General features: G+C 41.5%; 2 protein-coding genes and 1 non-coding gene across 5 annotated transcripts; all 3 read right to left on the bottom strand.

Annotated features, from left to right (window-relative positions):
* Window positions 1-8,148: 8,148 nt before the first annotated feature.
* Window positions 8,149-158,019, bottom strand: LOC139690682 (uncharacterized). Its single transcript, XM_071588180.1, has 23 exons — window positions 157,712-158,019; window positions 137,123-140,861; window positions 47,838-47,915; window positions 47,561-47,638; window positions 46,834-46,941; window positions 46,181-46,297; window positions 45,480-45,572; window positions 43,259-43,472; window positions 42,777-42,921; window positions 42,372-42,466; window positions 39,055-39,283; window positions 37,834-37,931; window positions 36,243-36,455; window positions 35,162-35,471; window positions 31,147-31,254; window positions 29,624-29,838; window positions 28,276-28,444; window positions 27,509-27,576; window positions 23,397-23,545; window positions 19,658-19,883; window positions 18,134-18,358; window positions 14,553-14,950; window positions 8,149-9,424 (listed from the first exon to the last, which is right to left on the bottom strand). The coding sequence occupies exons 1-22, from the start codon at window positions 157,888-157,890 to the stop codon at window positions 14,565-14,567; spliced, it is 7,242 nt and encodes a 2,413-aa protein (XP_071444281.1). The 5' UTR covers window positions 157,891-158,019; the 3' UTR covers window positions 8,149-9,424; window positions 14,553-14,564.
* Window positions 158,020-195,561: 37,542 nt separating this feature from the next.
* Window positions 195,562-554,239, bottom strand: smash (smallish). 3 transcript variants are annotated; one of them, XM_071587737.1, is made up of 20 exons: window positions 553,759-554,239; window positions 476,057-476,166; window positions 367,275-367,458; window positions 322,427-322,481; window positions 233,418-233,629; window positions 231,468-231,695; window positions 231,205-231,356; window positions 230,285-230,498; window positions 228,154-228,578; window positions 225,181-225,409; window positions 224,060-224,192; window positions 215,976-217,094; window positions 214,416-214,658; window positions 211,926-212,113; window positions 209,821-210,054; window positions 208,927-209,511; window positions 198,197-198,402; window positions 197,825-198,024; window positions 197,128-197,292; window positions 195,562-196,873 (listed from the first exon to the last, which is right to left on the bottom strand). In XM_071587737.1, the coding sequence occupies exons 5-20, from the start codon at window positions 233,460-233,462 to the stop codon at window positions 196,851-196,853; spliced, it is 4,389 nt and encodes a 1,462-aa protein (XP_071443838.1). In that variant the 5' UTR covers window positions 233,463-233,629; window positions 322,427-322,481; window positions 367,275-367,458; window positions 476,057-476,166; window positions 553,759-554,239; the 3' UTR covers window positions 195,562-196,850. The 3 variants fall into 3 exon arrangements, with proteins under 3 accessions (XP_071443838.1, XP_071443839.1, XP_071443840.1); XM_071587738.1 differs by lacking the exons at window positions 322,427-322,481; window positions 367,275-367,458; window positions 476,057-476,166; window positions 553,759-554,239 and adding an exon at window positions 239,011-239,404; XM_071587739.1 differs by lacking the exons at window positions 322,427-322,481; window positions 367,275-367,458; window positions 476,057-476,166; window positions 553,759-554,239 and adding an exon at window positions 238,919-238,997.
* Window positions 257,762-257,834, bottom strand: TRNAR-UCU (transfer RNA arginine (anticodon UCU)). The gene has a single exon. It is a non-coding gene; the product is annotated as a tRNA-Arg (tRNA).
* Window positions 554,240-576,716: the final 22,477 nt, after the last annotated feature.

Below are 576,716 nucleotides of genomic sequence, written 5' to 3'. Positions count from 1 at the left end.
AAAATTACATTCACGACTTGGACTAGTGGATAAGTATAAATAATCGGCGTTCAACGCAGAGGGAATAATTTGCATGAAATTGGAAGGGGAGGCAAAAAAGAGGAGGGAAATTGACTGCGAGACGGACCGACGTAAGGAATTTTTTACTCTCACAACTTGGCTAAACTGTAGGAAACATTATACACGACAATTTGAACTACCCGATCATAAAATGATACCGGATGCCAATAATCACGTATTACCCAATTGGCTGATAGTCTAACCTCCCCCCCCCCCCAGCCACACTCCCTCCAAGTGGCTTGCTGAATAAGATTGCGATTTCTCTGACACGCTTTTTCAATGTTTCCTTTTTTTACCTCTCCATTGAGTGCCACACTTAAGTAGAATGCTTTCCCTTAATACTTTCAGGTATGTAATCGCATTTATTATAACCAAGCGATTAAGTATAATTTAGTAACCAAGGCGTTGCTTCTCGATCATGAACAACTTAGCTTCAGCTATTCCACCTTCGAAGCCCGAAGAACTTCTCCCATCCCTTGCCTCTGCTACTTTCACTCAATAAGGCTTCGATATTTTCTGAGCAAGTGAAAGATACCAACTGTGAGATGCGGTACATTTTCCTTTCATAGATGTATGCCCGTAGAATCTTTGGACGCCTTACACACCCACGTACGGAGGTAGTAGCCCCCTTCCCTCCACTTTAGCCCAGTTATAACCATCCCCAGAAAGAGGACTTGTAGGTCTTTGAACTTGCCACTAATAAAGAAAAAAAGCTAACTTGATACGGTTTTGGTCAGAGGTCCATTCATACCTGTCAAAGGGAGCAATTTCTTAAAGGCAATCAAAAAACAGTTGCACTGACGAATCCACAAGTCCAGTTCGGAGTCAAATTCGGAATTATGAAGCCGTTCATTGATGTCTCTGACAATTTACGTCAGCAAATAATACGCGGGCGTTAACTTAGGAGTTAAATCCTCCCATGCCCTACCTCCTCTCTCCTTCGCCTCATTTTCTGTAGTGTCAGGACCTTCCGATAAGCGATGAAGAATAGGTTAAGTTCAGGCTTCCGACCTGAAAATTCCAAACATCTCCAAACAAGTTTCTTAAAATCCGGTGGTCTCACAGATGGCACCGAATAACTGTACTCGTAATTATCTCATTTCAATCAGAGTAACCGGATGAAGTTGTACTGAAACGATCATAAAACATGATTCTGCAAGTAAAATTGTTCTTTTAAAGTTCGTTCAAATAAAAAGGATCCAAGGGGAAGTGAAATACGATCAATCAATCGATAACTTACAAGGACTATTTAATTTTATAGTTTTGTCAAAAAATTGCATCCAACTTCCACATTTGTTGAATCAGATATGGTCATGACCAATTCCATCAGACGTGAAACTCACTTTCATTACATGCATCCGAAGGGCTTCATTACAAATTGTGCAAAGGCAGAGTAGAATTTTTCACCATGAACGTTGAAAAGCGATGTCCTTCCCCGCCATTCATTCGAATACAGCAGGATTGACAATTAACATTCAATTAAGCGTTAACACTGTTTACACAGTGACCTTTAACCTGAAGCCTAGAAAAGTCTGAAGGTGAGAATTCTGGCATGCGTTAAAAGGCTAATTGCCTAGGGACCACACTCTGAATTGGTTACAACATAAGTATTTTTACAATGGAGCTTTGCATCAGCTGAAGTCTCGCGTGTTGACTGAATTGTCATATCTGTTGTCCACTCCCATAGTGTGGAAGGATTATGGGAGTGGACAGAAGCTTCCCGGGAAGGTGAACAGGGGATCTGACCAGCAATAGAAGTGAGGAATGAAGAGAGAAGGGACAAGATTAGAATCTAATGAGTGACACAGCAGATGAACTTGACCAACTTGGGCGACAGCAACGTATAAAGTCATGAGCATCCCTAGGGTTCATGCCATCATTGACCTGTTCAAATAGGCACATTTTTGTGAAATTCATATTTTCCCTTTTCTAAGATGATTTTGCAAATGGGAATTGGATTAAGGTGGTCTATTATACTGGATGCTCATTTCAAAGTGCTGTTTTTATTCCAGTAGTTGTAGACCTTTCAGCATTATCTATTCAAATAATAATTAAGGTGCAATGCAAAGGCACTGCTAATTGGAAAGCTGTCCCTCTGTTGGAATATTACGAGGGCGATTCGAAAAGTAAGGTCTCCTATTTTTTTCATGCAAAATCAAATTTATTCTCAATTAACATCGTACATTGTTGGAAAGATTGAGCGTTTCGCTATTTTTCTACATAGTCGCCTTGACGATAAATCACTTTTTGCATCCTTGTAACCAGCATTTTAATACCGGCGTCGCACCTTTCTCCCGCCGCGTCATGAAGCCAACTGACGACTGCTTCTGGCACTTCCTCGTCTGACTTAAATTTCTGCCCACCAAGGTGTTTTTTGACAGCGGGAAACAAGTGGTAGTCGCTGGGGGCAACGTCCGGGCTGTAAGGAGGGTGGTCGATGATATCCCAGCCGAATTCATTGAGTAGGGTGGTCGTTTGATGTGACGCTTGCGGGCGTGCATTGTCATGATGCAAACACACTCCTTTGGTGAGACACCTTGTTGTAACCGAGGACCTCCAACACAATATTCTGCACGGAGAAGTAGCCACTCTCTTCATTCAGGACTTCCTTTATCTCATGAAGGGTAATTCTCCGGTTATTGCCAACCATCTCGTTAATTGGAGCCACCGTTGATTCCGGCAAACTCGGCCGCCCCGACCGCTGCTCATCGTGGACGTTTTCCCGGCCATCAAAAAACTCCCTGCACCACTTCTGCACGTTTTTGATGTACATACACTTCTCACCGTACACTTCTACTAAATGGCGATGAATTTATATCGGAGAAGCAGTCGTCTGTTGGCTTCGCGACGCGGCGGGAGAAAGGTACGACGCCGGTATTAAAAATCTGCTTACAAGGATGCAAAAAGTGATTCATCGTCAAGGCGACTATGTAGAAAAATAGGTAAATGCTCAACCTTTCCAACGATGTACGCAAATTTGAGAATAAATTTGATTTTTCATGAAAAAATAGGAGACCTTACTTTTCGAATCGCACTCGTATATTATGGGCCCTTGAGTATCTTTCATTAATAGTAGTAGGACTAAATTCAAGACCGAATTTCTTTCAAACCATTCTTAAATTCTTCATATCCCAACTAAACCTGACATACAAATTGCATCAATTGATCAAACTGAACAATTAATGCAATTTGTATCATCAAACTGATAGAAAAGTGCAAAAGACAAGGTTGAACCCGAAAAAATGCATAATTTTGAGTCCCCTTTCAGTGCTATATTCTCTGAATGAACTCCATTCTCTCCTACCTTTCTCCTCCTATTACCTCCCCCATTGTAAAATTAAACTCCTCTTTTCCTCTGCCCCATCATGTTTGTTTCTTTTGCCTAGACACATATCCCCTTCCTATTTCATAATATACATACTTATGACCATTCAAACTATCGTTGTCACTGATAATAATGCAAAGGCTTGGGAATGCAGTCGGGCAATACCTGTATGTGAAACCAAAAACGTTTTACATCTGACAGGTGGACAGACCAAAGCATTTAGACTACAAACATGATTAAATAGTGCTCTCACATCATGCAACTCTTTTGTTTTTCTCATTTAACCCTCCCAATACCTGCAAATATCTATTAAAATAGTACAAATTGTTTTATTGAAATAAACTTGAGTGCCTATTTTTTCCCTGAAATTATGATGAAACAGACCTGAAATACATTCAAATCATTTGAGGAGTAGTTGAAGTTTTTATGGGAGGTCACTTGGGCCATTAAGGATGTTTGGGAAAGAAAGGGTGGAGAGAAACCCGGTGTCGGCATTAACCTACTCTTGTCTAAAGGTACCAAGGGGTCCACAGTTTAGCGTCCCATCCGATGGATATTATACTCACTCAAAGTGCTCTCCACAAAGCACCTCAAGTTGGGATCGGGATACCACTGAAAAATATTTGTTGTCTCCAGGATTTGAATCCGGTCCCTCTCAGTAGGAAGCCTGTACGTTAGCCACCGCACCATCCTGAACCCCTCAAATCATTTGAGAAAGTTCATATATCTAAGAATAATATGTAGGTACAGTGTGAAAGTGGGTAGTTGCAAGGAACATCTGTCTAAATTAGCAATATATTTGACCAGATTACTATAACCAGTCACATGTTTGGTTTGGTTGTTGATGTTAGGGCAGAGCTCATATCTTACCAATTTTTGCCAAGCATGAAAGCATGCATAGAAGTTAGAACTGCAAACGATTAATGAGGCATTCATGTACCTACCCCACTTACCATTTCTAATTAATGGTAGATTAACTTTCTAAAGCCTCATTTCCCATGCCTTAGCATGATCAGATGTATAAGAAAACTTTATTTTTTGGTATTTTATCCATGACGACATTCATTAAAAATCTTATAAGACAACAATGCCCATTTTTTAAACTTATTATTGTAAGATCTGCACATTTAAACAATGGTTTTTTAAATATTCAATTGTTCCCGGCTCAACCTTGTGGAAATTCATTTTAATTAAATGAAGAATACAATGTATCTTTCCACTGTCCTTTATTATGGATTAATTTCACAAAAGTTAGCCAACCTTTTTCCTACGGAGAAATTTTGAATAGCTTTTTACTATACTAATAACTTAAAATCATTCTTGAATAATACAAGAGACAAAATATGTACACAAAATGAAAGTGGCGTTTATAAGTTAACTTGTGGGGAATGTAGTGCTATATATATAGGTCAAACGGGGAGATCATTAAAAACATGGGCAGAGGAACACAAACGCTGTTTCAGGAACTGTGACCTCAAGCAATCACACTTTGCCAAACATCTATGGGAAGAAAACCATGGGAGTGATTTCAGCCCGGAACTCTTACAACAGATGGAAAAAGGAATGAGGATGGACAAGTTGGAAGAGCTCGAAATCACGAAGAATTTAAAAACCAAGTCTTTTGGTTAACGATTTATTGTTTGAATACCTCTCCCCAATCCTGGAAGTATCCCTTTCCCTCACAGATAGACCCGACAAACCCCCCACCCCACTGTAAACCAACCAAGCACCTGTCCTGACGCTTAACACCCCTCTCCCCCCTCCCCATCAATGCCGATCGCAACTCCATTTTCTTTCGCCTGCTTCTCCCCCCTCTCTCACCCACCCCTCCTCTTCCTCATGAATGGCATATAAATGGGCTGCGACTTGATTAATTTGTACCTGATGATGATGCTTGAGCGTTGAAACTGGTTGCACGTAAATAAAGGACAGTGGAAAGATACATTGTATTCTTCATTTAATTAAAATGGTTTTTTTCATTAACTGGTTAATAGTGGGCATTTTGCTTAAATATTTTCAGCCCAAACTAAAAGGGGAAAGCCTTATGATCCCTTCCCTCGGGCTATCAATAGTTTCACAGCTTAAGTAGCATGCCTTACATCACATTGCCTGGGTTTATAGCAATGGGTGCTGAACAGCTCAAACCAGATAAGAACATAAAACTCTTTGGTCTTCAGTCAATGCTACAGAGGAACTACACTACCAGATCAGGCTTAAAATTTGTACAGGGAGAACTGTCATCACTTCAAGGAAAGGGGTTAAACTTTTCACAAAGGAAAGAGGCAATTACAACTCAATAAATATATTTATATACCGTGTATAGTTTGAGCATGTCACGACATTGACACCATCATTTTTAACTAGTATTGAGTTGGTACAAGCCACAACTGCCATCTTAAGTATTTCTGAGTGTAGTACATGCTAAAATTACAATCTTTACAAATACACTTAGCAGAAATAACATAGTACGAAAATACATGCCATCAACAGTACATTTCCCCCACTACTGGAAGAGAGAGAAGTATTAACCGAATATTTCCTTTCTAGATATTGAAATTCCACATTTCTCATAACTGCAATGCATAATCTGATATCTGCCTTTTTATGCCTCCCTAGAGGGAATGATCATCAACAACAATAATCAACGAGGTCATAACACCAAAATTTCCCTCTTATCCCATTTATAGCTGACAAGCAACCAAAGTCATCCAAAAACCAGTTAAATGGTGGAATCGGTCTGTTATTTTCTAACTGTACCAACCAGAAATTGACAGCTTGAAATGTTTACTGTCAACAGAGAGTGAGTTGAGTAATTAGCTCAAGAGAACTGTATAGAATGGGAGAGAAGGAAATTGAACAGCAAAATGTTACCCCATCCATATCTGCATACAACATGTACATTGGAAGCAAAAGGCATATTAGGCATACATTTTTTATGATATACATAGTATGAGAATGCATGCTTCATTTACTATTCTTGACCCTCTTCACACACCCTCTTCCCTTCAGCAATGAGTCGATGGGATCTCATGAAAGTATTATGGTGATCACTAAATATTAATGTAGGCCGAATGAACGATAGCTCACCTGTAATATTACTTTTACAATCAATCTTCCTTTAGATTGCCACTATAAACAAAAATATCAACAAATTTTTACACCAATGGGAATAAACAAGTTTCCTTATGAGTCCCTGTCAATTCACCACCAATCTAGACATGACAAATTTACACAAAAAGGGCTACATTAACATTGGTAATCCATATTGCCTATTTTATTCCATTAGGCTGCACTGCTATATTAATGCTACAAGCATGAAAAAATTAAGTTTGCTCACAAAGACCAGGGGGTAAAAAAGTGACTGCACTGAAGTAGAAAGCAAACTGATATTAAAACATGAAGTAAAGAAGCTTGGATTTGAAATTTAGCATTTGCAATAACTTATATTCAACATAATTAATCTAAGAGACTTTCTTTTGAAACAAGCACAAAACTATGGGAAGCATTGTGCAGGGAAAAAGATCAAAAGATCTTCATTAATTAAACAGCAACTTATCAAATCCAAAAAGGTACTGAATAAAAACAAATCATTCGATAAGGTGTTTTCACGTGAAAGCAATTGGAAAGTTATAGTGCTTATTGATTTCATACATTAGTCCCACAACAAAAATTATATCACATACCTTTGGCTTTAACCCAATCATCTTTAAACCAAGAATAGCACTTTGAAAACCACAGTTTACTTTTCCTTATTGCCCCAATGAATAATCACAAAAGGTTTTAATGAATGGTTTGCAAACATATTGATATGAGCCAAGGGGAAAAACTAAAAGTATAAATTTGAGCTCTCATAGTAAAAAAAATATTTCATAGTTTCATTTGAATAAGAGATAATTAAAAATAGATATTTATATCTAGAAGTCTCGTGGAAAACTTTACTAAGTAAATAATTTGTCCTCCGTTCATATAAGAAAAATTTTAAGTATATAACTGAAAATCTTTGTTTATAAAATAAATAATTAGTTCCCTTTGGACTCATTACAATTAATACATAAATGGGAACACAGTATCCTCTTTACTGTATAACATTTTCAAAAATCTCTAATTATATCAATTTGGATTGTAAATCGATGATTTCATTTTTAAAATTATAAAATGTAAATATTTATTTAAAACTTTTCATGAAGCATTAATTCTTTTTGAGAGAATGAGATCAGTGCTTCTCATTCTTTAAACACCATAAAAGTACTGGATTATTTATTCCTATCTGAATATGGGGTTTATTGAAATTACTAATATAGAGACAGAATACATTATGGTCATAGAAATATTAGATTTCCTACCATCCAAAATAATTTCTCATCAAACTTCATTCATTTAAATACATTAAAAATCTAGTGCATTTCTAAGGCTAGTGTACGGAGACAACGTGGCCAGCAGATGGATATCTGACCTATAGGAAATTCCCAACTTCCATTCCTATTTCTGTGGAAAGGAAAAAACCTCAAAAAACTCGGGAATGCCAGTATCACCCTGATACATTCCTCCACAGGTTGTGAGGTGCAGTTCCCACAGAGGGTTTCTCTAACATTAATCTCTGTTCACTAATATCCATTTATCCCTGAGGTACCACAGAATCCAGAATGAGAAACACTGATACCATTCATGAAAATTAAAAATCCTTTTTATAAGCATTTCAGAGCTCAAGAAATTATCTACTTAACCACAAGCCATTGAGATGCCATAGAAATCTGAGCATCAGATGCAGCCAAGAACAATCATTTTATTGACAAAAATTCACAAAAAAACATGGATAAACTCTCTTTTTAAAGACAACAAACCATGACTTGAAATAGAATTGTAATGACCAAACAATACAATTTATAATTGATTAAGTTGTCAGAACATATCCAGACAACCACAACATTACATGAGGTAAACTTTCTACAAACATCAACATATACTCCAATAAATAAAAAAAACACTTCCATAAAAATCACATTGGAATTGGAATTACCCCTTAAGTATAACTCAACAATTAAGTTACGTTTTTCACCAAAGGAGTATACCATCAATTTCACAAAATACTGCAGCCATAATGTAAAAATATAAGTACTCCATGAAATATAATATAAGCAATACCTTTTTATGGGTGAAAGTTACGGGTTAAATTAATTAAAATATGTGTTTCATAAAAGCTGCCAAATGAAATTGTATGAGCTTGTTGACAAAATTTCTTAACTTGTTTCGATATACTAAAACTTAAGAAGAGTGTTCATGCTCAAGAAGCAATCTATTCAGAGAATAGTGAAAAGTTTAATATAGGAAGATAGTATTAATTAAATCATCCTATACCAATATTGCAAACAAATGACTATTAAAAAAATATATTAATGCAAAGAGGCTGAGAACCAAGTCTATTAGACCCAACAAACTCTTAATTAAAAAAAATTTTAAGGACATGATAAAATATGAAAATTTTAACTTATAAACATAAATTTTACCTTGAACAGTAAAATTTTGAATAAAGCTTTTTTTCCAGGATGACAAGGATCAATTCAGTCCTTCATTTAAGACCACTCATCATTTGTATGTCCACTTTTACAATGTGAATGTGACACGACTTAAAGAGAGCAATTGCAAAAGCTTTCAGTCTTAAGGCAAGAACAAGAGGACTTAATGATCCTAAGTCGTGTAATTTTATGAGATGAACAATGGTCAAGTTTAACATATAAAAACCTTTAGGAAAACTGGTCAAAATGCCAGTTTAAAGTCTTCCATTGACTCATTTGTATCCCAAAAGGAGCTAGTGGGTTTTTTTAGCTATAGACATCCCACCAAAGAGCTCCACCTTCCTGGGAATTCATTCACTCTTTACAATGCCACCAGGGCTAATTCCACCAAAACATTGCGTAAGTGCATCAGTCATGCCTCATAGACAACCACTCATAAACAAGAGAAGCAATGAGATCCTGACATGGAGTCCATAAAGAAAGCACCTCAGCAGAAAGTATGGAAATCATGGCACATTAACTGAACCTGAAATTAATATTGAGTGCATCAGAGAGATCATATACTACAATTATCAAAGACTAGTGCAAACTATATAATAGTATCATGGAATATATGGAACATGAAGTTAAATAAGTTCAGGCAAATGAATAACAAAACATACAATGAAAACTGAGAAAAAATGAACCTCAGTATGGGGAAACATTGATTTAAAGTGAACTACATCTCTGCATAACATTGCAAAGTGGTCAGAAAATATTCATTCCTATAAATCAAAAAAGGATTATTTTCAATTGTATAAGACAGAAGAAACATCACTGGAGTATGGAGTCCTCCACTCAAGACATTAGTTCATTTACCATTCTGCCTACTCACTTAAAGAGGTAGAATCTCTTATTTATTATTTTATGAAATCTTTCTATCACTTAGGAAAAGTGTTGATTTTCAATCTGCTCAGGAAAGTGGAGGATTGACTACAGCTCTGAGCCATGTCATTTCTTGCATTCTCAAGACTTGCAAACCATTCCTCTAGGACTGATCTGTCCAATAAAAAACAATCATCTCATTGCCCATCCATTTGTGCATGACGGTGAAAGCTATTCTTCCAGGAATTTTATCGCCACACATGGATTTGTGTGGGTAATTGGTTTTAGCAGCTAGGTTCAGAGCTTTTTCTGGCTTAAAGAGTTATCTCAGTGAACCAGTTCACAGTTTCAAGTCCCTCCACTACATGATTCTTTGAGTGTAGAAAAACTTGGACTGACCCACAATTTTGAAAAAAAATTATATTATCAGGCTGAATTTTAAAAATATCAATAGTGTTGCCTTCTACTAATCTACAACTAGCTACTCCAGACTCCCACTCAATCTGCACAGTCCAGTGAGTAGTGCAGGTGGCTTATTAATGGGGTCACCAGAAGCAGCGTTGCTATACTCTGTCAAAATATGCATTTAGCTTGAAAGTTTCTAAGTGTATGGTTTAAACAAATTATACAGTTTAAATCAACTTCCAACCGTACATATGGAATTATGATACAATATTGCAACATAAGACATAAATCATATGTTCACCTAAACTCAGCACGTTTTGCAGATGTAACACCTGTATTTAAAATACATGTAGACAGCCAATTCTTTCCATGTAATTTCATGATTCTCCAGATACCTAGATATTTAATGGTTATGGGAACTCGTGGTGGAAAAAATAAAGCAACAGTTGGCAAGGGCACTGAAGAAGAATGGCAGTAAAAGAAAGCATTACTTTGATCATTAAACATGGTCTTGAGAAATTAGATGCAAACGTTTCTGATGGGAGGATGGCATCACTGGAGACACTATTCCATCTGAAAATGGAGAAGACTAACTAACATCAATTTTATCTATCGAATTAATGTCCACAAATGGAAAGTTGGCTCAGGAAATTATGCTCGGGAAAGTTGAAAGATAGCAAGAGGCTATCCAAGGGGGGAATGCACATAAATAATCAGTGGAGTAAAAAAGCATGGAATCCAAAATACATGATACAGCATAAAAACTAGCCCAACACTTGTGTGAGGAGAACTTCAATGCAATTAGTAGTTGGCCATGGTTCCAAGAAACTGCGGAAGATGCTGCAACAGTGACTTTTAACATAGTCATCCGCTAATATGCATTTCAATGCAACAATTTCAGAGAGTAAAAATCATTCGCCTGTTACAGAGTTTAAGAAATGGGTGCGTACTAAAGAGCTGTGACAGAAAATATTACAGCTTGATAAATACATGGTTTATTGAGTTTACCATAACAGACTGGCTACATAATTATTCCACTCTCTAAGTTACGAAAAACCAATTCCTTAAGGAATATCTTAGGAAGAAATGTTTTTTTAAACTACCAGTGACAAATGAACATCCCAAATCATCCATTTCCATCAAAATAATGCATCACTAAAAATACAACGAAACACTCTCATGGTGATATTCATTGATCAATGACTAATTAACTCCATTAACAACATCCATAGAAGTTGCCAGTATTAGCTGGTATATTCTTAATCGTTTAAGAAGAACAACCAAACATCAAGAGTGAGTATCTCTCAACATTGAACAAATTTAAGCATGATGATAACAGCAGTGACTGTACGTTGAACCATCAGAACTGAAAGTTACAAATGAAAACTAGCACCATTTTTCTGATTTGATATGATTTTTGATGTGATTACACTGTGTGCATCATTCAGGGCAGCAATCTGTTCATGGGCAATTCATAGTATAACTTAGAGCACCAACCATTAATAAGAATTTTGACAGAGAGTGCAAAATTTTTCTGACAAAGCTTTCCACATAAACAACTCACTGGACAGTAAATTTTGCATTTGAAAGCTGAGATTATTGGGCACCAACAAGTATTTATTGACTACAACTTCAACAAGAGTACTTTGGCAATCCTTATTGAATATGAGAGGCCCTGAAATATGTTTCAAGTATCCAGGTACCAAAATGTAGGTGCAAGTGCTACTCGGGATGAAATAGATTCTCCCGTGGTGGTGTCTCATTTCTTAATGAAAGTGGTGATCAGCATTAGAAGTTCCTCTAATACATTCTCGTGCATCCTGATGCAGTTTGTAAAGAACTTTCAATCTTTGAGGCTATAATTCACCATACATTAATGAGGAAAAATAAAAGTTATTCAAGTAAAAGATTTAAGTAAACTGGTCAGGAGATTAGCATAGCCTATCTTCACTAATTATTTTTCTCAAAAACCAGCATTTCCAAGATCTTTGAGGAGCAGCATTGTTTCTTCTTCCAAACATAACACATGGTGTGATTAGGTATCATTCATGAGTGTTTCTGCATGCACCTATTTGTCACCCACTCTCATTCCCTACTAGAAGAAATCTCATTGTTCTATACAGGAAGAGATCCCTGTGAACTGCCTTCTTTCATCTGGTGATGTAGTCAAGCTGGCCCTTCGATGAATACAGCAATATTGCAAATTTATTTAATACTAAGCACAGATTAAGGATAATCATTATGAGTTGAAATGAGATCATGGTAATAATTTATAAATTCTTTTCATATTTACAATACAAAGAGTTGTTCTCATTTACTTTGTAGCAAAAGCAATGTTCATTTAAACAAACCTCCATAAAAAGGTCAATTTTAAAATTTAAAATACTAATAATTAAACCAAGAAATTAATATCCTATCTATTGTTTTTGTAGCATTTTGATTGGTTCATAAAGTTTCAAGGTATAACAGCTTATGCTAACCCTAGAAATACTACCTTGATCAAAAAGTTCCCGGAATTTATTCAGAAAATTAAAAATACAAGTTTATTCATCTAAATCTATATTGTCCCCTTCAAAGTAATCCCCATCGACTGCAACACACTTATGCCAGCGCTTGATCCAATCCTCGAAACATTTTTTATATTCGGTTTTCGGTATGTCCATCAGTGCTTCCTGCGATTTTTCCATTACTTCCTCTCGGCTGCTAAAACGCGTTCCCCGTAATGGTTTTTTAACTCGATTGAACAGAAAGAAGTCACAGGGAGCCAAATCAGGTGAATTCGGTGGCTGTTGGATGGTATTTGTTGCATTTTTCGTCAAAAAATTACGAATAATGATAGCACTGTGCGACGGTGCGTTATCATGGTGCAAAATCCACGAGTTTTCTGCCCACATTTCTGGTCTCTTTCGGCGAATTGCTTCACGCAAACGTCTCATAACGCCCAAATAATACTCTTTGTTTACTGTCTGGCCTTCTGGCAAAAATTCATGATGCACTACACCGTTGTAATCCATGAAAACCGTCAGCATTGCCTTCTTTTTTGACTGAAAACGACGTGGTTTTTTTGGTCTCGGCTCATTTGGTGAACGCCATTCACTTGCCTGATGTCTGGATTGCGTGTCGTACTCATAAACCCACGTCTCGTCTCCAGTAATGATCCTTTTGATGAATGTGGGATCGGGTTCAGCCTCGCAAATCATGTCTTTTGCGACGTCAACACGGTCTCTTTTTTGCATGAAATTGAGGTCTTTTGGCACCAACTTTGCTGCTACACGACGGAAACCCAAATCATTAACCACAATGTCTTGGGCGGATCCATAGGCAATGTCCAAGTCCTCCGCTATTTCTCTGATGGTTAATTTGCGGTTATTGACCAACATTTCTTTTACTTTATCAATTTTTTCACCGACTTTCGATGTCGATGGTCTGCCACTGCGTTCATCATCTTCGATTGACTCACGACCACTTCTGAACTGCTCGTGCCACTGGTAAACGACCGTTTTTTTTAGAGAATCGTTGCCGAAACACTTTTCCAACATTTCCAACGTCCGTGCGCCACTAAATCCGTTTTTTACGCAAAATTTAATACAAGTTCGTTGTTGCAAATTTAAATCCATTTCTGCAATTGTAAAAAATCGCCAACACACACGGAGATAGATGTACTCTTGGCTACGTAACTTTTGCAAATGTCAAGTTATGACACTAAGATTTAAAGGGAATATCAACAACAGATGTACCAATTTAACAAAAAAAAAACAGAACTCAAATCGGAACGATGGGAGCGCCACACGGTGGTTATTCCGGGAACTTTTTGATCAAGGTAGTATATGGTACCTGTATGCATCTGGACTCATTGCACAAACAGTAATAAAATGCTCACTCCATAAATATCTAACTATAATAACGTTATGGTAAACAGATGAAAAATATGAATACTAAAATATAGTGCCCTTCATATGCTAAAAATATTCAGCAAGAGCATTGGTCCGGTCTCCAATTTCTATGCCAGAATTTTTATCGCTATTTCATACGTCTGATTACGGCTTTGCTCTAGTAGGAATGATTCGCTGGCTGCAGCAACAACTTCATTTCTCTTGTACCCTACTTTGAATAAACTAACAACACTCCTTAATGTTGCGATAAAATGCCCATTCTAGTGAGTGAATATATTTTCCCTAAAGCATGTACAATTACATTTGATTAGATAAATATTTGAATAATACAATAGGCAATTTGCTTCCTTAATACACTGGGAAGAGGAAAAGGGAAGCCCACAGAGTACTTTTGTGAATAACTGAAAGTGATACATAATCGAGAATTGCTAAGTTAAGAATTTGCAAATGTAAATGTGGAGCATATATAAAAACTGTGATAGTCTAACTAACCTTGGAAGTAGTTCACACTTGCCACAGCAGAAGGTGATTGGTAGAATCTTCTCTCCCAGCCACCTCAGACGAGGGCCCATTTCCTGAATTTCTGAAATCTTCATAGCCATCCCCACCAGATATGACTAATATTTTTGTAGGCTTTTCTTCAGAATGACCGGAACCCTTCCAGGCTGATGAAATCTGGGAGGTCAAAGAACCTTGGTATGACTGAGGAGGAGAAGCTGACAGGGTGCCTGGAGGCAAGATTGAGGAAGGAGCAACAAGGGCAGAGAGACCTCCGGCAAGGGATGAAGATTTCGAACTCTTCTGATCACATGTCTTGTCAGCTCCTTCTTCCACTGGCATGTCAACACAAGTGAGAAAGCGGACATGGCCAGTGTGACCATGGGGAAGCCCTTCAGAAAAAAAAAGAAAAACATAGATATCTGTTACAGCTGGTCCAAAAATGAAACCTTTTACATAGTAGCTTATGCCACATGGATTTTAAACTTTAAAATTGAAATCAATTTATTTTCCCAGAATTTGAAATGGATCTTACCACTCCTGATAAAATTTTCCCAGCAGTTACAGCATTGGGACAACTTAGCTCAAGCTTAGCTCGCCCTTATCCCATTCTTTGTTTTACCTATCCTGATTTGAATGCCCAGTATCGGATTTTGGGCTCGGATAGAAAAAAAATCCATAGCTTAAGGTCCCCTTTTGAATCACCTTCTCTCACATATCTATCTTGGTTTAATTTAACCTTCACTTAAAAACAAGTGGAAAAATCAAAGAAAAACAGAAAAAATCTTCAAATTGTTGTTACTTAATAAATGGAAAACATGCCTACCTTTAAAATAAATTTAAAGTATGTTTTGCTACTCATTTACTAATGTAATAACTTCACTTTTGGACTCTCAAAGGCTCTAACCAATAAATCCCAGAGTGTACCCTACTCACAATACATAGACAAAGTCAATAAATCCCCATCTCTCCTTTATCCTGCAACTTCTTATGCCCTTGCCATCTCTCCCTGTTTTGGTTGACCCTTACTCATCAGGTAATAAAATGATCTTCCAGTTGGCTAGAGTTACAATAAATTACTTCTGGTAGTAGTAGTAGTAGTTTTAAGGGGAGGCGACCGACAGCTAAGGTCATTTGCGCCATAGGGGATGGACAGGAAAGGATGAAGGGTGGAGAGAAACCCGGCGTCGGCATTAGCCTGCTCTTTTACGAAAGGCGCCAAGGGGTCCGCAGTTTAACGTCCCATCCGACGGACGGCGTACTCACTCAAAGTGCCCTCCACAAAGCACCTCAAGTAGGGATCGAGATACCTCTGAAAAATATTTAACACCGCCGGGATTTGAACCCGCGCCCTCAGGGTGGGAAGCCAGTACGTTAGCCCCCGCACCATCTCGATCCCCTAAATTACTTCTGTACAAGGTAATTGACACAAGTAGTTCATATTTTAGGCACAAAAAGCATTGCTTCAATAAGAATTCTAGACGGAAAAGTTTTAGTGGCCTTTAACTTCAGCAGCTCTAACAGCTGCAGAGTAATATTTAATGCAGCTTGCACAGCTTCCTATTTCCTCAGTTTCACAAGAATAATCATCTTGCTAAACTGACTACAAATATGCTTATCATTCTCGATTCAAATTGTAAAGAGACTTGAATTTAAGTTATTTAGTAAGCAGTTAAACGATGCAATCCACTAACATGATACAAAATATCTGAGAAAAAATATAGCATAGAGATTTCTCCATCGTCAATCCTCCATGCTGAAATGAAGGGTACAGATTCACATCATTTCTGAATAAGTAACGTAATGATTAGTTCTGCCCTATCTTTGGTACAAGATTTCACTTACTCTCCCGGTGATAAATCAATAATTTTTTTAACATTGGCAAAATAAACTTGCATTACTAAGGAAAGAAATAGAATGCAAAGAAAATATATTACAATTTATGTACAAGCATACTATGCCTTTCAGTGTGTCAGTATCATCTTCCAGTGTCTTAAAAATTGATGGCACTGGATCATGTTGATACCTGTATATTGAAGCACACATCATGTTTATAGATAAATTGTGAAAGTTTTACTAATTATTCTATTTCTGTCCACATTAAGTTGGGATTTCACAGTGCTTAAGCTTCTAAAGTCAACTTTATTAGTCAAATTTGCATTACTATGACCTATTAATAAAATACAATTCAAACAAACTCCATATGCTGTTTCCTTGTAGTCCATATAAAAATGTTTCCATGCCTAATATGAAGACATTATTAAAAATTCATAATGAATGAAACGAATACGTGACCATATAAACTTATATTGTATGCCCGCAGCATACAGGGTTTGTCCGGAAAATAAGTGTACTGATTTTTTCCCGCCGCTCCAGGCATGCCCAGCACCGCTCTGACGGGCTGCGATTGGAGGGGGGTATGTTGGCAAGCGACGCTGAAAAAGGCAGTCGGCTCTGAGCTGTGGTGTAGTGAGGAGCTCTGTTAACGCGAACCTCCACACTCGACCCACGTCGCGGAACGCGATGCCGAAGTTTTTGGAGCAGCATTATTCCATCAAATTTGCGGTAAAGCTTGGGAAATCGTCTACCGAAACTGTCGGTATGATTAACCAGGCTTACGGGGAGTCAGCCATGTCCAGAAACATGATCTTTCGGTGGCACAAGATGTTCGTGGAGGGCAGAGAAGAGGTCGACGACGAACCACGGCCTGGACGCCCATCAACGACACTCACCGACGAAAATGTGCGAAAAGTTCGCGATGTACTGAACTCTGATTGTCGTCTTAGTGTTCAGATGATAGCAGAGCAGTGTAATGTGCGAAAAACAATAGTGCACGAGATTATTAGGCACCAATTACAGATGCGAAACATTTGTGCAAAGTTGGTGCCGAAAGTGCTCAGTGATGATCAAAGACTCAATCGTTTGGAAATCGCGACACAACTTGCGGATCACTGCAAAAATGATCCACATTTTTTAGAGAACTTTGTTGTTCCCGAAGATAAAGAGGAGTTTGAAAGGAACGCGATACGGGACTTTGGATGCCGTCAAAGAGGCCGTGACGACGTGTCTTCGAGAGGTTCCCGATGATGCCTTCGCGGGAGCGTTCCAGGAATGGGAACGCCGCTGGAACAAGTGTATCGACTCACAAGGGTCCTATTTTGAGGAATATTAGCTTAAGATATGTAAAAGTGTAATAAATTTTTTTCCTGAGCTCAGTACACTTATTTTCCGGACGAACCCAGTATGACTTAAAGATTAACTAAGTGGCTCAGAGAATAATAATGAACATCATAATCAGTGACTAAGATTCTGACTGCTTCGCCATTAAAATTGGTAATACTCTTCTGACTTCTGCCTAATGGACATTTTCCCAAAAATATACCTCATAATACTTAGATAAATTTCATTAATTGAAATATTTTAGAGGTCCACTGAGGGTCCCAACATTTGTGAGAAAGCAGACAACTTGGCTGTAATGAGCTTCAAGAGCATGCCTCAAGTCATGGCTTTAATTTGGATTTGGAAAAGCCAAAAATTAACCATATAAAAAATTTTTCCATTGATTTTATTCTTACCTGTTACAGTTGGGGTGAGGTTGACTGAAGTTTGGCTGGGTTGATTTGTTCCAGACTTTCCCCCAGCTGAAGGTAGTTGTTGTGCCCTCTGCAACTGGCGGCGATCCATGGACAGGGTAAGTATTACACCTGCACTTGTTCCTACCCAAAGTAGGTCCTGGCATGTAAGCAATGCAGTAACCCTCAAGCAAGCAGCTTTGTGCTGTCGTATAATGTCATCACAACCTATAAGAAAAATAAATTCAGTCATCAACCATCAAGTATCCAACAATACACTGCCTCTAAATTTCATATATTCCCAAAACAACTACAACAATTTGTTTTATTTAAGACAGGGCTTGAAAATTACACTGTGATTTGAATGCTGAGGTTATCTCTTGGAATAGGAGAGACGGAAGTTGTAATCACCCACAAAAGAGGAGTAAAACATGAAATATTTACAATGCCATACCCATTTTCCTCTCAAAGTCCTTTTGAGACAATAAGCGAAATGCTTTTAGTGTATTCAGGAAGCATAAGCGTCAGCTACTTTTCACTTGAGTTCATCCCTTCTGAGGATACAAGGAGCAAAGAGGAGTATCACAATGACTTTTATCAGAAGTTGGCCCATCTGCCCATCCTCGAGGATGCTGGATGGCTGGAGCTCAAGAGTGGGCACATATATTCATGCCATGGGAGTGGATTAATGCTTGGGGAGGAAAGGCATATCAAGGTTTAGCGATTGAATAATTGCAATGACAGAGGTCAAATGAAGATGCTGATGTAATCTCCCCTCATACTGCTGCAAAGGCATGAATTCTTATTTGAATGCCATTTTCTGTTGGTATTTCTTTTCCCTTTGCCACTATCAATTTCCTTCAAGTATTTCAATACTGCTTCATGTACCAGTCCATCGCTATTCTTCCATTTTCATTTCCTTGATCCCATTAAATTCCCATTTTTCATCTCAATACACTTTCATCCATTTAAATATAACCATTTGAGTCAACTATACCATGCATGTGGAATTTCTAGATAAGAGCTCCTCTAATGATCATTGTGTAAAGCATAAACAATGGTAGACAATGATAATGCTATGAGGGTAGTTCATAGGTTTCTAAGCTCTAAGTACCAACTACATATTTTCATTTCCTTTTATATTTTCCAAATATGCAGTGAAGTTAGAATAGATGAATCCTAATTGGGAGAAATAACAGGATCATCCAAATCAGCCACTCCAATTAATGTTAAAAAATTATTTTCCATACAATTCACATTTGAGTATATAACATTTTTTACATGAACTCAGTCACGCCCTGAATATGTGCATCACACAGATTTCAAACATGTAATTTAATTTGTAATTACTATTATATAGCATAACTTGTAATGTGATACAATTATGTACAGATTCTCAGGGCCTTTTGTATCCTTAATGATGGATTCATGTGACAAAAAGAAGATACAATATGTCTCAAGTGTAATAAAAAATTATACATGTATTAGTATCCCTTTTCCTTAAGACAAAATATTATATTTACATACTTGCAAGCATTTTCCCAACGGCTGGTGTGAGGTCAATAGAGCACAAGCAGGGGAAGGGAGCGATTGGGGAGAACAGCCTAAGGAGTGCGGAATGCTGAAGAGAGACCCAAACACCTCCAACACCAGGGCCACCCTCTGGGGCAGCTGGTGCCAGGCACCAAGCCCATCGGCTGCCTGGGTTAGGGCCAGTTGGAACAGTACCCTCCTCACACACTTCAAATGAATGCTATAAATAAAAGATATTCTAATATAGAGACATGAAAAATTAACAAATAAACATGGTATCAAATATTATATAGCTCATTCTGTCATAACAATCAACTTCTTTTGCCATTGACACAATAGATACCAATCCCTATTGTCAGTACATAATTTAACAACTGGATGTTTTGTACAACTTAGCAGAATGTTTGGGAAATATTAGGCAAGATGAAGGTGTGTGTGTGAATTAAGGCAGAATGGTAGTTGAGAAGTATATCATAAAGTAGCACCACAACTCAAAGGACTCATTGCCAACAGGATTGGGATGGTGTGGTGGCTAACATACTGGCTTCTCACAAAGAGATGGCATATATTTTTTAGTGCTATCCTGATCCCTACTTGAGATACTTTGTAGAGAGCACTTTGAGCTCCTGTCTGATGAATGGGACATAAAACTGCAGAGCCCCGGATACCTTTTGTTAAGAGTAGGCTAATGCTGATGCCTGGTTTCTCTCCACCCTTCCTCCTTTCTATCCATCCCTAATGACACAAATAACCATAGCAGTCAGTCGCCTCCCATAAAACTACTACTACTTATTGCCAAAATAGATACAGCTGTACCTTGACTGATAAAATTAATTTACTCCTGTTGGCAGTTTATAACTCAAAAACCAATTTTCCATTTTACATTTTGGAGAATCAGTTAAAATCGTTTTCCGATTTAGAATTTTGGAAAACATAAATAATAAATAATAATTAAAAAATAAAAATTGAAATGGTTCACCAATGTTATTAATTTGTAATTAAAAATTAGCAAATAAAGAAAATATACTAGGAGATATTTTCCAAAAAATACCTTAACATCTAAAAAAATGCATAGAAAGACACCTTGGATAAAAAACCAACATACATACCTGTATATGTATTGCTCGTTCACCAAAATCAAAAATAATTTGACTAAAAATATTTTAAGCATTCATCACACATTAGAAATAAAGTAACAACTATCATCACATTAGAGGAAGTTCAGCATATGTACGTGCCTCTTGTGCTACACCAAGAGAGATGAAGAACAATGCTTGTGGTGTGCAGAGTGAAATGCATAAGCTGCACAGAATCATTGGAAGCATGCAACTTTGAACTAACTTTACTATATTGCTTCTTGAATTACATGGTCTGTGATATCCTGAATAATGGAAAAGCATCACAGTGTGCATATTGAGAATAAGTTCCCATCTGGAGGCCAAAATAGAACATGAAAAGAATTTACATGTTAAACAATTTGTATGTTGAGCAGTTCATAAGGCGAGGTTCCACTGTATATGAATGATCAATAAGGAAGCAATACAATGTGTACTCAACTATTGTGAAAGTAAGACTCAGTATCACTAGATGGTAAATATTTATCGCGGGCAATATACATCTTTTTGTCTGAATTAGCTTGTTTCTTTGCACTACCCATTAAACCCATATCCACTATCTCCCAGGACTCCAGCATAATTCAGACAGAGTCCAGTCTTGTGTTGTTAGTGGTTTATTAAGGGATTACATGAGGCAGCACTTATGTACCCCACAGAAAAATAGGCTAAGCTTCGAAAAGTCCCCATGAATGAGTGATGTATGATGAAGGCTAAATCTTCCCAGGCTATTTCAACACTCTTCATACATATAGTATAATAATATGTAATTGACTCTAAAGTTCTGGGAAAAATATTAGTTATTTCTGACAATAGCACCACATGGGGAGACAGTAAAAAAAACATGTAACTTTGACTGTCAAACAAGATAAAGTTTCTTGAGAAATTGAACACAGAGGTTTCTGTTGGAGGTTTGGTATCACTTGACACACTATCTGATCAGATAAAGAAGAAGGCTAAGGTCCATCTATTTGCTCTCATGGTTGAATTAAATTATTATTAAATATGATGGAGGCATGGAAAACTCAGCTATCATAAGATAAAAGATAGCAAGTTGCCAAACACAAGTGGTATGCGCTTAAACTATCACATGAAGTAGATATGCTGGACAATGACAAAATATACTGCATAAAAAAATTGCCCAATTCTTGCAGGCAGAGAACTTCATGGCATATAGTTGGTCATTATAGTTTAGGAGGAGACATAATATCTGTGATAAAAGTGTGTCAAGAGTGACATAAGTAATACCTTTGAACCTTTTCCAGGTGCCTAAATATTATTCACAGTTATCTCTGATCTATATGAAATATACCGTTAAGTGCAAAACATGTATGCATTTCCCAAGGCACACTTATAAGCGTTGGTATTCAACTCTTATGCTGTAGCACACATACAACATGTACAAATGAAATGGGTCCATACTGATGAGCTTTGACAGAAAATACGCAAGTCTCAGGAAATGAATCCAAGGTTGCCAAACAAAAAGATCAGAAAAGGGTGACCATACATCCTTGCACTAATGCTGATTGTAGATAGATGTTGAAGAGAGTTGTCATGGCATAATATTCACCACCTTCAACTCTATAAAGCAGGAAAATGAATTGCTTCTCTCAACCTTAAAATAAATTAGCAAATTTATGGTTTGTATAAATTATCAACATGGGATAATTCTGTATAGTATCCGCCGTCACTTTGTGGAAACGATTCATAATGAATAAGAAATACTTAGTTTTTCCACACAAACTTTATTTTTACGACCGGGTTTCGACGAGGATCGTCATCATCCCCATCATCATCATGTAGGATGATGACGATCCTCGTCGAAACCCGGTCGTAAAAATAAAGTTTGTGTGGAAAAACTAAGTACTTCTTATTCATAATGGGATAATTCCATAAGCATTTCATTCCTTAAGCTACAAGATACCAAATCAATGCTTAGCGAATTCCTAAGAAATAAATGAGTGCTTTTTTTAAATTACCAGAGACAATTAAAAATCCCACATCATTTGTTTCCATTGAAATGATCCATCTGATCAGACAGCTAATCAACTACCCACATTAACTATATATATTCATCTCCAGAAGCTTCACTTAAACCTAATGGAATTCAAGTGCCACTGACCGAATATTGCACCAGCATCGACAAATACAGCAAATTAATATATTTCAATGGCAGAGAACGTGCCATTCAAGTATGCAAGAGAACAGTTGCAATTGTGTGTTTCATCATTACAATTGATAATTGTTTCTGCAACCTACTTCTCTGCAAAGCAATAATCTTAACTGCACAAAACATGTTTTTTTTATTCTGGCAAAAGACTTTTTTTATGATTTAAAACAATTACATGGTTGCTAAATGATCTTCAAAAGGGGGAATCACTGAAATGTGAGAGTTGGGTCCCGATAAACTCCCCAAATATAAAAAAATACCCCATTACATGAATTCAAAGATTATGCAAATTTGGGATACATAAATTTGAGGCTCAACTGTATATACTTAGAAGATGATGCAAGAATGATCAGGTAATCCAACGTGGATAATTTGAATGCATGCTCAACTTTCTACATATTGCAGTGGCATAAACAAACAATGAGATGGAGGTAAAAGGAATAATACGTACTTCCTCGACTAACGTCAAGGGATTGAGAATGCGGATTTGAGAATTTCCTCCACACCACAACTTCCCTCGGACTGCAATCATCCGAGTCACTGGCATAGCTGATGAGCCAATACTTCTTCTACCACTCTCCACTGATCCCCAACCACCACCTGAAAAAACAATCCATCGTATTGACTTAAGTTCATATCGACTTGGAAGTAAGGAAGCGATAGCAGTCACCACTTTTTGCCATTTAGCCAACAATGGGAGAAGATGACAATTCTAACATAAGTATGTATATTAATTTTCTCTCAAATCCCAAACCTACTATGTCTTGAAAAAAAGGTAGAAAACAATAATAAAGATATACAACAATGTTAACTATATTACCTCATAATTAAACAGCAGAAATTACAATGCAATCAGCAAATGACAAACAAACTGAGCATTCATAAAGAAATAACAAATACATTGTTTTGTTGATGGAAGTACGAGGGTCATCCGGAAAGTAGTACCCGTTCGTGAAATAAAGACACAAAAGTAAATATTAACAAACATAAAAAATTTTATTTGAAAGAGGATACTTTAAACTACTTCTCAACATAATCTCCAAGCAAATTAAGGCATTTGTCATAACGTGTGACAAGTTTCTGTATTCCTGCTGCATAGTCCTTCGCCGCCAGCTCATTGAGATACGCGAGGGACCCATCTTGCACAAATTTTTGCATAATGCAGATGGTGTTTAACAATTTCATGAACAATTGTTCGAGAAACATTGGGAAAATGCTCACAGATGTCATCAATTGTGACGCGCCGATCGTTCCTCACGAATTCGTCAACTGAGCTCACCAGTTGGTCTGTAATGACAGACGGTCTCCCCGAACGCTCATCGTCGTGTGTGTTCCCCCTCCCCATGTTGAAGTTGCGACACCACCGCCGAACAGACGACTCGTCCATTACATTGTCTCCATACACCTCCTTTAATTGGCGATGAATATCACATGGGCGAACGTTTCTTGCATTGAGGAATTTAATCACTGCCCTCACTTCACAACTGGCGGCGTTCTCAATTTTTTTAAACATTGTAAACAATCACAGAAACAACACAGGCAATGCTAGCATCACGCAACTTGGCTCAGAGAAGGCAGACAAGCCACTGAAGCTATCTGACCTCGTCCAGCGGCTACTCGCGTCGTCAGCACTTCATGCGGCACGAACGGGTACTACTTTCCGGATGACCCTCGTACATCCCAACCACTCTTTGCAAAATACTTGAAATAAGATTATGAATTAGATTTTAAACATCAGTAATGAGTTTCACCGACTTGCGGCATCATCAGGTACAAATTTGCAAAACAGACAGAGCAAGCATATATACCCTCAGGACAGAGTGGGGGCAGGGAGGGTTGGAAGGATTTGAGAGGGGTGGGGGCTCGCAGGTGCGTTGATGGGATTGTTTTGACCATTTCCAGGCTAGTTTTTCTGAGAGGAGTGGGGAGGGGTATGGGAACAATCGCTCATTACAAAGTGTCGTGTTGGGGTTTACCAAGTGCCTTCTAATCTCTAATTGCTCGAGAGCATCCATTTTTAATCCTTTTGGGAGTGTGTGTAATATCTCTGGGACAAAGTCACTGCTGTGGTTGAATTCTAGTAAATGCTTGGCGAAGAGAGAGTTGGTATTCTGATTTTTGTGACACCTAGCGTGTTCCTTCCTGACTAGCGTGTAACTTGATATTCCTGCCGGTCTGACCGACATAAACGCTGTTGCAATCCTCGCATTTCAGTTTATAAATGCCTGATTTGAGAAGGCTATCCTGGGTGTCTTTTCCATTGGCTAGAAGTTTGGAGAGGGTTATGGGTGGGTAGACGGCTGCTTTGAGTGAGGTGGGTAGGCAGTTGGAAATCCTATATGAAAGATCTCCCAGAAACGGGATCGAGCACCACTTAAAATCTTTAGATACTGCGGGCTGTGATACGAAAATGCTTTTTATGGCCATTGCTTTTTGTTTTTTCCGTAGTAATGTGTCAACTAGTTTGGGGTTGAAGCCATTGTTGGTAGCTATATTAGTGATATTCACGAGTTCAATTTTGAAGTTTTTGGGGGAAAGGGGGATGTGTAGGAGGCGGTGGATCATGGAGTGGAGGGCTGCGTGTTTGTGAGAAAAGTGGTGTGCAGAATCATTAGAAATTATATGGTCTGTATACGTGGGTTTCCTATAAATTGCAAATTTGTGTCTATTATCCCTAATTGTGATTGTCAAGTCGAGGAAGTTGATGGTGCCGTTGACGTCTTTTTCCATGGAGAAGGAGATATTCCGATGAAGAGTGTTTAGGAAATTAAGGAAGGAGTCTAACTGTTGGTTGGTTCCGGTCCATAGGCATAGTATATCGTCAATGTAACAAAACCAATAGCCCACGTTTTTGTTATGCTGATTGTCAGCATTAAAAAGATGTTCTTCTACAGAATTGAGTCTCCTTCTCCATGGAAAAAGACGTCAACGGCACCATCAACTTCCTCGGCACCTCAATTTCCTGGTATTAAAACCATAAACACAGTAATTAACCCGAAGGTTGGTTTGGTAGGTGATGGTAGAGTTCACCCAGTATCAAGCCCGACGGCATGTGAAATTCACACATCAGGGTAGGGCAGCCAGTTCCTTTCATTGTACCGGTTATGGCTTCCCAGGAAGATCTGGAACACGAAAAATCACATAGCTTGGGTGGAGCTACAGGTGGCCAGAGTGCCTTGCCCAGGAATCAAACCCAGGCCCCGCCGGTCAGCAGTCCAACGCTCTACCCCCTGGACTACTGCGACCCACTTTCTGGTATTAACACTTATAAGTCAATGGAAATGTTTTCCCCATTTGCAATTCCTGATTGCAATCATACAGAGCTAGGCCCAGTATATGTGCAAATAATACTTGGCCATTCAATAATTCCCTATAAAATCCAAGAGATGGCTCTTGTAGTATACGAAAAGGTTTGCTGTTAGCAAGCCTCATCTCTCACTACATTGGTGTTAAAGTTTCAGGTAATATTATGTGTCATTATAGTACCGCTTGGCTCTCAGTGACTTTTTTATTTCCAAACTTGAAAATATAGACAAGTGGAATGTCAAATGAGGGGGTCATGGCCAACACAGATGCCTATTTTCAGGACCTTCAGGAACATACTTTTTGGACAGATTTTATTTTATTCCTATGGACTTATTGAATGACCCAAACATAATATGATTCTTTTTCAGAATGGACATTTCAGTAATCATTCCACATTATTTTGCATTGAAATCATACATTGTAACCATTAGAAATCAACTGCTAAATTACATTTTTTGTGGCCAGTCTCAAATATGGTTTCCCTTGGTAGCAGCTTCACACTCTCAGGGACTCTCCCTTCCCTTCAAGTATCCCATCCACAGTTACTCCTCACCCTGTCGTACCACTGAGCCCCTAATGCCCTCATACACTGTTTCTTTGGGGTAAAGTCAATAGCTGAGTATAAATCTTGACTGAGATTAGCCACCAATGTAGTATTTTTGTGCTTCTGTTCTAGGGGATAATCTGTTTATAAAGCCAAAATTGGCTTGTTCTCAAAAATGGAACAATACACAGCATATTTTACACAGCGGTATGATAAAAGTTAATGGCAGTGTAAATGAAAACTCAAATTTCAGTGTATCACTAAATTTACATCTCTCAATCAGAAATATTTTTAACTCACGGTTAGTCCTTCCACAACTGTTAAACAATAACTATGCAAGAAAGGAATCCAACAGCCAATACTGTTTAGGATGAAATCAATCCAAAAAAATCACTTGAAATGAATACTCAGGGTTCATCTGAGCATGAACATCTTTCACTCACATCCACAGAAAATCAATAAGGTCATTGATTTCCTAAATATGGTCAGTGGGAAGAGATGAACACGTCATGGAAATGTATGCGCCCATGAAATGTAAATCACAATAAATGTCCATCTTCAGATGACCTCTGAAGTTACAACAATTAACAAAATTATATTGACCTAAGTGTTTAGGGGATACTCAGATAGGATGATATTCATTTACACAGCTTAAAGTACAATTAAGAGAAAGACCCTTAAACTAAAAATCCTAAAACAGAATGTTTAATCACCTGGTTCTCGTGTGTACACCACTATGTCTCCATTTGCCAGAGAAATATAGACTCGGTCATCCAGGTACCTGAAATGAAAAGCAAATAATGCATGACTGGATGACCAAAACTCACTCTTCCCAATGAAGTTTCAAGTGAAAATGAAAATTTTATTTCCCACAGTAATATTTTTTCTACTCATGGGGAGCATTTTTACTCACTTAGAACTCTACATCACATTTTTAATTTTACTGACTCATAATACTGTATTTTCCTCGTGTATTTACAGAACCATTTTGTTTGGTTCCAAAAATTTAGCTATGCAAGAATGATCAAGAGTTTTGCAAGAACAAAGTTTTACAGTAATGTTTACATTCATTGTTCACATTCTGCATTATTAAATATAAAAATGTGTACAATAAAGCAATGAATAAAATCTAAATAGCATTGAAATGCTGTAAAGAAACTTTTGTGCAACTAAAAATATTGTTACAAATGGTACGGAATGCTATGATCCTACATTAAAATCAAATCAAAGTTTAAGGACTTGCCACGTTCAATCCAAAATCACCCTTTAATTAAAATCATAATTCAGCCTTTGATTATTATCTGATGTAAATATAAGACTTCTGTTAAATGTTTCCCACAAGTACTTTTAAATTTTCAGCATTTACTTCATCCAATTGCATGCAATAATTTATGTTCGGCTAAGAGATGGTCTTTGGAGAACAAATTTGACCAAGCAAACAAGAGTCAAAAGATTTGCATGTTATTTCACATAAACTTACAAAATGCATAGAACAGCAGCAACATGCTGAATGCGGAGCTTATTGCGCTTTGTACGAATATTATCTCCACAATGATACACATGAATGCAGCCATCTTCTGTGCCTAGCCACATTGTGGCTTGATTTCCGGGAACTCCACCTGAACTAGCGGTTCCACAAGATGACACACCTAAAAATAAATAAATGGCAGCTAATTTTACAAATTATGTTCATTAATCCAAATGTAAAAAGTGCACAGATATATGTTTACAGGGTGGCCACCAATTAAATTGTTTCTGATTCCAGATTTTCAAGGAAAATAATTTGTTCTTCAAGGTTTGCTGCCACCATCTTTGCTACCACATATCCCCAAGCAGCATTCAGGTAGTTGTTTCATTGTGTGATAATCAGTCAGCCTTATTAGCTGCAGGAATGTTCCTTCCATGTAGACAGATATGATGTATAATTCTTTAACTCCTCGTAAAGTATATAACATATTGATAGCTGCTAGGTTGAAAAAATTCATTCGTGTTAAAGTCACTAGAGTTAATTTTTTCTTCTACTAGCACAACATTTATTCTGGGGTAATATATCACTATTTCTCCAAATTTCCAGGTTTTTTCAGGGTTATCAAAATTCTTGGTTTCTTTTCTGGTTTTCATGGATAACTGGCAAACTGATTTATAAAATGAGAGATTCTTATGTGGTCTCCATCTTATGATTGAAATTTACTTCCATTTTTTAAATTGTTAAAGTTTTAAGATGTATTAAGAGAGACTGCTAAAATACAAAGAACAGAAAAGGTAATTCCGGTACATAATATGAAATAAATGTTTTCCAAGAATTAATAACTTTTAAACTTTTATGAGGTGAAACACAAAAAAATCTTAGAGTACAAAGAGAGACTACTAAAATACCACGAGAAGAAAAGGCAATTCCAGCGCATTAGATAAAATATAAGTTTTCAAAGAATATAAACTAATAATGTTTGCAATGAAACACAAAAAAATCTTATTAATATTTGGATTGATAGCAATGCATCCAGGGTATTCTTAAATGCAGACTCGAGGCTTAACTCTTAATTGTGTGATCCACTGTTAGGCACACCTAATGGAACAGGATATGCAATACAAGTGAAAAAGATAATAATAGCACACCTGCTGATGAGGCAGGTCAAATTAAATTTGATAGAAAGGTTGGTCACCAAAATATTAGTTAACCATGATTAACGTCATATTTATTTCTTAACATATAAATAAAAGCAATGAGAGAGAGATCATAAAATACATGGGAACATAGGACTCAAATAATGCCGACTGCCTTTCAACTACACTAGTGATAAAATATGAATATACTGAATGCAACCAACCACTGCTTCCACTGGTAAAATTTGGATCCACCATTGTCAGCTCATCACTGCTGTCCACAGTGAGGGGAGAAGGGTGTCCTGATGGGGGTGTTGGGGATGCAGGTCGCTGGGTGGGAGGAGAGGGAGGGGGGGGAGATGAGACCTCGTCCTGCGAGGTGCAACCCCCTTCCTCACTACCACCCTCACCTTCCTCTTCATCTGAATCGCTCGAAGAACTGCCCCAAGAGAGATTAAACAGGTATATTGGAAAAAGATCGGAATTTTATGCCATTTATGCAATTTTCACTGCCATAGCTCTGTTGCCTCAGTGAATCACTTATTCACAAAGGTAATTTAAAATTAGGGGTGACACTGTGGTGCCAAATCTACCCATTATGGGTCTCCTAAAAAAAAATTACAGTATCAATTCAGCCAATGTTAGCAGTAAAATTAAAAGCAAATCTCAAATTTTGATGGCTGCCTTCACTATGAACCAAATATGAGTATGCATGGGACGCAAGACCAGTCTTGTCGTATTTCCCCAAAAATAAATTATACAAACTTGGGAGAAAAAATGTTTGGTGGTCAGATTGATATGAATATACATAATACATAGTCACAAAGAAATCTCATTTACATATACGACAAAACAAATCACATTCTAACCCTTATGTGAAAGCATATACAGGTAAACCTGTAAATACCTGTAAAACCTACGCACAGAAATTTCACAAGAAACAACTACTGGCAGCATAATTCACATCAGTCACACGTATTTGGGACAAATTTAGTCCCAGGTAATGCTCCCACAGCATTGATCTTGGTGATTCTATCAACTTTCCTAGGCCCTTTAATGTCATACAAGGAAGACAGACTCATGTTCAGACACACCTGCTTTTAATATCAACCTGAGCACATCACCCACCTCACACTGCTCTATCTCCATGTGAAATTTTACTAAGCACTTATTTTGGGGCAAGATTTTTTAAAATACATTAAGATTCCCAAATTCAACGGCATTAAGTTTCTCAGAAAGCAAAAATCTTTAAATCTGGAAAAATAAAACCCAAGGGTTTGTTTTGGCAAGATATAGATTAGTCCCCTGGCTCTCTAAATAGCAGGCAATATTGTCAATTTCATGCAAAACATACAAAATTAAATACACCATTGATTAGGCCATGAAATGCATTACAAGGAGGGCTGTGGGTGTAGGACAAAAGGTATCTAAAAATGTTATCAAAAGATTGGGAAAAGAGAATAGAATAGAAGGAAGCCTCAACGTCATTTCGTCAAGGCAATGCTATCTTCATAAGGCAAGGTATGAAAACAAATGAAAACCATACCTTCATAATTACATGACAAAGATAGCATTTTCATGGTAGGCTCTTCCTACTTCATTAATGATGGCCTTTGACAATGCTCCAATTTAACAATAAAACAATGCTATGTTACTCCTAAAAAATATAATGCTTACATGTCAGCAAATATTAAAATTAAGACGAAAAGGAGAGCAGATAATAAATGGTTAGTAATGTGATTCTCACCTGTCCAACTGTATGTTCCCCGTGCCATCTCTGCTGTCATCCCCACTTCTACATTGGTTCCCTTCATCAATGGCATCTGAGTCCTCCTGAGTTCCTCCCAACCTTAATCTGAAATGTAGAAACCTTTGTAACTTTCAGTAAAAAATTTCAATGGACTATATAACCTCCAATCCATCATCTTTTTTGTTTTCTCTGATCTTTGTATCATGATATATTATTTCAATCACCAGGCACATACATAGTTAACATAATGATACCAATTAAATCTACACTTGAGCCCAGTAGCCAAAAAGTCATGTTTGATTAGGTAATTGCATGACATGGGCATAAATTGCTTGAAATGTCTTTGTGAGATCACAACAACTATCAGTGAAAGTAGTCACACACCAATGGATATTTATCATCTGTTTCCTTATATTTAGGTGGAAAGAAATAAGCATGCCCCTCACAAGAAGACCAAGACATACATGGATAAGTAAGTAATCATCCTGTGACTGCGATAAAAACCCTTAAAAAGTTACAATTTCCAGTTAATTAAAAGCCATTAGCCGTGTGTGTATTCCTCTTAATCTCTTTCTATCCAGCCAGGGTGAAAGTGGGTATGTCCATCCCAGAAGTGATTCTTGCACCATAGGCTACATGAATTATGTATCTAACTGAATGCTGACTAATTTTAGATCAGTGCAACACTTTAACAAGCTTTTATTGATATTTTATTGAAGACTACATACTACATGAAGAATTCACAACCTTAAGACCTTAAGAAATAAATTATTTCCAAACGAGAAAGTGGATCTATTCCAACAATATAAGTGCTAAATACAGTATGTATTGCTAAATTAATTATGTCACATTAAAAAAATAATTAAGAAATAAAAAGGAGAGAGTCACATAAGGAAATCTCAGGGTTAAGCAGTTAATATTGTCACACCACAGAACATGTTGAAACTCAACTATTTGTATAGATGAAAGATAAATGACTGGAGCTAATGTCAGTGGGGTGATAATTTGAGACCACAAAACTCTTTGAGGCATTTGGCACAGTGTCTCTAAATGGCATGGGTTCTGTAAGTGATTTTTTGGCATCAATTAATGGTTTGCCAAATTTAGGAAATGACCTTGAATGCAATGTGCCATGAGGTGTGGTGGAGCAGCCAGGGAAGGTAAAGATCCAAATACAGAGGCTCTTTTCAGAGGAGGTGCTTAAACATGACAAAACAGGCCTTCTTTCCTTCTTAATACTCCACACAGGAATATCAAGAAGGAAATTATCATCATGAGAGGCAATAGGACAATGAATGACCAAAATAATTTGCTTTACAATACCAAGATTATTGGAAACTACAAGGCCAAACTACTTCCATACTATTTTTACAATCTATGGCTTTTGAAAACATAAAAAAACCTTAGAGTTTTGTGGTCTTTGAACGACACCAAAGAACCAAAGAGTCATCAAGAACCATTTCTCTGACCGAGAGGCTTTGGGATTGGCCACTTTCTACAAATACCTAAAGAGGAAGTATCTGCTTTTGAATATTTTTATATACATTAAACCTTGACTCATGAATTAAATATCTTGTCCGGGAATTCATGTGAAACCAGTGCTGAATGGTCACTATGGCATTATTTGCAGTAACAATTATGTAAAACATGTCAAGCAGTGAAGTGTTTGGAGTGCTAATTTGTAATATAAAAGACCTCTGAACTAAACTTCTGAAAATTTATATTTTGACAAAGCTATGAAATAAGGTTGTTATTTCTTCCAGTAACATTTTATTTCAGCATGTATTATAATCTCTTCCAAATGTCATGCAAGCAAATATTATACTTCAATTGTCTGTTAAACATTTATTGCAGAATGGGAATTGCTCTGAAATCTGCATTGGATAGAATGACCATTAGATTTGACGATAGGCTTGTTTTAGGATATTTTCAAGTTATTGTGAATATCATAGTAACTTGAAAATTTTCCAAAACTTGCCAATCATCAAATCTAAAGATCAGTTCATCCTATGCAGATTTCAGATTGATTCCAACCCTGAATTTAATGTTAAAGAGACAATAGACATCTAATTGGACGTTGACTCACCCTAAGGTTGGTTGTATGTATAAATATGACTAAGAAATGTTTGCTCATGGATTTAAAATATTTGGAAATCCTTATGAGGAGTTACAATGAGGCAGACCATTTTTTGGTCAAGACAATTAGATGAATCTGTATCACTAAGTAAAAGTTGCACCTCTCTCCAACCATAAATTCTAGCTCCATCCCCTCTTATATCTCAGGCCAAACAAACCCAAAGCTTATTCATATCTGAATCCTCCTTATATCATGTAAGAATTATGAAAAAATTGAATTATGGCATTGTTTGGACCAAGATTCTTCCTAAACAAAAATACCAGAGGAACTTGTGCAAGGTGTACTTGTATAAATAGTAGAAGCAACAATTATTTCCTGAGGTGACTCTACGTCGCAGTGCACTCGAACTGTGCAGGCTTGGTATAGGGGGCTCTGACCGTCAACACGCATCAAGCGCCAATCATCCGTAAGCATTCACTCAGGCTAGATCATGTTCCTAGTGGGCCCCTGTTGAGTGCAAGCGCAAAATTCAGTGAGTGATTGAACAGTGGTACGTCATCAAATTTTGTGTTCGACTGTGGAAATCAGGTAAGGAAACGTTGGGCATGATTCGCCAAGTGTTCAAGGATGATAGCATAAAACAAACTACAGTTTTCAAGAGGCACAAGCCCTTCAAGGATGGCCGAGAGCTTGGAGGACAAGCCTTGTGCAGGACGGCCATCGACGTCAAGAACCGACAACAAAAACGTGCAACATGTGCAGGAAGTGCTGGATTCAGACCATCGGTTACGTGAGTGCAAGATTGCAGATTGCATTGGCATTGATAAGATGACAGGGCACACCATCACAAAAAGTTTAGTGATGCGAAAGATCTGTGCTTAACTCGTCCCGAAGGTCTTGACGAATGACCAAAAGCAAAGCCGAGTGTCCGCTGGCAAAGAACTTCCGCAATGCAATGAATTGATTCCCCAACCCCTTCACAGTCCTGAATTGGCACCAGCAGAATATTTCCCACTGCCAAAAATGAAATCCTCCCTAAAAGGACACCACCATGGGACCCTAAGTGCCATCAAATAAGCTTGGGACCCTAGAACCTTCCAGAATCCACCGACCAGGGAGCCTTCAAGTTGTGGAAAAGCCACAGGGGAAAGTGTGCTGGCACTCAAGAGATGTGCTATGAAGAATTTTGATGCATTGTAGCAATATCTGATATGAATCTATTTTTCAAAATACTTTCCCGATACTTTTTATACAAAGCTTGTATGTCACACATTCACCCTTAATCAGAAAAATGCAGTTTGAAAGATTACTACAATATTGAAGTTTGAAAATATCATGAATCATATTAATAAATAATCCAATATTAATGCACCTTCTAATATTTAACAGCTGAATCTAAAACTTACTTCAGCTTTTCTGAAATCATCATATATTTAAGTAAAGATGGATAAACATGTAAATCTGTGGGGTGGACTACTGTACGAGACCTCATTTCACTTATATCACAAAATCATTACCATGTAATTCCTTAATATTAATGGATGTGGCATCAGATAATGATATAAATAATATATTTAACATTTAAGATTGTCACTATTGATGCTTAGCACAAATATAATATCAAAAGTTTTATTTTTCATAATGACCATTTCCAAAATCATACAAAAACAGATGTGTCTACCATGGTCATTTGCATGAAAAACAAATATTTCCACTTCTGTGCATTTTATTTCTGCAGTTTGAATGAAAATTTCACATCACCGGTAAATGGCTAAGTAAAACATTACGTACTGGTCACATTTTTCCATTACTTGTTAAAGGTTACCACAGATTATGAGTGGACTTTCCTTCTGAAACCAGAACAATGGTATAGACCCACATACAACAAAAAATGGCACAGGCCCATACAGATCAATGAATAAACATGAAACAGACCTGGATGCAGATGATGATGATGTTGAGGTATAAGACGTGGGTGGGATGATGTAAGGATCAGATGGCCCACATGATTTGGCAGGAACTGCTGATATGCACAATATCCTAGCATTACACACACCATTGCAAGACGCCACCGTAGGCTCTGGTTGCAATGACAAAACACAAACTTGTCCAACATATCCATCACTGTTGCAGACCCACACCTCACCACCTCCACCCCCTTCTGGCCACCCAGACCCAGAGCCTTTCGTCACTGTTACGTTTCTGCCAGATCGCCCAATGTCTGATGCACTGCTAAATGCCCTTGCTGGAATAAATATTTCATTGATAACTTCAGTATTGCCAACCATCAAGTATGGTCACATGATGCTGATAAAATTAATAAATCACTTCAATAAATTTTTAACTACATGTGAGAAATTCAGTCAAGTATAATAATGTAAGCATCACTATTTTATGATATATAAGAGATGCGGGAGATTCAAAGAAAATTCGGTACATGCCGCAACAGTAACTTTTAGTGGAATTGTTTGCTAATAGGCACTAAAATACAACAATTTCAATGTGTAAAAATCATTCACTTTGAGAAATTATAAAGATTCAGATGAAAATAATGCTAAAAAATGTTTTGATAAAGCATATAGAGGAAAGCTAATGCTCTTTACTCCTTTTGTTTATGGTAATTTTTAATAATAAAACTATTACAATAAATTTAAACTCATATATCATGCCATGTGGAGATTAGTTAGCAAAGAGTTCAATGCATACATACAAACATTAAATCTGGACAATTATAAATTGGTTTAGAGATACAACTTCATGATTTACAATGATTTATGGCTGGTTATAAAATTCCCTAATCTACCCCTTTGCCTCTACGACAATGATTGAGGTGCCCCTTTCATAGTTCACATTTTTGCTTTAAGTTTCCCCCAGCCCACTCTCAACTTTGTAGGGGAATACTAATACACACAATATTGATTAAATGAAGAAGTCTCTAAGAACTTCTTGGAGACTAGCAGCTACTTGGAGAGAGAGTGCAATGTCATATTGGAAGGAGCTATTGGTGCCCACGTACCTCTCACAGATCCATCACTGGGTGCAGCCTGAGTTTTTCCAGGTAGAGAGGATTCACGAGTATTACTGGGTGGAGGTGGGGTGCCTTCCTTCTGACTGGGTGGAGGTGATGGAAGAGTAGGAGCAGCACATGTAAATTGTAGCCCTGCACGAGTTTTTCGGATTGGCAATGGTGACACAAATTCAGGGGTAGGGAAGGTGTCTGTCGATAAAGCTAAAAAGAACAATAAACATGATTAATAGAATTAGCTGCATGAAATATAAACATGAAAAATAAGACATTAAACAAAAATATAAAATTTTTATCAAATAAACTAAACATCAAAACTTGAAAGCCCTTTTTAAGGACTAATCATTGCTAGTCCAAAACTAGCACTGTCATTGGGTTGGTTTAAATATTAATTGAGTATATAAGGAGGGTTGAAGCATTTTAGGAGTCTCATGACTAATATAAGTGAGTAAACAGTTATACATAAAATACGAGGGTCATCCGGAAAGTAGTACCCGTTCGTGCCGCATGAAGTGCTGACGACGCGAGTAGCCGCTGGACGAGGTCAGATAGCTTCAGTGGCTTGTCTGCCTTCTCTGAGCCAAGTTGCGTGACGCTAGCATTGCCTGTGTTGTTTCTGTGATTGTTTACAATGTTTAAAAAAATTGAGAACGCCGCCAGTTGTGAAGTGAGGGCAGTGATTAAATTCCTCAATGCAAGAAACGTTCGCCCATGTGATATTCATCGCCAATTAAAGGAGGTGTATGGAGACAATGTAATGGACGAGTCGTCTGTTCGGCGGTGGTGTCGCAACTTCAACATGGGGAGGGGGAACACACACGACGATGAGCGTTCGGGGAGACCGTCTGTCATTACAGACCAACTGGTGAGCTCAGTTGACGAATTCGTGAGGAACGATCGGCGCGTCACAATTGATGACATCTGTGAGCATTTTCCCAATGTTTCTCGAACAATTGTTCATGAAATTGTTAAACACCATCTGCATTATGCAAAAATTTGTGCAAGATGGGTCCCTCGCGTATCTCAATGAGCTGGCGGCGAAGGACTATGCAGCAGGAATACAGAAACTTGTCACACGTTATGACAAATGCCTTAATTTGCTTGGAGATTATGTTGAGAAGTAGTTTAAAGTATCCTCTTTCAAATAAAATTTTTTATGTTTGTTAATATTTACTTTTGTGTCTTTATTTCACGAACGGGTACTACTTTCCGGATGACCCTCGTACAACAGCAATTTTTATTCAACATAATCATGGGAAAATTTTCTCATGATGACATTATCTTAATTTCCTAAATATATTTTACTGACCATAAAATTTAATTGATGTTAAGGAAGAAATATGACTGGGGTTAATAAATAAAAAAAATATCTGGGTTCATTTCAGAACCCACAGTGTCAAGTAAGTTTGGATAGTTTCACGTAAAAGCCCACCCAACTTATTCAAAATCAGTTAATTTAATAACATGCATTAATTCAACGTAAAACTAAAGACAGCAAATAAAGAGTGGTATTTGAAATTTTGAAAACATTTTTAGGGAATAATATGATGACATTTAGTTAGTTTATCTCTTAAAAACCCACCTGTAAGTTTTTGCTTGGCTTCCAAAAAGACTTCTTCCCAACTTGCACGCATTTCTGCTTTCAGGAACACAGCCAATAATGTTTCCACAGAGCCACTCCTATTTATTGGCAAAGGAAGCAATGAGTACTTATGTTTCAATTTCAACAAATAAATATACAGTTCAGTTCCAAATCCTACCAATACTTATACGGAAACTAATGAAATTGCATTCACAATATTAAACCGATACCACTAATTGGGCATAATTAACATTTATAGGAATATTTTCCTTCATGAAAACAAATTGTCCAGATTTGGTGAAACCTTATAATGAAAAAAGTTTTGCATCTATTATGTTTACTTACATATAAATATATAAAGGCACACAAATCATGTGTCCTAGGAATGAGAAGCAGTGTTTAGATACACGTGCTTAGTCATGCAACATTATGTTTTCAACCCCTTAAATAAATATCTCTTGGAAATTCAACTAGTTTTACATGAGTCACCCATCACATTTTAACCTCTTATAATTTCATTTATTCCATTTTTTATCATGAAATAATGTCCCTTGAGAATATATGGAATCAGAAATTAAAGATATTTAAAAAAAACTAAAAAACCCACCCCAGCGCACACATAGTAACTCATGTAAAACCATTCTACAGGTTGCCCAATAGCCTACTTAACACCCCCTTACGTGTACATGTGTCCCTGACCAAAGAACATGAATGATTGAAATTGACATTTGAAACACCATTTTTGACCAGGGTATCAAAACTGGATTTTGCACATTTTTTTCATAGGCTTCCTTATTTACAATATGTTGGCGGTGAGCTACTTTAAAAATGCCTACCATCTTCATAATTCACCAATCAATTTCCTCTTTTTTTCTACCATGTTTTATCCAACTACTATTTTATCCAACTTTTGTTTTATCCAATTTTTTTATGCAACTCATTTTTTACATTCTCTCCACACCAACCCACAAAGGTCTCTCATTTAATTTAATCTAATGATTAACCTTTGATTGACATTATTTCTTCCTGTAATAAGTAATTGGAAAACCACTGTTCTCAATTTTTACGAAGGAGAAGTTAGAAGTTCCACAACGACTTGAAATATCTATCCGTCAAAAAGAGTAGTCAAATATTTAATGTAACACTTAAATAGTACCTCACGTGAAAGTGACTTTAAAATCCAAGGGCGTAATGTTATATGGCTAAAATGTTTTAACTTACTGAGTGTGAAGTGCTAAGGGTAACTGGGAAAGAGGAGCTTCCATTGCACTTGCTTCAGCAGCCCTCCTCCGAAGCTCAGCGGCCAGGTCAGCAAGCACCTCCTCAAGGGCTGCATGCGAGCAATGCAGGGAGGCTGCCATCTGAGACAGTTTCCCTACCATACTCAAGTCCTCTTGCACTCTCTCCGCCTCCTTCAGGGCACGCCTCACTGCACCAGCCTCCTCCCTCCCTGGAGAGGAAAGGAGACATGAATGAAAATGCCTAGCTATTCAACTGTGCACATACTACCTACATACAAGTACATTTATTTCTGACAGTGGTTACCACAATTTAGAGGAAGCAACATAAAATAAAACAAGAGTCGAATGAATCCAATTGAAATGAAAAGAAGAGAGTTATACACCAAAATTTATGAACAAGCAAATCAAAATTGTCTCAAATACAATGTACGGCTTGACTAAAATTAGTACTTTAATCACAAATCTGTAAATCTTTCAATTAGTGATGATGGGTTGATTCCACGTTTTTCCAGTCTCAGCTCAGGTCTAAGCTTCACTTACAAGTTTTAGTTCTGATAGCCCTGATAAGCAAATGGATAGGTATTGAGTTATAAACAGTTGTAATTGTAAAGAAAAGCCTGGCCACCATCAAAGAAATTATCACCTTTTTCAAAAGTTCTACATGATGTTACAAGAAGATTCACACTATCACACATTTTTACAAATTATCTTTATGATTTTTTTAATTTCAAAACTGAAAGACAATTGCTAAAAATGTACAAAAATGTAAATAATGCTTGATCAATTTGGTCGTATCTTTCATAATTATGGATTGGTAGGATAACACTTGATTTCCCACATTTTAATTGGAATGTTGTCATTTGGATGTAAGCAAATTGATAAAAAGTAATTTTCAATATTTTTATGTGCATTAGAAACTGCTTCAAGATAAATGTGTAAAAATGTGCAAAATACATGGGTAAAAATAGTTCTAGATGGATAGATAAATCCTTCATGTAAATTGCTCCACTTAGATAAATGGAAAGAAAATCAGCTTTACTGATAGTGGACTCCACTAAATTTCATAGATGAATTGAGAGACAGTCCAATACATTTGGAGTAACCACACCTTGATTGCCGTTGAACTGGGGTTTGAGAAAACATGTAAGGAAGAGTTTTTCGGGGCTATTTTGTAGCATTTATTAGGGAATTAAAGGTTGGAAAATTTCATCAGAGCAGTGTTATAAGGGCCATTTTCTAATATTTAAATATTATAGAACAAAGTTGCCAACATGCATTGCAATATATTGTTAGTTTCTGAAGCCCCGAAATTTATTGTTTTCACTCAGTAGTCATTTGCCAGTCAGTGAATGCAGAAAATAATGTCTGCAAAAAATCATCGTTCTCACCAGTTGCAAAATGCATGCTGTGATTCGATTTTTGAACGTGAGAGGATCATCAGCTGTCCAAATTCATTGGCAGTTATGCCTTGTTTATAAAATATTAATGGATGGAAAGGTTAGACAATGGTGTTGACTCTTCAAAAATGGCTTCACAAATGTGCATGATTAAGAGCTGAGGGGCAGGCCCAGTATCCAGACCGATGAAATTGTTCAACAAGTAGACCAAGAACAACTATGATCTGATCAACTATTGACAACTACAGCTCTGGCTGATAAATTTCCTCTTGTTGTACGTACTATTTTTTACACGTTTGATAAAGAAAAGCTAGACAATCAAAAATTGTGATAATCTACCCACTACCCTGTCCAATAAATACGCGAACTGAGGCCATAAAAGCCTTATTTTGCAAAATTTAGTCTACATCAATTTTGTCCACATCAAAGTTCTCCCCATTCATTGCTATGCACTTATTCCATCTTCTTCTTTTCATACACTGTTTATAAAGCACCCTTGGAAGTCCTCATGGCAGTTAGGCTTTTTAGTTTGGTCGCCGTTTCTTGCTTTATTGTGTCCACATCTTCCCAGTGATGTCCCCTCATCACATTTTTTGCATTTTGGGAATAGGAAAAAGTTGCAGGGGGCGAGATCTGGTGAATAAGGAGGATGATCAAGGATGGCGATTGAATTTTTTGCTAGAAACTGGCGAATAATCAATGCTGAATGTGCAGGTGCATTGTCATGGCGAAGGATCCATCCATCATGTTCGGTTAAAATAGTGTGCACTGTTGATTTTCCTGAATTCAGTTCCTCAGCTATCATTAGAACAGTTTTTCGACGATCGGTAAGGACAAGGGACCGCACACGATCAATGTTGTCATCAACACAGGTGGTTGAAGGTCGTCTCAGCCTTGCATCATCTGTGGCGTCTTGTCGGCCATCTTAAAAACGCTTAATCCACTTGAAAACGGATGTTTTATTCCAAGCATTATCACTTTAAACAGCTGTCAACATTTCAGTAATTTCTTCATAACTTTTACAGCACTGTACCAAAAAACTTGATGTTGATTCGTTGCTCTGTGAATTCATCAATTTCCATTTTCTACAAACAGTAAAAACAAGGACAACAGAAACTAACATAATTGGCACCATACGCACAGCTCAACGATCCGCCAAGCACAGGCGGCTCATTGGGTCTCAGGTAACTAGCGCGCCGCTAGAGGGCCAGATTGCGCCACGTCACGTATTTTTTGGGCAGGTCACGTATAAAATAAGCAGAATCAGCATTATTCCATTATTTTATCCAACTATTTTCGGAAATTTTAACTCATAAAAGTTTTGAGTAACCATGGAACTATGAACCAAATGCACACATAACAGATTCAATTTTGTGGCATAATTAGATATACATATATATGGAGGGAAACACTATATAATAATTCATTGAAAATATGTTTCATAGAGTTTTTGATACTCTGCAGAAGATATTTAAAAAATACATGAAGTTTTAGTTTAAGAAAACTACCAAATCAATACAGCTTAACCAATATTGGTTCCAATATCCAGAATTGATGCTTTTCTTTTCATTTGATTTCTAATCCCAAGAAAATGGAGCCCGGGAGACAAGAACCAAGCTGACTCATCTCTAATCCAAAATATCTAATGAATAAATTAGTTGCTTACTCCCTCAACTAATATCTGATTTAAATATGATTTTTTATTATATAGGCTTATAGCAGAGTATCCAGAGCAGAAATACTCATTCAGCATTCTAGGGGCCAATCATAAAAAATAGAGCATTCAATAACATCGCCAATCATATTAATGTAGAATAGATGATGTTTTAACATTACATACACAAAGAAAAGCCTGAAAGGTATAATTAGAGAATTCATTATGAGTCAATAAATAACATACCTCTGACTACTTCCAAATCCTCCAATGGAATCCTCATAAGTAACTTGAGTTTGTGTCCCTCAAGTCCCGTTGTTAACCCTCCAGCAGTTGACATGCTATGGTGACAAAAAGTAAAATCAGTTAAGTATTACCAACACCAATGATTTAATTCTGGGTAGTAGTAACTCTGACAGTTGCATATAATTTAATTCTCTAAATTTCACACACAATATATCACAATGTATTATGATAGTTTTAGGTCCCGAAGATTATTTAAACAAGCATGTAACTAATGACTTCAAGAATACTTGCAAAATTGCTAACAATGACAGCAGTAACATTACCATTTTAATTTCACAAAAGGAAAAGAGGAACATTTAACTTATGCCAAAATATGCTACTTAGATATATTTCAAAATAACTTACGTGGATGCCTTCCGTATGGCAGATGGTCCAGATCTTCGTTTGGCACTCGCAATGAGAAGAAGATCAGAAAAGAGTATGAATGACCGCTCTTTGCCTCCTAATGTCACCTGGTCCACCCGAAGCAGGGTCCTAGTTCCACTGCCACCTTCAAAAATAAGTCACAAATATTTTAATTGGAAATCCCATATAGCATTAAAATTCTCATTTAGTGATCCAGTCCACTCTTACCAAATCCTTTAACAGTAAAAAAAAAGAATATCATTTGATGTTTTGACATTAACCTGAGTTCAACAACCAAAAACCACAACTTTATGTCACTGTAGTGACTATTTAAAAAATATTTTATCAAAGAACTTCTAATCAGTCAGTCAGGGTTAAATTAGCATAGCATTATGTGACCGTTTAATATTAGATGCTAAATTCTAAAAGCCTAAAATTAGGAAAATAATTGATATTCCATTAATGACATTCCAAGTATATACCTGAGGAGGCAGAACCTCCTGGGCCAGCCAGAATGGAATCTGCCCATGCCTCAATGGTGGTCCCTGAGCTGGAAGCAGAACTTGAGCTCCCCCTACTGGCACCAGCTCCCCTCCCCCTCCTGTTGATTGATTGGGCCAAAGATCGTACCACTGTGGCAGCTTCAACCAGTAATGGATGGTCAGGATGAGAAGGCTCAGTGTGTTTAAGAAGTCTCTGCAATGGTATCCAATAAGGATCATCTATTACTGGCTTTGTATTAACATTTGAATCAAATAAAATACACTAATACTAAATATTAATACAAAACAGATACATAAGTTTCATATGCATACATACACGGGACTTGAAATTAAAATTGATTCAACATTCAATAATTCAACATTTTTGGCAAAATGATGACAATGAATATTAACCTAGATAACTAAGCATGTTTGCCTATTGCGTGAAACCTCATGAGTGTGCTATAACAGACTTTATGTCCTAGATGGAAACACATGAAAAGTAAAGGAGAGTAGCAACTTGAACTACCACAGTAATCAAACCGACGGTTGATTTGATTAGTGAAGTTAGTCCTTATCTCTTATGGCATGTGATATTCACACATCAGAATAGAGGGGCTAGTTTCTTTCCCTGTGCCACCCATGGTTTCCCAGCAAGATCTGGTAACTAAAAAAATCACAAAACTTGGGTGGCCTGAGAGTGCCCAAAGGCATCACCCGGAATCAAACCTGAGCCCTCCCATCAGTAGTCCAGTGGCCTACCCATTGGATTAGCACCCACTAAATGAAAAAATATTCCCCATTTTTTTATATTACAATGGCCTAACCACCTTCTTCAACAAAATGGTGAGAATATCATAACTTTCAGAGAGACAGGCAAGAAGGGTGTTGAAAAACCTTCGCCTTCTTCCGCATCCATCCAAGTCCCATCATTCTCACCTTAATAATGAATTAGAAGGTTGGGATACAGAGCTATTCAAAAGTACCAGATAACTAAGGCAAAAGTATTAAATAAGCATACCATTGTCCACTTGTAGAGTGGTTGGAAGACAGCAAAAAGACAATTTATAAATACCAGTATAAGCACACAATAAGAGAAAAATCACATTTGATTATTAGAAGTAATGTGCAATTATCTAAGACTCCATGAATAATATTTCGGCTATGGGATTTTTGAACACATGATTAACTTGGAAACTATCATTAGCCCGAGGCACTATTTTGTGGAATTTTTTTACAAGTTAAAAATATTTTATTGTTTTTTATTCATTTTATTTGATAATAATGATTAACTCGGTTTTCTACACACAATTTATACGCTACAACCCAGGTTTTGTCGCCATGGAAGGCCATCAGGTACAACATTTATAAATTACAACCCTTATACATATTAGGAAAGGGAATGAAGGGAGGATTGTGAGAAATTCTATAATCTGGGTGCAAGAACTTACACTAAGTTGATTGTTTACACTAATATGTTCAAAATTTATATTTTCATTTTTTTGAACCATTTTCATTTTTTCAATCATATCCGTCACATGCTGGCTTTATAGAAGCACTTACTTTAGAAGCAAAAATTACTTTTTAACATTACTTTAACTTTAACCATATGGAACACACATGAAGGACACCCACTGAACCTGGTCTCCTTGACAATCATTTCTCAACATTGCAAGTCAATTAGCAAACCTTTGAAAACATTCTTAGATACAAAACTAAAATATAGAACATTCAAATTCAAATACTGTGTAATGCAGGCCAGTCAAATGTAAGTACCATTTATTAACAACAGCAGATACCACATTTGAAAATTACGATGACTTTTAGCTGTGAGAATTAGGGCCCCTGGAGATATTAATGACATGTTGCCTATGAACGACATGTCCTTAGGACCTCCAGGACAACCTGTTTTTAGACATGTTGTCAAAGGACATATGCACAAGAAATGGAAGACAGAGGAAACACATGAAAAAATGACATGCACAAAAATCTTTGCTAAAAATGGTGTCAACTCTTGGCAGTAGCATGAGCACACCCTTTCAAACTCATTTAATATTCCATTTCCTGGCAGACGGATCCATATGGCTAAAAATATTCCCCTGGAAAGGAAACTAAAAAGTTAATTGAAGACTGGCACCAGTTGACAAGGGCATAAAATATAGGAAAGTAAATAAAAATAACTAATCCAAAAGAAGAACAATTACTTCTGAAATTATCATACCTGGATAAGAAGCTCATAGCGAGGAATCCTTTGTACAGGCATGATGAGGAGAGAATCCACAGCCAATTTTCCTTTATGCTCTCTTGCCATACTCTGATAGAATAAACATAAAAGTCTAAGTAAAAATGTACACTATTCACGTTATACAATCTGAAACACATCTCTAATTATATCATCAATGCTGTAATATATGAACTGATGAAACCAGCATTGTGGAAATGCTCCACTGGCAGAAGGAACAGGATACATTATACTACTGGCATGGAATTCACAATGTTATCTCCATCTAATTATTCTTCAAAAGAAAGGGCAATGTTTATTGAAGGAGATAAGTAGTGATATGTCATCCTCATTTACTATAGGACTAATTAGTTCTGTGATATATTTTTATAGACTGACAGCAGATGGATTGAGGTGATAATAACATATTAAGGACAGGAATAGTGCAACCAATGACAAATACAGTATAAATGTTGAGAATGAAGGAAACACTACACCAAATCCTCAGAAAATTGCCTAATTCATGCAAATTGACAAAAGGAAATCTGGGCCAATAATGACTCACTAATTTTATTCACTCTTCCAGGGTGTTTAAGATAAAATTTGTGTTCAGATGCACGTAATAGGGCATATTCACACGAAGTACTTAAGCTACTCTAACCATATGAAAATGATGATCACTTCATAAAAGTTATATTTACCTCAAGTAAGCGTGCAAATGCAGGCTTAGCCTGACAGGCGGACTTGATGGACTCCTTTGCATGTTTCCAGTTGTTTATAAAAGAAGCATATGTATCAATGACACTCTGCTGCGTAAACTGCAATTACAATCCAATGATAGAAAAAATCATAATTAGTTGCATATAACCAGATGAAAAAAAATGCATCCATAAATATTGTAAATTCAGATATTAAAAATCAGAAAAACAGTAAAATGAGACAGAAACTTTTAAGTTAGAATGACAATGGCCTTCATCAATAAATAAATATCCAATTTTACTTTTCTAATACACACAGGGATCTTCAGGTTAGAGAATTTTTCAGACTATTATAAAATCATTATCTGAGAATGCACAACTAATGATAACATTTGTGAAAATACAGTTTAACAAATGATTAATAAAAGGGTGATGAGAAACATACTGAATTAAACCTGAATTCAGAGCTAGCCACTGACTTAAGTGAATTAGGCAGTGACAACAAAACTGAAGCCTTACACCTGAGTGTTTGTCAGAAAAAATGCAATTTTTTTCCTGGGGCACCAAAGTGCCTAGGTGCTCCATAGTGGACCCTCATCATAACTACATCTACAAAAAAATTAGTTCAGTCAGTGCTGTTTACTTAACAAACTTACAGCATGAAGGAAGACATCCCCAAGTTGTTGCCTTAATGGGTCCCAATTGTCCAACCTGCTTCTCAACTCTTCCAGGAAAATTTCATGATGGGAAAGGATTTCTGGAACCTAGAAATAATTAGATTTTTCATCATACCATGGGTAAACCTAAATGATTTGGGAAATCATTTACCTATTCATCAACAAGCACAACAAACTCAAAAAAGAAATCAATAATAACAAGCAGATATACATCTGAATCGAGCCAATATTTTAAGGCATGTATTTTCAAAAGTCAGAATCCCAATAAGTCTAGTAAATGAAGCCTCGCGAATGATGCAACTGCAGTAAATGGCAGTGGGTTGACAGTGATTGGCTTGAACAGTGTCGGTTTTAAGTCTCTAGTCACAATAAATAAAATACAACACTCTTCTGCCAACACTTGAGACTCGTATGACAATCTCCTGCCAAGACTTAAGACTCCAGACTTCATTCCCGTCACTATGATATAAGGCAAGCTGTAAGACTTTGGACTTGAGACTTAAGACCCATTGTAAAATGACATTAAAGCCTAACTAGCAAAATGTGGTTTACTCTCATGTGTTAAATATAATTCCTGCCCTTTCCTTCCCTTAATTGAATACATTCCATCATGAATCTCAATATTTCTATGTAAAATATCAGAATCTTGAGAATATTAGATTGACATACCCATGGAATTGGAACACCACATAGTAAAATCACATACCTGGAAAAATATTTCATCCACCAGGGAAGAGTCTATCAAGCCTGAATGTTCAGAACTTTTTAATGCCCTCAGGTATTTCTGGAATGAGTAAAAAAACATTGAGTAATCACGATTATGACTGGATTAACTTCACATTTCACGGTCATCTAAGATAAAATAATATAATTTCAGTAAGCTGGATAGAATGCTCCTATTACTAAAAATAAATATCAATATGAATGACAGCAATATGAATAGCACCAAGCATATACATCATAAAATGCCAACCATCACTTACATGGACAAGAATCTGAAGGGACTCCACATAGGACCGTTCTGTTTCATACAGCTCCACTGCAACATGTGATCTGGTATCCTGGAAGTAAAAAAAGACATTGATCTTTTAAAACGGATGCTTCTTTTAGTATAAGTGTCTAAATTGAGAAATCATCTTGAATGAATCTAATTGAGCGGATGATCATCATACAGGTATAAGCTCTATTGGCTCCCCCTATTCATCAAATTCAGCATCAGATTTATTGAAGATGATATCAGAACTCTCAATAAATTTTAAAGCAGTATGAAAAACAAATTGTGCACTTAAATAATTACTAAATATGGCTGCAATAAAAGTCACGACCTTTCATATGTGTTCATTAGTATTACCTGTAAGCAATGTGAATATGAGATGAAATATCAAAAAAAATATCCCGCGAAGACCTGTGCTTAATACTGCTTCATGAATATATAAATCAGATATGAGCAATAGTAACTGGATTTATTTTCAATGGTGCTAATAACACTACCAACTCAGCAAAATAAAAATTACCTTAAAACAGCTAATTTTCATATCGAAGGCAGGACTAATAAAATAGAGACTTTCAGTTTAGAAATACAGGGACTATAAAATTTTCAAATAATAAAGAGTATTTATGAAAAAATCAAATGAATACCATCACAAATTCATACTTCTTTAGCCCTGAGGCATGGCACCTCTTTATTTCATGCTTAAAAAGAGAAAGCAATGACATGTACATATAATTGCAATATATATTCATCTTGAAAATGAAGGATACCAAAAAAATTCAATCGCTCATGCTAAGGAGAGCTTCATGTTTGCCCTTACCATGTGAAGCCTGTTCTACGAATTATTAAGAAACAATTTCTAAACCAGTGCATACATGCAAAACTGGGATTGAGAGTTTGGATCCCCAACTCGACAGTTACATTGGCTCTGCACCAAATGAATACCATTCCATTAATATACTCCGCATTTCATTAATATACTCCGGAGCCCAGCCTAACTGAATTAATTAACATAGGACTAATATTTCTCAATCAACCTTTAAAAGGCGCAGGATTGCTTTAAACATTTATTATGCATGCTATTTCTAAGAAAATAATAAGTTCTATTCCGCTGGTCTAAATCTATGAACAAAAGTTTGGTTTAGATTATTTATTTTACATATTTTCAAAAATTAATTGAATTAAGGCAAGCACCTAAATGAAAACCTATAATATTTTGTATTTCTTTATACTTTACTCAAGGTCGAATAAGCCCCTTACGCCCATTTCCTAAAAAGAAATTATGGCGGATTTCTGTAATCTGCGTATAACCGCAGAAAATACCAAATATGAGTTCAATTAAGGAGATAGGACTTGACCGCAGTAATACAGATCATCCTGAGTCAAAAGAATTTTAATTTCATTATTCTCTTAAAGGTAGCATATAAAAGTCATACTGAGGGTAAATTCGTCATTCCTCATTATATGAAATATTTTTATCACCTCTCAAATAGTGGAGCCGAACGCGGACTTTGGAGCGATCAACGTGTGTGGGAATCAAAAAGCCGATAGTTAACGAGAGAAAATTCGCACCCGCCCAATCGGGAAAAGGATTTTCTCGTATGTCGCCTCCCTCCCCCAAAGAAAGACGGGAGCGAAAGGGCCTTTCCGGGAGGATAAGTAAGTCTCCAAAACAATTTCCTCTGGAAGGAAACGAATCCTCAGCACGTTCAGAGTGGAGCAGGTCGTAGTCATCACGGAGATGGATCATTTGGTCCGCCCCCTTCCCTCCTTTGCCCCACGCCCTCGCCCCACGCCACTCCTCTCCTGCCCCAAAAACCACCCCGGACCTCTCTCTCTTTCTCCGCCGCTCGATACGAAAGCGAGGGGTAGGCGGGCAGCAGGGATGCATGCGGGGTCGGGGGGCGAGGCGATCGGCGAAAAGGAGAAGCGATTGCAGGGGAGAGGTCTCTCTATCATTTCGCGGCCCCTTACGTAATGCGACGAGCCTCCACCCCCCTTCAACCCCCAGGCGAGGGATAGAACGAGTGGGGGGGGTCGGAGGGATTGGTTTGAGGCGAATGGGAAAGGGGGGGGGGGGGTGAGAGGTAAATAAAAGAGAAGATGGTCAGTGAGGGTTCGGCGGAATGGGCAGTTCGTTCGTCTCTTGCCGCCCCGACCGACGACCCCACCACCTGTGGAGGAGGAGGGAGAGGGATGGGAGGTGGAGAGGGATGGAGGGAGGGGTGGGGGGGGCGGCTGGGGGGAAGAGGGCGGCTGAGGGGGAGAGGGTGGCAGCCGACCCAACGCGGGGAGATTCAACCACCGGAGAGACAAGGGGGGTGGAGTAGAGTGGGGATGCGCGACATTGTGAAAGACGCATGTAATCCAATTTCGACGCTTATAAAACGCGACGTTCCCCTATTGGGCATGCGTGGTGGAAACCATGCGAGAGCGACCACCGCCTTTCACTGCCCACCAGACATTGCTAACAATAAAAGCAATTGTACAGTCAAAGATCGATATGAATCATCAAACATTTAGTCATAAATATTCCCTTATTTGCATTTACATTGTAATATTAAAATTATGTTAAGCTTCATTTTCAAACTGAATGGATATGGATTCCGCCATGAATGGAATGAAAATTAAATTTGTCTAGAAAATTAGGTTCCGAAAAAAGTATGTATTTCATTACTACACAAAATTAACATCACTTACGACAACGCTAATAGCTCACCTACAAGAACGATACGACCGCCGAAATGGGCAAATGAACCTTCTGTAGCCGGGGACTACACCGTGGTCAGTTCTAAATACTTTTGCTGAAATTAGACGCCTGCGTTTCTACAGTCCAATTCGGAAGATTCACTTTTGCCGCGACGAAATGGAACCTTCCCACGAAAGAGACAATTAGCAATGGCAAGGGCCCAACATTGATAGGTGAAGAATACAGATATCACCATGCACCAAGCCCCTAGCGTGGAATCGTCAATTCAGGGCAGGGAGAGTTCCTCCTCCTGCGCCGCCGGCAGTAACACAAATGAATTACACCAAGAAACCTAGCATTGGGTTTGGTCGAGGACTTCGACGGCCATCGCAAGGGGCTCAAAGTTAAAGAGTAGTCTACATGCTAACGATAGCCTACTTCCCTACACGACGAAAAATTAAATTTGGATCCTTTTAAATGCGACACCAGAGCAGTCATAGGAAGCCAGGTTATGCAGAGCGATAGGAGCTTAGGGCCGAGATTTAGGAACACGAGCCGATGTACGTTTCGAGTATGCTACATTTGGATATGTAATTTCTACAGCGATACATGATAAATTCCATGAACGTCGGATTTATGGATTGAGGCAGCCATATTGAGAATGAAATGTAGGGCATTCAGCCACATCCGTGCATGTACCTATAATTGTAAAATACCCGGTTGCCAGTGACAGTGTCTTTCGAGGAGCGTTGCTCACTCCCGTCTCCCTTCCCCGCCCGATCCTCGCTAAGCACCCACTCCGCCTCCGTCCTCAACAAACCCCGCCGCGGCAAATCCCAGCCGGTGGGGTCGGCCGGCATTGGTGGCGTGCGTGTGTGAAGATCGGAAGGAAGGAGAGGCTGTGTAAGCGGGAGGAGAAGAAGAAGTGGGTTCAGCTGGGAGGAGGCGAGGCGAAGGGAAGGGGGGGAAAGAGAGCACCTCCTCCCCGCCCCCTTCCCCGTAAGAGGTTACGGGGAGGTGTAGAACGGTCGAGGAGGCGCGGGGGGGATCAACGTCCTCAGGAAGGCAGCATGGCAAGGGGGATGGATCCATCGGCACAATGCGGCCGCTTCCCACCACTCTTGGGGGCCGCCGCCACGAGCTCTCCCGCCCACCGCCACGACGAACTGGGGGCCGTGAAGAGGGGACACACGCACGTACACACACACACACTCTGACCCTCTCCCGTCTTCCTCCTCGCCCCTCCAACAACAGTCAAGCACCCCTTCAATCTCACCGAGGAGATCTCTCCGAAGGATCGGTGTTTTGTTCGTCGCATGACCTTGACTTCTGTCTTATTCATAAGGCACTTGGAATCGGAACGCATTTTTTTTTTAATTTCCGAACCAAGGGGAAGGAAAATTTCTTCCCTCGACTTTCCGCACACGAATTTATTTTCTGAACCATAAGGAAACTGCAGGACCGAGTAAAGAAACCAAATCAATCTTTCATATTGATGCCTCACGTGAACAAAGGGAGGTTCACTTCAGCTCGTAACTTTAACGCTCAATTTTATAGTTCGACTACTAACTTGCCGAGTGGTTTCCCAAAAAGTCGAAATATCCGTGGTTTTCCTATCGAGACAAAATTTAAGAGACTTTATCCAAAATGCCTCGCGCTTATAGGCGATGAATACCGGACATAAATTTGCGGAAATCGCGTGGAGACCAGGACTCAGTGTACTCGAGTATCGTCAATCAATTTCATCCAGTCATTTTTAATCCCAACAACAAGGTTAAGACAGCAATGGAGCAATATCTCTCCCGGCAATTCACCCCACGAAATGTACGCGACACCGGATGTATTGAAAAATAATTAACCACCGATGCTAATGATGGCACCTAATTAAAAACTCTCTTTTCAAAGTTGGTGCTTACATATTCGCTTTGAGAAATAACTTCCCCACTAGATCAATACATAAATTATTTATAATGCACAATTAGCCAGCCAACAACTAAGGCCGACGGGATGAAAAAATAAAAAATGTAAAAATCTGTAAAAAAAACCATTAACGACGCACTTAGTCCTTCACTAAAAAATAAACAATGGACTGATCACACAACAATGGCAGAGTTAACAGTTTCACTTGCTTTCTACGTAAAATACTTCCTGAAAGGAGCAGCATAACTTAGGTGCTCTATTTCTCGATGCATCCCACTAATAACTAAAGTGCGTTCATGAATGGATGTGCAACCGTTCTACATATCTATATTCAAGTGCGTACCTCACTTATATCAGTGCAAAGAGTGCAATCTTATAGAAATGAGTGAATAAAGACAAAAGGATAAATACGAAAGAGAAAGTTCCGTTACCAATAAGAGTTAACGCGTCCCATGGTGGAAGTCAAATGCAGCAATGTCCTCTCTAAAGTGCGAACATAAGCTCAGCGGGAATGAAACCAGACGCCAAAGTAATTCGGAACAAGGGAAAACTAATCCAAAGCGCACAAAACAGCAAGCGAGGAAAATGAATGAATTACCCGTCCCAAAAGCGACAGGTCGTCGTCCGACTGGCGACAAAACAGATCGCTTAACTTGAGACACATTTGTTCTTTGAACTTTTTCCCTGGGCGATATGCTGCCGAGGGTGGAAACAGCACGAGGCGCTGCATTCGTGAGACTGCGACGCCCTCACGGCGGCGCTCTCGGGCGGGAACGGTGTGTACGGGTGGGTGGACGAGAGAGGTTGGGGGTGGGGGGGGGGAGGAGGAGGCGGGCGGTGGACTTGGGAGAGAGTGGATGGGAAGGGGGAGGCGGAGTACGGATGCAATGGTCGAAGGGCAACTTCACGAAACGTGAAACCATGAACTGACACGAGGCTGTTGCCACAAAACCTGTTTTAAAACTCTCTAAGATTTCCTGTCGGCCGTGTTCTATCGTGATATCTGCGACAAGGCACGCAAAAAGGCACCTTTCATTATGCGAGGGTGCAAGGGATACGGTGAAGTAGAGCAATGTACCGGTAACGGCGGAAGAAGCAGATCAAAGAGTGAGTGATCAAATGCCAATGCGGGAGGGTGAACCACCAAATGCGAACAACAAGACGAAGTTAAGTTAACCTCAACTCCGTTTTTCGACGTCGGTCGTAGATCGTGAATACGATCCACAGCGAAGAACAGTGATGCAGTGGACTTAGTGGAGAAGCAGTAATCCGAAATTCGCTTCCCTGATAAGTATCTACTCGTACATAAAATGTGAGGTATTTAAGATTTTAAGAAAGATTCTCCAAGAATTATCAGTTCCACATAACCTTCCAAGCAATTATTTTTATCGGATAGGCACCGTACGTGAATCCTTGAATCGCGATTACTTCAAAATCGAGATTCGGTACGAAAATTTAATACGCATTGTGATATTTCACTAGAAATTAATTTCATTTCCTCTTCTCCATAAAGCATCAAAAATGATTGCACATATATTTCATGTTCCATGGATTTTGACGAGAAAATATGGGTCGCCAACGAAACTCACAAGGTGCAAAAACTCTAGAAAAAGCTACCAATTTCCAACTTACGGTTTCCAGTTTACGACTTTGACTATTTCGTTTTTCCAACCTTTCTAAATAGAAAAAAAGGGTTGGAAATATTTCATCTTATCAGCTTGTCGGCACCATCTCACACAAACCATCCCCCTTCTTGCATTACAATGCAAACAATCGCAATGTGCACTCATTGGAAATTTCCTGCTTCACATAAAATGCACATTCGTTTCGGTTTTCCAACCTTCACGTGGAAAGGAAATCCCAGGAACCGGACGAGAGAGGTAACCAATTTATTCATTTATCGCTGAACATAAGGTGAGGAACCTTACGGTGTGTGAAAGTCAAACATTCAGAGCAATTGCTTTTCACTGTGCTGCCCCAAGTATCTCAGTCAAGTTCTAGTAACAAGACAGTAATACAGATTTCGCTCCGCTTGTCAGCTGTGTCCAGAGGACCCAGAGCCCTCCGATTCATAGCCTCCTCACTCAGGAGAACACTCCAAAGAGGAGATCGGCACGCCCCACGCGAAGAGAAGCAATCGATCATAGAGAGAGTTTGAATTTCTAATGCTGAAGCTTGAACTTTCTTATCTATGCTCGAATAGTTTTGATTTTAAATTCCACTATAAAGTTTATAAATGAGATATTTAAAAGACAAAAATAAGCGTAAATATTAATTCGGTTTAATTCAATTTTAATAGTTTCCGCCTCGGCTCAATACTGGATAACTACTGCCTACGTCAGCCGTTAATTGTACTTTTGTTGTCTGTACGTTAGTTGTATTTAGTGTACTTTTAATATTTATTCACGCACAATTTCCAAATGATTCGTCCTCGACTGAATCTAAAGAGCTTCTTATGCTGTGCTATTTAAAAAAACCTCACCTTGAATACTGCGATGCGCACCAACATGCCCGTTGATAACAAGGTCACTTCATTGCACAACACAAAGAAATATTTTTATTTTTTGGTCAATTTCATTAATAAGACTATAATTAAAGACATGCCAATGGAATCCAAATTTTGAGGGTCACTATCCTTTTCATTACCTCGATTTTCTCCTCTTTCCACTATTTTTCAATTATCCCAACCGCAAAAGTCATTGAAGAGCCACAGCTCACTAATTATTTTTGATTCCGCTGACGAATGCTGAGCTTTTTCCATAATTGTCAATTATAAACATGGCTGTTTCAGAAACTGAATCCCTTGATTTTTCCACATTGCCCTGAGGTCCTTCCCATTTTTCCTCTCCGTTCCATTTACACGACTCAACAATTTTTGTGATTTGCTCAAGCCATTTTTTATCATCTCTCCAAGCAGAAGCACTGACGAAAGAATTTTTCAAGGAAAATATAGTATGCTTAAACTTATAACAAAGTGTGAAGATAGGAGGTGACCAATTTTGAATTGTTATATTGTGTGCCAATTATGAAATTAATGAGACGACCAATCATTAGTCATCTTTACAGGCGTTAAAAGAGTTTTTCTCTCCTATACCTCGTGTTACGTCCCGCGTTCACATTACTTCACTTCTAAAATTTTAAGCATTGAACTTGACAATTACGCATTCCACAAACACTTGAATATTTCCTCCTTAGAAGTTCAATTCCGCGGTGCTCAGTAAAGTGACAGAAGTTCTTCCTCCGATTTCAATTTGATGGATTCTTCAATATCCCCTTCTCCTGCTTTCTCTGAATGTCTCCCTACCATCTTATCTCCTCTCCTGCCATGCCCACAACTTCTTCGTCCGTTTTCCTTTCTGCGACTTTTATTTCCCCATTCTTCTCCAAACTCGAGAGCCTTCAGTCTACGCTTATCCACTCGACTCAAAGAACGACAAGTTTCCGATCCATGCAAAACTACGTTCCATATTAAAATTATCACCACTCTCTTCTTTACATCTTTACTTAAAGGTACCTAAAAATCAACTTTCGTCTCTTTGTAAACGCTTCTTGTCCTAACGCAATACTATTAATATCCCTAAATCTCTGTCCAACTTGCTCCAAAACATTTCATAAATAGGTGAACTGTATACCTGTTTTTGTCTATGCCTTCCAACTTGAATGTTTATCTTAGCCTCCCTATTACTAGAGAATCACATTACCTTCATTTTCTCATGATTTCTCAAGATTCTCTCACTATTTCTGCAATGCGCTTAATGATGATTGTAACCCTTGGCTGACTGGCTAACTAACGCTTGACCAACCGCAAATCTAACTGATTTCATGAGTTCTATGTCCATGTACTTTCAGCCCTGTCCTCAGCTCTTTCTATCTTCCCTTTCCTACTCATACACCTACATATTAAAAATAATCCGTGATAATGGACGCCCATTTATTACTCTCCAGTCCATTCCGATTCTCCATTCGCCGACCACAACTGGGCAGTCTCGAGTCATCTAGAGGTTCCGAATTAGCCGTCGGTCCATCCAGTCTCCTACCTTCTGCACAGTGTGCATCAATTGCACCCAGGATACTTTTTCAAAGGTCTTCTCAAAATCTACGATCCATACAAATCCACCTTGGATGCACTCAATGTTTCTTTCTACTCGTGGCCCCATTATTACAACGGTTTCACGCAGAAAGAAAGATACCCCCCTTTCTAAAGTCCAACCGATCAAATCTCTCAAGTACTCTGATTTCTTCATTCTTTTGTCGATGATCGTAGTGTAATATCATTTTTGCGGGTGAAGTCAAACTTAATAGCCTTACAGTCCTAACATACTGCTTATTTTCCTTTTTTCTGGATGGTATCAATACTGATATAATCTTAAGCATTTAGGTCAAATTCCTTCATAAATATCCCGAATGAGACCGTGAAAACTCTTCTCCCTTATTTTACCACACAATTGAGTAGTTCTACAGGGATTCTATTATTCCAAGAGCCTTCATCGATTTAATGTCCTTTAATGCACTTTCCAATAAAGCTTGGCCCTTAGCTATAGTTATTGACATAAATTCCTTTCCTACATCCTAACTACCCGGCCTATAATTTTTAACACATAGTTGTCAATATATCCTTTCCATCTTATCAGATTCTCTACAGCTTCGATTAACATTTTTTTCCATTCCAAGTCTATAATTGCAAATGGAATTTCCTTACTGACATCCGTACAGTCCCTTCAACATCTTGTTCAGCGCGCCCATTCCGTTGTCTCTGTAAACTCTCCATAACCTGGCGCATCTCTTTCCATTGTTTCTTTTGCCCAATTAGCTTTTCGCCTCAGTTTCTTATATAATTGTTTGTCCTAATTCCTCCCTAATTCTGCGCACTTGTTTTTCCATTTCCTTCTTTCTTCATCTTCCTAATCATATCTTATATTCCTATATTTTTTCTCTTCTACCCATTCTCTTAGCCTCTCTTCAGAATGCTATCAATCCTCTCCTGGTACTCCTCCTTTCCTCTTCCACAATCCATTTTCTTATTCTCTGAAATTTTCAAGGGATAGTCTATGGAGGGAATTTGAACCTTGGTTACTGGAAAATGAAGTAAATGGTTGCAACTTTACGAGCATTGGAATTCACTTACGTCAAATTTTGTTGCAGTCCAATGTAAACTTATTGCAAAGAATTTCTCACACAATTACGTTTTTAGCACAGGACTTCGTCGAAGAAAGATACTTTATCTAGCTATTCACGTGAAAGTGCAATCTAACTTTAAGGTAGAGGCGCTTGCAATGGAAAATACAAATTGCTCTTTTATTTCTTGCAACTAAAATTACCATGAGGGGCAATGGTTTCATTGATTAACTCAAAATTACTCAACACCTAGAACTTGTCAGAGCACCATTTCTGAGGTGCATCATTTTTTCAGCATGAAACACATTGTTCGGTGCCTTTAATGCAAACTCTCGCCACCGAACATTCCTAATTTCGCAAAAATTAGCTCACTATCATTTCTCTCTCGAATTAATATAATTTTAATCGTAATGAAGCATTTTCGGGTGTAAACAAATGTCTGTCAGTGTGAACTCGTGGGAGACTCAGTGAGGTGAGTCAATGTTTGGCAACACCATGCCGAATATTTCGGAAATACGGCTGAAATGAAGCGAAGACGTATAAGAAGTCCTAGGTTTCTGGGAAGTGATACGATGTGGCGCGAAGAAGCAGAGTTCTGAAGCGATCGAAAAATCCAAAAGTAGGAATGGAGATTATGCTGCGGAAGATGACAGCCAAGAGAGTCAGGAACTTCTGCTGGTACAGCGAAGAGCTCATTTCGGTGTAAATAGCAACGATAACCGAGAAAAATTTAAAGTTGGCACAAGAATATACAACTAGAACCAATAATGTCGACTGTAAAGTAGAAGTTGCCGTCGGCCCTATCACGGTATATTAAGCACTTAAAAGGAGAAGAAATTCTAATGACGGACTGGAGGTTTTCATGGCATCGCCGGAAAATGTTAAGAAGTAAAAGCAATTCGAAGTTCGAATAATGGAAACAAAAAACCGGGATATAACATCAAGAGCTCTGTTTTCAAAATAAATTAGCAGTGACAAAAGTTTAAATTCGAAGCAACATACAAAGTAGATTCACACCGAAGGTACTTCATGACATAAGACGACTAAAAAAATCACTATTCTCGTCAATCAGAGATTCGGTTAAAGGATAAAAAAGCCTTTCTGGTCAAGATATCACCACTGACCACAATTTAGAATCAATCAAGAGCCAACTAAAAATAAAACCATAAAATATCATTGACATGCCGAAGAATAGAAGCAAGGCTAATTGCGGTTAAAAGTATCCCAGGAGCCACTGAATAATTTAAGGACGATAAGTCACGAGATATACCAAGAAAAGATGGATGTGCAAAAGTACTTCATTCCTAAAAGCTGCTAAGGAGGTTGTTGGCCTAAGGAAACCGATGAAGAGAAACAAACAGGAGTCACAAACGATGCATTGGCTCTCATGGAAATGAATGAATGAAAGAATAGAAGAATAAAGACAGAAATGAGAGAGGAAATATGAAAATCTAGAGCTTATTAAATGTGAAATCGTCACAGAAAATAAGCAGATAATCCCAAAGTCTACAGAAGTATGGATGAGAAAACATGGAAGAGATATAAAAAATGACCTATATTTATCTAAAAGGAAAATCACCCAACCGAATCGTAAGAAATAATGTCCATAAACACAGAGCTCAGTCAGGACAATGACATTCGAGATGGAAATGGAAAAGTTCTCTTTGAAGAGGAAGGTTTAATAAACTGGGGACATCATCTAAGATAACTTCATGCCCGCCAAGAAATGCAAACAAGACTGCAAGATTAGGAAAATTCTCGTGAACAAGGTGAGGAAGACATTCCAGAAGAGAATGAGAATTGAGATTTCAGCTCAAGGGTTGGATTTGACGATCCTGTGACGGATTTACGAGGAAAAAAAGGCACGATAAATCAACAACATAATATTTGAACCAATAAAAATTTAGTAAAGAAAAGCATTTAGGCAGCTTGACAACTAGGCTAAGATATTTATTCATGCGGATTTCCAGAAGAAATGAATCGCCCCTACAAGGAAAACTAAAGGTTAAGCAAATCTGAAAACTTCCTGATCCAGGTATCGAAGAATACGATGAGTATATTCTATCGAATAATGGAGGAAAAGCGGATAATATAATGTTTAAGATCAATTTCGTTTAGAAGAAGCGGAAGAGATAAATAAAAGAGCGAATGCCAAAAAGAAATTTCGGAAAGCGTAAAGCGTGTTGAAAAGGAAAAGATAAGCGGAAAATTTGCAAGAGAATCCGAAAGCATTTTGGTCGAGCGTCAGAGACGTTCAGTGAAATAAATCAGAAGTTAATTCATTCAAAATTGATAAAGGCGGAAGAGTAACCAGCATTATTAAAAAATGCTTGCTTATTAAATTCCTTCTCTCAAAGCGTCTTCACCAATGTCGCACCGTATGTCTCCGATAGCTTACCAAATCGTACCAGCCGACCTATTCCCTAAATTAAAATATCAATATAATAGAATTTGCTGATAAATATTAAGCCTAATAAATCCTCCGAGCACAATCAATTACCCGCTATATGTGATAAATGTATTATTACATAATAAATGTATTATTACCCCCATCGTACTACGGTAGATCATGCCAATAAAATTAGAGAGATTAAGTGTAGAACAGGTAGATTTAAGATGTCATTTTTCCCACGAACGATAATGGATCAGAATAACATTGTCTGACCGCGGCAGGGATAAAAATGTTCGGGTAATAATTAATCTGGCGTGCATTCACCCCCTGCCACACACCCTAGCAGTGACTCGCAAGGTACTAAAAAGGTACTTAAGTTATTCCAAATCACCGACTCACGAGAAGAAAATACAAAATGACCAACCGACCTTGATTTCTTCCCAAAATCTGCAGAAAGCCTTTGAGAACGCAGACTGGAGCATAATGCTGTTCATCCGGAAGAAAACTGATATGAACTAAAATGATGGAAGGGGAATAGACGATCCTAATACTACCTTGATCAAAAAGTTCCCGGAATAACCACCGTGTGGCGCTCCCATCGTTCCGATTTGAGTTCTGTTTTTTTTGTTAAATTGGTACATCTGTTGTTGATATTCCCTTTAAATCTTAGTGTCATAACTTGACATTTGCAAAAGTTACGTAGCCAAGAGTACATCTATCTCTGTGTGTGTTGGCGATTTTTTACAATTGCAGAAATGGATTTAAATTTGCAACAACGAACTTGTATTAAATTTTGCGTAAAAAACGGATTTAGTGGCGCACGGACGTTGGAAATGTTGGAAAAGTGTTTCGGCAACGATTCTCTAAAAAAAAAACGGTCGTTTACCAGTGGCACGAGCGGTTCAGAAGTGGTCGTGAGTCAATCTAAGATGATGAACGCAGTGGCAGACCATCGACATCGAAAGTCGGTGAAAAAATTGATAAAGTAAAAGAAATGTTGGTCAATAACCGCAAATTAACCATCAGAGAAATAGCGGAGGACTTGAACATTGCCTATGGATCCGCCCAAGACATTGTGGTTAATGATTTGGGTTTCCGTCGTGTAGCATGCCAAAAGACCTCAATTTCATGCAAAAAAGAGACCGTGTTGACGTCGCAAAAGACATGATTTGCGAGGCTGAATCCGATCCCACATTCATCAAAAGGATCATTACTGGAGACGAGACGTGGGTTCATGAGTACGACACGCAATCCAGACATCAGGCAAGTGAATGGCGTTCACCAAATGAGCCGAGACCAAAAAAACCACGTCGTTTTCAGTCAAAAAAGAAGGCAATGCTGACGGTTTTCATGGATTACAACGGTGTAGTGCATCATGAATTTTTGCCAGAAGGCCAGACAGTAAACAAAGAGTATTATTTGGGCGTTATGAGACGTTTGCGTGAAGCAATTCGCCGAAAGAGACCAGAAATGTGGGCAGAAAACTCGTGGATTTTGCACCATGATAACGCACCGTCGCACAGTGCTATCATTATTCGTAATTTTTTGACGAAAAATGCAACAAATACCATCCAACAGCCACCGAATTCACCTGATTTGGCTCCCTGTGACTTCTTTCTGTTCAATCGAGTTAAAAAACCATTACGGGGAACGCGTTTTAGCAGCCGAGAGGAAGTAATGGAAAAATCGCAGGAAGCACTGATGGACATACCGAAAACCGAATATAAAAAATGTTTCGAGGATTGGATCAAGCGCTGGCATAAGTGTGTTGCAGTCGATGGGGATTACTTTGAAGGGGACAATATAGATTTAGATGAATAAACTTGTATTTTTAATTTTCTGAATAAATTCCGGGAAATTTTTGATCAAGGTAGTAGTAGGCAGGTGGCAGTGATCAAAAGAGGTGAAAGTAGAAAAGAGACAAAGTAAAGAAAGAGTTCACATTATCGCCCTTGAGCTTTAATGTGTATGTACACCAAGAAAGCAATCAACGAGATAAAGGAAACGATAAAGAGCAGTGTACCGATGCATGGATAAACAATCATCATGTTATCACGTCGGGGCTACATAGGTTTACGAACTTGCAGAGAGGAAAGAGGACCCAAGGAGGACACTAGTCTGCTCGGAGGATTAAACGCCTCAAAAAAGACCAATGCAAAACGAAAGGAATTGACAAAATCCTAATGAAGGCTGACAGAATTCAAATAAACTAAAGACGGACCTACATTGAAGAGATAAAGAAGTGTCCAATATAGGAAGGGAATCACCAACGAGGGAGTAATAAAAGGACTAAATGACAAGTTGAACAGTCCAAGTGCAAAAGATTTGTATCAGAAGAAATAACTGCTAATAGACTGACATTAAAAAACCGGTACATTAAAATCTACGTATGGAGATCTTTCTTAGGCTACGAGATATAAATGATAACAGAAGCATAGAAAATAGCATTGGAAGACTGAAATTTGGTGGGTGCTGGATAAATATTAAATGGCCCCAAACCTACTAATGGAGCCCTTCAAATAAGTGGTCAGTTAAGAAGAATAGAGGCATTAACAAGTACAATAGAGAACTATAAGGCATATGGAAGAAAGGAATATTATAAGGTATTGTAATCTTGAAGCCAACGATCCAAGGAGCCATGGGAGAGAACACCACAGAAGAATACTAAGGATTAACTGGGATAATCAAACTGGAAGACTAATAAAATGAGCAATGCATGAATGAAGAGATTTGCAGAAAATAGGTCATGTGCGAAAGCCAATACAGTACACTGATACAAATCAATTTAAAGACGAATGTTCACTTACGAGGACAATATCTGGGTTAAATACGATATTGAATGAATCTTGGAGAAAAAATAGGGGAACGCGGTAGTCCGGAGGGTAGAGCGGTGAGCTGCTGGACTACGGTTCGATTCCGGGCTCCCCTTTGGGCACCATCAGCACCACCCCAGCTGTGAAATTTTTCGGGCACCGGATTTTCCCGGGAAGCCACAGTCGCCACAGGGAAAGGAACTGTCCCCCTTCCCTGGTGCGTGAGTTTCACGCGCCACAATAGGGTTTACATATATTAATAGGGTACACGGTGAGATCTACCCTCACCTATCAAACCCAAGATTGATGTGATTACTGCGGTTGGCTGGTGGTTGATTAAGTATTATAATAACTAAATTATATTCATTCACACTATTATCACAACTATATGAAGTTTTACTACTTATCAAACCATAAACAAGACAATAGACCAATGCACGATAGGTGTATATCATTACAAAAGTTCACAGAATATCATTTAATAAATAGCACTTTCCATCGGCATCGCATATTCTCACCGGATGCGCGTAGAATGGTACCTACCTTATCATTTAGTTCCTAGTAGCTCACTTCAACTTTCACCTCAACGCTCTGGCTTGAACCTGGCCCAACCGCCTGCAACTGCCCTTTAAATTATATTTACAGTAAGCCCTGCACCACCATCTGCCCCATACCCATGCAAGCCACCGCTGGGGCATGGGTCAGGTGGCGATTAGACACCAGACTACTTGTAATTTTGACCCAAAATACTTTCCCCCCTAGCGCGGTCGGAAAAAGTCATTCTGAACTCTTATCGTTCGTGGGAAAAATGACCCTTTATCTGTCTAATTTTATTTATATGATCTCTCCTAGCGTAGAGCAATGGGGCTAATAATACGTTTTCAACAGCACTACTACAGAGGCATCCTCCCATTGCGTTCATGAGATTTAATCAGTAATTTAACCCTCACTCAGTGAGTGACTCCCAACCTAGCTCCTCCAATAATTTTGATACGCTACTCAGGTTGTCATAAGGGCGTTTCACAAATTTAGCTCCTCTCCGCTGCACGCGATCCAATTCGGGATCGATTCAGTCAATAAAATACGAGAGATTAAGTGTTGAACAGATATTTAAGATGTCATTTTTACCAAGAACGATAAGCGATCAGAATTACGTTCTCCCACCGGTCTAGGGGGGAAACATTCGAGTCAAAATTAGTCTAGTGTGTATTCATTCCCTGCAACACACCCTAGCGGCGGCTTGCGAGGTACCAAAATAAAAAATACTCGGCCATCCAATAAGTCTTCAATCCAGCCCAGGATAGTATTGGTAAAACCTAGGTATTACATTAATAATTTTCCGGTTATTGGGATACTTGTGATCTACAAGGGACACTTGAGTTGAAGTAAATGTAGCATTCATCGAGCCTTTGAAAATTAGTATTTATTAAATTCGCAACTTTTCCTGTTTTAACCGAGCCTTGGTTTAAAAATTTGGCAAGTTCGATAGAATTAGGTCATCACCTCCTGCCACACATCCTGGCAGTGGCTAGCAGAGTTCTAGGACCTGTAATGTTAAATAGTTACAATAAATGTTATGGACCACCAATAAGTCGGGACATTTCAAAGTAGTGGCAGACAATAGTAGTTTTCCACACTATTTAACTGAATAAATTCGACCGGTTACACCTTAACAAGATATTTTCAGGCCACAGGATACCTTAAGTATTGACTAGCCTACCGGCAGGCCAACCCTGTGAACTAAGTTGGAAAAATATCCAAGGCCTTCCCTGATTCCTTTATTGCTCTTCCAATTTCGCCACTCTTCAACGACCAAATTTCATAGCCATTTGGAAGGTTTAACGCGGTAGAACAAAGCAATACTTTAATCCTCCAGCATTCACTCCCTCCCTCCGAAACTCAACAGGTCGCGCATTTCGGTCATGGGTCGGCCGCCATAAGCCGCTCAAAGCGACGCCGCCGCCTTCAGTGGCACGACTCCCGCTCGATTCCGGCCGAGCTCCCGAGGCCACCCGATCACAATAATACAATTTTGAACTTAATCCGAATGGGAAGAGTTGGAACGCCGCCAGTCTCGCCCTACGGAAACAAAGGAAGCACAAGTATTGGATCTGGCGACGTTCCAGGGCGCGACAATCGCGTTTATCTGCTGCGAATTTCAAAATACGTGCCCGCGGAGGACTGGATGCAATCGAGTTCTCTCACACGCCACGGAACAGCCAATAAAAACGCTTTCATCTTCCTCTCACCGCAAATTCAGCCCTCGCCGCTGCCGTCGCCCGTGCCACAGATTCCGATTCCCTGAGCGCCACCACGTCCGATAGCCACCCAAGGGCGAGGGATCCAGCATGAGCCCTTAACGAACTCACAACCACGGCCCCGCCACTGATTCCTCGGGCCAAAAGTCAACACCCGAATGAAAAGGAATGCGGTATCGCCCAGTGTTAAACAAAACGAGTTCGGAATGTAAATGAACTAAACTAACACCGACCTTACTTTATTTATCAAACCCTAACTAATTACCTCCTTATATGTACCTACCCTGTCCCAAAAGGATAATAAATTCGAAGGAGAAGTAAATAGGTTTACTACCTGCCAATCTTGGCTAATCTTGGCAAAACTAAAAGAAATACAATGGCCTGCTTTTTTGTCGTTTTCCGAATACAGGTACTGCACGACTCGGATACTGTACCCAAATGAGCACCATATTTACTAAATATTCAAAATTTTAATGAAGTCATTTGAAATATTCATACGTACGAGTACATTATAGAGATATAAACCACCATAGTCATCACCTCGAAGGTTGGTTTGATTGATTATTTTCTGTACCCTGCAAGCCGACGCTAGGGTGTGTGGTAGTGGGTGACTACACACCGGACTACTTCTAACAAAAAATACTTTTCCCCTTATTACGGCCGGACAACGCTATTCTAATCCCTTATCATTCGTGGGAAAAATGAAATCTTAAATCTATTCGTTCTACACTTCATCTCACTAATTTTAGTGAAATTAACTCCACTACCCTAAGTACGATGGGGTTGATACTATTTTTTCAGTATAACTGCTAAAGAGGCATTATTCCCCTAAATGCAAGCAATTTAATCTGTAATTTTACCTATATTGGTGCGACACTTGACATTTTTAACTGAACGTAAAAACGTAGGTAGTGATGAATTATTTCAAAAAGAGCAAATCCTTCCCGAACGCCTATTGTATTAGGAATGCCGAAATAGAAAGTGTAGATTTGATTAAATACCTAGGTGTCACCCTCACTCACGACCTCTCCTGAGCGAAATACGTACGGGGAACATGTATGCGGGCAAGCTAACAAAAAATTAGGAAATATTATAAGAGTATTGGGGAAATGTAATGAAAAGATTAAAGAAAAATGTTAACTTTCGCTAGTTAGGCCTCGTTTAGGATATGCTGCAGGCAAACGCTATACACGGGTGCGAAACTTGACGATTAGAATTCAACTTAACAAAGTAAGTAGCCATAAATATTTGGAAAAAGTGCAATTCCCTCCCGAACGCCTACTGCATTGGGAAAACAGAAATGGAATGTGCAGACTCAATTAAATACCTAGGCGTTGCCCTCACTCACGATCTCCCCTGGGTGAAACACGTACGGGGTATACTATGTGGACAAGGTAACAAAAAATTATGATTTATTAGGAGAGTATCAGGTAAATATCATGAAATCGTCAAAGATTATCTGTAGTTGGTTAGGCCTCTTTTACAAATACGCCGCCAGTATATGGGATCCTAACGAAGTTGGATTACTGATCGCGTGCAGTGTGTGAAGTTAGATTTGTAATACGTTGTTTTGATAAACTTAGCAGCGCATAAAAATTATTAGGGCAGCTAGGCTGGGAATCATTCACGGAGCGAAGATTAAATAACAGATTAGATCTCTTGCACAAATTGGAAGGACGTCTCTTTAGCAGTTAGGTTGAAAATGCATTGTTACCCCCATCGCACTAGGGGAGGAGAGATCATATCAATAAAATTATTATTACCCCTAACGTACTACGGTAGGCGAGATCATGTAAATAAAATTAGAGGGATTAAGTGTAGAACAGATAGATTTCAGATTTCATTTTTTCCACGAAAGATAGGAGATCATGAGAACATTGTTCGACCGTGATAGGGTCATGTTCGGGTAAAATTAGTCTGGTGCGTATTCACCCCGTGCCACACACCCTCGCGGTAGCTTGCGGGGTAATAAAATAAACAAAATGTATATAGGATCCTCGTGAAGTTGGATTGATTGCCGAAATAGATCGCGGGCAGCGTAGAGGAGCAAGACCTTTAAAACGTTGCCATGGCAAATTGAGTAACGTATCAAAATTATTAGAGGAGCTGGGCTGGGAATCACGCACGAAGCGAAGGCTGAAATACATTGATCATAATCTATAAAAAATATTCTCAGGTGGTTAACCTGGGCCCACCGTAAAATATATGATGTATTTCATCACTGTTATATGTAGAAGTAATCTCAAGTGAAAAATAGCTCCCAAATTATCGAAATTGATCATATCTTTAATATAACGAGATATTTTATTATTTATTTTTGTGCTGCACATAGAGTATGATAAAATTAACTTGCACAGCGATCTTACAGAGCAAATCAAAATGTTTCATTTGTCCTAGTTACGTACTTCATGCTACAAAGACATTATCCGATCTTTTATTCCAATGGAATGAATACGTGAACTCAAAGAATAAATCGGGATGAAACATTCCATTTCACGATACCTAATAATTTAAAGAATTTTTCATACTACTTTCTTCGGAGACTAATCGTCTGGCATAATTAAATGGTTCCCTGCGCAGTGCAACTTGGAGTCATTAACATTTGTTCAAAGTCAAACTCACTCTCGAGTGTCCATCCAACTCTCACTCAAACGGCCGCACGACTCAGCCATGGTCGAAAGGACGAATAAATTATTTCATCGATGCGGTGCTGATTCCCCTAATTAATCAGTTTTAACCACCAGGAATCGAAATTTATTTCAGTAAGCGGTCATTAAAGGAAAGATCGGCGTAAAAGAAAGGTCTCCATTATGATATCACCATTGCTGGAAATTTTGCCTTTCCCTAGCCAGATTTGAGAAAGTCGCGGAAAAGAAATACTTTTGTTTCGTTGCCAAAAAAAAGAAAATTAAAATACATCGGGCGGATATTTTGAATGGCGAATTATTTTCGCAACACGCTTCAGCCGTGGAAAATTTTCTCCTATTTGCGTAAGTTATTACTGCTTCATAAATCAATTTTACTTCGCTACGTTCATCAAACATGACTTTTATTATATTAAACACTTTTTGAATGGTCGGCCCGTACAAAGAGTAGTCATAGATGGAGTCATAGCTCAAATGCAGTAGAAGTTACTTCAGGTGTTCCCCGGACCTCTTTAATTCCAACTTTAAATTAACGACATTGACTCCGCAGTCAATAGTAAGAAAGGTTTATTTGCTGAAGATGCAGTGGTTTACTGGGCAATCCGATATACTGAGGCAACAGAAGTTTTGTCAGATGACCTTAATGCTTGCTATGTAACGCTAGTGCGACACTTGACAATTAGAATTAAAAACTTAAAACAGTAAGTAGTCATAAACATTTGGAAAGAGTGCAATTCCTTCCCGAACGCCTACTGCATTGGGAACACCGAAATGGAATGGGCCGACTGAATTAAATACGTAGGCGTTACCTTCACTCACGATCTCTCCTGGAAGAAACACATACGGGGAATACAATGTGGACAAGCTAGCAAAAATTAGGATTTATTAGAAGAGTATTAGGTAAATTGGATAAAAAGGTAGTCGTTGGTTAGGCCTCATTTAGAATATGCTACAATTAATTATATGGCATCATTACGAAGTTGGATTAATTGCCGAATCGGATTGCGTACAGCGTAGAGGAGCTAGATTTGTAAGACGTTGTTATGATAAACTTAGTAGCGTATCCAAAACATTAGAGCAGCTAGGCTGGGAATCACTCAATAGAGCAAAGGCCGAACTACAGATTGAAACTCTGGCATACATTGGAAATAAGTCACTTTAGCAGTGATATGTTGAAAATGTATTATTATCCCCATCGTACTCTACAGTAGGAGAGATCATGCTAGTGAAATTAGAAAGATTAAGTGTAGAACAGATAGGTTTAAGATGTCATTTTTTTCCACGAACGACAGGGGATCATGATAACATTGCTCGACCGTGATAGGGTCGTGTTCGGGTAAAATTAGTCTGGTGCGTATTCACCCCGAGCCACACACCCTAGCGGTGGCTTGCAGGGTAAATGTGAATTACAAAAAAACAAAATAATATCTATTTCTAGAGACCGCGCACCAACTTAAGCATTCATCCACTCATATAATGCGCATACGTGATTATTCATGGGTAAGTTATTTCGGTTCATATTTTAATTTCAATTCTGGTCTCACCTCATAAATAAGCATTTTAAATAGGCTTTTAATTGTTCAAATCCCCAACTAATACTTAAAAAGGACACACATAAAAACAAACTAATTCCTATTTTCATGTCCACCATAATGACAAAATTATCAGTGAAAAATTCCGTTTCAACTTATTTATTTGAACCTTAGGAATCAATCCACTACGTAAAGATTTGAAAGGCAATGAGTTAGAGGCCCAAATTCATTAGAAAATTAAATACAGGGTGCGGTACCATAACTTCCTTGTTTAACCAAAAAAAACCTTTAAAAAAGTAAGTTATGTAGCCGCACCCTGTATTTTGCGCAAAAAAGTTGTACGAATAACTTTCTACGGTACTTCAGCAAACGACAAAACGCTATTATCCCCCATCAACAGCAGTGAGGAACTAAATAAGAATGACACGAGCGAATACAAGGGTGTGAATTGCATTATAAATACGATATCAATGTACTTGGAAAACCTTTCTGCCTTCATTTCAGGTATTCAGGACCACTATTTGTCCTAGAGATTATTTTATGGCGATTAAATTAGAAATGTATCTTTTATTTTATGTTGGTTTTACCAGCCATGATACGACGGCTACAGAAGATCAATCTTAAGAAAGGCGTAAACTAGTAACTTAGACTGTTATTAAATAAAACAGGCTTCAAACTTCTGTGAATTCGGGAGTATTTTTATGGTAAATTATTGTCTTTGAATAAGTACCTAGAAGGTCTGTCCCAAAAGTAGTATAAATCATTTTTTCCCGGATAGACGGATGGACGGGTGGCACCTTCTCTCTCTGGGTTCGAGTGAGGGGAGTCACAGGAAAGGCTGGAGGCCGGTGGCACTTGGCTCCCCGCTTTTGCGGAGTGCGGATCGTTCGTTTGCGAAACCTCTATCATGTAACCTCGCTACGCTCCATCGTGGACCGGTTATTGGCTACGCTATCAATTTTTGCGAGAAAATGGGAAAACCGGGAAAGAGACTCATGACATGCTCAAGGCAGCTTATGGTGATAACGCCCTGGGTAGATTGGGAGTTTTTGAGGGCCAAAAAGAAGATGTTGAAGACGCTGAACGCTCACGACACCCTTCGACCTCAAAGAGTGACGAAAATTTTGCAAGAGTGAAGGCTTTTTTGGATAGGGATCGCAGATAAAATGTACGCATGGTTTCTGAGGAACTTGGCATCCCTAAAAGTGATGTGCATCGACTTGTGACCGAAAACATGGGAATGAGAAAGGTGTATGCGAAGTTGGTGACGCGAGTGCTGTCTGAGTAACGGAGTGAGCAAAGGACTACCTCGCCCGGCCCAACGTGGCAACCCTACCTCGGTCACCCAGCAGCTCTGACGTTGCCCCAACAAACTTCTTCCTCTTCTCCCACCTCAGATCCGTGCTGAAAGGACGTCACCACTGCTCGGTGAGAGCGTTACAACAGGCTGTGACGGGGGTGCTTCGCAGCATTCCGCCTTTCGGAATGCGTACGAGGCGAGGAAAACTCACTGACAGTTCTGGCAATACATTTTTTCGACTCAGTCCTACATTTGGCACAAACCGATTATTTGAACCACATTTACTCAAAATTGATGGTCCCAACTTTTTCTAACGACACAAAATACACGCGACACCCGCCAATTCACTTGCTTCTTTTTTTCCCCGTCATTTAGCTGCCCAAACATAGATCTCCGTTTGTATTTTCATATGATAACCCAATCCTCCCGTTGTGAAGATGCTCAACCTGGGTATTTTCGGTTTACACTCCAGTGCATCATCAAATAACTCGAAAAGCGATATTACAGTAATGTGCCTGCATTAAAATAACGGATGCTGTTACTTGGTTCACAATTCGATGCACTGGGAAGCAAAGGTGCGTGGCCCGAATGGAATATTCATGCTTCAAAAACACCCATTAAATTCACCTGAAAATGAATGGGCATTCTCGCAGTTAATGAACAATTTCCGTAACGCAGGGCATTATTTAAAAAAATAATAACAAGGTTGCGATAAATGAAACTTAGTTTAGGAGTGCGTGGCATTTTTTAGTAAGGCAATGAGAATAGCATTTCAATAAATATTCATTTTATTCAATTGAATTGCAGTGATTCCTTTGTTATAATATAAGTTCGATATCTGTAAACTACCAATTAAAATAGTGCGGTATTTATCAAAACAGAAACAAAGTAGGACGTTAAATATTTCACAATGACCGCAGTAATTACTTGCGAATTTCTCTTCACGTTCAGTATATCCTCAACTTTTTTTAATGGTCACCGAGACAGGACATTTGATCGCAGAAAGAAATCCCCAACTTTAACAACGTGGCTTTGCAGGTGTGGCACACCGAACCAACAAACGCAGCATAGGTGCATAAGTAATCGATTTAACTCTCACCTGAAACTCATTTATCGGCATTTACAGTCAAATTTTCATTCCTTTATTTGTCTAGCCAACCGTGGCATTTCCACAACGTTAGGTCTCATTCAAAATAATTTTAACTGAAAGCTAGAGAGTGCATATGTACTCCTTTCCTTCTTAAGAAGGTGATTGGTGGAACATGGCTTCCATTACAGTGAAAATGCAGCAGTTATCAATGGCTTGACTTTGAGAAGCTGTTATGTTTAGGAAAGGGATGATTGAGGAATCCGGGAGATTTTTGGGGAGTAACGGTGCTTGATGATACGGATGGAAAGGGTCGTGGTGCATCTGGTAATGTAAAGAGAGGTGTAGAAGTTACAAGAGAGGCAGTATATTATTTTCCTAGAAGTCCTCCAAAACGAGCAGGGATCACTGAGGTGAGAACCCCGGAGCTGGCACATATTTTGCTGCTAAGTTCTTTTGAATCGCCCGGACTAAACCAAGCAAACTCCTAACCACTACCGAGACACGCCTCAACCACTCTCCAAGTGGTCCCCTCCATTCGTAACCGACTCCCTCTCGCATTCAATCCAATTACATCGATATTCTTCGTTTTACGAGGGCTATATGATGACCGTCGAAACGTAAAAAGATATGTAGGTATCCTTTTTATTGTGTACGTGTCCCATGCGTCGCCGCTGCACGACGTTTTCTCTTTGGGTGTTCGTGTGTGTGTATAAGTGTGTGTGTGTATATATATATATATATATATATATATATATATATATATATATATATATATGCGTGTGTGTTTATATATACATATATATATAAATATATATATATACATATATATATATATATATATATATATATATATGCGTGTGTGTTTATATATACGAGAAACCACGTTAGCGTCAAGTACTAACGAGAAATTTTAAAATCCAAGAGGACAGTCGGTCCCGACACATATTTACCTGAGCCGTCTTGTAATGTACGAGGGTCATCCGGAAAGTAGTACCCGTTCGTGCCGCATGAAGTGCTGACGACGCGAGTAGCCGCTGGACGAGGTCAGATAGCTTCAGTGGCTTGTCTGCCTTCTCTGAGCCAAGTTGCGTGACGCTAGCATTGCCTGTGTTGTTTCTGTGATTGTTTACAATGTTTAAAAAAATTGAGAACGCCGCCAGTTGTGAAGTGAGGGCAGTGATTAAATTCCTCAATGCAAGAAACGTTCGCCCATGTGATATTCATCGCCAATTAAAGGAGGTGTATGGAGACAATGTAATGGACGAGTTGTCTGTTCGGCGGTGGTGTCGCAACTTCAACATGGGGAGGGGGAACACACACGACGATGAGCGTTCGGGGAGACCGTCTGTCATTACAGACCAACTGGTGAGCTCAGTTGACGAATTCGTGAGGAACGATCGGCGCGTCACAATTGATGACATCTGTGAGCATTTTCCCAATGTTTCTCGAACAATTGTTCATGAAATTGTTAAACACCATCTGCATTATGCAAAAATTTGTGCAAGATGGGTCCCTCGCGTATCTCAATGAGCTGGCGGCGAAGGACTATGCAGCAGGAATACAGAAACTTGTCACACGTTATGACAAATGCCTTAATTTGCTTGGAGATTATGTTGAGAAGTAGTTTAAAGTATCCTCTTTCAAATAAAATTTTTTATGTTTGTTAATATTTACTTTTGTGTCTTTATTTCACGAACGGGTACTACTTTCCGGATGACCCTCGTGTATATATATATATATATTATTAGGTAATCTACCGGTTAAGGTAGGTTTTTGGATGGGTACAGCTATCAAATAAATATTTTGTGATTCATAACAAAATAAAATCCAGCAACCTAGTCTGCATCAGGTTCCTCTTCATCTCTGAGCACTTCCTTCATCCCGTCCAACATCCCTATCCTGTTCCTGCCCTTTCCTCGTTTGCCTAGCATTCTCCCCTCTATTACAGTTTTCACCATCCCACTACGGATCAATACGCCCCGCATCCATTTTTCCCGCTTCCATAGGATTTCTCCCAACAAACCCCGCTCTTCACCCACCATACCAAGTACTTCTTCATTTGTTTGCTTCTCGGTCCATTTCACCTCCATTCTTCTCCACACCCACATTTCAAAAGCCTCCAATCTACGTCTATCCTCCTGCTTCAATGACCACGTTTACGCGCCGTACATAGCTACTCTCCATATCAAGGTTATGTATATATAGTATATGTGTGTGTGTACATATAATTATACATATATATATATTTATATATAAAATCGCTTACATTGTATGAGCGAAAAATTCTTCAGTCAAAGAAGGTGGCATATATGGAATCAAATTTTGAAATTTTATAAATACAAGCTTACATGCGTGACTACGGACTTTTAGGAGGGAAATGATAATCAACATTTTGATTTCCACTATACTGTTTTTATTCACACGACACGAGTTTCAAGATGACACGAAGTGTTTGAAACCCAAGTCGTGTGAATAAAAGCAGTACATATAATGGAAATCACATTTATTAAATATCATTTCTCTGCAATATGCAAATTTTCACAAAGTTAAGCCTGAAACTACACGGTTCGCATACGTTTATGAAAATTCTTACAACCAGTGACAAGTAACGGTGCACTGTGGAGATCAGAGACCAAAATTGCTATATTGTAAAAGTTTCATCAGGGCAGAAGTTAAACGGCCCTGAAATAATAATTGACCATTATGCAGATGGGCGACGTGGAGAGATCTTAATGGAACACGGAGAGCGGCATCAATATTCATGAGTGGCACGCTGAGTCAGCTGAATTTTGAGTACGAGGTAAGGAAATTAACCATGTATAATGAAATAGTGGACCTTCGTGCTTCCGTATTCGACACACTTGCTTTAAGATTCCTGCTCAATTAAACGCTACTTCCTCGATTGGAGAGACAACTGCGGGAGAGACGGAAACATTTGCCTGACGACCCTTAATACCTAACAACATTTATAAAAAGGGAGACATAACGTATTTCAACTGAAATTCCCTCAATGGCCACCATTAATTTCCGTGTCTTCTCAAAGAAAATTTCACTGGAATCCGCGTTGATGATGATATTAAATTTTATATATATATATTATTAAGTATCCCACGAAGTACAATTTTGAGGCATGCATGGAATTGTCTCAAGGAGGTAGTTCTCATTTCCTCTGGTAGAAAGATCGATTGATAGCTTTGTAGGTGATATATGCACCGACAAAAACATACAATATTTTCTGGGAGAATAGAAATGCTAGGCATTCATATATTTCTAGGAGTAGTTTTTTAAAAAGTCAAAATAATCTTTGTATAATATACAGCAGGTAGTATATCATCCGCTTCTGATATAGAGTATATCCAATCACCACGAATAATCCGATGTTAATGATAGGTGTCGGGAATAAGGTGTTAGAAGACAAAGGGAGCACAGAACGCAGATGAAAATGAAAATTTAGAGAGTTACCAACAAAAATTGGAACACAATTTCACAATAGTCAAATTTTGAGTCCGGATTTGCCATCCTTTAACATCGACCATCCCCGCTCATTTGCCGCTCTCGATCACCAAAAGCAGTTTGAAATACTAAGGTCTTAGAAAGAAACTAGCAATTCAACTTCTTTGAATAAGGTGATCGATAATTAAAACGTTAAGTATTCAGATTGGAGAACCACGTTTAGTCGATAAAATTATATACATTGTGTTACGAATACATTCCCGTAATATTTGTCCAAATATGAAAATTGTAAATTAATTTTATCGCCTTGATCACCTGTTCAATTGTTTCCAGGAATATAAGTGCTAATATTCTAAAAATTATGGCGCGATGAAGATCTTAATGTAATGGACGCACGAGCCGCAACCAAAATTCCAGGGTAGAAATACACAAGGTGAGATCAACGATCAAGATAAATATCTTGATATTTTGCCATTTCGAAAGAGCGGTTTTACGATCGGAGTTCTCAAAGTTTCATCGCCAAAGTAAGATCCAAGCAGTGCACCCCCGAAATGTCGACGACCCCATGCTAAGGTAAGTATGCACACATTAGGGCAACAGAGAACGAAATTTAATTTCGTGTGCCTATGCTAACCCTCTGGTACTACGATTATATGATACTGGTTTAAGGTCTTTTATATAACAAAGAAACTATCGTTGGGGAAACCATCACGTATGCCCCCCACTGCATTGCAGCAAGCAACCGATTTTTAATGCAGCCACATCTGCGGCGAGTAAAGAATGAAATTTTTCACATCGCTAAAATATGATCATATTTATGCACAAGGTCTGTCGACCACTCCGTTGGACAGTTAGCGTAAATGTAGTGAGTTTCGTCATAATTTGGCTAATGGATTAAATCATCTGAGATTTACGTCTACCGCAATACCTTCCAGAAAGAGGTTAATCTCGCAAAAAATGCTCATTTTTATCCTCAAAAGAATAACGCAATTAAAAAAAGAAGGAATCTCGAAATACTTTGGGTCAATATTTCACAAATAGAAAAATTTCGTTACTCGATTCACTACAAGACATAATCAAGCAATTATCATTAAGCTAATTTTAAGTTGTTTCACATTGAAACGAGTGTGAATTTCAACGCTTTTGTTCACCGTTGGACCTCCCGAGAAAATATAATCACACTGTGAGCTGGGAACGTCCCAGAATATAAAGTAATTCTAAATCAACCGCAAGAATTGCAAACAGAGTTCGTAATTCTTTTAATTTTGAAACAACATCTTCTTATTACAAGAACTCGATTAAATCTTCTTGAGTCTTAATATTCTTAATATTTAATACACTCGTAAATGAAGTAAGATAATTCCGAAATCGTAGCCAATGCTAATGTAATCCATTTCATGATATTATAGAGCCAATAACATTATAATGTTGAATATAACACCCCAAAAACTCTATATTTTCAACTTAGGTACATGGATAATTGGCTACATCAAAGATTCGAAAATCTCCAAAATATTAGGAGAAGAACAACCTAAAAACAAAATACATCCTAAGCATATATATATATATATATATATATATATATATATATATATAAATTGAACAACCTATAACAGCAGAAGTTTAAAACTAGCACATTAATTTTTTTTCCTCTGGCGGATCCAAACGAGGAGATTTCCTATCGAGGCAGACGAAAATAGTGGCACACTGAATCGAAAATTATTTCCTCTGAAGTATAAGCATTCTTGAAAATAAGTGTATGATCAAAAAACACATTTTCAGCCTTTTTATAGTCCACTTTGATAAGTCTGGAGTCCACAAGAGTGCAGTGACCTAGAGAGGAATTCAAGTAACGCCATAACGGATTTTAAAAGTGGAACACCTGATAAGAAGTAAATATACAGAGAGATATTTGAATTAATGAACTAAACGGTCTCATACGGATATGTCACATAGGACGCAACCGTAGACAGACACTTCGACTGGTGAAGCATTCGAGTACATCGGTGATTAAGTTGATTAATAGAGGGTTAGTGATCTTGAAGCGGCAATTCGTCTTAAAGTTGTCATAAATCCGATCGCCATAAAAACATATGACGGATTATACTTTCTTGGAAGAAGTTTGATTGCGGTTGCAGAGGAGAGAACAATCAAAATGAAAAGTGCTCCCCAGTTGGCTTTCATTTAACCGTTGGCGTAACACGTTTAATATTCATGCTACGCATGAGAAGGAGTCACTTTTAAAAATCTCCCCGGGGGTACTGAAGTGAGAATTCCGAGCCAGACACTCAGTCGTGTTATGTGAGTGCCGATGCACTTCCTTTTTGACACTAGTCCGGGTCCTTTATAGAGCGGGCAGATTACGACATGAATACCTACCTACCATTTCTCAAAAATTCCTTCGTATTGTAACAAATTATTTATTGTCATACCGCATGAAAAATACTAGGAAATATGAAATAAAATTATCGTTCGATTTGACATAAATCCCAGTGTAAATGGTATTTATTTAAGTGAATGTTCAATGGAAATAAAACGAATAACCACAGCATATCAAACTCAACGCGATATTTTAATTAAGACGCTCGCATTTTATTATACGAGCCAAAAACGAAAGGCGGAGAGAGAGAGACACTCAAGAGAAATCCAAAATAAATGAACGTACCTCGAAAAATAAAATCTATTAATGCAATGAATGGGTTTCTCGTACAATACAATAAATAAGATTTCTACATTTTGGAATATGCTAAATAAATCAATTTCTTCGCAGAGGGTGATGTCTCTATTGAGCAAAACGACCACATGGGATGAGAATCATCCATGAAAGTTAACTTATTCAGGCATGAAATAAATTTTAACCTCACACTCTTGGCCCTGAATTTCGACATTTATTGTGTCTCGAACTGGAATTATTTAGGCAATTGTCGTAGATGAATGTTGATCTATAGAATGAATCTGGCTCATTTATTTTTTCAATTGATATTACAACTAGTCCAAGTATTTTCAGCAAACATTGGTCATTGCTGTCTTGCCCATTTGAGAAACTTACCAAATATTCACATATTTCTTGGACCTTTTGAGGTTGTGGTTTTGTTATTCATAAGTAACAAGTATTACAAAATTTCACAAATGTATCTACCATTAAAATGACACTTCCCGCGTCCAGGGTAAATCGCTGCATTATCTATATTCCAGAGTTTTAACTCTTTAACTCTGGAATGCACGCAAAGTATTCTTTATCAACGTGTAATCAATTCAAATATGGAAAGATGGCAAAAACAAATGATTGCCTTTAAAGTGGAAACCTAAAAAAGAAACCTGACAACTTTAGTCGAAAGTATCGTAAAAGAAACAATTAATTTTGGCTGAACGGAGAAAGCTGGTATGAATTCGGGCAAATAGGTCATCAGGAAGTTATTTAGGATTCTAAGCAGTAAATCAGGATGATATTTTCCTCCATCATAATTGCGACTGTAAATATTTTAAGAAGTTCCGAAACCCGAAACGACAAATGAACGAAATAATCCAACACACATTCACCTGACGAGCAGCCTACGAAGAATCGACATAAAAACTCCATTATTTTGGAATGATCCATTATTCGGGGATTTCTTAAAAAAATACAACATTTTTGTTCAAAGGTAAACGCTGCGATATTCAAATTTTACTCTATATTTATCCGGCTACCTTCGGTCACGGAATGGCAAAATATGCTCTCTCAAAAGAAACTTGCGAAAAGAGAAAAACCTATGATAGCGGCAGTCTAACGCAGACTAAAAATGACAAAATATCGTAGTTCTCAAACATGTCAAAAAACTCTAATGCTCGCGCACAATTTACTTTTAGCCTCCAAACAAATGCATAGAACGCGTCTGCCGCACTCGAGGCACGACCTTCCCGTCCCCACTGGGAGCGTGCACGTTTCGGAGTATCATTTTCCTCTACTGCTGACTCTTTCGGGAGGCTTTTTTCGCTTAAAGTAGGATCTTCATAATTCAACTATTTGCTTTAACCAATAAAAAAAAGATACATGCATTGCTGGGTTGACGGAAACATAGATATCTGCTCTGTACATTCGGGATAGCCGAAACGTTTTTTCCCCGAAAATGCTTCGGGTGAAAGAAGTTTTTCTTGCCCATTACTATGAAAGTTCTCATCTCCTGTTTGCGAGTCGGAGTCAATTTTTTAATAATTTGTTAAAAGTATGTCAATTCGTATTTATATCTAGTTTGCTCACCAAGCATCCATGGCCAGTCTTAACAAAATGAAAAAAGTCACGAACTTAAAGAGACTATGAAGGAGGTGGACTTCGTTTAGTGTACTTTCGGTGTTTAATATGCCGAACTTTCTTCTTATATTTGATAAATCCGTCGCCGCCATCGCCAATGGGCTATTGACACTTATAATTGGTAAATTGATGCATATTCCACATGTTGCTGGTACCGGATGCAGACATTTTACAAAAATGAGTGGATTATATAATCCAAAACGAACGGAATGCTTTCCTAATTCAATTGCTCACACGTACATTCTATGTTTACTAAACAGTATGCCATGTCGGTACAATTGGCAAAAAAACCCAAACTTGCAGAGTCCAAACAAACTGAGGAGATAAACCAGAATATATTGGTAGGGTCTGCATAGTAAATCAATGACTGACGAAGGATTTAAGTACTCCTCGGAATCTCGGAAGTGGAGCGTTTAACTCTTTAAGTTCAAGACATTAAATAGATCAGGGCACATATTTCCAACGCAAAAACAGCAGAATAGCCGAAAAAAGTGGATTGTGATGACCATGGTGTTTCGATTTATCTATCTCTTGGAAACGCGATCATTAATCGTGTTCTGTTTCTACCTCCAATTCCAACAAAACTCACAATTTCTAAAACGGCTATCCAAAGCTTCGTGTATTGTTTTTTAGACTATTGTCGAGGTGTTCAATATTTACACTGGCAGCTTGAGAATGGGCCAAATATATTTTCGAACGGTCATCTACGAGAATGCATCTCGTAGAAAATACATCTCGTAGAATGTATTTTATGAGAATGAGATGCTTCTTTTGAGAATGCCCTCAGTGTACGCCCAGCCCATAAAGGTAGAAAATGGATTACCCAACAAAATTTAATGAACACTTATATATCATAACACGGTGTAGCAACTGATGGTCAGTAAATTTTCAATGCGTAAATTGCGGTATTTTTCACCGCAATGAATACAATTCTGAAGCGTGTGCGCATACAAGACATGCCGGACTAACGAGTTGAAATATTCCAATTCCGGGAGAGTGGATCGGATTATTATTCCGAGATCTTTGAATCGCAGAAAAAGAACATCGTCGATGTTCGGTCGGTGGAGAAGAGCCCGTTTGCACACATTTGTGATAGCAAAGCCCTCGTCGGTGATCGCATTCTTTCTCGAAGCACTGCATGGAGTCCGTCATCAAAGCGAAGATTCTCGTTCGCTACTACTACTCTAAATTAACTACAAAACAATTATTCAAATAAAGATTTCAAGATTTTTCAATGAGGCTAAATTAAATTTTTCGACGCGGGGCCATCTTAAAATAATACTTATTTTATTCATTAGAATTGCCTAGTTTAAAAACCTTTCACCTCCCACAAGATACAGCTTACAGATACCTGTATATTTCCAGGAGAAAAAACGTTTTGTGAGTTTGACGCAGTGGGGAGGAAATGGCTTCATCCAATTTCACTCTAAGCATATATACCCTTAAATTCATATACTTTTGAAAGAGTAGTCGATGGTTTTAATGATAATTACCGAAATGCTAAGGATTCAATCTACTAATTAAAAAAGCTTAACTAGTCAATAAAAAGCACTCTTCCGAGCCAAAAAAGCCTGCAAATTATCATTCGTAACGGCGTTAAAAACGTTAAAAAACAGTATACCTAGATGTAGTTATTGTCACTGCAATTTGTAGTAACTTTCTTTGGCAATTGTTTAATATATCACTACCAACGCTATTCCAAGCCTTTACCATGCGAATGAATATTATGAACCACTGTCCTATAAGTTTAATCCCACGTTAAAACCTCATAAAAATATCTTCCGAATCCTTTGAGTTACCTTAAAAATGACCAATAATCATGAAAAGGCATTTGGTAATACGAATGTCTTATACTAAACTTTCCCAGGGATCAGTCGAGCATTGGTGAGCCTTCGACGAAACTCCAGCACCGAAATGCGCTGAAAATAGACAGACCATCGTGCATGCACTTCGGGGCGACCTTGTGTGGCGCGCACATTGCCGGCGTCCCAGGATAGCATGCAAAGCTGCTCACTTGTGAAGGATAGAAGGCATAACTCAAAACAAACCACTTCTTTCTCAGGCACATCTATCCCAAGCAGGCTGACTCTTCATGGAATATCAATCTTTTTGTTGCAGTCAGCTAAGAATCTTGTCGCAACTAAATAGCTTTGGAGTAGGAGATGTAGCCAGGTTCAATAGCTAATTGCATTACATTTTATATTTCAATTAAAAACTTGATTCGCAATCAATAGAAAGTGATGATGTTATCTTCGGTGGTACCGTTTTTTTATTCTGATCAAGTACTACTGCGAGATTTTCCCTTTTCTTATTCTTTTTCTACCAATGCCTAATTTTAGGAGATGTGAATGAAATGATACTTACAGGGTTCGTCCGGAAAATAAGTGTACTGAGCTCAGGAAAAAAAATTTATTACACTTTTACATATCTTAAGCTAATATTCCTCAAAATAGGACCCTTGTGAGTCGATACACTTGTTCTAGCGGCGTTCCCATTCCTGGAACGCTCCCGCGAAGGCATCATCGGGAACCTCTCGAAGACTCGTCGTCGACCTCTTCTCTGCCCTCGAACATCTTGTGCCACCGAAAGATCATGTTTCTGGACATGGCTGACTCCCCGTAAGCCTGGTTAATCATACCGACAGTTTCGGTAGACGATTTCCCAAGCTTTACCGCAAATTTGATGGAATAACGCTGCTCCAAAATCTTCGGCATCGCGTTCCGTGACGTGGGTCGAGCGTGGAGGTTCGCGTTAACAGAGCTCCTCACTACACCACAGCTCAGAGCCGACTGCCTTTTTCAGCGTCGCTTGCCAACATACCCCCCTCCAATCGCAGCCCGTCAGAGCGGTGCTGGCCGCGTCTGGAGCGGCGCGCCCAGCCCAGGAGTCAGTACACTTATTTTCCGGACGAACCCTGTAGGTACCATTCCATTATAACTCGGACATTATAACAATATACTCGTAGCAACAGATGGGCTCTCCCTACATTCACATTATGGACTGCATTGAAAGAGGAAGAAAAACTAACCATGGAGAAGAATATTTCGATCAAATTTCGAATAGAAGGACATTGAAAAAGTCAAAATAGATTGCAGGAATTTATCGGTGGAAGTGAACGGAACTTACAAAGCGTTAATGCGAACTAACATTAGTAAAAAATCATATTTGACAGGAGTGCACTTTACTGCAACAGTACGGGCATTTAAAAAAACAGGTCAACACCATCACTTCCTATTTCAATGCAAACTCCTAGAGATGAACGTCAATACAAAATACTGTGCAATTACATACAAATTTCTCAACCTATCCTCAATCGAAGAATAGCAAAAACACTCTAAGGACAATATCAGCATAACATTGAAATATCATGACTCGTCGTATTGTTGAAAAACAACAGACCTGTCCCTCTGTAAAGTTTCGTGGAAGCACATTTTTTTCTCAGCAAGAGAATATATAGTAACCAATGTGAGCCACCCGTAAGTCCATCCTGTGCCGTCCTCCTACGAATAATATGAGGCGAGAGGAAATACGGGAGGCGATTTTGTGGGCTGGAATGGGAGCTGTTTATACGACCGCCTCAAAATAGATTGGTCGCCGCCGACGGGGACGAATACGATCAATGTCAACTTTAATTTGAACGCTTTTCCTCGCACACCTCTATTGATCACGGTGAACCGAGAGCTATCCAAGTCGAAGACTGCATGAAGCATCGATTGAATCGGAATTCAATGCCAACAGGTTCACGTTACTGGCCCTAAATAATCGCATTCATTGAAGCATCGAGAGGGGGGGGCGGAAGGGAGCATATTTAACATTGTGAAGCGCATATTTTGGGAGAGTGATAATAAAGACGATGTTTTCTCCAAAAATGAACTTGCCAAATATTAATCTTCTCTTCTCTTTCGCCACTCTTTAGTCTCGAGACATCAACTTAATATGTCGCAATAGATGCCACACTTGGTAAGTTAATCGATTAGACATTGGTATTACCTTTTTCACTTTATTGCAGCGGTGACAATAATTATAAACAAAATAGCGCAAAAGGAAAGTTTATTGTAGAGTAAATATTAGTGTGTTCGTGTGTGAACGAAACTCGACTTTCGTTAAAAACTAACATCAACCGAAACTAGTATTCTGATGGAAAAAGGCTACTAAAATTACCTCGGCCGGTCGAGGAATTAATATCTCGCTAATCCGTGATTACAGGTACACAGGCTGCTTCATTCTGCAATTAACGTTCAAAAGGGATTTGAACATCGCCCAGAACGATTTCATTGATTCCCCACCAGTTAGCATTATCACCAGGGGGATAGATATGTGCATCTGATCGAAATGTACCAATATCGTCATTGGTCTCCAGCTGGATTCCCGCTGGGTCATGTCGGTAGGGCGTAAGCCCGCTAACCCGGAAGCCCCTCGTCCCAATCCCATCTCGGGAATCGATATTATATTGCCATCGTGTAGATTTTTCTGATGTGAGTTAATGGTGCGATAAAAAATTTGCAGTCAAGAGTATGTTTGCAAGAATAACTGTCATGACTCTCCTCCAGCATAAGGTCTTACGTCAACATTCCACTCAATTTTGAGTCGCGGGTCCTAATTTATCGGGAAATTACGTACTTCTGTACCTTGTCGTAGATCTATTTACTTCAAGAGCACGGAGGTTTTTGTAGAATATAGTTGGTCGCGATAAATGACCTCAACCGTCACACAATATTTAATGCCAAAATACCACTGTCTCCATGAACACACTTGAAAGGCGACTTCCTTGATGACAAACTTAATCTTTAGGCGGAGAAATTCATTAAGTGCAAAGTAAATCAATTTGAAGAGAAAAATAGTGTCTGAAAAAATGGAAAATATGATTTTAGTCACATTTGGGTTTCTAGGTAACAATCACAACCTTCATCACTGAAAGTTAGTGGTCATGAAATTAGATCATCGACTATGACTAGAAGATTATGAGGAACACCACGCATGAAATAATACAAGTATGGGAAAACTTGGGATATTTTCAACAAAAAATGATCAATGATGAACTTATCAAAATGATCAATTAGTCTTACGCATCTAGATGAACAAACAAAATTAACAGGAATATATTAGAATGGCATTCGTCTCTTTGTAAACCTGGCATGTGAGCCAAAGATTATTCGAAATATATTTCCGATGGCACCAAATAATCAAAGAGGTATGCGCATTAGCCATGGAGTTATGCATATAATTATGGCTATTAGACTCCGAGGTAGAGATGTGCACGCAGTTTTTCATGCGTCACCGAAGTTTTTATTCTAGCCAAATCCCAAATTCCTGTATTAATGAAAGGCAAGCAAGAGGCATCCTTATTTCAGCCGGAATGTGTAGGAAGAGTGATGAAAAAATAAGATATGATATTTTTTAAAATAATAATTCCTTTAATTACTGAATGAATTACAATGACCAAAGAATCAATACATTAAATAAATGAACGATAATGACTGTATGCCAAATTAATTGAAAGTTGATCTATTCAGAAGATAGGACGGGAAAAAGTCAAATGAAGATATTGAATCGAATGTTAATCGGCTTTTGTGTCATTATTTCGAAATAAAAAGCGCAGTATTTATGCCGTACATTATGTTCCCTTGATATTGATTCAGTATTATAGGGAACATGGAAAACGTATGCATATTGATTCACGGATACAAGTAAAAAAATGAGAACGCCCAGGGTTCAGAGGAAGAATGCAAGTAGCCTTTAGTAACCTGGATAAGAGAACTTGTAGTATTATAATCAAACGCCAGCATTAAAAGAAACTATTAAAAAGTACTTTCACTGAAAAGTCTTACTCTCTCACTGGCCGTAAGCTGTAGCATTGGCAAGTGAATTTCATTTTAAAATTTCACCGGTAAAATAATCGTGGTGACATTTCGTATTGCCTAATCGAGAACAAAGAGGAAAAAGTGCTACGTTTCAAGTCATGATGGTAATTGTCCTCCAAACGCATTTTCACTCACGGCAGCGAGAGAGAAATCAGTAAATTAAAAACGCTACACATTTCGAGTGGGAAGAGCGGTCAGCTGAGCCCCGGCAAAATGAACTGCATCCTCCTAATATTGAATTCTTCAATTCTTTGAAGCACTCCCGATGATTGCGAAGCCCCACCGCCATTGTGTGTGGCCGCTTGGCCTGTCGTGGACTTCCAATTAACTGTCCGCCGCGCCGCAGTCAACGGGACTGGTCTCCCCGCACGGGAGGCGCGATGCTTCCGCGTGATTATTCCGCTTCGCCTCCACTTCGATTTCCTCCGCGGAAATTCGCGTTCCGTCAATGGCAGAAAAGGACGGCTCAATGCATTCCTGGGACCCGAGAACAAAATGCTACCAAGCTGCCCTGCCTCTTTCACATCAACAGATACGATTTTTTGTCAAAATGTTAACACTATGCGAACAATCAAATATTTAATTTGCATTTCTAGATGAAATCAACTAAATCGCAGTGTTACGGCAGAAATGGGTACGAAGGGGTTCCCCTTTCAGCTGCGTCTACGCGTTCGATGCACATAAATACCAGACCACGCCAAACCACGCCAGGGAGCTATCAAATCCTGTCGCGCGACGAATTTTATTTAAAAATTCTAAAATTTAATGAATAAAATATTGAAGAAAAAATAAATGACGTCGACTGGCTACATTAAATTGTGAAAATATCTTTAATTTTCCTTTTTTTCAATTTTAATCCAAATTATCGACATATAACCGAATTTAATTGCCCCAATTAATCGAGATCTTTTAAGTTTCTTTGTCGGCTTTCCTCACGAGAGCATCTAAGTATTTAACTTATTTTAACTAGATATGGCTTCCGCTTTTTAGATGATATGAAGGCAGGAAAAAATCACGGAGTAACGAAGAAGAATATAATATTGGGCAATCGAAAGGAAGTTCTCACGATATGTGAAAGATAATACGAGTAAACGTCAGGGGCCGTCCAAAACATACATTAAATAAGTGGAAGACTTTGACGAAATAAATACTATACAATTTAATCGAAATACAGAATTAAAAGCTAACTGGGATTAAACTTCTGGAGTGTTCCCTCTATTTCCAGCTAAAACTTACTACCATTAGAAGACCCCGCAAAACGGATCTACGTGGAAATGATTTAATCGAGTCGAGTCGAGGTAATCGAGTAAATCTAAAGATATTATGAAATGGGAACTGCTTATTCTTATATAAGGAACTCAGGGAAACCTTTAGGTCTCGATGAAATGACTCATCAGCAAAGAGATATCCCATCGATGGAATAAAAATGAATGGAGGAAGAATCCCCGGAATAGGAGTCATCGTGCACGATATCAACAGGTACTATATCTAACATTAGGAGTGAATATGACAAGAGGCAGTGTATTCGTTCATCTAAACGTCAATGAATACTTAACTATTAAAAAGCTATTTGTAGTTTAGAAACTTAAATAAAAAAGGGCGGCAATTAATCTTTAAAAATGACGTACGATTACAAATTATACCAGCCTTTGAATCAAATGACACGAGTACATTTTCCTAGTTCGGATTATCACCATCATTAAAATTTTAAAAATACGTGCAAACATAAAAATAATTCAAAAGCAGATCGTGAACGTTTTTGCTGGTGAGAACGATACTCAGATCACTTCCTCTTAAAACTCAATATAATACGGAAAAACAATTACCATGCACAATAACTACCAAAATGTTAATAAATAAATCAAAAAATAAGTTATTCGAGTTTAGAGTCACACTTTATCGAAGATTCATCATACACACACTATGAACGCAAATCCAACCTTCTGTTTTATCGTAAGACCTGGAGTTGTGAAGGTCGCGTCTACGAATGGGCAACATAAGTGCAATAAAATTCGAAAGAAACTAGAGAAGGAAACAGAATGGTACAGTCACATGAGACGCAGGAAATAACAAAAATTCAAGCGAAAAGGAAGAAAAATGTTTAAGGGCACACTTCAAGAGAATAATTGACCAAAGATGTGTCAGAACGAACGTCCGCAATTAAATGAAGAATGGAAGTGAATTCTCAAGGCAGCGCTAATCATATATTGCATTCGTAAGGTAAGGTTCACAACTAAGTGTTAATAAATAAGCAGATTTGAACTTTAGGGGCAAAATAGTTGGCTGTAAGTTTTATAACTTAATATTTACTACAGGAGATAACCTAAAGTACCAATTTAGGCGCGGAAAATCAAAAATGCACATAACAGCGGCCAGCTGAAAACGGAACGTATAATACATAAGGGTGAATACCGACAAGGTGATAGAAGGATCCATCGGACAAAAATAAGTTTAACACTAAGATGAAAATTACGTGGGATGAATCATTTCACATTCCATCAGACCCTCATTTCTCTAAACAAGAATCAAATTGACAAGAGACTAGAGAAAAATATTAAGCAAAACAACTACGTATTTAAGTGACCTAATTTTACTCGAATGAAAACTAGTAAATTATAGAATGATAGGATACGACTATGAACTTAAAGATAGCACATTGATAACATTCCCTTAACTAATACTTATGTAATAAGTGCTCAGTCAGGGTCAGGAGCTAAATGAAGGTGATAATTTGATCTTTCCCCACCCGATTACTGTGAATAATAATACCAAAGGAACGGTAAAACCACTGACGCATGCATGACACACAAAACCTATTAAGATATCATCACGAAAGGAATAATGCTGTTAGTCACAAAATTTGTCCAGTTCCTCCGCATTTCCCATCCATTTCGCACCGAGGCGCACACACCGTACAAGTCCCCGGTTGTCCCGGCCGTTCTATCCAGGGATAGGCATTACCCTGGGCAAAGAGCTCAAGGGCGCCAAGGATTAACTTCGCCGGGCCTAAATGTCGCCGGCAAACGCCCACGAAATCCCATTCATTGCGCATGCAAGATCCCATTAATTCTACCCCTGTCTGCCCCTCCCCCCACCCACCCACCCACTCTCCCCATCGATACCGTACGGTGATCATTGTCGTCCACCGGGCTCGCTCGGCGGTGCGGGGGCCACTGGATGCGGGCCTCGGTCCGGCTCCTGGGAGCCGGGGGGGTGTGCAGAGCAGCTTAAGGTGACCCGGGGCGACAAAACCTTCCTCCCGGTCGCGGGAAAGAAAAGTGCCGCCGCTGGAAGGGGCTGGGTGCGCGGGCGAGGGTCAAGCGCACGTAGACGGCGCTACTCGCAGGGGGTGAGCGGTGCCCTGGGAATGGACCGAGGAAGCTCCGACGCTCGCGGACGCCGACGGGCGACTGGACGGGGGACTCGGGCGCGAGAGGCGAAATCGATCGTAAACATCGGACGCGCTCAATCGGAACGTGACCTACCGCCATCCGCCCGTGGCTCCCTTTGCTGGAGCGGCAAAAGGGGGGGCGGGGGAGGGGCGCGAATCCCGATAAAGGCGGAATTTCGGAGGCCGCGCGAGGGAAACGTGATGGGAGGAAAAAAAGGCCTTTCGCGGGGACTTAAAATCACATCGCGGGCTGCTCGCCATCTGCGCGCAAGCAATCGATAGCGGGCCCAGTAAAAAGGAAACCTGTCAAAGTGACACATTACCGACATTTTTTTTATGGACGAACAAGATATTGGGAAGGGTATGAAATGCAAGGGAACCAAATGCATGAGGAGATGACGATGAATTCAAATTTTTAAGTCCTCAGCTAAACTATGAAAGGGAAGAAGAGTAACTATGTTGATAATTAGAATGGAATAATTACGACTTCAAAGTTGATAAGAAAGCTACCGAAACCTGTAATCAAGTTTAAAGCTAATTCATATAATGTTCCAGTATCACTAATTGTAAAGATTCCAATTACAAAAAAAACATATGCTTGGGCGATTTTCCAGAAAATGATACCAATAAGTGAAAGTAGGAAATACATATTAGGAAACAGCTATCTACTTTCATCTCAAAAAACGAGGAAGTCGTTTCTTTCCAAGACACTTCATGTGAAGATGCCTGCCATATAGAGCAACCATATCACTGTCAAAAGAGTGTAATTTCCACCATTTTCATTCATCAGTTCGCATCACAAATGATTTTTATGAGCGATGTATATTTGAAGTTATTGCGGGGTACTGCTTATCACATTTATCCATATGCAATGGCCAAGGAGAAAGTAGATGATTTTTCATCCTATGGAAATTAAAGGCAATGAAAGGGTTATTAAGCAATCAATTATTCACATGAAATATTGAAATCTTAAAAGGAGTATGCACCTTCACCAATATATAAGAAAATTTCTGGTACATAATTTCAGCCTTTTTAAAATACTAAAATGGGACTTTTTGGTGCTGGTAATCTAAACAAATTATGCTCCAAGATATCAATTTTTTGGAAACCCCTTGAATTGTGGACCTTGGCGGCATTTTGATCATAAAGAGAACACATATTTGTACAGATAAACTTTCGCAATACACACTATCAGTTTTTACACGGAATTGTGACCAGTCTACGACCCTTGATATTCATGAAACACAATTATGTAGAAAGCCTTTTAAGGAATCAGCACGTAAAAGAAATTGAGACGACAATAGAGCCTTGATGATGAAAACAAAAGAGGAAACGCCGTCCTGGCTACTGTAACGTTGCCCTGGTGAGGAACTTCTGAATGAACTCGATTGCGTAGAAACCTGACGCTGTATCCGGAGGCTTAGGTCGGAAAGTCAAGCGTGGCCTTACTCCGGGGATTCGACCCTCGGCATTCATCGTTAAATTAAAGCGTATGATAAAACGCATACGTGGTTCAAAGAGGGAGAAGTGTTTCCCCTCTTATCTTTGCCTAAAGCAAATCACCCCAAACAGCGCCCACAACTAACATCTGGCACATATAAGATACGAATTACGATATGCCGTGGAAACGCGACATTCTTCGGGCTTTTTCACACACCATGGGGCCAAACACGGACGGCAAGAGAGAGCACCGAACGAGGCACAATAGCGCGCCGGCGAACCAAGTTAAAACATTCCCTCAAGTCCAACGCAGCTATGCCCGTTTCCTCACCCGAAATATCCCTCTCCCTTCACCGCGCTCCCAACGCACACACGCACCCCTGGCCACACGCGCGAGATACCGAAATAGCAGCCCCCCCCGACCCTCCTCCTCCTCCACCACCCTCCCCCCCAGAAGGAAACAACACACAAAAATTGCCCCCTCCCACCAAAAACCGATTCGCGGGAGCACCCCCACCCTCCGCCAACACACACACAGACACACACTCACCGTGTGCTCCTGGCTAGCGGCTCGGGGTACAACCTTCCCCTTGTTCTGCAGAGCCTTGTCGGCGTCCGCAGATGGCATGGAGGAGGGCACCGCGGCCAGCCCGCCGCCCACCTCGCAGTTCATGGCCGACGCACGGCACCCCTCATGGGCGGACGACGCACCGAAACTCACCGAACACGACCAAGCACCGCCCACTCACTCACTCGACTCGCTCCCCCACCCCCGCACGCCCTGTCGAGCGGGAGACACGGGAGGGAAAAGAAAACGGTCGCCGCGATATTGGGCAACCGGGAAACGTAGAAGGGCGAAGAACGCACACGCAAGAAAGAGCACACGAACTCACGCGTAGTCTTCCGCCGGAGGACCGCAGACGAAAAAAAGGGAATACGACCCCGACGGCCTCCTCCTTCGAGACGACCTCCTCCTGACCTCTCTCTCTCCCGGGCTCTTCCTATCTCCTCTCGCGGGCGCACGCACCGGGATCTTCGGTGACGGGGCCCGGGAAAAGGACGTAGACCTCCGGTGGAGTCTCGTGGAGGAGAGGGGACGAGGGAGAGAGAGACCTGGCCGTGGAGTAAGCGGGGTAGGAGAGATTAATTTTTCTGAACGGAGAGATGAAGGCTCGCAAGGACCCGGGCGGAAAAGGAGGATTAGCGATAATTCCTGAGGGCTATGTGATCGACAGCTCGTTCTGCTCCAACCGGAGCCCGGGTCGCGTGACCCAGGGATCGACGCGCGGCCACTCCATCACGCTCCAACGCGGGAGTGCGGCACGGAGCAGGGTCGTCGGCGGGAGGAGGCGACACCCCCTTGCCCCCGCGCACCCCAAAAATAATCCCTGCAGGTCGGGGTTGCAGTCAGTCCACCCACCGAAGAAGGGGGGGAAGTGGGGGATGGAGGGAGGAAGTGGGGGGACAAAGGCGGGCAGTCGATGCCTCAGTGGAGAGGGAGGAAGAGGGAGGGGGAGAGGCGGCGGGGACGGGAGGACGGATGGCGGCGGGGGAAGTGGCGGTCTTCGCGGGTAACAGTTGGCACCGGGGGCTTTAACGACGCGTGTAATTCGAGTTTAATGGGCCGGCCGCCCCCGAAATGCGGACCGCCGCAACTCGCACGACGGCCGAGCTCCGGGGACTCTGCCGCCCGGCCATTTGATAGACGGAAACTGGGCACAACGACGACGGCTCCCCGCCGCCGATAGAAGACGGATCGATATTAACCAACACACACACAGGAGTCACTCACACACGCACACACCCCCTTTTTCCAGAAAGAGAGAGAGAGCGGGAGTGAGACTGTGATGTGGAGATGTGAAGGGAGTATGGGGGTCGAGTGCGAAGAGGGGAGTGACAGTGAGGGTGTGGGGGGGGGGATTGAAAGTGAGCGTGGTCAGGAGATGATGATCTTCTCACGGGATCGCAGAGCGCGTCGCCCCGAGGCCCAAATACGCTAGCTGCGGCGGGGGCGGCCCGGGAGCGGGGTGTGTGTGTGGGGGGGGGGGAGAGGGTTGCAGGGAGGGAGAGGGGGCGGGGCGCACGGGAAATCAGCGCGACATATCGCACGTGGGCTCGCCTTCCCCGCCGCCGCTAACTCGCTCTCCAGCCCTCAACCGCGGGGTGCCCGTGCCGCCGAACCACAAACACACAGCCCTCTTCCCCCTCCCACTAACACACACACGCACACAAATGAGAACACTCGCACAACAAAAGGGAGATGCGGATAGTAGTACTATCGGAACCGCGCGCTCCCTTTCCTGTTGCTCTGTGCCGCCGCCCAGGGGGTGCAGCGGTCAAGGGAGCTGGCGCGGCGGCGTGCGTATCGCTGCCGACGACGTTGGAAGGGGATGGTGGGAAGAGGTGGGGGCGCTGACAGAACGCGGGGGCGGGAGGAGGATGCGGGGGCAGGAGTCCTTTTTCTCTACCACCTCTCCCGATCCGACGACGCCCGGCGTCTTTCTGCTGTTTTCTTCCGCGGCGCAAATAACAACGATACGTCGCCATGGAAGCGGCGCCGGCAACATAGGGGGGGGGAGGTGTGGTGAGAGGAGGTGAGGAACTGGGAAATGAGGATGGGGGTGGAGAAAGGAAAGGGGGGGAGACAAGACGGAAGAAAGGTGGATGGGGAGCGACGTGGGTAGGGAAGGGATCGGGAGGAGGAGAAGCCGAAAGGGAAGGATTTAGATAGCAACGGTTGCCATGGTTACGGTGACGCACCTGAAATCGCCAGGGTGCGTGCGTGTTTTCGCGCGAGGGCGGAGCAGACGCCGCCCGGATTCCGGTGATGTGGGCAAAACGCGGGCTTCTTTTTCCTCCCCTTCGACGGAGGAAATTGAAATTATGAATGGGGTGGAGGAGAGTCGAATCGAACTCCTTGAGACTAAAGGGAGTGAATGGGCGCGGATGGAGCCACCCGAGATCGCGGCTTGGGGGTGGGAGGGGTGGACGGGAAAGATGGAAGGGGAGGCCTTGGGGGGGGGGGGGGGGGGATGCCGCTGCTCCGGAAGGAGGCGCTGCACGTGAGCTGCGGGGCAGGACGTGGCACGAGGAGGGAGTAACTCTTCTTAAAGGAAAAACTGAAAAGCGAAACGGGACGCGTTGGCGCCCGCCGGCTTCAAGGAAATGAAGCAGTCGAGCATATACATGTGTGCTCACAGAACTGACGCCCAACGAGTATGCCGCCTGAACACGTACTCGGGTGGGGGAGCACGAAAGCGAACGCTGGGAAGGAGGAGGCACCGATGGAACCACCACCCATTTTCCGATTTACCAAGCAAAATAAAGTTATCACCCATCGTGAAACGCTTTCATAACTCCCGAGCGTCCTGATCCCTTGATGCCATAAATTTAAGCTAATGCTATACCATGATGCTGTACTTCATACTGCTGTATTTCCCCCTTGCGATAAAACGTCTTCACCGTAAAAGGCTGCCCCCAATATCCCACCGGATTAATACGAGGTTACTATCACCAAATAGTGTCTCGTGTCTGTAACGATCTCAGTTAATGATTCAATAAAATAAATGCCGTTTTAGCTACCATTCCTTCTTATAACAGCTTTGATATCATATATAATTCTATCATTCGACATGTGGCTGGCAGAAAAGAAAGTTTTTCAAATCCTATTTCTTATATAAATAGTTTTTTGGTGGTTTCGGACGTGGCAGTCCAATAGGAAGAGCGCTGGTCTACCGACCGGACCCGGGTTCGATTTCCGGCGACGCATCTGGGCGCCCTCAGCTTCACGCAAGCTGTGCGGTATCAGATCTTCCTGGGAAACCACTGGCAGCACGGGGAAAGGTACTGCCCCTACCCTGTTTACTCACTTTCACACGTATTTGGGACTAAGCTAGGTGAGCTCTATCCTCATCAAACAAATCTACGATTGATTATTACAGTTAAGTATGGTCATGATGTCACGTCTAAAACACTATTCAATAAGGCAACGGGAAACAATTATTTCTATTATTTATCCCAGGACTATGACTCCGTCTCGCTGAGCAGCCATGTCTATGTCATGCCCGGCAGCGGGAGACGAAAGTTTTATAATGTGAATTGCCAAATAATGATTATTACTATACGCACAATGAAAGAAAACCGGAATTCATATGTTAAGCGACCTAAAAATCCAAACGCTTGAATTGAAATTTTTAGACGATTTTCATTTTTATCTTGAGCAACGTAAAAATAAAACTTGCTAAATTTTCAAAAAAAGGTAAATCTTAAGACTCAGGTTTCACGGTTAAAGAATGGCCAATTTCCTTTTACTCAAACTGTTTACAAAACTCCAAGTACTTACATGGACAACGTACCAACAGTGACGAATTCTCCAAAATATGAACATACTTTACGACGAGCAAACAATTTGAAATACAGCTGCGTAAGCGCGGAATGCAATAAAATGGGCGTGACTCACCCGGAAATGGCAGTTCACAAGAACGATTTTTTTTCCTTGTGGATATTCTCTCCCTCCCTCCATCCTTGAGGACATTCTCGATTAGCAAACGTTTTATCTCTCAAGGTCAATCAGGGCCAAAATTTGGTGAAGGAGGCTTACAGGTTAGGATACATCCCTTTCACAGAGACAGTAAAATGCAGTAATAATACAAAGCTTGTTTGGAATTGAACGGTTGTAATCATTTTTGTATATTCATCAAATGCAATCAACTTTCAGTTCAGAATCATCTCGGATAAGATGGTTTTCCAAAGACTTTCTCCCAAAGCCTTGACCTTAGTCAGCGACCAATCACTTTCCTTTAGTTCCAAAGTTCTTAACGACTATTTTGTTTCATAATTTTTTTCAAGATGTTATTGGCTTGTGGAAAACCAAACTTAAAAGAAGCAATGAATGAAAATCACCGATGAAAAGCGAATTGTCTAGCATCCACCCAATACCCGTCGTAGTAGATACGAGGGTCATCCGGAAAGTAGTACCCGTTCGTGAAATAAAGACACAAAAGTAAATATTAACAAACATAAAAAATTTTATTTGAAAGAGGATACTTTAAACTACTTCTCAACATAATCTCCAAGCAAATTAAGGCATTTGTCATAACGTGTGACAAGTTTCTGTATTCCTGCTGCATAGTCCTTCGCCGCCAGCTCATTGAGATACGCGAGGGACCCATCTTGCACAAATTTTTGCATAATGCAGATGGTGTTTAACAATTTCATGAACAATTGTTCGAGAAACATTGGGAAAATGCTCACAGATGTCATCAATTGTGACGCGCCGATCGTTCCTCACGAATTCGTCAACTGAGCTCACCAGTTGGTCTGTAATGACAGACGGTCTCTCCGAACGCTCATCGTCGTGTGTGTTCCCCCTCCCCATGTTGAAGTTGCGACACCACCGCCGAACAGACGACTCGTCCATTACATTGTCTCCATACACCTCCTTTAATTGGCGATGAATATCACATGGGCGAACGTTTCTTGCATTGAGGAATTTAATCACTGCCCTCACTTCACAACTGGCGGCGTTCTCAATTTTTTTAAACATTGTAAACAATCACAGAAACAACACAGGCAATGCTAGCGTCACGCAACTTGGCTCAGAGAAGGCAGACAAGCCACTGAAGCTATCTGACCTCGTCCAGCGGCTACTCGCGTCGTCAGCACTTCATGCGGCACGAACGGGTACTACTTTCCGGATGACCCTCGTAGATATTTTTTTGTAAATAGTATTTTTTCTCAACTTTCATAAGGATGAAAGTTTATGTGAAATTATAATCTCAACTATATTTGTTTGAACTTCACCACACTGATTTTGACCGTAAATATTTCTCCGAAAATTAAAGCTTTTGATATAATATGATCCAAGAGCGTTCCTTAAAATTGTAATATACATTCTAATTCACCGTGAATATTTTCAGAACTTCCATAAAATTAATACTACGAATCAGGAATCTGCGAAAAGTTTAACGCCCTTAAATTAACCGAAACATATTAGGAAAAAGTTTAAATTTGGGAAATTATTAGCACCAATACACTTGACTGACTATTCCATTTCAGATAACACGACGAGCATTAATCGACAGATGGCAAACGAAGTAACAAATGTAATAAATGTTTCATGATTAAACTCTTACCCATTTAAAATGCACTTATCACACTACTAAAACTGATCAGTTGTACTCGCAGGAGTTTTGCAAGAAGGGATCGCAAGAAAGGAATGCCATGCTACGTTCTTCATTTTGCCATTCCCAGAGAATCCATCTTTGGAAAAATGTCGCCACCAGGGCCTTCAACAGCGAGCACTATCTATGGCTCGATGGAAATTGGAATAGAGAGAACTTCAGCTGCACGCTTGACTCTACCAGTCTCCAAACCTCTCCTACGAATACGACCACATCGTCAAATTAACCCTGCCGAAGGACGGAGCAATGAACTTGGCGTGTCTTCCTCCCCGCACGCGAGAGCCGAAGCCCGAGACACACATCAGGGAAGATGACAGCTTGCAAGAGTAATCAACGGTCAAACCAGGGGTTTTTGGGCGGCAGGCGAGTGCATATCCATCATTTCAATTATCCAAGCGTCTGTCATGGACGAACACTGGAGAGAACAATTATTACAAGTACGCTTCGTTCTCTGAACGCAGACCCGGGCGAGGAGATCCATCCCACGAGAGCGGCGGCTGCAGAAAGCGATTATGAGATTGGAATTATATCGGGAGTAGGGGGAGAGAGAGGAAGGAAGGGGAGCTGCGTGGGAGGGCAGCTGGGTCCCTTTGCCCGGGGACTTGCGTGACCGCGCGACCTTTAAATATCCGGATCGCATTCCTCGTAATGGAAGCCCTATTGCAGGAAAACGTAATACATCAGGGCACGTATCTTGATTCGGTTTTCCACGATGCCATTTCCAGAGATCCCGGGCAGAAAGGTTGAGGGGATTAGGGCTCAAATTAAGTGCCGATCAATAAAAACATCAAGGCGGCAATTCCATCAGAGACATAACCCCTAGTAGAACAAGCTCCGAGGCAATGAATGATCGCCCAGCATGCTACGCACTCGAGCACAATGGAGCGATGACGATCAGATGATGGATATACATTGAATTCTCTAGAAAACACGTAAATTAAAAGTGGTTTCAGGATCAATTCACTCTTAACATGGCGAGATACGTGCGCCTCTTACTCTCCCTACTTTTCCCCAAGATTGAATAAGCATTAAATTCATGCTTATCAGTCAAATGAATGACATTCAAACTTACAATCCGCGACTTACAACATACTACATATTTTACTTGACTTTGGATAAAAATTAATTGGATCCTGACAGTGGAATAGGTGCTAGTATATAACAAGAATGATGTTGGTCAGAAAAAATAAGTACATTTCCTTACGTTTAATTCCAAAACTTAAGGAATTGTATTTATTTCTAAAGAGGTTTCCAATTTCCAGTAATCGATTCTTCAACCTAACGTGAAATGCCTAAATTTTTATGAGATTTGATCTCAAAGAACCTACAACTTCGCAAGTTACATCAACCGAATTCTTGGATCAAAGTCGAATTTTCTTACCTCCATGTAATCTTACGAGAAATATTCCGGAACAAAAGTAAACGAATCCAGTACCTCTGGTGCATAAGTGGCACTAGACCTTCTAAAATACGTTCAAATACTTTCTCAACAACAATGCTCAATGATGCTCGAATTTTTCAATGACTACTGCCGTCGATTTTCTCATGGTTTATCCTCGTGTGTGAGGGCATACCGTCTTCTCGTCGACAAAATTACATATTCAATACAATAGGCAATATGTTTCAAAATACTTCCTCCCATCAATAAACCATGAAATCACTCCTATTAAGTTAAAAGTTTGTAATAACGATCCCTCCATCAAAAATAGTCCAATGTGAAGCACTTTTGGCTATTCCGGCCACACGCCGGCAATTATTACGGACTTCTGGACAATTTATTCTCCTTGTTATATAAGCATTTAGATGATATAAAATCTACAATCCAAAGTCAAAATAAAATTCGACCTTTCGCGTCGGACAAGCTATTCTTGTGGTCAAATTCTCTAAGGACTCGATGGAAAAAATACAGCGGTCAAGGATTAATTGACCACAAAAGCAAAACCCTTGGTAAGAATGGCCATAATTAAGTTCTGATTTCATTGAAATGGAAATGTAAAATCTGTTCGTAGCAAAGTTGGAAGTCTCTCTTAGTCAAAAGCAATGAGCACAGAAATAGTGTGATAGGGTTATTACAGAATCAATATCTACAAAATCTGGCACTTCCAGATTTTGCAGACTTGAGGCAAACGTTTTCCTTACCTTTTCACAAATGAGAATTATTTGTTAAATCACGAAATTTCCAGCGACAATACGTTATGTGATTACATTATAAATCATCACCTTCTTCCCCTTTTCATTTTCTTATGTCCTTGTCACACTTTTGGAATTCCAGATGAATAAATAAATAAGATGAAGTAGATAAGAAACCAAAAGGGAAGTTTATAAACCAAAAAAGGTATTTCTATAGCTTCACATTTTTACTAGCGCAACTCAGCAGCGTGCAATTGACTCTCTAATCGTGATTTCTGAAAGTAAAAGGTTAGGAATTACGCGAAAAAACACGCAACTCGCTGACCATACCCTGGGGATCTTGCAGCTCTCCGTGAAATAAATACCTTTACTCGACCTGAGACTATCAGGTTCTTGACTTTTCTCTATCAATAGGCTACGATTATGATAAGCGTCTTCGTGAGACTATCAATTTATCAACATTTTCAAACATATTGTTATACATACAGATAAAAAATCTAAGAAATACTTAATAAACAAAAGAGTTTAAACTTCAGCAAACGCTTAAGAACACAGATGGAGACCTCGTTTTCATTTGAACCGGCACACCAAAATAACATTCTAAAGACACATTTTAGTACCAGAGATTAATTTACTTCATTTATATTACTTTATTTAATTTGAAACTAACTGAGAGTCAAGAATTGAATATTGACAATACCTACTGTAACTGGACTTCCTGCAGAATTCCTGCGACAAGAAATTCGTACGTTATTAGCAATGTAATTCCCACATATTTCACTAAGTGTTCAGGTTTTTTTTACCACTATTTACACCTTTGTCTAAGCCCAAAGCACTTACTTTGTTAATGACTTCCTTAGGAACATTTAACCTCAAATCTTCACCATCTTGTTCTCCCCCCCTGATAATGTACGTTAAATTCTTTAGCGATGTTTTGTTTCTCCCCTCTCTCTAGTCATCAAGTTGGACAAACAAACCATCTCAGGTACGAATGCCTATCACTATATGAAGAGATTATACCTCTATGGTGTGGTGTAGAAGGTCAATTGCATCTTGGAGATGAAGTACTTAGAACACTATTACGTAATTTTCGCTTCCAATTTTTACAAATACTTCCATGCAAAATGTGAATTGTCAAGGGACATGTCAGTCCAGGGGGTATAGAGTTGGACTAATAACCAGAAGGCCAGGGTTTGACTCCGGGTGACGCCTCTAAGCACCCTAAGCTTCACCCAACCGGCGTGATTTTTCGGGTATCAGGTCTCCCTGGGAAACCATAGGCAACACCGGGAAAGAACTTCCCCCCACCCTGATGTGTGAATTTCACACGTCGTTAGGCTTAGTACTAGGTGAAGGCTCACCCATCAAACCGACCTTCGGGTTGATGAATAGGGTTGGGTAAAGTATCGAAATAAAAAATAAAAACTGAGGGCTCTGATACATATTCAATGAAAGCATCGATAACTCTTGAAGGAATCAATACATAATTATCATGTGATGATGATGATAATAACGAATTTACTGTAATTATTGTAATAATTGTTGGCAATAATTCTGCTGACGGATAAATTTCATGTTGATTGAACCTAATGGCGTTTCATTTATGACCGCCGAAAGTCAACCAAACGACCATTAGGCCTTGTTTTATTATAGTTTTCTCTCACTAGAAGCCTTTGATATTACACCCTTTCATAGTCCTACAAAACCCATTGCAGGATAATCGCGAAATATCGTAATCCTTCCGCCATCGAAATTACGGCAGCGTAAAGTCTCAAGGATATTGATAAAATGGGTTAGTATACATACACACACACATATGTATATATTTATTTATTTTACACACATACATACTTATATATACGCATATATATATATATATATATATATATATATATATATATATATATATATATACATATGTATACATGTGTGTATATATACATATATATATGTATACATTTTTATATATGATCCATTTTCGGGTACAACAATCATAGAACAATGAAAAGTGACCTCAAGAACGAAGGACTTCACCCATGAAGATGCTTGCAGAACGCGACACAGAAATGCCAAAACATTCTCCGCACACAGCAGCCAGCATCTACAAATCACTGCGAAAGATAATCATCTACTATAGCAAATGAAAATAATCTCCGTTGAAGAATGTTGTGCCACAGAAAATATTTTGCAAAAAGGGAGGAAGAAGATAGGCAGTTCCTGTGTTCGACTACGTGAAGGAAGATAATAAATTTCAAGAATTGAAAGTTATGGAAAAAGAGGAAATAAAAGCCTTGGGATTAAGACCTCGAGATTCGCCGTTAATGTGAAACTACCGAGATTTTAAAACTATTAATGTACTACGCAAGTGTAGAAACAATGCATTGAAAAAAAAAGAAATTCCCGCAGTAGTGTTGGATGAAATGTTTCAATTTTCTTGGAGATGAATGACGGTTTGCCATCCAAGGCCTCCCTTGGATTGGTTGATTAATTAATAAACCAAAACGAGACGAAACGTCTCTCAGTAGGAGATGGGAATACTGTTTAAGAGCCTTGTAATTAAAACAGCTATTAAAAATCTTATGGATGACAGAAAAATCTAAACAAAATGTAAGAAGAGACATAAATCTCCCTTTTTAAACGTCATTACATTACGTAAACATTACTTCTCCAAAGAGCAAATCTACGCATTCGGTAACAATAATTTTGGCACATATCTGAAGAAAATCAAGTATTTTCAAATATATCACTTCACTCACTTCCCTTATATCTCCATCCTTAAGTTTCCATTCTACTTTCTTTACATCAATAATATAATAAGATGCTCGCAGCAATGCGCAGTATTTGATGTATACAATTTAGCCGTAGGAATATGACGGTAGTGACCTGAAGCCAATACTGCATCAGAAAGGATAGTGTACCATACACGAGAATACACCATACGAAAGAATATACCATATGCTAGTATAATTAAAACAAATTGAAATTTTCAAATAAACTATGTTGGACAGTGTCAAGGCAACATCTCTATGAGACATTGCATTAGAGCCATGTCTAAGGAGAAATTGATGTCGCCAGTTGCCAGAAATCGAACTTACATAAACTATATAGGAACTTCAATCCCTTCCAAATGACTGCACCCCATAGCAACCAACAAATACGACATCAACGCAAATTTATCAACAGCAACATGCAGGATATAACAGTAACCTCAATATTTTCGCCGTTATCCAGGTCGGTTAGCCAGGGGCCTGATACGAGTATCAGGGAAAACATTTTTTTTTCGCTGAATAATTGTTCACTTACAAGCTTAATGAACGCCACCACATTCTTTCCGAAATTTCTTCTCGACCTATTAACCAAAAGGTGATATACGGTATCCACCATTTCCTCATTCCGTTTATACAAGTTTCCGCCAAAGAAAACAATAATGAAAAGGGTCGAAATCCCAAAAGGCCCCATTTTATTCTTTTTGCCACATTATTTTAACTTTATAGGGTCATAAGAGCCGGAGGGTAAGAGCCCCTTTCATATTTTTACCCTTTTGGCTCCGGACCAAAAGCTGCCTTCCCGAATCGACAGCGGGTTTATACACTGGGAGAAAATATTCCTAGTCGAGCGGAAATTGGAAAATCCTCGACCATGAGGAAAGCGCCGGCCTCGCTACATTCCCACGTCGCCATGGGCAACACACATAAAGAGAACCTCCAGTTAAAAATTTAACATCATTTCCCCCTCAACCAATGAGCTTGGGTGTGCAATGAAATTTCCAAATATTCTTTCTTCTGGCTATTTATTCGTATCACTGTAAAATTACACGTGGGCATAAGTTCAGAAGAAGATTAGCAAAAATTATCGTTTATTGCACACATATATTGAATAATTTGGACAAACTGACTACCCGCAAAGAAGTTTGAACAGAGTGACGCAACACAGAAGAATAAAACTACACAAAATCGAAGCAGCTGATCCTCATACTATTTCATTAATACCAGGATGAATTTAATCATTGTCAACTGACATATCACAAAAGGGTAACTTATTGGGACAAAAATGCAAACAAAAAGCTTCTGTCAACTAAAAAATTACTATCTATATTTCAAAACCGCCACAGCTCCCACGAGCGTGAAAAATACTAAGAAGGCCAAAGGCATTTCCATTGAAATTCGCAGATTAACCGATTTCCGCCACTGAGACCAATACAGAAAAATTTTGGAGAGAAATTAATATTAACTTTCATTGGAATTTCACGTTAACACTGTACAAATTGTTGTAATAATTCTTCTTTCTTTTAAGTGGCGTCAAATGTTAGGAAAAATAAATCTTAAAATTACGATAATCCATGATACTCCATCGTAATTTATTTGGTGCGAGCGAAGTAATCTGAAGAGGATTTTTACAATTTTTAGAGCGTGCTTCACGCCAAAGTAACACTTACGTTGTCAGAGGAAAAGAAACATAGAACTGTCACATCATTCTGGAGAAGAGAGGACGTAAGGTGAAAATTCAAACGAAAAAATGGATGGAGGAGACATCGAGAGGTGTTCTCAATCGTTTGATGGAAAGTATAGACGGGAAGCCAGGAAGATAGAAAGGGAAGAGAGGGAATTAATGGTGGCATGAAGGTTGTTTGGACCTAAAGTGAGTTAAATACAGTAATAATAAGCACTAAAAAGAGTTTAAATTGATATTTTTTTTAAATGCCATCAGGGGCACCTAAGTAAGTCTGCCTCTACAGAGTAAACTGCGTTGAATGTCAATTCTAAACGTTGATACATAAACCCAAGAGAGCGGAAATGGACGCAAAGCGACATATTATTCCACTTAGTGCCACCCTCTAGTCTTGATCCTCGGAATCCCAAGAATGTGCGGGTAGGGCAGTGCAATGAAATCGTGACTTGTAGAAAGGAATACAGAGTTTCAGTAGGCCCTTAAAATATATTCTTTCTTATGATGCCTTCCGTTAATTCCATGACCCTACGGCCGCATTTTCGTGCACTGAATAATCACATTCTATAACATAAAAAGTGTTTTTGCAAGTTAAACTTCATTGCATATGATAGGATAATGCAGGAGAATCATTAGCAGTAGCCAATAAAATCTAGCTCTACACAAGCTGTTTCAACTGGAACGGTCTCACAGAACCTGCCAAAGAAGGCCTATTTTTTTAACGAATAATGCAATAGTTCTATTGCAACTGTGTCTTTTTTGGGATAACTGCTATAATTGCATCAGGGTTTTACGAACTACATCGCATTCAAACTGCAGGGAGTTTTACGTCCAACATCTATGAGCCCATAGATAAATCAATTTGTTCAAACGTGTGTGGATGAAACCACTCTCCCTTTAATATTACCAAATAGGAAAACGGATAGGTGCTTTATTCCACTGGCAAAGGTTTCTTTCCCCGTGGTTCAAAACTGAAAGCAAACGACCAATACTACGTTTAGATATCGACGCGCAAAATCGGGAGTGGTGCAATTGGGTTGCTGGGACATCATAATACGTTCATTTCATACCCAGGCACCGAATTCGGAATCTCTGGAGAAATTAGCAAAGAGAACATTTCCGCCAGCAGTCACAGTTATGCACCACACAGATTGCGACCCATTTTAAGGCCTCACGTTTCGACACGAAGCGCGGAGCGATTGTGCGACTCCTGCCCCCTTTTTAGAACACCCATTGCAGCTTCCAAGTGACGCTCACGTCACGCCTTTCCCCTGGCGACGACGAATTTTCAGCTCGTGAGCTCTCGCTAATGTAAGCACTTCGCCAGAATATCTAAGAGATTCTACAGCCTGTGAGAACTGCGATGCATCGACATAAAATACTGCTTCAATGATTCTTTATGTTTGTCCCTCATTCTCCCTGTTGGGTGGTTTGAATAATTACGACCCCATTAAATCACATACAATTTTACTTAATGCGCATCCGATTGTGCACCGAAACTCCTTCATATCCCTTAGGTATAGAAAAAAAGTCTTCCTCAATTGGTTTAATTTATACTTTAATTCATCAACGACGCTATGACCAATTTAGTTATCGACTAACACTATAACGCTCACCACACAATACTGATTTTTTACATAGCATGGGAGTTCTTTTAAGGTAAAAAGTTTTACATTCAAAATAAATTTTAATACGTATATTGTAGTTTACTGGTGTTGATGGCAGCTTACTCTACCCCGCTTTAAAGCAAAATAATGTGAGTAAATGAATTATTTTCCTTAAAAAAATATCTCCAGAAGACATTTTTTTCATTCCTACGAAAATGGCAAGGTAAGGAGTCAAGACAATTAAATCTTGAGGGGTGAGGGAAGAGAGGAAGGGTAAGGTACGAGAAAGCTGGTTTCATCTCAAACAAGGAAAAAAGATATTTGCGAACAAAACAATAGGAACAGTAACACGAAAACCGGTCAAAAAAACATAAATTAGGGACGATATGATTAGGAAAAGGGATGAAAGAAGGAAATAAAAGAACAAGGACACAGACATACGGAAGAAAAAGTAAAATGAGCAAAACAGCACACTGAAGTGGGAAACTAATGGGGAAAGAACAGTGTGAAAAGAGCAGGGCGAGAATATGTAGATTTTACAGATACAGCGAGAAGGGTGCGCTCTACAACAAGGTAAAGGAACTGAGGAATTCCGGAAAGAAATTCTGTTTACCCCGTTAGATATTCAATGGGTAAAATGTTAATCGAAGAACATAATGTTCCGACAGGATAGAAAGAGCACGTAGAGAAACTTTACGGTTATGGAAATAGGCGAGGGAGTTTGTCCACAGAAAGAGAATTTGATGTCGATAATGATAGCTTACGTCCAGGAATTATTAGAAAAGGCATTAAAGGAAATTTAATCGAAGAAGGCTGTGGATATATATTGAATCCGTGCAGAATTACTCAAGACTTTATTAAAAATGAGGGCGGAAGTGTTTTTGCGGGCTCGTCCGTAGTATTTCCGGAGGAATTTTTCCGGCAGACTTGATTAAATCCAGATTGGTAACCATTTGCGTTCTCCATTTTCATTATTTGTTCTACCTCACTTGGTTTGCAAATGGAGTATTTTCAGGTGCCAGATTACTCTTTATACATCAACGATAACGGGTGAGGGAAATATTTTCTTAAATCTATCCTCCCACGTCCGATTTCCCGTTTTTCTCATTGATTTTTTTAATGAATGTCCCTGGTATTGAAAATTCCTCCTATAAGAAGGACTTAAGAAATTAGGAATTCCATAATTCAATTTTTAAAACAGGAATATCACTAGATTTTTAAATGCCAAAACAACACAACGGTCACATGTTACCCGGAGCGAATTACGGCGGATGGTGTTCAAAAGGACACCTTGTAGGGCATATATATATATATATATATATATATATATATATATATATATATATATATATGTGTGTGTGTGTGAGTGTGTGTGTGTGTGTGTGTGTGAATGTATATTAAAATTCAACGATCAAAATCGCAATTGCTTTGTGATGCGTCATAGAAAAATGTCTGTATGTAAATGATTTGAAAAAAGTCAGGAGAAAACTTGCTAAATTGCTTTTGCCAATGATGAAACGCCTTTCCCAAAGACGCAAGTAAGCTTAACCGACAGAACGGGAAATGGTCCAAAATATACGGCAATTACGTTCACCAATCAATGGTTTTGATTAGCCAGATGTTCCCGATCAGTAGGGTGATCGCATCATTGGGCATTGAAGGTCGGCATGAGTTTCCAGGAACATCACCATTTGGATGTTCACCAAGGTAAACTTAAACTGAATGCCAAAAATATTCAAAGAACTCCCCAAGTTTTCCATTGGGAAGAAACGTGTAGTCTGAGGAGATCAATTGACGATAAGTAAAAAACTTAGCCAAAACAAGTACACCCATTTTTAATTTTTACACAAGGCCGAATTAACAGATACATTATCAGAGCGTGAGCATTAAGGAAGAAAAATTTATACGTTGAGGCATCAATGGATGACCAATGAAACTTGAAGAATATTATGTAAAAAGGAGTTCAAAGTGATTCTCTAAAAATCTAGTAAGAATAGTAGGCTGGAGCTATGCATCTCCTGCTGGTGTCACATTCGTTCCTAACCGGCAGCTTCCTGAGCGACTTTATTTAGAGCACATAACTCCTTCGCTAATTTCATTCTTTCAAACTAATACCTACCAAACAATCCCGTATTTCTCGAGCGCACCACGGCGAATAAAAACACAGAGATTGGATGCATTGCGAATAAAGCTGGGTAGGTACTTGGAGGACTGAGAGGCAGCAGCATAAGTTACAGCATCTGCGAATCGCGATTTCGCCACAACTTTTTGTCCAACCGCTCATTCAATTCCCACACTGTCCAACCGCTCGACCTTACTGCCTGCCCCCCATCTCTCAAGTGGAACCGATCAAATTCCCATTTAACTGAGCCAAAAGTAAGCCACCACCGAAAACGATTCAAAAACCCAAAGCCCAGAGGTTGAGTTTGATAGGTGATAATTCTCCAAGTACGCCCAATGGCGTGTGAAATTCGTATATCAGGGTAGGGGGGGCAGTTCCTTTCCCAGTGCCGCCCATGGTTTCCCTGGAAGAATGGCACCCGGAAAATCACACAGCTTGGGTGAAGTTGAGGGTGTCCAGAGGCGTTCTCGAGAATCGAACCCGAGCCCTCAAAGTCAATAACCCAGTATTCTACCCACTTGACTATCACGTCATCTGAAAACGATTAATTTAACCAAAATATTTTCGTCATTTTTCGTAGCTACTGTGATTAGAACAATTACGAGATTTAATGAAACACAGTAAGACTGAAAAATGAAAAAGGCATTAAATGTGTACATAGTATCATTATGCAAAAAATTACTGAGCTGCTTTCCAGTTGGGAAAGCAGCTCAGCATTTTCCATTCGGTCGAACAATGTAAGAAAACGATAAGGAAATATTCAACAGGTGCACGGGCTCGTTTACTTCGCTGAGGACGTCCTCCTCCATCGCCAATGCCCAAGTAATGTCCTTTTCCAATGCTGGTAAAACATTTACTATTTCCATCCAACCAAACCAAGTTACTAATTACTATAATGAAGCATAATGACAGCTAAGTCTCTTATTATCCAAATTTTGTATCAACGCCCTCTCAACTTTTATTCAAGTGCCTTAGGGGATATTCCACTAAAGGAGGAATGGCGATTTTAGACTCGTGCTGCATTTCGTACCATGATTATGGTACGAAATGGAGCACGATGATACATGATGCTCATCTGTGCTTTCATATATTGGAAATGGTTGACGCGAGATTCTCGGCGTCAAGGCAAATGTGAATTTATGTGGACAGAGTGGATTACAAGGCGAACATTTATATTCTGAACACTTGAGTCACTATCAATTAGATTCAGAATTAAACACATTTGCCTGAAAGGGTTGGTCACGATACGTTGTTTGAGTATTTCGTAACACCGAATAATATCATGCCGTAGTTAAGCATTTTCCTTCAAACAGCTGACCGTACCACGTTGATACTAAAAACACTTCTCTCACGATGTCAAGTATCACAAGCCTGTGATACCTAGGTATTTCTAAATACATATTAATTGCAACGAGAGAAATGAACGCTGCGCACTGCCAACCTTTATCATAGGTTCTCCAATACTTAGGGTTTAAGTATTAGTTACTTTAATTCTCCTTCATAAATGAGACAACCCACCAGACTGAGAGAAGTGAAAATCCATTTCAGCAGGAGAAATATTTTCGTTGGAGGACGATGGATGGCGTTGAGGTCTAAAGGGAGAAGCATAACCTACGAGCCTAACCTCGTAGATCGAGGTCCGCATTACTCGTTTGATTTCGGTGCGAGATTATACTTGGCCTATCATAATCCTAAGGGAAACATTAACTACTCCTTAAGTCAAAGTATCATCAAATTCAAATCACAACCTTACGTCTTTCTCTTGACAAATATCAGCAAACCAAGTAAACGGAAAATTAACCAGCCCGTGTCATCGCCCACAATTACCAACAAAAACACCGTCGAAATGTCCAAAATTTACTATTTAACACGGGCTTGTGACCCCGTTAAAGGGTAAACACCTTTGTGCTTCGACAGGGATCCCACCGCAGCGAATTACGTGCAATAAAGTGGGGGATGATTACTAAAGACTACGCGTGAGCTTTGAGATACAGTTATTTCACGGCAAAAATTTCTTTTCACTCATCAGTCATTGTTTTTGTTGAATAAAAGTTTTTAATTTTAGTGAGCAAACATATAACCTTCACCTTCGGATGCGCAAAAGAAAACAAGTCGGTTAATGAACGAAGTTCACTTCGAACAGGTTACAATTCGGAGGCACGAAATCAAATTCTGTGCATTGCGCCGTTCAAATATAATATTCAAATACGTGTTTATAGGACTAAAACTGATCTAAAAAAATAGTACAAAATTGAAAGAACTCTGGGAATTATGAATATTTTCCTCTTCAAATTACAAATCCAAAACTGAAAAAAATTCGTTTAACACCAAAATATAGTATTTACACCCTTGAGAGGTGGTTGCAAGAAATACTAAATACAGTTAGAGGAAGTACTGAATAAACATACATAATATCCAAATTATGCTTTGCTACAGCTTATTTATTGGCCGATGCATTTCTATTAACTACCAACCGTAGTAGAAACTGCGACCCATGTGTTAAAATGGGATTGTATTAGTAACCATGAAAAATTACTTTTTCTTCCAACATGAAGTTCAAATGTCTTGTTAACATTATCATTAATACGTAAAAGTTACACGGTTACGAATTTCCATAGAGCAACTCCATGGGATAGATCTGACTTTGGGACTAGTCACTATGTTGGCTGCCCCGGCGATGCCCCGAAATGTCGATATTTTCAAGGTCGTTTGCACACTACGCCTCACTTACAGCTCTCATAACTTTCAGTATTACTACCATTTCAAAAACTAATAGGAGAGTCTCAACTAAAAGTTTCAAATTTTCAGACACTTCAACCGATATGTCTCTCTCTCTTTCGTTCTTCAAGTCCCTCCGATTTCGTGCACACAGACTGATATATGGGCAGACACACAAATCTGACAAGCCAAAATGATCGGGCATCTTTTCATTCGTAAAAATTCTTCTGAAGCGTTTAGATTGAACGCTTGCTACAAAATACGACGTGGCGTGTAATTTATTTCAGACCCGCATCCATCTCCTTACGTCCTCGAAGAATGTAACACACAATGGAACGCCAATAACGGGACTACTTCCACCCTGCAGTTATTAAACTTGCATCGTTTTCTGCACACGCTCTGACAATGCTCATCCGCTACTCTTATTGGCACTTTTTTCAGTTTACTGTAAAAAATAATGTAACAAATGCTCTCGACTACACAACACATTCGGCTTTATTTTTGTAGTACTTATTACAAGTTTTTTGGTCTTATTAATTAGTGAAACCTACAATGTTTTTGCTCCAAGTAAAATAAAAATGAAGGCGAGAAAGGTTAACAGAATCCGACGATGTGTCAACTCATTCCAATTCGTTCAACGTTCGAACTAGAAAATTTCCAACGATCTGCTTAAACAATCAAGGATTATCAATTGCCATTAATTAATATTATTTGCTCTCATCAGATTACCCAGTCGGAAGGGATTGCAAATACTAAAGATAAAATGTCACCATCAAGTACCGCACCGCTTGCGCGGAATTACAAATTCATCTGCCAATTTTTTCTAAGATTGACTAAATTCAAAGATAAAAATATTACTTTCGTCAAATATACGTGCGAAGATAAATGGACAAGATTCGAGAGTGATGTTGAGGGATTGGAACATTATTATTATTATAGGTAATCCACCGGTTAAGGTTGCTTTTTCATGGACACAGGCTACCAAATAATTCTCTTTTCACTACACAACCCAACATCGTACTCGAGAATAAGCCCCTTTTCATCTTCGTACACTTCATTTCTCCCTTCGTTCGGTCCAACATCCCAATCTTATTTCTCCCCCTTCCTAGCTTGCCTAATATTCTCCCCTCTATTACCGTCTTCAACATCCCACTGCCAGTCAAAACCCCCTTCATCCATATATATATATATATATATATATATATATATATATATATATATATATATATATGTGTGTGTGTGTGTGTGTGTGTGTGTGTGTGTGTACATGGATATATATAATACATAGGTGTATATATATATATAATATACATCAAGTTAGCACTAGCAAACAAAAATCAAAACAACGAATTGCACAAAAAAGAAAAGAAACTCACACGTTTTCGATTTTTCGGTGGTCAAGCCAATTTTATCAAGGAAAAGAAGGAAGAAACTGAGGAGAATGTTATAGCAGAGCTTGCAGGTCAAGGGTTGTGACATGGGCAGTAGGTTCAGCCCTTCCTATGCAAACCTCTTTCCTGGTCTCGCTGAGAAAAAACTCCTGATAAAACAACTCCTGAAACCTCTATTGTGGCTCAGATATACCGATGATATTTTCCTTCTCTGGCCACATGGTACTGATTCCCTGAAAACGTTCATTTCCAACGTCAATGTTTCGTCCTCTTTGTCTCCTTCAATACTTCCGTTTCCTCCTCCCAAATCACATTCTTAGATGTAAACTTATCATTAATAGACAAAATATTCCTCATTTTTGTACGTATAAAACCGACCAACAAACAAATACTTCCATTATAACAGTTGCCACCCATTTCATACCAAAAGATCCATTCCTTATTCCCTTTCCAAGAGAGGACACAGAATCTGCAATCACCCTTATAAATATATATGTGTGTGTGTTTATAAATACATATATTCATATATATACACATAAATATATATATATATATATATATATATATATATGTAAACATATATACATATACTACATTGATCAAAAAGTTCCCGGAATAACCACCGTGTGGCGCTCCCATCGTTCCGATTTGAGTTCTGTTTTTTTTTTAAATTGGTACATCTGTTGTTGATATTCCCTTTAAATCTTAGTGTCATAACTTGACATTTGCAAAAGTTACGTAGCCAAGAGTACATCTATCTCTGTGTGTGTTGGCGATTTTTTACAATTTCAGAAATGGATTTAAATTTGCAACAACGAACTTGTATTAAATTTTGCGTAAAAAACGGATTTAGTGGCGCACGGACGTTGGAGACCTGGGAGACCTGGTTGGAGACCTGGGAACTGGTTGGAGACCTGTTGGAGGTTGGAGGGAGAATTGGGAGACCTGATCACCTGGATTCGGAACGTTGGAGACGGAGGATAGACCATCAGACCTGGATATACCTACAGAAATTTCGACGTACGCCTCCCTTGGAATATTCTACTGGATACTTCTAACCCTGGTTGCTGACATCATTAAATAATCGAGGGACAGCGAAGCAAGGCGCCGGTGGCGCCCAATATGGACATCGTGCCGCTGCCAGCGGACACTATAAGGACTCCTCTCGACCAGCAGCTGGAAAATACTTCTTCAAACCCTGTTCATACTGCCGGCGCTCTAAATATGGACGTTTCCATGCATCAGAACGGGCCGTCTGCCCCTGCCGCGAAATTCAACGACGACTGGCGACACGTCAAGGATCCCAGAGGAGCCGGGAAGCGTAGCGCACCATTCCTTTCCATTGAAGAAGCAACTAATAAGCGCCCGGTAAGTACGAGTAATAAATTCTCACCGCTCGTCACGGATCCGGACACGGACAACTCTTCTGCTCCCGTGGCGATGGAGGCTGAAAATTCATCTGCACCATCTGGATCCCCGGCAAGCCGAAAAAAGGAACCACGCCCCCCGGCACTCATCATATACGATGTAGTAGACCACGCGGCCTTGCTGAAACTTGTCCGATCCAAGGCAACGGACAAGTCCTTTACTGCAATCCATACAACCGACTCGACGAGACTTCAACTAAAGACTGCGGCTGATTATGCGGCCATAAAGCAGCTGTTGGTGCAGTCAAATGCACAATTCTCGACCTGGGGCCCGAAATCCCTACGAGCCAATTTCTACGCGGTTCGTGGACTTCCGTGCACCTACCCAGTTGAGCTACTGAAAGAAGATATGGACGCCATGGGGATTCCGGTGGAACGAGTGCATCTGGTGCGGCAGGGAACCTTCTTCCTTGTCGTTGTCAAGGAAAACCCTGAATGGCAAACAAAAGAAATGCTTGCCATAAGATACATCGGCAATTCCCGTGTCAGGGTGGCAAAATATCAGCACAGGGAGCCACAAATGTGTTACCGGTGCACCCGATTCGGACACGCATCTTCCAACTGCACGGCAGCCCCGCGATGCTACAAGTGTGCTGGTGCACATGAAGGCATCCAATGTCCGGATACGGAAAGGAAGAAGACTTGTTGCTGTAACTGCGGAGGAAACCATCCTGCATTTTTCAGGACCTGCCCTGTCTACGCCAAACAGAAGGAGATGAAGATGGCTAGCCTCCGGAGGAAAGGCGCACCAACCCAGGGGGCGAAGAACACCGCCGCTGAAACAGAGCTGCCTTCTCCTCAACAGAAGACGCTTGGTACCTTCAACGCGTCGAAGCCGGGAGACCCAACCAACGCAACCCAACGTCTGACCATGTGCAAGCATCTTGACTTTCCTCCACTCTCGACGCCGGCTCCGGTCGCCAGGGAGACAGCAGAAGAAATAAAAATTCCTCTTCTCCAGAAGAGGCGGGCTGCAGACTCGCAGATGCCGACTCCAACTTTGGCTACATCCCTCTCTTCCATCCTGGAAGCATTGACGTCCTCTGCTGCGCTATTGCAACAACAGCTGCAAGCTTTAACTGTCGCCCTTACCACTATTTTCCCAAACCAAAATGGACCATAGGCGAGAATTAAATAAATCTCGTATCATCCTAGCCACATGGAATGTCGGCGGCGCATTGAAGCGAAAGACCCCTGAATTGCTTGCCTTTCTACGGAAGGCAAGAATCTCAATCGTCTGTCTGCAAGAGACTCATCTCCGTCCTGGAACTTCATACGGCGTTCCAGGCTATGCAGTTTACCGGGATGACCGGCAAACAAGAGGAGGGGGCACGGCGGTCCTCGTTTCGCTTGACCTGGCTGCGAGAAAAATTGACCTACCAGCTCGACTGCATCTAGAGGCGACAGCCATTGAAGTAGATACTTCGATCGGCTCTCTCACAGTGGGGTCACTCTATCTCCCCCAAAACGACCTCTAGCCACACAGGATTTCGAAGTCATCTTCTCCGGGTCACGGCCGTCGCTTTTTCTCGGGGATCTAAATGCAAAGAATGCTGCATGGCATTCAATTACACCGAACCCTCGGGGTGAAGCGCTGCTCACATGGGCTCAGAACAACGGAGTACGCGTCGCGGGTCCACATGGGCCAACGCATCAGCATCACGGCAGGAGCGAAGACGTCTTAGATATTGCGCTGCACCGTAGGCTCACGAGTTCGCTTTCTCTCGTGGCGACACCGACGTTGGACAGCGACCACTACCCAGTCTGCGCCTATCTGGGATGCTGCCCAACGTTACTTCCCCCACGGCCGGTGCGATGCCTGGACAAAACAGACTGGACAGGGTACAGGCAGACCCTGTCCGACATTTTACCGGAACAGCCGCCATCACTGACGTCACAAGCTATGCTGGACGAATATGCTTCTGTCATAACAGCTGGCGTGGACCAAGCATTACAGAACACCGTGCCAATAAAACTGATCCGCCCTTCTGGACATCTGACGCTGCCTCATTCCATCCTTCGCCGCATCCGCGAAAGAAATCGGCTTCGACGACGATTTCAAAGAACCAAATGTCCCGCGGATGGGGCACGGTTTAGAAGAAAACGAGCCGAAGTGAGGCAGCTCATCCAGGACCACAGGCAGACGACGTGGGAAAGGAAGGTTGCTTCCCTCCGAACCGAAGATGGGAGCATCTGGAGAATGGCAGCTTCTCTTCGCCACAGCATTCGGATCGACCCACCGATCGACTCACCTGGTGGCCCTCTTATCACGGAAGACGAAAAGGCTGAATTTGCAGCAACTACGCTGGAGGCCACTTTCACGTCGACTCCGGATCCACTGGTACCGGATGATCCTAGCGACTTTCCTGAAGAGGATGAAACAACGGAGGAGGGCACCATGACGGTAACGAAGGTTACCGAAAACGACCTGAGAGCAGCCCTTGGACGACTACGCTGCAAGAAAGCACCAGGAGAGGACAACATCCCGAACGAGGCCCTTCGACAGATGCCTGTCTCGCTCGCAACTCACCTGATTACGCTCTTTACGGCCTGCTCCTCCATGGGACATTTTCCGGCCATCTGGAAATCGGCAAAAGTCATCCTATTGCCGAAGCCGCCGAAGTCCGCTAGGAACGTAGAGAACTACCGCCCGATCGCCCTGCTAGCGACCCTGGGAAAGCTGCTTGAGAGGGTACTGCTGCCACATCTCCTGAAGCACATCGCGGCCTACTCAATCTTGCCGGCATCACAGTACGGTTTTCGAGAGGAACACTCCACCACACACCAGCTCGTCCGTCTCGTGGAACAGGTGACGGCCGGATTCAATCGGCGATGCTGCTCAACGGCGGCGTTCTTTGACATCAGGAAAGCCTTCGACCGGGTATGGCACGCTGGTCTCAGGCGAAAACTTGCAATACAGCGGTTTCCAAATTGGCAGCGCCGCTTGCTAACATCATACCTGACAGGAAGGACTTTCCGTGTCGCCTGGGGACGCGCGCTGTCACAGCCGAAACAGGTCCACGCAGGCGTGCCGCAAGGATCGGTGCTCGGACCGATACTTTTTAATCTATATACGGCGGACCTCCCGGTAGAACTTGGACGACATACCATGGTTGCCCTGTATGCGGATGACGCAGCAATAGTGACCACTTCGCGGAGAGCACACATGGCGGCAACATACCTACAGCGAGCAGTAGACAAACTGCTGGAGTGGTACGCCCTGTGGCGAATCAGCGTCAACAGCGCAAAGACACAGACGATTCTTTTTTCACCTGGAGGACTCCGAGAACCAGGAGAAATCCTCGTGGGCACCGAGGAGGCGCCATGGAAGGAAGAGGTGACCTATCTAGGCGTGATACTAGATAAAAGACTGACATTCAAAAGTCACGCCCTCGCTGCCACCAGGAAGGCAAGAGGAAGACGACTACAACTCTCGCCGCTGCTGCGTTCACCGTCCCTCTCTATCAAGACAAAGACGTATCTGTACGTGGCGGCAATTCGCCCAATCTTGATGTACGCTTCACCGGCATGGAGTGGCAGAATGACTCAGACGGCCTTCCACCACTTGGAGGTAACGGAAAGAGGGGCACTCAACAGTGTACTTGGGCTTGGCTGGAACTATGCCGCAGAAATTCTCCACGCCTTAACTGAAACTGCGCCCATTGGAGATGTCATCAAGACTCGCGCGACGGCCTTTTACGAGGAGCTTGAAGGCAAAAAAGAAGAGCACTTGCGGTCGATCGGCGGCTTAAAACCTGTCTCCTGGGAAAGGCACAAACGCCCAAGAGCAGCAACGGGACGGGACGACGACCAACCACCATTGAAAAGGAAAAGGAGTTGATTGGACCTTCCTTCATCGACGGGCTAAGAAGCCGCAAACACAGCAGCTGAATGATTAAATCATCGGGCAGCTGCAAGCCAAGCGTCAAGAGGGAACGTTTTGGCAAAAAAGAAGACGAGGACGGACGTTGGAAATGTTGGAAAAGTGTTTCGGCAACGATTTTCTAAAAAAAACGGTCGTTTACCAGTGGCACGAGCGGTTCAGAAGTGGTCGTGAGTCAATCGAAGATGATGAACGCAGTGGCAGACCATCGACATCGAAAGTCGGTGAAAAAATTGATAAAGTAAAAGAAATGTTGGTCAATAACCGCAAATTAACCATCAGAGAAATAGCGGAGGACTTGAACATTGCCTATGGATCCGCCCAAGACATTGTGGTTAATGATTTGGGTTTCCGTCGTGTAGCAGCAAAGTTGGTGCCGAAAGACCTCAATTTCATGCAAAAAAGAGACCGTGTTGACGTCGCAAAAGACATGATTTGCGAGGCTGAACCCGATCCCACATTCATCAAAAGGATAATTACTGGAGACGAGACGTGGGTTTATGAGTACGACACGCAATCCAGACATCAGGCAAGTGAATGGCGTTCACCAAATGAGCCGAGACCAAAAAAACCACGTCGTTTTCAGTCAAAAAAGAAGGCAATGCTGACGGTTTTCATGGATTACAACGGTGTAGTGCATCATGAATTTTTGCCAGAAGGCCAGACAGTAAACAAAGAGTATTATTTGGGCGTTATGAGACGTTTGCGTGAAGCAATTCGCCGAAAGAGACCAGAAATGTGGGCAGAAAACTCGTGGATTTTGCACCATGATAACGCACCGTCGCACAGTGCTATCATTATTCGTAATTTTTTGACGAAAAATGCAACAAATACCATCCAACAGCCACCGAATTCACCTGATTTGGCTCCCTGTGACTTCTTTCTGTTCAATCGAGTTAAAAAACCATTACGGGGAACGCGTTTTAGCAGCCGAGAGGAAGTAATGGAAAAATCGCAGGAAGCACTGATGGACATACCGAAAACCGACCGTAACTTTTGCAAATGTCAAGTTATGACACTAAGATTTAAAGGGAATATCAACAACAAATGTACCAATTTAACAAAAAAACAGAACTCAAATCGGAACGATGGGAGCGCCACACGGTGGTTATTCCGGGAACTTTTTGATCAAGGTAGTATATGTATATCTATGTATATATATATATATATATATATATATATATATATATATATATATTCTGAAAAGAACGCTCTTCAGCGAAGACACATACAAAAACTTTGATTAAAACATTTATACACAGAAAGAGAAAAAGGACACATACATATCTAGTTGATGTTTCGACGGGACGTCGTCGAGTCGGAGCCGTCGAAACAGTTTCGGCATTTCTCTTGAACACTTAACAATACTCCAAGCAAGATGATATCATCCGCAAACCAGATGCATTTTAACTAAGAGCCCTAAACATGATTCTAATGGGACACGGTACATGGATCCATAATTATAATATTTGATTGTGTCAATAAAAATTTCCATTTCCTGGCTATTTTATAAGTGATACCTTATTTACTGTATCAGTTAAGAGAGATGCGCATATTAGACGCCCCAATTATTATTTACGAATGAAACAGTTTCTGGCGTCTCTTGGTGGAAATTCTTCATATTGAAATTAAATTTGAAATACTTCGCCTTTCCACATAAACCACTTTTATTACTACCTAGGTTTCGTTATACCATAACGAAACCTAGGTAGTAATAAAAGTGGTTTATGTGGAAAGGCGAAGTATTTCAAATTTAATTAAAATTCAATTATTTTGAATTTCATTTAAAAAAATGGAGCTCTCATGTCCGAGTGTGTATGGGATAAAAGGCGTCGCTTGAGGGCTTAGGAGCGTCATTGGTTTCATCCCTTCGTGGCGTCATTGGCGAATGGATCGTCGCCTACGGAAATTTCCATGAACGATCGCTAGGAATCTAAATATCCCAGCTGCGCGGAGAGTGAGAGAGTGAAGAGGCGAGGGACTGCATGGGGGGAAGGGAGCAGGGGCGGACGATGAACAACCGCAGGAGCAGCCAGCCTCTTCCTTGGGATCCCCTCTTTAAAACTCGGTCACATGGGCGCGTGGAGGAGAAAGGGGACCCTTGACGGGGAGAGAGAGCACCCACCAGGGATGGGCGATTCGAAGCTAAGAATCCATTCAATTGTACCAGCATATTCAGGCAAAAAAAACCCATTCCAAAATTGGATTTCCGGAGAGTCTTTTCGTATTAGAATCGATATTAACCACAGAGAAATCCAGCTCGAATCGGAATAATACGGTGCAGAACCCTGTCTCGCCGTGTCTCTCTGGGCCGAGAAAGACGTCACCACAACGCAGTCATCCACCCCCTTCCCCGATCGTCCACTGTGACTAACCCGGCGTCCCCATCTTCATCTCTGCAGGCAATATTTGGTCAAGAATCGTATGAGCATCTCACGGGCATGTAGAGTTTTTTAACAGACATCTGAGGCGATCGATGTGCGCCTGTGGATCCATATAAGCCACTCTTGGCTGGTCATCAGGTTTCCCAGGGGTCGGACTATGCAATCATAACTTAAAAAGAAAGTCCGTACCAGATGACCTTCAGGTTAGCAGGCAGGCAAGGAGAAACTTTGTAGAGAATCGGTGCGGATCGAATGACGGTTAGGGCGAATCGAAATCATTAAATCGGAAAATCATGAACCGAATTGAATTTATCAATTTTGAAGGGAATTGGAAAATTCAAGGAAACGTATTGCCGTCTTCGACACAAATATCCTCCCCAATAGCCCCAAGTATCTCTCCGTACACCCTCCGGCACCCACACCCGCGCTCACCCCCTTTCCGCCCCCACCCACCTCCGCCCACCCCAAACTTCTCTTTCTCTTTGTTAGTCATACGGAGGACGGAAATAAGCCTCCACCACCACGGCGCGAGAATTAATTTCGGCCGGCCTCCTCGGGTCGCGTGGGCGGCGCCGGAATATACGTTAGCGTGCGTGCGCCCTGTCCCTGGGGGGGGGGGGGAAGGCGGCGGGGGTCCCGCTCTCATATTGGGGGAAGGAGGGGGTGACGAGGAAGGGGGCGGGAGACCCAACTGCCAGCCCGCGACCCGGCAGGCCGAAGAGGAGCACCACGGACGGGGAGGGTGGGGGCGACGCGCGCGGCAAACGAGACGCCGCCGTCCGTCACGGGGGGGGAGCACCACCCTCCCCCCCGCCGTCACCACCCTCACCGTACCCTGGCCCGCCCGCCCTACGGACACACATAGTCACCTAGCGGGAAAGGAGCCGGGAACACGGAGACACATTTCGCCTTCACCTGCGCCACTCATCGGCGGTTGTTTTTGTGTCGTGGGAGGGAACGGGGTGGAATCGACGGATTCCCTAATGCTGGATGGGGGGGACAACTCGAAATAAATTCCGCATCACGCCCAGCCAGGGGCGAATCCAGAAATCTGCCAAGGCGAAATGAAGGGGGGGGAGGATTTAGACCATTAACCCACGTGGACGGGGAGCCTCTATTAATAAAATATGTTAATAAGCAATGTATGGACTATGGAAAACTTTCAACAATTGGTCTATCAGGGCGGAAATCAGAGAGGAATGTTGGCAAAATATTTTTCATCAATCATGGCCGTTTATACGTTTCAAATATATATATATATATATATATATATATATATATATATATATACTACCTTGATCAAAAAGTTCCCGGAATAACCACCGTGTGGCGCTCCCATCGTTCCGATTTGAGTTCTGTTTTTTTTTGTTAAATTGGTACATCTGTTGTTGATATTCCCTTTAAATCTTAGTGTCATAACTTGACATTTGCAAAAGTTACGTAGCCAAGAGTACATCTATCTCTGTGTGTGTTGGCGATTTTTTACAATTGCAGAAATGGATTTAAATTTGCAACAACGAACTTGTATTAAATTTTGCGTAAAAAACGGATTTAGTGGCGCACGGACGTTGGAAATGTTGGAAAAGTGTTTCGGCAACGATTCTCTAAAAAAAACGGTCGTTTACCAGTGGCACGAGCGGTTCAGAAGTGGTCGTGAGTCAATCGAAGATGATGAACGCAGTGGCAGACCATCGACATCGAAAGTCGGTGAAAAAATTGATAAAGTAAAAGAAATGTTGGTCAATAACCGCAAATTAACCATCAGAGAAATAGCGGAGGACTTGAACATTGCCTATGGATCCGCCCAAGACATTGTGGTTAATGATTTGGGTTTCCGTCGTGTAGCAGCAAAGTTGGTGCCGAAAGACCTCAATTTCATGCAAAAAAGAGACCGTGTTGACGTCGCAAAAGACATGATTTGCGAGGCTGAATCCGATCCCACATTCATCAAAAGGATCATTACTGGAGACGAGACGTGGGTTTATGAGTACGACACGCAATCCAGACATCAGGCAAGTGAATGGCGTTCACCAAATGAGCCGAGACCAAAAAAACCACGTCGTTTTCAGTCAAAAAAGAAGGCAATGCTGACGGTTTTCATGGATTACAACGGTGTAGTGCATCATGAATTTTTGCCAGAAGGCCAGACAGTAAACAAAGAGTATTATTTGGGCGTTATGAGACGTTTGCGTGAAGCAATTCGCCGAAAGAGACCAGAAATGTGGGCAGAAAACTCGTGGATTTTGCACCATGATAACGCACCGTCGCACAGTGCTATCATTATTCGTAATTTTTTGACGAAAAATGCAACAAATATCATCCAACAGCCACCGAATTCACCTGATTTGGCTCCCTGTGACTTCTTTCTGTTCAATCGAGTTAAAAAACCATTACGGGGAACGCGTTTTAGCAGTCGAGAGGAAGTAATGGAAAAATCGCAGGAAGCACTGATGGACATACCGAAAACCGAATATAAAAAATATTTCGAGGATTGGATCAAGCGCTGGCATAAGTGTGTTGCAGTCGATGGGGATTACTTTGAAGGGGACAATATAGATTTAGATGAATAAACTTGTATTTTTAATTTTCTGAATAAATTCCGGGAAATTTTTGATCAAGGTAGTATATATATATATATATATATATATATATATACTCATATATATACATATATATATGTATATATATACATACATATATATACATATAATATATATATATATATACATATATATATATGTATATATATACATACATATATATACATATAATATATATATATACATATATATATATATATATATATATATATATATTTCCCCCATACCCGACAGACCTTATCATCTCGCCGCCCACTTTAATTTCCAACTCAAGCCCTCCCCATGCTACCCTTACCAATTTCTCAGCACATATGTGGAAAGTACCGGACAGGGATTCCAGCTATTACGGCCTCCCCTATCGTACTCCCCTCCCTATCAACGCCCATTCCCATGTTTCGAGTACAAATTCAATCGCCTAACCTTTCAGTCTACTCTCATAGTCCTCAATATCTCCAATGACTTGGCCTACCCTGCATGTTAAAGGTCGAACGCCTTCTCGAAATTCACGAAGCGCACAAAGGCAGCGTCATCACATTTTGTATTCTTGTATCTACCAATGTTCTCTTCAATTCAATCGTGCCAATGCGTTTCTCTTCCCTTTCTTAACCCAAACTGATCTTCACCTGGGTAGTTACTTGCACTTTTTGTAACTTTATATTTATGATTCGGTGAATTATCTCTGCCGTACGTCAAAATAAAAGTATTGCCCTATAGCTCTCACACACAGCTGATTTACTCTTTTTCGGGAAGGGGATCAACAAAGTTCAAATAGTTCCCTTCTTCCATTTTCTCCATTTATAATTAAGGGAAATTAACGAAGTTTTTTATTTAATTTGCATATGTTACCATTATTTTAAAATATGCTGTACATGTATTCCATAAACATGTATTCAAAACAATCGCGTTAGTGCTACATATAATTCGCGTTTTTCATTTTGTGGTGGTCATCAGAATTTATATAGCATATAAAGTACAATTTATTTTAAATAATTATTCCTTTGCATTAATTGACGCTTCGGTGATATGAAAATTATTTTGAATTGACCCCAATTTCATGCGAATCAAAGGAAAAATATTTTGCCTGAATCTCTCGGCGAAGATCAAACTTCATGCGTGAACAGCCACGGCTCCTTCTCGATCCCGATCAATTCTGATCGGCGATTGGCTGGTTTAGTTGGTTGGCATCTGAACTTCCCAGGTTTTTAATTAAATATTTGGCCCTACATTTGCCAGTTTGTCTTTCCTTATAACTTACCTTTTAATTAATGGTTTCAGGCGTAACTTTGTGGAATTAATTCATGGAGAATAACGCCATAGTAAAACTTTGTAATTCCACATATAAAATAAACCTAGGTGGCATTGAAGTTTATTCTACACGTGGAATTACACAGTTTTATTTTGACGTTATTTATCGATTCCCTCAATGCAACAATTTCACAGAGTAAAAATCATTTGCCTTGACCGGGGTTGGAACCCAGATCCCCCGATGTCCGGTCGAGTGCTTTGGCCAGTTAAGCTATCGAGGCGTCCTCTGAAATTTTGGAATGCATTATTTGCCTTTTAATAATTTGATCCTTGACTTGAAATTATTAACAAAAAATAATTGCAATGACATAACAAAAGGCAAGTAGTGCGATAGTCCTCCCACGGAGAACGGATTGATCTTGATTGTATGCCCATAATGGTGCACCGGCTACCGGTAATACGTACGTTATATTTCGTGAACAACGCTGAGCAGATCAAACCAACTGGAAACTTAAAACATCAACTGCCAGTGGGCCATAGACCTTTTTCATGAAGCAGGTGAAGCTGGGGAGGAACTCTAGTCAAAGCCACAACTGTGGTAACGAGAAGGGGAAATGGTTGAATGCATTAAATGTATTACGCATTTGAATACTTACATTTTCTTTATAAATGCTAATTTTCCTCGGAAATTCTCGGTAAGAAAATAATAGCCCTTAGTATGCTTCCGTATTGCAATAATGGAGGTAACATTCGTTTCACGACAGACGTTCACCGCGGTTAATGATGCCGACTTTTCAATGAACACAGGAGTTTTCTTTATTTAAAACCGACAACCGATTAGGGGACATCTCTGCTTCTAGGAATTTTGTAATGGCGATAACATTCTAGTACTAACGAGGCAAAGGCGACTAAGACCTTCTCCAATTTAGATTCTCGAATTGCTTTCAAGCGAACGCTGGGTGTGGGGTGGAGGGGGAGGAGGGCAGAGGAATACCCCCGCCTCCTAGTCCGCGAATCATTAGAGGGGACCTTCGGACCTTGCTCCATGTGGTAGAGAATAATAGTGGGCGCACGTAAGAATGAAGTAATTTCTGCCATGCCCAACAGAGAGCACGTCACCATCATGCGAAACGCACAATATACACCAAGGATATGCCAAATACAACAGGAAAAAATCATTGGAGCTAAGATCCTCGGGCCTCGTGGCTAAGCTTTCAAGACATCGAGTGAGTTTCACTGCTAGGTATTTTTGGTCATCATAGTTAAGTCAGCAATGAAACTCACAGATACCGTACTGTAAAATTTTACATGCCAGTAACATACTACTTCAATGATGATCAGGTGAAGGATATATACGACGGCGATATCGCCGAAGTAATTGAAAATGCAAGAGGAGAAATAACATAATAACACTTCGAGATGCAACGTTTGGAGAAGGCCAGGAAGGGAAAAAACTGGTGAATAGGTACGGTCTAGGGAACAGAAATGAAAGAGGAGAAATGGTTTAGGAATTCTGCGAACAATAATACAAATTCACGCAAACTGACCCTTTCATAACCACCCACGAAGACAACTAGCATGGATAATGGCAGAATACTATGTAAGAAATTACCAAATTGACAATAAACTCATGATGGAGACATTTAGATAGCCATCATTTAAATGACCGAAAAAACCTGACCAGTCGATAGGTATCGACAGCGAAAAAATTTAGTTCCAATGAAGTACCACCCGAAATTCAAGAAGTTGAAAAAAGAGGATAAACACTCACTTGGTGTTAGATATATTGAAGGACGCTCAGCCTGAGTTGGATTTCTAGGGTTAATTGGAAAAGGAAATTGAAAACAATAAAAACACAGGATCGAATGAAGAAATAAATGAAGACTCGGTTTCCATCGGTTTCGAAAAGAACTACACACCGAAGGTAACATGTGAAAAGGAAACTATGGGTCACTAACGAAGTACTGGACCTAAGAGAAAAGAGAAAAAAATCACAAAAGCTCAATGACAGAGGAAGGAAAGAATCGACAACAAGGATTGTTGAGTAAAGACATGAGCAGAAAAGCGAAATGAGCCTGAGAAGGAGTGCAGCGGGACCTCGTTCAAAAAAAAGTAGGAACAGCTTACAGAACTGTAAGAAACCATTTCAATGACAGCAGAGCAAACAGCAATACCATTAACAGTATAACAAGCGAAATATAATCACTTAATATGAATACAAAGCGAAGTAATAGAAAGAGTATTGGAAGAAACTTTAAGGTGGTAAAGAATTCATTCAATGTATGCAAGAATACTGCAAAAAGAGGATCGTTTAATGAGAAAGGAGACTATATCCTCTTAAGCAGTCTTATACATCGAAGACCCCGTCAAGAATAATATACCGTGAAATGGAGAAAAAGTGGAAGAGTATTTAAGCGAGAAGTAATTAGGATTCAGAAGAAGTAGAGAAATGAACCAGTTATTCTCGCCATTAGAACCATCGTAAAGAAAAGAGAATTCAAAAAGATCAACCGACCTATTTCTACAACGTGGATAGGAATATGATGATGCTACGTGCCCTGAAGAATATTCAAATGAAGTATAACAACAGGAGGTTGATACACGCTCCATATAGAGATCGGGTAGCAATATTCAGATAAGAAAGAAGCCAAAATAAGACAGCAGACCTTACCTTAAGAAGAGGGATGTTCCTCCTTGTCGCCATTAATATTTAACGTGGATATTGAGAAGGTAATTAGAGATATCAATGAAAGTATAAGACGTGGCGGGCGACTTCAAGGGGAAATGGTAAGCTTACTCCAATTTGCGAACGACGTAGACATATTTGCAACTAAGAAAAAAGACCTTACAATGATACTGGCAAATATGGAGGAGGGAAAAAGTACGTTTAGATAAACAGAAATTAAACTAAGGCTGGTCTGTAATCGAAGTAGAGAAGATTATCTCCAAGTAAGACAACGGAAATACGTGTACACACTGGAACAAGTGGAAGAGTTTTCCCATTTATGAGGCGGAATCGATAATGATGAGACAAGCAACTACCGACGCCAAGCAGTATTACCATAGACACAGTACATTGTTGTATATGGCGTTTATTTATCTACGGATAAGCGACTTGGACAACTAGAGCAGTAGAGAAAAGAAGATTGGAAGCGATGGTAATGTGGTGCAGAAAAATACTGAAAATAAAACGAATAGACAGTGTAACAAATCAAAAAGTGGGTGAAGAGATGAGCCTACGAAGGACACTTACAAGAGGGAAATTCTTTGAGCATCATCGGAAGGACGATAGTTTGCCGAGGAACACAACTGAAGTAAAAACAGATGAGATGAATTACACAGCAAGGCCTAGGATGAATTATGAGAAGCAGGCAATGGCAAACATCGGTGGAAAAACCTACGAGGGAATGAAGAGCTATGTAGTGAATAGAACAATTTGGTGAGCTGCTACAAAACAATCGTCGGATTGATAACCCGTGTAGACGAGACGAATCACTTTACGAGTGGATGGAAATAATGGAACACGCACATGACTAACGTCGTGGATAGCACAGGGGGAAAAAATATACGGGGTAAGGTGTACTAAAAAAGTCTTGGTTTCATCAAACGACTTTTGGTGAAATATCCGAGTGAAAAAGTCAAGGACTTAGTCAAGTCGCTTAGCAATTTAAAATTCACAAAAATAATTATAGCTGCCCGAATAGCATTCTATTACTCATTAAAACTTGCGATAAATGATCCGAAAAGGTCGCGTAAATGTTATGAATATTAGAATTGGGGCTGATCGATACGTTGAGGGCCTGACATAGTCACAAAATAGTAACAATATAATATTATACAGGTTGCAGCGCTTAAATCCGGAAAAATTTCCATTTGAATATCCCGCCATATCGTAGTTCCACTGGAGGTCGCGATTGGCGTTCTTGAAAGCTATGGGCATCTAGTAAACAATCATAATCTCCAAATGGCCGAGATGTTACGTGCAAGTACGTAGTACAATCGAAGAGCTACTATAATCGAAAGTGTTCGCGCTTGGCGTAATATTTCGAAATAGTTCGATTCTTCTAGATCCACTGATTACGATTTTGTGGCTAAGTATAATGCTCGGGAGAAGTCTGGGGAAGGTTTCGCTAATTTGACCAAGATACCTCTTTCGAGGAATTGCGTGTTTGTCTGGATTTAAATGTCCCACCCTGTATACTGTTAATGCTTACACCGTTGCAATAATTAAAAGAAGACTCATTCGAATATGGAACTGAGGTGGGAAATTAAGGGAAATAGTCTTGATTCTAACAATAACAGGAATCCTATCTCACACGCATGATTCGCGACCACAACGGTCGCAAACACAAGTCAACGTTGGATGACCAAATCACCAATATGTCTTGCTGGCCAATGTCCTACCAGACGCCGTCTCTTACGCCCAGAGAGGCATGCGGGGAATTTGTGAATATACGAACATCAACATGAGAGGGATATAGGGACACACGTCGATACTTATCTGACATAAAGGATTTGAGGGAAAGCAATTAATACTCCACTTTTTATTGCGGGTAAGTGAATAACGCCGATGTGACAACATGGATAATGACGACATTTACAGAGCGATGGGGTCGATGCACCAAAATAATGCCAACCAAATGTTGCCATAATGTTGGACGAACGATTGGCACGATTTTGGATGTCTCTGCTGATCGGACTCCATGATAAACCCAAGTAACCACACCCAATCACCAATTTGCCATTAATTCGACTCTGCTTTTATTTTAAACGGATGTCTAATAACGGAAACAAAATACCGCACAGCTATTGGCGCCACCATCCGGAACAGCTGAAGCGGCTTACAATTGGACAGTCGTTTTCGTGAAGTCTTAATCTCCTTCCAAATTATTAAAGCAACTCGCTATTCGTTCCACGACTAAAATGGTTCATTAAGTGAAAAGTTTAATTTTTGAGCCCGTTCATGTAGTACAACTCGGGGAAAACACGCTTAGTTACTAATTAATGTAACGTAAGAAGTTGGATGAATCTTCCTTTCCCCCAAACCAAACGGATATTACCACCACACGTAAGTTTATTTGTTAAAAAAGATGTGCTCAAGGTTTGCTCAAGAGTGAGAAATGATCAGCTGTCGGTAGAAGCAGATCGCTATTAGCCGTGATTCTTTCATTTAACTAAGGTTAAAGAAAGCTTCTAATAAACTAAAAATTACTACGATGCTACTATCAAAATATTTACATTTATGCAACTTTATATAGAAAACTTATTAATTATTGAACGCTTAGGTATTGTCATGGCGTACACAACGCGTGAAATATTAGCGGGCCGTCCAACACCAGGCTCGGTCAGCTGCCAAAGCGTCGATAGTAGCGTCAGCCATTGAAATGCCGGAAGACAATTACTTCTTATTGCAATTATTTAGTGCCGACCATTGACGTCTTCTTCTTTCTGAAAAATATTTCTCTGCCAAATGTTTCTTACTTTCACATTTCCGGCTTTTTATTAAAGGAAGAGATGATAATTTTTGCAGTTGTTTGGACGCGTATTCAATGGCGAAGAGCTCATTATTCAGACAACTACTTCGATATGATTAACTGTAACTCTTAAAACAGCTGCAAAAATATTAATTAAATTCCGGGTAGTAAAATTGCATATTTTAAACCTTTTATCAGCAGATACGTCTTCCAGCAGTATATTCCATTTTCGCCTTTCGATTTCCGAATTTCATTTCTTGCGATTGCAATTTCGGATCGGCATAAAAATGCAGAACGTACGATGGTTCCAGTTATTTCCAAAAAGTGCTTGATACATAAAATAATATTTCCGTTTGAAAGAGAAAGAAACACAATTTCACTTGCGGAAAGACTTTCACCTCATCCTTACTCTAAGTGTGACAGATTTTTTTTTAAATTAAAAATACCTGAAAACCTTTGTTCAAGTGCATTTATGTTTATCACCATGTCGCATCAATAACCGCCATTTAAGAAAACGGAATTAAACCTAGAAGATCTACAATAATATCCCACCGTTTACCCTACTCACCCATTTGAAAAAGCATGAAAAACTTCCCTCCCCAAATGGGTAGTAATGCCATTTTTCTTTCCTAAGAGATTTAACTGAACCTATTTACCGTAAACTATCGAGGAATTTTCACACTCCTTAGGCTGAATATTTGATGGTCTAATGTCGCTGTAATAGATTCTTCCCAAAGGTGTATTGAGTAATTATCTCGTATTTTCTGTAATTAATGACATTTTTTTAAACCAAAAGACCAACGCAACGTAAACTGTTAGTGCATAACGATCCGAAGAGAAGAACCTACGAATATGTTTACAAAAAGTTGATGGGATATGTCAAAGCCTCCAGTGAACATGGCAATCAAAGTTTTGAGCATTGCCTAAGTATGCTGTATCCTCGGCGAAACTGACCTAAAACAGTTATTCAAAGCTGGAAACAATTTAAGAACATGAATTCAGCAACCCGTAAAATATATTCTTTGTCTAACTAAATGCCGTAGTGGTAACGTGGCAAATGATAATTAATGTTCAAAATTTATTATGTTGCATCCGAAAAAAAAACAAAAATTCTTTTCTCGATTTAAAAAAAATTATTTCGAATTTAAAATGTAAAATTTGTTTACAAAAATAGGAATGCAAACAAAGAGTAACGCATGAAACTATTAGAAGACCTAGGGTGGTAAGCATTTCGCTAGACGATGAAGCTTCACTCACTGGACAAATAAAAATTGTACTAGTGGAATGTCAACAATGAGCTAATACAACCCTATATACAATTTATGCAACTTTAAAATATATCTTAGGCGAACTCACCATGAGCGAAATATTGACTGTCGAACCAACCGATACCACAAATCCTTGTCCTATCAAATATTAGCGACCGTAAGAGCAGAAAAACGTTCCATGATTCAACCACCAATTTTACTGAGTGGCTTGAGTCTGTCCCCTTCAAAAGCGGATAGAATGTAAATGAGTAGTCCTTCGGTAACCCACAATGTATTAATATTTCTGCCAAGTGACATAATATCAACAACATGCTCAGTCGTATGTATCAAAATCTTACTGTTGAAGTGCCACATTAGTGTGCCCATAAATAAACACTAAAATTTCTCCTATGTTCACATTACTATCAATCAGTGCTCTGATAATGAATAGATAAAGGCAATTTTTAAATAATACTTCTTTGGCAACAAAGTAATCTTTAAAGTCCCATTACCTTGGTTACGTCAAAGGTTGTATCATTTCGCCTGCTATCTTGAAATATTTTGTAATGATTTAAAATTTCTCTTTGATTCAAAGAATAACAATAGCAGAGATGGGAACGAGATTATAATTTACGTTGCGGCTTTTCTTTACAATTATTCAGGCATTTCAATTTTATACTATCACACTATACTTGTCGGCCTCTCAATCCTAATATAGAAACTGGATCACTTTGACTATAACCCCTCTTTCTGACGAAATTTATTTACTTTTATTTATTTCAGCACCCTGAAAGCCACCGCTAGTGTGTGTGGCTGGGGGTGAATGCACACCAGACTAATTATGACCCGAATAAGACCCTACCGCGGTCAGACAATGTTATTCTGATCCTTAATCGTTCGTGGAAAATGTTAGATTCAAGGCTTGTCCTTCAACGAACACAAATCACTCAAAAACGGCATCATTTGGACCGGAGGTATTCTCGGAAGTAGCCATGGGTAATCAAACACCCGAGCAGAAGAGCGCACAACCCTTAGCCTAAGTCGCGATGCTTCAGTGATTGTTGGATTACTCATACTTCATCCCCGAGGTTGCCAAACCAAAACGTGGCCACCCAAACCATGCCTATGCCTCCTGGCATGGTTTGGGTGTCATAAACGAAAGGAGGACAAGATGTGATTGATCGGATGAACATGGTTTGCAATGGCCCGGGAGGTGTCAAGAGTTCGGCCCTCCCGCATGCGGCTGACGTCTGCGGCCACTGCACTGTCTAGCGGGTATTGACGATTCCGATTCGCATTGAATATGAGTAGATCATCATTCGAACAGTTGGCAAATGCAACCACAACGTACCAGTTTTGGCGAAAGAGACAATCCTCGTATCATCCATGGTCGTGGGACAAACAAACTGTCAAATCTCTTGAATGATACTATGGCATAAGTCATTGCAGTTCTGGCTACTTTTGTACGTCAAAAATATGTTCAATTTCCCAATTTGTAAAATAAAAGCCTCCAGTTGGCATTTTTCACGGATGTACCAATTCGATGACGACATCAGGGACATTTATTCCAATGCACATAATAATCTACGGTGTTTTCGAAGATAAAATTTTACGGTGAGATTCATACACTCTCATGCAATAGTCTTCAATGGCATCAACTAAATCGAATATTACATTGAGCGACGTTCTTGAGGAAGGAAGAGGAAGATCCGAGGGGATGGGGATGACACGGTAAATTATACCATCCCGATGAAGTTTAGAATCATCAGCAACTAAAATTAAGCCAGTAAATCATCGGCAAAAACAATTAAATAAAAGAACATATGCAGAGTTTAACAGGTGTTCAAAACGAGCTATCAAATTTAACTTAGAGATGGACTTTAAAAATGTAAACGAATGCGTTTTTTGTAGGTATGTGTCAAATTAATTTTAGCCATTATTTATTTATCATTAAATAAGGGACTACAATTATTAGATAAAGCTCAAGGGCGAAAGAGTATTTTGTTGGCCTAAGTTTTACACTCCTTGGAGTAATTTCAATAAAAATGGTTTATAAGTGCACGAGCCATCGCCATATGATGATTATGCGAATATTTGTAACAACAAGGTAGGAGAGGGGGGAAAACTTATCGGATAAATGCCTCAAAAACATTTTTTGGATAAATAATTTCAATCCATATACATTCTGAGTGAATGACTGGTGTCAATGAAAATGCCTAGAGTTCTCAATAGGCCATGCATGACGCAAAATTATTTTCCCATCTATGCGGATAAATACTCGCAGACTTCAGAGGTCCGCACCTGAAGAAGTTCCCAGTTGTGGATATGGGAACGTTATAACAAGCTATTTTCCTTAGGAATTAAAAACGAAAATTTCAATTTTCCGCAGCTGTAGTCTCTATATTTCGCATTATTTTGCGAATTCTAGGTCATACTTTAAATACGATTACACAGACGTGGTTTCCATTGTCAATGGTATATTTTTTAATTTAAAAAATGATAGATACTTTTATTAACCCCTGCCACACACCTTTTTGGTGGCTTGCAGGGTATTGATGTAGATGTAGATTACCAACATCCACTTCATATGTTTTCACAGTGCTGCTATGTTATACCATTGTTGTACTGGGGGATCTGAGCGAGGTTACTTCTAGGGTAATGATCAGAGGCTCCAATCTGAAAATATCTACAGGTATGTAGATACCTCTACCTGTATGTTTACATGAAAATGACAAAGCACGTCGTTCCCGTATTTCGACTATATATGTACGGGTATAGCGACATTTAAACCAGAAATTTACAATTTATGCAACGTAAATAAACGAATTATTTCTACAAGACATGATGACTTTTTAAAATCTTTGAATGGCAAACGAAATCACCAGCGTAATTATTTTCAGTCAAATTTGAATTTTAAGGCAATTGAAAGAGTTGCCGCGAAAGAGCGTGAATAAGAAAGAGGAAACGGAGACATGGGCGTAGAAAATGGAAATAGCAGCATCTGGAAACTAGTTCTCCATCGATATCAGGCGGCGAAATTAGTTCCATCGATCTAAGCTTTAGTGATGGCAGTTAATTTAATGGTCCTTAAACAATCCACGTGAAGGAATTTTGAAACCAAGATAAATTTTCCAAGAATCCCAAGTACCGAAATGGACTGCATCATCTGCTTTCGAGGAGATGAGGGATCTACTTGAAGGTGAACGTGACGTAGCGACGTCCGAGGCCGGATGTACTAAAAAAATTAAGTGCGGAATCACTGCGCCGCATTTTTCGTCCGAGCACGCAAAATGGATTCCCCCTCACTCGCTATCCCTTTGCATTTAATTGACGCCCTATTCCACCATTCTCCACCCCACGGAGATGAAATCAATCACTAATCAAACCACACTGGCTATCTCAAGTCCTATACGCCTTAATGCCGACACGCATTCAACCCCGATTGCAAAACTACCAAACTTTATCATGAGGAAGGTTATGCACCTCATCAATAAAACTTGCTTCATTCGGACGCGAGTTTAACTTCAACAGTCGGTCAACGAAAATACTGCGTATAAAGCCATAAAAATATACCCCTTCACCTGCCACTTCAGGGTTTTACAGGCCTGAAACGAAAAAATTTGAAACGAAAAAATATTACTCAATAATTGCATGCTTAATGCAATCCTATCGACGCAACATTTTTTTATATTCTACAGTATTTTTTTAAGTTACCGTCACATCTAGCTCCACTTTGAAAATATCTACAAAGAAACATCTACCAATTCAAACTGCAAAAATAGCGACCGCTAATCCGAGTACGACGATCGCGTTAAAGCCATCTACAACCCTACAACCATGACATGGTAATCAGGGGAAAACAACCTCGACGTCATTTGTTGTAAAAACTTGACGGTTTCTATCCCATTCCACGAGAACGGCCAATCTAAAACCGCGAGCACACTGCCAAGCTATTTTAAGGCACATACAATTAGATCCTCACTCTCCCCCCTTCCCTTCATGGGCTACTTTCTCGAAAAGGGTGCATGTAGGGCGATCACAAGAAAGTAAGAGAGCTCGCTTTACGCTTGAGTTTCAATAATTAACTAAACGAACAACTGTCAGTTAATAATATCCACATACAATATATTTAAAAGCCCACGGAGTCTAATGCAAATGAAAGATGAAAGAGCGCGATAAATTCATCTCCATTAATAGGGAAAGCTATTTTGAGCCGACACTCGCATGGGAAGATAGTTCTGGGCAACATTCCCCATTTCACCATTCCAGGGGCATCTTATTGCTACAGCTTGGAATGGAGAGTGTCGAGATTTTTACCAATAGATACTGGTCGCTCTGGCCAAACTGTAATCTCAAAAAGAAAATCACCCCAAATTCGACCATTGATATGAATAACCAGTTTCGGTTATTCCAAACACGAACAAAAATATGAACACATTATAAATGGCCCAATTCCACGAAATGAAATGGCATGAGCCCCTTGTTCTCCACCAGAGAGGGGGTTGGGGGAAGGTTCGGAGTTGATATTATTCGTAGGCTTCAAACAATAGATAGCTTCGGAAATAAAAACGTCAGAGCAAGAAATGGCTACATCCGTCTTTCTAGGTCAGCTATCTAAAAAAAACTAAAGAAAACGGATGCATACTTCATATCCCTGCTCCAGATTATCATGAATAAAATTGAATAAAAACATTCAAAGTTCGCACTTCTGTACCACCTGAATATTTTTATGGAAAAGCTTTAACGAATGCTTGTCACAGCCAACGGATGGAACCATTGAGGGCTACTTAACAAGATTATATTTAATCATTAAATTTAGAAGGGAAAAATACTACATACATTTGGCGAATATTTATAAGCGGTGAGTCAAAAAGGCATTTATTCTTAAGATACACACGGGAGTTAACCGATTACAATCAAAACTTTATACAATAACCTCTTCCAAAGAGCGTAGTGTTTCGTGCCACAGTAATTCTGCCACGTCTAACGGCAAGCGATAACCTGGAGAAGCCAACCAGGACTAGACTTGGCCAACAAGGATCTTGGTTGGCTTGAAAAGTCACAATAAAAAATATAACCTCAAACAATTGCAAAAAAAGAGTACACGTAAGCATTACAAATACGGAAAACCATCACACGAATTTTCATTCGTGGAACACGAACATGACAGAGTGTGCCGAGGTTTTAGCACTTAGAAAAAGTGAAATAAACATAATTTAAAGAAGTGACAACATTTTTGAGCCTATCCGAGTGTGTCAACGTGAAGGAGTCCGAGTTGGTCGCCCCAAACAAGGCGGTCTTATAAGTAACATAGAAATACGTATCTGGAAAATGCCAGGTGGCATTGGAAAGGAAACAAACCTCCCTACTCGGGATGTATGAATTTCACCTGCCGTAGGGGCTTAGTACCAGGTGAGCCCTTCCCCCACCTATTAAAACGGAATCCAGTTTTTAAAAAACTGTTGCTTTTGGCTGTTTTTTGCCAAATTTTTGGCACTCGTAGGCACGCGGGTAATTTTCAGCACGCCACTCCTCGTTGGTTCTTACACGCAAGGAAGAAGAGTTCTTCTGACCCCCCCCCCCCCAGGTTATACAGTTGATGGTAGCCGCAGAAACTAAATTACATAATACTACTTTTGGGTGCACAGACGAAATTAATAAAAATGTTTCAGCCAAAAATGAATGTTCGCACGCCACACAGAAACACACGGGAACGCGGTTAAGAAATCCATGAGTGACTGAAAAGAATTCACTCCACAAACGAGGCAAAGCAACAAGTGGTGGAGCGATTTAATTTTTTTCTTCCGGATGTCTCCGGATGGCGGTAGCTCCTGTGTCCCTGAGATCCCATTAAAGCCTCTTTTGGCTTGTCATAAGCTTCTCTAGGGGTCGAACCACCGGAATCCATAAAAACCCATGCCCAAGTCGGGACTCAAACCACAACCTTAAGGTTCGTCGGCGGACGAGTTAGCTACCCGGTTCATCGGGTCGGCAAATCCTAAAGCCGATAAAGTAAGTTTTACGGAGAGGGCTCCTAGATTGGTGTTTTGGTCAGCCAGATGACAGGAATGGCAAGTGTCATTCTCACTTGGAACACGGGAAGACACCTACGTCGAAGCACATCTCAGGATCATGTGATATTTTGATCAAATTCCGTTCTTCGGTACGATCCTTTCCGAGTTCCAAGCCTCAGACAGCTCGTGTCACATTTTCTTTCCGAAGACAACTTAATCGCTGACTGGAATTCAAGAATAATAGTTCTCTCCGTAAAATTAAAACATTTTAATAGTAACCTAACGCGTTTTCCTATACAAAGCTATATTCACAAGTGTTTAGAAATTAAGTCAATCCGAAGGAGAAATCATTTTGCAATTAATCTTTTAAACTGATCATAGCAAGTTATGAGTGAGGGTAATTCTACACAAAATGGCATCCCCAATCACGAATTTTTAGAAAGACATTTCACAATTAACTATTGAAAATAAACGTCCGAACCACAGAATATCAATTAATATGTACACATTGTTCAGGAAGTCAATGCTAATTATTTTTGTCACCAGTACCATCATGACTGAAATAACAAAATATTTACACTCAAGTATCCAACTATTTAAAATCACGCAAAAAATTATCTCCACGTAGAATAAAATCTAATGTGCCCAGCGTGAGACCAAAATAGTGAGACGTAAAGTCACATACATGATTGTTCACACGATGTTGGAAATATTGAAAATTTATAACAGAACTTCCAGTGGTAGCTTAAGGTAGTGAAAGTGTAAATTTAAGGGCCCTCTTTTAAGGGGGCCCAAAACCCACCGCTGCATTAGGTCAAAATTTTCTTCAATTAACTAATCATGTGTTTAAGCAGTGATTTTTAAATACTTTAGGACTCGCATATTTCATTTTCCCATTTCCACCTTAGACATTTGGAAAAAGGTTTATTCTCCGAGGCACGGAATGGAATGCGTGTTTCCACATTCATTGCTTTCGTGTTGGATATCAAGGTTCCTAGAATGAAGTCCCAAGTCGAAGGTATAGCCAGTCCTTTGTTGACAGGTCATATGTTTGGATTACATATCACACGAAAAGTGACAATCGGCGAGTTAGTCGTTACTCTGATTTTCCTTTTTTTTGGTAGGGATTTCAGTATGTTTATAAGATTTTTTTATACTCAAATAGATATTTCATTTAGAGCACGGTAAGCTCAATTATAACTGTGCCACGTCGAGGAATTTTAGCACATTGTAGCATAAGGTGCCACCTGGTGAAGTGCTGGTTGAGTCTTAGAAATGCAGCGGTGGTTAGTCCCTGAGGCTATTAACACTTACGGCAAACCAACATATAAAAATGTACATCATTTAACAGCAAACTTCCACCAAATACACTTTGAGGTCAAGAAGGTTTAATTTTCTGGCGATTGTTTCAAATTCCGTAAATAATTTCCGCGTTATCGAGTATGTTCTCACGTCCAAAGATGCAAGTATAAAAGTGAAAGAAAATGAAACAAAGACAACAGACGAAAGTAGGGTAGCTGCTGCGATTTGTGACCACAACGAAGATGAAACAGAAGTGCGTTTAAGAGAATACCTGCTGCACCATCGTCATAGTCGAAGACGTCTTTCCCCCTTTCCATTAAAGTACACTGAACCCATTTTAAGACAAATTTAAAGCCTCAAAATCCTCGCTTCGCTTCTGTTTATCCTTAAATACCCCAATGCATAAAGGGGTCTTAAATGATTACCGCTTTGTAAGAGTACACGAATCAAGAGTAGAGAGTCAACTTTAAAAAAATATATTTTGCACTCAGAATCTCTACTGTTCTTACAATATCGAAAAAACAATCGTCACTTTTAATACATCAAACACAATGAATCATGAACACAAATGTATTGGTATTTATGATTCGGAAATTGATGATTATGGCTTGTCACAGGGCTACGCGCTAATCACGGCCAACTTTAAAATCTTCATACAAGATGACAAAATGCATTCTCAAGAATGCACTCCAGCTGAAGAGGTTAACAGCGACTGGAAAGCCTCCTGCCGCCGGGGTAATGGGTATCAATGCTCAAACAGGATGGGCGTACAATAACGCTACTCCAAAAATGGACATCCTATGAGCCAATGCGAACACAGAAACCATTGCATGGTTAGTAAAACGACTATTATTCGAAATTGATTCGAAGTGAAGATATCATGTCGCGGAATGAATCATAGAAAGCGTCAATACTGACCTTTCCCGAAGAGCCGTCGCCGCCACTCTGCATCTGATCCGTCAGCAGCCTGGTGAGGATGTCCGTTCTGCCCCCCGATCCGGAGCCGTCCGGGACCTGCGGCGGAATCCGGGTGCCGTGAACCTTTTTCCCTTGAGACACCACTCGCGACGGCTGCCCCTCCGCCGGCGGAGGGGGCGACGGAGCACCGCGGATGGACTCGGATTTCGTCCCCGAGGGCACGGTGCTCTTCCTGGGCTTAAGAGACGACAGGGCGGGGGACGAGGCCAGGGAGGAGATGCCCTCAAGCTTTGAGGGACTGGAGGTCGTCCTCTGGTGACACACCAGCGGGGATTGGGTCGAAAGAGTGGAGGAGATACCGGCCGACGAAGGGGTCAGATGTTCACCGCTGTAAGGGATGTGGGCGCTGACCTTTCGCTTCGGAGGCACTTTCGCCGGGTTAACTGAAGACGATGACGATGATGTGGAGGATGAGCTCGAGGAAGACGAAGTGGAATTTCTCAGGGCCGAATCATCCAGTGAGTGGCCCACGCCCACTCTGCCAGTTCTCCTCGCGTCCAGCACTGGCGCTGTAGTCTGCCCGCTTCGCGGGGCTAAGTCTTCAAGGAATTTTAGGTCGTCGCGGAGTTGCAGTTTCGGAAAGGCCTCTGGACGTTTCATCTCCGCCTCCAACATCTGCGCATAAGGTCCCCTTAAAGGTCTCTTGGAGTATCTCCTTGGAGTCATAGGGCTACGACCGTCCAGGGAATAGAGGCCGGGATTCTTTTCGACATCTGACATAAACCCACTATCAAGAGGGGAAGTAGGACAAGGTGAAGCGTTGCGAGTGGAATAGTCGCCAGCGTAATCGGCGGCCAGTATTCCTTGAACCGGAGAAGCACTACTGCGCGCTGGATCACACTGGGAGCTACTCGTCACTTGTATCACGGCACACGCAATGTTTCCCGCAGTTTCATTGGATATCTTCCGCTCTCCCGAAGACGGTTCTTGTGCCGGACCTCTGAAATCAGACGATAAGGTCAATCTCGCTTCTGACGAAGTCTTGTCCATCTCCGATTTCGTTATGTCCGGACTTCCACTTGAAACCGGAGGGGAACCGGCAACATCGGTGCCAAGGGTCTGAGATTCAGCCTCCACGGACATTGTTTCAACTCCAGGTCCATTTGCGGCCCTGGCCTGTGAGACGTCTGCCTTTCCCTTCAATCCGTCGTCGCAGAAGGCATACACGCTCGTTTTGCGATGAGGGACAGATGCAGGCATCACCACCTGCCCGACTTCTTTCTGTTCCTCTTCTCTCCTCCTACTTTTCCTCTTGCCCCGCGTCCTCTTCTTAACGACCTCACCGCCAAACACTTCCCCTCCTTTGGATTGAGCACTGGGACTACTCGGACTATCACCGGCATCAAGAGGATCTGATGGTGATACCGGCTCCTCACTATCGCTCACATTTGTATCTTCTAGTCCGAGTGGCTTACTGGGAGATTCCCTATCTTTGTTTGAGCCCGGAATTTCGGCGGTTTTCACGTTTCCGCCCATATCTCTGTTAATTTCCGACTCATCTTCAGCCCACGCATCATTTTCCATCCTCTTATTACGCTCTTTAGTTTCTACTGAGCCGATTTCTTTCTGCATTGTCTTGTCTGTCTTGTCTGCATTTTCGTTATCATGGGATTGACACACGCTACTCGAATAAACCGTAGCATTATAATTCACTCCACAGAGACCACCTTCTTCACTTCCTGATGGCTGCAGTGTTTCGTCTTTGCTTGTCAAACATTCATCAGCCTCAACATCGTCTTTGATTGTTTCTGTCACTTCTTCCAAGGACGTTTTCTCATTTTCTAAACCTAAACGCTCGCCTTCACTCAAGTCTTTGGCTTTATCCCCATAACAAATAGTAACTCCACATTCAGCACCCGTTTTTTCTACTATATTACAATGTCCATCATCCGCATCGAAAAAATCTTTTTGGTCTCCTGCAGCTTCACTTACACCAACAGTAGTGATTTTATCATCCGAATTGAGACCCTCTTCACCCTTGTGGGACTCTTTGCTATTACCACTCGCGTGGGGCCCTTCGCCACACAATACAAGCATACACTTATCATCTACTCCCTCCATTCCGAGAGGATGCAACTCGGTGTTCTCTGTCTCACAATATTTTCCCTCTTCAGATAGTTCCGACTGAGTACCCGACTTCTGTGACGAAGGAACCACGACAGCATCCCTAGCGTAAGGTGTGTCCAATGATTTTGAGCTCACTAGGAGCTGGTTGTTTCTCACACCACGAGAAAGATCAAATGGAGTGTTGCCATCTTTTAAGATTGTTAATCCGAGGCGATTTCCAGCATTAGCAACCAATTCCTCATCTTCTTCGGACTCCTCATCCAAGCGAATAACACCTAGGGGTCTAGGTTTCCTAGGCCTCCTACCCGCAGCCCTTACTTCCCAAGTACTTCTCGCTCCTAAAGGAACGAGTGCCGGTACTGCAGGTGGTGAGCCCCCGTAAGTGGGATTATCGGCAGAATGTGAACGAATAAACGTGGATTCTGAACTCCCCCCAACTCGCCTCACGATATTATCACCGTTTCCGTAGGTTTTATCAGAAGGCTGTGTATTAATACTAACATCTTCAACTTTCCTACCACCATTAGGAACTACAACTGTGCTTGTCCAGTACAAAGCACCATCCACCATCGACTGATCACCTGTTACACTAGAAGCACTTTCACATGTTACGCCTGTATCGCTCGGCAAATCACCTTTCTCCTGAAGCTGTATGGATGGATCTGGACCACTTTCCGCTAAGGATACATCCTTAGGTGTGCGACTATCCTTCACTGTTTCACGATCAATTAAATCCTGCAACGAAGCTGTATCACCGATGCACTGTCCTGAGGAAGTAACGGAGGACTTCTCAGGATCTCCGTTTTCAGGAACCTCATGTAGCACTTCTTTAGGCACAACACATGACTGCTCCTTGTCACCCGAACCGACACTTTCCTCTGACACTTTCCCCATTTCCTGCAGCTTATGGCGAAACTCGGAAGACGAATACGGAGCTCCAACACTGCTGCTTTTGATATGCAACGCGGCTGCGGGAGGAGACTGTTGGGACAAAGCACTGGCTTTCACGTAACATCGCCCGTCGGGTCTCAGATCTACTTGGGAGAAGGACGCTGAACGGAATGGTATACACCTCCTCGCATAGGACCCAACGATAGACCTCGACTCCGCTCTCGGAAGTGTTAGAGGGACTAGGTCGTCCGGATCTTCCACCTTCGCCGCGCCCTGCTCTGGAACGGTGGTAAGAGAACGACCAGAACTAGGAAATGAATCTTCGGTTTCCGTGCCTACGCTGGCAGTAGCCGAAGTTGACCGAACGTGAGTGGGCTTCCCTAGCGGTTTATGGGGGTCGCCATTGTTCTTCTTGTACTGCTCGGAACCACCGGCGACGTCTGAATGATGTCGCTCATGACGAGGCATAAGGGAGGAAGAAGCGGAAGAAGATGTTGGCTCCGGAGAAGAAGACGCTGCGACTGCCTCCTCAGTGGTGGTGACTTCCTCTAGAGAAGACATCGATGGACCCTCTCCGGAGAGCTGAGTCTGTAGTTTGTGTGAGCACTTCCTCCTAGGAGGAGGGCAAGGGGCTTCGGAGACTTGCTTTATCCCGGTGGGAGGTCGTTTTGATTCTTCGTGATGAGAAGTGGAGGCTTCGACAGGTGATTTTTCTTGATCGCTGATAGGAGATAAAGAAAACGGCAATTATTTCAATTATAAGTATATAATAAAACTAATTGAAATTAAGACACTAGTTATTTATTTAAACACATGCTTCGATGCTTTTGGAAAGTGGTAAAACTAGTTTTCTCACGCGAAACCATGAGGAAGAAGAAAATACAGAGTTTTAAAAAAATACTATGAGAACAGAATATTCGATTGAAAATTTAACGCCAGCAGATTACTGATATTTGTATGAAATGCAAAATTACTGACAATGCAAACCTGATAATTTTGATAATTATTTTAATTTTCACTTCATAATAAAAGCATCATTGATATGTGGCGAAATAATCTACAAAATAAAATTATGGTTAAATAATAAAACCATGAGGATTCATCTCAAATAAACAGGACGAAGACTTTACAAAATGTAGGTCATCTAGGATAGTTAAATGTGAGCCGGTTAGAAATGTTTTTCTTTAAATAGTATGATAGTTAATAACTGTGTTGTCTCAAACTTTACGACCTAATAAAATCCCAATAACATCAATAAACATCAATCAATGGAGCACATCATGAACGTAGTTGGGTGCTGCGGCACTAATGTTTTATGCACAAAAACATTTTACGTCATTTAGGAAGTAGACGTAGAAAAGCTCGAGCTCGAAAACCGCACACTGGACGTGACGTTCAAGTGGACGCGATTTCTCTAGATTATAAGAAAGCCTTCGACTAAGTACCTCATAGTAAACTACTAGCAAAGCTAGAAGCATATGACATTGATAAAAATTTCCTGGGTTGGATTAAACTTTTTGAATGGTCGGGTACAATGAGTACTCACAGTTGGAGTTAGCTCAAATGAAGTAGAAGTTACTTCAGGTGTTCCCCAGGAAAGTGCTATCGGACCTCTTTTATTCCTACTTTACGTTAACGACATTGACTCCGTTGTCACTAGTAAGATACGTTTATTTTGAGGGTAAAAAGAAACTAAACACTTCCATAATAAAGATTTAATATTTCACGACCACGGTTTCATCATCCATCATCATGCATCCATCATCAAGCATTGTCGTAAAATATAAAATCTTTATTGTGGAGGTGTTAAGTTTCTTTTTGCCCTCATGATGAAGGAATTCCACTAAGTTGAACCTGAAACTGATACGTTTATTTTGCGATTATGCAGTGGTTTACCGTGATATCCGTGACCCTGAGGACACAGCAGCTTTATTAGATGACCCTACTGCTATACAACGCTGGTGCGACACTTGGCAATTAGAATTAAAACTTAAAAAAGTGCGTAGTGATAACTTTTGGAAAAAGAGCAATTCCCTCCCGAGCGCCTACTGCATCGGGAACACCAAACTGGAAAGTGCAGACTCGATTAAATACTTAGGCGTTAACCTCACTCACTCTCGATCTCTTCTGAGTGAAACACATACGGGGAATATGTGGACAAGATAACAAAAAATTAGGATTCATTAGACGAGTACTTGGTAAATGTGATGAAAATGTCAAAGAAAAATGTTCTCTTTCACCAGTTAGGCCTCATTTAGAATATGCTGCAAGGAAATGGGATCTTCACGAAGTTGGATTGATTGCCGAATTGGATCGCGTGCAGAGTAGAGGAGCTAGATTTGTAAAACGTTGCTATGATAAACTTAGTAGAGTATCCAAAATATTAGCAGCTAGACTGGGGATAACTCAAAGGAGCGAAGGCCGAATTACAGATTGAAACTCTTGCATACATAGGAAAGAAATCACTTTAGCAGTGATACGTTGAAAATGCATTATTACCCCCATCGTACTACGGTAGGAGAGATCATGCTAGTAAAATCGGAGAGATTAAATGTAGAACAGATAGATTTAGAGATTTCACTTTTTTCCACGAACGATAAGGGATCAGAATAACATTGTCCGACCGCGGCAGTGTCAAGTACGGGTAAAAATTAGTCTGGTGTGTATTCACCCCATGCCACACAGCCTAGCGGAGGCTTGCAGGGTACATAAATAAACTGTGAAACTGCCAGTAACAAGAGGGACTAGGGTGGAAAGTTGTGTGGAAAGTGGAGCTAGGATTTGCATTCGCTGCAACAAAAAATGCGTGCGCCAAAATATCTCGTTCACTTATAAAAATTTCACGCTTTCACTCACATCATAAAAATTCCAATGCTGTTGAACATAAAACACTTTTCTTAGCTTCTTCAGCCGAAGAGCGTCAAATACGCGCACAAAATAGCGGCGATATTCCGTTCACCTGGATCTTGCGCCCAAATGTAAACACCCAAAATGTTCCGCAACACATACTAATGCATCAATTACTTCTCCTACGAACACAGTAACTTCGCACACGCACAGCGTCCTATGCGTCTATAGGAAATAGGGGCAAGCCGCGACTCGCATATACTATGACTGAGAGCACTTGTTTCCGAAGTCCGATTGTGGGCGCTGATCTGCGATCCATTTTTAGACCCCCGTCCTCCTCCACACAGCTCCAGGAACTCCAGTTCCACGGCATCCATGCACCCAAGTCGCATAACCATCCACAAAGTGAGGAAATGTTAGGATTCTACACAGGTGGATTTTAAGCGACATTAAACATCACATTGTTAGAAAAACTTCCCAGAGTAATGAGTAGAACACCATTTCTTGTACAAGAAAAGCATAGCCATAATGTTTATCCAAAAAAAATCTACAAACGGGGAAGTTAGACCCATGTCTTGTAAAACGCTTGCAAAACATAAGTTGAGCCTGCACGTTTGTGTAAGCGGCATATTTAGTTTATTGAACTGATAAATCAATTGATTGCCATGTATTATTTTAACGTATTCTTATCAAGAAGAGAGGCAGTATACATTAAAATTATGCACATACGTTGATTTATTTAAAAGAATGCACAACGTTATAATATTCCTCAAGTCATCAAAAGGGTGTGTGACACTCCTTGGTGAGTTTGCCATGCCACAAAATCAGAATTATCATTGAATTACAAAAGTGACTTACATGTCTTCGTGTGCCGCGGTAGTGTTCAAGACAAGGATAGTTCGACGATATGGACTCTGAACTAACGCTCAGTGTTTTTGTGGTTCATTAAAAACCTTAAACACTTGTGTGACAATTCAAGCCATACCGCGCGGCGAATAAACTCCTAAAATTGCATGCTATGGCATCGCAACATACATTACCAAACTCGCACACATCCGAGTCAGCCGGGGCGCGCTTATCCGTTACCTATGTATACTGTCAAACATCGTTTTACTTAAAAACGTGCCCAGAAAAATGCATATTTTCTTGACTTTTTCGGGTTTTTGCCCAAGAACTTTCCTGACTTCACAATTCACCAAGGAATATTTTGCAAAAAATATGGTTATTAATGAGTACACTATGCATTATACATCGGAAAATAGCAAAAAAGGCTTTAATTATACGCACGGCGAAATTAACAATCTTTTTATATTGTTGGCTGAGCTGGACACGCCTGGCTCGATGATTATTCCGAAGGGTTATGGCAAAAATAACGAACGAACCTGGAGATGAAATACCGGACAAAATTTAAACCACCTCAAAAGAGAAACTTCGTTCAGCTACAACTTGAACTAAGGACAAATTAATGTTGAAAGAAAAATATGCGAATGAAAATTTAGAATTCTAATGAAAAAAATGATATTCAAAAGAAAATTCCACTAGATAAATTAGTTAATATAACTTTCATCTAGAGCATGAATTTCAACTGTGTGATAGTGTTTCTCCCGTAAAAATCGCTGTTTTTGCAAGTATTCATTTGTCCACAATAATAAAAATTCTTTTAAATGCATTTAAAATAATTTTTACATGCGTAGGAAACAAATACCAGCATTTAATCGACATTTAAACTTGATTTTCCCGGTGATTCCCTCGACTTTTCCCGGGATTTCCCTGTCGCTGACGAAATACGAAAATCTCATAAATAGATTTATAGGAAGAGGTCTACCCTTACGTATGCCGTCTTATTATTGGCGAAGGTACAAGATGAGGAAAGCTATCATTAAAATTGGGAAATTCAGATCACCGGTCTATAGTTGAATGCATATTGCAATAGAGCACTTCTTACGCAAAAAATAAAAGCACTGCTTGAACCTTTGAAAGAAAGAACTGCTAGCAAATTCTGAAGCAGGTAAAACTAGGGAGGACCTGTATTTACAAACTATGGCATTGAGATGTGCATAGAAGAATTACACCTAACATTCGATGATCATGGAAAATTTTCCAAAAATTTCAATAGCAATGCTGAGAGATCACTCGGAAGGTCGTTAACTGAAACCAAAACGAAGTTCACATTCGAGAGATGGGTTGGCGCTGGGGGGAGCGAGGGTGCTACGTGGATGAGCACCCCCCCCCCTCTTCCCCCACGAAGGGGACGCCGCAGCCCGCTTGGTAGAGGAGTTTTGGCGGGGGGGAAGGGGTCCCTGAGGAGGGGAGGGGGAGTAGGAGGGAAGGAGGGAGGAGGAGGGGGAAGAGGGGGGATTAGAAGTGTTCAGAGGTGTTAGGATGCCAACCCAGAGCGGAAAAAGGGACGAGGCGACGGAATTGGAAGGTGCGTACAAAACGAACTTCAACGCAGCAGACTGCCTCCTCTCCACTCTTTAATCTCCTCGCATCGCATTTGCATCTAGACCATAAAAACCGCACCCGGATTAGGTTTTTGCATTGGCCATTGGGCTCTCTCGGCGGCAATAGGTCGGATTCGACTCCTGGAGATAGATAGCAAGCATTGATGTCTGCAGTGTTTAGAATAGATCGCCGAGTAGCTTGTGGAGCACTTCCAAACGCTGTGAAGCGACCGTCCGACGGGATGTTAAACTACGGTACCTTTCGATGGGCGTTGGCTACTGACTCTCCCCCTCACTTTAAATTCCCGCCCTTCCCTTATTACAGCTATAACAAAAGGGTCCAAATGACCTTAGGGTTCGCGTTATAACCACCATAAATGCATCTCATTTTTTTAATAAATTTGGAGGCGGTTTTAATATCCCTAATAAGACGACAAATAGCTGCTTGGTCCGCTGATATTTAAAAAATACCGCTGTGGATTATTCGTACTGGTATTAATAAAACCGTTAGTCTATTGAGAATAACTGATTAATATTACTGGATGCTAATTAGAGCTTAGAAAATAATGTAAAAGTAATTTCGGAAAAGAATAAAATTAAGGTGGCAAACCATACACGAATGGCCCAAAATTATCATTTCATTTATGATATTATGCAAGAAATAAATTTCATGAAACATATTATATTAACCAAAGGTATTATTAACATTTGGACGAAGCTGAGCACAATTTTGAGGAATCATATAAATTTATATTCTTTTCGGGAAAGTTTAAAACTGGCAATTGCCTGATGAAGTAAATTACGCAATTAATTCATCACAAAATGATAAATACAGACTTGCAGTACAGGTAAAATATTATTCTGGGAAGCGACATAATTAGCAATTGTCTCAGAAGTCAAACAGAGATAACTCGATTGACATGTTCAGGGACGAAAAACAGGTGAACGGCGAGTGCTGGTGCTCACGAAAGCCACTCTGAACGCATACGTTCAGTACGCTCAAAATCTGTATGCAACCTTGCTCGCCTTTTCCAACGTCCCTTGCAACCGAAATTTATAATAATTATTATTTCAGATGCCACATTGGTTCACAATATGTGGTTTGAAACTTAAAATGAAGTAATTTCTGAAATTTAGTGACGGGCGTAGCTGCTCAGGGTGTAGGTATCATTACTTTCGGCGAATATCTTAAGTCACATTATTAATCGTGAAATATATTGATCGAGATACATACAAATGCTTGCAGGTCACTTTTATCTAAATCATTCACCAAAGGCGAAAATAGTTCAATTGACAACATGAAAATCGTACTTAGTCCTATCCACTTATTTGATATAATACACAACTTGCGTCTCAAATCCTAGGCGTCATCATTGTCATTAAATCAATACTAGACATTTTCACTGCACAGTGGCTGATATGAGACAACGTCATTGGAATAGAAAATATTTGCTGTGACTGATAAAGAGTCACGATACACAAAAAGCCACCTAGAGTGGGGTATTTTGCAAATGCTGCATTTTGCACCCCCTAACTGTTAGAAAGAAGTCATATGGCAACAATAATGGTGGCATCTGTGGTTACACATCGAAGACCACTGAAAAATGAAAAACAGTGATTTTTTAAAATCATCCTTTACCATAATTACAAATGTGATTTTTTCGCCGATTAAAACGCGAGCAGCCCGAGCGATCCACCACCCCGAGTGTCAACGGGAAAGCAAAAGACGAAGCACGCGGAATCGAAGGGCGAAATGCACTCTGCGAGGGCGTTGGAGGGAGAAGGGGGCGGGGATCAAGAGGGTAGTTGGGGAGGCGGGGCCGGCGGGGTGGGGGGGGGGGTCGGAAAACGGCGAAGGACGAGAGGAAAATGAAAGAAAAAGGCGCGCGTATCCGCGTGTGCGAGGGAAGAACGCGAGCGCACGCGTGCTGATGTGTGTATGTTTGCGTGTGCGCGCGATGAATGGGAGAGAGCAGGGCGCATGCGTCGAATATCCGTTGGCGGAGGACCGGAAGTCATTCTGCGGGTGTGTCGGGGGGAGGGGGAGGGGTAGAGATCAAGGGGGCGGAGGGGAGGAGGTTACAGGGGGGTGAAGGAGGGGGGCCTGCGTCCCGTAGTGGAAAAATCACGACTGGCGATGAGGGAGACGGGGGATGGGGCGGGGCGGGGGAAAAAAATGAAAGGGCGAGTGTTTTGAGTCGGCGAGAGTAAGGAGGGCGGGCGGGGGTGGATACTTGCTCCTACACTCGTGAGCTAGCGCGGCACGGCACGTTTATTTTTTTCGCGACGTCAAAAACTATCCCAGACCGTAATTTAGTATTACACCATCAGATACGTGGCCACACTGTGAAGGTAGCGAAAAACAAACATTGAATCTTGCTCTCATAGGGTCTGTCCTTCAATCAAGAAAGCCTTTTGGAGGTAGGAGAGAGGTGTGCTATATCACTACATTTCCTCGCAGGAAGTAAGGTGGTGGTTAAGGAATCTTACTTAACGTTTATGACTGAAGTATTCAAGCCATTTTTCATTTAGAGGAATTTAAATTATCCCTAATCACCAATTGAGGATAATGTGCAAACAAGGGCTATTTGAACTAACGTGTCAGAATTTCCATTCATTTATTTATCAACCTAATGAAAGGGTTTCGAATACGTAATTTCACTTACCTATGGTGCGGGGGCTAACGTACTGGCCTCCCACCCTGAGGGCGCGGGTTCAAATCCCGGCGGTGTTGAATATTTTTCAGAGGTATCTCGATCCCTACTTGAGGTGCTTTGTGGAGGGCACTTTGAGGGAGTACGCCGTCCGTCGGATGGGACGTTAAACTGCGGACCCCTTGGCGCCTTTCGTAAAGAGTAGGCTAATGCCGACGCCGGGTTTCTCTCCACCCTTCATCCTTTCCTGTCCATCCCCTATGGCGCAAATGACCTTAGCTGTCGGTCGCCTCCCCTCAAAACTACTACTACTACATTCTAATACCAGTACAATTAAAAAAACAGGCTTTCCTTCATGGCGATACACTTTGTCAAAACCATCGCGCAATCGCAGAAACCATTAATCGAATCGTATTGAAAAATACTTTCGCAAGTATTCTTGGTTTAGGAGGGATGTCAATTTGATACTAACAACAGCGGCGATCGCGTCGTGGGAAACGGTTGATATTTTCAGAAAAGATGTAAGGAATTAATATAATAATTTGATTGATGTGTGGTGTAAAATTATATGTAATAGCTTCTTTTTTTTTAATTTATCTTTTTTTTCTTGATGATTGATTGATTTTAATGAGATGGGAATTTTCTTGTTTTGTGAAAGAGATTTGTGGTTGGAAGTTTCCTTTTCGTGTACTTTTGTTTTACTGACTGATTTTATCTATTATCTTTTGTGATTACTTGGGACTTGTGTGCCACCTGACAGTGTCTATCTGCGCATGTAAATTTAATAATAATAATAATAATATCTCACGCATCATTAGGAAGGTGTGTATAAAAAGCCAACATTGCCCTTAACTAGTTTAAGGAGGGCAACCATTTCGCGTACAGTACCCGGGACTATTTGGCGGGCAGGTGCACCGGCGCCAATACTTCGGAGCTCATGGAGCAATTATCTAAGCATTTTTAATCTCGCGGACCCCTGACACTTTGAAGGGTGGAAACATCAATAAAATAATAATCATAAAATTTCCATTATCTGTGGAGAAAAATCTATGATCGACACGAACTTAATATCTTGGCTGATACGCATTCGAGATGAACGTTAACTAAAAAGTGGGCTACGTGGGCTGAGTACTGTCCCATATGCCTTTTCCAACGGATCTACAATGAGGATCAATGGATTCTTTACATTCCTATGAGCTACGGAGATACCAATACGTAGCACTAAGGTCTGGGAATCTGGACCTGAACTTTCTGCCCTACATTTCGGAGTCGATGGAGAGATTCAAGGTACAATCGCAGAAAACGGGTAAATAGGTTCATAGTAATGAAATTTTGGTTTCCATAGTTTGGAGGAAAAAGTATGAAATACGAGATATTGAAAACTGAAATAAAAGCGTGATTTCATTCCCAATCTAAAAAGTATCGCAATATTAGCCTAAATTCTTTCGTACCGTACCGCCTTGCTACATTTGCTTATGAAAGTACGTGCGTGCGTGCGTGTATAGGTGAGTGCGAATATTTCGGTGAGGGGAGGAAGTAGGAAGACAACCGCCCCAGAGATACGATGAGAAGGGCATTCACTCAACAGCTGGCCGACGAGAAGAGGATGGGTGGGGGAGGAAGTGAGAAGGTTGTGCGATACGAATATATATCGACTTCTTGGACAATATGCCATAGCCTTCAATTGGAAGGTCGGCTCGATAGGTGTGAGGAAGAGATCGCCAGGCGGCACTAAGGCGTGGCGTGTGAAATTTACATCCTTTCCCTGTGGCGCCGAAGGTTTCCTTTTGTTGTTCTATTGTACTCATAAGTTCGTCACTAAGTTTGAGTGTAGATGAAATTTCCCCAGGGCATCACCGGAATCACAAATAGGGGGGCGAGGTAGCAAATGTTAGAATTCTCAACCCACACGACTTCCATTGCACTTTATGGATGAGTTTTGTCCATATCGAGTGGTCCGATACCTATAAAAAACTCAAAGTATGCGATATAAATAGGGCGAAAGGGCCAATCCTAACGAGGGATTATGTGGACGCACGTTCCACAACCCATAAGGACGTGCATTCGTGACATCGCCACACGTCACAGGCGATATTGAATCTCGCTTACCTGAAATGATCGCCAACATTATGCTTTATGCGTACCGCCACGGCGAGATTTCGCCATCAAATCGATGATATATATTTTATGTCGAAGTCCTCTATTGGAGTCCCGCACGGCCTTTGGAGAAGAGCAGCATCCTGCTTCCCCCCCCTCTCTCTCTCCCCTTTGTTTCCCCCCACCCCTCCCCTTCCCACCCTCGCCAACCCATCCTTCCACCTCGACGCGTCTTGATCCAGCTGGCTGAGGGGCGAGTTTTTCGCGAGCTCGCGATTAAACCATCCGACACGTTGACAGTTTTACAAAGATTAAATAGTTTCACGCGCTCCACACGGCGTCGGAACGTGTTTACAAGAAGTGTAACACGTAACTGTTCCCATGATGACTCGGGTGTATTTCCAAGGGCTCGACTTTTCTCTGCCGACCATCGCTAGTCTGTACGTCAGCATCAATGCAAAATGTCATCACTCGGGAGGAGATGGTCGGGAGGCAAGGGCTAACGATTTCTTTCTCATCCAAAATTAGTCGGTCCAATAATTTATAAAACGTAGAATGTCAGTACTGATATCACTGTGAGATCTACGGTGGGATACATTGGCAACGAGTCGATCAGAAGGGTGGACGTGTACGCCCGCCAACCCGAAGGTCGCTGATTCGACTCCCGATTCGGTCAACGATGATGTGTTGTGATTTGCTTCTTAATGAATCATATTTTCTTAATAAATCATATAAAAAGTGCCCTATGACCTTGTGCGCCGTAGCACTTAAACCCAATTACCACTACAATCGACGAATAGTTTCACTGGGTCGAAAGGTACATCAAATGAACGTAATTGACGACTCCGAAGATATTTACGGTATAATTCAGAGACAATTGCATTATATGTAACGAGGAGCGCGGTTCAAGATAATTAGAGGAAAGTTTTTTCCAGAATGGAACATGAAATATCGTAAATAATGGGTGATACACTCATGTTACAGAATTCTTAAAAATCTAAAATGGATTCATTTATAGTCGCAGAGTAGCAACGTTACGCCGTAGGATTATGATGAAAAAAATATTCCTTAACTCTAAGATAAAACTGAAGATAAACATAAATCACAGATTCAGGTGTGATGTGGTGGAACTGTTTCATAATAACAGAGACGAAAACTCTTGCAATTTTCCACTTAATAAAATTTTGTTTCCGACTAGTTTCGATGTACTATATAATTTCCAAAAATGATTTAGCACATCGAAACTAGTCGAAAACAACTCTTTATTAAGTGGAAAATTGCAAGAGTTTTAGTCTCTGTTATTACTGAAGAAAAACGTTTAGGATTATTATGTCGTCCATTCAACATTACTGGATATATCTTCAACAAATATTTTTGAGGCTGAGGAATAGGACGATCGCTAATAAATAGTCAAACATTGAAGAAATAGATTAAATAAATGTTATAGTTCCAGTTTCAAAAATCGAAACCATTAGAATTGTTCCCAAACTAACGGAACCATCTTCTTCAAGCTGAGCGTATTTAGAAAATTAGGGTGTTGATTTTAAAATTATAATCCTCCGATTAATATCACACGGAGCACCATGACGGGCTCTTAGCGTTCACCAATAAGAGAAGCACATCTAAATATTTGTCGGAAAGAAAGACTTCGAAATTGGCCGAACTAGCCTTACTCCTACAGTGCTCGGGTAAGGCGACATATCCAAGGCTAGCCAAGTTGTGATGCTTGAGACGATTTTGCACGTCCACGGCAATTCGTTCCATTTTCGGAATAATTAGTAGGGCAATCTAGAGTGCTGATATCATAGTTAAGATGGTTGTGTTCTACCGTCTTGCCAACATGCATGTCGATGACGTCCTTTTCCAACAATCTAATGAAACGCACTTCTAGGTACTTCCTCACGCCGAAAATTTCCCCAGATAATTCTACAATGGGCAATTAAATCCTATAGCCATATACCTTCAAATTTGAAACTTCCATTAATTTTATATGCTTTACTGCGCAGAATGTATTTGCAAATAATTTCATAAAAATTGCAAAGCGAACTAGGCAAACTTTGGATTTACCCCTGAAATGAATTCTTAAATCGTAATTCATTGTCGTGGACATCGTACGCAACCAGAATTTCGCGCCTGATTCGGTCGATTATACGCATTTTACAATTTACATCGTAATTGTGTACCTACTATCGGTTGGTTTGAAGTTGACAGTTGCTACACAGGAATAAGGTCGTGGATATCCAATTGACGATCAACAAGGAAAAAGAACGAAGAATATCAGAGGAACTCATTGAGTAAACCACGTTCACCAAGAGGTTATAAACGACATTTGAGGAGAGCGTTTGAACAGGGCGAGGAACGAATGAGGGAGAGGGAGGAAGGTGCAGTTAGAAACTAGGTGCCAATATTACCATATTACTGAGGAAAGGGAGGACAACGGTTTAATAGCCCAACCGGAGGACGTTGTACTGCATCCGAGTATTTTCCACGAGATTCGCAAACAAGAATTGTAATATAGATAACAAAAAACGTTTTACCATCAAACATCCCTTCTTTGGGGTGGCATGGGATCACTATTTGTGACAGAGAAGAGTCAACGCGGGGAATTTAAAAATTAGCTCTACGAAATGGAAATTATCACAGAGATGCCCAAGAGATTTGGGCAGGGAATTGTGGGCAAAAAGATTCAAATTGTAACGAGGAATCACTCAAACGTTGAAAGTTGGGTAATTCCTGAAATTCAATCCGCTTTCACGCCCCAAGGATCATATCAATGGTATCTGAGGCGAAATAATTGAAGAAAAGACGATAAACGATGAAACATTAGAGGGGAGGGATTACAGGGGAGTTTCAAGAATTACTTACGAGAAGCATATGATGGAATATGCAAGGAACTGTGAAGCTTGTAAATGATTGGATAGGATGGCATAGAGACCTTCTAAAAATCTTTCTTGCTTACCTTTGGTGATGATGAACAGGAAGATAAAAAATAATTATGTATACATGACAAAGTCATTAAGTGAGGAGTTACTCCTTTTTTCGTAAAAAAATAGTTGATGGCAAATAATTTATCAGCGACAAGATCGATCTCTTCCGCAATGCCTCTCCCTTTCCCTTAGCGATTGTGGCCCCACCCTTTCACCGTAGGCTGGGTTGAAGGGTATACAGCCATATGTAACCACCCAACGCAAAGGGCCACGCCCGTACGTTCCCATCGTGAGAAGATGACATCCTCTCTTAAAAGCGTCCAATTCCTTTGCCGTCATTCCTAAACTTAATGCACGTCACGTGCCACGCATTCAACAATCGATAATAAAATTCCAGGTCTTGGGAAATAACGAATAAATTCCAATTACGTCTTTAACTAACGAAGTCAAGGTCAAGGAATATACACGCATGCAGGGTTGCTGCAAGTATATAAGCTTATTGGGATTCAATTAATGAAAAGTAATGATCACGAGAATTGAAAAATACTTAGTGATTTTCCACACTAAATAATTGAAATACTTAACCGGTTTCGACGTTTTTATAAAATAATCCAAAATGCTTTTGACTATGATGCGAAAACGTCTAAACTTGTAGTGTATTTCAATAAATAAGTGTGGAAAACTAATGTATTTTTCAATCATTGTGAGTAAATTCTATTAATTCAGAGCGGCTACAATTGATTCCAGCACTGATGAAGCTCATTTGTTTGATTAAACGGAGGTCAAAGATTGCGTGACTTTAGAAATGTAATCAAATATTCGGATACAAATTTTTTAAAAGATTTCCCGAAGTAACCCTTAGCAATGGTTTCATTTTGCATTGCACAGTGAAATCACCCGTTGTGATGTCACACAGAGGGATGCTTCCCTCTACTTCCGCTCTCAGGAGATATTGACGAATACCATCACTCATTCGGCAATTTGGATTATTAAAGAATGGTACGAGTTTAGCTCACAATTTTCTTCGATTGTAGGGGCGACGTGCATCATGAGTTCTTGCCACAGAGTAGAACAATAAATAAGGAATATTACCTGAAAGTTATGCGTAATTTGCGTGAAGCAATCCGCCAAAAACGCCCTGATTTGTGGAAGAACAAAAATTGGCTTTTGCACCATGACAACGCCCCTGCTCACACATCGTTACATTTTTGGCCAAAAACAACATACTAATGATGCCGCAGCCGCCAGATTCCCCAGATCTGGCCCCCGGTGACTTTTTCTTGGTCCCGTAACTGAAGAGGCCCATGAAAGGACGACGCAACGCTGCGATTGACGAGATAAAAACTTCATCGAAGGAGGGGCTGAACAAGATCACAAAAAATGATTTTTGAAGTGCTTCGAGGATTGGAAAAAACGTTGGCACAAGTGTATAATATCTAATGGAGATTACTTTGAAGGGTACAAAATAGATATTCATAAATAAATAAATAATTTTTGAAAAAACACAAAAGTAGCGATACTTATTGAACAGACCTCGTACATACACCCAAACAATGCAACTAATGCCGAGCAGACTAACCACCAACAAGTGTTTAGTAACCATTATAACAGGACATTATTGCACCACACCAACGATCATCTAATTTCTTCCATCAATTACAATCAGAAGACATAGAGCTCAATATTTCCTAACGCTTACTAACCTTCAGATCCATGCCAAAAAAATTAAGAGATCCATCGACATGACCTTCACACGGTGACTGCCAAAACTAGTCGACAGACAGAGTTAAAGACCCATACTTCCGAGAACATTGCCCTAATTCACACGCGGCCTCTAAAAGTTCATCCAAGCACTAATTCAGAGCAGTCACCTAACGGAGTGATCAAAAATATTTCAGAAGTCGTACTTTCAAACATAAATGAACATTTCTTCCAATTAAAAACACAAAATCCTTTTAAAATTACTATTCTAAACTCCATAACAAATTATACGAAAATGATTTCCATGAACAATATAACTTTCTTTAAAATCAAATGGTACTTATTGGTATGAAAACATTCCGGGCAGTATAATTATTAATTTCATTAAACCCAGGATTATTGTGACGCTCTGTGATCGTAAATATAAACATGTGGATACCCTCTATAAGCTTTTAAATTAGATGCATCAAATTTAAAATAACCACACCATCATTCTATTCTTGTACCCTAACACGGGCCAGGTAGTAAACACACTGGCCTGCTAACCCAAAGGTCACAGATTCGAGTCCAATATCGAGCTTTTGCGCAAGTACACACTATCAAAACGCCCTTTGAAAACCTAGAGACGAGGCAATCGACTTATCGGGAATCAAGGTGCCAGTGGTTCCACCAATAGGAATGGGGTCCGAGTAATAGCATTGCATGTCGGAGGGATCAACTTTTACTCTCTACGAAGCGACTAAAAATTCTACGATACATTCTCAACGTGGAATGAACTGAGTCGATTAACAACTAAATTTCACTAAGTTAATCAGACGCATTTCGCAAAAATCTAATTCATTATGTCACAACGTAAAGGAAAAGTAAACATTTTCCCACACCTAGGACCTGTTGTACTTTATATTATACACTCATCATCACCAAGAAAACATATAATTATAGCGGATATTGACTAGGAGACCAACCAATTTTTTTTTCTAACTGCGCGCATTACGCAAAGTATAATTAATTCATTTTCCATGTCACTGAATTAATATAACATATTTCAAGAAATCATTGAGCAATAAATGCAAACGATATCGCAATACACTCGTTGACCCGAATTGACAACTTTGGAAGGCCGTAAATTAACCACAATTGGTCTGACCAGATTTTGGACGAAAATATTTTCCCATCTGCTACTTGCGACCCGCATGCCATCTGTAAGAGCTATTTACCCCCTAAGGGCAATTCGGAAACATAAAAACATCGACAAACTCTCAAGAGGCCAAAAATGTTGTCATCTCAGATTAATGATTTATTGTACTTACATAAAAATAACTCAAAAACCCTAAGCCCTTTCGACGATCAACTACGCAATATTTCAACAGTCCACGACCATTTGAGTCAAAATTAAAGATGAAGATAATCTCATGCCAAATTTTCCGAACCGTTGGACACGGTCCAAAGCGGATGAAATACAAAACATTCATTTCCACTTTTACGAACCTACTGAAGCCATAATACCTTCCGAATTCTAAGTTACTGTTTCTATTGGAATTCGGGTTCAAAATTAACCTGAAATTTTTATCCAGCTCCTCCTGAGAATCGAAAATGGCGCGAGCACGACGCAACCAAGTCACACCACTAAGCGACGTCGCCTAATGGCCCGCCGTCAGCTGACGCCCACCGCGACAACCGGCAAACCACGCTCAGGGGACACCTCGGAGGACCCAATTTTATCCCCCCGTCCCCCTTCCCACGAGCACTAAAAGATACCAATCTAAACGGCGAGAGCTGTGCATCAATATAACACGCAGGATGTATTCGGGGTGACGTGAGGCCCCATGAAGTGAAGTAGGTGAAGGGTCAGCCCACACGTTAAAAAAGGATACCTATCAACCAAAGCTAACCTCGAGGCGGACCAACAACGAGGGAAATGAACGACAATCCACGGGAGAGAGCGGAAAATAATCCCACTCAAGAAAAAACCGAGGAGAGAACTTCCCGGTCATCTCTGACCGGTTCAAACCCCATAGGATGGGAAAATAAAAAAGTTTTATCCCCTCTCCCCCTCGAGGCTCTCCTCCCCAAAAATATTTCGACAACAGCCCTACAACAGTTGGCTGGGTGCAAATAGAATCTTTCTTCACACCCGGCTCCTCCTCCCTCTCTTCACCTTCCCCTCCCCGCCCTCCACCTAGCACCCGGCGAGCCAAGAAGCGCGGACACGCCAAACGAAGGGATCCCACGGGAGGAGAAGGGAAGGGAAGGAAAGTGGGAGGGAGGGAGGGAGAGGAGCGGGGAGAGATAGAGCACGGCGCCTCGCGACATCCCTTATCCCTTGAGGCCGAAGGAACGAAAAAGAACTTGAAGGGTCCCCCGCCCCTCCACATCCGCACCTCCCACGGGTCCTTCGGCCGGTCCACTCGAGCGGCCCACGAGAGTAATCAGGAGTATGTGCGGAGGGAGGCAAAGAAAGACAAGGGCTTGGGTGACGGTGAGGGGGGGGGGCGGGGAGAGCTTTCATCTTTCGAGAAGTAGCAGAAGAGGTGGGAGGGAAGGGTTATGGGAACCCTTTCCCGCTGACGGAGGTGGATGGAAATGGAGGATCGGTGGGGAGAGGGTGAGATGGAAGGGGGAAGAAAATCTTCCCGACAGAATTAAACCCCTTGGCCTCTCCCCACTGTTCTCATCCTCCCACTCCCCCACACCTCTCTCTCTCTCTCCCATGACACCCACACACACACAGGCTTCAAACCATATAATGTCACCCCCGAAGGAAAGGAAAAGCGGGGTGGGCGTCGTTTTAACTCCCCGCGGTGTAAGTGCACGTGAAAGGAAAATCAACCATCATTGATGAGGGGAGGAGAGAGAGAAAGACTCGACGCGGCCGGTAAGCGGGGGCGGTTGGGCACTCACCCGCGTTCGGTGCTCTTCGACTGGGAAGACGACGGCGAGGAACACTTGAGCCTCTCCGTCAGCTCCTTCAGCCGCTCGGACTTGCCCATCCGCCGGCGCCTCGTCCTCTCGCCTCTTCCGGCGCCCCCGGAGCGGGTCGCCGCGGCGGCCGACGTCGCCGCCGCTGATGCCTCCTCCATGGCGCCCCGCGCCGCCCCTGAGGGCACACGCGACGTGGTCCACCACGGCGGCGTCGCGTCGGGAGCACAGGAGGCGAGCGCTCCACTCTTGCCGGCCGGAGGAGCTTCTCCCGCCGCCACTACAGCCGGGGCGTCCCGCTCCCCGCGAGCAGCGGCGAGGACCTCGCTGCGGGGGAGGAGGAGGCGAGGGGAGGCTGGAGGGGGCGGCCGGGGGAGGGGTTCCGGGCTAAAGAAAGACCGCGGAGTGGAGGGGGGCGGGCCAGGAATAGCCTCTCTGCCCCAACAGCAGCAGTTTTCCTCGTCCGCCTCTCCGGCGGCCGTGCCCACGACGCAGTCCTCCTCCTCCGCGCTGCCCCCTCCCTCCTCCGCCCCCTTATTATTATTATTATTACCGCCGAAGGCACCTCCTCCGCCCCCACGCCGCCTCCTCCACTCCCTCGGGCGCTCCAAGTAGTTACCGCGCCCTCCGCCGTCCCTCGCTTCGACGCACGATCCCTCCGCCGGCAGAGGCTTCAGCGGAGGGGCGGCAGGGGGCAGCAGGGTGAAGGAGAGGCCTCCGCGGACGGTGACGTAACTGGAAGGACAGCGGGCGGGGGTGGGCGGAGAGGGAAGGAGACGATCGGGGGGGAGGGCCGAGGGTGTGGGAGGAGGGCTGGGGTTTCGGGAGGTTGGTCGGGTGTGGGTGGGAGAGAGAGGGGGAAAAAATCGGAGATTGTTTTAAAACGCTTTCGGAATGAACCAGCCAGCGGAGATCGCGAGGATTGGGCTGGCGACGCTCACATGGGGGCGGCCGGAGATTTCGAACTTCCGCCCGAATTACACATCAACGGTGGTCCAATCAAAACATTATTTGGCTCTACGGCATTGTCTGGCCGTGCCTTCGGAAAGAGCACACACCCCGCCCCCCGATTCGCCCGAACCCTAGGGAGTGCCCAGAATCACGTCCACCCACCCCATCGCCCAAGCGACGGCCGAAAGTCCTCAATACAACCCCCAGGACACAGACGAGAACCGCGACGCAGGGTAATCGAATTACCACCAATTCACACGATGGTGAGCGAGGCATCGATGTAGTAAATACGACTCGAAATCGATCATCGAACCAGAGGCACGCACATCATCCCCGACGTCGTGCCCGACATTGGTTACAGCTCGATATAAAAGCGTCCTCTCTCTCTCTCCCCCAAGTCTCCCCGACCGGGACTACGACTACAAACGCCGTGCAAGGCGGGCGACCGGGATAGAGGAGAAACCCATGTGAGGGTCTAAACGCGAGAGGAAAAAGTGGCCCTTCTTTCTCTCTCCCTTCTTGGGGCCCCGCCCACTCCATTACACCGCAGCTCTCCTCCCTCCGATACCAACTCCTCCCTTCCGTCCCCCTCCTTATGATATGCGGGGGGGGGGGGCGTCGAGCGAGCGTCTTGGACCACGTCCCCTCCACCCCCTCCTCCAAACTCTCTGGCTCTGACCTCGGCTCCTGCGCCACTCCCGATCGCATCCTCCTCTCGCCCCAATCCACCCCTTCCCTCCAACCCCGTCCCACACTCCTCCTCCCCCCTATAACACACACACACACATACACGAAACCGCTCTCCCACCCATCCCACGGTCACCCCACCCTGTTTCTCCCGATACACCCCTCCCCCCTCCGGAACCCCCTCCATCCCCAATCCCCCACGTCGCCCTCCCTCCCCCCCGGGCGTTCCCACAGGCCGCCCATTCCCACCTCCCCGCATCCGACCACCACCGCGACCGCTATACGTTTTGGAGCGGGAAATGGTGTAAAGGACGGCCAGGGCGAACCAAACACAACAAACGAAAACATTATTTCGAATCTGCGGCGGGAGGGAATAAATTGATACGCGGCGGTACCGGCGGCGGAGGTAAAATGTAAGCGAAATAAGCCCGGGCATGTGCACGAAAAATTTCAATCAGTACAGTGGAACTTCCGAGGGGAGAAGGGCCAATAACTGTGGCGCCTGTCAATTCTGCCGCGCCCCATTTCTGGCAACAGTGACCATGATAGGGCGCGACTTGCCACGTCAAATTTTCCTACACTCTTATTTATTTTCCATACATTTAATGCCTCGTTTTAATTGTTAAACAACGTAAAATCACCGGTAAATTTACATGTTAGGCTCAAATCATACACATAACTGTCAAATGATAGAAAACTTAAACGTTTCAATGATTATTAATCCTTAAATTTTTACCAATTATTTATTTCGGGGATTTATCGATTAGAACCCTCCATTTTTCTCTATCTAACACAACTGATTGCAGATGATTATAAAACGAAAATAAAAATAGTGATGACGCTTTTACTGTAGAAAAGAAGAAGGTGAAATTCCTTTTCTTTCTTAATTTTACAAGGTAAATTCAATTCTAAGTAAATTAATAAAATTAACTATTTCCATGATATTTTACCTTTTTCTTCCTGGACAAATAAAGCAACGCTGATTCCATAACTTAAAAACTGGGCAATCTTGACACTTGGTAAAAATTACAGCCACTTCATAAACTTTAATAGAACAATACGAACTGCAGCGGAAACTTTTGATACTAGTGGCAGTGGTAGCCAACTTAGGCACGCGCGCAACTGTTGGCATGGAATCGAGTGTGGAATGGCACGAATAGAGTGGCACAAATATACGCTAATTGAGATTCCTTGCGAGCAATTTTACCTCGCACGTATTAAGTTGTAAAACGATTCTTAAAAGGTACAGTTGTCACTTTAATCCAATACCATATTTGGAGAATAACTTACTCTATATACGAGATCAAAATATCCATTCCTTTTTTACAATAAACATCAAATGGTGATGAATAAATATTAGACATTTTGTTTTAAAAGCGGGGTTTATTAGATAAGACATGATGGACCCAATATCCTTTCACTTGATTCTGGCTATGCAACTAGAAAGTATGACCATGATTCCTCCAATTACAGGAGAACTGCGATAAAATCATTTGAAATGTAAAAATTTGGTAATCAAATGTTCTAACTGTTCAAAAAATTATCCCAGAGGGAAAGAGTGCTCCTCTCTCCTCAATATAAATCCTAAATCTAGCGAAATCGGGGAACTCAATACGATGAAGAACTCTCGTGAGGTCGAGTACAACTGCCCCCGTAAAAACGCAGTGGTAATAAAATACCACCTTTCCTACCAAACGATTCGCCGACAAAACACTTGAATTACAACGTTTAAGTGCAACGGGCCAGTTGGAACGCGAAAAACTAAGGACACGAAGTAATGTGCCCACATTACATGAAAGAAAAAGATAAGGCGAGAGAGCTTTAGAAACAAACATTCGGACAAAATGCAAATAGTCACACACAAAAGGCGAGCAAAAATGTCACCACTGAAATGAAAAACGTAAAATTACTTACCGATTTTCTAATCAATTATCAAAACAGTTTGCTCAATCAAAACAAAAGATAGCTTTTAACCTAAAATTGGATGTATTTTGCTGGTCGGGGATATTCACGGATGAGAGGCATACGTACATAGAAGATGGAAGAGAATGAAACGCGATCAAAAGACATCTTTGCGCGTTCGTCGACTGTATCACTTCGATGGGTCCGTCACTCGACACTTCGCCACTCCGACAAGACGGTTATATGGAAAAACCTTGAGACCCTCTGCGCGCCGCTCAGGAAGGAAAAAGCCTTGGGGATATTAATATTTGATTATGGTTCCGGTCTAAAGTTATCCGAAAGCATTAGATGGAATGCATAAGGCCGCTTTCGGCGGAAAAACATGAGGAACGAATGTGATGAAGGAGTTAATTTATCGAATGGAGGAGCTTGCGGGGTGTTACCGCAACTATCGTAAATCAATTCCCCCCCAAAATGGATGGGGTTCGATTCCCAGATTTGGCACTGAGCCCTGGAAAAGAGCGCGCTACCGATGGTGAACATTTATTTCTTTTGCTACAAGATAATCGTACCCGTGATATTAAAAGCTAAAACAGTAAAATTTACAAATGATGACAGCCAGATTAAAAGGATTCCATTGATTGCCAGTATTTGTTTGAAATGCGAGGATTTACTGGTCATCTCCAAAAATGAAAATGGATTCAACTGCCAAAACTGCCAAAAACATGGTAGTTCACGAAAAATAACGTTCTCCTGAGATCCAACAAAAATAAACTAAACTTAATAAAATGATAAAATCTTTGTGAAAGTAACAAGATCGGCCAACACAGTTTCACTTTGACCATTAAAAAATAAATTCTCATCAATTATCTTGGACGTCTTAAGATGTAACTGTCTTCATTCTTGGAGAATAACTCTTATTCATGTCAAGTCTCCATCGATTTTTTTCTCCGAAACCTAAGCTTTTAAATTCTAAAACAAATGTAATAATGAGATACTACAAGGAATCACTTTTTTCAAAGTTTATAACCATATAAAATTACGTATAAACTTTTTGCTGTCGAGTCAATATTCTAACTAACCAATCTGCCAAGTCTAAGATTATCACTATGCGCTATTATAAATAAAAAATCTAACACGATGTTCGCCAAAAACTGCGGACAAATTATATAAAGTTAATTTTTTTTGTCTCTGGATCCACCTAATGAATGAGTCCCCACTTCGTACTATCTGGCAGCTACGAACAAGGAGCCAACTACCAAAGCGCTGGATGTCGGCCAGTGAGCTTTTCGCTAAAATGTTAGACTTCAACCGCCACGAAAATGGTTTGAGAAATAACTTGACCCCGTCACAGCTCGTAGAAAATATTCTTCAAGCGAAAATTACAGAAAATTAATCTTATAATGGTGAACTAGGGCTGCGATTCTAACAGTTATTACGACTTTGCAAAACGAAGTTATTTCTACCCCCAAAATCCCTGGGAAATAGGGGTTGCAATAATTGCGCGGTCGCAATTTCATCTAGAAATGCAGACTATAATAAGTGATTTGAGAACCAAAGTGAGACGAGAAATGAAAACTAAAAGAAAACAAGCCACTTGAGATCAATTTCCATTCCTGTGCGTGTTTTAGAAAGCATCTAATTGCATAGGAAATAATATACATGATAAGCCAGAGTTGTCGCCGTAACGACTAATTCAAAAACAATAGAAAAGAGTAAATGGAACCACGGGGCTGTGAGAATAAAAGACTAGAAGCGGTTATTTCTACATAATTATTATTTTCATATTTCTCCATGTCTCGTTTAATATAACACAAACAAAGAGAGATAATTTAAAACACATCAAATCAATTATGTAAAAATAACCTGCATTAATTCTCGAGTTCTCGCGAATATTTTTCCATCACTTATTTAATCTGATTCAAATGACTTGATTACTATTTCGTTTACAGCTCATAAATTTTCAGAGCGGGGGCCATTGATTCGAACACACTAAACGTGATTTATTCCAAGCTAACTACATAACACTACTCTTAGCATCGAAATTTTCTACTTATTAATCTAATACGAACGGAAAAAAAACAATTTTGCTTGGCTGTAACCTAAGATTTAGCTAGATGCAATTTTATTTGATCCTATAACAAACTAATTTGCTATGGTCAAGGCTAGTGCACTTAAGGAAATATGACATCGACTGCTAAAATGAATTACCATGCAAAAGAATCACAGTATTATGAACAATTATAATCCTAGTCACTGATAAGCGCGAACGACAATCCTTTTTGTGTTGGTTTCTATGCAATGGTAAGCCTAAAAAATGGAAGAAAACGAATTTCTAACGAAAATAAACGACTGCAAATGGTTCTTGCTCAGAATATAGACTGGAATGATACAGAAATATTTCAGCAGAGCGAGAGTTGCTGTTAATGTAAGATTTTTGAGCAGAATCTGTGATAAGCTTCACCCGTGGATACCAACGAGTTTACATATTTTGGTTAAACCACAGAGATATTCTATCTTCTATTTTTCGAATTTACGACTCTATAAAAGTCCAAAAAATACATTACCAATGCAATCCCACACATTAAAATGATTTCAAATTAGATTCATCATTCAATTAACTTACAAACTGTAAGCTTAAATAATACAGAAGAGTTTCTTTATACGATTAAACGAGATATTTAGCTGTATAAATACAAGTAAATGAGTTATCGAAGACACTTTTAATGGCTTTGCAAATCTTTGCAAAGTCTGAAATTTTTTACTGTCGACTCAAAATAATATTACCCATTTCATAACAACAAGAACTGGACCATTAAGTTTCAACAACACTACAGGTGTTCCTCGAACTTCATATTAATTATTTTAAGAGAAATTTTAGGAATGCGCAGGCAGAAAGTGGTAAGAATTTATTGCACGGACAATAAGTTGAAAAATATTCTAATTCGCTTATTTTTATACTCTGCGACAGTTATATCGAGTAAATATATTAACTTACTACTTTTGGGAGGAATGTAGAGGGCCCGCGCAGGTTCTAATGTGGCCATTGAACTCCACTATATCGCGTAACAAATAAAAGCATTATTTCTACTCCACATGATTTCGCCATTTTATCGTAAAGAGGTTAGCACTGACAAGAGTCTTCCACTAACACGATGTAAATGGCCAGGATAATGGCCTTCCGAACCTCTAAATTGTTCCACTTACCTCGGCCCGCCCTCAAAGCACCAATCGATTACATTTATTTTTTTCCCCAATCGATTAATACCACTCATATATTTTTTTAATCTCGAGAGCCCAGTCCATGCTCGAAAGAATTACTGCGTGATAAAGGCGATGGAACAAACGGGGTGCCCTTAACAAAGACAAGCGGAACGGCGGTGTATAACCGCAATTCGCAGAACCGAAACTACGGCGACACGATTAAGAAATGGAGAAAGAGTCTGAGGACGATGATAAAAAGCCATTCTTCTTGAAGGAATCGGAAAACGATGTCAAAGCCTAAGATTACGACTCATACGCTGAAAAACTACCGCTTTAAATTACGTTTTGGGGCCACATAACAGTCCAGGGACGTTTTTTAAGAATCAGCGAACAGTTCAGTCCAGCAACTAATACTATAAAATATACATAGATACACATACAGCCATGGTACCCTGAAAACCAACACTAGTCTGGTGTGTGTCGGGAGGTGACTACACACCAGACTAGTTTAGGCAATAAAATAATTTTCCCCATTTTGCGGTCGGACAGCATTATTTCGATCCCTTATCGTTCGTGGGAAAAATGACATGTTAAATCTATCTCTTCTGAAATTAAACACTAATTTTATTTACATGATATCTCCTATTTTATTAAGACTGGGTTAATAATACATTTCCGACATCATCGCAAAAGAGACATCCTTACAAGTATGTAAGATATTTAATCTGTAATTTCGCTCCATGAGTGATTCCCAAAGTACCTCCTCTATTAATTTTGATACGCAACCCAGTTTATCATAAAAATGTTTTACACATGTAGTTCCCATACGCTGCACGCGATCTAATTTGACAATCAATCCAACTTCATGAGGATACCACGTACTATCACCATATTGCAAATGAGGCCTAACCAGCGAAAGATAATATTTTTCTTTCTAATTGCCAAGGGTCGCACCAACGTTGCAAAGCATCGAGAACATCTTCTAAAGCTAACTTATCGTTAGGAGTAAGCATCTCTCTGTAAATCACTGCATCGTCGGCAATTAAGCTTATCTTACTATTGACCACGAAATTCATGTCGTTAACGTAAAGAAAGAATAAAAGAGGTCCTATAACACTTCTCTGGGGAACACCTGAAGTGACCTCTACTGCATTGGAGCTTACACCATCTAAGACTACTCTTTATACCCTTCAGAAAGCCCAGCCCAGGATATTTTTAGCTATGCTAAAATTTCTAGCTTTTTGAGTAATTTACCATAAGGTATTTCGTCGAAAGCTCTTTTCAGATCTAGAAAAACTGCGTCCACTGGAACATTGCTTTCTCCTGAACCAAATATCTCATGAACAAAAAGGGCAAAAATATGTATAATTAAGATATTTGAAGTAAAGAATGTGAGATATAATTAGAAGATAAATGTGAAATCAGTCAATAATGGTTTTTCTATATTCCAAGTCATAAGCATCACAACCACCCGAATGAAAAAGCATAATATTTTAAATTTGTGGACTGGCATTATTATTTGCATGGTGTGACCCAAAGTACCTTCCTGACGTGCCCCAATCTCTTTTTACTGTATTATTAAATAATAACTCCATACGCATAGCCAAATAACATTCATCGGTGTTACTAAAAACCGCCCGGTGCCACATCGCTAACAAAAAAAAACCTCAGCACGCGCAAGTAATACTTAGAATGTGACCCAATTCTAAATTTTGCGGCCTGAAAATGTTGAACACAAAACCCTGATGAGTACCTACAGTATCAGAGTTCGAGGACTGCCAATTTTCAATCATTGATCTTCCTGTTTCTAGGATAAACTACACTTACATTCATTCTTTCCGATCACATCTAACTGGAGAGTGTTTCCCCGGCCGCAAGTCGTCGTCTTACTTCCGATGACCGCACCACAAGTCCCAAGCAGAGCAAATCTCACCGATGCCCCGAGCTATTCTCACACACGAGGCCGAAGGAGAGACAGGTGAAATAAGAGTCCGGCTGCGTAGACGCCGACCCGTCAACGGCATCGACCGGATTCACTGTATTCCTCGCACAGACGACACGACTCAACGGGAAGTCAGGCCACAACATTCGGGCTTCGCATTCATTCCAGCCGACGCATGAAAGCCTTTATCAGCGACTGAAGACGACCACCCCCGCCGGAGGGAACACAATCTCGGGGAAGGGGCGCGGTAGAAGCAAGCGGGCGACCCCTTGGGGCCTCGCGAGGCACAGGTGGGGCTTCGAGTTGGTTCAACACCCGAGAGAGAGCCTACCCCGGAGCATGCGATGTGGGAAGCGATTTTTTCCCAGCATTGTACGAAGAGACGGGGATGGAGTGCAAGTGGGGGAGAACGGGGAAGGGGGAGGGGAAAGAGGCATGCGATTTCTTCCGTAATCCAAGGTACCGCATACGTAGGGATATAATTTTCCACGACCCCTCCATTCTCCTCCCTCTCGGGACCGCTTCAGATTTTTTTCCCTCCCCATGGCTGCACCTAGTGTCATTCAACCGCATCACCTTGAATAGCCCGCCCTTTTAATGCAATCACTTAGAGGATGGAACGGAGACAAACATGCGCATTAACAAATAATTTCATACGCTAATACAAAAGCAGCAGCAATTAAATGGAACACTGTAGTCGAAGCACGACGCGTGACTTCCATCCAAATTATTCCATAGCGACCCCTTTCACAAACTAATTTTTCCACAATATGCAATCCAATGTCCGCAGATGAGAGTAAATTACCGCTGAATATGTGTGTGTGTATATATATTCGATTCGGTTCATATACATATAAGTGGGTCGCGGTAGTCCAGTGGGTAGAGGGTTGGACTACTGACCGGAGGGCTCGGGTTCGATTCCCGGGCAAGTGTCTAGGCACCTGCAGCTCCACCCAAGCTATGTGAGTTATCGGGTACAGGATCTTCCTGGGAAACCATAACCGGCACAGGGAAGGGAACTGGCTCCCCTACCCTGATGTGTGAATTTCACACGCCGAATAGGGCTTAGTACAGGGTGAACTCTACCATCATTACCTACCAAACGGGCCTTAGGATTGATAACTGTGTTTATAGTTTATGTATATATATATATATATATATATATATATATATATATATATATATATATATATATATATATATATATATACACACAAATGTATATAAACACACAAAAACAACGATATAGATTTTAAAATCATAGAAACACAAAGAAAGGACACGTATGTATGTAGGACTTCAATTTAAATTTTTAAGAATAACTTTAACAGAGACGAGGGTTTCAGCCTAAGCAGGACATGGAACCCGATCCTGAAAATGGCGGGAAAACGTGCTCGGCCTCCGCCAATCAGAAGGGACCCAACATGACCTAAGCAGGACATGGGACCCAATCCTGAAAAAGGCGGGAAAACGTGCTCGGCCTCCGCCAATCAGAAGGGACCCAACATGACCACCGAGGATATATAAACCGGCACCTTCAGACTGACATCATCGGCCCTGATGACGATGGAAAAGGATTTCATCGAAACGTCGGCAGCGATGGAGATGGAGGAGATTACCCGGATGAAATCCCGAGAAGAATTCACTGACACGTATGTAGTTTTGACGTTTCGACAGCACGGCCGTCATCATCAGATCTGATGATGACGGCCGTGCCGTCGAAACATCAAAAATTCATGTTTGTGTCCTTTCTTTGTGTTTATATTTTTTAAATATCTATATCAGTGTTTTTATATATTTGTGCGTCGCCGAAGAGCCTTCTATTTCGAAGACATATATATGTGTGTGTGTGTATATATATATATATATATATATATATATATATATATATATATATATATATATATATATATATATATATTTATATATATATATACACACACACATAACGTTATATATATTTGAGTATATGGTATGGTAGTGTATGAATATATGGCTTACAAGTACATATATATATATAAGTCGAAATGACTTGAAATGGATACACAATAGCTAATGCTATAGTGTATCCATTTTAGCATCCCTCCAACCCGCTGACCCTCCACTCAAACTCAAAACAATAGAGCAGGCGTTTATCTGGCTCCTGGATTCCTGGAATCACCCAGATATTAATATTAGACATTAATTATCCCGATCTTTGCATATTTTCATCCCCCCTCCGCTCCTGACACCTTTCACACTCTTCCCACAATTCTAACATTCCCTTTCTCAACTCTTCCCCTCGCAAACCTTTCCCCACCTTCTCCTTCTATCTGGCGTGTCCAGCCCCTTATTTTCCTCAGTTCCTTCCTTCTCTTCCTTGAGAAAGGTGGCTTGAACCACCGAAAATTCGAAAACGAATGAGTTTCTTTTCTTTTTATGTGCTTCTGTGCTTTTGTCTTTGTTCGCTTGTGCTAACTTCATATACACTCTTACGTATTAATTTAAGAAAGGTATTCCAAAATTAACTGTTAAGAGCCAAAGACTGAAAATTCATTTACTCTATAAAATTAGGGAAATTCGACTAACTCTGACTGCTTCTTTATTATCACTAGCTACGGCTTTAATTAGATGATTTTTTATGGACCCTAGGACTAAACAATACGGTAATCCCAAGTCCTAACTAAATTGGCATTATATATTCTTATACACCCGATACCACATTTCGCAAAATCTCATTCTTTTGCTCTGTTTATTTCCTAACTCTATTCTACCACCCACAATGCCCATTTTTTTCCTCCCTCTACATCGCTTTCCCAGAGTTCTCTCCTTTATTACTGCCTTCAGCATCCCATTGCCTCTCAGTATCTCCAGCATCATTTGCTTCTAACGCTCAGAAATGAGATCAGCAATTCATGGTAAATTCGAGTATGCTGAACTATTTAAGACATTTAAACTACAGAAAATTCAGGATATTAACTGTGGGTCCACCAGATTAAACACATATCCTTAATTACCTCTGCAGTCCAGTATCTTTCACAATATCTTACGGAGAGGTCGGGAAGGTGAGGTGGTTAATATACTGGCCTCCCACCCCGAGGAACCGGGTTCCTGAAGATGGCCGAATTTTTCAGTGGTATTCCAATTCCTAATTGGGATGCCACATGAAGAGCACTTCAAATGGAGTACCGCCGTCCGTCGGATGGGGCAGTTAAACTGTGGACCCCTTGGGGTCTTTCGCTAAGAGCGCCGAAGCCGGGTTTCTCTCCACCCTTCCTCCATTCCCTGAATATCCTACCACTACCAATTGACCCACCTATCACTAATGGCGCTAATGACCTAAGCTGCCGGTCGCCTTCCCTAAGAACTACAATCAACAACTTCAAAAATATTGCATGAGTCAGCCAGAAACCTAATACCACGGAACATGTTCTGCCCCGCGTTGGGACAACTAGCAGCGTTTCACTCACAGATCGACTCTGGAGCTTAAACATTACTCCTGAGGACCTAGTGGTTCGTTTCGTGCGCACAATTCAAGGAACCAAGGCCTTAAATTGGCATTTAAACTTCACTGCGAGCGGAGAAGAAATTGTAACTGGTTAATTGGGACGAGGAACGCCGTTCTCCAGTAAAATGGAATGCCACACTGGTACGAGCGGGAGAGGCAACAGACCATCTGCATGAGAACAATGCCATTAAGTCGTGAGGAGCGGCATATCTTCTTCCACGAGAGCCAGGAGCGCCACTCTCTCCTCTCCTCCCTCCACCCGCCCACGCCCAAATGATTCACCCAACCACCCACCCCCACCTGATTCTCGCCGCCCCCTTCTTCCTCGGCAACCCCACTCGAAGGCTCGGGAATGGGTTTCGCGCGGGGCCGAACGGATGGAACGCGAAACGTGGCGAACGGACTCGAGGAAAGCCCGCAAATGCAAGCCGAGAGAGTGAGTCACTCGCTGTCTGAGGACGATTTAATTACTGAATGCACGTAAAAAGAAATCACTCCACCAACCCCAGTCAAAACGGACAAATTACGATAACGGACGGGGGTGAGACGCGATGAGAAACCAGTTTCTCGCTGCTGAGCTTCTGCTTCCTTCCTTGAGACGTGATACTGTAACATGGTCATCGACATTACCAGGATGACGGCGAAAAATTGTAGCCCTTTCGTGGATTTCAGTTATTATGTATTGTGAGAAAGTGTGTCCCCCTTATACGGGATGTATGATCGCAATGGTCTCCAAATTTATCTTGCCACCAAATATATATATATATATATATATATATATATATATATATATATATATATATATATATATATATATATATATATATATAACATTATGGAAGAGACCAGTCAACAATTTAATTCAAATAGACGTACTGCAAATCTATAGTCTGACGTACACAGTATTCAATACCATTTTTGAAAAAAGCTTTGAACGGCGGGACTTTGCGTGGAATTCATTTACTTTTTAATACTATTTTATTACACAGTAACCAACAAGGCCCCGCTAGGGTGTGTGGCAGGGGGTGATTACACACCAGACTACTTTCGACCCAAACTTTACGTGGAGAAACAAAGGCTATGGTACACTTTGTTCATGGAATAGCAATATTGACAAAGAAGTAATATACAAATGAGAATATTCACATCCTTGGAAGTGAGAATGAACAGACAAAAAATGAAAATTAATGTAGATAAAACTAAAATAATACGTAGACGATACAATCTTATTATTCACACTTATAACAGCCAAATGGACACAACAATGAATGAGAAAAACTACAACGATAGCCCAACAACCGAGCTTTTCAAAAAGGTAATGGGAGAAGTAAACATTTCGGTTATGAAGAAATGGTGATAAACTGCCAAGAAAACAAGGAAGAGCTACAAAAAACAATCCTCGGACTCGTAACTACTTTTAATTTGCATTTAAATATTAGGACGAAGTAAAACTGTGCTCATCAATTAAAATACTTGTAAGCTAATGCACGCGCCAAAGAACGAGCTTGTTGAATTTGTATTTCCACGCTCACGCAGCGCGGTCGATTTCCGGGCACAACTGCAGAGAGGATTCTGAAAAAATTCGAAATATCTGCAGAATTTTAATACTTGGTGCCTGGATTCCAACTCTGTACAAAAAAAAAACATTCCCACAAAAATAACTGCGAGTCCATCAAGTCACATTTCTACGAAATACATCCGGAGAACAGGAGAGGAAGTCTGAAAAACTACCAGTTCCTTCAGTATCAACGAGAATAATTCAAAATTAACGAGTCTCACGCAAATGAAACTATTAAAAATTGAAAATATACATTTGATATCGGAATTTCATCGAGAATTTATAAAACAAGCAGCACCATCACCAGGAGGTGACATACTTGTATTTCTTCTTGAAACCGATCGAAAATTCGCTTAATTGTAGGGTTAGTTTAGTTAGATCTGATCTCTTCCGTTGCTTAATACAAATTTAAAAAAAAACAAAAATGGAATCTGTACAAATTTGAACTATGGATATTTAATTACATCGGAATCCCAGGGCCTAAGGAACCTTTGTCCATAACTAAACGCTGCCGAAGGAAATGTCTTTGTAAACCTATGACAAGCCTTCATTACGAATAAAAACATGATTAAAACCTTTCAAGCTGAGACCAATAAACCAAAATACGAAAGCCTGAATCTACGATTTTCTTGAAAGATAACCTTTTAAATCGCCCACTCATGTGTAGTTCAGCAGAAAGGACCAGATTTCCCTTCCATGTAAGAGGGAAATCTTTCCCACTCCAAAAAAGCGAGCTCTGAAACAACGAATAAGGGTTCTACATCGTTCCCTGATCAGTCCAGTGTGTCAATGTCCGAGGTCTAAGATTCCTTCTTGACTAGGTCATATCATACACGGTGTCAAAATGTCTACTGAAATACTGTCTACTAAAATAAATTCGTAATTACTGGTTACCTGACGATATTTAACCCAAATCTGAATACTCTTTCGAAAATTAAAGTACCATTCAAATTTTTCAAAATTGCTTATCGTGGCACCAAGGTCATTCAAAAATTGCTTTATTTTATCATATGTTGCCAGCTAAATGTTATAAATGTATTGGTTCAGGATCAAGACTGAGAAAGGTGATAGGTTCTCACATTTACTTCTGGCACCAAATATATCATTCATATCAACACATAATAAATATAAATAATTATTCGCGCTGATATAATTTCTTGTTCTCTCGCGCAAACCTGACACAGTAAAATAAAGGATGAAGGACACCCCAATTTTTATGAAAGAGGGGGGGGGCTTATTTTAATACGTAAATCATAGGGACTTATTTTACCTTCCTTGGGAAAGAATTTGATAAAAATAATTATAATTCTCCACAACGACAAAGGTTCGTGTCCGAACATTCCTAGCCACACATCTACTAAGCAACATACAGAAACTGTTATATGTAGTAATTACATTATTTTACATTATTTTACATTATTTATTTCTGGGCCACCCAAAATTTACCTCTTAAATGAACAATTACCAATAAATAGTTTAAGTGAAAGGGTCCTGTTAGGTTCTTCGATAGGTTATCCTGGCAAAACTAAAGGTCAACAGTTAAACAGCTAAATATTTTTTTTTCAAACGCAAGGTAACCTGTTCCACGACAACATCAAGAGTGACCAACCAGAAGACTTGAGCTCTTCCCTCTCCCCACACCAAATGGTTCCGCTGCCTGTGCCACTGGCATTTCTCCGCAAGATCTAGTAGCTGAAAAACCAAACACCGTGGACGAGGCTGGGGATGCCCAAAGGCGTCACGAATTTGCACCTGGGCTCTCTGGTCAATAGCTCCGGCAAGGCTACGGCGTAACCTGGATATAGGGCGCGACCCGTCACACCCTCGGCTACGATGAAACTAGGTGACTTGCGACTACTAAGAACGTCGTTGAGTGATTCGGAGAAAAGCTAGTATATTTTTGAAGGGGTATTTCTGAATGAAGGCCGAATCGGAGCAATAAACTCCGTAACCTCTGTATAGGTCACGTAAATGTGCTGTTGAAATATTCGGAAAAGAAAATAGGTTTTCGATTAAATGTGCCGGGGTGGTGACCAAGTGGAATGTTCGACCACTGACCAGAGGGCCCCGGGTTCAAATCCTCGACTCGAAATATCTCCAGCTGAAATTCAACAGCTGCGGTTTTCTGAATGCCGTAACTCTTTAGGATAACTGGAAGTGTCACGGGAGAATGCCCTGTCGCCCCCTGGGCTGAATAAAAGGATTCCGCACGCCTGAAGCTTCAATACGAGGCTAGCTCTACATCTAATTATGTAAACCTTGAATCGCTGAATACTTCTGGGCTGAATATTAGATACATCTATAAATCAATTTTATTAAATCAATCCTGAAAATAATATATTGTCTGCCTTGAAATGAAAAATTAAAAAGAGCCGTTACCATGAGGGACATAATACGGATAAATATTTCCTTCTAATAACATCTTACGTCAATGACCTTCGAAGGTTCAACGGCCTTGGATTTAAAGCATGTCGAAAAAAGTTTTGATCACTATAATATAGCCATCCATATTCACTCGAGATGACCTCAATATTTCCCATCATGTGTACCAACTTGTGTACTCCTTTGGTGCGAATGCGAAAAATTCTTCAAGCTTCGACACTAAGGCACATTTTAGCAACATTCAAGGTAATTTCAGGGCAAAAAAAATACTTAACTCAGGAAAAATAGGTACATGAAAACCTATTGTTTTGGCGGTGAGAATACACGTAGAAAAAACCGCAATAAAAAATAATGATATCATCATAGAAGATTAATGAAACGACATGAAATTAATGAAAATAAAAAATAAAAATCCGTCTTGCCTGACGTATTTGATATTATCAAAAAACTATCAATCGTAATGCGCATGTTTAATAAAAAGATGCGAATAGCCACACGTAATACGTGAAAACAATAACACAAACCGATTCCTTCAGTTCTGATCGGCAAACCCGGGAGTACGTATGAATCAAGCGAGGGTTCAACGAATGACGTGAAAGGGCCCACAAGATCAACTGATCATTGCGTAATTGATCGCTCTCCCTCTGAATTTCAATTCACCGCTATGGTAATCCATCCGCGTTCACATTCAAGCATCCTCCGACGATCGTGCGGGAGAAGTCGCCCCCAAGACTGCCTCTCGCCGCAAAAACGGCTCGCCGGATCAAATCCGCTCCGGAGCACCCCGAGGGCGGATGGCACGAGGGCGGAAGGGCTCACGAGGAAGACGAGCCGTGGAATCCGCCGCGTCGCTCGAAACACGAGAGCGGAAAGGGGAGAGGGCGGCGAGGCATTCTTGCCGACTGATTACGGAGCGAAAATTGCCGACCGGCGGGGAAAGGGATGAAGGCGGGTGGGGCAGACCTGGAATATGCCCTCGGGCAACCTCTCCCTTTTTTCTACCATTTCAATGGGAGAAGAGACCGTGGGTACGCGACGAAATGTAAATAAGCGCACGCACGTTCGGAAACAGCAAATTTTGGGTCTAGCGGATGGCAATGAGGCGAGCTCAGCGTTTGAATTCACTTAAGCATCAGCGATTAGGCATATTGCATTAGATATCGAGCACAACAATTTCTCTCTACAATTTCAATCAACAAACATTAAATCATGGCAATTCAAGACGTACTATGAGAACTAATGCAACGAATTCCCAGAGGGCGTCGCAGAAAGTAGTAGCGGTTTTAGGGGAGGCGACCGACAGCTAAGGTCATTTGCGCCATTAGGGATGGATGAGAATGCAGGAAGTGTAAGGTGAAACCCGGCGTCGGCATTAGCTTACCCTTATCGAAAGGCTCTAAGGGGTCCGCAGTTTAACGTCCCATCCGACGGACGTCGTACTCACTCAAAGTGCTCTCCACAAAGCACCTCAAGTAGGGATCGGGATACCACTGAAAAATATCTGTCGTCTCCAGGATTCGAACTCGGTCCCTCTCGGTGGGAAGCCTATGCGTTAGCCACCGTACCATCCCGATCCCCTCGTAGAATCGTTTCCCCCCCCCATCTCCTGACTGTAGTGACAGTCGCCCCTAAGCCGGCAGCCAATAATTGATCCCGCCTAACGTATGCGGGCACCCTTCACTAAATTGGTTTCGTCCGATCGAAGGGTGCACTCGGGCACGCAATTAGCTCATTTAGGGATACGGCTCTGCTTCAATTGATCGGCTGGTAAACCGGGGAAGCAACTGGGGCACGGGATTGAGAGCGATGGAAATTGGGTGCAATAGAAGAAAATTATCATCGAATGAAGCGAGGAGAAAACACCAATTAATACGCCCAACTGAGAATTAAAGAATAAATACACACATTTGATGAAAATACAACGAAAACTAGACGAGACAAACAAATTAGAGGTACTGATTGGATTAAAATCACCAGAAGAAAAGGGGTAGCAGAAGGAAGAATGGATGGGGAGGAAATTCAGGGATAGAACAATAATGGAAGAGCGTCTTGGTCACACGAAGAGAGAAGCGAATCGTGGCATGGAGGAAGAAATGAAGAGGCTAGCCTAGAAGAGGTCCGAGGGAAGGGCGTCGACGAACCAACCTTCGGGCAGCACAACTTCTGGTTGCGGGGTGAATGAAAGTGGCGCCCACCCCTGTGAAGCGGCGACGCGACCACACACACTCTCTCGGAGGGGCCCAAGGAAAGGGCATGGACATTAAGAGAAGACAACTTAAAAAAGAGCCGTGATTAAAACAACAGAAGAAATCGAATAATAAAAACAAATGGAAGGACTCCAACAACAGTGGAATGGCTAATGATCCACCAGAGGCGACTGGGTGAGAGGTGTGGCGACCACAACATAAAACTTCCAGCGCAGGCATTATTGAATAAAAGGATCGAAAGAAGGAGATAAGATCTGCTGAAGATATGGAATACAATGCCATACGGTTATTTGGGAAAAATATTGGGCGGACGTAAAAGAGATAAAACAGATGTGATGTTGGGTGATCTCCTGTCCAACTCGGACCCGACTTACAAGTATGCCACTTCATTTTTCCTTAAGTTGTCTGCCAAACAATAAAAGACTAAAGAATCCTGAGGCACGTGGTCAACCCGCGACAAACATTCAGCAATCAACGCTAATCTGTTTTCACCGCCGAGTAAGACCAAGGAAAAGAACTGTTTTTGACTGGGCCACGGGGACTAAAATTAGTATGGAGTGGGATTCGAAAGGGATGAAATGGCAGTATTCTATGAATAAAAATATTATTTTGAATTCTATGTTCACAAAGCATCTCCGACATCACCGCGACTTTGAACTGATGCAAGTAAATGAAAAAATAATTTTTTTATCTTTAGAAAATTCAATGAACGAAAAGTCACGAAAGTGATGACCAATTTGTTTAATTCCACAGGAACACACACAGTAAAGAAAACATAAAAAAAGAACACGCACTATTATTTTGGATATTTCTATGGCGGGACCCTTCTTCGGCGATCAAGTGGCGGAAAATGACGGGACTCCACGAAGGGCAGTTGGGGAGGGGAAGTTCGTGGAGTTGATATTGCCGACTACTGCGAGATAAATCAGATCTCGTGGGCGCAATAATAATTTGGCAGGCAAGGATTGTCTTGCTTCTGTTATTATAGAAATTGATTTATTATTGTTATACTCTTACTGGAAGAATGAAGTACTCAAAGGTACTATACTACTGTACTAATAGGTTGATCACAATTATGGGTTTCGTCAACTCACACCGAATGATGCTTTTTGCCATTTGATTTTAGTATTTATTTATTATTTTACTGTATTTTACTTTGGAGTCTAAAACCCAATCGTACCCATAACAACTAGAAAATTTTAAGGTTCTCCTTTAAGAGTCTTAGGAATTGAGATACTTGAATTAAAATTAAAATCTCGGATAACAACAACTTGATACAGGCTTGGAATTACCATAAGCACGCGGATTAAGCAGGCAAATAGGGATGTGTTAAATCTGCAGAGTTTTACATTTAACTACTAAAATTATCCCAGATATTCCATATTCAAAAGATAATTTTTATGTGATAATGAAATACACTGATATCCCAGCAAGTAATATCGGTATGAGGTAAACTTAATGCAGAAATGAATTGAAAATATTACGAAGCATGGCATGTTTTACATGCCAACTTCATATCCTTCGAGAAATCGGGTGAGGTTCGCGGAATGTGGATGCGAATTTTGACCTTGGCAATACTATTTTGGTTACGTGCCCAGGTTTTATACGGTGACCCATTAAAATGACAAATATTAGTTCATTTGACATGATGAATACTCAATGCACATGCTCGCCGGGAGCTCTGTAAATTCCTCCCAGCGGATATTTTAGACAAGATGAAAATAAGACTACGGTGCTTGCAGAACTGCGTCGGCACTCGATGAAACATATCTTGTACGCTAAACGGAAATGTTTCGATTCAAATTAATGTGTAATTTTAAAGAAGCAGCGGGAGATGCCGCGATTAACAGGGGCATCCGTTCATGCGCATTACAATGCAGCATGTTCAGAGAGTAATAATTATTCATCACCCCGGTCAAGGCGAATTATTTCTGAACTTTGAAATTGTTACCTTGAATATTAGTGCGGTTCAGGTTCGTTCAATCCGGATTCAATGCAAATCAATTATCGAATTCAACCAAACTTTCGCAGAGTCCTACTTCTTTCCATTTGCCAAAAGGATAACGAATACATACATCACTGAAGTACACATGTGAAATTACATTTATATTCCGGAACTGCTTTTAATCCGAAACTGTACATGGAATCGACATTTAAAATACTCAAAAAAAACCCAATCCCATACAATTACTTCCATATTTAACATCCACCTCCACTACTTTCCAAACTTCGGACATGCAAAGACGACTGACGTGCATGGTGTCTCTATAGATTGTTAAAAAATATAAATTATTGGACTAAAACAATTTCAATGAAATTGCTTGAATAATGCTAAAATTCGCAGCTGAAAAGCGGACGCTTTCAAATAAGGGAATGAACGCCCACTTGCAATGTGGAGCGAAGCACGGGGAATGGGATCCGCGAAACAAGACGTCAGCCGTGAATTCCAACGGGGAGTCAGCCGCTCTCCGCTTCTCCTTCCCCATTTCCTTTGCTTCGTTTCAATTCCTCCACCTCTCTCCTCTCCCCCCCCCCCCGCCGTCTCGGGATCAGGTATTTCTTCTCCTTTGCCATGATCCGACATCACAAGCGCGCACGATACGAACTTTGATCGGCATTTGTTTATGAAGGAGAAGAAGGAATCCCACAAAACGAGATTTGGTGCGTTTTTAGTGCTTCGGTTCAACTTCAACCGACAGCTGTTATAGCTAACACCGAAAACAAAATTCCTCGAATACCTGAAATGATCTAAACGAAGACGGCTCAGAAGAACTTATCTTTGCGATGCATCTATATTTTAAGATGCTCGATTATTCTCTCATACACCTGTACTCGAAGTTAGTACACTATTTTTTGCTCAAGTCATTCGCCGGAAAAAAACACCACATTTTACGTGTATAAATTTATTTTATTGTCAAAGTGGGCCGGAGGGATTTATTTTAGGAACATCCGGGACCACTTACCGTCTAATGACACCAGTCATTTTCACTTAGCACTCAGAACGAATAAGGTAGGGAATAATTACCGAGCGGTTAACGATTCCCCGCACACTGGCGTCTACTGCCGCCCGGCAGGCCCCATTTGGAAGCCTCCAAGGATATACACGTATTTCAAGAGGACAGAAAAATACTTCCATAAACGCCATTGAACCGCGCTACTTATCAGCGACAACCGCATAGCCCTTCGGAGGAAATGTTAAATAAGGAATCAAATTTAAACACGATCAGCAGTGGTGGTCAAAACTTATTAACAAAAGAAAGTAAGTACGTCATGTTACCTGAAAAACTAGGACAGAAGTTTCTTCAAACAGGAAGACATCTGGCGAGTTTATCAACGAAACTTTTGAAGAAGTACAAGAATATTGAATTTACTGACGGTGCAGAGGGTCCTTAGTCCTGGAGCCCTCACATTAGATGGTTAATTAGACCAACCTAATAAAATATGAGATATGGACCCGGACAGAGATGGATTTAAACGCACGTTCCTCCCTAACATGATTCGCCATCACAATAGGAACAAAGTTGAATACTCCAACACTACAAAACGCGAAAATCTTAACCGTAATCTGATATTTCCATTACGACTACAACATTTACATGAGAATAATGAAGTTAAAACATCCCCTGCCATACTCCTCGTGGGGGCTCGCACGATGTTCATGTGAATGTAGAACCTACTTGTAAATTGGAAATCATGAAGTAGGCGGGCTTGCATACCGCTGATGCCATTCTTTCTGTTACTCCGAGTGACTTTCTTCACTAAAGAGCTTAAGATATGACTTTTGACTATGAAAGAGAGGAACTAAAACCCTGCCACTTGTTTTGAGAGATGTTTAATTGTATGACTCTGCGAATTCTTGGCGCATAACTTGTCCAAATTTTGAAAATAAGAACATAAGAAAATATTCAGCATAATCTACTCGTTAGATCTCCTCCTGACTGATTAATACCGGTCATTTCTGAATGGCACCCAACCTGTGAGGGGCGCACAGGAAGTGACGGCCGCCACCAGGGGGTGGGGCATATTTAAGCCCTTTAATAGTTTTGCAACGAACTGCTCACAGTTCATTGCTGACTACACGAAAGCATATTTAAAGACTACTATTTTTAACTTTTTAGCGCATCTCTTTACGCATGAATTTTAACGTGTTGACCGTGATTATTTTAAAATTAAGAGAAGGCGAAGATTGCATTCAAACTGGGGAGAAAATCCCGGGGATGAGGAGGGGTTGAAGAAAAAGGGCAGTAGAAAGATAGGAAGGAACATACACTGGATGAATAATATAGAGAAGCAGTTTATGGATGAAAGGACCTTCTTGAAGACGACGGAAGAAACTGTAGTCGGCGACGATAGAGAAGCACTGTAGTTCATGGATGGATAAAAAATCTAGATGTTGTTTAATGAAGTTTGAGCGTTACAAATATTCATTTCTTGAAAAATAATTGGTTGGCGCGATTGGCGACTACTTGGGCGAGGTGAGGCGCAAGGAGAATTTACAAGAAGCGATTGGAAAAGCCGTAAATGACGGAGAAAATGGAAAAGGTAATAGGAAAAAGGAATAGGAAAAGGTAATAGGAAAAGGTAATAGGAAAAAGGAATAATCCTCGTGATTCACCTCTTTGATCTTACTCTGTAGTTCTTCCCATCTATGTCTTCTTCAATTGGGTCTTGGTCTTCAGCAAATTAGTTATCGTCTTTTTTGTAAGTTTTCTTTACTCACTCTTAGAAGTATTTAACCACCCTCATTTTATCCATTTTCATCGTTTTTCACAAGAACCACATACCTATCACTTCAAACTTTCAATACGATCCTTAGCTTTGATCGTCTATGTCTAAGAGCTGTAGAAAATTACACTCCTTTTATAATTCCCACCGATCCGCTTCCATATGTGTCGACGAGTACCACTAGTATCATTAGTTTCAGTCATTAGTAGTGTTTTTTCTGATAGAAAGCCTTCTTCGCTTCAGAGAATTATAGAAGCGACCATCTCCTGCTTACTATAATCCTCTTTCTTCTTCGATCCCTGCCGTTTTGCTGCCTAAATAGCATGATTCTTTCACTTCTACCAGTATGTCTTTACCAAGTCTTACTTGAATATTATCTTCGTACTTCGACTACAGATCATTGCCTTGTTCTCATTGTAGCTTATCTTAAGATTGTACCTGTTCTTATCCCCATCTCCATACGAGCTAGTACCCTCGTGCGGTCTCCTTTCTTATCTGTAAGTATAGCTATGTCATTCGCAAACTGAAACACGTTCATTCTTTTCTCCCTGTATTCCATTTACCATCTATCTTAGCTTTTCCTTGAGTTCATTAACTGCCTTCTCAATGTACACACCTAAGATCGGGGGCGATAATAAGCAGCCCTGACTTACTCATTTCTTTATTTTAGATTTTTCCCTGCTTTCACCACATCTAATCACTGTCGCCTGCTCTATATATAAAGCGTGTATCTTTCCTGGCATTGCAATTCATTCCAATTTCTTTTAGGATACGTGGAATTATATTCTAGTCCACCTTGTTAAAAGCTTTCTACAGATCCACGAATGCAATTAAGGTGGTTGGTCTTTCTGCATCCTCTTCTCTACGATGAGTCTAAGTGCGAAACGCTCGTTTACTTTTTCTTAATCCAAATCGAACCCCACTTAAATACTTTTCCGTTCTTTTCTCCATTCTTCGGTAAATTATTCTTGCCAAAATATCCAACGCAGGAGTCGTCAAACTCTATTGTTCTAAAATGTTCCTACTTTTCCCACATTCTCTCTTGTGGTATGGGAGGATTTCAATTTTCTTATCCATATTTTTCCTCTCATGCATTCACATATTAAGTAATACATTTGAGTCAAAAACCTATTTCCAGATTTTTTCAATTCCTTCCGAGAATATATCTGATTCCCTATAAATCCCTCTTTGCAGTGTGAGAATTTATATTTGAGAATTTACTCTTTCGAATCATCACATTCAACAGTATTCTCTTCTTCCAGTAGTCTGAGATGTATTCTTTTCCGTCAAAACAATTGCCCCAGTGCTCTCTCCATCCGCTGGCTTTATAAATATATAGAAATAAAAATTTTACCATTGCTTTCCCGAATGGCATCAAACTTTGCTCGGCGTTCATTATAACGAGGATTCACGGGTATGTAAGCTACTTTCCTTGAACTAGGCTGTACATCACCTTTTCACGCAGGAACTTCGCCAATTCTTCCATATTTTTCCTATCATTTAGGCAGATTTCATTTCTTAAATATTTTTGACACTTAAACCATCCCTCAATCGTTAATTCTTTTCTACTTTCTTCTATCAGGTCAATTATTTCGTCTGTGTCCATTACTACTTCGAACTAAAATTTCTTTTGTGGATTCCAATGATCAACACTTCATATCTTGCGATCTTCATTGGTCAATCCTATATAGGAACGTCCTCCTTGCCTCGATTCTTTCAATATTTCTGACAGCAATATTTTCTTCATTGCCTACATCAAATTCAGATGGCCCTTCTTTAATACATTAATACCAATTGCGATTACTGTTGATATTGTATATGCCCTTTCTTTGATTTCTAAATCTTCGCTCCCAAGTGTGTAGACATTTTGATAAAATTTTCATATAGATAAAGACATTTTCATTACATATCCACGGGCATCTTACACGCTTATCTCCTTCGAAGTGGTTCAAAAATGGCGTGTTTCCTCAATTTATTTGCATTGTTAACAAGACTGCAAAAGTATTTCCTCTGTTGCATTTCATTTTCCAATTTTTTATCTTTCTACGGCTTTGCCATATTTTCCTTCTCCAAAGATCCCACTTTGATCCCAGATCATAATTAAATTTGCTTCTCTTTTTGCATGTTTTATTTCCTCCGCGATTTCATTGTATCGTCATCATTTTAGGCCGTCGGCGGCGTTTAAAAGAGTGCAACAACGATATGTGTCGGTTTTTAGCTCTCTTCGCCATGATGGTCCCTTCGTTGCATTGCAGCTAGCTCTACACTCTCGTTATCACACTTGACAGAGTGCAAAGCTTGACATAAAACGGCGAAACACATTGGAATTCTTCTACTACGGAAAGGTGAACAATTTTCTCCCGATATAATTTAATTGAAATTTTGTAAAAATTAATTATTTCTCAAATTTGATAATCATGCCTCATTTGGAATGATTCCTTTTAATAGAATTTTTAGTTTCATTTAATCGGTGCCGATGTTGTATCGATTTAAAATCGATTCAATAAAAGAGATTAGTAGACTGAGATTTCTGCTCAACTGCATCGTGAAAATCACCAACTCACCGTACAAATAAAATGAAATGCATTTAAAAGAAGAGAAGTCAACAAGCGACTCTCCATTTAAACTCAAACAATTAGTTTAAATGTAAGACCTCGAAACAATACCCAATGAGATAATGTTCAGTAAAACTGAAATATTCTTACCACTTCAATATTGCCAATTTTAGCAGTCAGCCCAATATTCTCTAAAGAACAGAAATATATCTTTCATGGTAAAAAATAATACTCTTCTCGAAATCAAACTCATAACGAAATCAAACTCCATAGGTAAATATTAAAAAAACGAAATTTCGGGTTACGTCTTTCTAAAAGAGAAATGACTGACGAAAATAAGATTTAAGTTTGATTTCTACTAGATTAATTTTCACTCTAATCCGATTAAACGATTCGAGTTGATTTCGCGTATCCCAGAATTCCCTGCCTCAAATCAGAAACGCTGATATTTTTCCATGCTTCGATTTTAGTTACTTAGTGGAGATAATCTAAAGTGTTGAGCAGCCAGACGTCACATCGTGCTTTGAACTTCTCGCGAGAAATTCTGTCAATGAACAAGAGGACACCCAGGCCCGAGGGAGGATCCGAACCCGCGACCTTCGGGTTAAATGGCTAGCTCGTTGCCCGCCGCTGTTACTACCCGCGCCGGCACTTATTTCGTTATTTCCTCCAATTCACCCTTCGTCAGCGAGACGCCACCGATGAAGGCCCTAATTCGCAAAACAAAAATGCGCGGGTCTCCACGTATAATGACGTCGCAAGCGGTTGCGTGGGCTCCGAGGCATCGTCCTCCCAGGGCTTGCGAGGGAAAGCACTCCGAGCGACATGCGGAGCAGGTTCTGCCGGGGGGGGAGGGGGATTCCTCGCGACAAAAAGGCATCACAAGAAAGCCGCAATGGACTAAAAGGGAATCATTCCATAAATCTCGCAAAGAGCCACGGCTTCAATCTAAGGGAAGGATCTATTTCGAGAAAGGGGCAGCCGTCGCCATTGAAAGAACAATTGAACTAAAAATAAAGGCGAAGAGAGTTGTCGCGGAGTTGATTGGATGGAGAGTCCGGAATTCCAGAAAGCACCGTCTTCTTCTTCAAGGCATTCGATTCCTTTGGAGAAACGCTACCATCCCCGGGAGGAAAGGAATCCTGGATCACATCTGCGGAGCTCGTCTTACTTAGCTGAGCCGACGTGAATTGCGTGAACACCAAGTTAACGATTATCGAGAATGGAATGGACGTTCGTGTCCAATTAAACCTAAGTGATGGATCCGCGAATGATCTCCAATAAAACGTAAAAGAACGAGCATTCAGATGGCCCCACGCCAACGTCCACCTAGACGTCTGTACTCGTCTTTTAATGGGCAGAATCTGCTTAAAAATGAAATTATTTTTACACTTCTGAGTTAGGGCATAATGAAATATCGAGGTCAAAGTAATACGACCGCGGTCGACACCAAAACAAAAATAATCAGCCCGAAGTTTGGTTTTACCAGCGAGGGTAAAACTCACCTCGTACTACGACTATCTGCGTTCAATTCACGCACAGGTGACTGAGGGAGAGGGCAATTCCTCTCCTTCAGTCACATATGGTATCTCATGAAGATATGATAGCCTAAAAATCATACAGCTAGGATGATGCTGGGGGCTCCAAAGTCGGCGGGAATCGAACGCGGCCGCTCCGATCGGTATCCTAACTCAGTATAAACAAGGCTAGCACGCCTCCAACCGAAGTCCAAATTTAGAATATTCTCCGAGATTTCCACACCCTTTTTCGGATAAAAAAATAACCGTGGCTACTAAAACGGGGAAAACCGGACATTCCAACAGCCTCATCGAAATATTCAATTATTCGCAGAGCCGATTTTATCCAATACAAGACGCGAGGTGATTTTTAACGAATTTAGAAAAAGGCTGTGGTCGATAAGGGTCACTGCAACAATTCCTTTTTTACATATCAAGCATAGGCTGAGTACTCGGCGCCCCCAGGGCATCGCATGTCTTCAAAGGTTTCGGGAAGGAAGGCAGACAACCGTTCGAAGCCTACAAGCAGCCAACGAGTCATCTGACAGTACGAGGATTTAGAGGCAGGGGAGATGATCTTCGGCCACAAATCCAATGCAGATTCCAACGAGGTCTGCATTATGCGGGGATTTATTTTTCAAATATTCGGCAGTCGATGAATGAATGCCTCGCCGCCGTTTGAGTGCCCGGTGGAAATATCAGATCGAACAAATCTTTGGATTAAGTAAATCAAAAAATACAATAAAGCATCAAAATAAAAAATTCCAAGACATAACTTTCCATATACTTCAACTCATCCCGTAAAGATTAGGGCAAGCCTTCTGATAAAAAAGATTCCAAGATCAAATTTTTCGAATCTCGTCATACGTATTCGTCTATGTGTTCAATTAAATACATTATACTGACGTGTCCCTGTCAACAAACTGATACGTCCGACTTTCCCTTCCTTCGATAAATTTTCCTCAAGTACTAAGTCTTTTATTTCCATTCATTCATAACACTACCTTTAAAGCAAGGCCATAAGAAGATCCTTATGGATTCATGAAATGCACGTATTTCGCAATCAGCCTTCATTTCCAATACGTCAGTTAATTCCTTGTATTACCGAAAGCCAGCGTTTGTCAATTCTGCATTATAGAAAATTATAGAAACGACAAAAAATTACAGAACCACCTGATATCGTCGCATGGCACTTTATTTTATTGAGAAAAGAGAAGACGGTAGGATATGGGAAGATAAGCGCAAAATACCCCCCATTCCACTCTCATATCCGTTGATCCGCTAACGCCATTGTCTCGTCTCGGTCCTACTTAACTCATTTTCGCGACGTAAAGCTCGACCCATCGATTGAAGAACCCCAGGTTAAAGTTTGAAGTATACTTCTCGAAACAAATGAGCTTCGCCTGCTGTTGAAACCATAAATGCTGTTAGCTAACCCCTTGAAAACAAACTGACTGATTTTGTCTCAATAGCTTAATTGCAATGGCAATTCTCAAAAGACGCCAAAATATATTAAGTACCAGTACCAAAATGGCTAGCGTATGCCTTGCATGGATGTATTTCTGATTTAATACCAATAGTTTACTTTGCATTGGTAGTAAATTGGCACTTAATTCTAACAGCTTGAAACATTCGTCGAACAACCACATACGAAATCTGTCAGACGAATTCACGAACTCCTCCCCAAAAACGGAACTCTACCGACCGATGACATGAATATAAATTTAATCCAGCATTATGAGTCATCTACATGTCCATCTAGCAAGCCACCTAACGGTACCCCCGGTAGTGGAAGCACCGATGGAAAGATTTGAGTAAAGCTGTACGATTGGAAGTGGGATACTTAACGTTGCTGCTATCACTCGGGGTTTCCGTGAAAAGGGAGAGATGAAACCCATTATTTCTAATATCCACCCAATTCCAAGGCCTAAGGGAAAAACATTAAAGGCACTAAGTGATCGACAACTTTAGGAATGAACTTATATAAATTTTCTCAGTAAATGTTAATCAATCGTAAAATATTTTCTTTAACCAATCCAAAACCAGTCCTGCAAACATTTTAGTACTACTATTAGGAATTTTTATTTTTTAAGAGGTATCGTGGAACATCGTCATGAGTGCTTTCTAAAAACAAGCCAATTCGCAGAATATTACACGATTTTATCAAAATCCTTCGGTGAGATCTCTTCACTAAATAGCGTCAACGGGGAGCATCCGAATTTCACCTATGACTGTGCACTTAATTAGCTTCGCTCATAAATGTGTCGGGTTTATTGGCCCGATTACACCGCCTCGAAGGACATCTGCGTGCCTCTCCCGAATGAGAGAGCGGCCGCAAAATGTGCTGTCACTAGAATTATTCTATAATTCGCTAGGATGTATAGGAGTGCGTCAAAATTCGAACGCAATTAAATAAAGCGACCGGGGTCGCTTATCGTTTACCGAAATCTCATTCGGAAGACCAGAAATGAAATCACGTCGAGGCAACTGGAAATCCTTCACGGAAGACTAAATTTTTCCTGCGGAAATGAATTCATTCATACGATTCGTCGCGGATTCATGAATGTCCGCGTGATTTGCGAATGGATTTTCCGAAAGAGTTTTCCAAATCCAAAATCTTGTCCGAACGTTTTCTCGAGCCTGAGAACTCTAAATTGGAATAATAAATTGATGATGTTCGATTCATAGGAGTAGTAGTTTTAGGGGAGGCCACCGACATCTAAGGTAATTTGCGCCATAGGGGATGGATCGGAAAGGAGGAAGGGCAAGGAGAAACCCGGCGTCGGCATTAGCCTACTCTTAACGAAAGGCGCCACAGTTTAGCGTCCCATCCGACGGACGGCGTACTAACTCAAACTGCTCTCCACAAAGCACCTCAATAGTAGGGATCGGGATACCACTGAAAAAAATAACCGCCGCGTCCAGGATTCGAACCTGGACCTTCTGGGTGGGAAGCCAGTACGACAGCCACCATCCCGATCCGCGGTTCGTTTCATTTCCTGCAGAACAAACACACTGTGGCGCTATTATCCGTTACAAAATGCAAAAAAATGCGAAAATTGATAATGGCTAATGGCAGTTCTGCCAGGGGTCCTACGATCCAGTTCGTGGGGGGTTTCGAAATACGACCCGGGCCCGTCCTGTTATCCGCAGCGATGGAAGAGGTGACAAGACAATAAGAGAGAGAGAGAGACCCTTGAGCGCGTTTGTGACCAAAAAGGATGACCCCACAATACGCTTTTATGTGTGAAGCAGTGGGGACATAGTAATCATGACGCGTGGTCGGATTACGGGCTTGTATGGGGTTACCGTATCGCGGGAGAGAAAGAAGAGAATTCTTTCCTCAACGCGAAAGACCTCACACCATAATAAGCCCATTGGACTGTTGCCTGACACTCCCACCAACAGCGTACGAGTTCACGCGTCCCAAGGCTAATTACAAGCATAACGAGGTGATCCCCTCCACGGCCGTCCTTCCTTGGGCTGATGAACGTCGCACGTGCACTGGGAAGCATTTTGTGTAAGCAGGTAAAAATAAATCGGAATATCTCAAGGTCCATGATAACTAAATCAATGGCTCCAATTTGTTTAGAAGCAACTATTTGTACAAATATATTTTTCCACCAATTGGATATTCCACCAACATATTTTCGGGCATACTCGTATATCACAAAAACAATTGATTTAAATAGAGGACAGCTGGATATGCAAACCCCTCAGTGAAAATTAAATATATTATGAACATATTGACACTAGATAAAATGTTTACAACTCATTGCCAAAGACCATACATATCCAGTTACTGTGTTCCACGCGGAAGTTCATCGCCCCCCATTCCGCAATAACTCAGAACAACAATTTTCCTGAGCCTGTTCACACGATGTTAATTTATTTTCATGAAAAAAGACTTGTTGAAAGAATGTAACATTTTTTGACATTACCGCAGTCTGTAGACTCTGGCAAAGCGATCAGGTAAGTTGAATACGGCCATGGGTCTGCTATAGCACATACTAATTCTTCTGCAAACTCCAGGAAAAATGCTTGACTGATTGTGAAACTTTTGAATGATCCATGATAGTTCCCCATTGATAATTAATACAATAGCATGTGAGCATGTAACGATATATGTAACAAATACAAAATCTGTAAAAGCTCCTCGGAGGACCTTCACGAAGTATAAGTAACAAATACAAAATCTGTATAAGCTACTCTTAGGACCTTCACGAAGTAGACACACTGAACCAAAATAACTCGTCTGACAACACATTATGCGGTAAAAATAGTTTTGAAATTCTAGCTTGAAGCGGTCTGCAATTTTGATCGAGTATCCGCAAAAATGTTAGAAATATATTTGACGAAGCTAAAATAATAACTTCAACATTTCTCTCTCGGTAAATTTCGCGACACAATATTATTAACAAAACTGACCTTTCCCATTTCCCTCCTCCAACTCTATGACCAGTCGCCATATTCGTTCCATTCCTGAAGATGATATTATACTATCAGGTCACTGCACTTCTGCTATCCATATTCCCTCTCCTGGATAATGTTCAATTGCGAGCAACTTCGTCATCCTTGCCGACCGCGACTACACAAACACGGGCAAGGACACTCACATGCATGTGAAATTTGACAGTGCACCTGTGGAATGCAGGATGTACCGGGAATATAATTCAAATGCACCATATGCATGCGCCACAATGCATACCCGGCCAAAGTAATCTGCTCCCAAGCAAATTGAACACAAATCTTTTGAAGACTAAAACGAACAGCAGTTCCGAAAACTAACCACTCGCTGTATTAATTGAATAATCCGCATAACCAGGTACACCAGTCACAAGACAACACGCCTCACGAATCCTTTTTGGCACCAACGAATAAATCAAAACTCTTCACAAGCATCGCAAGAGTTTTCCTTCGTGTGATTAAGCATTCCAAAACACTACACTGTCCCGTTGAATTCCACTACAACTCCGGCTGACTTTTTCCCACTCTTTTCTTAGTTCCTCCATCGACTTCAAGATGCCGGTAGCTTCTTGAAGGTTTCACATACCCGCTGCCGAACATTTCTGTGAATTCCCAAGTATTCATAGAGGTACTACATTCTCAAATGTGCACATTTTGGTTAAACACCTGATTAAATACTATCAATTTATAAGAGGAACCTAATGTCCACATTCATTTTTAAATTGTTATTTAGTTTCCCAGTTCACACCGTAACCAAAACTCACATATAAAAAATATCGAAAAGGATAATAATCGAGCGTTCTAATAGTGGGAAATTTAAAGAGATAAGCAACTTTCGCATATTAATAAAAGACTGGAATCGAGTGAATTTAGTGACACAATGAGTCCAAATATTTTTTGTTTTTGTTAAATTCTATCTCTGCAGTTTATAAAATTCGTTAATTTCACTTAATAATGAAAATAATCAATTTATCTACTTAAATCTCACTGTTAGTATAAGTAAAGTACTTCCTTGTTCAGCCTCAGTTGAGTATATCTCAGCCGGTAGCAGTTTCTATACACAATAAATTATACTACGACGGGAATTCTGATAAGTTCTAATTCTGTACATTTGATTTTGTAATGCTTCAAATATGTTCTATAAACGTTGTTTCATTGAGAGTCTAACCCAAGTCATACTGAGGATATTTTGAGATTACTTTGCTAATTAAAAATATTGAGATGGGAATGGCAATTAGGAATACTTAATTACATCTGCTTGTATAGTTTTGTGTCAAGCAAATGGGATAGTTATCATATAATAACCTATAGGAAATGAAACATTTTACCTTATTTTTTTGGTACTCATTCAGATGTGTAAGCATTAGTTCAATGTATATGCATTAGTTTTAAATACTTACGAACTGCCAGCAAAAGATGAGAACAGAAAATATTCTGTACTTATTAAAATTTTGTCTTTTAAACAAGTATTTCAGTGCCTTGGTTCCAATGTGATGATGATTATAAGTATCGTATTTGTTAGAGAAGTTTTACATGACCCCTTACTACTGCACCATTCCAGTCTTCTAAAACTCCCGCTCTAGAGAATGAATAGCTTTTGTTTGACATTATTTCATTCTTCATCTTCAATTATATTCTATCCCTCCAAGCCATCTAAATGGTATATTCTTTACTTCTCTCTTCCACATTTATCTTCTTACATTCTCCCATTTATCACAGGTTTTAAAATATCAATTGATACCTGTACTTTAATATCATACCCAAATGTTGTATTTTTCAAACATTCATTGACGTCAACTTCCTCTCCTAACCATTCATGTCTTATGTTATTTCCTTAGGCTTTACAATTAATGCCTGAAAATATTGCTTTAATATTTCCAACAGAATTCCCATGATGTTTCACTTGAACATACATACATAATTTGTTATTTATCTCCATATGTTTTCAATTTTTTGTCACTAATGAGTACTTCAGTAACCTGGCTCCAAAGTTTTACCATTATTACGATTAATTAATGCTATGCCACATAAATTAGTCAAGTGAATGAATATTAAGCTCAAATTTAGATAGGTATGAGAATCTGACAGTGTAAAAAATGTTTTACCAGAATGCATTATTTGTGAACATCAAAATATAAATGGCAGCTCTAATTTATGTTCTCCCAATTCATGTTCAATTTAGCTCAACTTAGCAATTTTTTTCTTCTGAATTTCAATACTTTCATTTTTAACCATTGATCCTCATTCCATACCTAAAAAAGACGATTTGTTTTATCCTCAGCAATGGTTGAACTCCTTTGCTTTCCTGGCTTACTAATGCTCAATCATCTGCAACTTGACTGATTTGATGAATACCTGATATACTTTCATTCTTACCACCAGCTCTTTGCATGCCACTCATAATTTTTTCTTCTAAAGCATAGAAAAGCAAGGGTGTTAATGGATAATCCTGTCTTATCCACCCTTCCCCTATCCTCATTCTCCATCTGCAATGTTTACAAGTCTGTCTGATACTTGTACAGGTTGTAGATAAGTTATGCATTCCTCCAATCTACTTCTACCTTTTGCAAAATATTCTTAAATAACACCTAGTTTACTCTGTCAGACAACTTCTCAAAATCCACAAAGCAAACTATTACATCCTAGTTATACTGTAAATTCCTTTTCATTATTGTCTGCTATTACACCAAGCATACCTTTTGTTGACTCCAATAATTCCCACAATCCATCCATCTCATCTAACATAGCCTTAATAATTCTTTATTTCCTCTTTCCATCTCCTGCTTGATGATTTCTAACTTCTCTGGTCTCAACAGCATTCTAGCATTCAAAGTCCCTTTTGCAACAATTGTGGTATTCTTTTCTGTTGCTGTCAATTCCACCATGCAAGGATTTATAGTGATTGATGACTGCAGGCGGCTTGTCACCTTTGCTGCTTGGCATGGCATTCACCTCTCTGGGCTGCATCATGTTGCTGCTAGAATTCATTTCTACTGCTGTGTCCATCATATTTGCTATAAACACATAATTAAGGTGGTTTCCTTCCTCAATAACGTTTTTAAGGTGACACCATCATTCAAATTGTTATCCTAATGAGATCAGATGCCTTTCCAGCCACCTCACTGAGTGACAGACATTGTGTGGGCTACTTTCTATGCAACTTATACACCTATCCGACATGGGTGAGCCTAACAAGAGTAACTTTGACATCCATCAGAACACTAACCCTTCTTCCATCATAGCAGGGTTTTAGTCCAAGGTGAGGCTTTAATATAATGCCCAGCCATATCTCAAGTACACTTATGAACCCCTTTAACTAATTCTCTGATCCCAATAGAGAAGTACAAGGGTGATCCCATAAGTACCCGGCCTGACTTAGAGATGGCGGTAATAGTTTGAAAAATATTGCAGTATTAGAAAGTACGCATTCTATAAAGCATATGTTTCAAGTTTAAAGACTTGGTTAATATTTGTTTGGCAGCCATCAATATTGAACATTTTCAGTGAATTTGTGAAAATGGAGAAAATTGGTCATCGTTATGTGATACAATCCTTCGTTTTGAAAGACCTCAGCCCCACCAATATAAAAGCTGAACTGGATTCTACTCTGGGCCAGTCTGCTCCTTCATTTACAACAGTAAAATATTTGATAGCTGGGTTTAAACGAGGCCATACAGGCTGTCAAGATGAGCATCGCATTGGTCGACCAAATGAGGTGATGACTCCAGAAACAGTGCAGTGATACTGGATGATTGTTGACTGAAAGTGCCCTAGCTAGCAGACATAGTAGGCATTTCAAAAAGTGCAGTATATCGCATATTAACTGAAAATTTGGACATGAGAAAGCTTTGTGCAAGATGGGTTCACCCTCGAGCAAAACCAGTGTCATGAAGATGTTTCAATTGAGTGTTTAGCAAAATTTCACAGCAACAAAGCAGAATTTTTGGTGCCATTTCATAACCATGGATGAAACATGGGTCCATTACTTCACACCAGAGACAGAAGAACAATCAAAACAATGGATTCAAAAGGGAGAACCGCCTGCAAAGAAGGCAAAGACTGTTTCATCTGCAGGTTAGGTCATGGTGTTGGTTTTTTTGGGATAATTTTCATTGACTATCTTGGAAAAGGAAAAACTATCAACAGCGAGTACTATGTAAACTTATTGCAACGTTTGAGTGAAAAAATCAAGCAAAAGCAGCCGCATATGGCTAAGACGAAAGTGTTGTTTCATCAAGACAATGCACCAGCCCATAAATCCGTTATTGCAATGGCCAAAATTCATGAATTTGAAGTTTGAATTGCTACCTCATGCACCCTATTTGCCAGATTTAGGCCCCTTGGATTATTTTCTGTTTGCTAACTTGAAAAAATGGCCCAGTGGTAAAAGATTTTCCAACCGTGAAGAAGTGATGTTGGCAGTTAACAGCTATTTTGAGGAGCAAGACAGTTCTTATTATAAAAAGTGTATTGAACTTATTGAACATTGCTGGGATAAGTGTATAGAGCTGAAAGGAGATTATATTGAAAAATAAATAAATTTTTTCCAAAATTGTTGTGTTTTCTTGGTTGGGTCGGGTACTTCTGGGACCTCCCTCGTACTATGGGCACTGATACAAATTTACATATTCATTATGAAATATTTAAATGTACCATTCAACTGTAGATTCCTCTAGTGTATTGGAATGGATAGCACCTGGCAGACCCCTAAAATATACATGCACCCTCTCACACCTCTTGCTTTATCGTCTCATATTTCCCTGTCCTCAAGATGGTCTTAACATTCCAAGTCCCTATTATAACTGGTTGAGTCCTCTTCCGTCTCCTTTTCTCTGCTGATGGTTCCACTTTAAGAGGATTTTACATGACGACAACTGCAGAAGCCTTGCCTCTCCCATTGTCAGATCTGATATAGAGCCCAGGGGGCCAGTACCATAGTTGCCCAAAATCATATTCATGTGTGTCCTTCAAAATATGGTGGAATAAATAAATGGGGTGGTTTCCAGTTCTCTCCCTAAATAATGTTTTTAATGTGAGACCATTACCAGCACAACAGATAACCACAGTAATCAACCAGAAGGTTGGTTTTATAGGTGGAGCCAGCCTCACCTAATACTAGGCCCTATATGGTGTGTGAAATTAACACATCAAAGTGGGGGAGGGGTCAGTTCCTTACCCTGTCCCACCCGTGGTTTCCCAGGAAATCGGGTACATGAAAATGCATGCAACTTGGGGGAAGATTAGGATGGCCCGTGGCCCAGATTATTAAAACCATCTCTTGTCAGTACCCCATCACTCTACCCACTGAACTACCATACTCCCCATATTTAATATAGGGACTGAAAAAGGTTATACCTATTATTAACTGCATGCCTTACTTTTGCAGCAGCTAGAAACAAATCGGCAGTTCAAACTTGTTTAATAATTACATACATATTTAGTTATCCTAGTGCATTTCTTGGCATGTTAGTTGTTACATGTAAGATTCATTCGGTAGAATAAATGTTGCGAATGAAGGGAAATTTAAAGCAGTAACTACTGCATGGAATTGAGTTCCTAAATACTGTACGAATATACATGAAAAGAATAGCTAATGATGAAATAAGAAAATAAAATTGTCCTTCATAAAAATATGCTGACAAATTTAAATATATCTACTTCACAACGACTTTCACTAATTTGCAGCTAAAGCTTCAAGCAATTAACTTTTATATACAACAGTATCTCCAAATGATTCACATTTTTTACCCTACCCTACGTGACTAGTGACCCTACAATCATATTCTTGAATTTAATGACATAAGTAATGGTATTTATTACTGGAAATCCATTACACTGAACTTGGTTTCAGTGTGCAATCAATGACATTTCAAAATCAAGGTAATGGGCAATCTAAAATAGTTTATACTAACTACAATCAAATGATGATATTTGATGGACACTCATTATTGGATCAAAAATTACAAATATTAAATAATGCATAACTCAAATTTTAAGACCATTACTGATATCTCCTATGAAAATGCATCTATGCACATTGCGCATTTATTCTCAGTAGCCAAACTACTCGAGGTTAATATAATCAGAGGTTTAGTATTACTATTGCTTTTTGTTACAATCTTCATATTTAAACATGTCAGTTATACTCAAAACAATATGGTAGCTATTTCAAAATGTAAGCTCCATAAATTCACTAAGCTTATTAAAACCAAGTTCAACGAGAAGCTATAAATTGACATTCAAAAAGCTGATTTTCATTTTTTATTTGATTTACCACATTCACCTATGTACAGTTTTTGTTGCAAATATTAGCACTAGGCAGGTATATCAAATATGAAGAGAAAAAATTTTGGCAAAATTTTCAACGTTCTTTCCAAGAGAAATTTTAAATCTTTACCCAAAATAACACTGCAAACTTAAAGCTGATTAAAAGGAACAACACATAGTATACATATTCTTTTATACTATCACCATGCACTTATGCTTATTTGCATTAGGTTAGAAATAACCTAAAACATATGAAGAGATTAAACTAAACATGTACAATTATTAAAATGCTTGTATAAACAAAATATCCGTTCCTTGATGTCACATTTTCATCAACAGCTTTGTGGTTAATTATAGACACAAGTAAAATTTGGCCAAAAGCAGACATGAAAAACATTTTTGTTTTGCAAAGACTTAAAAATTAAATAAATAGGAGTTGCTAACAAAACATTAGCACACAAGTGAAGAATTACCTTGCTTAATAAGTGAGATTATCAGTTCTGCTATAATTACAAATTGCCTTATTAAATTTCTATGCATCAATATCTTGACACACAAATATTTAGACAGGGAAATATATTACAAAAGGAAGAGAAAGCTAACTGACAGTGACAAAGCAACATTACAAGGACAGTCTATAAACATCCATTCGTGTTTAACAACACAAATGACTACACAACACATACAGTAAGTTTTTACAGTGCATGGATTATGAAACCATGACACACAGTAATTACATATATAAGGCAACCAGCAAACTGTAGGATAATTTGAATTACCATTTCTACAGTCAATGGGCCTTCCTCTTGCACTGTATTACATTACAGCAACCCTGCCTCTCCCCTTGCTTGTGATTTTTCATTAGATCCTTGATCCACATATACTAGGATCATAAAATGAAGCAGTCCTTTCTTCGTAAAACTTTTTTTGCATCCCCATACAAAACATAATATGGGGACAAGAAAATGGTAGATACAAAATTCTTTGCAGGAAATCACTCGGATAGCTAGTGAGACTTATTTCTCGTATCTTTTTTTAATATATTCTGGTGACTCCAATATTTTATAAATGATATACAAATTTAAAAATAAACTCTCAAAACTTTGAGATATTCTCCATGAAACACTGCGTTGTGTTAATACTAAAATGTCAACAAAAATAATCAACAAAAATAGTTCACATTGACAGGGAAAATGTACACACATTTTTGATACACTACCCAATCTGCCATCTTCATGAGAAAAAACAACAATGCTTGAGATTACAGCAATCATACGCAGCTGAACTTCACACCTGAAAAAAAAGAACAGATACATGAAATGAAATTCATTTCTTACACAAGAGGCTTAACAGAACAAAATTATCTCTGAACTATATTTAAACTGAAGACACACATTCCATTTTAACACAAATGAGCCACAGGCTCCACTTCATCTTTTTTGATGGATTACAAGGTGGGTTGTCACAACTAACAAACCATCACCACAAATACAATATATGAACTTATATAAAATTCACTTTAAGACATTGATATTAAGTTCACCTACCATCATCACTGGAATAACAATGATGGCAATGCAATCTTCCAGCTCTAACTCTCACATCTGCTCCTACAAGTCCATCCCCTAACTGAGCATGGCACACACAGCACCTGAAGCACCCAATATGATAGAACAGACGAAGGCTCTCTATTATCATTGCTGCACCACGGCCTGCAATGAAAATAATCGTGAAGAGTTCATTAAGAGGGAAATAGGTATACATTGAACAAGAATTTGTTTAAAAGTCAAAATGCTCACTTAAAAAATTAACAAAGATTTTATTATTGGTATGAAATTCTTGATTCATGTGGTTACCGACATCTAAACTTGCACCTCACTCAATTTATTAACGTAATTAACAGTATGAGGTGTATATACTTTATAGTATATGCCAAAGTGCATTAATTTCAAAATTGAATTTGTTTTCTTACCAATATTTTTGTTCTGCAGAGGCATCCACAGATTTAAACAGAAAAACAAACTTTATAACATATGTGCAATCAAGTCAATGCCAGTGTCTTGAATAAAAATTAAGAATTGCACATACTGAAGCATCCCTATGTTCCTCTTAAAAATTAAATGAACCACTATTTGGCATGAGAATGTAGTGATTAAAATATAAGCAAAAAATATCAACAAAACAATTGCATACAACTTTATCACAGTTCAACAATGTTTACGCAGCAATGAATACCCTACAAACCTAGTTCCTGTGAACAGTGGGAGCACTTCTTCTTTCCACTGACACTGAGCATTTTTTCAGTTGGTGGCTGGCCAGGCAGAGTTGGTCGCTGCTGTTGCTGCTGAGGATGTCGTGGTGAGTTTTGCAACTGGCGGTGGATAACACTCATGTCGGCAGATTTTGGCCGGCCCTCTGACCTTGTGTGTTGTGGTTCTTGTGGCCTGAAGTCAAAATAAAACTTGTTTTGATTAATTTTTTAATTATGGTTGGCACAACACCCTATATGCATGGGTGAGAAACACATTTATAATCATGCTTGGACCATTTTTACAAAGTCTGAGACCATTTGGTATCCTAATTATGAAAATATTACACTCCCCCACAATTCATTACCTGTGATTAGGTGATGACATTGCCGCCGTCCTTCCTTGCACCCTTTGTGTCAGTGTTTGAATGATTGAGTCTGGTAGGGGCTTCCCCCTGGATGGCGACCCGTTGGTTACAGTTTCTTCCACCCCACTCTCCCGTGCAGGAACACTGTGACCATTGTGACTTCTTCTTCTATCTTGCATTTCTGTTATTCGTCGATGTTCTGCTTCCTGTGGAATCGACAACAATTAATAAATGTACGTTTGATACTAAAACCATTGGCAAAGGATATAGATTTAATCAACATTACACCATTAAAATGTAACTAAATTATCATGAACGATCACAATGCCAGAATGGCCTATCTGCCTCCGAGTACCAAATAATTATAACTTTTAAATGCTGACCAGATTATATAATTCAATTACCCTTTTCCCATCAATAACTTGACACTATTCAGTTTTTATTACAGTGATACTAACTAGATTTGCTTGGTCGGAGCTTGTGACTAAGACATAAATTAAAGGTTTGAATATGCTGGGGCATGGAAAGGGTTTCCTTCAAGACGAATGCGTGATAGAACAAGACTTTCTTAGATATTCCCACAAAGGAAGATAATGCTTGCATTACGCATTGCAAATAATTTCAATATTTTTTTCATCAGTCAGCTGTATCTCTTTCCTGAAGATTCAAGTTCAAGAACTGAAAGCTTATTCATGATGAAACTACATAAATTTGCACACACAAGGAAAACAAAAACATGAAGACATGGTGGCGGTGAACTTCCTTGAAATTGTGACACCTCGTAGCATCACACTATTTGAACAACAAATAAAATGGAGAATAAAGTTTCATTTCAACTCCCATATATTATGGAAGCACAATTATACTAAACTATGTACAATGCATAGGGTGTGTATTCGTTTTTCAAATTATCCGTGCATGCTTTTATATCATTAACTTCATCGAGTTTCAGCAGATATTTAGAAAAAATCATGCCATGCTGCTCAAGTTTCAAAGCAATAAGGAGTATCTTAACCAGTGCACATACTATTTTTATTAAAATAATAATGAATTATTTCTTTCTTGATTTATGAAGTGAGTGTATGCATTGTCTATTTAACCCAAATAATCATAAACATATCTGAACCCCAAACAAGAGAAAGTAGTTAGAAGAAGATTAGAACTTGCATGTAAGCATATTTATCTTTCATTCATTTTTGCCTATTCATCCTTAAAAAGCAAATCATCTGTTCTCTGAAGGTTTATGTTAAATAAATACAGCGAATACCTTTTATTTTAGCAAGTCACAGTTTCCAACTACCACAATTCCTATAGAATATTTTATACACCAATCTCAAGGCATAAAATATGTAAAAATCTATATTGGATTCTTAACTCCTCAATGTACGAATTTGGCAGAATGAGCAGGTACACGTTGAGGAGTGGTTGCTGTGGTTGAGTATTATGGCTACTAGCACAAGGATCTCCAATAATTATGACATACTTCATTAAGGGTATAAAAAATAATTATTTTGAAATGAAGGAAGTAACTTTGTAATTCCACACACTCTTTACTTAAAACACAACCTCCGTTTCAACATTGGACGTCATCATCAGGTAGCTCCCAAAAAAGTGTACATAGAATTACAAAGTAACTTCTTCATTTCAATATATTGTGTAAAATCCATAAAGTTATGCCTGCAACAACAAACCATTATTTTCTGGCATTTAATTTTATTCACTAAAATTTTAAGGATTTGATACTAATTCCTTCTGGTAAAAGTTAAAAGTTGTTCAACATTGTACTGGTCGCCGCCCAGAAACGATGAGGGGACCCAGAGACATTCTGACAGAGGACAGATGACCAGCGATAAGTTGGGAGTGGTAAACCATTTTCACCTCTCGATAGATATCCAGGTGACGACAGATATACCCAAGAGTCTGGACCAAAGATAAGTGACGACAGATATACCCAAGAGTCTGGACCAAAGATAAGAAGCGAGATGGTGGGAGAGATGAACCATACTCCCTTATCACCAGACGCGAGGAGGGGTCAGCAGGCCAAAGGCCACCCTGGAGCGAGAGACCATGCACTCCCCTCCCCTGTTTTCCTTTCACCCCCACCCCATCTCTCCCCACGGTGGATGAGTGTATTTAAACGCCCCAAAAAGGGAAAGAGGGGCGTTCTCTGATTATTAGACTTGTAGCTCTTGGACGGGTCACGTCAGACCCAGAGGGCAGCCATTGTACTCAACTGTAACTCTAATAAACTCCTTGTTGATTCTAATTTACTTTGAGTAATAACTCTTAAGTGTCCAAAGACCCTACCGGAGATTCTTCGCAGCCACTCGAGATGGATCTCCTCTTCCATGTCTGATCAAGAGATCACTACATAGGGAAAAATTTGGTGTCAGGTGTGGGGTATTGGCACAGTAAATTAGGATTGAGTACCGGCGGACCGGAGCAAGGAAGAGAGAAAGAGAGAGACAAGGCGGAGTCCCGGAGAGTCGACGGCAGAAAGACGCAGAGCCCCGGCAGGTGACCACTGCACAGCCGATCGACAGACCGAGAGCAAGTGGAGACCACGGGACGCAGAAGGGAACGGAGGAAGGAGCTTGGGAACGCAGAAGACTGCAAAGATAGAGAGGGTAAGTCACACCCTAACTTTCATTTCCTTTTGCTCCATCTCAGATTTCATTACTGATTAGTGATGGCTCCTCCGGAAGCCCACGTTAGCGCAAGCCGTGAGTCGTATTGTGGCATAATGGACGCCATAAAACTAATTGCTTCTCCATTTGAGGGAGATAAAAAGAAATTGAAGGAATTTATAGAGAACGCGGACGTTGCCTTTGAATTAGTCAATCCTGAGGAACACGGAAAATTATTGAAGTTTGTTAAAGCTAAAATAACCGGTGAAGCTCGAGCCAAACTTATGGTGAGAGACGAGTCCAATTCTTGGGAGCAAGTTAGGGCCATTTTGGAAGAGAACTATGCGACCAGGCGGACACTTGATTACTATGCATGCACTATGTTCAATTCGCGCCAACATGCAAAGGAGAGCATTGCTAATTGGGCGAGTAGAATGGATACGATGCAAACAGATTTGCGAGATGCTGCTGCAAAAGTAGTCGGGAGTAGAAATGTTGCGGGAGCCATATCCCTTATAAATCATTTAGCTAAAGCATGTTTTGTGCAAGGGCTTGAAAATGAAAGAATTCAGACGATTGTAAGAAGTAGAGGGGATGGAATACTACCTTGATCAAAAAGTTCCCGGAATAACCACCGTGTGGCGCTCTCATCGTTCCGATTTGAGTTCTGTTTTTTTGTTAAATTGGTACATCTGTTGTTGATATTCCCTTTAAATCTTAGTGTCATAACTTGACATTTGCAAAAGTTACGGTCGGTTTTCGGTATGTCCATCAGTGCTTCCTGCGATTTTTCCATTACTTCCTCTCGGCTGCTAAAACGCGTTCCCCGTAATGGTTTTTTAACTCGATTGAACAGAAAGAAGTCACAGGGAGCCAAATCAGGTGAATTCGGTGGCTGTTGGATGGTATTTGTTGCATTTTTCGTCAAAAAATTACGAATAATGATAGCACTGTGCGACGGTGCGTTATCATGGTGCAAAATCCACGAGTTTTCTGCCCACATTTCTGGTCTCTTTCGGCGAATTGCTTCACGCAAACGTCTCATAACGCCCAAATAATACTCTTTGTTTACTGTCTGGCCTTCTGGCAAAAATTCATGATGCACTACACCGTTGTAATCCATGAAAACCGTCAGCATTGCCTTCTTTTTTCACTGAAAACGACGTGGTTTTTTTGGTCTCGGCTCATTTGGTGAACGCCATTCACTTGCCTGATGTCTGGATTGCGTGTCGTACTCATAAACCCACGTCTCGTCTCCAGTAATGATCCTTTTGATGAATGTGGGATCGGATTCAGCCTCGCAAATCATGCCTTTTGCGGCGTCAACACGGTCTCTTTTTTGCATGAAATTGAGGTCTCAACTTTGCTGCTACACGACGGAAACCCAAATCATTAACCACAATGTCTTGGGCGGATCCATAGGCAATGTTCAAGTCCTCCGCTATTTCTCTGATGGTTAATTTGCGGTTATTGACCAACATTTCTTTTACTTTATCAATTTTTTCACCGACTTTCGATGTCGATGGTCTGCCACTGCGTTCATCATCTTCGATTGACTCACGACCACTTCTGAACCGCTCGTGCCACTGGTAAACGACCGTTTTTTTTAGAGAATCGTTGCCGAAACACTTTTCCAACATTTCCAACGTCCGTGCGCCACTAAATCCGTTTTTACGCAAAATTTAATACAAGTTCGTTGTTGCAAATTTAAATCCATTTCTGCAATTGTAAAAAATCGCCAACACACACAGAGATAGATGTACTCTTGGCTACGTAACTTTTGCAAATGTCAAGTTATGACACTAAGATTTAAAGGGAATATCAACAACAGATGTACCAATTTAACAAAAAAAACAGAACTCAAATCGGAACGATGGGAGCGCCACACGGTGGTTATTCCGGGAACTTTTTGATCAAGGTAGTATTCCTTCCCGAGGCCACTGAAGTAGCCTTAGAAGAGGAGAGTGCCATACTCTCAGCAAAAGAGCGGAATAAATTTAATCCGAGAAATAATTCCTTATGTGAGAATTGTGGGAAAATGGGACACGTAGTTTCGGACTGCTACTTTAGGAAGAGCAAGGTTGAAAATAAAGCAGTTAGGGCATTAAGTGGGATTAAATGTTTTAATTGTAATAAAATGGGACACTTAATGAAAGACTGTAGGGCGCCGAGGAAAAATGGCGATAGGAAAAGATGGGAGAATCAGGGTGAAAGAGCGCGCCAATCGTATGGCGAAGTGCGCCAATCGTATGGCGAAGTGCGCCAAGTGAGGTCCGTTAATATTGAAAGAGGGTGCACTGTCACTTTCGAAGCTAAGGAAAGCAAAAATGGAAGGCTCAAATTATTAGTTGATACGGGCGCGGAGGTAAGCTTAGTAAAGGAAACCTCATTGAAGAAGGGCACAAATTACCTCTATGGGGGAAGGGTAACCTTAAAGGGGGTTACAGATAAAAAATTTGAGACGCTGGGAATTATTAAATTAGGGCTGATGACCGGAGCAAAAGTAAGAAGCCACAGTTTTCAATTAGTGGATGAACAAGTCGCCCTAGAAAACGATGGAATAATTGGTAGCGATTTCTTTAAGGAGACGAGAGCTCAAATAAACTTTGCGCAAAGAATGATCAAAATGGGGAATGTTGTGATACCGTTTGATACGGAAATAAACAAAGAGATACGGGTAAAGGCGGTCAGACGGTTAAAGCTACCTGCGCGAAGTGAAGTAATAGTGAAGTGTCCGACTGAGAGTGTTGGGGAAGGACTTATCGAAAAACAATCAGTTGCTCCTGGGATATATTTGGCCGAGTCGCTCACCATGGGCATGGACGGCGAGTGTCTCACTAGTATGGTCAATATTAATGAGAAAGACGAGGAGATAGTGCTCCCCGAAATAGAGCTGAAAGCGGTAGAAACGGAAAAGGAAATTTTGCGGTTAGAAAAGGCTGACCGAGTGTCTGAGCGGAGGGCTTTAATGATCTCCCTTCTTAGACTGACTCATTTGAACGCGGAAGAAAAGATGGAATTACTGAAAACCTTGGAAGGATTCAGTGATGTATTCCACCTACCGGGAGACACCCTCTCATGCACGAAAGCAGTGGAACATGCAATTCCAACTCCTTCCCTTGCAACTAACCAAGCGATAAAAAGTAAACCTTACCGTCTACCTGAAGCCCATAGAGAGGAGGTGAGCAACCAAATGGAAAAGATGTTGAAGGATGGGATAATTGAGAAGAGCAGTAGCGCCTGGAATTCCCCGATAATAGTGATCCCTAAGAAGATGGACGCCTCCGGAGAGAAGAAATGGAGAATAGTGATAGATTACCGAAGGCTGAATGATGTTACGGTGGGCGATGCTTTCCCCCTCCCTAACATTGCGGAAGTATTGGATCAGCTGGGTAAAGCACGCTATTTCTCCACCCTTGATTTAGCGAGCGGGTACCACCAGATACCCCTAAGGCGAGACGACCGGGAAAAGACGGCGTTTAGCACACCCACTGATCACTATCAATTCTTGAGGCTACCATTTGGATTAAAAGGAGCCCCAGCCACATTTCAGAGGCTTATCAATACTGTTTTGAGTGGGCTACAAGGGATCAAATGTCAGGTGTACTTGGATGATATAATTGTCTATGCAGATTCCCTGGTGAATCATAATGAGAGACTGAAGGAGATATTGAAGAGATTACGGCAACATGGCCTAAAACTGCACCCAGACAAGTGCGAATTCCTGAGGAAAGAAGTAAACTATTTAGGTCACGTGATCACGGAGGAAGGTGTTAAACCAGATCCAGACAAGGTGAGAAAAATTCAAGAGTTTCCTGAACCCAAGACCACCAAGCAACTGAAAGGATTTCTTGGATTGGCGGGATACTACCGCAGGTTCATCCCTGAGTTTAGCCAGATCGCCAGGCCATTGCACACATTGCTAAAGAAGGAAGTAAAGTATGAATGGAGTAAGGAGCAACAGGAGAGTTTTGAGAAATTAAAACATCTCTTGACGAATGAACCTGTTCTCCAATACCCCGATTTTTCAAAAGAATTCATACTCTCCACCGATGCCAGCAACGAGGCATTGGGTTGTGTGTTATCGCAAGGAGTCATCGGTAAGGACAGACCGCTGGCTTACGCAAGCAGGACGCTCAACAAGGCCGAGAAGAATTATTCGACCGTAGAAAAGGAACTGCTAGCGATTGTTTGGGGGACAAAATATTTTCGTCCTTATCTATACGGAAGGAAATTCACCATTGTGACCGATCACAAACCCCTAGTGTGGATTTTCAGTGTGAAGGATCCGAGTTCGCGACTTATGAGATGGAGAATGAAGTTGGAAGAGTACGATTACCATATAGTATACCGAAAGGGAACTCAAAATGTAATCGCGGACACACTCAGTAGGGTTCATCATGTTTCCACCCCGAATAAGCCTGGAAGGGAAGAGAAGGAAGATGATGAAAATGAAGAAGGAAGAGAAGAGAAGGAAGATGATGAAAATGAAGAAGGAAGAGAAGAGAAGGAAGAGAAGGAAGATGATGACTACTTGAAAGAATTGAAGTCCCGATTGCAAACGTGCTATCATAAAGCAAGAGAAAACCTGCTGGCAGCAAAGGAGAAGAATAAGCGATATTACGACAGATCAACGAAGGTTGAAATATTCAAACCCGGTGACAAGGTGTTACTGTTCGATGAGTCGGTCAGAAGAGGTAGGTCCAAAAAGTTATCCGCGCAATGGATAGGACCGTATCTAGTCACTAAAGTGGAAGGGGTGAATGTAGTAATATCTAGAAAGGGCAAATGCGTGAAGGTACACGCGAACAGATTGAAACTGTTTTTCTAATGTTTTGCAGGAACAATGAAAGGGATCGCCGCCGTGCTGATAACGACAACGTGGATCTTTTACCTGGTGGCGGGATTCGATTATACGGTTACCAACATCCGAGTTTCCCCTGGGTTATATTATGAGCACGAGGGAGAAGCTCAGTTATATCATTCTGAGTGGAAGTTAGTTTGTTACGTTGATTTAAAAAACCTAAATGAACAGTTTAATCAAGTAAAACAGTATGTCAGCGCGACGGAGGGATTTTGCAATAGATATCAAAATACCTCCTGGGCGAATCTAACAGACTGCGCGACCTTAATACAATATGCTGCGCACAAATTAGAGGAAATCAAACAAATTAAGGGACTAATTGCGCAGATAGCTAAACCGACTGAAGAACCGTTAAGGATCAAAAGGGGAATTCTCAATTTTGTAGGAGAATTGGGAAAGGTATTGTTTGGGACTATGGATGACGAAGACGCTAGCTATTACAGCGAAAAAATAGGGAAATTAGAGGAAGAACAGAAAGACGTTTTGCAATTGGCAAAAGAACAAATGACGGTAGTTAAGTCCACCCTGAAAACAGTGAACACGACCATTAGAGGGTTGGAGCGGAATGAGGAATCCCTGATGGAAAATTTAAAATCAGTAGAGGAACACATTAGTCAAGACGAGGAAGAAATACGAAGGAAATTCGGGATAGTTTCTGTTATGATCACTGTTAACAAACACATGATCCAGCTGAATAGGCTAATGGAGGAAATAAGGAGAAGGTATGAGGTACTGCTGACCTCTATTATAAATGCACAAAAGGGTATAATGCAACCTCACATAATAAGTCCGGCCGAAATAGTAAGGACAATGAAATCTGAGGATACCCAAATACCTAAAGACCTATCCTTACCCTATCCTTCGGGTGTGACTATAGGCAGTGTCTTACAAAAAATTGTGGAATTTGATGTGTTTGTAAACCATAATGTGCTGGCCTATATCCTGAAGATCCCGCTGACGGATCGAGTACAGTTCAATGTGTATCGTGTGATTCCCTTTCCCATAGCCCTAGGATCTAAATTTATTTTTATTCAACCGGAGAAACCGTATATTTTTATGGATGTTAATAAGCAGTATTACTGCAAAGTTTCCCATAGTGTGTTTGCCAAGTGCAAGGTAGTGAGTGAGCATTGGAGGATGTGCAAGCAAGAATTCCCCGTGCATTCTACCCACTTCAGGGAAGAATGCGAAGCTCAACTACTACAACCCATCAGAAAAATACCTTCTGATTGTTCTAAAAGAATTGTAGAGCTAAATGAGACCCTATGGACCAAATTAGATGGTAATGAGTGGTTATTTGTAGCACCAAAAACTGAAAGATTAACCATACTTTGTGAAAATGAGGAGGCCACTGATGTATTGTTAAAAGGTTCGGGTAAATTGAAATTCTTGAACAGGTGTAGAGGATATAGTAACAATGTAATGTTTCAAACTCAAATACGTGTAGCCTCAAATACCACCAACAAGGATGTGATACCTGATCTAAACATTATATATGACTGTTGTGAGGACGATGGGGTCAAACTAAAGTTTGAACAAGTGAAATTGTATGCACCACTTAAACATGTCACTAATAATTTAGAAGACTTACAATATGCTAGCCATAAGGTGGATGAAGTAGAGAAATTAATATCGGAACAAGAATGGAAACTACACCATTCTGACAGAGTGATGCATCTGTCCTATTTAACTATTTTAGGATTAGTGGTGATTGGATTGATGATTTTATGTTATTGCTGTAAATGTTGTCACAGATGTTTTCCAAACCATTTCAAATCCTGTAAAGAATGTGAATCTTTTAAGGCCATAGTGTTTAAGCCAAAGTTTGTGAATAAGGTAAACCTGTCGGATGAAAGATTTCCTCAAATAGAAGAGGAAATTGAGCTAACTTCCAGTGTTGTGCTACCATCCCCTGGGAGAGAGAGACGATCGGTTTCCGAACCTGCCCGAGGGAAACGCTAATGAAACAGAGGAAAACACCTGGAAATAGGAGTTTCCTCTTCTCTGAGGAGGGAGGTGTACTGGTCGCCGCCCAGAAACGATGAGGGGACCCAGAGACATTCTGACAGAGGACAGATGACCAGCGATAAGTTGGGAGTGGTAAACCATTTTCACCTCTCGATAGATATCCAGGTGACGACAGATATACCCAAGAGTCTGGACCAAAGATAAGTGACGACAGATATACCCAAGAGTCTGGACCAAAGATAAGAAGCGAGATGGTGGGAGAGATGAACCATACTCCCTTATCACCAGACGCGAGGAGGGGTCAGCAGGCCAAAGGCCACCCTGGAGCGAGAGACCATGCACTCCCCTCCCCTGTTTTCCTTTCACCCCCACCCCATCTCTCCCCACGGTGGATGAGTGTATTTAAACGCCCCAAAAAGGGAAAGAGGGGCGTTCTCTGATTATTAGACTTGTAGCTCTTGGACGGGTCACGTCAGACCCAGAGGGCAGCCATTGTACTCAACTGTAACTCTAATAAACTCCTTGTTGATTCTAATTTACTTTGAGTAATAACTCTTAAGTGTCCAAAGACCCTACCGGAGATTCTTCGCAGCCACTCGAGATGGATCTCCTCTTCCATGTCTGATCAAGAGATCACTACAACATAATTAATTTCGTCATATGTCACATTCATTACATCATTATTGGATAATACTGCTTCAGAAAGGAATTACAAGAACACTTTTGGCAAATTTTCTCTTTGGGCAAATTGAAATTTTGGCCACTTAAGTTACACATTCAGTTGCTCTTTTACAGGGATTTATCATAATCTAAATTTGGCAAAGTAGAGTTTTATGCTGAGAGAGAACATACTTCATGGGAAATCTGATTTAAATTCTTCTAATGAATTATTTTTATGGAAATCGATAATTAAAAAAAGTGCATGGCATACAAACAAAGTAGGCAGAATAAATTTCAATGGCTGGCTTATCTCCCTGGGGTGAAACGCTTATTTGTACCTCTTTTGTTATAGTACCACATTATTATTCTTGATTAATCAAAGATAAAAACTGAGTCTGTAAAAATTAATTATATGATGGAAAATAAAATGGAGCCACAAATTTTATACACAAGTATATTGTTGTTTTTCACCCAGTCAATAAAATGTTGAGTATACTTAGATTAATTTGACTTAATAGAAATGATTCTGACCAGCATTTATGCACATATGATGTAACGTTAATCAAAATACCATATGCCTTTGTGTACTTTTAAAAAGGGTTTATTATTACCTGAATAAGCCAATGCTGGTAATTATAGCCACCACTACCATCAGTCTTCTTCCTTCTTGGCACACTCTCTCTTTCTTCCCTTTGCATTCCATCTACACTATTTGGGTGAACTCCATCATTTTTAACAGGGCTGCCCATTGGATAACCACCAGGTTGGGAACCACGTCTTTCAGGGCTCATGACCGGAGCACCACTTTGCATGAGCGTGTGGTTTCTTGGCAGGGAGTTGGCAAAGGGATGATTCATTTGGGGGGGAACATTGGTAGGATTTAAAGGATGCTGAGGAGAACCATTCCATTCAAAGGCATGTGATGAACGAACCTCAGGGGAAACCCAGCCATCGGTGGGAATTATCCTAGGCTTGGGTGGCACATTCAAGGCACGCAAGTGAGCTTGACGCATGTTTGTCTTTGGGGGTGAGGTCACCTCTGCTGGGGGCACAGGCCTCGGCTTGTGGGGGGGTACAGGTGGAGGCTGCGGTCTTCTCCATGGGGGCTGCTCCGAGTGGTTTATTTGCTGAGGATGTCCACCGTCACCATCAGGACAAGCAAAATCAGGAAGAGACCTCCTCAGGGTAGCTGGTGGCTGTTTAAACAAAACAAGGTTTTCAATTAGAAAATACATATTGAGTGAAGTTCTCTTGATCTCTTTAAAATCCTCACTGAACTGCACATTCATTTGCAATAAAATAAAAATGTAGCTCTATGTAGTAATCGGGATATCACTTAAGCAGTAGAGAGCAAATATAAGGAAAATGCAAATTTTCAATGCTGTGTCATTATGCCTCTAGACATTCACAAAAAACCTGCAATTGTTATGCTCTTGCAGTTAAATTATTAACAGCCATAGACTATGATCCAAAACTCACAAAAATATGGAGTAATATGTTCTTACACAGCTATGAATAGGCTCCTCTCTTGTACAGTGCACAGGCTCTTCGTTTACAACTTCCCTCATCCGAACATCCTGCATGGATTGATGATGCAGTGCTGCTGCTGGCTCAGCAACTACTGGACCATAATATTGGTTGCTAACATTATTCTTTGCCTCCACCTCCTTTTCATACAAGCCTTGGATTCCCTGCATTCTTGCCTGTCTCCTTTCTTCTATTTCTTCAACCTCCACTATCTGTTTGAAAACAAAATGTTGAGTTACTAACATATTTAAACTGTTTGCCAACATCAGATAATACTATTTCTTATATATAATATGATAGTTGTAACTAGCTGCTTCATGTCATATCATGTGTAAAAATAACTTTTGAAAAGTTATGTTTTAATTATATGTTTAAAAGTGTTAAATAAGCATCATTTTCATCAACATTTATACAAATACATAAGTACGTTTCTGGTTGACATAATGGAGGCATGCCAAAAATTCCAATGTGTATCAGAATCATATTTTTTAATACTATGATTTATTTATGTACATCTCAATGATCTAAGTTTTAAGTTTATTTCCTTAATCATAAAATGAAGAAACATTGGGCAATAGTGACTGTCTGGTGATTTGTCTAGGATAAATTATTTTTAACAACATAAATCACAACTTTCACTGAAATGACTCTTCTGCCTGGACAGCACTTTAAAGAAGTCTATTGAAGACAGTATTGTGGACGACTAGGGGGAATTAATCTTTGGCAAAGAAGTCCCAAGGAAGCAAGAGCTGACTCCAGGGGCCCAAGGCAGTAGCTTTTTCCAGAGAAATGAGATTCAAAAATCTCTTATTAGAGCTGAAGTCCTCAATCCAAGTCCAGCACTCATTTCTCCCAAGAAAGGAAAAAGATGTATCTCCAGGAGAATCTGAATTTACCAGCCCAAGTTTGTAACTGAAAAAGCACCTTCTGGCAGCCCTGGATGGGATATTTAATCATGTCAATCCAGAAATTTCATTATAGAGTTTTCTCTCAAGTAGAATTTGCATATTGTGACAAAGATTTTATTATTTTATGAAATTGCAAATCTAATGATTGAATGGTAGAGATTAGTTTCCAGACTTAAGGAGTATTTATACAATTAACAGTAACTCATGCTTTTTCAGAAGGGTTTCAGATTTCTAAAATGTTTACTAAAAGTTTTAGTCCCTCTACCTTACCAGTCACAAGCCTCAAGTATTTTGGTGACATGCCTATCTTCAGCTCTGTTGTTTCTTTACATAGGATGAACTTGATAAAATCTATCAATGATCATAGAATTTCCATTTGTCATAAACATTAATTATAATCTTAAGTGCCAATTGAATTATGGGTATTAACGCAAATAAGCAAAGCAAGAGCTATTTCAATGAACTAGGTACTTTAACTTTAAAAATTGTGGTCCATGTACATAACCTAAACTTCAATGCAAGGTAACTTTTAGCAAATGGATACAAGTCTGAGCATGTACGAAAAATAAACTATTTCACTGAGTACATTTGATATGGGTGTGGGGTAAAGGTATTTTTATGGGCACCAACCAAATTCCTTTCTTCATTGAGGTCCAGACTAAATGAAGCCAGTAAGGTAAAAATAAGAAACTTTACAGCAGCCCAGTTTAAACTGAATAATTATGACATTTTGCTTTATCTGATATATAAAGTTGCGTATTTATAAGGTAAAAGCAGAGTCTGAATATATAGAAGCAGTTCAACTAAGTCATTGTAACATTAGGCATCATAAATTACATCCAGTGAAATGTAAATGAAAAAATAAATGAAACTTCTGCATTGATTACTAAATTTGAGAAATAGATCCCAGAAGAAATACTGGGCATGAAATTCAGGAACCATACCTGTAGTTAATACACTGTTGGCTTTATGCAACAGAGAAGGAATAATATGACACCCCACAATAGTCTACCTGACTTTTGTATTGATCCCATGCCTTGAAAGGGAAAGTCTCAGAGAGTGGCTAAAGACACAGTGTACCGTGGTTCAACTGAAGTTTTATTCAACTAATATTGCAAATCAAAATTCTAAAAATCATTCATGGTAATTAAGAAATACACAGAAATATATGTTACCTTCTTCCCTCTTCTATCTTCTCTGTCTTTTTCTGTCAGCTCCACACCAGAATCTGTCTCTTGTGTTTGGCAACTACTTCGCTCCTCCTCTTCTTCCTCCTCTGTTTCGCCCGGCAAGGGAGAAGATGAGACGTCCAAACCACAATGAGTTGTAGGTGATGGTTCTTGCTGCTGCAGTCGCACCAATTCTGTAAAAAATGAGAGTTTAAATGTGATGAAATGACATAGTTTGATAAGCAAAATTAATGAGGTACACATTTATCTTGGAAATTAAGCCCTCAGGAATTTGAGTAATCATGTAAGCCCCCTCCAACTGTTCAAACCACTCATTTGCATTATCATCATGACTTTTTAGCTCCCCTGCTATACCTGATTCATCAGGTACAGTTCCAAATCTAAAAAAACATTAAAGAGATTCTGTTCAATTGTGATAAATAAAAATTCAAAACAATGTTAAAAATTTTTCATGATTCCCACAGTTATCTACCTCTATGGCAGATGCCAACTGAAAAAAAATAGAATCATGTAAAACTGTTTGCCTATTTTTCACCAATTAGAAAATTTTGTGGGAGCTTTATTAACTTTTTAAAGCGCCTGTTTTTTCATAACTCTTGTGACAATTGATGAACACATGAAATGCCTATAAAATATTCCTTTTTTAACAAACTATTTAGGATAAAAAGAATTTAGTACATTTTGGAACACTTGATGATGGCTACTCAACCAGACCAATGCAAATAAATGATGCAAATGAATGAATAGCTAGTAGCAGTCACCTTCTTTATTAGCTTATCACATAATTGTATAATCTATAATTTTTCCACACCATAAACCAACTAGTTAATATTTTTTTCTATTTTGTAAGAATTATTAAATTGGTTAGGTTGTTGATTAATTGGATTAAGAGGGGTCTTTTGGCAGAAAAGGTCAGGCAGACCATTTAGATTTGCAATGGGATGTTGAAGACTGTAATAGAGGGGAGAATTTTGGGCAAGCAAGGGATAGGCATGTTGGATGGAATGCAGGAAGGAAGGAAGTATGCAGCATTGAAGTTTGGAATTAAGAGTACAGTATTCAAGAGTGCCAGGATCCATCAAAAACCAACCAAGAACCGATAAGACTATTCTTAATAATTAAATTGATAAAAGTTTACATAAATATCAACAGGCATATTAGTCATAACTATGATTGAAAATACTGCTTTTTATGGCAGGTAATTCTCCTGGAATTCCACCATTGATTTCAAGTCTCTACTTGTTGGACTCCTAATTATACTGAAACCTTCACCTTTTGTGGATTTTGAAATGAATCAGAGGGAGTACGTTGCTTTTAACTCAGTTGTTTAAGGCATATAACAACATAATGTTCGGATAAGACCTTTTAATTCTCTGTGAAACACTATAAAATAATAATTATCTAAAAATTAGATATTGGTATTTAGTCATCTTCTGATCTATGGAAGGAAGATATGACATCTGTTGTGCTATGCACAGCTGAAATTCCCTATTTATAATTTGCTCCCTGCATTTCAACTTTTTTTTACTCTGAACACATCAAGCTACATGGCATCTGGAGAAAAGCTTATTACATTTTGCTCTTCAAGCACAGATCTATGCTTGCTGCAGTTGCTGAAGTTGAGCTTGTACAAGTTAACCAAATGAATTGACAATGGACAACTATAAACTTACAATTTGAAGCCAAAGAATTCAGAGCAATATGAATCTCTCAGATAAATAAACCCCCATTCCCATTGAAAGCAAGAGATTGCTAGTAAGACACTTAAATGAAGACCTAGAATTTTCAGTCTCAAATAGGTCAGTCTAATAGATGAAATTCACTTTTCCTAGTCAATATAAATTACCATGCCATTATCATAAACTTATGATGTCACTAAAATCTATTATGGAGTCATAGATGCGAGTTCTGGGAGGAATTTTTGGGTGTGATAACTACTAATGTTCACAAGTGATCATGGCGGAAGCAAAAAGGTAACCAAGATAGGAGCATGCAGCACAGAGTCATCCTCAGACTTGAAAATGTTACTTAATGTTATGAATACCAGAGAAAGGATTTGAAGCTCTTTCAAATGACATAAAAATCCTTTAAATTCAAGTGAGGTGTTTTTTCAAACAATCACTGGCCAAGTTGCGTGAAAAACAGATACTTTTGATTCCCTTAAGGGCAGTCATGCATAGGAAATAAATTGTCAGTTTGGATCCACTCCATATGCTTGACTTTATGAGGCTGGATCGGTAAGGGCAACATTTGGTGCAGCCATAGCCTAAGGTGAACTTTTAGCCTTCATGTATGATGAAATTTATTTCAAGGGCAATTAATCAAAAGAAGAGAAGAAAAGAAAACATTTTACCCAATTTTTACTTTAATGGGTGTCATATTCCACCTCAAATTTGGGTATTTTATAACTTTTATGTCCCCTCAGCCCCAGTGATGCACCTAAATTAGTTTAAAATAGTAATTTATGACATTCACCTTGTTCTACATCCTCCTCCCCATATTCTCCATCCTCTTCATCTTCTTCTTCAGCCGTGCATTCTGAAGACGTAGGTATAGTCAACATTTCAGGCGCTTCCATATCATCAGCAATATCTTCACCATCGCCATCACTTCCTTCATGACCAGCGTCTATTCCCAAAAAGTCGGAACGTTTTCGACGGATTTCCTTTCGAATTCTCTTTGTAGAATTGCGCCGGCGGAAATCTCCAATAACAGTTCCTGGAGAAAAGTACATAATATTCCATGACTAAATGTGATTAATGGAAGAAAAGTGCTTTAATGATAGCAGCAGATGAGCATATATTCTCAATTAATACCAATTCACTATTCAACGTTCATATCTAAGGTGCATTGGAAAAGATATTTTCAAACATTCTCTACATTAAATTCTCCCTGAAATCAAGTAATGCCAACTGACAGATGTGTTCAACGACGTTCCCTTTGGTTCAATTTTATTGCAGCTATGTTTCTCCCACAAAATGCATGAATATAAAATCTGAAGTAACTACTCCTGCATATCTCTAATTAATGTTTTTAAATTCAGTAATTATTGCCTTATACTTGGGTGATTGTAAAAGTCAAGTCGCATGGGTAACCTAGACTTTGGATTCTCATTAGGGACTTTTTGTGAATCACTCCTTTTCACTCTGCACCTGCCATTGGCATCTCATCTCCGTTGGTTCCATTACAGTTTCGGTTAATGTCAGTACTGGGATGCACAATGACCTATGCTAAGATGATAAAACTGGTTTTAAGACTAAAAAAATGCCATTTTCACAGGAAATTGCTGAATCGTAATATCATGCTTTTAACTATTTTCAAATACTCAATCCCTTTCCCATGTTTTGGCAGAAATTCTTTTCATTTTTATAACTAATGCCCTGCTTGGTCATTTATTTATTTAAAACATCTAATATAAATTAAAAGCTAATTGACCTTACTCAGCGTCCCTACGAATTATGAAACAATAAATAATTTTGACAGCTTGGAGATACTGGGCAGAGCAATCTTTGAAAATAAACTAATGGCGGCTTTTCATAGACATCCATTCACAACTAAGCTGAAGTCGGGTAAACTTGACCAACAGAGGCCTAGAGACTCCGTATAATATTAATGAGAATTATAAACTAGGTAGCTGTTATTCCCTTGATTAATTTAAATCATGAAAATTACTAGTGTATTTAATTTATACATATAAAAATGACTGACTATAAATATGATGGGCAGCCAACCTTTTTAAAAATAGTTATGTTAGAATTTCTTCTACAATTTGATTTGTACACCTAAAGTACGTATAACAGTGGCTCTTCTGATGACCATAGCCTAAACCTCATAACTACTTCCATACGGTGAGAGGCATTAATATCTATTTCAACATTGGTTCTAAGTTTAAAATATAACACCTATGGATTCTGTGTCACTATCTGTCTCCAAAATTATGCACTTTACAGAAAATGCTGTTACAAAACAACTGGAGTGGCAGTCAAAGTTTTCAGCCGCAAAATCATCAGTGGTTATTCATATATTACTGCCTACCTGCATTGCTGCCGGTAGATTTCCTTGTCAGGCTTCCAGTAGGTGTGGAAGGAGGAGAGGAAGCTGGGGGTGGAGGTGGTTTCTCTGTCGGGGGAGCCAGGGCTTTGGCTGGAGTGCTGAGTGCAAAGCCAAGTCCTCCAACAACATGGACGTCCTCAGATGTGAGGTCAAGAATTGGTGGGAGGGGAGTGGAAGGAGGTGGAGTCGCTGCCAGCAATGCATCCAATGCTTCCAAACCTCTCAATTCACCCATCGAAGGAGGCACCATCTTACTTTCACTCAGTAACAGAGGCACTGCTTTGGGGCCACCAAGAGACTGCTGAGATGAACTGGTTTCTGAGGAGGAGTAGCCACTGGAATGATCCTGGCTGGACTCCTTGACATGCTTAGCAACTACCATGGCATCACCCTGAGAAGCCACTGGGGAGCTACTAGCGCTAACAGGGAAGGGATCATCTTTCTTAGTGATGACATCAGAGAAAATCGAATCCACCTGCTCCCGTTGAAGCCCACTCACTATGGAGGATTCTTCGACCAATGCCACCTGAGGGCTGGTCTTCTCGGGGCTGGCTGGAGGTGATTCAGTGGTTGTCTGGACAACTTTTTTGCATAGATTAACATCTGTTGTACTTGATTTTACAGGTAAACTATTCACACTACTACCAATTGGTTCAGTAATTTGTCCCTTGGTTTGATTATCTTCCTTAAAATTCTCTAATGTCCTCTTTGTATTCTCCTGGGCAGTGGCAGGGACATTCCCAGTGGGCAATGACTCCTGAGATGTGACTTCTGGAGTTTTCTGGGCAGGGCTAGGAATGGTAGGAATTACCTCAGGAGCTGCAACAGTTTGTTTATGAGATGGACGAGGGGGAGGGACAGGTGGTGTTCTAGGTGACTTAACAGGAGGAATTGGAGCAGACTCTGTTCGTCCAAGTGGTTTTGTGGGCTGGGGTTGAAGAGGCTTTGCTGGGCTTTTGGTGGGAGTAGATGGGGTCGAGGGCAATGAAGGCTTGGATTGAGGTTTTGGGTGAGTGGGAGTTTCTTCTGTGGATTTGGATGGTTCACTGCTCACATTTGTAACCTCCTTTCTGGGGACATCACTTGGCAACACTGTGGATCCTGCAGTGTAATTGTTGAAAAAAGTCATAAGAAATATGTATTGTGAAGAAACAGTATTCTCCTTTCAAACACTGAGATGATGCCTGACATTTAAAAATAAACAGACAACTTAAAAATATCTGCAGGTAAATATAGGGTGCGGCACTCAAATCCGGACAAGCACGCATTTCCTCCAATGAGATTCCCATGCCAGGTTAGCGAAACCTTCCCCATACTTCTCTGAAGCAAAATACTTAGCAACAATATTGTAAACAGTTGATCTGGGGTACCGGAAGAATCGATCTATTTCGAAATATAACAGCCCAGTGTGAACACTTTCGATAATAGTGGCTCTTCGATCGTACTCCGCACTTGTGCATAACATCTCGGTCGTTTTGAGGTTATGACCGTTTACTAGATGCCTATAGCTTCCAAGAATGCCAATCACAACCTCCAGTGGAACTACTATATGGCCGGAAATTCAAATTGACATTTGTCCGGATTTAAGCACTACACCCTGTATATAATACCAGAATGAGAGATAATCAACAAACAATTGTCAACTACAGGTCTTCTTTGATGTAGTAAATTTGCAATGAAATCCCCAGATAGCCTTTACCAGTCTTGAAATTTTTAATTGGCCATGTTACACTCAATTTTCCCCGACAGCCCACTAATCTTTCAGTGCTCTCTTAAGTTCCATTAAATTAACTTTTTGAATGGTAACGATAATTTTAATATAGTCTGAAGAGCAAGGTAGAGACATGGCAATATCAGCCAAGGCACATACATTAAAAAACATGACAGATATTACATGCCACAGTCATACAAACTGGACAATGAGAATATTTGTCTTAATTTTGTTATTGTTCAGAATAATTTACTATTTTCTTTTAATACTCTTGTTTTATTGCCATTTTTTCACATAATGAACCTTTCAGAAATAATTCAGAACGGGAAAAATTTTCATTTTCACTCGAAATGAGTGATATAGGTTGATTGGAAGCAGAGATAAATAGTTGAGATGATCACACTTCACTTTTATTAACCAGTAGCTCTTAGCCATGTAGGCATTTTTATTAAAATTATTGAAACCAGGTCTGTGAGAGTTTGATTCTGAAAATCTTTAAAGAAATTAACCACATATGAACCTGCATGGAAAAAAATTAATGAGAAATGTCATGGCATATCCGGATATTTTTGTGAAGTTAAAATCAATGTTTTACATGTCCCAGTCAAATATCAGTTTTCTCCTAATATTTACAGTCACTCCCACAGAAATCTTAGATCTGATAGGAATATCTAATATTTTAATGTTTTCTCTGGCAGTATTTCTAATTACACGATGACTCTTTATTGTGTACTCACTGTATACTACACAGGCTTATAAAATATCCTACACTTGTTACATACTGTACAATGATACTATAGCAGAAGTGAAATAGTTTCTATGATCCTTCCCAAGAATAACTTTTCTGTGATTTTTTTATCTTCAAAAACTATTTTTTAACAAAAATCAAGACTAACTAATGAAGATGTAGAAATGCTGACTTCAGATACTATATCTTCCGCTCCAATTATCCAAATTAGCAATCAAGACATACAGATGACAATTGAGTAACATTCTGTTTGATTCAACTGGAGTATATTTATTTACATTCCTTCTAAGTTCAACCTGGCAAAGATATTGCCTTACTCAGTGAATTCAAATAATAATGAAACTTCATCCACCATCCAACAGTGGCTGAGAGAAGGAACGTCAATGATGTTGGACAATTGTTACATTTACCTTTAATTCTTATAGCAATATAATTTGAAGCTTTAAAAAAAATGGTTTTGCACCTGCTGGGAAGCAATATCCTCAAATTCGTGAAAGAAAATACAACTTCTATAAGTTCCAATGACAAAGAAGCCAGAAAATTAACTAAAATTGATACCCACTTCCCATTATGCAGAATGATTGTCATTACAAAACTTAAAAATGGTTTAATTTTTAACATTGTTTCACTGCGTTCCTTGTTTTATTTTAATTTATAATTTCACAAAATCTGACATAATGCTTTCTATTGATCAGCCATTATCAATTTCTATTGCCTTAATTTTCATCCAGTTTCTCTATAAACTAATATTCTGAGCGCACCAATACAGACGAGAATTTTTTTCAGTGTCTTGACCATAAAGTTGTTGATTAATGTCATACTAATTTTGGACAGAACTACTGCCTAAGACTCTTTTTGTTTTTTTATGAATGAGTTTTCTTTGCCATCACATACTTTATTCTAGTGAAAAAAGGACTAAGTAAAATAATGAGGTGGGAGGAGACTGGAAAAGAGAAGCATGGTAAACTCTCGATAATCACTGCTAATGGACAAGGACTCAATAATCGAAAAACACTGATAACTGAAATGTGCGGAAAATATGGTGGTAACATAAATGGATACAATTCATATGAATCAAAATAGTTTTTAAAAACAAGTAATTGCGAGTAGGAAATAAATGAATTCTCCTTTTCTTTTTCTTGTGATTAATTTCAGTTTTCTGGCAATGGAAAGTAAATTTTTTCCCGTTTTCTAAGCCATTTTCATGAGGGTAATATTATAGTTTTACAAGAATACAGAACTATCATCAAGTGAATAGCAGAACAGAATTTGCTCAGTATTCTAAACAAATCATTTAGCCAGGAGAAAACAAATGACTAAGATAGGATAGGGATACTAACAAATGATTGATGATACAGATTCATGTTCATCATAAGATATACCGGTCAAAATTATGCAGAGTATGTATGTATCTCTTGAGTATTTGTTAGCAATGGACATGCTTGTCTTAAAGGAGAATACCAAATTTTAAGGGCAAATAAATGTGAGGGAACCGATAATGGGAAAGTTCAAGTAGTACAGAAATGTTCAAATTAAAACATCCAATACTATTTTAAACTATTGATTTTGCAGTCAAAATTTTAAGTAAGCCCATTTATTTCAAAATTTATACATATAAAATAGTCGGACTTCTATTTTTCTACAGTGCATCAAAATTTCAAATCATATAACTATCTTAATGACTGTACTGTTATTAAAGATTTGAGATTCTTAGAAGAGAGACTAGTATGGATAACCTGAAATACAAATGATCTGCATGCAGATAATCAAGAGTTTACTGTATTCAGAATTTTTTCAAGTGAGTTAGAGAATTTTTACTCATTTACAGTTATGATACATGTTGAGTAAACTTATTCCTTGATTTTCCACATTTTTACTTCTTTTGGTGAGTATATAACTTTGATTCTGTTTATAAATAAAACACAGTAATCAACCCGAAGGTTGGTTTAGTAGGTGATGGTAGAGTTCACCCAGTACTAAGCCCTATACGGCGTGTGAAATTCACACATCAGGGTAAGGGGGCCAGTTCCTTTCCCTGTGCCGGTTATGGTTTCCCAGGAAGACCTGGTACCCGAAAAATCACTTTTAGCTTGGGTGGAGCTGCAGGTGCCCAGAGTGCCTTGCCCGGGAATCGAACCCGGGACCCTCCGGTCAGCAGTCCAACGCTCTACCCACTGGACTACCGCATAAATATAGGTACAGATTTAGAAGGGAAAGGGAAAACCTGTACCAAATTTGGGATGGTATGAAGTAATACTCAATAAAGTCAATACTTTACCTCAGCACTTCTCCCATCATCCACTTTTAACCATTAGATATTTAGTTGTGGTATACGTTTTTACCTCAAAAATACTAATCAATTTCAAATCCTTTTCTGTTCGCCAAACCTCATTTCAAATGCAATTCACTGTTAAAAAGTTTCTCTGCAATTCCCAATAGTCTTTTTTCCTCAATGGCATAGTTTATACAATTCAAAACCATCAATCATAAGCCCTTACCCTGAACCACCATCAGATGAAGGTAAATTTAAATAAACAATGAGGCAACCAGATTCTCTTCTGCTTTTCATTCATGATTTCTCCAACAATATGGTAAAGAAAATCATTCAACCTTACTTGTGATGATGGCATCAAAGGGCACCTTCCTGGTCTTAATACAAGACTATCCATAAGTAGTGTGTTTTAACACTTCATAATCCCTAAAGTAAGTGGCTGAAATCCAAGACAAATATGTTGCCATAGATTACCTATCTTGAATCAATTCCCAACCCTCCCACAGAGGTGTGATTGATTATACGAAGAAAACGTATAAAATTCAATCAAATATAAGATAAGGTACACTGCTGTAAATTAATATCTGACAATATATAAATAAGAGTAACTAAAAAAACTATCAAATACAAGGGCCAGCAAAGCAGAGTAAAAATATAAAATAAAGCATAATCAACAAGAGGTGAAGAAATCCCAAGTTTATTCCAAATGTATTGCATGAAATAAACAATTTGACAATGAAATGAATTGATTAAGGACAAGAAATTTACAGGAAAAGAATTTTATTTTGAAAGGCAGGGGAATTTCAGTTTCTATGCTTGGGAAACTTTTCACTTCATTTCAATTTTAATTAGGAATGAAATGGATTATTATGGAAAATATTTGCAATGAGTATGAAAAGAAAATAAATAGGATGAAATGTGAAGAAATGAGCCCAAGTATTGAATGAAATCCTTGGTATATGAGATCTATAGTTTGAAATGAAAAAGAAAAGTTTTACAAAAAGGAAAGAGAATGAAATAAGACTGAGAAGACAAGAAGAATATTTTTATTTCGGTGGATTCACTTCAACGATTAATTACCATATTTCTCCAAGTATTAAGTCCAAGATTATTTTCCAAACTGAATTATCATCTAAAATACTTAGTTCTGGAGGAAGTTGACGACAAGAATTTAGGTAAAAGTTGTTTTTGAAAGATAAAATGAAAGTGAATAAACAAATAGAAAAGATTAATGAATAAACCGACACAGATCTAAAAATGAATTGGAATAATAATGAAGAAATTCAAATGTAAAAATTAATTGAAGTCTTTCAAAAACAGCTTCACTTTTATAATCAACATTCATCTAAAGCGCATAATATTTTTTTGCAATTGAAATTATTGACACTGCCATGCATACACATTTTTTATTGTTCCTTATTTGTAAAAAATAATCTCATCTTTGTTTTTACCTAATTCTACTGAGCCCAGTCAATTGATATGTCGAAGAGAGAATAAGTACCTAAATAATGAACCTCCTCACTCAACCTCACTTATTTATAACAAACTGCTGATGGCATAAATAGTAAGTCCACTGTAGCTGTTTTCAAACTTGAATTTAAGAAACTGTAACTTCTCAAGTACTGCTACAGTGTGGGTGAAGTCTTGAATGAAAAACTGTGATTAGACTGATGTTCCTAGTGCAATAAGGCATCCAGCATAATAATTTTTTATGTATTCTCTCATTACTCTTGCTGACTATGTTCTATGGCACATATTTGACCAACAGTACAATAAAAGTTATCATCATTTCAATCATCATAGGTACTTCATGTGAATACATGTATGTCTTTACATAGCTATGTTCATTAATAAATAAATTTACTTTGACATTATTACTGGAATGTTCAGTTTTTGTGACAGAAGCAAAATTAATCGGGAGGGAATATAATTAGCTTATTCATAGTTTTCATAATGAACTTTCACAGCTCATTACGTTTAATAGAATGATCATCTTATGCAAATCTCATTATGTTATGTACTATGATATATTAATTCAATAATTTTATATCACTAATTTCTGAGGATAAGAGAGAAAAAAAGAAAAAATAAATATATCGTTATAAAAACTTAACAAATGAAATCCCTCTGGTCTTGTTATTGACTAATGAATGCGATGGCTATTTTCACGATTCACTTATTGTTTTCATATCTTCAGTGTAGCTACCACAACTCACGGCCACCTTCCCTCTTAAGCTTCAAGGGTCATTCTGATATTCCATTGACAACTAACTAATTTAAGCAAATTTTATGAGATAGAGAGGATATGTGTAATGATTTATAATCACCAGGAATACTGTAAAATCATTTTTTTGGGCCCCAGTCATGCTTTTTTGCCATTAAAATTGTATTTTTCTAAAATTATATATTCTATAAGGGGGATAAAAACTAACAGGGCTTTCTTTCAACACAAAAGTCCTAAATAAGATCCTTGAAATCTAACTCTACCCTTTGCTGCTCTATAATTTTGAACGGTGAGATTTCAAGAGTGAGGGATCAAAATAGAGATGCATGACATATGAAGGCACAGAGAAACCCATTTTGATGTAATACCAAATTTCTGGTCTACAAAATACTGTTTCTATTTCACTTGAAGGTAGAAGGAAGTATGTGTATATTAATACTTCCTTGCAAGAAAATTAGATTCTTGAAAACTTCAGCAGTGATTATAAGATTCTGATTCAAAAGTTGTATTATTTAACTATTGTTTAAAGTAGTTGAACTTATGACTTTTAAGGCAAGTTCTTGGGGGTGACATTTTTCATAAAAGAAACCAATCAACTCTTACCATCCATATGCTAAATAATTAACAAAATAAGATTCACCTTAATTTATGACTCGGCTAATAGTCGAAGTTGGGCTTTTAATCAGTTTTCGGATAAATTTCTCAACTTATACTCAAAGATATATGGTAAATATTGTCTATGCTTGGACAGATTTGGGATGATATAAACTCCTTCATTGATGCACATGATCATATGATGACTATGGAGAGGTGAAGTAAGAGTAATGAAAGTGAAAAAAAAAGAGGAATGAAAGGAGCAACCCTTATGCCATTGTATAGATAAGGACCATATGGAGGGACAAGAGTAAAAAAATACTTGTCCACTGCAGGGAAAAAGTTCCAAAAAATGACAAAAAAGAGAGAGATGCACAATTACTGGGATCTCAACATACGGAAAAATTGTCAAAAACATTTCAAACTCAAAATGATAGCTTACCAAGAAAACCAAAAGTATGCAAAAAAATATAATTTAAAATAACAAGTAAAAAATAAACAACAATTGAATGCATACCTCCCCCTTGCTTTTTCTCACTATCTGATTTAGCTACACCATCACATTTCTGCTCTTTGATAACAGTTTCCACAGAAGGCTCCATGGTTTTTGCAAGCTCTTGCTTGGTATTCCTGCACACTGGTGTTGAAATCTGCAAAATGGGGAGTTTTCCAGGGCTAATAATATCAGTATGTACATAAACATGATTGCCTCACTATCTCTTATGATAGCGAAATAGTAAATAAAGAGATTTATCATAAGCATTTAGCACATTAACCACTTATCTCAACTCACTTATCAAAGACTGAAAAACTTGTTTGCAAAATGATAAAGAGAAGTAAAAGGCTCTCAAAACCTTTCAAAAAAGGTGGAGAGGGAACACACTTGATTTAAGAGTGCTCAGGATCACCCGGCATGCCTTTTATGTAACACAATGCCAACGAGGAAGGTAATTTCTTGTTTACTGGGTAACACAATGCATTAATTCACACAAAACACAACAATGGTCAGCATGAAGCATTTGCTGCCTCAAAATAAGTTGAAATCACCCTATTAATTCATTTATTTATTAATCATAAACACAGTCATAATACGGTAACATTCACACACCTTACATTTTGTCATGAGGGTCAACATTACTCATTAAAATTTTGTTGCAAAATGTCTGGAGGCAAGGATTGTAAGAGAAAGATTGATAGGAAATAGGGCATAAATTACAAAAAATGCAGTTTTACTAATGAAAATGTACCTACATGAACGAAACATGAAAAGGAAAGGAAATATTTACTAAATACACTGACTTAAAGACAGTTGAAGAGGATATGCCGTAATTAGAACTTGCATTTGTGACATTTCCCATGAAATTCTGAATAAATTACAAACTGCACTCATCTGTGCCATTTTCAAATGAATTCTAAACAAAATAAGGCAAAGGACAACAACTACAATTTTACTCATTTTAAGAAGATGAAATATAGACTTGACAAGAAAGATACCACCATATTTCCACTCATTCTCAACATGTACATACACATTATAATATATTTACAATATTTACATCACCAACACCATCTACAAGAACCCAACAAGCACTGCTAAAATTAAATGGAGCCATTGAGGGGTATAGTAGAACTTATCACCTCTCCCTCTCCTTCTGACTGGCTAGTATCACCAGTGTGGATTCCGCTGTCCTCATTAGCATGGTACACTACAACATCTTCCTGGGCCTCAGTCTTTGATTTGACCATCTGGTTACTCTTCTCCTTGACATCAGGCACATTAACATCAGCAATCGATACAGGGAGATTTGTCATTGTTGAGTTTTCAAGATTCCTGAAGCTAGCCAGCTTCTCCTTAAAGCTGATCCGCCTTCATGAAAGATAAAATTATCACTTCAGAAGTTATTCTTTTACCACTTTTCTGGCAGAGCCATTAAGCATCTCATTGACAATAAAAAAGAAAGGAATTCCAACAGTTTTATCAACACATACCGTCATTTCTAAAATGCCTTCATGATTATACCAGATAACTTCTTTACATTTTCAAAAAAATCCCTTATTTTTTTCCCCCAAAAAAGTTCACTTTGTCCTTTTACTGTTAATTAATTCATAATATAAATACACTACAAGAATATAAAAACTGAAAGAATAAAAATATTATGCCTTATAATAATGGAGCACTAAGTTGTGAAAACATGAGTCACTAAAATTTCACATTTTAAGTATATTGCATTTATTTCCAACAGGGGGACCAACTTCAGCACTTTTTTAATACTAAGATATTATTTTCCTATTAATCACTCGGCGATTTATAAAAAAATTCTAACTAACTCACTATGATTGCCAAGTTTAAACTTTAATTTTTACTTTCTCCAAAGCTGGCAAATTTCCAAATTCATCTGACCATCAATTTACAAGCTAGAAAAATCATTACAAATCAACTGATTTTCTGAGTGCTTATCCTGACCAAGTACCTAGGATCTGTAACGGATAAATTCATTGAGGTTACGATGAAGAGGAAAAAGAAAAGAGTAGAGTTATACAAAGGATATTTTATAATAGCAAATTGTTGAATTTGGTCAGATTATTATTACTATTTATTATTATAAACTTAAAAGATGACAAGCACAAAATAAAATATCCTCAGATTTTGGAAATGTATATGATACAGCACTATTGTCAAGTTTAAGGATAATAAAATACTACGATACACTGGCTTTATCTCTAAATCGCATACACTCTAATATAACGAAGAGCTCTATGTCAGGATAAGGATGAACAGAGAGGTGTAAAATTTTATTCACCTACAGAAGATCACAGTACAATGAGGGAAAAATGTTCATACAACAGAAAAACTTAACGGTAAACAATAATGCTATACATCAAAAGATAAATATTGGCCTTAAAGTGTTTCAATTGAATTAAATCATTTATAAGATTACACATATGTGAATCATCACATAGCAAGTTGGCACGCTAAATCTAGTACCTCTCTGGATTGATATTATTTTATTATACATATTTACATATGTTAACTGGAGATAAAATTAGGTAATTTAAAATTTTATTAGAAATGATGGTCAAAGGACTATACACTTATCAGTAGACATACTTAAAAAGACTGCTTAAAAATGTGAGCTAGGTGATGTAATTCTGTGAAGTGACATTCATAGTTGCCAGAGGGGAATGCAGTAGAAACTTCTAGTTGCACACAATTCAAGCCCTAGTGGAGATTACTTGCAAAATCCCATACAATAATTCCACACTATTAAGGCAGAACACTTCCTGAATGGGAACAAGATAATAACAGGATCCAGCATACTCACAGCCTAAACCTCTATAAATGCTAATAGGATTTTAGATAATTAACAGTGGCTCATTCCAATATTTAATAGTTCACTTATTCATGTAACCCATGAGCATTCCAGATCCTCAAGATGTTTTGGTTGTTTTGGGAGGGTAAAAATTAATTTGGGCCATAAAAGGGTTCACAGTTGCTTTGTTATCTAGAATATGCTAGAGTCACACATTTGATTACCATACATAACCACATGTAATGGACCATTCGTTTACAGTGATATAACCCCAAAATTTTATTCCCAAGTTTTTGTTGAACTTTGATTATCATATCATACAATTTGTTCTATGCTTTTGTCTGACAGCATGACACGCTAATCTAAAGCCTTGTGACATTGATTCTTCAAGGACAGGAACTCATCAAAGACTGATGTACTATGAGAATATCACATGGACTTCCCTCTGAGGTACAATTTTCTACAATTCCATCGTAATTAATTACCACAGCACAAGTGCCACACTGGTACATACAAACAACGCTAAGGCAGAATGTGTTATATTGAAACCGCTGTACCAATACGTACAAGAATATTCACTATATTTATATCACATTTTGAATACATTCACGGTCCTTGTGACTAGTTCCAATATGTATGGCAACTCATAGGGGCGATGCTGACACAATTCCTGCCCCTAGATACCTGTTTAAATTGTCGAAATATCGAAAATGTTGAAATATTATATGTAACCCTCAATGTGACTGAACAGTCAAATCAAACAGTGTTATGGTATTGGTGCTCCATTAGGGTTCAGAATTTGCTAAAATTCTTAACCCTAATGAGGAAAAGATTAAAAAGGGCCATAAATATTGAATACCTAATAATTACATAAACTATTTTCCAATTGCTACTCATTTGCAAAAAAAAGGGGATTTAAATATGATAGAGCTCTGGGCAAATAATCCAGGAATTATATTTGAATATGGAGGATGCACTGATAGTTTACATGAATTCTATCCCACTGCATGTAATTTCAAAATTTGAGGAGCTTGGATTTTAGTCAAAAAACCTTCATACCGATGAAATATTAGCCAAAAAATTCACAAATGATATTGCACACTAACCATCATTAAAATTTAAACTAACATCCGAATTTAGATGTTCCTCCCTAGTTTTAAAAGCAGCAACTTTTAGTGTCATTGCCTAACATTTAAGTTATTATTTCTAATCATGAAAATACATGCTAAATCATGTTCTTATTGAACAAGGGGGAATTTTCCCCCAGGACTCATTGAGGGGAACTGAAATAATGGCACACCTCAATACTTCCTCCTCTGCCTCCTCTTCAGTTTCTCCAGATCCATCCTCAGCCTCCTCATCTACAGTCCAAGACTGTACAGAGTTTTTCACGGACTCAAACGTAGATGGTCCATTACTCTGCTTCTTTGGGGATGATGGGCCATCGGTAACCCCATTCCTCACATCCGGGAGCGTGGCTGTCACCTCCCCATTCTTTCTCTCCATTACAGCCACACCACCACTGTTTCTCCTCTCTGTGTAATTCACATATTCCTGAATGGCTCTCTCATACGTGTAGATTTCCTCCTCCGGGCCCTCTCCATGGTTCCCGTTGTCACCTTCATTACCATTATTACTCCTGTCATTGTTGTTGTTGTTGTTGTCCTCTGCTTTTGTACCATTTTCTTTAACAGCTGGTGCTTCTTTCTCTGTTTCAGCTTCGCTCTGCAAAGGGATGCATAAAAGGACAAAAATAATAATGTGAACTCTAAACTTTTAGCATTTTTTTAATCATTCAACGTTTGTAAACATCTTATAAACACACACACACATCAGAGTGATTAAATCTCTAATTGCAAAAAAATGCCCCAAGATGCCTATGAAAATACATACCGTATTTTCCCATCGATAACCCCCACCTTATGTATGATGCACACCCAGAACTTTGTAGTCATGAATTTGTATTGATACCCCACACCCAGAGCCTCAGAGTTATCTTGAACGTGTATGGATGCCGCACATCTATACGTGCGTAAAAATTGTACATAAAGTGTGTGTAAAAATACATCTATATCGGATGCATGTGTGTAAAAATAAGTCTAAGTTTGTATTTTTTCAATTTTCATTACATAAAGTGCATCATCATTTTTGTGATCATCTGAACATTTTTGTGTAGATAACTCAAGCATTATTGATGAGAAAATATGGTAATTACTCTTTAATTTTTTAATCCTGCAGGAGATCTTACAAAATTATATCTTTAATTTCAACCAAATGTATATTTTATTTAATTAATTCCAATATATACTTTTCAGGCAAATAATTACAGTAATATTAAAGTGGGTCTTGGTAAAAATAATTTTGAAGTAATAATAAAACACATACTTCCATTAATGCAGTCTATTAATTCGAAGGATATCTATTTTTAACTGCAAAGTCATTTTGATTCTATCTTGGATCAGTTTTAATTTTTCACTCAATTACTTCAACTCTCAATTGTTCTTCAGTTATGTTAGAAATCTTAATTTATAATATAACTATGAAATCAATTATATGCGTACTCCTATTTAAACAAACATTCTCAACTGAATGGTGAATTAAAAAAGATAAGAAAAAGTAAAATAAATGATATATTTTAATAAAATCACACAAGAATATGCTGAATAGTGAATGCTGAATTTGGAATTTACTGGCTATATCTTAACTATTTTATAAGAACATCATGGCATTTTAGCTTTCCCGTAGTAAGAAAGTTTTATCAAAAAACTACTATATCTGTCTGAATAAAGGCAAATCCCAAAATATTTCCAATAGTATTTTGGAATGAAAAATAATTGTGTCCTTCGCCAGGAATGGGATCAATAAGTCATGCATAGCTCAAACAATTCAGCCATAAGCACTCTGTTCTTTCAAAAGCAGTTTTGTTGTCACATTTCAATTATTCCCCACAATAAAACTAGTTACATTCAATGCTGTGTTTTTCTGCTACTCGAGTAACTTTCAGATCATGCCATTGGCCCAGATATCTATACATATATTTATGCAATTGGTTTGGACTCATAAAGTTGAGCATTGAAATCTGTCATTAACTTTTACTAAACATTTACTTGATTCTTGCCACTTTATTTGTGAATTGGATCCTGTGATGAAATAGATTCTATGAATTGAATGATGTAATTGAAACAATAGGAATCAAATAAAACTAATGGAAATTTCCTTTGAATACAAAAATGGAAAATAATACCAAGTGATCCACAGCATTACTTGAGGAAATTAAAGACCATTTCCTGAGTCTTGAATGTATCTAATGTTCTAGCCAATGGGTGATATTTTCATTTGAATTAATAACAAAAACAACAGCCTAGGCATACAGAGAAAATGTAAACACCCATAGCACATGTATACCCTTCAGTGGTATACATTGTACCTACCACTTGACCTCCACTGTCGAGTCCACTAAGACTGGAAGTGGCACTGGTTCCACGATCACTTCCAGTCCCCCAGTCTTGCTGCTCTTTCGAACTGGCACTACCAGCATCTCCCCCTGATGTGCCAAACGTGAGAACATCCTCCCCATCATCATCGTTAGCGGGATATGAAAGCCCCAGAAGACCCAAGCTTGTCTTGCGTACACCCCGAGTGCTCCTGAGGGATTCAATTATGTTTCAAAAAGGGTTAAGTCAAAATTTCATACACTATGCAATAACAAATAAGGAAAAATTATGCATATATATATATATATATATATATATATATATATATATATATATATATATATATATATATATATATATATATATATATATATATGTATATATATATACATACATACATATACATATATATAATTTTGCTTCTTCATAAAATGCAACTTAATTTGTAATTAATGAAATATTTTGCCAATTAAACTCTTTATTTAAATTAAAATAATTGCTAAAATTCCAATAAACTTGCTATGGGACTAGTATCGTCCATGATCATTGAATAAAGTTGTCTATTTTCTATTGACAACTAGCAACTGAGAAATTGAAGTCATATACGTACGTACATATAACATGGGTGATTTATGACCTTGTTAAGTATTAATCTTTTTACAAGTGAAAATTACAAGATAATGTACAAGACAGAAATAGGATGACCCAATTAGGGAGTATCTTTTAAAGGCTGTCAACTTATTTCTATTAAGTCATCACAGTCCCTGAGACATTGCTATCTAAAATGGAATTTTTTTAAATGAGGAACAGAGTTCTAGTCACCTGACAAAATATATTTTTCTTGAAGTAACTTCAATTAGAAAAATAGTGAAAATATTGCAATTACCTTTATTAAACTAAAATACTTGTACACCTACCTCTCTTCCATCATCTCGTTGAAGGTCTTGCTCTTCCTCCTGCCTGTGACAGACCATACTGAGTCTTCCTGCTCCACCCTACGAACTTCCTCCACTCTCTCCACTATATGCTCAACACGCTTGAGGCGGCTACTCTTCCAGTTATCCAAATTCTAAACCAATATAGAAAGCAGGATATGAGTGTCATCATCAGGAAAAAGTTAAGGGGTTAAATTCACGACATTTTTTTTCCATTAAACATGATAGTTGAATAGAATTCTTACGGCTTGCCAATCTTCCTCGGCCGCTTGGCTCAGCTTTCTTCGCCTCTCCTTTTCTTCCTTCTCCCTCTCTGCAGCTGATGGTAAACCTCCAGCTGGAGGAACAAACAGCTTTGGGGGGGCCACTTTGACAAATTGCAGTGGATTTACTGAAACACGGGGTGCTGTTGCAGCAGTTGGAAAGCGTGTGGTAACAAACTCAAGTCCACCACCACCACCACCAGTGGAATCCTGAAAAAAAAAGGATTTCATTAATATATACATATGCGTTCATTAAAATTGCCTAAGTAATACACTCACTTCCATTTTTTCTGCAGTAAAAATAAAGCCATATCATGCTATACAGTAGACTACAGCCCCACTCATCCATCTAATAAATCAAACGAGAGATGGTACTTTTTTCCACACTTTATTTTACAAGTCGACCGGTTTCGTCGCATAGGCAACATCATCAGGCCTTCGCCTATGCGATGAAACCGGTCGACTTGTAAAATAAAGTGTGGAAAAAAGCACCATCTCTCGTTTGATTTATTAGAATGGATTTCCACAAAGTAAAGCCTGAAACCATCGAGTTTACCACTCATCCATCATTTGAATATCAAGGATGGTTAAATACAAGTAAGGATACAAGGAATGGGTTGATGGCATGAAAGAGAGCAGAGACTGCTAATTTCCGCACCCAACGTGGGCACTCTGTGTATGTAAATAACATTGATGGAAACCTCAGGCAAAGAAGATAAATGCAATTATTATATTCTGATGAAATATCAATTTTAAAATGAAACAGCAAAAACTACCTGGGTTTAGATGCCAACATGAAAAAATGCCAAGTTAAAATTTACTGACTCTGGGAACAGCAAGGAAGATGGCAAATGGAAAACTTATGGAAATAGAACATCCTTGAAACTTCAACCTTGATGAAGTTATGGAGAATGAAATGGGGAAAAAGGAGCTGGGAAAGCAGAACCCATGGAACTAGGAAATATTTAATCCAGTAAAGGAAAGAAGGAAATGAGTTGTAAAAACACATAAAAGTGATAATGAATGATAAATGACAGCATAATGAAAACAGCATATTTTGAAAAATATCAGTTAAAAGGCAAAAAAAGATCGAATAAAAGATATAAGTATAATGCTACAGTGAAAGATATAAGAATAAGCAAGGCACTGGGAATTAATGGAGGCACATCAGAGTTACTAAAACACGACCCAAGGAATACCGTAACAGATAACTAATTTTAATCCTTGAAATTTACGCACAAAGAAAAGTAAATGAACTTCTTAAATTTACACTCAAAGAAAAGTTAAAGAATTTCTTCTAGAAGCAGCCTACAAGAGATCAGCTAATTGTGAAAATTTTAGAACAATATCGAGGAAGTACAAAGAGTCGAACATACTAAAAAGATAAAGAAATTCACTTGAAATAGATGCTTTGAAGGATTACATGCCCAATGAAACTAATGATGAGAATGGGAAAGATTACAGAAATAATCAATAATCGACTAAATCAAACAGGCAATGAGGTAGCTTGCAGTTCAAGGACTTAATCTGTGGATAACCCTTTACAATTGTGTGTTTAGACTGCCACAGTTTTAACAATTCCTGATGTTCATACTTAAAAATGAGATAATTTATCACATTCACTTTGCATCCCTTTTGAAAACATCTTTTCCATCATTGGAAGTAACCTTACAAAAATATTTGGGACCCCAGCGACAGTGTGCCTTTACCATTACCAATTAACTTCACTGAATAAATAAACTAATGAATGATCATGAATTCTCACAAAGTAGAGCCTCAAGCCATTGAATCCACCAACCGACTTGTTGGCAGTTTGATACACCTAATTAATATTTCAATTACACAATCATCTTTAAGAAAATGTCCAGAAAAAACTTAATATTCTCACACAAGCAGTGAATATCTAATAAAATAAAGTAAAAAATATCCAACCTTTCTGTGAGGTGGATCCATATTTTCTTTTGCAGTCACAGGCATCTCTGAAATTTAACGATAATTAAATTCCACTAAGATGCTTCCCTTAAAGAAGACTCAGGTCATCCGAGGGCAGTACCAGTTGAGAGGCAGCCTCTCATGGCGTGAAGAGAACTTGATTGGGGTCTTCTTGAAAGATGAATGAAACAGTCCCTATGCAGTCTTGAATACTGTAAAGAAAGTAAAAATTTAATATTAGCATGGAAGGAGGAAGTTTTTAGCTGCAGAAATCAAGCTGTTAAAATATACCAAGTATACACTTCTAAAAAAAGAGTAGAAGTGAAAACACATTAGAAACACACTGCTATTTAAGTAGCCTGTAGCCTTTGGAAAACAGGAATCTTTATTACACTATTCATCCATTTAGATCTTTAGGTTCAGCCCCTGTGTACCTTGGCATCAGCCATAAAATTAGCATCACACTTTACTTCCTGAGTTTTCATGGAGGAAAGGTGAGGGAAGTCAATGTGACTATGTTTATAAGGACAAGAAAAAATCCCCTTCCCTCTATGGCAACGCGAACAAAATTAAGTCAAATGTGAAATCTGTTATGATCAAGGTTTATTTGTCATCGATGGTGATTTTATTAAAATTTTCAGCCATCTAAATTCTATTACTCAAGACGTTTCATTTACAAGAAAGACCAATTTAGACAAGCAATCCCAGCATTTCTTTAAAATATACATTTAATCATATCAAAATAGCCCTGTATGTCAAACAAGAGCCTGGCCAAGATAAGGATCCTGGGATTATTGGGATACAGATCTACGGCCTCAATTCTGGTTATTATCAGTATCAATACTGTTTTGGGTCTTATAGTAACATTTTCCTTGACCCTCAACTCCTGCCATTGTTGGAATTATTATATTTCAAAATACTTCTATGAATATTTAGTTGCAACTTGGAGGAGATGTGACCTCATGCTACACAAAATCTCTCCAATTTAGTAATGATTATTCAGGCAATTATTATTAAAGTGGCAGGAAATCAAAATATTTTACCCATATAGCCAAACTTCATTACACTTAGACCGAATTGCCAAGTTTACCAAAATTCCAAGAAACTGCGGGAGATGCCGCAGCATTAACTTTTAACGGAGTCATTCGCTAATTTTCCCTTCAATGCAACAATTTCAGAGTGCAAAAAATCATTCGCCTTGACCGGGATTCGAACCCGGATCCCTCCCGGAGAGTTTAAGAGGACGTCTCGATAGCTTAACTGGCTAAAGCACTCGGCCGGACATCGAGGGATCCGGGTTCCAATTCCGGTCAAGGCGAATGATTCTTGCACTCTGAAATTGTCGCATTTTCCTAAACTAATATTTTTAATGTGAAAAGCAGAAAGATTACGGCAAGAAAAAAACTGTGTGGAAGCGATTGTGGATTTTCATTTCAAGAGTATAAACTCTCCCCAGTTTATTTTTAGACCAGATTACAGAGAATAAAATAATATTTTTGTCTTTTTTGTTCATGTGCATTGTCATTTGGAATAAGAAGTGGGTCTTGCATCCGCCCTGATGTGGCTGCGAAACTGATTGAGTAAAATAATGACTATTTCACCCACTTTGATATTTATGTTTTCTTATTCAATTAAAAAACAGACTTTTCTGTCATGCCAACCTAGCTATTGAGCACCAATGACTATCATTCCACTCTCAAAATCAAGGAAACGGTTAGTTACGGCAACGTAAGGTTGCCTCAGCGCAAAAAGCTTCACCCAGCCACCGCCTTGAATTATTTTTTTCATTTTTCGTTGTGCATGGAAGAATGTTGCACAAGTTATGCAGATTGTTCCCACAGGTTATAACAGTAGTGCATATGAAATAATATTCTGCGTTTTCCTAGACCTCTGGCCGTAAAACAATGAATACATTCACGATTTTATATGCAACTTAAACGCACTATGGATTATACGCGTATAAATATATAAACACACGAAAGACGGGCAGCTAGTGCTAGAGTATGTAAGTTTGCCTGTCTAAGAAAAATTCACGTTTTCTGGAATAAGATTCATTACACGTTCAAGATCCAAGGATTCGTCGGCGGCATTAAAGATAAAAGTCGGCTGGATTAAAATTGTTCGGCACGGCAAGATAAACAAAGCCGCGCGCGCTGACATCCGTGCGCGCGCGAGCGCGGTGTGTTAAAGCCGCCAGATCAGGTGGGCTTGCAAGGTCGCGGGAAAATTTCCTCCTCCCTCTCTCTCTAACCTTCCGATGACATTTTAAGAAGGCGTGACTCAACTAAGTGAGAGGGGCATCCGATTGGGAAGAGGACGGAGAGAGTATACGTCGAGAGGAGACGTATACGTATACGAGAGGGATAGGTTGGTGACCTAACACCCCCCGCCACACGCCCTTGCGGCGGCTTGCGGGGTATTATGTAGATGTAGATGTATACACCCGGATCGACCGCTTGCTCAGTAAACGCGGTCGCCCGCAGAGAGGCGGCCGCGGACTCTGTGGGTATTCGTGTCCACCGGCGAAAAGGGTCACGAGGGAACCCCAAGGTTAAAAGGAAGGCTTATTCCTCTCTACTGAGGACATTCCAACGAAAAGATATAACGTTCGTTGGCAGGACCAACAGTTGAAGAGAGAGAAGTCGACCAACGGTTAGAGTGCATTGTTGACGCCGAGTTTAGCCCGCTGGCTCCGGACCCCCGCTGGTGACGCGTCTCTGCGCACTGACCCTCCTTCACCTTCAGCCGTTTAGTCTCGAGGGGCAAACGACTCGGCCAGTCCTCAACCTAAAGGCGCTCTTCCTCCGAACCCACTTACTCATTTCATCTTCGGGAAAACTTATGACGTATCCATACGGAATTTGGCGTGGGACTAGAGCGGAAAAGAAATATCTAGCAACTCCCAATAAAGGGCCTCGTAAACGTACCAAGAAATGTTTTCAATTGCAAAGAATTAAATAAGAATGACTCATTTCCCACTTTGAAACAAAGATATATACTACAGAAGTAATTCGACACTCTAAGACCAGCTTCACGGGAAGGAGCAGGAAATGCACGTTTCAGCCACCCGATATGTTACGTACCACAGAAAATCAAGACAACATATCTTATGCTATGCAAAGTCACCCCGTCAGTATGATTCACCTTAGTGGACTATGGCCAGTGGGGGCAAAAGATGGATCAACCGCTTATAAATGACGTACAAGGATTTGTCCTTGTACTTAATCTTTCCCATAAATTTCAATGGGAGGGATAAAAAGATTATAAGTACTTCGCTACTTGTTAATAATGAATGCGCATGAGCCTCCGCCGTGTTGTCTGCTAACTTACTCTCAACATAATAACATAAGTGTGGAACCAGGACGAAATCCCCCTGCCTCTTCGAGAAAATCTCTCGCCAAATATCAGCCTTTCGGGGCCGTTTTCGCTGGCCTATTCCACTTCCTCGAAGGCGTGAATATCTCCCAATAGGAATTAGGACTTTATTCATCTCTGAAACTGGAAATATTATCATATTTTAAATCCGAACCAAAATTTCAACGCAGCTTCTGGCAGCATACCATCTACATTATTGGACTTCTACTTTACGAGTTTTGTTCCCACATTAAGCATTTCAAAACTCAAGTCGCGGACAATACACAGCAGGGTAATCGAAAATATCCTTGGGCGGATAGAAAAATTTGTTATTTTACGCTATTGCTGGAAGTAGCGAGCCTCTCATTCCGTCTATGCAACGAAAACATTAAAACACACCACAGGAACATTACTAGGGAGTTACTAGAAGATCAAAGAGGTAATGGGCTCGTCAGCACCTCTTCAAGTGTACTAGGGCCAGAAATAACGTAAGGGTAAGGTCCTGGTTCAAAGCAGCCCAAGCACAGAGTGGGAATGACAAAAAAGAACTATTGGGATTCCAGGTACAAGAATAGGCGAGTATCTAACAATGGAAAATCAAGCAAGGTATAATTTATATCTTAAAATAAGCGCAGACACAACGTATTAGACGAAACAATATTATAACAATACGCCGAAAACCACATTTGAAACATGCGTTGGAATGTTTCATTGCAACTCAGCCAGGGTCGGTTAACGAGATGAGCCAATGAGGAGTTGACTAGGGCCGCCGAAGTTAAAGGGAGGGTGACATGCAAAACGGTGTATTTGGATTGATCCTACAACTGATACAACTTTGTGACATTTTTATCAAGGGGAAAAGTACTATTATTTGGTCATTTTGGCGCAAATTTGAATTTTACTGTTGAAAAAATAGCATTCTACACAAACCATTCTTCGGAAAGGGAAACAGTACTGATTTCAGTAAGGATTCGGAAGTGGCATCGGAAAAGGTGGTAATCCTCAGCCTAAGAAACCAGCTTATAATTGAAATTAAAGAGGGAGATTAAGCCGTAACCCCATCACAGAAAACTAAAATACTTATAGAAACGACGTTAACAACAAATTTGCAATCAAATCGTGGGGACAATGCCTTAATTATATTCAATTCCAAATATTAATAGCAAGAAAAAATTCTAAAAAGGTACGAAATATAACAATACCAGTATATCAACACAATTAAACCAACTATGGCAGCTCTGCTGCAGGAAAATCTATCACGGACGAAAAATCTGATCAATTAACGAAATAAAATGAAAGTAAATACATTGGATAAGAAAATTAGGGGAATTTTCAATCATTGCCATCGCAAATTCAATTGTTTCTCACTAGCACGCGGATGTTACGACGACTTCAAGCGCAACGCACATCGACGTCCTACAAACGAGAGCATAAGGGTATACGTACAACATTAGCATGAAACGAGACTGAATACACACCACTCGCACTGGATTTTGGGATAAATTGCAAGCGGGGAATGTTTCCTGCACCACTCGTCATTTTATGCACCTGAGTGCATTCACTCCAGCCACCGGGGGAAACCCTTGAGGGTTATGAATGCAAATCTGCGTGCATAGCCTCCGTCTGGCAATCACAATCCTTGAGGAACGCGGAAGAGAAAGAGTGAGAGAGGGAATGAGCCAAACGGGGAGAGAGACGGAGAGAAAGCGAGCGCGCACGGCAGTCATCCCATTTCTGCCTCACAACCGGAATCCAGCCAATCGATAACAAAAACAAAACGATCGAGACTCCGCTGGCGATTCCTCACGCGGACGGACGGAAACACAAAATGCACACACCCACTCACACGCATACAACACAATCGATCGTAACGAAAAACATAAAAGATATATATCCACACGCTTTCGCAGGAACGCGCGCGCGCAGACACACACACACACACAAACACTCACGTGTAAGCGGGTCGCGCGATTACCGGCTTTGGGAAACTAGAACCCCGCATCATTCTCTCTCTCTCCCTCTCTCTACAAGGGATCCGTAGCGGGTAATAACTGTTAACAAGGATGGATGGAGGGTTGACACTATGAGGTAACGAACGCCTCAAGTTAGCACTCTCCGGATTGTCTGAATATTAATGTATCTCTCACACTCGATCTTCCCACCGTGGTTCCTCCGGCGGAGTCGAAACCGAGCGTAAGGCGAGAACGGGTGGGACGTGGGAGAAACGCGGGATCTTCACCTCTTTTTGTCGACCGCGGGAGAACGAGACGACCCCGCGCGTCCCTCCTCCTCCAGAAGAATCTATCTGCAGGCTCGGGGAGAATTTCCCCCGCAGGCCGCGCGACACGGTATTCGTGGCCCCCAACACGGCGGCGACCCCTTCTTCAACCTCCCTCCACTTCCGTCCGACAAACTCGATGTACCGTTTCCCTCGAACTGAACGCGAAACTCGTAACCGGCCGTCCACGACGCTCAAGGAGGGAGGCCGTGCTCTCGCGGAGACTGCCCGCCAACAACTGCCGAGTAGAGAGGGAGGGCGCGCGAGCTGTGGAGGAGGGAGCGAGAGAAGGCACGCGCCACCTTCAGCACAGCCGGCGAATCTGCGGGCAGACTCAGTCGCGCGCGCTTGTGGTACGGTGGTGGGCGTCGGGAGGGCGAATAAGAAGAGGAGGGACTACGAGAATCGGCGGGGAGAGAAGTAGGGGGGGGAGGACACCCCACGGACCCTAAAGAAAGGGGGGGGTTTGGAACACTTACTCCCCCTCTTCCCCCATGCGGTTCCTCGCAAGGCTGGGGAATGCTTCGATGTGATGAGTCGCACGCCCCTCTTGGACTCGGGCTAAAGGGAGTGTTGCAAGGGTATATTCCAACCATGGTCGAGACTCAATGCAAACTGCTTTTGTGCACAGTAATGTACATTAGCTGGCAGCCACGGAAATAGTTGAAATCAAACGAGTGCGGCTAGAGAAGTCTATTTTGGGGTCTTCGCGGAAGAAGCATGTAACCTGCCTTTGTAAATAGGACATGGGTGGCATGAAATATACAACCAAGAGCAGTAAATCCAATTGCCAGTCAGGGCCGACATTACTCGCCGAAGGATTTTTACGCGTGTTTTGCCCCAGGAACCACAATAGGCAAGGACACCATGCGGTCTCAAATAATACTATGGCTTTAAAATAAGTGATAAATTTCGTAAGAGAAAACATTACGCGGGTATTATTTCGCTTCTCATTACATTTAAAGGACAAAATTAGGGCTAGGAAAAAATATGGATGCTCAAATCACACGTCAGTTTGAGCAAAAGCTAATTCAGCTATCCTCTCATCTTTTACGCGCATCGGAGAAGCACCGCTTTAGCTCAGTGGAATAATTAAGGCCGGAGAATTTAATATGCTAAATATAATAATTACTCCGACGTTATAGAATGGCACATTAAATGAACCAAAAGCATGATATGAGATGACTGACTGAGGAAGTGACTAAGGAAATTAGTAAGCGTCTGAATAGCCATTAAAATGCAGAACTTGAAGAAAAGCACCGACGACGCCAAAGTATCACAATACGGCAGGCTGTCATAGAAATCAATAAATTAAATCATATAATAAATAAAACGGTAAATTTAAAAATATATAAAATGAATTCAAAGCCCAGTGATAATAATGAAATCCACATAATGTGCCAATCGTTTGCTTCAACAACTATTACCCTTGGTAAAAGCAGCCAAGTGTTACACAATTATTTGTAATGATTTATTCATCAACTGAATGAGTATTTAGTTTCCCTTTAAAAGCTAATATTTTAGTGCTGGCGAACACCAAAGTTTCGAGATCATAAATTTCAAATGAACACTTACACGCGCTTGACGTGTTCATAAAAACAGTAAAATGATGATAATGATATGCTGGTCTGGTACAATAAAGCTGGTCGGCGTACTCGTAAATATTCATATTATAGACAGGTAGTACATTGAAATGTGAAGGAGACATTCTGATGGACATATGCCAGGCTTTATCCTCATGGCAATGATTTTCCACTGACGGTCAAGGCCAGCCTTGCAACCATGGCAAATTCTACATTGTCTTCCCGACTCATTTGTAACATTTATGCAGGTGCGCGCTCCTTGGGTGACTGTTGCACTTCCGGGCAAAACCACCTCTAAGTAAACCCGAAAATCTTCCTGACCTACCACACCGTTCCAAGGGGAAGTTTTCCGGCTCATCAGACAAAGAAGTCGGGGGAGAAGAGGAGAAAAAATAAACAGTACGGATGGAGGAGTATTCATGATCTTCAATTCCAAAATAAAACTAAAGACCACTTACATTAACTTGAGTATCTGAATCAAAACCAATACCGGTTTTCAGTTAAAAAGAAGAAGGTATGTCGTTTCAATATTCACTTTTTGCTATGAATTACTATTATAAAGTGATGGGAAACTAATGATACCTACTGAGGAATCAAATCAGTTCTATGGTTTTAATGGAACCGTAAATAATTTTAAACATATATTTCCATTAATTTTTGTGTATTCCATTTTGTTTTATTGCAACAGAGAGACTGTGATGATTACAAATAAAAATAATTTCTGACACATTAAATACTTCTACATTTTTCGATAATGCTGTACTGGCATCTCTAAATTTTTAGTTTTGAATATTATTTTTTAAGATTTAGTACTTACAGAATTTGGAGGGCGGCATTCTTTTTAACCACTGAATGTAGAACAGATATACTCTCCAGTTAATAATATCTACTATCCATATCTTTAGATATTCAATTTCAGTGCGAAGATATAAAAATAAAATTTACATGAGAAAACTTTTGGCTTAGCAATGTTGTTAATCAAGCATGTCCATTCACTAAATTTCATTCGAAATATTATTGGAAACTTCGTCCAACTGTTAAATATTGAGTACTTGGACTGGTGAGAATTATCGTACGAAAATTTTGGGCGTTGGTTTCGGTGCGAGGGAAACCAGAACCGCGAACCGTTCACCGACCACACGTTTGCCAGAATAGTCGATTATTTGGATATTAGGATATTTTAAACTTTTTTTCTTCGAGCTGATAAACCGATACCACCAAACATGAAGGAATTGATCATTCGGAAGAAGGGAGTTTGCGGACATCATGACTATGCTGGCGACGGTATTACCGGAGTAAAGATTTCGTTTTTATATTAGTGCTTTCTTATTCGTTCACTTGCGACGTTCCAGGGATTATAGAAACGCACTTAAATATTTTTTATCCATCGAACGTGATTAATTTGACAATCAGGGGTAGATACTGAAATATTAACCATACTTATTTTTAAATATCGTGCCAATTGAGTCATGAGATAAATATGCGATTTTTAAGCACGAAGAGGGCGCTCAAGTCGGGGCACATGGAAGCTTTTTGTTTCTGGCAACCCTGACAACGCTATTATGCTTCCTGAGAGACGCCTTAGGTTCCACGGCATGAATAATATAAAAAAAATCACTTCTCGTCATTAGTGACGCAACATTCCTCGCGTCCTCCCGACGACGACACATTAACGCGACGGTGAGTGCCGAGTTATTTTTGCCGTAGTGACGCGAATGAATTAGTATTACGTTATAATTAGTCCAAAACGTACTCCAGGGAAGGCAAACGAACCCATGAGTCGTTATTCCTGATTTAATAAGGAAAATTCATAATCTATGTTTACCAACTTTACAGATCGGATAGATTCTTCTGCATCATTAGTGTTCACTCATTTTGAAGCAATCTTGGTACGATTTCGTTTCCCTCGGCGGACGTGATTTCCGGTCAAATGGCTACTGCATATGTCGGGACTCTTTTATGAATTCTCGAGACATTCGCAAAGTTCTTCACTTATTTAATGGCCGACATCGACAGTCAATCAATGGAATTCCTATCGTTAATTAGGGGAAATGTTACACGTCTCTAGGAGGCGACATTCACAACGGTGGAGGGATACCTTATTTCCCCTCCCAGTCGGTAGCTACAGGAAGGGGGGGGGGGAAAGATCCGATGGAGACTCGCCTGACCCACCACAAAACCGCCAATTTACTACCTTAATCAAAAATTTCCCGGAATTTATTCAGAAAATTAAAAATACAAGTTTATTCATCTAAATCTATATTGTCCCCTTCAAAGTAATCCCCATCGACTGCAACACACTTATGCCAGCGCTTGATCCAATCCTCGAAACATTTTTTATATTCGGTTTTCGGTATGTCCATCAGTGCTTCCTGCGATTTTTCCATTACTTCCTCTCGGCTGCTAAAACGCGTTCCCCGTAATGGTTTTTTAACTCGATTGAACAGAAAGAAGTCACAGGGAGCCAAATCAGGTGAATTCGGTGGCTGTTGGATGGTATTTGTTGCATTTTTCGTCAAAAAATTACGAATAATGATAGCACTGTGCGACGGTGCGTTATCATGGTGCAAAATCCACGAGTTTTCTGCCCACATTTCTGGTCTCTTTCGGCGAATTGCTTCACGCAAACGTCTCATAAGGCCCAAATAATACTCTTTGTTTACTGTCTGGCCTTCTGGCAAAAATTCATGATGCACTACACCGTTGTAATCCATGAAAACCGTCAGCATTGCCTTCTTTTTTGACTGAAAACGACGTGGTTTTTTTGGTCTCGGCTCATTTGGTGAACGCCATTCACTTGCCTGATGTCTGGATTGCGTGTCGTACTCATAAACCCACGTCTCGTCTCCAGTAATGATCCTTTTGATGAATGTGGGATCGGATTCAGCCTCGCAAATCATGTCTTTTGCGACGTCAACACGGTCTCTTTTTTGCATGAAATTGAGGTCTTTTGGCACTTTAACTTTGCTGCTACACGACGGAAACCCAAATCATTAACCACAATGTCTTGGGCGGATCCATAGGCAATGTTCAAGTCCTCCGCTATTTCTCTGATGGTTAATTTGCGGTTATTGACCAACATTTCTTTTACTTTATCAATTTTTTCACCGACTTTCGATGTCGATGGTCTGCCACTGCGTTCATCATCTTCGATTGACTCACGACCACTTCTGAACCGCTCGTGCCACTGGTAAACGACCGTTTTTTTTAGAGAATCGTTGCCGAAACACTTTTCCAACATTTCCAACGTCCGTGCGCCACTAAATCCGTTTTTTACGCAAAATTTAATACAAGTTCGTTGTTGGAAATTTAAATCCATTTCTGCAATTGTAAAAAATCGCCAACACACACAGAGATAGATGTACTCTTGGCTACGTAACTTTTGCAAATGTCAAGTTATGACACTAAGATTTAAAGGGAATATCAACAACAGATGTACCAATTTAACAAAAAAAACAGAAATCAAATCGGAACGATGGGAGCGCCACACGGTGGTTATTCCGGGAACTTTTTGATCAAGGTAGTATATAGCATTTATAAAGTTTTCCGTTAGGGAGGGGGTGGGAGATATACGAACGGGGGAGTCCGAATGGACGACGGATTTTCTCCCTTCGGCGGGCGGCGTGTCGGAGGCTATTGTACATCGCCTCTTTTTTTCCTGTCTCGCTCCCGTATGGCTCCACTCTTCGCCGCCCCCAACCCAGTGCTACTTGCCCTCCCCTCCCACTCTTCCTACCCCGCCACACCCGGGGGAGGGAAGGGCGAGACTCAATCTCACGGAGGGACGTACCGAGGCTCGATCTGGTTTCCCTGTAATCCTTTTTTTCCTAGTACCCATCCATAAATGCAACGGCGGCGCGGAAAGAACGCTCTCGAGGTTGCCTGCCCGGACGTTGGTGGCGGCGTTCCTCACTTGTTTTTTGCCCACCGAGGAGACGCTCCCCTGGGAGAGGAGGGACAACGGCCCGGCAGGGAGCGCGCGCGGGGCAAGGGGTCGCGATTTCAAAAGCGCGTCGGCGATGCCGGAGACTTACGCTTTTTTGATGAGTGATCCAGCACATGTCCTGTATCGGGAGAGGATTGAAACATGGGAGGAGGAGTTCAAGGGAATAGCCGAAAAGAGTCCCGGAAAGGTCATTACCTGAGAGGACAGCCGATCCGCGACAAACGATAATTTTCATGGGATGGGCGAAAAAAAAGTCACCGAAATGCCCTAAAATGAAAACTCGAAATAAATACCCCCTGAAGACTACAATGCTTCCCATTAACGGGACAGAAAAACGGCCGCCTTGACAAAATGGTGACCACGTTAGTTTCCGAACGTGTGCGTTGTTCCAAGGAGTCTGCACCACGACCTCAGGGAAGTTGAGAACAGAACTTGATTTTCAAGGAGAGCAATTATTTGGCTGAAAAAAAAGAACAAGCATGATGACGGCTGACTTCTATAAATCAGGTAACAATCACGAAAGCAAAACAATGGCAATAAATTTTACATACTGTAATACAAATTTGCACAATATTCATTCATATGAGACTGAAAAAAATTACAGCAAATCTGCAATTAAATCGAGAAAGTTTTACGAGAAAGAGAAACATTTACGAAAGACGTTTTCGAGGATGAAACTACTTCGGAAAAACTGCGAAAAACTCTCGAAAGAACTGAATCCCTCTCTAACAGCTCTCCACATTAGGCATCACCTATTATGACTCATAAGCTTTTCAAAAATGTCCATGGATAAGAGTTTCTAAATTGTCTCACATCACGATTACGCAAATAGCAGTCATCCATTTCCAACTGACGCATTCTCCAAGCATCTCCCACGCACGCATCAAGGCGCGACGTAACAACATACTGCATCAACATTTAAAGTGATGTTGGTACCACCGGAACGGAACGTGATCGCGGTGCCACCGACCATCGCCCACCGCCACCATCAGTGTCCACACACCACATTAGCTTAAAATTGGAGAGGTTGACAATCTGCTTTCCGCCTTCGCGAGGGAATTCCGCTGCGGCTCGTCCATTTCGAAGCGTCAGCTGACGCGGCCGGCGGCGTCCGCGAGATAAGCACGCGCCTTCGGGAGATGGGGGGGACGAGAAAGGGGGAGGGGAAGAGGGAGGGAGGAGATCCCAACCCCTTACCGAGCGGGCGAAAGGGAGGATCTGGAGAGAGGGAGGGCGAGAAGAACACTATCGCCGAAAGTGGCGAATCGCAGGGCGCGGGAGGGGGGGGGGGGCGGAGAGGAAAGCAGATATAACAGGCGAGACAAAACAGCTTTGCTGAATATTGACTTCCTCATAAAAGGAGCCACCATTGTCATTAAATCGAAAGAAAACGGCTATGTTATTACAAAAAAGTAGAAGCGCCTTCAATTGCGGTGCGTTTCTTGCGTTAACAAAAGGGAAAGAACAAAGAAACTACAGCGACATCAATACCCTGCGATCCACCTAAAAGGTGTGTGGCATGGGGTGCAGCACCAGGGAAAAAGGGTAAGGGGTGAGGGGGTTAGGTGTTTTCAAATGGGTGGGGGAAGGTGGAGGGAACCTACAAAAAAACATTTTATATTTATATATAACCACGAGCAGTCCCTACGTTGTAGGTTAATATTTATTTTGTAGAACTGACTCCTGGGGCATTTCGACTACAATCATTCTGGTTTCTCATCGTTCTTGGAAAAAATGACATCTTAAACCTGTGAGTCTTGCAGTCTCTCTCTCTAATCTTATATTCGTGATCCCTCCGACCGTAATACGTTGGGGTTCGTATTATGTTAATGATTTTATCGGAAAAGGACCCATCTTTAAATTTTTTAATAGGTTTAATCTATATTGCAAACGGCGCTGTGTAAGGGAATCCCAGCCTAAGTTTTCTAGCCAAGTAGCTACGCTGGTCATAACAATGTTTGACCACTACTTTCCCGGGACGACATGAAATGAATTCGTTTTTGGCTCCCACTATTTTATACAATACTCTTTGCTTCCCATTTTCCTTTTACCTGTTTAATTTTCGCTTTAACATGAGTACCGATATATTATTTGAATTGTTTACCTTGAACCCCTATCATCATAATAATATACCCGGAAGACATGTTCCCGAAGAGTAGTGACGACAACTCTATAGGCGGACGACCTATTCCAATCGGGATGTAATGAAGGGTGCGGCCAAAGGCAGTAAACACAGGCTGCCTACGTATTTTGTTTTACCCTTTAAATATTTAAAATGTGTCAGTACAGCGCATATTCACACGCAATAAAAGCGGTGGGAGTTGACTCGCTGGAAGGACTTGCTGCTTAAATCGAGCCTAACTGATTACTTTCAAGACAGTGCGTGTGCATTTTCGATTCAGTGATATTGACGGTTCCTGTATAACACTAATCGATGGGCCTTTAACCCTGCAAAATATAAACATAATCCGCCTCAATAAAAAGAGAACCGGAGATCGGGAAGACCGGTCGCAAACAGAATAAAATATCAATGAAAGAGTTCATGCAACTTCTGAAAGTAACTCTCAACGTTCCTAGATCTCGGAGATGAGGTAATGAAATATTTTCATTTCTTCCCGGAGGGAGTTACTCATAGCATTAGTATTGCCTTGTCCAACAGCGTATTTATTTCCGTAAAAATCCCTACATCTCCTGGAGACATAACAACAACGATTGGTCAATGTAGATCTCCCTTCAACTACATTATTTTACAAAAGTGATCATTTTACAAACGGGAAGAAAGGACAGATATACGTAATGAAGCCGTGGAGTCAACTGACGTCCTTGTTTGATAAGTTTCTTTGGCGTAATGTTATGAAAGAAATAAGCATAAATAACCTTAGATGTCTCTAAGGGAATTGAAATGAGATCTCAGTCAGCAGTATCGTTCATATTCTTTACGTCTTTGAATTAAAATGTCCTCAGAATAATCCAGCAAAAAGAATGAGCGAGGATATACGAGTAACGGCAAAAATAAAATTTCGCCGAGTAATCGAGCATAACGTCAGCCTAAATGAAATCCTGACATTACCAGTGAACAAAATAAATCACAAGGTAGAAAATAAGGATAATTGGGAGTTTGAGATTATGTGCAACTTAAGTTTATCCGCGAAAAGTAGACTTGGCGAACCGAAAGCGGAGACAAACTTAAGGAGAAACACATGATGCCGTATTGTTTGCCAGGTGGGGGCTGAATTTCTGTCGTGCTTCGGTCCTCTGCAATCAATTATTCCTCGGCAGTATGAGCCAACGACCCTTATGAGCTGCGATGTCTCTAGCCGAAGCAGTTATGCCATTCCAGCATATTCCACATCCTGTGTCCAATGCTAATCCGTGAAAAACCATACTAGACGGAAAAAATTTCAAAGGAAATATTGTGGCCACGTTAACTCGTTGCAGAGAAAACTACGAGTTCAGACGGATTTTCTTCATGGTCTCTTAATTGGAACTTGGTTTGTCCTTGATCTCAGCTATTTAAACCAGGACACAAACAATGAAACCTCTAAATAATGCACAATTTAAGTTAAATACTAAATACCTAAACACTCAAATAGAATTAGCTTCATCCAACGAAGGTAAAATTTGAAACGAAACAATCAAATATCTAAGAGCCCTTTAAGAAGCATACGCGTTTTTTTATCAAGAATATCTACTATTACCGAATATTTTCATTTATTTAATCGCAACTTAACTTCAGTGGCGTAATGGACAGCTCCACCGTGGTAGCTGAAATGTATATAAGTGAGGCAGTGAGCGTCCAGGACCAAAAGTAAGCTCAGCACAATAGGCGGTGGTAACTTAACTAGAGTTTAAATATTAAGATCAACTATTTCTGCCGCATTCAACGGAGCGTAAAAACTGATTTAGTTTAACATGTTCGCTTCACAATCTAAGTAACATTGATAATATAACCGCAAACTTAATTCTTCAACCCGAATTTGTGGGTTTGATAAATGAGGGTAGATCTCCCTCATAGGTTAAAGGACTCAGGAGTGTGAAATTGTCAAAATATAGTAGAGCAAAAGGGGGGGGGAGGCAGCAAGCAGCTCCTTCTCTTGGGAATTCGAAGGAATTAATTATATCAGACAATCGCACAATTTGGGAGTTATCAAGGACTGCCGAGAGTCATTACCCGGATTTGGACCCGGGGCCCACCGGTCATTAGCTGACTGCTCCCACTGCCAGAGGCTTCCTCCACTGCTCTATGCCGCTGTCTAGCACACAACAAAATGAACCACTCATTACGATGGAATTGGAACTCTGGGCCAAACCTTACCTTTCTCAACTTTTGCAAGCACTTTCACTTAGTGTGGGCATAAGAAGGCGACGACGAGAATCAAATGTGTTATTCACGGCATTATTTATACTTCCTCACTCTCGAATTCTTTCTCACGTGGCGCTACCGCCTCCAAGCGAACGACCACCAGCAAGTTGCGCAGGGGTAACCGGGCCCAGGAGCAGCCTTGGCGGCACATGGAACTCCACTAAGGGATGGAAAAGGCTTCGAGTCCTTTAAGTTCCCCCACTTTCTCTCCCACTTTGTAGCCTCCGTTTCATTGCTTCCTCCTTCGGAAAGAATCAAAAGAGAAATCCACCTGAATGTCCTTATACACACATAACCGAGGCGGACGATTAACAAGCGCTCGCGATCTATTCGCCGACGAGGAAGTAGAAGAATCTAGGAGAATGAATGGTTCCCGACAGAGCTGGCGCTTTCCTTCAAAAGGAGAGGCGCTCTAAGGAGTGCCAGGGGACATTCCAATGAGAGCACATACGTACAAGACGACCACCTGTTTGCTCGACTGGACCACATGCTCCGGAATTGTCGTGGGAACTTCAATCTGGTTTCCATTCCAATTGATTTACGTTTCACATACTCCTAACGCACGACGTCGAAACTCTTGATTAACCTGGCACGAATTCGCACAACTAATGCGTACGAAAATTTTCATCCGACCACCGCAGAAAAATGAGGCCTTCCAAAATCTGCCCCGTTTCCTAATTTAACTTGGGAGTTTAAAAAAAATTACAGATGGTCTCAAAAGAGTTTGGAGATATTACTGAAAGAGTAATCTAATACGCGACAGCGGCCCCATTCGCGCAGCTGTAAGCTAACGAATAATTACAAATAAACCGTCCACGGGAGTGGGCTGACCCCTATCTACTTAGTTCTTTTCTTTTGAGTTATGCGCTCCTAAGTGCTCCTGCTCTCTTGGGAACCAGCTGTTTTTCTTCTCCCAATGAAAAAAAATGCTATCACTCTTTCAAATCCCTGCAGATATTTCCGACTCAACACACCTCCGGGGTGAATTAAAGGATATGGGTCAAGAAAACAAGAGTGAAATATGTCAAAATCATGAACGTCTCGTCAATGAAAGCCTCCAAGGGGTTCCGCCACCCCCCACTGTCTCCTTCCCAACCGCCCCAGAAAGAAAAATGCGAACGAGATCTCGGTCGTTTGTGACTGACGAAATATAATAAGGAAAATAAAATTCTAGCCAAGATACGCAACTTAGGGACTCGAGGGATAAGCGCCCTGGCGAGGGAGGGCAGCCGTGGGGAGAGAGAGGGAGGGGGCCGTCCCCGGGGGGGTTTTCGACTGGAAAGGGGAAGAAGACCCCATGCAACTCAAACCAAAACAAACCTTCCGAGGAGGAATCGACCAAGAAGAACTCACACCTCGGAAGCGGAACTCTCTTGGCCGCCACACGAACACACATTCAAGTACACGCGGCAGAGACCTCCACCGGAGCGCCCCCTTTCGCACCCCCCCCCCTTTCCGCCCGTGCAGCTCGGGCACATCAAAGGGGAGAATTGCGACGACATTATGCCAAAGTGTCACAGAAATAGACGCCCGACATTCCTCGACTCCCAGGTCACTCAAGGAAACGACTCCTCTGGAGGTATAAAGGAGGTAGCGAATGGCAGGGAGGAAAAGATACGGAGGAAGGAGGCTGGGAGGGGTGAGAAGGTAAAGGAAATGGTGCGAGGGGGAACGAGGGTTTTCGCATCACGGAATTGGCACGGTGGGCGCAGAGAGAGAGAGAGAGAGTTCCCGCGAACAGGGAGAGGGGAAGAGGAATCAGCAATGAAGGACCCCTTTTATGTTTCCACGCTCGAAAATAGTCGAGGACTTCCCTCCCCCGACCTTCCTGTCTCCCTTAGCCTCCACCCTTCAGCCTCATTCCCCACACCATACGCACTCCTCCCCACTGGAGGGAGAATTTTTTACGCCTCCACCCCACTCCTCCCCCTCCATCCAAAACTCCGGAGCGTTAAGTAATGACATCCTCGGTTTTTCCACACTATTTTGTCCGTCCCACTCACCCAAACTCGCAAAGGATGCGAGCCCTCTCAAAGCAGTCCCTCATGTCAGATTCGAGCGTCACGAATAACTCACTAGGATGTTGGAGATTTGTCATGTGCGCATGATCGCTTCTGAAAGAATGAATGAATAGCAAGAAAATGCAAATCGACGACAGCGGTGAGAATAATCGTGCAGAGCGATGTCACAAATTGAAAGTTTCAACGAACACAACATTTTAAAATGTGCGTTCATTATGAGAGGTGCGTCCTTGCATGACTGTATGTTTTTCAAAACTATTCCACTTTGAAAATAATTTACACCGACACTGCTCTCATAATATTGAGAACGTCATTCGAGAAGGTGCAAGATAAATTTAGGCAGAATTATTATTTCGTCACATTCATAATTCTTGACGAATATCCCAAGTCGTGAAGAGATGAAGATTTACGCGTTTTTTTTCTAAAAGACACCCAACGCTATGCCGAATAGTTTACGAAAAATAGGTCTCCTGTAAACTACGACACCACCAGCCACGCGATTCTCTTTTTCAGCAATAAACATCACATCCAGACACCCGTGTGTCACCTCACATTTTGAAAGGTTCTCTTCCTGCTTGGATGACACTCGAACGGGACCAAAAAAGGGAATCACGCGCGGCGGTGAGATGGAGGGGGAAGTCGTTCCCCCAACGGCGACCCTGCCCTCCACACCCGCGCCTCGCCCTCCCCCCTCGCCCGCCCACACCGGGTGCGATACGCCGCGCGGCGCCAAAGGTGTCACCGTAGGAACTCTCTTTCCCACTCCCCCCAACCGTTCGCTTGCATCCCCACCCCGCCGCCTTCCCCCAACCGACATCACTCTCCCCGAGTCTTCCCTCTTCGTGCACCGTCTCCACACATGCGCCGCTTCTTTTCTCCCCCGAGACTCCTTTGGCGCATCAACGTGGCGTCGTACCGCGTCCGAGCCCCATCTACCCTCCGTCTCTCCCTCACTCGCCGTCGGCCTGGGAGGTTTGACCGCCTAAATACACACTTTATCCAACGCAACCCACCCGCCCACGGTCCTCGAGACTCGCCGCTAAGGAAGCCCTTCCATCAACCCGAACTCCACCCCTCCCCGCGTCCACCATTCCACGCGACCCGTCCCCTCTCCGCTAAGGCCATTTTTCCTTCCCCATTCCCACCGCTCCCTCCCCACGTAACCCTCTCCCCCCCTCTTTCCCATCTTCTCCTCTCTCTCTCTCTCTCTCATTGCATTTGCCTCACGTTTCTCACTTCCCATGCCCTCTCTCCGACGACGCGAGACGACGGGCAACGACGCCACTTCCGTCCCTAAACGTCCTCATCCATAGGGAGGGATCGCGCGGGTTGAGGGGGATGGGATGGGCGAGTTGTTTTCCTTCGCTCCTCTCCCACAGCCCCGGAGACTCGCACTTTGACCGCTTCTCCGACCAACACCACCTCCCTCCGTCTCCGCCCACCCCTCAGCATTCCCAAAAACAAACCGTCGCGCCGCCTCCGCGATCAGCGACGAAGACTCCCTCCGAGACATACTGAATGGGAAGGGAGTGACGCAGCAAACAAAGCGACCGACGACACATTTTTTTCCATCCACTCAATTCCGTTTAATTTTTCCCACCCGGGGTGTTTTCGTTTGCGTCTCTGCCCCCCCCCCCCCCGCCCAACTCGCGAAGTGACGGATTTCGGTTGTGTGAGGACGGCTGCGAACGGTCGTCGGTGGCGTGTGATGTGATAATGGAAGGAGTGGGTAAAAACATTCCGAAGAAGTTCCAAGAGGAGAGAGTAAACAAGAAATCGAGGGGAAGAAGCTATCTGAAACTTTAAGTGAGTCAGGCGGAAGAGACTTGAAAAATATTAAGCCGAAAGAATTAATGGAAGCGCGAGGGGAAAGGGTGATGGGTGTCACTAACTGAACTACGGTGATGCGTGTTATGGGTCTTTACGGAGAATAATGCCCTACTTACTTCTTACCGATTATTTAATTACATCGTCGCCACGTTTAGCTACTGCATTTCTGTGCAAGGATATATAAAAAAACAGATAAATACATGCGAGTAATGCTAACGTTGTGTCTAAATATTACCACACAATTTGGCAGAAAAAAGGTAAAAAATTATAGTTATTTTTTGCACAGAGTCATGCAGACATCTTTCCTGTATTTAATTAATGGTTGCCGAATTACTCCATCACTTCCGACGATGTAGTTTAATATACTTTGATTTATCACTGCATAAAATTAATTCACAGAAATACACAACATTGAAGTTAGGTAATAATAGTTTTCTTATTTTAAAGTCTTTAAAATATATTTCATAATAAATTTGTGACACGAATCAAGCTGCGAGTATCATTAAACTCATGTAAGTAGCAAACGCAGAATAGAAATGAGGTAGGAAATATAACATTGGTAAATATATTTTATACGCTGTTCTTTTGACGCAACTGAATTTGAGAAGTGTACTATTTCACAAAATGCTCTTCACAAAAGTATAATAAAATAAAACTAAGCGAATCCGTCCGATATCCTGGAAAGTTCAATTCGCAAAGTTTTTTGATAGTCTCCTCTGCGCCGATCTAGATGGGGCCAAAATACATGGTCCTTGGAACACCCAGCAGATGGTCCGGAAAGAAGCAAAAAAACCAAAATAAAAGAAGAGGGAAAGCTATGATGAGAAGATTTCCGAAATTCCTCCGCAAATTTCGGAGCAAATGGCCAACTCACAGGGCCATTAACTCACTACGAAGAGAGCAATTACAGCGCCATCCCCAATTGAAAAAAACCAAGGGTATCTCTCTTCCCGGCAGAATTCTAGAGCCGGACACGTGGGCGTCCGGATTCCATTCTGAAACGAAATGAGGAGATGAGGCGACAGGGAATGGTGGGAGACAAGACGGGAGGCGTTCGTTTTTTGGGGAAGGGAAGGAAGGGTGGCGTTCTATTCCGACCGCTGTAACCATTTGAGGAGCGGAAGGGGGACCAATGACTGAGCCTTGCGGTACCCCTCGACTGCCGAATCCCCGCGATTCTCCTCCTTCGACTGAGAGAGAAGAGAAGGAACAGGGTGTCTCATCTCCCTCAACCGACCGATCCAAAATTAGACCACAGTCGCGATCCACGAATTCCAAGAGATGCAGGTGAGCAAACCACAAGGGCTCCTCCCCTCTGCCTCATCGTCAAACCCCAGCTCCTGCAACAGCAGCGAGCCCAACGCGACATATTTTCCCGCGTGAGAATGTGCACGAAGAGGTATTGAAGAAAGTGACTGTGTGATGAATTATTTCTTATTACACATATAATACGCAAGCTCTGTTTAGAATAAATATTTGAAAATAGATGCAGGATGAATTTCAGCTCATTTTATAGGGGAATTAAACATGAGGAGTTTTCGAAACGCTGAATGTGGCCCCAATTCACGTGTGAACACCCATGTATTTTAAAGGGAAGTTACATAAAAATGGTTATACATTCAGAGAAGGCCAGGGTATCAACCAGATCATTCTTCCTCTCATACAAGCTTATCTTTCCAGAGGAATTTTCGATAGAAAATAATCCATGAAAAGATATAAAATTTAAGGCGAAACACAATATGAATGTTTCAAGAAACGACGCCGTAACTTGGGGGTTATAGTATCCTTATCCCTCGTCCATCCATAGTTTTAAAGACAATAGCACTAAGTATTTCGGCGATACAAAGGATTCAACAGCAATGTTTCAAGGCTAAGAAAACATGTTGTTATCTCTCCTAAACAAACACTCACGAAAGGCTATAGTACGTCCTGTCGTATCATTTGGTTCTGCCAATACTATTTTATCTTACATGAGTTCCTTAAACAACACGGTGACAACTTACAAGCCATAAAATCCCCTCTCCGCCATTCTAGTGGATTCGAAGATTAAGTACAGCGCACGCCCTTGACTTTGACTTTCGTTCGTAGGCGAAAGTAAAACATTGATAGCTTTATTCTAGACGTGTCATGCTCCAGAGAGATACAACTACTTTTGGGCGTTATCCAGATCAGATACCAAAGTAAAAAGATAAAACAACAAATCATAAGAAGCGGAATGAAATATATTAAACAATCCGTTTCATCAAAAAAATAAATTTATTGGCCAATTACACATAAAACCGGCAGGTTCAAAAAAAGTCGAAAAATTCATCCAATCTTTGAAGTAGGAGAAAAATTGTTGGCACAACACCAGCATTCCGAAGGAGCTGGGAGCGAAGGCTCTCCGGTTACAAATCAAAATCTCACGAAGACATAAGGAGGACGAAGTTAAACTGGTGTGTTAACGTGAGACTTCGTAGAGATAATATTTTAATAATCTCTTCCCATAATTTCCCAAATGGCAACCAGCGCAGATGCAGCACGCCAAAAGATAGTGAAGTAATCTCAAAGCATTTTTTCTTGAACCCACACATTTTGTGAATTAAAAAACTAACCTCGATTCACTTTTACGGGGAACGTTAACTGAGCAGAGCTTCATTGGGAAGATTCGCTTAAAACAAGGAATAAGAATCACTGATCACCCTCATTTTTCAATCAATACTTGGCTTCTATCACCATGGAAGCTGTATTTCGTAGAAAGCTCCTTAATATATGCAGGGTCGATAATCGAGTGACAGGAAACAGTACTGGGATTTCTTATCCTTTCCATTGTCTAGGAATTCTCTCTCTTAGTGCCCCTCACTCGAGCTACATCCCAAGGGTGAACACCTTGCTAGGAGGCTAAGGTAACCGTAAAGTTCCCATCAGTTACATCCACCACAAACAGATTCTTCCTTTAATGAGTAAATTACACCGTACTTCGTCATGTATAAAAATAATGGTCAGCGGAGTTGAATACTCATCCATCAAAAACTGGAATGATAACGGACCGGAGAGGGAGTGACCGCACTGAACTGTGAGAAACAAGGGAGGGGGCACGGCAGAACGCGGTTTTGTTTTGAATACTAAGCAATTTGGAGGGTAACGAGGGGATTTAAAGGGTAAGAAGGGGGTATGACTGCAGGTTAGCTTGGGGGATATGCTGAATGGAAGTAATGGGCACGTAAAAAAAACACGAAGTTGAATAATACAGAAACCCAATTACATTAAGGAGAGAATTGGGGGCGAGAGTGAATTACGATCTTCCGCGATCAAGATGGAAAAGAATGGGGGGAAATAAATGATTCACACACACAGCCCTTCCTAACCCGACCACGAGGATAAGGAACGTGTCTCCGCGGTGAACCCTTACGGTGGAGCGACCCACATCAGACCGAGAGGGTTCCTTTCTTCTTCCCATTTTATGATCCATACCTGCCCTCGCACCGCGAGTCGTGGGAATGAATATGACCCCGCCTCGACGCAGCCACGTCTTCATGTTTTAACCTTTACACAATGTCTCAACTCCCCTCACACGAGCACGGGTTTAAAAAAGCCCTCGGTCCCCATTGCCCCGAGAGAGCTGTTGTGTTTACCCGGACGTGCACAAGGGCGATGGGACCGGAAATCACAATCCGATAACCGAGGACCCCAAAACCCACGTGACGAGGCGGAGGTGCCTTTAAATCCCTCCTATAAATATTTACTCTCTTTCTCCGCATGAATTAAAAGATTGAGTGAGGAAGTCAGGGAGGATGGGATGGGATTCAGGGATAACAAACAAGCCACCAGGGGCGACGGATCCATGAATGCAAGGCTCCCGGAAACACGAGACTGAGAACACAGTACAGAAGCCAATAGAGCAGGGATTTCCCTCGTTGGAAATCTCAACGAGTTTTTCATCATTTCGTAACAATGACTTCCCTGATAACTATGACAACCTGCTTCAAGCGGGTACCAAGTATAGACCAAATGATGGTTCTGAGAAAATAAATTCTAAGGGATGCCTCAAATTGCTCTTGGGCCACGACTATTTTCTATGAAGAACATTAACTCCTGTTCATAAGACATTAAATTGCTAGGACACCAACCTAAAAATTAAGAATTTGCCAACCTAAATTGACTAAAATACCGTGCATATTTTTGATTAAGAATAACATCTTTCTCCCGTGCTCAGTTTCAACAAGCTTTAATAATTTAGCAGACCCAAAGATGATTTTCCGTCACCAATACCGTTTTAATTCCGATGAGTATGGAGACCTTATACCTGTACAAGACGCAAAGACTAAGGGATGAACAATAGCGAAATCAGACGTGAGGAGAGGCCGCATGCCAACAATCTTGTGAGGAAGGCTCTATCAGGGACGATACGAAATTTGTTAAATACGAATATAATCCCCCTTCTCGCTTGGGAGCGTGTACTAGACTTTTGTAATTGTTTTTGTATTTTTGCGCGTCTCAGTATGGAAGATTTTGAGTAAACACCTACGGGTGTGATTAAGACAGCCCTGTTCCATATAAGAGATACGCTGACACGAGTCTTAAAAGTCAACAACCATGAAAGGTTGACAATGAAGATAAAGAATACGGTTGCTTGAATCACAAAGAAGAATATTATATATATATATATATATATATATATATATATATATATATATATATATATATATATATATATATATATGTATGTATGTATGTATATGTATAATTTAAAAGAATTATCGCCCCGAATAATGAAGTATTGGCTTGCAAAAATAAGGTTATATTTAAAAATTTCAAAAAAAATTTAAGTCTCGTAAGGGCCGAGGAGCGCATTCATAAGATATACGTATAAGGCATGAAAGAAATAATTTGACTGAATCACAAAAACTCTAAATATTGCTTTGAAGTTATGTAAAGTCAATCACTTGGCCAATAAAAAAATAAAAACAGAAATTAGATAAAAAAATTTCATCCGTTGTGGGGATCGAACCCACGACCTTTGGATTAGAAGTCCAACGCGCTATCCTCTGCGCCAAACGGACATGAAGTCACCGGCCCGATTTTCCACGTTTGATAATGAGATACCCTTTTTCCTTTTTCTTACGATTACCGAGAAGATAAGTGCACAGTCCACAGCTGTGGGAGATTGAAGAGAGTGAGGAATGGTCTAACCCGGAAACTCGAAAGAGGCTACAGATGGTTCGGTGGACCTTAGCGCCATAAAGAGTCCAGAGTACACTGTACTAACTCGTACATGTCCTTTACTGCCCAGTGCCGAAGGAAAACAAGGTGTCTGTATGAGGCGAGAAACCAGTTTTGCTGCGAGCAACAGAAATTTTCTCGGGAGTACTAATTAGTCGTATCGGAACTTCACTGTAACTTTCTCTCGGGAAGAATGCAATCGTTATAACTCCAGGCAACAAAAAATATAAATATTTTCAGAATATGTATTTTTAAAAAAAGATAGCAAGGCTCAACACATGAACACCCATAAAACATCTAGTAAAAGATTAGAATACCTTCTGATTCCTTCCGCGACCCCGATCACAGAATTTGCAGTAGCGTTTCATGCTCCATCATTATATGCTATATGAGAAAGATGCGTCTGATACTTAAGGGTCCCACAATCTTTACCAAGAGCTCCTCTAAATATTGTTTATGTTCTCATTCATTTTGATTAATGATAATTTAACTTATTTTTTCCAGCTTGTATTTTCATATTTTCAATAGAATGTGAATTTTTCCTGTTACCGTCGGAACGATGTTGTCCTTTCCACTAAGTAATTGAATTAACAACGGTCATATTTCTTCCCTGACAGAGTCGCTGCAAGGATCAATAAACTTTGCATATAGTTTCATTATCTTAAGGATTATGTACTGGCCTGATTAATAACATAACATTGCGTGAAAAAAAAACAAGATTTAGGAGAGTTAAATTTAGGAGGGGCTGTTCCACACGAAAAAGCATACAAGCATCATCACCCACACTGTAAGGTCATCCACAAAATTTACTTTGAAGGCTATAACAGTGAAACTAAGTCCCATGGACAATTTCTGCTCCCAACGGAATATTTTTCGTGCCACCAAGTATCAATCATCCTACACAATGGAACCATTTTCATGCCTAGCAGTTCCGCAGAAACATATCAAACTCGATAACAATCCTAAGAAGAGGCACTCAAAGACGACGACACGATACCTTACCGTTGTGAACTGTTTTTTGAGAACCAATCTACTGTTTTCACATGGGCTTGAAGTCCCGCAGTCACACATACCACAACGATATCATCGCTGCGACCCTACAGACATCCAATTACTTGGCAATAACACAAGGGTCATAAAAAGGCCTTTTACGTGTAATTGTTATCGAAGGACGATACTGACGCATTTCAGGAAAATGAACAGGGATAAACAATAGAGAAAGGAAATGGCGGAAGGTGAGGTTGTCGTCTTAATGGACGCTCCCGAAGAAGATGAAACAAAAAGTGGCGGCAGCCCCTGCCTGAATGGACAGAGGTGCAATAAAAAATAGGCATCCGGGCAGTCACTTGCTGCACATTCGGTCGGCACAAAGAAGGAAAACGAACTTGAAAGATGAAATGTGGATCCACCAGAGAATAATAAGAAAGACGCCACAACGCTTGAAAGAAGATTAATGAAGTTGGTTTCTCCCGTGAATTTCGTTTCTTCTTTCGAGGATAGAAACATAAAACGCCAAAACCTAGACGTGGAAGGCACGATACACAAGTACTTTTAAGTCCCCATAAAACACAATACTTGTAAGTCCCCATAAAAATTATATTCTGGAAACTGAAAAACCAAAAAGAAAGGGTTGCTTTATATTTGAATACAAATGAAGCTCACAATAAGAGCTGCTTAAATTAAAATTGCTGAAAATCAGAAGAGAGCTAAAGAAATATCCAACAAATATAAATAGATCAAATAAATTGACTGGAAAACTTGGGAACACCTATACTTCCTTGATTACAACTACGTATAGAAACATTTCACAAATGGAACTGTGATTGGAAATGCACTCTGTCATTACATAAGAAATATTGTTGCTTTCGGAAAAATCTCATTTTCATAAATTCTCACGTTTATCAGTAAATAGAAAGAAGGGAGATTGAGCCAAGGATCTTCAGGCGGAGGAGGAGGAACGCGGACAATGGATGAAGGGAAACTGGAGTTATAAGCAAGGGGGGTTGGGAAGTCTGGGTAGGATGAGGGGTGGACGCCCGAAAGGAGTGAAGAGAGATTGGGACTAGGAGGGGCGGGGGGATGAGAGATGTGGGCGAAAGGAGGAGTAGAAGAGAGATGGACTATTAGGATTCTGGCCAGGAGGCGGAGGAAAGGGGGGGGGGGAAGAGAGAGAGAGAGAGGAGTGCAAATAGCGTGGCAACACATTCCTAACGGGTGAGTCGCGAGTGTGACATGTTAGCAAAATGAGCATTTATTTAAAGGTCGGCGATCATTGGCAATGCGCAGATATTCGCGAATACGACTGAGGGGTGATACGGTCGAGGACTGACTCAAGTACACAGGCTAGCCACTTAGGGCACATGGCGAATGAGGCTGATGCAAAAATAGGATAGGATTGGATGACACACACACTGGGGGATTCAATAGTTCTTGGAAATACCTGGAGTAAAAATATCGTATTAATTGAATCGAGAACTCTCGATTCGGATTCTTCAAGGAAAGTAAGAAGGAAGTCATCGATCTTTATATTAAACGCATTCGAAATCAATAGATTTGGAATTTCAACTTCATAAAAAAATTTAACTGCAATTTGTTAAGTAGCACATTAAATTGTACATACAAGGGTTGCTATTTATATTTTGAGGCGTGACAACACTAATTGCTTTAGGCGCCATCTGACGTTTCCATTAAAAAAATTTTTTGACCTAACGTTCTTCAGAACATTTTGTCGTTTGAACATAACTTGTGTTGTTTCCACTGACTCGACAATTTTGTCTCGGCGAAAAAATGGAGTTATAACTCGTGAACACGTACGTGCGATGATTTTTTACGACTTTCGACGTGGATTATCAAGACAGGAGTACATCGATCAACTTACTTCCACTTTTGGCGATGAAACCCATCCTTTGCCAATGCGAAACGCTGGTAAAACGAATTTCACCATGGCCGCCGTTCGCTCAGCGACGAAAGTCGTGAAGGTCGTCCAAAATAAGTTTTTTTTGTCAGAAAACATTGATGCTGTGCAAGAACTAGTATGCAGTACAAGTGCCTGTATGTATCTAATGAATGTGCATTGACTAGATACGTAAAACTTAACCCATACTTCTAAATCACTCTCTTTTGGGGATTGATTTTACTCCTTTGGCGAAGTGCTTACTTTTCGATGGAGTTCCGAAATGTGTCACTTTATGCACTTGCGTACTTTTCTTATCAAGAATGAACACTGAAGCCTCGAGGGATTAACGTGACATTGCACAATATCAATAAACCTCGAACTACAGCTACCCAATGATGCTGGGACAAGAATAAAATAAGATTATTTCGATGACTCATAAAGATAAACACAGAATAGGAAACATAAATATAATCCTGCATCTGACAAAATTTGAATGCATAGCGCTAATTCAACCGAATAACTTACGATGTGAGTTTAAAGAGTAAAAACGAAGAGGGGGAAAATGGTGCTCGTACGACTGCAGTGACTACAGTTTGAAAAACAGCGTCAGTCATCCTTTTTGAGTTTCCAGGTCTTAGAGAATGAGAAGCAAGAACTCGGGGAACGGGAATGCACACTCTTCAGTGAAATCGATTGGGGGAAAAACCTGAAAGAGAGAATGAACGCATTCCGAGGCGAAAGACAAGTACGGAGATGGGATGGGAAGGAGCGAATCGCGCTCGTCCTTTTTTTTGTAGGAGAACGGGAACATCAATAATTCACTTCCGGAGTAAATTGGACAGCAAAACGGCGACAGACGACAGGCAAAAGCCATTATTCTGCCAGCTTGGTATTCGAGACGAGCAGGAGTAGACATGCAATTGGACTGCATTTGGCTCGTATGGTGAAATAATCGTGCGCTATGGCATAGAATACACATAATAGTTACGAAAGTAAACGTTGAGTAATGAATTGAAATAAATTTGATAAAAATTTAAATGGGGCATCCGCCGGAGGTTTCTCAGTAAAGTATTAATCATTAGGTATACAACATGCTCGCACATGAAACGATTTTTACAAGCGTGGGTAGCAAAATTTGGAGTTGGTGATGATATTTCAGAGACATTAAATATGAAAACTTGGTGTAATCACGTTTTCACAAAATCATTACCAAAAACCCTACGCCCACACAAGCGTATTTGAAAATTTAATGCCGGCCCCGATGGCGGCAGTGTACCGTCTTCGCCTCCCAACCTAGGGGGGTTCGATTCCCGCTTAGGTGGATTTTTCTCCACCATGGGCGAGGGGGTTTTTAATCGTCTTAGCTGTTATTTTCCAGTTTGAGAATACGATTGTAAATGACAAACAATGGCTGCTTCCGGACGAATGATAAATAAATGAAGTAAAACATGAAAGTACGAGAATCGAAAATATAATTTTAAAATGGGTATTTATTAGTCGTAATAGTTTATTTTTCACACAGAAAAACTGTGGAATTCGTCCTCTGAAATTATCGAGCCAAGGCCTAGGTGGATACACACACACAAGACACCATTCCACACATAACGACGTCATTCCCTATGCAAACGCGTCAAGGTATATTCGTTAGGTGTACCTTCCTCAGCACATATATCCAGCTTCGCGGAAACATTTGTGGAGTCAGGAAACTACGCGAGCAGACGAAAATTTTCCCCCGAATCCGAAACGCACGTGAATCTTTTCCCGTCCGCGTCCGGGTTGGACGAGGAAGTACACTAAATGTAAATACGAGACGAAAAGAGGTTTATATATATTTTTCCCGAGGATGGGCGTGCAGAAGAATGGAACGCGAGCCTCGAATCTTAATTGTCGAAGCAGCTGCATTCCTGCGAGGCCATTCTCCGAGAAGGAGGCAAAAGGGACAGGGAACCCGCGATGAAAGGGAGAACAAAGGGAGAGGGAGTCGAGGAAAGCATTCGGGGGGGGGGGGGAAAGAAAGGAGAGCGGGAGGGACTGAAGGGTGGAAGGGATTTACGAGGTCCTTGTAAGGCAAATGTGTCCTTCCGGCAAGAGAGGTCGGCAGCGGAGAGGGCCGAGGTGCGAGGCCCGCGGCAGGCCGGCGACGGACCCCAGCCGTGCCGCGCTCCCCCATCCCAGGCGTACTCCCCGAGTTATCGCGTCGGAGGGTTCGCCCCAAGTACGCGTGCGAGTCGAGACACGAACTGTGGAGTGCTCAGATGTGCAGAATCGTTTCGAAAATTTCGGCCATCGCAGGACATTGCCTCCGCCGGTCCTTCCAATCCGGCAAATGTGAAATTTGCCTAGCGTATGTGAGGGCGATTTACGTTGGCATGGAAACCAAAACGTGTAAATTCCCTAATAATTACAGAAAGAGCGAGAATTTCTTTTTACCATATCGAGTTCAGATGGCGCCCGTGTCTGCAACCGATCCATTGCTACGCATCATGAAAATACCAAATGATAGGTTATAAGGAAGAGAGGTCAACGACAAGACCAAATGGTATTGGTATGAAATGAAAATTATTTTCGAGTAGCAATTTTACAAGGGCCAGCAATCATTGGTTTTGTATGAGTAGGCTATCAGGAATTGCTTCCCTGCTTTACATTCATGTAAAACTAAGATTTTCTTCACATAATTACGCAACTTTTTCGGGCTTTAGATTACCTGAGAATGTCCAGTTTCGTCAACAACATGCTACCGCTGGGTTTTGAGAATAGGTACCTATACTTTCATAGTGACCGAAAAACGTTTCGCTATATAAGTATGTCCTTAAAGAAATTAATAAAAAAATTGATTTAAACCACATTGAGTTTTTAGAGGAAAAATATACCAGGCTATAATTCTTGGTTTTGTCCACCATTACTTACAAATCCCTAACACAATCGACGCGCACACTTTTAATAAAAGGAAAATAATCAAAAAGATGCTCTCATTTATCTCACTCATCAAACTCACTACGGGAAAAAATCCAGGGAGAAAAAGACGATAAATAAAACGAAATGCAGGGGGATTTTCATCGATTCAATGAGAGGTCTACACGTATACCATTCCTGTAAATGTAGAGACGAGTAGATGTAGGACCCCGCCACACGCCCTAGCGGCGACTTGCGGGGCATTATGTAGACGTAGGTGCATCCTAAATACTGAAGGCACTCTTAGAAGTAGTTAATTATTATAATGAGCCTGGTGGGGGACAATTATTCCGCGAGAAGAAGAATTAGGAGACATTAAACCCTAGAACGGTAACGGGGGTGAAAAAACACCCCAGAGCGGATTGAAATCTCGCGTCAAACGAAAATGGCTTACGTTTGCGACTCGTGCCCATTACTATAATTCACGTCAATCAATGTGTCACGTGATTCTACATTCAAAAACGAAAAACATGAGCCCCCATATGACTCTCATTGTCATAATGGGTGTGAGATACGAATTTTTGAAAATTGTCACCCCACGTTACGAGAAAAGGGTGAAAAAAATAGCGTTACCGTTCTAGGGTTAAGTCGAAATCCACTTTATCCTGCATATGTTATTCATTCCATTTTTCCTAGTGGTCGCGCGGCATTAAAAGACGAACTGGAATACCGTCTTGATTAAGAAACAAATGCACGCGATGATTAAAACAGCGGGCTGCAGGGAATGACCTTTTCGGTTCGGATTTAAGAGTTCGCTCTCTGTCACCGCGCATGCAGAGAGAGAGAGAGACCAAGAGACGAAAAAAAAGAATAAGTACATGATCCTGGCGAAATTCAGACCGCATGCTCTGACCATATCTTTAAAACTCGGTTGGCACATGAAAGGAGAGAGGGAAAGAACATGTGGAAGGAAATGGGATTGCGGAATGAGACGAGCAGAGGGAAGGGAAGGAGACAAAAGGAGAGGGGTCGCGTGGCCACTTTCACCCTTTCCGACCGCCTCGACCAGTCGATACCTCCCTCGCCGCCTTCCCCCACCCTCACCGACTACGTCTGCCTCCTCACCCTCCACCCTTTCCGAACCAAAACTTCTCCACCCGCACATGTGCGGCCAAGGTTAACAGGAAGTCGAGACGAAGCCCGTCTCCTCTTACTTCCATGCACCCTCGCTCCCCCACACGCTCCCTGGCTCCTTTCGGTCCATTGCCCGCATCATCTGCCCTCCCTTCTGTTTGTTATCCATCTATTTGCTCGCCTCCGAGCCCAACAAACCACATGGATTATTCCCCCTCCCCCTTTTTAAAGCGGCTGCGATCCCATTCCTTTACTCGAATGGAATCAGGCGGGAGTAATAAAGTAAACACAATACTGGGAGTCAAGCTTCGAAGAATGTGGCACGGAGAAGTAAGACGGTGCGCTCTCTTCGCGCAGTCCCCAAGAGACATGAATGACGTTTACTTTCTTACAAGACCATTCCTTAAAGTAAATTTGAGTGACGTACAACTGGACAGCAACCATTCCAACTCTTAGGGAACCCCTGTCGGAGGGGTTGAAGGTGTCCACTCGTTGGATGAACTCTCATTCCCAAACCTGTAACGACTTTCCAGACAAACATGCAGTCCTTTTCCCCGATCTTTTCCCAGATTTTCCTCCCGTGTGTTCGGAAGCCGATCATGTGTTTTCTTTTCGTGGAATATTGCTCCTCGTGGTTTCCTCTGACACTGGTACGTCATAAGGGGTACAGTGACTTTAGGGGTGGGGACCATGAGTTGCAAGAATAATAGAATTCCCCCCTTCTTACATTTCAGTTCTGCATGATGTCTTGTTATGGTGGAGAGAGTCTACCGTGTAAATAACTGTGGTTAATTTTTATTCCCTTTTTATGCGTGTACCATAGAGCTATTTTATTGGGTGAAATTAACACTTCTTTTGAACTCAGTTTTCCGCCAGCATGCATATAAATTTAAATGTTTTTTCGAGGTTTTTAGTGAACATTTATTCCCTTTTCCCTTCCTCTCCCTTGTCCTTTACCCATCCCACCTGGGGCTTAAACGCCCTGCCACACACCTTTTTGGTGGACCACGGAGTATTTACGTAGACGTGGATAAGTCGGTCCAATTACAGTTTTCATATTTGGCACGTCCTGCCGGCACAATGGTCCATGGCTGGCGGAAAATTTCTTATTCTCGTATCACAATCCCGATTCGCAAATAAAATTGCCGACATTTTAAAAATATTCGGCTATTTTCCTCATTTATTTTAATCACTTGAGTAAATCTCGACTTTTTCCCGACAAAGCGGCTAACTGCGCAATTTCAACCAATCATTTCTCAACTGAATTCCTCTTTTGATAAAATTTATGGGGCTAAGCGGCGAGAAAGATAAAAGATTAGATCTGATTCCAATATGCCAGAATTTCTTTCGCTCACTCAGCTGAAATAAAAACTGCTGATAGATCAACATGTACCATCTCATTTTCTGCTAATGACAAACCTCTCCAAATCGCGTGTTCTCTTTAATGAAAACTAAAAATATTTATACACTTATATACTAGAGTTTTCGTATCGACCGAAACTTTCACCCAAATAATTCCCGAGTAATGATTTATTACTTATTAGTAAGTACTTATTTGAAAGCTGACTATTAAGAACACCCTGATTTCACTCCCGAACTTACACGATAAAGATAGAATCCTAAGACCCTCTGCCATTAGCCTCCTGTGTGGCTCGCGCGGTGTAAAGCAGATGTAACTAAAACGTCACGAAAACCAATTAATTCTTATCAAGAAACATAAATGAAAGCACTCGTACTACGGCGCAACTAATCCCTTAGTTTCCTTGGCCGCTGTTTCATGTCGTGTAATCCAAGACAGGGCGAGGAAAAAGACTTATTTCGAAGACCATTCCGACTACGCCGGCAAGTTGTCGGAAACACGATACTCTATTTAAACGGTGCATTACGAAATGTCTCGCGAGTAAGATAATATAAAGAGGTGCCGACTAAAACATTGACAAAATACTCTCATACTATTTTTTTCAAACATGTACGCTGAAAAAGGACAAGAGAGAATAAAAGTGGGATACGTCAATCACTAGAAATAGTCGGAATAATGTGGAAGACTCACGGGCAGAATGTCACGAAGAAAGGTTAAATCACGCGCACAAGATGTCAAGAACTCTTCGGAAAACGACGCATGTTTAGACAGTGCTCAACGCCGAAGTTCCTATTTGGACGCTGTCAAACCGAAAAACGTCTGATTTCTCTCCTGTTCGACGATTACCAACAAAGCACCAACAACGGTATCGATCTGTATTCCAATTCCTTCTTGCCAAACGACTTTTTTTTATCCACATACACTTGCAATGCCTCCCCCTTCCCCCCACCTTCAATCCTCCTCTCGGGGGTATTAACGGTGTCTTTGTCAGCGTAGCCCAACACCAACTTAAAAACTTCTCTCTGCCCGAGCGCTCGAAGCAGATGAAAGTAAACACACTGTCCAAAGCACACAATATGTATATACCGGAAGATACATGACGAACGTGTTTGTGCGTATGCGTGCGTGCTGACCCACTCGGCGCTCCACATGTTCATCCTTTCGCCTTTTGAGACGCGCCGCACCTCCGACCCAACGAAAGCGGGTTTCACGTGGGCGACGCCGGCACCAATTCTCCCTCCTCCGAACTGCTTCCAGTTTTGTCAATCCATTTCTTTTGGCATTCCCTTTGCGCCAATCAATCAACCAGTCATCGGCTTCTGAGTTGGTATCAACGCGGCAGCTCGCTATTGCTGCGCCGTATTAATGCGGCAGACGCCGGACGATGGAAAAAGAGTACGGTAAAAGGTGAACAGTTATAATTAATGATGTGCGTGGGCACCTGGCTCTTGGAAGTCGCGTTATGAACGAATCAAGGACTTGGTGGAAAAATAACGGAAAACCAATGACCGAGTATGAAATTTAAATGTCAACCGGAAGGGATAAAAAGGAATTGGCGAGCAAAAAAGGCGATGCGGAGGAAATATCACTTTTTCATTTAACTCACGTTTTGGTCTTAATTTAGAACTGTGGACGTCAAAGTGACTGCTTCTTGGTGTGAAATTGACAAGGTTGAAAGCATAAGGTAAGCTAGCATACTGACTTTGAAAAATCAAATTTTGTGTTACGTGCATTTCTGCCTGGATAAAAACTTTTTTTTAAGTAATAAACTAATGATAATTTAAACAATATCCTGTACATTTTCTTCGAAGCACATAGAAACTGCATACAAAACACCAAATTATAATATCTTGTATTTGCTTACAGCCGCAAATATTTGGCCCCTTATCATCAATCCATTGAAGAGCATAAACATGTCTGAAAATATCTTTGTTTGCCCAGAATACCAATACTTAAAATGAGCAATACGACCCCGTGGAACTGTTTCAGTTAGTGAAAAATCTATGAAAATACGTTACGAAACTCATATGATTTCATAATAATAACATGGAAACGTAGGAGGAGAAAGTTGGCAGTGCCCTTGGATGACTATCGCGCGGTTGCGTGTGAGACATCCTCCTAGATAAATACACGGGATTCAAGCCCACAAGACAGGTGGCCTTCTCCCTACCATGCTCCATATCGTCCTCCCACTCGCCAAAGGAGTCACAACCGCGTTACTCATCCATAAATTCATTCTTCTCGCCCTTCCCCCCTCTCGCCCCCAAGGCTCTCTCTCTTCCTTGCTCACGTTCGCATCGCAGGACCCTGTCGTCTGTCGTCCACCCGGCGACACCATACAGCCTCCGACACCGAATCGACGACACCCGCACTTCCCAACACAGCAAGCCAAGTCGGTCTTCCGCACCGACACGCATACCAACTAACGCGCTCAGCGGTCACGACTCATGACCCGGCATACCATTGCCATACAAGCCTTCGCTCGGAAATTTTTTCGAGGTTGGTAACAGAACGCCGTCACAACAGCGGAAGGGTTTCCCTGCCGGCCTCAACTTCCAGTTATCGATTTCCGAATCTTTAAGAGCATTTTCACGGCAAGCCAAGCGGCGTACTACTTTTCCATACAGAGCGGGACGAATCGGAAAAAAAAAATTTTTAATGGAGCGGCCGATTCCGACAGCGCCGGTCGGAACGTACGATATGTCCTTCCGAGGTGGTAAGAAGTTGGCGGGTGAGAACATATTTTTTCCCCAATGACGACATGAAGGACTCCCATTTGCATTTGGCATCAATTTGTTTCCGGGATCACTCTTCCAAATGCGACGCAATGATTCATGTTGGCCTGTCTATAGAAGGGATCACAATGTGGTAGCGCAGAGCAATCACCATCACTAATTAAGAAGAAGGAAACGGCGATGGAGTTGGGAGCGGTAAATGATACCCTCGACCCCCAACGTTTGTGGAGAGCTCCCTTCGGAATGCGATTTATCGTTGCTCGGCATTTTCCCTCCCAATGCCAACGTGCTGACGCGGCCATGGGAATGTGCGCCGAGAGGCGAACCGACACGCGTGCCATGCGCTGGGGCCCTGTTTGGCATGCCACCAAAGTTTTCAAACGTGTTCATTCTCTTAGAGAAGCAAACAATTACAATATTAATTGAGTAAATATAGTGAGGAAATTTAGATCTAATGACAGGATCGTCACAATATTAGAGAGGGGGGGGGCCTGGTTACAGGACCGATTTCCCAGCGGGGAGATCTGGTGTGAAGAGACATGTACGGACTTGAGGTTTCACCATAATTTCCCAGCAAGCGGACCAGTTCGTGACATCTTCGCGGGACGGAGTTAATTACTAGTCCGGCTAAATGCACCCCCGCCACACTCGGCGAAAGACGATATATTATATTTTACTACTCCCTACTATTATATTTTACTACTCTTGCCGACCCCGGTGGCGGCGGGGTAACGTCCTCGTCGGCCATTCCAAGGGTCGCGGGTTCGATTCCCGCCGGGGTGAGTTTTTCTCCACCTAGGGCTTGGGTGTTTGTAAATGTGATCATTGTTATCGTTGTTAATAGTTCGATGTAAAGGCCAGAATGCGCTGTTTTCGGACTTGTACTGAATAAATAAATAAATATCTATCAGAAAACGATGCGAAACTTGAAAAAATGAAACTAATAACAGAAAAATGAACAAACGAATATCTAGTCGAAGTTATTTTGGCATGCGTTCAAATTTACGCAGCAATCGTACATACAAACTGCTTTTTTGGGCAAACAATTACTCTACGTTTTGGATCAGAATTTCAACCAGATACTCCAATATTTATATTTTTAATTAAAATAATTACTGCCGTAATCGCCAAGATACTCCATGACATTCTCCGCTAGTAATTTCCTACTCCGTCTAGGATAAGGGTTGATAAATAACATTAGTCGCCAATTCAGAGTGCAAAGGGGAATTGCGTGAGATTTATTCACGCAATATCGCTAGGCTTTAATCAAAGCAATATTTCAAGCGCGACAGAATATTTTGCTGTTCGCCAGTCGGCGAATCGATATTGGTAACGACGGAGACAGCGAAATAGTGAAAAATGACGAATTAATTAACACCAATGAATGAAAAATAGGTTTATTAGTCTCATTAAAGCACAGCGATATGAGATACGTAAGCAAATGTTTCAAAATAGGTATATTGACATTTTTAAAGTAGACCTATCACTTAATAAGGGAACATATGATTCTTTAAGGCCTATTTCCTCCATCCTGTACCCAAAATAGCAATCCCTCCATCAACTGAACAAATAATTCTATTCTTGTCTTAAATAATAGAAGAATTAAATCAGAAAATACAGCCCAAAAATATTATTTGCCTATCAAAATGAGACTTCCTAACTAGATACAGGCGCAATTCAAAACTAATTCTCCAGATTCCGATTTGTTATGTACAGGGTTCGTCCGGAAAATAAGTGTACTGAGCTCAGGAAAAAAAAATTATTACACTTTTACATATCTTAAGCTAATATTCCTCAAAATAGGACCCTTGTGAGTCGATACACTTGTTCCAGCGGCGTTCCCATTCCTGGAACGCTCCCGCGAAGGCATCATCGGGAACCTCTCGAAGACACGTCGTCACGGCCTCTTTGACGGCGTCCAAAGTCCCGTATCGCGTTCCTTTCAAACTCCTCTTTATCTTCGGGAACAGAACAGTTCTCTAACAAATGTGGATCATTTTTGCAGTGATCCGCAAGTTGTGTCGCGATTTCCAAACGATTGAGTCTTTGATCATCACTGAGCACTTTCGGCACCAACTTTGCACAAATTTTTCGCATCTGTAATTGCTCCCTAATAATCTCGTGCACTATTGTTTTTGGCACATTACACTGCTCTGCTATCATCCGAACACTAAGACGACGATCAGAGTTCAGTACATCGCGAACTTTTCGCACATTTCCGTCGGTGAGTGTCGTTGATGGGCGTCCAGGCCGTGGTTCGTCGTCGACCTCTTCTCTGCCCTCCACGAACATCTTGTGCCACCGAAAGATCATGTTTCTGGACATGGCTGACTCCCCGTAAGCCTGGTTAATCATACCGACAGTTTCGTTAGACGATTTCCCAAGCTTTACCGCAAATTTGATGGAATAACGCTGCTCCAAAAACTTCGGCATCGCGTTCCGTGACGTGGGTCGAGCGTGGAGGTTCGCGTTAACAGAGCTCCTCACTACACCACAGCTCAGAGCCGACTGCCTTTTTCAGCGTCGCTTGCCAACATACCCCCCTCCAATCGCAGCCCGTCAGAGCGGTGCTCGGCGCGCCTGGAGCGGCGGGAAAAAATCAGTACACTTATTTTCCGGACGAACCCTGTATTAAATAACTGCGACAGCATTTCAAATTAATTTTCTAAGGTTCAATCCATAATTACTAGATATATTCACATGACTCGATACCGCGTATTATGTATTTGAATATACTTCGGAATGTTAACAGCATGAAACGAAGGATTGACGATACATGCAAAAAAACATTCAAAATGAGTAAAGAAAACTGTTTCTGGCGTGACTTGGTGGAAAATCTTCATATTGAAATTGAAAAATAACAAACTTGGCTTTTCCACATAGAAAATTTTTATTTACGACCTAGGTTTCGTTATATAATTCTATACACATTAAGGACGATAATGGGAAAAGAATTCTAACACTATTTTTCATCACAAATCTGTCTGAATAGGAGCAGGTGATATAAGCTGGATGACCATTGCTGAGGAAAACCCAGGAAAAAATTAAGTAAAATGTTAAATAAATTCTCACGCAAAGGAAGTAACGCCGTTCATCCCGAAGGAATAGAAATTTTCTAGCAACAACTGGCTATTTGCCTTAATGCCTGTCGCTCTAAGATTGATGGATTCGACCATTTTACTCAAATACTAATAAAATTTAGCCCATCTCAATCAAATGAATTAACATACAATGGGCGAATAGCGGACGCGAATGTATAATTAAAAAGGATAACATATATGATTATTTTCCATGACATGGGGGTGTTGTTCACTCTCTGATTCTTCTACTAGCGCTGCATTTGCCGTGTCGTGGCGCGTCGACCATAAAAAAACATCCACTCAACTAAAAATAGATAAATTGTATTGAAGAAGCAATTGAATTGAGAGGTGATTGCCGATGAAGTGGCGCTCCCAACGTGTCCTAAAAAGGAGGATTTACGGATTCGACCCGTGATTGTAAAGGCGGACAGAGCGAAGGATAGGAAGAACCGTTTCGAGGAAGGGAGTCACTTCCGAAGCACCTTCGTCGTAATTTGACCGCGGTGCGTTGGCGTCGTCGGCCAGAATAATTGACGTCCGAGGCTTCCCATCGGTCCATTACCTGCCTCAAACGTACCCGAGGAAATTCCTTCCTTCTATCATCTTCCGAGCCCTTTAAAAATACTCAAGGCCGCCAGCTGGTTTTTTGTTCTTTTCGGAATGACAAAAAAATGTTAGGGGAGAGACTGGCGGAAGTGGTGATAGAGACAGATGCCGCGGAGGGAGTCGTAGGCTGGAAGCAATCACAGAGCGGCGTCCGGGAGGCATTAATTTGAAGGGAATTGTAATCACCTGGAAGGAGACGCTACGTGAATTTCCATCTCTCTTTCGCCTTTCGACGACCGAACGGGCGCCATGAAATGGTGAAGCGTTACAGACGCTCCTACACCACGACTCAAATTTTGGAATTCCTAAATAATCAACATTACTGCCTTATATTTTGTGTTGTGGGTTCATCCCGCAAGAGCGTCAGGCACAACAACCCACGTAAGGAAACTATACTTCCATCATATGGGAACTGAAGGCGACGGTGAGAATTCGTCCGTATTTCTCTTCGGTTATTCATGAAAATGCCGCGCGGCGTCACGGCAAAAGATAAAGTACGACTCGTACGCACTTCCTTCGGGAGCGCATATCTTATTAAAAGGATCGAGAGAAGTTTCCCAGGAAATATTTAGAATCAAAATATTCGAGCAATCATCAAAGAAATACCATCCCCAATTGTGGAACGAAAATGGAAAAATTAGTGAGATGTCTTTACTGTCGAACAGGAAATAAGAATTTGCTTTTCTTTCTCTTGATTAATTCACGACCATAACACACAGGTTGATAGTGTTAATACAAATATTCCGTTCACAGGTTTCTTTCTCAATGTTCCATGGCCGCTGCCTTATTGCCACGTGGCACACGCCCTCTCGGCGGCGTTTGGGCGATCCGTTGAGTGTATCATGTATGTATGTAGCCGTATCAGTTCTCGCAAAGATGATTCCATAAAATATCGTCACCCCAGGCGTGCGTCCAAGGGGCCAATCCCAACCCTAGGTTCACCAACCCAAGCCCGCGTACCTTGTTCCCCAAAGGTGGTGGGGTAGGGGACCACTCTCCACCCCAAAGCATTATCCCAGGCCCTCCATTCTTTCACGTACTCCCCCAACCATCCGGTCCACAGTCTCCCAAACCAGCGCCTCCGAAATTCCCTCAGTTGCATCCGTCCCTCCCTCCCCCCCCCCGATTCTCCCCTCCGACTGAAACCAACCACCCTCCCCTCCCGCCCTCCCGACGAGCGCGGAAAATACTCGACAATAACCGAATGGTCTCCCTCCCTCCGCCCTCAGACCGACCTTTTCAACCCCTTCCCCACGCTTCCTCAGACTGCAAAACTTTGCACCCGCAGACAACGTGCGCACCGAGGGGGTTGATGGGAGGGAATGAGGGTATTTCAAAGAGGGGGGGTGTGAGAGGTGTGGCGTAAGTAGCAGGGGTGGTTGGCGAGGGTGGAAATCAATACGATGGACCAGCCGTCTCTTGTGTGCGGATTTTGGGAGGAGGGAAGGTGCCGGCGCGTCCCGGTTGCCAGTTTAATGAGAAGTTTGGTTGGTTTTGGAACTCCCGAGTGGGAAAGGCGTGCTGAATTCAGAGAAGAAGCTCCTGGCGATGCCAATAACACACATCCTCGCAGCATTCTACAGAAAATTCGATATGCACCCGAATAGAAACTAATAAAACTAGCACCGCTATTAACAATAAAGTCAAGTTATTTTGTGGGATCGTGAATAAAACTGTAGGGGGAACACGCTTCGGGCAAACTGCATGGGTTCATTAGGAAGGTTTTTAGGAGGGAAGTTGAATGCGACGCGCAAACCAACTATGAAACAAGTGCGTTCGGTGTTTATCATCTCTAATGTTGTGCATTTGATGTCCTACCGAGCTAAAATTTTCCTGGTAAATTGCCTCACTTTCCAGTTTCTCCTTTCGAGTTATGATAATAAAAAATATGCGAGTAAATACGGTGAGTGTCCAAGTGTGCGCGTCGTCATAAGATTGCGCCTCGAATGGTGCTGGTGCGACACGGGCTGAAGCCCGTCCCTTCAACAGCCGAGCTCGCTTTGCCGCTCCATCGGGGACGCCGTTGTTCCACCCTCTGAGAGATCTGATGGGGCGGAGGCCAAATGCCTCCGCATGTGCTTCGGACTCTTCACAATCCCACAGATTCCATTCCAGCCAAACGAGACAAGCGCTTCCCGACTAGGTATCGTTCGGACCCGATTCATGATCGGTAGAGAACATTTGACATTCTTCCGTATATTTGGTTTTCCAACCGTAACAACTAACTAACGTGTCTTCATGAGATGTACAGCAGCACTGAGAGTTGGATTTGCGGAATTACCAATTTCCATATGTAATTCAAACCAAAAATATCAAATATTTATACGAGGGGAATCATTCAGCTTCTCCACACGGGGTGGTAATACGATTGCATACCCAGCGAGGCGGTTTTGTATACGTTATGCTTCTTTTATAAAATAAAGTTCAAGCATATTAATTTAACTTATTAATCAAGGGCAATTTAGCAAACATAAACTAACGCTTAATCGGTAGACGAAGAGCTTTAAATAATTTAAAAAGTCAACGATAAGTACACGTATTCTTCCGAAAACACTCATTTTTCAGATGGAAAAAATACATCGCCAAAAAAAACGTATATTTCCTACCACCAGCCATGAAGCCAGAGGGATGAGGGGCGAAATCGATCCAGGGTGGGACGGAAAAGCGAGGCGTCGGAGGCAAACCAAATGGCAGAGAAGAAACTTAGCATGTACCGAGAACATAACTTCCATTCAATCGATACCACGGGAATGCCAAAAGGAAGAGAGCGACAAATGCGGTAAAATTACTTTGGTCGAAGATAAAATCAAATATTACCTTTGCTTATTTATTGATTAAAGTTAAAGGCGGGTAGAACATAGTGCTAGGACTACGCATATACATGGGAACAAGAGGGCTCGTACAGAAACGCAACATTAAACACAAGTAATGCGTCTCTGCGGCGCCTTCGTCTGGGCTCTGGTGAAGAAAATATACGAAGAATAGTAAAACGGTGGCGGAAAGGTAGAAAGGCTGGCAAGCGGACAGATCAGGGAGGCAATGCTTCACTGAAGAATCGGTCACTCCGAGTTGTTATGGATGAGAAAAGTAACAAGTGCCCACCGCTAGCAAGAAAAGTTGAATGGTGGGCGGGAACAAGAAAAGTTGAAAGCAGAGGTAAATGTAGAGAAAAGGAAATATGTGAATTACATAACTTTCTACGGAAGAGATTACACCACATCTGGTGTGAGCGAAAGTACTCGTGTATGTTTGAATAAAACGTTTGGCCGAAGAACAAAAGCAATGCATGCAATTGATGTAAGAAGCGCCCAAACTACACAAAAATGCCCGCTGCAAATGAACGTCATTTCAACTTTCACCCGCTCCAACTCTTTTAAAGAAATTTATCAATAAACGGGACGAGCGAACAGAAATGACTTTCACCCAAACCACCATTATTACGCTCTTAATAATTCACCACCGTGTCCTCATCATTGCTCACCAATGCTATGGAAACGACAACACATAAGCACTGCTTGAAAATACTTCAAAATTCTCCAACCCACACCACCGGGAACCGTGCAGTCTTTTCATTAATACGCACAAGTGGAGAGGGGTAACCATGAAGTGGTCATTGAGCAAAGGGCCGGCATGCATTTTTTTACACGTGTCGTTCCGTTGCACATTTTTTTGAAGCGCTGACTTTTTTTTTCGTCTCGCGAACAATAAACACGTGACGCGGATATCCACGAGAGTGTGAACACCTCGAAGGAGAGTGGGAGGGTGGGGAGAGGAAGGGGCATTCGGGCGCGGATAAGAGGCCCTTTATGGCGAGGAGCAGCAGCAGCAGCACGAGCGGGGGACCGGAAAGGGTTCGGATGCGGGGCGGAGGGGGATCGGCGGGGGAAATTACGGAGGGAGGGCGAAGGGACGGATCGAAAGGGTCGGGAGGGTTGACGGAGGGAGAAGCAGAGGGTTTAAAGAGACGGTGGAGTGGCTCTAAGGCGGAGCAGGCTTTCCTAGACGGCTGGATGGGGAGGGAGGGGACTGCGTCGTGGGGTGTGGCGAAATACGTCACGGGAGTCACGTGTTCCGGTATCCCCCCCTCCCCCGGAGGCGATCGCGTCTCCCGCGAGGGGGGGAGGGAGGTGTAACCCGGGGAGGGTCGAGGGAGGGCTGAAAGGGAATGAAAAGAAATGCGAGAGAGATGTTTTGCAGAGCAGACGAGAATGAAGGGGGGAGAAGGGAAGATAAGAGGGAGGCGAAATTAGAATGCTGTGAGCAACCCCTACGTGTAACGTCCGGAAAACAAGTCGAAACAGTGGAGGCATCCCTGGGAAAAAGAGATGCGGTGCTATTTCTCTCCATCCTCCCCATTAAGGAGCAACCAGGGAGGAATTATAAAAATCAAAACTACAAAAATGGGTTAACACGGACGTAGTTTTTTTTGGAGCATGTTTTTTTTCTCTCTCTCTCGCTTGTAACACGTTCTCCTGACGAATTCACTCCGTTCTTTTGCTTAATACGTCATTTTTTTAATCGGGCACAACGGATGGCAGTTCATCGAAGACTGAGCGCGAACTAAAAACTGGAGCGGACATGCATCGTTCCTCTTCCGTTAGATCCTGCGGGCGTGCAAAATTTCCCACCGCTTCCCCGACTCAGTGAAGGATTCAATCACGCGAATGAGGGAACAATAACGCCTCCGAGCTTCAAATTGACCCACAAAATACCATGGCCGCTGCAGACTGTTTTAAGTAGGGCCAAGGGGCGATGGGAAGTGAATTGCTTTCTCCCTTACACCTCTTAATTTGACTCAAGAGCCTTTTAATTGGCCATTCTGCCTCGGTTACTACACAGTCTCGACTGCGCCAAACGTGAAAATTATCCCCTGGGCAATGGCGCGAGGTCTCCACGGAATTTTTTCCCATGCGCGGGTGCAAAATGTGCGCGGCTGGTATAAACCCGTGAGTCGGCGCCTCGAGAAAACGAGGGAGCGACACGGCTGAGTAGTTTCAGGTCAAGCTTTCTTTCCAAAAGAGCACTTCGTTTCACACTAAAGGAGAATGTTATGCCAACTCCGCGACTATGATTTGAACCCCAGAAAATAAGCAGAGAAGGGCAGGGACGAATAATTACGAGAATCCGAGTATTACTCACGTTGTTACATGCAAAAACCCCGCTCGTGTATGTGTGAATCATACGCCCAATTTCACTCTCCCAAAAAAACATGTTAATTGTCTAAATTATTATCTGAAACAATGGCTTTCTTAGAGCGTTAAAAAAATATTACCTTTCATTGTTTCGATAAGATTTTTAAGTCACCAATGAAATGGATTTTCTTAAACTTGCGTGGGCAGGGAGGACCCTATTTTAACAAATATATCAAGATTAAATTGATATTCATGGATTGGAATATATTAATTAAATGTTTCGTGCATGAAAGATGAGTAAATTTTAACTTGATCATTAATGATGAATCTGCATACAATTTTCAGAGAAATTTACTATTCAATTTAAAAATTTCGCCACAAAAATATCATTCATTCGTTTGGACTCTGAATGCAACAAAAGTAACAGCTCCATATTATCTTCTGATGCGAAACTACATCCCACCTATAGGTACGCTTCCAATTCTTTCTATAGGCCTTTCAAGATTTTTGCCAAATTTTTAAAAAAATAAATTTTAATATTTCCCTCCCAATGTTACCAACTAGTTAGAAAACGTTGAAATACATATAAGGGAAGCTAATAAGTTAATTTCTCAAATAGATAATATCGTTGCCATTCTATCATATACTCTTCTTCATCAACAAATTAGATACTTTAAAACTGCTGGAATCACTTGAGGAGGATTTGAAAGTGCTTCCTTTTTCCCTGTTAATTGAAGGACTTCCGTAAAAGGTATTAGACAGAGGATGTGGAATTTCTTTTCTCCGAAGCAAAAAGATGTTCCGTCAGGCGTCCAGCTATGATGCGGGCAGGCTGCCAGGGCTGCTGGAGGGCAATCACGGGCGGCGATGTCCATCGGCGGATGGAGGGGGGGAGCAGGCGGGCGGGCGGACCTGGGCCGGGCCGTGGATCCGTCCTCTTTAATTCCGAAGCGAAATCCCCGAAATTCGGCGAGCAGGTAATCATGTCTTTCGAGAGGAGTCACGCGGTGCGGAAATTCTCGCCCAGACCAGTGCTACCACTCGCTTTATGCGCTGGTTCCGAATATTAACTATCTATTACTATACTAGTGTCATTTTTAATGAGAACATAGCCGCGGTGTAAGAATGCGAGGGTTTAAACAGTCAAATCGATGAGCACTCCCAGGCGATGTAGCAACCTTTTGCCCCCTTTGTATGCAAATTACGAAATTACGTACTTATATGGGTCAGAACCGCTTGGTTTTGAAATGCGACACACCGACCGACCTAAGGAATGTTGTGCTTGGACAAATGCAAAACGTACACTTCGGGCCGTTCCCTTTGAGGATATGCAAGGCGGAAAAACCTTTCATTCCCGTCCACTAATTTCTTCCTTTCTGTACTTTCCTAGCATTTTTCTTTCACCTGTTGTCACACACATTGCTCATATGATCCAGTGACTTCTAAATAGCCTTTGTCTTTACGGTCTCTTCAACCATATTCATCCAAGAAATTCTCGGTCCATCCATTTCCCCTTCATAACGTTCCCTCTTATCACGCATACCTGTTCGGTGATTCGGCTCTCACCCTTTCTCTCGCTACGACCAATATAATAAAGGAAAATTCTTTCACATTCTTCTGTTGCCAGAGTAACAATTCAACATTATTTGATTGCCTCCCCATTACACATTCTTATCTCTCGTATTTTTACCAACAACTCAAAGTACTCCACAAATCGTGCCTTTAGCATGCAACATTTATGTTTCCGCTGTCACGCAAATGCGTATCCTCACTTCAATTATACATACAATGACTCCATACTTCCGATTCCGTGCATTAATGAGGGGGGGACGGGGATTATCAAACGTTTAACCCCAGCATTGTACGCTACTCAAGATAAACAATAATTTCTCCCTAACAAAAAAAACTACTTCCTTTTACTTACCTTCAGTCCCTTTTGGTTTGCTGCGTTTAGTAATTCATTAATTTGAAATTTCTTGCAAATAATGCATTAATTTCACACATATAACTTGAACTTTCAACTGTGCTAGGCATGCAGTAGGATCTCAAATTAAGAATTTCACCATTTCCACTCTCACGGGCAATGATTTAATAAAAAACAAATCGCCGCTGAGGAATTTTTACAGACTGAGATTAGACAGGAAAAACATTTGAAGAGAGCCCTGGGAAAAGTGGAAAGTGTTCTATTCTACTCGCTTTCGTGGGAATAGTGAATAGAAAATAAATGCCTTTATTTTGGACGACATTGAAGGGAACAAAGGGAAAGGACTCCTCAACTGGAGAATTCCATGGACGAAGAGGATTTCCCGTCTCTCGTTCAGAAATCACTCCTCCCTTCTTCTCCCACGCTTAAATGAAGAATCCCTTCTCGGGACGACTGTTGTTCCAGACCAAGTCACTGCAAAGACTACTCCACTTCCACTCGAACTTCATGTCGAACGTAAAGTTCACATGGGTATTACTAGCATACTACATACCTTAAGTGCACTGCTTTCACAAATGCACGTATCTGAAAACAAGATATTAATAAAATAGACGAAATTAAAATCCAAACAAAAATTCTCCGTAAATGGAGGAGAAAACACCAGGAATTGGACTCACGTTCATTTTCCGCAAAAAAACACTAACATTGCAGAGAAACACATACAGCGAAAGGGAGTGCGAAAAACCGGATACAGCATTTCTGATGTAATCCTATGGATTTCGATTGAAATGTGCGAAACAAACGCGACAGTCAAACCAAATCGGTTTCATTTGAAAATCATTGGCAGGATAAATTGGGGCCAGGGGGGGGGGGAAGTGGAAGGCTACGATGGCGGAAGACTGTATTCGAAGGCCCCCCCACCCAGTAGGAGGCTCCATCCCCGGTTCGCAGGAGTTGTTAACGGCGCGATGCACTCGATACGTGGGCGAGGGATTATTACCGTGGATAACATGCACTTTCTCGAGCCGAGGTAGGTGTTTCAGAGAGATCACCCCCAGATCTAGGCTACGGCTGCCCACACACACACACACACAAGCACGCGCGAGGTTCCCTTCTCTAAAACAAAAGAGGAGGGAGATCTCCTTCCGCAGAGCACGCGTGACGATGACGCCGAGTCGAATTCTGGAACAAAGGCATTGGAAACGAAGACTAATTCCCCCACGAGGCTAGGAGGGAGTGGAGAGTGAGACAGCGGCTTACTGCTAAAAGCGTGTACGCGGGGAACGGATAAATCTCCAGGGTCCTCCGATCCCTGGACGAGATAAAGAGCTTGGAGGAGTTTGAAGGGAGAAGGCGCCTAAGCAAGTAGGGATGTCCGGGGGATGAAGCCCGGCGGTGGGATCCCCAAAGGAGGGGCAGGATTTTCGTCCGTCCCCGGATTCCTGTGGAGAAATGGTGCTCGACAAACCTCTCGCGGCACCTGCATAGCGCGAGGACGGAAGGATCAGGAAAAGCTGAGGGAAGGGAAGCGTAATTGAGTCCTTAATGTGTATTTTATAAAATGTAAATGACATACATGATTTCCATTCGAAAGTAAAAAGGAACTTTAGCCCTTGCAGCGACGAAATCAAGATGAAAACACACATGAAATACTAACAATACAGAACAAGAGCGAAACATGCAACATACATCGATCGTACACTATACAGTCCAGAATAATCACCAGAAATGGTAGATTTAACTCCAAGCAATGGAAAACAGACGAACAGACCAACAATTATACTCCCGGAGATGTTCAAACGAACGTTGCCGACCACGGTTACATTGAATAAACATGAGAATAACATAGAAGTGGCATATGCAATCTCGCATTGAAGAAGTTGGCAGCTGTCAAATGCAGAATTGTAAATTATTTTTATGAAAACGGGAAGAAGACACGATTGTTTTCAATGCTATATTCAAATTATTAGAAATGTATTAATGGAGCATTAATTACACCAAAATAAACATAGTCACACACTAAATTGGCAGGTTAACAAGCAATGACAGAATTAAAATTATATACATTTGAATTCGAGGAATATTTTCCGCTGGCTGGAACATTTGAATTCGAGGAATATTTTCCGCTGGCATAGTGAATGGCCATAACACAAAGACTGATGTACGAACAAATGAATATCTAATTCAAATTTTTATAGACATTAACATTTTCATTTCTCGTTCACGACTATCCACTCCTCGTACACTCCACTAGCGGCCAGAGAGTTTCAGAGGTTGAATGGGAGAAAAGAGGGGGAAAAACATCGAAGAGATAGGACAAGCGGACAAAAGAGACGGAGAGAACTTCCATGGTTCATACCGCGATCGGGTGAAATTAACACATCCAAAATCAAATTCAATGAAACTTAGGAAAATACCGAAACAGTCACTTTAACGGAGTCGCCCACTGGTATGAACAGAAACGAGAGACATTCACAGTGTAATAATCATTCGCCTAGGTCGGAATTTTAACCCGGATCTCTCCATTTCCGACTGAGTGTTCTACAAGTTCAAAGCATAAGAGGACGCAACAATGGCTTCAATTGCTATAGCAAACATCCGGAAATCAACAGATTCGGGTTAAAATTTCAGCCAACGCGAATGATTTTTGTACTGTGATATTTTCTCATTTCTCTTCCAAAATCGTTTCCTTTCTTTCCACTAGTAGGCCACGTGAGCATCACGTCACTCTTTTAAGCTACTCCTTTCCTTTACGCTTCTTTCGGTCATTGGAATAATCTTTCATTCATCCTGGACTATCAATCTTAATCTCTAACGAGCCCATACGCACATCCATCTTGTTTCTTTCTAATTACAACGGGTAGGTAAGACGACAATCTGCGATGGGAGAATTCGGAACATGGCGGAAACAAATTACCTCTTGGCGACAAGTTTACCCAGGTATTCTCGGAGGGTTTTGGGATGCTATGAAAGATACAAACGACTAACCTGAGGGACAAATTTCGAGGACGAGCAATTAGTTCTTTGCTTTCATTGGCAAGGAACGAAACACTCCTCCCAAAGAATACTCAAAAGAAGCATGCTTAAAAATAGCAGAATTGGGTTCATTCGAAAAGAAAGAGAGAGTATGGAGAGGAGAACAGAAGAGGGAAAACTAGTTACGTAAAACTGAAGCTTCTCTGGGAGCTTCATATGCTAGCCGAGGAAAATGAATCATTAGTTATGGTCGATGCTTCGGCATATATCTCGCAAATTACAAAATTCTTTCCCCGCCAAGGTCGGAGGAAGGGAGAGTGGAGTCGTTCGCCGTTCTCGCAGTGGAAAATCTCTGCTCTTTACCGAAATCATTCACGCAAATACCCCCGGCAAACATGCGCAGACGTACACTATGAAATCAGTGTAAGAATGGTAAGATTCAAACCGGATCAACACACGAACAAGGCTGAGGGATGGGGAAGGAGAGAGAGGAAGAAGCACTCCTCCACACAGCTAGATGGATAAACTGGTGATTAGCCAGTCAAGCTACATGTAGCCACATCGTGAATGACGGAAATTTAAATTAGACTGATTGGTGAAATGTGAAGAGAGACGATGCGGGAACGAAATACCCCACGAAAATACATTACTTTCCCGGAATATCGAAAACATGTTTAATGAGGACAACGTTTTTCTCAAAAGACATATTTATTTGTGTTTTTTGAATAACACTGTATGTATGTATCCGCAGTAAATTTTTGCACTTTCGTTTGCTAATTTGCACTTCGGAAAACAATGTGGTTTAGAACAAAAACCCATATTTTACAATAAACGCAGGCAATTCAGAATCCGTAATCACATGGCGTCGCCCACCTTGACACATCAAAGCCTAGCTTCGGGACACCTGCCCATTTATGACCGCCGTTTCTTTAGAGAAAAAAACTTTCATAAAGCGTCCTTTCATCTTTGGAACGATAGCGATATTATATCTATTACATCATAATAGCCGTAGCAGCTATTGTGAAAAATTACGGACTGCAGAAATAATTCGAAAAGGGCGATAGTTGGAGTTTTAGGAAAGGGTAGTGTAAGGGCATTGCAAGGGTAAGGGCAGTGGGGAGAAACATTGACATGGTAAAAGGAGAAACATTGACATGGTATCATATTTTTAAGAATATAGGTTGGGAATGTGATTTTCGGAAGCAATACACTATTCCACGGGAATGCTACAACAAAAAAGAGTAAATATATCCATGGACCCGCGAAAAATAAAAGCCACTTTTGTAGACATGTGCGAGCATTGCTTCTAAACGAAGTGTACATACGCAACCAAAGGATGTGAAATAGCTACTAACTAGATATTCCCTGTATTCATTGACAGTCAATTACGCAAAATAACTTACATTTATAAATGGTTTATTTGTATACAGTATTTAGCACTAAATCTCGGGCTCTAATAACCTTATCTATTTTTACGCACATAGTAGTGACTATTATAAACTATTTTTTCAAAGAATATTTAACTTGAATTGATGTGATGATTATTCATTTCTAAAACAAATATGCTGCGCATTGCCATTATGGCAGAGGGTGACATATTGCAATAAGATAACAAATTGTAATACGATCTGCTATCTATGTCCACAATTAATAACCAAAAATTTCGCAACTAATTGGGAAAAAATACAATCCTAATACATGACGTCCACAATAGGATACGAATGTGGGAATGAATGGAAGATAATACCTAGCGTACACGATTAAATATTTGCTGAATTAACGGGGCAGCACCTCACTTTTATGGTAACTCGGAGTAAAGAATTTTCACTCGTACGGCACGCTCCAATGCCACCCAATATATCGTCCCCAAGAAACATGTCTTATAGGGAAATGTGAAAAACAAGAAACATAGGCGCATATTAGCGACAAATGAGAGACTTACCCAGCAGGATAATTTAAGAACAATAAATGGTAACAGAGTTGGATTATCAAATCTATAATGAATACATTTATAATACCAAGGTTTCTAGCGTTATAGGGTCTCGTGTTACTCTAGAAGTAATTTTACTTGACGTTCAACTCCTGATTATAATCAGGGATACTAAATTGGTTCATTTGCTGGTTGCCATCCTATATAAAAATCACATCGAGTGAAGCCCCATTCATTCCAAAGGAAGGTGGGAAAGAGCTGATATTCCCCGGGAAAACCACTAAGGTGACCGAGGGACAACCGAATACCAACGCTTTAGAGGTATCCAAATCCACCGTCCTTGGAAATGTCACTGCAACACCTCACGACGGGATCAATACCAATGATAAAGTCAGTCACCACTGTGTTGCCGAAATGGAAAACCCTTCCAAAGAGCATTAGATCGACGAAAGAATGGGAAATGGATGGAACGAGGCAGGCGGGACGTGGAAAAGTGACGCCGGGACGTACGTAAGTGTTTGCGGGAGATGGGGAGGACGATGGGGTAGATTGGACACGAGGTCGCCCGGACCCTCAAATCTTTCCGAGAGCCCCACACACCCGTCCAACGGCTGTCCCTCGCCTTGGGGTCATCGCGGGGTGGGGGAAGAAGGAAATGAAAGGCACCGCATCAATCAGAGAGCTGAAAGACGCTTGAAAGGTACAAGATATGGAAAACATCAACGGTGAGACGAACTTTACTGTTTGTCATATATTTTTCACTCGACTACTCTGATCATTAAAATTTGCCATTAGTTGTCACTCCAAGGCACATAACGTCAACATGTTAACTCTACGAGGATCGTAATGACCAATGACGGCATTAAACAAAATGTATGATGATGATGGCAAACAGACAATAAAAAAATCGAACAAAATTTGGAAAAAAACATCGCTTTGATGCATAGCAATTAATGACTAGGTGAACTGAAATTATCTTACAGCGTAGCTGATTTGATTAATATGAAAACTTACATTCTTCTTCATAGTTTCAATTAAAGTTCCGTTTTTTGAGCAGTTAATGACAAAATAGGATAAAATTAAGGTATCTCATAATACGTCACAAGCAGACACGCCCTCAAAATAACTTTATCCGAAGCACAACCCAGTTAGAGAGAGGCAGGTAATTATGGATTATACTGGTGGAGTTGCCGAGAGGGAACTATGGAACAATCTGCCCCAAGGTGAATCCCCATTAACTTGTATCGCCCAATTATAGGGCCGGAAATTATAAAAGACCAGCACCCTACACCACGAGTTCGGGAACGGAGGCTGATCTTTGGTTCAAAGTCTCATCGCTGAGGCTGTCTTGTGTTTTTTTGTCAGTGAGATTAACTCTTTAAGGTGCACATGAAGGCAAGAACACGGCTAGTAAAACACAACCGTTAAGTTTATCGGAGGAGTGAAAATGGGTCACATTTGCAACCCTACTAATAATCCGTGAAAGGCTACCTCCGTGGTTTGAGTCACTGAGATATTACCACAAAAGACCGGAGAGATAACTCACGAAATCGAAATTCCCTGAAAGAAACAAGGTCTAACGATAATAAAATGTATAGTCAATTTAATTGTCCTCATGCTTATTGTTTGCGAGCGAAGAAATTGATCTTGCGTCGGGAAATAACTAAGCACTTAGAAGAGGACACCTTGGGAAGTACTCGCCGTTGACAGCGCGCTATCCGTTCGTTCATGAGGTATTTCCAAGAATAAAAGTTGTGTTCATTTCCATTTCATGACAATACCCTAGATTGTCTCTCCATGAATTCATTTTAACTGCAATAAAATATATCTAGAGTCTACTTACTATCCCACAGCAACCAAAGCATGACAGTCACTACTTAAAGCCAAGACTGAAATTCATTTCAAATGCAGAGGTAAAACTTGACTGCAATTGCATTATCTCGCAAAGGTATTATATGAGATAACATATTCTCATTAGGCGAAGTTTATATGAAGCTACATGATGTACCTATTCCTGCAGCAATCGTTTTAGAAAACAGAAATACATCAAACTTTGAGGTGGATAGCTGGAGCGTTTCCTCGCCAGACCAAAATATTCATTCTTGTTTCCCCAGTAGAGGACTGGTACCTCGGCCGGAGAATTTGCAGTTTATTCAGGGGCATCACGAGGTCGGTGTAGGGGCCTCCCCGTGTTCTAAATTGAGTTTAATTTCTAAAGACGTCCCGTCTCGTCACATACTTCGTTGGAGGGAGACTTACGGTGGTATGAAAGAAGGGCGCTTTGATGCATGGGGTCGAATGGAGGGAGGAAGGGAGCTCTCGACGGTGGGGAGAGATGGGAGGGGGTAGAGTCGAAGGGAAGGAGGCGGAAGACGGAAGGGTCGCATTGATCCAAACTCAGCTGAGAGGGTTGAGCGGGGGGTTTGAGGAGAGGGGAGCGAGAGGGATACAGATAGGGTCGTACAAGGACCCCACACCCAACACGGCCCACCCTCTCTCATATCCTGCTCCCCATCTCCGGCCTATTCCCCTTCGAATCCCCACGGTTCCTCAAAAGCCACCCCCGCACCTCCTGGCCCCGTCTCGTGACGGCCCTTCTGACGGACAAACTGTACTTGATATATAAAGAGGGAGAGAGAGGGAGGGGGGAGAGAAAGAGTGAGGCACCCCGCCCATCCCCACCCCGCAGCGTCATCCGCCTCTTTCAAGCCCTACCTCCATCGGCGTGACCTGCACGTAATCCCGACACCCACTAAAGTGAAGGAGGCACTAATGGAGGAGGAACGCCCCACAATGCCCCCGACGCCGTCCCTCACCGATCCCCCAAAGTGCCCCCTCGCCCCACCCATATCACCCGCCCCCGCCTCTCCGCCTCCCGCCGCATCTGGAGCAGCAGTAGCGGCAGCGTGGGGGAGGAGATAAGGGGCGGGAACAAAAAGACTGGCGAAAATGCACGAGGGAGGGAATGAGGAAGGGCGTGTCTCGGGCCCTTATCTCTATTCCTTCCGCGAGAAATGCCCGCCACCGAAAGACATCTTAACGGTATATCCCAGCCGCGCGCGCGACGGGCGATCCATTGGATATGGGTGGGAGGTAGGGGGTGGGCTTGGGGTTGGGTGGGTTGGGCGTGGGAGGGAAAGAGGTTGAGGCACTCGAAACGTCGGAGGAAGGTTGAGGCGGGCGGTAGAAGGGACTGGCGGCACTCGTGGGAGAGAGACAGAGGATGAAACGACCCCTACCTCACTCTCCATCTCTCTCGCTTTTTTTGACGAGGGACGTAAGATATTGAAGGCACATCGAAATTATGCCGATATTTGTTTCGTGACTGCCAGGACAATATAAGAAATTCGAAATAACCATGATACATATTGGCCCGATATAAATGACCGGGAAAAAACTAGAAAATATATGACAACAGCGTTCAATAAATTTGGAATAAAGTTTGGCACCCACACCATACCGGTCAGAAGAAGCATCACCCGTGAAGGTTGGGAATCCCCAGACGAATTTTCCACCATCAAGGGGGTAAGCCAATCGTGGGCTGCGTTGATGATTAATTGTAAACCTTTTTCACAAAACAACAAGGCATAATGCAGCAGCTTCCTAAACTCAAATTTTAGAAAGTTTCTCTCCTTTTCACAGACAGTGACGAATTTCGTGAAACATACAAACCAGATGGCTTGCTGGTGAGTCGGCTGTCACTAAAAAAATCTTCTATTAAAAAAATAAAAATGATTTCCATGAACGACACGGTGTTTTGCCGGATATTTTCCTGATGATACTTATTTCAAATAAGCGACTGACTTGTTCATCACCTTATGGAAATCTTGAGTGTTAGGCAAAATTGACGGGTACTTTTCAATGCCGCTACAAACAATGCAATGGCTATTTTACACACCGATCTGGAAAGATGCTTTACAGGCACAAAATTTATTATCACAGGTAATAGCGCAGAAAACTATCGAAAAAGAAAAACATAGTACAGGTTTTACTCGCGAATTTATTAAACTATAATAATTTGTTCTAGTAAAAGTGACATGATGGTCCTGAGCTTAGATATTTTGGATTCTAACCATCAAATTCAATTAATACGAAGTATGAAATAGTCAAAAGAAACCTGGTTCTGCACATATATGATATTATCATTCGTTGCTTAGACCTTTTAGGCTACGGAAAGACCTCCAATTCGTTTGTTATATCAAGATCAGCCACCCACCTTCAGCACTGGGAGAAAGAAAAACAGGAGGTGATCTGGCTTAGATATTTGTCCGAGCATTGGAAGCAAACAGTCTTCGGAAAACTACCCAAAATGAATCGGCGATCGCAGGCGAGTCTCTTTCTTCGGCTTGAGCAAGTCTCAATTATACTACTCATATTATTATGGCAGATGTTATTATTATGAGGTTCACGGCGTCAGTGTTTTTCGAGATGCCAAAAAATGCATCGCCATGCTGATATGTGGTCATCACTTCGATAGTGGAGTTGGAAAATCGCAACCCAGAGTCTACACCGCATGCCACTGCGTGACCGCTGGAGCGGAGCACATCCACCCGCGAGCTTCGTGAGAGGAGGGCGTGGGTGCTGCGCCGTCCAGCGGGACTAAAATAAACATGGCGCTCGGGCAGAATGGATTGCCGCACGATGAATGGAGGAGAGGCCGCTGCCGGACGGCCTGCCAAAGTCTTAATTCCCACAACGGTTCCATGCTCTTCACTCCTCCTCCTCCTCATCCACCCCGCCCACAAAGAAACGTCCCATCCTCCTCCCCAAACCCTTCACTCCTTCTGGGATGACGTTTCCTCGATCGATAAAAAGTATTTAATCGCCTCGCCGAGATAAGGGTGACGTCGTGACTTCAAAAACGAACCACCACGGGTGCGCATTTTTTTTCCTTGTGAATTACATTTTTTTCAGGGGCGACGGCCGTGACCTCTCCTCGGGGATCCTCGGCATCGTGGACGTTAGTGACCACGGCCGCGTGTGCCGTTATCTCCAAACTACAGCACGAGACAAAAGAAAGAATGGATAGCAGGGAGAAGAGAGTGAGGCTTGTACGCGTGGGGTAAATCGATTGCGCGCGGTCACTAAGAAAAATTATTATTTTTTTTAATTCCCCAGCGACTGGTACCAAGAGTCACTCCTGCGCTGCTGGCAATCGAGGATCAACGGCGGCGCTGTGCCGCCATTTACTCACGAAATGGTAGGCTTTACTGTCATGAAACTGAAAACATCTCGAATGCGGCATCTATGCGACAACTTCTGAACAAAACTCGAGTATTGAAATTACTTTTATACGGAATAGCTTTAACTGAAAAAAACTTAACCCGTGACACTACGAGGTCAAGGTCTTCTTACCGCTGTCCAGTCATTAAGGTGCCGCTCATAATAAAAGGTGAGGGAGGAGAGAAATTACGAGACATCTGTCACGAAATTCTATCCGGGAGAAGAGGCAAATAGCCTTTGGTGATCTAATTATGACTAGCTGGCCACCGATGACCTAAGCGACCGACTTTCCGCGCAAACACTGCATGATGGAAATGATAATTCTGTAGGTCTCATTGATATTTCTTAAACGATTCATTAGCCTGGTGAACTAATTTTAATGACTAAAGTCAGCACTTAAATGATAAACGGGTTCCGGTTGGTGTAGACTTTGAATCTGGGGCACAACAGTATAAAGTCGCAGGAAATAATTTAACTGATAAGCATTCCATATTTTATGTGGGACAGGAGGGTTGAGGAAAAAACTGCAGTTTTTCTTCTTTGATTACACTAAGCATCGGAAGAGTCTTTCAATTCTTCTCAACTTATGGGAGTGTTGCGTGTATTGAAAGTATTACGGAAAGCACATTCGACACGAAACACACACACTAGCATTGAAGATGAATTGAAAATATCGCTGAATCAGCGAGAGGTGGCAGTGATAAATTCAGCGAGAGGTGACGGTGAAAAATTCCTTTAACATTCACGAACCCGAGGAGGAAATTAAGAGTAAATGACGTCAAAATGTTCAAGAATAAGTTCTTTTTTGCTGGAAATAGCGAAGCAATACATGCAATAAGCGAGGATATAAATGATAAGGAGTAAAAAACATCATTCGATCTTCGATGGAAAAACTCATTCGATTATATTATTCCCTCTTTAAGTTAACGACATTTACTCCGTTATTGATGGTAGGATACGTTTTTTTCCGACAATGCAGTGGGTTACAGAAATATTCATAATTCTGAGGATAAAGGAGCTTTAGCAGATGTCCTTAATGCTATGCAACGTTAGTGCGACACTTGGCAATTAACATTGAACTTAAAAAAAGAGCGTATGATGAATTTTTGGAAAAAGAGCAATTCTCTCGCAGACGCCTACTGCATCAAAAATAGCGCAACAGAAAGTATAGATTCGATTAAATACTTAGGCGTTTTCCTCACTCACAACCTCTCCTGGGTGAAACGAAGACCGTATGCGGAGATAACTATAAACTATTTTCAAACAAAAAATTAGAATTTATTTGAAGAGTATTTGGGAAATATAATGAAAAGGTCGAAGAGCAACGTTATCCTTCGTTAGCTAGGCCTCATTTAGAATATGCTGCTCGTACTATATGGAATCCTCACGAAGTTGGATTAATGGTCGAATTGGATCGCGTGCAGCGTAGAAGAGCTAGATTTATAAAACGTTGTTCTGATAAACTGAGTAACGTATCGAAACAATTAGGGACAGATTAAATCTCTGGCATAAAATGGAAGGGTGTCACTTTTGCATTTAAGTCGAAAACGTATTATTAGCCCTATCGTACTACAGTAGAACATCGTGTAAATATAATTATAGAGATTAAGTTTAGAACAGATTAAGATGTCATTTTTCCCACGAACGATAAGGGATCAGAATAACATTGTCCGACCGGGGTAGGCTCATATTCGGGTCAAAATTAGTCTAGAGGGTATTCACCCCCTGCCACATACCCTAATGGTGGCCTGTAGGCTACTATTTAGACAAATAAATCACTCTGAGATTCACGGAATGATTTAGCAAATGAGAACATCTAATGTGTAAAATTTGCTATGAATACACAACCCATTCTTCCTTTGCTCCGCTAAAAATTTGATTACGGCGAGCATAGACATAAAAATAATGTTACAACGTCGGAAGTCATTGAAACCATGAAATTATAAAATACAACTAGAACATGGCATATTTTTTCCACATCACTCACAAAATAACGCGGGTCAATTTACTACCGAGATGAGAACAACTACATAATACCCCGCAAGCCATCGCAAGGACCTGTGGCAGGGGAGGGCGGAAATAGTAACATTAAAACTACAAAATGCAATTGCTCTGCCATTTGGCGCCCCAGGAGTATTACTCCACCGCACCTTGTTCACCGCAAGAAAAGCTCACGAGTATTTATTGGCCTGTCGAGTTCTCTAAGTGGAACTTAAACGCCGGGGCTCTTCCCCTTCAATACTCGAGAGAAGATTGGAGAAGACGTTTAGGCGTTGAAATAAGCACGGCGGATCCATTTAGGGTTCCCCGTGCGTTTTGGAAGTCTGCCGTGGTTGAAGTTGGCGCCTCGCGGGTCGACTACTGTTGCACCGTCGGCGCCGATGGGCTGCCTCCCTCCAGCCACGCAAACCGCCCCCTCCACTGTACCATCCCTCGGTAACTACCCTCCATCCCTGCCGAGGATAGCAGAGTCCTGGAGATGAAAGGCGGCTATACGGAGATATACAACTTGGAACGTCACGCCCTGAGCATTGCAGGCATCGCCCAAGAGAGAGTAACCCTTGAAATTAAGGCACTACAAGCGGCGGTGACCAAATTGCCGGATTAATATTAGACATTCGCGGAGTAACCACACTCAAGAGGCAGTGGGAAAAGTAGCTATCTGGAAACTGACGTGGTGAAATATTATTCTTCCCCTACACTCCAAATAATCACACTTAAAATGCATGAAATTTCATTCATTTTTCGCTGAAATATCCTATTCTCGAAACACGATATTGACAAAGGATATCTTTTGTCCATATTACCATGAAATACAAAATTTTTATCAAGATCGGAAAGTATTAGAAGTTGAGGTAATATTTCAAAATAAATTATGCAAGGTGAGAGAAATTTGGAAAATTATTAAAGGATTCTCCTTTTATTATAATTTTTACAAATTTAAAACTAAAGTTAAATTATAGTTCATCCTGATTTTAAGTTAACAACCTTATAAAAGCTGACGTTATTACGGCTTCCAGTTCCTTATAATCCGTCATTCGTAAATACAAACAGAAAGCACCGGACTGAGCATCAGAGACGTGGATATGGGCATTATCGGTCAATCGGTGGCCACATACGCACACGGAAGGGCACGGGGGCGGGGAGAGAAGGCGGAACATTATTCGCAGGAGGTCTAAGGAGGAAGAGGAGCGACTTACGCAACCAATCCCTTATTAGGGTAAAACCGGAACGAGCGATCGGAACGAGTCCCACTGACTGACTCATATCGCGGCGAATACATTTCGAGCGCCGAAAAAAAAGCCACAGCTCCCCCCGGCCCTCCCCCCCAGGTATATCGCTTCAAACATCAACTGTCCTGCCACTAGAAACACGAATCCGCCAGACGAGACATCACGGGACGTCTACAAAGTCGCGACTTCGCCTTCGCGCGCCCCGCGTTCCTTGGCCCGTGCTCATCTCGTTTTATTCCCTTCGTCAACCGGGATGTCTCGCCGGCCGCTGATTATTTCTTGGTCCGCCTCGTGCCCCCCGCCCGCACGCCGAGGAATCCGGATTCGGCCGAATTCGGAAGGGGAAGATTAACTACTCTCCCCCGAAAAAGGAGTTTCTTCTTGTCCTCCCCGTCCCGATACCCCTCGCGCTCGACCAAGTCCAGATTCAGTGGAAGCAGACTCGCGGCTGGGTGTAGTATCACTTCACGTCCCAGATGTCGCGGGGGGGGGGGAAGAATTCGCCCGGGGGATGTCGTTTCCGATCGACTTAACATTCGAGACTGCACGACGTCGGGCGTCCAAAAAAAACCGAATGATATTTCGGAGCTTGAGCAGAAGGTTTCCACGCGCTTACTAAAAGCAGAGGCAGCCTTTCCGGGATGATTCATGACATGAGATTTAATTCAGTTATTTTGATCTACATAGTCTCTCGTGTTTCACCCACTTCAAGATTTTATCAAGGATGACTTTCTGCACGGAATCACAATCACCATTGATCAATTCAACTGTCTGTCAATCTTTAGCGGTATATTATCGTGAGTTTCTCAAAGGAAAAAGACGAGGGAACCACTTTTATTAACCCCAAAACATCAAACTGAATGGTAAGTGCACCATATTAGCAATTGCTACAAGTAACTCAAATCGAATTTTGATCTTAAAGCAATACATCACAAATAAAAGAGACTTCATTTAAAATATCATGTACTGTCTAAACGACATTGTAAGGAAAATTGATTCCCTTATATTTTTGATATGCCGCTATTTATCCATTGAAAGTTTTCAAGCTCTCTTTAAGGTGCCGTTTCAGAAAAAGGATATTTTAATGACAAAAGGATCTTTTAAAATTAACTATACATAACATTTAAGCTTAAATCATAAGTATTAAATATGAATAGCAATTAGTCAAAATAAACAACTAATTTGGAGACAGTCGTGGTTCATTCATTGGTCATGGAATTTTGAGATGAAAATTATGCCTAAGGCTTTGCTGATTCCTTTCTAGTTTTTTGATTTCCCTTCATACGTGAATACATGTATTTTCATGCGTGGAGCTGTTTGGGCACCACTATTTCAGACCAGTGGTGACTAAATTTTCTGAGCTTCGGGGTGTTGTAATTTTAGAAGTATCAATAAGGCGGATCTTGTATTGAGCAAGAATTTAACTAAAAAAACAAAATTTCTTTAATATAACATGATACTTCCATTACAAAAATGATAACTCAACTAATAAACATTTAAAATGCCATGCGAGATTTCAGTACAACGGAACCCTTAATGCAAAAGAGCAAATTCTTTACTATTTATTCACAAATCTTACATTACGACTCCAAGCAGTATAGCAGGGGATTGATGACGATTAATCCTCTAATATACTACTTTGCAATTAATCAAGACTGCAGGTGTCAAAATAAATAATGAAAATGGTTAATGCCAATAATATCCCCAAGTTTACAAAGCAAAAGGAAAACTCTATAATAACTATAAAGTAAATAAGGAGTACTTGATGACAGAAGATATTAGAGTTTTGCGATCATTTATTATTAATTTATATCATGTAAATTATGGCATGCACATTTCATTTATGTCAGTTAAAATGTTCAAGAATCATAATAAGGTGTACGAAATACAATATAAATATTACAACAGCATCATTCACCCTAGGATGTGATGAGTCAGCATAAGGTACACAAGAAAAACGATTTATAAAGATTACTATTAGGCCTTTTTAGTTATATGCATGTTAGAAAAACTTTCATCGATTCAAGCATAAACGCCATCATAAAAACTTCAGGAAAAATGCTAGTAATTAGCCACAATGTCATTGAATCGCATTAATGAAGAATTTCAAATTATGTTCATTTTGACGGTTACCCTTCCCTGGAAAACGCGATGGCCACAGTGCAATTTCAAAATCACGCCAGAGAAAAGATCAGGTCCCCTGAGTGGCGGCGTCACTTAAGCCGACACAAATCGCTCGAAAGTCATGAAGCAAAACAGATGCCAGGGAGAAAACCCGGGGTAATTCCTTCGTTAACACGCAGCCGATTTTCCAGATTCCTTCGAGAAACATTATCGAAGTGAGTACATGCTTCCGGGTGCACGTTTCCCTTCGCTCGGGCCTCACCCGTGACGCGACCGGAGAGTGCGGGGGGAGGAAACCGCGTAAATATAGCCGCGAAAACCAATCGCCTTGGGCTCGAGTGCCATTCAGTCATCATCATCGCCTCCGCGTCTATTTAGAGAGTAGTTGGTGCGCCTCCGCCGAACCCTTTCGGACGAATCAAGGATCCACATCCCATGGCGCGCGGCGGCACGCCCCTCGACGGGACCGGGATCCGCCGTCGCCCCCTTTCAGCCACCCTCGCGGGGGCGCCACTGCGGCAGGGAAGGGCGAGCGGGAACGGGGAATCACTCACTCTTTCGGAACTCCCAACGACCCATTCCACGATACGATCGGGTGGCCGAGACTTGCTCACATCTCAAATCATCAATATAATTTGGTTAGAGTTTACGCACCACTTCCACCCCCCAAGATCGAAAGACCAGCAATGACTAGTTAGGACGAGAATAGATACTTGAGACTACACTAAGGAGGACAGGGAATATCGTCAAAAATGAAACAATGGACTGAAAGAAAAATATTAATTTATTTCTTCCATACTACGAGTACTATATACCGCTCGGCGGACAGCAAATATGACCTTAATACTGGTACGTTTGAGACCTCCGTGCATGTTAAAGGCGCACTGTTTCGATACGCGATCAAATTACTGTGATTCCAAACGGGCAAAACTCTAATATACGAAAGGTAAAATACGATTTCGTCATTAAATTAATAACAGACAGTGTCAACCCGAATGCGATATTAATCAATTATATATATATATATATATATGTTGTATATAAATAAACACACAATATATACATGTAAACAAATTATGCCTATGAATGCTCCTTAACGTTGTTTCAAACACCTCTATATGGATGCAATGCAAAACTGGTGAATTGATTTTACATATTCAGACGACACATACTTAAATATTTTTATTTAATTATAGATTTTACTTACTAAAGACTCAGCATAGGGTTTAGATTCTTTCCGAAGACGGAAACTTGCGTAGGAGGGAAACATGGTTTCAAAAGGCCTTCACATGAACAGCATCAGTCGAGGGAGGTTCTTTATTTCTTTGGTGCAAGTAGCACATTAAAGACATCCCACCTCTTGATTAGCTTCATCCTCCCGTCAACATTCTCCACTGACCTCGACTTCCAATTCATCTCCCTTGCAGGCGCTAATCCCCTTTGCCCTCACCATCTTACAATGCAAAACATGGGGCATCGACTTTCGCTCACTCTATACATCTTACACCGAACAGCATCATGACGGTGCTTAGAGGGACATCTAAAGCCGTTTTAAAGATATGTATTTTCTACCTGCGAAAGTAATTAAGGAGAGATCAGACGGAAGACCACGGTGTTCACATTTTTTTAAAACTGCGACCTAGCAGTCTATGCCATTTCTCATAAGAGAGCCGTACCAAAGAGGTACAGTGATGTGACTACGTCTCTAGCAACCGAGTAACACACGTGATTAAGAGTAAGGACCAAGCCGAGCACGTACATATCAAAACAAATGGGTGAAATCTGATTTGAAGTAATGTCCCACGGATAGATATTCACCGGCTTAAAGCATAGCCCTTTAACATTCCATTCTAATGACAGGTAACCTTCATGGATGAAAATTCCTTCCACGGGAATCCGGGGAAGGGAAGAGGGGGATGTTGAGGAGGGAGCAGTTTCTTGACAATGACACCGAAGGCAAACCATTCTTTCCGGAGAGTCAACGAACGGTACACCACCCTGGATCGACAACCACCTCCGACGCTCCTCACTCCTTTAAAAGACATCCTTCGCGAGGAGACTGATGGGATGGTCAGCGGGAAACACGCGTCGATTAGTGACCACCCACGGCCACGTCGCCTCCTTCAATCCCCTGGGCCACCGCTCCCTCCGCATTCTCCGATGCTTTCCTCCGCCCATTCCCTTTGTCCAAACGCCCACGCTCATTCACCACGTCCGCCAACTTCCTTCTTCACCCACTCCGCCATCTCCAACTTATCCCAGCCACAGCCCATCCTCCCAACATCAACAGGGCACTTCCTGCCGGAACACTTCGTTTCCATGTGTTCTCGCGGCCGCATTCTAGTTAACACCTCGATCGACAGCTTTCACGGGCGTGGGCGGCATTAGCGCGCAAAGGCGAATGCTTGGAACGATTCCTAATCCGCGTGTCGTCGGCCATGGCAACATAACGGTTTTCATTTAGCCATCAACCCCAAGGTTAAGGTCGGACGCACTGCGTACAGCTTTTTTCACAAACACGCCAAGATGACAATAAGGTTTAAAAAATTGCGGGTAATTACGGCAGAGAGGATCTCATTTATCAGGTCGCTCTTATTTTGTCTGGCGTCGGACGCTGAAAGACACAAATAAAACCTCTAAAAGGAAAAAAGATAAAGATTTAACTTTTGGAGACGATCACTTAAACATGGGATCAAGCAAGGACGGTCCAAGGTCTGCCTTAAATATTCACGAAGAAGTTTACCGCGTCCTCTCTCACAAAAAGAGTGAGAACCAAGACCAGCGCTCATACAGACGGATGAATAGGCAGACGGGAAACTTTTAATAGGCTAACCGAGATGTCCCCTGCATGCGCTGCACCTTTAAGAAAACACCACACACCGAGAACCTCTTTCGCGATGCATACATTAAAACATCCTCGATGCAAAAAAAATCCAGTTGAATACCGTTATCCTTCAGGTTTCACGACATCAACTGCTAACTCTTCTCGTCTGAAATCACGAAAAGGAAGAAAAAAAAATAATCGCTAAGCGCAGGCACTCCAAAAGAACTCCTGAATGGGCATGAAGACGCTGCCAGCAAAACCATTCAGTTTGAGAAGCCAGGAAAAAATTAAAACGTTCCCGTAGGGAGGGAGGAATGGGAAGAAAGGAGAGGGGATTAGGGGAAGGAAAGAAGTATGCACAATCTCGCGTTCTATTCTCGAGGCGTGGACGATCGAGCAGGAGAGAGAGAGAGAGTGTGTGTGTGTGGGGGTGGGTGAAAGGGGAAAAAGGGTGGGCTAGTCGGTAAGGGGAGTGGTTCCGAAGGTGATGGGACGGGCATGCTTTATGGCGCCTGGCGCGAGAACATCCACCCACCCACCGACCCCACACGCCCCCTTCCCCACCGGCGCCACCGTCCCCCTTCCCCCCAGGGACCGCCGCCGCGGCGGTGCTTATGAATTAAAACGCGGGGAGGTATGTGGAAACCTCGCGCATTTCGGCGAGTGCGGGTGACGGGGGAGGCTCGATGCGCGGGTTGGGCGGTTGGCGAGGGCGGCGCGATCGGATCGGAGGGAGCGGTCTAAGAATAAATAAAGAGATAGGCGAGGGAGGACGAGGGAAAGACGCCGCCACCGCTTTGGTTCGGAGGCCAAGGGAAGTGTGGGCTGGCGGCGGAAGGGTGGAATGCCCCAAAGGAGAAAATGCTCTCTCGACCTCTACTCCCTTTTACCCCCACTCAACCCCCGAAACCCCGCCTCCCCCCCCCCGGGCCCGCCCCCAGACTGCACCAGCCCTCTCCATCAACCAGCCCACCGTACGAATGAACGGGAGGGGCGTCCTCGCATCCTAAGACGAGAGAGGTGGAAGGGCAATGGAAAGAAACGGCGCTGGGAGATAGGAGGAGGAAATAAGTTTATTTGGTTTGGCAGCGACGCCCCTCATTCGGGACGTGGGAGATGCTCGTAAAAGGGTGAAAAATAACGAAATGGGAGAAGACGGAGATTGCTAAAAAAGATGAGCGCCCGGTGTTGACACACCGCAGACCTGGTCCAGATTGGATGAGGAAAGGTATTCTAGTTTTTTCGGGAGTATGTTCGGCGGGGACTGTAAAAGCGACGGAGCGGATGCACTAAGAGTCGAGATTTATTTTCTTCCGCCAACGACGGCAATCCTCACACCACGCCACCGGAGATGTGTTTTTTGCCAAGACATACATGCTCGAAAGATGCATTCCTCGTTTAACCCTGCTGACTAACTTAGTGCGTCTCAAGGGCCACAGAAGTATAAAATACTGTCGATAGAATGTGAGAGGAAAAGGAACCACAAGAGGGTAGGCAGATGGCCAGTTACTACACGTTTGCAACCACGATTGATATGCTACTACGTGGAGAAGCAAAAACACATAGAGAACGTCTAACATTAGCGTCTGACCCTCAAAATATATGAAATTGTGCGCGAGAGCGATGACCGTGCAATGGAATCGCCATGGAGAGAAAAGAACAAGATTTAAATAATATCATCGCGACAGAAAAAGAAAACAATTTAAGTATTGCAATTCCATGCCTGAGATATAGACTATGAGGCAGCCATGCAATTTGAAGAAACTGAGAAGGTATCAATTATTGTGAATAATCTGCAATGAAAATAATGAAACCATATCGTAACGAATAATATTTCCTCAGTCTTCTGCAAAGGATTCTGCTTGCTCGGGACAAGATTCGGACTCGGCCTGCTATTAGGGAATATTTAACCTGGAGGAATCTCTAGAATTTTCTAAATGTGCACTCACCGCTCAACTTAATCACTGTCGGCGATGGATGGGTTCCCCTAGAGGGATGGAGGTGCTCAGAGATTCGTGGAAAGCATTAGGGCGAGATGGAGAAAAAGCTGAAATTATCCCGAGGGAGGAGGGATTGCGGGCGGAGGACGGAGAATCGGACAAAGAACTTCGCTCAATGGAGAATAAAGAGAAGGGCCGGAAGATGGAGCGAAACTTAAGATTTTAAACTCTTGGTTTGGGCTTAGGTAGTGATGGAATGGCCGAGATGGGCTGGAGACGCGCGGGAGAGGAGGGATGGAGAGCCAGATGAAGGATATTTCATGGCAGTTAAGTAGAGGCGCAGGAAAAGAGAAAGGCGGAAAGTGTAAGAGGAAGTCTGGAAAGGCAGAGCGAAGGAATAAGATTTACAAAACGACTTTTCACGATAGCCTGAATCCGAGATCTTCAAGTTCTACGTCGCACTTTAGATTCTACCAAGTAATTACCCGCTTAGGCACAATGAAATTTTTTTTACACCCGAAGAGCAACGGATTATTCACAAAGTACCTGAAATAACCCCTTCGAGTTATTTACAACATAATTTGCAAGTAGAAAATTCCAACACCAATCAACAAAAATAAGATTATTCTCGTTTGTATACAAAATATCCAATTCAGATTTTGAATAAAATTGGTTAAACATTATATTATTATATTTAGAAACTATTTGTCTCGTGTAACAGTCAACAATCCAATTTTTACTGTCTTTCGCTTGCATTTTAAGTCTCTTTATGTTTTAAAATTCTTATTCCAGATACATGAATTTTGACTTCAGAGGAGAAAAAAATAACAATAAAATGGATGCGAATTAAAATAAAACCTAGGATCCTAAATATAAAATATTCCTCGCAGCATTTTAGCGGGAGGATAGCTGCCGTCCACGAACTGCCAACGTCCGGGGGAAACAAATCCCGACGCACATCGGTGACCTGCAAATAGATAGAAGGTATTTCTGCGCACATGTTCCAACTAAATCAAAAGAGGTGGGTAGAAAACCTTTGGAAGGCGATGCATACTGACAGGGAAGTGTGTCAGACATCGCTAAAGAATAGAGAGGTCCAGATGAGTTAGAATATTGGCGAGAGTGTGGATGCGGATTAAGCTTAATCCATCGCGAGAGAGGGTTGATTCCGATAACTCTGTATGTCTCAATTTCTTTCCTTTAGTCAAGCATTCGAGCTCTTCTATTTCAAATCCTTCCAATTGCGGCGCATTGAATCAAACCACGGAGTCACTAGCATACAAAATGAGGCAATTACGACATGGCTATATTTCCTGATTCAGACCTCACGGTGGCCAGCAAAACGCAATCACGAAATCTGCTGCTTTTCCAGGCTTGGTCCAAAATTTCCATGACTTCGCGGGAGAGAAGTCGGCAAAGCAAATGTCCAAGCTGAGGTGTTCGCTCAAAAAAAATGAAATGGCCATAAAAACTAATCCGAATAAAAAAAAGGAGATGCATGTTTGGAAATGCGGCGAGCTCTTGGTTGGTAATTAGTATTTCTCTTTATGATCCATTAAAAATATCTTGAAATTACGTCCTTGAGAGCAAGAAAACTCAAGGTTTCAAAGAGAGATATCAGGTGGCAAAACTGATTCGACCTTCACTTTCGGAGAAACATAAAATTCAGCCAAGGAATTCGGAAAAGGTTTCCAGACCCCCTAGTTAAAAACGTGAAAAATGCTTGACAGAGAAAAAGTGAACCACATTTTCATAACGGTGATTTAAAGAAAATATCTATTATCATTATCTGTATTTAAATATTTGGGGTTTTATAGGTTTTACATAACCACTCCAAATTGCATGAAAGTTTACACTAGACACACCAGACAAAACTTCTGCATTCACTCTAGGTTTGCCAAGTGAGAAGGAGATGGCCGCTGACTTTCTGCAAACATACTTCAAGCAATTGCGAACATTTTCATGCAGAGGGATCATCGTGTTTATAGATATTTTAGTAAATATGGCTCGCTACATCAGTATCTCTTCTACTTATGTTTCTCAAAAAGAAAACTTTGCAAAGCGAAGATTAATAAATGGTAACAGTATTACAATTCATCAATAGATCTTCAGTAAAAAGATGCAAAATAATATGTTACTGGCGGATTCACCTTTCATTTTCTTTTATTAATGATGCTAAATGGATTTCACTCGGAAAAGTGGTTTACATTCGTACGACGACGTATCTGGTATTTGGATGACCATCTTGTAATAATGACCTACCTTATCACACCTCGATAGGTGGTTAATCGACATGCATGGGAAGATCTAACAAGATAAATAGGGTATACATCTTTCAGAAGGTATAAACTCTTTCACAAGCTAATTTTTTTATGATATTATTTTTCGAAAAAAATAATAAAACGCTAGGGAAGCAGAATCATACTTCCAGGTGTACTCATTCCGTTGGCTTCATCTTGTTCCTGTCTCTCTCTATAAGTCGATACGGTAATAGTACTTGATCGGACCTTCTGAGTAGATATCGCCAAGCGCACCTGGGTGGTTTAAATAGTCAAAGGCTTATAGACTTTCCGCGGCAGACATCATAAACAGTATTCAAACGAATAGACAGCACCATTCGAATTACACCATTGCGTTAGGTACATTATAAGTTTTACAGGTCACGTAGGAACTTTTGCAATTCAAAAATCGTATTTTTTTCAAATTTTAGTTGCTTTTAAAAGTGAAAAATTACTTAATTTCTTTTAATAATGCTGGTCACGGAAACCAATACCAATCTTTACACGACATTCCCCGATTTTTAACGGTTGCGTCCATTTTATCGACCTTTCCCGGATTTCCCGGTCGCTGGCCTGGGTCTGATTTAGCGGCTTTACGACGAAGTTAGATACTGAACTAGTTCATTGTCAAAATCAGGAAAGCTGAAAATTTGATTATTTTAAGTCAACAGATATAGTATTTCATTTAGAATTTTTGAAAAGCTCTTTAACTCCTGTTATACATGCATGCGAACGCGAGACCATTTCCATTAGAAAATTACATCCGAGAAGTTAATTCATTCAGAGTTAGTGAGCTCTCTCTCTCTCTCCAACCCTCTAAGCCATCAAAAACCCTAACTTCTCCTCTGCTTTAGTAACATACCTCTAACATCTAAGGTTAAAGGAATATAATTTCTAAGTGTTTGTCCCTGGGAATTTCCAATAGAAAAAAATCGATTGCTTAATTACGTTAGGATGAGTATATTTGGGAAATAGTTTAAACTACACGCTATCAACTCCAAATGACAAAAACAAACTTGTTTTGCGTTGGTTAATTAGCTTAAAAAAACCAATTTCTCTCGGCATTGGAAAAATCCACTTCAAACTCAATTTAGCGGTGGTAAGGGGGGGGGGGAACGATTTGGATCTAAAATAAGCCACCGAAGAAGGGGACAGGGGGTATGGAAATTAACCCCTGGAGAAGGGGGACTTTTTTTGGAGAGAATAGCTTGACATGGGGATCCAATCACATCAGATGGGGTTTGTCACTTGTTTTGAATTAAATGGGAATGGAGTGAGTAGTGAGAAAGAGAGAAAGGGGGGATTGGTACGGGGTGTGTGAAATGGACCACCCTTCCCACCGCAACCCTGACAACCCACTCCTTCACCCTTTCCAACGACGGCGAAGCGGAGTGGAGCAGAGAGGGTGGTAGAGGACGGAAGGGGTTGAAGGCGGGGGGGGGATGTGTGGAAACAATGGAATGACGCACTGCGGGACGCATTTTCCGCACGCACGATATATCTCGCCTCCCCCCCCCCCCCCCCCCCGCTGCCAGCCATTCAGGGAGACATATTCCACTCCCGATTCACGCTGAAACCAAAACAAAATCCCCCACCTTTCCCCCGCTCGCAAAACAATAACCATTTACCATCATGCGCACTTGGGAACAGAATCGCTCCCTCACACATTCACACGATGAATCCTCCCGACTGCGAGCAATTTGGCGATGGGAGAGGGGAATGGGATTTGACGGGGACGTGGTAGCGGTTTCCGTTATAATGAATCATTGCTCGCTTCTAAATTATTTCGCTCATCACGTGTGAGCATAAAACGCGCCCTTGAAATCCACGCAGACACACGGCGTATTTCCAAGGCAAAATTCACTCCTCGTCCATCATAACAATTTTAATGGTATCGATTATTCATTCCCAATCGACAAAAAAAAATATTTACAAAACCAGGTTTAATCTGACTCGTTATTAAATTAATAATGATACTTTATATACTAATCGCGTTAACGGTGATTCCTTTAAAATCCTCTAGCATCGAAAATACGCAACAAAAAATGAATGAACATAGTTTCTTCAATCAGAGTAGCTCAACTGGTATTTGGTGACATGAAATCATTTCCTCCCTTTGTGATTTAACAGCATAATATCTCCTTAACACTTGACGGGCTTCCAACCTGTCGCACGCCATTCGATGGCCTGATGTTGTACACATGCCAAAGCGCGGTGTCATCATTATGTGGATTAACCCATCGCTTGAGGAAGGAGGGCAACTATACAGAGGGGAGTAAAATATGGACCCGTCTGTTTGAAAGGTAGAAGCCGATACTTTAGTTGATGGCTCATAAAAGGAGACTGTAACTAATGCTATCGTCAGTATCTCCGAATAGTAACTTCCCTAATCAAAACTGGTAGAAAAGTCCATTCGGATACGATATTGGTCAACATAAAAGGTTCCATACATAGGATTAACGACTACCAATTACATCCACTTATATTGTGATATACACCTACGACTTCTGACTATTCCGAAGCCCTCCTTACAAATCCACAAGGTCCATAAGCTTTTACAACTAAGCAGCCTACACTGCAAGACTACCGAACGCGTAACATAATCATTTAGCCGATGGCATGAATAATTCAAAAATAATGAAACAATATCATCAAACATTCAAAGAGGAAAGAAACAGTGAGGAGTTAGTACGTATTACGCTGCAGCAAAAGAAAATTGGCATTTTTCAAAACGGCAAGAGGATATCACTGATCATGTGATCCAATCGCCGCAATTTCTTATTAGGGGCATTTTCATTGAAAGAAAAGGTGGAGTTGTTTTTAACATCCTATCATTCAATGGATAAGATGAACTTTTAAATGGCTACGATATGGCCCGAAGGAAATATTTTATGGATATTTATGGTAAAATCCCAAAAAACGAGCTGAGGTACTTCAGCTGATATCCCTGAGTTTTACGGCTATAACCAGGGCCATAATTCCGGCTACTGCTTTAAAAATGCCCAGCATCATATAACTCGCCATTTCAGGCAATGTCGTTCGAATGCTAAGAACGATTTAACGAGAAAAATGAGAGCCACCATACGGAAGCTGAAACCAGTAACAGTGAATAATATCATTCTATGTGGGCGAAAAGAAAATCAATGAAAAACCAATGCCACGGGCTAGAAGATAGGCGTATACACTAAGAGGCTCCACTGGAAGCGTCTCTTGGCTATTGGAATAGTTTCTATCAATGAATAACGCAAGAAAAAACCTGCTCAACATGACATACGGTGCTATCAAAAAATTTCTCATATTGAATTCTGTGAAGGTTCTTGAACTCAAGGACTTAAAAAAGGCTTACAATCGCTACCAATAGCTGTGAAATAATTCATAATATATAGAAGACAAATAAAACACCGATGCCATTTAGTCAAATGGTTCGTCATGCCTTTCAGTAACTACAGTTATTTCACGAATGAAGCTACAGAATGAAGCACGTTTCATTCAGAAAACTGTGCTCCTCTATTTCCATGTTAAGTTATGGTTCGTACCGCAGGAAGGATTTTCATCAGAGAACCGTCAATTAGCTCACAAGGCCTTAATGAAAAGGAAAGCTCTCGTAAGTGCTGACATAACAAAAACCATCAACCCTTGGCTTCTAATGAATGCATGAGAACCTACAACGCCTTGGGCCCAGGGAGCCTTGAGCCATCACGCTTAAATCTTTTCGAGGTTACCCTAACAAATGATGTTCTTGGAAAATGACACTGTTTATCCCACCAAACTACTTTTAAATGTAGTTCTAACTCAAAACGCTGGGGATATTTCAAGAGAATTTTAACCTTCATGCAAAGCTAATTTAACTTCACGATTTAGTCATTTAAGATCAGCGTCAATTTTCACATTTCAAAGAATATTATTAATCTGTTTTTTTAACAGCTCATAGAACGAGCCTCCACATTATGATAAATATGCACACCTTACTGCGGCGCACGTGAGCAGTGGAGGAAATGAGGATGGTGCTCGGGTAGGGAGGAGAGTACGCAAGTTCGATTTTTAAATAAAGGGTGAGTCAGATGTATCACCAAAGAAGCCGCGAGCACTTCTCTCCGGAAAGAAAAATAAGGGGATGCGATGAGATGGTTTTCTTCGTCGGCCCGAGTAACGGAATGAAAGGGAGCGAAGACATCACCCCGCCATCCCTCCGCCACTGAAAATCCATCCACCCAACGAAAAACACCTTTCCCATCGGGGGGGAAAAGGACCCGAAAAACACTTTATTAATAGACACTTATTCTCCGCGGGGCCGAGGCATGCCCTGGGAGACGGCATGGAGAGAAAGGGTGGGCGTGCGTGGGGGTGGGATGAATGGGGAGAAATGGAGAACCTAAGATGACGGAAAAAGCGTCGACCCTAAATTAGAAGGACTTGCATTCCCCTCCACAGAGAATAAAAGAAGGACACTATGCTCAGAGGAGTGAGACGATACTGATAAACGTTAGCGATGGTGCGCGACCGTTTTTGAGCAGGATAGGGGTGTGGGTGCTTTTCTCCACGTCGAGGCTCGCACCTGAATAGCAAAGGGAGGGTGTGCATCGTGGACGCCAACAATCCGTGACCGGGGAAAGAGAAGGGTGGGCGGATTAATTTACATTACGGAATTCGCATCGTTGCTACACCGCGTAAACAGGATTCCTCTTTTCTCCCTCGCCCCCCTCTTCAATCCCGCCTCCTTTCGCACGCCCTCGCGTCATAACGCCGTCCGAGATACGCCCCCGCGAAGGCGAGGGAATAAAAACGGGGAGCATCCGGAGCTCCTTTGACACAATATTATTCACAAGAATTCAAACGATGAGACGGAATGGACAGGGGAAGGTAACCACGCACAAGGTCCCCGAGTCATTTTAGAATACTTCCCTAGGACCAAAACGTTAAGATGGCGTGAGGCAGAGGTGCGACTAACGCAGTGGTCTTCAACCGTCACAATTTGAATATCGTGCAAAAAATTATTTCATCGAAAATCACCCCCTTCAGGCATGGGAAATACATATTTATATCAAGAAATAGTCACATATTTCATCACCTTAGCAATGAGATATGCCAAAATTCCACAATATACAATCATCCGCAAAAGGCGAGGCCTCCGAAGGTCGTGATAAAAATCAAGAAAAATCCCTTCTCCCAACATCTGCTCTCTTTATTTCTCAACTTATTCTTGATAATTTATTTAACTGATGCTCTCGAACATTGATTTGCATCACCCAAGGAGTCTCAACTGGCAATGGTGTTAACCTTCAAACATGTATATGGATATATCCTCTATTTCCACAGCTGGAAGTGATTTTATTAAGTTGAAACCTGATTTTAAGCATTATCACCCATCGACCGAAAAAACAACGTGTATAAAATTGGGGAGAGGGGTGAGGTCACGACAAACCGGAGTTAAAGAGCCGAAAGGAAATATTCATTAGGCGGAGTCATAAAACTGTATTTTTTGGACTTCGCACGCCACAATTATCAACAATCAATGTCAATGTAATTGATCATATATCTGAAGAACGCACTGAGTTCAGTCATAAAAAAATCACATCCAACTAAAACCCTACATACCCCTTGGAATGTAACTACAAAGATTATAAAGAAAAAAAACATTAATCGCTTAAATTAAAGGCTTCCGGCGGGCCGGAAACTGATAAATTCAATAATAAAAATGGATCCGGGAGGTTGCCCAAGGGTCACCGATCATATTCACAAGCCCTACCCCAACTCACTGCCTCCAACCCCGGCATTACCTTGAGAAAATTCGGTAGGCTCACACATTATGGCAGTACCCGAGGTCGAGAGCCCTCTTTTGACTACACCCGTATTGAATATTCAGCTTCAGACTGTTTTTCATTGTGTTCAAATTAGCTGGCGTTCATCCGCCTCATAATATCGCATTAATTTCAAGGAGTTCCTTATGAATTCTCGCGAGGGCACGGAGGGCGTAGGGTTAACGATCGCTTTGCACCGACGCGGAGGGTTGCGAGGATAGTGTTTCGGGGGGCGAGGGGGGAACGGTGGGCAGGAGAGAGCGAGTAGCAGGTGCCCTGGGGGGTTGCTCGCGAGAGGAAGGTCTGGGTAGGGTGAATGCGCTCGATGGAAGATTAAGCAAGGGACAGAAATGGCTGGAAGGGGGGAGGGGCGAGCGAGAGGCCGCCCCCGACCGCCTCCCCTCTGAGGTCGAAGTCACAAGTTCGGAGGGGGAGGAAGATTTGTATTTGGCGGAATGAGGGCGTATTCCGCGGGTCCAAAACAAGAGCGACGGACGCCTGGGACTCCGCCACCGGAGGGTTTATTTTCACGAGACGCCCATCAAAACTTCGAGAAAACATGGTGAATCAGCGCCTCGCCAGGGCAGAGAACGTATGTATTTTGTTTCCTCCCAAATTCCCGACCCGATTTCATTTTGCGTCGCATCGTTCGATAAAAACTTTACGTAGCCACAAATTTAGACTTTTGGCCATGCTTTTGAGGAATTCAGCCCTCCCAGTCCCTCCTTCCTCCTCCCCCAGCTCCAACATTGAAGTTGCAGCCATTTCTTCGTAAAAAAGGAAACAGGATGGCCAGCAGCAGCACATATTTTCACGGATATTTTTTATTCGGGATTTTCTTTGTTCTGAATATATATCGAAGCACATATTGTAGTTAATCTTATTAGGCTGGCGAAGAATAGAAATCCATTGTGGACAAAGCCATCGCGGAGAGCAATTCAATCCTTTCCTTTGTCTTTCACCAAATGCTCAGAATATCAATCGCACAGCATTAATTTGCAATAAAAATGGAGTCATTCCTGGGCAGTCACTTGAAAAACATCACATGAAAACGCAACATTTTCTATAATAATCAAGGAGTTGTTTTTAACCAGATTGTCCTTAATTCTACGAGAAAATGATTACAGGTATGTCGGCCCAATAAATCTTCTGTTTTCGCTTGCGTGAGGGTAATTGGAAACAATTTTTTTCTTCAAATAGCGTGTAATACCTCCATCGGTCCAACGACCAACAGCCTCGAACACATTAAGAAGGCAAGTTTACAAATTTCCAACACATTCAATCACAAAATCTCGGATAGTCGCACCATTTACGTAGTCTGAAGAAAGTACTAGAGAACTCCAAGAAAATTAAACACAAATGCCAGATACCTGGGGCACCACATAATCTAAAGTTCAAAGGAAACAAATTCTACCACTATCCACTCATTTGCAAACTGAACCCATGACTGACAGGAAAACGTGAGAGCACTTTATTTTAGAAATTAGTGTACGCGAGTACTTATTTTTTTAATTCTCAGTTAAAGCTCGAGATAAATTAAACGGTTACGTCTGGGTGATTGATGCGAGAAGGTTCTGAAGTAGTTTGCCAGTCATCTCAGAGACGCTCTCGTCACGCGATGTGATTTGGGCCGACGACAGGAAAGGAGCCAGAGAACCCTCATTAATGCCGTTATGCTGATGACGATTCGAGTGATAATAACAGTCGTTCAACCCCGTGATTATAGTTCATCATTCTGCAGACAACCTTTGTGTACGCTTACGGGCGCCATCGTCGAGCACAAAATAAATACTCTTTAGTAGTAGGCATGCGCAAACGAAACTCTCACCGGGGGAGAGTGATTAGAGCGACAGAAGTAACCTCTCAGTAAGTAATCCCAGAAGGCCATCAAGTCAAATCTTATCTCGTGAGCTCTCCAGCTTGAAATTCTCGGACCTGATATGATAAAGGAACGAAAGGAGAAGCCGTCTGGGCTCCAGGGAACTAACAAGAGAGGAGAAGCATTAAATCTTGAAGTCCTCGTCAGCCTTTAAACTTACCATAAGAACTGCTTAAGAAGTGGCAAATTTCAGATATCTACGGAAATGGCAATTCTAAAATTAAAATTCGCTTAAGAGATGAAAAGAACACTAGTCACCGGATTCTCCATTAAGTCGGATACTATTGGGAGCGTTGAAAAAAATTCAAAGGCAACGTAAGCCGCATTGGGGGCAAAATACTATATATTTACAGAAAAAAGATAACCGCTCGTGAGAGAATACATGTGCGTACTTATGCCTTGGATCTCGTTTCATTCAAATTTTCATTTAATTCACATCTCAGGAAATCAGTCGCCATGACAAAAACACAAGAAAGCCCACAAATTACATAACGTCCCGGTACCTATGCTGCTATTGTTTAGATTTCCTCACTTAAAGAGGGAGAAAAGTTCTTGGTCAAAAACAAATCAACGAAACCCGTACGGAGGATATGAACTGCATTATACCTACAGACGGGTAGAGCATGTAAATTAGCGCGTAATACTACAAAATGACATCGATCGCCTTGGTGACTGGGTTACAAATAATAATTTGGACATTAATGTGAGTAAGAGTAAGCATATAAATTTTTCAAATAAAAAGAATGCACAAAGGGAAATTTACACCCCTTTGGAGAAAGAATCCCATGTAGCAGTCAATGCAAATATTTAGGAATTTACTTAATTAGGGATCTTGGGTGGAGAGTCCAAGTAGAAAATGTGACACGGAAGGCATTTAAAGTACTTCTTCGGGTAATGAGAAATTTAAAAGGAAGTAGCGCAGCCACAAAAGAAAAGCATATAAGGAACTGGTTAGCCCTATCCTAGAATACTCGCTCATAGCGTGGTATCCATATGCGGTGGGACATATTTATAAGATAGAAAAAGTTCAAAGAAAGGCAGCAAAATGTGTACTCGGAAGGTACAAAAGAACAGATAGTGTCACGGATATTTTGGATATACTGGGAGAGTTGGAAAATAGAAGAAAAAGGAGTAGGTTAGGCGCAATGTATAGACTTGTTAAAAATGACGAAGCGTGGGAAGATTTATGGAAAGAGATAGAAAAACCAAACTTTAAGGGAAAAAACAACCACAGTTTTAAAATAAAAATAAGAACGCAAAAAAAAGAAAAAACACTCTTTTTTAAACAGAAATATTGTTGAAAGGAACTAGCTGCCTCGAAGTTTTGAATTTTGCCTAGCTGCCTGGAAGAATTTTGTCTTATCTCTGTTCTTTTTGTGTATGTACATATTTTAATGAATTGTAAGAGTGACCGTTGACCAAACTTGGCCGTCGTCACACCAGGACAATTACCCAATTGCAACGAGATTTATATAATAATAACATTTATTTCCCCCATAACTCTTAGCAAAGTTGTAATTAACCTAGTCTGTTTCTTAAAAGTGAAACAACTCGGCATATGGGTCATGAAGTTCCGATTGCTGAAAACCCTACAAGAATAAATCCACACGGGAAATGTAGGCGTTGTCGAAGAATGATTGCCATGGTGGGGAACAACGCAAAGAGGGGTTTTATTTGACATTCGATTGTTTGGCATGCGAAATGTGACATAATAAAAGGAAGACTGCGATAATCTCCTCCCAGCAAGTGAAGCAAAGAGGCAAACGGCCAAGGACGACGGGAGAAGGGGGAACGAGGGCGAAAGGGGCGAACATTCCAGAGGCCCCCCGGGAGGAGAGGGGCGGCGGTGCAACCAAGCGCCGAGATTTAATAAAAAAGGCTCCGAGTCTTGGCGAATGAGCGTAAATAATATAATTGCAAAGACCAAGGCCGCAGCCGTCAGATGCAAATCGCAACGATAAAAGGGAGGGGAGAATGTCAAGGCTTCTGGATACCCATTAGATAAATCAATCGGAAGTCGGACTTGGCGGACGAAGAAGTTGAGCAAGTATCTACATCTACATCTACATCTACATAATACCCCGCAAGCCGCCGCAAGGGCGTGTGGCGGGGGGTGTTAGGTCACCAACCGTAAAAAAGAAAAATACCACATGCAAAAAAAACAACACGGAAAATTACACCCACAGCAGCGCACACACTCATGCAAAAATCCCTTCATCCAACACTCATGCAAACACATATACCGCAAAACAACTAAAAAACTGCACCCCATGATGCAGCACGAAAGACATTCTACAACACCCTAAACCAACACGGAAGCCAGGACACAACAAGCAAGAAATTGAAACATCACTACCACATGAAAATGCACCACGAAACACTCTATCCCCAAAGAGTCTCTAATTGGCAGGGAATGCGACCCAACGTTGCAGGTAGCAGGAATTTGCCCCCGCGGAGAGGGACGAGGGATTGAAAGGGAAACTTAAAAACAGATGAACAGAACATGAATGAGGTCATTCGGAAAGAATGGGTTATTATAGCAAAACACATAAGGTTAGTGGAAGAGCATGCATTTAAATACAACTAATTATTTTTTAGACGCTGAGGGTGGCAAGTGGAATTTTTGCTATCTATAACCCTGCAGTTGCTATCCCGTATTGTCCGTGGGAAGAAGGAGTCCTTGAGTCGGCTAGTTCTGGCATCTATTTCCCGAATTTTATATGCATGATCCAAGCGACTAATATATGTAGGAGTACGAATAATTTGCGAGACCTCGGTGCTGAAACATGCGGATCTAAATTTATTTAATAATTTCAATCTTGCATTGAATCGTCTCTCAGCCAATGATTCCCACCCCAAATCCATGAGCATTTCGGTGACGCTTTGCGTTTTATCGTAGGAATTTTTTACAAAACGGGCTGCCCGGCGTTGAACCTTGTCAATTTCCCGAATGAGACCTTTTTCACTCGGATCCCACACGCTGCATGCGTATTCTAAATGAGGCCTTACAAGAGCGTGGTAACAACGTTCCTTGACCTTCGAGTCACTTTTGCCGACAATGCGTCAAATGAATCCCAATTTTGTATATGCTTGACCGCAGACTTTACGTATGTGAGTCCCCCAAGTTAAGTCTTTTGTGAATGTGACACCTAGGTATTTCACCGTATCAACTACTGCTAGGTCACCTCCAGCTAATTTGTAAGCAAATCCCGTTGATCTTTTAAAGAAATTTACCACTGAACATTTATTATAATTTAGAGTCAATCCCCAGTTAGAACACCATTTAGTAATGCAATCTAAATCCTGCTCTAGAATAAAACGATCCTCATCCCCAGATATCTCCCGATAGATCACCGTGTCATCCGCGAACATCCTAATTTTACTTTTCACTTCGCGGTTCAAATCGTCAACAAAAATCAAGAAAAGCAACGGCCCGATCACACTTCCCTGAGGTACCCCCGACGTGACTCGAACGCTGTCGGAACTAGCGCCATCAAGGACTACCCTCTGTTCCCGCTCCGAAAGAAAATCTTTAACCCAACTTATGGCGCCCTTATTTATACCCGCGACCTTTAATTTATGAATGAGTTTACCATGTGGGACCTTATCAAATGCCTTTTGAAAATCTAAGAAGATGGCATCCACTTGCCTCCCTCTCTCACCCGATAAAAGTAAATCATGTGTAAATAATCCTAATTGGGTTTCGCAGGAGCGAGTTTTCCTGAATCCGTGTTGATTGTCACTTAAAAAGTTAATATTGTCAAGGTGTCTCATTATTGAACTGACAATTATGTGCTCTAAGATTTTGCAACAGATAGAAGTGAGAGATATAGGTCTGTAATTACTGGGATCCTCCCTGTCACCACCTTTAAAAATAGGCGTTATTTGCGCGGTTTTCCAAATCTTAGGTACTTTGCACTCTGTGAGGGATTTGTTAAATATAAATTCAAGGTACGGGGCAATGTTTGGAGCTAAATGTTTTATCACCCTAGCTGGTATATTTTCGGGACCCGGGGATTTGTTGGGTTTAATCTCGTTAAGCAATTTTAGAATTCCTTGTTGGTCCACTGTTATTTTTTCCATGGGTGGAGTATGTATTGTTTCTTGGAGATATGCGGTGGCAACATCATTCGAGAAAACGCTTTGGAAGAATGAATTTAAGATGTTAGCTTTACCCTCACTGTCTGTATGAATTATATTGCTACAATCCCTTAAGCATGCCACGGTTTGTTTACTCCCATTTACTTCCCTAACATATGACCAGAAAGCTTTGGGGTCAGTGTCCAAGTGCTCGCAAAGTACTTTGCGTTTAAAGTCCAGTAAAGCGCTACGTAATTGTGTTTTGGTTTCAATTTTGGAGGATCTATATGTGTCCCATAATTGTTTATTCTCAGGGGATGATGTGTTCACGCCTGCCCTCTTTACCCTAGAGTGTAGCATTCTCTGCTTTCGAAGGGCTTTTCTAACGTCTTTATTGTACCACCTGGGGTCGCGATTTGCTTTAACGTATTTTATAGGTATGAAATCTACGATTCCTTTTTGCATGATATTGACAAATTCTGTCCAAGTTTCTTCCACGTTGACATGACTTAAGCGGGTTTTGAACTCGGGTAGTGAAGAGTTTAATTGATTGGCAAAGGATTCAAAGTCTGCTTTATGGTAATTATAAATTTTTCTTTTTGGTTTAATGATCTTTTTAATTTCTATGTCCAAGTGGACATTAATTGCTTTATGGTCACTCAAGCCCTCATCAGTTGATACACTAATAATACGTTCAGGCGTGTTTGTAAGGAATAGATCCAATATGTTCTTTCCACGGGTGGGCATGCGTACTGCTTGATGGAGGGAGTTTCTTTGAGCCAATTTTATCATGGAATTGCAAGATTCGCGATCGCGGGTCCCAGATTTAACGATATTGTTGTCCCAATCTATACCAGGGAGATTAAAGTCGCCACCAATTATGTTTATGCTGTTATTATATTTACGTGTAAAATTGTAAATTTGATCGTTGAGGGTGTGAAGTGTTTTCAAATCTGAGTCTGGAGGTCTGTAGAAAGAGCATACATTTATGTTGGGTTGATTGGTCCGTATTAAGGTGCACCAAACACTTTCTATGTTATTATTCTCAAATGAAACTTGCCTGCTTTCAAAATGACTTTTAACTGCCACGAAAACACCTCCTCCGGGTCTTGTATCTCTATCGTGTCGGTTGGTCGTAGTATGATCGATTTCATCGGGTTCCATGAAGTGCTACATAAATAATGAAATAATTCCAGTAACGAGTTCCCGCGGGAACTGAAGTTGACTTTACTTAAACTTCGCCGGCAGGTCACCTCAAGAGGAAACTTCCGACCCTCCTTCTTTGGTGTGACAGTTTAATTAAAGCCATAACCAACTAATCGCGAGGTTTACTCCGGAAAACCGTGGATGTTCCAAAACTCTTACCAATCACGAAGGTTAGAGTTGAAAAATGTATGAGGATGCAGTAAAAGAAAGCACGTATCTGATTTCGCAGAGGATCGTTCGTCTGCCAGGATTGTCACACAATGGGTGGATTACACAGGTCGGATTATTACTCCACATTTCCTTATTTGAGGATCCGGTTCCTCGAAAAAGGTAACGGGTGAGGGAGAGGAAACGAAATTCCTTCGCGGAATTTAAAAACATACCTTAAAAAGAGAGTGCCCATCATCTTCTGCTGCTCAAGGTCTTCGACTTGAGAACAACTAAATGTAATATTCGGAGAGAGAGAGACGGCGAGGGAAAACGGAGAGAAAGGGACTCTGGGATGAAATGTAGGTGGTTGCCAAAATAAAAGAGAAGCGGAATATTTTCCTCGGTGCGATTGGGTTTCAAGGGCGTCCGGATAACATGCCGGGGGAGGATACAAGAGCGAGAGAGAGAGAAACGGAGGCGCGAGCGTGGAATGCAAAGAGACTAGTGAGGAGGAGCGGTTGTCTGGGGAGGGCAGGCGGTGAGGAGCTCACGCCCCCTCATTCTCCCTCTCTTCGTGGAGGGAAGGCCGAAGGGGGGGAGGGTTGGAGGGCGAAACATAACGGCGGACCTGGGAGGAAGTTGCAAATCTCTCTGGAGATGGGATTCATAATCCGGTGTATTGCGGACGGAGGATGCGTCCTGGTTATTGACCATCTCATTCGAGTTTCGCGTACCGTCTCCGCGGACGGCACAAGAACTTGGAAGGGAGGGGGGGGGGAGTGAGGTTGACATCACCACTGAATTGGATGGAAAAGCAGCCCTCTTAACCCCTGAGAAATCTAGCCCCTCTCGCGACCGCACTGATTACTGTCATTCAGCTACATTTATCACAATCTGTACCCCGTGCGGTTGTAGAGAATGCTGTAAAAACTTGACGCCCCAATTCTAAGGGTGAGACGATCCGCATTTCAGGAGAATCTATCTTCCAAACAGAGTAGGTTCTTCTTTATTTCAAACCATATTAACTGTCCCTTGTTACAGTAAAGAAGACCATATTCATCTATGGGAACCACCAAGTTAGTCATAGGGCTGCATTAAAACAAAAGACAGCCCCGAAAAAAATGAATTTCCCTCAGCATAACATCCATATCACTGCTTTCATGCTACTCTAGCACGAATAACCATTATGAATATCAGAACCGTCGCAGAACCATAATGAAAAAAAATCATCTTTGCTAACCAGCACCGGCGAAGTATTTACTCTCCATATAGTCAGAGAATACATTCGAACGTCGCAATTACTGCGATGAACATATAAATATTGTATGTTACGCATTCATGAAATCATCATTGCTGCAGCGTTTGGCTTGTGCTGGAATTTTTGCTAAGCGCCCTTATTTGTGAGCTTCGGTAGCGGAAACTTGCCGCTTAATAATGTAAAAGGGCTCTCCGGTAAAAGAGCTCCGCCGTGAATAACAAGGGAAATGCGATCGGTCAAAAGAATAAAAAATGATATAACTTTCCTTTTCCCGAAATTTCCGAACGGCGCCTTGCTTTAGCATTCTCCCGCCATTGCTTCAGCGTCATACAACTCCACCCATGCTCTCAACCACAGGAAAAAAGAAGCGAGAAATGTATACATATAGGTACGCCCATCAAGTCTTACGTCTTTAGAGGGATATACAGGAATCACTTCTCATCCACCCAACACCCCTTCCTTCTATCCTGGAAAAAGAGACACACTGTCACCACTCACTTTTCACATCCCGTCTCCCCAAAGCCCAGAAGAAAGAGTCGGAGTATGCAAGTACATTATGTACACTCAGCGCAGCAAAAACAAGGCACGTCCCCCACACCACGACGCTCGCGACCGGAAGAAGGAAACCACGACCATTCCCTTACTCCATTAAAGAACATCCATCTCATTTTTTTCATCCTGCTATCCCCTAATACCTTACATCTCAATCCCTTTGCCTGGAACGAAGGACAGCCCCTGGGAAGAAAGGGTCGCTCCATGGAAAAGCAATAATCCAAGTCCTCATTTATTTGCACCTTTATGGAGGGAAATTAAAATTAGGCCACGTTTACACCGTCATCGCGCCATTACAGAGTCATTCCGTCAGTCGGAAAAGTGATTAATAAGGTTCGGATGAAGAGTAAAGCATGACGCAGATCTGTTAATCTCGAAAACTGACGAGGAAAGTCAAACTCGAGAAGACTTCCCGCATGAATGACCGACAAACTTCAGCCAGAATAACTTCCTCGATTAACTACCCTGTTCTATCTCCACCGTCGTAGAAAAATCATTTAGGAGGAACGGCGAACAGAGATAATACGTGAAACAAGTCAGAAGAGCAAGAATTTAAAGCTTCCAAATTAAAATTGGATAACGAATAATAATAGGTACATAAGAACAGTTATTTAGAATTTATATTCTTGGAATAAAAAGAGATTAAAAATAATTACAATTAAGGGGCATATATACGTGGAAAGGATGAAATAATTGTCCTAAGTGTTTTAAAATTTTATTTACGTTCCTCATTTATAAATGTTTTAGACATCTAAACTGTTAATGCATCAGAATAACTTGTAATCGGGACATACGTAGATGCCGCTCACCAAGCCAACTCGTTTGAACAAAAATTACACAAGGTGATCCACTGTGGATCCACCCCTGCCTCAAATAAACGTTTCTATCCCAGGTAGCTAGGTACCAGCTAAACTCTTTTCTACAACGATAAACTTTCATTACGACGATGAACTCTTTCCTCATCAACGATATCATTATTTCTCTCTGTACCCCTGTCAGTAATTGCGCTAAATAATATATTTCGATTTCCTGAATATGAACGCAAGTAATCTTTTAGTACGCGAGTGGCTATAAAATAAAGAACAGGGAATTTATAGTAATCCCAATTCTTCAATAAGCTTAATAGATAATGTATTTACAATCCTCCTGCGATAGGTTTACAATAATATACTGATGAAGATGGTCAATCTTATCGACGTTCATCTTCGACTACACTAGTACAAGAATGTACATCCTTCAAGTCTCATTTTCAAAATTTGTCCAATGAGTATTTATCCTAAAGGGTATCTGACAAGAGTTCACCCTCGTTATGTTTTGAAGCTTTTATTTGCGTCAGAAAATAGTCAAATATCTCTAAAGGACCGACAGAGATCACGTAAATATTTATCGTCAATACGAGTAAAAACAGTCGAAAAAGGATTTCCATTTTAACAACCTACGAGGCAACAGTCACTCTGCGGTCAGCTTTTATCACTGCCATTAATAAAAAAAATATAGGCGAGAATGTGTCATCTTCCATTGCATAATCAAACAGGAGAACTAATTTCCAAGAATTTCTCATTTAATTCATGTGATCATTCTTAGTAAGAATTAAACATGCGATCCTTGGGAGTACAATTGATTCTACCAGCGAAGAACACCGAAGCCTTCCAAAGGTAGCGGAGACTTCAACGCCAGAAGGACGCTGTAAAATATTTTAAGTCGACAAAGGGTTTACGGGGTTATATTTTCCGAATCTAATGGACGCATTTCATGAATATGGGTTGAAATATGAACTCCATAGCCTATAATCTCCTCCCGACATCTCATTTTCAATCTCATCCAGCGCAACAGAGTTCCTCGCCACCCCCTCCCTGCAATGCTACATTAACTCTTTAACCTCCGCCCCGCAACCGGTAATAGGAAGAGCTCTGGTGTAACTCCAGTCGGGCTCCTGGAAGCGGAGGACCACCTCAGTCTTGTCCATGGATTCCCGTTATGAGAGAGGAGTAAAAGCGAACGGCGAAGAACTGGGGGAAATGGAGGGAGAGCAGGGAAGGAGTAGAGGAAGAGGAAAGGGGTGGAAACGACTATGAAGAAGGAGGGAGTTAAAATATGGTTGGTGGAAATAAGGATTTTCACTGAAGGCCGCAGAATCGGATAAAAAAGGTCGGACGAGTATAGAGGAGTAAACCACTCAGAGAGGAGATGTAGAAAAAATACGAGAGAACGGTACGGATCAAAAAGGGAGGTACAAGTTAAATCGATTTCGATCACCCTTGGGCATGCGCAGACGAGGTTGCTTGCTTTTGGTGGAGCCTTGTAAGCCAAGGAAATGATTGTAAAGGGACCCAAAGAATGGGTGACGAAAAGGAATAACCACGCTGTCAAAAATTAACTGATGCATTCGTAATGGAGATTGGGGACCAACTGCATATAAGGGGCTCAAGTACCGCAGACTCCAACTATGCGTAGATAAATTCGAAATTTTGTACCGAACCAATCACTACAAATGCATAATTCGCGTTATTATAATTATCATAATTCTTTCATAAAATATTTCAAAAAATGTCAACGTCAAATTAACCAATTAGAAAGAGGCATTGAGTCAAAGCGAGGTATCACATTCTAGAAAGAAATAAAATTCCTTAAATTCAAAAAATGATAACGCTTAAAATTATTGATCAGTCGCTCTTTTTAACCAATTACATAGTAAGGCGGGAAAACTATTCCTTTAGAAATGAAGTGGATATTAAAACTGAGAAACCTATTTTCATAAGCCGAAAACGATTTTGCGAGCAAAGATGGCCTTTCTCGGAATAATTAAGTCAATCGATTCAAGGCCTGAAGACATTTACATCACGAGCCATTTGCTTTCCATTCTTGCGATGTTTATCATAATTAGGCAAGATGACTAACCATAAACCTTGGGCGACGATTATCATTAATTTAAAACATACCGAGAGAAAATTTCAATAAGGCTAGGAGAACGAGATAGATAATATTGTAAGTGAACTAATTAAAATACTTTCACCAAATTGGTTCATAAGAGTGTCTTAAGTACCATTTAGCTACAATTGAATTATTTTTCCGCACTAACTAATGTCTAAGATAATAAATTATTTGTGAAAAACGAAACAATTATGACGAAAGGAGGAATAAATATAAGACACCAGAGTTTTTCTCTCTAAACAAATCCCGCAAGTGAGTAGACCGAAGGAATGGACGAATAGTTAATGAAGTACCTTATAAGATAGTTAATCATAAGAACCCGGCTTAAATGAGAGTTCTTTACTGAGTGATAAAATATTTATCTTCACAAAAGAATTAATCCATGGTTTCTTGGCGACTTTCGTTCTTTGTAACTCAAAGATCCAAGCATCAGCAGAGTGAACGGGTGGCAGGCCAAAGAAATGATTCTGGTACCCACGTCTGTGAGCATCAGAGCGTATCTTCTCGGGGGAGCAAGGAAGTGATTGGGCCAATAAAGGAACAGCGGGTCCTGGGGAAAGTGAGTTTCGGGATGCTGGGAGGGCGGCGGACGGGGCAGGCCTTGTGACAGCCGCGCTGGCAACTGACGGAGAGACCCCGCAGGGAAGGAAAGGGGAAACGACGGATGGGATGAGAAACCACTGCTTACGAAACGTCAAGAATTCCAGTTATGTTTTACTGGAATGAACCAAATAAATACGATAAAACCGTACGAGTACGATGCAAGGCCAACATGTGGTAATCAAAATACGCATTACCCCGCCTTTATTTAGTGCAAACATCATTAGGTATAGGCGTACAAACATGCGACTCATATGATTTTTGTCAAAGATTCTTCCTCAATTTTCGGTATACGTTTCACTTTACGCTAAACAAAGAATTATACCGATAAATTCAATTTAAAAAAACGCTGAATCCATTACAAAATTAAACTTTCAACTCATAACTCTATACAATTTACAAAACTTGCATTGTCCTGATGAGTTTTTCTGCATTGAAAGAATAAATAAACTTGTAAAGTAGTGATTTGGAATGAAAGAAGGATTGTTATCACTTGTGAGCGATTTCTAAAGCTTTTCTCATTTTAAAACACCTTTTTAAGTTTTCCTTCTTAAAATTGACCATTACTAACACATTACTAACCAGACGCCCCTAGTAAGTTCAGAATAAGGAATTAATACATACTTTGTAAAATATTAATAACATTCATATTACTACACTTTCCAACACACATACATGGAGACGTTAATGAGCAAGAAAAACTTTCATTCCCGAGTCGGGATTAAAATACTTTATCTTTGGCTTCCCTGACAACAGTAATACCCACCTACTCACCCTGGCACAACCGTGAAACTATCCAAGACGCAAGATTGATTTGGTGTTAACACGATCAGGATGGAAGACTCTTGAAAGAAAAAATGGATGGAAAACATTGGCCCATGAGTTGGCTCACGACTCAAAAAAAGTCACTCTGAACCCACTTGAGTGAATAGCAGTCCCGTAATATAAAATATTTTTATACGAGGCACTGTATACAGTTAAACGGCGTGCTTTTTCTTCTCTTCCAAAACTTAAGCCTTTAAAGAAGACCATTAAATCATTTTGTCTCAACAATACCCTCACAAAGTCGCCGACGCTTATCAAGGCAGGGAACGTACCCTCCTGGAGTTAATTTCTGAAACGACGGTTTAAAATTACTGGTCAAAATTAATGGCACCGCCCAACGTGTCTTACTTCATCTTGATTGCCATCATCATGGGAGCTCTGATAATACGCTTTCAAGCAATTTGGTGACTTTAATTACGAATCTAGTTTATTTATAGCCCCAAATTTACCTCCTTAAAACAGTGGCTGTAAGCCAACTGAGAAAAACGAATCAGTTCACTTGGAACGCTAACCGTCGTAATCCAAGGAAATCTATTCGGTAGCAATACTGCTGCTTCGCTAAGTTTATGGTGACCAGGTGTGAGACCCGAACTTCCTTAAATAAACAGTACAAAAGGTGAGGCTAAAATGCACGAACCGTTATCAAAGTTCTTCAAAAGCAACTGGCAAATTTAAGAAAGGAATCGAAAACATTTTCCTTACGAATGTTTGACGGTTCGCATTGGATGGAATATTCTTAACAGTGAAAATGTTAGTAAATATATACTCCAGGGAGGGTTTCCATGCACATTACACTAAGTGCACCAAAGCACACGAACCGAAAGATGAAATTCGATGCAAAGAAGTAGATGTGACTCGTACTTACTCAGAAACAGACGTGTCCAAGCTAGTCACAAATTCCTCACGCGATGACGGTGACCCTGAGAGAGAAAAAGATTACATCAGAAACTGCCGATCTTTCATCCATGCAATAGAAAATAATGGAGAGTCATAAATGCTACGTAAATTTATAACACATCAGTTAAAAAGATATACAAATTAAAAACATATTTGATCTGGTGGTTAGTCACATATGAAGGCTAGGACTGATTCTGAATGTTAACAGTTCAAAAAAAGACTTCACCAATCAGAAGGATGCGTCATAGAGAGATAAACTCAAATAAAGGAGGAAAATAATTACAGTAAGGATATTTTAAAGTGACTTGCAATTTTAGTGTGCGATTTTGTCAACAAAACTGAATTACCAAGTAAAGCCATTAAAGATTTGGAAGATAATTCCTTGCAGAATACTATAAACGTTAAAATGAAGAGTTCTTAAGGAAATAGAAATGGTGTAATAAAACGGGAAGAGAAAAGAGGAGAGATTTCGGAGAGGTAAAAACATGAAAGAATTTCGTACAAGAGAAAAAATAACAAGGGGGAGTGAGGAGAATAAATAACACGTGAGGAGAATAAGTAGAATCCGCAACATTTATTTCAATGGAGAGGATAACACAGGGAATTAGCCAATGGGGTGGGAAGCGAGGACGGAATTTAGGGCGGAAGAAGTCGCTGGGTGTAAGGGTAAAAGGAGGACCAGGGGGCTTGATGTAGGCGAGTGATGATAGCAACTGGAATTAATTTCCGAGGATCGTATTTTATACGTGTTCCTATCCATTTTCCTTGATTCTGTATCCAGGCGAATGCGTATGTGTTCGCCATGTGGCGGGTTTTCGTGTTTGAATGTGTGTGAGAATGCTCATATATATATATAATATATATTTATATAAAAGCATATATATATATATATAATATATTTATATAAAAGCATATATATATATATATATATATATATATATATAATATATATACATACAGTGTGGGTCGCGGTATTCCAGGGGGTGGAGCGTTGGACTGCTGACCGGAGGGTCCCAGGTTCGACTGTGTTTATGGTTTTTCTTATATATACAGTAATCAACCCGAAGGTCGGTTTGGTAGGTGATGGTAGATTCCACCGTACTAAGGCCGATGGCGTGTGAAATTCACACATCAGGGTAGGGAGGGCAGTTCCTTTCCATGTGCCGGTTATGGTTTCCCAGGAAGATCTGGTACCCGAAAAATCACATCGCTTGGGTGGAGCAGCAGGTGCCCAGAGAGGCTTGCCCGGGAATCGCGAGACACCCACTTGAAACAAACATCATTTGCATTATCACTCTTATAAAAGCTATGAATTCGAATAGTAGAGAGAAAAATCCAAGACTTCAGTATGAATACTCATGGGAAAATGCTATTAGGAAGGAAGGTAAGGACAAAAGAGATAAAAGATTGAGGAACTACGATGCTAAGCATAGATGGATGTCGTCACCGAATTTTTAAAAAAGCGATGATTATATCCTTGAATTGAGTGGTCTCAAATTCAAATAAAACACCCTCCAGGTTACAGAATGCAAACATAAAAAAAACTATGGGGCGCTGTAAAAGCATTGAAATTAATACATGCCTTAAACTTCCTCACGACAATTTGGAAACTAATTTTTTTAGATTTTTTGTGTCGTGGTGCACGTAGATAAAGCGAAGATACGAGAAATAAATGTTGAATACACGTGCCATGGGCGCCCGTGATGACGGTGTTGGTCGTTCCACCTTGATTCGTGTCGCTCACGATTGAACAGAGGAATGGACAGGGCCTGCCCTGTCTTCTGAGGTTTTTCGTTTGAGATAAACTCAGCGTTTTGGTGGCGATCAAATGAGTCGGAAGGCTCCCTGGGGGAGAGTGGGAGAGGGAGGGTGGCCGAAGACGAAGTGGAAAAGAGGGTGGGAGGGGACGGGACGGGGACCAGAGCACGGCATGAGTGGGGAGAGGGGGAGGGAAGAAGATGAGGGCCGCGCGCGTTGCATACCCCACGAGGCCTTCGCCTTGTTTTAATTTTAATGATGGAGAGGGGGGGGGAGAGAGGGCCTCGGGTGTAAGGGAGAGATGCTGAAAACTTCGGAGGGAGGGGCCATAAGGGAGGGAAATGGAGGGTGGGCAGTGGGCAGGGGAGCCGCCCTTCGCCTCATCTCCCTCCCTCGCATGCACACGCAGCTGCTCCACTCCATCCCACCGATCCAACCCTCCCTCCAACATCCATCCCTCTCTATGGCCCTCCGAGAGCATCCCATCTCCCCTCCTGCTACTCTCCCCCTCTCCGTCGAACCGTTAGAACAGAAGCTTAGTCCTCGCCTCTGAAGAATGCGCCCCACAGTCGCCCTCTTCCTTATTCCTCCTCCCGCACCGCTCCTTTCTTTCAAATACTTCGCGAATCTTCTTTCTTCCTATTCCGCTCTCCTCATTTTCCTCTAACTCACAACTTTTGGCTGACTTTTTACTTGAAAACCATTCTTAAATCATATAGTAAGTAGGTATGTAAAACGAGTAGCCCTGACTAATGCTTGTTAATACGTCATTGCTAGGTAACTGTAATAATCCCAATTTTCAATTATTACCATTCACAGGACAAAATCAATGTTCTCAGTTTTTTTATTAACAAGTCTACCTACTAATGATTTCGAAATGGACTTAGGAACGGTAGGTTAGTTTATGGACTGAAATAACATGCAAAATTGTTGATGATTTACATTATGATGTCTTTAATATGAATCCACACTTTTAAATTCGATTACGGAATCATTTGGAACAAAAATCGACGTGAGATGCATCAAGTGGCACAGGAAATGGATGAGATAACCCGAGAAATAAACAGTATCAAAAGTCATATGTGCAGAAGCACTTATATACCTGTATGATAAGTTTGGCTCGCTCATGAATAGCTTCCTGGTCGTCGTATAAAATTTAAAACTAATTCCTAAAATACATGATACTTATTATTCCTAACCATTCCTGAGGTAAACCAACTCTAAACAAGACAAGTATATAAATATTATTCGGAATAAAAATATACATTTTATGCAGTCTTAGACGAAGCCCGAGAGTTCAAGGCATTTATCCCTTGACATGCAGCTGGTCCACAGTCAAATTAGCATATGAAGCAGGAGACATTTCGAACTGAAAGACAGTCATTGTAAGACTGCCTCATAATACTCGTATCAGCACGGACACAATTCAAACAAACAACGAAAATGGTCGACTTCAATCACTTAAGCTATTCATGGCTATGGCAAATATTGTATTATAAAAAAATAAAATAATTTTTAAAACTAATGCATCATTTACTCGTAAAAAGTATCGTGAGGGCAGGTTATATTCAACGCGAAATGCATCGTAGAAGTTCCTTTCGACTTCATTTAATGCACATGTGCTGGCCGTGCCCACTCATCTATTTTGGGAACACATTTGTTCCGCACGTTTAGCCAACAGCTGTCTCGACCAAGCAATACAACAACAGGAGCTTGGATGAGGAAATTACATTTACATGGCGGAGACAGACGAGATCTTATATTGTCAGTTACAGCCAGACATTCAGCTTTAAAGAAAAAAGGAAAACCTTCAGGTGTTCTACCCCTTGATGACCCTTCGCTACGGCATACACACTTAAAAAAAACAATAACACAGCCCACGCATGCCCCTCAACGTCAAGTGAGATTCATTTTAACTCGCTTAATAGCATAGAGAACCAAACTACCAAGAGATAATACCTAACTTGGATTAAAACCCATATGATCTCCAAGAAAAATAGCAACTCAATTACAAGACAAAACGGAAAGCAGAGCTTTTGCGTAACGTGACGCAGGATGAAAACTATGCACGAATTCCATCGTGTTTGCAAGGAAGTGAAATGGTGACTAAAATGGGAATAATGGTTTTAACATTGAAATAAGATATTTGCGTGCATAGCTGAATTTCACTAAGCTAAAAGTTTCTCGCATCAGCGGTTCCTCTTCAAGAAAAATAAAAAAAACCGGTCTCCATCCATGGTTAACTCGACGCTATTGAAAAACTTCTAATTTCATCTAACAAATAGTCTTCAGAGACAAGGAGTGAACAACCTTGGGCAGGCGTCACGTCCTCCCGCAGAGATAAGAGGGTTATGGCACGACGCACTGGAATCGGGTGAGCTTCCCCCCGGCGAGAGGGAGGAAATGAGTGCGTCTCCAAGCGCCTCATAACACGCTCGAAACAACCTCCAGAAAGACCTAAGAGGTCCATCAAAGACGGGGCGCGGTTGTCTGTCTTCAGGCCGCCAGGGCAAGGAGGGAGCTGGCTGAATGAGCGCCGTCGACGACGGGAGGGGAGGTCGAGAAATTACGGCGGAGGGAAGCCTGCCGGCACGTGAAAATTCCATACAAAGTGAGTGACATACGGCGCAGCGACACACTAATGGGGAGGAAATGCATCTCGTCCCACCCTGCGATGATGCCATTACGAAACCGATAAGAAAGATACATTCACCCGGCGGCAATTAAATCAGTATGGGAGGGGAGCTCTCCCAGCATTTAAACAATTCGCCTCGTTTGACCTCCGCTACACCACGGGGGTGCTTGTCATCCAGAGGATGTCTCCGGTCATGCAAAATGGTGCGGAGACCTAACGGAGACGTATATTAATGGGTGGGGTCACATCGCCAGTTGCTTCCAGACGGGATGAATTTCAATTTTTTTTTAAATATGGCATGGAAAAGCGTCGGCATGTGCGAAAGCATGGTGGTGAATAATTTCCCGGAGGCCAGAAGGTCGGAGGTGGAACGTAGGCGGGCCAAAAGAGGCCGCTTGGTGTACACAGCACGGCAGGCATATCAGTCGTAGCCTACCTTTCTGAAACCTCATCCAGAGAAACGGAGTGAGTGAGAATTATACTGGTCAGGTTTCGGAATAATAGATGAAGCCTTCATCCAACATAGGAAAATCGCCAAAACGAATAACAGTAATGGCAGTCGCACGAACTGGCTCATCAGAACAGATTAAAGGTCGCTGCTTAAGAATAATGTGGAAAGGTGATAATACGTCACAAGGCAATTTCCATCACCATCCTATAAGCTCTTCCAATAAAATCCGAAATAGATAAGTGGTGATTTCTGATGCGTATAAACGAGAAATCGCGATCTAGAAAAACATCACCTCGGCGAAAAAGCTCGACTACTATTTTGCAAGAATTCCTGGGTTAAAAAATACCAAGCATCAAGCATCAAAATAACAGGCTCTTGGATAGATCGATCAAGGAAGAGGATTACTATGTCCACGACCTCAACCTCGGGACTAAATTATGCAAATTTTTGTCCAATATTCAGGAAAGATCGACGAAAAGCATTTTTTAGTGACCCCCTTTGCCCGAGTTTGATAAATACAGCTTCGACTTAAAAACAATTCTCTGACCAGATGATGCAAAAAGATATCGAGGAATTGGAGAGAAGACGAGGAGGACACAGAGAGACTTGGAGTGTAGGTGAACGGATGAAGACCCCTGACCGATCGGAAACATAAAAATGATGAAGCCTGCCGGGAAGGAGAAGGAAAGGAATCAACGCAACTCCAGCCAACGGACCCTATATCTCCACGTGACCCTATTTCCTCCATCCGTGACCCTTTCCCCCTTCGGCGCCTACACGAGGCTCTCGACTTATCCGAACCCTCTTCCGACACCCCCTCTCCATAGCACCGACACGAGCTCAATCTAAAATTTATATTAAAATACATCGGAGCCTTGGGGTGTCGGGCGGGCGGGGGCAAGGCGGGCAGGCGGGGAAGAAGGGTTTACGGGGATCCCTCCTCCTGAGGTCCTCCCCTATCATTATAAAGGGAAACCCTCCCAACTGAGAGCGTCTTTCATCCGTAAGAGATCTCCCTTCTCCGGCCTCCGACCTCCATCCTGGTCCCGGGGGAACGAAAGCTCCCACGGCCAACATCACACCCCTTGACCCTAAGCATCTCCCATCCTCCGTTGAAGACTTGAAAATTAAAAAAAGAACAAAATGAACGGCGAGCAGCCACACACACACACACACGCAAGGGGCCAGCCTATTCTTCTCCAGCCCTCCTCTTCCTCCACCAAACTCCACTCACCCCGAAGGACTCCACTCATCCTCCCACCCTCTGCGGGGCCTCCCCGAGGAGCACGTAAATAAATCAACCGTCTCCGCCGCAGTGGACCCTCCGAGGCGCCCGTTAAGGAGTCTCGATGGACCCCCAAAAAAACGCGTGCGTGTGTGCACTTCGCGTTAGTGCGGCGGCGGTAATTGAAACGCCGAAGTCGGAATGAATGGGCGGCGGTTGTTCCCCTCGACCGTCGAAAGCGCCCGTTTTCCCATCGCACCAAAGGGTTTGAAGCAGGCCGTCGAAAAATATGGCGGGGTCCACCTCGGTCACCGAAGGCGCGTTCGTATTCCGGAATTGTCTGTCCAGTCATGCGTGAATCAGGAGTGGACTGTTCACCGCGTTGGTTTTGATGGGTTTCGGGGCATTTTGACATTGAAAATACTACAGCAAAACCACTTATGGGCGCGGGGATAGATGAATCGATAAAAAATATAAATATTCGTAATAAGTATAGGGTATCAATATCACGAATTCCCTGCTTTTACAATGCAGACACACAAACATTCTTTTGAACTACGGGGAAAATGAGAAAATTTTGGAGTATCAATGCATGCTACGAATTTGTATACTAATATTCACATTCATCGGTAATGATTACACAAGTTACTGAACGCATAAGTGACCAATGGGAAGGTAATTACCGAAGGGTAATGACGCGTCTCAAAAAATTAGATTGCATCTTGGAGGGAAAAGGTGAAATGGACATGTCCATTTAATTTTTGAATCATAAATTACTCCCCGAACATTTTTTTACAACACCAAGAGTAAAGAACTTATGAGCCATCTATAAAATAAAACGACTCACCTTCAAGGAAAATGACAAGAATACGATGGGAGAAATCACAAAGCTAGAAAGGGAGATGTTTAAACGGCGATATTTTACTATTTTAGCAGAGCCAAGCAATGTCTTTCAACAAAGCCGCTTCCAAGCATTCCAAAATTATTGCCATCCTGAATAATAACTTGCTCTACTGCTCAGAATAATGGAAAACTTAAATGGAAAACACATGACCATTAAAACCGAAAATAACTCGTCCATTGGCGCATTTGGCCGACTGTCAACTTCCCTATCCCCATTTTTCTCGACTTTTACTGGCATTTTTCAAGACATGGTGCGGGACGGTTTATAGGTTTTTTCATCCCAAGGTTTCAGAAATGAGTTCCACAGCGGAAGGAATAGAAGGGGGGGGGGAGAATGGTGGAGAGGGGCAGAGGTGAAGAGGGACGCCGAGGTCGGGCAGCGAAAAGGCTTTCTAGGCCCGAAAAAAATATTTGAAAAAGGTTAAAGGTAAAGGAGGTGGTCGCGCCGGCGTCCTAATCCTAACGGGTTCACGGGATCGGAGGTAAAAATGAGGTGAAATAACTTTTGTTTATCGCCACCTTGTTTTTCCCTTCCTCAGAAACGATCATTCGACATTAATGGCGCGGGTGATGATGGCGAATAGCCAACGGCGTGAAAAATCGAAGAAATCAAGAGCGAAGCGTATTCGATACGTTTTATTATCCATGCTCACCGGCGCGCATCACGAATGGAATCAGATTATGTGATTTTAATTCGGAGGGATCCGTAAAATTGGAACCAAAATGGTTCAAAGTTGCGTGCGGGAGGGGAGGGGTTGGTGAGGATGCAGGCAGAGTTTTTGCGGCACCCGACTAAGGAGCCGAAGTTCCGCCGGAAACTCGTCACCAAATGCAGAGACGGGTAAGGACCATCATCAGCCTTAAGATTAGAGTAAGAGCTGACAAATATGGATAGATTTAGGAATAGGAAGGTCTACTGAAGTTGTGGTGGTTTGGAATCAAAAGATGAAGCTGATCCAAGCAAGGACTTTACGTATTACGCTTTGACATCAATTTGAATGATGTGATCAAGAGAAAGACAAATGTATTATGAAATCATCGAATTAAGAGTTCTAATGAAAAGTGTCATTTATGTTTGTCCCATGCATTCATTTACGGATTAGTTATAAAATAAACTCACTTAATAACAACCACAAGTATTGGCGCTTACTTAGCTTCCGGATCTGCTTATGTCCAATCGATATCGACTAGATTAAAAGTATTTATTAGATTATCTGAAGGTTAAATACAGTTAGATAAATGAAATTGATACTTGATAGTTATGCCCGAGGATGGCCGATCCTGTGTTTTTAAAGCGCTGGCGACGGGGTGTGAAATAAAAAGTCTCTCAGAATCCGCGATTGAAAGCCCTGCAAATGAGAGGCAATCAAAAGAGCGTATATGACTCAGGGAGGGGCGTGGGTGATTACGATGGCAACCTGGCCGAGGGCGAGGGAGCACTCACGCGCGGAGGGACTAGTTTTACTCTGGAAGCAATGTAAGTGTATTTACGTCAACCACATTCGCACTCCTATTTAGTAACATTTTAAAAAAAACCGAAGGGCATTTTTAAGATCAGTTATAAAGTGCAATTCACATCAACGGGTGGTCCCGTCGAAGAAGCCATATGAATAAATAATGGGCGTTCCACGCAGAGGACTTGTCTTTAAGGCGATAGTACTTACCGGTTTTAATTTAATTTCCAATCTCGAGAGGAGGAGTCCTTGTGAGAGCGTTTGGACCAAGCCAGTCACCACCTCTCCGATACCACACTACTCCACACAGTTCTACGGGTGCAGAAGTATGAAATTCTTTCTTCCCCCCTCAAATGTGTGTTTGCATAAGAAAATAAGTAATCTAACGAACATCTAAAGAAGTATGAATGCGCTTTATTATGTACCGTTTTACGCAAAACAGACTTTGAGTACCAATGCATATTAGTGCATTGGCACACCAAGTTGCTAATGCAAGCAAAGTATTAAACTACACATTCAATATAAAACGAGCAAATTTCTAAGGCATTTCAAAGGAACTTCTCAAGGAAAAGGGAACAAAATATTACAGGGGACTAAAACAAACACAAGGACCGATTAAACCTGTGAGTTAAAAAGACATCACCCTAGGGTTATCAACAATTTCTCGATTTATGATGCGAAGCAGCTAAGCACAAGAAATAGCAACCCTTTCCGGCGTTTATCAACAAATTAAAAGCGTGGTCAAACTCAGGTTACCACTGCAGGGCATTAAACCCCAAATGGAAAACCACTCGGAGAAGAATCTCTCGGGTCATGACACCCCTGGAATTTCGGCTATGCCATCTGCGGAGGCATTCGGACGGCCACCGCCGCCGCGTTTCTTAACATACGTACGGATGGGAAGAAGAGAGAGAGGTCTGAGAACGGAAAGATGACTGAACCATCAGAATTAACGCCGTCGCTCTTCATTCCGAAGTGGAACGAAATCGCCGACCCAGAGCCCACGAGGGAGCACGATGGCGTAGAACGAATGGGACGCTTCCCCCCATTACCACCTACTACGCCCCCTCCCCGCCCCCTTCCACCCTCACCCCCGAAGTACAGAGGCACTCAAGCACTCTCAGATCCGACGGTTTAGAGACAGGACGCATTAAGACATATGTAATTAAGATATATACGTATTAAGTCACAGCACATAATTTAAGAAAGGTTTCCTCCAAACACGAATTCAAATTTACCAATCTCGAATGTGATTACGACGAAGACTCGAATATCTCAATCAACATATGACCAATACACGTTCACTTAAACTCTCGTATAAATAAAAGGTGATTAACGATGCAATATGCTGAATCCGGATGAATATATACTCAATTCTACTTCTCTTTCGGCAAATTTCAGATTAAACTTACCACGAATAACGTGAAACGAACACGCCAAGTCTAACTCGTGGATTTTATTATTTTTTATGCTCAGGTCTTTGGCCCAAGATCCTTTCCTTCACGCCTCGCCAAGGTCTTCCAAATATTCCGATCACATGAAAATGCAATCTTCCACCACGGCGCGTAATATGCGGCACTCCTTACATTGACCTTTCGACCTTCCCTCCCCCCCTCCCCTCGCCCACGCCTCGCTCCCCTCACCTTCTCCCCCCCCCCGCGACCGTTACCCGCGCGCCGGCATCCATGCGCGCGGATCGAACCCCTCGGGGTGCGCGGGCGGGGAGGTTTTGGGGTGAAGGGGTTATTATTCCGCCCCCTTTCGGAACGGCTTCACCTCCTCCCATCAGTATGCTTCGCCACCAATTAATTCCAGTCATTTCTGCATAATTCTCTCCTTTATCGACGCTGTAAATTGAGCGAAGAGCAAGAGTACGTCTGGGATTCGTGCATTGTGCATGAAGTACCCGACGGTGACCCGCGAAGCAAAAATTTCTCGCCTAATCGGATATGCCGACGAGCTTCGAAATTCGAATCAAATTTATAATCTAATAAGATGGAATTTCACTCATGTATGCGCCGCGTGCAATGCTTATCAAAATTATCGTTTCGATAAGCAAATGCCATTGAAGTCAGCACAGCACCCACGTCATCAGCTTGTGTTCCGTTTATAAATACTGGTATCCCGGTGTTCTTCCTAATACAGTTAGCGTTATTTGCATTAGAATGAAGCAAACACTGTACCAGCGTCTCCCTAATTGATAACTTAGTAGGTAGGAAAAAGATGAGAGTAAATGGACTGCAACAGCAATTTAAGGTTAACGCATTGAACACCTATTTACGATACATATAGGTGCCTACATGAGTTTTGAAAAAATATAATACATCGGAAATGTACCGCATACTTTTAAGGATATGTACACGTTAGATAACAATAGACTTATGAATATTTTTTCGATGCAACTATCGCATAAACCAGGGTTTCTGCGCAAGAAATTTCCAGTTAATTGCTGAATCAATAATATTCGGAATTTAACACTGCGGTTAATTATTCGTTAAAAAAGTCGAGCGGAGATGAATCAAATAACACAACAACAGAAATACGTAGCCATTTGATTTTTCAAGATCACTACCTGATGAGAGATGAATTTTAATAAAAGTGTCACCACTTTACAAATGAGACATCAGCTCATCAATGCTGTCAAGCGTGAGGGTGAGGAACGCCTAATTTTTTAAAATGTTTTTGCGGGAGTTGAACACGATTATTCTAAAAAAAAACCTCTTCGGAGGAAATTTTTTCATAGGAAAAGGCCAAGAAAATAAAATTTTTAAAGGGAGCCCCAGTCTGAATTTCAATTCTGCATTTATCGAATCGACTTCCTTAAAACCTCATGAAATCTGAGCATTAAAATTTTTCGCAATCGACAGCTAAGCGGTCCGGTAAGATAAAAATCTCTCGATGAACATAGGACGTTCATTCTGAGCAATCTTATAATATTGTTTCCACTCGCATTTAAATATATATAGAGAGTACAACATACAAGCCATTTGTCCTTGTCTGCTACTTCAGATGGGCAATGTAAGCACATTCATCATGAAATGCAGTCAGAAATTGACGGGGCGTTGCGGGAGATTACGGAGAGAGGAATTATCATCCGCCCAAACCTCCTTCGACCCCAAAATCGGTCTAGTACGTGAGGACAGAACCTCATCATTAAGTCCTAGAGTTTGTGAAATTCAAACACTCATGGAAGGTGAAGCAATCCGTTTCGCTTTGCCTTCTGCGGTTTCGCAGAAACCTATAGTGGCCATGGTATCACATGGCTTTAGTTTCGTTGGGCGTGACTCTAGGCATTAGCGGCATTTGAACCCGGAACCTTCAGGTCACCAGCCTAATTTTCTATCTACAACGCCACCGCGACTCCCATCATCCACCATACGTTCTTAGATAATTAACGTATCGATCTTCCACCCCGTAAATAATAACAACTACAAGCCTTAAATGCCCGCTACCAATAACCTCAGCCAGTGCCTAAGGCATACGGTAAATTCTAATCTCTTTGCGACGTGCGATTTTCGTCACAGTTTAGAACTAATTCTAATCCACAACTTTTGAGTTATCAGACAACAGGCCCAAGAAGTCGGCCGTAAAAGCACTTCGAGACTAGAGTTAATCCTCTCATAATCGACCCCTAAAAATACTCCCTGCTGAATAAGGCAACTAATATTTCTGACGAGAAACGATTCACAATCTAAATTGGAGTATGAAAAGAATTTTACCAAGTTTCCTTGCGGCTTGGGTGTTATTTGAACTCAAGTATCATTAGAATATCTGGTCCAAATCGCGAGAAGCAAACGGGCGAAATCAACCCGGTGCACAAAAAACGCGTGGTTCCCGCTTACAAGTCCAGATCGCGATAAATGTTTAAAATCGGCAATCAATTAAAACCGAGCCAACAACCGTATCTGGCATGCTAAAGTATCGCCCGAACCGATAATGTGATACTCGTGAAACTGCCCTTGGCCCACCCTCGACAAGAATGCACAGTCATAATTGGCATCGCTCCCTCTCCCGAGTGGAGGCGGGAGGTTCGGTCACCCCGCCGCGGTCCATTCCACCCGAAACCATTGGAGACTGACGACGCCCAGGCAGACGGTGGGTGGGTGGGGGGGGAGGAGTGTGTGTGTGTGCGTTTGTGGGATGTTCGAAGAGGGTGTGCGGGGGCGTGCGGTGGGGAAGAGAGGTGAGTGAACACCGACAAGAGCACCCACCGCACCGACCCCGAGGGAAGAACGACCTCCCTCCCGCGCCACATCTGCCGACGAGGCGGGGGCGGGATTGGGTTGAGTTGATGGGGAGGGTGGCCGGTTGGTTGGAGAACTCCGGCTCCGTGACGACTAATGGGGGGGCGAGAGGGCGGGGTGGACGAGAGGAGGTTGCTGTGCTGTATCTTCGCATTCCTACGACCCCCTACACGGCCACCACCTTCCCTTTCCCCCCTCCTTAACCCCGCGGACCCTCCACATCTCCCTCTGCTAATTCCATGCGCTGTTTTTTTTATCAGTGTGGCCATCCCGTTCGCAAGCGATGACTCGTTACCCCGCTGAAAAGGTCGACGGGGATGGAAGAAGAAAAAAAAAGTGGCGATCGAATGGTGAGATATCTGCGGATGGCACAGGGATTTTAAAACGATTGAGATTAAAATGGGAGAGAGGTCAACGGCACGCATCGTGTTGTGGAGCGTCCGACTGGTACGCCTCCCCCCCCCCGTGGGGGAGGGGAGGGGGAGGCGTACCCTGATGGGGGAGGATGATCCCGTAAAAGAGAGCGCGCGGTGCTGCTGCTGCTGAGCGAAGCAGGCCACCGACCACCGCCGATGGCCCGAGTACGCGCCAGGGCAAGGTTGCTTGCCGTCATTACCGAGGGAGGGAGCACCGAAGGAAGTGGTCGTGGAGGTGAGACATGAGAGCCGGTCCGAACCGAACGTCGGCGGCGGGTGAATTATGCTGGACGGGCCCTTTGAACTAAGGGGGTCTCGCGGTGGGGGTGAAAAATGGTCGGGGCGGGTTCAGGCCGTTTAACGGAGCAAATAAAGTGTGTTATGATTTACAAACCTGGGAATGTCACCCCGCAAGCATACTCAAGTCAAATTTAAGTTTGGATTGACGTTCAGGTTTTTCTCGCAACGCCCAAGAAACGTCGCGGGTTCGTTTAAAATCATCAAATGAAGGGTCAAACCCGGGTTCAGCTGCATTTTGGTGCTGGGGTTTAAAGGAACTGAGGTCCAAGGACGGCGATTCAAAAGAATCCTTGGCGTTTACCATCTTTCTCTCACTAAAGAATGCGACCCGATGAAAGATTTGGACTACTAATGTAAGAAATAATGATCAATGCACATTTGGTTTCAGGAGAAAACTTTCAACTATCTTACTTGCCCCTTAGCCAGCAGAGTTAAAGTAATGAATTAAGAGTGAAACCAATTCGTATTCATTTCGAAGGTCGGTTTGATATGCGGAGGTAAAGCTTATTTGGTACTGAGCCATACTGCGTAAGGGTTTCACTCATCAAGCGTTTGAGAAGTTACTTTTCAATATGCACTTCCCCAGGGACGTATATTTTACGGGCCCATAAAATAACGCACAACTTGAGTTTGAACTCGTGACCCTTCGGTCGGGGACTGACAGCTCTAATCGCCAGTTCACATCACCATCTCATTAGGAATACAGCAAGTTAAAATTGGAACGTCTGAAACCACAGCTTCAATGCAAGTAACTGGATCGAGATTCAAGTAGAAATTCTATATAAGAAATAGACTCGACTGCTATTGAAACAGCAGCACAGCCGGCTAGGAAAAAACATGAAAACTTAAGGCTACAATTTAATAATCATTCAAAAGGGTATTCGTGGAAAATGACAACTAAAAACTCACGGCATGAAACATCCATTTCACTCAAACCTACGGGAGACATCCCCACCGAAATGTGACTCGAGGAGCGAAGCGTATTCCCAACCAGAGAGTCAGTCGCGAAAAGTACTATGAAACCTCAGCTCAAGCCTAAGAACAAGTATAATTCGTTGTCTCAGGCGTGACTTCATGGAATCGACTTAACATAATGAAAGGAGAAACTTTGTAAGAACGTAGTTAGCTGGCACAGGTATGTGGACGATGTTTTATGTGTCTGGTCCGGGACAGATAGACAATTAGACAATTTCCTCTCCCACTTAAATTCATTAAAATCCAATATTCAATTTTCCATAGAAAAGGAAGTAAACGGTTGCCTGAATTTTCTAGATATCTGCATTTCAAGATCCCATGAGAAATTGCAATTTTCCATATTTAGGAAAGACACATACACGGACCATGTTATTCACTCCACCTCCAGACATTGCTTTTCACAAAAACTTGCAGCATTTCATTCCAAGATCAATAGACTAACTTCAATACCAATGACGGTTTCCAGCGTTTTAAAGGAACTTAATATTATTAAGACAATAGCAGTAAACAATGGCTACCCGGAAAAACTAATAGACAAACTTTATAAGAGGAAAATGTCCAAGTTAGCCAGAAACAGTATTTATGGGTCTATACCTAGCGATATATCAAGGGCTCAATGGAGAAGGTTTCTCTATTTAGGCCCATTATCCCTGAGGGTATGCAGAAAAATCCCCAAAGACAAAATTAGACTAGCGTTTTACAACAAACAGTGCATGAGGAATTTAATTTCTCATACCAAAGACAGAATCCCTACAAGTGAGAAAAGTGGTGTTTATAAATTAAATTGTCAATGTGGAGCAGGATACATCGGCCAGACTGGGAGAAAGTTTAAAGAGAGGATCAAGGAACACCAATCGTGCGTCAAAAATAAGGACTCGGCGTCTCTCTTTGCCAAACATCTGCTGGACGAGAATCATCGGAGTGATTTTGTGCCAGAGTTCTTACATTTTGAGAAGAAAGGACAAAGGCTTGACGCGCTAGAGCAATTTGAAATTTTGAAATGTGTTAAGAATAAGGTTACCATTGTTAACGAAATCTTGTACCCTTCCCACTCCCCCCTTCTAGACCTTCCTTCCTTCCACACCTAATGACACCCCACCTACCTTACCTCCTCCCCTACCGGCTCTTAATACAGCGTTTTTACGTATATTCTGGGTTTCCCCTCTCCCTCCTGATCCACGCGTCCCCTTCACCACCTCCCCCTTCCTGAGTTTACGGAGTTCCTAATCCTTTCCTTTCTTCTAGCCCCTTGCTCTCAACCCCCTTAACCACCTCCGGGCCAACACCCCCCCCCCTGGGTTTTTTTTCCCCTCTTCCACCCCCTAACCCTCACCTCAGACCGGGGAGTTGTCTCTCTTCTCGCCTTCCCCCCCCCCCAACCCACCCCCCCCAATTTGTGTGACTATATATTCTCTGTCTTCTTTACAAAATGTACCTGATGATGACGTGCCACGTCGAAACCTAGGTCGTCCGTCGAATAAATCTATGTGGAATTACAAAGTTTCTCCTTTCATTATGATAAGAACAAGTACATAAATGAGCCTTTACAAATCATATCCGTTCGGATTTTAATAATTACGCGATTATTTTTATGAAAATAGTAACAATTTATTAACAAACATTAAGTTTAAATGCTTCGACAAAGAGAGAAAATTATGTTAAAAGAATAAAAGGCAACAGAAAATCTGATCGTACGACACACGGGAAGATTGGAATTGATTCCTTCCGACAGCGACTTAATCCACTTAAATATGACCTAAGACCCCGTGGCTCCTCACCTCGGGAAATATATCGCGCGGCGAATGCCACATAATTCACGATCCTCTACCCTCGCGACATCCTTCCCATTCGTCATCCCAGTTCCTTATCTCCCGATTCGCAATTCTCTCGCTCGCAACACCCGAGCGCCGAAAGCATCGCAAAGCGAAGCGCAAAAAACGAGGGGATGAAAGAAACTGCAGACGGGGTGAGAGATAGACATAGAGAGGGGGTGAAGGGAAGTAGGAGAGAGGGGGAAGGTGGGTGGCCGGAGATGAATAGTTATCCTCGCAATATATCTCGGCAAAAAGGTCGGGCATCAAAAGCATTCCTACTTCTTAAAAAGAATTCGAATGCTAGAGAAGTAACCGCGGCTCGGAATTCTTTTCCTTGCTAGAGTGAAAGCACCGGCGCGGGGAAGCAGAGAGAGAGCAAGGGAGGGTGGGATAAGCGAGAGGAAGTACGAGAGAGGAGGGTGGGGAGGTTGGGAGGGAACGGGAGAGTTTGGGGACGGTAGAGTGCAAATCCCTCCTCTTTATTTACTCTCCTCCTTTCACATCCCTGTTCCAGAGCCATGCGGAGGATAAACGACAACATACCGGGCGACTGAGATGGAGTGCGTCCTATCAATGCGGCCGCCTCCACGTATCCGCGTGTAAGCTATGGCTACATTTTTATCTACGGTGTGAAATTACACATGTACAATTCTTTCGTAAAAGCGAATATTTTATTTCGAGAATTCCAGAGGAGATTCCTTTTCTTTTCGGTTAGGAAATAGTTTTAATTCTCACAACGGATTTTACGGTCAAGAGCCATATATCGACAGGGATTTAAAAAATATTATCATGGAAAAATCTTCCATTCACCCATATTATTACTAATTACGAGGCGAAAGTAAACTGAATTACTAAAAATAAAAACAAGTGTCGGAAATAGACTGCAGCATTAGTTTATTGCTCTTTCCACAGTTAACCATCACGAGATCACAACTGACAGAAAGAAATTAAAGGTGCAAAACAGCCTTTTAATTATTCTCCGCGGTTAAATGCATCAAGAAGGAGTATTAATTTCCTAAAGTAGAGAGTGACGCTCGAGCCGGCTGACTGAGGTACCCCTCTCCATTCCTTCGAAGGGAGCAGCAATTTTTAAATCACGTCTCAACGCTTCTTCGTCTTGCCTCCATTTATGAGAGCACCACTCATTTGGTGAGAGGCTCCATTTCTTTAACTCACTCGTGAGCTGCTCAGCCACTGCTCACGCCGACCTTGACGAGCGGCTGTTTAAATTCGCAACGGTGAACACGACGTCCACGCAACGGAGCGACGGCCTAGCCAACAAATTCCAGGTTTACGAGCAAGGTGGAGATTTCCAGCCCACCCCCCCGCTTCCCTCCCTACAGCTCCGGGATAAGGGAACACGACAATCCACTGGTTCTTTGCCACTCTGCGGACCACCCCTCGTCCGGCGTAGCCTAAATGTAGCTCCTCACCCACCCCGACTCCCCAGTACCGTCCCAGCTGCTCCAAACCCCTTCTTTACCACCCTTCCACTTCTTCCCAACTCCCGCGGCACTACAGCTCTCGGTCGGCGCCGTTCCGCCCGTACTCCGCGCGAGGACTCCACATACAGAGCCCCTGCACTGCGATAAATCTGAGATTTCTAATCCGGAGCTTGGAACGCAGACTTTCCTCCCGCGTTAAATTTAGGGAGCGCATTCCGCCCCATCATTTTTCTGGATTTTCGAGGAATTAATTCTTTTCCGCAAAAAAACACGGAATGGATAAAATTCTATAGAAAGACAATATTATGCTACAATTTATCGCCTTTGGCAATGTCATCTTGTAATTAATTAGGGGTGAAAGTCCTTTTTATAACTTTTTAAACATTTTTTAAGGGAGCGGGGGTATATCAGAGGTAGCCTGTCTGCCAGTAGAGCCGGAGATCGCTGATTCAATCCCCGTGAAAGGCGAAAAATTTTCAGCTTAGAAAAAATTTGTTAATGGTTTTTCGGAATGAGGCAACGAGAAAAATAGACTCCTACTAAAGAGCTACCCTGAACCCATGGCGAAAGGCAGCAGTTTCACCATTACGCACTGGGGGCGCAGACTGAGTGGGTCGGCCCGGCATAAGCTTCCACAGCTGCGGACGAGAGTGAAGTTCACGGTATCGGCCGCGGTACTGCGAAGTGGAAGACAACGGGAAACCACCACATACACATATATCATATATACCTAGGATATGCAGCATTGCCTTGCATTCAAATATAGTAGAATAGAGAGATATGGGCGGCAGTAAACTAATATTAGGATTGAAATACTGATTATGACAAATTTTTAAGGCTGATTTATCACCTAAAATATTAGACGAGCATAAAACCAATAATCAATAAAGAATCCATCATCATGGATTTAAAATCTTAAAATAATTTTGGTATCAGCTATTATTCATTCTAATCCGTTGCCCCCCATTATCTATTTGTTGACTGACACTTTTCTCGTTTATGTTGTCACTCGTTATTATTGTACTTTGCAATAACATTACTCTCCCCTTCACTTCTTCACACGGTTATCTTCAGATATTCTTGGCAGGAGAATCAACTGAGATTGGCTAAGAAAATAATTCAATTTCTTTACTCACTGAATTTTGAAAATGCCACTTTTGCGGCGTGGGACACCCCTTGCTTTGAAGACTAGAGCTAAATATACTACCTTGATCAAAAAGTTCCCGGAATAACCACCGTGTGGCGCTCCCATCGTTCCGATTTGAGTTCTGTTTTTTTTGTTAAATTGGTACATCTGTTGTTGATATTCCCTTTAAATCTTAGTGTCATAACTTGACATTTGCAAAAGTTACGTAGCCAAGAGTACATCTATCTCTGTGTGTGTTGGCGATTTTTTACAATTGCAGAAATGGATTTAAATTTGCAACAACGAACTTGTATTAAATTTTGCGTAAAAAACGGATTTAGTGGCGCACGGACGTTGGAAATGTTGGAAAAGTGTTTCGGCAACGATTCTCTAAAAAAAACGGTCGTTTACCAGTGGCACGAGCGGTTCAGAAGTGGTCGTGAGTCAATCGAAGATGATGAACGCAGTGGCAGACCATCGACATCGAAAGTCGGTGAAAAAATTGATAAAGTAAAAGAAATGTTGGTCAATAACCGCAAATTAACCATCAGAGAAATAGCGGAGGACTTGAACATTGCCTATGGATCCGCCCAAGACATTGTGGTTAATGATTTGGGTTTCCGTCGTGTAGCAGCAAAGTTGGTGCCAAAAGACCTCAATTTCATGCAAAAAAAGAGACCGTGTTGACGTCGCAAAAGACATGATTTGCGAGGCTGAATCCGATCCCACATTCATCAAAAAGATCATTACTGGAGACGAGACGTGGGTTTATGAGTACGACACGCAATCCAGACATCAGGCAAGTGAATGGCGTTCACCAAATGAGCCGAGACCAAAAAAACCACGTCGTTTTCAGTCAAAAAAGAAGGCAATGCTGACGGTTTTCATGGATTACAACGGTGTAGTGCATCATGAATTTTTGCCAGAAGGCCAGACAGTAAACAAAGAGTATTATTTGGGCGTTATGAGACGTTTGCGTGAAGCAATTCGCCGAAAGAGACCAGAAATGTGGGCAGAAAACTCGTGGATTTTGCACCATGATAACGCACCGTCGCACAGTGCTATCATTATTCGTAATTTTTTGACGAAAAATGCAACAAATACCATCCAACAGCCACCGAATTCACCTGATTTGGCTCCCTGTGACTTCTTTCTGTTCAATCGAGTTAAAAAACCATTACGGGGAACGCGTTTTAGCAGCCGAGAGGAAGTAATGGAAAAATCGCAGGGAGCACTGATGGACATACCGAAAACCGAATATAAAAAATGTTTCGAGGATTGGATCAAGCGCTGGCATAAGTGTGTTGCAGTCGATGGGGATTACTTTGAAGGGGACAATATAGATTTAGATGAATAAACTTGTATTTTTAATTTTCTGAATAAATTCCGGGAAATTTTTGATCAAGGTAGTAATTTGCTGGTCTACCGCACGTGGACCAGCTGTGACAATTAAGATGACAACTTCTTTACGTAATTATAACAAAATCGGTAGTGTTTCCTCGTCAACAAGTTATTTGATGCGGAGCACCATTAGCCTAAAACGAAGCCCCCACCAAACTCCGACAGTGGATTCCCTACCCGTACTCGACTAACGCCCTTCCACACTCGACTTCCACCCAACCCCAACAAACTCCTTCAAATGTCAGCCCCATCCATCTTCATACGTTCATAACCATCACTCCCTCCCTTATTCATTTTTCATCACACACACCCTCTCTGTCATCCTTCTCGCCTCCCCCTACACATCCACCTCGCACATCCCACGGACCTCGTTTTTAAAACCCCTCTCCGTCACGAAAGCAAAAAAACATCACTCCCGCTCACCCCCCCCCGTCCCCATTTGCCGTGAGGGTGTACCCAGCTTCCCCTTTCCCACTGCTCGTGGGCAGCCTGCGCAAAACCCGCTCATCGCCCGCCAATCCCTTTCTCGCCTGCCTTGCGTGCAAGAATGTTCTAGCTCTTCTTAATAACGGAGACGCAGGGGTCTGAGGGAGGAGGGTTATTAAAAAAAAGTGCTTCTGGTTTTTGACTTGGGCACTCGGCGGCGTATTTCCAGAGGAGCGGAGGTAGGACATACATGTCGTCGAGGAGGAAGGCGGTGGAGGTGGGAAGAGGGGGGGGACGGCGTTTTAACACCACACTCGTCCTCTTCTCCTCCCCTTACTTAATTCCTCATCCTCGGAAGGAGGCCCACAGGAACAAAGGTGCGGGAAGTAAGGTTTAGGGTTGCATCCCCCCGCCTACAACCCCTTTCTCCTCCCCTCCCCGCCTCAACGCCACGGCCATGTCCTCCTTCGAGGCAATATGGTTGAGTGCCGTGAAATTCGGTCCGAATTGGACGATGCTTGAAACTCTTCGGGGTTAAGTGAACTTTTCGCGATCCAAATTATTCGCTCGAGTTACGATTACACCCAACAACATTTCCACTCACTCGGCTGCGAGAATACACGAAACCCATGCCATAATCAAGAAAAAAATGAAAACATAATGGGTTCCGAATGGAGGCTTTTTAAATATACGTTATATTTCTAGGAATTCCATCGATCGGCAACCGGTTTCCGTCGATCGGGGAGGGAAAATTATTTGACCGATTTCGAGCTCTAGAGAAGGCAATTTGGAAAATTAGACGCATCAAAAAAGAAAGTATAAAAGGAAATAGAAGGGAGACGGAAAGGAGGTTCCACGATTTTAGGTTTCCTGGCGACCTACGAAGGCGAATTGCTTTTGTTTCCTTGGGGATGAGTTATCCGCCGTCACTCTGCATAGCAAGCCCACTCGTTTCCCATGACAACGGCATGTGGGACGACACTTGACCGGCCGATACAGTCCAACGGCGACCTCCCAAGCCGGGGGGGGAATGTTCAGAGTGATAGACGGTGTTATCAATAAGGTGGTCGTCGCTAACACTTCACATCTCGTTCCTCTACCGCCAGTCTCGATGGATCATCGATCGTTTCACTACGCAAGGAGATAACCAACCCTGTGCTACAGGACTCGACCCCCTAGAGGGAAACAAAAAATGCCTAGGCTAGAGGAAATTTCATGCCCAGTCATCACGGGCAGAGTCCCAGTCTAAATCACTACTATCCAACAACATTAAAGCTGTCAAGTCCTCGATTTTAAGAAGACAAATTGAAGACGAAAACAAACAAATGGATACAAGTCCACGTTCTTAACTACCCGCCACTGCCTCCTCCTCCGCCTGCATACCAAAATGACAAAGCCTTAAGTCTGATTCAGGTCCAACAGACAGTGGGAATCGCTTCAATGATGTCGAGAACAATAAGGGGGATATGGAAGACACGGCCACCCGCATTATTTGATGGGCTACACATTAGAACGTATATGGTTTGTTTATAAACGACTCGCTACACAAAAAGAAAAAATGTATTGCATGAAAAAAGATATTCGTATAGGGAAAAAATTGGTAGCGGGTCAATGATGAAACAAATTACTCACCAATTCACCATATCCCGTTGCACGAAGAAAGTTCATAGGTTCGCGGAGAGCACCAAAAGAAGCTCCTGCACATGCTTAAATTCGCACGCTTATATCTCAAAGATACCACACGGCCATTTTAAAATTCAACTGATGAAATATCACTTAGATATTCGAAACCGTGAAAATATTAATGACGCCTCGGAGCGAGTGTAAGCTGAAAGCGACTGCTAAAGGATCATCGCCTAGATTCACAGGGCTTAATCCATCAAATATGTGCTCGTGGAATAAAAACAGAGTTCCTTGGGCGAACAGCATATCGGGGAATGCCGCGACTCTTCCGCGGTGATATGTAAACGATTCGAAGGAACAGCCAGGAGACGCCGGGGTGTTTATTCCCAGGAAGCATCGATCAGCGCTTAATCGACGAGAATGAAAAATACCCTCCCTTCTGTTTTACTCAACCAAAAACATAGGCGGGCCACAAACACAAAATGCTGGTTAAAAAAAGGCACCGTGACAGTAGAATCCTCGCAGTCCGTTTCACGGGGTTCGCGGTGCCACTTCCTACCTACAGTGGTACGCACCACGTGGAATGCGTACTCGCGCACGGGATGGGCACACTTAATTTAACAACTGCAAGTAAACGGAAGTAATGTACAGTGGTCGATCAATTGCAAACCAGATGGTGATTAAAGTAAGACATATTTGGCGAGTTCTTTTCTTATAGAGGGCACAATCATACTTGACCCCCAACAATGCGTTCCCGAGCTATGTATGCATACAAGCATGTACGCAGGTAAAAGGTGCCGCAAACATTATGAAGACGATTTTCATTTTGTTTACAGTTTCATTCACAATTGATTTTCCGCGTTTTTGACGGTTCTTTTTACAACAATTTCCTATACGTCACGAAATATATGGAGAGTAAATTCGTAAAGATATAAACTTAATATAATTAAATGCACGAGTAATCATTAATCACCTCTTCTTTGCCAAAGCTGACACGTGATGTGTGAGAAAAATATCCTTCGCGATTTTGCATGGATATGATAAATGAATACTATACGTATCATGGCAAAATTCCCAGTCATCATAACTTTTTACTCCTACTCCTAATCCATACCTTTTAAGTATACTATAGATTTCCATTAAAGACCAAATTATAAACATTTAAAGTTTATCATAGTTAACATCTCCAATCCAAATTACAAGAACTTGTGGCAGATTGGAATATGTCGAGCGATGGAGATGGAAATTACATTGAAAATGCATAACATGATACTTAATTCTTCCAAGTGTTAATAAAGAGATACATAAAAAATCATTGAAAATTGAATTATTAAAGCAAACTCATTTCAAATTCATAGTATTACACGGAACCCTATGATACATCAGACCTTCTCGACCAGGAGAAAATTGCGTAGCATTACATATCACGGATGAATAAATAATTTAGGCTTTCGAGACTTCAATGCCATTAAAATAACGAAAAAGTTAGCTCATCTCGAAAAGTAAAAGGATAAAAAAACTGTTCCACTGCTCGTCATTCTGCCCTAGGCTCTGAATTCAAAACTCGAGAAAAAGGAAGCAAATGTTAGTTGCCACGGGTGAGCGAGGGTGGGGGCTTTGAAACCTCATACTCGTAACTGCGGCTTTGATAACAAAAATAAAGAACAAAAGAGTGGCAACTTTGGGGAGGGGAAAGGACGGAAAGGAATGTGGAGATGAAAAGAGGGTCGGAAGGAGGGAGAAGGAGAGAGAGAGAGAAGAGGGTTTGAAATCCTCCATGAGATCGTTCGAGAGGCACCACACCATGAAGATTAGAGGGGGTTGGAGAGTGCGGGGGAGGAGGAAGCCAGAGGGTTAGACTTTCGCGGACGAGATTCGGATCGTGAGTTTGAGAGCATGGCATAAAGGGAGGGATGGGATGGGGAGAGGAGGTTGGTAAGTGGAGGACCCACCAGCGTATCCCATTTCCATCCAGCAGGAGGCAGAGGTCCTCTGACGGACAAGCCTCCTCCCCTCTATCCCCCTCCCTGCCAACCTCCGCCCTCTCCACCCAACTCCATCATCTCTCTTTCCTTCGTCCATGACCCAACAACGACCACGGTCTCCGTGCGACCAACTCAACCAGAAACAACCTAGGGACCGCGAGCGTGAGGCCTAGAGCCGAAGGAAGTGGAGCAGAAGAGGCATATGTACGGGAAGCGTATGCGGAGGACGGTGTGGGTGGGTCGGATGAGAGAGGTGGGGCGAGAAGGAAGGGAATAAGAGAGAGAGAGAGGAAGAAGGAAGAGAGCGGAGTTGATAACGAGGAGAACAGATGGGACAAGAGAGACGTAGCAAAGGCGGACAAAACACGTTGCGACGTGTGCGCGTAATACGCCTCATTAACGAGACCATTATGACCTTTTGAAACCATAATGGCAACCTTTCCAATTAACCTCATTGACCACGTAATTAAAGAAATATGTGATTCTACTTCGGCGGGATAAAGGAAGGAGTTTGAGAACGTTCTGCCATATTTCCCATTAAGGTCAAAGTATATTTGTTTCTTTATTGTCCATCCAAATACTTGACCACTTTTGCTATGTTTTCTCTCTTGCTTTCGATACAATATATCAAAAGATGAAATGGAATGTTTCTTCCTCTTATATCAATAATTAACTAATGCTGCGAGGTCCAAAAAGCATATGACCCATTATTTCCTCAGGTGAAATTCCCAAAGTGCGTTTTGAACTTTAACTCAAGGATCAGGAAATGAATGCGGCCTACATAATTGTAGCGAAAAAAGCATCATCCCCAGAGGCAAATTGATTGATTTTTTTTAGTCGCGATGCTTGAAAAGTAGGTTAATACGCAGGAAATCCATTAAAAAATGAACATGTCAAACTGTGTGACCCATAAAATTTTAACAGATGAATGGACCAAGCAAAAAAAAAAGAAAATAGAAGTGTAATTTGCAATTAAAATCGTGAATATTGTAATAGCGAATTCACTTAAAATTTTAATATCAAAACAATGAAATTTTATAGGTTTAAAATGAATTACTGCAATCGGGACGAGAGATGAAATAGTTCTAAAATACACGAGAGATGTTTGCCATGAACATGGATCATGACAACTGATAAGAGCACGATTTGAAAGGATTACAAACTGGAAAAAGCGATATTTACAAATGACAAAGATAACTACGAAAAGATAACTTGAGGGCACCAAGAAGAGTAAATATAGCAGAAAAATGAGAGCGAGTTCTGAATTTATCCCATCACGTCAGGAGCATCAACCACATTCTCTCGTCATATTTGGGATATTCCTTGTTCACGCTGTACCGCGACGATGAAAAACGAAGGCAAAATAGGGCGGTTACTCAAGTGATACGCTCAGGAAAATTCTCAATAACAGCTGGGATGATTACGAGTAAGGCAACAATTCAAAAAACAGAAGAACTTACATAAAACAATTAAGATGCACAGGAAACATTTAGATTGGGCAAAATCAGTATTGACAATATGATTGGAAAGCAGCAATCCATGAAGAGAGAGAGAGGAGGGGGGAGGGAGTTCGGCTTTAAGGCGCGTGCGCGGAGCATTGTTACACAATACTCGCCTTTGAACGCGGACTGAAGAACGATTTCTTACGACGGGCGCGGACAATGGCGTCATTCTCTGTACATTCAACAGTAATTCACCTCTTTGATACACCCATAACATGCGTTGAGCTCCTTTTGAGCATCGAAAATATAAGAGGCCATAAAGTAAAAGTTGAAGGACGATAGGACAATAAAAAAGACCCAAATATACAATCGCAGGAGAAGAATCCTCTTCACGACGGGTGACTTCTGGGGTTGGACCCATGAAACACTCGTGGACCTCAGTTAGTCCATGGAGGGTAAGCTGAGAAATATGAAGGCAGAGAGGAGCGGGGGCGAGAGGCGGGAGATGAGGATAAAGGGCGAATGGGAGTGACTCGGAAGGCTCCTTAGGTTCGAGGGAACAGGTACAAAAACGAGTGGCGAGCAATAAGAGGAAAGGGAGGCAGGGGGTGACGGAATATAGGGAGAAGGATGAGGTTAAGGAATAAATATGTTTATTTTAGGTTTATAGCTTCTTGGGTACAAAGGATACGTACTACAAGCAGGGAAGCAATATTCAGGTATTTTAAGCTAAACAACAGGACAAAATGAAATAAGAAAGTTGAAGAAAGCGCGACTCTAATAGAAAAAACGCGCAAAACTACAAGAAATGAAAAAAACAGGAAAATAATACAGAGATCTTTTTCTTGCTGGAGTCTTCCGATAGAATACTGTGGCCAATTTGAATTTAAATGGAATGAAAGGCTCAATGCAACTTTTATTTCACCCATTCAATAAAATAAGAGGGCCAGTCGATAAATAACTCGCAAAACTGGATAGAGGCAATACTAATCATAGTAAATTCCTGAAATTTATATCACTTTTCTAGATGTTCACCCAGTACATTCAGATACTTATCCCATTTCTTTTCAAGCCTCAGATTTTCCGCGGCAAAGAAGACTTTTGCTAGCTGTCGTAGCCAACGAGTGACCTTTAGGTCATACCGCGGGGGGACCCTCCCACTACCTGCAGCGTTTGGGTCACATTCCCTACCTTTATCCTTGAGGATAAGATGTTGCATGTTCATGTGGTAGTGGAATTTTGCCTTCTTACTTTTCATATTCTGGCTTGCGCGTTGTTGGATGGATTTCATGCTGCATCCTAGGGTGCAATTGTTTGTTGGTTTACGGTATACTCGTGTGTGTTTGCATGAATATTGGATGAAGGGATTTTTGCATGAATGTGTACGCCGCTGTGGGTATAGTTTTGCATGTATGTGTTGATTTTGAATGTGGTATTGTTCCTTGTTACGGGTGGGGACCTAACACCCCTCGCCATACGCCCTTGCGGTGGCTTGCGGGGTATTTAATGTGGATGTAGGGCCTACGGCATCATCAATTCCACAACGTCGGCCATCCAAATGACTTTTTAGAGGCCTGAGCAGGTGAAAATCAAAGGAGCTAAGCCGGTAGATGTTCCAAGCCTTCCCAATGAAGTGTTTGTAACATCTCCCGAGTTCATCTTGCTGACGTTTTTGACTTATTTATTGACCTGCCCTCGTATTTTCACGTGGACGTCCCTTCCAACCAATACAAACCAATGTATTGTACTTGTTATCTACCTTTCGCTTTGGACACAATTCAGAAGAACATGTACAGAAATCAAAAGCAAAATCATCAAATTCAGAAGAAAAATAGAAGGTACTCTCTATAAGTGGTTTTCTTCTGAAGGAGATAAATGAAGAATCCATAAGAAACTGCTACGCACCATTAATTAGAAAGTTCAGAGTTATCATTTAGAAAGGGACCTTACCGTCAACTCCCATTTCCTTAACGAACACTATATTGAAAAATATCTCATGAACCCTTTCAGTTGTACAACAAAGGGTTGGCGCAGAAACAGTCTCTGCCACACGCTATAGTGGCGGAACGTTAGGTATGGTGCAGACGCTAACACGTGTAAGCCTACTTGCATTGAGGGACGAGTCCCATCGACACCACCTCGGCTCACTGCTCTCCTTGGTGATGGGGGGGGTTCCCGGGGGCGCGGCGGGGTTCTCCCCCCTCCCCCCCAACCCCTCCCAAGTGCATTTCCGTCGGACACGACGAACGGGACGTCAACTTAGACGTGCGTGTTTCTTGTTTGGGGAAACGTGGCGCGACTCGGTGCACCGATGGAGAATGGTGACCGCGTGCACTTCTCCGCCCCTCAGAAACCCACCCTCCCATTCCCTCCCTCTCTCTCTCCCAACCCTACTTCGCCCTAACCCTTTTCACCCCCCTCCCGCAACTTTCTCCGACAACCATCGCCGCTCGGTGTGTGCGTGCGTTATGGGGGGGACAGAGGAATGGGGTATAACCGGTTCGGAACCACAATATGGTTGGGGCGGGTGGGGGTGGGGGGATTGGCGAAAAAAATGAAAGCACGGCATGTGCAGAAAAGTGCTCTCGTCTCCGAGAGCGAGCGAACGAGCGTGCGTGCGTGCATGTGTGTGTGTTGGTGTGAGAGACGAGTGCAGTTGTGAGAGGGGGGAAAGGGTGTGGGCGGAGCGGGTAGTGGAGGGAGTGAAAGTCCGGCGGAGGGAGGAGGAGAAAATCGATAGGAAATGGGAAGAGGAGGGAAAAAGAAGAAAATGCGAGTAATTTATTGGGCTCGGGAAATGTTTCCACGAGAGCGGAAACCGCGCGAGAGAGTGCTTCTATAAACTGCTCTAATAAACATTCGATGAACATCCTCCGGTTAAAACTTTTAATGAATAAATAACTATTGACTGGTAAACAATTGAGCGTTGGTATCATTGGTTTCCTATTTATAAAAAAAAGTATATCATTCACTAAATTTTCATCATCAAAGACCATAGTATATTTCACCAGAAGGAAATTTTATTTTTACAAAATCTCCCTTTTGCCTCTCATTATGGAGGCAACTGAATTTATTTAATTGGCGCAAAGTTAATTAGGCAAAGACGAGTCCGAAATTTAACGTATCAGGGCATAATAAAGTGGTAGCATTAGAATGGGTAGAGATGCTGACTTGGGGTGTCCCGGATTTCAATTCAGGGAATGCCTATGGACACTTTCAGGGTTACTCGAGCTTAATGCTTATTTTCTCGGTACCGCAGCTTTTTAGACAACTACGTAGTCTGCAGAGGAAAATAAACTACCCCCCTTATCTGACTACATGAATAACATACACCACAGGATTGGCGACCATGTGAGCGCTATCAACATCTATCAAATGGAACATTTATTTGATTAGCGTAGAAATTAACGACCACGAGAACGTTCGGTTTACAAGTCCGCTTAAAACCTGTTCCGTGGATTACATTATTCCAAAGCCCTCAATTTCTAAGTAGCAAAAACAATACGGCAGTTAAAAAAAAGACATTTGAGAAATACGTCTGGCGGCAAAATTTCAGGAGAGTCCCGGAAGTCAGATGCGATGGGAGGGGCTTGAGAGATTAAAGTAAATTACTACGAACGGTGGATACTGGCAGAAATGAGTGCGAGGCCCAAAATAACGGGAGGTGCGAAGGGGTTAGAAAGAATGACGCAGTGCATTCAAAAAAGAGTCACTGTCCGCAGGAAGAATTTTAACGCTGCACGAAAAATTGAGTCGGGAGAAACCCAAGTATTCGGCTCATTTACAAAATATTCAATACGAATACTATGCAAAGATGGGCGAAAGGGAGAGAGAGAAAGAACACTAGGATTTCCTAATACAGCAAAAATATAGAGACAGCGGACCGGTGAGATCCTCGGGATTCGGACGGAGAAAGAGAAGTTACTGAAGGCTGTTTTAGGGACACCCAATAAAACCTGCCCATAAAAAACCTGCGGGCGAAAAGGGACATAGGGGAAAGAAACCTCAACGACCACCTTAAAATAAAGAGGATGGGGATATAAAATTAAAAAAAATTAAATAAAAACAGCTAAGGGCACGTCAGGAGAGATGGGAATGGCGGGAGATGGGAAATAAAGCCGGCAGATTGAAGGAGGGAGTGGGGGAATGGGGGGAAGGGGTGAAAGGGTGTCTCCCGCAAGCAACCGCCCACGCGCGAAGCAGCGATGGTTACGTTAGCGAGCCTAACCACCGCCAATTCCTTGAGCACGGGTGAATCCGTCTGTCAGAGCGCACACGACACATTTTGAAGCTTAATTGGGAATGATGTGGCGATTGGCCCGCGACGCTACGAGGGGTGGAGTGGAATCGGAGAGAAGGAACAGATCGTGCCAATTACCGCGACGACGGTGGAATTCAACGGCTTGTGTCAAGGTGAGTGTTGACGTTTGGGTTTCGCAGGGTCAACATTCAAGGTTGCAGGGATCAAAATTCCAGGTGGAGTAGACACTTCAGCCACCACGTGATGGAAGAAATAAAACGCTATCGTGGAAAAAGGACGAACACAAATTTTGCTTCCCTCGATTTCGAACGTAGTTTTTAAACGAAAATATTTCCTAAGATTACCCGAAAGCCACTAATTTCGTTTTGTTTCCTCAGTTTGAGCATGGGTTTATTGTAAAATATCCCGCGTTACGCTCGTTCCATTTCATTTTAATTATTAAAGGGCAATTAAAAAAACTTTATTAAATATTATTAGGTTCTAAGCGAAGTTTTATCTTCCTTTGAAGTGATCCTTGAAATAATGAGCAGCATGAGTGGGGAGCGAATTATAACGCCAACATAATTTCGTAAAAAAAAAGTTGTTTGTTTGCCTTTAACTTTCACCGTTGAAAACACAGCTCCTTTATCTCAACCTTTTACTAAAATGTAATGCAGTTGGTTCATACCCTATGTGCAATTCTACGTCATCTCGTAGTCGGCTTGCATGCAATCATATCGTCGTATACGAAAGTTTTAATTTCCAGCGTAAAGAAACAATGCGAGACAATTTAATTCAATCGAAAGAAATCCTGTAATTCGACAAAAGGAGAATCTTGGGTAATCTCGATTCCATTCAGAAACAAGAGAAATACCCAAATTTTCAAAATTATTGCCAAGTGAAATCCACTATTATTCAAAGCATTTAATCAGTGTTCACTTTGCAGCAATTTGAAATTAGAACATTCACCTAAAACCTGGTTCATTTTGAACGTTTTTGTTTAAGGTATATACAAATGTTATACACTGCTGTATGTTTTTTGCCATTCAAATTTAATACTCTATGATGAAGCAATTAAATCGAATTACGGTAATAGGTAACCGTGAAAAGAGACCATGATAAGGATAAACAATAAGAGAAACTTTACACTTCCACACACTTTTAATGTTCTACGACCATGGTTTCGACACTGCGCATCATCATCAGGTACGACGCGTACCTGATGATCATCGGCAGCGTCGAAACCATGGTCGTAGAACAATAAAAGTGTGTGGAAGTGTTAAGTTTCTCTTATGTTTTACCCTCATCATGAAGGAATTCCACAAGGTAAAGCCTGAAACTGTTAACTAGAGCATGAGAAATCTTATAAAACTCTTGATGGTGACATTCATTTCTTACATATACAGGAATTATTTTACTAGTTTATAAATAATAATGTATATGCTTCTAGTGTGTCAAATTTTACACATCGCATGTAGACGATGCACTTCTGTCTCAATGCGAATGCTTCTCATTCGGGTCCAAATTTAATCGGAAAATCGACCTTCGGCAACCCTGAGACAACCGACCTCTCCCAGGCACTACACTAGTGTGGACCCAGGCACCCCACTAGTGTAGTGCCTGGGTCCTCAAGCCCTGACTAACATAACGCCGAGATTTGTGTTTCCTCCCGTTTATAACTTATGTCTCACTATACCTATCCACTTTATTTTACTAAGTCGCACTCAGCATACGGCTTCGAAAGCTACAACTCCTTTTCCAAGTGCCACTGCTCCAGTTCATGTCACAATGTGACTTCATCGATCGGAATCTCAATTTCTTCGGTCAGCATCGTGAGCTGCCTTCTTGATAAATTTTCTAGCGAGGAGTACATTAAATCACACCCAACGTTATTTCACGTTAAAAGTAAAACTAAACACGATTAACCATTTAATTCATCGAAAGGAAATGAAAATTCCTAGCTAGATTATTACTCACGTACAGCAAGGGAATTTGAAATTGTATAGGCGACTGTAACATCCTGATGGACCCCACTCAATGAATGACAATATCACTTGAGACTAATATGGTGTTTTTTTCGCTATCGTATTTTTTATCGTATTCATTTTTATATTTTTTCGAAAATTTAGCATTTTTGAGAATCTTCTCTACTCTCTAGTATGATTAAAAAAATAGATTTCCTCGTAACTGCACTGAGTAGCATTGAGCGCTCAATTTCCCGGCGGTGCCATTCGATGAGGGAGGTTGGATCTGAGGACTCTCAAAAATGGATTTTGATGCCAATTTATGCCTCACATTTGTTGCTTAAAAGCTGCACTGTTTGGAACGGCCTTAAGTAATACACTCATTCCCGCCTGAAATCACAAGAAAAATAAATTTGGGTTTTAAAGAGAGACGGGAAAGATTCGAGAGTCCGGCGTTCCAATGCACGCATTGTTCTCCCCGGATGATGGTCAGGACGACTCCTCTTGGTCACTCCCATCTATATTTAGGAGCGTGTCCCCGATCGCCGGGGTGCGAGAGCCGATTGGGAAACTCCTCAACTTCGCCGCATTGGCACGCGAAGGAACGGAGTCGGAAAAAAGACTCCTAATGAGACGCGTGAAAAATTCATGGCCGCAATCTAACGGCAGCGAGGTTCGGTTGAAGCAAAGTGAGGTGAAGGGATACGCACGAAAAGACATCGCGCGACAGAAAAAGTCCCCGAGCCAGATATCAATGTTTTTTTTTTCAAGGGAGGCTTGGACGCCTTTGAAACAAAAATACCTTTTAAGCATGGTGGAGATGGGAAGGAAGATGATGGGGCCAAGGGCGTCTCGCATGGATCATTTCTCCTTCTAGGTCAGCGACGTTCAAAATGGTAGACGAGCATCCTTCCCCCCCGGAACAGGTAAGGTTCCTTGTGAAAGGGCACGCCTATGGCTTTAAAGTTGATATGGCCTAATAAGTGGCTCCATTTAAGGAATTACTGTAAACACGGGTCAAATCAGAATGCACGAACAGTTAACGACGGACAATCGTTATTCCTCTTCTTTCGTGAAGCATCTAATATAATGATTTCATATAGAAACAACTTTTATTAGCACCTGCCTGAATACAACACAAGTATGTAAGTATGTACTCCTTGGGAATGAATTTTTAAAATTACACCATAAATAAAAATAGTCGGATTACAAGAGGACGCAGTAAATATTATGCATTCAATCCTGAATTAAGGTGGGTTTTTTTCAGTCATGGTATCCAAGTAATATCTTATTTGAGAGATTTTCTTCTTTTGCCTTCAAATTGGTGAGATACGCCATCCTCAATGCTGTGATGTCATACTCGCTAAATCAATCGTACTCCAGAAATAACTGCAAAAAGAATTGCAAAAATTTAAAAAGTAGAAAATTATGCCTGATTTACGAATAATTAACGTGATTTTCCTCTTTTTATAGGAGATTAAATAAAACCCCAAAAGTGAAAAACAAGGGTTTTACTTAGAAGCCACTTAAACCTACGATAGACTCCCCGCCTTTTAAAATACGATTCACTTGGGAAAATAGTCTTGATAGATGCTACTGGGGAATTGTTTTTCTTCCAACTTAAGCTCAAAAAAAAAAATAATGTAGACCAAAGCTCTTATTCACTTCTGTAAACACCTTTGCCATTTTACGCACTTTTCACATCCATGGCCTGATTCACAAACTCTTCGGACAAAAGGTCTGATTTTTTTAAAAGACACCTGCCGTGCACCCATCAGCGCAATAGAACGTAGAAGCTGTAAAAGACGCCGCTACAAAAATACGTTCTTTAAATAAAACGGAGGAACGAGGGCTTATGCAAACATGTTATTTCAGTGTGTAAATAGGTTGACTGCGTACGGCCGCTACTCCAGGTTACCTCTCTATTTAAGGGCCTCCACACACCCCTCCCACTCCCAGCTCTCGCCCCACCCACCTAACCGCCCATATTCTCTCTCTAAGGCATCCATAAAGCTATCATTCAAAGAAGGGCGAGGGGGGGAGGGGTTGGTAGGGGCGAGCGGAGCGGAGGAAATCATCCCGAGGGCGCTTCCGCATTCGTCGCAATTAAAACGAAACGCGCGCCGCGTACGTATTCCGGGGCGACCCAGAATCGGGGGAAGAGGGCGTGCACGGGGGGGGAGGGGGAGGCATGCCGCCTGGAGCCGGTCTGCCCCGCTGGAGCCGGCCGAGGAGAGCGACGGCGAGCGGCGTCACGGTGTGAGCATCCGTCACCCCGCGATGCGAGAGCGGGGGAATATCATTTCCTTCCCCCGACGCGAGGTGTTCTCCGCGCACGCCCCAAAACGCGCCAGGGGGCAGGAGGTAGTGGGCACGCCCGCAGTATTCCAAAAGGAACCCTATCATTTCTTCGAATATAATAGGTTGAGGTAGGATCATGAAGTAAAAGGCAATTTGTTCTATTTGCCCGGAACAAAATAAAACTAGCATTAGCGACATTTTTATTTAGTTTCCCTTAATTTCGCGGGCAATATTTGTGACTCGTACGCTTCTCCCGATTGGGATTTTTTGATTGTCAACGATTTCATAGGTGCATCACTTCTTTTTCAATGTCATCACCAGCGAAATGCTATACTGTTTCAGATTTGCAAAACGCTATGGTAAACTGAGTAGCGTTTCAAAATTATTGGATGAGCTACGTTGGGAATCACTCACGGAGCGAAGGTTACATTACAAATTAAATCTCTTTAGCAATGATGTTAAAAGTGTATTCTTAGCCCCAAGTACAACGGCGGGAGAGAACATGTAAATAAAATTAGAGACGTTACGTGTAGAAGAGAGATATTTAAGATGTCACTTTTCTCACGAACTATGAGGGCTAATTATAACGTTGTCCGCCCGCGCAAGGGGGGAAAGTATATTGAGTCAGAAGTAGTCAGGTGTTTAATCACCCCTGCCACACACACTAGTTAGTGGTGGCTTGCAGGGTAGCATGAGAGTAATGTTAGGAATGGAAATAACCGTCTTACATACATCATAAATTGTGAACGTGGTAAAATGATTTTTGACCGGCAGTTGTGCTCCATGGCATTAAAAGCGCAGAGACGAAAACAAGCTGTGATCAACGTGAATCTAATTTTCACACTCATATCACCCTTCCTTAACATTTTCCAGGTTCGCATGATGTATAATGAATTCCATGGGATGTAAAAGCTTCAGATAGGGAGGGACCTGAAAGGGGGTGGAAATGCAGATACCCTTAGCAGTCCAAGAAAGCAATTCATTACTTAACGAGCGGCCCCCGCAATGGGTAAGATCATTGCCAATTCTTAACAGATCAAAGAGTATCCAGGATCAGTGTGTGAAAGCACACAATGTACTTTAGTCGTCAGCAACAAATGCCGCAAAGTTTTCGGTGGTTGTTTAAGGCGAATTAACTCACTTGATAGGGCAATGCGACTGAGCGAGCCCGAAATAAATTTGATCGCGCGAGGATTCAACGCATGAGGGGGGAAATAATGAGATGGAGGGAAATATGGCCATGTTCCGATTTTAAAGATATCACAGGGACTTGGCAACTGTGGTGGAAATACACAAATGCTACAGGTTTCTTCACTACACCCACTCTCAGGGCAGTCCATTAAGGATTCATGAAAAGCGCGCAAAAACAACAGGGAGGATTCCTCCGTCGACTCTATTTCTACGGAAGTTCTATATCTCTCCCAAAAACTTGAGAGGGAAAATAGCTCCCTTTCGTGCGTTGCATTTATCATGGAAAGTAAACAAACCCAAGCTGCTCTCATGATCAGCTACTCAAATTTTAATAAACAACTACGATGGAGTCCGCAAACGTTATTAGGGCGATTTCAATTTGCACTTCGTTGCTCCGTTGGTTCCCGAGAAATCCCACAGCTTTTCTCGCTTTAAGTCCCTCCGCTGCATGTGAACCATTTATAGCGGATTCAGAGGGATTTTATCGTCCGCCTATGCTGGCGGTGGCGCGACGGGACAACTGCGGTCTCGGAAAAATAAAAGGAAGACGGGACTTTTTTCCGCCGGAAACTTTTAAATAAGAGGAATTGGCAGGAGTCAAATTTTCCTTGAGTTTCTAGGCCAAAACAAAGAACCAAAAATGAGCTCCACGTTAGAAAATCATTTTTATAGGAGGATGGAACAGTCACGAGTTACCTCGGTTGGTCATCGAATGAAAGAATCTCATTGAGGTTTATGATTTCTTAACTGCCAATTTCAAGACTCAGGCAAGTCAAAGAGGGACACAGAGCAGTTTCCTCCTCGAGGACTATAAGACCTACGCGCGGCAATCACATTTTTCAGAACGGGAGGAACTCGTTAAACAACGGAGATTTTTCATGATGGAAACTCGAACCGGCCACCATCGAAGACATTCCTGGAAGCCTGCGAAAAAATATCTGCGAACGCAAACGTTTTGCAAAGCGTCCTTCTTTAAACAAACCATTGGTAGGCGTACAAAAAATAGCGCCATAATCAACACGGGATAGAAAAGCGGAGCACGAAAAGAGCGATGGAATCCCGAGCGACCTTTTACGAAAATACTCATCCCATCGAGAGGTGAAACGAAAACAACATGAACGAAAGGAATGATAAAAAAAATAAGAACGAGATTTTTCTCTTCGTCCATTGGAAAAGCTGGAAAGAGAGAGAGAGAGGGAGAGGAACGAATGATTCTCACGCAAAGCGTTCGGCGATGAGCGACGGAAAAAAACGACATGCCTTCCTGTTCTATTTGTATTGTTTTTCATTCTACGACCGGGAAGAATCCGATGGGTGTTTGGAAGAGGTGAGAGGGAGGGAGTTAGGGCGAGGAGAGAAGGAAGAAAGCGGAGTGGGGTGCATGGAGGGAAAAATCTCCGCATATTTCCTAAGAGCGAGAGGGGAGGAAGGATGAGGGAGTAGGAGGGGACAAGGCTCGGTGAGACGGGAAGATGCCATTCCGGCGTGGAGAAGAGAGGACGCATATGAGGGTGTCGCAGAGAAAGAACTGCTTCCACTTCGGGCGGTCGAGAGGTGTTTGAAAAACGGGAAAATAGGAAAACTGCCTAGGATAAACGGGAGATTTTGTATAACCTTCACCCCACTGAAGCGATTTTGTCATTGTAATTTCTCATGGCCGTCCGACGAGAACGAGAGTTATGGCAACGAGGACCAACAGGGGAGAACACTAAAAAAACGCGTCCTCGTCTTCTGCGACTCTCGGAGACAAATATAACACTTTTTCCACTGACGTCCGTGCCAACAATTGGTAGGTAGCCAGTGAAAACACCCTTGATCCTGCTATTATCTTCTTCATTTTATTATTAATATTTCACATATTAAAAGAAGATGAGTAAAACTCGTTAACAATTCTTTGAAGAGCATGAAAATATCAATAAAATAAAGGTGAGGATAAAATAATATATATTATTATCGCTTCATAAAAAACCGCACCGCATATCACACAATTTTCGAAATCTTTTGCAAGCCTAGAAGAAATTTCGCAAGCTCGTAAAACTCTAAACTTAATGCTCCTGTTCGTGAGTACTGTAGTTACTTAAGGTTCCTCGTTAGACACACTTCACAATGTTTTCACATTTTTCCACGTCGAAGGGCGAGGAGGAGAAAATTTGTCTAAATCCCTTTGGTCAGCGGCCAATAATACTTTTACTCAAAGGATAAGTCACCAAACGGATACTTTCGCCTAACACGCAAAATACGCTGGGGTAATTCTTCGACACTTTAAGACTGTCAAAAAAAAATCCTGGCCAACCATTCCCGAAAGATTTCATTATTGTTTTACAATTCAAAAGAAATGGAAGTGTTTGGAGAAACGGGTGGGACGCTTATGACTCCATCGCCCTTCCAAGAAATACTCTCAAAAACAAAGAAACGGCAACACAAGGTAAAATTCTACCGGTCGATCGAATGAAAGAGTCAAAAGTTGCAACATGCAGTTCGGTTCTCTACGCCCCACATAAAATTCGGAAACCAACGATGCTCCGTCAGGCATCTGCACGGCATCTCATTGGGCCACAACCGCCTTGCGATTCCAATGGGTTATAAAGACGGAGGGGCGCATCGTCGGAGGGATGTTTCGGGAAAAAGAGGATGGGAAGCATATACTGTCGGGGGAGGCTGCTCTTTTTCGTTCGGGGAGGGAAAGGATTGGGGCGTATTTATAGAGGAGAACATCGGGGAGTGAGTGGATGGCGCGAGGGGATGGGTTGGGGTATGGGTTGAGGTAGGGGGAGGAACTGGGGGGAGAGAGGATCCTCGGATTCTCTTCGCCCTCCCCTTCCCTACCCCCCAACTAAGTCCCTCAGCCGCCCCCGTCTCCCTCTCTCTCTCTCCCGAGGGGAAACAGTGGAACGCCAGCGCTCCGGAAGCAGGGCTGGAACTCAAGAGGAAGAAGAGGGAGGGAGAGAGGCGAGGAGAAAGAACGGATGAGATAGTCAACGAGAGTGGGGACCTGGGATTATTATACATATATGCCCTTCCTAGGCTGGCTAAAGAATGCGTCACACCCGGATAAGAAAAAGGAGACCCTAAATTGAGGCAATCGCAGGTAAAGATGAATTTTACATGAGAAGGAGGAGGGGAGGGGGTAGATACCTTCAAATAAATTCCGTGCTTTGTACAGTTGCGATTTAATAACGCCCTCTACCTGGTAACAAGAACCCCTGAAACCTAATTTTTAAGGAATTGTAGATATTAGGGAAGACCCTTACTATATTATTGTGTACCGACTGGGATACGGTTGGGAGGGCAAGCGAGGCAAACTAGCTTTGAAAGAAATAACCCTGGCCCCACATTACCCTGCTCTAATGGTAGGATGCTCAGGAGCCTGATATTTAACGCCTCATTCGACGTCAAGGTGTTGATTTTAGGTTTGACATGTAAAAGAGAAATAATGTCATATTCGCGTCTCAAGCTTGGATCCCATGCATGAGAGGCTAATTCATAAATCATCATGCCATTCGCTATTGTATTCAAGATTTTGTTTTTGAGGCCGTAATACGGCCGTTTGAGTTTAACGCTTACACCAGCTGACGATATTTTTTCACGGTCTACGAAATGCTTCCAAATTTATATTCCAGATGTTTAACTATTTTTGGTTCGAATATGATGTCCTTAATCGCAGCTCGATGTGTTCACCGGTAACGTGGAAATAAAAGTCAAATGTAGTAAGAAATAGTTGTAAAAAGCAGTTACTCGAAATTGGACTTGGTTTATGAATGAATTTCCGGATATATTTAACATTTGACTAGATACCTCATCAAGTTTATTCCCCAGTTTATAGAAGTTTGGAAAACACAAGGGAACCAATAGCACTATACGAAAACTCCTGGTAAATACCATAGAATACCAAACGAAGACTTATCAAACTGAATTACAACCATCATCAATTAATGGGATATCGATGAAAAAAAAGATCACGGCGCAGCCAGACTGGATTTCACAACTTCTAATTGAACCCTCGCCGAGAGAAAGTGCCCGCGCATTGAAGAAGCCCTCCCGGCGCTGGGCAAGGCTCTCTCCCTCGGCACGACACGAAATGCTCAGGTCGGCGGCCCGAGTGGGTCGAGGGGCCTGGGACACGAGAAGGAGGGAGGGGCAGGCTCCTCGGGGGCGGGAGGAGGTGGATAAGGGCCGGAATGGGTGAGGGGCAGGGGAGTGAAACGGAAAGGGATTGCGGGGGTGGGAACGGGGCGGCCGGGTTAAACAGGGAGAGAGAAAGACATAAGAGTGAGGCAACGAAATCGGTTCGGACGGGGGCAGCAATCATTTGAAGCAGCCCCGCGAAACGTGCCGCGGGGGCGGTGGGGATAAGGGGGGGTTAAGGAACGGGGGATCGGGGGGCGAGTGGGAGGGGGGAAGGGGCAGGTGGGGAGTCGTACCCACCACGTCTGCGAGGAGATTCGCCACCGTTCACCCCGCCACGTCCGAACCAGGACAGGCCTTCCATCAGGCCGCTTGTGCTTCCATTCCGTTCCTTCCCAGCCCGTAATGAAAGGGCTAGGGGTATATCGAGGGCTTAAAAAAGATGGAGAGATCCGTGGTGAGGAAGAACAAACGGCTGGGAGGAGAGGGGAAGAAGGATGGGGTTGTGCAGTCATGCGGAGACTCATTCGGGCAGTGTTTGCTTACCGCCGGAGTTTCTATCGTTTTCTCGTTTCATTTGGTGCTCTGCATGGTAACCTGAGAGCCGCCGCGAAGGCGTGCAGGAGGGTTGGTTGAGCTCACTCACTCCTCATCGTCTTTGGACCAGGTAGTTGATGGTAGAACGGGAATTATGGTTCCGTTACGCTAAAATATGTACATCACTTCCGTTTCAGTCGGCACTCATGCCACCCATTAAAAATATTAAATACATTTTAATTTTAAATATATTAGAAGGAAACTCTCCAAGGCTTTTATAAAATGGAAGGCATATGTGTGGGTATACATGTGCGTGGGTGTATAAATTTTAAATCAGGATGAGAACAAAGAGGCGGAAGACGACCGGAGGCAAAGGATTCCGCGGGGCGATTAAATGAACTCGCATCGCCCACCTCCTCCCGCCACAACACGAGAGCAGCAGCAAAACAAGTGAGTGGTTATCAAAGGGGGTAGCGAAAATCCGCAAGGAAAACCAATTCCCCCTTCCCTCCACGATGGACGTTCTGCGAGGCGGCGAAAGGAGAAACGAGGAGTGGTAGGTTGGAGAGCGTTTTATATCTCTCGGGACAGTATAAATTAATTCTCCTTTAAAATTTCCCCCGGAGAAGCAGAGCGCAAGTGTTTATTCGCGGAAATTCCGACGTCTCGCCCCCCCAAACAGGCCGCTTCCTTTGTCCGACGGGACGGTCGGTCGCCCTGGCTCCGCGCGCGCTCAAGAGAACGACTCCGCTGTTCCACGGGAGTCGGCGACGTGGAAGTTGGACCAGAATAGAGGACGCCGCAGTATAATCTTCCCTCCCTTTAGCTCCCTCCGGATTTGCGCGCCTCCATCTCTCGCGGCGAAAAACCATCCGTGGGCCGGCGAGGAAAAAATAGGATGTCTCTGGCGAAACGCTCGCTCAGATAAAGGGAAAGGGGTCTGGAGCCGACTTGGCATTCAAAATAAGTTGAAAAAAACACGTAATGGATGATCCCTCCCTTCGTTCATCCTCGAAGTAGGCACTCGGCCCAGCTTAAAATTTATTCATCACACGGCGCGTTAATTTTTTATCTGCCGAAACATTCCGCGTCGGAATTTTTGAAATGTGGTGACGCATCACGAGCGGAAAGTAGGCTATTACGTCTATTATAACGATTATTAGTCTAAAAGAATAAAGACAAGGCATAAAATATGACTCGGCAATGTAAAAATTACTCCACTCGACTCATCTGATCTGTGATTTTTCATTAACCCGATTGCAAAACTACTTACTACCAGGATACAAGAGAGCCACAGAAAATATTCTCCGAACAATATATCGAAAAACACAGCGATAGCCATCTAACAATGGAAGCCAATTTACCTTTTGGAGTTGATGAAGACATTTCTGAATGCACGGAAAATCGCTTTTGGCATCAGCATGGGATAATGGAGTTGACAGAAGTCTATTCACATTCACTTGTATCTTACAGAGAGGTTAATTCAACAAAACAGCTGGAGAGTAAAACTATATCAGAGGGGAAATTAAAACAATGACGTATTTTTAACCTAAGCCAGAGTCAGTTGCCGATCCGATGGTGCCGCTGACCGCCTAATTAATGCGAGCTTTTGTAAATAATAAAAAAAGGAAGTCATCGCATAAACTTCCCGAGACCAGCGGGATTGGAGGCAGTGGCAAAAATACCCACCGACCAAAGAGAGCCAAATCACATGCTCAATTTTAGGACGAAGTAGATGGTAAAGACGAGGATAGGAAGACTCGGTAGTGAGTCATCTTTATATAAATGCGCCTTCACATAGCCCAATCCACATCTGTATTTTTTTCTACTTCATCGTTTCAATTATAACTACGCCGTGCCTTCAGAGGGCCGCGTTCAATGCTGTTACTTAATATGGTCAATTCTAATCAATTTTAAAAATGCTTCGCTTCTTGAAAATATTTCGAATGCAGTCACGTTTAGTAATGAAGGGGTATTATGGCGAGATAACGATCGATAGCTGCTGACGCAACGGGCACGGGCGGTGACGTCGTTGGCGTTCGCGCGATTAGTGTTTTCATAATCAGCGGTTGAAATAGGGACTGCAACTGTCGGCTTCCATAAGTCAAACCGGGTGCTTGAAAAACCTGGGAATGATATGATCAGTAGAGACGTCCCTCTGCTTTTCATCGTTAAATTCGGGTCATTAATGAAAAAAATATAATGAACTTTATGTACTAAAATGTTAAAAGAGCTAACGCGACCAGCACTTTTACCATACCAGTGACTATGAACTCGAGACATTCGAATTTTGAAAACTAACATGAAGTTGCGATTTATAATGACCAGCCGGAAGACATAAGATAGAGTTTCTGTATCTCCGGAGTAGAGAGATCATTCCTTACGTCCACCTTCAATTTTGTCAATGAAAAGGATTTTTAAGTTGGAAATATTCGTACCTACATTCAAATACACACACACACACACACAGTGCACGAGAAAGTGGAGACACGATCAAAAACTTGAGTTAAAAATGTCTCAAAATATAATTCTCTTGGACATTTCGTAGTGATTTTTATTAAGGGTTCAAGCCTTCCACTGCAATACGCACGTAGAAATAAATTTTTAAAATCAAGGCGAAACGATGCTTCAGAGATGACTCCACAAGCTCTCCTTGATTGGGTGAATCTGGCATGTGGTTACGGGAAAGCTGCACCACGACAATGCTCTTGGGGAACCAGTCGTAGACACTGTCCGCACCCGTTGATCATTAAAATGGTAAGTGCTTTAGCGTGCATGTTACCGCCGGCTGTCGTCTGTTTCCGTCTCCAGACAATTAATAATTACAAGACGACCTCTTGCTGAGGCTTGAATTCCAGCATAAGAGGAGCACCGCAGTAACTCTTGACGTCACAACGCATTCGTCACTCTCCTCCTAATTCACCATCCACTTAGCTCCCAGGATCAACTTCGGATTCCAATTCATTTATCAGTTTTCTCTTTATTCAACCATTTTATTACTGCGAGGATACAGCATAGGCCTAATTATATCAATTCACACTGTCAAGAGAGAAACGTGACGTCACGAGTGACTGATTCGTTTGCAACGGGGGGAGTTATTTTGGAGACGGGGTCCTGGTAAGGTAAGTGTGGAGAGCGTCTCGTTTATTTAACTTTTAAAGATTTTTGTCGCGTCCACAAACGTCGACTTGACTCCAACCAATTTTGCTGACGTGCAGACGGGATTCGTTTTTGTTGTTTTTACACGATCATGTGGGTACAAAAATAATTTTTAGAATACCAACATGACTAAACGGGCCCAACGCATTCTCGGGTACCAAAATATAAACGTTCGCCGCATGGTTTCTCCATTGACGCGGGTGGAATCTCCACTTGAGGAATCCCGGATGCTGGTATGAAGACACACGTGCGCCGTGGGAGACATTTCATTTCGACAAACCCGGACATTCCCCTTTCTATTATTATTCGCACACTCTCCCTCTTCATTACTCATCGCTTACGGAAAGTGTACGAATCCTTCTTGGGAACAAAACAAAAGAAACTCTCCCGACGGAATGTGTGTACTAAACGAACAGAGAGACATGAATGGCCATGAGGTGAGAGGGGCCAACCATTTCAATCGCGAGCATTTTTGCGCGCATGAAAACCAAATTGAAAAGGAAGAATATATAATTGACCTAATTTCATAGGCAAGAGGATATTAGACACCATGAGTAGGTATGGCACAAACAGAATTTTAATCAGAAGATATGCTTGAATACGCAACAAAGCCAACTCAATTCCTAACTCAACCTACTCAAGAAAGGAATCTTGATTGAATTGTGGAAACATCTTGGCAGAATTGATTTCTTTTCTAAATCATCTAAGGAAATCAGAACTACAAGTCAAAATGATCATGACTGATCATATCATTATTTTGCACAAAATTTAGCAAAATGGACTTCAACCTATTACACAGCAAATAAAAAATAAATCTGTCATTACTACAATCAATCTAAGTGAACATGGAATCACATTAACATTGTAAACAATAAGCGCTTTTCATATTTTTCTGCGTCATCAAAATATCTACGACCTTCCCCAATCTCGTTTAAATATGTACTACATTAAATACTACATTAATATCATCGAAAAATACATATTGAACGTCCCAAAACCTTTCTCTATTAAAAATTATAAGGAAATGATTGGGTGCTTCCAATTTTTTTCAATTACGGCTGCCCTTAATTTCAACTTCAAATCTCGATAACTATGGCTTTTACCTATACATACTAAATATATCACTTTAACTATATAATATATATGTAAACGAGGAACTAATCAATTCATTCATTTAACTATAATTTGATGCACAAGGAGAATAGATGGACATGGATAAATATTGACACAATATTTCTTACGAACCTGGCCTCCCACGTCATCGATTACAAATATGAAGTTAACCAAATACAGTTGGGAGGATGGAAGAAAAAAAGATTGAGAAACCCGAACGAAGTTTCGGACAGAACCCGGATTCCTGGAAATTAAAAACCTTGGCGTAAACTTGATCGAAAGAAAACCAGGGTCGTCCGAGATGAAAAAAAGAAAAACAAAAACTGGTGGGGAATGTGGTTTCGGGGGTAACGTACGCAAAACGGTGGGCGGCAAATGGGAAAAAAAGGAGAAGTAGCGAAAGTGAAAGAAGGACGGGAAAGAAGACGAGGGGGGTGAGTCCAAGGGGAGTGCGGGCCCCCCATCGGGAGCGGACCATCCATTCACGATGGAGCGGGGGAAGATGGGACGGGAGGGAGGAGAGAGAGATAGAGGCACGCTCTCGGCACAAAGGCACTCCGTACCTGGTGAAGAGTTCTCGCCGCTCTGGGAGGGGACGAATTGGAGTGCTTTCGCGGGAAGTCAGCCTGCTCGTCTCTCCCTCCGGACACCTTACTCTTCCCACCGCAATTCCTCCGGGAACTCCCGAGAAGATCCTCTCCCTCTCCTTTCTCCCTCCTTCCTCAGATCGCATCCGCGGGTTCGCTTCTGGAATTAAAAAAAAAGAAAACACTTAATTTATATGTCACTAAAGTGAAGGGAACGGAAATTCATGAGGAAATGTAAATCTCGCCGCTTTTTTTTCAACATTTTTTAGCCAGGAAATATTTTATGCTGTTTTAAATACATTACTGAAAACCATAAACACAGTAATCAACCCGAAGGTCGGTCTGATATGCAATGGTAGATCTCACCCAATACTAAGCCCTGTACGGCGTGTGAAATTCACACATCAGGGTAGGGGGCCAGTTCCTTTCCCTGAGCCGGTTATGGTTTCCCAGGAAATCCGAATATGGTTTGCCGAAAAATCACACAACAGGTGGTGCCCCGAGAGGCGTGCTCGGGAAACGAAGCTAGACCCTCCGGTCAGTAGTCCAAGGCTCTACCCCTGGACTACAGCGACCCAGTACATCACTAAACTAGTGGTCATAAAGGAGACAATTGGGATTTCGGATATATCTTGCCATGACAAAAATTGCAGCATATGCTTAGCCCAATCAGAAAGGTGAATTATCTGAAAGTTTCCCGCATTGCGTATTGGGCCGCTGCCTTTCGCATAAGTCTTTCCTAAATAAATAATCGGCAGCAAAATTACATGTACATCAAGTTTCCTCACTTCGGATTTTCAAATTCTTTATCAATCAGAAAAATAATAATTATCAACCACATTTAATTCTCTGTCTATAAGTATTAGATCAACAAACCAAGAATTTAACATAACGATATAGTGAGCAAAATAACATTTCAAACGGATCGTAAAAAAAGTAGGTTAGTAATGCAGAAAACGAGAAGCATGATACAAAAAGGAATGGGAAGAAATGGAGATAGGAACGAAAGTCGATTTATAAAATCAGTTAGGTTTGTGAATAATCAAGCTTTATTCAGCAAGCAAGCCAAGGGGTTACAATGACTGATGAGCTAATTAGAAAATTAGTACGGTAGGAATGGGATTAGAATCGACGTAAATAATACAATTGTAATGAGATTTTCTATACAGAGGAAGCTTAAGTTACACGTTAAAATAGGAGGACAAAAACTAAAGAAAGTAAAACAGTTCACCCATCTTGGCAGTATTTAGAACTAAGGCAATCAAATCAGTGGAGACATACGTGAGAAGAAGAATCGCTTTAGGCAAGGATGATTTCACGGGGAGGAAATTGACGACGGGCTAGTTGAGTGAGGATGTTGATAAAAGACCCTTTAAAATTTTGATATGGAGCATGGTTTTTTACGGCGCGGAAACTTGGTCATTAAAGCAAGATTACAGGCGTATTTGGACGGTTTTTGAAATGTTGATGTGGACGATGGAAAAGGCGAAATGGGTGGAAATAAAAATCAGCTAAGAAGGAAAAATGAAAAAAGAAATGATTGTTGGGAGGAGTCCAAAGGAGGCAGAATGATTGGCGATGGAATATGGAAGGCTTTGATACAGAGGAGAACTTTTGACAAGCCACGAATGGGAAGGAAAAGAATGAAACGCCCATTGGACGGAATGATGAGAGGTAGAATGCACGCGGAGTTAAAGAACAGTTTATGGCGAAGTGAGATGTCAGCCCGTGCCTCTTTAGGCAAGACTAATATACGAAGTAATGTTCAGACAGTTTTGATTCAAACGTTGGACTACAAACTGTCAATAAATTCAGAAAGTGATTGAAATTGGAAAATTGACTCAATCCATAACGCCGGATAGTTTTCACTAATCGGTGGGACACAGCGATTAAACGCCATTAACGCATGATATTAAAAACATAAAAGCATGCTGAAGCGTGCAACATAAGGTACAATAAAGAAATATTATTCGCTCTGCCTAGACCAAAATGTATGTAACCCATTTCTTGATATTAGCTTTCATTTTGTACTTAATTCCGCGGCTGCATACACAGTAATATTTAAAACACAATACTACACCATAAAATTGATTATAATAAGTCAAATTTTTTACCACAATTTGAAAATTCTTACATTTAAAAGTATTTTCTAAAGTTAAAGTTGATTCTAAAACTTTTCTCACATTAAAGATGCTTCGAAAAGTATAGCATTACTTTCATCGTTCAAGAGCTCAGTCATCCCCTATTGAATGGATAGACGTCAGAGAAACTGATTGATCCACATTCTTCAAGAAGTTGTTTCTCGTCGGCATTTTTTTGTTCTTCAAAAAAAGCCAGCTCCATAGCGAATAGAAAATATAAATCAGCCTCTGGACCAAAACTTGTATTCCCACCAAATGCAGATATCATCTGATGCAATTATAAAAATGGATAGTTTTTAACACATTAGTTAACGCGATTTAATGCTAAAACTTCTACTCCCTCCGTAATTTTTAAAAGGCCTTGAGGAATTTATGAACTTTCCCGTTCTTTCCAGAACTTTCCCGTTCTCAATCATTCGGGGAAATGCGTACTTTCATTTAATTTATGGATCTGAAAGAATGAATTCATGGAAAACAATTTGGCGGTAATAACCAACGATATATTGCGAAATTATTGCATAAATTACACACTCCTTAAGTGGCCGTCTTTGCCACGCCCAAATTACGAACAACATTCCAGAAATGCATTAGCTCCTCGCTAATTAAAAACCCTCTTAAATGAGCGTGAGTAATTAGCGTAAGCGAGCAACTTACGGGATCAATAAGAAAGGCGAAGCGCAGCCAAGACATTGGGAATAAATGAGGCTCTAACAGAGAACACGGTTAAGGACAGACGCTTGAAAAATATCGACGAAAATAAATTCTCTTCCCATGGTTAGTGCACTAAACTTGTTTTCAGGAGGATGCATACCATGATTGATTGTTGAATTTCAATGAAGAGTTAAATGAGGTATTATCACATATAAACAGAACGAAACGGGAAAATTTTTTTACGTCTACAGTATGAATTTCTTTTGGAAAAAAAGCGAAATAGCCAAAAAATTAAGGAATGCAAATGAAAGAAAATACGCCCTCAAAAAATCGACCAAGAAAGTGCATACATAGTTTTCACAAATCACATTACACCTAAGTAAAGACCAGGAATTCATAGACGAAACGAAACGAAAGTTAGCTACACCAATCATATTTCACGTCACCTTCTTTGAATCTAAAAAGACATAGCACGATATCCACCTTATTTCTTCCTACATCGAGGTTGCCATTAATAACACAAGAAAGAAAAAAATTATCATAAGCGGCAATCTCGGAATTTTGAAAACAAATGGGAAATAAATGCCCAAAGTATTTATATCTGTACTATTAAAACACGATACCTGAGATATTTTTTAAAAATGAACGATAACGCTTAAAAATGTTTTCGTGAACCAATTCGTTAAGCACCGGGGGATGAATTGACCTATTCGCGAAGTATGAGGTCGCTGGACGCCATGATTTGAGAGCTCATACAACGATTACAATAAAAAAAGGTTTAGACTCTTTTATGCGGCTTAATTAGGGAAAGAGAACAGGTTGGGGCGAACGAGGAGAGAAGGGATACGCCCTTGAACGTCTTCCCTTCCCTATCGACCGCGCAGCAGGCGGAAGAAAATCACTGCTCTCAGAAATGTGCACGAGGGAAAAAGAGTTACGGGCGGGATCAATCGTTTTGCAGCTCATATTAGAAATGGAGGAAAGTTTCCTAGGGCGCATTGATAAATACAGATACACGCAATACGAGAGGCCTTTTTATGAGCGGGTAATTTTGCGAATTGGCACGGAATAATCATTTCTCGTGTCCCGGCGGCGGAGGAGGAAAGAAGAGAGTAACAGATCGGTGAAATTAAGACGCCAAGGGGCGATGGGTCCCGTAAGATCCATTGGCCATCGAGATTGGCGCAGAGAGGGAGGAAGGATAAAGGAGAGGGGCGATGAGAGATTATGGCAGGGAAAATTATGGGAGAGATGCCGACGGATTGGGGAGGGGAAGAAGACAACTCGGATATGAAACGCGTTCTCTCTAAAGATGACCTCGTGGAAACTTTGACCGCCGCCGCGATGAATGCGAATCATGGGAGAGTGGGATGGAGCATGGCCTCACATTTCGGCGTCGATTTACGACTTGGCGGGCGGCGTGGCTCCACGAGGAACCGAAATGAGCATGCCGGAAGTTGGAGCATTCATCCATACATGGCTCAGAAGACCTTTCGGTAGGTATAAATTCCAAAGCAGGAAAACAAATGTGTGATAACAAAAATCATACGTAGGCAGGCATTCGATTGCATAACCATAACCATGTTAAGAAACCAATGCATGAACGAGGTGATTTAAATAGTCAAATCGCAGACGTATTCACCTTTTAGTTTAGTACTGAAGAGTTCATTATATCTAATAAGCAACGGCATCACTTTCGATTTCATTTTCATAAATTATGTCATATTCGATCAATTACTCCCATACAACTCTTAACGCAACGCTACATAGATAAATGATACTTAAAGTAAGTACTATTCTAGTTTAATTTCTCGAACATATCAATGAATATGGCAAGACCCGTATCATCCATAAATACTGAGAGTTGAAGAAGATTTAACGCGCGCGGAGATTTTTCACACCTATTGCCAATCATCATCAGTTAAGTCCACCAAGTCACAGCGCCCACAATTGAGTATACTGATAGCTAGATTTCATACGCCACACGCCAAATTGTAGATGCTGAATATTTCGGTTTCAATTGCAAATAACTGATAAATGAATTACTATGCAAGCGTATATACTGTAATCCCTTCCCCTAAAATGTCAAACATATGGCTACAGCCTATATTATGATCAAGTTTATTTTTAAAGATCATCCATTTAGTTCATTATTTACAAATAATTATTAATTGTAAGAATTTACATCTTAAAAACTGTACACATTAATTAGTTTCTCTTTCTGGGCGTAAACATATATCATCATTGTTCCTTACATACGTTCTAAAATAGAACTTCAGAACATTTCAAGAGTCATCAAACTATTTTGCCGCGTGATATGAGTCCTTTGACTCTAAATCCATTCGAAAGGTTTTTCTTTTTCTCCTATTTACAAGAGTTTCAGGTTTAGATTTTTCCCTCCTTGATTCCGTCAATTTCTCTTTAAGACACTGACGTCCTTCCTCGTGACAGTTAAAATAAGCTGATCAAAAAATAGAGAATACTCTGACCAAGACGATACATATCAGGTTCATTTGTCTATCTCGTTGTAAAAACGCACACCAAGACAGCAGTAACTCACTGAAACTCATGGAATGGCGTTACAATTCACCCAATTACAACAGAAAATGCCCGGAGCCAGATACATGGAACACACACCTAAAACTAAACTCGGTACGCGTTAGACACGAACCACTTACATGAATTGAGACCTACCATGAGCATCGATTAGCATTTCAATAATCTAGCCGTTCCTTTTTTTTCCGTGTCCTTCACCCTGGCAGCGGGTGTGGTTTCAAATATTCCTTTTGCCACAAGCATTCCTCTATGAAGCGCATTTGGGCAGTGAATAAACGAGATGTAAGTGATCATGGCGGCCGTTCTTAGGTCAACGTAGCCGAAGGAGAGCCGGAGAGGAGAAGGGGTAGAAAAGCCATAGATTATCTCACGTGATTAGATTAATCTTAAAAGGCACTTTCAAATTCTATTACATGCGGGGAGAAAATATCGTTCTCGGCTGTCTCTCCTCGCATATGGCGTAGATTAATCGACAAATCGTTCTCCTTTCGGAGCCGATCAATTACCCTCCCGTCTTCCTTTTGTCATTCTTTAAGCGATGCGGGGTGAAAATGGGAAGGCTGAATGCTTAAAGGTCGACGCAACCTTGGCGTCCATGCTGGGGAGAGGAAGATACGATTCCTTTTTCAACGAAAAACAAAAATGAATCAACGCGCACGATAGAAAAACGCACGGGTTAACTGGACAAGGAGAAACTGATTCACGCGCTCTCAGCCGGCCCGCCCCAACAAACCAGAAGGCCTTGAGAGGGGAGGGGTGAAGGGCGAAGGGCTGGCCTAACCCTTTAAGATTATTATCCTGGGGCACTAGAGATATCTCCCGCATCCACGCCTGGTATGCACCGTTCACCTAAACCCGTACACCCCATTCCACCAACCTTCCCTCCCACAGAAAACCTCCTCGCCCAACGGCCCAACCCTCCTAACCGCCCCTCGCCTCCAATCAACAATAATAATTCTGCCCCCTTTCCACAGAGAGCCCTGAGGAATATTCCCCATCCCCTTCTCCTCGCCTCTCGTATGCACTCCTTTCCGGCCCCCACTCCCAACCGCCTCCATAATCACTTCCCCCGCCACGTCCCTGACCGACACGAATGCTCTTCATCCCCTGAACGCGAGCAACCAGCCCCCCCTACTTCGCCTCCCCCAAAAAGCCTTCAAGAAAAAAAACGGAGCCGCCGCCCGCGGAACGGCGACTCCAGGGCCCACAAGAGCCTGCATCCCGTGGTCGTGGCGGCGACTGGTCTCTCGAGTGGCCGCGGAAGGAAGAAGGCCGCCGGCCGCACATCCGGCCCCTCGACGGCAAGCCCCATCCTCTCCGGGGCCCTCGCTCGCCCCCGTCCCAGTGCTGCTGCAGCCTGGAGCGATGGCCGATCGGAATCATCCGTTTCCAGGCTAACCAAGCGCGGCGTCTCCGGGAGGTACGCGTGGCCACTAACATGAGCACGGAATGAAGGGCGGAATCCGAGGGGGTTCCTGGGAGACGAACTATCTCATAATGTCATGTCCCGCTTGATGGATCAATCGATTAGTCATTGAGAGGGCTTTCTTCCACCCGCGTGGAGAAATTCCACCATCATTATCATTAGCAAAATGGGTGTGTGCCGCTCCTGATAGCACCGGCGGGGACAGCAGGACGATAAGGACGAATGAGGTACGTTCGTCGAGCATGCCTCGGCGTCTTGTAACGTAAACTTTCCAACGTAAAAGGAAATTCTTGGAAGTGTGTTATGACTTAATCGTTGGTGACATTTAAATTGAATCAAGAGTATAAAAGAGGAGGCAATATTTTAACATGGCAATCAAGTTCACCACCATGAGATTTATTTGATAAACTAAATGCAAGATTCGATCAATATAAAATGGCAGGGTGTCCAGTGTAGTAGCCCGGCGAAATTCCCGAATTATTCCAGTGTTTCGGGGAGTGCTTGGGCAAACTACTGGTTTTTTGGTAAGGGTATAGAGCACTGCGGGGGGTAAATTGCAGTGTCGAATTTAACCGTGTACCATGCTACTCTTATTCCCAAAAATCTCGTCACTATTTTGCTGTTTGTTATAAATGGCTCACGTAGTTAACTGAAAATATTGTACTCGTAAACAAGTACGCACCATTACTGATTGCGTATTTTTTTCCCTCACGTAACTTATGCAATCCAACTTTTTGCACCACTAATGGTATTAATTTATTATCGGGTTACTCACTCTCTCCTGATTCCAGTTTACAAATGACACGGGAAACTCCCCGATTAAATCCTACTGTAATCCTACGCCATTGAATGTCTTAAATTTGTGATTCAACTACGAAAACCTCTGCTAACAGGGACATCAAGGCTTATGTACTAGTCACGCAAGCACCACGCAGAGGGGTAGTGCTGGCTTGGCGGCTCTATGGCGCGTAGAGCACACACCGCCTCTACAAAACAATTCGGGTTATTTATTCGATAATTCCGACGACGAAACCTGACGCCATCACTCATATGAACAAAGAAAGGGAAAAACATAACGGATCTTAGTGCTGCTGATCCTCGTGGGCTTTAGCCGCCTGACGTGCACTCCAGTCAGCTCAGACACTTGATGAATGCGGAATACTGAAGGATTAGAAAACTGACGGATTTCAAGTTTGGGTTTCAAACGATTTATTTCCTTGGGAAATTAGTTCATTCCTAGAGTGTCTCCGAATTCCCGGGTTCTCCCGTCTCCTTTCGATTTCATATCCCGGACCACTTCGCGTTTTACGCTTTGCTAGACAGCCTGAATGACAAAAAAGTGCGCCAGATGGAAACTTGTAGTCGAAGATTTTTTGATAAAAATGCTAAATGCGCTCGTTTAAATAAATAGTCATAAAAGGCAGGGAGAGGAAAGTTTCAAAATGCTTCGCGTTCCCCCATCACATAGGAATATCTACATCTAGTACACCCCCAATCAATTCACGCCCCTCCATTCATCTACCGCATTCACCAACGGACGTCTCCAGAAACGATGATGACCCTATTGAGAAAAATTCTTGATCCAATACCATCGCATGGTAAAATAAAATTATAAGGCGTATGCCAAAGAGTGGACGTGAATAAAAGGCAGTATATGACATTGAATATCAACCCAGTTTTTTTCCTTGAGATGGAGAAGATCTAATGACCAGGGTCCTTAAGGGAGTAGCGTTTGGGAATTTTGTCGAAGTACTGAATAACCGGAATCATTAATTTTGTCATCGGCAATGCACGCAACTCGAAATTACTAAGGTCGAGAAAGGGATTTTAGGAGGCCGTACTTTTACCTACGGTATCGCAAGTTTTGCGGTCATAGTTAATAACTTGGTATCGGGTTTGACTGCATGAAGTTCATTTCCGAATAATAGAAGTATAAGTATTTTCCACAAAACTTTTTTATTTGATACAACTAGTTTCAAATAAAAAAGTTTTCTGGAAAATACATCGCATTCTTCTTTCATTCGCTGATATATGTACTTACCGAGGGGTTCCCGCAATCAATCAATGTATAATATTCTGTTTTAAAAGGAAAATATCATTGGCTACGAAATTGGGTTCGAAATCGAATTGAAGGAAAGGAAAAATGGCAATGGCGACATAGAACAATTCTTAAAAATCCGTACTCTTACCCTCTCCTTTAATTGGAGGCGTAAAAAACATTCCGTGCTATAAAAGAGTCGGTTAAAAATTGTTCAGGCTTAAATTTAAAACCGTGATTCAGTAAATAAATAGCTCAGATTTTATGTTGGATTAGCGTGGAATAAAATCACGATTCAAGCTTATGATTTTTTCAAAGAAAAAGATGCGACCATACAAGGCATCTTCCAGAAATCATTCGATACCTTAAAATTTTTTAAAATCCAGACACCAAGGACTTGTCCTTTCTTAGGAGTTATGTACCTCAAAAGCTTGGTTGAAATGAATCAAAACCACGTCCATAACCAAAAACATATCTTAAGTTATTAAAAAGAGAGTTCAAGATATTTATTCTGTGCCAAAATAGCCATGAAAAAGTCGACAACTTATAATTCGCGCGGTGAAGAACACGCAATAACTCATTTTTTTCAAGAAATGAAAACATTTTTTATAAAAATAACATACAATCCCAAAAACAACTACCACCTCGAACATGTAAATAAATGAATGGAATTAATATTCCCAGAAATAGTTGGAGACCAACGAAGAGGAGTTCCCTAAGGGGATTCCTACAAGAAGTAGTAATATAATAATGGCTACAATTTAAATAATAATCTCAACATTATTGTATTTAATTACCGAAAGAGTGAAAGCATGTAAATACAGCGATCTTTATCGTGACTCAAACATAAATAGCTTCCCTTTGGAATTCCTAACAGACGCCGTCTACAAGTTAAGCCTCGAGGCAAAGTTTTGAACAAGTATCCGAAAATATTTGGAATTTAAACTATCCCCTGTAAGTGACCTCTTCAGGTGTTCACTGCTCTTAACAAGATTTTGGGATTACGATAGACGGGGAAGTGGCGATGGGGACAATCCAAGGCGAAATCCAATCAGGCGTCGACCTTTTGGGATATCCTTTCGTACACAACCATGCGTGAAAACTGGCTCCTGGCGGCGCGGGGTTGAATTTCTTCCGCCAACTACGAGTGTACATTCCAGGCTCAGCAGCAAAGCCTTCGCGACGCATAATAAAGACGGTTTAACTGAATTAATCGAGGAATTTCACTGGATGTAATATGAACCTTCGGGGAGGCAAGTTAAATAAATGTGGAGGCATTTCGGGAGAGACGATGGGGGCGTGAAGGACTTGAAAATCTGCACGCTGGAATTTCAAAACTATGTAAACACAAGCGGATAAAAATCTCCGAAAAAATTTAGTTTAGTGGCTATTGAAGCGTATGTAAGCCGCGAAATAAGTAACCTGAGTGGCAATATAATAATAATATTGCTTAACGGAAAACATATAACACGAAAAGCGGCAAGCATTCACCTCGAATCACGTTTCAGATGATTGTCTTCACTACATATGTTGGAATGCCACTAAAACGGCAGGAACATATCTTTTGGGAAACCTTTCCGACTGCGATGAAAAGGAACTTTTATCATCTCCATTTTTCTCGCAAAACTTTTGAGGAGCGAGTTATCTTCCACCGCGTCGGACGCCCAGTCGCCTTTTTTTTCTTGAAACCTCTGAAACTGAACTAGGATCGTAAATATGTTGACGCTCGGAACACGCACATCAGTCATTTTAAGCAGATATAGTACCTTTGAACTACCGCCAAAAGCGGACGTCTCTGAGAAATTCCTAAAATACAAATGGATGGTTGTGACAAAAATGAAACGAAAACAGTGCGCAATTAATACCCAACTTGTTCCAAGACGAAAGCTTATCCCATTAGATGTGTTTCCAACTAGGTTGCTCGCCAAACTGTGCTCGGCATATTTTCCCCTAAATTTATTACAAAGGAAGAAATCACATCATGCCCGACTATCCTGATTATAATTCAACCTGGAAGCTGATAGGATTATATCCAGCGATCATGAAGGCGTGTCCGTGCTGGCAAATGAACTCAAAAGATAAGGATCCTATAACTCATGGCGTCACTGTAACTAAAACCCGCACGGGTGACAAAGGAGCTTTGCGGAAATTTCAATTGAAAATCTTGGATGGAAGATAGAAAAATTGCTTCTTAAGGGCGGGAACTATAGAAATGAAAAAGGTACATGATACATTCCCTTGCCGTTATCAAGAAAAACAACAGTTACTCTAATGTAGTAAGAAAAACTTCCATTTACAAACTGAATAGCAACACGTCATTTCCGATCCTGTCGACCAAATGATCCGAATTACATTATCTAGTCCCGTGAGCCATGGGAGAGTGCGAACATGAGCAAAGATGTGCTTTCCCTAAATTATCGCCTCGATAATCTGAGTGCGTCTCACCGGCCAGCGAATACGGTTATCCCTACCTTCCGGAAACAAAGGCGCGCGCGGGAAAGGCACGCATACGTAGTTAAGACTCTAAGGGACGGAATTTCGTGTTCCAACGGCGTTTCTCTTTCCCGCTGCAAAGCAGCAATTTGAAGGGTTTGGGGTGGAGGGAGAGAGAGGGGGTGGTGGCAGGAGGAGGGATGTTTTTATTATGATTTCACAAAGGGGAAATCCAACCTCGCTTTCGGGAGAAAATGCCAATCCGACCCAGTCAGCGGGCACCTTTTGGAATCCCCGCGCACCTTACGACACCGACGTCGAATCTTCGGTGGACGATCGGTTCGCTCAGTGATGAAGTACAAGCGGCGCACTTGATCATGGTGCAACTTTCCTTCTCACGGGCATCAAAAAGGAAATCACGATGACGCATGTGACGGGGCGCTTAAAAATTACCGGGCGGAGGACGACGGTGGCGCCAAGAGAAGGTCAATCCCCGAAAGGCCCAGGTCACGTGGCCGTCCGCATGAATGGGGGCGAGGGCGAAACGGTACAGTGGGCGAACTCTGCCGAATATGGTCCCGGCGAAAATACTCACCTCATCGAGAGGGAATCCAGACTCTTTAAAAGGCACGGGATTGCTTCATCCCCGTGAAATAAATAAAACTGAGAAAACGGATATCCTTCGTTCACCGGAGGGATAATTTTTCTTGGCGATGAGGAGGCCTTCGAACCAGGATAGCCCAGCTTAGTTGGCGCAACTATGATGGGCGTCCGAGGAAAGAAGACTGTGGGATTTCTCAGCGCCGCTGTTAAGGGCGACAAAGGTCGTCGGTCGGCAAAGGAGCGCGACGCCATGTGGAGGAGTAGTACTTGGGGTGATTGAGGGGGAATTTAACAACGTCCTCATTTCGAGAGGAGCAAATGAAAAACGGGTACATGCAGAATTGAGAAATTATGAAAATTATAGTTTTCGATTATTCAAGTAGCCCCAACCGAAAAATTTGAAATTACTGCAAATCTGACTCCTGCATCGCGCTCAGAGACATAACTAAGAGAACTTAAAGGTCGCTCGTGCCTTATGTCGCGTTAGTAAATTTGATAGCAACTTAATTATTCTGACGATACCCATATCTCCAGCTGTTAGATCGACCAAATCAAACATCGAAATACAATGGAACACGCAGTTGCATGGAGTGTAATTTAAAGATAGGAATAATGAGTGGTAAACGAAGAAGGGTTTTTAACAGTGACAAAATGTCTATCATTTATATTAATTTAGTTTACTATTATTTATCTAGATATTTATGCATTAGATATCTGATTTAAGTATTGCCTCAGCTACGAAGGAAACATATTAATGGGTTAATTCACAGTTCTCATGAGAGAGGACATCGATCGGATGGTTCCGTCAGATTAGTGTGCATTTCAATTCGAAAAATAAAAATTCACATGTGAGGACTATTAAACAGTAAGTATAATTTTGCACGCGGGTAAGGGGTACTTGGAATCATTAGTATGAGAATGAAGAGGAGGACAAATGATTACTCGAGGGATGATTGGTTTTGGTTCAGGAAGGTCAGAGACAAGTGCGATGCCAAAGCAGTGATAGCCGAGCGCATTAGAAAATCAAAGTGACAAAAATAGGATATTAGCCAATTTAAACAAAACAAAAGTTATGAGGTTTCCAAGAAAGAAAGACTAAATTAAATGTTAAAATAAGAGGACAAAAACTAGAGAAGGTGGAGCAGTTATCAGTCTTGGTAGTGTTTTGCACCAAAATGGTATAAGTAGTATATGGTCATCTAAAGAATGGCATTAGGCAAAGGAGATTTCACAAAGTGGAGGAAATTTGCGACAGGGAAGTTGTGTAAGGATGTTAATAAAAGACTCATTAAAGTTTTGATATGGAGCGTAGTTTTGTACGGCGCGGAGGCATGGTCGTAAAAAACAAGATCATATGGATAGATTGGATTTTTTTAATGTGGGTGCGAGAAGGATGGAAGAGAATGACAGAAAGGAAAACAAAAGTGGAAGTGCTAGACAAGGTGGGGGTTGAAGAGGGATTGCTGGCAAAAATTCAAAGGATGCACGAAAAGGAGAATGCGGAGTATTCTGATTGGCGATGAGACGTTGAAGATTGTGATAAAGGGGAGAACGTTACGCAAGCGATGACAGTGTTTAGAAAAGGAAAAATACGTATGTTGGATGGAATGAAGGAAGTATGCGGAATTGAAGAGGGGTTTGCTGTAGTTTAGAATGTGAGGTTACGTTTTGTTAGCAGATGCGAGGTATGTTAACGCTGTTCAATTTGTTCCCGTCCAAAACCTCCCTACATCGGTAGAACACCATTAATGTTCATGATTGCTATTGACAAGGATATATTTACAATTCCAGTAGGCTTTTTAACAACCCTCCTCTTAGTAATGTTAAGTCTGTTTCAAAAAAGAGTTAAATGAAATTGTTGGAGGAGTATGTTTAAGAACAAACATTCGATGAATCATCAGTTAACGTGCAATGGCTTACAGAGAGTTCCACGTAAACAGTCTGTAGAATCGGAGCGAAGAAACAAAGAGGCTCTATCTGTTTTCGGGATCTTCGAGTGGAAAGAGGGCACAGACAGAGAAATGAATGATTCCCCGAAACATCTGACAAGTAATTGGGATCTCGGGCCGAAAGTTTCACCGACCGTCCCAAACACCACCGCACGATTCCTAACAAGGTTTTAATGAGGGAGGACCGTGGAATCTCTGAATCGGCAGTCGTGTGCTAACGACCATACAAAGCATTCTCAGAATATTATCTTACACGGAGCAGAAACCATGAATGAAGCACGGTTATGATGTGAGAGCGTCAAAAGGGAACGCCTTGGGAATAAAAAGACATTATATGATATCATTACTCCTTTATCTTCAATTATCATTGCCTGTTTGGACGATATTCAAATGCCTTACATAGTTTTAAATTTTTACATAGCCATAATAAATGACTACGGTTGACCTTCCCCTTACCCACTATAACTTACGCAGTATCTAACTGCGTGGTGGCTTCCTAGCACATCCTAGCAGAACATCAATGCAGGCAGGATATGTAGCGGACAAAGCCAGTAGGAAATACCTAGGCATCGCAAAACATGTAGTTGAAACTATTATCAAAAAAGCTATTCAATTATGTCCGCTGGCCAACTCGAACGTTGCGGATTCGACTCTCGCCTCCAGATATCAGCGAATGCTATTATGAGATGAGCAATGTGACTTTCCAAGTATTACGTCACAGTTTAAACAAGAACTCCATTATTCTCTTTTTCATCATCTGCTTCCCAGATGGCTCACTTTAAGTCAACTAAGCGTCACTAATGGTGTAAGTTAATTAAGAATATTATTTCGGATTTAAAAATGTCGGCCTAATTTAATAATGTCAGTCTTTCCTTATCCCGTAGCCACAGGGTCAATGGAGCACGACTAAATGTTTTTCGAGGTAAACAATTCACTTAAGACACCACACCAGAAAAGGGCATCAATAATAACGTAAAAAATTTTTTTCTATGTTGGCTCCGGGTTATCTAAAGAAAAAAAGTACGAAGTTGACACCGACTTCAAAACCCAACTTAACTTCAAACTGTAGGAATTGACGTGGCACCGGCATTTTATTTCCAAGGCAAAACTGTGCACAATCAATCTCTAAAAAAAAAACAAATAACTCCTCCCACAAATAATGATTAATATTTTTAATAAGCAGCTCAATTGCGGGTTTAAGATAAGGGACCAATTAATATACCACATGTAACAAAGACGAAGACTTCTTAGGCCAAAATCAGAGAGAGAGATCTTGCATGTTGAAACAGTAGCTTTCCATTAGTCAATTCGTTCCATAATTCAGAGATTCTTAAGGTTATAATTCTGCTTGGCGATTTAACTATTCTGATTATGAATAATTAATAATGCATGGAGATTATCAAATCACAGTTAATTACCTACATGATTCAATAGTTTCAACCATGGCCAAAAACGAATAAATACCGATCGAAATTTGACCAACTGCAATTAATTTTCCGTGATAATAACCACTTTTGATTAATGTGAACTGCATGAAGAAGCAAGCGACAAAACGTAACACCATTCAAAATTAGGGATGGGCATATATTTTTGCATTCGCTTCTGATAATAAGCACAAATTAAGAAGAAAAAAGGACCTGCGGTGATTTTATAATAATAATAATAACAGTAACCGGTCTGTATGAGTTCAGTATTTTCAATAGGCTAACAAAATTTTATCGGGTTTACGATTACTCAAGCTGATGAGTAATAATGTCCTTATGAGAAATTGCCCTTTAAAGTCTCTCTGTCAAAAATGACGATTCAAGTGAGAAGCTAAACTTCGAGCAATCCAATATTAAACACAATACTTCTGATTGGCTAGAGTGCAGGTTCGACTGCTGGAAAAAGAGTTACTTTAAAAGAAAACACAAATCGTTGCTGCTCCCGTAATATTTACTATAAAAGGTATTGGTATGCCTCACCTGGTCAAAAATACATATATTGCTCGACCGGATACAGCTGATAAATTTTTGATTCTGAACGGGGCGGAGAATACCAAATTATTAACAGCCATGAGACCACAGCAATGAATCTAATTACGAAAAATTTCACAAATTTTAGAAAGTGGCGTAGAGTAATTATAATGATAATATCTGGATTACGAAGGTACACATCAGAACTTAACTACAGTTATAAATTATCAACAATTATCTGACAATAATTTCTAATATACTATTGTTATACATCGCAAAAATATTTTTTAATTGCTATAATACTTTTTGAATTACTGTTATAATAACTTAAAACTTCAGATAAATGTGTCAGGGATAAATAATTCTAGGGTAATTAGATAACTGATATCGTACGCGCACTCGTTCAAGTAAATGCACAGCGAAAATTAGTCATTAAAATCCATTTGATTAGGCTCGGATCATAGATTTTACTTTCTACAAGACAGAAAGGCACTGCGAGTGTGATGCGCACACTTATTGATTTAATAATTCATTCAAAATTAATACTATTAATTTTCAACAAAAATTCCCACCGATGAGCACACGAGGATACGTTCGCGGTTTCGCATCTCGAGGATGTGGATGCCATTTCATCCTCCCGCGGAGGGAGGAATCCATTCATAATAATGTTGACACCACAACTGACCTCCTGATGGGCTTTCAATCGCCTATTAAACGGCTCTCTCCCACCAGTTGAAATGCAATTCATTCCCAACAACTTCAGACGTCTCAGCAGCTAAGATCCTGTCACGGGCGGCGCCCGGGAGAAAAAGCAAAACGCATTCCCGCCGTCCCACAGGGGGACTCCTCTTCGAAATGGAAAAGGGAACGGAGGAAAAGAGAAACTACTCCCTATCGACTTTTAAAAACCTCGAGAGGCTCGACTGACGCCTGGGAAAAGAAGGGAAAAAGGGTCGCAAGGGGACGGAGGTTGGGGGAAGCAAAGGGGGGAACGTATCGACGGAGTCTCCCTCTCTCGCACTCACCCCCTCCCGCCCCACTCCACCTCACGTTTAATTTTCATAGTATAAGCACGTCCACCTCGATCCCAGGAATTGTGTGGAGAGAAGCAGGAGATGGGCGACACAACAAACACAAAAGGGTTTTGGATCGCGGGGGGGGGGAGGTCTAGGGGGCGAGGGGAGGCGCGGGTGGAGGGGATCACCGCAGGCCCATATCGGGACGCACGCGGAAAGAGCGGGCGCGCGCGCGTCCGAGCGGTGAGCGCCGGAGACAAACACGCGAACGGTATTGCGCCCCCAGAGGATGAGGCCGGGGACTCACACAACCTCTCCGCACTCTCCTCACGTGCTTTCGGGGTGGACGAGGGGGGTGGGGGGTCACGGACAAACATACACACACACATATACACGCATTGCGGTTGCGCATCACGGCGGTCGGTACGAGTGGGGGAAGGGAGGCATCAGACCGCCGCGGAGCCCCCCTTTTAGTCATTTGCGGGCTTGGAAACGTCGTCCCCCAACCACCCCATCCGTGGCCGGCGACAGAGCGGTGTGAGACACGGGGCAATGTGTGGTGGAGTGCAGCAACAGGAAGAGGGGCGGGACGGAGGATGACGAAGGGGGGTGGCGCGGTGAAAGTGCTCCGGGGGGGGTCTCCGCCCGTCGTCCTTTCCTCTTTCCATCCGTTCCTTCATTCGATTCGAGGTACGATTCCCGTGAAGGTCAAAATTCTATTCAACTTGTTCGGGGGAGGGGGACATTTCAGTTAGTTTCTGTTAGGTGGGCGTTTCAATGGTTATATCATTTACTATTGACTCTCCATTTATTTTACCATGGCAAATCATATCGCCTTAAGAGTTACACCCTTTTGCCACCTTGCGTGTTACTTCACAGTACAAATGAATTCATTACTTTAGCTCTCATTACGTACAAATATTGATAAAATGAATGCACTATAGTCACATGTACGACTGTTTTATTCGTAATAAAATCATAACTGGCGTGAATGACCGTTACTGCTAAGTCATTAGTGGCTACACTGAGATAGTGTTAAATATATTCTATGCCGGGTAAGAACTTGTACAAGTATATTTGTCCCGTGAGTGAATGACAAATTCAAGAGGGAGTACTACCTTCTTCCGTGAAGTCACATTTTTGTCTATACTTAATACTTATCATTGTGTAAAAGTGTAAATATTTGGTAGCGTTACATGATGACCTTCCGGAATCACACAGTATATATGGATGAGTCTACATGTATGTCCTTCCAAATAAAATAACATACCTAACAGCTATTTTTTCACAATAAAAAATCCCGTAAGATATGGTCAAAATTTTAAATTTTTTCGCATGAATAAATTGTAGACTCTCTCACACTTTCCTGACGCATAGCTTCCTTTGGTTTTCTAATTCTCCAGTTTCTCCAAAATTGAAGAGTAATTATGCCGAAAAATTAAATGCTTAGGATGGAACGGCTGTGATCGTTGGCACATTTTGTGAAAAAGGATTCCTAACTTCAGATGAATCAGCTCTGTTTTAGAATTCAGAAAAAATTAAAAAATTAAAAAAAAACTAATCAATGATTAACAAATTTCCAACGATAACAGAAGGCTTCAGAATATTCCTACCAAATGATTTTCAGTGCGAAAACCACTCCGGCAACAGCAGGAGAACCGGGGACACGTTTGAAGGGCAGAACCGCGATTTTTCCGGCGGAAATTTAAAACCCTGAACTCCCCATTTTTAATGCCTAAAAATAGGAGCGGAGAGATGGTGGATAGGAGCACTTATTCTTTTCTCCGGTCAGGAATAAGCGAAAATAGACTGGGAGAAACGGAAAAGTCATTCAGAGCGGAAAAGGGGTGGATGGATGGCTTGGTACGTCGCTATTACGACAGCGTGGTGCCAAAGGGGGGGGGAGGGGGCGCAGACGCTGACTGTGACAAACGGAGCGGCCCAGCGGTCGTCTTCCCCCAAAGGAGGGGATGGGGTTAGTCCTGGCGGAGTGGGGGGTAGGGGATGAAGGGTATACGTCCGCCGGGAAGCGACGGGGACATGCGGCGGAAAGATTAACCTGAAAAATCGCGGCGGGGGTAAACGGCGGAAGACCCAGATTGACTGCGATAGTTTTTGTTGAGCCACCCGGTAAACGGATTAGTTTAGGCCGTTTAATGCGGAAAAAATACCTCAAGAGCAAATAAAAAAAATCGAATTAACCCCCCATTCCCGCCCCGATAGTATATACCTTAAAGTTAAGAGATATACCACCCGGGGTTATTTCCGCAAAAACGTAGATTATGAAAAGCATTTATTTTAAGGACAGGATTGATTGATATCACTGTTGATAGGCCAAGAAAAATTATGAATGCGTACCGCTCATGAAACGGAAATGGATTGATTCGTCGACGGCTACACACTCAAACGGATTTAACATCAGTAGTCTCCATTTTTACACCCTCATGATGGGAATAGCGTTTGGCAAGGACTAGTTATTCGCATCTTAATACCGCAAGTGCTTTTTTTCACCATTTTTCCGTTGACATCGACGATGGATATCTGGAATGTTATCGCGATTCCAGAATAAAAAGGTCTTCCGGGAAGAAACCGGCAAAAAGTCACAAACGATGACGCAGAGTGTATTTGAAGTGAAATCGGCCAAGCGCTATATCGACTCTCCGTGGATAGAGAGAGGACGAGCATGGCAGGTTCACGCTTCACGCGAGCCTCGAAGAGTAAAATTCCGCTGATGATCCCGATTCATTGGACATGCGAGGATGGATGTGCAAGAGGAAGTCGGCTTTTGCTCGGAAGAGTAGAGAGTGTGCGATACAGGTCACCAACTGAGAGACAACATGATCGCTGGATTGCCCTCCGTTGCAATTCCCACCATAAAACAAACCCATAAGGACAAACCTAGGCGTGGCTAAAATTTTAACCGCCACTAAATAGTAGTTAACTTTATGACTCCGAATCAGTCCCATCTAATCAATTAATCGTGTTTCAGGCCCAACTAATCCTGGTGGCACTTCTCACAAACAAGAACGACGGGAGAAAATACGTACAGGAAAACACACACCTGTACATGTCCACAATTAGTCCACTATTATCGAGCGTCATTGTGTGATTACTTTGAACGGAAAAAAAGAACACCCATTTTACGGCAGCGAGTACGAGCCTTGAGATTTTTATTTTTTTTCCTCGACTCAAGTGACACCTCATGGGTAATCATTACACCTTGGACGATAAGGTGAAGGCAAAAAAAATTCGACAACAGCACGCTGTTCAACTCGCGTTGACATAGCACTAGAACACGTCTCAATACTTCCTCGTCTCAAAAAACACTGGATGAATGTAACGACCTCAAACCTGCGCATGCGTATTGGGGGGGATCGTTACTTCCACATGCCACCAAAAGGACTTCAGAAGGTAATTTTTTTACAGTCTACAAACATGTGTGCATTAATTTTCAGCCTACCCTCGTATACTTATAAAAAGAAGGAAATCCCCGAAAATCCAAAAATATAAGCGTTTTATAAATTAAAGTGAAGATAAACAACACATTGTACATGTGCACCGTTTCATTAAAACGGAATTTTGGACATCATGCTTTATCTACTATATGTCTCATCATCTCAAAATGCCGAGAGTCAGAACGCGTCCGGTGCCGATTTTCATTTCACTGTAAATATATTCGTCACCTGAGTAATAAAACCAATTCCTTTAACAGGATTTTACGACAAAAATGGACAGAAAGAGGAGTAACTAGAGGAGAATTAAAATTGTTGATTTGGCGTCAACGAAAACAGTGAAGTTAAAATCCCACGGATTTCCATTATTCCCGATATTTTCTGCATCAACCAGAACACCAGAAAAAACTTTCCTGATGGGCTCGCTGAGTTTTTCCCAATTTCCCTGATTTAAGGGCTTAGTCGTCGCTATGGCGATGGACATGCATGCATATTAAATCAATAAACGAAAGCCATAAAAGCCATAAGTTCATCGTACTGTGGTTTTTTACTTTCATCTGTGAAAAGCCGTCACCGCACATGCACTCACATAGAATAATATTTTATGGCAAAAAACCTTGAAAATGAAGTTAACCGGAAAAAAACTTTAACCGCCCGGTTAAAGTTTTTTAATTTTGTATATACCCTGCAAGTCACCGCCAGGGTGTGTGGCAGGGGGTGAATACACACCAGAATAAATTAAACCTAAATTACCAATCCCGCAGCATTAAATTTGTACCTTATATCATATCTTTAAGGATTTCACATTCAAGCCACGATGGAATTTATAGAATCAACGAACTAATAAACTCAGTTATAACGTAAAACTTAATATCACGCACCTGATACTTGACAGAAGTAATTTTTAAACCGCTATGGATGTTCTCGATAGAAGGTGTAAAAAGATTTTATCTACGGTAGTAATGAATCGGATATAAATGATTCCTCAAGCCATTTATTTTATTCGCCGTATTTTATTCTCAGGAGGCACGACGTGATACTTATTTCACGAACCATGCAATAAACACCAATGACTCCCGCCTAGGATCAAGATGGAAAGTCAGATACAAAGAGAAATGATTCGGGCGCTAACAGCACTAGAAACTGATGTAAGGGAAACGTGATGTAACAGAAGCAAGGAGACACGATCTCCAATTTTCACAATAGCCTTTCGGAGGCACAAATATATGTGGCGCCACACTCAAACATTCGACTCAACACGCCCTTGTCAACTCCACCCACAACCCGTTTCCCTTTTCTGACCTCTCCCGCAAACACTTTCTTCCCCGGCCTAACAACGGAGAAAGCGCGTTCGTATCTATTTAAAATCTTTTCCTACTTCGGCGTTTTACACATGGGGGAGTCCCGGTTGTCTACGCCGCAGGAAGCCTTGCTCCCCCGCAAAATGCAGCGACCAAATGGCAGGGACACACCCACACAGTAAGCTGCATCCCCCTCCCGTAATCCCCATAATTCCCCGAACCTCGCCCTCTTCCACCACCCAGCCACGCGCCTTCCGCCCTCCCTCCCTCTCGCCACTCCCAACCCTCAGGCCACCCACCGCTCCCTTTCAGCGAGCCAGGCTGTCTGATTCTGGCCCACCGACTCGAGCCATTCAAAAACACATCGGCCGGCGTAGCGCCTTACCGAGGATGTTGGTTGGTTCCACCCCCCCCCCCGTTCCCCAACCCTCTCGATCGCCCCCCAGAGAGGTCGGAGGCGAGCACAAAGAATAGGTTCGCGGGTCGCGACTGACGTTCCAATGCCTTTCTCGAGTCTTGTGTCCGAGTTTGTCCGGGGAAAAATATTGTTAGGCACGCCGGAGAGAGTTCGCCAAGCTGGGTGGACGATGGATGCCGGGAGCTGCCCAGGCAATAAATGACCAGAATCAGATATGGGCCAACGAAAGACGATTAAAATTATATGATACGAAGTGAAAAACATCACACTTACTCGTACACCTAACACTCCGAAAGTGGTCTGTCACGACACGAGCTATGAAAGACAAATTAGAGAAGACGGAGTACGAAGCTAAGCGGAGAAGCAATGATATAAACGAATGGAAAATAATTGAATACATTCAATAAAAAGATTGTAAAAATATTATCAGTTCCTTCAAAGTAAAGTAATAGCTAAACTAGTATATTGCATGGCGTTCTTTCGCCGTTAATTTGTACATAATATTTCCTAAGCTGAGGAGTATCGAAGACAGGATAAAATGAAGTAAATAAGGGAATACAAGACATAATGGAATCGAAACTGTGATCTTAATTTGCGGTCAAGAGATTACAGGGTATTGCATCGCTAAGAAATATAAATAAATCCCAAAAAAGGAATTTCATTTCAAACATTTCCTATAATATATTAAACATATAAGAGAAACATTTAGAATGTTATATTATGGAAAGAAAAGTTCGAACATAGCTCAAATAATAAACGGAAAACGACCCACTTCTAAGCTTATCCGGGTTCTTTCGTTCAAATTCAAATGTACATCAATTCAGGGTAGATATACGACACTGAATAACGTATAAGGAATAAGATGTTGCCTTCACCTCAATACCGCAATGGGCATGTCGTGGTCCTCCAGTATGTTTCTTGCCTTTCTCAGGCATTTGGTGAGTGCAAGAAAGAAGAAGAAGAGAGAGGCAACAGGGGGGAACTCGTCATTCGTGAAAGGCACTCAAACGCCGCGGGAACATATCAATTCATTGTCAGGAGCCCAAGGTGACAGTCGAATTTTTTTCAAGTCATCGCGAAGATTTTCATAAGGCAACTCCACTCGCATATAAACAATGGTAAAAAAGACAAAATAAAGCTGCGCTAGATGCTAATTCAATCCAAATGTGGAAAATAGTACAAAATAATATGAAATCTAGCAATAACCTTGCAGCTACCATTTATAAAATTCTCCTGATTATGAATAATATTTAGAAAGTGTCAGTCGTCACTGGGATTTGATTCAATAATCGTGTTTCAAACATTATACATCATATGACAAACATTATAGAACATCAAATGAAATCTCTAATTTGACGCAGCATAATGTATTTCCGCATCAATAGTAAGAATGAGGTCTTATGTGGAATGTGATTTCAACGAAAAATGTTATCCCGTGACACCAAGGTCGTGGAAAGGTTCCCTTTAAAGCAAAATGCCAAATCAAAATATCGTGAACTGGTCAGGATCTACTACACTGAAGATGAAACTAGAACACACATTTTTATTCCTAAAGGAGTTTCAGATTATGATATTGAAAGGAATTTTATCTCGTTTCATTCGCTTTTCCGTCCGCCGTATCGCCGCTGCTTTATATCGCCCTGTTGGTACGATACTAGGCATTACCAAAATCACTTCCAAGGAAAAATATACTGTATAACCGAAATAGGAATGCACTACAACAACATTAAAGAATATTCGCCATGGCAATCCCAACGGGGTTTTGTTTTCATTCGCACCTTGCCAAATTTCTTACAATATTTGCTAACATAACATTTGGAAAAAACAGAAGGGAGGGAAATGGATTGCGGACGTAGAGCTCTGTTAAGATCAATACACAACAAACATTTGCAGCAGGAGGAACAAAATCGGGTGGATTTAACACCTGCGCGTGAAAATGCCGCCGCACGGGAAACATGACTATGTAGGCAAGTCAACTTTCCATTCGGACTTGTGGCAACTTCCAGGCACGAGCGAATTAGGACGCTGAGCGGCCACGGCGCGACAGTCGTCGGATTCGATTCTCGCCAAGGGCATGGGCGTCCACATTTTCATGATTTTCCACGAGTCTCATCTATCACCCCACGGCACCGCACACACACGATTCTGATGGACGGAGGGAAATAAACGAGACGGATAAAAAAAGACGATTACGTCATGCCCCGTGAAAGAACAACAAAAAACTCCAAGCGGATGGGTTGGAGAGGAGTAAAGAGAATTGGATCGGGCGGTATGTGTGCAAAGGTCGAAGAGGAAGGGGGCGGGGGGGGAGGGGGGCAATAAAGAGGGAAGGGTCCCTTCCGGCCTCTCACGGATGGCACAGTCACCGTTCTACACCATGTGTCAGAGACGAATCGCCACCGGAGCGTGCACGGCGTGACAGGACAACAGCGGCACAGAACAACCAGCAATCCAGCTCGAAGCCAGAATTTTCAACGACTGCGCGGAAGCTCTCGGACGCATATTGCCCCACACTTGCATCTGCCAGTCCACCGGCGCCTCCTCCACTCCGGCTCTGCACGCCACCGTCATTGCCAACCCCCCCCCCCCCGCGATGAAGGTAGGGAATAGGCGGCAGGTCTGTGTGTGTGGGGGGGGGCGACACAGAGGCCTACTCTTTACGGCGAATAAAACGAGGATTTCAGCGAATAGCAGCGGTTAGTATATGCATTAATTAATATCGCTGAATTTTTCGGGATTCCGACATAAATTCCAGTTTCTCGAGAATAAATTCCAGCGAATCCAACACATCAGTGTAAAAATAATTGAAACTCATAAACTCAGCAGAATAGAATATTATTTATTATTTTCACAACGACGACAATCGCCACCTATGATCAGCTCGTTCACATAGTTCTTCTTCTTGCCAATATGATCATCGCGAATACTTTGAATATTTGATATAGAAATGAAAACGTTGCTGTGATATATATATATATATATATATATATATATATATATATATACATATATATATATACATACATGTATACATACATACATATATACACGTGGTATATATATATATATATATATATATATATATATATATATATATATATATATATATATATATATACCACGATTGTACGGAAAAACTCACACGAGCGGCACAATAATGGGCTGACACAATATAACACAAATAGAAAAGGATAGACACATTTAAAAGAACACTCACACGGTAAATTGTTCGAGCTTTCGGCCCTCTCAGAGGCCTTCTTCAAGAGACTGGAGTCTCTCTTGAAGAAGGCCTCTGAGAGGGCCGAAAGCTCGAACAATTTACCGTGTGAGTGTTCTTTTAAATGTGTCTATTCTTTTCTATTTGTGTTATATTGTGTCAGCCCATTATTATATACTAATAGTATATATACATATATATATACATATATATATATATATATATATATATATATATATATATATATATATATATATATATATATATATATATATATATATATATATATTATATATATATACATACACACATATATGCATATATATACAGAAATATACACAAACAGATTTAAGCTTTTTTAAAATTTAGCCTTGTATTGATTTATCCATGGAAGAAATACTGTGCAATTCGGTCATCATCGCCCTAATGTAGCACCACATCATCTCCATCGCCTCCGATCTTTTTTGCTGCCTACACATAGCCGTGTCTACGTTCAATAGATGAGCAGCCCTCGATGAAGCGTTTTCTAAGTTCTATACCTGTTTCATTTTTTTCTTACTGGAAAATTTGTCTAGACTACTTCGCATTTGAATACATTCTAGCGCATTACATAACTGTTTAGCACCCCAAAAACTTTCTTTTGCCTTTCTCGTCAATAACGGAAGATATAAATCTTATGGAAATAAATGCTAAAAAAAGTCTCTCCCTTTGCCTATCACACCATCGGTAAACATAACATAAGGAATTGGTTTTTAGTGTGCAATCCCCCGTTTTCAAGTTGTCAAGCGTATTGTAACAGATATTGGACACCATGCGATTCTATTTCAATATATATATATATATATATATATATATATATATATATATATATATATATATATATATATACATACATATATATATATGCTTTCGTAGACGTAACACGGAAGTGCCGAATAGTACAATACACAGTAACACACAATATAGGACCACAAAAAAAGAAGAACACTCACACATTATTTCTTGATCTTTCGACGGAAACAATCCGTCTTCATCTGAAGATATAGAAGTAATGCTTACTTCTATATCTTCAGATGAAGACGGATTGTTTCCGTCAAAATATCAAGATTGACGTGTGGGTGTTCTTCTTATTTTGTGTTTCTATATTGTGTGTTACTGTGTATTATATATATATATATATATATATATATATATATATATATATATATATACATATATATATATTTAAATTTATATAATTTTTAAGCGCGATTCTTTTCTTCGAACTTATAACAATAACTAACCATAAACTTATTTACTTAACAGATTTTTTACACATGCACATTGAGTACAGGTTACGGGCCTCCACGTACAGCAAGCACGCCAATAGATCGCGCATTCACCTGACAGGGGTTTTGTTCACGGATTTGTCTCGCCGCCCTTTTAGTCGCTTCACACACATACACAAGCAGGGATACAGAAAGAGAATTCTCAAGCCCCCAACTCACAGGTAGGTTGGTTGTATTAATGAGTCCAGAAATATCTTACTATATAACTGAATTTTTCATTTGTGTATGTGCTAAATAAAATTCGCAAAACTCAAACGATAACCGTATTCCGAGAGAAGCCGGCGAATTCAGTAAGTGATACGTACCGCACAACACCAACCAGTAACTTACCCAAAATACAATTAAAGGATTGAGCGTTTGAGAGTGTCAATAAATAAACAACGAGTAAATATGAAAGCTTATTTGTCGCAATAAAATCATTTTAGCTCGAGGTATAAATATTTATGAGCACATGGCAAGCGGACAATACTCGACAAATTCGACAAACATTACAGTAATAGAACGAAATAGGCTCGATAACTATAACAAAACACCTTTACTTAGCTAGAATAACCAGCTATAATTCAGGATTTCAAAATTCAACCCACAGAAAAAACTTATTTACCCACCCCCACCTCCCCATCTATTTTTCTCATGTGTAACGTAATCTTCGGGCGTAGTAAACGCAGGCCAAACGTAAAAAAAATATTGTTTGCTTAAACTGTGACCACAAAATTACACCAGCCCAGAGGAAGAGAAACCAGAGCACGAAATTTAGCCGACGAGCGCTCGCCCGAATATTATGCAAAGCCACCGAGGGAGTCGAGGCGGAGATAGCAGGAGGATTACCCAACTGAAAGTCTCACGCTGGGATGGCCGGAGAGCAGGTCGCAGTCGGGAAACGGCGTTCGAATGGGCCTGACGTCGCCCCCGATGGTTTAACTTGTATCGTTTCGGTTAATGAGAGACAGGACTGGGGAGTGTAGCGATGGAATGATTGCAACCTGAACGCACGATTTAGAAACGAATCGTGATCGCATTCCTGGGATGGCTGGACCACGCCCGGGTCCGGGAAGCGCCGGCGCTTGGGATGGGGATGTGTGAACGGGGGAGGGACGCATAGGGGGAAAGCGAGGGAGGATGAGCGGCACGCCGGCGACATCTGGACGAACACGTCGGCGTCAGCGGCTGGAAGTGGTTGGAAAGGGGTTCCGATGTCAACCACCTTTTCTACTCCTTCTTAGTATCGAGGATTGCGAACAGGAAACGGGCCGGCGCCATAACGATACGGCTTATGCTCCTACGGACAAGGAATGAAGAAACAATAACAAGAGAGGGTAACTGTAAAACTAATTAATATCATGAAGCACAAGGTAAAGTAATCGCATTTCTCCGCACGACCAGAAGATCCAAAAGCCATGTGGTCAGTTTAACTGAAGAAAAACGTCTGTTTGGATGGGATGGGGAGGGGAGAAGAAGGAAGAGTTTAATTTAACCGATGCCAATAATCACCTCCACTTGCGGCATGCGCACTTTAACGAAATATGACTCGATTTATTCATTGAGTTTGGCAATTTATTGTACGAACGCGGCCCATTAAAAATTACAGGGACTTATTGACAAAAACTACGCAATGTTTAATACAAAATTCACTGCTTTGCAAAGCGTAATTATTCCGAAAATGTTCCCGCAAAAGTTTATAACAAACAATTTTGAGAACGAACATTAACATTCAAAATCCGCCAATGATGAATTCACTCTTGCCACAGCACATTAACAGAAACTTGACCGTGAAAGTTATGAAGGTGAGTGCGTTGGGAGATATTATTTTCTCACACTTACTTCTGGCATGAAGAATGCAAAATGTAATAAAAAAAGTGATTCGAAAATTCAAAAATCAAGTTGTTATCGGGATGCAAGTCATGCCCTTGGTCGACCACTATGAATATTAAAATGCTCGTGGCGAGGGCTAAGGAGTGTGACCTTGCAAAACTCTTTTATTAATGGCGAGGAAATTCCGAATGCATGCGGTTGTATTTCCATTGGTCGTACATCTCACTTGACAACAGTATTGAGGAGCCCGAAGTGAACTCCACCCTAGTGGAGGAGGCGTAGCCATGCCGAGGAGATCACCATCGCCAAGGAGCGCTCGAGACACAACGAATCACGAATAGATAAGTTAAAGATAATTTAAGTTATACGCCCGATTGTGAATATTTTTCATAAGAAATCCAACCAATGGAAAATTATGAACTAAAAAATGATGTGTACAGTAAAGGCCCAATGACAATCAACTTTTCAGGCAATATAGGAAAAGCGGTCCCAAACCACCTCTTACTTCAACTGCATCGCTAGCATTTTCAAAACGCTATGGGATTAGGGATCGGGGAATTATACGTATACTAAGAGACCATCAAATTCGATTTTTGACCAATCCCTTTCCTTTGAGAATAACCTATGGCCTTCCTTCATCCTTTGGAAAAATGGATTAATGCATATCACCACCATATAAGAGGTCATTTTCCCACGAAAGATAAGGGATAAGGTTGTCCGACCGCGCTAAGGGGGGTGAGGGTGTGTTCAGACAAAAGTAGTCTGGTGTGTAATCACCTCCGATCACACACCCTAGCGGTGGCTTTCAGGGTACTGTGTAATATAGTAAATATAACGAACACAGTTACCAAAGCTTACAGATAAAGTGAGCGGCTACAGCTGCTGATATGATTTAATATGTTTACCTTAATCTGAAAAATTATGAGGTAATGGTTAATACGATTTCATAGGGTATATTTCAAGACTAGAACGTACAATAACAATCGGGGGTCATAAATAAATTGGTGTGGAACTAGAAGTACTCCGAAAACTTAAAACACCTTCCCTTTAAGCACATTAACGCTGAACATTTTAGAAATCACCGGGACGGAATTTCAATGATGCATTACAGTAGGAAAACGGTCTCTAGGCCAATTCTCACATCCTCACCCAAAAATCTTCAACGCTTCCCATGAAATTGTCTTCATTTTTAGAAAAATTTTATTTTCTTGATACACCTGCCCAGAACTCACCGGTTTAACTTAAAACTTAAACCTTTAACTAACTTCGAGATGGTTCGGTGGCTATTGTACTAGCTTCCCCCACAGAGAGCCCGGGTTCGAATCCAGGCGACCGAATATTTTTCAGTGGTATCTCGTTCCCTACTTGAAGTAGGGATCCCTATTTGGCGTGGAGGGCACTTTGAGTGAGTACGCCGTCCGTCGGATGGGAGGCTAGGCTGTGGACACCTAGACGATTCGTTAAGAGTAGGCCAATCCTTGATCCCTAATGACGCAAATAACCTGAGCTGTCGGTCGCCTCCCCTAAATACTACTACTACTTGGACACCATTTATAGCATTTTGCATTAATATTCCACGAATTTATATTAGTACGGGCAAGAGTATGAAATGCCACTTCATATGAAGGAAGAAATTCGCTGACTTAAGGCAAAAAATTCAAGCGTACTCAATACTTGAAAATTATTTTTCCTGCCACATGATATGGCAAACTCATAACCCAGCGTTTCTTTAGGACAGTAACTTTCGCACGCTCTCGACGGAAGCAGTGCTTTTCCCTTGGATGTCATTATTTTGAAACTCGTCCTCTGACACCCACCTCCGGTGAAACTTCTCACTTCCGTAGCCCGAGATGTGAAATCCTGATACGACGACCCCCCCCCCTCTCCCAAGCGCCACCGGGAAGACAGACGCCAAGCGAGAAATGATTCTCGAAGAAAACTTCACTAGCGCAGCTTGAGCCATCCGCTCGACATAGGTTTTGATGCGATGACGCGAAAGGATTTATTAAATTTTTTAATCTTAAAATGGAAAACCATCATTTGCATACAGACCACCAAGGAAATTTTGACAATTAAGTTCTGGTGAGCCCGAACTTGCTGGAGTACCAAGGCGGCTAATGCATAAATGCTCACTGATAACTGCTTTCATCATTGTGAGCTGAAGATTTTCCCCAAACTGTACTGAACTGTTTAGTATGAAAACTTAAGGATGACTTCATAAAAAGTAATAGATTTACTCCAATTATCACTTCACTCACTTCCATTTGAAACTTGCTCCTCGGGTGGACGACAAAGGTCATTTTCGATAATTAGAATTTTTGGTTACTTATGTTTTACGCTATTCTTGACTCATTATCTCAATTTCTCCAAAACGTGCACATTTCCTGACAAATACGCGATCTTGCGAATGCTTACTATAGTGTACAGCAACAAAACCTGGACTCGAATCATCCAAATAATTTCGCGGAAGCAGTTTGTACTTGCGGCAGCAAGAGTAAGACCTGAGGTGACTGACTCAATTGCTGCAATACGTGAAAAAAAAGAACCACTCCTTTGGCAGCGAAGTACAGCTATTTCTCCACAAACTCATACATATTTTAAATTTATCTTGCTTCTCCCAAAAACACAAAGAAAATAATTCGACGCAACTTTCCTCCTTCAACTTAATGCGTTCCCACAGTAGCTTTCTACAGGAAATAAAACTTAGCCCCGGGAGTCTCGCAATCCGTCCGGCGACGGCACATGGACGAGGGGGGAGACTCGCGACCGAAGTGAGTACTACGTACGTCGTGGCGGCCCAAAACAGGACCTGCGCTCAAACGGCTGGGGTCGACCGGGTAGGGACTCCGGGACGAGGGATATGACGTGTGAGAGATAAGAAATAAGAGCATTGGAAGAGGTAAGAGAGGGAATTACCTCGAATGGCGTGTGTGAGAAGGAGAATGATGGAGAAATGATGCACGTCCAACGTGGATGGCGGTTTCGAATGCTCCGGAAGACTACGGGTGGAGTTGGGAAATGGGAATGCGTCTCACCATGCCCATCAACGCTTTGGGAAGAGCACATTGGTCACTGCTAAGGAACCGCACCCCCGCACTGGATTTCGTCCAGAAGGAGGTGAGGGGGAGGGGTTGCGCACCCACGGCAGATTCCCAACCCAATTACTTCCTCATTCATTCCTACCACCCGGGGATATCGGAAAAGGGAAGAAGGCTCGGCGAGGAGGTGAAAACTCCGGTGGAAGGAGAGAGTGTGAGAGGGGAAAAAAGTTACCGACGAAGGAGAAGGGAAGGAGGCAAGTGTACCTACATGGAGATGGAATTCGCGAGCCGGTTACTAGATTAAGGAGGTGCTCGCCAAACGAGAGACCCTAAAATTCCTCCCCTCCTCCTCCTTCACTCTACTCCGCATTCATCCCCCCCCCTTGAACTGAATTTCAAGACGGAGAAATCGTAACTTAAAACTGGGAATTAAATGGTTGCCATGGAGACGAAGGCGGGAAAAGGGGGGGGGAGGGAAATTCTTAAGAGGGTGCAGGAAGAGAGGCCGTTTCGTTTTTGTATATTCCTCCGAGAAAAATAAATATATGCATCTGCCTAATTTGGCATTTCAAATGGATGAGGATCTAACACGTTGAGGCCTAAAAGATATAAAGAGAGATAACAACTAAATTCAATTTGAAAATACCACCAGCAGGTTCTAAACGTGCCAATAAAATTTGCAAAACGAGGGTTTCCTCAAGTTAACCAAACATTCGAAATAAACTATTACTGCCGTGTACGGAAAACAATGAGATACCTAAAGAGTTGCTCCCGTTATCACCATAGAGATGCAATTCCTTAAGGAAACGTAGAAAGTGCAAATAGTTGAAGGAAATACAAAGGAAAATGTCTACTCTCGACCAAAAGATCTCTGAATAAGGGTGAGCATGGCTGTGATTTATGGATCTCAATTCACCTTAAGTCTATTGAGTCGTGAGCTAGATATTTGACCGGACGGATTGGGAGGGCTCTGTATGAAAGTCCACTCATAGAGGTCAATTAATAAATTCCTTCACACGAGAAAATTTCTCGGAGGCATTGGAGCCAGATGTTAGAGCTCCATCGCAGGAAAGAACACACACAGCTTCCCCGCACGTCTCGAGAAGAAAATGAAAATTCCCCCTCCATCACTCTCGTTCCGGCATTAGAAATAATTCGAATCGTTTCCGAAACATTCCCGAGACTACTCCCAACGGCTACTGATTACTCCCCTCCCCGCGCGGCAGCGAAACAACTGGTTGTTAAATAACAATTGCGACACGATAGACCGCACGAGGTCGATCCGAGGGAAACAAAACGAATTCAGCAGTACCGAAAGACACCCGCTCACCTAGAAATGGCGGCGATTTGATGTTGTAGTCGTGCAATTCGTATTTCAGCAATTTTCTTTCAAGACTGTGGCGACGCGGAATGTTAATCCGGTTGAGGGGAAGAGAGTTTCGCGATGATAAAGCTGGGATCCTTCAAGTTAAGTCTCATTTTCTGAGCCACGCCTATTTATTTTTTGTCCCTGCGATTGGTGGCGACCAAAAGCATGGCGTAAGTTAGAACTCAGAAACTCTCATCATCCTCTAACCCTCAAAATAAATCTTTGAGCAAAACAAACATGTGATTGTGAATCCTTAAATATATTGCCACATTGCGAAATAAATAAATAAATATAAATATATATATATATATATATATTTATTTATTTGTGGCAAGGAAAAGGGATAGGAACACATACAAAGGAGATATCCTATCCCTTTCCTTATATCTATTTCCATGTGAATGAATATATGTCCGCCATATGGCGGGATTTCGTGTTTGAATGTGTGTATATACAATATATATTTATATATATACATATATATATATATATACATATATATATATATATATATATATATATATATATATATATATATATATATACACACATACATATATATATTCCAGAAAAGTGAGTGAGAGAAAAAGTGAGTTCCAGAAAAGAATAAAAAATTACAAACTTCGTTTTAATGGTCACACACTATTTTTTAATAGTTTTCAGATAATTAGGAAGCTCTGTAAATATCTATCTAGAGGATACTATCTACATTTACTAATAAACTACTACTTTTCACTACACTATTGATCTGACAAATATTTTTAAAACCTCACAATTTACAGTTAAACAAAGACCTAAACCATTCAATGGACAGTTTCGCAGAGCTGGAATTCATGGAGAGACTTAAAAGGCGCGGTTCAATGCCCGAGAGTATAACAGTGCCCGTGGTCTCACTTTCATCGACAAATAGAGAAAATGATGGAATCTATTCGAGGACTGTCCGCTTCGCATGGTCTCTCAACCCGTGTGTTTGCAACTAAACGCAACACAAACTCGTAAACATAAATTCGCAGAAGGGAAGAGAACTTTCCCCACGAAGAAAATAAATGTGTGGGAAGACAGCATAATTAAAGAAACGTTCCCAGAACCATTCTCCCAGCAGAAACATTCAATAATACTCCTTTGATGACTATTCTTTCCCAAGCAAACGGTGCGGGCGGTTGCGTCAATCAATTCATGTCCGTTGCTAAAAAAGAAGCAACCTTCGGGCCAACTCCCCGTGCGAATATTTAAGAGAATCACACTGAGAAGTCGTGGGGGTACTGATGTCGCAATTACCGGAAGGTGGGCACTTGGAAACACCATTCGCAAGCCATATATATTTGCATCCTTATTCACTTTCTACGAAATCTACAATCCAATCGATGCCGACAAGAGTGGCTAAGATCGTTGGATTGTGATCGCCGTTCTAGAATTGGGAAGAACCACTTGCGGAAACCTACGTTCCAACGCAGCAGTGAATAACGACGCACGGCACCTTCTCTCTCTCCCCTGTGCCTCATCCCATTAGGCATACCAGAAGAAGGGAGTCGGGTGTCAGAAGCCTCGTATGCAGGTGGAAGTCGTGAATTATACGTCTGCTTGGCTTTTCTCCTTCTCAAGATGTTTCAATTACTGAGCGCTGACGAAAAGAAATTTATTCGCGAGCCATTTCCTCGAGCTGAAATACAAGCACGTGACTAGGGCAGGAGAAATAATAATTGATTCAGGTTGCAGAAAATAGATGGCGCTGATAGTCAGTCTTGGATCACGATTTCGATACCCTCTGGCTTACTCGAGTCATTTGGCATGCTCTATGACTTTCATTACGATCCTCGTATTGGCGAGGATTCGTAAAATATTGAGTAGTGAAATTAGGACCGAGAGGGAGGAGGAAGAACGCATATAAACAATGCCGAGCACACCGGGGATCTCTCTTTCTCTTGCCCCGTGGCCGACCTAGCCGCTCGTTTGGCACCACTTCGTCACGAGGTGACGCTCGGGACCGCGATTTACGACAGCTGCCCCTTCGCCGTTAATCACCGGCGGAACCCCCCGGCCTCTCGTGCATGAAGCACGCCCGACCACGTTGTTTACTTCGTGCGTGCTGTCAACTCAATCCCTCAAAAACAACGAGTTCGGAACTATCTTGAGCGAAATGTATGATCGGCGACCGTCGGAAGCTAGCTGACACAAAGGGTATTTTACGGATCGACGAATTATTCGCAATCGCGAAAAGGTTCTTGCAGACGGCTTAACCGGTTAAAAAAACAGCGCGTAGTACATTTTTTCCAAATAGAAAAATGTTTGAAATGCAATAATTGTAAGTTAGGATGTCCCTCTGGATGAATGAGCTTAAAGGCAGTCAAAATGTTTTTTCGATTTTTTCGATATTTATGGCCAATTTTGAACTCTGCAATTTTCGGTAACAACCGCCGCTAGAGGAGAGATACCCAATTATTCGTACGTAATGAAAGGGACAACTGGTAAATCATTACAATTGGTACCCTTCTCTTTAAAAGTGTGTTTTGTCCTTAAATTCATCTTGAGTTTTAAAAGTTAAGATATAAGAAGTTAGACTATTAAGTTAGCAAAATAAAGAGTAATGCCCAATTCCACAGTCTCTAATATCGACCAAATTACCATAAAAAAGTGCCAAATTGTCTATGATTGTAAAATGAACAAAAACTACCGCAAGATTTTGGCAAAGATTGAGGAAAATGAATCATTTTATTGGTAATCAATTGTTTATTCCCAGGTTTGAACATACTATCGGTGTCATTGCAAAATTCTCTTTCACCCTTAAAATGTTTGATGCTATAACGATCAATCATATTACTTAATTTGTTATCATCAAGAAAATATTGAAAGCAATCCAAGATGATTCAAAGTTTTAAATAGAAATCGAGAAACATGGGTAGATACTACGCGTTATGATTTAATGACCGTGAGCGACCCAGTAATGGTGACTGCCATATTAAAAAAACATATTTTTTAATAAAGACGGGGAAATAAAACAGGACATTTCTCAAGTTATTTGCGTAAATAATTCTTATAGTGAGTTATTATTTCTTCTTGACCTAATTCTCCCACCTGCGTATAAAATAAATCCTGTACCACACCCATTGCGGTAAAAATATCTCCAGACGTGTTTTTAACCTTAGCATGTTCCTTAGTGACGTACCCTGAGGACAGTGATTGACGATTTTCTCTGTATTTTGGCCGAATGAAGTTTAGATGCAAGGAAAAAATTGCGTTGAGAACATTTTCCCTCGGATAAGCCGAATCTTGACAGTTGGCCCGAATGCCCCGAAGATAAGTCGTCGGCGTCCCTAGACGTCAACGATAACATTGATCAGCCATAACATTCAAATAATATTTCCGGTTCGCCGAAATCTGTCACTCACCTTTTTTTCTCTCTGGATACGGAAGTGAATAACGAGCCACAGATAAGGGAGAGCTTTCGGTTGAGCCTCATGCTCATTTCTAATATTCGATTACATATCTCGTACTATACACATTGGCTCCAGATATTTTTTTTAACCTAGAATACTTAATGAAACGTAAATAAATGTCGTGGGGATGTTTTAACACAGATTTGAGTACTGGTAACTCATGTAACAGCTGATGATTTTCTAGATTTATAAAATAAGATATTTGAACTGGGTTCATGAGGTAATTGGGTCACGATGTCATTCTAGAACAGGGATGGGTAACCTCTTCAAGCGAACGAGTGCCAACGTTTGCGTGCGTAATAAGAGTATACTCTTGACTGGCGTGCCAGCCCATCGAATGATCGCCGTGGAAATGCCCATAGGACCCTCCCAGCACTGCGTGTCACTTTGGGCACGCGTGTCATTGGTTCGCCACCCCCGTCCGAGAAGATGTGAAAACAAGGAAAAAGAGAACGATTTGAAGAGTTAAGTTTGGTGTCGCCGACTTCGCTCTAGGGGAACGAAAAAAAAATTCACATCGAGATGAGTTGATTAGAAGAATGAGATCACGGAGATTTAAGCACATCATTTAGTACAAACCCCAAGTTGAAATAACAATTCAAATACCTCATAGTTCATCTAAAAATAATCATTTATTTCGACCAGAAAACTGCAACACTAAACAGGATAATATGTAATCTCTCCTGGCTGCAGCGTGTAGAATTTAAAACTGCATACCTATAAGGTAAGATATAAATGGACTGTATACACAAAGATGACGGAGAAACGAGGTTATAATGGTGTGGTTTCCAGGATAATATGGACATGTGGCTGTAGGTATTTATGAAGAAAACTATAACGGTCTTCAGGGGAAGCGGGACACCCGAGTGGCAAATTGCCCTTAATGTATTTAAGTGGGGCACGTAGCCGCGGATGCGAGGGGCCTCCGCCGAAAACCTGTCCTTCGCGCCATGAAGGTTGTCAAGGCGGGCCATAATTTACGAAGATACATTTTCGAGAAAATAACAAGGGTAGGTTTATGAAAAATGTTGTTTACTATATGGTAGACAAACTGAGCCGTGTATGAACTCATAATTGATGCTACCAATTTATTTCCGAAAAACAATTTTTTCAATGACACGGAGAGCAAGCTGCGAATAACAGCAGATACAGGTGGGATTACAAAATAGAAACTGAGAGTTGGCAAAATAACAGGTGAAAAGCAAGGGATATATTTAGATTGTTGAGATAATTATATACCTACACAGGTTTTAGGAAGATTCTATTTAGTCGTTAAATTAATACTCGGAGTAATGGATATATTTCTCTAAAAATAGAATAGGAAAAATATACTACGAAGTGATTCTATTAAGACCTCTTATGTACACATAGTATTTCATTTTTCAGAATAACTTAATGGGAAAATAGTATACAAAAAAATTGATACAAATATATCAAACAAAAATATCTGAAGAAAAGTACTGAGAATGGATTTACTGAAAACAGAAAGAAATCATTATGCCCTGAAAACAAAGGAGCAAACTGTAAGTCATCAACATTAGGGAATGGTAATACTCCAATGACTTAATATCACTACGTCGTCGGGTGATATCTGGTTCGGATGAGCCGATTTACCAAATATTAACTTGATATTCATTCAATGGACATTCGGGGTAGGCCTAAGTGCCTCCAACGGCAGGATATTGAAAATCAATTTGAATTTTATCGTGAGTGCGACTATAATCGCCTGTTATGTGATCTATTGACTGCTTACGGTACACCAAAAAATTTAGCTTATATAAATCCGTATATATATATATATATACTATATATATGTATTTACTCCATAAACATCATGATTGGATGGGGTACTTTCCTGGAAAAAGAGCCGTGCACATCACGCTCGTTTATAGACGAAAATCAAATAACTCGGATGTGAAAAGATGAAATAAAATTCTAAATCCTAACTTAGGACCTCGATTCATTACGTCGCATGTTATGGGCGACCACTAAAAATTTTATCGACTGGTTCAGTTTCTATCTATATAATATTAAATATAAGGCGATAAAAATCAATGAATTTCTCTACCCTGCTCAACACCAAAGGGTTAAAAAAATATGAAGCTGGAAAACTCATCCCTTTTATGAGAAATTTAATCATATTTTCCAGAAACTGTGCCGTCTCAAATAACACCGAACAAACATCGCCGGCAAGAGACCGGGCATAAATCTTATTAATTCTTGGGAATCACGACGGGAAGAGCGTGGCGTACACAAATAAAAACAAACAGGCACCTCGCCCCTTCCCCCAGAGGCCCCACATCGGCTGCATCTGCTTCGACCGACCCGGGGAGATCCTGAACAGGCTGTTTACGTCTCATCTCAGGTTAAGCCTAACGTGGGGTAAACAATCCGCTTCGGTTTGGGGGGAGGAGGAGGATAAATAGCTTAGGATGGTTTTTTAATGGAAAGTTCGGCCTCGGCCTTCGAGAGATCGAAGGGATTCCATGAACAACCCCTCGTTCGTGGCACTCTTCATTTCCGGTTGAACTGTTTACGGCCTAGGCACAAATAGCGGATATATCGACGACGAATCGTACCATTTGAAATTAAGGACTAGAGAAAACCAAAATTTCAGGGCCACCTTTGGACGTATACCTGTATATTCTTGCCTAATTTAACACAGGAAATTTCTTTTACCCTAGAACGGTAACGGGGGTGAAAAAACATCCCGGAGCGGGTTGAAATCTCGCGCCAAACGAAAAAGGTTTACCTTTGCGACTCGGGACATTTACCATAATTTACGTAAATCAATGTGTCACGTGATTCTACATTTAAAAAACGAAAAAAAAGAGCCCCCATAGGACTCTCATAGTCATAACGGGGGTGAGATATGAATTTTTTATAATTGTAACCACGCGTTACCGGAATAGGGTGAAAAAAATAGCGTTACCGTTTTAGGGTTAAGTATAGCTATCAATTTTACCTTTATTTCTGACGAACAATAACTGAGGAAATTTTACGACCTTGGTTATTCTAGCCATGGAATTCCGTATAAGATACTTACACTGTAAAAATATAAGTCTGAACTTCTAGTGCCAAATTTTAGTGGAATGAAATTCGTAAATAATCATGAAAACGGCCATTATTTTATTGAAAACTTAAAATTAATGAAATGTCATTAAAAGTGAATCTGATACGTACACTTCCTCTTGATTTTTAAATACTTTCAGATTATGTTGAATAAATACCTTTTATCAATGAAAAATAACATACTCTAACCCTTTTCAAGAGAAAAAAAAAATGAAAGAGGAAGCTCCCATTGTGTGAGACATGGAGGAGAGCTCTCTCTTGGGAAGAAGTATGCTCAGCTCAAATGGGAGGCACAATTTATTATTGACAATCATACAGTCTATTCCATAACTAAATAAACACTCATGAAGACTATTTTTTTCTCAAATTCACTTAGATCAAAATGACGGGTTGCAGTCATTTTAAGCGAAGTAAAACACTAATAAATCAAGTGACAATTTACAGAGTATGCTTCAACTTCAATTTTCCCACCCTTGAAGCGATCCCATTTTCATATGTCGACAAACATTGCATACAGTGCATATGTCCCCAGCGGCGGTAACAGATGAAAATGTGACTTACTCAGGCAGTGATACTGCGGGAATAACCGTTCGCAATATCAAAACCGTAAAGAGTCGAATTAAAATAGGTGTATCTCGTGGCCGAAGCCTCTTCTTCTCTCTGACACAATCCTCCCAAGAAACAAAAAAAAAAAAGATTTGTCCATCGAGAAACGAATAAAACGCATAGTCGGGGCGCAGTGGCGTGAATTAACTTATGTTTACGACAACGTGAAAATCATAAAAATAGGAAATGATTGAAGAAACACATTTAGGCCATTGAATGAAAAATCTTATGCAATCACCATCGCAAATTTAACGCAGAAAGTACCCTGTAAGAAATCACTTTAAAAAAATCAATCGCAAGAAATGATGTATACATTTATAATGAATCACAGATATCAAGCTAGAAATTCAAAACGCCTCGGAAAAAACGCAATTCTTCTTTTTAACAGTAATCACAAAGAAGTGACGAGCTTAAAAGAGAACAACGCCAATGAATCACACATCTTAGGAGGAGAAGAGCGCAGAGAGCAGGTGAGAAACAAAATGTACACACGGCGGAAGGATGAACTTTGACTCTTCGTCATGAACTTTTTGTCAACTTGTTTTTTTATCTCCGTCTCCAATGAAAGACGAATCGTGGGCGTGTTTCGCGAAGCCCTTTCCCTGGCCTCTTACACCTCTCGGAGGGTATTCTAAAGTTTCCCAATCTGAAGAGGGCGACCCGAAGGGGAAAAAACGTGGATGGGGAAGGGAAGAAACACAGCCACATAATAGACCTCCTCCCGAGTATTGGGGTCGAGGCAAGTGGGAGAAGGTAGGGTGAGCTGCCGGGTGGGGGGGGAGCTGTGATGCGAGGGTGTAGAGGGGGCCTTCTCCTAATGGGGGAAGAGGTATGGACTTGGCCGGCCCAAAGTCACTCCTTTTATTTCTTTGAGGAGTCCCCGTGAACCTATTCTTCACATCACACTCTCGCAAATGGCCTTTGTTGTTGGATTCCTTTTTGGATTCCTATTGATACGAAGAAGTTTCCGCGAGTGAAGAGAAAATGGGGTGGTGGGTGGATGGAAAGTGAAGATGCTTGCAGACTTTCCTTCATTTGGGGGAAATTAAAGGGGAGCAGATGTTGGTGCCAGTAATCCGCAAATCCGAGCATTGCACGTTCTCTCACATGGATAGGGAATTCCGCCAACGCCAGCCGGTACACTAGTTAAGATTGCTTCGGTAGAAACCGGGATCATCTCAAATGATTTAATATCACGTAACTTTAGTATGGCAAATGTTCACTCACGAGCGCAGCAATACCCCAAAAGTTTCGACGTCTGTCTCCTAATTGATTGAAGAGGCGTCCTACTCATGAGAAACCACCCACCACTTTTCCACAATTTAAATAATAGACACAAATTTCCGCATTCTAGCCATTTTTCAAGCAGGTGGCTGAATGACCATGTGTCTTATCAACCTCCACTGGTGACTTGTGGATAGACTTGTTACGATATTGCATAAACTAACTCCTGGACGCAACCATGGGTTTTGATGGCCCATTTTTCAGTATTACTGATGAAAATTCAATTCGTGTTATACGATGGAGGCTGTTAAATTACATGTAATCGTTTGATCAATGTAATTAGAACATGTCAAATCCTCAGATATCGACATAACAAAGTATAGAAATTAAGCATAGCAGGATGACAAAAAACACGGGTAAGAGAATAGAGCACCAAATATATTAGATGTCACAGAGGATTTGAATTTGCTGTGAGAGGAAGCACCGCGAGGAGCAGCAGTGAACGCGGTGTTAAACGAAACCCAGAGCATAAAACGCGAATGGAAGAGTGCTTCGGGGCACGAAATCGCAATGGATGCGAAAGATAACGGACGTCTACCTAAATGAATGGGACGATGACACACAGGAGAGGTAATGGTGGGGGGGGGAGTGGGGTGACGAACTTAATGAGCGTAGCGGGGACGGAAGGAAGCGATGGTGACCCCGTACTTTGCTCGATTTTGAGCATCTCGAAGTGATGTTAATTCAGTCTCGCATTAAGTGTCGATTTCAAACAATGGTAGGGAAACGGTGAGAATAGGAAGGCGTTTTCACGCGAGACAATTACATGAGGATTCAGCGGATCCAAATTTTTACGATACGTCGAATTTCATTCCCCACGCTCGTTCCCAAGAAGATCACACGGATATGGACGATGGAGTTGAATTCCCATCATTTACCACCTCGTTATCTTCCAGGCTGGAGGGGTGACGTTAGAAATGGAATATGATACCGCAAAAAATCACGGCATAACATCATCGCAACGCTTTGTTCCGAATTTCTTGGTGGCTCGTGTTGGTAGGCGTGCATCTGGGTAGTGTGGGGGACACCTCCCGTGAAAGAGCCCGATAAATAAATCAAAGGAGGAGAAGGGGCGAGAATATGAGAGAGGGAAGTATACAGAATGACGAAGTGCAAGGATGCAGTAATTCTTCAAAGGTTGCGCTCATAAGAAGGAGATATATCGGCCTTAAAGCACGGGATCGCATTGACGAGCTCGAAAGGGAGCAAGGCATTAACAGATGTGAATGCTGACTGATGCCCGATGGCCTCGATAACGAAGAAAAAGGGCGAGGCACTGTCTCTCCGATTTCGGGGTGTCATTTTTCAAACACTACTCCATGCTAGAAGTTATACTGCGCATGGGAACATGTAATATAACTAATTGCCACTCCAATCTTAATTGCCGCTACCAGCACGAGCTGGATATTCGACATGGCGCGTAGATGTCAAGGTTGGTATAAAATGGAAAGTATAGGGCTGGGTTGGGTAACACCGGATACCATGATGTAATCGTTGCACAGTCGTAATAATCCCATGGAAATATCTAATAATATGCTTAAAGGGAAAATATCAACGATTGCCAGCTGGAGCTGGTGTATCGAATTCGGATTCGTAAATCATGACTCCCAAAAAGAGAAAGATTTACAGACACTAATAGTGGTCCAGGAGTTCCGAGTTACTCGATAATTTTCCCAACACTTTCAAACAATCTGATACAACTTAAAGTGCTACATTTCAACATAAACACGGCGGGGACCTTCAAGAGTCACGTCTCTTCTGAGTCAAGAGTCACGTCTACATCGCAATATACTGCTGCAGCCTAACGGTGAGAACACGCACCCCACCGACATCCACGATATGCCACGCTTTTTCTGGCATTATGCAGCTGTGCCAAGGGATCATGTGTTATTTCGAGTTCATTAAGCATTAAATATTAAATTAACAAATCCAAAAAGGCACAGTAGAAAGACAAAAACCTGCGCTCCTTAGGAATACCTACCTGCCCCAGATCTGTCATAAATCAACGAAATATTGTTAATTTTTTGAAGGGATACTTGAAGGAATGATCTATTCGGAATAAACAATTTAAATGTACATCCACATGGTACGCTGTAGACTACCGCTAGGTTATGTACCAAGGATTGATTTAACAACGAATGTGCAACATCAAAAATTTTAATTTTAAACATTAAAAAAAATGAAATGATATTAAAATGATAAGAGAACGTTAAAATTCAGCCGAGTAATGAGTGCCAGTGAATCAAAGTTGCATCCATTAACCTACCACACAACTTGACCCTTCCCTTCAGTCACTTAAAGCTAATTATAACGGGAAGAATACTTTCCGAGACGAGATTAAAAAGTCTCGTGAGGCTAATAGTCTCGTGAGACACATGGTCATACAGTAAGGAAAAACGACGGGCTGGATTTTCTGGTATTGTTGCCATTATCTCATCTAGCCTTAGTTATTGCCCTTGTAACAAACAATTTCTGTCGCATGCTTAGAGAAGTAGATAGTCGCACTTAGATATCGTAGTGCGTGAAACCGTAGTTATCATGACCTACATTACTTACATTGTTTACATACTTGTATATATTGTAATTAAAAATCAAGAAAAACCTATTTTTTGATGTTGTATGCATAATATAGAATTTACCTCATGCCACAAACCCTAGGGATAAATTGCAGGGTACCATGTTGAAGCAGTATAATAAATATTCATCCTAAATTGATAAATAATCAATGTTTTGATACCAAACTCGGCTTTCAATAGCTGATTTCATAATTCAAGAGAGTCACAAATGAGTGACTGAATCGGATATAAAAAATTATAATGAATTAATATCCAGTAAAATCGAAGAACAAAAATATACGTACGCACTTATTAATTAATTAAAACATTTATGCCAAGAAGGATACACATATTTCAAATCTCATTGAGGAAAATAGAACGAAGTCTGATGTTACGCAATTACCGACTGACTCAGGTAACCAGTGACGTACCCATGTTAACTGAGAAGTTCAAAACCACAAATAAAAATGCGAGTCCCTCGCGAAAGATAGGTCCATTTTGATTACTACCGAAAAGGAATGAAATGGGTACAAAGAGAATAGCCTGAGACATAGGGAACGGGACAAGTTTCCTAGCAACGGTGACGTTTACCGTCGTGACAAATATTAACGCTGTGAATGCGTGCGTTGATTCTGGACTCAATTCTTTCCGCCGCCACCATCTCGCTCAATCTGCAGCACAGTAGACGCGCCCTTCCCATCGCCTTACATCAAAGACGACCATTCGGACATTAATATTCAACGCGTATCTTTTTCCCGAAAGGGTGTCTCCCTTCGATGAATATTCACCTACACGATGGGGTAAACGAAGGGCCCACTCACGGACGGAAAGTCGTAGGACGGTTATGGACTCGCTGGGACGTTGTCACCCTTCACATGGCGAATGAGTTCCTATAATGAAAAATTGATGAGGGGCGCAAGCGAACAGGTAACTTTTCCTTGCGCATCTCCCCCTCCCCCTGCAAAACACTGGGCCGTACCTCAGCCATCGAGGGGTGGTAGCCAACTCAACAACACCCGAGACTTGGCGGTTCGTACGACGGGCGGTGCTGGGAGAGAGCTCCCCAGACGTCACCGCAAATATTTCACTTCCATCCATGATGACCGGCTGCTATCTTCTAGACAAGTTAGCGGCACCGAAATGTATATTTCTGGTGTGTTTACGCGTACATTCACATTTTCCGGTAAATAGCCAACAACGTCACCAAAAAAACGGGTTTTTCGACAATTTTCGGTTACCAGGAATTTCGAGAGCCACAGGTTGCTGACCGATTATCTATATTATGAGGATATATATATATATATATATATATATATATATATATATATATATACATATATAGTAGTAGTAGTAGTTTTGAGGGGAGGCGACCGACAGCTAAGGTCATTTGCGCCATAGGGGATGGATAGGAAAGGATGAAGGGTGGAGAGAAACCCGGCGTCGGCATTAGCCTACTCTTTACGAAAGGCGCCAAGGGGTCCGCAGTTTAACGTCCCATCCGACGGACGGCGTACTCACTCAAAGTGCCCTCCACAAAGCACCTCAAGTAGGGATCGAGATACCTCTGAAAAATATTCAACACCGCCGGGATTTGAACCCGCGCCCTCATGGTGGGAAGCCAGTACGTTAGCCCCCGCACCATCTCGATCCCCGCATATATATATATATATATATATATATATATATATATATATATATGTATATATATATAATGCGATATCGAATACTTTCATTCTAAATAAATGACATTATAAAGGCCAGATGGATTTCAAATAGATTGGTACAAAGAATTCCCATTGAATACAGAAAAGGAGGGAGTCCATTATTCGGCCATAAAAAAATCCCTGAGATTTTCAGTTTTTATGGGGGTATATTTGTAGTAACAGCTATTTAAACAATGGCGCAGGAAGTGAATGTCATTGAGATAAGGTGGAGAATTTTGTAGCATCGTCAATCAACAGAAAACCTAAAAAATCAGTAATTGGTAAAAACAAATCATGTCAAGGCAGATAGAGGAACAAACTACACACGACCTCTAAATAATAAACAATAAAACCACTCTGGCGCCATATTTAAAAATAACGGTAAATGAAACTTAACTGCTGAACGTTTAATAAAAAACAGAGCGTGATCCTAACGCTTCTGCGTCATCTGGATGATTTTCGCGCACTTAACATGGAGCTCGAAGTGAGAAGGGAGAGATTGCACCTTCCTAAAAAGTGTCGACCACCGACCTTAACATAATATGCAATGTTCTATATTCCATGATTTTTCCGAGTTAACAGACATCCTGAGAGCGGAAAAGACAGGGCACCAAAGAAGAAAACAGAACAGCATATCGACTGATTGAAAATTAAAGCAAATATAAAAGTCATTAATGATTTAAAATGTCCTTTTTGCAAACGGATGATACTTAAGTTTTTACAAAATTACAATATATATAAAAGGCTAACCCTTCCCACAGAAGGTATAAATTTTTTCGAGAGCACGTAGCCCAGAAAAAAATAATAAAAATTACGTAAAATAACAACAAACGTACAGACTTGACAAAACCTTTTCGTTGATGTTTTCGGGGATCCGTAATCTTTGAGGTTGATCAAATCTTTTCAAATCACACTTGAGCAACTCTCGTCGTAGCCATATGACTGACTGCGAAAAATTATTTACGAACCGATTCGCACATCACAAGCTTTCCACAAAAAATCGAAAGAAACGGTGAAGTTAATCCTGCTCCACTCAGATGGAAAATATCGGGCATCAGGGGAATGTATGTATCGTACGGCTCAGTCATATAATCCAAAGGAATGCCGCTTGAAGAAGCAAGGAATGCCAAGATTTTTTTTCGTACAAGCATTTTCGATTTAGAGAGTGGATTCCTTTCTTCGGAAAAGGTGAAAACAAAGAGCGGAGGGAGGGATAAATGGGAGAAAGGCAAGACGCAGATGGGAGAAACTCGTTGAACTTTGACAAAAAAGGACAGAGTTAGGCAAGGGCGGAGAGTGGGAAACAAGAGGGATGTTCACCGGAGACGACACACGCAACCGAGAGCTTGATCGGGCGGTAAGGAAAAAAGAAAAACCGATTTTGCGACAATGCGGCCGACATAAATAAGGCCCTCACTCCCCCCTCGCCGACGACGCGATGACACTCTCGCGGAATGAGGACTAAAAATAAATAACAACGAGAAGATATCGCTCCCGCGGTCCACTCGATTTCTCCACCGCGTACGTAACTATACAAAGGGTAAAAGGTGGAATACGTGCAATATTATGAGCGGAGGGGAGACGGCGGAGGGGAGGAAAGGGTACATGCGAGCAATTTGATACTGGAGGAAAAAACTTCTTACACAAGAGATTGTGGAATGCGGACATGTCAATGACACTCGTCCGCCTTCCCCGCATCAACTCTCTCTCCCCCTCCCTCCCTCCCCCCACTCCACAATCGATACGTTGCTCACACCTCCCCCCTTCCTCTTTATCTCTCTCTCTCCATCCCAACTTCACTCCCTATACTTCAACCCTTGCGGTATTTTTTGGAGGGGAATCCGGCTCGCGCGAAGATTCGGAAGCTCGATCGTGCGAGAAAATCTGAAAACTAAAATACACGAAAGCGTGCTTGGGGGTGGGGGCGGGGGGAGAGGGGAAGGAGGAGAGGCGACAACGAAAGAAAGAGAGAGAGAAAAAAAGACGATTAACGAGTCCCAAATAATGCGCGTGTCCCCTCGCCCGTCAGCCCTCCTTTTTTCTGCCATTTCCCTTGGTTGACGCGTGCGGGAATGCGCCCGTCGAAGTGGTTGCGCAAGCATGAAGCCCGCACCGGACAGTAACATGCATAAGCGTGAATATATATATATATATATATATATATATATATATATATATATATATATATATATATATATATATGAAAGAGCCCGGCCTTCTTTTGGCCGCAGCACTCCGGGGAGACCAAAAACAAAAAACGAGAGGGGCAAGCAAGCAGCCGTGCCGCAGAGGAGAAGCAATTACGAAGTACAGACCCGTTAACAGGAATGCAGTCGCGACAAAGACGAATTTGGATCTATTCGCAATCATTTCGGCAAAAATGCTGCCCTGTAAAAGTTGGTAACTTCCAGCGGTTTGGACTTTCACGGCACAGGCACAACGATTATGCAAGCATTTTCAGAAAAAACAAATTTGCACTTTTCCGCAGATAAATAAAAATCATATAATCTGTGGAAAAGTGCAAATTTGTTTTTCTAATATAGTATTGGCGAACTTCCACTACATCTCACCTGTTGAATATTTCCGGATAAAAGCCAGATCGAAATTTTTTCTTGGTTTAATATAGATAACTGTGGCGCGGCAAACAAGAGATAAGAAAATCGAACACAGATAACTAATAAATAATAATTCATAATTCATTCCGATAGGAGATAAAAAATATTGTGTAGAGAAAACTAGATTAAAGAGATAGATTTTATTTGATCAAGATAAGCTGCATTTAACGAATTAATTAACTTTGGACTCTAATCGTAAGAATAGTATCGGATAATCTAATTTAACGTCAATATTATACACTGAAAACTCACATCATATCAATCTATATAAAAACATAATCAGATGAGCGCATTTAATATCAATATACTTACCGTGTTCTTCGATTCACGATATGACCCATCAAATTCATCAAAGATAGTGGAAAATATTATTAGATTGTATGTATTACTAGAGGCACCCATTCTTCAATTCTTACCTCATCGAATGCACCCCTGTTCTAAACGCAACGAAAGCGATAGGAAACCTAAGGTGAGCAAGTTTCGGAAGCAGCCACTTGACAAACGCCACAGTGAAAAAAACTTGAGAAAGGGGGGGGGGGGATGGGGCGAACTTACCGCGGCGAGATTTTCCGCACCTGCTAGCCCTCGCACAACTTTATACGTTCCGCTCACTCCACTAATCGGTGCATTGAAAACTAACAGACCAAGACGGAAGAACTCAATTTAGGCTCCCGCGTCGATGTCTTCCTCCGGGGGAGAGACAGCGTGGTGTCGGGGTCTCCCTCTCCGCCACGCGTGCGACACACCCCGCTGTTCGACGGATGCCAAACGACGGACGCGTCGATTCGTGACGGAAGAAACACGATCGATGACTGACGAGGAGTGGGCGCGCAAGGAGGAGATGGGTTATCACGGCAAGGGCGCACACTTGTGACCGAAACCACTATCGCCGACCGATGACTGATCAATGCTCTCCCGGCGACAAAATATGATGACGCCCATTACTCACGCAATATCATCCAACTCCTTAGGAATAATAAGTGATCTCTTAAGGTGATAATAATGGCGTGGAGCCGTAGTTAGAAAGCAAGTCTCAAAGACTAATTCTTCGAGAAAAAAAGCTTTAACTTTCGCAGCGTCCCTTTAAAGGATGAAGAAGAGGAAAACTTCCGCCAGAAGAGTTTGCATCGGGAGTTGGCACAGTCTATGAAAGCAATTACAGCAATGGACGGCGCCCAAGGGCGTGGCAGAGGAAGAAGAGAAGGAGGAGCGACATAAAAACGGGAAATAAAAGGATGCCGCCGCCGGCCATCCCACACACACAATGGCACGGCGGAAAGACGGTTTGCCACATTGGATCGCGATGGAGAGAAGGGGAGCGAGAGAGAGTTTGGGGGAGCTTCGCGTCTCGTTTCCGCGGGAGTAGGGGGAGATTGAAGGGGGTGAAAACTGGAAGGGATCAATAAATTCAAAATTTACTTTGTCATTCTTTCAATAATATTTGGACCCAAAAAGCCTATTTCCAGGTGCCAAACCATCTATTAGGGCAACTTACATTCCGGCGGCAAATGCGACTATTTTGTGATTTTCTCATCTAGGTTAGCACCTGTTTTATAGTCCTAATACATCACCAAAGGGTTCACTGCCACGTACTGCACCCCTCCTCCGTGCCCGTATCAAACTCAATTTAAAGAATATTAACAACGAACGATTGATGCAAGAATCGAATTATTTTGAAAAAATATCTAGCAAAATGAAAACTTCATGACTTTCGAAGTAGCAGATAATCATGCTACGAATGGAAAATCATGCCACTAAGTACTGATTGCCGTGCAAAATACCTACAAAATAGAGGCAAAGTATTGACTAGTTTAGGAATAATTAAGGAAGAGGTTACAATTTTAGGGATATTTTATATAGTAGTCACTGGTTTTCGTGGGCTCTAGGTTGTGTTGCTGGTGGAATTAAAAATCCACGTTCACTTTTCAAAATCCTCGAACTTCTCCAGAGCATGAAAATATTTCCGGACTTATTCTCCTTTTCCTCATGATTCTAGACTCTCGCAGAAGGGTTAGGAAGGTGCGTGGGTGGGATGCGGTGGTGTCGAATCGCGTCACGAATAATGGGAAATGGCGGGGAGTCATTTCGGTTTGCTTTGCGATAAGAAGCTCGGATAGAACCCCCCGCGAGAGTGGCAAGGGGGAATAGGAAAAAGAAACGTTGCGAAATCACGGCGGAAAGATGCGACGCGTAGATTGCACTCGAGGCACTAAAGAAGACGAAGACCGCGGTGGAAGAGGGGCGAGAGGTTGGAGTGAGAAGGGAGTCGGGGGGGATTATTTTTTTCCCGAGACATACGCGGAAACGTCATTCTAATAATCCATCCGAAAGATGTGAGCCGGAAGATTATGAAGTTTCTTCCTCGAACAAAAGGAGTGTTATACCAGCCGCTCCTTCCTCGTTCCTACCTCCCACCACCACCCCGTGATTCATCTTTCCGAAATAGTGATTTTTACGGCGGTGGAATTGCGACACTCGACCATATATTTTGCCCCGAGAACGCGGGGGCAATTTCCCGATGTCCATACAGTACTTAGTAGCTGCATTACGGACAGTAAAGCTGCCTTACGTTCGTAATAGCGGAAAATTGCCGTTGACTGAAAACAGTTTTTTCCCGAGACGGAAGATGGTAACAAGAAGAGACAGAATTTGGACGCCTGTTATGTTTTTATTAACGATGGTGGAACTGCATTTATGGTGTAAACACCCGCTATTCTCATCGCAATGAAATGAAGACCTAAGTCAAAAGAATACACCATAGCAATGGAACCACCGAGATTCTGAGAAATTATGATGAACTCCTTTTGTATTTCAATACAAGGCTAACGGAAGTATCACGCGGTTTATAATACGTACACACCGTGGTGTATTTTGACCACATCGGACCCTCCTTGCAATATTGTTACATGCGACTTCGTTTTTCATTGAAAACATCAAACATATGAGATCAATGGCGCGTAAAATACTATAATTTAACTACATATTAGAATGAAACATATTTTGCAACCGCCATATGGAATTTCTTTCACAAACTGAAATTTACATTACTTAAAAACTTGGGTAGTGAAAACTTCACCTATTAAATTTGCAAATAATTTCATTTTAACTATTTCAAAACTCCAAGCTGCCAGTAATTCTGACTCGAACAGTCATTCGTTTGAGTGGTGAAGAACGCGCGGTCCTCAGCATCGGGTCGAACGCCGATGTTCATTTTTTTATTCAAAAACATTTGACATACCATTTTAAAACTTCGTTTTTTTCAAGTTATTTATTCAAATGCACGAAGTGATTTCATTGTTCACCACAACTTTCCTCATTGGACCCTTGGAAAATATATGTTATCTGTTGATAGACAAAGGTTGTTTATCATTGACCTACAGTCACAGACCGAGGCCGGTTTTAGCAAACTGCAGGAATGGGAGGTCGTAACTGGTAACGGTAAATCCAAAGCACAGAATACTAAGAGATTTTTGTGACGCTAGTGCCTATAATTAAATCTTGTCGCACTTTTATCCTCGCTTTCATTTCAATGGCGTAACGGCAGAATGCTATCAATCTCATCATGTCAAATATTAAAATTATTTCCTTCCTGGTTGGCATTATTTCGCTAAAAATCTAAACACAAAAATTTGCATTTGCGATTATTTTAAGCTTCTGTGAAATTTTAGTTTATGATCAACGATAAAAATGTTCAAAAAATGAAAACTTTTCCATTTCGGTGACCTTAAGAGCTTTATTTTTTACAACAATTTCAAACTTTGCGCTAATTCCTTTGCTATTTTTTGGGGTTATGACAGGCGAGTATGAGTGGAAAATTATAATAAAGTTATTTTCTGCGGTTTTAAGTTCATATATTACATTTTTTTATTTTACATTCCCCATTCAGTAAGTATTTTATACTGCTATATAAATATATCCAAAATACATATAAAGAGATTCGTGTCATTCAGCCTTGTATTTAGATGAAGTATATGTCTGATTCAAAATTTTACAGGGAACAAAAATGTTGCAAATCAATAGAGAACACATATGCTGAAACAACATGGATGATTGCATGCAAAATCACGCATTTTACGTAGCTCTACGCCACTGTGGATGGTTATTGCTGAATCACCGGGAAAAATAAGCCTGTATTTGTCACAATTAACTCGCCTAAATTTTTAAAAAAGCCGAATTGGAGTTATGCATTTAGAAATTATATTTTACATAAAGAGTCAATAATTTAAAACAAAATACAGGGCACTATGTGTCACAGCACTCTGCTCGCGCTGGATAGAGAAAGTTGACCAGTGCACAGAAAGAGTGTTCAATTTCGTAAGCCACACATACGTTTTTTAATCCACGAAGCAAGGTGAACAACCTTACGCAACAGCCAAAAGATTTTAGTATCCTTTGACCAAATACCTTACAAGGACATCGAGTAACCCAACATACTATGTGCAGGTTTTCCAGAAAAAAAACTACCACCCGGGTCGGTAGAAGTTGAGCCTTCTTAATGCACAATACACGAAGACGATAAAGAATTCGGACAGCAGAATACTTGTCCCAAAGTCGGACGACTAATACTTGCTCACCGAAGGTAAGCAAGGGGGAGAGTCAATGGGTGCGGCGACAGAGGCTAGCTTGAACACGCGGGCAGTGAGGCGGGCGACTACTACCCCTCTCCTCCCTTCCCTCCGACCACCCCCCACCCCGGGCGCCAACGCGGAAGGAAGGCAAAACAGCTGACTGGCAGGCACCTGGGGGAAGGGGAGATAAAGAATCCTCCCTCCGCATCACGCATAATATCTCTATCTCAAATAAGCCGATTCACCAAAGATACTCGATCGTTCGCGTCGATATACGAGAAGCAGGCATGAAAGTCCATAACAGAAAGACATTAAACACTAGCATTTTATCATCGTAATTTCAATTTAGAGGTTTTACGAAACATGGCGAATCATGACTTGGAGTAATTAAAACACAATCACCGAGGAGAAGGAAATGAGAACAATGCAAATGTGTGTAACGAAGCCTAACATTTTACATTAGATTAATTATCTCTGCCCTAAATAACTAATAACACGTATCGGACACGTGAGACCTTCCCGGCTAAGCGTGGAGATATAATACTGCTGTCAAAAGAAGAATATATATTGGTACTCTTGTATTTTATTAAAATGACCATTGGAATGAGAAAAATATTTACTCTGAATGTCTTGGAAATATTGTGGACGTAAAATTTATGTTCTCCGTTCCACGAATTAGTCAACCCAGGAAAAATATTGAATGCATTTCGAATTTTTCTTTTTGATTCTCTCTTTGTCCGAAAAATTATTTAACGTCCACAGCGTGATCGTAAATTAACAATCCGAAAACCTCAGCGACTTTTTTACGGTGACCCACCATCAGATTTCCAGTTCCGCTTTTGATAAACATGAGAAGACTGAAGGCAACTAAAGAATCTTAACAATCAACTTAATCCGTTGACTTAAATGAACAATCTCTCGGTTGGCAACGGTAAATAAACGGTTTTGCGAAGATAGAGAAATCACCTGGTAATTTTGATGAATAAATCTAAGAGTACACAAAATTCCTCCAGAGAGCAGCAGACGATGGGGATTAAAGAGAGAGGTATTTTTCATGCAGCAGTTATACGACGTTGGTGCCTTAGTCGACGTTCTCTGATGGACAAGTCTTGTTTTATTAGCCTGGAAAACACTACGTTTTACACCGGAGTCTCAAGTAAGGAATTTAAGAAAATTCTCGATCATTAAAAACCAGTCTTTTAATTTCATAAGCCAGTTACGCGAGCTCCTTAAGCGTCTTAAGCATTTGAAGACGTCAAGAGTTCATAACGGAGACCCAAGTATTTATGTTCAAGCATGAGAGTTGTGACTGTGTCGCATGACCTGGCGAATGGCTACGACATCTGACTTTAATGACTTAAATGGCATTTAAGTGAAAGAGGAAATATACCTGATTACCTGGTAGATAAATTATTTTGATTAGAAACTATTCCGCAATAAAAAAACGAAAGAGAAAACAGTTGAGTGAGAGTCGCGACGAACCGCAGCGTATGAAGACGATGGACATGTCACACTCTCTCGTTTCAACCTCATTCTATCTCCGAGTGATGTAATAACTTCTAGAAAATTAGAGATTTACAAACGCCAACAAGTGATATTAAAAATGAAAGAGCGCGTACTGAAATACTGAATATTAAATAAATATGGAATGGATACTATCTTTAAAGGAGAACACCTGGCGCGAAAATAAACATCACACCATTAAAAGCCGAATTAAATGTTCAATCATTAGGATTAGAGTGAATAAAATCAGCGAACCTCTTACAGTTTCCGGGCACAGTCTACTCCTCACCTCGTGAACATACCTGGAAAGAAAACAGAGTAGTATTAGAACGGTTTAGAATCGTCAATTACAGAAATACTGGTATTACATAATAATTCTAAGAAAAAAGAATCATACAGCGAAGAATAAATAAATGTAAGAGGGTGGTCTGAAAAGTTTCCGACCTAACAAAGATGCAAGACATTTTTCCTGAAATTTTCGGAGTCGGAATCTTTTCAGACCACCCATGCGCGTATGTATATGTATGTGTATATATATATATATATATATATATATATATATATATATTTATATATATATTTATATGTAAAAAAATATATATATGTATATATATGCATATATATACATATATAATTATATCTATGTACATATGCATATATATATATATATATATATATATATATATATATATATATATATATATATATATATATATATATGTACATAAATTTAATTGAAAAAGCAAGGAGACGGAACTTTGACAAATTCTAGAAGTTTAAATACTTGGATAGGAATTTTGAAAAATCTTTTAAAATAATTCTCATTTATCACTTCATTCACCATGACTCCATTTAATCAATACCCAATGGTCGGGTGAACAACGTTATTATCATAGCATGATTTTCAATTTATAAGAAACTCAATAAAATGAAAAATGTATGCAAAAAAAATTTTTAACGCAGCACGTTCTATCAAACCCTCCTAACGAACTCACTCGGCTTTCTGTTTATTTTGGGTAAATATGAGAGAAGTGGGAAATTTTCTTTTGGGATAGTCATTTGATATTATTTCCGCCTCATTTAGAAAAGTAAAAAATGTAGCCAAAAGCATTACGATTCCGTTGTGGCCTAATATCCCCTATCGACTATCGATTTCCGACATCCGATTCCTGGAGACACCTGAGGACGTAATCATTATTGGATTGCACTCACCATGAAAGCCTCAATTCAAAGCCTGCGGATTGTACGCAGTAATCATAATGTAAGATATTCCGATCCCTGGTTAAAAATGTGATCTTATTAAACGCTGACTGAAAAATAATTATATATCAATCTATGCCGCTACTAGAATGAGATCTTACACGTAGAACCATTCGCGTCATTTTCCGAATTCGCACCGATGCTCGTGATCTAGTTTCTTTCCACCTTTGACCCTCCATTACCCGAACTTACCTCCTGATTCTGAAATTATTTTCCTTTCATTGATCCGTATTCCACGAACCCACCGAAATATTTAAACAAATATTCAACATTGACGAAGAAAAATAAACCATTTTGGGAATGCCAACTTCAAACTAAACCAACAAATATTGCGATAAGTAAGGTGGATTGAAGGTGTGAACAAGACATCATTTTTTTACATACAAATCCTCCACAACTGGAGGCGATCCTGCCGGCTGACGAAACAACAAAGGGTTCCGGTCGACAACACCGAGTTGCACGGAAGACGCCCAACGCCTGCCTGTCTCTGGGATACGTTGGTGGGGAGGAGGGGGATCGGTGAGATCAAAGTGCTCTCGCTTTCGACAGCGCAGCTCAGGCGGACGAGCGCTGCGGTCAGTATCGCGCGAGTTGACAGGGTACCGACGCACGAGCACCGATCCTCCCCGCCCACGCATCCATCTCCCCCAAATCTTGTCCTCCCCGTGCCGAGCCCTCCCACACGACGAAGAACAACCCTTCCTCCCCTCCCGCTTCTCCTCCGTATTGCCTTCTGTTTACTCTCTGCCACCGTCTGTTTAGCCGCCGCGGGCGAGTCGTCGGGAGAGCTGGGGAGGGAGCGAGGGGCGAGAGCGAGGGGCGAGAGCGAGGGGCCGGAGCGAGAGGTGGGCGCGGGGGTTGAAAGGCGGTGGAGACGTGGGCGGGAGAGTCTCGCATGCCCCGTGCGGACAGACAGACATCGGTGGCGGAAGAGGCACGAGAGGGAAACGGCAAGGGGTGGGAGGTCACAGGGCGGGGACGGAGAGGGGGCCGCGGGAACAGCTGACGTCATAGGGCGTGGGCATAACGCGAGAGCGGAGAGGCGTGACGATGCTTTTTTTCCTTGTCCCCTCAGGTACACGGGGGGGGGGGGGGTTAGAGGGCGTTTCAATCGCGCGAGATTTTATTCGAACTAGGCAGGCAGGAAACGGGTGTGCGGAATCATGTGTCCCGCATTACCATTAATTTACTATTAGATTGATGGTTTTCCATTTAAAGGGACTTTTATTCCGGCAGTGACCGAGCACGGACGAAAATGCCATCGAGAATTCGTAGAGCAAACCATTTTATAGGCAGCGGAGTTAAATGAAGCGTGCCAATGAATCGTCTAAATGTTGAAATTTACTCACGAAGAACGCAGCTATAAACATAAAAAGCCCGGTGATGCCACGCCCTCTCTTAGCGTACCAACTCAGATATCCCTCTCCCAGTAAAGGGAGATAGGTGCTCATTCGGGGAACACCCACGACAAATTCTCCCAATGACAATGAATGCATGGAATATGGTACAGAAATGGCTTCACAAAATTGTATCCATACTATTTGGAACAATAAGTGATTACAATAGTCATTTTCAATTGAGGACACAACTACATTAAGTCCCCATCCCGAATGAATGTTTTGGAATAATAATACATTTTATTAGACATTAGGGATTTAAAATGGTTTTATATATTTATGATCCTTTAAATTAACTTCGAAACATACAGTTTAGGCATTTTACACTAAATCACACGCAGCAAGGCAAGTCAAAAGCACCCCAGAGCCGGTAGGAGGAAAACCCCACAGGAAGAGAATCGAATTCGCGACTCCTTGAGGCGAGACCACCGCAATGGAGGCCAGAAATAGTTTATTAATGTCTTGAGGCCAATAGAGGATTTGAAATCGTCCTCAGTACGTGAAGGATTCGGGATTATTTACTCCTGACAGAACAAAACAAAAAAGTCAGATTCGGAAAAATCCTTTTCCTCATACCAACCCAAAATCCGTCAAAAATAAAAGAAACTGGCATTTCTGCTCCCATGCGGAACGCGTTGTTCAATTGTTATTATTAAACGGCCAATTGCGCGATCGAACCCCGCCGCGGGCATGATAACGTCTCGTATTGAAGGGCATTCGTATCAGTTCTTGCGGTGTTGGATTTTCAAACCATTTTGCAGGGACAATAAAAACAAATGGAGGCATGCGATCACACATTTATACTTGTCCCATCAAATCCTTATCTTAATACAAAGAAATGATTCTCATCTTATCGCACCACATCACATCGATCGCATGCATTCCTCAGTCGAAGCGGGAATGCGAGGAGTGATGCTATGCACTCGTGAATATCCAACCGCATGCTCTGCGGTAACAATTCTCCGTACACAAACAATCCAGATGAATCCATAATCCTTTCCTAACGACAGGCAAGAATGAAATGGCGCGCGTCCTTCGCGCGACCTCACAGTGTTTACCAACAATCGTCGAACGCCAGGCGGGGAGAAAATTCTCTCATCGACGGCGACTGAGTGTTCGCTATCGTTTAGCGAGCACGAGAGCGAAGCTTCCCTCGTCCGCCGCGACTAAAAGGCGCGATAAAAACGGAAAGGGAAGGTGCGTGGGGGTGAAAAAAAAGGAGTCGAATCGGGGCCGCACATTCGCGGGGGAGGGAAAGAAGGAAATCTGCCTCGCGTCACTTAGCAACTCGCTCCTTCGTTCGGCGTTCTTCCTCTTCTCTCGCCGAGATTTACAGCCGCCCGCCTACGAGCGCATGCAGCAGCACTCGCCCATAAGGGGCGGACGGGGTATGTGAGAAAGGGGAGCGGGGCACACGCATGCATCTCGCTTCCCTTCCTCAAACATGTTCCTTCTCGCACCTTCCTATTCCAAACAAAGCCATAAATCCCTTGCGACGCTGGTTGTATGCAACTGGCTGGCGATACGATTTCGCAACAGCTACCGACTTCCGATCCCATCGCAAAGAAAACATGACGGAAGGTCGGAGCAGAGAAAATGGGCGAAAAAATAAGGGGGAAAAGGATAGAAAAAGGAATTGCAAGAGGGAGACGCAAGAAATATCATGACTTGGTGCGAAGTCTTGAGACGCCATTCGGCCAAACCACGCACGCCGATGCACGAATTTTGAAAACACATGAACGTGCCTTTAAAAATGAACATACGCGTTACTCGACCATAATTAACGTTTTAAAGTTTACAGAATTCCATTCAAGAATATGAGTAAATGCACGGTAACGTGGGACAGACGTTTAGAAATTTTAAGAATCCTAAAAGCACTTGAAAAGGGAAAGGGCAGAAATTTTCCAAAAATACCGATGCTATGTATAAAAATAAATAGCTCTACTTTCTTGAAAAAAATGGTGACAAAAGAATGAACTGGCAAGGGAAATGTATGCGAACTCTTGAGTGAATTAAAGTTATCCATAATTTACGCATTTCATGCTTCGTGCTTCGCTGGTAATTTTAATAAAATATAAGGTAGATAAAAATTACGGAAAGCTATGCCATTCCTGCACACTCTAAATGAAAGAAATGCGTGCGGTAAAAAGGGAGATAACATCGTACAAGAATTCGTTAGACGGAATGTCGGGATCACGCGGGGCAGCTGCGGGCAAATCCAGCTCGGGTCTTCGGGTGTGGGCCGTCGAATAAATTCGGGGGCAAAAGTTCATTTCAGCTCGAGCATGTGGTTTGGGAGGCCACGGGTCTAATGCCCTTTGCTCCTTTGAATCTAGAGACTCCCTCCTCCCTAACTCCAAGTTGTTAAATTTCTCTGAGTGGGGTCAACCGAAACTATAAAAACTCAGGGGGCGGGGGAAATAATCGAGGAGCACACCCAAAAATGGCACAATAATCACCCCCCAACTCACTCACTCACTCACCTTCACCATGGCACGTACGGACAAAAAAAAAAGTTACTCATGTTAATCACGCAAATTTCATCAACACGCCATTAAGTATAAGAAGCACCCAAAGTTAAATAAGCTACCAGCTCAGAAATTTTGTTTTGAAAATTTACCCGGTCATTATAGTCTCTCTTCGTCATCTTCGTATGATTTTTTCTCAAGTTTGTGCGGTAGGAAACATATTTCTGGAATATTATAAATCAGGAAATTATTAAACGTCTAAATACTCACTGGCTAATGTTCGGGAACGAGAATTAATACAGGTTTTCACCGAAAGGAGTAGTACTAATGAAGGCCCAGGATTATACCTTAAAATAAAGGTAATTATGGTACTAATTGATCACTAATATCTGACTGATTGCTTAAGCTTCATGGCCATCAAAATCGGTGTAATGCTTTCCCATATGCTGTCTTTCCCCAAACTGTCCAAACAAATTCAACACATTGCTTCTTGGCAAAACGGCCGGGCAAAACATTTATTTTTTTAATATCAAATTATAAATATTTATTATAAAGTCTTAGAAAAAAATATGAAAATTTTGAGAGCAAGAGTGATCAGTATATTTCTGCAGGTACAATATGAATACCCAAATGTGAGCAGTATTAATTTAAACATTGAAATGCCTACGCATTAAAATAACAATGTTCATCAGCCGTCGTTCAGAAAATCAGATGGGATAAAATGTCGCTCCGCGTTAACTCACAACCTAGACATTTTGAGGACAAATAATGGCTTTTTGAATGATTGAAAAACGGGGCCGTTTTGATTTCGGAGACATTGGATATTCTTAATATTCTTCACCTTAATCCACTCCATTCAAATTGAGCATTCAAATTGAGCATTCAAATTCTCTTCTCATCATTTATACTACGACCAATTAAAGTCGATTAAATCCACGCAAAAACATTTGATATCAAAATTTTTTATCTTTAGCCAGATGCCACGATCGGGAAGGGAGTTAGGGTGGCACGTAAATGGCGGGAGCGATTGAATAGAGAGCACGCTAGTTAGGAGGTGCAGGGAAAACCGGACGTGATTAGAAGAGGAAAGTAAAAGAGGCAGAAGAGGAAAATTGGAACGGGGAAGGCGAGAAATAAGACAGAGGAGGGGGGGGGAGAAAGATAGCGAGGGGATGGGGGGATGTGAGCGGGAGCCGGGCGGCGAGGCAAGGGGCGATACGAAGCGGAGGAGCGGCGCGACCTTCCTTCCTCCTCCTCCTCCCTAGCTCGCGGCACAAAGTAAAGGAGGCGCTCGCCGTAAATTAAGCAGATAGTCGAGGCAAAGGGGGACGTAGGGAGAGGGAGGAGGGGAGGCTAGCAGATTCCGTCTCCTCGAATGGAAGCCATCACACACAAATATAAGAAACGTTGGGAGAGAAAGCATTCCTTCCTTTTCTTTCATAAAGCGACGCGAAGCGCGGAGTGATAAACCATCCCCCCCCCCCCATCTTACTTTACCTGAAGCAAGTTACCAACGCTCATTCTCCAAATGAAGAGAACGGCTGAGAATCCCCCGAGTGTCCCACACTATCGCCTCCGATCGACTTCCCCAAAAGGACGGAAAAGAAAGAGCTAGAGAAAAAAGTCAATAGCAAGAAGATGAACAACACGTAGGCAAGTTCGAGACGTGGACGATTTCCACACTGGAGACACGGCTTGCCAATACTATATGTACCGATGGAAGACGTCGGAGCGTGCACGAGCGGGAAGCATCCGCTTATATGAGTCGGCTTCCAAGAGGTTACGTATGCTAATGGCGAGGAAGGCGCCGAGTCGCCCGCGACATTAAGCACGGTTCGTAAATGGGAACCGTGAGGTGAGCTATCGCGAGGAGCGGCCGAGGGTAATTATTTTCGGAGGCTTCCTCCCGGAGAATACGTATTCTTCAAGTCGACGAACGCCGCTAGTTTTAATTGCCGCCATCATCAACCCCAAGTTAAGCAAAATTAAATGGACCTGAAAAGCTGCTTATCTGACCACACGTTCTTTATTTACAATGTGCCAATTACGTGAACTTTTTCCGTGGGGGGTCAAAACGATTAACAACAGCCTAGAAAGATGATTTATAAGTGGCTAATCACTCATCGTGTCGTTAATGCACATACATGATTTAATAATCAGCTGATGAACAAATAAAATTATACGAACACGTTCCGAGAAGAACGCAATTTCAATTAAAATACGCTCCATGCAACTTGCACTAACATGCAATGAAAAACGGTGAACCTTTGGCCGTACATCGGTCAACTTTCAACTTTTGAAAACGGTCACCAGGGTGTGCTACTCGAATCCAGTACTGAGAACGATAGAGGGAAATTCTAAATTAAACGGAATCGTGTTCTACCGGATTTAACTTCACCAATTATTGCCAGGTAATAAAATTTGTACAACTGTAAAGGAGTTTAATTTTATTTGTTTTTCTTACCATTAAAATTTAAAGGTTTTGGAGCCAAAAATGGCTTGCAGGTGAAAGAAATTTCCACGAATTTCTGCTTTCTATTAAAAACACAAATCTACACCCAAACAGGGCTCTTTCAATTGAATATAATCAACCAAAGGATGAATATACTTGAAGGAGTACATTTCATAAATCACTGGAAAGAGGTTGAGCCATTTAAAATGAAAAATTATCGAAAAAAACCAAGTTACTTCGAGGCTACATCAAAGATGCGGGATTGAAATTCCGAATTTCAATAAATCATAATTAAATCAACCTGTAGTAATAAAAATAGAACCATTAAAATTAATCAAAGCAAAAATGGTAATGGCCATGATTAATTAAAAGCATTAACAATTAAAAATTAAAATATATTAATGCGACCGGTTTCAATGTAACTACATCATCGTCAGGTCATCGCCACGTCATCACCTGACGATGACGTAGTTACACTGAAACTGGTCGCACTATTAATTTTATTTTGTGGAAAATTGCCAATTTTTAATTAATGCTGATATTCCACCATATCACGCCTGAAACGTCTCTTTTTTTTACAAGTAATTAAGGGCCATTAGGAATGTTTATTTGATGGTAAAATATTATAGTTTTCTACCGATTCTGTCGCTAAGGAAAAAAAAGTAATTTTGTATGTAAGTTCACCCTCATCCCTCGTACGACTATTTCATGACAATGACACTGACAATTACTTTTCAAAACTCCCCCAACGATGGGCACGAGAGATAATAATCTAATTCGATTTTGAGGTCACTCCGCGAGACGGTGAGATAATCGGATCGTTATGCTTCCATTTGCATTTCAATCATCGCCTTTACCGCCTCGAACCACAAATAGTCCAAATGAATGCCCAAGGTCTCGTTCAGAGCACGAAATCAAGTTCGCACTTCAAAGAGACGAAGGGCGTAATACGGGAGTGGCACAGTGGAAACCAACAAGGAGCTCATGTCATGCTACACGAACGATCCTCCGCCAGATAAACACACCACAGTGACAATGAGTCCCTAAAACACGCAGAAGGTTAAAGCCATGCTGACAGCTAGGTATTCCGGGATAAAAGGACCAAGGATGACTTCTTGGCACAATATAATAACACCAAAGCGCTAATGTATTGTTCGTCGCAAAGTAAAACATTTACATTGTTCGAGGTAAGAAAGTGAAGAAAAGCGGCTTTGTACAAACGAATTCCAGAGCAGTATTCCTTTCTAGACGCTAAACCCATCGTGTTGAAAGCAAAACAAAAACACTTGCGTCTCAAAATTCGAAGAATTTTGCAGGCGCAGCTAATGAGGCTATAGCAAACATATGCACAACAGCAGGAGTCGGTAATGAAATTTAAATCCCATTATGTTTTGAAGATGCTAATTCATTTGCCACTCCGCTGCATTATAAACTACCTAAGCAACGTCAACAATATGGACAAAAAAATTACAACATTGAGCACAGCGCCAGTCCTGCGAGCGACAAGCGATTCTTAGGCAATCGGACTGCGTGACTTACTCCAAATCCACCGAATACTGAATGCTTCTGTTTTCCATTGGTCGCAATCCTGCGACTGCGTAAGTTATCAATTGACCGAGATGGACAGATAGCATTAGTTAAGATATAGCAAATAAATAGAGTCCAGGGATAAAATAAGTCAATCACTCAAAAAATTCACCGCCAGCCAAGTGGTAGGGTAATATTTAATCCGGTGATAACACATCATTGCTTCACTTGGTTGTTAAATGCACTCGCCGCCAACTCACGGGTCAGTGGTCGAACCTCGCCTATTGAGCGATAAAGAGTTGTGTGCTTTCATGGAAGTTCAATTGCCATTGAAGTTCCGGCGGGAGATTTGCATGACTTCTACCATTAGGACGCCTCATGACCCAAATCAACCACTACTTACGCAAATGCCCCTCACCGATCGGCGATGGATGACCGCATAGATTGCTCAAGTCGTTAGTTAGCATATGGCGTTTTTCCAGTTATTACAAACAGATGCCTTCGGTGCCTTTGAACATATTTATGTGCTGATTTCATTGAATACTTTGAGTTATTGGATACATACTCCCTATGTCCCTGATTTTTTTTCTGTTTTTACGGTGAAAACGTTTGCTTTTTCCAGTTTACGTGTTCAATGAGGGTGTACTAATATCTCAGTGGAAAATTTGCTTTTCACGAAATGCTCTAAGAAAAACGAATGGCACTAGCGCCACTTAATCCACACAGTTACATTCACAAAAGATGATTAACAGTATGATTAGTGCGGACTATCCTCGGCTGTCGTTTATTCGACATTATTATCGTCACTCACATGTTCCAATCATAACACCAACGGGGAGATTTTCACTATTCTGCCAACTGCTCACAAATTTTCGATGAATTACGCCCTTATACTTCAGGTTCGACAAATTAGGATGGAGAAAGTCGGAGAGTCCTTGACGTAACTTTCACACAAGGGATGACTGCCATTTAGTCTCCAACAGGCCTAACTAAAAAAATAACGACCGGAGCCTTCATTAAAAATATCAATCAATTAATAGGAAAATATAAGAAAATGAAAAATCTAAAACCGGAGCTCCACACATTTTCCCCTGCAAATCCACAAATTCGTCTTTCTGAAAACTAAATGAATCCGATCCAAAGGAAAGAAACATTTTTCTCACCGGGTAAAAACGCCGCGCAAGATTAGGTAAAATATTCGAATATGATTATCCCATTTGGAGGAGCCATACCACCAACCATGGCTCAGCCAGTGAAAATCGACGTGACGTCATTCGTGCACGAAGTCTGATGCGCAATTAAAGTCTCCACGCCTCTTCTGTTTTCGCGACCACTCCCGGGGAAGCAAATACCAGAGACGATCCGAAAAACGGAATGGAAATTATTCGCCCATTTTTTTACTGTAAACGATGCACCGTCGTCAATCTTAAGTATTCACACGCATCCGCTACTCTCGCCCATTCCTCCATCGCATTCAGCATCGCCCTCCAACACCCGGCCGTCCTTCCAGCCGGAGCGCACGCCACTCCTCTATTCGAAAAGTCAATCCGCCCACCCGCAAGCACACACACACACACGAGCCAGCCAGCGTATACTCACGCACCATTCACCAGAGCCTCCCTTTCACTTTCGAAAGGTTTTCTGCCCATCCCCTCGTCCTCGGCCATGGACTCTGGAGGCATTTCGTGGTGGTGCACCCACGCGCACACATACAGGTCTCCAAAGTATCGGCCACAAACCCTACCCCCCCCACCACTCCAAGGAACGGGACCGCCTCCCCCCCCACCCGCCGCCGCCCTTCGCTCGACCCTCGGACTTCATCATTCTCGCAAAATGTTTTTAGCGCGGGATGGAATTGAGGCGAACTCTGAAACACGCACGCACCTGCTGCTGCATCCGTGCACACGCAGCCTCATGGCCCGCCTAAACCATGTTTCGAATGTGGGCGGTGATGGAATGCACCCGCGAAATGAAATCGTCCGTGACGATAACGCACTCAAGGACGGCCAGTCAAAACACCTTTCGCGTGCAACGCCGCGGATTTGGGGTAAGGCGATGACCAAGAATATGAGGGCATCGGGCAGAGCAAATGGACCAAGCCGACGCGTAATCTTCATGTCAGACAGATAATTCGAATTACCGAGGATTTTCATTGGGCGTGTATCGGCACGGTAGCGTAGAATTTACTTTTCAGATGTAAATTTGTCATCATACCTAAAGAATGATAATTATATTCAACAGATTCAGGCGAGAAGTGGTAGAAGTTTGTCATTATGAGAAAAAAAATGCACTTTTCCAATTATTATGACATATAATTATAATAAGGATAAAAAACCGCAGTAATCAAACCAAAATTTGATTTCATAGGAGAAATTAAACGTATCTTCGTATCACGTGTGAAGATCACACATTGAGGGTAAAGGGGGGTTGGAGGTTTCTTTCCGATTTCCCGGGCGCACGAGCACTTGAAAAAAGGGTTAACATGAAAAAATCTTCGGTAATTTTAATATTAATATGGTGCTAATTTAACTTTACTGCTCATCGTTATGAAAATCGTAGTAATTTTGGGCATACGGTCAATACTTTCTACAATTAACGAAAGAATGTTCATTCCGGTTTCTGAAACTGCACGTTCGGAATAGGAGTCCACTCTCGACGAGCTATACTTATATCATAGCTCTCCACAAGAGAAAGAACGCCTTAATGAAATATCAAATGGGCGGACTATTCATCTCCGCCGATGATCTCCTCTAAAAATTTTAATGGATTAATCACGAATTAAAAAAGCTTCGATATTATCCGCTACAGCCTTATCAGCAATCATTATACCAGATGTTCTAATGCTCCCAGTATGAACCACATTCAGCATGCTTAATTGCCTTGATAGAATTACGTGATTTTACATGCGTTTTGAGTTTTTGGGTAGAAGTAATATTTAATGGCCGTTTCCGTTTTCTTAAGCCGAATTCTCAATTTTTCCAGTCAAAAACTCCGCAAACAATCATAACTACAATGAACACCTTTTTAAATCACATGTCCTAGGAAAAACAGTTGTGTAGTGTACTAAGTGGTTTGTCACATGTACTGTCCTTGGATGGTTTCGCATTTAAAAACTACGAGGAATTTTAGATTTGTAGATTTGATAAATGGGCAGCAAGTTTAAAATACTTTCCAGTTTGAGTCTATTTCATTTGTACAATGAGACGTTAAACTGCGTTCTGGAAGAAATCATCGAAGGTGATAAGAACATTTTTAGCGACAAGAGACTACTACTGTCTTCCATATTTATTCTAAAAGGCGCTCGGCTCATTAAGCATGCAAATGTGCGGTCAGAGTAATCCGATTCTCCCTCCCAATTCACCTCACTTCACCCGACACATGATAACCCCCGATGGAAATATGGGCCAACGAAGCAACTCATCAGCCGGAATTTCGGAATGCAACATCCACTTCCAAAAGGCTAATAATCCATGAATCAGCAATTGCCTTGAAAATGTTTCGCAAAATCCGTGCCGAATTACTACGATGACCCTAAAATTCCAATCAACAGCCCGCTCACTTTCTGCACACACACACACACACGCTCGTCGGAGAAAAGCCGCCGAGAAGCGACAACACAATACGAAAATCACTCTCCAGGAGAAGTGCGGAACACACGAATGAAAGGCATTCACTAAAATCCATTCCTTAACGTTTCGGCTGACACTCCCAACTTTAATATCAACAGTGTCATTTTTGAGAGAAGTTTTTTTCGTGGTGAATTTCTCCTTTTGTCGTCTTTTCTGAATTGGGAAGGAATCTCCACAGTATCTGACATACTTCTTCGAGAGCAAATGGAGATTAAAACGCATGGTTTTCCCCTTCACAGATTACATTCAAAATTAATTTAAAAAATAGGAATACCGCATCATCGCTCCGGATCCCACCCCTATACTCCCAGCCGCATCTCAACCTCATTCCTGCCGTTGCCTTCGGTGACGTGATTACGAGATTGTATTTTTTGATTAGATTCTGCGTCCGTGGGCCTCCCCTCTTCTCTCCGCAGTGGTTCATGCCACATGGACGGCGATAATGGGGAGGGCACGGGAGGGAAGGGGGAGTGTAAGAAGTCGACGAGACATCTTGCGAGGGATGGAGTTGCTGCAAATCCATTTGGATTTGGAACCCAGAAGACGCCGCCGCGTTCCTCAGCACTCCCACGGAATAGAAATATCACGAACGGGAAAAAAATTGATTTCCGAAGAATTGGGCGGAGTGAAACTAATCAAACCAGGCTCGATGAATTATTTCTTTCCGAAGGCTTTGAATGTTGGTTAACTTCCATCATGAATTTTGCCTCGGCATTCATCTAAATATAGGACCACAAACCTAAAAACTGGACTTTCGTCTCTACTGTCGTCCTTCGTAGCCCGAAAATTAATTTCACAGGCCGATCATAAGACAATTGATATATTTGGGTGGGGATGGCAGTCTGATGGGCCATCGAGGTGTATCATGTGGTGTAAAAGAATGTTTCGGAGCACAACATTCCTTTTTGGAAACAACAAAGATTAATGTCCAGAATAAGTCCCATTAGAGCGTTCGCCACTGACGTATATCAAAATCACTTGTTTCTTAGACCTCAACATGCCCCCTATCCATTGACATTAATCGTATTTCACTTAATTACACTCCGAAGAAGTTATGTATATGCAGTCACATATACATGAATATATGTATTCATAATACATGATATATATATATATATATATATATATATATATGTATATATATATATGTATATATACATATATATACGCTACATATATAATATATATATATTTCTATGAGTGTATATATATATATATATATATATATATATATATATATATATATATATGTATATATATGTGTGTGTGTGTGTATGTGTGTGTATACACACACATCTACGAGGGTCATCCGGAAAGTAGTACCCGTTCGTGCCGCATGAAGTGCTGACGACGCGAGTAGCCGCTGGACGAGGTCAGATAGCTTCAGTGGCTTGTCTGCCTTCTCTGAGCCAAGTTGCGTGACGCTAGCATTGCCTGTGTTGTTTCTGTGATTGTTTACAATGTTTAAAAAAATTGAGAACGCCGCCAGTTGTGAAGTGAGGGCAGTGATTAAATTCCTCAATGCAAGAAACGTTCGCCCATGTGATATTCATCGCCAATTAAAGGAGGTGTATGGAGACAATGTAATGGACGAGTCGTCTGTTCGGCGGTGGTGTCGCAACTTCAACATGGGGAGGGGGAACACACACGACGATGAGCGTTCGGAGAGACCGTCTGTCATTACAGACCAACTGGTGAGCTCAGTTGACGAATTCGTGAGGAACGATCGGCGCGTCACAATTGATGACATCTGTGAGCATTTTCCCAATGTTTCTCGAACAATTGTTCATGAAATTGTTAAACACCATCCGCATTATGCAAAAATTTGTGCAAGATGGGTCCCTCGCGTATCTCAATGAGCTGGCGGCGAAGGACTAGGCAGCAGGAATACAGAAACTTGTCACACGTTATGACAAATGCCTTAATTTGCTTGGAGATTATGTTGAGAAGTAGTTTAAAGTATCCTCTTTCAAATAAAATTTTTTATGTTTGTTAATATTTACTTTTGTGTCTTTATTTCACGAACGGGTACTACTTTCCGGATGACCCTCGTATATGGAGAAATGTGAAAACATTTTGTGCAAAATGAATAGACTGAAATAAAAAACACAATAAATTCGTTCGTTGCAATAAAACTCTTCAAATAGCAACAGAAAATAAATAAAGATGGTGCGGTAGCTAATGTACTGGCTTCCCACAGCAATGGCATGAATTCGAATCCCTAAGGTGGCAGGATTTTTCAGTGGCATCCCGATCTCTACTTCAGGTGATTTAAGCAATATAAATGTGTACGCCGCCCGCGGGATGAGACGCTAAATTGTGGACCGCCTGGTGTCAAACGCCAATTCTCCAATTCCGACGGCAGGTTTCTCTCCATCATTCCTCCATTCGCTGAACATCCCATCCCTAACAACTAAAAGCTGTTCCGAAGTTTACATCGAAAAGTTCCACTCCCACCTGATGCTTACTATCTTGCCTGGGTCGCGTGTACCCATACTGCGTCGTCAAAGCCTCGAGGAAGAGGCACGTGAAGCGCTCAAGTCCTCATCGAATCCGGTTGAAGTCCTCCAGTGAGCGTGTGCACTTCACTCTTCATCAGATAGGACAGTCGAACGATGCCGGGAGACCCGAGAGTTGATCTCTAAACAGCAGATTATAACCTGTGCTTCCGTCGATCGCTTCCGCCCTTATCTGCTACGCAGAAGGCATTGCTCATTAAAATTCACGTCTGATGCACCATTTTCACTGCCAGACAGATATCGCCCACGCGCGCATTTTATTTTTTTTCTCAAGTACTCCTTGAGATGAGATGTAAAGGTTCCGGTTGAAATGAAACAGTTTAAGAGCTTCAAACGAAACGCTCTGGTGGCATAAAAAAAAACATTTAAGAGGCATAAATGAATTTCGGAATCCCAAACCTAATTTATTTTTACGTTGCAGAGTTTCCCCGAATCATTTCAATAAATTACGAAAATAACTAGAACACTCTTCCCTCGGATCTTGGGCTTTCATCTATGAAGCATTCATTCCTACTTGCGCCTCCATTTTCTCACCGAGGTCCTCGCGGGGAGGGGCGGGAGACTGATAAGTACAAGGGCTTCCTTTCGTAGGAGGCGATGTTACTGGGAAAGAGATATGGGAGCGCATGCGCACATAAACACACAGGCGCGATATTTAGGCATGCAGGGAATGGAGCGGAGTTTTGAAAAGTAGGTAGTATGAGTTACGTTTTCTTTCAAGTGCTCCCTAAGGCTCCAATCATGTGCATGCGATTATATTACTATTACTACTTTGTACTCTCACTCAGGAGGCGCGCCCCGCCTCTTGGGATATGTTCCAAAGACTTGCCCCTTTCCAAGGTTGACCGAGGAAGAGAAAAATAAACAAGACCTTCAAAGATTGTGTGAAAAAGACAGCACTGGACTGGATGCTAAGGCTATGCCTGTCAATTTCACGGATACCATCTGACTGACCGGCTCCAAGATACCACAGTTCCTCCAAATCTGTCCCGACATAGATATCTGTGAGTAACTTTTATCCATTAATAGGACACTTGCACAATTTGTGACGCGTTTGTTGCTACAAATTCCAGGCCTATTTTTTTTCACCTCGAGTCGTCAATTTCCCTAATAGACGGACGCAATCGAGGATGCATAGCCCAATGTTTTTATGCAAAGGTGCATAAAGGAGGCACCCTTAGACCAAGTTCAAATCTTCGCGGTGCCTGCTCCGCGAAATCGTTGTTTTTGTTGGTTGCACCATTCAACAAAGAGAACATCTTCGTGAAGAAAGTTCACTCAACAGATTCGTTCCACGTCGTGAATCGTGTTTTGGGTCCATCGCTCTCTCGTTAGCCCTGTGCATCCGAAACGTTCCGGAGATCACGGAGACGGGAGACGTTTCGCTGGCATTCGCGATCTCGCTTTCGACGGTTACCCAAGCGCTATATTGATGAGGGCGAATGAGCCGTCGAGAAGTAGAGCAATTGCACGAGGGGGCGCTGTGGCGGCACGCCGGTAGCGACCGCCACCGCCCACGTTGACGCCTCCGGATTCGCCCCTTTCCCGGCCCCTCACCCTACCGCCAGCACCCGCCAAACAAACTCACACGGCCACCCTCCGATGTTTTTCGTTTACTCTTTGATCCCTCCCAACCCGATTTCACTGAATCCACCAGAAAAAGAGGCACTCCAAGTGGCAATGACCCCTCCTCCAAAACCTGAAACGTGACTGAACGAGATATTTTTAAAAGAAAAACTACACGGATTTTCAGTTTCAATGCAGAAAAACAGCGGATGCCACGGACCACAACTTAATGATATGTCATACTCATGGTGAAAGTGCAAATCTCAGCGCGGTATGTTCTACGCTGTGTTCGAACTTCTAAAATACGTATTTCCTACGAGACGTAGCCCAAGAATAAAATCCCATCATTTTGGGATATAACGCATTCAGTTTTAACACATTATTTATCGTATGATAAGCAAATCTAGCAGCCCAAAATTAATTCTGGCCAGCTTGACGAAGATAACCATCACCTATATGAAAACCTGGACCGGTTGCTTGTAGTTTACATTCCAGGAAAGTAGAGCGTACCTTAGAAGGAAAGTAGAGAGTACCTTCCGGAAAAAAGACAATAAGATTACAACTACAACGAGGAGAGTAATCCTACCCCTAACTACGTAGACAGGCAAAACAAGGATAAAAGTTCAACTGTCGTATCAACATATTCGTATGGCCCATACACCCACAAAATTCGCTTCATAATAACACAAAGCACTCGAATACAACGACCTATAATTACTCGTCAAGTACAACCAGAGTAAAAACTGTGCCAGATTGAAGGAAAATAGGTATTGGTGCTAACGTAGTACTGGTGTGTGCCAGTAGATATCCCCCTCCCCGATCCCCGCGTGCACCTCCAGCAGCGCTCCCTCCCGCCGACATTCCCCCACTCCATAGGACAAGCCACCACCATCGCTACAACCATTGCGCAAACGCAGCAGATAGCTTTTCATTTGTCCCCGAGTGCCTGAGATGCCAATGAACCTCGGATAACAACCGGCACATGAAAGCCGAGGTCTATTTAAATGATTTTATCCCCGCCCGAGAGTAGAAGGGAGCGCAACGAGTTCAGCTGCTGCCGGAGTTATGATCCAATTTAAATGCATGCGGCAGATTAGACGGAAATAATACATTACAATAACATAAAGTGAAACAATCCCATCGATAACTAGTATTCCTAAAGCATTTGCATCGGATTTAAACAGAAAATAAATACATGAAATTAAGATAGAATCGGAACTTGCAATTGGTGATATATAAATGAGAATTTTCGTACAACGAACGGTGCAATTCGATGATTTCTCCGTCACCAAATCGGATAAAATTCGAATAAAATCTTATCGAAATTGTCGATTTTAAATAATGGGACGTGCATTCAAATGATCAAATTTTGATGGATTCCAATCGAAATCGCCCATTCCTATTTTCAAAAGGGAGGATGGAAAGTGAATAATAGCGCCGAGAAGGGAGGCTTAGTGAAACACAGCGTATCTACGCACCGATAAAGAAAAGATTTCACACGGAGGAGGAAATACATTCCGGAATAAAAGAATTCGTTAGGAACTCTTCGGAGATAGCCACTGCCGCGACTCGAATTTTTACGCGTCGTCCCAAAGGAATTTTTTCCCGTTATCCCTGCGGTTCTCGTGCGGTTTATAGCCTGCCTTCATCACATTAGAATTGCAGAAGCTCGCACACGGTTGAAGCGCAGGTGGATGAGCGACGAAAACTGCATCTCTTAAGGAATCTTCTCTTGCTACCATAGCCAAACACCGCGATACAGGCAAGCATGAAATATGATTTTTTAGATAAAAATTTTCGAGTGCCATATCCCAATAGACCAACTTGGCGTATCATGAGGGCATACATTGATTGTCGTGTATTTTTCCATTCTGTTGGCAATAGAATAAATTACGAAAACTACTGCGACCACAAAAAGGTAATCAACGATATTTCACAGTAGTGAACTTATGGTGTTATCATACATACATCTACCTATATAGAAAGTGAATGAAGTTCCTAACGTTATACTATACAGACAAAAAAGGCATGATACACGAAAATTCAACTACATATGCTGAACCAATAAACAGCGTGCTTATGAGTGACCGTGGGTTGTAATTTTACCTCTGTTATGTGTTTTCAAGCAAGTTTTATAACAGAGATGCAGGCCAAACTTCAACGAGCATTCATTTTAATTTTCAACAACCATGAAGTAACTTCCAAGAACTGATACGATGAGAGGTATGCTGCAGTAAGATTTCATTTTTTTGCAACATAAACCTAGAAAAGTAAAATTATAAGGGAAGGGCGGACCCAAGAGGGTTTTATGGACGGGGCGGCCGGATTATCAACTTTTATGCAGTCTAATGACATATCCCTTCTTAAAGCGGAATTTTTGAGGTGCTATTACATTAAAGGTATTTAAATGAAAGCATTAAAATTGAAATAAGACCTTATTGCGTCAAGAAATAATCTTAATAATTAATGACACAATAATAATCCAAGGGTAATGGATCCAATGAGGACATCATAGCAAACAACTTAGCAAATAATACACCAGATTCAATATGTGAACAACGCCACGAAGAAAGCATCTAAGGCCTTCTGGGAAGTAACTTAAACGTGAAGCAGTCATTGAGACGCCTCCAGTTAACTGTTTTCAACACAATATACACATAACATTGGCTAAATTGGATGAGGGTCTTTCCAAACGATATCCCAAGGTATACTTAAACGCAGATGCTAAGCATAAATTCATGGAAATTTTGAGGGCCACGGCCAACCAAACAACTTTCCCAATTAAAAAAATGAAAAAATTACCCTAAACCGTTATTACCTTCTTACAATTTCAGAACAGGCGCGGTACCCAAGTTCTAATATTCAAAATATAATTTTTAGAACCAATCTTTATCACATGGATTACTCGAGCAGCATTTGATGTTTGAGACAAGATGAAGGGTATCCACCGGAGAAATCAGGGAATTTAATGAAGTTCAGAGATATCTGCTTGGTTTGCGAAGAACTACCACAAGAAGAAAGTAATTGCGATGAAGTTATGGGAGAAACTAGGGAGGGAGGGAAAGCGCGACTCCAATCTTGAACACAGTGAGCAACAATGCACACATGAGAAAGGTACAGAACACCCGAGTTAAGAACAGGATGGCCACTCATATCGTAGACAGGCTAAACCATTCGGAGAAAGCACGAGAAATTAATTTGAGACTTAGTCTGATACATATTTTTAATATATTGCGATAGCAATATACGCAATATTGAAGACCCAGCAACCGTGATCCAAAAACCAATGCATGATCCGCAATTTTTCTTGTGAACAGCGCCTTAAGTCCCATTTACGTTTTAAGGACGGGTATCGTAACACCTCGCGCCAAACGTCCCCGTGATGGGTCACAGGACATGACGCAGATATAATTAGGACAATTTCTATAAAGCAAAACAAAATGGCCTTTAGCATTCACGACCTCATTGCTTAATAAATGAACAAAGAAAGAGCTAGGGTGGGAAACATTTCAACAAGTTAAACATAAGAGTACACAGCGAGGATTCGTCGATTCCTAACAGTATCTTTAATTTTCAAGTTCCCACCCAGTAAGAATGAGGTAATTCATCCGCTTTCTAAGGAGAAAAACAATATCATCTACGCAGGCTCAAGGAGATACTCCAAAGTGTTCCATTATTTCCCGGTGAAAGTTTCAATGATATAAACCCTCGACCGAAAGAAGACTAACTTTGAAGTAGACAGCAAGGGAGGAGGCGGTCATATGCTCCGGAGCACCTCTCCGCCCTGGGGCAAGGAGGATCGAGGCGAACGGAAGGGAGGATCTCCTGCCCAGCATGGCGGGGGAGGAGAGGGCGCGGTGGAGCGGAAGGAAGGGAGGGGACGGACTGCAGAGCTACGCAAAGTTCCGTTGGAGACGGGAAAGCATTCCTTTCCTTCTTCCCCCTTTGCGTAGCTCGCCCCCTCTCCCACTCGTGGCGGGTGCACTCGAGGCAAACGAAGTAGGAAGGGGGTGCGGGGGAGGCACGCACGTACAGACACACTTCATATTGGAATAGGGAGGAGGAGGTGAAGCTTCAGGGTGGAGGCAAAGGATTTCGCATGCATTTATATTTTCTCCCTTATATGTGTGTTCCCGTCTCCCTTTTTATACCTTCGAGACATTTTGTATGCCTCGGGGCAATTGCTTTCATCAACCCTACTATACAAAGAGCTCGCCCATAGTCCGGGGTTCCCTGGTTCAAAACCGGTTAATGATCTACTGAAATTCCTCAATAAAACCAGGGAGGTTTGGTTTTCCGGTTATCATATGCGGGTAAAGGTGGGAAGAAATTTTTTTCTCTTTTACGGATGGTGACTTAACACCCCCCGCCACACGCCCTTGCGGCGGCTCGCGGGGTATTATTAGATGTAGAATACATGAGAAACCGCATGCAGGACAAAGAAAAGAGCTGCCCCACACAACACCCTAAATTTGGTGGCGTAGAACTCGACATTTTAGTACCCTGAATTAGTAGACGGAGCGCGTTACACTCGCCCATCATAACCAACCTTCGGATCGATTCTTCAGTGGAAATCTATTTTATAAAAAAGAGTATTCGAGGGGCGCAGAAAAATGGAGGTGCGGTGCGGTGGGAGGATGAGGAGTGCGGGGGGGGGGGGAGTGGGTCGATAAAGTAAGGCTGGGTGAGGGCAGGCATGAAAGGAGAGGAGTTTCCAGCCTGGGGGGGTGGGATGGAAGGGAGTTAGTGTGTGTGTGGTGGGGGTCATAACCGAGTACGCGATCGAAGAGACAAAAGTGGGCGGGAGGGAGTGGGGAGCGAGGGGAGCGGTTGTTTGGGTAAAGCGGCGATGCCCTGCCTCACAACATGGCAGCGGGGGACAGCCCAGCTTCCCCCCTTCCCGTATAGGCAAGTGCAAAGGAACCCGTTAGTTCCGGGGGTTGGAGGGCGGAGGCAAAGGTAAGGGGGGAGTCAGCGGCGAGGGGCCGCAATTGCGGACGAAGCCAGTTTCCTATTAGGAGCTCCCGCATAAAGCGCGCATAGAAGAAGACTCGAGCTACCCATTTCGAGGGCCTCCGGAATACGTTGCCGGGATAAAAACAAGCGGCAGAAGTGGAATGAATAGCCGGTGAGGCAGTACGGCAATAAAAAAAATGACTTGTGTTCATTTCGGTTCAACGAAAGCTTATCCTTTATCAAAATAACTACCGAAACCTAAAAATGTGCTTACTTCCCCACGGCCTCCTTGGTGCGATTGTCTACGACTGAAAACACAAAGCCCTGCTGTTTTTTCCTTACTGATTATTTGACAAAAAAATACTGGCCTAAGAACAAGGACAAAATTCCTAGCCTAATATTCCTAGGTTAAAGATTTTGAAGGGATAATGCATATGTAAAATCTTGGGTGCCTATTAAAACAACAGGACAATCAATTTAAACTAGGAAATTATATAAGTTTCAACGAGTTTTAAGTCATGAAAATATTCTGTATTGACTTTTGTTGTCCTTCACCCTCACCTACTACTTGAAATTAATTAAATTCTTAGACACTTTGACATCCTACTTATGTGGGGCACGAAATTTAAATTTATACAGCACTGGTAGCTACGTTCGCATTCAACGAGTTTAACCTATCCGTTTGCTCGTGCCAGCGTTTTTGCAGCTCTAAATTAGGTCTGGTGTGCGTGGCTACATAATTCTTACATGAATAAAGAACACAAAGGAGTGAAATTTGTCCCGCAAAATAATCCATCGTTCAAACAAAATCGAAAATTTATGCTACATTTTTTTAAAACACCAGCTCCAAAAGGACAAGCGCATTCGTGATGCTGAAGACAGCACTCGTCGTGTTTCTGGTAAGTACGTGAATTTATCGGGCAAAATGTAAGGATCGAAACTTCGTGCGGGAAGAAGAAAGTTATCCTGGCGCAACTGTCTCCGTGTGTGGTGCCACGCGGAAAACATTCGCTTCTACACTGGAGAAAATCCCTCGGAAAAATCGCGGAAATCCGTCGGAAAAAAATTGATGGACGTAACAAGGGCGACTTTCACACGCGCTCGGGATTTTTGACGTATGAACGTATTTCTTAAGCTGCTTCCTTTCATTCCAACCCAAACTCTTCGGTTGATGACTGTCGCCCTGGAACTGTGGTTTCCCTTCACAAACAATTTCGCTCTAGGGGTCAACAATGCGCGAACGCTAAGGGAAGGGTCCCCGCCTGCAGTGATAAGGCGACCTCCTCCGTGAAGCTACGACGGATAACTCTTCCATGAAAGAAGTCATGGGGAGGAGGGCAATAACTCTGATAAAACCGGGGAGCAGGAAAAGAGGGCCCTTAAAAGAGTCGGCAGACCAGTGTAACAGATGAGTCCGTCGCAAAAATCCATTCCTCACAACAGTAAAAAGTGGCATGATATAAAGGTGTTTCCCACAATTGTAACACGACGATGGGTGAAAGGACGTCCAGCAAAATGCGTTAAAGCAATAAAAGGCTGTGTTGATCAAACGATAAAGGTTGGGTTAGAGAATGTTTTCATTAAATAATATCTCTACGAAAGATGAACGAGCAATGGATGCATATCATTAACCGCCACTGTTCCTTTGGTCTGGATCAGAACTTTCTTTCGATTATTTTTACTACTTAGACTGACCAAAGAATTAAAGTAAACCAGCACGTGCGTTAGGAGAATCCTGAAAGCATAGTAATAGCACAAAACATGACTCGCTACACAGAACCTACATTTTTAACCAATCATGGACTTCCATTAATACATGGAAGCTTAACTGGAAGGCTATGCCCTTGTGGGCTCATGCTTGTTTAATGCGGTGAAATCTCAAACTAATGGCCAAAGACAAATGCTGTTTCAAACAAAAGAAGTACTTAAGCACTGAGGAATAAATTAATGAAATACAAATGAATGTGAAAATTCAGAGGTAACCACCATTAAATATAATAAACATTAAATGAAAAAACTCCGGCTTACTTCGCATTGAATGAACAGTATCATTACGGGGAGTGGAATAGTACGGATATCAACATATTTCAATTTAATCTCAAACTAAATCCAAAGTACGGAAATGCTCGAGTCTAACTGAAAATACAAGATGCGGAATCAATGAAAGGGAAACTATATGTATAGCACATCTGGTCACGCTTTAGGTCTGTAACGCAATGTGATCGTAAGGACACCTCACGCCGCGACAGACACCAGTAAAGAAGTATCGGGTAAGAAGATTACAATTGAACTGACCAAAAATGACAAGTTTGGATCGCTTTAAACGCATAATAGCGAAAATTTAAAAAAATAAAAAAACAATCCTATCCTATAGCCACCGCGCCCTTTAGAGAACAGATAGCATATCCTCCATCGAATGGTAACAAATGGTATACGAGTACCTCCAATGAAGTACAACATCAATTATTTATGGCGCGCATGCTCCTCGAATGGGAAAGAAAAAATAAAAAGGAGAACAGATAGAATAACGAAAATGAAAGGAACAGGAACGTCAAGAAACAAAAAAACTGAAAGACATTCCGGATGATTTATCGTGGTTCTCCATTTGGAAGAGAATTTGCTATCGCTCCGACCTATCGCTTCACTCCGTTCCTTCCGAGGTGCAGGACGAAGGGGGGAGGCATTGAAGGGAGAGGGAGGGAGGGCGGGAAAGCGGTGGGACGCGAACGGGGGGTCGGCGCGAGGGTCGCGGAAGTGCAACTCGCATGCTCGGCGAGCGAGCCGCGGGTGTCGGTCGGCCCCCGAGTGCCTCGTCCCACTTGGGCAACACTGAAATGAAACTGAAAACTCCCTTAAGTCGCGGAGGCTTCTGTGTAAAAGCACCACCATAAGGCTCCCAAATTACCTGCAAACACGATTCTGACATGCACTTAACCAATTTGAAATTAAAAACGAAAATACTACACCAAGGACTGTTTATTATGCTTACTTATTATCTAAGGTGCAGCGACTTATTACACAATATTTAATGTACATCAAAGAACATATATTCCAAGGTGCCTTAAACTAAATGTGTATAATATACTTGCACAGTGTTTTTTACATTTCTTCTTCACCTTTCCACCAAGTTGGAGACTAATGATAGCGTATGTTTAAAAAACGATAAACGTTTAGTGAATAAGTTCGTTAAAGCGAAAAGCAAAATAAATTTAAAACGCGAGAGGCAAGTACGAGTTAATTTTTATTTTTATAAATATATAGGAGAGCGAAATATAATGTATGACAAGGGCTTTATACAGATAAAAGAGACACTGAAAACAAGTTGAAATTAAAACATCTTTAATTGATTTGGTCGCTGGAATAAAGAGGTCTTAAGGCTAAACATTTTCCACACTAAGATGAACTTCAGAGATGAAATAATGTACCAATAAATATTAGTTTCATCAATGAATAGCAAGAGAGATTGAAGTGTTCCAAGGATGTAATATGCACAGAAGGAAGATAAAGAAGGACCACCCGTCATCGCGCCAAAGTTACTCAGACTAGTCGCTGCTCCTAATATAAAATATCCGATTCCGGAGAGCAACGAACGTCGAAACAATAAGCAATGGACGCTGAGAAATTTTGTTGCCATGAGATGGAGTCAATGGAGTATCCTTTCAACACTCCTTGCATATAACCTTTCATAATGTAGATACATTGACGAAATTCATTGCTATCTCCGGAAGATATCTGGATCAGGGTCCATAGCCTAGTATGTCGGATTTCTACAACGGAATTTACATCGAGCGCAACCGTGTCAAAGCCAACCTGAAAGGACGGTCTTCTTGGAGACAAACAGCCAGCCTAATAGTCAAGTGTTTAAGGAATACTCGGTGATACACGAAAACCCTTCGAAAAACACTGTTCTTCTAAACCTTATGTCTCAAAAATGAGACAGCCTGCCCTTGGTACTACCTTTTATCATGGCAAACGCATTATACTTTATGCTACGAGATTTATGCTCCTCTTATTGAATTGCGAGTACGCACTCTCATCTCGAATGCACTGAAGATGCATAATTGAAGGAAGGCATCCATCAGTCAAAAGAGGAAATAGTACAGCAACGCTCATGACCGGTTGTTTCCTCCACAACGGCCCATAAAGAATCACAATTACCTTCGTTGAACGCAGGAGGAAAATTCATCTCCCGCACAAAAAAACGAATAAACACCGCAAGGGGAAGGTTGACGTGACGCCTGAAACTTCCAATAAATGCGCTTCAATGCCGTAAAAACTGACGCATGCCTGCGGTCTATCACTTCGTTAATTAATCCAAGTTAATAAAAAAAGGGGTTTCAAGTAGGGAAATGAAGTGGAAAACAATTCACGTAGCCGAAAAAACCCCAAAGCGAAACATCAGTAACTTGACGGCAATCGAGAATCCCAGACTGGAAATGAAAAGAAAGAAGGGATTTGGTTTGATGGGAGAGTAGATTCGACGATTGTACGACAGAGACACTTAAGCTCTCTAAGGGTCCATTGGATTAACAAAATTTCCCTCAGCACCTCGTCATGCCGGAGTGGATAAGACACGAGGGAGTTCTTCACTCAAAAACAGAAACACATCCATAAAGGCCTGTGGTCACAGAGTTTTTAGACCATTAGCTTCCAAGAAACCGAGTATTTCCTTACATTTACTGCGTTACCTCAAATGTCTGCTTGCCTTTACTTCATAATTACGCAAAAAACATCACCGCCACTCCTCCTCATAACGCCTCCACAGCTCCGCCCACTACTCGTCGGTATTAGCCGACAGGCAAGCGGTGGACCCGACGAGAGCAGAAGCAGGAACACGATCGTCCTCACGCACGGCTTTAACGACCACTTCAGCACGACGACAGCGCCGCCGAGGCCCTCCAGCAACACGACTCCCGCGCCAACGGCACACAGCATACACATACACACACGTGTGCAAAATACGACTGCCGATGCATTAGCAAAAAAAAACCCGCTGCAGAGGAAGTCTCAACTGAGCGGAGAGTAAGTACAGTACTCCTCGACTACTTCTTCAATCCTTAAACCACTTACACACTCGACATTTTTAAAACAACACGTTTCGTCTGGGGATTGAAACGTCGCTTTCTATCCCGATTAACATTCCCTTACTATGAAGATTCCGTTTCTTTTCCGAAGATACGATTATTAATTTGAGCACATGTTTCCATCGTATCCTCCCTACCTCCGCTTTGGATCGATTAGTCTTTCTCAGGAAATATTGTAAATAATCGTGCATCAACGGACACGATTCCAACAAACTTTACTTGTAGTTCGCTTTGTAGAGAGTGTACATCGGATCGCTCCATCGGATTGCGGTTATGATTGGTACATCGCCAGCTGAATGATGGTTCATGACGTAGAGAAGTCATTTTGCAACATTCATTGATCCGATAGAAGACCTGAAACTAAAACCAAAATAAGGTTTCATGCTCAACGAAAGTACGAGGGTCATCCGGAAAGTAGTACCCGTTCGTGCCGCATGAAGTGCTGACGACGCGAGTAGCCGCTGGACGAGGTCAGATAGCTTCAGTGGCTTGTCTGCCTTCTCTGAGCCAAGTTGCGTGACGCTAGCATTGCCTGTGTTGTTTCTGTGATTGTTTACAATGTTTAAAAAAATTGAGAACGCCGCCAGTTGTGAAGTGAGGGCAGTGATTAAATTCCTCAATGCAAGAAACGTTCGCCCATGTGATATTCATCGCCAATTAAAGGAGGTGTATGGAGACAATGTAATGGACGAGTCGTCTGTTCGGCGGTGGTGTCGCAACTTCAACATGGGGAGGGGGAACACACACGACGATGAGCGTTCGGAGAGACCGTCTGTCATTACAGACCAACTGGTGAGCTCAGTTGACGAATTCGTGAGGAACGATCGGCGCGTCACAATTGATGACATCTGTGAGCATTTTCCCAATGTTTCTCGAACAATTGTTCATGAAATTGTTAAACACCATCTGCATTATGCAAAAATTTGTGCAAGATGGGTCCCTCGCGTATCTCAATGAGCTGGCGGCGAAGGACTATGCAGCAGGAATACAGAAACTTGTCACACGTTATGACAAATGCCTTAATTTGCTTGGAGATTATGTTGAGAAGTAGTTTAAAGTATCCTCTTTCAAATAAAATTTTTTATGTTTGTTAATATTTACTTTTGTGTCTTTATTTCACGAACGGGTACTACTTTCCGGATGACCCTCGTATTTCAATTTATTAAACCAACGCGGGAAATGATGAGGCTATAGGGATGGACAGGCCGCGGGGGCAATGGTGTTCCTTTGCCTCTCGGAATACGGTGAGGCTTTACAATGCAACAATCTCAGAGTGTAAAAATCATTCGCCTTGACCGGGATTCGAACCCAGGGTGTAAAATGGCGCCTCGATAGCTTAACTGGCTTAAGCACTCGGCCGGACATCGAGGTATCCGGGTTCGAATCCCGGTCAAGGAGAATGGTTTTATACTCTGAAACTGTTGCATTGTAATGCGCATATTGCGGATGACACCGTGATAAGTTAATGTCGCGGTATCTCCCGCAGTTTCTGGTGGTGAGGCCTTAGTCCCAAAGCTGTGGCTTTTGAGTTGGTTGGAACCTATTTCTATCCTTATAACACTATTTTGACGTTTCTATATAAAGCGCCGCGGGAAACAGATGTTTTCTGGCATGCACCATTGCGAGCCGAAGAGAAACGTTAGGCTTTCTTTTAGTCTTTTTCATGGGCCGTTGCCCCGTCGCGCTCATGAGGCAGATATTATTTAAGCGCTAAACATCCAACACTAATACATTACACGGATTTAGGAGGCATATTGTTTCTCGGCACGTCTCGTTTAAACGCTATTTTATTTGGAAGAGAGTGAGTAACCACATGGATCAGAGCATTGGCAATTGATACGAGGTATTTCCATTAATAAGGGCTAGCCATTGCGAGCGGCAAGAAAAGAATTAAACTACTGCCGTATACGTATATTGGGAAATTGGAAATTCGGCCAATCGTGAATGAAATGGGATACATCTATCGAATAATACCGCGTAATTTGTAATTGTACCATCGATCCCCAAATGTGAACTCGAGATATTTACAACAGCAAATTAATAAATACATATTTTGTATATTTATTTATATATATAATTATATTTATTTATCACTCTCACTTCAATCATCCTTCAATAAAATAGGAGCGCATATGGCGGCAAAAGAACACGCTTTAGCACCTTTTAAGTCATCCCTTAACACATGAAATGTTGGAATTTTTAGTAGAAGTCGTCCTTCGAAGCTATCCTCGAGAGGGGAAAAGAATCACACCTGATTCAGGTTTATTGCCATTTAGGCCGTTGGTGAAACTACCGGCACCACCTTAATTTCGTCATGCTCACTTTCCCGCTCCAACTGTGACACGAGATCCGTGCTAAATTTTCCATCGAACACATCGATACCCGTCCGATAATTTTTTTTTCGTGACCGGGAGGTCCTTCTACGATGAAAATTAAACAAGATTACAAGGAACTTCGACGAAGATAGCCTTTGGGACATCTGATTTAAATGAGGAGAAAACACGATTGTTTCGCTCGCGATAGTGAAGGTATTAATTGAGTAAAAGCGAGTAAAAAATAACCGGATCTCGGTCCGTTCCTTGTCCGAAGGAACAAAATATGGACCGTTCCTGAATGGAGCCATTATTACACCCTGGGTTCCCCACGTCCCTTCCCTCCCGCTTCCCTCGTCCCACGCACAAACACCTGGGGTGAGGCAGTGTAAACAACCTTAAAGATGATGCCATCGAATAGCCGCGATTCCAAAGATCGAGGCAAACGCGGACCGCTTCCGTGGGGCTGAGCTATTTCGATGAAAAACTCATTTGTCGCCCTAGGGAGGAGGGTTGGATACGTACGTCCCCCACACGCCCACCGCAACCTCTCTCCCTTCCCTCGCCGACCCGCTCGCGTCGGTTCACCCCACCGCCCACAACCCTCCCGAAAGCTCAGCTTTAAAAAAAGGGTTTGAAGCCGAAGCGTCGAAATCACCTGAGCATTCTCGAGGATGGGACCAGAGTAAGACAAGCTACCAATCAATCTACGCTCCAGAAACAACTCTGGTGCCCCCAAATCGAGGTCGATACTCGCCCCCATGGAATCGCCACGGCAGAGTCCGGTTCGATACAAGCGCTCACTTAGTGACGAGAAACGAGTGAGGGTGAACGGCACTCGATTGAAATTACTTTTAAGTAGGCGAGAGGTGTGGTACTTCGGGAGAGAGTACGCATACAACAATGGAATCGTTTACGCGACGGGAGTATTGTTCCGCACGTTAAACGTAACTGAAGCAGAAATAACTTCACGATCACGTTAGCACTCGTATTTGAGCTACAACTCGATCCTCACACTAATCTTATTACGATTACTGGCCGGAAAGGTAATGGACACCTCGCAGAACTTGACTGCCTCTGTACACCGGAGAAGTCACTGAAACAAACTCAAAGCGTTGCAAACGTGAGGTCTGCACTTCCTGCCCTAAACACTGCGGTCACGTTTTAACTCTCCCCTCTCTCTTTTTTCTGACCCCAAACCATTACAACTCCGGCGACAGCTAAAAGCTTGAGGGATACCAAAAATCGAGCACCTAATAGGAATAATCGCTGGAAAACAAATCAACAAACATTAACCACAAAACTCATATGCGATGCGTAGATCTGAATTATAATATGAAATATGTGATAAAAATTACACGAAAGTCTTATAGATTATAGTTTGCTTATCAACAAGCACTGTGAAAAGCAAAAATAAGAGAAGGATTATCAAGAAAGTAAGATCGCAAATTCAATCTGCTAGATGTAAGAGTATTTTTTTATGTAGTGTATTAATATATCGGAATCGGAACAGGCGACCACTGATCAGATTAACAATATAACCCTGGATTTGGCTCGTTTATCATTCGAATGCAAACAGTCGACTTCCCTCCTATTATTTAAAGCGACGACGCGTATGTTACCTGGCCATTCAGAATGCCCAAAGGATCTCAAACTCTGGGGCGTGAACTATCTCCCTTAATACACACCCACCATGGGCTAACAGAATTTTTTTCCAAAAAAGCCGTTCTCTTCTCTCGCCACTCATCAATAGGCCACCCCACTCGTGCACATCATGGCCTTCCTCCACCCACGCCCCTTGTTTACCGGGCCCTTATTTCCATGCACTTAGGTCGCGACACTTCGGGACTTGAGGTGGGGGAGAATGAAAGGAGTTAGGAGGGGCGGAGTGGGGGAGAGGCGTCCGGGAAAGGCTTCCCTTCTTCCCGCATCCTTCGAAAGGCTTCATCGTCCTCTCCTAACCGATCGTCTCGCTGCAGTGACCGGGGGGAGAGAGAGGGTGCAGTCCAACGCGGTGGAGGGCACGACGCCGCGCAGAGGGATGGCACCTACGTATCAACGTCTCGTAACCGCCTCGCCGAATTTCCCGTTCGTAACCATCGTCAGTCGGTCGGCCCACTCCAAAATCGGTCAGAGTCGTCGCGCTCCGAGCGATGCATCTCACAGAAAATTCGCGGCTAATAGCAGAAAACATGATTAACGGAGCGTAACGGATGGGAGTTTTCAAAGTAGAGGAAAAATTTGTAGACTCTTCGAGTCTTTTCGGCAGATAGACTCTTTAAGAGAAAGCACGTTCCTTTTAAACCAGGCCGACGAAGTACTGTCTGAAATGTAGTCAACGACGCTGATCTTCTGAAAGCCTAATAGGATAGCCGATCGATAATTTTCTGGGTCGGATCCTGGAGAGCACGAATAATGCGTTAGCCTGTTTCCCTATGGAAACAGTCGCTTCATGCAAATAACTTCCTCCACCTTTGTGCAGCCTTACGATACATTATAACAAATCCTCCTTACCCAAAGCAATAAACATTTATGCATGCATGCATTCATATAAGATTCTTATACTGGGCTGACAATGCTGAAGGCAGTGAGATTCAGTTTTCTGGACGTTTTGGGTAGTATTAAGAAACACACAAAAATATCGACTTCGCTTAAAAGTGTACCTGTATTTGATTATAATGAAGATACTCTCACAAAATTATTCAAACAAACGGACCACAGTCAGAGGTCGAAATATTCAGGAATCGCTAAGATCTACAAATCGTATCGTATGGATTTTGGACACGAATATGAGGCACAAGCGCCGCCCGCGTTCAGCATTTTCTCTTTTGCTGAGAATGTTTCGAGGATTAAGAATACGAAAAAATGTTAGTTTCAATCTTGCGTATTGCCTTCACTTCCAATCCAGCGATTCATTGCGAAATATCCTCTAAGAATGCCGTAACCTTTTTTCACAGGTAATTACAATCATCCTATCGGTGACTCAGTTCAATAAAAACAATGGGGACGTAATAAAGGCCTTCTATTTTTTTCCCTTTAGCGGTTCATTAAATAATATAAAAATTGGGCAATGAGTATTAGTCAACTACGATATAGTGACAAAAAGTTGCAACACGTGTTTATACGTACAATGGAGATGATCCTACTGCAATGTAAGCTTTAACTTTGGCTAATAACTACTTATAAGGATTAACTTGCAAAATTCTAATTTCCGTGCAATTCGCCCCATTCTTTTTCTTACATTTTCCACGCACGGGATATTTAAAAATGCTTCGGCACATTTTTTTCATCCACAATGAGTACTTCAAGTGCAAGATATAAAAACCTTTGACGATGACCTGTAAGACCTTGCGCTAAACCACAGTTTCTCAGCCTCCAACCGCATGTTTAACGCTTTGGAAATGAATTTTTATCGTTCAAGAGCAAAAAATTCTTAATTATCCTCTGGACAACAACAACTAACTTATGTACTGCGTATGCCATTCACTGTGCTAATGAAACAATTACGTAATGATAAAAAATTCAATAGGAAGTGTAAGATTTCCCAATGGCCACTAGTCGTACACCATAAGGATCCCACTTTTAGCAACATAAAAATCATCTCGGCGCCATCAAAACAGGCTTTCCTTAGCTACCTCAATTATATACATTATTTTCTCTCAACACTGAAACAATACGAAAAGACAAAACGACCACAACAAAAATTAAAAAAAGAAAAATGTTAATATACTCACAACCGTAGTACAGATTAAGTCTCCATTTTTAATCGAAAGAATGTGAATAGCAACCTGGCAATCGCACATTATTAACAAAAACATTAAAATTTTTAATTTAACGACAGTAATTACTTGTTTTCTCTTCATTTTCATTCATGCGATTCAGTTAAGTATTCGGATACAACTAAATTCCGCATTTTACATACTAAGATTTACATTTCCTGTCACAACCACGGCAGTTCTTCATAACTACCGCGATTAATGCTTATGTGTATTACATTTTCGCTGTTCATAACACTTCCATTCATGGACTCGAGTACCTATTCATAAAGGCATATCCGAAATAAATTCATAAATAATTACTACTGCTTATTTCTCTGGTCAAACGTACAGCAATGTTAAAACTAAATTAATGACTACGTTAGTGACACACGTATTGCTGTCTTAAATGTGCCCCACTTTAAGTATGTAACAAGCTTTGGATAGAAAGAAACGATACTCGATGAACTCGACGAAGTTGTCCCTCTCCCTTAAAATTAACAGATTGGGCTGTTCCCCGCCAATTTTCCCCCTTAACCCCCTCCCTGGATCACAAATCGGCCAGGATTTGAACGACTCTGCGTCGGTATTTCTGATTCCGAGACCCCTTCCTCCTGCCACGACACCCGACCCGCCTTATTTTTCGACCGCGAGAGGAAGCTTTCTACCTCGCGAGCCCGCCTTCCACCACATCCCCCAGAGACGCCGACTGTGACGACGAATGCCTCCCAACGAAGACTATAGCACGAATGCCTCACACACTCGCCTTCTACCCCACCCACCGCCCTCCGCCCTCCCCACCCCCACCACGAATCCCCTCAGCCTGCCTAAAGTGGGACGCGAACCTGATCCCAAACATGGAAGTTTCTTACGTCAGACAATTTTTAAAAAGGCATGCCCCTCTCACCCCACCGAGTAATCTTGAGGATTGGGGAAGGCTAAGAAGACATTCTTCAATAAAACGTCGTTTTCTTTTCTCTCTCTCGAGGACGTGGGTGGGGGAGGAAAGGGAGGGCGGAGCGTCTATTTAAGCGTGGCGAGGCGGGCGGAATGCTGTTGATGGGAGCGATCGAATGTGAAGACGCTACGTGTGCACTTTGTTACGCGTGTAACACATCAACATCCCAAATGCCCCCCCTGAAAGAAACGAACCCCCTCGTGGAACACATCTCGCCACGCTTTGTGACGCTGGGAATGGCTTTCTACGAGTAGTCAGAGCGCGCGGAAGATCGAAATGATTTCACAAATTTCACCAAGTTCATAAAAGAGGTTACCTCATCGAAGAAGAGAACCACGTTCGGCCATTGGGTAGCCCAACTGGAGTAAAGGGCACTCCTATCACCTTGTAAAGACGTTAATGAGCTCAGATTACGGACAAATGGCATACGGAAACACAAAGCCAAATGAGCAATCCCAGAGCAGTTGGGTGTACATTAGGAAGTCACCGAAAAGCATCAAAACATCAACCCAACTGTCTTAAAGCTTCAAATGCAACCGGTTGTTATGGCTTAACTTCGAGCACAGCCAGCATATGAGTATAAATGTAACTTCACCCAAAATTAGTGATGTCATTTCGTAATACGGTTCAAAATCAGAGAAGAATTCACCCGGTTCAAATTTCACGTTCTTTTTAATATTGACAAGAAAAACTAATTCAGTTTACCATTTGATAATGTTGCTCTTTACCGGCTACAACCCATCCTTATATACAAGTAAGTTACTTAAAACAATACTACTTGAGCAATTCGAAAATGATGTAACGCATCGAAACTAGTATTACCGTAACAAGAAGAACGTTTAGCAGAAAACAGCTAACGTGATAGTCATGGAACAGTCACACCACGTCACATATTATACGGTAGGAATATTTTCTTAATTTATCATTATCCCTATTAAGTACTTGTACGACGCTTAGTTTCTGCGCAGAATGATAGAAAATTCATAAATATCAATTTCTAAACCGTCGACTGACTGCCCTTCTTCACCGGAACGTACATTCGAAAGCTCGTTTCAAATCAAACCTACTTCAGTGTGAAAACCCTCCCCATTGTCGTAAAATAAATTTAATGACCCAAATGACTCTACGCTTTCCACCCAATATAGTTAAGCAGCCTGATGACCTGAAAACAAACGGATTGATTCATTTGAGAGCAATATTGCAGAATGAAAATTGACTAAGACAATGAAACCGTAACTGTGTAAATGGTCGGGCGTTTCACGGATCAAATAAATATTGGATGGATAATAAAAAAAAGGATCACTAAAAATTCATCATACCAGGGCAACGGAATGGATCACATCTCGCGATGGCAATGCTCCTGACCAAGTGAGGGTCTCGCGAAGGCAATGCTCCAAACGCGGACCAAATGGGGGTCAGGGGTGGTAAGTAATCAGGTGAATGGGCAAAACAGTGACTACTCTCTCGAATTGATCTCGAAAAATTAAGAAAATAAGTTTCCTGCCGACCATTGGGGGGGACACATGCAAGTGGAACTGAGGTCACGGGAAATAAAAAACCGCTCTTTAAGTGCATCCCAAGGGAGAGGACGTCGGGGAAGAAAAAGTCACGTGAATATTTTTAAACATTTTTTTGTGGAGGGTGGGAAAGAAAAACGTGCTGCAGACATTCCCCACCGGGAATAAAAAGAAATGAGACTGACGGAACTCTCTCCCGCTCTCCTCCTCGCATTACTTGCACTCCGGAAAAAACTCCTTCCGCCGCTCACGCGCCTCGCCCCTCGACCGTCCCCTGCCGTGCAGTGGACGAGGGGTTACGTCGTCTCGTCCACTTTTATGAGTTTCCATCTTGAGAATTTGAGAGACGGAGAAGACGGAGCAAGCCAAATCCCGACTCGCTAAACGGCCAGAGCCAGGGAAAATATCACTGGGGAGAGAAAGGGCGTTGTCCTTAAAGAACCATGCATGCCTTACGGGTTTCGTGTGGTTATTTCAAAAAATTCAGTCCTTCCGAGGCAAATTATCACAGGCAAAAAAAAATATGATGGCTTCATCGTTCATGATTCTCAACTGGGCATGGATCCCGGGTCATTCCAAACATTTTGATTAGAAATGAGCGATCCGCTCATTGAGAACAATTATGAAGCCTCTTGTTTACTCTGTATTTGGCCTGCGCTTTTAGTAGAACTAACAAGTATTGCACATTCAGTAATATTATGACACCAAATCGTGATTTGAACCATTCAATCGCACAAATGAGGTCAGATGATTCAGAAGAAGCGACGGGTACTTAGAGAGCGATTACCATGGATAATATAGCGATAGAGGTAGGTTTTGGATGGCTCAAAACAACTAACAATTAGATATGATAGCAAATACACACTCGTCTAAACTTGTTAGCTCAAAATTATTTTCTACCTTGGACTCCTAGTTAGTAAAAGCCTTTTCATACAGTCCAATAATCCGTCCATTTTTAATTGATCATTGTGCATACTAAAATTTACAGCTTTTCAAAAAAAAAACTACGGAAGCGATGTTTATAACTGTTGCTTTCATACGTATCTTTGATAAAAGGATATTAATAATTAAATATATCAATAATAAAACATGGAATGACACATTCATGGAAAATTTACGGTGCCAACGACACATGATGAAGAGATAAAACAAAATGAATGGGATAACTTAGGTTACTTACCTACAAAATAAAAGTAGTAAAACTATTTGGTAACCTAAGGCATGTAAATAAACCTAACACGACCACCTGGTATTGGAATTCAAGCTAAAAAACAAAAATAAATACTTCGTACGTACTTTTCTGCCAATACCACGCGTTTCATTCCAACATTCCTACGCGAATCGACCAACCAAAAAGATTATGGCATATTTTATAAAACATAAAAAGCGGCAAAATTGAGGTGAAGAGCGGACAAAAGGAAAAGCGAGAGAGATATCGAGGTGGACTCTTTGATTACACGAGGGGAAAGACTTCCTAATATGGCATGTGCGGCCTCGTTATTATGCTGTCTCCCGCCGCACCTCCGCCCGCCCTCCGCCCAGCCGCCACGCCACTTCGGGTCGGAGGGGTGTGGAGGGGTCAGGAGGGAGTGGCGAGGAGGGGGGAGAGGGGCGGAACCGGGGGGGTTGGGGAGGGAAGGCGATCGAGGGGAGGGGGAGAGGGCGATGCACGTGGAGGAGGGCTGGGAGGCTTTAACCTCCTTCCTCAAAACTAGACGGTGCAAACGGGAGAAAGGGAGAGATTTAATATGAGTTAATATAGAGGGCCAAGAGTCGAGCATACAGAGGAGGAGTGATGTGGATCATTATTCAGGGTTCCCTCAGTTCGGTCGCTGTTTATATTGACACTCGTCTCGCTCAGAGTTATGAAGACCGAGGAAATTAGTTTCACCTAATAGAAGAAATTGGGTGCGACTGAACGGCGATACACGAGAAAGTTACTATTTCTTCACTAGCACTAAGGACGCTTTCGAATGATGTATATTACATTTTATGGCAACAATTTAAATCAATGAGAGTTGGAGTGATTCTATGTGGTCGAAATCAACAGCCGAAGACAACACTCAAAACTCCCCCAACACGAAGGTCCCGTGCTCGCACCCTCGGAGAAACCCACACCACGGGTAATTAAAGCTTACATTAGGAGTTTTATAATTACACAGCCCAGACTGCACCGCAAAGATCAACCTGGTGTGCTTCTGTTGATTGATGATCTTCCTACATGCATTGAAGAGATTTAACATTGACCGCTTGACGATGAAGCGAAACGATGTAAGAAAGCAACCAGATCGAGCGACTCTATATTTTCTAAACCACACTGAAAAGCTTTTTAAAAATGGAGTATTAAATAACAATGTTGTATGCATCTTTAATACTGAAACATGTTGGTGGGTCTCGTACTCCATTTCATTCATACATCTGCATGATACCTCGCAGGCCGTCGCAAGGACGTGTGGCAAGGGGTGGTAGCTCACCAGCCATTCTACCTGAATTCCCTCTACTTCCTCACGCACATGGCACCCCGCGATGCACCCAATAACCGGGTGGAAAGGGGGCGACCGAACATCATTCATGCAATATGCCTACGCATATTCAGAGTGCTATATTATTTGTAGCTGTTCCTGTCCCTACACAAAGAGAATGTGAAAAAATCATTAAAAGAGGGCATGCACCAAGACATGCAATTCAGACACTTTTTTCCGGTTAGTGCTCTACTCATTCTAGATGGCCAATTCGGAAGCACAATAGACTTCATCTACATTCACATACACCCCATTCGGCACAAGGGCGCACGGTGGGGGACGTTAGGACGCCAATATTGGAGGTACTTAATTTTAGGGGATTTTAATCTTCTATACGCCTATTTTCGACAGCGCGTACCAATTACTGTCTTAGGTGCTCCCCCTTTTATTGATGTCGCGAAAAGTGAGCGGGAAAAATGAATGCTTGAATCTATAATTTCGACATCGCTCTTGTTTCGTGACAAATGTCAACCCTGCCAATGTAGTTAGGGGGCTAAATTACACCTCCAATGTCGGAGCCAAAAGCGCACACTTTACAATATTATAAACGTGTTCAACGAGTACAGATGTCGTATGGAAGAAGCTTTATTAAGAGGTAAATGAACATAGAGATCTCATAGTAACTTACAGCGAACTTTTACATTCAAAATACCCAAGTAGTTGTGACATTCTGAGAAGCAATCACAAATGTTCCACCTTGAAACTTGTAGTCATGATTTTAAATGCTTTATTTTGAATTAAATAACTCTAAATGTTTTGAATCCACGAATAAATAATAATAGTTTTGTTTTTGGATATACTCATTATATCAAAATCAAATACCATAGTTATCAACCCGAAGGTTAGTTTGATAGGTGAGGAAAGAGCTCAACCTGGTACTAATCCCAACGGCGCGTGAAATTCTCACATCAGGATGGGCGGGCAGTTCCTTATTCCCTCTGCGGTATAAGGTTCCCAAGGAAAACCCGAATGTTATCCGAAAAATCACGCCGCTTTGGGTGCCCTCAAGAATCGTACCCTGTGGACCAGCACTTTACCCGCTTGACTACCATGTCTCCCATCCATAGCAATTTCATGCAGGGTTCACACTGCATTGAATATTTTCCCAAGGGTTTAGAGGAACATTAAATGAATAAATAAAACAATGTCACTACCCAATTAACTGCACACATAATTAGAGGCGTCCATTAGATTCACTGGATGAATTCGATATACACAGACGGAGATGAATCTAATTTTCATCGTTCAAATCGCTTAGGAGAATGAGGTGTGATTAGTTCTTAGTGGGAACATCGAAAATTAATTATTCGATGGAAACACGTCGGCGGAGATACCAGCTCGTCCATCCAGCTCGGACAAGGGGTCGGAGAATAAAGAGCGTTCCCGCGTTCGAGTAATTTTGAACCACTCGATCTCCTTTTTTTCTACGCCTGTTCACGTTAATTTCACTCGCCAAATGGTCCAAACCGTTCTTCATGAACGACCCTTGCGATGACATACTAGGCGCCAACTCTGAGACATCAACGAAACGCGTGAACTAGAACGCTGGGCGAGCCATATTAGGTGTCACTCATTTCGGGGCGCCAGAGGAGGAGGGCAGGGGAGTAAGGCACGGGGAAGAGACGGCACGGCGTGGAACTGTGAATTGGGAGTGGAGACGAGAGGAGCAAGATAGGTTGGGGTCCAGAGAGGGGTGCAGGGTGGGGTGGATGGAGGGTGCTCACTCCCACCCCGAAGCCTCCTCGCATCCGCCCCATCCGGGCACAAAGCAACAGCCGTGCATCGCCGCGATAGCGCATCCCACGTGCCACGGGTGATCGTGTCACGAATGCCCGGACATTAGGGAGGTGGCCGTTGGGAAGGTGAAGGGGGCGTGGGAGGTGGTCGAGCGATTGCACAACACCCCGCGCGCAAGGACGGGAGTGATGGGCGGAGATACCTGCCCGTAGTGCCCGCAAGTGGGCTCCTATTACATACGCCCGAGACTAATGTTGGCGGCCTGGGATGAATGGATACGCATCACTCAAAGCGGCGCCACGACAAGCGTCAGCTGCCACTGGTGGTCTGACCTCCGAGAATGGAAAATATGCTACAGTTTACAACCAGGGGCAGGCACGTGTAGTTCGTTTTACACTTTGTCCAATAAGAAATAAATGAGCGGGTCGCTATACTTATAAAGCATAATTTAATGCAGTCTTATAATATTGACACGAAAATTCTGAATAAATATAGCACTCGTAAATGTGGCCCAAATGTGGAGTGAAAAGGAAATATATTTTCCATCCACATGAGTATAAGATGTTAGAAAACATCTAAATGAAACGCCGGCCCCGGTGGCGGCGGGGTAACGTCCTCACCTGCCAACTCAGAGGGCGCGGGTTCGATTCCCGCATGGTGGCGGGGTTTTCCTCCACCTAGGGCTTGGATGTCTGAGACTCTGTATTAATATTAACTGTCCGACGTAAGGGCCAAAATGTGCTGTTTTAAGACTAAGGCTAAATAAATACATGATCCTTCAAATGTATTTAATTATTGCTCGTACATGTTCCGTGGTAAAGAAATTTACGACCGTGTGAATCTGCATTGTTTCGAAATTACGGTCCTCACTTTAGATTATTAGAATAAAACATATTTTTCCTATTGACATTCACACAGCTCTAAAAAAATGTTTTATTAAGTAGCTATTCGTAGTGCCCGTCATAAATTATCCGATTGAATACCACAGCAAATGAATATATACCCGTAATGTAGTGTTATCCGAACACTCTTAAGCACTTAGAATAAGGGGTTAGTATTGGCGCAACCCCTAGTATCAAATATCGCTCGTAAATACTTCTACTTTTGTGAACAAAATGTAGTTGCATTGGCATCATAAAAAATAATTAAAATACAATTTAAATACATTGTAGATTGCATATTCGCATGCGTGGGAATAATCAAAGCCAATGCAGGTTTATCTAGGCAAAAGGGGATTGTGAAAAAATCGATTATAGCTCAATTTTTTCTGCCAACTTTTTCCGAAAACAAAACAATCTACTCAAGAGATACCCATTATACACCCTTGTTTACATTCTAGCCACACACGAATGGCTAGGTTGTAGCCCATAAATATGTGTGCAGATTTTTTATAGGAAACGGCTCACTGACGGGTCTTTATAGAGTGCGAAATGAGGAGAAGGGAACACATTCGTCACTCCATTTCAATTGAAAATAAACAATGTGATATATCAGCATATAAACATACCTTTATATACAAGTAAATGTGTCAGAGAAATCGCCATGTCCCTATATGTAGGTAAATGCGTTGTATATGGCCCTCATATAAGAATATTGAATCTTGAAACCTGGATTAATGACATAGATGTGACCATGGAGCCTAAAACAGCCACAGCTATCGCTAATGCACCACCCACCGCCATGTAGTCGCCACATTCTGTAGTCTATTCTCAAGGGTTGAATTCGTGCTTGAAGATTTGCAGACCACAGTTTTAATGACCCGCGGCCCCGGTTTCAATGCATTGCATCTGCATCAACAAGTAGACCCGATGATGCAAATGCAATGAAGTTTCAATCAATAAATCATTTGTAATGGAATGCCAGAAATATTAAACCGGGTGTTTGAGATCGTATAGAGATAAAAATAAGGAACCAATGACTATGCCTAAAGGTGATTTTCCAGTAAATAGTCTTTCTAACATATGCCTACCCAAACTACTCCAGGTTTTCCCAGTTTACCAGTTGGGTGGCAGCCCTGATTTTTGAGGAGTTGATACTTTTAACCCACACTGAGAAAACCAGGGGAGCAGGTTCTCGTCCCCCCCCTCCTCCCCCCGCTTCAACGGTTGTGCTCACATGCGTCTCGACAGTGGACGTCAAAGCTGTTCTACACCTCTACCGGGTCGTTTAAAAAGTTTCGTTTCCTCACAGGCTACAAACGGTTCCCACAGTTCGTGAAATCACTTCTCTTGCTTCAAAGAAATGAGTTAGCCTCTCTACAAAGTTTTATCCAAAATCGAACTTCTAAGGAAATGAAGAACCTTCACATTAGACTATGAAAATGAACTTTTTGGCTTTTTGGCCCTAAAAAGTTTTTTTTTAACTCGAAGTTTCTTAAATCGAGGATGAACTCTTCTGATAAAATGTCTTCCCACACACAGGGCATGCCCAAGGTGTGGTCGAGAAAATTATCTAGTAACGTAAATCCTTATGGGCGTTCGTTGATTGCACTTAATGCCTTGGGTCTAAATCCTAAGGGAGGAAACTTTGAATCATTATCATGAGATATTATATATTCTCATGAGAGACGATACAATCATATTTCAGTCTAACGATTAAGAGGAATTGCACTTCACCCATATTCACGTCGATTCCTACACTAGAAGAATGGCTTGCCCAGGAGTAAACATTTTATTCTGATTTCCTTGGCGTTTTAGAATGTTCACATACTTTCGTTTGTTTTCCTAAATCATTTGTTTGCATCCCGCCGGAGGCGGGGTAATGCCTCCGCCTTCCAACCCTGACGTCGCGGACTCCATTCTGGCCCAAGTTTTTTTTAGTTTTCTCCACCTAGGGCTTGGGTGTTTGTGATTGTATTGGTTGTTATTTCGAAGTTTAAAAATCCGAAGAACAAGCCAAAAAATGGGTCCCGGATTAATGATAAATTAATAAGTATTTCTGAATCAGCATCCTCTTTTTAATTATTATTTTTTCTTTAACTGCAGGGTAAATATTCTTTCGGGGGGATGTTTAAAAGGAACAACCGATAATAAAACGAGGGCAACCAAATGAATACAGGTAAACTGCACAACAAAATCAAATGATTTTACGCTTTCAAAGTAAATTTACTTCTGAAAGGAGGGGAGGGAACGCGGGAAAACTGAAACAGCGAATGGAATAGCAAGAAAGAACATTTTATTCTTTTTACCCGAAAGAAATTTTGCCGACAAAATTTTTAATCCTAACTGCTCTTCCTTTTTAGAAAAATAAAAATCGGATATTCAAATTTTGACGCTTCCGTGCAATTAACCTTAAAACTTGTGTATAAAATATTAATTAAAAATACTTTCAACAGTGCAAGTCCGTCAATCTTCTCTACACTTGTTGCCCTTCCATTTAGTAATATTAAAATCAATTTTGTATGCATTTATTCTCCATTTCGGATAATTTTTTACTGTAAAAAAGAAAATTTCCGAAATTAGTTAATCATGTACTCCAGAAATTAGTCCTCATTTTCTCCTGATCGCAATAATTTCCTTACTCTTTCCACTTTCCCGGAGAGAAAATCTGAAATGTCGACTAAAGGATTCACATACGCGAGCATATGATTTTGTGATCATATTTCTAGAGGAAGTGGCGTTAAACATGGTGAAGTGCAGCTAACCCCGTCGACAAAAAAGTCTTCTGGGATCATTAAAAGGATGTGAATGAAAATTAATTAATAATGAATAGATCAAAGGAGACCATTATTAAAAATGTACATTAATTTTTATGAAAACGCTTATCGCCAATAAGTGAAAGCAAGAATCATTTATTAAATCCTACTATTGCGTTGAAACTCATGCAGATTATGTGTCTAGAATAGCCGGCAGAAAGAGAAAAATAGCGGAACAAATAAACGATAAACAGTAGAGGAATTAATATAAAATTCATCCGGCTGCCGCCCGGCTGGGAATCGCGTTCACGCCGAGGAGTCCGCTCGGGTCAAAAAAACCTTTTCCCGAAGCCTAAAAAGGGAGATGCCCCCTCGAGCTACCACCACTAAAAATCAATCTTTTTTCCAGAAATGTTTCCGTCCCTAAAATATGTCTGCGGAGGCACGTGTGTGACCCCCAGCTGCATCGAAATGGCCACCATGATGATTGATAGGATCAAAATGAACACCGAATGATGGCGGGCATAACAGCGAATAGAAGAATATAAAACTGAAATCCACAAACCCGCTCTTTCACTCCACTCGAAAGAGAGCCTCGAACGGTTAGGATTTTGATAGTTGTGAAACACGACTGCTTTCGCCCTAGAACGTGGCTAAGGTGAACAAAAAAAGGCTGAGATGATGCGGTTGTTTCCCTTGAGGTGTCGAGCACGTTAACAAGCCGCCCATTTGAAAATTAGGAAATACAAGGTAAGGATGATCTCTGGAACACGACAGGGCAACTAATTTGAACGAAGAAAGGAAGTAGAAAAGAACCGAGGCGGACCTGCACTTCTCATGGTCTCATGAAAAACGAATTTTAAATGCATTTCCTCGATTAACTCGAACTTAATGAGATCATACCAAGGGATCTTGAAGGACCAAGCGAGCTTGATGAGAAAATAACTGTAGGGTAACACATATCCACTACAGTAGGACAATTTGCCAGCATGCGGGAATAAAAATTTGATAAACACCCGTGTTTAGCATTGAGTCTTCAATTTTTTTAATGTGTTGCTGTCTCTTCAATGTTGGAGAACGAAATGAATGATACTTGAAAAATGTCCAACAATCTTCCGCTTTTTGATTGAATGAGTTCAACGTTTTCGATTGAAAAACAAATCGACTCAAACCATGTTCCAACCTAATTTTCTACTTAACTTTGGTTGCAAAAATTATGTAGGCATATCTAAACAATACACCCGTTTCATCACATTTTCTCCCGAACGGTCAGTTTTATTAGGGTGTTCAGTTTTCGCCGAGTCACGTTTTCGTTCAACATTATTAGGGGTTGAATTGTAGATCCCGAAGTATTTCAGCAGTTGCAGTGTCGGCGCGAATTCGAAAGCCAATGCAAGGGTAAATATCAATTTATCTCTCCTCAAAAGGGAACCCTTCGCCCCATGGGTTAATTTGCTTCAACGTGAACCATAGGCGGATTCAATCAATCGGCACGATTAATTAATTTAGCCATTAACTCGGCAATTGCAGAATCGCAACATTTATGTAATTCTTACAACAGTATAATTACGTAAAGCTTTTTAAATGATGAGATATTATTCCTTCATCTTTATTAACATGCTTGGTAATCAAATTGTAGTCATTATTGGATTGACCCTATGAATATTAGAAATTATTGGATAACTTTGGAGTACGCCCTTCAAGCTGGTTTTCTGCACATACCCTTGTGCACTTTTAACGTGAGGCAGCGATGTTTTAGAGCTTATTTTCATTAGTTTGCTCATGCAGTTCCTATTTTCATCTCCATGAACAATGTAAATTATGTAAACATCCCCAGCCACACACATTAGCGATACCTTGCAGAGTACTCTGTAATAGATAAATGCAATTAAGTAAACTTATGTGCCTCATAATCGGTCCAACGGAGACATTTTGCAGGAATATTTACATGAATGAGAAGTGAAAAATAGTATCTCGTTAAAATAAATACCCTCACATTTAGGGGTCTCTGTGTCCCTTTATTAGATAAAAATGGTCGGTCCGAGGAGTTTGCTTTCCATTCCAAAGAATATGTTGATCTCGATAAAATATGATTGCTGTAAGGACCCCAGAAAGCATTTTCCTCACGATAAACAAAAGTATTCTATTTCCACTCCGAAGTATCTTACTATTTCCAAGAAACTGCGAGAGATGCCGTGACAATGCCTTTCAACGGAATCATCCGCTAAATGTGCATTACAATGTAGCGATTTCAGGGCTAAAGCACGCGGCCGGACATCGAGGGATCTGGGTTCGAATCCCGGTGAAGACAAATGATTTTTATACTCTGAAATGGTCGAATTGTATCTTACTATAATCGAGAATTTAAATTTTTCGCCGAGCTAGCTTCGATGGCTTCCAGAATTATTCTTAAGATACCAACCCAAATAAGGCGCGAACTAATTAAAAATTAAGCATGCGATATAAATGCGTAATCTACTTTACGTTAACTTTTTGCTGGACCAAAAGTAGAGCGACTTCGAAGAATATCTTTTAACCCGGCAGCACTATAAAGGCAATTTTTTCGGCCACTTAACTTTGGCAAACGTAGATATAGAATTTATATTCATTCCTGTTACTGCATAGTTATAATATTTATTTCAAATTTTATTTTTTTTCCAATAATTAATTGCAAAATTTGGTCAGCAAAGTTTTGATCAAGTCCAAAGACTCAAAGTATAGCGATATTTTCCCTTATTCTGTGAGGGTACTGGATTGCATGTCTTGCAATTCGCATATTCAATTTTCAATTCATTTTCCGTGATTCACCGCAAAGTTGTAGACCTAAGCTTAACTTCTCGAGCTTCAACTTAAGAAGAGTGCTTTTGCGTGCTTATCCGCAAATTGGATTCGTAACACTTCAAAGATCCTTATATTCCCTTATCATTCTGCTGATGATGTCCCTTTTCTTTTCGATGTGCAAATTTGTGAATGCTTAAATGAATTTGTGTCTGTCCATATGTATTCACACGTACGAATGAATGTAACTATAAGTTTAATGCCTAATATAATATGTATACGACGATGGGTTAAATGGAAGAAGGGACCATTATGTCTAAATTTCGCCCAAATGAAGACCTCTATCATCTATGATGTCAGCTTCATTCCCATCATGCACGAGTGCACCTATTAAACATGAAATACACTTGGAGTCACTTATCTTTCCCCTCGCGAAATAGACATTCATTTTGTGCTGTCCGCATCATTACAAATTCTTCATATGCTATAAAATAACATGTGTACATCCACCTCTTATACAGACGCACGGCAATTTGTAGAGGATAAAATGCTAAACATTACATGTAATCGTTACTATTTACGGCCAGATAAAGTAATTAAAGTTCTGGAGCTTCCTTTGGAAAATCTCGCGAAACCCCAATAAATATAATACACGCATTAACTACGGGTATATATTTCTTAAAGGAGGGCGGATACGAATGGCTGAACATTTCACATGAATTTATCTTCTTTATGAAGGGCCAATGAAAGGAATTGTTAAACGAACGAGGTCAATAGCCACAGGCGCGTATCGCCACTACAACTGCCACGATAATGAAATCCTTTTCTCAAGGCGTCAGCGGAATCTTAATTTGGTATTTTCGATTCAGATAGCAGACTGAACAATGGAAGCATTCTCAAGAGAGAGATTTTTTTTTCGGCCGGGAGCGATAAATCCCCAAACAAAGTCAATTATTGAGCTAATATGATGCACCTTGGAGGATACAGGGACGGCATTTTAGGGAAGGGTTGTCATTATTGGGGCCTTTTAAACTGAAAGGAATTGCTTTAACGCACGGGTTTCTGATTCGCTTTGCACAAAATTAAACCCATTTTCATTAAATAGCGATGATACGACTCGAACACCTGCAAACTACTCACAAAGTCTTTCCTCGTACCACGGGCACGGGCATTAAACATTCTTCATATATCCATGGCTCTGAATAGGTATGCATTATGTGACGCCATTCATCTACATCTTTTATGTTAGTACGTTCCGCTTTTACTGCTCTGGAATTTAAGAATGTGTGACAACGAGGAGAAAAATAATCGCACGCATTTTACGGCAAAATGTGTATATTCATGAACTTTCTCGTGAATTTTATACAGTTTCACGTCGAAACAGTGCACTATAATCAGAACGGAACAGGTAACTAAATTGGAAACTTAATAATGGTCCCACCTATCCAATACGAGAAAATTCAATCGATTTTCATTGCGGGAATGTTATTAATGAAAATATCACATGGAACTAGATCAACAAAAACACAGTCAGTCATGAACCTTTCTTTTCTTCGCCGGGAATTCCCACTCACCACCAAAGTAAATGACGACTATTTTTAGAGTGTGATATTAATAGGACCGGATATTTCTAAGCGATCTCAGCATCTCATTACTGAATATATATCTAGATTTATAAGGACGATTATCTTTAGAGAAAAGACCATCACACTCTTTCGTAATACAAGCATCTAAATGCCTCCATGAGCGCATTTTCCATACATGAAGACGACTTTCACATTAAATTCTGATTTAATATATCCCGACTTGATGCGTACGTTCATTCACTACGACAGCAACGAATGGCAAGCTCATGAACTGGAAAGTTGCCAAGAGGGCAGGCACTCAGGTCGTCTCTCTGAAAAGGATTAGGGTTCGTGCGAGACAAAGGTGATGAGGACATACGACGGTGACGTGAAATTACATTCACTGGACATAACAAGGATATTCCCGAGCTTAATTGCTTTGACCCCGTCATTAGACGAACCGCACTCGCATTGAGGTTTCGAGAGACGAGGAGGACATCCATTGATTAAAAGTCAACGAGACTTGTGCACCTCTGACACATGAACTCCCCCGAAGGTCCTAGGGGCGGACGAGGTGCGATTACTGACTCGACTGAAATCACTCCGCTGTAACGAGATATTCCGCTGAAAATGTATTTCTCATCGGCTAGTATATTAATCAATACTGAGATAAATATAATTAGGTGACCCCACTGATGCATACGAATTTACTGCATCTGTTTGGTGGGGTGAAAAATCATGAAATAATGATGATTAATGTCAACGCATTTGACAGAAAATGTGCATTGTAAGAAACCAGAAAAGCTGAAAATACCAGCCTACAGCTATTACAAGTAGGTAACGAAGAAACTGAGACGCTTTTGTACACATTGTGGAACCAAGGTGGTGTCAGACCGCGAGGTCCTTTGCGTTCGAGAATTTGACGGTTAACGTAAAGCATTAGCGTACTGATATGACCCGGCTTATGTTCCAAATATATACATCATTTGAAGAAATAAATACCAAATTAATCTAACTACATCGATCTCGTGGGTCGCGGAAGTCCAGGCGGTAGAGCTTTGGACTATTGACCGAATGGTTTCGGGTTCGATTCCCGGGCAAGGTACTCTGGGCATCTGCAGCTCCACCCAAGCTATGTGATTTTTCGGGTACCAGATCTTCCTGGGAAACCATAACCGGCACAGGGAACGGAACTGGCCACCCTACCCTGATGTGTGAATTTCACACGCCGTATAGGGCTTAGTACTGGGTGATCTCTACCATCACCTACTAAACCGACCTTCGGGTGGATTACTGTGTTCATGGTTTACATCGATCTCAAAATAAATATAAAAAGTGTATCATATTTAACATTACCGCAGTTACTATAATTAAATAATGCCGTATGAGGGGGCGCGAAGTACACATACTTATGCTCAAATACACACATCCAAAATTCAAATTTACGCACGAAATCTCAAAAAAATGAAAAATTACGCACCAACAGGAAGAAAAGTCATGCGACACGCCCTGGCGTTCACATTCCATGTCTAGCCACGAATATTTCACAGCCCAAGGTAGCGGGTCATAAAACCTCTCCACACTCGCCATTAAGGCTTGCACTTTTCTCATCACGCGAAAGGAGAAAAAGAAGACTCCACGGAAAAGAGTCCTGATCTCCCAGGAAGCAATTTACGCCGGAGAAATCCCGTAGTCATGGCTTCCCGCCGTCTCAGTAAAAAAAATTTGAGCGAAAGGCTCCGTGTGAAGTGACTCAAGAGGATATACTGAGATAGAGCTCTGCTCGGGCTTTCAGGACCTGTCAAGAGTGACAACACTTTCAGGAGGACGGGAGGTGACCTCAAGTGCGAAAATACACGCGGTTCGTTTCTAAAAGAGCACCACGCATACACACACGAGGAATAATAAATTTTGAAAAAACACAACTAGTCAGTGACGGACCAACGAATGGCGATGTGCGCCGAAACCGCGAGTGGACCCGGAAGCGAAACGAAGACTTGCGGGCAGGACAATGGATCCCATGGATGATCCGCCACCGCCCCACTTCACCACCCCTCACGAAACAAAAGGGAAAACGGTCCACGGGCCACCGGACCTAGGCGCCCTCAACCTTCTCTCCATCCCACTGGAGGCACGGGCGTGGTGTGTCTCCCCACCCGGTCCTCCTCGATGGGCGATCGCAGGTGCGAGAGGGGAGGAGAGGGAAGCGGGAGGCGATGCGTCGCCGCTGCCGCTGTGGCCGGTTGGGAGCATTCAGTTTTTTCTTCGCCTGGGGCGGCAGGAGGACTGCTGCAAGTGTCCAAATGGCAAAAGGGACTCGCCTTTATAGAGTAGGCTACCAACCATTCCCGAATGTTAAGTTCGCTTCCTCGTTTCTGCGATCAGTTGACTCAATTTTTTTCTTAAACTTAACTTCGGGAAGATAAAAAAAACCACGAGGACTACTCGAGAAGATTGAAAGTACGTGCTCAACCGAGTGAGTCGTGAGAAAAATTTATCTTGCCGTCAGAAGACCACAAAAACTATTCCAAAAATTTTAAGAGAACACAAGTCCAGGTACGCAACCGCTCCAGTCAGACTGGCATTTTCGTCATTTAACAGGTACACGAATACTTCACACACGTGAGTGTTTATTATGCCACCCACCCCGATTACTCACAGCATGTTGGTTTCCTTGGTCAGGATCGAGCATTCCGCTCAGTAGCCGAATTATCTACTCACTAGTACGACGTACTAGGTATTTTCTGCGTAGATCAACCTCAAAGCGACTTGGGTCTGCGAGATATGGAATGAAATACCCTTTAAAATGTGTTGCCATCTCTAGTGCAGTACTTACATCTCATTCATAAGAAAAGATAATCACGACCTCAGAATAATTGAGCGATGAGAATGCGCATATGAACGGCCATAATACTCACTAAAGACATTATTGTGAAAACATGCAGATAATATCACGGAACAACCGACTACAGATTCATTACTCTTTGGATTGATATAATGGCATTAAATTGCTTTCTGCTGAAATTAATATTTGGGGCACCTATGAAAATTACTAATCCAAGTTTCAATGAGGAAAATCTAAAAAAAACATAACCGTGAGTATATTATTTTCATATATTTGAACTTAACTTATATTTGAACTTAATTGCAATTGACAGGCCAATAACCTTCGTTAAAGTGATAAATAAGGGGGAGAAGGGAATGGGGGCATTCAAAGGAGGGAGAAAATGTTCGGATCGCCAATTATTGAAACCACTGCACCTACAAGAAGGGATTTCGATTGAAAACGACCAGTGGGTGCGTTTCGGCTGATAATCACCGAAATTAGTCATACCCCAAAGTTTTACGGCCAACGAAATGACCATGAACACTTGGCGGCCGGACCCATATAATCACAACCATTCCCGGAAACTACACTTCATAGTACCCCTAACGGTAGGGCAGCGAGGCACAATGGCTCCGCTTTGAATGCTGAAAATGTTACCGCAACGACGAATTAGAGAGCCGGACTTCGGAGGTGTCTTTAAAGCAGAGGTCTCCCTTCACATAATACTTCGAAATCACTCACCTATTAAACTTAAAATGACGATAATTCGCGATTCATCGACACCAACCGGCCGTATTCGTGGCATAGTTAACGAGTTTTACAACTATTGATTATGAGTCGATTATCAAAACCACGCAAGACGAACATAAACAAACCGTAAACCATCAAAATGTCCTCCAAGCCAAGCAGGAAGTAGTCTCCGATGAACAACAGTATTATCGAACCGTCGAAGTCGGAAAACCTCACGATTTCTCGGCGCTCTGATAGGGAATAATACCTGATCGTAAACGAAAAAGAAATGCGTAGCACAGACTTAAAACTTGCCGATTGGAACATGCCGGAAGAGAGTATTGCGGGTGTGTTCCAACGCTAAAAGTTCAATCGGAAGAATGCGATTGTTTTGGAGTAAATGTTGAGAGGCCGACCGCTCGAACCACCGAGACGATCCTCGTTCTATGCGCCTCACTTCGCCCAGAAAAGAGTATCGGGCCCAAGCTCTAAATGTTCGACGCCCGTGACGCACCAGTTGATACCAAACTCTTTTCAAAGGGCCTAATGCCATCCTAGACTCTACAACGCTTTCTTTTTTCCCCGAGTTCGGTATTTGGGGGAAAGGTTGGACGCCGCTATCTCACTCGCAGAGCAAGGCTTATTTACTCGCTACCTAGGATAGGTCAGGTGTCAGCCGTAGCTTTCTGTCGGACCGCAGGTGCGTCCTTTTTTTTAAAAAAATAGGCTTCCTTGACCTTTCAATGTAGCCTTGGCCACAGCCATTGTTTGAACAAAGAGGATGCCTTTTTCCAGTCTACTCTGCAGGGAATGGAGGAAGCGAATCCAGTGTTCGGGAGAGAGTTGTGTGAGGAGGGATTGAAGATGATGTGAATCGCGACCGAAATCTCTGCGGGGCGTATCTAATGAACTCACGGACCGCAAAAAAGGTAAAACGCTGTTATTTTTCGTTCCTTTTCTCCGAAAAAGAACGAAAAATAATAGCGTTCCGCGGAAACGATTTCGAAATACATTTTCGCGGGGCTGAGGTTTATAACAACGGATGCAAACGATTGGGTATTAATTAATTCATAATTTTTAGTATCGCTCCATAGAAATCATTTACCCTCTATCGCCTCATGGGATAGCATTAATTTAGCAGAATTTTGTCACAAAAAATACTCGCCATTTATATGCTAAGCACAATTCATAGTCATAGGTTCCCTAATATTCAATTTTAATTATATATATATATTCTAGCCATAATTATAACAGCACACATTCATAATTCCTTCCGCTATAAATCTTGAAGAACTTTCCTGAGCTACCATAACAAATTCATCCACTTATATTTGCTTAATACTAACTTCACATAAGCATTCATAAATGAAGATTAGGGTAATCCATCACCCATAATAACCTAATAGTCTGATAGGAAATTACTACTTGAATATTTTTTTCAAATGCAACGCAATAGAATGCAAATTCGAGTACCAAAACACGTACGAAGTAACGGGTCAAGAGACTCGGATTTATGGCATGTATATAATACCGAAAAACCGAAGATGCGATGAATATAGTAATACAATAAAGGAGGAAAAGGCGATCATTCGAAGGAAGACACAAATGAAAAATAAAAACTTACGGAAGCAATCGGCTTAAACTTCTCAAGAGCCATAAAGAAGCTTCTCCCAAACATCGGAGGGAACCGAATTCACGGGTGAAGGCGAATTTAGTGGGGTCAGCATCTACGTGAATACGCAATTCGTCTCACGTTGGGGCAAACGCGAAGAATTTTTATTTCCATGAGATGAGAAGAAGCAAAAAAACTCTTCGTGATGTGTTCTCCGAAAACGACTGATACCCCAATATTGAATACGTTCTTAATGCTTGGGTAGATTTTATTGTACGGATCGCCCAGTGTGTACCCGTTTCACGCGTCTAGGGGATAGGCTCGGTATAACCAGCCCACTGGCGTCATTCTCCTACGCACACGTCACCACACTATTATACGAGGGTCATCCGGAAAGTAGTACCCGTTCGTGAAATAAAGACACAAAAGTAAATATTAACAAACATAAAAAATTTTATTTGAAAGAGGATACTTTAAACTACTTCTCAACATAATCTCCAAGCAAATTAAGGCATTTGTCATAACGTGTGACAAGTTTCTGTATTCCTGCTGCATAGTCCTTCGCCGCCAGCTCATTGAGATACGCGAGGGACCCATCTTGCACAAATTTTTGCATAATGCAGATGGTGTTTAACAATTTCATGAACAATTGTTCGAGAAACATTGGGAAAATGCTCACAGATGTCATCAATTGTGACGCGCCGATCGTTCCTCACGAATTCGTCAACTGAGCTCACCAGTTGGTCTGTCATCCGCTAGATTCGTTAAAAATTGTTATGATAAAATCACAAGTGTGACAGGTCTCTTAGGGGATTTAGGCTGGGAACCACTTGAAGTGCGGAGAGAACAAGCGAGGCTTAGACTTTTAGAAAAGTTCAGAACAAACGAGTTTAAATATGACACTGAAGGAATTATAATGGCCCCACACTACTTAGGTAGATCAGACCACAAAGATAAACTAAGGGAGATAGATTCCAAGACAGATAGGTACAAATACTCATTCTTTCCCCGAACAATCAGTAATCATAATAGCAAGAAACCGAAGTCACTTTAGAAATATTAAAAACGTTGAATTTACAAGTCGGAACAAAATTAAACACTATAGAGATGTTAGGTATACTTTCAGGTGCATGTGTATGTTAGTTGGTAGTTTGAGTGTTTGCATGTGTGTGGGGTGTAAGTGTTCATGCATGAATGTATGCCATGTTTTTTTTATATATGATTTTGTCGTTATTGCATGCGGTTTTTTTTTCTTTTTCTTTTCTAAATTATGGGTGGTGTCCTAGCACCCCCCGCCACACGCCCTTGCGGCGGCTTGCGGGGTATTGAGTAGATGTAGATGTAGATGTAATGACAGACGGTCTCTCCGAACGCTCATCGTCGTGTGTGTTCCCCCTCCCCATGTTGAAGTTGCGACACCACCGCCGAACAGACGACTCGTCCATTACATTGTCTCCATACACCTCCTTTAATTGGCGATGAATATCACATGGGCGAACGTTTCTTGCATTGAGGAATTTAATCACTGCCCTCACTTCACAACTGGCGGCGTTCTCAATTTTTTTAAACATTGTAAACAATCACAGAAACAACACAGGCAATGCTAGCGTCACGCAACTTGGCTCAGAGAAGGCAGACAAGCCACTGAAGCTATCTGACCTCGTCCAGCGGCTACTCGCGTCGTCAGCACTTCATGCGGCACGAACGGGTACTACTTTCCGGATGACCCTCGTAACAATTTCAATGGTTAGCAAATTTAAAAAAGGAATGGCTGCTTTCATCAATATTTTCGGGGTTCGTTCGGCATTCTTCATCAACATAATAATTAATACACCCATCCTAACTTCTAGCTTGGGAATCTTCTATCCGCCCCAGTGTGGACATGGTAAAAGAAATGAATGAGCTTACCTCGTTTTTCGTAGTCGTGCCGCAAGCGTTCGTAATCTGATCCCGTAGCTAACTATCCCGAGCCGCAGAGATGAGAACTCGCTGCTTTTCAACCAATAGGAGTAGGATGTCTGTAAAAGTAAAGAATATGGAATATTAGACAAGAAACATTCGATCACACTAAGCCAAGTTAATTTAACTGCGGTATGTCCGATATATTTTTCAACTACCTTCTCATATCTTTTGATTATGTAAAAAGAAATTTCAGGGATACTATGAAATATGAAGACAATTTCATAACGGGCGCCCCCTGGGCATAATCAAGATGGAAGAATGAAATTTCCCAAAAATCCCAATAGAAATTGCTTCAATTGTAAATATTTTTCTACAGTAATAATAATAATAATTCGATTTAATTCGGGCGATATTGAGACTGTGGCAGTTCCTTCTTCCAACTGACCCATGCACCAAGTTGTATCTAGAAACAATGAAGGCGGCGTTCGAAGTGAGGAAACAAACACGGGGATTCATGGCTAACAGTGGCAAGCAATTATTAAGAAAATATTTAAAGAGACAAAAACTCTAGCAGGGAAACATTATAGACAGAAAGAAGGAGTAGTTAGAAGTCGGAAGTAACTTTTGCAGTCGGCACTCGAAAACGCAGTCGATTGTGCTCTTCCATTCAGGAGAATACTTAATATGATTCCTCGAATTGAGGAGGCGGTACCTAACATTGACGAACGAAGAGTCGGGCGAAGATGAAATTGAAATAACAAGATCGAGGCCGAGGAAGAAGAAGCAAAGAGCACAGAGTTTGAGCGCCGATCGCATCTTCGGGTCGGGGTGGGGAATTTGTGTGAGGAAGAGGGAAGACTGGGAAAGGGGGGCGTAAAAGCAGAGCTCACGGAAAGTGGGAGGTTTAATCCGAAGGAGCGTGGGTTTGAAGTTGTGGAGGGGACGGAGGAAATCGATCCATCGAAACGATTCTCACGCGACCAAGTCGGAACAATGGAAAGGACGGAATGAAAGAGAGTTTGGGAGATAATGGGATGAGGGAGAGGGAGGTTTTAGGAAAGGAAACGAGAGGGATGGAAGGTGAATTGAACAAGAGCGACTCCTCTTAACGGAGAGATAGTAGCTGCACGGCAAAAACTTTAACGTCCCTTAACTCTAACGCCCTCCCATCCAACCAGTTTTCATACGGAGCAGAAGCCAAAGAGGGAAGGGGGGATGGTGAAGTGAAAAAGACAGGTAGGAAATTCAAAAAACTGCAAATTACGAGGCGACTTGGAAAAACTATTTCCAGGAATTGTCTCTTGAGATCATAAAACGGCGGAAAATGTTAGAATATAATTTGAAAATGGAATAGGCCACCGATGACGGTGTTGATCTTTAACCATAGGGAATGCTGTCAAGAACGTGGATGCAGATAGATTGCAGATACATATCCCATCACATTTTCCATGCAAGTTAATAAGATGTCTTTGTACCTATTACATGTATGTACCTATAGTATGTAAATTAAACGCCAGATAAGAAAAAATAAGTGATTAACGTGTGAGTCCATTGCCAAAATCACTGTATCTATAAAAGCACAATATAATTATATTTCGTTTTTAATAAGCGAAAAATTTAACGCGCTTTATTCGTAAAATCCCAATCATGAAGCTGATTATATCTACAATTACATTCTACTGGACTTTGAAACGGATAACTATTTTTTTAAATAGAGGCTAGAAGCACTTCATTGCACTCAGCGATCTATCTCCATGCCTCTCCTTCTCCCAAAATAATTTTATAGCCACTTGCATTATTTCATTTCACCCGAGGTCACGAAACACTGTCTTAAGTTCAAATGAAAACAGCTATGCTATGGTATTTTTTACTCTCATCCACGTACACAGTTTTCGTCAGATGCTCCTTGGAAGTTGGGACTCGCCATCAACTCAGTTTCAGACATTGGCGAATCTGTTAAAGATCCGAGTTTCCGGCACCCGATCGCATGGGGTCGCAATGCTTTAAAACTTCTTTCCGTAAACTACTCGCTTCAATCTTCATGCACCTAATTACTCCTTTTATAACGCAGCTACCACATCTGCTAACGTAGCCATTTTTTTCAATTCTAGGAAAACTCCACGAAGGTGGCTGTCGGTTAGCTAAAACTCGGCGAGAGAAAAGAGATCCCGGGATAGGAGGACGCCTAAGCAAGAAATATAATACTCGAGATCGGACTCGGTCAACAAGGCGGTACAACGAGGTAACGGTATATTCACACACCTCCTCTCCATCCACCTTTCCTTGGAACTGCGACGCATTAATTGCATAATTAAGCCGACCACTCGCTTCAGAGTTCCCTTAATGTTCCGTTTTAATAACTTCTAGCTGGCATGGAAAAGTGCGAGCACGCGACTTCCGGATTAAAGAATCCTCGGGCCGCTTTCTCGGCGAGTTGGTCCCCTTCTAGAGGCTCTCTTCACTTTTACCCGGGATCGACTTAATTCGTGTCTTCAGGAGACTTTAACGACCGAGGGAGAGGAGCTGGAAGGGTCTGTAAAGGGAGAATGACGAGTCAATGATCTCGAAGAGTAATGACAGAAGAATCCCAAACCGGGAAGAGCCGGTTTTTTGGGAGGTCTACGTAGACGAGCCACTTTGAGCACATCCTTAGGTCATTTTTCGAAGCCGAGAGAACTGTGACGTGAGAACTCTCGCAAGGAAAATCCTCGAGCGGCCTCTCGAGGTGGCGTGCTTTACAGGCTTTTTACAAGGTTACTCTTTGGACATCAATTCGTCATTTCAAAAGGTCATATTTTTGCAAATTTCACAGCACTAGGGGACGAAATCGTATTTTCATATTAAGAGATGAATGCTCTTATCTTTTGCACATGTGAAAAAACACTTAATGACATGTCGGAAGCTAGATTTACAGCCTAAATTTGTAATCCAACACAAGATATAAGGCGTAGCACAACAAAATTGAGCAATTAAGGTCTCTTGATGCAACTCTATTGCATTAATCTACCTATGAATAACATGATAACAAATGCATTTATGAGAATCATACTCGTATGTACATATACGACGGAAAGAGAATGGCACGGTAATTGACGGGGATGCTACCCAGAAATCTCCAGATGTATTACTTCGTAGATAGAGCAAAAAAGTATATAAAATGGAAATGTTACGAAATCAGTGACACATAACCATAGGCCAAAATTATAGCCACTACATCGAAGTTGGCCTTAAGCCAACACTTTTGGAGAGTCTTACAGAGATTTATAATCATTTTATCACCTGCATTGTCAAGGCTTAGGGAAAAAAATCAAATGCAACAACTGGACGCCTTTATATATGCTATGAGTTAATATGAATGACACTTCAATACATCTTCACAACATCAATGTGTTAAATCAACATTAAAAATAAAACTGATACAGAGATTCAGAGACTTAAAATGGAGTGAACATTTGTTTTTCATTGAGTAGGTGGTTCCTAGCGTTAAGCTTTATATAAAATTCATATCAAAGCTGAAAATTAATTTTTTTCACACAGAATATTTAATGCACGGCCCAGATTTAGACGGAAGCTGATTACAAGACAAGTCGACATCGATGTTTGAATTAAATGTTTTATCCGAGCGAAGACTAAGCAAAACAAAACGAAAGTACCAAAATTCTCAAGACATGAAGTTTAACTATAAATTGACGTGGAACGGCAAAATTCTATCAAGTTGGACAATTTTTACACAAACGCGCAATATTCTTGGTAATAATTACAAATTGAAGCTCTTGGATATATTGAAAGGAGGTATCTTGGGCAGTGATGTTGAATGTGTATTTTTACCCTATCTTACTACGATTAGAGAGATCATGTTAGTAAAATTAGAGAGATTAAGTGTAGAACAGATAGATTTAAGATGTCATTTTTTCCACGAACGAAGGGGATCATAATAACATTTTTCGACCGCAGAAAGGTCATATTTGGGTAAAATTGTTCTGGTGCGTATTCACTCCCTGCCACACACCTTAGCGGTGGCTTGAAGGGTATATATAAATAAATAAAATAAATAAATAAATTGGCCTGCTAGCAAGGACATTGGGAAGAGAAATATGGGAAATAGTATTTATTAAGAGATCATACACGTAAAACAATATTAGAGAAGTCTTTGCGGAGGGTCATGGCGTTAAATACTTCCGAAACTCGGAAAATAGAGGATAAGCTTGCCTACATTTTATGTTTTTACAGTTTATAATGATGATTGCAGCAATTGGAGACCATTCGATGAAACAAAAAAGGAATACGGTCATGAGATGAAAAGTCTGTGACACAACCGGTAACAGAGGAGGGAGGAGAACGACAGTTTTTTGGACGGGATGAAGGGAGCTGTAAGGAGAACAATACAATACGGATTTCAGAAACTGTACGTCCACGGCAATGCGCTATATATTTCAGGAACAGATCAAAATCTTTCCCTAATCGGAACATTGCCTGAAATGATAACTATTATTCCTTCACCACGAAAAAGTTCTAGTGGATGACTTAAATTTGGTGGTGAATGCCACTACTGTCAATTTATATAAGACTATAATCCTGGACCGTGGGCAATATCATGGATACCTTCAGAGTTCAAGACGAAGCCCGAGAAGGAGGAGAGAATACTACATACACCCTCATACGAAATATTGATTCCCTACTGAGGCACATACATTGCATGCTATTCGACTGAGTAAATTTTCATTGAATTAGCCTAACTAATAATGTGAAACGATTCTGGTCATTGGTCACAGTGGGGGCATGCCCTGTAAATGAGTGATACCCTACAATTTCGCCCAAAGATGCATGGAATGAGGTTCAAACTCGGAGGATATTGACGAAAAATGCGTTTTTAGGGTTGTGGCCGGACTTAAGATTGAGTTTCAAAGACTTATCACCCGCGAAAAATAATCACTACCCACAGAGATATCCCACAAAAGTTTGACTCCACAAATTGAAAAAAAATCTAGAGTGAAAAGGAAAAGATGGTTAGGTTTTCGTCAAGAATGTTAATGGCATTACGCTACATCCTGGCCATCGAGACAGCAGAGATAGAAATGCTGCTTTAAAACAGCATAGAAGAAGGCCACAGCCAGGATGAACGGGATAGCTGAGAAAATCTTGAAGGAAGGGAAAGGGTTTCTTTCCAGCCAGTGCTGTTAGCAGTCACGGATGACGTCCCATGTTGGACGTCGGCGGAATCCAAAGGAGAAACGCAAAAAAAGCGTCGCGCTACACACTGCTATCGGATAATCTCTTGGAAATTTATTTTTGCAGCGGCATCTCTAGTAAGCAATCCCTCCCAGTGTGAAACCTTGGGAATATGCCTAGAAAACTTCGAAGGAAAGGAAGTAACGATTACACATCAGGACAGCAATCCAGATCTGTTATCCAGAACTAGCAAGCGTTTTGAGACTCAGCACTCTTAACGTCTAGGTGTCAGCGAGTACAATTACGCATTGCCCAACAGGATATTAATTTCCCCAAAGATTAGAAAGAGACTTGCATAGGCTCACATACTCATGGGATACTTAATTTTGTAACAAAATGGCAAACAAGAACCGATGAAAATAAATTTAAACGAAAAAAGTTGCTATAATTTCTAAGCTGGGCTGATGAGTTCGTTCGCTAAATCGTGAATATTTTAATTTAAATCAAATAAAACTTTTTATGTTCACATTCGGATTCAGATTTTCCGATTTATTGGCGGATTAGCAAAGTCATGGACGTACGGTAATTCCGACTCTTTCTAAATGTGACAATTTATAACTGCGAAAACATTGCGGGACTTCAAACTTCTCTTATCATGTCACATACGACATTCCGTTTCGAATTACAACAAAACTGTTCTCATTCTAGCCAAAAAAAAACCGTTTAACCATTTATTTATCATTTTTATGAAATGCATCCAATATCAAATTGACAATTTTCTTCGGTTGTAAAACATTACATATACAAACACCTCGCTAAATAGTCTGCATGTCAGATCACTAATTAACTCAAAGAATTAGGTCCTTCCCCGTAACATGGGGCTTATTTCAATTAAATTAGTCTCCCGTCAGCATTCATTTTTTATAAAAAAAAATTATTGCACTCGCATGTTCCGTGCGAGGCAAGTCCCTTAATTCCCTCTCGTCTCACCGGGGAATTGGGAAGCATCCCTCCCGCGTCGATGAGGCAGTCGTCGTCCGCCTGCTCTAGGTCATCCTAATCCCGCGTCCGCCGGCGAGAAAGAGTGCATTCCGGAGACGCGACGTCGGAACCGGGGGAGTGTTTACTCGGGGCCGTTGACTTATTACACCCGCCGCGGAAACTCGGATTGGGTGCAGAGCCAGGCAGTCAGAAGTGCCTCCCAGCACATGCCACTTGGCATTTATTCGCGATGTGCAACGGCAATAATGGGAATAGAGAGATGCGAAATAGCGTGGGAGGGAGGGGGAGGGGAGCGATGACAGGGAAACCTTAAGCGCCAATCCGATCAGCTGACGTCTCTGTCACGAGTGAGCTAAGTGACTGAGGCGAGAGGGTAATGATCCCGCCGTCCTTCGCTAATGGGCGCTAAAAAACGTGACTTACCGTCCAGCGCGATGCGGCCCGTGGGGCTAAGGTTCAAAGCAAAGGCTTTCTGCAACGCGAGGAATGAGGAAACGAAGCTGCTCTTTCCAAACTTCAAATGTCAGAATGGAATTTTTTCGGCGCGCCGAAATGAGCGGCTACTTAAAAGATGATGAGCAGGTTGAACGCGTTGCGACCACGGTAAGACCTCTTAAAGTCTGCTCGTCAATTCGACTCCAAGAGTAGAACGGTTCACTTCATCACTCTCTTCGAGTTAACCGATTAGAATGGACGATCCCTTGTCGCCACTCACCATTACGAGTGTTTCCATCAAGTGGACCGCTTTAAGACGAAATTAACAGCTTTTTGGAATGGTAATATCCAAACGTTCCATCCAGCCTCATTAATCACAGTAAAACAGCTGACCCTGAGATTGGAATCGCAACTCCATGCAAATATTATGCATTTTAGCGTAATCATTTTTCCAAGGAATTCACCGAGTGTGCAAAATAACTTTAGCCTTTATGCTATTCGAATGTTAATTACTACAAGTGCTATAATTCGACAGAAGATCTCAGTGAATACCTCCAGGAGAAAAGAGCGCTAAACATTCGCGAGGTACGCTCGCGGTTCAATTTTCACGTACGATATTCTATTTTCACACAAACGCTAAATGCCGACTCTTCTTGAGGTGGTGGCAAAAAAACACCATGTCCTTTTTAAGAACGTCCGATCGCGAAAACTTTCATACCGTTTCCAATTTTACCTAGTCCCTTGTGAATTAGAAAAGAAACCCGGTGAAAAAGATCGTATTACCTCCGTCGGACATTGTCGAAGAATATTACAATTTGCGTTTGCGCAAGCTAACTACATCAGGAAATCACACCCGAATTCACGACCCAAAATAAAGCTTTTGAAATTCATAACTGAATGCATTAGAAAATACTTTTAACTTTGATTAGTGGAGAATGGAGTTGGAGATTTTACAAAATTGTTTTACGATCCATGAGATATAGGGACTCTTACAAATAACAAATATTAACTTGTTGTGTCGTAACTCTAAGATGCGATAAATGAGATTAAAAATGAATTGCGATGGCTCGGCTATAATAAATTTCATTCCCTCCATATGAAAACATGGTATCAGTTATTTTTCTTTAAAGCATACACGATTACCCCTAAAAATCTCTAGTACATATTCCGTCTAGAGTATGGATATTATACTAATCGATGACACATCCTCACCCTACTGAACACCTTGAAAACTAATCGCTATTTCCACATTTTTTTATCCATAACACTAAAGACATAAATTTACCTGTTTGGTTGAATGAGAAGTTTCAATATTTATGGTTGATGCATAATGACTAACATCAATGATTGGAAATCAAAAATAAAGGCAAGAAGAAAGGAAAATTAACACTGGGACTGGCTTGATTTCAGAAGATGAGAGTCCAATAAAAACCTGAAAATCGCATTAATTACATTGGGTCGTCCTCATTCAACTGATATCGTTATCATTGAATAATATCTAAGAAACTATAATGTTAATCTAGATTGATAAAATATATTAATTATTCTAGTTTAGGAACGGTTAAGTATGAAGTTTAATCTTTATTTTAACGGGAATAATTTCGTTTCCAACGATATATCCATTTCACATGACAGTTGTTTAAATAAGACTATTGTAATCACTATTTATTTGTTTAGGTGATCGTACTGCAACTGAGCATCCTTTGAATTCTACACATATCCACGTGGAAAGCCACAAGTGTTAGGCGTGCATAGATAGGGTCCAAGGGATGATGCTAGGGAAATGTTAAGAGTCTGAGAACCCTTCCGCGTCTCCTCACAAGACCCTCCACACCGCCTCCCCTATCTTCTTTGCTATGGCACGCCAAGCATCGTCACGGAAGATGCAAAGAACATTGGACCGTGGAATTTTACCACGTGCACGTGAAAAGGAGGGGAAATGCCATGGACCAATATAACTGCACGCCACCACAATAGCTGTAAAATGAATGCTCGACCGTGCTGATGAATTTCTTTCTTCTCTCTAACAGTCGATGGGAAGTTGGTTCGAAGAAGTGGTCACGAAGACGAATGCGAGAGAGGTTTTTCCGCACCATACTTCTACTAACTCTTTGGCACGCAAAGACAAAACAGTTTTCCATTTTCCATGGTGTGGGCGCATTTTAAAGGAAACGGACTCATGTTTAATGACACTCCATATCAGCAACAAAACTACCGATCTCGTAATTAAAATATTTTACAACCGAGAGTTAATGATGCATTATGGAGATAAATATAGTTAAAATAAAATATGCCAATAAGATATGATTTTTATCAAATTAAATGAGGATAACCTAAGTTCATCGGAAAATTTACGAAAAACGGACGCGTTAAAAATATCCCAGGGAATGGGTGACAAAATTAACAGTATTTAAGTAGTCAGCAAGGTTATATCCAAAATTGAATAAGAATATTGAAGGCTTTGCCGAGCAGTATATTTGCAGCGAACTTCTATTTAAGTTGACAAAGTTAATATGCGGGCTTCATGCATTAGGATAACCATATCAGCATACAAATGGTGATTTCCACCTTTTTGCTTATTTAAAACAGCACTGAAGTGTAAGTACACCACACAAATTACACACATTCACCATTAAACTAATTAGGATATCATTTCATATCTGTAACCGATGACATCTGATACCTTTTTGTAAAGGTCATATATGTTATAAAATTCACTAATTCCATAATTTCAGGTTGAACATCTATACCACAAGCAAATCAATGAACTGGCACAGCACACATGAAAATACATGTATTTTTCAGGAAGCTGATGTTTGCTTGGGTGAACATAAACCAGAGAAAATAAGGCTCACAAAAATTTTGGTTGTGAATATTATTCCGTTGAAGCTTCCACCATCATTGTTTTCGAAACCGTTATTCGCAGTATACAGCAATGGTAGGTTGAGAAGGACGACGGGACCGCGAGTCGACAACCAACCACGCAGGGCTATCCCCGGGCAGCAATTCACGAATTACAGACGAGAATTCCCTTCTCCCGTCGTGAATCTCACAAATCAGGGAAAGAGGCGATTTGCGAGGGGAGGGTGGGGCGACTCGCAGTCGATCGCTCTTTAAAGGAGTCCTCCTCACTCGAAGTAAAGCAGCGGGAAGGGTCCCTGCGTCTCTCCTCTGCCTGCCCAGAGAAAGACTTCCGCCCCCCCATTCACCTCAGCTATTTTTCTTGAGGGCGCAGTCCAAACCCTTTCCTCCAACCTCCTCCGAGCAGTTAAACTGGGAAGGGCGTCTCTTTTCATCTGTCCCTCGTGAACATGAATTGTCTTTGGAAGGGGGGGTTCTTGTGGGGAGGGGGGCAGTGGGAAATGAAGGGAGTGAGGGGAACACGGAGACATCCGTAGGAACGGATGGGACGGACGGGTCAGGAGTGATAAGGGACCAGTGCGCCACACGTTGCGAAGATGCGGTGGGCGAGATTGCTTTAACATTTCAGATTGGACTTAGAAATGGACATAAGCATGTAACATCCTTCATGGGCCTTACGTGAAAGGAAAAAAATGACATTTTCCCAACTACCAAAAAAAAAAATCCCACCTCCATCGAACCGATTCTATTTTTCTTAAACGAAAAGGTGGGACCATTTTAAAGGTGCGACGACCCTCTTTTTCCCCCTCGTTAAGAAATGCGTGGGAATAGAGCGTGCTCCAAGGGGGAAAAAGCGCCTTGCCTGCGGGCAACTACGCGGCGATGATCCAACGGATGTGGACGCCACCCCCTCCTCGCAGAAAGAGGCACATTCGGCCGTTTCTGTAGCGAGGAAATGGATGTGAATGCTTCAGTCTTCCCATTCAAGCTCACTTCGGGATACTGGACGATTCTCTAAACTCCTTCCTCGTTACATTTACTTCCGCGACGAACATGAGTTGAGGGCGTTCATTTTTCGACTCGAATTTTTTATTGCTGTCACCGAATGGCAATACATCACTACAACGGCACTATAAACACTCTTTTATATACTGCCTAAAATCATTGGGGATACATCAAAATGCGCATCGAATTCCTTGGAGATTACAATATTTCATGACCTTCACCATCGTTGATGTCTCCTACGGACTTGCCAGGAAATTGTGTACTCATCAAATACGAAAACACATAACTAACGAGTTTCTTTATTCATTTCCCCAATTCTCTTAATTCACTTCTGCGCATTGGGTACAAACAAATAGGATAAAATGACACAATATGCTATGCAGCCTTAGTTATGTAAGACTAGTAAAAAATAATATGAGGAAAAGGTCACAATAAGAACCTTGTGAAGAAGGTATAATAATCTCATGGAAGAGAATATCGAGTGCGTGAAATGAGATTATATGCAATCCAGACGCGATTTTGTGAGACTAAAATAAATAATATGAGAGAAGGGCCGCAATTAAGTTTCATAAAAGAGATTGAAAAGAAAAAGCTTTGATTTCTTATGGTATTTTGGCCATAGCATACAAGAAAGCGATCGCACATTTCCAGTTTGGATTTATGTAGATACTATAATACAGTTAATGCCAGACGGGATTAGACGCTAATTAAGTGAAATGTAGGGAGGAAAAATTCCGAATAGTACATTTTGTGAAATTAAAATGTAAAATATATTAAGAGGGTCGACGGCTATTTTAAGCACTTCAGTTTTGTCTGCTTGGCCGTGAGATAACCCAAGGTAGTGCTTTAATATTTTTCTATGCGTGGGAGCTGATTCTGCATCTGTCCACTTTAAATGCCCAAACACATACAAAACTTGTCTCCCAGCTTAATTCTTGAGCTAGGAAAAATATTTGATTTTAATGTTGCGTAGATTTGAAAATATTACATGAATAACTCGGCGATTCTAAAAATCGCTTTTTGTCAGTAAATGAACGATATTGACGGGCCTTTTGAGGGTACTCAAACCTAAATAATCCGAGTCACTAAGGCAATTAAAATATGCTAAAAAGATAAATGTAACCCAAAAAGAGCATGAATTAATGATTAATAAGTCGTAGTAAAATATCAGCAAAAGTCGATACTAAAAAACAACGCCGAAACTACGATAGATGAATACGCAAGGATGAAAACCAGACTCGGTACGTAGTCTACTAACAACTGTTTATAACTTGACTTGCAGACTGAATGAGTTACAATTTAAGCAAGTAAAAAGCGATAATGATGCCACCATCAATCACATCATACACAAGTCATACATCAGTTTATCATACCCGTCGAACCTGCAGGCGTTCATTCTTAAAATATAATTCCAAGCCCAATAGCGTACGGTAAGTTAAGAATACGTATACGATAAGTTTCACAGCATGAAGTCTAACCGACGCCAGAGATTGAAATAAAAAATGAGAGAAAATGGATAGCAACACGCGCTTACGTCAACAACTGAAGAGCAGGAGAAACTCTGTATGGTCACTTAAAATTTGGTCAGAATGATGAGATACCGACGTAACATGAAAATCCAGAGGTGGTCAAGATCAAATGAAGGATAAAAACCCAAGGTTAAGATAATAATTCTCACAGGAGATGGTAGACCACGCTGATATACGATCCAAGTCCGCTCTAGCTAACCGTTGGCCGAGACGGATCGCGATTTCACCGGATTATGAAGGGGGAGGAAACCGAGGTGCAATCCATAAAGGATATGGGTATACGCGAATACAAATTCGCGGCATGGCATCCAGCGGCAGAGGTAGCTTTTACTTTCAAATTTCCAAACAAATGTCTAAAGGAAAGGGCCTTCCCTTCTCATCCTCCTGGGTGAGAGGTCACCATGGGTTGAGGAATGAACAGAACTCGACCTTGAGCTTCTTCTTCTACGTAGCGCAGACTCGAGAATCTTTTTCGGAGATGGGTAGATGAGGTTAGGGAAGAGAGGAGGGAGCTACATCTGCTTCCAGCGGAGCGATCATTCCTTCACAAAGGGGGGACCTCCCGAGCTACGCGCTGGGCTTTTAAAAAGCTCCAAAGGGCCAAGTGAGTAGAGCCTTGGGGCCTTAACGCTGGCTGCTGCAACGGGCGGATCCAATCCCCGGGTGAAAAGAGACGGGTGGGAACGGTGGGAGCTGGGCTGAGAGTGGTGGCGGGCAAAAGCGGCCCATGTGGAGGGTTGGGAGAGAACTTCACACACGCACGCACGAACAGGCAGGCACTACATTCCAGGAATGCTCCACAGCCGCCGTCTCTCTCTCTCTCTCTCTCTCTCTCCCGCTCGCATCTTTCCAGCCATCTTCTGCACTCAACCTCCTCCTAGCCTCTCGTCCTTCCCTCAGCGTCCTTCCTCTCTCCCCATCCTTCGCCCACAGCACCGTCATATGCGTCTCCCCGCTTTCAAACACATCCTACGATTCTTCCCACCGACCAAGGTTACTTGAAGGCCACCGTGAGGGAAGAAAAGACCCGAGGAGTGAGAAAAAAATAGAAGGTGAATAAAAAGAAGCCCTCCACCCGAGTGAGCCCCTCGGTATGTTTCGCGTGGTGGATAGAGGGTGACGATTGCGCAACAAAGCACGCCCCTTTCCGACGCGACAATGATGATAGAGATTCACTTGATAGAGATTCACATTGCACTACAGGATCTGGTTGATCGTGGTGACAGTAAGGGAGCTGATGTCAACAAAATTTCATTCAACCGGCACACCGGAAACTCTCATAGACATACCAGGAAACAGATCTTTAATGGAATGAGAATGTATGAAGCGCTAGTCGTGGATGGCACTTTTAATCAAGCGACAGAGAAAGAGAGATGGCTTTTTTTCCTTTTGATTGCGCCGCAGGAGAATACTTTCCTCGTCTCACTGCGTTGGATGTGGCAATGGAAGTCCACAAAAAGATGGTCTAAGGCCGGCATCGTGTTAATTGCATCTACGCCTTCAGATCAGCCTTTCACGTTTCTGAAGGCAAGATGAAAACGTTTCTCTGATGCTATCGGAAAGATTTAACTCCAGCTACTGGGTGATAAAAAAATCCTTCCTCCAAAGGCAGTTCTGAGTGGCTTTTTGGAAGAATATTATTAACATTATATGGCACGTCATCCACCGACGTAGTTCCACATAATATTAAGTCTGATGCAATTCAACTTGTTCGGCAATAAGGTCAACGACTTTTTAACGCAAGTAACGCATTAACACGTTACGGTTTACACTGTTTCAACCTAAACATAAATGCAGATAACCAACAATTCTCAAGCAACGTGTTTCAGGCGATTTTACAAAAATAATGACAACAAGCGTTGACTGTACCAAAAGATCATATATATGATTCCCGTAAGAGCCGACATCTTTTTACATTTCTTCAATCTAAATGTTTACTTAATACTCCGTAAAATCGAAGTGACCACATGACTTACTTAATCAACAAAATGGATTGAATTTTTTTCACAAGAGGAAGGTTAAAATGGCCCTACCAGTAGAAAAATATTGAAAATTAAAACTAATAAGAATTGACGAAAGAGCACTGCACTTCAATTCTCATTTCCGTTCAATATTTCTATTCAAATAAAAAGTGCCTCTGCACAGCTATTACACACAGAATTTTACAACGATAAATATTAAACACATTAAGTATGGGATGGTCTCGGGAGAGGGGGGTTTCAACCGATAAACAATCAACCAGTAATAGTGGTTTTTGGCATTTTGGCTTTGCATCAGCCAGGAGAGAATCATCTAGATAACATGACTTCATACAGACACATTTCCCCAAAACCACTGTCAATTATTCTCAAGTTGGGGCGGTGGATATTCCATAGGCATGACGGGGCCTTATGACCACCAATAAACCTTCGGATGGGGCATAATGTTTGGTATTCCGAGCGCCTATGCCAATTCGCAAATAGCACATCTTACATTCATTTTGAACTTCACTGATACCCTCTTGACTGCAAAAAAATTCCAAAATGACAAAAAGGCTATCCTATAAGACGTGACGCGCCTTTCTTAATAATTACCTAACCTCTCTTCTGGATGCAGAGTAAGAAATAACTTGCCTCTTAGCAAGACCTTTCTGCAAGGTCTGCAAAACCTTACACCCTAATAAGAAACATTAGACACTTAGGCGATTCCCTAATAAAAACACCAGAATTCTTAGAATTTTCAAAGAATACTTAACATTCTCCATCACTTCACTTCTCATAAAACAGATTTACAAGACATGAAACACAAGTGCCATCCTTCGGAATGGAAAACATTTCGATTTGTCCATTCGTATGCTATCTTCGGCCGTAACGCAATGGTGGAACATACTCGTTCGCGAAACAAGACGGAGTACATCACTCATTTCGGAGATTTCGACGCGCGGATAAAAAAACCCCAGGACTGTGCAGCAAGAGGAGAAAGAGAGAAATATGCAAGTGCGATGGGGACAGAAGCAAGTAGATTCTGAGATAGTGATTGAGATGATTCCAGGTCTGCAGACTGCGGTTGTCGGATCAGGGAGGAGGGAAGGTCATCGGGGCCCAAAATGAGCAACACAATTCGCAGTTCACCACGGGGTGAGCCGCGAATTGTGTTGCTCTCGAAATAAGAAAGCTGAGAAGTAGAGAGGTGAGCGGCGGTGTTTGGAGAGTGGAAGAGGGGAAACGAAGGGAGAGTAGGCAGAGGGAGGGAGAAGAGGAAGGGCGGGGAGGAGGGATGAGGCGAGAGGACGACCCGGAGGGAGAACTAGAGGGAGGGAGCGCGGAGTTAGGGGGCCATGGTGGCCCCACACGCATTGTTGTCGGCCTGAGCCTCGCGAGACCTTCACTAGGGTCCGCCACCAACACGTGTCGTTGACCTCAGTTCGCCGCCCCGCTCCCCTGCCCCGCCGCAAACACCCTCCCCTGTAGTCCCTCTCATCTCCCAACGCACTTCCACTTCCTAGTCTGCCCACGCATCGCCCCTTTCACCCTCCTCCCCTTTCAACCTCCCTCCCCTCTCACCCACCGGCAGACCATACAATCCCTCCTCCAAGGGTGGCCACTCGTGAACTCCTTCCCATCCCTCCCCCGCCCATCCCGCAGTCACCCCCGCTTGTCTCATCGCTAAAGCGGGCAAACACCCACGAATCAACACAAGAGTGCGAGACCACGCCCTCCCCTTCGAACCCCTTTCACACCATTCGGTCGCCACCCGCTCCCTTCCCCTCCCCCAATTCCGCATATAAATATATCAATACAAACGCCAGAACCATTCCGCACTCACGCCCTCCTTCCTGAACGAGGAAGGTTTGGCGGGGGCGGGAAGGAGGAGGGCGCGGCTGCGAAATATTTTTGCGGGAGGACGAGCGATAAAAAAATACATAACCGCAACTTCCCCCTCCACTCGCCGCGAGGAATGCACGTGCATGAATGCACAGACGGTCTTTATGGACGGAGATTCACCCTACATGCTGATGGTCTGGGGAAGGGGGAAGGAGGGTTGACGGCGGGGAAAAAGTCCGCCAACTAACTCTACCGCCAATGGACTTTGATTCATAACCCGGACAAGGATCATTTATTTCATCCAATGACAGTGGGGATTCCCATTACTCTGCAGCGACATTAAAGCCATAAAATTAGTACCTCGTTAAGGACAATACGCTGCATGAATCTCAGGAAATTGATCCTTCGAACCCATTTCCCCTTTGCAAGAGAAATTAAAATCACCCTAAAAACGATTTGTTACATCAATGAGCGCTCTTTAAGAGGGCATGTGTTAGTATATAATTTTCAACTACAAAGATCGAATTCGTATGCAAATTTCGGCAGCTGTTCGAGTAAGGTTCCAACACGGAACCGCGTCAAAAAATACAAAACTATTCTAAAATCATTAAAATGACTATACTCAAATATCGCGAAACAGAAAGGTCATGATTCCGGTGTGCGACAACATGGAGGAAACTTGAATACGCAAGACCTTTTTAAGAAGGCTGGTAGGATAGAAATCTGGGCATAGCAATTTACACAACACCCCGAGTATCCGGAACATTCTACAATAAACTAATACAGTTAACAAAAAATCAAGTTCACATTATAAATAGTATGTCTAGGAAAACAAGCACCACGAAGGTCCCAGCGTCATTCACTGGAAAACAAAAATATTCCACTTATTCCGTCAAATTATACTGACCAGGGAGTTAATGGTGGTAAAATTATAGTTGTCTTGGAAGGTATTAAAAGTAGACGCCAGAAATTTGAATGTTTTCCCTATTCCAACTAAGGCCATGATTAATATTCCAAAATCTATTACCCACCCCCAAATAATAGGGCTACTACCCAAGAATATTTATATTCAATTATGCTGCATTGGGAGGCATCATGAAAGTGCATGATATGTCATCCTTGGGCTACGGACTCTTCGGTCTTTACCTTTTTGCCGCGGTCCTTCGGGGCCAACAATCCTTCTCTCATCACGCCCTGCCGGATGGGCCAATGAGTGAATAGAGCGGATAGTTCCACAGAAATACACGTTGAAATAAGGAACTACTTGGAGCAACAAAGTGGCTTCAAGTGGTAGGTAGTTTATTATTATTTTTCTTCCTATGGTTCTAAACGAGCGCCACACTTCGGAGAGAAGTACTACACCAATTGCTTTCAGGGTAGAAGCACATGGGCTTTGCGGATTCCGACGCGTCCTCTACCGCCGAAGCGTATATGTGACAAGAGCCACACCAAACTTTTATCCTGTACGCTCCACACTCAAAAATACGATACTTTGTTTTTTTAAGATACCGGGGATCGATGAATCTATGCATTTACTTTAGTGTAAAATTACTCAAGAGCGCGATGAAAAAATTTTAATTCCGAATTTCAGCGCTCTAATTCGGTACAGTTTCAGTCTTCCATGTTAGTTTGATGGATCACTTAATGAAACAACCATGGCGTAATAATATTACATCCCTTTAAACACCACATGCGACGACAACGGTCGCAAATAGTTCAAGGAAGGTGTTGAAACAACATGGGTTCATTTAGCATAAAATACGATCGATGTTTTTTTAGGCGGACATGAAAATTGGAGATTAAACAAATTTAAGCACAACTTCGAAACTGCGGTAGCAATATCAACAACAAGCTGGTCAGGTAAATGTTTGACAACAGAATTTTTGGAAAACAAACACTCGTTTCAATTTCACAAAAAAATTGATAGCTATTCAATTGTCACCATTATCTAAATAAGATTATATTCGCCAAAGGAATTACACAGGCATAATCGACACAGCCTTGTACCTTCCCTTTTTTATGAATGTAATAATTCATTGTTCAACTAACTTCACCGTTTTCATTGTATCACACCAGTATTAAGTTTTATAAAAAAAGCAAGTAATTAGAATAATTAGAAATATTATACGATAGGAAACGGTTTGAACACTTAGAAGGGCATGATTCCTTCATTTGTTTTTATGCTAACAGTAGTAGTTTCGAGCTCCTAGTAATTACGTATTGGTAGTAACAGATATAATGATTAAATACGATTGATTGATTAATTACCTCAGGGCATCTCCACCATTTACGATCGGTGAGGATAGATAGCTTTTCACAGAGGCCAGGAAGGGTAGAAAGGGCCAGGAAGGGTAGAAAGGACCCCGGAACCGGAGTTCACGAAAGATCCCGAGGGGTCCTCAGCTGATGGAGCACGCCCGAGGGACCGAGTTATTGCGTTACAAGTACTTTCGACATGAATCCGATTAGAAATGGTAGTATACCTACCGATATAATGTCACCCGAACCTGCCATCTCGACCTTAGAAACCATCATTACCAAAAGGCCCGCCACTAATCTGAAACCATTTAATGAATATCCGTCAGAGAAAAACTTCGTATCTGATTTACAACAGTGAGCTCTCATTGTTTCAAGTAGAGAGCGAATAATTTGTCTTTCTTTGGAATTGAGGCGGGAGGCCTTTCGCCATTCTCCGTGCCCCCTGCAGAGAAATGCGCGGGCGCCCCCGCCGAGAGAATGCGTGCGCGCGTCTCCCAAGGGGCGAAAGGTGTCTTTCTTTTCGGGTAACGACCGCCGCCGCTTGGCACGCTGAGGATGGGTGTGGTTCGAGGTTGGGGGTACGGGATGGGTGTGGGGAGGGCGGACAGCTTTCCTCTCATAAAAAAAATTTTGCCACTCCGAACAAGTCACCTTGACTCCCGAGAAGTTTCCAGGGGCTCCCCCTGGAAACTACCCCACGAAACAGAATAACCAGCTCACATTTTTACACTTCGTCCTGGGGCAACTATCTAGGATATCAAGACGAACTACAAAACGCCGACCACAAAAATGAAATGATGAAATCAAGGGCGGTGAATGTACCAACACGAACACAACATAATACCAATTAAAATCCCATGATCAAAATACTATATATCTAAAGCAAACCGGAGGAGGGAGTCTTAAAAAATTTAACCACACCCCTGCATGATTACAACAAAATCGCACACAACGTCCGGCTGGAAAATAAAAGCAGAGTAAAAAAATGGTTGATATGATTTCTCAAACGTGTAAGCTTCTATCCCGTTATCTATATGTAATATCTAATGCCTTAAACATATTTATAGCGTCAACTTATACTAAGTTTCATCTAGATGGTCGAAGGATCATCCATAAGACATAGGTCATGCTCCAAATGGGTGAGAATGGCCTTATTATTATTCAAACACCTCTAAGCTCTTAGAAAAACTTAAAATTCTAAGATTCACCAAAGTATTCCTAAATTTTTTTATTAACAGTCTTAAGAGCTTAACTCTAGTAAATGAATTACCGGAGAGATAATGACGGGGGAAATTTCCACGGTACCTGAAACCTAATGAGTCGAGCCAGACTCGGGACTGGGAGAGGATGCGAACAGGAGGGGGGAGCAAGGCCGGGCGCGTGTCTTTTTGTTCTTGAAGGGAAGCGAGAGGCGTGGAGGGGGGTGGACGTGTCGACGCGAGGAGCGTGAAGAAAAAGATTTTGGGATCATAAGAAACGACTGGAAAACGAAAATAAAGAAGGTAAGGGAGGACCATAAGGAAGCGGGAGACAGCGAAGAGCGAGGTATGGGGAGTGAGGAGGAAATAGAGCTCCCGAGGCCGGTCGATTCTCGAGCTCACCTCTCGGGAGAGGCGATAAATAGCCTGGATATAAAACCGAAAACTGCACGCCTGGAATGTGGACCCGCAAGACATGTACAGGGAGAAGGTGAAGGGTAGGTATGGAGAGAGAGAGAGAGGGGGGTCTCCTGCAAACAGTTTACACGCCCGTGAGCAGCACGCACCCCTCTGTCTCCGCGAGATAAAAAAAAATGAGCGCAATAGCGATGCCAATTTGTGGGTGACACAGCGTCTGGGTGACATTGTCCTTTACTCCACACGATATGCGTTCGACTTCGCATTCGGAAACCATTTCCGCATTGGAATTTATGTTAACGAGCTTGGTGGATAATGCCCGCTGTTTCCAGCAAAAATGTTATGGAACACCTACACTGTAATGATCATTCACATCTACACACTAGATATAGACGGAATAAGACCTTAATCATGAGAATTGAATCAGGTGACTGGAGTGGACCTCGTCAAAACACTTCTTCGGTTCAAGAGTTCTGGACGGTTGGCAGGGTTAATAGCTTGCTCTCAATGAACTAGCAGCAATTATATACAATCTATGCATGCAACTAATGCCAAATGAGCTCTGTGTGCACGTGATATGTAATAGCTATGCATATTTGTTCCGTGCAGTTAAGACGGTTCCGTGTTTTTCGTTCTTAATTTACGCGTAACGTAAGAATACCACATTCATAGACCACATAGATTCACCAAATTTCATCAATATGGAGGAGAGGTGTTAAGACTATATTATAAAATTTCAAATTCAATGGTCAAATGAATATGATTTTATTCCACCCAGAAACATGAAGAATAATACGTAAAAAAGACGAAGAAATATTCGATTAGTCATTGAATCCTTAGCCATGAATTAACTCATCCAAAACTTGGTTTAATCGCCATTTCTCCTTGACGATCAATTCATACAAATGCAGAGGAGAGATAACCTAGAGCTTTTATAACTGAATAATTCCTCATTTTCGGTACACACACGGTAGGGATGAGATGCGATATGCGTTGTCACAAGAAGGCATCGCACGCGACCAAGCACCGAAGCAAAACGAAGCAACCATTAAAAAACAACGCGGAAGCCTTCGCCAGAGAAATTATTTTCAAGAGATACAACAGCCTATACATCCGGCACTTAAAAGTTCGCCTGGGCCCTAATATATACACCAAGATAGAAGATAAAATATATTGGGTCACATAAACGACAAAGGTTTTCTTGCGTGAATATAGCACGCAGCGAGCTTTAGAGAGTGAAAAAGGGAGTACACTTTTGACGTGTGTGTAACACGAGGACACACACCCTCGCTTGGGTCCTCGGATCTCCACTGAATATCATCGAATCGAAATGACTGGCTCGGGTTAAATTTCTTCCGGAGCCACCCACTCCTTCCCTGCGTGAACACGCCCCTTCAAATCGATCGGACACGGCTCCTTTCGCTCCAAAAGCCATTTCCACGAGCAGGGAACGGGGAGCGGCGAGGGAGGAGGGGGTGTGGGTGGGTGGTAGGGAGGGTTGCACCCTATCATTCCCCTCGAGAGGAGGCGCGTGGGGTTACTAGAGGGCAACGCGCGGACGAGGGAGGAGACGCGGGAGGAGGGCGCCGTGGTGCGGGAGGGCGAAGACCGTGAAATATCTTCGGACGCCCTTCCTTCTCCCCCACGCGCCCTCCACTCGTAAAGCGACGGAATAAATCCCCAGCCACGACCCGGCAAATCCGGAGCTCTTCTAAAGCGGTGTGGGAGGACGAGCGAGGGAGTGGGAAGTTTGGATAAATAGATGATACTGTTTTAGACATTCGGAGCTAGACGCAGAAATTTCGAATATTTGTTTCCGTCCTCTAGATTCCTTGCCAAAATATACCAAATTATAAAAGGCAAAGGCAAAAAAATGATTCATTGACAATTAAATAAATTTTAGGACAAAAATTATAGCTTATAGCTGTTGATGAATAAATGCGTGTAACGATTTTTGCGAAAAAAGCCGATGTTGAATCCAATGACAAGTTTGAATTTGAATTGACACTTTTGCATGACATCTCACTGCAGATATATTTGAGCTTTACAGGAGAAAAAAATGTAATATTCAACTCAAGCCTACTTACATGAGTTGCTCACCAAAATTAAAACAGTATGGGGAAAAGCTGCATGCTGAAGAAATGGAACTTGGAACCCGATTTTTTAATGAAACATATTACCGAAGAATGACTTATTAAGCGGAAATAGTGTGAGATCTAATGTCTAATGAATACATAAAAGAAAGGCGGTAATGACTGAGGGTGATGAAAGAAAACATTATTTTCAAATGCAAGACTGTTATGATAGGTGGGATTAGAACTCACCTACGTGGTTAAATCAATAAGTTCCATGGGGCAAGACTTGCACATATTTAGTTGAGGGAGACCAATTCATTTTCATGTGCGACTGTCGTTCATCCAGGATGTTTGGGTCCCAAAATTATAACATGACTTGGATGGATCAGGGGTTGTTCAGAGATATCACCCGAGGATATGAACCTTTGGACAATGGTCGACAACCAAAGACCTTGCCCAAAAGGTTGCCACGCAACCCCAAGAGCCCTTCAAAAAATGCATTATGATCCCCCCTGAAATTCTAACACAGTTCAACGGAATCGTGGAGACCATTATACCACAAATACAATTTCAGACGACTCGGCACCCGAAAACGAAAAACACCAAGCACCCTAGGGAACGGAGATGGCAGAGGGAGGGGACGCGAGTGGACGGACACCACGGGGTCTTTCGGGTAAGCGCGGAGGTGTCATCTGTTTGTGTGCGTGTGTGTTTGTGTGAGAGAGAGGGGGGGGTGGGCTCGGCCGTGTCCTTCGAGGCGTGCGGAGAGCACGAATGGAGGCTCCAGGAGTGCACCTCCCCCGCCCAGCCCCCATCCCCTGTACACTTCTCCCCACCATCCGCCCCCACGCTCTCCACGAGCGCCCCCCTCACGCGGGGCGCGGGTGCCAGGCGACGGAACCGATTCGGATCTCGCAATAAAAACATTCCGAGCACACGTCGTCCCGGGCGCGCCACGCCCTCCCTCTCTCCGAAGGGGAACACGAGTCGTCTCTCCGAGGCTTCTTCCCCCTTTCCTTTCATTAATTTTCCACTCAATTCACACTGTCTTCTTGGGCGTCGAACGTGCAACTACCAAATATCCTTCACAGCAGTGAGGGATATAAAAACTTCCTGCGGGACAATGGGAATGGGAGATCTTGGAGTGGCGGCGAAGTAATCAATGGGTAAAGCTTTCGACTACTGACCGGTGGGTCCCGGGTTAGAATCCTGGGGATACCTCTCTGGACACTCCCAGCGCTTCTATGCGAAGTGATTTTTCTGGGTTCCCTGGGTTCCCTGGGGAAGAAACTCTTAGAAAATGGGAGAGGGGATAGGAAATAGACGTTTAGCTGAAAGAGGAAATTGGAAGTGCTTTAAGCTCGACATGGGTTTAACTCGACTCTCACTAGTCAAGGCGACCTTCGGGATTAGGAATATGATGGTGCGAATGAATCACTCCCGCTTGCAACACCATGTGAAACTTTTCCATAACTACCTTTGATGTCCTTCCATTGAATGGGAACGCCTAATGATAAGAGAACTGACATTTCATGTGCTCCATTTTGAGGTCTTGGGAGTCGTCCATTTCTCTGAAGCCTGTAAGCATTTTTCCTTTACCTCCCAATCAGAATAGCTTCTCTGGACGACCTTAGGGGCATGTCTTGCATCGTACTCTTACAAAAATACATCGACGTCATAGAGCACATTGCTACGGAGCACATAATAAAATCCGCGATATACAGAGGTAATTCAGAGGAGAGTGGTTGACCTCAGAACAATGTTTCTATGGAGGCATTGCCATTTATACATGGCACACCACCCTTGCCCCTAATTGACCTGGGAATCTCTAAAAAGCTATTCCCACCCTAAACTCAGCCTTCTCCGATTGTAAAACCCTCTTTCTTTCCCTCGTCACATTCTCCAATCTAATCCAACCAAACTTAATGTAATTTTTCAAAGTTCACTCCTGCCGCTGCTGAGAAAAATCAGCAAATTCACATTATTTCAATCATCCTCGAGGGCACAGTTTCTCTTCACGAGGAAAAAAAATTCAATTTTCTCAAACAAGATCACTTTGTTTTTCCGATCCTCAGTAAATTCTCATCAAATAAATGAAAGCCGAGTAGTAGGCCCCGATACTCTAGCTCTGGGGGGACAAGGTAGTCCAGGAGTAGAGCGTGGGACTACTGACCGGAAGGCTCGGGTTCGATTTCCGAGGACGCATCTCTGGGCACCCTCAGCTTCACCCTAGCGGTATGATTTTCCGGGTACCAGAACTTTTCCTGGGAATCCATAGGCGGTAGAGGAAAAGGAACTGCCCTCCCGATTTTCACACGGCGTTGGGCTTAGTATTGGATGAACTTACCATCGCCTACCAAACCGACCTTCGGGTTGATTGCTGTGTTTATGGTTTTTTATCCTGACTGTGATAGAATGTCTTACATAGTGGATGGAAATGAGAGAGGGGCAGTAGAACAGGTATGTAAAGATGAAAATGAGGGAGGTGAAAAAGCGAGCACTTTCCTAATCATAGTTCAAATACACAATATATTTTATTATCAGAGATTCAAGTGCTAGAATATTTCCGGATGTTGCAGCGCTTTTTTTTCTCACTAGAAAATAACTACAATGCATGTCCAGTAATAATTCACTGTCCTAGAATATCTAGCAACCTCTTTAATACCAATTTTAATATACTAAAAACTTCCTGTCAAAATTGTTAATCCTCCAACACGAAGATTATTTGATAACCGTAATACAAGGCAAAGATACAAAAAAATGACCGAGTTGCTATTAGTTCAGCCTTGTCGACATTCAAAAGATTGTTTAGTGGTTTCCAGCAGGGTGAAAAATAGAGATAAGAAACCTCCAGCTAAGCCTCAGCGGTAAAAGTGATAAAACTGGCAAGTTGAACTGGCGCTGGCGAAAAAAGTTTGATCCAGCGGAAGTACCGCATGTGTATAGATCATGTAACAATGTGGTCAATGCTCATAAAATGCTCACTCACTCAAATAATAAGTATCGATGTGATCGAATCGACACTATGATTATGACTGCATCTCATTTTACTTGTTAACCATACATTACTTCTCATTAGTCTATGAAAGCACTGAGTGTCTACATTTTTATTCCATACACATACTCGTAATTCGCAAATTTATAAAAATATATATGTATAACTCTGGATATATCTGGTAAAATTTAACATATATTTCGGCAGTAAAGCATTATCTCATCATTCTTTTTAAGTTAGAGAGCACTTGTCACTTGAAAAGTAGGTTTGAGAAAATCGGAACGATGGTGACATGAATTTATTACTGTCAAAAATAATCTGAAGAAAACTCAAAAAGGGTTTTTAGACATCATGAAAATACAGCCCTCAAGGGAGTCGAAGCACTCGCACGCTCTTCAACAAACATATGACAAGAGGGGGGTAGGGGAGGTCCTCCACTTCTGTATCTAAAAGCAAACACGACACCGGTGGGAACAGGGGGGCCCTTGAGAAGTCCCCCGTATCCAGGCAACGCCGCAATGGCAATGTTCCGACTCCCTATAACTGTGCACTGGTAATAGTCACTATCCCCATGAAATATGGCGTCGCACCCTCTCAGACGGCAGCAACGGTTTCTGTGCGCTCCCTCAAAATGACGAGTAAGGCTAAGGCCTGACGCTGAGTCTTATCTGTCCAGAGTATGAACTCAGTGGGGGAGACTCCGTATCAAGCCAAATAGTTCATGCTCCTCCACGTCGCTTGCGTGACACGGGGATTAAGTCGTGAGTTATCTTCTTTCCCCGACTCCCGGCTCCGTGGCTGCGGGATATCATCCTACCGATGCGATTACCAGTGCGTGGAATAAGAAGGCTGATACATCCAAACAATAAGGGGTGGGTGTCCGATTGAAATTAATCGTCCTAACGGAATTTCAAGGTCAGAGGACAAGAATATTATTGGAGGGAGAATGAGAGAGAGAGATAAAAAAATTTTGACGAGATAAAAGATTAGGAAAAATATTCAGCCCCTTGCGACGGGAAACGTTACGAGCAGATAAATATCACTTCCCCCGTTATCGTGGCTCGATCAATTCAGACCAAAACGCACAATGTAAACGATTCATCGTCCTCGACGGTGCCCAAATGCTCATGAAATATGGATAAGAGAGCCCATTTAAAAAGATTTATTGGAGCCTTGTAAAATTTCATGTAAACGACTAGCGACGATGCTTTGCCGTGACTACCATGTTTTGAAATGAACGGAGTTAATGGAAAGAAACAAAAAAAATCTGGCCCAGCCAAAGAAGAAAAACAGAATAAAAATGACGACGCAAGAGCGATGGACGCTCCGAGAAGCAGGAGGTGAAGTCCACCAAACCGAGCACCATAATGAAATTTCGAGATAAAAACTACCGAGTGCCGCGAGACGACAAAAAAATATATATATTTGGAAATGCATCGAGTGCTCAGGTCTAAAACCGGTGACTCACGACGACTCCATTTTTTAAGGACACGCAGACGAGACAATATGTCCCTCATATCTAAAACGAAGGGGGCGATAAGGCTTAAAGTATTCACTGATACGTAGTAAACAATGGACAAGTCTGGGTGAAGGTAAACGAGTGAAAAGGAGGTCAACGGTGAATAACCCAAACAGATGCAACGAAGGATATCACTCCACGTCGGGAGCGGAGCGTAATATATTAAGACGAGGGGACTGACCAAATCATGCGTAGGAACCACTTACATCAACGAAAGGGGTTAGGTATGATACACAGAATAATCCAACACTTGACAACGGTTTCTCCGGGTACCGCTTGATATCAGAGCCGCAATCCCCAGCCACTGAAGTTGATTAAACATCTCAGGGAAAAAAACAAAACAGAAAGAGGTACTAAAACACGTTCCTGGAGTCGTGCGCGTCACTTGATAAAAAGTATTAAGGCTTCAAAATCTTAAATTAAACAGTACAAAATTATAAAAACGAGGCTTAATAATAACATGACGTGACTCATTACGGATGCACGAATGAATCAAATACGTATCTCAGTTAGAACACTATCTCTTGACTTCGCGATTTTGCGCAACAATTATTGAAATAGTGGATATGAAAACAGAGAAAAAAATAAAAGTGAAAGGCCATGTAAAAATTGACCATGACCAATTATCCAGAAGTTTCACCGTTACACAAATTTTCATTTCCACTTGGTGTTCGTCAAACCTGTAGATTTTCATCGGCATCGATGAAAATTTGGGCAATAATTTGGTTTTGTTACCCCTCGCGGAAAACACTCTTTTATCTTTCATTAAAAATGTCACAATTCTGTTGCTGCGTGAAGATTCCGAAATAGTTGCGGAATACGTAGAACGTAAAATTAAACAGGAAAACTCAAACTCTTAAAATTTATCGTTTTTGAGTAAACCCGGTACGACTATCGTTCGGGTACATCCAAAAGCATTACTTCAGGAGATCGGATAATACGCACGTAATTTGGGCCGGATTGTATTCACGAAAATCTTCCCCGACAGGGCTCCTCCCATTCGCGTGAGTATGAAACGCGTCACTGAGCCCCCAATGTGACGGGGAAACGGTTATTTTGTGCGACGGTCAGCAAAGCGAGACCCGGACAGTCGCATGACAAATTGACTTCCCTGGGTAGACGGTGGGGGGTAAGGTCACGTCCTCCGACTCCTATCCTGCCTCGCCCCTCCCTCCCTCTCCCCCGGACGCGACGCCGCGGACTCCTTGAACGCTGACCCTTCCATCGAGAAACCGACGGGAGATCAACAACAGTTCAGCGATCCGCCGCCAAAGGCGTACTCCCACAATCCACTCGAGACCCAGGATTCATGGAGAACCGCTTAGTATTTGTTTTTTGGGGAGAACGTCGACTCTTTGCCTTCTTTCCCAAGTTTCTCCACAGATCATTCCGTTCCTTTTAAAATAAATCCGATTCAGTACGACCATCCTGCGTGAGAAGAAAACGGCGGGAAGAAATGCAACCCTCGTGGAGGAATCCTCCCGTTCCTCCCGATGCGAGAAAGAAGAAAGAAAAAACATTCGATACGCAAAGAAAGAATTCAAAAGCGAACGAAAGAGAATTCATCCGCGAAGGTCGCTCGCGAAATGGGAGGGATGAAGGATGTAAGCCGATCACCGCGGCAGCAACCTCCCTGTATAAACCGTTAACTAGAAGGCAATTCGAAATATACCCCATTGCGGTCGGTGTATCGCACTTGTACGCGCCGCTGCCTCCCATCCTTCGGTCGCCTCGTATAATTACACGTGCGCGCCTCTATCGAGCGTGGAAGACACTCGCGTTGAGGGATGGAGGGAGAATGAGACTGGAAGAAGTCATCTAGCTGGCTGGACTCCTCCTCGCTAGTCCGATCTCACAGCTCACACGAGTCAAGGGACAGAACGACATAAGCGCGCGGGCGTTCTCGTTCGCGTGAACCGCTCGAAAAATCTCACCGGCTAGAAATGCGAGACGGTTCTCCGCGTAGTCTGCCTCCTCCGCATCGTTTTCTTGGGCGGGCTGGAAACACGACGAGATCGGATTAGTACGGGTTGACCACGGAACAAAAGCGCAATTCTCTTGAATCCACAGAACAATTATAACGAAAACCAATCGCCTCTCTGTCTCCTTCGGGACTCGGTAGCGGAGAAAAAAAAATGATTTCACAGAGAAGAGAAAGGGTGCATATCGTTGATCAGGCAGCGAGTTTTTTAAACAACTGACGGTAAAAAGTGCAAATTGACGTGAAAGTCGCTCGTAAAACATTAACTGGTAACCTAAAAACCGCATTTAAAGCGTTTTTTATAAGACTAGATCTTACCTCGATATGTATTTGTTTACAGTCCAAAGAAAGGAAAGCGAGAAACAATAAAATGGTCCATAACTATACGGCTTGAGTGTCTTATTGAGGTCGGGATTGAGCCAACAATGCACCGCTCACCGTCTACTAAGAGGATCAAGCGTCCTTCACACGACTTACCTGTGAGAAGGAAACTGAGGAGCTGAAAGTCATTTCAAGGGACGCGAATTCATATTCGGCATACGCTTTGCCAGCCACATGAGATATACCAAGTTATTCTTGAGAGAGAAAAATTAAAAGAATGTGTATGGCCGACGCCTGGCGCCATAAAATCGAGCCGTAACGCGTGCGCCAGACGAGGGCGGAAGTTATAATCCCCATCCCTAACTCGGAATTTTCACTAATTCCACTCATGGATGCAATACGATTTCGAAACAACGAGAAAGGTGTGTTTCTTCCACTATCCTCTTCCGAACGGCCTCATGTCACACATACCGAAGTCATTCGCGACGATTTGGAACGGAAACTCTTTGTCACGCTATTGCTCACCGTAAGATATCAACTTCGGCCTCAAATTGCCGTAAAAAAACATTCAGAAACATAGATGGCCGATTTCGTAAAGAAAAGAAGCATTTACGTTCAAGAAAAGCCTTTTCCCAGTGTCTTAGTGACCTCTAAGAATGACTAGGAGGATGGGAAATTACTGGAGCGATTGTGTTTGTTTTCCTTCCCCTATAAAAAGCAGACTATGTGTATTAGGGTTTCCCAATAAGGGGAAAAGTTAAGACACTTTAAACTCGCTCATCACGAAACCATCGACATGTTTCACCTTTCAAGATGAGAATAAGAAAATAAGCGAGGCATAAGGCTTACAAAATTGCCACGATCCCACAAAGAAACGCAGTCGCAAATGGCTGTCCATTTATAAGTTCTGAAAATAAGAAAATAAGGCACATAATGCACTGAAGAAGGATTCATGGTCATCATTTAAACTCCAAGCTGGTTCTGGAAAATAACTTACAGCGTAAAACTCTACGAATATCCTTGAGTGAAAGCAAGGTCGTTTCTCGGCGTCCGGCAGCAAATATGAGTTTACTGACCAAAAAAAATAAGGAAAATGAAAATTGTAAATGGACCCAAATTTGAAAAAAAAGCATGATGCCAAGCACTCTCACGAAGATTCGCGTTTTATTGCGACCACGCGAACGAGATACTTCTACGAAGCACGAGGTCGCGGGAGAGGAGAGGAAGCAACAGAGGTGATGAATGGGGGAAAGAAGGATGGAAAGAGAGAGAGAGAGAAAAAAGAGAAGAAAGGGGTGAGGAAGCGTGGGGAGTGGGATACAGGGCGGGGTGCAGACAGACGGAGAGAACGAGTTTCGCTTCCTGCACGAGCTACTAAACCATTTTTGTCCCTTTTTCTTGCCAACTCGTTTTCCATTTGTCAGATTTTACGGAGCCCTTAAGTTCCTTCGATTTTTGGAAATAGGCTAGAAGGCAAAACAACGCCCTCCATCTGCTTCCTTTCCAAAACACAAGACCGAACTGTGGATGCAGAATTAAGCAAAGGGAAACGGGACGGCGAATCGCACGACAAACTTAATACTCTGGAGTACGTAAAACCGCAACAGTACGCTCGATTTCAAAATGGAGCGCAAGTAAAAATCTTCAATTTTATTTAGCTTCTTCCACTAAGCACAACGATTGATTCCAGCACCCGAATTTCTACTCTCCAGATATCCAGAAAATAAAAAGGAAATCATCCCAGAAAGGGAGGACCAAAACTAATACAGGGCGATGGAATTCGGTTGCTGGTAATACTCGATCCAAAGCTCAAATAGCTTATGCGAGTCGAAATATAGCAAGTACCAACCCCGGGGAGTGGGAAATAGTATTTCCCTACAATTCAATATTCTTTTAGCTTTTTGAATTTTTTTCCAAAAGCAATTTCGTGAAAGCCAAATTTTATTCTCTGGGCAAAATCAACGAAGTCATGTAGAAAACAGATGAGTCGCCAAGTTCGTGAAAATATTAATATTATATAAGCATGTGTATATGAGGAACATGACATTGAACTGAGGGCAATGCAAATTTTAAATAAATTAATACTGATGGATACAAAAAACTGGTTTATTATGATTTCGTCATGGCCAATGATTCCTCGAAAAAAAGGTATGGAGCTCTCCAAAGCCAGGACGCAAATTCCTAACTAAAAACATTACTGCATCGAAGTGGCGATGGCTGCGTTTGGGGCTGAGGTGCCCACAAATTTGGTGCGAGAGGAAGGGACCTTTCCTGCCCATTTTGGAGGTCCGCCTCTCAGTCCCAAAGCCCGCCCGATGCCTCCCCGCCTTTCTGGCCTGGACTCTCCATGGGAGTGAAACAAGGAGACCTGGTTTACATCTGTGACTGGCGTAATGCGCGAGAAACAGTCGTAATTTTCCCGCCGAATAATGGGAGGGGAACGCAGGGAGAGCCAAATGGTAGGCGGGCTGCTTTAAAAGAGATCAAGGACACGGAAGAAATCGTGCGCTTTAAAGGAGGAGGGAAGGGGAGGAGAGAGGTGGGGGAGGGGGAAGATTGGGGGGAGGAGAGGGAAGAGGTTGCGTGGAATCCTCCGTATGCTGAGAGTCAAAACTCAATTCCCTCGAGAGCGACCCGCTCCGTTTCATCCCCGTTTCAATGTCGGACGAACACTTTTGAGAGCAGGTGGAAGGAGTACGTATGAGCGCACCGAGGGTGACGGGCGCCAATGGAGGACCCTCCCCCCTCACTCTCTGCCCGGGTGTGAGAGGGCTCGGCAGGGATCGGGCGGAGGACACTAGGTTTCATGGTGGAGTAAGGGGAATGGTGCATGGGGGCAAGAAGTTCGCTTCGCACGGAGCTGGAGCACGGGGTCCGCTTAATGAAACTCTAATTGGACTAGACATGGGAGACGGATGCGCAATGCACGGGTAACGAGAGGACGAGGACCCCCCCCCTTCCTCTCCTCTCGCACCGTCGGCGGATTGTGTATAATTGGAGAGATCTGTGTGATTCGCTCCGGTCGGAGGGTTCAAGCAGGTCGACCGGAAGTAATCGCAGATGTCGAAGCTCAAAAGCGTCGCTTACAGCCTGTACAGCTCGATCTCCCCCTTCCATCTCTTCGGAGTCTTTCGCTCGGAGGGTCAACTGAAATACACCACAAGTTTGGGAATTTGAGGGCAAGGGAAATAAACATCGACTATTCCGAACATCCACCATAGCCGCGGCGATTACGATACTAAGGTAACAGTAGCAGGCGAAATAAAAAAATAAGCAATTCAACCCGAGAGCTTTTGATGATGGCTTCTGGGTAAAAGAACAAGAAGAAGAACTTATGACTTGGCAAACCATCAGATCCATTATACAAAAAAAAATCAAAAGAACTAACCAAATATAACCGAACAAACGATATCTTCGATAATTCTTTAGTCTTTCGAAGTTTGAATTGGTTCTCTGCAGTCCTCATTTCCTTATTTAATACTAGTTTTCTAACGCCTCGACGGTTCTTTATTCTTGCAGTCATAAATTATTAAACGTATTTTTCTCGCTCCTTCTCTTCTATTATATTTCTACTGAATCACTGGTGTAGCACAAACTATAATTAACATTATACTGATTCCTACAGCGTTTAATGTTATCATTACTAGACAAAATCCCTTGGCGATCAATGCGCAGAATCGTATCTCATCGTCCAATATTCTCGATCGAGATTTTCCTTTCTCTCGAAAACATTTTTATACTAAAAAAACTACAAAAATTGTGCACACAACCACTAGAGTGATCCATATAAGAGAATGGATATGACCACATGCATAAGAATGGAAAACCCATCTGGAAGATCGCAACGATTATAGGAAATTTCCGTTTCCAGTCATGACAAAAGAATCTTCAAACCTTCATGCCATTTCATATAAGCGTCCTATAAATTAACAAATTAAAAATGGAAAATTTCGTTGTGAAAAAATAACTTCGAACAAAAAAACATGAACCTTATCACAACATAATAGACGAAAGAACTTCTAATAATCAATTTTTTTCACATTCTACGAAGCTTCATTAGCATAACTGCTCCCGTTTGACGGAGTCATAAAAGAGTCCTTGGGGCCAAGCAAATAATAACACACTGTAATAATAATGTGTTATCCCACGCTCCCGCCGCCCGCCCTGAAAAACTGAAAAATCACGAATCAACCTCTGCGACGTATTCGCGTTCCTCTCCCTTGAAGCTGGCCGCGGGGGAGAGAGAGAGATGGACAAGATGACTCATTGACGAGCTCGGAGAGGGGAAAAGGCACGCTTTTTATAGCACGCCCCGCAGGTCTCCCACTTCCAGCGCATATACGAGTACACACACGTTTGTTCTCGGACACTCTTTGCATGAAAACGTCCGTATTCCTCGCCGTCACCTTTAGGGAGAACGGGGACGTGTCGCGAGCGAGAAGATTCGTCACTCGGGAAGAGCGCTCTCCGGAAATAAATAGCGTCTGTCACCGGTGGGGGGGAGGGGGAAGGAGATGGAGAACGGGACGGAATGGAGCGAGAGAGCCGGAGAGGAGAGAGGGTTGCGAGTGCCTAAAAACAGCGGAGATTTGAATCATCGTCGATTTCATTTAGAGCGCTCTCTCTCGCGTCTCGGGCGTCGCCGCCGCATGTAGTGGCAGATGAGAGGTAGAATGGGGTTCAGGGGAAGAGAGAGAGAGGGGGGGGAGAACATGGAGGAGTGATGAGGCACATTGCACATCCCTGGGTCATCCATGGCTCATTTGCGCGCGCCAAAGAGATTCGCGAGGAGTGAGATAGAGAGAGAGGCCATTCGGGGAGAAATGGCAAAGGCTCTCGCAGAAATAGGGCGAGACGAGTCAGGATGGTGAGAAAGAGGAATGAGAGAGGTGGAATGAGAAAGTGAAATTGAGAGGGGATAAAGACAAAGGAGGAAACAAATACGTGAGTAGCAGAGTTGAGGAAGAGCATATGGACTAAATGATATTGAAATTAATTTTATTTAATCTACATCTACATCTACATAATACCCCGCAAGCCGCCGCAAGGGCGTGTGGCGGGGGGTGTTAGGTCACCAACCGTAAAAAAGAAAAATACCACATGCAAAAAAACAACACGAAAAATTACACCCACAGCAGCGCACACACTCATGCAAAAATCCCTTCATCCAATACTCATGCAAACACATATACCGCAAAACAACTAAAAAACTGCACCCCATGATGCAGCACGAAAGACATTCTACAACACGGAAGCCAGGACACAACAAGCAAGAAATTGAAACATCACTACCACATGAAAATGCACCACGAAACACTCTACCCCCAAAGAGTCTCTAATTGGCAGGGAATGCGACCCAACGTTGCAGGTAGAAGGAATTTGCCCCCGCGGAGAGGGACGAGGGATTGAAAGGGAAACTTAAAAACAGATGAACGGAACACGAATGAGGTCATTCGGAAAGAATGGGTTATTATAGCAAAACACATAAGGTTAGTGGAAGAGCATGCATTTAAATACAACTAATTATTTTTTAGACGCTGAGGGTGGCAAGTGGAATTTTTGCTATCTATAACCCTGCAGTTGCTATCAAGTATTGTCCGTGGGAAGAAGGAGTCCTTGAGTCGGCTAGTTCTGGCATCTATTTCCCGAATTTTATATGCATGATCCAAGCGACCAATGTATGTAGGAGTACGAATAATTTGCGAGACCTCGGTGCTGAAACATGCGGATCTAAATTTATTTAATAATTTCAATCTTGCATTGAATCGTCTCTCAGCCAATGATTCCCACCCCAAATCCATGAGCATTTCGGTGACGCTTTGCGTTTTATCGTAGGAATTTTTTACAAAACGGGCTGCCCGGCGTTGAACCTTCTCAATTTCCCGAATGAGACCTTTTTCACTCGGATCCCACACGCTGCATGCGTATTCTAAATGAGGCCTTACAAGAGCGTGGTAACAACGTTCCTTGACCTTCGAGTCACCTTTGCCGACAATGCGTCTAATGAATCCCAATTTTTTATATGCTTGACCGCAGACTTTACGTATGTGAGTCCCCCAAGTTAAGTCTTTTGTGAATGTGACACCTAGGTATTTCACCGTATCAACTACTGCTAGGTCACCTCCAGCTAATTTGTAAGCAAATCCCGTTGATCTTTTAAAGAAATTTACCACTGAACATTTATTATAATTTAGAGTCAATCCCCAGTTAGAACACCATTTAGTAATGCAATCTAAATCCTGCTCTAGAATAAAACGATCCTCATCCCCTAATGTAGGGATAATAGTTAATGATGTAGGGTATGATTAGGTAGGATTAACTTAATGATGTAGGGATATAGAAACAAATAAAAAATTTTTTATGAAAAAAATATTTATTAGCTATGAAACGACGAACGAAGGTACCCTTTCCCTTCACCGGAAATACCCTAAGGAGAATGGGCTTCTAATTGTCCGATAGTCTACATTCACAAGTAAGGAATCACGTAATAAATACAATTATGTTGGATATGAGTTTTTGGTGAAGTCCACCAATGGTATCCAAATGCCCGAAGTAGGACAGAACAGATTGTTTTCGTAAAACTCAAAGTTCACGAATACAGACTAACCCCTCAGATTGAAAAATATCATTGAGTAGGATTCAAATCCGCGACCTTCCGATAAAATAAGGTGCCGATTTACTTTATCCATTCACAACAAGGAAAACTAACGAGGCGGGATGATAAAACGACAGATAATCCACAGAACTAGACAAAGAGGACATAATATTTACCTTCAACGCTTTTGGTTCAGGGAAACAAAATGTTTTTGCATTCCGTATGGTTCTCAGTGTAAGCATGATATTGATGGATGTTTGAGTGAAATCGGAATTTCACGTTAAAAGCGATCAGAATGGCTCCTAGAGATTTGGATTTACGGATTGGAAAAAGGTTGGAGTATCATCTCGACTCAAATTTTTTAAAGAATTGTTACACCGACCTGCAAATTATGGTAGGCCGATTCTAAGGTTTTCCTTAAGAGGTGTTAAAGAGCAGTCGGGTTTACGACATAAAGCAAAAATAACATAAAATCAACCAAGCCCATTTAAAGCACTCAAATCCCTGGGAAAAGTAGAAAGGACTGAGAGGGATTTTTTTAAATTATAGCCTCAACAACTCTGACCGAAAGAATCAAGTTTCACAATCCGAAGTTTTAATGGGACAGAGTATATTTCGTTTGCCGATATAATTAGGCCATAAGAGTTGTTCCCAATTAGTAGAAATTCGCGATTCAAATCGTGTTCATAGCAGCTCAGATTACAATCAGAAGCCTTGAACTGAGGAATTGGTAACGATGATAGCTGAGAACAACTCGCGCGGTGAAACGGAAAATGCAATAATTACAGTTATAAAACCAGGTCTTTCCTCGATTGTTCGCCGAATTGGCAATCCTCCATAGACAAAGAAAATCAATCAATTGAATAAGTTATCTGGAGTAAATAATAAAAAAACAAACAATGCCCTCATGAATAACATGCATCCATTTTTAACATTTTCGGCGATGAAAAAACGGGAGTAGAATGAAATGGGTGCAGCGGAAATGGTATGACTAGAGGTGAGGAGGGAGAGAGATAGTGTGTGGGGGGAGGCAGTGATCACAGGGAACAGGGGGGGGCGGAGTGGGTGCAGGGGGGGCGGCGCGTGTATACGTCAGGCGTCGCTCATGAGATGCTCCCGCAAATAGAAGCGCCATGCACATCGATCCGTGTCGGCGAAACCATTTCCCATTTCCTGTTCATTTTTTTATTCAACCCTGGTGTGAAGACGGCAAGTCCGCGACGCAATTAGGACACAGCGCACGACGGACTCCAACAAACAACAAATCATGGACATAACAAGGTTTTTTTATGTCTTATTTTAATTGGCAGGGAACTACTACCATCATAAAACTGTTGGAGCGGCTTACGAAACAATCTTACATAACATCAAAAACCGACTCATCACCTGAAATTTAATAAATATGCTTTAAACGAAATTTAACTTTTTACAAAAAAACATAAAAAACAATTTAATCACAAAAATCCAAACATTAAAAGTTTCTCCGTCGTTTAAGGATGAACAATGTATCACAAACCTCAGCCCATTTTTAAGCTACAATAATCAAATAATTTGGTCGTAAAAGTCCATGTTCTACAGCCGAATGCAATGGACTAACCCGTAGCTCGAGGTGCAGAGCATCGTATTTCACTCTCAAGAAGGAACAAGCTTACATTGATGAAGAGGAGCCGTGAGCAAACCACAAACACACGCACAAGATTTATCGTGAAAAACGGCTCGAAAATTTAGCGAATCCAGTTTAAGAGCATTACCTACCGCGAAGGTCTGAGATCCCCACACACCCTGTTGAATGAACCGATTGCCTTTGAAGTTTTTTAAAAAAATGGCATTAACAGACTGAGGAAAGACAAACAGCTCCCCCTTGAAATTCGCCAGGCCTCAAACGTTGCGACGCGTGTTGACGCCCGCAGCAGCGAGGACTTATTTGTCCACGCCACGCTCCTTCCACGCACGCCTTCCCCGCACACGTGTGACGGCCAAGACGAAGAAGAATAAGTGGGCACCGGAGAAATAGGGAAGGATGGAGCGGGGGAGAGAGAGAGAGAAAGAGGGAAATGGGGAAAAAGAGTAGCCGTTCCGAGACTAGCGTCTCAAAACAAACATGCGTGGGAGCTACGCGAAGCCGAGGAATCTGGCAGAGGGACTTTTCTTCCTCAAACAAAGCGACACGAAATACTGAAGGGAAGAAAGTGGAGTGGAGGAGGAGGAGTAGGGACCCACAAGTGACTCGCTCAATTCGAAACCTGCCATCCAAGGAACAGAAAAGCGTCCGATTCGCCCCATCCCCTCACACAACCAACCCGTCGAGTGCGACTCCCACATTCCTTCGCTCCGGTAAACCATGAGATGCTTACGCACACGCGACAGAAAATGTGACGGAAAGTGGAGGTTGGTTTACAATAATGGAAAAAAATGAGGGCGGGATTTGCTTTCAGGAGGATCTTCTCACCTGTGGTATGCCTCCAAGGCGCCTTCACCACCACCAACCACCCCCCAAATACACACAGATTTAAGAGAAGAGAAATAAAAGAAACCCCGGAGGAGATGAGTCCCACGCGGAAATAATTCCGACGATATCTAGCCTCCTTTCTTTCTCTCTTTCAGATACACACTGCCGCATTTATCTCTAACCATTCCGTATATCTCCTTCTCTTCATCTCCGGAGAGAAAGGCGCAAAAGCGCTCGCTCACATGGCGACGGTATTGTCTCAAGGTACGGCGAAACAATGCGATCCTCTGTGAAGCGGGTAAAATTTAAACGCCATGGAAAAATAACAAACAGGGAAAGAAAAAAATGAACCGGCGCTCGTTCTCACTGGAACACGAAAAGGAGGTTGATGGGAGATGTGAGGAGGAGGAGGAGGAGTGCTGGGAATGAAGGGGATTGGAGTCGAAAAACAAGACGAAGAGAGCGTTGGGAAACAATAAGAAGACTCTCTCGTCTCCGGGGAGCGGGATGTGCCGACTGTTGTGAATGATTACTCACGGTTGCGTGCACATTTTTACTCCAAAAGGCCTAAATCTCGCTTCTCTGCCGTCCAAAAGTAAATGGTTGCATCATAGAATAGCTTTAACTCTCCGAAAAATTATTCTTTCCACAAGTGCAATAAAATTTAAAAAAACCTAATTAGGCCACTTCGTACATAGTTTTTATGAATAAAAATTCCTTACTTTTGCCCTAGGAATATGCAGATTTGCTGAAATAAACAAAATTCAACACGTGAAAATACTCGTAAATATTCCCCGGAGAATCCAATGGAATTTAATATAATGGAAAATAGATGAATATTTGTTTTTGAAGGATTAGAAAATCTAAACCATATCGAATAGTTTTCATCGTCTAATAAATAATTTAAAGTCGAAGACCCCATGAAAAATAAATACTCATTATGAACAGAAAACTAAAAGATGCCATGCTAGACAAAGGAGAATGCCTGTGAAACTTTATAACGCAAACACTTAATCGCTCACTACCAATTCCAAACGTCAAGCGTGAAGGCGAGATTCCAACGAGAGAGCAATGAATTGAACCCTTAAGTAACCAATCAAGTACCGGCTACTTCTCATACAGCAAAATCAACTCTCCACTCAAGTGATTAATTGATGAGCTAAATTAAACGCAAGCAAGAGATACAATAAAACGAATTACGAGAAAACATCATCTAACAAAAAATTATTGCCTGGATGAACATCTTTTGGAAGAATCATACGCTGTGATACATAATTGGTTTCATTGGTTAATGTGACGTAATTGGTTTCAAACTGCATTAAAAATAATTACACTGTGCACCAGAAGGTTATTTCAAGCACGTGAAACTCACATTTTGCTTCAATTTGGTCCATCGGGTATTTTTTTATTCATATGAACTATCAAGTCCCGCTAATGGGTCCTGAGAGAGAGAGAGAGAGAGAGTTACTGATACATTAAGAAGAATAACGAGATAAAATTTATCTGCGGACAAGTTATTGGATGAGGACACGAAAAAATACACACAGGACAGAAAACATTTTCCACGCCACAGTCCTATAGACATAACTACATTTCTCCGACTATCAATTTCAACCCCTCGCGTGATTATACGCGGAGGATTGATAAAAAACTGTACGGCAAAATCCAATTACCCGCCTGTCAATCACTCAACATGTACCGTCACGTTTCAACCCAATCCGTGAACCACTCGCTCCTCCCTCGGCAAAGCAGCAGCCTCAAAACTCCTTCGCCCGTAAAAATAATCCGTCGCATACCATGCCAATATTGCGAGCTTTAGCTGAACGATTTGCCCCGCACACGTATCTTTATAATCAAATTCAGTAGTGCAGAACCCCGAGATCAATGTAACAACACGCCGAAAGGTTGGTTAATTAATTCGCTGCAACGGCCTTGTATTGCATGCCCAGAATTCCACTGTGACCAACCCAAGCCACAGTTAAAACGAGATCCTGAAATTCATATATAATCTGAACTGAAGACAACTCATTGGGATTAGTTTCCTGACAACTTGGAAATAGATCAGTCCTGGGTTCCTTTCTGACGGACAAAATACTTCACACCGTTCTATGCATTATATTTAAATCCCGGTCCCGCGAATTTAATTTTATGTCTTCTTCCTCTGCGCACGGAAAAACAAACAAAATGTCCACGCGATAAGAGTGATGTGGCAGTAAATTTTCGGCAGTAGCAAACCGAGCCTTGACTATTTGATCATTCAACCACCCGAAAGTGGAAGTGCCGTTGGAAGCGACGGTCGAGGGTGATATGCGCGGCCGGAGTGGGAAAAAAAGGCTGTTGGCAAGCCAGATGAAGGAGACAAGGGTGGGCGCCTTGGGGAGGGTGTGCATGGAAAGGGAGATGGGTATGAGGGGGCGGGAGAGGGAGGGAGTGCCGAGGGTGGCGCGTGAAAGGTTAGACGCGGTGGCCGGGAATGGTATGGGAGTGTCCATCAAGGGAGTGATCACGTGCGAAGGCCGCTGAGGTGACAACGGTGAGTTTGGAGTGCGGAGGGGGAGGGAATAAGAGTGAAAAGTAAAGCCAACCGAAGATATGAGGGCAGCGGGGAGGGGGAGGGAAGTGGTGGATAGATCGCCTTTCTGTCGCAGACGAACTGAAGAATCCACTTGATCCGGGTTGGAAGGACATTCTATCCGAAAGAAGGGAGGGTCGTGTATTTCCGACTCAAGCTGAAAGACGGTGTCGATTCTGAAATTTTGCAGATACACGCCATACGACGGATACCCTTGAGGATTGAGGGGAAGGAGACGGATTAGGACGGTCGGGACAATGTGACACCATTACGATTCAACGGTTCAGGAATAATGGTCCGCAAACGAATGGCTGAATGGCGGCGTTCACAGTTACAGCTCAGCTGCCGAAATGCGGACGTTTTTCACAACGGCGTCATACTAATTAGCACTGAATTTATCCTCAGCAGAAAAAAATACTATATTAACTTTATACGAAATGATAAAGCGGCGGTAACACCGACCAGGGAATTCTTTCGTTTCGCTTAATTAAATAACAAAGTCCAGTAAAGGAAAAACACTGGAGTACGAGGGCATAACTGAATTACCCTTCATAACTGCTCTGTCTGTCTGTTTCGAATGGACTTAAGTGCGTAATACCTTAACAGGCATGACCATATATACCTTCACCAATAGCACATGAATGTCAGAATGAATTTTTCCGAAATATATATTTGTAAGGGTCCTTCATATTTTTACTGCTAAAAGACACAAAATTTGAAATTGCATTTCTTTGAAATTGTAAATAGCACTTCAGAGAGACAAATGTTGACCGACTCAGAATTGGATTTATTTACATACACTGCTTTAGGAATTAAGAAAATGGACACCGTGTCACTTAAAATTTTATTTTACTTCGTACTTTTCTTCATTATACTTGACTCTTAACTCTTGATAACCTTTTCCTGGGCCAATCTAAATCTAAACGTTTTAATGTTTTTGATGTACATTAGCAGTAATCCAGGTTCCACTGTTTAATGAGTTACGCGTATCCAACATTCTATTTTTATATTTTCTACTAACCATATGAATAACCGAGAAATCCACTATTATTGAGCAATTACCCCTGGCTTTTAAGTATTTCACCGCAAAATAAATATGTTCTCTCATTATAATGGCTTTCCTCGAATTTCTTACTTCTAGTTTTCGGTGTACCCCTGGATTGAGTCTCTAGAAAGACTGTTCTGGGGCTTTCCAGGAGCCAAGCCCTCAGGTTTTTCAAAGCGTCTAAGACGGAGCCGGGACTTTAGCCCGAAATTATCTTTTGAGTTTTCAGGCGGGCCCTTTATCCGCTAGATCCTATTCTCTCATTTATCGATTAAGCAACTTCTAATCAATAAGACAAACGTAAACTCATAGGTAACTCATTTGCAACTGTCCTCGAGATGTTTTCCAAAATACATCTAGAAAGAGCAAACTGATTAACACGTCAGTTGGCGCTTGCATCTCACTGGCGCGAGTGGGTGGATGTAATATCTGGGCGAAGAATGCATTTACATATGAATGTGTGCGCATAAATCATTCCAATCCCGTCCACCCCTCATCCTTCATCTCGCAATGACGAGATTGAAACAAAGCGACCCACCCGAATTCCACAGGGGTGAGTAACGAGGCTGGACAACGATCTATCATTTCATGCAGCCACGGTCTTAAAATGCCCCATGACGAACGGAGATGGTGAACATACGTTTCTTCAAGAAATGGATTTCAGGAAAACATGCTCACTACTGTGATTAAATACAAGTAACTTTCAGTATTCGCTTAATTATGTCCCCAATGAGCATATCATTCAAAAGCATTCAGCTTATCAACTGGCTTCCATCAATTCATTAATTAGTCTTGCAATTCGAAGATGACACGCCAAGATTATTCCTCGCCAATCTTTGCGAACCAATGCTAACTCTCTCACGCCCTCTCAGCTCTTCATTCCTTATTCCATCGTTTAATTTAGTAATTAATCCTTCCTTGTGTTGTCGTACGTTCTTTTTTGCCTTGATAAAATCCATGATTTCGCAACGCCCGTCCAATCCTTCCAGTTCTTCTATTCAGTGGTGACCCATTACGTCTTCTTCCTCTTCTACATCATACTTCATCGTTTCGTACTAGCCAACCCATTCAATCTTAGCTTCCGATTCTAGCACAAAAAGTTCTACGGTTGCAAATTATTTTCAATTTACCTCAAGATTTGATCAATAGAAATCCACATTATACATTTGACTTTTCGAAAATCTTCCTTGATCACCACTGAGTCCACTGAGAGCGCATTAATTGCTTCTTCTTCCTGAACGCCTTTTCGGCTTGTTTGCTTAGATTTGGCAATCGAAATATTTAGAAACAACTATTGAAAATTAAAAAAATACTGAACCAAGAAAATGTTAAGGCTTTGAAAGTGGCATAAATATTCAAGTGGCTACTCCACTCTTCTGACTGTTTAACTGTGCGTGGGACATATTACACGTATTCAAGGCATTCAGGAACAGATTTTATATCCGGTATTAAATGGGCCAATGCGATACAACAGTAGTTGTATCGCATTCTATATTGATTGCAATATTTGAATAGAAATAAACCAAAAAATGTGTACTATACATTCAAAAGCGTAAATGACACTACCTGGGTTATAAAAACCGAATGCTTATCGGAAAAGTCTCTTTCCGATTCAATTGTACTGGTTGTTTATTTTGAATACCACAGCTAAATATCCCCATAAAATGGCTACCCACGACACCAAACAACATGTTATTCCATTGAAAAATTTAATTACGGGCTTTAGAAATCGGCCCCGCCTACTTTTATTTGTCCGAAAAGTGATTCTAAAGGGAGAATGTGGGGCGTGCCAAGCTGAAGATAAAATAAAGTCCTCACCAAATGTTTCCGATGACTGAATTGTTCCCCCATCATTCGAAGGACAACAAAGTGGATGATGCCCACGCAACCAGCTGAACACGAGCAGGCAAATACAATTCTTCGTAGACCACAAAAGGAATGTGACTACAGAAGTGTGCTTAAGAAAAAAATAAGACGGGAAAGATTGAATATATTCTCTCGAACTCCAAAAAAACAGGTAAAAAAGATTGCGTAATCGTATAACCAAACATTTGACCACCAAAATCACCATTCTTGACAGTAATGGCCCGACCGTTTTATTTGCATGTCAAAAGCAGAAAATCGCTGCGAACGATGGGTGGAGGTCACGGAATCCTCCGCTCGTCAATGACCCACGTCCACCCTATTTGTGGCCGCGGTATTTCCGACGGGTGATTGGAAAGACGCGATGGAAAACATAAAAATCACGACGGAAAACTAGCCACGCAATCTGTCGGCTGCAGACTCATTCAGAAACTCGAAATGGCAGGAGGGAGGAAGACGACTCCAGACTTCATGTACGGGTGAAAAATGATGGTCTAAAATAAAATAATGGGTAAACAATCCCGGGAAGCGTATGAGCACGCCCGAAGCTTAGGCGGAACCAGTCCAGGAATGCCTTCCACAACACCGGTCCAAAAAGTCGAACCGACGCAGAAATATTTTTCTCTACGGAGCCGGTAAATTTCCTTTTTGAAAAAGGAAAAAAAGATGACGAGTTACGGGAAACAACGCCCCAAGGGCAGAGGTCGAAGGCAAGCCCTCTGACCGTGAAGTATTTTTTTGTATTCGCGGACAATGAGAGGGGCGAGAATCAAACACGGGTTTCCACGCCGACGGGGGGAGTTGATTCCCCGCGAACTGACTGCGGGGGAAGAGGACGGGTGGGGACGCGACCGAAGCAGCGAACACCGGGCGTAGTAAGTATCACCCTTTCAAATTTGACGCAATTAGCACTCAGAACTTCGAGGGCTTATATTTTTGGTGGGTTAGGCAAACATCACAGCGAGGAGCATTCGATCTGGCCAGACCCATCCTCGTCCGAATAATGGGACGAGGGTTCGCATGTCCCACGTGCGTTTACGAAAAAATCACAGCCCGGCGAGGGAGGGGAAACTTGATTGCACGGGTATCCCTACGAAGGTCATAGTCTAAGGTCGTTTCTTGGATCACGTCGGCAATACGTGCACAAAATTGCATAAAAACTATCGTGTTTTATATCAGCCCGGAGTGGTTCTATACAAACAAGAAGATTCCAACGTGCGGAGCAAAAGATAAATGGAACATGCCACGAGTCACATACGACCTTCACGAGAATTCAGCGATGATAAGATGAATTTCTCATACTCTTCCACAACAAACAATATGAAAACTATCTTACCTCGCTGTGAGAAAAACCGCATTTTTTTCAATCGAAAGAAACCCTCTTAAACAATTTCTAGAAACAATATGGATTAAGGAACTTTTTTCCACTTTGGTGGATTTCTAGACTGCCATACGTTTCTCTTCAACAATGAACACATAGAGGGGACAAATTTCTCAGAACCGATCTTTTGATTCTCTGAAATTGACAAATTTTAACGGCTCGGAATACGAGCATAAGTCGGAATAAACATGTTGAGCATCGACATTTTTGGCCAATGCTCGTGGATACGATATGCCCATCATATAAATAATAATATAAGGAATAACGAGAGGAAATTGATCAAAGGTTACCCGGCACGAGAAGGGGCATCCTCATGTCCGATGCTAGGGGGATGGGAAAAAACAAAACACTCGCTGAGCAGCGATTTTCTGAGCTCAGACCCGAATGCCATTCTCTCAGGAACTGCCACTCGAATGACATTTTGCGAGCGAGAATCGTCCGGAGGTGGGAGCGCTTCCGTCAGCAGTGCCGTTCGCGGCTTTGCGGTTCAACGGATGACAAGAGGGAGGACGAGGCATCCACGACTGGGTTTTTTAAATCCATTTCTTGTCCTTCTATTTCCTCTACTACGACTACGTCCTTCACAACCTTTACACTAATGTGCACATACATGCTACAGATATAAATTTTAGGTAGGCATATGAACGCGAATCTACACGCACCAAGCTCTGCTTCCGAACACATTCTAATAGAAAAATACACAATATTCCGCAAGCAGGCTTTACAGGGGTTGTTGCTAGGTTATCAGCCAAGGAAAGAAGTATGTATAGGGGAGATGTTTTGATAAGCTCATTTTCCCTTCCGTATATTTTACTGCCACGAATTGAGCAAGGGGAATCAGTCCTTAAATCTGATAGAATAGTCGCAAAAAAATTCGTTTCTCAAGAGGCTCGTATTCCAGATTATTAATGACGGGTCGACCTTCTTCGCCACTTTAACGTTTCTTAAATATCTTCAGTTTATTTAAGTTTTAATTTGTTAACAATCACAGTCCCGAGGAAATCTGTGAAAAATAGCACTGATTGTGTTAGAATTTAGAGGAAATAAAATCTCGCTGCAAGCAATTACTGATCCGCTGAATGTTAAATAAAAGGGAGTAATAGTTTGCTAGTATTTTACAAATCCCTGTTGGATGAGTTTTTTTTCAACGACAGAGATGGGATTCCATCATCAGGACTATTGACGAGTATTTATCGATCGAAGGTTTTAATGTTTATAGCACCAAAATTTATCTGGGCTGATAGGATTATTAATAAATTTTACATGAGTCACATATACTATATGCTACAAATGCTAACTAAACGTTTCTTTATTCCTTCACGTCATCATGATAAAGAGCGTATGAGTATATGTTACAGGAATTATTGAGACTCGAGCACTACATATTTTATGAAGAAGTGATATCCACGCACACAATCGACTTGTCTTTGAGATAGTGGAGATCATTTTATCGCAGAATACAAACTCATGAAATTGTGCATCATATGATTCCTCATGAAAGACGAAAACGACCTACACCCTTTGAATAAACATTCGCCTGACGCATCCCGCAATAAATGCAGGGGGAGAGATTAAGAATCCCCGAGGCACAATCGTAGTGCCACAATGATAAAGGAAATGCTTTCTTAAAGGGTTCGCTATGGACGAGAATGGAGACCGAAATTGACTTCCTCAAGGAATTCCTCATCCGACGAATACGCAGAGAGGAGATATCCGACACCTGGCGGCACAAAGGACACCACTCGAAGACGGGCCAGGAAGATACGAACAGGAGTAACTTGAACTGAAGGCGACATGAAATGGAATTTCAGTCTCTCGAAGTCGGGCCAGAAAGAGCTGCAGACGGAGTTCCAGAATTCAATACGCTATTCATGTTCTCCATCCTTCAAAAACGTTCTCAAGTACTTTACATTATCTCGCACCATTCAGAAACTAAGGAATGCATAAGGCAGAGAGATTTGAAATTCATACTGCTGTAGAAATAAAAAAATAACACTACGAACTATACCATTTCGCGGCATGATGGAATAGTTTATTAATTTCCTGAATACGTGACTAAAAACCCAAAGGTCCGTGCCCAAAAGTTGAAAGTCAAGGATTGTAAAACAAATTGTCGTGGAATTGCAAAACCCTTTCTTCTTCAAACCTAAAGAGAATCAATTGATAGCTAAAAGAGAGCATTCATGATAATTTAACTGTGTTAGTTTGAATATCGAGATCGTTTGAAACTTCATTGTTTCTCAAATGACTGGAACATAAGTGCACCACAAGGCTTACTACATGATGATATACGGCCTTGTGCCAATGGGGTGCCATAAGACCCCATTTTTTTCTTAGATAACGAAACATGATATGGGTGGGCATGTTTGAGAAACAAAGGTTAAATTTATGACGGAGCCGGAAGAGGCTATAAGTTCATTAAGTTAGGGGTCACCTGTATTTACATTTACATCTAATTGCCAACTAAACCACAAAGTGAGGAGAGCATTGCATGTCGCCCTTGAACCACTGATTTATGGGGATGTGAATTAATTCAAAACTTCTACTCCTCCTTTATTAGGGAAATTATTAGCTAACGGGACTGAGAAATCCGTAACATTTTCACGACGCCATTAAATTGATTCATGCACGAATAAAGAGAAAATGGACCACCACGTTTAATCATTTGAAAAAAAGGCATGGAAAAAACGAGAGAATCCCAAATACGTATGAGCCATCTTAATTTGGCGAAGAGGAGCAACTTCAAACAGCGATCGTTAAAAAGACCGAAGTGCGAACAGGAAAGTAGAGATTTTAATGGGCACTGATACTTCAACGCCAAATTATTTACCAGCTTTGTCGATTGCCACACAAACGCATTTAGGTCACAGGAAAACTTGGACGCATAACATGCAAAGATTAGGACAATCGATTGGGGAGAAAAACAATGATTGAAACCTAGGGCCGTGTGGGCTTAGCGGTCCGAGAACACCGCAGATGACCGAATGTCTCCAGTTCGAACTCAGCTGATGCCCCTGGAGTGCTGGAACGATCAGGACCGATGGGGAAACTACGTATCATGTGACACAAAGAAAGGAACCCCACCAACTTCCGTCCCGAATCTGAGATTACACGTGTCGTACCGCAGGGCTCGAGATGAGTTCTAATGCCTCTCCGCAATGCACCATCCATACGAGGCCGATGACCGTGTAAGGAAGGATTATTGGAACCTAAGAGCGTAGGTATTACATACGTCGAAAGCACCTCGCTCTCTTTTCAGCCAAACCGACTCTCGCCGTCAATTTCCCAACCCACATATACATGTCCTAGCCCGAGTCAAAGGACTGGATGGTGACCGTAACCTCCAGCACTCGGCAATTGGGATCCTCGGGGTGGATAAAAGCCTGGGAATCGGGAGCACCGGGGAAGGTGGATGCGCGGACTTACGGATTGGGGCATGGGGTGATGAGGGCCGAGTGTCGCCTCCCTCTCCTCTCACAACAGTCCCGGAGGGCTCTCTGCAAGGACGCCCTGACCGACATACGCGGGGGAAATTGCAGCCCTTTTCCCGTCGCTGATGACGGCAACCACGCGGAGCCTGAGGTGCCGACGTATAGGTCCTATAGGTCGCGGAAAGTGACACGCTCTCCAAGGAGAGACGCTTCCAAGCGTTATCTTCCCACTCCTAAGGTGATCACAATAATATTAATATGACATGTACACAAGATCGTGGGAAATCGTACCCTCTCAGATCAAGAATTAAATTAATGGAAAATGAATTAATTATTCTAAAATGGAACAAATGGTATTTATTACTCGAGACACCTTTCTACTGTGAGCCTGTGCCTATAATGATCCAAATATGCATGAAACAGTCAAAAAGGTCTCCCCATTTATCAAAGGAATACGTTCTATTTATGGCAACGACAAACTACTTCCCTTGAAGTTTTTGATTGGTGCGGTGATCAATTCACCGGCTTCTCAAGCCGAGTATTTGCGCATGATTCCCCGCTTCCCGCTGAGATTTTCCGACAATATTCCGATTCGTTTTGAGAATATGAGTCACATGCTGCCGGATGGGAAGCTTAAATCCCTTGGCAACCTAATTCAACGTCATCCATCTGCACCACCCTATCCTTCACCCTCGATAATTAACTGAAGATCCATCTAATGCAATTTTCTCGCTTGGAGAAATATAAATTGTAAATCGGGAAATTTAATAACAGGTGTATTTTTGCTTGAGAAAAATGTTTAAATCCTCGAAATGAGTATTCGGTATGTAAAATTTGAAGAGTGAGAATGGTAACCAAAATACGTTGCAAGGACGAGCAATTGCCTTAATTTATTCTTAAGAAATAGCTAAATTATGTATATGCATACTAGTGTCAAAATATATCTCGTGGCTTATGAATGACATTTTCATTTGGAACTGTAATGTAATGACGTAGGGCATGCCAAACCAAATACATCCACCCCGATGGAGACTCCACAATTCCAATGACGAAACAGGAACCCGCCATGGATAGGATTTCAAAAGTATTCGCAATTATAAGAAGTACTGTACAATGCGAGGGCTAAAAACTGCTGCTACGGTTGGTGGTAAACGTGGTCATGGAAAAGGTATGATGTGCGAATCGAGTGATAACGGCACAATTAAGGAGATCGAGTGTGTGGGGGGAGAGAGAGAGAGAGTGTGTGTGGGGAGGAGAGAAGAGTCGGCCGAGAGAACACACAATCCTTCGGACGAAGAAAGGTCATTCCTTCCGCACGTAACAGCACAATTCCCGCGTTCCTCTCCCCTTCTCCACGACCGACGACTTCGTTAAACCCGCCTCTCGCTCTCGCCTATGTTCCGATGTAATAGAGAAGGGCATGTGCGCGCATGAGGTGACTGGGAAGGACTCCTCGAGGAGAAAGAAAAAGAGAGCCAGTGGAGACCTGAGCGGGATGGAGCGCAGCTTGTAGCACGAAGAAGAAAGGCCACGGGCCAATCCAGACCCGGAGGTTAGATGCTGGCAATTATGGTCTTTTAAAAAATAAAAGATGTATGAGGGTAGCGCATAATGGGGAAACGACGATTAATACCTTTCCATTCCAAAAACGACCTTTTCGTTCGCGGTACCCTGCGCGCTTTTGTCTTCTTTTTATTGCCGCCTCGGCCCGTGGGTTTCCATGGTGACGAATACTAGCACAAACAATTGGAGCGCATCGACATTCGTCTCTCTTAGCTTCTTCCCCTTCGCTTCCGCCGGCAACTCGACCGCGGCGTGATTGGAAATGCACAAGGACAGTATCTCCTTGGGGACGGAGAAGGAATAAGCGGCGGTTCAAATGCCCATTGATAATGAATGCTGGAGACTTTGAACCGCTCTGACAGGCCAATTAACTACCATGAGCTAACTGGATATATATATCGGATGAAACCTCGAATGGAATGAGTCGGGCGGAAAATTAAACATGACTAAAATCATCCAAAATAAATGGGGATTACGTATATTTTGAGGATCAAATTAAAAAAGGATGGAACGGAGTAAACACAGCGCGGATGAATTCGGAAGAGATTAATTTTTTTTAATTGTGGGATCAGCTTTGACGACCTAAAAAATAACAACGACGTTGACTAACCTTTCTATACTTAACCTTTTCCCCATTTTATTTTTGTAACAACAGAAATCACATAGAAATGTTAGCTACTAGAATAATACGAATGATAATTATTTCTAGTGTACAACTCTTATGATTTGATTAAAAATATTACGTTCAATACGTATAAATATCCTTTGCGGGCTCATTTCAAATTTCGGTCTCGAGCAGAATTCGTCTATTCATATCCCTCTCCGTGTTTTGTCGAAATCGCTTCAACAACTAATGGGATCTGCATTTTGGAACACAGACGTATCCTACACTATTATTACGAAGTTCCGGGTCCTTCGAGCAAACTGCATGGCATCCGTGAAATAAAAAAATACTATTCCCAGATGCCTTACCTAAAGAGCAATTTACGGGGAATGCCTTGAAATATGACAGGCCGTCATGTGACTGAATTGGAGGATAAAAACTGAAAAACGACCCGAGTCCGACAAAAAAACTTGGGACTGTTTCAAACTCCTAAAACAGCGCATAATGATGATTCGGACACATCCAATTATCCCTAAGGTGATAAATCAGTCTGGAAACGATGAAGCTTGGAGCTAGAGGGGCGAATTCAGTGGAGCCGATAAAATGTCTGAGGAGGAACAAGGGGAGGAGGGTCGGAGAAAGGATTAAGGTCAGGACGATGTAGGGAGGTGGACGTGACAGTAAATGGCATGGGAAATGGATAGAGGATTATAGGTAATTTCTACGTGTAATTCTGCAGATTTTCACACGTGCTTCGAAAGAGACGTTTCCCTGACCACTATCACGTGAGAACCATATGCCAACCTTTTTAACACTTTAAAGAGATTTAAGATCCACCTAATACCCCACCCGCAGGCACCAAAGCCCCCCTTCTCTATCCCAGAGAATAGACTTTCAAGTCACTCGAAGATTTAACTATCGCGCACGCGATAACTCACTCACTCGTAATATTATGATTTACAATCAATAAAAGAGCGAACGCCCCGACAAAGCGAAGCGGCCAAACGGACGCGGATTGGACAGCGAAAGGGCTCCACAGTACCCCTTCAAATTTCTCGTTATCCCGACAAATTCTTTGAAAAGGCAAGCGTAAACAGAAAGGAGTGACAACAATTCGCAACTACGAGAAAAGTGCTTAAAAAAAGGACGATGGTGAAGAAGGGAGGAGCGTAATGCATGGGGGAGCACTGTACGGGACATGGCTTATTGAAAACTTGAAATTAATTACTGTGTTGTCTAGAGTGAGAAAAAATATGGCCTTGACATACAGGAGGATTAAATAAACAAAACTACATTAACGAAAATCGAGGGGTACTTCTGAATTTTAAACAAGTTTTTTTATCAAGGAATAACAAGGGGGGAAAGGGGAACCTAGGAGGGTAGAAAAATCAACACGTCATAAAATGGTGATTGACATGAAAAAGCCACTATCACGCCTGGCTAAGCTTAACATTAAAATAGGAGGGCAAAAACTAGAGCAGGTAGAACAGTTCACGTATCTCGGAAGTGTTTTGGACCAACACGGTCAATGTAGTAGGGACGTAAGGAGAAGAATTGCGCTAGGTAAAGAGGCTTTCACAAGGAGGAGGGAGTTGATGACGGGGACGTTGAGTAAGGATGTTAAGAAAAGACTCGTAAACACTTTGATATGGAGTGTAGCTATGTACGGCGTGGAAACGTGGTCATTGAAGCAGGAGGATAGACGTAGACTGGAGGCTTTTGAAATGTGGGTGTGGAGAAGAATGGAGAAGGTGAAATGGACCGAGAAGAAAACAAACGAAGAAGTACTTGGTATGGTGGGCGAAGAGAGGGGTTTGTTGGGAGCAATCCTATGGAGGCAGGAAAAGTGGCTGAAGGGGGTATTGACCGGCAGCGGGATGTTGAAGACTGTAATAGAGGGGAGAATGTTAGGCAAACGAGGAAAGGGAAGTAACAGGATAGTGATGTTGGACGGGATGAAGGGAGGAAGAAAGTACTCAGAGCTGAAGAGGGACCAGATGTAGAGTAGGATGTTGTGTTTTGCTAGGGGTCACAAATCATTTAATTAGTAATTACGACCATCCAAAAACCAACCTTAACCGGTAGATTACCTAATAATAATACATGTATATATATATATATATATATATATATATATATATATATATTTTTTATACATACACAAATTCCTTCGATCCGTAAGACGTAGCAAATTTGAAGAATCCTTACAGCGAGGGCGGAAAAATGACGACAAAACATGTAGTACATGTAGAAGACTATTCTTAGTTTCAACTATGAAGATTGGTGGGTGGTAGGCAACCGCAAAATACGGTCACCGCCTCATATGAATGAGAGTAATAAATACTGATCGCATGATGATCCGAAATATCCAACATTTAATTGTCCCGGTAAAAATATTTTGATATCTCGAGATGATATTGGAAATGGAACACCCCACGGCCCCCACTAGGCAAGAAGGACTTTCCGTCCGCAGAGCCACCCCCACCCAGACCATTTCTCTCGAATCCCCGCGGCCGGCCGGCTTGTGAGAGCAAAGAAGCAGGACAACATGGGGAGAAGGACATGCACCCGCTCGTACTGACATACACACACACACACCTACCATTCCATTCGACGTCCATCCCATCATCGTATGTAGGCATTTGCGCTTGCATGTTTCCGCCCAGAGCGCCTCTCACTCACTCCATCATGCCCACGTATCCCCCGCTTCCACAAGTAGATTAAAGGCTATATTCTTCACGGCAGGAGAGGAGGCATCTCGATGGAATTAAAGAGCAGGCTGCAAAACCAATCTCCATATCACAACAATACGTGAACGGAGCGCGTGCGCGCGACTCGGACATCGCAATCAAGTGAAATATGTGACGGGGGTTAGGGCGGGAGGGGGGTGGGGTTGGGTTGGAGGGAGGGCGAGGTTGTGGGGGATGACGGCGGTGGGGGGGCGGCAAAGAGCGGGACGGTTGGGAAGTGGAGAAGATGAGAGATGGAATGGGTACACAATCATGCTTCTCTCTCCCGAGCGCCCAGCGGGATTACGCCGCGACTTGCACCGCGGAGGGAGGAGGGGACGGACGCGGGGGGACGAGGCGAGGGGATACTTGGTGCTGGGGGTGCGTGTGTCCCGGCTGAGAAATACCGAGGGTCTTGAACTTCACACGGCAGCGATTCCGGGGTGTGCGGAAGGCGGAGGTACGCACACCCCTTGGGATATCATAGGGAGGTGAATAATAGGCGCAGGCATCACCACTTCCCGTTTCCTCCCCCCCACAAGAGAATTACTGGCTTTCGTTTCGCAACTACTACAATTTTTTTACGTTAAAATTTGGTTTTGAACCGAGACAGACTGTCGTTAAATTTTTAGCCCTTCCTAGCAAGACACAACCTGACACACTACAGTAAACTGTTCTTAAATTCCACGTTCATTCTACCTCCCTTCATGACGTCCAACGTGCCTATCATTTTCCTTCAGCCTACCTTTCCTGCCAAACGTTCTTACTTCTATCACCACTGAGATTGGCACAACTCTTTCACTCGGCACATACGGACACATTAGACTCCGAATGCGTTACCAAAAGAAACACCACTTCAAGAGATTGTTTTTGGAAGAAACCAACCATTGCGACTTGTTTCATGAAATAAACCGAGTTTTTGGCGCCGAAGGCAACTGTTTTAAACGCTCTACCTTACGGATTGGTGGAACAATTGTATACAAGGGTGGTCTGAAAAGTTTCCTACCTAACAAAGATACAAGGCATTTTTTCTGCAATTTTCTGAGGTCGGTACCTTTTCAGACCACCCTCGTATCCACCATTTATCTAGTTATACCTAGGAAAATAATCTGCCGTCTCCGGGATTCGAACCCGGGCCCTCAAGGTGGAAAGCCTGTACGCTATCCACCGCAACATCCCGATCCTTTATAGTTTTAATGGCCTGGAAATGTTTTTATTATTGGAATTAAAACGGTGGAATGAAATTATAAAACCACTGCATTGATTTGGGACGTAAATTGGATCATGTAGGAGAAATATGGGAAATGTAACGTAGAAAAGAGAGGTGCGCGCAGTCCTTTGTTCTCGTACTTTAAAAGAACACAGAAAATAACTGGAAATTAGTTTCAGATTTTAGGACGGGTAACTTTAACAGTAAAGAAGGGTCATTTTCAACGCATACCCGGTCACGTGCCAAAATATCGTTTTGCGAGGCATCATTTAGCATCCCGTATTCGTGTACTATTACACGCAGAGCGATTAACCAAGACCATCGAATCCAAACATGGGCGAGGAAATCATTTACGCGGCTCGCAACGCTCACGAAATTACCTTCCTAGTTCAACGAGCACTGAAGCACTCCCGTGAACACTTTTCTGGGGAGGGATACAAAAAAATAGTTACAAGTGTTTCCAGAAAACCGCACCGATAGCGCGCATGTTACCCGAGAACGTTAAAAAAAAGAAACGACGCGACACGAAAACCCATCGAACCGCTAACACAATTTTTCACTCCGGAGGATATTCCGCCCAACATCTCCATAACAACCGCATTCAAAAGGAATTGCAGTTACTCGAACACAATACGAACGTCTAGTACACAGCAAAGAGAGCGGAGGTAATCGATCTGACGCGGTATAATCTGAGGATGTGGGATGCTGAGCCTCCAAGCTCACGTTCTGTCCCACTCCCCCGGCTTCCTGTTTATGACTCCACGCCCTCTCTCTCTCTCTCTCTCTCTCCTCGTTCCAGAAGTCCGAGTGCTGACGCCGCGCCGGGGCGAAGGCGAAAGCGGCGAGAGGCAGCAGATGGACGGGCGGTCGTGAGCAACAAGAGGGAATTGCATATGCGTTGGCCGGAGAGACCATCCACCGAGTACTAACGACCTCTGCACGGACGCGCATTCTGTCATCGCTCTCGCAATGTACAGGCTGTACTGGGTGCCACTGAAGAAAAAATAAATAAGCCACACGCAATAAATAGTTTTCCTTCTTATTCCACCAAAAAAGAAGAGGGACCTAGATGTAATTTTGATGAGACCCCATGGAAGTCCATTACTCACTTAATTAGGATTGAGGTTTCGCATGGATATTTTTTAATCGTGCGATTTAACAGATACTTTCACTTTCCAATTTCTTCAGAAGCGAGTCCGCCCAGCAGTCGACTGCTTCACCTGTTCTTGACTGCCGAAGTGCTCGAAGGGGGATATAGTAGCGAAAGTGCATGGTTCCCGCCCACAAAAAACACAGTGGATAAGTAACTCAATGTTGTTTCCCATAAATTACAACAATGTCATTCTCCTAGTTATCAGATAGGATATTATCGTCTTGGGTTCGATGATATTTTCACGCCTTGCTTTACCAATTGTCGTCAACGGTCCATGCATATAGAATGAACGGAATGCTAGCACACTTTAAGACCGGTTGGTGTGATACGAATGTAACAAAGGAGGGACGGACTGAGGATACTTGCACAGTCAGAGAATGGAAGGCGAAGGAAGGTGTGAAGGAAGTGGTGCGGGCGACTGTACGAGTAACGTGGACAGACTGATCGGACCATCCCGTGCTGGCAGCGACAGACCTCGGGTGCGGGGGAAGGATGGGAGTGTTTAGCGACCACACCCTGCAACCCCTAGAACGCCGGCGCCAATGATCTAAGTTAAATGGCACTAAACAGTCCTCTCCATTGCGGCTCGGGAACAATTGGATGCATGCCAAAACATTAACATGCCAATCATTCCGTTTCATTTCAAGCAGCTGCTTATTAACAACGTTTCTGACAATACATATATTCAATTTTATTATGTTAAATGTAGTTTCAATTAGACTAATATGAAGCATTAAAAATGGCAACATTCTATTTGAATACCGTGACAATGGGGCGCATATAGTAAAGAACGTTGTCCGCAACCTGGTGTAGTGTTTTAACTCGTGGGTGTAGGTGCGCCAAAAATACACATAAATATTATGCGGCAAGAAAGCATAGATATATACAGGTAATAAATAAATATATATATATATATATATATGTATATATATATGTATGTATATATATATATATATATATATATATATAGTATATATATATATATATGTACATATATTTTTCCCCCCCGATATCCTGTATATTCCGATCTGCGCTACTTTCAATGATTATCTTGAATACGCCACAGCAGCCTGAGAACCAATGAAATTTGTCATTATTTTTTGAAAATTCACGACACTTTCCTGGGACTACGACTTCTAATTTTCTTCTCCAGAAACTGGAGTCACTTTCAATAGCAATGTCGATTATAGGTGGACTTGTCGGTCCCTCGTAATTACTACGCAGTATTAGGTATTATTGAAGCGACATTCCCTACCAAACTTAACTCCATCTGCACAACATTATTATATTTTTTAGTTCTTTATGCTTCCCAAAATGCCTATTCCTTACCTTTCTCTTCCCAACCCAGCATTCTCCTTCCTATCACATATATCCAACATCCTATTCCCTTGAAATATCTTTTCTACTCACCTTTTTTGACTTATACAAATCTCTCCTAACAGCTTTCTCTTCCTCCCTATCGCAGTTCTCGAGTTCTTCTCATCATAATTTCTCTCCTCTCCTTAACTGCTCTCTTCTCTCCACAGCTGAACCACTTACTCTCTTTACTAAAGTAATTTCTTTTCTGATGTCCACACAATATATTTCTTCTCTGATGAATCGATTCCCGTACGCTTTCACCATGGATAAAAGCTTTATAAAAGCGGTATTTATAACGATAAGTATTCCTACACATTAAGGACGTGAAATCTCGTCGAGCAAAACACGACCACAGTTTTTGTCGAAAAAAATCGAGTATGTACAAATTTAGTCGTATTTTCCCACTGCACCCTCTACGGCTGATAAACTTTGTAAGCTGTTAACATAACCAATCTTAAGGAATTAATTAATATTAATAATCAAGGAATTGCATAAAATTATTCACAGGTATATAGAAATCATTTCGTAGCATTGTAGCGGCTGTGGAAAATAACTATCCATTCCCCTCTAAATGACATTAAAACCGCCCCAGGTATCACAAACAAAATAATGAGCACAAAATAATAGTAGTAATAACATATTAAGTAACAAAATATATTAAAATTACATTATCACTCGTTCCTATCGGAACGATTCGTGGCCTAGGGGACTTTCAGTGAACTACTAAGCAGCGCAAAATGATAGACGGAGTTCATTTCTTCCTTAAGTATGCAAAAAAAATGAGGTGGGGGAATTTCTAGAAAACCTGCTGAAACTTATGAATTTTCCCTGTGTCTGAAAGATGAACGAAATTTCCTGCATCTTCTTTAAGTTTTGCCAATTTTTCATGCAAGCGGACAAGCTGTTACGGCTGACATACTAATAAGATGAGCTTCAAGCGTGGAATTAATGCCCGCGTCAATTGCATCACTCGGGCCCAGCCTCCATGAGAGAGCGAAGAGGACGTGACACCTACGGGAGGAAGGGATAAAGGGCCGGAAATGAGAAGGAAGCATAGGGTGAAGGTCACACAAGCTGCGCCGGATGTTTGTTTTTTTAAAAGGAAAGGTTCATTAAAAAAAGAAATAACGCGGGACATGGAACAAAGTAGGCTCCATGAAGTGTCCCCCTCCTCCTTCCCCCACCCTTCATTCCGTATACACACACCCGCGAACACCCTTTTCTGTGCAGTGAAATCGAAGACCTCTTCCTCATTTCATCCTCCTCACACGACAGGTCCTTCTAAATTTCTCCTCACACTTTTTTTCCAGTACGGACTTCAAATTCATATTCATGAGGCTGCCGAATGCTATACGCCATTTCCATTTCTTCGCAACGGTTCCTCCGCCACGCTGAGGTCACAATGCTTCCCTCGAAATTTTAGAATGAAAGCCAACTCGGAACGAGGGAACATCCGCTCACAAAGCCACGGTCGGAATTTTAACGAGTATTATTAATCCCACAGCAAAACTATGAGTCAAAAAGTGTTTCCCTACATCATCTTAACTGAATATTAACTTCCGCTACACATTTTCATCATAACATAAGAAACTCTCCGGGGGAGTTGAAAGCAATTTGAGGAGGGGGCTGATTTAAATTTTCCACTGAATATTTCCCTACTCACTATCTCTTTCTCCCTAAACCCTTTCGCATCCAAAATGTATCGCTGGCTAAACTTCAATGGTTGGCTCCGAGCATAACAGGTATAGCCCAACTTTCGAATGACTTCATAGAATGCTGAAGGCGAAATCCGAATTCGTTCAATTTGTGCAAATCTGCGACGAGGGAGCGCTCTAAGGGGACAAAATGAATGTATTAAAAGCTTTTCCATCCACCAGGTGGAGAAAGAGTCTAAAATGAGGCGCCGGAAATGGCCACTAGTCTCAGCTCACCGACGCCAAGTCCACAACTCGGCCTCGATGTGAGTGTCGACATGGCAACGATGACTTCATACGGCTTCACTCACCTCACAACAGAAACTTAACAGCCCAGAACGCACGAAAGGCCTAATCCTATAAGAAGAGGACCTATTCAGAACTATCCTCGGACAATGGAAAAAAGGGGGTGTTAAAATAAAAAATAGGAAACACTCGGCTTGCAGAGGTACGAAATTACTGCCGGTGGGGTACAGCTCATGATTAATCAATTTCCTCGCAACGTCGCCTTTGAATAGACGAAAGATTTTTTTGCTCGCGACCAACATTTTGGATACCATATACCACTTCGTGAAGAATTTTATATTAATGCCGCCATTAAACATACAGTTTGTTGCATCTAGAGGAGTTAACGTTAAAGTTAAAAAGTGTGATCCTTTGAATCCGGTCGGAGTATGTAATTATGAAAAGGACTCTTTCAACCCGACAGTTAACATGCAGCGATACTCCCAGTTGAAACACGTTCTTCTTTTCAGGCTAGATGAAATAGGGAGGCCAAATGATTAAAACTGCAATGTTACTGCATATAACATCGTAGCCAACATATTCCAAGTTCCCATTCCTCTCAAAAGATGTATAAATTCCTAGTGGGACTTGTTGAACGGCGTCAGGCTAGGAAATACATGGACTATTCCTGAGGTAAATGGGGCCTGAAAGGTTTACACATTGCGGCATGGAAACGGCAGAACGGTAGCTCGATGTGCCATGGCGTGCGTCAGAATAAGTATGACCAATATAAGAATAAGTCATCTCCATTCTGCTCCCAAATTCAATCAAACGAAAACGAATTCAACCTCGCGATTAATACTTAAGCCACACAAGTGATTCTTCTCCAAGAATATGCACATTCAAGATTTCCGCAGATTTTATTCTATTCGCTATATCACTTTTGTCGCCCACCATCGGCGCGCAGCATAAAATTTAAACGTCCGCCGTGCATAGTTATCTAATGCATACGTATTGCTAAGCCTAGGACCGTCCCCGAAAATCTTTCGATTTTAGAAAAACTTATAAATACCACGAACAAATTTACTCAACACTAATGGCGGGGATATCCGGCACAGGAAAAGGGTTCACGACAAATGTGAATAATGCCAACACCATTTTTCAAGAGAACATACATCAGATTAATAAAAAAATACACGTAAACAATTTCGAATTGAGAAAATTATCGCATTTTTTCATTTATAACTCGCCAAGACACGGTTCATGTCACGTCCATTACCTAATCCTGCCAGGCCAAGATAAAAACTACCAAATCTGTATCAAAGTTGGAAGTCCAATGGCAATTAAATTTCCATAAGGACCATGGGTTAATACAGTTTCATATGGTTAATTGAAGTTATTGAACTTGTAAAACTGAAGGTATTTGACGTCCTTACCCTGCGGTGCGATGTGACTCGCTTTGCTGGAATGGCGACTCGGAAGAAAGGGAGAATGCAATCGAGGGATCCCTGCCGCCCTTCTGCCGCGTCGGCCGACGGACGACGAGGCCCGTGGATAGGGCGTGGCTAGCCAGTTGGGGCTATTTCACGTCGGGGGGTTGTCCTTGCCACCCCCAACGCTGGTGGATGAGGGGGGGCAGGAGAAAGGGGGGAACAGAACGAGCACCGCCTTGGAGCATCGTCGAAAAAAAGATGACTACGCTCTCCAACGTCACCCGCCCGCCCACGCGCCAGCTCTAATTTCAATACTTCAGATGAAGCAGCATAGAGGACACCAGCCCTAAGCGGAGTCCACGACGGTGCCCACAAATCCATTTTACAGACGAGACCTGCACGTTGCGGTTGGACAGGCAAATGGGCGCTCAAAGTGATTGCAGCGCGTGAGATACGTTCCCTAAGGAAGGCAAAACGAAGCTACCGCGAACCCGAACGGAGAGTTTTCGAGAGGAATTTCGCCCTCCACAGAACGCTTCGAAACAACAAAAAAAAGAAGATCAAATACGGCGTTATTCAGAGCCAAATGACAGTAACTTAGCTCGACCCGGTATGTTTAATAGAAGGAACGAAATAACACGTTGCCGATGATGGGGCAATTTCCTGGAATGGAAAAACACGAAAGAAAGAAAAAGAGTCGATCGCCAAGCATACTATCTCCATACACGCCCATAATACGGCCACGTGCTCGCTCACATAGCCATAAAACACGGCACGAAATGAACTCCACAGCCAGGTTCCAGCGTAAAAAAGGGACACTATGAGAAAGAGCCCACACGCTCACGAGGAAATATCACCCTCCCTCCCACTCTCCCTCTGGTCGTCCAATAAACTTCCTACCGTAAGGCGGAGACGGGACGGCAACAAATTTCGGAATTTAAGTCCTTTCACTTTCTTTTTTATTTATCTTCCGCTACCTTCCCTTTTGCTAAAGTTATTATTTCCCCGTTTCGGCGCAACTATCTCGCCCAAGCAGTCCAGAAAGAAGATAAATCAAACCTACTCTTAACCTGGGGGTGTCTTAAACGAACGGTAAGGCGATGGCACTGATTTCGAGGAAGGTAGGAATGCGAAGTGGGAAATGGGATTAAGAGGGAACGCCCTCATGCGAAAATGAAACGTAGGTACGCTATGCGAATGCGGAATCAACCTCTCTTACACGTCGTATCAAGCCATAAAATGGGAACAAGAATTAATTTTGCTACATCCTTCCATAGTCTTCGAAGCACAAGTGAAATGGTTTTCTACGATCTGCTGTTAAATAAATTTTCCGAGAATTGTTTTTAATGCTATCCGAGGTAAGACATTTAAAATCTAAGCGGCGTTCTATGAGCCAGAACGTCGTAGGAAACATAAGGCACAAGAAAATGCAACTGCCCTTATACCTTCACGAGAATCACTCGCGGAGCGAAGGGTAAATTACAGATAACTTCTCTTGTATAAATTGGAAGGTCTCTTTAGCAATTATGTTGAAAATGCATTATACCCACTGTACTACGGTTGTCGAGATTTGTCAATAAAATTAGAGGGAATACTTTATAGAACAGATATATTTAAGATGTAATTTTTTCCACGAACAAAGTGGGGCCATAGTAACGTTGTCCGGCCGCGCTATGGAGGGGGGAGGGAATATTCGGGTCCAAATTAGTTTGTGTGTATTAACCCCCTGCCACAACCGCTAGCGGTGGCTTTCAGGTTAGTAAAAAATACTAAAATACAATATACCCTGAATGTACGAATTTCATACTCCGTAGGGTCTGGTTTGAGGCAAGTCTCCCACAACTTCAGGTTGACTACGGTGGTATATGGACCGTATACGGTGGTATAGCTATTTTTCATAAATGTACACAACCGGTACCAACGCAGGAATTAGAACTCTTCAGAGATAACAGCGTTGCCAGAAAACGGGATTCTTGGTGAGGGCAGGGGACGGGAGACGAGCAAAAAAGGGGAAGAAAACAGGGAGACTATCTTAAGGATGGGTGTGACTTGGGCGTTAAAGTGTTCCGCGCCAGTGAACAGGGCTCGAACACTTGGTGGAAGGCACAAAAAGAGAGAGAGAGAATTAGGGGAGCGAAAGGACGCGTGATGGAATGAGCGGGAGTACACGGGCGCATCATTCCCTTTCCTCCACAAGATGGAGGGGCTGCGATTAGTCCCAAATTATTACTTATCATTATCCGAGAAATTTACCAGCCATCATGACTCACAAGCCGCGTGGTACACAAAGGAACCTGGTAGGGCATCGAGGGGGAGGGAGGACTTCACCCGTTGCTCTCTCCAAGACGATCAAAGCTCTCGACCACAAGTGTGAATAATAAAAGTAGTCACGCCGTTCACCAGCGAAACCTTGGCAATTCGGTTCCGATCCATTTATCATTCATACTACGTACGCTTTTCGCTCCACCCACAGATGGGAAATGCGCGGCTTTCGCACGCGGCGCCGAAACTACGCAGAAGACAAAAGACACTCTCTGCAGGCGCTCCCACACGAGAGACGGCGAATGCCAGCAAACACGCCCGTACTGCCACAATGCCCGAGGCGAGATGGAAGAGCAAGGGATTCAAGTGGCCCGGAGGGAGTGCTGAAGGAGTAAAACCAAGGGAGGCGACCGGTTGGGAGGGACTCGACACGACTGGCCCCAGTTCGGGTGGTCACCCCATCAGGAATGGGGGGGAAGAGACCAAAAGTGGACGGGAAATCTTTATGGTTGCGACCGCCCGGGTCATCCCTTCCCGTTCCCACTCCTTTGCTCCCTCCGCCCAGAACGTGCCCGTAGATCATGGTGACTTCCCTACCCTTTCGCACCCCAGGAGGAAAACTTCGGGAGTGCTCGCCCCTGTTTCCAGAAGGTAAACTTTTCGATAGAGGACAACTATGAACTTCCTTCCCAAGTGTATGAGGGACGTCTGAAAACCATACGTTCAATCGGATGATAAATATCTTAATGCTGATTTAATTTTTGGTAAATTGATGGCCATTCCCATCTTTTTAAAATATATTACAACTGAAACCCATACAACACAATAACTTGTAAGGTTGGGAGCATGACGGCCGGCCACTTGCAAAGCCCAGAGGGAGGGATTCCTTCGTCCCTTGGATCCAACCCTGGCTCTAGAGATATATGCATAGACGGGTCATCATGTGTACAGGACACCTTGAACTGCCTTCATTTTTCAAAGCTAATATTCATCCCGTGGGAATGCTAACCATTAACAAACATATAGGACATATGAAATCACGACTGTAAATGATAGGCAACAACGAAAATTTGAGCGCAAAAAGAATTTCACCAGGTTTCCATCTTACGTAAGATACATTTTAACAAAACTGGAATAGTTATCCCTGCGAACACGAACTCAGACGGATGTGAATTTCACACGCCGTCGGTCTTAGTACTGGGTGAACTCTACCATCACCGCACAAACCGACCTTCGGGTTGATTACTGTGTTAATAGTTTTTTTATGCCATTTTATCAGTTTCATCTGGCACAGCGACATTTGGGTACCATTAACTCTCAAAAGATACAGCACAAAAAACACCGAATATTGAAATGAGAGTTGTATTTCAAATTTTTATCACAATTAAAGGCAGGCAAAGTAAAAAAAGGTCGTTAAGGGAGGAGGGAATAAACACTATGATGGCTTTTGGTGTATTCTCGTCATCCCAGTACCGATTTTTCTATGCGATGCTATATTAACCTAAAGTTTCCTAACCTTTTAAACGCTCTTCTTCTCCCTCATCCCTAGTATATATCCGTTAACCTACAAAATCAAGAAACGAGTAGAACATCTGCATCTTCTTCTAGGCACAATAAATAAAAGAGTGCTTTGTGATGATTACCTATTTCATCACTGGCTTACTTTCCGCCACAATGTAGATAAACGGACCACACTATCATTGATATTCCTATCATTTTAAATGATGGGTAAAACAATACGAATTTATTGATCAATGAGTTTCTAAGTACCCGTCAAAATGATACAAAAGTATCAAGATATCTACTTGGTAAATATTCCTATATTCTCAAAAATTTTCCACAGAGATACAGACGATTTAGTAAATTAAATGTCCACATTTTTCAAGGAAACAGCACGTGATTTGGCTATCAAGGGCAGTTTCTCATTGCCCCCAAAAGGCAATGACAGAGTAATATCATTTTAGTAATGTCGACACGAGTGCACTCCATTGAAAAATCCGTCGCCGGTTAACAAAGGCTTCACCCCCAATATGCTCCATTCCAAACGGCTGCAATGAACACATATCTACCTTCCTTTTCCTCACTTAACTAGTCCAAATTGTTTTCCTGTTCACGCCAGAGCAGGCACGCACTAGCGATTTTAAAGAAAATTTCCAAAAACCTACAAGAAATTTTCATAACGAAAATAAAAATGCAGCAGCTCGCATTAAATAAATCCTCGACATTTCAAAAAACAAAAAAGTCCTCTTTACCAGAAAACAGGAAACCCGGGTTTGAATGACGACAAAATTCCATCTCAGACACCGTAATGGGTTTCACCTTTGCGGAAAAAAAGAGCCCACCGAAATCCTTGACACGCCGTAAAACTGGGGCGCATTAATAAGAGCGAGGGAATGAGGCGAAAAAGAAGATACAGGTTTGGATCCACAGAAGAGGCGACGGGGAAGCGGAAAAGGCGAAAAAAATACACGAAAACGAAGAAAAAAATTAGGATTAATCGAAGCGTGAAAAACTATGATTGTCGGATATTCACAAGGGTGGGGTCGCTTGTCTGAAAGATAAGACTCAGAGAACTTTAAACAATGGTTTTATGGAGATAATTCGAAGGGATAAGTAGGAGGGGAGGGGGAGGGTTTACGAGAGAATTGAGAAGATAGAAAGGTCGTTTGCCTTCGACCGATTCTTCCTCCATCTGAGTACGCTCCGATCGATTGTCTCCGCCATCTTCCGGAGCGGCGAATGCTGTTTGAATTGCCCCTCTCCCCCCCCCCCCGCGCCAAACACTCGGTCAGCCCTCCCTCGCTCTCAAGATTATCCGATTGATTCGTGCGCGACAACCGCCGATGGACACACTCCCGTGAGAAAGGGAGAAATGGAAAAGGGCGCGGGAACCAAGAAAAAAAGTGCCGTCTGTTCTGCGATACGGAAACGGAATGGATCCGCCATTAGGACGAATTGCGTGCCCATCCCCACCCCCCCCCCTTTCTCCCTCTCTCTCTCTCTTTGTCCTTCCTTCCTCTCCACTGCTGCCCCGAACAAACTGCCGACCATTGAAAACAGTTCCACGAAAGTTTTTCCACAACTTTTCGTTTCCATGACAACTAAACGGGAATCTTGCGTACGAAACGTATAATTTGCGGCACTGTAAAACAAGAGAGCATAATCAGTCGAAATTCGCTTTAATGGTAGGAATATCTGGCAGTCATAAAATTGACATTGATAAAAAAAGATATAATTAATAGAGAATCTCCATTGAAAAAAATTATCTGTATGTTTATAGAAGGGGAAATTAGTTTTGGTACTCTAAAACAAAATAAAACCAATCAGTTTATCGAGTCTCCGGACCTGCTTTGCCAATGAAATTGAGTTAGAATTAAAGAAAAGTGATTTTTTTTCTTTTAGAGTCTCGTTTGTTGTCTTATTATTATGTTAGTTACATCGCGATAGTTCTAAGATTCATATGGATACGAATGCTACGAAATTCATAGACATTATACACAGAGATAACTGAATTACGTCCACCGTTTTTTTCTAAGTGAGGGCAGTGTTCCAATACTATAATTATATATATATATATATATATATATATATATATATATATATATATATATATTATAAAAACCATAAACACAGTAATCAACCCGAAGGTCGGTTTGGTAGGTGATGGTAGAGGTCACCAAAGGTCGGTTTGGTAGGTGATGGTAGAGGTCACCAAATACTAAGTCCAACGGCGTGTGAAATTCAAACATCAGGGTAGGGGGGCCAGATCCTTTCCCTGTGCCGGTAAAGGTTTCCTAATACCCAAAAAATTACACAGCTTGGGTGAAACTGAGGGCCCAGGGGAGTCACCCGGAATCGAACCTTGGCCCTCCCGTCAGTAGTTCAACGCTCTACCCACTGGACAACCACGTTCCCCGGTAATGAGGAAGTAGGATCAGAAAATTCCGTATTTTGGTTTATTGATCAGTCAGCTAAAAAACAACAGACTTAATTTTCATTACCACGTTCGAGATAAATGCTTCTGATTAACGGCGAAGATGATTCGACACAAACAAACCACTGAAGTCGTGCCTCGGCCTAATTGGTAATCGATGCTCGGTAAATAAAATTAAACACGAGGAACTGCTGAACTTCGAGAGATGGGATCATACGAATATGAAATGCTGATATATAATGCAGATAACCAAAGTTATATATTCAATAAATCATAAAAATTATGGAACCTATTCCAGATGAAAAATGGTAATTATGATACTAAGTAGGAATCTAACGAAGGAACGAAAACGAATGAGGAAAAGATAGAATTCATACTCGCACAGCTATTATCAAGAATAATGATTACAAGACGTACTTTCTAGTTTTTATCCTAGACGTCGGATTCCTCGGTACTCTGAACAGAAAGTTGGCTGCCACTATCTAAGAAATTAAGGAAATTCCCATTCTTAGAACATGAACTAGTAATCCTAGATATACTCGTATATAACTTAAGGCGCTACTAACGAAGTCGCCTAAGAAAGAAACACCGCGCTCAAGGATTTGAAGGAAGACGAGGATATCACCTAAATAGGTGGTTCACGTCGAAACAATCTCGATTCAAGTTCCAACTCTTAAAAATTGAGATAATTAAATAACTAGAAACTTTCTATGATGAATAAAGAGGGCATTAGATGACCGGAATAAATAATTGTTTCCTCCCCGAGGGCAGACGGTAATCTACCTCATCCATCGACATGCATTTAATAAGACCATGGAAGGAGTGCGCAGGCAAAGCAGAGGCGCTATAATATAGACATAAAAAAGCAATCCTTCATCCATTCTTGGCCTACGTAATTCCATCATCTGGGAGGCGGTGAAAGAATCTTCTCCCCTTCCATGTGGGTACGTCGTTCCGACATTTCGAAAGCAGGTTGATTCTTACCCCTTCGGGACATGGGGGGAAAAATTGAGGGGTAGTACCTGCGCCTTCCCACCACAAAACACAAAAACACGACCGCCTTTCACTCGTGATATTAAGGTCCTTCGCCTGCCTCCCGCCCCCCACCACCTCCCATCACGCCGCCCCCCTGGCGGGGCTGTCGCCGGGTAGCCACGGGGGTGGCTTCCCCCTTGTGCACAACTTCGGCGCGATCGTTCACATCTCACACAGATGCTCCGGTCGCCGTCGAGATTCGTGAACACGCCCAAGGAGTTCATTTCATGACGTCTTCTCTCCTCTCGCCCCTCCCTCCCCCCCGCCATCGACAAGGACTGGCCGTACGATCAAGGAATCTCCGAAAACGACTCAGCATGGGAATCATTTTGGAGGTCGTAAAAGTGACACGCCCCCTCCCGCCCCAGGTATCCGACCCTCCTCCACCACACCCTCGGTTCCACCTCAAAACCCCCACGAATGACAGGGGGGGTGTAGGTTGGACGGTTCACCTGGTGCTCCTTAGGAGGTTTGGACGCACCCTCGAACCCTAGGGCGGGGAAAAAAGGAAATTGGGGGCTCGATTAGGTGTTCGTGTGAGGAGAGGGGATGGGTGGAGTGGGAATCCAGGACGATTTAGGGCGGAGGGGCCCGAAGGGACGGAGGCAGGCCCGGACGTGGTGGTGGGGGGGGAGAAGAAAGAGGGGGTAATCACCAGGCGGCGCGGGCACAATTCATACGCGGTAGCAGACGACTTGTGGAGATGAGGGCGAGGGGCCGCCGACTGACCCAAATAATGCGGGGGGACCTTGGGCTAAGGCGGCGGAGGCATCGGCAATATCGCGGCAACGTCCTGTCCACGCGCTCGGCTAACACACCGAGAAGATCAGATGCATAGACATGAAATATTACGGCCACGTACTAATTTCAAAACAGTGTGAAGGGAAGAAATGTGTTTAAGTTGTGCCGAAACAAAGAGTCTAGCCCAGAAGACAGTCGCTTCAAATAACTTTTCGGAATGATAAATGCCGGTACCGATTTATTTAGGATACATTTCTCGCTTTGAAAATCGGAGAAGTGACAAGTCACCACGAGCAGGACGTCTACGGGGGTAAAAAAGTTCATTTTTGTCTCATTTTTCCCCCCATGAGGGTTACTATTACACAAAAAGGGTCGTTCTCTATCCTCCCCTTCTCCTCATCAATATTTCGCCCTTTTCGCGAAAACCAAAGGATATTTTGTTGAAAAATTTCTTATTACTCCTCGATGGTGGATCAAGATCCGGGGCAAGGAGGGCGAGTTCTCCCCCTCCCTCTCTTCGCTCCCGCTCACTCAAATCCCGCATGAAACTTGGGAGGAAAAAATCAATTACGGACGCAATCGCAGCATTACGATGTGCCTACGAGGAACGTTTACCCGATGGATTTATCAGACGTTAACTAATGCTTGTCGATGCATCTCCCTCGACGATGCCCAACAATTCCGAGTGTCAGAAAGAACACTTTTCTCATAGTGAACGCGACGGGTGAGTTCACGGGAGAGAATGAGAGAGGGAGAGAGGCGTGAAGTGGCGTCTCAGAGAGAGAGAGAGAGAGACACTTATGATCACGAGCGAGAGGTGCGTCCTTGCCTGTAGGTCATTAGGAAAAGCCTTTTACGGAGGTCGATGCACTAGCCTCGTGGATGACGCAAGGAAAAATTAGCATTCTCACGCTAACACATACATCCAAATGCCACGAAAGACAAAAACGTCGCCCAGGGGGAAAAGAACTGGGGTAAGCAATCAATTCTCTAACGTTAGAAAAGAAGAAATAAAAAATGTATAGCTTTGGCGTCCATCTTCACCAAACATTTCCATCAAATCGCCAGATGGCACTAAACGTAAAAAGCAGCGTTTTTTTACGAACACAACTACTTGAGTTATCTTTAAGGATATGTTTTAAACATCCATGAACAATTATTAATACGTTACATGAGTGCAACTGCTCCAGCCACGGCGGGCCGAAATTGACATTATTTGATAAACTATGCGAATGGAACATGTAGATAAATGAAATGAATAAAAATTCGTTTTAAGAAGGTATACGTCAAACGCCAATGAAATGCCAAGAGGGGGTGCAACCAGTTTTCAGCAAAAAGATGCTAAAATCAGAAGAATCTAACGCGCGAATAAAATGCCGAAATTTTGATTATTGTTTCTTCCAATATTGCAAATTACATCTGCGAAATAAATACGAGTAACGAACGCGCAATCTTTCCTCAGTTGTAATCACGAGTGAGAGGTGCGTCCTAAACTAAAGATCATTAGGAAAAGCCCCCACCACACGCCCTTGCTGCGGTTTGCGGGGTATTATTTAGACGTAGAAAGCTTTACATGGAGGTCGTTGCACTTACCTCGGAAAAATTAGCCCCTTTGAGTCCTGTATTGATTATCATTTTGAATTGATAACGAAAAAACTAAAGAATAGCGTCTATTATTAATAAAACAAGATATTAGTCGCTACAGAATAAAGAAGAAATCTTATAATAGATAATCTTTCAAATGCCTAGTGTTTTATTTTGACGGGAATAACTTGAAGTGTGCTTTGAGTATTTTGAAAAACTTATCGCATCATAAAATTCTCAGAGTAAAACCTAGAATTTTTATCTCAATGTTTAGGGCATTTTGTGGAATACTTGAGGGACTCCACTCGACTAGGAATAGTTTGGTAGCATATACACAAAATTTTCATTGAAAAAAGTGAGTTATTTTTCAATTCATCCCTTCAAAGAAGACGAAGACGTATGCGGCATATTCAGAGAATAGGACAAAGGAAGAAACAAGACACGAAGGTTTCCCAGCATCGGGAAGGGCTGTATGAACAAGTGCGGGGTAGGAGGATTGCAGGAGTAGCGAGTAAGGGCGATGGATATGTTAGCAAACATACCTCCCTCCCCGGGGCCATTACGCTCCGCAGCTCTCAAGTACAAACAAAGCGCGCATTCGGGATTAGACCGTGAGTGGGAGGATGAAACAAAAGAAGCAATCGTATTAGGGCGGAGGGAGAGGGGGGAGGAGGAGGGGGGATGGGGAGGGAAGGGCAGGGGGTTTGAGGAGAAGGGAGGGAGCGAGCGAAGGGAGGACCCCGGGTCGTGAGCGAGAGTAATTTCAGTTCATGTGCTCGCGAAAAGGGAAAGGAGAATATGCACCGCAGGGAGGGAGAGAGGGCGACTTGCCCGTGCGTCGTGGCTGAAGTCTTGCTTGCTTTCGGGCGTTCATTTTTCTTCCTTTTCGGCTGCTCGATGTGTCGCAATAAGTCGCATTCCTATTCTCCTCCGAAGAAACATTAAAAAAAAATAATCAACAGTTCCTGCCATTTCCAAAGAATGCAAGTTTCTCAACCGCATATGCATTGTGCTGGTTTTTGAGAATCTCGCCTGCTTCGATCATTCACGCCGTTTTTTTCTTTTTAATATTACGTTGGGAAATCATGGATCGAAGCGTTGAGCACAAGGGCAACTAATTGAGAGAAACCTTGGGGTATTGTTGCCACTAAAACATTTCGGGATAACCGCAAGGGGTCGAGTTCAACATATTGCTTTAACACTTACCGAAAGAATGTGCTTTCACAAAGGTTAACGAGGCCCTCAGGCAGTCCCGGAGAATTTCATACGGTAAAAGACCCAGCATTTTCAGTGCACGTCAGCGAATGAATCCGTCAAAGTAACTGCCGCGACATTTCCCGCAGTTCTTTAATAAATAAATAAATAAATATATATATACATATATATATATTCATTTATATATATAGTTAATTTGTAAGTATATATGTGATATATATAATATTTAGACGACACAATAGAACACAAATAAAAGAGTAAGACTTAAAAGGACACCCACATGGTGAATTGTTTAAGCTTTCGGCCTTCTCCGAGGCCTTCTTCAAGTTAGACTTAGACAATTTACCATGCGAGTTTCCTTTTAAGTGATACTATTTTATTTGTGTTCTATTGGCCGTCCAAATATTATACTGCTCGTGTGAGTGTTTCCGTATAATCGATATATATATATATATATATATATATATATATATATATATATATATATATATATATATACACACACAGATATATACACATTAATATACATATATCAAATATACATATACATATTCTTACAATGGCACTCCTTCGCCCTAACTAACATGGCATAAAAAATACTTCGACGCCATACATCAATTACAATAATTCATTATTTAGCTCGGAATACTTCCTACCACACTCATTTCTATCAAAAATGCCAATTCTGTTCCTCCCTCTACCTCGCTTTCCCAACATTCCATCTCCTATTACCACTTCCGGCATCTCATTGACTCTCAATATATCCTTCATTCACTCGTTCTGCCGTCTTAAAATATTCCCCAGGGCTTAATAATTTCAGTCTGGGAATCATACGGGTTTTCTTTGGATTTCAGTACAATAGCCAGGCTGACGCTTTGGTAATTCTCTACTTCTTTCGAATGGAAATCGTTATTACAGAACATTTTGAACGGTGTCCTTGGAAGAGGGTTGCAATATCATAGACGGCAGCACCCAAAGGATATTTATTAACAACGCAAAAAATGTTCGTACGCACCAAAAGTAACAATAAACGGTACCAATTTGGTCTCCAGATGTATTGCTGCTATGGATACCACTAATGAAGATTATTAAAAATAAGAATCCAAGAGGAAGGGGCTTTCCTCAGGAGTAAAATGTTCATCACATTATTTCAATGACTTACTTGGCATCAGTATCACATGAGGTCGGTAAACCTGTTCTAAAAAGAGCCAACACATTTTAGAAATTTAAAGGAAGGCCATTGACTCAAATAACGATTGAAAGGCGGAGACTGATGCTCAACCTACTGAGCCAAAGAATATTGTAACGAAGGCGTACACTTTTTCTGTGGCATCCTTCATTTCACACCGGCCGTTTGGATCGATAATTATAGCTTTCATGGCGCCAAAGAGGCCGAGGTTTGTGGATCCACGATGGATTCGGGCCGAAAGTAAAATTAAGCGACATAACCAATGGCTTGTAGAAGGAAATACACGTCCAGGAAAAATTGGGTTGGTTTCATTAACGTTAAATGATGAGAGACTGGTAAATCAATTTCGAAGAGTCGGCCTAGGAGAGAAACATCAAAGCAATCTCTTGTTTGATGCCGTTGTGTGATGCGGACTGAGTTCGCGCGGCAAGCCCAGTTTGGATCAGGCGTTAGCGAGGGTGGGGAGAGGGGGAGGAGTGGTCAGAAAACTGCGAAATGGGCGGGATAGGGCAGTGGGGGCAAGCAACGAGCAAGTAAACATTACGCACACACAAATTCGACCGGAAAGTACGATGAGTCGGCATTCCTTTGTTTATCTCCCGGAGTCCAAAGGGCGAGGGAGGAAGGATTGAGAAAAAAACAGCGTAGAAGCAGTCAACGCATGGAGCTTGCACTACGGGTGCAAGGGTGGCCGAAAGTCGTTCTTATTAAACATGAGTGGGTGGTTAAATATTTCAAATGAACCACTTAAAGAGTTAGCTGGTGCCAACGGGAAATTCCTTGTAATAATTTTAAAGACACTCTCCGGGCAATCTATCCATCTTTAAAAATGTACGCCCAACATCACTACTACAGCATCAACCACATATAATTTTGATTGGAACAATCATGTCTATAATTCTCCCATACAAATATACTGTGTGCACACTAATACATGCATTTACAATCTCACATAGGATTCGAGACTGGATTCAAGCATCACATACGGCGAATACGTTAAATTTAAAATTTATATTTCACGAAGTCCACGATATACATATTTCTCGTAAATTATACTGGGAGTCGTCGTTCGATTTAAAATATGCGATTAACCTAAAACCTGTCATATCTTTCATAACCTCATCCAGACCGCGGCATATCCCAAAACACATGCCGACATATTCTCCCTCTCAAACCCCTGTCAGTTGGTCAGAACTCATTCAGGAACACATGCAAGCGTAAAAAAGGCAAATTTATGCGGGCGTGGCTGTCATCATCATGATACGCGTCATGTGTGACCATGGGTATTGAGCTATAGTATACAACAGCTAAGCGGCGTTTGAACTACCATCACGTTTTTGCAGAGCAAGATTACGCCTACAAGCGCTCTCCTGTGCTCCGCTGAAAAGTTCCTCATTTCGCCTCAAAAGAGTACTATGTGATGGTAATTTTATATTTATGATCGGCTTAGCAAATATAATGTCAACCACAAATAAATGGACTTCAACAGTGAATCTAATTCTAAATCTGTGCATTATTCATAGCGTGCACACGCCACGCTAACAGTTGAATAAATGGGTTGCGAAATGATACAATAGAGTAAGGGAGTCCATTATCGTCCGTGATTTTTAACCGATACGAAGGTGAAATGGCAAGAGGAATTGGGACATTTAGTTGATGGGAGGGAATGCCTGTAGGTGGAGAGCTGATTAAGTCAGTTTTAATTGCGGATGATAACGATTCGGTGAGCCAGCCACCCAAGTTATAGCAATAATTACATGAGAAGTAGGGGAGGAAGATCATCAGTAAATACACAATTTCCTGAAGCATGAAATCTTGGGTTTTTCACCATGTCGGGCGTTCCTGCCCTCGTCCCCGGGGCCTCATCGCCCTCAGGACTTAAGTAGAGTCAGCCTTCGAAGTATGGGATCCGAAACACCTGCACCAGCGATAACCGAGAAGACTTCATAAGCAAGAAAAATACAGCGGTTCTCCAGAAATAGATATTAAACATGGTTTCAGCTCATCACTGGAAATCTACCAATCAAAGGTAGGTTTTTGATAGCCCCTAATTAATATTAAATACTGCGTGGACTTCTAAGAGTAATGCCAACACCACCACAGTTCTCAACTCGAAGGTTGGTTCGATAAGCGAGGGTTCGTAGAGCTCACCCAGCACTAAGTTCAATGGCATGTGAAATTTACACATCATGGTAGGGAGACAAGCTCATTTCATCTTGCCGCCTGTATTTTTTTAGAAAGAAATGGTACCCGAAAAATCACACAGCTTGGTTAAAGCCGAGTACTCCCAGAGGTGTCACGCGGAATCGAACCCAGGCCCTCCGTTCACAAGCGTTCTTCCCACTGAACTACCATGTTCCCAGATTATCGCTGCTCACCCTAAATTATTTCCTTCTCAAGTTCTTCTGACTTTCTACCAGTCTTCAAACTGCTCAAAAACAATAATCTCTTTCATTCACTTCCGCGCTTAAGAGTTTCAGGGACCTTTCAAAATCTCTTGTCGGTTGTTTGCACTCAAAAGTAGAAAAAATCCAACACTCAATCGCTCTCTCTTTTAATGATTCCCAACCCGGCTCTTCGAGCTTCATCATAGCATTTTTCATCCAATTATAACAATGTTTAGGTTGTCCGCGTAATGAATGCCTTCTCTTTGCCGGAGTCTTCGCCAGTGCTCGTCCAAATCACCTGCGTAAACGCAGCATCCCAACTCCCGAACTCGTATCCTACAGGGACTGTCTTCACCTCGCCCGATTGAACAAAGAATGGCAACTGCGGCTGAGTTGAAATCTTTTGTCAAACGCGAATGTTAACGAAACAAGCAGCAATTATATCCTGCCTAATATTGCATCCAGTATATGATGTTGTCCAAATGATACTCATTCCTCTCTTTAAAATTAGAAAAACTTGAAAGGATAAGGAAAACATGAACTCCACAATATACAGTGCCGTCGGAATAAAAGAGTTGCAGAGATAAAATCAATATGCATTTGCCCTTAAGAAACACCAATATCTACATTCGATCGAAAGGAAAAGTTTCTTCATAGTTTTATCAGGTCAAGTATATCGATAAGCAAACTATTTGTTCGATCGATTGGCTCAAAGCCACATACGTATCTGCGCATGGCAGGCACAAACAAAAATTGCCAAGTTTTCGTTGCAGAAAAGTCGAAAAGTACATAACAAAGTTTTGAAATCTTAAACGCATTTACTACTTCACACATGTACGTCAAGAAGCGTATGATTAATGTAAACATACTGGTAAAATCTGCCCAATAATGAATCCAATACAACGGTGCCTGCACTTCCTATAAATTTCATCTGATGCGTTTCTCAACAGTTTTTGTCTTGTCTGGCTACCAAATCTTCCATGACCTCTTGCCGGGGTGAAAACACTTGACAACGCACTGGACACAAGACGGGTACACACGCACTGCTTTCGATTCGGACAGGTGGCGCGAAAATGAACGAACGTATCAATGAAATGTTGCACATGATGCATGAGAAGAAGAATGCCTCGACAAAAAAAATAGTCCCTTTCGGGATTCGTGGCCAAGGGCGCGCGAATAAATACTCTCGTTTCTCACGCACGACGCCTGGGCGAAGGATTGGAAGCCTCCTTCGAGATGAAAGAGGCGGAGGGGCCTCAAGAGGGTAAAAATGATCGAGGGGAGGGGAATCACTGCTTGGAGGTGTTTTAAAAAGCAGGTGTTCTAAGAATGCCATGGCGATGCCTGGACGAGAAAAAGAATACGCTTCCGGTAAACCTCTCAGGAATGTTCGTCAAATATTTTTTCTAACTTTCAACGTAATCAAATCTGTCTGCTTTCAGCGGAGCTTCAATCATCGTTAATATTAAAGAGAATGTTTCATCGATCATTATTGTTTAAGCCATGCAAAATCCAGCTCCGCTCATAACAACATCACCGGATGGTCACTCGAGAGTTCATGAGTTTGGGCATTCTTAAATGATAGATTTATCGAATTATTTCTCATACAACAGAAAGCAGAAATAATAGCAACACAGTAGTCATCGCTCACTAACTTACGTGAGGCGCAATAAAATTAGGAACGGTAACTGAGGAGCCAACACGAAAACATCCGATCAGGGGCGTATCCCAAGACGGGTTTCGGACATAGGGATGATCGTATCCTTGAATAATACTCGTATCGAGGACATGGTATCGGAGATCAGGTTGTTGTGCTGCTTACTGGTTTTATATACGTTATTAATTCCTATAATATGACAATAAATCCGATGGTAGCCTTTTGAAACGACCCAATGAAAGTTGGGTAAATTTACAAAACATTCTGCACACTATTGTGTAATTGGTTGTTAATTGCTCTAACCGGTTGAAGGAAGTATGCAGATCTCGATATCAGGAGAAGGAAGGTGAATATGTAAACCTCACGAATAACCTCCAAATCTATAATCCTCAGCAATAAAATTTCTAACGGAAATTAACCACTAACCGAAAATTCGGGGCAATGGAACCACAAAAGATGATTCTAATCTTTAATTTATTGCTATAATTGTACATAATCGAAATAAACTGTGAAGTAGCCCTAAAATAATAAATCTCGACCATAGGTCGAAAGCATGAAACCGGAGAAAAAATGAATTTATTATCCTCCACCTGATACCTAACTTCGTAAACACCTCGTCAAGCGAAAATATTTTGAATATACCTTTAAAATAGACATAGTATTTACTCGAAGTGACACGAACTTCTGCTCGGCGACACATTGCTCTAGCGCTAATAGTTCACGAAAAGATTTACCCAGAATCAACACATAAATTTACCCTATATCGACCCACCTCCCTATGTTTACACCGAGTTTTGTTGAGGAAGTATAGGAGAAAAAGTTAAATTTTGTAATTATTGGACGTAATGATTAAAAACCTATAATGCCAGCGTGATTCCAGCCTGGTTTTTCAGCAATAGCCGAGGCGCTGAAAATCACAAACGTGTTAAGCATGCAAAATCCATTCGATAAATGCAGTTACACATTGAGACCATTGACAATAATATTATACGACTAACATTCTATATATTCATCGACATGTTTCGTGAAAAACAGCTCAATTAATAATTACGAAGCATAACTAGAATGTTACATTTTGATGCTATTACAATGAATACCTAGTTTCGCTGCAGTTTTTTAACTTCAAAAAATCTGCAAAATGTTCCAAAATGACTACCTCTACGAGAATAGATGCGTTGGCAATACTGCTTTGAAACACGCTCATTCACAGCGTCAATTATGGTGACAATTATGACAACAAACCATGTTTTTATTAATTTCACATTCATTAAAACCAAGCCCATAAAAGTTAGTAACTGAAACATATAGACCAGAATGCAGTAATATTTTTCTACTTAAATTTACTTCACTTTTCTTACTGTTTGAGCATTCTAAGCAGCATTTATTGCAAATGATGATTCGGGGTAAACTCTCACGAAATCCCTTAGCATTGGCATGGGAGGCTCCGGACGTATTATTACGTCAAAACACGACACATTCGAGGCAGAGAAAACAAGCGACTAAGATTTACAACTCGACTCCGCTTATTACGCGTGCAGCAACAAGACCCTTCACGTACTAAAAACGCGTAATACAGCCGCGCAACTAGAGGCGAGAGAGCTTTGCGGTGGGTGGCGGGGAGGAGGAGAACAGGGAGGTCGAAAACGTATTTCCCGTTACAAAGGCCAGGCAACGAAAACAAGGAACCCACAATCGTTCATCATTCCGCCATTCCCCCTTCCCGGGCATCTCTCGGATGGGTGCCATTCCCTACTGGCGGCCTGAAGGAGAACGGAAAAAGCCTCACGCGCACACATGGAACACACAGACACAAAAACATCCACCTACCTTCAGCTGCTCTAAGGGGAATCCCGAATCGACCAGCGAGGAACTGATGACACGAGATGGAAGGACGAGAGGCGGCAGGGTCGGCAAGTTTCTCTCCTCGTCGCTATGAAAACAGTCCTCACGTGAGACGTTTTCGCAGGCAACCAATCAGTCTTATCCCAAACAATCCACCTCTACGTCCAAGATCGTTTATGTACGTTTACACCATTTAGTACACCTTTCCAAACAAGATCTATTGTCACAATAAGCACAGATGTCACAGGGATTGGTGATTAAAATTCAGTCCACGTCCATGTCTCCAATGGTTTCCCTCCCCTGGGAGAGAAAATTAGTGCAACTGGAGGAGGATGTGGAAATTATGGACTCAAGACCAAGGGGACCACTGGGTGCAAGACGGATGCTCAAAGAAAAACATGCACAAAGACACCTACTCCTCGACCTCAGCGGCAACGACCACTCTTGTCGAGAACGCTGCCGGTCTCAGACTGAAAGCAGGATGGCGGCGCGCGCACGGCTGTGTTGTGGTGGAGGTGTGCTCGGATCGGCTCGGTTTCAGGGAGTCCTGTGAGAGGCTATGCTCGTGGCGGCACGGCAGGGAGGGGAGAGAGGAAAAAAAGTGTTGTTGCGTGACCGAAGTGGTGGGGAAGAAGGGGAAAGCGAGGCAAGAGAATGGGAGAGGATGATGATGATGATAGGAGGGGAGGGGGAGGCCGTGATTGGTGGGATGGCACGGGCGGTGTGAGGGACGATCGAAACGGAAACCAGTGGAATACGGAAAAAAAATCGGTAGGTGAGGAGCGGTGGTGGAATGAAGGGATAGGGGAACGTCGATGGGATAAAGGCGCGGGACTACATGAAAGTATAAGATTGAATAGGGACCTCAAATGCTTCTAGCGTCTGGTCAGGAGCACAGGCACTCTGTCCCAGTGACATGAGGGTTACTTGCGGATGATTTATTTTGACTGCTGTTAATGCGGTAACTCTTGATTTCATCGTGGTATTTGAATAAAACAAATTTTAACAAATATTTTCAATTAAATTTTACATTCTTTATATTAAAAGTTTCAATGAAAGCATTCGTAATAATTTTACGGGATTTCCACCCAGCAACGGCGTCAGAAATACAGACACGAGCCTAGTACAAAATTATCAGGCAACGTCTGTTACCGATTCTTATTCATTTTGTAGTACTGGTGAAAAATAGATATCTTTAGACTACTGTATATATTTTCAACAATTTCCCGGAACTCGTTTCTTCAAACTGCCAGTCAATTTGCGATCCCTCTGAAGCAGTCACAAATTCGAGGAGGATCCATCTGTATTCGCATTAAGTCAATGATTTTGAAATTGACTTACTTTGAGAAAAATCCACAGACTGAAATATTTGTGTGCCTTCCACCTTAAGACTATGGGTTGACTGAAGTCGAAACAATTCGCACTTGGTCCGTAATTGTATGATGAACTTGTGGAGGTAATCCAAACGAGCAATTTGGGATGAACGCGAAATAAGTTTCCTGTAATGTTGGGGATCTATCAAGAGAAATATATAATACAGTTTTTTTTGGAATTCTGGTACGCGTGTGCAATCGAATTTATCACTGCTTAAATAATATTAGGATTCCTCATACGTGGGCCCGTGAAAATTAGGCATTGATGATTTATGGCACAAAGTTCAGTAACAATGTTTTCGTTCCACAGTGAGCCACTCAGGAACAAAATGAACCAATAAAATACAAGGTAAAATCACATTTCTCGTCGCAGTACGGCAATCGTATTTCTGACGGGCACAGAAAAAGCGAACGTAGTTTACTTCAGTCGATCGGTCATAAGAGAAGTTCGGAAAACACAACATACGGGTACAGTATACAATACAATTACGGATCCAAATGAATCATGAAGAATGGACATTTTTCGCGTTTAAAAACTTTCTATCACATCGCTCTACCAATGGAAAAGCTTATTTGTCACGCAAGCCTGTGATACCATAATAGTTATTCATACATTTAAATAAAGAATCCTGAAACCCATGGCAATCCTAACATTTCAACTACTATCCAGGTGCCCTGCGTGTGTGGTAGCATTTTTTTGCAATTGAAATTAAGCACTACATAATCATACTGAAGCCATTATAAATAAGAATGTTTATACTGTAACTCAGAATCAAGGATCTCCACTAAAGTACACAATCACAATGGAAAACATTTTGGAAAAGGCTGAACGAGTAGGAGGCATATTCACAGTCAGAACAGCGCGTAGGAGAAGCTAACGTTGCCTTATGAAAAATCATTGACGGGACCACTTGTTTTATTCTTTATCCCAATCGCTGACTCCGCTGGTCGCTTTCGTGCGCTTCGAGGTGTTCTCTCAACGAAGTAGGACCGTAAAGAACCTTGTTAATCTCGCGCAGCCCCTCGACATATCTAAATTTTATCTAGTACATGTTTCGTCAGGAAAACTCCGTTGTATCCAGTGCACTGTATATTTTCGCAAGTATGCAATACGGGGCATGGATGCAATTGCGTTCCAATGTGTATTCCTCGGTCAACTATCATAGTCTGCAAATGCAATGAGACTGAAATTTAGGCTCCTGGTCATTAGATTAGTAGAGCTCGTCTATCCCACGTAAGGCCTGAAAACGCCGCAGAAACAAAGCAAGGCATCATTACAGCGACGCAACTATGGTTTAATAACGCACAAAACCGAACCTTTGAATGTAACTTATCAATTTTTAAGGAGAAATTGTTGAAATAATTAAAGTATTAGAGCACACGAGCAGTTTTAGCTGACATAGAATGTATTCATGTCTGGATATTTGCTGTAGAAAACATTACAAAAACCATGGGCTAAGCCCGGACTGGGAATCGCCCTTCCCGACCGCCTTGAGGGAGTACTTCGATAGCAAAGACTGCCTAAAGCAACTGACCGGCGGCGATTGGGAGATCCGGGATAGAGTTCCGGTCAAGTCGAGTGATTATTTTCAAGGTGAATCTCCACACAATAGTGTTTTAACTTACAGCACTGCGGGTGACTGCGTACCATTGTACATGTTCCTTGTACCATTTCCCTAGGATTTGCTGTAGATAATAGGTTGGATGAGGATCCAATCCCCCACCAGTCAAAAGTGCACTTAAAGACAGCAGAAAAACTTCCACGACGGCTCATTTCCTTAATTATCTAGTAAGAGCTCCACTTCTATTCCTAGGATAAGCATTCGAATATTACCAATTGAGTTAAACCAATTCACCAGCTAATATGCTTTTTATTTAATTTATACGATACGGATAGTGTACGCATACCAAGAGTCAGATGGAGTATTGAAAGATCCGTGAGGCGTAAATATTAGTGTACGTGTCATGCATCTGTAAAACGACTGACAGCCCCGATTCGTGAAAAACGTTCAGAAAAACAGTGAAAAGGGGACAATAAAATATTTATACTGCAATTCGGAGGTATGCATAACATTAATTAGTCAATGATATGCCCGCAATAAAAAAATTGGGTCGGCAACCGAATCACCCTCGTTTGTAAATCAATAGAGGATTATGGGTAGCGTCATCAAATCGAATTACTTTCGTGCGGTGGTAACCAACTATTACAACAGAAGGGCGAATTTCGTGAGCAGTATTTGGTTTTTTTTACTCGAAATTCGGATAAATTTGCTTGGTTTCATAATGAAAACTTCGTTGCAATTTTCCACAGTTAAAACTTTATTGCCGACCATGGTTTCGATACACTGTATCATCTTCAGGTGAGGAAAAATACAAGGAGAAGGGATATATATACACAAGTTACAAGAAGGGGTGGCAGGGGAGGAGGGAGCGGGGGAAGGGGGGGGGTTTGTCATAAAAGGAGAAAGGCAGGAAAAACCAATGGAACCCCCGAAGTGCGGGCAGCTCACTCTTCGGGGGGAGGAGGGGGGGGGGAAAGGTGTCGTCATGAAGGGCACTGAGGGAAGTTAATGGACAAAAGTGGGGAGGGGCAAGAGAGGAACTGAATGTCGTTAAGTAGCTCTATCTTCTGGTTTCTCCGTTGGATAATCTCTAAACTCTCGAGAGCGTCCAATTTCTTGCTCTTTTTGAATTTGTGCAACGGCTTAAATTCAAAATCCGGGGAATGGTTCTTCTCCAAAAGGTGGGTGGCAAAGATGGATGTGGTGTGGCCTAACGTATAACATTTCCGATGCTCCTTGATGCGTGTGGCGAAATTTCGTCCAGTCTGTCCCACATAAGTCGCATTACATTGGCACTTTAATTCATAAACACCACACTTTTTCGATGTCAAATTTATCTTTGTTTAAGCAGAGTGCTTTTGATATGGAAAAAGGGGTGTAAAATGAAACACGGAATTTATCCTTGGGTAGAATGTTGGCAATTATCTCATTATGTCTCGATTCCACAATATCACGCCTGACTCTTCACTTTTTGCTTGGTTTCACTTGATTCGGTCTGGATTCAGAGGGCCGCACGATACACATGAGATGGACAGGACTTATATGCGTCTCTTTTCAAATTGATCCTAGATCTCCTCATTCTTTTGTCTTCCTTTGTCCTTCCGCTTCGAATCTCCGTGGCGTGGTCGTAGCTAGGGGCTCATAGAATTCATCATGGAGCTAGCCACTGCCAGATAGGTCTAGGCAGTGTGATTTTGGATTAAGAAATGCCAACTTATTATAACTAGAAAACCAATGGCGCCATAGGATGCGGAATTTCTCCTCCAGTCTGAATAAATTATTTAATGTGACATAGGGATTAGTGCTAGATGATGGGGCTTAGTGCAAGGTGATAGGGCTTAGAGGCTCACCTATCAAGCCAACTTTCCAGTTGATTATAGTTTCATTTTGATTCTGATTTACACAGCCATCCATTAGAGAACATAATCTATCGAATAATCATCCCTCCTCAGAGGACCTATGGATTGATTGCAGATTTATAATGTTGATAGGGAAGACTCAAGTGGGCAATCCTTCGCGGGTTTTCCACCGTGTCAGGGTTTCAGCTGCCGACGTTTCGATGACCAACTTCGTCATCGTCCTCAGGGAAGACGCAAGTGTTCCGACATCGCAGACTTAGTGACCATTAGTACGACAGTCTTATCTCGAATCAGATTACCTGGTATCATGCATGAAGTAGAGATAGCACGCATGACACAAACTTCAGCATTATTTGAAGCGATAGCTTTCCGTATCAACTAGAAATCTATATCAATTTCCGTAAAACATAGGTTATGCAAAAATATGGCGTGTAAATGTCCTCAAATTTCTGTGACAACTTGTAGATGATTAAGGTCATCAATAGATGTAGAATTTTGCTACAAAACAGGACGTCTGTTTAACTCTAGTTATTTATAAAAAATGGCGAACTGAATGCATAAAAAAAGCACAAGTTTGGAACCAGGGAGTCGTGACCACGGATAAGGTGATCACAGGGATGTCATCCACGGCATGATCACATGAATGTTTTCAATCTCAAAAGGCGTGGCAAGGTTGCCGCTAAAAATTATTGTTTTACCCTTCCTTCCAACGATTCGGAGCTCCATAAAAAATGCATTTACATCACAAATTAAAACCCCGATTAGTTTTTCTTTGAGGATTACTTTGAAAATAAGAGCTGGTTAAGTAATTTTGCTTGACCATACAAAATGAATAAATACCTGCGTTTAATGCACAAATTCAATTTAATACACGTTTTAACACATTGAATACATACCCACGTGTGAAATAAAACGGGCTGAAAATTTAAAAAGTGGTGATTCCTGGCTAGATCATCCGGCATGATGGAGTCCTCATTACGCCGCTGTCTACCCATTACCAAAACGCGTTAGTCCCATGAATTTCCTTCGTGTCACGGTGGCAGTCATTTCGAAATAGATGAATGTCCCTACACCCTACGTGATAGATCGGGAAAGAATGGGTATAATGTGTTTAAGAGCGGCGAAGGAAGGATATGTTATTTCGCAGCATGCAGGATGAGCAATAGTGCAAAATTTTATGGTTACAAAATTCTGCGAAGGACGGATGGACAGTGCCATTGACGGGGTAAAAATCCCCCATTCAACACCCAAATCTTTCGGTGGTCGAGCATTGCATTTATCACAGCAATCATCTTCAGTGACGGTCGAAAACTTGTACGAAAAAGTTCGTCAAATTTTCCTTAATGACATGCAGATTGTAATTCATGAATAAAGAGTGGGATATTGTAGCCATAATACAACACTCCATGTAGCCCAAACCTATGTAATCGCAGTGATTCCATTAAACTGCAGAATCAAAATTACATTCCCTTGTACATCTCGGTACAGTCGCCACTAGAAGTAATTAAAACCCAACTTCAACATTCAGGAATATTTCGAGCGAGATCTTTCACTACTCCAATTAAATCCAGAGACGACGCAGCCGGATGACTCCCGGCGCATAGCTCTCACTCACGCAAAAGGATTTTCTTGCCAGTGAGACAGCGCGAGGACCCATGAAAGGCAAACACTAATTAGGAGTTGATGTCAAGCTGTCACCCTGGAGCAGTCCTCTCATACAGGGTGCAACTGCAACCAAGCAAAACTGCGGCGAGGAGCCCTGTGCTGGAGGAAGAGCCTGTAATTGAGCTCTCGCCGGAGATCAGATGTGATGTCTCCTAGCAATGAACAATGAAGCAAGAAAATGTAACGGTTCACTTAGCTAGGTGCCCACACAACCAAATTCGTATATACAGATTAAAAGATAGCCCTAATTGCACAACCACTGTAAAATAACGAGGGAATGCATTTCTTTATTACTCTTCAAGGCAAACTCTCACGCGAGTGACTGCACGTGTTGAACCTGTGAGACATACTCCATCGCCCTATCATAGCATGCGTCGATTTCCTACTGCTATGCGTTCCCCTAGTGAGAGCCATTATACGAGTGACGTTCGTCTTCAGTAACTTCATCTCATTCATGAAAACAACCGAAATATCCGTTCAAGGAGGCTTTCTGAAGCATACGTCCCGAAAAGCTTTGAGCAACATTATTTTACTATTTAAATAAGGAATAGAGATAACAATAATTTTTACAGATTCATGGTCCAAATTTCAGTTTCATTCATAATACGGGAACGTTTCACTTACACTAGAATAAATTAGCAAAGATGGGTCATAAATATTGAAAACATTTGTTTTAGCAGACAAATACTTAAAAGATGTCTCATACTGGTTAGAGATATGCGTATGCACAGAAGTCACAAGAAAGCTTTATGGTATACTATTAACACTGTTGCAGCCAGAGATTCGTCCATATGAAGCAGGAGTGGACGGCTTGTCTTCGGCAGCGAACGACTCTGGCAATCAAGAGAAAAACTGGGATCTAATGCGACAAAAATATTTCTCTGTTGAACTTTTGCGTTTTCATTAGAGTTCTATGAACTCCCAGACTGAATAATGCATTCATTGAATAAAACATGATCAAAAATGTCAAGTAATTTAAATCAGTCACTGTTTTAGAAGCCACCCTCCACTCAGAATGATAAATAAATGTAATACGATTTTTTTAAATAGCCAGCATATTTATTCAACCACGATGAAAACATTAAATTTGAAAGAGAGCACAACAGTAAAGAACTGCAATACAGTTTTGTAAAGTACACAAATTATTAAATAGTTTTTGATTTAATTGGCATTTAGTGAGAATCTTGTGTTTCCATTGCTTCCAATAACTGTCAATATTTTTCACAATTTGTCATTCATCCCGACAAAGACAATTTTAATGAATTTGCTGCACATGAATCAGACAGAGAAATACGATTCTTTGATTCCATGAGATTCAAGTATAAAAATACTAATTCACACAAATATGAGATATAGAAAGAGGAACGTATGTACTCAATGCATTTGCGAGTAATGGCGTTATTATATGTTTCTTAATAAAGAAAAAAACCTCCATAAGTCTCCTTATAGCCTGAGTGTTTGGAATATATCTGCTTGCGGTGTTAGCATTTCAATTTCATTGTCATTTTTCCAAGTGAAAGAATTAGACTACTCTACTCGCGATATATTTAGCATCTAAATTTTTCTCAAAAGGGAAACGAGAATTACTACACATTTTCTTCAATATTTTTAAAATCATTTAACCCAACATTCAACCGTTCCATATCGTTTTTAACTTAATAAGAGGAGTTATACTGGGAATTACTCACGGAGCGAAGAATAACATGCATACATACATAGTACCCTGCAAGCCACCGCTAGGGTGTGTGGCAGAGGATGATTAGACACCAGACTACTTCTGACACTAAATAATTTTCCCCCCTAGGGCGGTCGGATAACGTTATTCTGATCCCTTATCGTTCGTGTGAAAAATGAGGTCTTAAACCTGTCTGTTCTACACTTATTCTCTCCAATTTTATTTATATGATATATTCTACCGTGGTACGATGGGCCTAGTAGTACATTTTTTAAATCATCACTATAGGTACTTCCAATATGCAAAAGATTTAATCTGCGATTTAACTTGCGCTCCATGAGTGATTCCTAATCTAGCTCCTCTAATAATTTTGATACGCTGCTCAGTTTATCACAACAGCGTTTAATAAATCTAGCTCCTCTGCGCTACACGCGATCTAATTCAGCGATCAATCCAACTTCATGAGGACCCCATATACTAGCAGAATTAAATTAGTGAATTCACAGATTAAATCTATTGCATACGTTGGGAGCAGTTCTCTTTAGCGATGATGTTGGCAATTATTTTTATGGTGGGAGATATCAAGCCAATAAAATTAGAGAGATTAAATTGGAAGGATTTCTCTTTAGCGATGATGTTGAAAATGTGTTATTAGCCCCATCGTACTACGGTAGAAGATATCATATCAATAAAATTAGAGAGAATAAGTGTAGAACAGATAGGTTTAAGATGTCATTTTTCCTACGAACGATAAGGGATCAGAATAACGTTATCCGACCGCGCTAGGGGGGGAAATTATTTTGAGTCAGGAGTAGTCTGGTGGCTTGCAGGGTACTGTGTAGGCATGTAGAAATAGAAAAAAACACCGTGTGTGCACATCGCATATGAATTATCAAAAAAACTCAGGAACATATTTTTCAGTTTTTCGAGCTTCCAAAATTGGTGAATTTTGCCCTCAATAAACCTGCGGAATTTTTACGATTTTAGAATTCATGGCGCGCAGCGATTTATTAGTAATTCGCAACTTTTAAAAAAAGGTCTCGATTTTTTCCACGTATCGGCAAAAAATTTGTTATGCCTTCATCATTCTCCTTTTATTTCGAGAGATATTACGCCGTGACGACACCATATAAAAGAGTATCAACCGGTTAACCGCGAGCGCTACAAAGGATTTATAAGGCACGGTATCAGGATAGCAGAAATGAAAAAGCTGACAAAGAAGAGAAAAAATAAAAAAAGCAATTCGGAACACAAGGGTTTTCGCATCTTCTGCCATCTTTGGTGAGTTGTTTCGAGGACACATCGTTTATCTCCACATTTTTTAAGAGAACGATGAGCCCAATTCAAGAAGGAAGAAGACCTTCCTTTCATGAGGAAACTGCGAAGACAGGTTTCCAGTGAAATACCACGGAAAATTGAGTCATCATTACGGCCGTTTTACTTAACTGGTTCCAGAATATCCGAAGGCATGAAAGCCTTATTTTCGAAGGAACAAGAGATCAAAGAATAAATGGCTGAAGAAGAAAAGACAGACTTCTCAAGGTCTCATGCAAACAATGGAGCTTCATTACTGCGTCCGATAATTTTCATTAGCACGTCGTGGCATCAAACTCATCGTAATGGTGAAATTTAATTACGCGGTCGCGGGGACCAATAAGTTTCAGCATGTCATATAAGAAGCGTATGAAGTTAGACCAAATAAAACAGAAGCTGAGGTTAAGAATATTATTGAATGCTTATTAGTCTCACACAAGTTCCAAGTACATACTCGGTCATTCGTCGCATGTATGTGGCTGTAATGAGGCATAACACTCAAGTTGATGCCCAAAATACGTAATCGTTTCAGGCAATACTTCAGCGAAAGAGGGATTCTTAATTCGAAAGCAGAGTGTTGGGTACTTTGATATATAGAATCACGATTAGGATAAATAGTTACAAACATATCAGAGATAGATGAGAAATAGGGATTAATTAACGGTGAAAATTAATGGATCAGTAATAATTCTTCGGATAATCAACGGTAAATGCGGTGTGCTGCTGAAAACCGTCTTGCCTCTGAGGGTTAACACTTGATTTAAGCCCTTCTGCAGTGGAAAATGTAATGCAGAGGCAATTAATAATATACCAGAGAAAGGGGAGAGATAATTGTTTGGAATGCTGTGAAAAGAGAGGAAGGATTTCTTTCTTTAAATTAACTCCCAATCACGTTACTAATAAGATTTGGTACCTTATTCCTTAAACATAAGAAATTATTCGGTGCAATAACTTGCAATCATAATAGTCTTAAGTTAAAAAACAAATTTTAATTTACGGAAAATATGAAAAAACTACAAATAGTTTTTCGGTATATTTTGTATTTCCCACACTAGGATAATGATAATTGGATGCACCGTTGCTTCGCAGAACCTGTTTTATATAGTGAGGATGCTGATAAATTAAAGTCATCTTAATTTTATGATTACATCCTTGGTCTACCAGGGATAAAAAATATTTGTAAACACTGCTCTCTGTCTCTGTAATTGACTTAAAGTTTATGAAAAGTATAAAATGAGATAAACCATTCAATTGTTCCCGGCTCAACTTTGTGGAAGTTTATGTTCATTAAATGGACCGTGACTTGATTAATTTGTACCTGATGATGACGCCTAAGTGTTGAAACTAGTCGTACGTAAATAAAGAGCAGTGGAAATATACATTGTGTTCTTCATTTAATGGCGAGAAACCGCGTCTACGATGGACATTTTTGTCAACTCACATGCAAATGAAATTTTAACCGAATTAAAACTTTACTAACAACTGAGTAAGGAAACAATTCCCCTGGAATCAGTTCCAAAAACAGAGAATTCAACCATGAAATGATGCAGACATCGCATGCCATCGTTATTTGTGGTATTTTCTCATCTGGAGTGTGTGAAATATATTTGAAGTGATATATTCAACTGCATTAAAATGGCCTGCCTTCAGTGTTCAATTTGTTGAAGATAAATTAAATTTATAAGACCTTGAATTTTTCTCATACAGTTGACTTAGATTGAATTATTGGATTTGCATGCAATTTGAATATCACGATTCCTTATGCACACAGAAAATTACTGGAGGTAAACTTCGGAATACCTCTTTCATGAACAACTCTGCACCAGACAGAATAGTAATCATAAATTAATACAAACATATTTTCCAAATTTTTACGCGCAAGTGCTCAACCTATATTTTCTACTCACGGCTCAGGATCTCAGCAAGCAACAGCCTTCAGCTATCGATAAACATCACGCTACAGCAATCAATAGTTGGCATCCCGCCGAGGAGTCTCTGTATCAAGATAGTTGAAATTTTATTTTTCCTGACAAAATAGCCGAATGAAGAGATTTTGAAACTTTATCCATCAATACGAGTTGTTATTTCTATGTATTTTCCCAAATGTTTAAATTTTCGCCTGAGGATTTCACTACGCACGTATCAATATAATACGTGCCTATCACTACCAGTCCATATCGGCAACACACGATATTAGTATTCTTAAGTTCCCCATATACCTCGACCGAATGAAGATGTCAGAACCATCGAGACTGAAAAATAATATTTGCTGAGGATAAACTATTCATTTCAACCATGCGGATCATTTCATCGGATATTCATTCGATTTCTGAGATGTTTCCTCGAGGCAAACAGATAGATTGACATAAAAACGAACACCTATAGGCATTTTGTTCCGAGGGGAAAAATGTTTTTTTAAAATGTTGCTTCGCCAAATTTCCTGAGTCCATTAGATGCCCACGGAATGATTTCTTCGGGATGCTGAAACCACTGCTCTAGGCTGGACGGCAACAGTTCGAAGAAAGGAACAAATTGCAACCTTTAGCTCAGATTTTTATAGAGCTCGCCTTAGGCCGAATACCAGCAACGGCTTCCCCGCATTCCTGAGAGGAGAAATTCTGTTCGGGGAGGCGTAAATGGAGAGGAAGGGTGCGAGAGAGAAGAATGCAGTTGTTCATGCACGTCAGTGTGTTTCGAGTATGGCACGCACGAGGCGAACGACGGGTGCCGAAGAAAGTTGTTGGTTTTGGGGACGGGAGGAAGAGAGCGTTCGATAAAGAAAGCCCCAAATGTCCTCTCGATCTCTTGCGTGCGTCGATGGCGACGGCGCGGACAGTTGTGTCGCCGCAGTTGGAGGTTCATCCATATCTCTCCTTCCCCTTCTTCCTCCGCCCTCGATTCCAACGCGGGGGCACGCGATTCCTTTGTTTAGTTTCGGCTCGAGAGTGCGGAATTCGGGGAAGGCGGTGGTGTTTTGGGGCCGGGGGGATTGATAGGAAGAAAGTTCGAGCGGAGAGCGACATTTTCGCCACCAGCCGAAGGAGCGAGAGCGTGGGACGAGGAGCAAGAGAGCGGGCGAGGGCGTGTGTGTGTGGGTGAGAAACGGCGGCAGTCGAGCGCGGATGGATCCCTGGCGACGACATCCAGGTCGCCCTCGGGGGACGGGACAATGGGATTTCTCCGGGGAGGAGGAGAAAAGGGGCGATAAGAAGGCGGCCCGGATGCCTCCTGATTTTAAAACATGTGGCTTTCAAGTGGTCGGTCTCTTCGGCCCCCTGGAGAAAACACAGAAATGGCCTCGACTGGATTCCCTTTCGTACCAATAGCACCCTAGCGCTCAACAAACATTTTATGGACAATCGCTCGAATACGATTCAGAAGAAAAGAAAAGAGTCAACGTAAGCGCTATTTGGTGAAGGTACGACCCGAGGCGAAAAGTAAGTTAAATAAAGTAGTAAATACTCGATTACATTTCATGTTAAATCTCATTCGCCCGTTGAATTTGTTACCGACTGATCATTAATTCAACGTGATGAGAAAAGACTATTGTACTAGGACAAGAAAAATATACCTGAAGCAACAGGTAAGGATGCATTAACAATCATATTATAATTAATTTCTCTTTGAAAATCGTAAATAAAATGATATGACGAAATAGAAAAATGGGAAACAGCTCGTTTGAAATTGCAATTGGGTAGAGACTCCTACAAAACGGTAAAAAGAAAACGGTACGAATGATTTGCAAATGATTATGTCGACCACGATTTTTTGTAAGGTAACATTTCGTGGCAGCATATGTACAATCTCTCAGCACGGGCAGTTTCGTTGGGCGTAAACATCGGAATTGGGGTAGGATTTCATTAATATTCCGATAGAGAGTGACTCGGTTCAGTCATAACTTGGCCTTCAGATTCTTCTCGTTTCTGGGATTAGCAATGCTTGCCCAATACTACATATTCAACAGCTAGTAATTCAGCATATAATAAAACGAGTATAACAGACGATTGATTGATTGCGAGGCAGTTTTGGAGATTCAGATAGCAGCATAAAAACAATTCATTCACAAAAGGCCTTTTTGTGCAAGGCCAACGCGGAAAAAATTCAACAAGAGGAAACGTGCCAAATGTACAGAGAGCCGAACTGATCGCCAAAGATCCGACTCAAGAGACCTGCGCCAAGAACAATTTGGAGTAAGCACACACACGTGCGTGCTTACTCCAAATGTGTGCTTACTTTGGAGCACACACACGTGTGCTTACTCCAAAGTAAGCACACACACACATATGGATAAGTGAACGGATCATTTGAACGGATCATTTGAACGAATAAGTGAACGGATCATTAGAATGGATAATTTGAACGAATCAGTGAACGGATCATTTGAACGGATCGTTTGAACAGATCAGTGAAACGATCAGTGAATGGATCAGTGAACGGATCATTTGAACCAATCGGTGAACGTATCATTTGAACGGATCAGTGAACGGGTGGCATTTTATACAAATACATTTATTTTATGTTATATATATATTTATATATAATATATATAAATATATTAAATTATTATATATATTATATATATTAAATATATTATATATATATTATATATATTAAATATATTTTATATATATATATATATATACTACCTTGATCAAAAAGTTCCCGGAATAACCACCGTGTGGCGCTCCCATGGTTCCGATTTGAGTTCTGTTTTTTTGTTAAATTGGTACATCTGTTGTTGATATTCCCTTTAAATCTTAGTGTCATAACTTGACATTTGCAAAAGTTACGTAGCCAAGAGTACATCTATCTCTGTGTGTGTTGGCGATTTTTTACAATTGCAGAAATGGATTTAAATTTGCAACAACGAACTTGTATTAAATTTTGCGTAAAAAACGGATTTAGTGGCGCACGGACGTTGGAAATGTTGGAAAAGTGTTTCGGCAACGATTCTCTAAAAAAAACGGTCGTTTACCAGTGGCACGAGCGGTTCAGAAGTGGTCGTGAGTCAGTCGAAGATGATGAACGCAGTGGCAGACCATCGACATCGAAAGTCGGTGAAAAAATTGATAAAGTAAAAGAAATGTTGGTCAATAACCGCAAATTAACCATCAGAGAAATAGCGGAGGACTTGAACATTGCCTATGGATCCGCCCAAGACATTGTGGTTAATGATTTGGGTTTCCGTCGTGTAGCAGCAAAGTTGGTGCCAAAAGACCTCAATTTCATGCAAAAAAGAGACCGTGTTGACGTCGCAAAAGACATGATTTGCGAGGCTGAATCCGATCCCACATTCATCAAAAGGATCATTACTGGAGACGAGACGTGGGTTTATGAGTACGACACGCAATCCAGACATCGGGCAAGTGAATGGCGTTCACCAAATGAGCCGAGACCAAAAAAACCACGTCGTTTTCAGTCAAAAAAGAAGGCAATGCTGACGGTTTTCATGGATTACAACGGTGTAGTGCATCATGAATTTTTGCCAGAAGGCCAGACAGTAAACAAAGAGTATTATTTGGGCGTTATGAGACGTTTGCGTGAAGCAATTCGCCGAAAGAGACCAGAAATGTGGGCAGAAAACTCGTGGATTTTGCACCATGATAACGCACCGTCGCACAGTGCTATCATTATTCGTAATTTTTTGACGAAAAATGCAACAAATACCATCCAACAGCCACCGAATTCACCTGATTTGGCTCCCTGTGACTTCTTTCTGTTCAATCGAGTTAAAAAACCATTACGGGGAACGCGTTTTAGCAGCCGAGAGGAAGTAATGGAAAAATCGCAGGAAGCACTGATGGACATACCGAAAACCGAATATAAAAAATGTTTCGAGGATTGGATCAAGCGCTGGCATAAGTGTGTTGCAGTCGATGGGGATTACTTTGAAGGGGACAATATAGATTTAGATGAATAAACTTGTATTTTTAATTTTCTGAATAAATTCCGGGAAATTTTTGATCAAGGTAGTATATACAAATATATAAAAAACACAGATGTAGATTTTTAGAATATAGAGACACAAACGTAAAATAAAATAAAAAAAACGTAAAATAAAATAAAAAAAAGTAAAATAAAAACAACGTAAAATAACAAATTGTGAGTGTCCTTTCTTTGTGTCTCTATATTCTAAAAATCTACATCTGTGTTTTTTATATATTTGTGTGTCGCCGAAGAGCGTTCCATTTCGAAGATATTTTATATATATATATATATATATATATATATATATATATATATATATATATATATATATATATATGTGTGTGTGTGTGTGTGTATATATATATTTACACATATATATGAAAATTTCTATCGATGAATTAGGGTTTCACCTTTACTTTTTTCATCGAGACAGGCACGTTTTCCGTTATCTTCGGTCAGGTGTTGGCAAGTTGCGGGACTGGGATTTTAAATCGTGGGATCGTCATGACGGGGGGGCCTTGGGAGACGCATGCGAGTTGCTTCCGAATGCGTGACCGGGGGATATGCGTCACTCCTCTCTCCATGAATGTATTCCATTCCATCGTGAGTGAAAAAGGAATTCCGTTGAGGAGCGTCACACGAAATCATCGGAGGACTCTCTGATAGACAGGTCCGATAATGTGCTCGAGGTTGTTGGCTTTACATAGCCGATCTTCAATCGACCACTTCGGAAACTATTTTCGGTAAGTGCCCGCAGCTCATGCCGCTATTTTCAACGTTGTTTCAAAATGAAGAGAGGTGATACGTTCCGTAAGGGAATTCAAACCAAGTATCGGTATACTAGTCTCATTAATTATACAATTCCCCAGCGAGCTAGGAATTGTTAAGAATAGAAAGGTGCTATTTTTATCTCCCGTTTATCGTATTTTTTTTACTTTTGTGAACACTTACGCATCTTAGTTACAATTTGATAACATTCTGCCTTCTAGATTTTCCTCCTGGGACTCTCCTAGAATGAAGGTACATTTAGAGCGCTCGGCGCACGCACACGTTTAACCACTACGTTTAATTTTTATATAAATTTAAAAAAATATTTCCTGGATTTCAGATTTTTTTAAAAATATTGTGCATCACTCAATCGATTATTAGAAAATGTATGTCCACGAGAAGCCGCAGAGTGCAACGTAAGCCTATCTCTAATCTAGTTACCATTCTACCTGGACTACTAAGTGGCAGGCGAACAGGCAACGAAGCTGCTTCATACTGCCGACTGCAGCGAAGATAATGCGCAGATAATAAAAAACCTTATCCAACAAGTGATTTGCATAAATGTGCACGGTTGCATTTCAGGTTTTTTCACGGAGAGTTCTCCATTTTGCGTAACATTGTAAGCCGTATCCAGTGGAAGCTTTAGAGCCGTCATAAGCATCAGAAACGCAACATCCACATAAGCGAACGGTAAAAATATTTCACTCGCCCAAATTATCGCTACTTCATTCAGTGAAAGTATTTATTAGAGAAAGAAATCTTTAGAAGCCTTGATGGCTAACTTTCATTTTGGAATACATAATTCGAAGTTAGCGAGAAACTACTTAGTAAGAAAGTGCATGTTGCGCATATATAATTAAAAATAAATACCGAATATGTATGAATTCTTACACCATTATCGCAGGGCTTGGTTTACGATGGAAATAGTCAAGGTAAACGAGCGGAGGATGCAGCAGGTAGGGTAAATCAGTGTTCACGTTAAGCCACAAGGTTTAGCTTAATGCATTTAAAAAAAACAACATTTTATGATGTTCAAGTCATTACAGACTTAACTTCATCAGAGTTTTCAATAATATTTTTCGATGTTTCTGTTTTGATGACCGAGTGTTGAGGACATATTCTTCGACATATTTTTTCTCAACCCGATTCTTCTTCCGTAATTGATTCCGGTATACGCAGTTGCAAATGAGGCTCTTAATTTCAACAGAGCCTTCCAAAATCTTCCACCATTCGATTCCGTTATTTACATAAGTCAACTGAAGCTGACCTAGTTCAGAATAGTAACACCGGGAAAACACAAGTTTTTTTTATTAATTTCCTCCATTTTTTTCTAAAATGACAGAATAGCAACTGGAATTACTTACTTATTAACGCAATATATCCATCTGCTTTCGGTGATTGCTATGAAGTGAGGTCATATTGACTCAAATCCCTTGAGTATCCACTCTAGGAGCATCCTATTGCAGATGGAGAACAGGAAGAAGATACCGAGATCCTGTTCCGAATTGTTTTAATCAGTCGCTGGAGATAGGCGGGGGATGTGGGTTAATCGTGAGCCCGGGGCTGATGACAAGGCCCTTGAACAAGCGTTGCTTCTTGGTGGACGAAGATCTTCCAGCGCACCCGAAGAGAGTGTGAACAACTTTTTTGCTCTAAGAATACCAACTGTCTTAGAAGACCGGGGTATTAAGTGCTTCCAACGATTCCTTGGGGCTAAGAATTACTGATCTCACTTAGATACACTTCTTCACATATTTAGAGGCCATCAATAGTATAAGTCATCATAGGCTCGGTTTAGGTTTTTTTGGCAGGTGTGTTTTTTTGGGTGCAGCAATTCTATTGATACTTTTCTCGCGAATGAGAAAAAGATTAGGATTTTCGTGGACTTACATCCCTTTGATCAGCATTCGTCCTTCGACACTTGTCTAATTCTCTAAACAGATACATCCAAGGTCCGTGATAAATAAATTTCGATTCCGCCAATCGTAACGAGTTTATGTTTCAGAATAATGTTGTTAATTTACTCATACTGTCATCAATTAAATCTTACCATCCATGACAAGAGTTTGAGCTCTTTAGCACGCTTAAGTGTGATTATTTTACATTTCAGTAGTTTTCCTGAGTTCAAAAGATAAAAACTCGTCATCCGGCATGTATTTCTGTGAAGATACATTCTCTTATTGCTCTAGCCGGAGGTTTTAAAACACGTCTACTATTACCAAATGTAAAATATTTGCATGCCTTGAAGAATTGTAAAAATTTCAACAATATGAATAATTTAACGTATATTATTGCGGTATTAGCCGGTTGGATGGAGGGGCACGGGAAATATTTTTTTTACATTGTCACATAAATAATTTCAGTTTACAAGTAATTGAGAATGATCGACTGAAAAGTAAGCACTTAATTATACTTCTTTTTCATTATTTTTTGGAGGAACAAAATTAATTGATATCCTATCTTAGGGTAGCAAGGAAGAACAAGAATGAGAGGGGATAGAAGTGAGGTATTGGAATCTGGAATATGATTCCGTCAAATGATTTGCTGAAGGCAACAGGAAAATAAGAGACGAACAGTGACTTCACACCAAACTTCTTCCCTAGACGCAATGAGCAAATCGCGACCATTTCGACGATTTCTGAGACGTGTTTCGAACCTTAAACACGTTCAGTTTGCACACCTGGCTGGTCGACCGACATAGCGAGCGAAAATTCACCGCCTTCTATCGTTCTCGGAACCTCCAAAAATCGAAATCTTACAAAGTTTTCATTTCCTGTCCAGCCACTTCCACGAAGATTGAAGATTGGAAAGTGGAATCAATAAATTTTCTCACCAATCGTCCCGAAGAGCATCCGCCGTTCCCTATTTTGGCACCTGCTGTCTCAATGTGGTCACTGCTGTATTACGTGACTATTTTGCCTGCCATTTTCCCTACCAACGCGACCGTAGACACTTTCTTATTCCAAAAGTTTCTGATCCTGTTGGGGCAGGTAAAATTCAAATGATTCCACCGCATCTGAAGCACTAGTCACGTAAGTGGTGCGAGTGGACCACCGCGCGAAGGAATGGCAGCGTAACTGCCGAAAATAAGTGGAAATCAGGTCTCCCATGACTTGAAATACGTCGTACATTTTACATATACTGTTTATGAACATCAAAATACCCACTTTGATGCTTTCGGACCGTGATACTTAGACCGAAATTCTGAATGGTTACGATTTGTCAGTTCGTCTGCTGGCGTGCATGAACAAATTCTGAGGACCTAGAGAGAAGTGGATCAAATCAGCCGGAGATTGAAATAATAGACAAGAAATGTTTGGCAGTGATTTAGTACTTTTAGATTTATTAAATTCCAAATTGGGCAAGAATTTGAATGTAGTCACTACTTATGCGCCGTGAAAGGACCCGGCATTCTGACACACCTGATAATTCATTCATTTTCTTTCTTCACATTCATAAAAATAGTAAACACGGGAGTCATACGTCTTTCACAATCTTAGAGTATTTCTATTGCTAATTATAAATTAAAGGAGATATAAAAAACAACGGTCCATCAAAATTATGGATTGGCACAGTTCATCCCCTGAGAAAAGATCCCGCGAGGAAGGCCAGAAGACAAGTACATAAGGCCAATTAAGAAGAACGTAAAACAGGGAACCTATCAGAGGGTGAGGACATTAACCCTAAATAGGGAAGAATGGAGGGTAAACATATCTTAGAATTGAAATACTGATGATGATGATGACAGTTCATCGTAACTCGGTAGTTGGAGATTAAGCTGGAAATTAATACGCCTCAGTCAGTGTTAACGCTTTGGCTGAGTTTTTTTAAACACCCCTTGTAACTACTTCTAGTCTTTTTAAATGAATTCGGGGTCTCCAATAATGCATTTAAGGAAATGCTTTTCACAAAGATGCTTGCAAGGTACATTAAGGGATACAGTTTATCATAGAGTTAAGAAGAATACTAAATTCAGGACTGAAACAGATCCCAGGAGTAAAATAAAATTTTTCAAAAGAAAAATAAAACTTCAGTAATTTTCCACCTAAAAATACTCTTTATTTACAACGTCTTTCAATGCCTCAATAAACCGAGGCGTGAAAGTGATAGGTCAAACAAAACGTTTTGAAAAGAGAAGCGCGAAGATACGGAGAGTTTAATGAGACGGGGCGAAATGGGTACAGAGAATAGAGAAGGAATTTTCGGTATGTAAGAAAGGGAATTTCGTTTACATTATTAAAATTACTTCAAGTAAAATTTTAATCGAAAAACGAGAGGTTCTGACGAGATAAAAGCATAAAGGAATACATAGCGGAACTGTATGATAAAAAATTATAGTCCAGGTAGTGTGGATACGGAAAGGGAATATGATGTTGATAGCAAAATCCTAGGACCAGGAATATTTGACAGCGAGATGCTGTAGAAAAAGCATCAAGGGAAAGAAACACGAAGAAGGTTGTGGAAATAGACAATATCCCTGCAGATATAATTTAGACTTAAGGAAAACGAGGCGGGATGAGATTTTATGGGCTCATTCGTAACATTTATGAGGGAGAAATTTGGCCGGAAGACTGCTAGATCACTAATGAAACCCATTTCAAAGAAGGGAAAAGAGGCAGTTTGTGAGGACTATAATTTGGATTTCACAAGAAAAAGGTACATTGACATTGGATAATAAACAAAAGGATGGAGAAGGTAGCAAATGAGTACTTAGGAGAAGGTCAATTTGGATTTAGAAAGATGATAGGTGCGCGTGATGCCATGGTAATATTGAGGTCACTGGTAGAAAGAAACATTAGGGCATAAGCAGAATGTAATTGGATGGTTCTTAGATTTTTAAGAAGGTATCCGACAAAGTAAACTGGGCACAATTAATGAATATTTCGCAGAAGATAGGAGTAGACAGGAAGGATAGACGACTTATTCGGAACCTCCAAAGGACTGCCTAGGTGCGGATAGCGATGGAGAGTCGGGATGGACATTTCTAGGCAGATGTAAGTCAGGGATATTCATTATCACCAGCTCTTTTAAATGGTGGGGGAGCCTGAGGAAATGGTTGAATGCTGGAGTAAAAGTAGGAGAGCTATTCAAATCAGATAGATACTCGGATGATCAAGCATTAGTTAGCCAGTCAGCCCAAGGGATACCATCATTACTTAGCACACTGGAAGAATCTTAGGGATATGAATGTGATCAATTAAACAAATCAAAGGTTATGAGGTTTCTAAGGAGTAAAGATAAGGTAAACATTAAAATTGGAGGTCACACACTACAGCAGGTAGAACAGTTTAGCTAATCGGGAATTGTATTGGATGAGGATGGGAACATAAAAAGTGTGGGGACATAAAAAGACGAATTGCATGGGGTTTGGAAGCGTTCACAAAGAGGCGGGAGTTGATGACAGGCACCTTGAATAAATATGCAAAGAAAAGACTGGGGAAAACTTTGATATGCAGGGTAGTTATACATAGTTCAGAGACCTGGTCGTTGAGGCAGAAGTATAAGCGACGATTGGATGGCTTATAGATGTGAGGGTGGAAAAGAGTGGAAAAAATATAATGGATTCAAAGTAAAATAAACGATGATGTACCAGGCATGGCACGGGAAGAGAGACGGAAGTTAGGAGCTATTCGAGGAAGTCAAGACTATTGGTGGCAGGAAATACTGAGACGCCATTGGATGATGAAGACGGTAACAGAAAGGAGAATGTTGGGAGAGCGAGGTAGGAGGAAAAGGTTAGACATTTAGGATTGAATTAAGGGAGGTGGAAAGTATACAGAGCTAAAGAATTGAGTTCTCATAATATGTAGTACGGGTTCAATGGATATTTGGTGTAATGTCCATATGTTAGGGCCTACGAGTAAAGTAGTTTGAATCAAAAACATACCCTAAGCCGATAGATAACAAATAACAATAATTTCACTTCCTAATGTCATCTTCAGGTGAATACATGCTTAAATTCCACAATCGTTATGCACACCAGGATGACACTAAGCGTCGAAACGCGTAGTTATTAAACCGACTATTTTAAAGTGGAAAATTATTAAAATTTTATCCGATTCTATTTTAGAAAATTAAAATATCGTACACGCCCAGTCACGGATAATCTTATTAGTAAAATATCCTCTTTCCTGGGATAATGGGGTAGTTTAATATTCTTCATTTCAACGTTCAATTCGCACAGTTCAACCCGTAAAAACCTCTCGAATGGATTCTTCGATTCTAAACTATTCTTATTTTTTATAGTGTTTCGGAAATACACTCTTGTCATAGGTAATCAATCGCATAGGGAATCTCAATCTCGGGATGAAAAGTATTCTTCCGCCCCGTGACTCCCCTGCTGGCGGTGACTCTGTTTCAACGATGACAAAAGAACCACTTCTCACAGCATTTTTTTCCTCGGTTTCCTTCTGTTTTGCCGTCTCCAAAAGAAGATTAAAATGACCTTCCTTTCCTGCACATAGAATTAACATGTTATTGTCACGCCAACAAAATAAATAATGGAATACATGACATTGGAATGCATGCGCTATTATAAATAAATTCAAAAACCATTTCCAATTTAAGTATTCCACAAAAAACTAAAGAGCTGCAATGTCAAGATACGTATGGTGTAATTGTATCGCAAGGTATGGGTCATTAAAAAAGTATGTCTTTAATGCCTAGAAATTATTTTAATTACGGTAGGTTTTGCGATGAACTTCCTTGTAACTTGCACCATACCCCTCAGATGAATTCAGGAATCAACGATATTACATCAAAGTTAACGAGAATGAACTAATTTCGTTCAGAGCAATGG

The sequence above is a fragment of the Hetaerina americana genome, unplaced genomic scaffold, assembly GCF_022747635.1.
Source record: "Hetaerina americana unplaced genomic scaffold, ioHetAmer1.1.p SCAF_3, whole genome shotgun sequence".
Lineage (NCBI taxonomy): Eukaryota > Metazoa > Arthropoda > Insecta > Odonata > Calopterygidae > Hetaerina > Hetaerina americana.
This window is presented reverse-complemented; position numbering and strand designations above follow the sequence as displayed.

Coding starts and splice junctions, on each gene's coding strand:
- smash (XM_071587737.1), bottom strand. CDS start 233,462: ATGCCTGTGACTGCAAAAGAAAATATGGATCCACCTCACAGAAAG. Junction 231,357..231,467: donor CCGAGGAAGATTGGCAAGCC/GTAAGAATTCTA, acceptor ATATTGGTTTAG/AATTTGGATAACTGGAAGAG. Junction 230,499..231,204: donor AACGAGATGATGGAAGAGAG/GTAGGTGTACAA, acceptor TGAATCCCTCAG/GAGCACTCGGGGTGTACGCA.
- LOC139690682 (XM_071588180.1), bottom strand. CDS start 157,890: ATGGAGGAGGCATCAGCGGCGGCGACGTCGGCCGCCGCGGCGACCCGC. Junction 46,942..47,560: donor TGGATGAAATATTTTTCCAG/GTATGTGATTTT, acceptor AATTATTTCTAG/GTTCCAGAAATCCTTTCCCA. Junction 14,951..18,133: donor CCTCACCCCAACTGTAACAG/GTAAGAATAAAA, acceptor TTTTTTCTGAAG/GGCTTCCCCATGGTCACACT.